Source organism: Buteo buteo, chromosome 13 (assembly GCF_964188355.1).
Source record: "Buteo buteo chromosome 13, bButBut1.hap1.1, whole genome shotgun sequence".
NCBI classification, from domain to species: Eukaryota; Metazoa; Chordata; class Aves; order Accipitriformes; family Accipitridae; genus Buteo; species Buteo buteo.
In genome coordinates this window covers 7,285,479-7,837,384 of record NC_134183.1, presented here as the reverse complement: position 1 = coordinate 7,837,384, position 551,906 = coordinate 7,285,479, and the positions used below count along the sequence as shown (strand labels likewise).

Below are 551,906 nucleotides of genomic sequence, written 5' to 3'. Positions count from 1 at the left end.
GAGGAAAAGTCCAGCTGTGCCCTTGGGGTTGTGGGCTTCATCTCAGGGTGCCATTGGTACTTCTGTTTCAACCCGGACCTTTGTAGCCATCAGGGCACTTTTTTTGAATGTAAAAAGGACTTTTGTTGTTTAAATGCACAAATAAGGTATTTTGACGATTGCAGAACAGCTCCCATAAGCTGCCTCCTGGCATGGTGGCCCAGACCCAGTAGCAGGCTGGATTTGGGGAATCGCTGCATTTTCCCCCAGAAAAATGTTGTGGGTTTTGTTTTTTAAGACACTGAAGGATTTTGCCAGGAAAACTGAAAACCTGGAGGAGAGCTCTCAGCGCAGCCGCTCACTCTGCAACCTGAACTGTGAGCTGCTGGCCAGGGCTTTAGCTGGGTTTGACTCCCAAGGGAGAGGAGACGTGGCTGGGGGTGGCATGTGTGTCACCAACGATCCTTGCCCTCTGCTGCTTGTCCCCACTGCGGACACCCTCCAGCTGTGCCCAGCTGAGCGCCAGACCTGGGTTTGTCTGTCTGTCCCACGTGCGGGGTTTGGGCTGCGATGGGCGTTAAATGTCCCATGGGATGGAGATGCTGGAGGGTCACGGGTGCGATGGGGGAGCCGCGTATTGCCCTGGGGGGGGGTGTTGCTGTTGCCTCCCCTTGTCCCACCTGGATGCCGGCAGCTCTGCCGGGAAACATTTTCCCCATGAAACTTTACTGGGGTTGAAATAGAAATCCTCCAAGGGATCCAGCCTGGGGAGGGGTAAATGAGGCCCCTGAGCTGTCGGGGGTGAACTAACGGTACAAGAATGTCTCAGGGTTTCTGTGCCAGCCCCAAGGCACCAGGTTCCCGGAAAGCTGGTCCCCCAAGCCCGGTCGCAGCCAACCATGAAGGCAACAGAAAGGGTTAAATGCAGCCGCTGCTGCTGTCAATGTTAAACCCAAAAGCCACCCTTTTGTTGCCCTGGGGAAAGGGTTTGAGGCAGCGAGGACCTGTTGCTAACCCTTAAGTCTCTCCTTGGGCAAGAGAGAGGCAGCGCTGCCAGAATCAGGCAGTGGTGGGCAGCTGGGGCTGCCTGAGGCTGGGGGAGCAGGATGCGGCCAGCAGGTAACGGACAGAGGGGTGCAAGGTCCCACGTCCCCCATCGCCCTGAGCCCCCACACCGCACCAGCCTTGGAGATTTGGCTGAGCTCTCCTGCAGAGACAGCGAGTGCTGCTTTTACAGGGATTAAAATGAAGCCCCAAATGCATTTTTTTTCCCCTTTTCTCCATTTTTTGGCATCTCTTGCAACCCCGAGGTGCCCTGAGGGCATCCGCAGCACCCAGGCAGCGGGTGGCCAGGCTGCCTTGGGGACGGGGGGACAGCGTGGGGAGGTCCTGCATCATGGCTAACCACAAGCAGCAGGTTTTTAGGCAGGCTGAAACCTCTCTGGAAACAGCCTTTCCAGGCCCCGGCAGCCACAGGGATGCTGTTGCAGGTGGCTGCAGTGCCAGGTTGGGTGGCAGCCACCCGACAGCCCTAAATGACTTGCTTTTGGGTGGCCGTGTCCCCGAGTCAGGCATCTGCTCCTGAGGAAGGCAGGAGGGCAGCGCCTGGGCACAGACGCTGCTGGTACCCCGCACCGGCGGCGATGGGCAGATGCTCTAGTGGGGGTGATGCCCAGCGTTTTGATGGCTCTGAGCCGGGGCACGGGGATGTTCCGGAGCCGCTGCCCTTCATGGCAGAGCCTGAATTGGGCTCTAGGCCCTGCTGGGAGCCACGGTCCCTCTGCCCGCAGCCCGGCTGCTGCAGAGCACAGGCTGGTTTGGGGGCAGACTGGGCACCCAGCTGGGGGCAAGGAGACCCCAGCAGGGCCCCTGCCCGTCTTCCCCCTTCCTTTGCTGGATCTGCCCCCCTCTCTCCCCCCAGTCTGGCTTGCTCTAAACCAGTGCTGCGGGATCAGCTGATGCTTTAATACTGGCCCTGGCGACAGCTGGAGGATGCTGCTGCCTGCGGGGGCTTTGCTCTGTGTCACCCCCCCCCCTCCCTGTGACCGATGGGGACCCTGGGGCTGCCCTGAGCCGGCTGGGGGGCACCAGGGGTGGGCAGCTGGCCAGTCCCCACCAGTTCAGTTAGCAAAGGGCTAGAATTTTTTTTTTTTTTTTTTTTTTGGGGGGGGGGGGCGGAATGAGTCCAACCGCAGCCATTTGCACCCCTCCAGCTCTTCCTGGGGCTGGGGGGGCAGGCAGTGCCCGGGAAGGGGGGTGTGTGGGTGTGTGGGTACCATTTTGCGGTGGGTTTTCCCTCCTGGGAAAGGAGGAGGGGGATGAAGGAGATGAGGGTCTTGCCCCCTGCCCTCCCCAGCGCTGGGGCCGGCCCAGGGTGCGAGGGGAGGGGGGGGGCAGGTTTTGGCAGAAGAGAGCTGCCCGCCTTCACCCCCCCGACCCCCCCCCCTTCTCCCCGGGGCTGGCGGCCAGCCCCGAAGTTGCGGCGAGGCGGGAGGACACACGTCCTGTCCTTCCACCGCCCCCGTTCCTTCCTCCCCCCCCCCCCCCCCCGGTACATCCATCCCCGCAGCCCTCCCCACCACCGCCGGGGCTCCTCCCGACCGTCCCGCCCGGGCAGCCCCCTCCGGTCCCGGTCCCGGGGAAAAGGAAGGAGGGAAGGGAAGCGGCGGAGAAGGAGAGGGGGGGGGGGGATGGCTGCCGGGGCCCGGCGGCTACCGAGACACCTGCTGCCACCGGGTCCCCCCCCCTCCCCGTGCACACCCGCTCCGCTCCCGCTCCCTCCTTCCTCCGCTCCCGGTCCCTGCCTCCAGCCGCCGCTGCAGAGCCGCCGCCGCCGCCTCCAAGGACGAGCCGGGACCGACGGCGGTCGCTGGACAAACCCCCCCCCCCCCCTCTCCCTACCTCCAACCCCCGCCAACCTCCATCCTGCCCCCGGGGGTTGAGGCGGAGAAGGAAAGGGCTGGGAAAAAACCAGCCCCCGGTGGGACGCGCAGCCCCGCCGGAGCCGCGGGGCATGTAGGCACCGAGCAGCGGCGGTCCCGTAAGTACCGGCAGGGGTGGGGGGGGGCAACCGGACCCTTCCACGGGCTCTGCCGCCGCCCCGGCACCGCCGACAGTAACTTTTAGGGGGGGGGGGTTGCCCCGGCCATTTCCCTCTGCCCCAGCATCCCCATCCCCGAGAGCTCCCGCTCCCCGTCCCGGGCAGGGGATGGGAATGAGCCTTAATTCTGGGCGCTGTGCTGGGGGCTTTTTTTTTTTGGGGGGGGGGGGGAGGTAGGAAAAGGAGAGGAGACCTCGCTGGGTGCTATCAGCCCCGTGTCTGTGTGTCGTCCCCCCCCCCCCAACACCACCTTGCGTAACCCAGCGGCAGGCAGGACACTTGGCGTTTATTTTTGGTTAATCCATATTCGACCTTTTTAAGCTGCGTTTCGGTGCGTGCGTGTGCGGGGCCATCACCCCGGCCCGCAGCCCCCGGCCCGCAACTGTTGCTGTCGGAGGCGCGGGCGAGGAAGAGGAGGGTGATGCTGGGTGGTGGCAGATGAAGGTTGAAAGGAGACGGTGCTTGCCGAGGGTTGCCAGTGCTTCTCCCTCCCGAGTCATCCCCCCTGCATGGGAACAGGGATGGTGATGAGTTGGCTTTGGGGAGGTTTTGCTGCTTTCCCTCCTTTTAGGGGGCTTCTTGCTCCACAGGGGTGTCCCCCATCCGGGCAATGACAAGCCCTGGCACAAGCCGGTATCCTCCCCAGTGCCCCCCATCCTCCCAGCAAGGCTCCCGCCAGGTTCGGGTTCGTTCTGTCCTTTCCATCCATCGGCCCCAGTTCGCTCTCCCCTGGTGCAGGCTGCGCCTTCCCTGTGGTTTGGGGCTCGGGGGCTTTTTTTGAGGGATAAGGTTTCTCTTTCTTGAGCGATATTTTGCATTTGGGGATTTTTTTTTCTCCCTTTCCTGAGGTCAAAATATCTGCATGAGCTCTCTCCCTCTTGGAGCAGGGGAGGGAGGGAGCAAAGGAGGGCAAAAAGGAGGTTTAAAATCAGGAGCAAACTTTCCCTGTTGCATTAAAATGCCATTTTGGGGGTGGTGGGATGGAAGGGCTTGATCAGTGCCTTTAGCAGGAGGTTTCTGCGAGTGCTTGGTGTATCAGGTGAAGCTATGCCTAGGAAAGGGGTTAACCTGCTCAAAACCACCCCAAAGCAACAAAAACCAAGTGCCAAAGCCACTGAGCAGCTCTGTGGGTGTCCTCGGGTCCCCGGGGAGGCTACTGGGAGGTGGCATTGCCCTACTGGGGCTCCCGGCTGAGGCCACCTTCCTCCTACTCCAGCCCGGCCACCAGCCCTTTGCCCGGCTGGAAAACCTCCTTTTTGGGAAGGCCTTTTCCTGAAGGAGCAATTCCACAGTGCTTGCTACAAAAGGTTGAAAAATGTGGATTTTTTTTTAAAGTCCAGGGGGGCTTTGCTGTGTTGTGCTGAGCCCAAGAGCAGCCCCGGCTCTGGCAGTAGCACAGGGATGGGCTTGGTTCCTCTTCTGCTTCCACCACTTTCTTGCATTTGCCTTTCCCACCCTCATCCCCCCAAAACCCCACATTTTCCTGCACCCCTCTAGCTCGCTCCTGGAAAAAAATGGGCTAGAAGCGCATGGAGTCAGCTGGGCTGGAGGAGCTGGCTGCTCTTTGCATCCCAAATCCGGCCATTTTGGAGCAGCCCTGGCTCCGACCCACGCATGGAGCCCCTGCCAGCCGTGGGCTCGCTGGCCCTAAACCCCTCCATCCTCCTCCGCAGCCGCCAAGGGCTGCGGTGAGTGGCTCGGCTCCAGCCGGTGGCACCAGTTTCCTGGGAAAGATGGAAATTCATTCCCCTGGTTGTCTCAGCAATGGCTGAACGACATGATGTGCCCATGCCCACCTCTTCTCTGCCGTTGCCGTCGTGCTCCGGCTGCAAGGGACGGGGATGCTTTCCACCTGTGCCTTGGTCCAGTGGGAAACCAGTTTGCTTAAACCTGCCCCCAGTTGCAGCCGGGAGCGGAGCAACCCCTTTGGCGGCACGGCTTCGCATCACGGGAGGGTTTTGGTGGCTTGTGCTTGGATTACTTGGTGCTAGAAGAGGGTCCCAAGCATGGGGAAGAGCTGGGTTGAGGATGAGGAGGATAAGGGTCTGGGATGGGTAAGATGCCAGGGCTGGCACGAGCAAACCCCATCATTCACCACGAGGGCCCAGAGTATATTTAAACGTCCTTGAGGAGGGCTCAGCCGGGCAGAGCTGCTGGGAGAGCGGCTCTGTTTGTTTTGGGTGGCGCGTTGCTCCCCTTCCTCTCTGCTCGGGTAGCTGATGCCGGATTCCTGGTGAATTATTTATCACGGGACTAAAAATACTCGGGAATTCGCAGTGAGGAGCAGGCGGCGCGGGCCACCCCGCCGCTGGGCTGGCCGTGCCGGAGCGTGGGACGCTGCCAGCATGGCATGACTCACCCGCCGCCCTCTCCGGCCAAGGGGCCCTGGCTGTGGCCATCGGTGTGGCGTCGTGGCTCCTGTGGCTGAACCGGCTGCAATGTGGGGTGGTGGTGGGGATGCAGCCGAGCAAGGTGAACCCTCCTGGGTGATGGTGGGTGCTGGGGGTGGATGATTCCCTGCTGAAACCCATCTGGCTGAGATGCTGCCTTGTGAGCATTGGTACCCGGCCAGGTACCCGAGCTCTCCTGGTACCCATGGGGTGCAGGAGGGGGTTGTCGGGCTCGTGTCCCCTGTTTCTGCAGAGGGGACAGCCCTGGTGCTCAAATCCGCACCGAGCAGCTCTTGCAGGGTGCCCAGCCGGGCAGTCATTGCATTTATTTCCTGCGTTTTCAGTCCAACATGCCAGCAGCGCTTTCGCAGTGTGCCGAGGGGTTGTCCCTCACTGCGGCACAGAGGAGCGTTGGGGTGTGGGTCCCCAGGGCAGCCCAGACCCCAAAACCATCCAGGACTTGTCAAGGGGCTCCTACGGCTGTGCCGAGGATGCATTAAGCAACAGCAGCTTTTAATTGCAAGTGACGTTTCCGAGCACCAGCTGGCATCTTGCTGCACGGAGCGACACCGGCGTGTGGCTGGTGCCACTGCGGAGGGCTGCTTGTCCCCCTCCCCGCTGCCCAGTGTGGCACTGGGGCGATGGCCCGGGGGGCAATGGGGCTTGGAGAGGCTCGGACGCCCCTGGCCATAGGTCTCGCCACAGGGTGGTTTTTGCAGGTGGGCTCCGAGGAAGGGGTGAGCTCCAGCACAGGGGTCCATCGCCATGGGTAGGGACATGTCCCCCCCCCGGAGACTGTCACCCCGCCACGCCTGCAGGCTGGGCACCCACAGTCAGTGGGGAATCAGGGACCTGGCAGGGGGAATGTGCCCAAATACCTCCCCAAAACCTGGCTTTGGGGTGCAGCTGGCAGAGATGCACTGTGTTGGGTGTCCCAGCCAGGCGGGCAATGCCAAGGGGGGGATACGCACTGGGGGGTAAAGGCAAGAAGGGGGGGGAAAGCTGAAGGATGGTGTCTAGGGGGGACACTTGGAGATAAGGGGCCATGTGAGTGCTTTGGTTGGGATTTGGGAAGCAGCAGCGAGGGGACTGGGGCAGGGCGATGGGCAGGGGGACAGGCAGGAGACCAGCTGCTCCGATGACTGTGTGTTTGCAAAATCCCAATGTGGGGGTTGCAGAGCTGAACCCTCCCTCAAGGGCAAAGCCTTTAAATATTGAAGGTGGCTGTTAGCTGTGGAGAGAGGCGCCAGGGAGCTGCCAGCTCCTCCTGTCACCTCTTACTGCTGTCCCCATCCCTGGCCAAAGCACCGTAGCACTGATGGCTTTTGGAGACGGGATGGGGTGGGAAGGCAATGGGACTGGGAGGGGGACGGCGGTGGTGGGATGAAGATGGAGTGCTGGTGGGAAGGGGGACCGGCTGGGAAGAATTAGTGATTGGTGGGACTTGGGACAAGGGACATGACACTGGGTTATATGGTGGGTGGTGGGTACAACCCTGTGGTTGTCCCTCCACCACATCCAGCCTCCAAAGGACGAGGGTGCCCCTCTCTCTGTGGGGTCAACCCACCCTGGTGCTGCCCCTGGACAGTGGGGAGGGCTGGGGCAAGTGGGGCTGGGGGTCCTGGCAGGCAGCTGGATGCGAGGGGCTGTGTCCCATCCTGGCAGGGACGCGGTGGTGGACATGGGCAGAGCGCCGGCGCACGCTCTGCTACTGTCGATGGTGCTGGGCTGCTCGGCTGCCTTCACGGACCTCCTGCTGCCGGGTCCCGAGGAGCCAGTGGTCAACGTGGCCGTGGTGTTTGGGGGCACATCCTACCCCCTGCACATTCGCTCCCGCCTGAGTCCCCAGAGCTTCCTGGACATGCCCCTGGAGATCCACCCCATCACCGTCATCGTCAACAACACCAACCCCAGCACCCTCCTCACCCAGATCTGCGACATCCTCGCCAGCCACAAGATCCACGGCATCGTCTTCGAGGACAACGTCGGCACGGAGGCCGTAGCCCAGATCCTTGACTTCATCTCCTCCCAGACTCAGGTCCCTGTCATCAGCATCAGCGGGGGGTCTGCCGTGGTCCTGACCCCGAAGGTGAGGCATTCGCTGGGGGTTATTTCTGGGGGCGGTGGGAGAAATGAGAGATTATTAGAGAGAGGTAAATACGGGATGTGAAATGCTGGAGGGCAGAGGAGCTGCTGGGCTGCAGCACAGGGGCTTGCGGGCAGGAATAGGCAGCGGCTGCGGCAGCACGGCCAACCGGGACGGTGGGACATGGAGGGGACTTTAAGGAGGGGTCCTGTTGATGGGACATGGGAGAGGACTTCAGTGCCCTGTGGAGGGACCTCCCCTGGTGTCCTGTTTGCCATCCCCTCCAGGCTGTGCCCACCATGGGGCTGGGGTCGTGGCGCCGGGGCTGCCAGGGCAGTGGCAGGGTCAGCATGTCACCATCCTCCTCCTTCCCTGCCCTGCTGGGGCCGGATCCAGCCCTGAAATGCCCGGGCGGGCAGCTTGGAGAAGCCTCTCTCGGCTGTGGCAGCAATCTGAGGTGCACCACGGGCCGAAACAGGATTTTTGGCTTCTCTGCTCCTCGCTGGCGTCAGATACTGTCACTGTCACTGTCACCTGCCTGCCGAGAAACGCTGGCGGCAGGGCGAGCTGGAGCTGGGCTGGAGGGTGCTGGGCGGGCGGCGATGGGCTGCAGCGATGCTCTCGTCCCTCCTGGGGAGGAGATTTGGGTTATCTCCTCCTGGCTGCTCGTCTCACCCTGCCCAGCCTGGGCACCAGAGGGGTCCCGGCACTGGCTCCTTCCCACTGCAGCAGCCCCCGGGCTGGAGACCCTGCTGCTCCTTGGGGCACTGGTTTTATGTTCTGCTTTCCCAGAGGTTTTGGAACCTAAACCCCCTGGATGGTACCTTGGCAGCCCTGCCTCCACTGACTGGTGCTCCCGGACCACCCCGAGCTACTGGTCACTGTGGGTGGGTGGCAGTGGGTGCAGCGGGCTCAAGTGGGTGCAGTGGACTCAGGTTGGTGCAGAGGGCTCAGGTGGAGCCCCAAGTGACTAAAAAATAGCCATGGCTTTGCTGTAGTCTCAGTGTTTTTCTGCAGCTTTCTCCAGGGGTTGGGTATTTTGGGGGCAGTGGAGGGACCTGCCTGAAGGCTCGACCTCCTCCTCCTCCTCCCATGGGTCCAAGGTCCCCAGCAGCTCCCGCTCCCCGGCTGGAACTCCCTGGGGCTCCCCCTCCAGCCGGACCTCCACCCTCGCTGGCAAAACTACTTCTCTGGAGGTGGAGGGGGGCTCTGGGTGGCAAAACCCTGCCGCCTGTCCGCGACCTTCTGCAAATGCCATTCGCTGAATCATTTAAGACAGAATCAGATCAATTAAGGTTTGCTAATGAGAGGCCAGATGGCCGGGGAGGTGGGCTGGGAAAGAAGGAGCCTTGTGGACTCTGGCAGCAGGTAGAGTTGGAGCCGGGATGGGATTTACGCTCCTGGCAGAGCCCTTGCCCCCCTCCCTCTCCCAGTTTAAGGAGAAATTGTTGGTGTCCTTTGGAGGGTGGATGAATTTTTGGTCAACAAGCTGAGAAATGGAGTAGAGGCTGCAGGGCTTGACCCTTCGTGTGGGATGAGGTTCCTTGGAGACCACTAGTAGATCAGTCCAATTTTGGGTGTCTCCAGCCCATGGACCATGCAAGTTCATGGCTCTCTTGAACCCTTCATGATGCAAATTCAAGGTGGCTTGCATGGGTGCAAGAGACCTGGACCATGGTACCGGAGCAGACCCTGATCCCTTTTCCTCCCGCAGGAGCCCGGATCAGCTTTCCTACAGTTGGGTGTCTCCATCGAGCAGCAAATCCAGGTGATCTTCAAGGTGTTGGAGGAATACGACTGGGGCTCCTTCGCTGTCATCACCAGCCTCTATCCAGGCTACAACATCTTCCTGGACGTCATCCGCTCCTTCACGGATGCCAGCTACTTTGGCTGGGAGCTGCAGGAGGTGATCACCTTCGAGATGAGCCAGGAGCGGAGCAGCTCCAGGACGCAGCGGCTCCTGCGACAGATCGATGCCCAGGTCCTCATCGTCTACTGCTCACGAGAGGAGGCCGAGTACCTCTTTGCCATGGCAGAGCAAGCTGGCCTCGTGGGGCCGGGCTACATCTGGATCGTGCCCAGCCTGACGGTGGGCAACATGGAGGTGCCACCCGCCTCCTTCCCCGTCGGCCTCATCAGTGTGGTGACGGAGAGCTGGAAGCTGAGCCTGCGGCAGAAGGTGCGGGATGGGGTGGCCATCATTGCCATGGGGGCGGCCAGCTTCTTCCGGGCCCACGGCTACCTCCCAGAGGTAGGACGGGACTGCTGGGCCCCCCCCGGGGCCATCACCGCCAACACCAGCTTCTACCGGTGAGGCTCGGGGACCACTGGGATGGGTGTGAAATGGGGGGGAATGGGGAAATGGAGAGGGAAGGGGCAGGGGAGGAGGAGGATGGAGCTGGCAGGCAGGGGGAATGATGCTCCCGGTGGGCTGCAGCTGGCGGTCGATGCCTCTTGGCTGGTTTTCTACTGGAGCATCTCCCCAGAGCAGCCCTTGCTTTTTGCTGTGCTTCTCTGCAACCCAGGGTCTCAGGAGGGGTTCAAAGCTCTGCTTTGCAGTGCAGACATGGCACCTCAGGGCTGCTGTGGCAGTCTGTGCATCCTGAACCCTGCGGTGCTCCATCCTCAGTGCCTCCTTGCTGGCAGGGCCTTCTCCAGCTCCCCGCTGCCCCTCGCATAGGGGCTAAACCTGGTCCCCAGCTCTCAGCCCCACATCTCTCCGTGGGACCTGTGGTAGCCCAGCTGGGGCCAGAGGAGGAGGAGGAGGAGGAGGAGGAAGGCTGTACGGGGCTGGGCTGCACAGCCAGGGGCTTACAGGCACTGTGTCCCACCAGACACCTCCTCAACGTGACGTGGGAGCACAGGGACTTCTCCTTCAATGAAGGCGGCTACCTGATCAGACCCACCATGGTGGTGATCTCTCTCAACCAGCACCGGCTCTGGGAGATGGTAGGACCCTCGGATCCCCCGGGATGGGTACACCGGTGGGGTGGCCGGGCAGGGTGAGCCTGGGACCATGCACAGGCTGGGGTCCTACCCTGGGGCAGGTTGTCCCATGCAAAATCCATGGCTGATACCAAAAGGCCCATGGTGGGGCTTCACAGCAATTCCCGGCACCAAAGCTCTGCCAAGAGCTGGGGTTTTTTCCCCTGCAATTTCGCTGAGAAGTCCCAAAAGAGGCAAAAATGCAGCTGCCCACCTCTGGAGAAGAGCAGCCAAACACCTAGACCTGAAACAAGCTGTGCAGAGGGGCGTTTTTTCTAGTTTAAAAGTATTTTGGGTGAAGTTTGGCCAGGTTTGTGCTCGCCCAAGCCTGGTGCTTGGGGCCCAGGAAGAAACACCTTGCCCTGTGGTCAGTGGGTGTGTGGGGAAAGGGATGCTGAGATGGGACTCACCATGGCTGAGCTCCAGCCTGACGATGGTTGAGAAGAAACGAGCCCCAAAGGCGTGGGGAGGATGGACATGGGACCCTGTGTGACCCACAGAGCCCCTTGCCCGGGTGACGATGTGGTCTCCCTCGGGGGCAGGTGGGCAAGTGGGACAAAGGCATCATCCACATGAAGTACCCGGTATGGCCCCGCTACGGCTCCTTCCTGCAGCCTGTGGCTGATAACCGCCACCTGACAGTGGCCACACTGGAGGAGAGACCCTTCGTCATCGTGGAGAACACGGACCCCAGCACCGGGGTCTGCGTGCGCAACACCGTGCCCTGCCGCAAACAGACCAACTCCTCCCAGAGGTGAGCGGCGAGGATGGAGCTCGGCAATTTTGGCCATCTCTCACCGGGCATGTGATGTCCAGGGAGCATCAGGGTGCTCAGAGCATCTTTGGTTGGTCCAACCCATTTTTCCCCGGTGCGGTTTCAGTGGCGATGGCCTCGTGGATCCCTACACCAAGCTGTGCTGCAAGGGCTTCTGCATCGACATCCTAAAGAAGCTGGCCAAGACGGTGAAGTTCTCCTACGACCTCTACCTAGTGACCAACGGCAAACACGGCAAGATCGTCCGCGGGGTCTGGAACGGCATGATTGGTGAGGTAGGGGTGGGCATGGCTCGGACCCCACCTTCAGCCCTCTCTGGGGAGCACCGCTCACTCGGGGCATGTCCTGACCTGGGGCTTCCCTGCCGGAGACGGGGTCAGGGTGTCTGCGGTGGGACTCTGGGCAGGGGAAGAGAATGGGGAAGGAGTCAGCTGAACATTTACAACCCCACAGCTGGTTGTGTTTGTGTCACTGGTCATTTATTTATGGTAATATTAAAACAAAAAAAGACAAAAGTTAAGGTTGGAAATGCCGGAGATGAGGAAATGCCTGGGGAAGGTGGTCTGGGTCCCTCTGTCTGTTCATCTGCCCATCCTGAGACCATCTGCCCCTTCCCCAGGTGTACTACAAGCGTGCGGACATGGCCATCGGCTCCCTCACCATCAACGAGGAGCGCTCCGAAATCGTGGACTTCTCCGTGCCCTTCGTGGAGACGGGCATCAGTGTCATGGTGGCCAGGAGCAACGGCACCGTCTCCCCCTCTGCCTTCCTGGGTGAGCCGTGTGTCCCACCGTCTGTCTGTCTGTCTGTGGATTCATCCCATGCTTCCGACAAATGCATATTAGAAATATTGTCCGGTTTTAATAACTTTTAAGAAAAAAACCCCTAAGTCATAAGGGAAGGAGATTGTGCTGCCAGCTTTGGAGCTTCCTCCTCCCCTCGCCTGAATAATCCTTTTATTATGGAGACGGAGGCTGGGAGGTTTCCTCCTCTTCATTACTGGTGTGGAGGAGGGAGGATGGGGACGTGGCGGGAGACAAGGTGGGGATTTGCCAGCTCTGAGCTCTGCTCTGGGGACCCCTTCTCTGCCACCGTCACCAGAGCCCGTGGTTAAGCCAGGTGTAGGAAACCGCCGGTGCTAAAAGTTTTATTTAATGAGTTTTTAAAAAAACCAAAGCTGCAGCCTAGGAAGGGGAGGAGACTGGCCAAGGTCATCGCAAAATTCAGCCTGAGCGCTTAGGCAGGGCTCTCGGCTCTCGGCAAGGGCACAGCGTCAGCCGCCCAGCTCGGCTGGAGCCGGGCTCCCACGCGGGGAGGGTGTGAGTGGGTGCGGGTGGGTGCGGGTGCCAGGGATGCCGTGGGGTGTGGGACACTGCCAGCCTGGGCACATCTTCTCCCTCCTGTCCCCCCCCCCACCACGGGGCCCACCCTGCCCCCCGCAAAGCCGGGGTCACCTTCACCGGCCCCGGGGACAGACGGAGCATCCCACCCCGGTTCGGCAGGACCAGGGTCCGCGGTCCCCGAGCCTCCCACGCTAATGAGCCGCATCCCCATCAGGGGAGGCCTCTCCTCCCTGACAGCGAAGGACGCGCTGACAAATGGACCTCGGCGGCCGCCTGGTGAGGGCTCAGCTGCATCCCCACTGCTCCCGCCGCCCCATCCCGGCTCATCCCGGGAAGGCAGGGGCTCGTCGCCCACCCCCAGCTCCCGGGGGGCTCTCCCAGGGGCTGAGTGGGGTCAGAAGGCTGGTCCTGTGCCCAACGCAGGCACTGTCCCATGGCCAGAGCCATCAGAGGGGACAATCTGCGATCCTGTGGGAAACCCTCCTGCCGATGACCCTGGAGATGGGCAGCACCTCATTAGCATCTGCCTGTTGATGAAAGCCTGACTTTGTTTAAGCAGGGAAGCATGGCTGCATCCCCCCGTCTCACAGCATCCCCATTCCCTCCTGATTCCCCCTGGATCTGCTCAGATGCAGTGCTGCCAGCCCCGTCTCCTCTCCACAGAGAGGCAATATTCGGGAGGATGAGACCCTTCCACTGGGGCTCCTGGGGGTCCCCAAGGGGCCGTGGGGTGTCCTGGGGGACTGACAGAGTCCTGCTTGCCTTGCAGAGCCTTACAGCCCAGCCGTGTGGGTCATGATGTTCGTGATGTGTCTCACCGTGGTGGCCGTCACCGTCTTCGTGTTCGAGTATTTCAGCCCCGTTGGCTACAACCAGAACCTCACCAGTGGCAAGAGTGAGTTGGGGGAGGCGGGAGCTGGGGGACACACACACACATCCCTGGCCAGGTTGAGAGCTGTCCCCTCTGTCCCCTGTCCCCGCAGGGCCGGGAGGTCCCTCCTTCACCATCGGCAAGTCGGTGTGGCTGCTGTGGGCTCTGGTCTTCAATAACTCGGTGCCCATTGAGAACCCCAAAGGCACCACCAGCAAGATCATGGTGCTCATCTGGGCCTTCTTCGCCGTCATCTTCCTCGCCAGCTACACCGCCAACCTGGCTGCCTTCATGATCCAGGAGCAGTACATTGACACTGTGTCGGGGCTGAGTGACAGGAAGGTAGGGCTGGTGATTGGGCTGGGATCCCTAAAAAGTAATAAGGTTTTTGGGGTGGGGAGAACTTGGGGGGGCTGCACATCACTGCTGGCCAACTGGGCATAGGTGGCTGGATGGAGGGCTGGCTGTGGGGAGGGGGGACATGCTGGGGACACAGCAGGGGACATGGCAGGGACATGGACGCCATGTGATGCCACTCCCTGGGGCTCCCCATTGCAGTTTCAGAAGCCACAGGAGCAGTACCCCCCCTTCCGCTTCGGCACCGTCCCCAACGGCAGCACCGAGAGGAACATCCGCAGCAACTACCCCGACATGCACACCCACATGGTGAAGTACAACCAGCGCTCCGTGGAGGATGCCCTCACCAGCCTCAAAATGGGGTACGGCTTCCCCCAATGGCGTACGGCTCCCAGAGCTGGCATACAGCTCCTCCAAATGGGATACAGGACCCTAAAATGAACTAGGGCTCCCTGGGATGGGGTACAGTGCCTCTCAGATGGGGTAGAGTTTCCTCAGCTGGGGTCCAGCCCCCCACAAGTGAGATATGGGCTCCCCAGGCTGGGTACAGCTCTCCCAGGTGGGCTATGGCACTGTACGGCTTCCCAGCATAAGGTATGGCCCCCCCAAACAGGGTACAACCCCCTGCATGTGGGGTACAGCTTCATACAGCACCCCCCAAAAGGGATGCCACCCCCCCAGATGGGGTATGGCTCCCCCAAATGGGATACAGCCCCCCCAGGTTGGGTACTTCTCCAAGTGGGGTTATAGCTCTCCAAGATGGGGCAGAGACCCCCCAGAGAGGACACAACCCCCTCCAGATGGGCTACAGTTATCCAAAAGGGGCAGAGCTTCCCCCAAACAGGTAAAGCTCCCCAAAAAAGGGCTGCCAGCCCCCTCCCCTCACCCTCCCTCCTGTCGGCGGAGCAGGAAGCTGGATGCCTTCATCTACGATGCGGCGGTGCTCAACTACATGGCGGGCAAGGACGAGGGCTGCAAGCTGGTGACCATCGGCAGTGGGAAGGTGTTCGCCACCACAGGCTACGGCATCGCCCTGCAGAAGGACTCGCGTTGGAAGCGGGCCATCGACCTGGCCCTGCTCCAGTTCCTGGGAGACGGTGGGTGCCCGAGTGTCCTGGTTTCGGCTGGGATAGAATGAATGTTCTTTCTAGTAGCTGGTATAGTGTTATGGCTTGGATTCAGTATGAGAAGAATGTTGGTAACACTAATGTTTTCAGTTGTTGCTAAGATTCTTGTTAGCCCTGCCCTGCAAATTAACCCAGGGACCAGGATTTTGGTTCCCAGATGCTGTGCAGCCACCACAGCTCCTTGCAGGATGTCACCGAGGGGCTTCTCCACCAGTTCCTTTCAGGGGATGTTAAATACAGCAGCATCTCTCCAGCTGGGTGTTGGGGAGGGTCATTCCTTCTGGGGTCCCTCCTCTTCCTGCAGGCTGTAAAATCCCGGAGATGGCCATGAACAAAATCTGAGGGTCAGGAGGAGAAGCCTAGGAAGGGGACAGTGAGCATGGCTGGCTGGCACATGGGTGGGGGACAGAGAGAGAAGAGGGCTCTGGAGAGGGACAAGTGACTGGTGGGATGCTCAGGCCAAGGGCAACAGCGAGGACTAGGTGATAACAGCTCCAGGGGTTTGGGGGTGGCGTTCCCCTCCTCCAGCCCACGGTGGGGTGGGGACGAGCAGGGGCTGTGCTTGGGGAGACGATGCCACGGGGGGGCATTTTCACCCGCCCTCCACCACTGTGCGTGTCTGGCCCCAGGCGAGACCCAGAAGCTGGAGACGGTTTGGCTGTCGGGGATCTGCCAGAATGAGAAGAACGAGGTGATGAGCAGCAAGCTGGACATCGACAACATGGCCGGGGTTTTCTACATGCTGCTGGTGGCCATGGGGCTGAGCCTGCTGGTCTTCGCCTGGGAGCACCTCGTCTACTGGAAGCTGCGTCACTCCGTCCCCAAGTCCCACAAGCTTGACTTCCTCCTGGCCATCAGCAGGGTGAGCGATGCTGCCGGGGGCTCTCGAGGGGCCCAAATGTCCTCCCACAGTGTCACGGGGATGGGCAAGGCTTGGTGGGCATCGTCCCTTTGACTCGCACGGGAGGGGCTGGAGATGTTGGTGCTGATGGGAGCTCTTGGCTGGGGAGAAAAGCCAGGTTTTGGGGAAAGGGCTCAACCCTGGGAATGACCCCACATCTGTATTAACATCCCTGGGGAAAGGGGTGACGGAGGGTGGTGTCACCCACCCTGGCAGTGCTGGGGAGGGAACACCGGTGCCGTCGAGACATCTCAGCCTCAGCAGCGTCATCTGGGCTCGGCAGGGTGGGTTCATGGGTGCAGGACCCCACTGACTTTCCTGATGGCGGGGGCCCCCCCTCTTTTCTCCGCAGGGCATCTACAGCTGCTTCAGTGGGGTGCAGACGCTGGCGAGCCCCGGGCGGGCACCCACGCCCGACGTCACCGCCAGCTCAGCCCAGGCCAACGTCCTGAAGATGCTGCAGGCGGCCAAGGAGATGGTGTCGACGGCCAGCGTGGGCGGCTCGCTGGAGCAGGCCACCCGCACCATCGAGGACTGGAGCAGCCGCAGCGATCGCCTCCAGACCAACTTCTCCCTGAGGACACCCCAGCTCGTGGTGCAGAACAGCACCGGTGCCCACCGGGCCCCCTCCTCCATCCCGGCCCCCGCCGAGAGACTGGGGAGAGCCTACGCTCCCAAGGGTGCTCCCCTGGGGCTGCCGCTGCCCCAGTCCATCCCCGTGGACTCCCAGCTGCCCAGGGAGAAGTGGAGAGGGGCCAACGAGCACGTCCCCCGCCTCCTCCACCCCCTGAAATTGCAGGGTGGCTGCGCAGGGGATGAAGCCCTCCCGGGTTTCCCCCACCTCCTGGTGAAGCCCTCCCCGGGGGGAGATTTTGGGGAGCAGGTGCTGGTGGGGAACCACATTGGGGCTCCCCTCCCACCCCCCACGTCCCCCAGGGACCTCCCGCCGCCGGACATCTACAGGGAGCACAAGCGGCCGTCGGGGCGGGGGGACCGGCTGCAAACCCCCCCCCAGCTCCAGGTGGATGGGGGACACGGGGGCTCGGGGACGCTGCCCCGGCCGCTCTCGGCAGCGGAGAAGAGGCGGGAGGCTCACAGCCCCTTCCTGCCTCCATCCTGCCCTCGCGGAGCCTTCCCAAAAGCCACCAGGACTTGCAGAGCCAAGGGGGAGCCGATCCGGCCGGAGGTCGCGGCGATGGAGCGGGAGAAGCTGAGCTGGCGGGCGAGCTCGGTCAGGGCACCCGGGGAGCGGGGCGAGAAGCGACGTCCCGGGGGGCTGCGACGCTGCGGTCCTGCCCGCCTGCCCGCCCGCACCGACGTACCCGACCTCTTCCCCGAAACCGAGGCCGGCTACGGCTGCGGTCCCCGCTGCCCCCAAGCCACCGGCCGGCTGGCACCACGCTCGCCCGTGGCCAGGCTGCCGTCCTACCGGGAGGCTTGCCGGCAAAACCCCCGTGCCACCGCCACCGTGCCGGCGTGCGCGCCGTACGCCTGCGTGAACTCGTACGCCAACCTGCCCCTCTACGTGGGCCACCTCTCGCGGGGGTCCCCGCCGCCCCGTGAGCACCCCGGGGTGCCGGCGGGCTGCGGCCGGGGGGCCGGGCGCTGGGACGGCGGCTGCAGAGACTGCGGGAGGCGCGGGGAGCCCTCCTTGCTACGGGCGGTGGGGACGGAGAGAAGGGACCCACCGGTGGCCCGTGGGGTGACGAGTCCTTATGCCGGCGGGTCCTGGCGGCGGGTCTCCAGCCTGGAGTCGGAGGTGTGACGGGGGGGGGCCGGGGGGTGTCCGCACCCCTCTGCCTGCCCTTTGCCCGGGTGTCCCTGCGGGCCAGCCAGCGGCTCCCGGCCGGGCACCAGCCTCCCGGGGTCCTGCACCGCCGGCAGCGGGATGCTCCGAGCGGCTCGGCGGGTCCCGTGCGCTTTGGGGGGGTCAGAGGAGCGGGGGGGGGGGGCTGGCGCGCCCCGGCTCGGGCTCTCCCCACAGGCAGGGCTGGCATCGGGGTTGCCAAACTCATTGCCACCGTGCTGCCGTCACGTTTTGGTTTCATTCGAGGGACTCGAAATGCCATGTCCAGGTCATTAAAGAGACATTTTCAACCGGCTGGGGACCATTTTTCCATCCTCTGGCGATGAGCCCGGGACTGCCTTTGGCTTTACCCCCGTCACGGGGATGCTTGTGGTCCTGTGCACCCCCCCCCGCTCCCATCCCTTTACTGCTGAGGCCCGCCACAGGCTCGTCCCACCAGTGGCAGCCATGCAAAGGAAAATGGCAATTCATTAAACTGCGCTGAGGGATAATTACTTAGGAGCCATCAGCCTGTGCGGAGGCTGAGGCTGAGCACTGAAGCTGGAGTTACTGCACCCTGCTGGGGTTTTGGGGTGCTGGGCACGGATGGCTGGGAGCTCGGGTCACCGAGGGATGCCCCCACGGCTGCAAACCAGCAGCCCGGCAGGGAGCTGCAGCACGGCACAGCAGCCCCGGGAAGCTGTGCTGTGGGGGAACGAGAAAGGGAAAAAAATTCCTCCCACCTTCCCAGGGCTGATGGAGCCATAAATCAGGCGCGATAGATGAGCCGGGTTTAATTCTTTTCTTGATGTACATGTCTAACACAGCCCTTTCCCTGCAGGGCTGGCGGGGGCACGGGCAGGGGCGGCCGTGATTCACAGGCAGCACCGGGCTGGGGAGACCGTTTTTGGGAAGCAGGACCCGAGGCCACCGGGACTCCAGGGCAGTGGCCATAGGTTTGCCGAGTGGTACCAGCCCCATCCCGGGGCTATGCAAAGCTGCCCATGGCAGGCTGGCAGGCTGTCCCAGGGAAATGCCAACCCTCAGCCCCTCTTCCCAGCTGGTTCAGCATCACCTGCCTAGATGAATGTCCCCCCAAGAAGCTGCTCTAAAGCTCTGTTGTATTTTTTTTTTCCTATTCAAAAGCAGCTGTTAGGGTTGCTGGCAGCCACCGAGCAGCCGGGGCCAGGAACAGCGAGGGGACGATGGCAGGGGATGCTCCTGGACACCCAGCCCTGCCTCGGGAGGGCTGCAAAGCCCCCGGCGAGTTCAGGAAGGATCTGACCACGTGTGGCCTGGTGTTGGGAGCACTGGCAATGTCTGTCTGTCCATCTGTCTGTCAATCCATCCACCCATCTGTCTGGGGTTGAATCCAGCCAGTGCCCCCCCCCCCCCCCAACCCCCATCCCCCAGCCTGGCTGCCATCACACGCTGGTGCCAGCGCTTTAATTCCCTTTACTTATTTATCATCGCAATTGTCTCTTAATTGCTTTGGCAGCCCCTCCAAAGCCTTGTAGCGAGAGAGGGAGGTGCTGGTATATAAACACAGGCCATAAATAAATAAACCCGGTTGAAGGCAAGGGGATCCTTGCCAGGCTGCCCCAGGCGATGGCACTCATTTGCCCGGGGCAGGTCTCCCCAGCTGGATGCACCAGACGCCCCCGGGGGGTGACAGTCTGATCCCCAAGAGGCTCCAATGTGGCCTGAGGAGCTTTCCCCCAAATTGTGGCTTTCTGGCACGAGGAAGTTAGCACACACAGCTGCACCTGCGGGTCAGGGTCAAGCTTGAGCCAGGGTTGGGGCTGCGAGAACAAAAAGGAGCAGAAAAAGGAAAAAAATAAATATCAAAAATTCCCAGCCCACAATTTAAATTAATTAGTGATATCCCCGGTGACTCAGCAGAGGCCAAATGGATTTGCTTCATGTTTTATTGAAGGGCTTTGCTGCAGGAGGCTGAGGGCAGTGAGGGACAGGGGGACGGGGGTGCTGTGGGTGCTCCCAGGGGAGGTGGCCCCGGGGATGTGTGTCAGCACCCCGCTGTAAAGCCAGAGCCGTCCTGGGTGCCCCATGCGGCAGCCCAGCACCCAGGTCCCCTGCTACCATGGTGGCATTTGCATCATCATCTTTCCATGCTAATTGGGATGGAAGAGCACCAGTTTTCTCCCATTCCCAGTGCCGGGTGCTAAATGGGTGCTGGTGGGAGAGGAGCCAAATGGGGCACAGGGGAACGAGCAGCCCAGAGCGGGTGGGAGCTGCGTGACCCCCCCCTCCCCAGACCAAGGAAGGGCTGAGCTGCTCCTGCAGCATCCCCTCGTCCCGGGGTGCACCAGGGACAAACCTGCAGGGAAGCAGTAGCCTGGAAGCACCCTCTAACTGGACTTTCCAAAGCAGGGGTTGGGTAGTTTAGTGCTTAACAGCCACTGAGGGATATTATTTCTTTTTGGTGAAATTGTCTAATCAATCACTTTTTAATTCAGCCGGCTCTGGCACCCGTGCCGCCCTGGGACACTGCAGGCTGCCATTTATGTGCAAAGAGAAATATGGCCAGCTCACTGCTGGCCACCCGCCTCCTGGGCTCAGCCCCGCTGGGAGGGGGCAGGCAGTGGCCCCCAGACGACAGGCGTCCCCGAACACCACCCCCCCCAGCCTCTACCGGCTCCGGCATTGCCATGGCATGTCTTATTTTCACAGCCCCCGTTGCTCAGGATTGTGAGACCCATCCTGCTGATGAAAGGGGGAACAAGGCAGGCCAGCATGGGTCAGCCACGGGGAAGAGGTTTCCAATGAGAAGGACACATTGGTGCTGCTTATGGGGAGATGGTGGCTCTGGTGAGGGTGGGCGCAGCTGGTTAAATCACGAATGGTACAACCAGAAACGATACGGGGCCAGGGAGGTGTTGGTGCCAGCACAGGGATGGCAGGGTGTTGCCATGCCTATGCCCAAGGATGCTCGACGGAGCAGCACACACAGCCACCTCCCGGTTCCTGCCTCCTGCCAGGGCGAAGTCGTGGCACAAAACCAACCCCAGGGTCCCATCCAACCCCCTGCACCAGCCAGGGCACAAACTCTCCAAGCCCTGCTCTGCACGGCCACGCATCACCTCCCCCAGGTTGGGGGGAGCCCTGGGGGCTGCAGCACTTTCGGGAGGTGCTGGCTGGGTGCCGGCTGCTGAGCCAGTGGAAGCAGCCCTTCGTCCCAGCACAAAGCTGCCCGGGCATCGCTACGGGCTGCCGGCAGCCCCCATGCCGACAGCTCCTGGGGTCAGGACCCGACTGACCAAACCCATGTGGGAAAAAGGCCTGTGAGCATCTTCTCACAAACCTTTAAACAGCTAACCCCCTCCACCCAGCCCCAAGCGACACGCTGCTCCTTGGCAATGTTCAAGCCTCACCTAAACTTGTCTCTCAGGCTCGAGGTTTTTGTTTTTCCTTCCCTGGCCGTTGCTCTTCGACGTGCTGCAAAAGACTGAATCCATCCCCGATGCCAGTTTGATCTCAGATTTATAGCCCAAGCCCCGAAATCCTCCGCTGCTTGTGAGGTCCTTCGAGAGAATCACAGCAGAAAGTGTTTATTTCCATCATAAAGATCTGTTTTAATATTTTAACATAAATCAAGCTGCGCTTTATGGTGATAATAAATTTGTTGGCAGAAACTGCCTTTGCAGCCCGAGGCGGTGGAGCAATTCAATTTGTTTGGTTTTAAGTGTAAGGAGACATAATTGAGAAAGGGAAAGTACAGATGTTTTAATTGAGTTTGCAGCTACCACCCAGAGTTGCAGGAGGCTAATAGAGAAGAAAAGGTGAGGGTCTTCATTAGCCTCTCCGCTTGCCATTTCTCCTTGGCCCGCAGCCCCATCAGTCACGGCCGTCCCCTCCAGGAATAGCTGCTCAGAGCACGCACGAGAGGAGGAAGCAGGTGGAAAAAGAAACCAGACTAAACCAGATGTATAATGTGCATTTTATTGTTTTCAATCCCGTTTTTTAAAAACTAATTACAGCCAGGACAAGCATCACGTGAGAATCTGTAATAACGAACTGTTAGTGTTGATAATGGCCAAATAAAAATGGACTTATTTGTGATGGGCGAGAGGAGGGAGCTCCTGCCCCGCGCCGAGCCTGGGTCACCTAGCGTCCCCCGCCAGCCAGCGCTGGCTCTGCTGAGCCCTCCCCTTCCCGCTTTATCCAGTAATTTTTAAGGCATTGCTGTCATGTTTTATATGAAAAATGGTCTCTCTGCCGTAGAGCTTCTTTCCGTTAATCACCCCAATTCCTCAGATAGATTTGTTTTGCTGCTGCGCAAGGACAGCGGGTGTCTGGGAATTTGTGGTTATTTATTTAAGAAAGCACTCGTGCTCCTCGGGGACCAGAGTCCTTCTCGGTAAGGTACCACGGCAAAAGCTGGGGCCAGGATGGGAGCCCTCACCGCACCACTGCATCCAGAACCTGGATGCAAGCAGCTCTTAGAGCTAAGGCCCCTTAGAAGTCGCTGCCACGCACCGTGCCGAGGAGGAGAGGTGGTCACCCAGGCCAGGAAACAGAAGGCACATCTTTAACTGTAGGAGATGGCAGGAGAGGGTGCGCCAGGCTGGGCTCCCTCCCTCCTCCCACCCCAAGGAAGGCTGGTGGGAGGCTACCCTGTATGAAGTAGGGGGAGGAAGGGAGGGAGACCAAGGGCAGCGGTAAGAGGGAAAGGGAGGATGAGAGGAGATGAAATAACGGAACAGCCCCGTTCTCCGGCTGGCAATGAAATGTGAAGGCAAGAGATTGAAATGGGCACTTGAAGGGATGGAGGCTGAGCCAAGTGCCTTGCAAAGCACGGGCAGCCTAGGGCAGACAGTGCAGTCAAAAGGCCTCAGCCCCCTCCATAAACCCACACCTGTGCACTTGTGTAGAGGAACAGCCCCTGCAGCCTCTCCAGCTTTCCAAAGGCTCATTTCATCAGTATTAAATTCCTCCCTCCGGCTCTGCCCAGCTCCCAGCTGCCTCGCAGGTGGCTCCCAGCTCAGCTGCCCCATGAATTTGCCCTCCAACATACCTCTTCCTAAATGAGACACCAGCATCAGCTACCTGTAAAATAACTTGTTCATTTGGCACCGAAGATGCCACATCAGCTTCCCCGGAGCACTTGGGGATGTTTAAACTCACTAGCAAGGGCTGCCAATGCCTGTCTAGGATCAAGCTGGAGAGGAGGCAAACAGTCCCCCTGGATCCTCTCTAAGCAGCTCGGCAAGGACACAGTAGTGGTGCTCAGGCTTGAGAGGTGCAGGTTTTTGCTTTAAAAGCCATGAAGTGTTTTTATACAGCTCCAGGTACTTGCATATTCCCCCAGGAGGAGCACTTCAGGTCATATGGAAACCAGAAAGTCCTACTTGAAAACAGAGCTTGATTAAAAAGAGCTGCAGTTCAAAGCTTGCTTTAGCAAGCGGTGACACTTAATACTGCAGCAAGTGCAGAGGGCAAGAGGATCTAATGTAAGTGACATGCACCTGGCTTTGAACCTGCTTTAATAAGGCGGGGGGGTTAAAATATTTCAGGTGAAAACTTTTAAAGTTCTTCCTATTATTAGGAAAACCCATATGATCTTTGCCTAAGGGTCTCAGAGCACAGGACCCAGTGCTGTTTGTCACCATGTGGTAGTACAGTGACCACCAGTAGCCTCAAAAGCAGAGACTCACCTAGAGCGCTGGCTGCCTAAGGTAACAGGCAGCCCAATTCTCAGATAAGCTGAGCAGCACCAGCCCAAAGCCCACCTTAACCCTGTGCAGAAAGAGAAGAGGGGGGGATTGAAGGCCAGTTCCAGCAGGTTTCAGTTTTTGCTCTCCTAGAGCACTTGGGAGCTCTGCTCCTGCAGGCAGGCAGGGCTGAGCCAGGGCACTGCCGCTTCCTCCTGGCACGAGCCCATTCCCTTGAGTTAACACCCACCTTGTTTCAAGGCTAATTACCCAGCACAGGAGGCTGGAAACGCATCAGTGTGCAGCGCCAGAGCTCTTACAGGCCTCACACGTGTCAGGACTGGGTAATTAGCACCTCCCCAGCCAACACAAATCCTGACCACTGGAGTCAGGGTCTGGCTGGTTGTACCAGCCCTGTGCAAAGGTAAGAAAGGGAGAAGGGCTCTGCCAGCTGAAGCCACTGAGCTGCATGCAGGAGCCAAAGGAAGCAAGGCTGCAGTTTCCTTTCCAGGGGTGAAGAGCTGTATCCCTGCATGCGTAGGGGCATTGCTCTGTCCGGCTGGGGTTGCCACAGCACAGGAGAACAGGATGAGAAGTGTGAATGTAAACTCCTGGGCTGGAGAATTCCAGCTCTAAGCAAAAGATCTCAGATCCCAGGCAATCCGTGGTGCACAAACAGGTTAATGCCTCTAGAAAAAAAAAAAAAAAAAGAGTAACAGAGCACAAAATTATTTTCTTCTGAATTAGGTCTACTCCCACCCTAATTTCTTCCTTCAACTGGTACAGGAGGTTGATTTGAAGGGTCTCAGCAGAAAGAGGAGACTCAGTTCTCCCAAACTCCTGCCAGATTCTGCACAGCACGTCCCTGCCTTTGGGAGAAGAGACATTTAGCCAATTAGTGTAGTAAGCAGCCAAGGCTGCCTGCTCTCCTGTGTGCTGAGACCTGCAGCACACAGAGAGCCACTGCAGGGATAGAGAAAGTGATGCTCCAACAGAGCTGAAGGCAGAAATGGCTGGACACTGGTTAATCGTGCAGGCTGCCAAGGGCTCAGCCCCATGGCTTTGTATAGCGGATTGTTAACAAGGCTGAGTCCACTCCATCCACGCCCAAAATGGAGTGAAGAAAGTCTGTGCCCAGGTCTAACCTGTGCCACCAAGCCAACGGCCTGGAAACTTCCCTTCATGTTGCCTCTCCCCCACTCCACAGTCCCAGAGGGGGAGCTGAAATGCTGAAGTCTCTGGAGCCCAGGACGGAGCATGCCGCTACCCCCACATCAGAGTTTTGACTCACTCAGGACAATGTTTGCAGTCACAAACACAAAGCAAGAAAAGCCCCATATGAGCACGAACACAATCCAGAAAGTGTGCCGGAAAGGGGAGAGGTGCTTGTTAACCGTCCCACTGCCGAAGACCAGCTGAGTGTCCTTCCGACTGCAGTACGCGAGGAAAGCCGGAATAAGATACTGTATCCCGTTCCCAGCATAGGCTCCCGTGATCCCCACCAAGGACTCCAGATCGTGGGTGCAGAAAGCCACCAGCACTGGGGGAATCAGCGTGATGGCAGGAAAGACAATCCTATCCACCACCCACGGGTAGGTCCCTCCTTCTCTGTGGAAAAGGGTCTTCCAGTTGTTGCGCAGGGTCACTGCGATGATGGGGAAGTTGGTGCTGATGGTGAAGACGGGGAAGAGGCCCAGGAAGTAGCGAATGAAGGCAATGTTGATGATCTCACAGTTGGTGAAGTTGAGCGTGTACATGTCCATGAGGGTGTCATTGCGGAAGCAGTAAATGGCAGTGAAGGACAGAAGGCTGTAGAAAGCCAGGATCAGGATGTAATCGAGCAGCACGAGCTTGTTGACATGCTTCTTCTTGGAGATGGGTGTGATGAGGGATGGCAGGGAGTGCTGGCACATGAAGGAGTAGACGCACACCCCAAAGAGATTGCGGATGCCCGATAGCTGGGCCATGGACGGGTGACCTTCAGCTTGGCCTCTGCTGATGCGGATGAGGGCCAGAATAATCATGAGGATGAAAGCTGGAGAGAGAGAAGGTTTCAGGTCAAGGCCAGGTCTGCACTCCCCATGACCCTCCTCCCATTGGCACCAGCAGTCTTGGCACCAGCTCTCTCTCCTGTTCCACAAGAGCATCTCCTTATCTCTGGAGAAGGTGGTACATCACAGGCAAGGTGCACAGGAATTAATCACGACTTGCTTTCAGTGCTAGTCAGCAGATAAGGGAATGGACTCAGGACTGCCTTTGGCAGGCATCTCCCTCCAGTCTCCTTCCCACAGGGACTCACCCTCCCACCCCCAACAGCAAACAGTTGCTCTGGGCCCTTCAGAAATGTAACGCTAACACGGCTGGCTAAGCCCATCACTCTCAAGGGTCTCAGTCCATGGATGCTTCTGCCACACACCTTGGCAAAACATCACCATTTAAAAATGGCTTAGAGATGTTTGAGCTTTGACCTCTAAAGGAAGAAAAGATTAAACCTGGCTGCAGTCAACCCCAGTAATATTCCTACACATTTGCAACTGGAGTGATGTTTCCAAGACCTCACCTATGTACACAGGCAGATGCACAGGAGCAGCAGCTACTACCAAGCTTTCCTGTTCCTGTGATGTGTCAAGCACGATAGAGCAAGAACTAGCCAGCCATTTCTTGGGCAGGAGGAACAGGCTGTCTGTAGTTAATCCCAGGGTGGAGAAGCCAGTCTGGAAGGGACTAAAGCAGCACTGAAAGATTGCTATTAAAATTCATCACTTCTAGGCACAAAGTCTGCATGTCTACCCTTCACTTATGTCAGGGAAAAGCCTAAAAACATTTTACAAAGCTTATCACAAAATGCAACATGCTATGGACCAAAATGAATTGAGGAGATTGGGCTAATGCCCTTATTTACTCCACTGGTGGAAATTTGAGCCAGAAGCAGTTACTGCTAGACTGTTATTCCTAGCATGGCACATAAAACCAGCAGAAAACTAATTCTGGTGTCACAGAAATCACATCGACCTGGGAAAGATGATCATCAGCTGCTGGAGTTAACAAGGAACAGGGGAAAAAAAACCTGCCTGGCAGGGCAGCAAGCAGCAAGATTTACAGTCTGGTGCTGGCAATGGATGGGCCGCTGTAGCTTGCACAGAGCTGTCTCCTGCACTGGTTTGAGGCATCAGAGCAGAGCTGTGAATTATCAGGCAATGAAAAAAGTAACAAAATGCTGAGACTACTACTATGGACAACTCTGAATGTCATAAATATAAATACAGAGGAATTAAACAGAGCAGCACACAGTCCTGTGGCCAAGCCCATAGGAGGCTGGCCACTGGCGCTGTGAGCCGGGCAGGCTCACAGTGGGGTGACAAGGACACTGCCTTGCTCTGTGCCCAGTACTGCTCTGCCTGACACAGGTGGCTGGAGTTGGGAAGCCCTGCTAGGGACGGCACTAGGAAAGATAGTTACAGACCAGTTAGCGAACGCCGTCTCTTCTGTCCGCAGCAAGCCCAGATTAACCTTAACTGAACATTGCCTCCTGTGCACTCCTGGCACTCTCCAAAACCCAGTTTCTCCTCTCACAGCAATCCTCCTTTTCTTCCTGCAGCAAACACCAGCTTTGTGCTGAGCCCTTACAAGCTACACACCGTATTTCAACTCGTGGTGCCTCAGGAAACCTCTCGCTTCCAACTGTTTCCCAGTGACAGGGCAAGTCTAATAGCTCTCCACGAACACTGGACTGATGACAGCAGATCTATTCCTTCATGACACCACCAGGGCCAGGCCACTTTGGGAGTGCTGGGCTCTATTTACTTCCCCAAGAGCAGTCACAGAGGGCTGTGGAAAGCAACAGCTCATTGCTCTGGGGGTGTGCAATTCCCCTCGCCTTCACTCAAGCCAGCAAGTGAGGGGCACTGTGAACACAGGTGCAGTTGTTGTGCCTCCTGCATTGCTCCCCAGAGGGGAGACACTTGCCAGCCATATCTGCTACAGCAAGATAGCCAGAAAGAACTGTGTTGCAGGTGATGTGTCATTGTCTGCACTCCCCAGGGCTGCACAGGCTACAAGGAAGAGAAGAAGGTGCCTTGAGCAATAACACAAACCAGGTTAGGCAGCTCTGGAAGTATGCTGAGACCGTTCCTTTCCTTCTCGCTTGGGAGAGGTGGTCAGCCTCAGCAGCCCAATCCTGAGCTGGTCCTGTATCTGGACTAGATGTAACTGCAGAAGTCTTGCACCTCTTCCCCTGCACACCAGACAGTAAATCTCCACCTGCTCTGCTCAGCAGAGTGAAGAGCGACCTATTTCCATCCCCCAAACTCACTCTCACCATTGGCTCAAAGCCCTGCTTTCCATACCAGTGCTAACAAGACCAGTTCAGGGGAACTTCCAGGCTGGCACCCCATCCTCAGAGCATCTCTTCAGTTAGAGACCTACAGGCTCTCCTCTGCCCTGATATGCGCTTTTCTGGCAGGGAGCACTGAAGGAACAGAATTCCTGTGGATTCTCTAAATGATGGATAGAAGTCTTTGGCTTAAGCAGCTAGAATTCATAACCCTTCTTTTTCCTTAAACACTTCTTGCAGAAATTAAATGTATTAAAGTTACAAGGAGTGATGATCTAATACATAGATCTAAACTAGCACTGTTTCCAACAAGGCAAGCTGTGCTCCCCCTGCCCTAGCACTAGTGCTCTGCAGACGCATGATCCTTGAGAGAAGTGGTGCCGGGTAAACTGGAAACCTCCCTGCACAATTCCAGCCCCAGAGAAGACAACAGCAGCCCTGCCTGAATGGTTGTGTTTTCTCTCACTCCCCGCAGCAGAAGAGTCTCTCACTCCTGGGACCAGAGAGCTAAAACAATTGCATGCCAGATTTATCTCTCTGTCCCCGGGAGGAGGGAGGAGGCAAGCCCAAAAATGAAACTCTGAAACCTAGTTATGCTGGATGATAAATCAAGATGAAAAGAAGATGACAGACCCTGAGTGACAGGCAGCTTTGAGCAGACAAGAGGCAGGACAGGATCCTCAGGCACAAAGCTCCTGCTCACATCTTCCTCTACCTGGGACAGCATGCTGAAGAGAGTCACACTATACAATTTCAAGTCACCTGCAGTTGCCACACCAACTGTCCAACAGCGTTCCTTCACCACAAGGATCTTGGCAAAATCAGACATTCATCTGTTCCTCTACACACAGGACAGAGGATATAAGCAACATGCTCCAGGGATGAAATACCTTCAGATACCATGACCAACAGCACCCTGAGCCACAGAGTGAGGTGGACAGCAATACTACCATGGACTGTTAGTAGGTTACATGAAAACTTTGTTTTAAACCCTGTTTTATACACGTGCTTAAAAAGCAACTGAGGGCTTTGCTTGGCCTGATTTTCCAACAGTGTCAGACCCACTCCAAACCCACACACCACAGATAGGCCTGGCAGTCAACAAGGCACAGAGGACATTTCTTGTCTCATCTTCTCTCCTCTAGATGTTTGAGCGTCATTTTTACTGAAGGATGAATATCATCACAACTGTCCAACTGCTTTCCCTACAGACCCCTCCTCTCACTCTTTGAGGAGCAAAAACTGGCTCTTCTGAGACAAAACAGACCTTGCAGACAGCTACTGCTGCCTGTCCTGCTCAACTCAGGAGGTGTTGGATTCAGAGATAGGGCAGCTCTCCTATGGTTCTTGCAGGTGGAAGAAGAATGAATGTGGATGAGCACATATCCAAGTAAGAGCACTTCGGGAAATATGGGAGTCTGAGATATTAAAAAGTACATTTTTGTGAACTTTGATAGAAGCATAACAGAGCTGCAAAGTGGAGATAATTTAGCCATTCTAAGTTTAAGGATTTTTTTGCAGTCAGAACAAACACCTTTGTAAATGAAAAATGCTGTTTTGTACATAAGCTTCATCTTTCTGCCGAAAGCATATTGCAGAAAAAAAGAAGTCCAAGGCTAAAACATGGGGTTTTTTCTGCCATCATGGTAGGTTCCTGGAAAAAGAACTGAAGCTCAGAATGAGTTTCTGGCTTAACCCTCCCTTGCATCCCTGGCAAGACACTATGCTTTTGAGATGTTTCACCTGGTGCCCCACTTCTGTCTCTCTATTGGCACATGGAAAATAATGGAGAAGATCCTGAACTGAGCTACCCTGGGAAACAGGGAGGAGAGAGATGCTCTGTCATGTAATTCAGAAAGAGGTGGCTTGGCAACGGGGAAGCAAGCTCAGAAGTGAGGTTCTGCAGAACCGTGGCATTGCATAACCTCTCTGTGATTGCAGGAAGAAGGGCCAAAGACAGATGTTGCCTCACACATTCAACAGTGAACTTCAACCTTCAGAGCATTGGTCCCAGTTACAACAAGGATGGTTTTAGTGGCTCTAGAAAGCATGGGGGTAGACAGCCACAAACTAGGGATGAGTAAAAGACTAACTGGGGGAAAAATAAAACAGAACAAAGTTTACATGACAACCACCTGTATTTTAAGGGTCACAAAGGTAATGTCAGAGGAAGAGCGAGCTTGCACATCCATTCACCACAGCTTGAGTCACATCTTCTCCAACTCTGTCCCCACTCTCATTCCTCCTTCCACAAGGAAAGCCTGGTGAGAACATCACTGTACCTGCCTACCACCCCTTCCAGGGATCCCAAGAGGCAGTGGTGTACAGCCACACCACCCCACTATCAGTGGAGCAGCCCACGCCTGGCTGCTCCCCTACCCCCACCCACAGCTATTTCTTTAAGCAGGCGCCGTGTTGCGCTGCTGACACATTTGCGGCAGGGCCATCCGTCACCGCTGGCTGACGGTGTGACAGAGCTTTCTTGTCGAAGCGGAGAATCAATATGCCAGGAAATAATGATAATGAATCACCCTCTCACAACGCATACCACTTGCTTCCCTTTTCATACATTAGGTGGCATGATGGATTCCAAGAGGAGGATGTTTTCATCAGTTTCCTGAGCCCATTCTCTTTGGAAGGAGGAAGATCTCTCCCCACCTTGACCTTGATCCTGGTCCTCCATCAAGCCAAAACACAGCAGACCACTGTTAAACAGAGGAACAGATCTCATTTAGTTTAACCTTAAGCAGCTCTTTCAAGAGAGAGGGCATAAAAGCAAGAGCATCTGCTCTGTGCATACTGAACAGCACAGCATCATGTCAAGACAAGACAGTCTTAACTTCTGCATCCCCACCCAACAGTTGTGTTGTCTACTTCGCTACTGATGACTTCCTAGGATGCTGGTGCCCCCCCCCCCCCCCCCCCCCGAGCCAGCTGCCTTCCATCAGTGTTTTGGGCAAGTTTAAGAGCCTACTGCAACTCTGGAACTGCCAGGCATTATAGATGCTGTGGCATTTGAAGTATTAAAGCACAGCTAGAGTTTACCATGCTGGCAGAACAAAATATCTGAAATTAAGACATTGATTCTTAAATTTAAAACTCATTTACCCAGTTTCTTCTGCAGAAGCTATATCCTGTCACTTGTTCATGACCTCCAGCTCTCTGTAAATTCCAGAGCAGCAGCTGTTAAATTACTCCAACCTTCAGAGGAGGTTTCTATATGAAATGACAGTAAAGAGGTTACATGAAAACCAGGTTTGCTCCATCAGAGGTGGGAGCTGGAGTAGTTAAGGATCAGATTTGGCAATGACAGAGTCTAAAACAGCATCTCTAGGAAGATGAAGGATTTATGAGTGTAGAGACTGTGGGGAAGCAAGATGGATACGTTCATAGAAGACAGCAATTCTCTGGAGAGAGATGTCAGAAGGAGAAGAGGAGGGAAATTACTTCCCAGAAGAAAGGTATGAGCAAAAGTTGTGGGATATCAGTGTGGCTCCTTCCTCTAATGCAGAGCAGGGACTTGCAGGGTCAGTGTTAGCCTCGCTGCCCCAAAGCCTAAGGCAGGGTCTACATGGCAGGGGACTGTTGCTCATACAGCAGGGCAAGCACAGCCACATGTTGGGCATGCTAAGATCACAGAAGTGTGATGCAGCTTACCAGGAAGGCAAGAAAAAGCCTCTCGGGCACCTCCACTCCCCCTGCCATCTCATCCACTCTGCCAGGTTTGGCTAGCTCCTGCTGCAACCGTCTCAGACACTACCCTGGCCTCGGGCCAGGCAGAGCCCGTTTCGTTCACAAAGGGAAAATTTATTAAAAAGTACCACGAGGACTTTTTGGCTGTCAAAAAGCAGTTCAGCAGGGCTTCTCTGCTGTAAAGGCATCATTTCCATGCTTTTCTTAATCGTCTGGGGCAGGGTTTGCTATGCAGTAACCAAGATTTATAAGTAGCCTCCCCTACCATGGTAACAACTCCTGCTGTGAAACTGGTGAAGCTGGCCCCTCTCAGCCCACATCAGCTGGTCTCCACAGACATCTGCACACCAGCAACAGTTCACAGGGAGAAAAACAGCTCTGCACTCTGGTGTTTATCACGGATGCTTTATCTCAACATATGGGAAGGAAAGAGCAGCCAGCAAGGCTTGTTTGCTTCTGGTGGAAAATTACCTGTGTATTTTATTGTCCTCTCTCCTCCGGTCACCTTTGGCAGAAGCACCATAAAGCCTCTGCAACCAGGACTCAGCTCTGAGCTCTGCTGTTGACTTGGTCTGTTAGCTTTGACAGTCACTTCTCTCTCCATGTGAGAATTTATTGTTCTGTGAGAAGGAAGTAACACGCACTTTGGTGTCACCATGAGCCTGAGCTAGGGCTGTGCATGCTTTGGAAAGCACTGAGCGCAGAGCACCCATGTCCCATGAAATCCAGGTGCTCTGCAGCCTTAGCCACACCTTCCCCATCCTGCTTTGGGCCCTACCCAGCAAAGTTTTTATCATGTTGTTCCAACAACACACTCTGAACAGAGAGCACCTTTGCATTCCACACACCCACTCTGAAAATCTGTGTGGCTACCATCATCCGGACCCTTTTGCAGGGCTGAATGTGTCCTTACGTTTTCAGCTCCCCTTCTCCAGCTCCGAGACCCATCAGTTCATCTCCTGCTGCCTGGATAAAGTGCTCTTTTCAGGAACGTCAACTCCTCAGGCAGTATTTCAGTGGTCTTGTCTGGCACCACACGTCACTCTCCATCTGCATCTGAAGCTAACAAGGCTCTTTCACTCACACAGGCACTGCTTCACCCCACTGCCCCCCACAAACAGCACTGAAATGAGCTCCTCAGCCAACAACTCTGAAAGCAGGCATGACAGAAGCACAGCTTTTTAACTAACTCTTCATAAATATATTCACTTCTCTTGGTGAATTATTTACCCCGGGCTCTGGCAGCAGCCTTTTCTGCTCCAAAAGGGAAGCAAGAACATGAATTAACTTTGTTGAAGAAGCTTGTCAGAATGAACACGCAACAGTGTCCTGATTTACAGTCCAATTCCCTCTTCCTTGCCACTCCAGTATGCCCTGCTCTGTGAAAGGAAAGGGGCAGAGATCAAACTGGTCCCTCCTTATGCTGTTTGCAGAAAGCTCCATTTCTAATGTGGAAAAGAGGCCACTTTGAGGACCATGGACACTGGTGGACTAATCTCTCTGCAGGAGACTGGAAACACAGGACTTCAGATAATTGTCACCCCCTCCTATATCAGCCTCCTCTACAATTCTAAGTCTCTGCAGGTGAAAGGACGTAGTAAAGCAGTGCCAGGTTTCTGCACTGAATCAACTCCAGCCTGGCTGGTTAAGCTTGCTAAGGATGGCAGCAACAGTTACTACAGCAGCTGAACCCTGCTCACTAAGTGAGATGGTCTGAGACCAGTTCTCTGCAGAGAAGTGCTGGGGAGTCCTGTAAAGAGCAGGATTCTCGTGGAGAGAGCATAACTATCAGACAAATTAGTAGATATGGAAAGTCAGCCTCACCAGCACGCACTGGAGAGTCCTTTCCTAGTTTCTTCCCTAGAAGCCTTCTACCCAGTATCCTGCAAGGGGACGGGACGGAGAAAAGAGCTTAACGCAGACTTCCTAGCTATTCTTGTCCTTTTTCCCTCCATTTACTGGCCAGGGGAAAGAGCTAGGGGAGATATTTTATTTCTGGGCATATAATTGTGAGATCACAGTTCAGACAGGGTTGGGAATGCTCTGTCTTGAGGGCTGCAGTTACTTGAATAGATGTGGTATGATCCAACTGTGCTACAGGGAGAGAGAACTGAGCCTGCAGCAACCAAACCCAGAAGTTTATTCCTCTATAAAATGCCTCTTTATTAAAATACAATACTTTCTAATAACTACAATACAGCATCAAGAGCAGCACATAGAGCAAATGTCCCACGTGGGAGCTGTCTGGGAACACTTGCCAGTGACTCTTCAATAACAGCAGCGATAATCATGCTACCAATGTCTTTAAAGCCAACAGTCCTCACCTATAGAGCTGGGCATCTCAGGCTGTAACAGGCTGCAATTAATCGGGTTAGCTGCTTAATACACAATAGCCCAATGTTTGCTGCTGAGCTCCACCAAGCCCTGTCCTTTTGTTATCTTTCCTAATCCATATCCTTTCCCATGACGCTACTAGACAGTTATTATCCAATATTATCCAATAATAAAGAGGTAGGGCTGTGCCCCAGCAAGCTATGTCCCCTCTGCTTTGAGAAGTGCATCAGACTTACCTGGCTCAGTCCCTTTTGCTGTGCCAGGCCTTCCAGCAGCTCACCCTAACACCACCCACTTGATCAGGATTGGAGAAAGGAGGGGAAAAAAAACAGCTAGATATTCAAGTCTCTTTAGGGAGCAATCCATCACCACCACAGATTTAAACCCTCCAGGAAAAAAGAGCCTGAAGTCCAAAACAGCAGAATTGAAGGCTTAGTTGGTTTAGCCTTCTGCAGGAGACACCCTGTTCCAAGAACCTTGTAAGAGACTTGGAGACAGGCACCAAAACTGGTAAAGGACTTGGGCTAAGAGCAGCTCTACAGTTCTGTAAGGCTGAGGTGGAAGGGAGCTGAAAGGAAGGAAGGAATTACAGTTTGGGGAAGGAATCCTCCTCACCCCAAGAGGATGATTCATACTTACCTGGTCAACCTGTCTGGGCCCTGTCTCTGCTCTTAATAGCATTGCTCGAGAGCTGGCTGAGCCAACGAAGTTTTATCCCTAACTCAAATCAAGGCTTCACTGTAAGCACCATTACCAGGATTTAAACAAGTGATTTTTCTAGACTAGCCCTTTCTCCAGGGAAGCACAGCAGACAGGCTCCCTGTCACACCCCTTAGGGTACCTGTGCTTAGTCTCCCAAGGCAGTTCAGGCACAAGCAGGAAAGGGCTGACACAGCAGCCTGAAGAGCTTTTACAGTTGGGAAAGCGATGAGAGCTTGTGTAGGCAAACCCTTACACACCCACCACCTCTGAGAGAACAGAGATCTCTAAGCACAGATAAGGCCAGCAGTTCAAGCACCGACTGCTGCACTGAATTTAACCACTGGCACTCACCCACAGGAGGTGGCAATCAGTTTTGCAGCCAAGTATGTAAGCTGCTATTCTTCAGAAGACTGCCAAAAGCTCAATGCCTCTGGAAGCCCTCTCTCTGCCATCATCCCCACTCCACCTGGAGATGCAGATCCACCCTCTGTGCTCCTATCGGTCCTGACAGGGAAACGCCTCACCATGCCAGCCTTGTTTCCAGATGAGCTCTCTGTGTTCGGCAGGCCCAGCCAACAAGAACCCATCTGTCTGGGAGCCCTAGCAGTATGGCATTTAGGCTTGCAAGCTCCTCCTTCAACTTCCTCCTTTCAGAGACTTCAGAGGTGCCTGTCCTGGCTAGTCCCTTACCCTGGGATAAAAAACACAGCCAGATGAAGGGCTGATCCCTGCCACATCTCCACACTCTTTGAACTGGCCCATTTTTAATTTCTAGTTCAGGTCCCAGTGTTTAAGACTGTGTTTTTCAGAGACAGAATTAATTTTTTCTTGTCCATGAGGCATGGAAAGAGACTGCTGTAGGCTTTGTTAGCTGATGTGCTGCTTGCAATGAGCACAAGGCTCTGGAAAGAGGCTAGTGACATTTGATTATCACTTAGATCAGGAGAAAGAGGGAAAGCAACTTTCAAAGGCAAGGCTGACACTGTTACAAACACCATCAGAAATGACCTTCACACACAGCTAGCTCTCCCTGCTGCCAAGAACCATCCTCTCAGCCACTGTCATCTGAATCACCAGTACACCTGGGGCAGTGCAGCTTTACATCAGCCACTGCTGCTCCAAAACACAGGGGCTTTTCACCAGGTTGGGGAAAAGGGTGTGCAGTGGGTCCTGCAGTAGGCATGTTGCAAAGCCTGTACTGACCTCCCAGCTCAAGTAGGCTTGATTTTTTATATCATGATGCAAAGCATGAGTCAGCTTCCCATCCACACCAGGCCAGCAGACACAGGTAAGCTGAATAAGCCACTATCCATGTGGGAGGTTTTTACCCAGCAAAACGACCAGGCTGGCAGCTCCAGTGTTCAGCTCTGCTGCTCAGAGTGCTTTGCAGAAGGAGAACCACCTTCAGCACCACATGGCTAAAACCAACTATAGAAAGATGAAGAAAAGGCCCAGATTATAGCAGGACAGAGAGTCCACATCCGTCCATTGGCATTCAGGCAGGAAAAGTTCAGGAGACCACAAAACACCAGCCAAGACCAGTCTTTAGGATCTAGGCTCTCCAAGTACCAACAAAAGACCAACCCGTGTTTAACTCACAGCCCTGCTTTTGGAGGAAGGGACAGCAGTGATGTGAGGACATGGGAGAAGCCAGCTTGATAAATCTTGGCAGTACATGATCCATCCTCATCCCGGAATCTGCAGCAAGAGCTTTCCTCTGCTCCCTGCATCACATGGCTGTTTGATAAATCGTCTTTCCTAATAAATCTATCACTCATTGTACACATACAAATCTGTTGCTCTAAGTAGCCACTGAGGTGCTGTCAGGGTCATTAAATATCATTATCTGGGGCAGCTGTTCCCCAGCGTGCTGACGCAGGAATCAATCAGGCTAAAGTATGAATTTCCCCTACACTTCTGCAAACACTGCCTTTGTCCCTCTCCATCAAGCGATGAAAAAGAGAAACAGTTCTGCCTTTACGCCAAGGTTTAGCAATCCTCATACTGGAAGGAGCCGGCTAAAGGGAAACCAGTGGCAGATCAGGCAGGCGTCAGGTTGTCACAGAGACAGGATGAGGTCTGACTGATGTCTTTATCAGGAAAGAGGAGGCAGGTTGATTGGAAACAGGCCAGTGAGCTGAGCAGAGATTACTTTTCTTTTCTTTTTTTTTTTTTTATAAAAACCCCACAACTTCCTTTAATACCCCTTAATGAGATAACCTCTTTCTCTGAAGAACATGGGAGCTTTCAAACCTTTCATGTGCTCAGACAACAAAAGGGAAAAACAGACATTCAGGATTTTCACACCATCCGAGGTCAGGATTTGTTAACTCAAGCTGTTCAGCATCTGAGACTTGAGGGCTTAAAATCCAACCTCATTTTCCCGGGTGACAACTGCTTAACCCCATCTCAGATATTCTCTAGAACACAGAAACTCTATTGCTCTGCAGTGACTGCCAGCCACTTCCAAACAGGATCACAGGCCTTTGAACTCACAGAAAAGGGATGATACCCAACTGAAGTCAGGTCAAGCACGTGTGCGCGGTGGGAAATAGTCCGAGAAGCAGCTTTTCTTCCTATTCCAGGTCAGTGATAGGTATAAACAGAACTAATTCTGTGCTTGAATGGTCCGGACCCACGTACCAGGAGGATGTTAACCTGCAGAAAAGCTGCTGGTGCTGTTACACCTTCTCTGTTAGCCCTGAATATCAGTTACTCTGTCCAGGTTACACAAAACAAGACAAACCTCAACATAAGCCTCCATAACACACACACACCTCTCTCAGCCTTTAAGGGCATGTACACATACAAGTCAGATGCAAGGCAGCTGCATCTTTGGATGACAAAAGCACTGGGGAGGGTGGGGGGTGGGGGAAGTAGTGATGTCTTATTTCCCTTAAGGGAATTATCTGTCTTCCCAGAAGTTCTTGGCAATAAGATTTTGGAGAGAACTCACAAGAGCGGAGCTTCCCAAGGACAACACACATTGGTTTGGGGGTTTCCAATGCAGCACATCCTACGCTAAAGCAAGGCCCAGGAAAAAGAAAATGCAAACAGATGATAAAACTAAAACTAAGGGCAGAAAGTCTGTCAGAATTGCCTTTTGTTCTCAGATCAAAACAAAAGATTCTTCAAAGTCTGTTGTACACATGCTGGGAGAATGAGAAACTTCCTGCTGAACAGCAACTGGTGGGTATCACGGTTAGCCCCCACACAGGACACTCTTCCAAATCCCTTCTGCCTCTCACGCAAACCAGATTAAAACCTCGTCTACCAGCTCACGTCTGACTGAGAACAATTTGTTTTGTTTTAATCAGAAATTCCACCCTAGAACAAAAATCCTTTTCCTCAAAGATTTATCAGGCCTGGACAATCCTCCTCAAAGCGGTTGTTTTGACAAGCACTTGCTTCTGAACAAGAATATCTTGCCAAAGAGATGCATCAGTAGCGTGACTCAGGTTCCATCTACAGTAAAGAGATGGCCAAGACTCTGCCAAGACTCACCTATCCATCTCATGAGGGACGTCATGATTTGAAGATACTTGGTCTTCTGCACATTGAAGAAGGTGAAAGGACCCAGGAGGAGAGTGAATGCTGCCTGGAAGGACAACAAAACCACACATTAGGTTAAAAGGACCAGAAATTCTGCTAATAAGATGAATTTATCAGTCAAGCAAAGCTCGCCTTGAAAGTTTACCTCCAGACATGTCTGCTTGTCATGGAGCTTTCTTTGTTGCTTAATTTTACAGCTAAGCTGGCTGAGACATAGGGGGTCAAGCAAGCTGCTTGGTATCAGAGAACATGCCTCGGGCAGAAGTAGACCACAGGATCCTCTTGGCTCTCAGCCGCTTGCTATCACTGCTACAGCACTCCTTTACTGACACATTTCAGTAAAAGCTCTCAGTGAAGCCTTTTGGAACATTAAATATTAAACCATGGCCTCTTTGTCCGGGTACATGCTCAGTTTAGGTCTGAATAGCAATAGCCATGACCCGTCTGCTCACATTAACATTGATGGGTTAGCTTCGGGGTGTCCCAGGCTCAGCAGCAATGGAGCCAGGTCTGCCTGGAATGTTTTTTCCCCAAGCTTTAAGTTGCTTGTTTTACAGTGGGAAGCTATAGCATAACAGTTAAGCTGTTGACTTGGAAGCTGAAAACCTGTGCAAAGTGAGGAAGAAAAATAATCAAAGAGACACTCAGAAGAAAGAACTTCAGTCAGTGTGGAAATTAAAGGTACCGTCAATAAAGACAGATCTTTCTTCACTGGCCTCTTAGATGTATAGTAAGAGACCAGTGTTTCTTAGCAAATTAAACTGGGGTATGCCGCAGTACCAGTCTGTGGCATCCCTTTCAGCTGGGTTGCGAAACATATCCAACAAAGCTGGAAATTAGGACTACACAGCTTCCCATGCGAGTTTCTTCTAGCACTCTCCTAGGGCACACAAGGCAACCATGCTGTCAGCCCGCGTCCAGAGGAGCGGTGTCCTGTGCAGCACCCATCACCTCTGCCCAGGCGCCAAGTGGCACTTGAGCCCTACCTACTCCAGACAGAAGAGAAAAGACTTTACTGCAGGAAGACAACACACCTTGGCTGAGGTCTGAACGTGAACTGAGAGAAGCTACTTGTGACAGGGAGACAAAACAGGTGTCAGAGAAGAGAGCCCTGCCATGGGATGGTACAGGCTAGTGATACACTAAACAGGTCCAAAAGCCGTAAGCACGCGATATCTAGAAAGCCACAGCTTTCTAGATATCCCTTTGGGATTTTTAAAGAGTAATATTCAACATTAATATTTACACGTTGCTCTTTTCCATGACTTCTTAAAGCAGTTTGAAAAAAGAAGAAAAGAACTGGGACTCAAAGGGGCAGGCTGTGGAGCCTCAAGGTCTCTGTCAACCCCAACAGAGTCAGTGACAGAACAGAATCCAAGCTATTTTAAGACTAGTACAACCCCAAGAAACCTTTTTTGAGACAGTTTCTGAATATCTGCAAGGCAAATTGGAAATGCCTTGCATCACAAGTATTCTCAGACAACCAAAGTAAAGCCAGAAGGGGACCAAAGGAGAGAACCCTTGGTTTCACACATCACTCGGTGAAGACATATTCTGATCCAAGGCCATCATTTACACCATCTTGTTTTTTCTGCTTTAAAAAAAAAAAAAAAAAAAAAAAAAGGGACAGAAAGCATGCACAGAATTCAGATTTGTGAAGCAATTGAGGATCCTTGGAGGAAACGCTGAAATCACTCAGAATACTACAACACAGGCGTAACTGGCAAGACCAAGAGCTAAAACAGCCTTAACAGTTAAGACACTTCCAGTTTTAACACAGAAGCAAACCAGCCAGTTACAAGTCTCTTTTTACTCTTCTCCCTCTTGCTCCTTTCTTCTAATCAGGAGCTTAACTCCACTCTCCTGTCACCCTCTCCTGCCCTCTACAGACTGCCATTCTGTCCTAGGATAGTGCACAAACCCCAAAGGACTAAATAAACTTTAGACTAAAGAGTGATGTAGGTCAAGGACCCAGATCAAACCAAAGTAAACACCAACTCTCTTACTGGAAATTATTCTCAAGTTTGTGACTAATCTCTTTCAACCTCCTCTCCCAACACACACACTGCTCAACATAGCCTCCCTTCAAATCATGTTAATAGCTCACGTGTCAGAAAGAGCTGAAACAAAGAGAGACAGACGAAGGATGGTGATAATTAAGGAACAGGTGTCTTCTGCAAATTAGAACGTACCAGAACCAATTGGCAAAACAGGACCACAAACTATGGCAAGGATTGACACAAGATCACCGAGTACTGAAGCAGCGGGGGCTGAAACCTAGATATGTCTTAAGCACCAAGGAAAGAGCTGTGTTAAGATGGATTTGAGGCTCAGTTGCTGAAAAGCATCAAAAGTGTCATTAGGTGCTGGAAGAACCTGGGTCTCCTATGTGCTCCCCAACATCTGCTAATGAAGCAGAAAGAAGTCTTCTGGATGTTACACTCTGCTTTCTGCAGTTATTCTCCAGTGCTCAAGGCATCTTAAACAACTAAATCCATTGGGTGACTCTTTCAACTCTCCTCCTCCTCTGTGGGCTTTACTGCTCAACTCATGGGGAAGAGATACAAGTCATTGTGCCTGAATGGTCAGATTCCCCTCCCATACTTTAAGATGATCAGTGTTTTCTGTTCTTAACAAGATCCTGGAGCTGGTCCAAAGGAACCAAGTGAGAGATGAATTCAAATGCAATAGAAATGTATTACCTTTTCCACTTGATGCCCATTAGTGATCCAAGATAGATATCCATGGATCAATACAAACAATGCTAAGACCTGCAATGAGATGAGGTTGCCCTGCTTTGCAGGGCTTTGTGCCGATCACTTTTAGGAAGGGAAGCCACAGCACACACTGGACTGCTTGAAAGGATAAAGGCAGGGCAGAAGAGGACATTAAACAGCCAGATTAACGTCACTTTCAAGTGAAATTGTGTACAGCTCTACAAGATTGAGCAGAGGTCAGAAAAGAGGGGCCAGCTCCTCACCAATAGTCAGGACATGAGGGGCAAGGACTCAGTCCCTGGATTACAGCTAATCTCATCATCAAGCCTCCAAAGAGTCCCAAGGCCAGGAATTCTATTTAAAAACACATCCCCAAAAGGATGAGAAGAGACCACAATGCTTAGAAGGAGTATGTCTACCTTCTCTACCTTGCTGTGCCAGACACCTAAATGCTCTTCCAACCCATTAAGTTAATTAGCTTCATAACTTCTCCCTAAGGAAAAAGTAAGCCCAAATAAGCACCTCAGACATACACCCAGACTTTCCACCTGATATTTTCCAAGCTCAAGTCTCCCCCAGAGGGATATAATTTACAAAGTGCTTCATTACACATGTAATTCAAACAATCTAAAACCTACATAGGAAACTGCACCAGTCAGCTCTGCCAGAAATCAAATATGCAGAGCTCCAGCACATCAAAAAGCTCTCCCAAGTTTCCCAGTTCACCTCTTGAGCTAGCCGAGATGTTTTCCAGGAGTTTATCATTCTCTTCCTAAGCCTCAGCAAATTAACCCAAGGCAGAATGCGCATAGTCTACTTTGATTAAGGATTTTTCTACTAGTGAAGTGGTTTCCTACTAGAAGCAAGCAGGTGTAAGTGGCTGATTCATTGCTAAACTTAAACAAGGTAAGGGAATCCTCCCTTTGGCTAAAAAGGAGGATTAGATCTATTAAATGCTGTTTATATTCACAGGATGGCAGAGAGAAACCTTTACTGTGTTTTTGCACAGGACTGGCTATTAAGAGTGGTTCCCTAATTTCTCTCCAAGCTCCTCCATTAAATGGAAAAGGCCAGACAAGTCACTAGGCTTGCTGCAGAGAGTACATGAAACCCACACACAGCAAATAAATGCAACAGATGCAAAATTCTTTATTTTTCCTTCCTTTCTCTTGCTGAAAAACAGCATGAAGTTCCAGCACATTAGTGACCAAAAAACCAGTGTTTTTCTTGCTTTTACTGACATTTCCAGTCAGAAAATTAGAAGCCAGCTACTGTAGAGGAAAGAACAGCAACCTGTCACCCTAAATCACAGTCTTCCCTGCAGGCTAGTAGGAGCCACAAGCAGCACACCAGCTTGCTCCATCCCTGGGAGGGTCTTCAAATCCATTCTTCCCACCAAGCCAAGCCACAACAGTACAGGCACCAAGGTTTGGGAGCTTCTCTGAGCCGGCAACTGAGCTGATACCACTTTCCCAGCCTCTGCACCTGTCAGCTCTTAGTATTTCAAAGTGAAAAACAGGCTGGTCAACTCCAGTCTTCTTGCCACAAGGGAAAATAACTAGGGCTTACCATTGCCTGGAATATAGTTTCATATATATTTATATATTTCTAAAAGTATATTTTATTAAAGCTCTTATGTTAAAACTAGGTTACATAACCTTGTTTATTGGGTTATCTTAAAAAAGCAAAAGTAAGATCAAGCGTTAATAGGACATCTGGCTGGTTTTATCAGCTTAGTTTCAGCCAAGAGGGCCACCAAGAGAGCTCTCAACCACTAAGTGATGGCCAGCTAATGCCAAGAGTCTTTCAGACCCTACAAACATGCTTCAAGCCAGTCAGAGGGCTGTATTAACCAAACAGGTTCTTTATTGACCTGAAGGGTCCATCTATCACTCTGAACCAGTACAGTTCAATAGCTTTCATCTGCTTCCCAGCATGCAGCTTTTACAGAAAAAGCCAATACGGCTCAGGAAGCACAATTAGCATCCCAAACATAGCTGATTCATGTATTAGATGCAGTAGTTACAGCATTATGGCTACTGCCTGCATACATTTGCAAGAGGACCATCTGAAAACCAGCTTCATTCATAACTGTCATCAGAACTTTCTTGTTTTCATGCTCTACAAACTCATCTGTAAGAATTGCATCTGTCTTTGGTGCTTGCTGAGTAGTGAATGAAAAGCAGTAGCTACTGCTTCTTGTTGATTCAGAGCCTGGAAACTTTCAGACAGGTTGAATAGAAGCAGGGTATTTACCTGAGCAAAGTGAGACCAGGAAGATTAACCTTGTTAAATGCAGCAAATAAACTCTTTTTGCTCCTCTCCTAGTATGAGAATTTTTGAATAAATGCATTTGTGTGGCACATGGCTATCATACCTATGTGAAGTTAACAAGTCTCAGATATCAGGGCGAGGATCCCTCAGTTTTAATATGAAGATGGTAAAGAGGTGTTGTAGTGTTCTCTCCTTAAATATCTCCCTTTGGGCTGAGGCCCCAGCCACCCTTCCTTTTCCTTTCCTCCTCCTCCCAGCCTTCCTCACCCTCATTCAAAACCAGAACTTACCCCAAATCAAATCCTTTCTTGGAGGCTCTTGCTTCCTCTTGACAGAAGTGCCAACATCTCAGACAAACTTCATTTTAGGATAGTATCAACTCCACCTCTGCAGATATTGATGTTTAAATTTCACAACTGTTGAGCAGTAGTACCTCTCTCCCACAAGACAGAGTACAGCAAATAACCCTACTCTAATGGGGAGCAAGCTGACATTTAAAATGAAAGTTACTGGTTTAACAAAATGGATCACTCTCCTTCGTAGACTTTGACACCTTGGCTGGAAAGCTGAGAGTTAAATGCTTTATACAGGACTATGGGCACGCAGCATTCCCACAGCAAAGCAAGATATTGACAGGAAGACGCAAGCTCTACTGAATGAGCACCTCCCAGAGGAAGCTTTGTTTGATTCAGTGCTCAGACACAAGGAAAGTCTCCTTGAGCACAGTAGGAAAAAGCAGACATTTCATACACGCTGTCAGGAGTGGCAATTCTGACACCCATTCTGCTTCTGCAAGATGTCCCTGAGCTCAGAGCTATTTCACAACCCAGAGGAGCACTAGAAGGGACAGACAAAACAATCCAACAAAAACGGACTGCGCAAGTACAGAGATCAAACAAGATGTTAGGAGAACCAAGGACTGGCTGTTCTGTTCCCACCTCAGGTAGTCTCCTCTAGAGTGTGTTTAAAGAGACATCTAGGGGGAAAAAAAACCCCAAAACAAACCAAAAGAAAAAGCAAAACTTGATTTACTGGCATTGACACAGGTCAGAGGTTTTATCCCTGGTTGGAAGCTTGAACTAGACCTATTGTCTTCAGTAGAGTAGTTTCTTATGAATTGGTGTTCCTATTCACATCCTCTGGGAATTTTTAGAGCTGACTTTAGAGAGAAATATTAAATGCAAGGTGCTTTCCCCAGTCCCGTTTGGGGCTCCTAAATAAAGAGCGAGCTTTACAACATTTCAGAGCTACTTGCAGCTCCACCAACACCTACCCGCAGCCCCTCTGCACCCACTTCAACTTGTGGCAACTGCTATGCTACCCAGCGGCTGGCTCCAGTCACTCACACCAGGGCTTCAGTGCTTTTCAGCTAAAACACATCAAGGGAAAAGGGTCTCAAGTGCAACGCAGTGCCCCCTCTGCTATATCTCTCCTCCCCTTCGCTAGGGTGACAAGGCCATGTTTCTCTCCTGCATGAGCTCATATCTCAAGCTAGAGAGCCAGATGGCACATCAGTGAGGGCGGTGATCCAAGCTTTCGTTGGTAAAGCTTTACCCCTTGCAGTGGACAGTACAAATATAAATACATGAAAGGAGTCTGATTGTTCAGGAAGGAGCTTTTTAGAGAGCTGGAAAAAAAAAAATAAAGCTGAAGATCCACAGCCTCTCAAGGTTGGAGGCAGGGTTGCAGCCGGGGCTATGCTGATAGGCAGCAAGTTATCAGCCAACAAGTGATTATGAAGCTCTTAAAGTTAGTTGAAAAGAGATAAACCAGCCGCAGAACAAGGATTGCTCAAAGAAGTTGAGAAGCAAGAGGGATTTTAACCTCCAGATCCCCTGTAGAGTCAGGAAGTCACAATGGAGGGAGGATGCAACTGCCAGACATCCCACAAGGAATATTTATAGATAAAGAAACAAGGGCAGTTACGTTTTGAGTACAGCAGGCATCTGCTGCCACAGCAGCTCCGGTAATTAACGTGCTGCTCTCTGGACACCTGGCAGAGGTTTATAGTCATAACTCACATGAAGCGTATTGCTGGCACCAAGGAGCCCTCACCCACCTTTCTCCCCAGTACCTTAAGGCAGGGAGGAGGTATCCTCCAAGAACTAAGACTTCAGCTGCTGCTAGGCCAGTTTTTGCCAGCAAAGCAAGTGGCATTTCACCCACTTGCACCCATGGTACCCTTTAAGCTGGATGCTGCCTCTCATGGTTCCTATGTCACAGTACTCCCAGCACTTCCTCCAAAATGGAAGACCTTCTGCAAGAGATGAAAAGAAGCGCCTGTATCCCAAAGGCTACTGACTTTAGTGGATCTGAATATGATCAAGAGATTTTCAAAGGCTCTAGTCCAGCATCAGCTTTTGATTTTAACTGCCCATCTAGCAAACAAGTGTACTTACATCCCAGCAGAGGTCCTTGCAAGCTATGATCTTGCTGAGCATCCAACACACCAAGGACCAACTGGCAACTGAGCAGCCTGTACATGCAGCTCTGGGAGGTCAAGGCAGAAGCAGCACATGGACAGCAAGGCAGTACCAGAGGGTGCTGCTCTCCTTTCCCCATCCTGACTCAGGGCTGCAGTCCATTTCTAGAGCTGGCCCATCTCTGAGCATCAGGAACTTCTCACTTTGGAAAGAACACCCTGGAAAACCAGTTCTTCCTCCTCTTAAAGTGAAGAAATCCAGGCACAAAGTGTTTTCAGAAAGTCATTTGGTCCAAGGATTGCAGTCCCTGGCACACCTGGGGTGTGCAGGATCACAGCCAGCGGCAAGCTTGCACTCTCCAGGGTAAATACACTTCCATTATCATTTTTCACAAGAAAAAGATGGAGGCTAGCAATAACCCTGAGGTGACGGGCATCTAATTTTTTATCATTGGAGTATTTATGGCACAGCCATTTGCAGCATCTTGTAATCACTTTACCGCCTCCTTGACCCCTGTCTCCCCCTTATTCTGCATCTCCTAATTGCATCTGAACAAGCAGGAGGAAAGCAGCAAAGTGGATAGATGCAGGAGAGCTGAATGGTTGGTTTGTGATACTTGGAAGGACAGCAGAGAAGTTGCAGAGCCAGGTCTGGCTGTACCCCCTACCACCAGCTTGCTTTGACCTCCCACAGGCTAAGAAACAGGAGCCTTCCTCCTTCCTGACACTGGGTAACCTTGAGGAGTCGTCCCCCGCCTCCCCAATTTATTAGTACCGTAGGAGAGATTAATGAGTTCCCTCCAACAAAGTGTGAAGGCATAATCATTATACACAGACACTGCCCAAAATTCCTGCATATTCACAGCCTCTCCTGGCAGGGTATTGGCAACTACAACAATATTTATATTGACTACAAAAGCCCCTGGGTTAGACAGCATAAAGTGAGGTAGAGATGGACCAGCGTGACATGGATGCACAGAGGGCCCTGCAAACATATCAAGCTACAAACTGCCAGGGTTAGGAAGTACTTGGGTTCAGCAAGGATGACTGTTCCTGAAGGCCACTAACCTCGTCTGCCACAACACAAACAGTGCTTCCACCACCAAGGCATTATTTTTCCTCATTATTTTTTGCCCTACAAACTTCTCAGCTGAGTTTCACACGACTCTTCAGCTGCTTGGAGGATGTAGTTTCACGGACACCATTATCCCCCCCTTCACTGCATCAGGCAGGAGTTGCCTGAAAGGAAAGGAAAGGAAATGTCCCACACTTTGTAACTACTTTGCAGCAACACAAAAGCAAGAGATAAAGCCTTGCTGCCTGGGGCTAGTGGGGAGTCTGCTTGGTCCCAGCCTCCTCCTTTGCCTTCCCTGTACAGTGCACACCAAACTGGTGCAACAGGCTTCAGAGATCAGCTCTGCCTGAGAGCATTATACCGACTTCAACTTACAAGATAAATCCCAGCTGCATTATTTGTATTTATAGTCCTGCTTACAGAAGCATGAGCCACGTGTGGGATTTGCTGATGTAGTCCAAAAATCTACATTTTTGGACAAGAGCATCAGTGATCTCACCCAGACATAAAGAGCAATTTAGGAGGATGTTAAGGAGTTGCAGACTTATTTAGAAGTATAAAGAGATACCAGTCTGTCCAGAGCTCTTTCCCTCCACAGCCTCTGGTAATGTTCAGAGTGGCATAACTGCACAGTTCTGCAGCCCTGGTGCTTTCTACCTGTATATTAAGGAATTAATGATAATTTCAGGGGAGAAGAGATCAAGACTGCTGTCTTACTCGATGAGAACACTGATGCGAATCAGGCAGGCAGCAAGGTCAAGACCTCTGTTTAAAAACAAAACTGGTGTTAAAACACTGAACAAAATACTGGAAAATATGCTGTTGAAAAAAAGGCTTGTACTGCATCTCCCAGGGATGTGCTTAGCTGACTTAACAGGTCTTCTCCAATTCTGTTTCTATGATGCTGTTACTACCACTGCATAAAGTAACACCGCTCAGGGGAAATGCATTTACTACTTATTTTCTACAAGTGTTCCAAAAATGAAAGATCTGTGAGTCTGCTGGAACAGTCTAGTCCAAGAAAGGAATTTTAAAAGACCCTTTTTAAACCCTTACAACTTGGTGTAGTGAGTGAGTGATCACAAACAGATACCGGTTCTGACGCCTGCCCTGTTTGGGAGAGATTGGTCTCCAATATCAAGAGAGAATAGTGTCAGCTTTGGTGCCTTGCTGCCCAAATGGACTTACTCCAAAGGACAGCTTTATTTAGGAAAGGCAGCAGCGTGGCCTCTCAGCCTTGCCAGGGTGGCTCTGTTGGGCGGCAGGGGCTGTAGTTTGAGCCCAATAAACACCATGGTGAGTTCATAATTGCAGAAGTACATGAAAGCAAACAGAGATATATCTAGAGCCTCTATGCCCAATTTGTTTAGCTGGCTTGCTTCCAAGGTTCGTGCCCACTATCCATCATCACATAAGCCAAACCAAGCACTAAAGTGTGCAGGACATTCTTCTATAGGGAAGCCAAGTGCATCTGAGCTCACCAGTGGCCTCTGCCCGTCAGATCAGCCACCTTGCCTCTCTTAAGGGCTGGTAGCACCTGCAATACATCTGGCCAGGCATACAACCAGCAGCACAGCACGCTTCCTTTCGAAACAGCCCTTGCCAGCTAGAGGTGGCCGAGGGGAATGATTGGCCGTTTGGAAAAGCTCAGCATCCAAGTGACAGTGTAACCCAAGCTCCACTTAAGGAAAAACCACTTCTCATTGTGAGCAGACAGCTCTGTCCAGAAAAAACATTCCAGTCCCCTGCACTACTGATTTTCCAGTGAAAAGAGACAGGCTAATCCTTTAAAGTTAGTTGCTTCAGTCTGTGGTCTTGCAGTTGGCTTCACTATTGTACCAAAGGCTGACCCTCCTACCCAGCCCTAGCAGCAGGGAGGCTTGCCTTCTGGCTGATGTTTCTTTTACTCAGAATGCAATCAGTTACAAAGGAAAGCAAGAAAAATCACACACCAGAAGCTGAACTCCAGCTCTTAGGTCACTAGTACAACAAGTTTATATTCCACTTTCACAACAGTGCACTCGTCTGCTTCTCCTTCTGCCAGGTCAGGAAAAACCTTATTCACAAGGCCAGTTATTATCTGAAGTCCCCTTTGCATTAGGAAACACAAGGGCTGTGGGAAACTCCGAAAGAGCTAGTTTATCTGTTGCAGGCATATGACAAGTGAGCAATCAAAAGAATTTATTGACAAGCCCAAAGAAGAAGAATGGACCAGGATGAAGGAGGCAGGATTTATGCCATATTAACAAGGCTGTGTGCCAATTTCAACCTTATTAGTTTCACAATAAAAAAAGCTGAGAATTGCCTTCCCATCCCACATCCAGACACCATTTATTTTAAACGAACTTGGCTCCTGTCCTTCTTCAACCACTTCAGAGTAAAGCAGCAACTTAACTGACCTTACTTTTTGGAAGCTGACTAGATGAGAGGCATGAGAAGACTCAAATCAGCTCGAGACTGGGCTTTTAGCCAAGCAAAGCTGTATTTCAGAGGCACCTGTAACAAACAGTTAGGGCTACTGATATTTATGCTTAATGCAGTACTAATTCCTCTCCTGCCACAGCAATGGCTCAAATCTCAGGTGCCTGTACATACAGAAATGGCGTAATATTCTGGACCCTTGAGAGGCTTTTCCCATTTTGAAGGTTTTCATAACTGCATCCATGCACAGAAGTAGCAGCCACTTTTTTTGTACGTTTGTTTCTATTTCTGTATCAGTATCATAATAAAACGCATCAGAGCATTTGTGGTAAGGAACATAATGCAAAGTCTTTGGCAAGAAGGTCTTACCATGAATAACTTCTTACAGGATATTCAGGGTGACATGCTAATAGTGCCCCAGTCCTGCTGCATCCTTACTGTAAGCTGGGGTAACCTGGAACATAACAACGCTACAGTTTAAGCAATTTATTTAAACAAGATGATGGCTTCACACCAGCAGGGTAAACTTCCATCAGTTTTCCTGCCTTTCCCCCAGCTCACCCTGGGAGCCCAGGGCAGGCACCCCAAACTGTTTTGATTGATGTGCTGTGAAATCAGCCCTCCCTGCTCCAGACACCTGCCACTGAAGCAGCTACCTTCCCCACTGCTGGTTCTCAAGGTCTCTAGACACTGAGACCTGTAAGAATAAATATCCAGGAGACAGCAGCTGTGACCCATTTATTACCGGATGCTGCTGCAGGGCACAGCTGAGGAAGGCAGGGCAGAGGAAAAGCACTTGCTGCAGAGGGAACAAGCAGAGCAAATCCAGGTGTCCTTGGAAGAAGCACTCTGCTTGCAGCACTGCTCCAGCTCTGTTTCTCCAGCTCTATTTCTCCAGCTCCCAGTTGGCAAGAGACAGTTTAGATCAAGCATGGATGTTCAAGTACTGCCATGAGGGCTCCCCTCGTATCACTGCTGGGAGGCAAAAAAAACAAACCAAAAAGCCCACAAAGAAGGCCCACAGAGGCCGGAAGGCAACCATGGACAGAGAGGCCACAAGAGCCTCATGCACTGAACAAGCTGATAAAACTGAACTAGTGCAGGCAAATATATCTGGAAAGATCCGTTCTGACAATAAAAATCACAGATACCTTCACCCAGAGCAGGGGGTGCGCACACACATGCGGCACAGTCCGGAAGGATAAATGCCGAGGAGGGAAGCAGAGCACGTACACTAGCAGCACAAAGCATGGCACTCCAGCCTACAGCTGAAGAGGGCCAGGAAGGCAGCAGTGCACCGAGGCAGACGGGATCTACATCAACACTTATCAGTTCAGCCTTTGCATTTGCCGATTAAGTTCTGCTGGCACTGAGCAATTGTACATGTCCTCAGACTACCTCCTCACCCCCCTGCACAGACTCCCGCAGCTGCAGCCCAGCCCTGCTCTGGTCACTGGGTATTCTGATCAGAGCGTCAGGCTGGGGTGACATTGTCCCCTCCTGAAGAGGGACGGTAAGCGCCTGCAAGCCCGCTCATTTTATTCACTGCACAAGCACGTTTCCAACTGGGATAATCTCCATTAAACCATCTGCGCTCCCATCTTCGCTCGGCCTGCACCCGCTGGGCTGCCTGCGATACTGCAGCATCTGTGAACCGGCAAAAGCGGATGCCGTGTCCCTTTCCCAATCACCTAAAAAACCAACAGAGACTCAGACAGAACAGATGCACCTGGTAGCTTTGACACGCTACTGAGCCAGGCTACCAGGAGTACCTGTGCCAGTGCCTCTTCTGAAAGGCATACGGTTCCCCCTGAGAACTTAAGCCATTTCCTTTCCATCATGGGAAGACACCATACCCCAAATTGCCAGAAGAGGAGGGCTGAGAAGGGAGTAGAGGTTTTAGTTACAACGGCTGCCCTGGTGCAGAAGAGAAGTGCTGTTTGCCAGGTCATGAATGCATTTTGGATCAGACACTCTAAATTGCTGCTGATCCCCAGGATTTAATCTCTTATTTATCTCAGTATCTGCTTTCTAGAAACAGGGACTATTATGTCACATTCCTACGTCACTGGAACATAAAGACAAGAAAGTGTTATGATGAGAGATCTGAAACTTAAATCCACTGCTCCTTCCCCACAGCCTACACAGAAGATGCCCAGCTGACCTTACAGAAAGCATGATAAAGCGACTGCATTGGAGTGTGAATTCAGTGCGGACAGAACTCGACCCTGTCCTTAGCATTGCCATCGAGACAGCCAAGGGACTCAGGAGTCACTTCAGCTGTCGAGAACATGACAGCATTGTGACAGATCTGAAGCAAAGATAGAAAGCCATCGATCTGCTTTAACTGTAATCAGTGCTTGCCTTCAACAAGGTCGCTGGGCCATCTAACACATGCCTTTCTTCCAGCCGATTTGCCCTGCGTGGTCTTGCCCTCACAGGCGTGGAACAGCACAGCAAGGCTCGCCTTTTAAACCTCCCAGGACTCTTACGGCCCCAAAAAGGAGGCAAATATTAGCAGCAAGTGATGGGACAGGAGCAAAAGCTATTTCAGTATTTTCTGCACTTGCCTTCACTTATTTATTTTGCAAGCTTTTATTTTCCAAAGCAATTTACAAACAAGAAGCAAGATAACCATTTGTTCAGACAAAGGTTAATAGGGGCCTAGTGGTCTCTGAAGACTGCAGTCACACTTAGGTGTGAAATTTTGGAGTAGCAATAAAGATGCTGCACAGACAAGCAAGTCTCAAGAGAAGGATTTAATCTGTCTAAATATTCTCATTATGTACATAGTTTTCAGCTTCCATTCACAGCTATCAGAGCAGAGACAGCTTCCAGAGGCCTTTTTTGGACGATAAACCGTGAAATAGGATTTTTACATCAGTCATTATTCCCTTCTCCACCCCCAGCTCCAAGAGTCAACGTTTGAAATGGTTTTTGTTGAAAAGAAGACATTGTGTTGGGAGAGAAAGAGTCGACAGGAGGAAGGCAGCACAGATCTTTGGCAGACTGGTGGTACTTGGCACAAGACAGCTCCCATTGGCACAATTTTCCCAGAAAACCTCAAATAGATTATTTCTCCTGGTAGTCCAAAAAAGGCTTTCTGTGGAGTCATGCACAGAGTAAGAAATATATAGACTACATCCAGAGACCTGCTTCACTGGAGCAGGCAAGAAGAGATTCCAGTTGCATCCACCCATCTTGCTCCTAAAAGTCACTTAAACCTAAATACAGTACTAGGATGAGATGAGAAAACTAGAGGCCGGCATCTAGGACAAAAGGGCTGATCCAAAAACTCAGCTGCTTTCTTTTGGGATCGCAGTGTCCATCTGTCCCCTTGCCACAGGGGAACTTAGCCTGCAAAAAGAGACCTTGTTTGTCCACTGAAACGTGGAACCTGAATTATTCCAACAAGCAAAAATTCAAAAAAGAAAAAAAGTCAAGAAAACAGAGCAAGTTCTCTATGGGTATGATCCCCTGGGACCAAAAGAATAGCTGTGCTCTTGATGCATCTCACCCCTTCTCACTTTTGTGTTGCCTTTTCCCCTTCAGACAGGCAGGTTTCAGCTTTTCTTGCATGTTCAAGACTCCACTTCTATACACAAGAAGCTTGGACAAAATTTGTAGCAATAGTTACAGTGTTTTGCTATTAAATTTTTTGCTTGAAGTCAAGCAACTTCCTATCCCTTCCCTCCCACACCCAGGTTTCTCTCAGAAAATTTAAGAGCTTTAACTACTGGTCACTAGCTGTCCACGTTGCAAACAGGACTGCAGGGGAAAAATATTAACCAGCAGAGTCTCTTTAGAGGCAGCCCAAACTTGAAGACTGTGTCAGTGCTGTGGGTCTGAATGTTTTATAAATTATTACATCTCTTATCGCTCTCTAGGGAAGTCATCATCATTTTTGTTTTCTGCAGAATAAAAACACACAGGTCAAGCAGAGAGTGGGGCCAGGAGAGCTAGAGGTAGAACAAGTCCCAGTTTACTCCCATAATCATCCAGGAAGAAGTATTAGAGACCTTAACAAAAACCTGCAATTCAGAGTTCATTGACACCCAGCAGTCTCCTGAACACAGTGATAGTAGGACACACACCCCCTTCCAGTAACCCACCACAGACTGGTACATTCTCCCACAAAGAACAATCCTTCCCTACTTCTAAGGGGGAGCAGTGAAAAGCACTGAAACTCTCATCTCAATTACTGAGCAGGGAAGGATTAACCACTACCAAAGACTTTGCAGATATTTATTCTCCAAATCCACAAGAGGAGACAAGCAGAGGGAAAAGCTCCTCAGAGTTATGTACACAGACGGCAAGTCTAATGCTTACACAGTCTTAATTTTTTAATTTTTCAAGTCCTAACAACAATTATCTTCATGAATTATAGACATAATATCTGAGAGATGCAGGCAGTAATTAATGCATGTCTGCCTTTTCTGACTAACTCCTTCTGCTGGGTCAGGGAGAGTTACTGAAATTCAGGAAGGAAATCTTCAATCTTCTGGAAGTTTTAAAGAAACAGACCAAGACACAATTTAATAAAGCAATAATATTTCTCTTAAATAATTAACTAGGTTTTGACATTCACCAATATTTCTGAGGCCCAGCTCTTACTTTTGCTATAACGCTGGAACAAGTGCACTCAGGGATGTGATCCACTGCAGGTCCCAAGTGTACTAAACTGCAAAATTGCTTCAAATAGCCTTTACCCCTGGATTTCTCTGCACACACACAGCTACCTTCACTCTTTTTCCTTAAAAGTCTCACTGAGACCCTTAACAGAAGCCATGCTATGCAGCACTTCCATACCTCCCTCTTCACATTTTGCCCTGCTGACATCTGTCTCCAGGTACGAGTGCTCAACTCCTCCCAAGCTCAAGAGAAGCAGTGTTTATCATCCTTTGGGAAAAACCTTGCTTTCACAGCAGAACCACAGCACAGTAATAGATGCAATAGACAATCCTAAACTAGACAGAAAGCTATTACTAAAGCAGCATATAGCACTGGATGTTGTTTAAGTGGGCCGTTTCCATCATCTCTCAAAAAACAGATTCTCCTGCAGCATAAACAATGTTATTCACATAAAGAATGCACTCAAGAGAGCTTAATATACTCGAGTATATTGACAACAATTACCTTCAAAGCAACAACTACTTAGCCAGCCACTAAAAAAAACCCTCCACCCTTTGGCATGGACATATCACCTGCTTAAGCAATATAAAACTACACAACGAGAAGAACAGAACTCTACTTGAACTCAGAATCATAAGGATTATTCTGACAGCCACCAAACCAAAATACAGCCATGTTACCAAGAATAGAGAGGGTGTATTTGGCCAAAAAGTTCAGACTGAACCGAAAGCTTCACACCTCTGTTGTTCACTTGAACCACATCATCTCTACAGGAAACAGTCCCTACCCAGTAGAAATAAAGCTTAAATGGAAATAATGGTCATCCCAGTTTCAGAAACTCACCAGATACAGTCTGTAAGCATCAATTCGTCGAATTGGCCCCCAGCACTTGTCCGTATCATTATACTTTGTGCCATCTCCAACACTGCAAGAATGGTTGCCAGTGGCACTGCTGGGAAAGGAGGGAGAAACAAAAGACAGTAATTAACTCCTAGCAGATGTCATCCCCTCTCCTGCATTCAAGAAAGAGAAATGGTCAGAGACCTGAAGTGTTCATTCCTCCCCTCCCTCCCTGAACACTGCCGCCCCCCCCCCCCCCCCCCTTACATTTTCTGGGCTGTGTAACACAGCAAGTCATTGAGTACCGTATATTTAAAGGCAAATTCTTGAATTGTCTGCAGTTATTTACAAGTTGGTCATTTGGTCATCAAGCTAGCAAGTTTGGGTCATATATAGATCACTGAGGTTTTCCATTTCCAAGTCAGGAGTCCAAATCCAGCCCAGCACAGTTTTGATCAAACAAATCTCTCTCGTTATCTGTTTCTTTGAGCAAGGAACTTGTTTCAGTCCAGAGCTAAGTCCATGTATGTCACCACTCACTGGTCACAGACTTGGTAAGCATCACACATCTCAGCTCTTACCAGAGACAGAGAAGCTAAAATATTGCACAGGGCATAGCAATCAAACTACTGAGCAACGAGTCCCATGTCTGCAAGGTGCTGAAGCTGGAAGTACTTCACACTTGAGGAGTCATCTGAAATCAGGTCAGCTACTTTTCAGGCAGGCAGCAGGCACTTGGATGGGGAATATAAAACAACTTCACCTTCCCACCCACAAACAATAAGCTGTCCTTGAATCATTTCTCCACTCTGTTCTTCAGAAAGTAGAGCTGATCCCAGACTTATCACACCATCAAATCCAAAAGCCTGCTCTCTTCTCTGCAAGCACACAACCCCATAGCAGTAAAGACACTTACCAGGTCACTTGCATGAGAGAGACCGGTACTGCTGCTGCATAGATTGCCAGGTCTCCATAGAGGTAGATAATTATGCAGAAATAGAAGAGGTTGACACCCACTGCAGGAAAAGAAAATATTGTGCAGAGACAGCAGAGTACACAGGGACTTTTGAACTATGCACTTCAAATACACAAAGCTTTTTCAAGGTCTTAGAAATAAACCACCATTTGCCTCCACAGTTTAATTCTTTCTGCAGCAAACTCCACCCAAGGGTCACATCAGCAGCTTAGGGAACTTAGCCACAGCACAGCAACTGACAGCACAGAGGATGCCTCAGAGCTCAACTCTGCCTCCTTCAATACCTGACACGAGGCCCTCTAGTTCAAGCCCATCCTCCAGTTGCTGGTCAAGACCAACAGGTCTCACATAAGTCATCTGCCAGATGAAGCTGTCAACTTGTAGCAGCCACAGGCAAACATCTAGCTGATGCTCACGGACTTGGTGGCAGCACAGCTTGACAAACAGTGAAATGAAGAGAGAAGATGCTTTTAGTCCTCTGCCAATTCCAAACCCTTTGCTTGCAAACCTGCAGGCCTTTCACGTTAGGGATTTGGCGCTGCAGAGCTCAGGTTCCACAGGGCTGAAATGGAGCTGCTTTGGGAGATTCCTCATCATCAGCAACCTGAGCCAAGGTTCAAACCTGCAAAGCTTTAAAAGTCTGTTTCTGCAGCCCTCTTAACACCCCTACTGCCATAGAGTATGCTGTTCCTGCCCCATACTGTTTTCTTGGATAGTTTTTTTTTCTTTTTTATTTTTAAAGCTTGCCTTGCTTTCACCTACAAGACTAAAAAAAGTCTTATACAAGTTAATTGGGTGCACAGAACAGCCTTACTGGGGCACAACAAGACACTGCTGTGGAGGGCTAAAATCTGCAGGGATAAAGAAATGCTTGATAAGACACCAGGATTCTTTTCTTCCAAGCAAGTTAGTATAAATCTTACCACGGAAAAACGAACTGGAACTTATTTTAGTTCAGACACTGGTGAGCTACAAAAAAAAGCCTCAGATTTGTTTCATTTAGGAAACTGACACTGAAGGAAAACAGCTCAAGGAACCTGCCCATACTTTCAAGTTGTGATGCCACCTAATGCTTAATCCTAATGCAGCTTGGGCAAATCAAGTCACCTCTCCAAGCCTCACATGTGACAACTATCAAACAAGGACAGCATTACTGCAGGAATGCGGACTAATATTTCTACAGTGCTTGCATGCCCCAAAGTTTTACCATGTTTTGCCATCATACTACCCCTTGATCTCCAGATGTCAGGAAACATTAACAAGCATCCTCCTTCGTTTAAATAAATTATTCAATACGCTGAGCCTCCTTAACATAAAACATTCCTAAAAAAACCAGCTGCACTGGGAAAGCAGCAAGAAAACTTCCCTGCTTCTGTAAAGCGACATGCTAAGCCAGTACTCTAAAGCTGTTCCTGGTTTGTCTAAACAGACAAATGGAGATCTTACAGAAATTGTCAGATCACTTCATATAGTTCTCCCCTTGTCTTCCTCCTCTGTGAAAGATTTAAGATGGCTTCACAGTTGAGGAATCTCTGCATTGTTCTGAAGATGGCAACAAACTACCTACCAGTTTTCTCCAATTTCGCATTAAAAAGGGTTGAAGGTTGTAACAAATATCTGACATAGGACAGAGTTGCAATACACACTAAGCACAGGACTACACAGACTCAGATATAGATTCCGTTTTGGGATTTGCTACTGATCCCCCACCCCCCAAAAAATAAGGCTAACATGACCAGCTAAGCCCCAGCAGCACCACCAAGGACCCACCCCCCAGCACACACTGTATCCCCGTTCCAGTGCTGACTTCTCTGTCTGTGGGAAGTCCAGGTGACACTCCTCTCCCAAACTCATCCTCTTGAAGGCAGGAAGACTTTAGCATCAGTTCTTTTATAAACTGCTGCTGACCCTCCCTGATCAATACTCTCATTACTGGACACAAAGCGAGGAAAAAAAAAAAATCAATTACTTCCTGTGGGGAAACAGCATGATAGATGTGCCTAGAATCCATTACTGCAATAAATGACTGCTTGGTCCCAGAAGAAAGCACCCAACATTGCAAATTAAAAAAAAAAAAATTAAAAACCCTCAAGTTCTTCAGAGCGAGCTCTTTTGAAAAAGCACACAGGCCCTTCACAGCCTAAACCTAAGCCAGCTCCCTTTAAGAAAGCAGACAGTCTGAAATTGAGATTTATCCCCAGCTTACCTCCCAGGACTGCAGATTCAACTCCTGTCAGATTGTTGAAAATAAAAATCAGTCAAGAGAAAGGAGCAGAGAACTTGCTAGAAATCAGAGGCTTTGAGGTTTATTGCAAAGCTTTCACCAGCCTTCCCTCTGAAGGCTGTAAAGCCCTCAGACACCTTGCATTTGGATCCATGCTTTGTATACCATGAACAAAAACTCACCCAGACATTTGCTAGCTGTGAAACTGCAGAGCTTGGTGCTTGGAGCTGGGACTTCCCAAGTGTGGCCCAGTTTCTCAGCACTAGGCAGTAGCAACTGGTCACTGAGCAACTGCCCTTATTGAAGGCCTTTCTGTACAACCATCAGAAGGAAGCACTTCAGCAAGTATCTACAGAGGGAGATACTTAACTTGTCTGCTCTCTGCAACCACTCAGTGGACCAGAGGATGTCTCTGAACTAGGACTCAGGAACAGTATAGGGATGGAGCCTCATTGCTGAGCACAGAGGAATGGAAAGCAGCAAATGAGTTACAGCTGCCCTAGACCCTTTGCTGGGTATACCTCACCTCATGTGGAAGGCACAATTGTTTCAAGCTATGGTCGAGCTATTCCAGCTGCCTTCGTGCAAAGGGATTCATCCCTTTGCACTGGGCTGAGCAGGTCCTGGGGAGGATTCCTAACACAGAAATCAGATATCTCTGGCTAAAGCAACATTAAGTAGAGGGATTAAGATTTAGAGTACTAAGCAGTTTATATCACTTTGCTAGAAGTGTACCTCAGCATCTGAGGGAAGAGAGGACGTGTATTTCCAGCACCCTCTACTGGCTGAGCAGCAGCCAGCATCAAGGCAGAGAGGTCTTAGAAGGCAACTTTCCAACACCTGGCTTGCTTTGGGGCATCGTTACCATCTCCCTCGGTGAGGCACATGCAACGCAGGGGCCTTCTGGAGCTTCCTTATGGGAGCATTCCACCTCCTGTGATCCCCCAGCCCTCCTGCAGCTGAACAGGCCTCTACAGCTGAATCCACAGCAATACTGCTAAGCCCTGTTATATGGTGCTTGCTCCCAAAGCAATTTCCAAACATTACTCCCCAGAGGATGATCGAGAGACAGGGAAGTGTTCACGGCGTTTTACAGATGGCAAATCATACAAGCAAGAAAACTTGCCTAATGTTAGAGCAACCCACAGGCAAGACTAGAAACAAGACATTTCTGAGTCTCCAACCCACACCTCTCCTCTGACCAGGAAAGTGGCAGCCTGATCCAAGGTGGACTATTTTGATAATCCTAAGTGATGTAAATCTACAAAGGCCCAGAGGAGGCAAGCTTTTTCAACTGGACTTTAAAATCAGAAATAATATAGTTCAAAGAATCTTCACTGCTTAAGCCCAGCTGTCCTTCAGAGGCAACAGTCTTACACTAGCATAAAGCTGATGTGATGTAGTGGAAAAAACCAGCCCATCGTGTCTTTGTAAGGTGGCCAGTGAACAAGAGAAAATGTCACTTTCCTCAAGAAATGGGGCCTGACAGGCTCAAAACTGCACAACCATGGTGTCTGATGATTTTCTGGCTCTGCACAGCATTTCAAATGTACCATTTTACAAGTTTCAGAATACCTAACATTGTAGTTTGCATTTCTGTCACATGCAGCAATGGATACAGCTTTATTGCAGTACAGTTACAAGTTTGTTCCCTGGCATACAAGAGACATTTAAAAGCAAAAAGACAAGACAGCTGCCTATCATATGCACACCAGAGACTCTTTCAGCAGTTCATGTCCCAGCAGCTCTCTTGGTGACTCCCCAGACGCACACAATTCTCAGAAGCTCTCCCCAGAAGTCTCTCTCCTTCAGACTGATACTTATGGGGTTCAGGGAAGCCCAAACACCTTATTCTCAAATGCTACAACCAAGATGGAACTAGCGAACACTACAGCTGGGCTCTATTGCTTTAGACAGTGGAAATCATAGAGGATAGATGCAGTTCACAGTCAGGTTAAGGGCAGTCAGAAAAGGCACTGACTTACACTTACCTGTCTCAAGAAACTGGGCCCGTAACCTGCAGTATTCATGCAGGTTCTGGCCCATCTGACCCATAAATACTCTACTTTGTAGAAACACCACACATGGGAATGAATACAGTCCACAGAGAGAAGGAACGACACTTTTGGGTGGAATCATCACAAACTCAGGATGCAAATGCACACCGAGAAGCACGCAAACTTAAGGAAAAGCCATACACACAACGTGCAGGAGGACCTGAAGGGACTTTTGAAAGTGCGAATCACTTACCTTTATTGAAGAACATGGAAGCCATCTGGCCCATTTCCACCCTCTCAGTGATTTCAAAGATATTGGGTGAGCCACGTCTCTCTGCAAGTTGAACACAAGAAGTGTTTCAACCAGTCCCTTCAATAAACCAAGAGGCCAGAAGACACTATCTGAAGACACTCAGGAATCTCTAGCAACAGTTTGAAGGACAGTATGTACAACCCCACAGCCGCAGAGTCACTGGTCCAATTACTCTGCTGAAGCTAGTTTAAAAGTGTTTTGAAAATAAGATGTTCTCATCTTAGTGACCTAGAAGCAAAAGATCCTTATCAGACTGCAGATGGTGAACTGAATTCTCAATGAGTCTTATCTTGCAAGTGCTAAGGACTTTGGGATGCGAGCATGTGGAGTTAAGGGTGAGATGGACATAAGAGTTCTGCTCCACTTGCTGGAGCCCACTGGGACACCATCTGCAGAGAAGAGGTCTCAGATCCAGTGAAAGCACGAACCAGGTACTTACGAACTGACAGGATAGGTCGTGTCTCTGCTCGCTCATAGCCATCTTGGAGGAGAACATCACTGTCAGATACTCCAGAGGAAGAATCCTCATCCTCATCATCCTCCTGGAAGAAAAGACCAGACCACTGCTCCACTGCTGAGATGTCTGCTACCCACAGTACAGGCTGTGGCACCACCAGTGTCATGGTCTCACTTCCAGAGACTCAAAGAAAGGTCCCAAACACAGGCAGGCAGGACATGCAAGCAAAGGCAATACCAGGGAGCCCTTGGCTCAGGATGCTGTGGAGAGCAGAAGAGGGCACTAGCAGAGCAGGCTGAATTGAGTGATAGGCTCTGCTGTCCTAGCCTAGGTCATGCACACAGCAACAGTATCCAATTCATGTAGTGATAGGTGGCACAAGGAAGTTGGAAACTTCCGGCAGCTCTGCAGAGTTGCAGAACTGGTAGGGAAAAAAAAATATCCAAACATATATAGTCTTAGCTGGTCAGAGCAGCCAGGTCTAGCTCCCAACTCCAACCCATTACATATAGGTAGGGATCTAAATCAGTGCAAACAATTATACCTCGCACTGATCCAGAAAAGCCACTAAAGCCAGGATCCAAAAAGCCACAAGTAAGTTTTACAGCAGGGACATACTTCAGGACTGTCCACTCCCTGGGATACAGACCGAATGACAGCAAGGACATTCCAGCCTGTCCCAGTTAAATGACCTGAGATCAGCAAGGATTTATAGACCTCAGCACACTCCAAATGGCACCAATATATTGGCTGCCACCTCTCCACATTCACTGGGCAGCGCTTCCAGGCAAGGAGAGCACAACCTGTAAGAAACGTGAACAGCACAAGAGATTTTTCAAACCAGGAGCAGAAAATCCTGTCTTTAATGAGCAACTCCACGGGGAACTAACAGACATATTTTATATGGCAAAGTTAAGTACAGTAGAAATTTATTCCTTTAGAGTTACTAATGAGGCAAGGCAAAGATGGAGAGGAATCTCAGACAAGTCCTACCAGATAAAAGGACAAGAGAAAATGGAAGATTAAGCCCCACACAAACCTTGCGTTTTTCCATTCTCTTCCATCGTAGCTGGGCATTTGCAGCAGCCATGGCTTCCACCACAAAGGTCGTAGTCATATAGCTAGAGTGAGAAATTCAATTGATATCAATAATAGTCAAGAACTGTCATTGAAGTGAGATGGAGAATTATTCCCATCTGTTTGTTTGTAGGAGCAAACAAACAAATGAGAAGAACCCTTTAACCAGCTACACACACACACACACTGCGTTTTTTGGCACAGTGTTTCATCTCAGTTTGTTGTTCCTTTCTGTTCTTGAGATTAAGGTGTTCAAGCAGACCACAAAATGCAGTAAAATATTACGTGCCTTCAGATATAAAAAGACACTTCAGATATCTGGAAAGCACCTTTCTAGCGTTTCTGTGGGTTGAAGAAGGCAAGAGGCCTTCCCCCTTCGTTAGAAAGCAAGCTTCCTTCCTCTTTTTAGGGCCTAGGATGAACACAGTACTATTCTGAAGCTTATCTATTAGGGCCTGTGGTAAAGGTACTATGGTCCCTTAAAGAATCTGTGTCTTCTTAGTTTAATCCAGTGCAGTTTTGGTACGCAGGTTTGGTGTTTTGTGTTCTTCTGCTGACCTTGAAGGATTGTCTCCTGGTGCTGAGTTTCATACATTGAATTTATGCTTTCAAACTAATGTATCTAAAAGGAACTGCTTCCAAAGCTCCCAGTGACAAAGTCCCATGGACAGTTTACATTTTATCAAGCCTTTGCAGCATACAGCTTTGAGGTGGAGAACTTAAAAGCATTACTACAGTCAGTACTGACCATATTGTACCTCTATATAGCAGCACCTAACAGATCCGAAAAGCACTGCCTCCAAATCAAGGGCACATTCAGCCTGACAGTGCTGGTTACTGACAAGAAAGGAACTTCTAAATTCCATTCTTACAAGTGGCAGGAGGGGATTTTGTTTTATTTTATTTTAAAACCAAGCAAGAAACAAGCAGGGATTCACAGCCCGTCAGAAGATGGCAATTCTATTAATAACTACTTCGACATCAGTGCTGTATCAACAGCCTTCAGCTCCACCTGCTGCTCCAGCAGGGAGACATCTGGGCAGAAGCTCATGGCGAGCCAGCGTGAAAAATCATGAGACCAGCTCCAAGGTCTTGAACAGCAAAGGTGTGGGGGGAAATAAAATGGGCCCACTATACAGTAATTTGTTTTCCTGACACTCTTGCAGCTGCCCAGAGCATTGCCAAAAGCCAAGAGAAAGCTAACACAACAGGTCTGCATCACATCTGCAAGTCACAAAGCAGAGAAATGACCCCATGTCACCTGTGACCTGGTTGGTGTTTGGGGAACTGATCTGTGACAGAGGCAAGCATGGGATGTACCCACAGTGAGGATAGTGGCAAAAAGGGAGCTGGGAGAAAGGTCCCAGAAGGCTCTGGACTGGAGAAAAAGTCTTTCCCATCAGTCAGGAAATGGGATGTAGCACCATATTGCAGGTAGTCAGAAAATGCATCCCTCCAAATAAGGTCCACAGGCAACATAACTGCAGAGAGCAGTGCTCAAGCAGCAGAGGGACAGGATCACTCAGAAAGGCAGCGAAAGTCTCAGCACTGTCCTTACAGCACTACCCAACTGAACTCCCCAGTCCCCTAAAGACACATACTCACGTCCTACCTCATAAATCCCAGGAACATTAGGAGAACAAGGCTGACGAGCCACCCTGCTGTCGCAAAGGCCTTCGGCATGGTTAGGGCTCCTGTTCCGACGATGAGGTTGAACATGTAAACCAGACCAACCTGCAATCATCCACATAATCCAACATGAGAGTTTGCAGCTGTGCCAGAGATCATCCAAGACACCTCACATACACACTGATTTAAATGAAGAGAGCCATCTTTAAGCAAGTAGGGTGGGAGCAAGCCCATGCTAGAAATAAATATAGGAGGGGACTGATAACCAAAGAGAACAAAGTGAGTGTCAGCACATTTTTGGAGAAACTGATATTCCTCTCAATTTTTCTAATTATTTTTAATTTTTTTTTCTTCTAACTTTTAAAGTTAGAAAGCATGTGAGCTTTTTGTTTGTTTGTTTTCAAAACCACTGCCTTCTACCAGAAGGGTCTACAGTGTGGGTTAGGGTCTCTCCTTGTTTTCTGACATGAACCTAAGTAGTTATGACTACGTACATAAGTTACCTTTCAGAATCTCTTGTTCTTCTTTATTCGTAGGTCAAGCAGGAAATACCCAAACAGAATTCCAATTCAAAGCCTGCTTGCCATTTTACCAATAAGCAGCTGAGCACATTCTGAAGAAGGGATTTTACTTCTGGAAGGGAAAGCATTTTATCCTCTCTGGCAATGAGCTTTTTTCTGCGCAGGGGCAAAAGATAACTGTGCACCTGGAGAGAACACCCCCAGACTATAAATTTAGCTGAACTCAAGATCAAAAACTGCTCCAAAGTGTTTTGTTTTGGTTTTTTTATATAGGTCAGAGTCTCTCCAGAGGACAGCAAGTAAAGAACTGTGTATGAGTACATTTTTCTGGGTGTGGAGCATTTAATATCGGGAGACCTATTCCCCAGAGACCCTGTGAACACTCCTGCCCTTCATTCACTGCCATAAGCACAGCAAATTCATCTTTTGACAAATCTCCCAGAACAACAACAACAAAAAATCAGCCATTGCAGCTTGCAGAAAAGTTCTTTTCATTCAGCTGGCAGAGCTGACATTCCCTGAGCACAACTCAAGTGCCCAGGGCCATGACTTACTCATCAGTGAAGGACTTTTGAAAAAAACACCTCAGGTGATTTTCCTTGACTTTGGTCAAGTAGACAGAGATAAGACTGCTGCCCATGTGTTCAGTCTGGCTAGACATCTTCAGGGAAAGAGGAGGGAGTCATAGCCTTTGAGATTAGACTCTAGGAAATTCATGCAACACTAACATAACAATGTAAGAGCAGGTGACACTAATCCTTTAGGGTCCAAACGTCCCAGTTACTGTCTTGTTCTCCATTTTCTCAGTTGTGACCTACTTCTGCAGCCTAATATCCAGTTCTTCTAAATTCAGTCGTTAACACGAGGATGAAAGTTTTAAAGCATTTGAAAGCCAACACACAGATTGCAGGACCGGTTCTATATTTAGTGAGTTCACTTCAGGAAAAAAAAAAAGTTTGCAATGGCTGTTTTTAAAGATTGACACTATATAAACACTTGTGGCTATGAAAACCAGTATTTCCAGTAACACAGGAAAGCACTAATTGGCTCTGCAGTTTCACAGGACACCACATTACAAGGAAGAAACATCTTGATTACTGCTTTTAAGTGAAGTGGTTTAAAACAAATTACTACAACATCTACAAATAAGTAAACTTTAAGCAATTCAGGGCAAAACATTATATAAAGTAAAAAAAGAGAAGCAAAGTGGGATAATTTCAATGTCACTATCCCCCCTGTTTATGCTGTCTTCGTGTGACAATTTAAGTTGACAAAAACATTAACAAAATGCAAGAGAAGTGGGTAGCAGGATGCAAGAGCTGGTATGGGACATGAAGCTCTTTTTACCACTTTTAGAACCACACCTTAAGTAGATATTGTCCCTTTATGTTATATAAAGTGATCTGCGATGTAAAAAAACCCCAACAACTACAAGTACTAAGCATTTTTAAGTACCTTTGACCTCCATCATCTCTTGAAACACTGAGGTTTTGCCCATGGGGAAGTAGGAAATGAAAACACAACATTGAGGGAAGAGGATTTTGAAAAGACTTGCCAGCAAAACCACAAACAGTGGTACTTACATAGGGAGAGTAAAGCTCTCCTGTATCAGTAATGCCCCCAGCCATGTTGAAGACGGTGGGGAGGCTTCAAGCAAAGCGAGGAGGGTGTTTTCAAGAGGGTGTTTTCAACTTCCACTGCCCTTAACCTAGGGAAACATTATAAAGTTGCATTAGCTTTGTTGGAAAGAAGAGGAACTCATGAGTCAGCTTTTGCACATTGGTCTTCTAATATTTGAACAAAAGAGGATTTCAGCAGGACCTCACACTTCGGACAGATATACCCCACTCACCAGCACCACTTGGTTCAATTCAAAAAGTACTTGTACCTGTTAAACTAGTTTAAAAGTAACCAAAAAGCCCTGCCCTTTCACAGCATGTGATGACAAACTTCACCTTCCCCAAACAGCCAGAGGGGCCATTTCAGACACTAAAACCTCAAGAGGAAGAATGCCTGCCTTGAGGATGATCTCATACTGCTGTTTGTCATGCAGCTACTACTCTAAGTAAGCACATGCCTCCTGCAAATGAAAGCAGCAAAAAACAGCCTACAATCTCTCATCATCTCAAGTATAGAAACAAGTAGACAAATGAAAATACTGGGCCTATGAAAAACACCCCAAGATGTTTTGTTACACATACCAAGGTTTCCAAAGCAGAGGTATTTGGGGAGCTTCACATTGTCTTCAAAAAACTACATGGGGAGGGAATAACCCAAGCCTTCCAAAAGGTTTCACAGTCAATAAACAATTAGCCATAGTTGAATTGAAGAGCTTTATCAAATTCCTCTTACTTCTCTAGATGCTCCTACGTAGCCACACCAACTGGGACAAATCATCAGCATGAACTTCACAAGCTAAGAGCACTACTAAAAAACACCAAACAGCTCATAAGCTTACAGACACACGCTAGATGACAGGCAGCACAGCTCACTGTGGTCATAACTAGACCAGCCCTCAGAAGAAGAGGCCAAATATCTTTTACAGCAGACCTCGACTCCAGTCACTGAAGCCAAGCTTAGCAAACCAAGAGAAAGCTGCAAGACCACGGGCCCGCTAACAGTCAGACACCTCCGGGACACGGCTGGGGAAAGCGTGCTCATGCAGGACACCCACCCCAGCCCGGGACAGGCCCTACCCCAGGGCCCGGAGCCTACCGAGGCCTCCAGCGCTCCCCGGCCCTGCCGCTTCCCGGCTCCCCCCGCGCCTGCCCCCCAGCTGGCAATGCTGCTCGCCCAACCAGCCCTCCCCGGGGAAACACCCCCCGCCCCACAGAAGCCCCCTCCAACCCCGAGAGCCCCCTCCCCCCCCCTCGCCAGGGCCTTGTCGCTCCAGTTCAGCACTGCCCCACACCGGGACCCTCCCCAGGCCTCGCCCCGCGCCCCCGCCTATGGGACCCCTTCCCCAGGCCTCACCCCACACTCTCCCTCACAGGAAAGCTCCCCAGAGCCCACCTACGAGCCCAGACCCGACCCCCCCCCCTCACCCCGCACCGGGACCCCCCGTCCCTCACCGGCGGCGGCTCGTGCCGGCGGCCCCGCCTCCCTCATCGCGGGCCACTGACGGCGCACGCGCCGCCCAACGGCGCCCTTCCGCGCACGTGACCGGCTCCCCGGGCGGGATTGGGGGCGGGGTGAATGAGCCGACCGCGATTGGGCGCCGGAGTCGCGTGCGGGTCGGAGGGGCGGGGCAGGGGCGGGGCGATGACGGGGCGGGGAGGTGGGTGAGCCTCTGCGCATGCGCGGAAGGGCGACGCGGCAGGTAGACGTTTCCTCCGGGTCCCGGCGCTCCCCTCAGGCCCGGGGCTCCCCTCAGGCTCCGATCCTCCCCCCGCCCGGGCCCCGGCTCTCCCCTCAGGCCTCAGATCTCCCCTCAGGCCCGCGGTGTGTCGGAGCAGGGGATCTCCACCACCGCCTGGGTCATGAGGCGTTCAGTGGCCCCTGTCAGGGCAGACCCTCGGCCGCTGTTGGGCCTCCGAGGGCACTCGGCACCGACAGAGCCCTGCCTCGGGTCGGGGGGAGCAGGGGGAACGCGGGAAGGTTGCGGGGGGGGAATTGGGAGGAGCTGGGGCCTGTCTGCACACTGAGAGGGGCTGTCGAAGGGCTCCAGGGGGTCCCGTCCCATTCCTTGGCCTCGCTGGAGACACCGAGTGGGGTGTTTGGGCTCTCTCTCTCAGCGCAGAGGCCATGAAGATTAACCAGAACACTGTGCTGCAAGGAAAGAGGGTGACCCTGGTGCCATACACTTCTGCACATGTGCCCCGGTACGTGGCTCGTGTCCTCTGATAGTCTATGCTGTCTGGCTCACTTCTCTTTTTAAAAGGAGTGTGGTGTTCGGAAAGGGTGCTGGCTTGACAACTGCAGGGCCCTCTTCCCCCTGGGAACCACATAGCAGAAAGAGCACTCGTAGAAAGGCAATCAGTTTTGCAGCAGACATCCCTGGCAGGTCTGTGCTCTTTGCCAGATCTGCTGACAAAGAGAACATCACCTGTGCCACTGTGTACCCACGGAAGGGGAAATACCTGGCTGTGAGTGAACTGCCAACAGTTCTCTTGTTAATTGATCTCTTTCCCTGTTGACAGTGGAAGAGCAAAACTTCAATGTGCAAAGCCAGATGGATGTTTGATAAATTGGAAGCAGGCGTGCAGGCAGTTTGTAAAGTGCTGGCCTGGCCAGCTGCAGCCTCAGCACAAAGATGCCAGTATTAGTCTTTTTGTCAGTGTCCAGGAGATGCTGTATCAATCTCAGTCAGGATGAAATGTGCCGGAACTCAATGCTCAGTACTTTTGAAAACATCAAGTTTGCACCGGGCACTCTTCAGACAAAGCTACAGGATGGACAAACTTGTTAAATTTCCATGGAGAACACCAATTCCTGTGTTAGATAAGGGAGGGAGGCTTGTGGATATTTTCAGTTGATAAGTATGCTAGTGTTTCCAGAACCAGTTTCTGACAGCCTGATCCTCCAAGCACTTGTGGAAATCAGGCTCTGGTGCAGTAGCTCAGGCAGTGATCTGGTTCTGGGTCCCGTTGTCAGGTACCACGAGTGGATGCAGTCAGAGGAGCTGCAGCGCCTGACCGCCTCTGAACCACTCAGCCTGGAGCAGGAGTATGAGATGCAGCGCAGCTGGCGGGATGACACAGACAGTGAGGATCTTAATCATTTTCTAAGGGTGGGTGGGAGTGGTGAGCAGGTCCCTTCTGTCCTGTAAAGGACCCACAGTGGGCTGAGAGCGCCTGGTGAGTGGGCTCTACTTGCTGAAGCAGATGGGATGTGAGACCTTGTACAACAGTAGCTTCAGACTGGCTTTCTGTTTATAGCTGGTATATGCTATGGGAAGTAGAGAATGTCCGGGGCTGTTGGTGTCCTTTTTATGCAGTTTTTCAAAGATTACAGTGATTTACTTACCACAGCATTATGTGCTGAGCTGCTCCTGCACAGTCAACACTCCCCAGGTCTGACTGTCATAAAAAAGCTGGAAGGGGGTTGTATTTTTCCTTGAGAAATCGGATTACTTCACCTGGTCAAGGTGTGCTGACTGAATTTGTTCCCTGGCTCTCCTACAGGTAATGAATCACTGCCCATAAAAGCCTGGTAGAAATATATGGAGCTGCAAAATACTGAGGCTAGCAAAGACCTCAGTCTGGAACATTTGTCTTAGCTGGCATTAAAAGCCTTACTAAAAACAAAAATAATATGGACTAGGTGAATCACTAGGTCTCAGTCTCTTGTGCACCAAACAATTCTTTGCCCAAACTTGCTGCAGAGTGAGACAAGGCAGGGAGACCTCAGTCATGGGATGAAAGTTTTAATGCACCTTAAATAGGCTGTTTCTAGCCTTGGTGTCTATGTCACCCTCACAACGGGTTTTTGAGAATATTTCTTACATTTCTAGGGATAGGACCAGGCACACTGTGCATAGGAGGCCTAATTATTAGCTCTTCCTCACTGTTAACATGTGGAAACTGTTGTTCCTCTGTCCATTGCATGCCTTGAATTTCATCCTTCAGTAATTTGTGAATAATTCTCAGCATGCCCTGAAAATGCTGCTACATTTTTGTTTTCCCCAGAGTGCACCTTCATTGTGCTGGACACAGAGCGGTGGTCTGGGCAGGCGTGTGCGGATGAGGACTGCATGGTGGGGGACGTGAATCTCTTCCTCACTGATGCTGAGGATCCGACTTTGGGCGAGATTGAAATTATGATTGCAGGTCAAGTTCTGCTTCATAGCTTGGACTTTTGTTGCTGTGGCTAAAGCCAGCTGCAGACAGATGTTACGTACAGCAGCTTTTTATTCTCATTGCTTTACCATGGCTGTTCAGTCCTGCTCAGCATCTTTTGCTGGTCCAGGTCACAGTCTCTTCTGAAAAGTGTCTGGCATGGCTGATTTGTCTCACGTAACTGGATGCTGTCTTCTGTGGCTGTCTCTTTCAGAGCCCAGCTACCGAGGCAGAGGGTTTGGCAAGGAGGCAACTCTGATGATGATGTCCTATGGTAAGCGTGGCTTTGTGCAAGGGAACGGGAGTACGGTTGGGATGCGATCTAGAAGCACGTATTCCCAGTGATACAGACAGGGTAGTAAGGGATGCATCTGTCCCAGAAACTGGGAGTCCTGTGCTTTCATAGATGTGGCAGCCAAGCAGGTAATAGAAATGCTTCTCTTTCTGGTTTCTTTTGCAGGAGTGAGAAACCTGGGGATCACCAAATTTGAGGCTAAGATTGGTCAGGAAAATGAAGCCAGTATCTGCATGTTCAAAAAGCTTCATTTCAAGGAGGTGCGGTAACAGCCCATCTTCTACCCAGAGAACATGAGCAGCGTTTGCCCTGTGACTGGGATTGAGCTGCTTTTCCTCTGATACAGGTTGCTGTGAACAGCGTTTTCCAAGAGGTGACGTTGAGGCTGGATGTCAGTGACCAGGAGAGACGATGGCTCCTGGAACAGACAGACCACGTGGAGGAGAAGAGCTATGTTGAACTGAAGCTGCCAGCTGGGGTGCTGGAGACTTGACAGACACATCCAGTCACAGGCCTGGTTTCCAGGGAGGAGCTGGACGCTGTTGTGAGCTCTGGGTATAGAGGACATCAGTGAGCCAACACTGCACTTAACTGTTTTCATCTGTCTCTTTTGGTTACTTTGTCATCTTGTCAACTTTGCACCTTGTTGCATCAGCCAGGATTACTGCCTGAAATTTGGACCTGGAGAGCAGCCATTAATTCGCAGGCTTGACTAGGAATGACTATAACCTTAACATGCTGTTCCAGCAGAGCCTAAAATCACCAGCAGTTAATTGATTCCTGGTGTGACCAGTTTCTGGACAAGCAGCACCCACTGTTCCTTCTTCCACTGCCCTTAGAGCAGGATTCAGCAATTTGACAGAGGCAGTCTCAGTGCGCTGGTAGCTCAGTCTGTTTCCTCTTGAATAAAAAAAACCTGACAAAAATCTGAGGTTTCCCCAGAGCTATCTGGGAGCAGTGGGACTCGGCTGCTCGCTTTGGCTGGTGAGAGGGTGCTTAGAAGTTGTAAAGAACAGCAGAGACTCTTTGAACCCTATTTTCCGGGGTGTGGTGAGTTGCAGGGGGGCATTGCTGGGTCCTGGAAGTGAGAGGCCCAAGTGTGGTGGGTGAGCACAACCAAAGAGCAAGTTAACACAGTGAAAATTACTGACACCAGCCGACCAAGACTAGAGCAGAGCCTCGCCACGATCGCTGCGTAATGGGGGGACTGGCACCTGCAGGAGGCTGCTGAGACAAAACCCTGTGAATTTCAGGGCCATGCTTTGGACCTGGAAACCTCAGGTCACCAGTGAAGGAATATTACACTTCATTTTATACCAGGCTGCTTTTATGAAAGCGAGGAGGAGGAGAACACAACTGAAAGGAGATGGAATAGTGATCCCCGGCTTCAGGGAGCTCGGGGCTTGCTCTGCTGAGCCTGGAGGCTCTGTTCGCTGCTCTCCAGTAAGCTGAATGGGGGGAAATATACCTCTTACCCGGGGCAGATATATTTAGGGCAGGAACCAGCCAGCAGGCCTCCGCTGTGATATAGTGGAGATCTGTCGCTGAAGAAGAGGCACTTGCCTGACTCCCACTGGACAGACATTTTAATGCAGTTATTTAGCCTGACCTTTCCTGCCCTACGCAGCATGCTCTCCACAGCAGGGAAGCTTGCTAAGAGGAGAGGACAGAAGGTAAGGAGGATAACTGATGCTCCTTTGCGTTTTCCCACTGTAATAGCAGCCGTAACGCCTAATTCTAGACCAGAAATTATTTGTTCCAATTACGCAGTGTCAGGTAATAGCTTTCAGATTTGCCCAGGGATGGTTTTATCAGAGATTGGTAGACTGTGGAATTTTTAGTGTTGCTGTGCCTGTATTTTTAGGGCCTGGAGGTTTTAGTTTTCCAATTTTAGTTCATTTAAATACATCATTCCTGTGACTAATATTAAAACCCAGTGCAGGAATCGTGTATCATGGTATTTTAAACAACAAGTATTTAGCATGGATTTAGTTGTAGCAAAAGATTTGTGCGGTAATAAAGTGAAGAGCAGCTCTGCTTCCAGCTGGGATTACCATGACAAGGGCTACTAATCCTCATGCTCTTCGTCACCTGCTGCAGGCAGGAATGGATTCTGTCCCCCAGAACAAGATTTGCAGAACCTGCCAGGTGAACTGCTGGCTCTGTGCTCCTTCCATTGGACATTTCGTCCCTCTGCCAGAGAAGCAAGGTCAGACTGGCAGGAGAGATGTAGCCAAGGTGGGATTTGCTCCCCTAAAAAGTGAAAAACAGGGGGAAAATAATTTCTTTTAACCTCTGCTGCCAGGTGGGGGGCACAGTGAAACCATGCCACCCTCCGGCCCCGCCACAGCTCCCCGTGCCTGCCTGGTTGCTCCGGCGCCAGCGAGTGCCCTGCTTGGCATCCCCAGTCCCCCGGCAACGCCGGCACGCTCCCCCGCCTCCATGGGCGGCTGGGAAAAGCCTTTGCCCTGGCAACCCGAAACAAAGTTGGGTCTGTCCTGCAGCCACAGCCCTCCCCCAGGCTGGGGGGGGGGTCCCAGCGGGGCTCAACCAGGGTTCCCACAGAGAACCAGTCCTCAGGCTGCTCCGACTGGGTGAAGAGGCAAAAGATGCTCCTGGGACCTGCCGGGTACCCCTGCTCCTGCCCTGCATGGGCAGCCCCAGCCCATGGCATCGCACCCCATCCCAGGCAGGGACACCGTGCTTGTCCCAAGGGGGTGAGGGTGGGAAAGGAGGGGACAGGGGCTCACCTCCACTCAGCAGCACTGCCACAGAGGACACGACTTTGGAGAATGAGGCAGGTTGAAACAGGCTACCCCAGCTTACAGCTTACTGTGCATCCCCCGCAGATGTGGTGGCACTTTGTCACTTGATTGTCATTTGAGCTGCAGACCTGTGTGACCGCTCGTCTGCTCAGGTAGAGGAGCTTGTCTGGGGGTTTGGAGCATGAAAAAAGAGTGTGCAGAAGAGGAGGAAGCAAAGATGCCGGGCAGAGGCTGGGGCTGCGGGTGCACAGCACGCCACAGCCCCTGCTGAGAGCACAGCCCTGCCTTGTCCCGGGGAGCTGCCATCCCACCCTCCCTGGTCCAGCTGAGCTGCCACCAGACTGGCCCTGCTAAGCCACCCAGGCACGGCGTGCTCCTGCGCTCACCCGCTGCGGCAGGAGGGCTTCGCTTGGCCATGTATAAGCTGCCCCACATGGGCTTAAAATTAGCCTTGGGGACATCCTGGCCCCACCACGCTGTGCCCCCAGCCCCTTCCAGCCATGACACGATCACGAACCCCATGTTGAAACACCTCTATGCCCTGCTTTCCTCTGCTCCGCTCCCCAGACATGGCTAAGATCCAGCAATTTAGAGGGACAAGCAAACCCCCACCCCACCGATCCCCCCTGCCTTCCCCCAACCCAGGATGCAACCCTGGGGCTCAGGCTCACCCCAAACCCCCCCAGAGGGGCTGGGAGCAGATTTGGGCTGCCCCCAGCAGAGCTGCTGCCCTCCAACCGGGCCAGCAGACACAGATTACAGCCTTGCATCGCTTCCCCCCCCTCCACTCCCCAGGGGATTAAAGCCCTTTAATCACCCTAGGCATTAACCCACACTGGGACCAGCAGGTCCCTCCCCAACCCCCCCCAGCCTGGCCCCACTGGGTGCCGAGGGGCACCCAAACCAGCCCTAGTGTCCCCCCACCACTGGAAGCATTACCTGCCTCTTTCCCCAGCCCTCGCAGCACAGCGAGCCCCCAATGAGCCCCTGCACACCCTCGTGCTTCGGAAGGATTTAGCCTTAAACCGGACGCATGAAGTCAGGAAGGTTTATTCCAGTAAACAGAATTTGTCTTGAGCTCGACAGTACGACAACACCCGATCGCAATACATGGAAACAAAACATCCACAGGAAGAATTTCCACAAAATACATTTAAAAAAAAATAAAACAGTGTGATTGGAAAACTCTTATTTCAGAAAAAAAAAAAGAGTCTATTGAGAAGCCTTTAAATTAAACAGTGTCAGATTCAAACCCTGATGGGCTCTGTCTCCAGGAGTGAGTGGGAGCAAAGGAGATGATTATTGCTTGCTGCACTGGCTCCAGACACCCTCTCCTCTCCCAAAATAGCCCCAGGGGCAGGGTGCTGGGGGCTCCCCACCGTGCTGGGCACCCATGTCCCTCCTTGCAGCTGGAGGACAAAGGACAGGGTCATTGTGGACGGAGCTTGCCAGGCAGGGGTCAAACACCCCAGGGAGGAATAGCTGTGGTCAGTGGCTGGGCAGATGGGGTTTGCTAAAAGTCACTAAAAGCCTCAGGTTTTGCAGTTAAAGGGCAATTTGGGGGGGGGGGGGGCTCAAATGGAGATGGGGTTTGGGGTGGGGGAAGAACCAGGGAACAGCAGGGATCAGAAGTGTTGGGCATCAGGCCACCCCAAATCCTTGACTCCCCCTCCCTGAACCCCTGCTTGTGCCTACCAGGGTGCACAGGGCTTCAAGGCAGGGCTGGAGGAGCACCCTGGGGATGGACTCACGGGAGGGGGCACCCCCCCCAGCTCTCTCTAGCCTAAAACTACCGCCCAGGACCCTGCTGCAGGGATGCTTGCTGGCCACCGAGCCCCATCACTCAGGTCAGGGTGGTGGGGAGCAGCCCTGCATCCCCGCTGGGACCCTGTGGCAGAGAGGAGGGCGATGCAGGAGAGGTGGGTGCAAGGCTGGGGGGGGGGCAGCGGACCCTCACCCCTGCCCTGGGGCCTTCACAGGTTGCTGAACAGTTCATTTTTCTTGCTCCAGTCCATCTGGGGTGCCCGCTTGCTGGTACGCTTCTGGTGTGCCCGTTCCTTGGCCACCGCCAGCGGGATGTCGAGGTCCAGGAGGGAGCCGGATGCTGAATGGCGCTTGTCACCCTCCTGCGTGTCAGGCTGGGGGGGCAGAGGCTGCATCAGCCCCGCTGTGCCCCCCCCCGGGACAGCCCCACAGTGGGGGCTCAGCCCAGACCCTGCTTTCCAGCCACTGCCTCCCCCCTCAGCATCCCCAGCCTTACCTCGCTGTGGGTCTCTCCAGAATCGGGGGACACAGCCAGCAGCCCGGGACTGGACGGGCTCTCAGACACCGAGTTGGACTGTGAGTCTCCACCGTTTTCATTTTCCTGGGGGGGAGCAGGGAGCAAATGTGAGCAGGGCAGCTCCAGCCCTGAGGTTTGGGAACGGCCCCTGGAGTTGCGAGTCCCACCCAGGGGGCCATGAAATCCGCCTTCCCCACACATAATCCCCCGCGAGCTCCAGGCTCATAAATACCTCCAGCGCTGCCCATCCGGGGTGAGGAAGGATTAAACCCCAGCCTGACTGCCCCGGCTTTAGCAGGAGGAGGAGGACGGCTGCAGGGCTGGATGCTACTTCCCTGCAGCAGCACAAGGGCTCCCAGCCCTGCAGCATCACGAGGATGGAGGAGGAAGAGGAGGAAGGCAGGCATTGCACCCACCTTCATGACACTCAGCCCCACAAGCAACCCCCTTCCTGGGGGGCACCAGCTCCCAGTCCCCTTCCCAGTGGCACCTACTCTTGCGTGGCAGCCTGGGAGCACTGTAGTCCCTGGTGGCATCACCCACCCATGGGCAGAGGGGACACCTAAACAGGCACAGTTCCTGACTGTAGACTGGCACAGATGGGATTAAAAGCAAGACGAGGCTCTCTTACCTTCCCTAGATCACCATTGGCAACTGGTTCTGGCAAGGGACCTGCAGGGTGAGGACACGGGTGCTGGGTGAGGATGTGTTTGCTCTGCCCCCTTGCCTACGGGCACAGCAGTGCCCAGCAAAGGCTGCACGTGCCCACCACTCACCCACCCACGGTCTAGCCAGGTCCCAGATTTTTTTAACCCACCCCTTGCAGCCAGCCCCACAGCATGAGGGGATGCTGTTGGGCACCGGGTACATCCCCATGATGACAGCCACAACATGGAGCCCGGTGAGACCCCCCCATCCTCCCAGGGACCACCGTGACAGCAGGGAGGGGGCCACGGCTGAGCCGAGGCTGCGGAGGAGAGCAAAGAACAGCTGCTGCCTGCTCGCTCCCCAAACCATAAACCCTGCCAAAGTGCAACCCGGGGCCATAAACCCGCCTTCCCACAGAGCCCACATCAGCCTCACTGCCCTGGCACGGGGCCCTTGGCCGCACCAGGAAGGTGCCAAAGCCAGGTGACCCTGCTTGGCTCCAGGGTGATGAGACCTCCACCTCCCAGGGCTCGGGGACTCCCCCAGCACCCCCACGTTTGGTGACAAGGTGACGCAGAGCCGGCAGAGGTGGCACAAACCCCCTTCCCTGCAGCACAGCCCCCAGCCCACCTGCCAGGTGCTCCTCCGAGGGCACCACCTTGCACTTCTTGAAGAACTCATCCGTGAGGACATCCACCACCAGCAGCCTGGTCTCATCACCGCCCGCCTTGATGGCTGCCACCACATCGGCATGCTGCTTGCCCTCCATGCACACCCCGTTCACCTGCGGGCACGGCACGATGTCACTGCCAGGGCCAGGGGACATCCGTCCCTCGGGAGCCCCATGGAGGGGCCGGGTACCAGCCTTGGTACCAGTCACAGCCCCAGCACGGCCACCCCACAGCCCCTGCAGGTATCCACAGCCTTGCGGGGATTAGCGGTGAAGCCAGCAAAACCTCATTAAAAGCAGATTTTCCTCTGAGTGATTAGCACGGGATCGTACCGGCAAAGCTGGCAGGGAGCGTCCAGCAGCGCGCGGACCAAGGGCTGGCACAGAAGATGGGCAGCACGGGCGAGGCACAAAGCCCTTGTGCCAGGGCACGGTCCCTGGAGACCCCCCAAAGCTTTTGGGGCAAAGAGGCAGCAGTCCCCTGCCCTGGTGAGCAGCGGGGTCGGAGCTCAGCTGGTCCTTGCCCTCGTGGGTCCCCATCCCCACCCTGGTCACAGCCTGCAGCAGGGCTTAGGGGCCATCGTGCACCTTGTCCTCATCCTGCCCCACCCCAGGGACAGCCCTGGGACACTCCTGCTCGGAGCAGAGGACAGTGCTACCGCCGCTTCACGCGCAGCCGGCTAATTAGCGCTCAGCCCCAGCCCTCTGCGGTGCTGCTCCCTGCCACCCACCCGGCTGCACCCCTGGGTGGGGACGGCCAGGCCGGTGCGGGTCAAGTGGCTGCACCGTGAGTCACCGCCGGCACCGGGGACGCCGCGCACCGTCCCGGCAAAGGGCGGCTCCCTCCCGGGCACCGGGATGCGAGGGAGCGCTGAGGTTTTTGGGGAGATGCCCCAGCCCGCCAGCAGCCCCCCCTGCCCCAGCATACCTCGATGATGCGGTCCTGGGGGGCCAGCCCCGCCGCCTCAGCCGGTGAGTCGGGGTCGATGGCACGCACGTACTGCCCCGGGCGGCTCTTGTCGCTGTGCAGGTTGAAGCCATAGCCATTGGGACCCTTCTTCATGCAGCAGAGCCGGGGCCGCAGTTCCTCCTGCAATGGGGAAAGCCTGTGGGAAAGCTGCTCCCGGACCCCCCGACACCCAGGGACAGCACCGGGACCACCAGACGCCTGCTTGGGTGGCAGGAACACAATCCTCGGGTGGCCACCTGCACCCACAGACGCCTTGAGTTGGGACACAGGGTGCCAAAACACCCTATAAACCCAGGCTCTACTTAATTAATTGGGTGCAGAGCACACCAATTGCAGCGAAACATTAAAGAAACATGTTATTATGGGTGTCCCCAGACAACACTCTTCCTTTTGGGGTCAGGATTGCAACTGCCGGCAAGGAAGGGGCACATGGGGCTTGGGCAGGCAGCTGGGATCCAGATGGAGCAGCCCCAATGCCGAGGTGCCCCAATGCTCCCGCATGACCTTCCGTGATTGCAGAAGAGAAACCAGCTCAACTGGGGCGGTGCAAGGTGGGAAGTTCACATCTCCAGGAGGCAACACCCAGCTCATCTGCACCCAGTTTCACCCTGACCTGTGGATCCGCCAGCACCCAGAGCCAAGGAGCATGACTGGGACAGCCACAGCCCCACACCTGGTTCCCCATCAGCCCTTTAAGAGCACAGTTCCCCACAATGTGAGCAGCGGGGAGAAGCAGGAGCATCCTCAGGAGCCTGGCAAATAGGAGCTGCCTTTGCTCGCCCTACGGGGAGCAGGATGGTCGGGAAGCATCGGAGGAACCAGGCGACACGAACCAGCTGCCTGCACGCAGTGCTGTCAGAACTGCTCCAACCCCAGCACTGAAACACCACTTCTACATATTTATATATATAAAATGGTTTGATCCTGCCTTGACCACCAGCTCCTGGGCTTTGGTAGGGCTGTCCCAGCAGCCAAGCCACGCTTGAGCTCTTGAAATATTCCTGACCAGGGACTTTAATATTTATTCTATCTTCTGAGATTGTTTGTTCTCCTTTGGTACCCATAGCATCACCAGGGACATGCACCGCAGGAATTTCCCCTTCCGCACCTGCACCGTGCTGCTCTTTACCCCCTGTACAGCACAATCGCTTCTCGCTATGAAATCCCCTTTGCACCCTGCCAGGAAAGCCTGGTCCCTGGGGTGCTGGCACCCCACGTCTGGCAGCGCTGCAGGGGCAACAGGGTCCCGCATGGGCCAGGGTGACGCGTTTGCAATCACTAAGCCCAACGCTGCGATAAAACCCCATCCTCTTGCACAACGCCTTCCTGCAGGGTCAAGGCTGGCTGCCGCCCCGGTACCGCTCGCCAACTCCCCGGGAAGGAAGGCACAAACAAGCACCCAACCGGGTCTGCCGGGGAGTGAAGGTGAGCCCGGGATGCCGCAGCGCTGGCAGTCACGCAGGACCCGCTCCACCCACGGCTCGGCTGGGCGATGTCTGGTGCAAGAGCCCGGCTGCACCCTGGGGAGCTGGTGGCGTCTCCCCCGCAGACCGGCAGCGGGTTCCCTGGCTGGGTGGAAGATTGTGACACCTCGACTTCGCCCCGGCTACCCCTCGGTCCCTGCGTGCCGGGGCGGTTGGGCGACGGGCTCTGCCCCGGTCCCCGCGCCTGGGTGGCAGCAGGTTCACGGGGTGCCCAGGCTGCGGTGACTGCACCCTCCACCCAGGCAGCGATCCCCAGCGAGGGTGGGGGACAGAGAAGACCCAAAACAAGGCCAAAAAGCAGGAGCTGGTGGAGCCTGGAAGAAGGCAGCACCTCCCTGGGTTCCTGCCCTGGGCTGGCCCCGGGAAGGGGGTTTGGGCTCTGCAAGCACCCACGCTCCCGGTGCCCTTGGCAGCACCGCGAGGTTGCTCCACGCCGATAGCTCGGGACAAAGCCGGAGGGAGCACCCGGCAAGCGGTGCTGGCAGCGCTCCCGGGTGAGGAGGAGGGGGGAGGACTTCGCTCCCACCCATACCAACAAAGCCTGGGCAGCTCAGGCTCTCCGAGACACTGGGGCCACGAATTTAGGGGTGGTGGGGATAGCCCTGCAGGATGGACAGATGCCTCGGGGCAAGGGGACAGGTCATGGCAGCGAGGGAGGCACCAAGCCCTCAAAGGCGGCCGGCAAAGGCAGGAGCACCCAGTGCAAGGGCAGCCTGGCCGAGCCGTGACCTGGCCCCCCCAGCATCCCCCCACCAGTGGCTGGCAGCTCCTCCAGCCCAGCGTGCCAGGCTGCCTTCGCCCTCCCCAAATCCCTCGTGCCAGCAGAAACCCGGCGGGCAGCCACGGTTCTGCCTCCCTGAGAGAAAAATATAAATGCATCTGATTTACCAGCAGCCGTATCCTGCCTATCCACAGGGCACCCCTCCAGCCCCAAAGTCCCCCCCCGGCCAGAAGGGACCCGAGGTGAGAGGGTCTGGGGTCAACACCTGGGATGCGGAGAAGCCCCATGGCCGCGGGGCCAGGAGCTGGAGAGCAGGAAAACGGAAATGCCCCTAATTTCTATAAGCTTTTGCATCCTCTCCTCCAACGCCAGCAGCCCTCCCGCCGCGCTCGGGCACGGATTAGCGGGCAGAGCCTCGTTACGAGCAATTACAACCTCCGGCGGGGAGGGCGGCGGGGGAAGCCGGACTCAGCCCCCAGCATGGACATCCCATGCCACCCCTCTCTGCTGTACCCAGGGGTGGCACAGGGACGTCTCCTGCCCGCAGATCTGCCCACTTGGGATGGGGAGCTCAGTGGCATCGCATCCTTCTTCCTGCCCTGGAACAGGACTTGGGGCACATCTGGAGCCTTCTCCTTCCAGGAGCGTGCCAGATCATCCCTCCCCAGCACCTTCGGCCACTTGGCAGGACCAGCAGCCCCAGGGATGTGGGGACCCCAATTGCACGGTGTGCCAGAACCCGCTCCCCAGTTCCCAGCCCTCCAAGAACAATTTCAGGACAGCTTTTGAAGCCCCAAGTCCCAGGAAACTCCCCACAGCCCTACAAGCAGCAACAAGCCCGTCGGCAGCAGCATTCCCGGTTACTCAAAGAGAAACACAACAGCTCTGAGGACGCCTGGGCCAGCAAATTCACACGGGTCCTGAAATCTGGCGCACACATTCGGGCTTTATACAAAGGGGATGCAAAGCAGCCTCCTCGCAGCATCCCCGTCACGTCCCGTTTGACTGGAGCTGCTTTTCATGCAGCTGCCTTGAGAGGAAATTTAATTCATTTCCTAATTAGACACCAGCTACCGCCAGTGCAATGCTCCCAAATGCGGGGGGAGGAGGATCTGCTCCCTGTTATACCCCAAAACTCAGCCCTGGGAGGCTCACCCAGCTTTTACAAGGAGGGATGAGCATTGCTGGCAGGGAGAGCTCTAATTTAGCACTAAATTTACAAGAGGGAAGCCCGGGGCTGGTAGCAAAAGCCATGCCCTGGTAAAAGCAGCCCCAGCCTGTGCCAGGGCGCTGGGCTGGCAGTCACCGGTGCTGCTTCGCTAACGCCGTGCAGTTTGCGTGAAACTTTCTCAAGACACTCCCAAGCAGCCGAAAGCTCCGGAAACGCAGGCGGGGGGAGGACGAGCTGTCACGGCTCCCAGCCCAGCACTGGGGACAGTCCCCAGGGTGCGGGGCCCCCAGAAGCGGGGCTGGCCCCGGGTATAAAACTGTCACCTCGCTGGCTCAGCGCCACAGAAGGGGGGTGCACGGATCAGCTCCCCAGGTGCCTCCACAGAGGCTCAAAACCTCCACCTCAGCATCAAGGGGGATTTGCATGCCCAGGGTTTTATAGGAATGAGAAGGGAGCCTATGACAACCCCCCCAAAGCCTCCTCAGCCCATGCCCAGCACTAGCAGCCACAGGGGTGTCCTGACCATGCAGGATCCAGCAGGGTTTGGAGAGAGAGGTCGGATCCTGCCCAAAGGAGGGAGGTGTTAAACCCTCGCTCGGCCCCAGGCAGGGTGTGGGTGCTGCCGGCCGGCTCTCACAGCAGTGAGTGTCTCCAGGCTCGGTAAGCAAATAAAGGCAAGTCCATCCCATAAAGCAAACAGGACTCTGACACAGGCTCCCCACCGCAGCGATCCTGGGGGAATCCCACCAACCCACGGGGCTGAGACAGGGCTGCCAGGGGACGGGGCAGCAGGCACCGGCTGCCCGCCAGCGACCAGAGAACAGGCACACCAGTGTGTTCCCCGCTCACCAGAGAGAAATCCCATTCTGCCCGCTCCGGCTTGACTCATCATCTTCCCACCCTGCTCGGTGGGCGCCCAGATGGGGCGATGTCTCCAAACCCGCTCGCCTTCGTTCTCCTGCCCCAAGCACCGGGCCCTGCCCCCAGCCACAAGATTTCCTGCTACCTGTTGAGAAACCATCCGGGGCTGTGCAGTAATGTCACCCATGTCACCCGCTTCCTGCTCCCGCAACAGAGAAACCGCCTGCGGTAACTCTGCACGGGGCACACCCCGAGCCTGCACCCCAAGACTGTGGGGCATCTCCAGCCAGGGATGCCTCCCCCCCCCAAAGTTTGTGGGGCATCTCCAGCTTCCCTGGCCCTTTGCATCGCTCCGGCCGGCACAGCTCCTGCGAGCAGGCAGCCACCCCGCGGCATGTCAGGGCTCCGTCCCCCACCTTGGGGACTGCACACCCGCAGCCCCCCAAGCCTGGCAGGGGACTCACCTGAGCTGCATTAACTACATCCCCTTTATTTTTCCCAGCTCATGGAGAGATCTGGGAGCAGAAAGCACAGCACAGACGGTCTCGCTGGCCTCGAGGGAGCGTTGGCACTGCGACATACGGGAGGGCAGGCACGCTCCCCCCCGCACAGGGCAGCACCGCAGCCCGGCACGGGGCCAGATCCGAGGGACCAGGGATGCCACGGGGGACAGCGTGTGGCACAGGGACAGGGACAGAGCCTGGTTGTTCCCACCTGAACAAGCCCATCGAGGAGGTGCCGGAGTGGTGCTTTAGCCAGGCAGGGGTGAGACCGGTGCCCTGCAATGGATCAGTCCGACTGGGGCAGCCGGCACGAGGCTAAAGTCCAACAGGAGACACAACCAATAAAAACACCTGATCCTCAGCAAAACCCTGCGTGACAACAGCTCATGAGGCATCAAAGTCTGCCTAGGGCTCAGCACCAGCACTAGGAAGGCCTCACAGCACCAACCCTTCCCAGCTGATCTTTGGGAGCCGGTCATAAGAGCTCCCCAGAAGGTCCCGCACCCCAGGGACACCAAGAGCCTGCTCCCCAGGAAGACTATCAACATCTCTGTTGTAACAACAAATGTGTTTTTGCTGGGTAAATAAAAAGCAGTATTACCTCCGGCAGCCTAGAGTGTTTCTTAGGAACGGCTCCGGGCAGGAAAGGTCAGCTATTTCTCAATTCTCACCTTTCTACATCGCTTTGTTTGTGCAACCGCTAGTTCCCACGCGCCGCTTCAGGCCAACATTCCTGAATTAGTAAGTGTCTGTACTTAGTATCTGTACGTGGAGACCTGACCGACAGGATCGGTCCCCCTGGTTTGGGAAGGGCTGCGGCATCTCTGCTCCACAGCAGAGACCGGACACACTTCAGGGCACGAGTGACTGCCGGCGACACCTGCGGTCACAACCCCCCCAAAAAATACCGTCTGCCACAGCTTTTTTTGTTGTATTTTGGAACGGTTAACACTGCACGTCGAAGCTCACCACCGCCCTCGCTGCCTGTTGCTTTTTCTCACCCCGTTTTACCGGCCCTGCAGCACAAGGACGGGCCAAAGGGCTCCGGGACACGACGGGCTGCTCGGTTACGGTTCCAAACCGTCCCCTGTGCCCGCCTGCCTCCGCTCGTCACCCAGCAAGGCTGGTAGAGAAAAGTGTTAAGGAGACAAAAAAAAAAAAAAAAAAATTACAATCGAAAAGGAAAAGCAGCAGGGCGGGCCCCAGCGCTCCTAGGGAACCGTGTTTAAAGCAAACCGAAAAACCGAGAGCGAAACCACACGGGGCGCCCGGGGCAGACGCGACGGCTGCCGCTCCCGCTCGCTCGGCTGAAGGCAACGACCGGGGCCGGTCCCGGGAAGTCCCCACCCGCCTCCCCCCGACCCCCAAAAAAACTTTCCAGCGCCCGAGCTCCCCCCCCGGCCGCCCATTTACCCGCTGGCCGCCGCTGGGCTCCCGCGCCGGGGGCTCCGCCGGCTCCGGGGCCGCCTGCCCGCCGCCCACGGGGGGTTCGGTCCCCGGCCCGCCCCGCTTCTGCTCGTCGGCCAGCGGGTCCACGACGAGGAGGCTGACGGCCCCGGCGGCGGCGCGGATGCGCTCCACCACCTGCTGATGGCTCTCCCGCTCCACGTTCTCGCCGTCCACCTCCAGCAGCCGGTCCCCGGCCCGCAGCCCCGAGCGCTCGGCCGGCGAGCCCGCCTCCACCAGCCGGATGAACTGGCCCGGCTTGCCCTTCTCGCCGTGCAGGTGGAAGCCGTAGCCGTCCGGCCCCCGCTCCAGGCGGCACAGCCGCGCCGCGGGGCCCGCCGTGCTGCCGCCGCCGCTGCTCATGGCGGGAGGGGCGGGAGCGGCTCCGCCGCCCGTCCCCGCCAGCCGCGCCGAGCGCCTCTGCGCGCCCGCCCCCTCCGCCCGCCGCTCTTATACCCGGGGGCGGGGCGCGGCGCGGGCGGCCGCCAATCGGAGAGCGGGGCGGGGCGAGACCCGCCACACAAGGAGATCCACGGGGCGAGGGCGTGCAACCATAGGGGATGCGGTTATGCAAATCGGCCGGGGGGTGGGGTTATGCAAATATCGCCTCGCCCCGCCGGGGCGCCCCGGGCAGGGTGCAGCGGCGGCGGCGCCGGGGTCCTGCCGCCCACCCCCGTGGGGTCGGGCCGCTCCCCCGGGGCCACCTCCGCCTCTCCCCGCCAGCCGCCGGGGCAGCCCCCGGTCCCCGTTGAGCCCTCCCCTCCCATCCGCCGCGGGCCGGCTTTGCTTCCCCCCGGGGTCACGGCAGACAGCCCCGACGCTGGCTGGAGACCGGCGGGGCGCTCCCCGCTCTCCCCGCTCCGCCCGGGACACGTCCCGGGTGGCACACCTCGGCCTCTCGGGGCTCGGGCTCCCCGTCCCCTCGGCCGATGCTCGAACGCCGCTCTCGGTGCCGGGCCCCCGCGCTGCTCCGAGGCAGATGGGGTGGAGGGATGCTCAAGAGCTTCAAAAGCAAAACGAAAACCCCAAACTGAAACTGCGTGGGAAAGCAGCACGGGAGGCCGCGTTCGCGGGTAACCCGCTGTGTGGCGGAAATGAGAGAGCAGCCCTGTTCCCCCAAGCAGCTCCCCGGCCCCTGCTTGGCACCCTGGAGCTGGGGGACCCAAGGATGGGGAGCTGGGGGGGAACTCGGGGGGGGGGATTTGCTCTGCCCAGCCCCAATGTGCTCTGCTTGCGACCTGGGAAGCAGAATTGGCTGCAGGGGATTACGAGAGTGTGAAATCCTGGGGTTTCGGGTCAGCCAGGGCAGAGCGAGGCAGAAGCAAGCCTGGGCCACTCCGGCACCGCAGCAGGGCTGCTGGGGCCAGGCAGAGCTGGCCCCGGGCTCCCGGGATCCTCCCGGGGAGAGTGGCACGGAGATACGTCAGTGTCTCTTACTGCCGGGTTTCAGGGCCTAGCTGAACTTCAGGCTGGCCAAAGGTCCTCAGGGCAGCCAGGTTCACATTTAACCATGCTGCAGCCAGGCGAGCAAGGAGGTGACGGCAGCATGCCGCAGGACGTGTCCCTCCCGGGTGGCTCCGTGCCGAACCCCTGCTGGAGGGACCCCAGCGGCCAAGAAACCCCCCGTGTGCTGGGGGGGGGTGCTGGGGGTTGGCCGTGTTCCAGCTCCGTGGAGCTGGGAGCGAAGGGTGGGCTCATTTGTTTCCTCCACTCGGCTGAGCATTTGCCCACGGCCGCTCAGCCCTGAGAAAGGCAGTGGAGAGGAATCCCACGGCGGCCGGCGGCAGATGCCTGCGGAGAGGAAAACCAGGGCAAGCATGTCACAGGACAGCCCCAGGACAGGGGGGTCCATCGCCTGTAGCATCAATGTGGCACAGCCCTCCCTTTGGCAAGGGGGCTGTGAGCGGCACGGCCCTGCGAGCATGTGTGTTCCGGGGGGGAGACGGAGGGGGGACACTTTTTGGGAACGCTGCCCTAAGTCAGGAAACAAAAGACAGCTCCAAGAGGGCTGGTTTGAGCATGGGACAGTGATAAGGAAGAAAGGCAGCAGCAAAGGAAACAGCCGGAGCTGGTTTTGGGTCCGGCAGACGTCGGCAGCGCCCACAGGATGGCAGGGTGCAGGCAGCACCGTTGCACCCCAGCTGCCTCCTCCTGCCGGGGCCCTTTGCGGCTCGGCGTGACGTTAAGGGAGCTCAGGCTGGAGGAGGGAAAGCAGAAAAAGAGCCAACGTCTGTTTGTGTTGAAGCCATCCAGCATTTTTTGCAGACATCAGCCAAGCAGCAGCAGCAATGCCATTGGTGGGAAGACGGAGTTATTTGGGGAATGCTGGACTCCGCACCATGAGAACAGCAGGGGAGGAGGTTGGTTTTAATTTAACAGGCCATGTTTACTCTTCCCCTCTCACCTTTGGACTGTCTGAAATGTTCAAGGAAAGCCCTGGCAGGGAGGAAGGGGCTGCGTGTGCTTCCCCTTCCCCACAGCTGCTCCCAGGGCCCCCCCGGCCCCGCTGCTCTGCAGCGCTGGGCTGCAGCAGCCTCCCACGTTGCAGACCCGGGGCAGAGATTTCTCACACAATGAAAAAACAGGCAGATGCAAAGCCTTGAAAATACCCAGCTTTAATCTGTAAACTTGCAAAGAAAGACCCGGGAGCAGAGCAGAGGCGAAGGAGGGACGGGGGCAGGTGAGAGACGAGCAGCTGGGGCGCAGGGCCAGGGAAGATGCTGGTGGGGACAGATGTGCCAGACAGTCCCCGACTCCGACGTGCAAAAGTGCCATGCCCTCCGCAGCTGCCCTTCGCATCAACTCTTCAGCTATATAACCAAACATTCACCATCTCACCACCCTAGGTAGCGGTCAGGGGAGCCGGCAGCGTGCTGGAGGGGTCGGCAGGGCCAGGCTGAGCACTGGGGATGTGCAGCAACGCAGGGCCCAAGCCTTGTACCTTGTGCTCCGTGTAGCAGCATTTGCTGGCTGAAACATCTCAGGCATCTGCTCTCCAGAGAGTGGGTTTCAGCTGCCATTTGCCAGTGGCAGGAAGAAACAGTTGTATGACATGTGCAGCGATGGGACAGAAACCCAGCCCACCCTGGGAGCCGGCAGGCACAGCAGCGCCAGGCCACCGCGGGCACAGCCACCCCACCAGCTCCAGCCTGCGTGAGGCCGGAGATGGTTTTGTCTGGAGGGATTGAAAACAAAAAGGCTTTTCTTGTCAAAAAAAAAAAAAAAAAAAAAGTCTCTAATTCCTGTGGCTACAAGAGGGGGGAAATAAAGTTTTTTTCCAAATTGCCTTGTGTACTAGAACTGCCCCAAGCATCGCTTGGGTGCTCCAAGGGGAGTTTTATGTCTCACGTCAGCTGCGCAGGCAGGGAGCAGGCTTGGCTGGACACTTCCCCATCCCGGCCCTTCCCTCCGGCAGAACCAGGACACAACAGGGACATCGCTGCCCTCGTGGTGGCAGGAGGATAAAAGCTGACATTAGCAACTGCAGCAGCGAGGAGTCACGGTGAGTGTGGGCACCGGCTGGACTCAGCCGTGGGGCAGCCTGGGGGGCAGAGCTGAGGCTCCCTGAAGGGAAGCCAGAGCCTGGCAGCACCGGGGACGTGGGGGCTGGATGAGGCCCTTTCAGCCGGACGAGAGCAGTGCCAAGAGTGGGGATGGCTGCAGGGGAGGAGAGGACCAGCAGCTGTACGAAGGCTCATCCATGGCACACACGCAGCCCCTCCAGCCGCTCTCAGGAGCCCTCAGCTAGCTGCGGGGCCGTATCCTGCTCAGGTGATGGAGGCACCACAATGACTCGCTGGCCAGGCTGGCAGTCATCACACCGTGGTTATTCCCCCAGTAGCACACAGTAAGCTCCAGGCATTGCCCCGCAGGGCAGCAGGATCTGGCCCCTGGATCCTGGCGCCAGGGCAATGGCTCTCCCCGTGCACGCTTCGCTCTGCCGAATTGTCCCGTCCACGCTTGGCTTGTCAGAGCCTGGTTTCCTCGGGCACTCAAGGGCAGGATTGGGCCCCTGTTCTGCCTCCTGCCTGCCTGCCTGCACCCCCCGGGGCTGCCAGCTCCTCCCGGCCACTCTCAGGCGAAGGCACAGCAGCTTGATTTCTTCTTCTGTGACTCGATGTAGTCGTGGATCTGGAAGCGGGGCTCGTCCGGCGGCTGCACCGCGCGCTGCTTCAGCTCCCTGGGGTGGTGGGGCCGCGTTACCCCCCCTGCCTGCTCCAGTGCCAGTGCGGGAGGCAGCGGGGTCGAGGGGAGACCTCCCTTGCCCGGGTCCCCCAGGTACTCACTTGGCAATGGCCAGGAAGGCTAACTCCACGTTCATGCCCGTCTTGGCGCTCGTCTCCATGAAAGGCACCCCGTACTCCTGTAAGGGCAGCACGGCCCTGTCAGCGGCCAGCCCCAAAATTCCCTCCTGTCCCTCCAAATCATCTCTGTCACCTGGCTGAGTCTTGGGGACAAGGTGCCTTCCCCTCCCTGCCTTGCCCCAGGGTTTGTGTGCAAGCGGCTGCCATGCTGCCCGTGCTAGAGCTAGGTGGGTCTGGGTACCCATTAGAGGGGGTGGCACAGCTGCACGGGGACCCTGAGCGATGTGCAATTGTCTGGGGGGGGGGGCTGCAGTTGGGATAGACCCTGGCATGGCTCACCCTGGCCAGCGATGCTCCATCTTCCGTCCTTACGGCCCTCTCGCTGCTCACATCAGCCTGCCAAGGGAAGGAAAGTGTCACCGCGTACCAGGGCCAGCTGGCACCCTGGGGGCATCTGGCAAGCAGGCAATGTGGGGTGTGCAAGGGGCTGCCAGGAACTGGGGGTGTCAGGGACCCAGGAATATCCAGTGCCCAGAGGCGAATCCAGTACCTGTTGAGCATCTGGAACCTGGTGGCATTGAGGATGTGGGGGGACATCCAGGACCTGGGGACACTGGGGACTTGGGGCAGCACCCAGTGGATACCTGTGGGCATCCAGGACCCAGGGGGGCTTCTGGTACCCTGCTGGGCATCAAGTATCCAGCATCATCCAGGATTCAGAGAGCAACCAGTCCCAGGGGAAAATCCAGTACTCAGTCTGGCATTGGGCACCCAGCAGCATCTGGGACCCCTGGAGAGAACGTGGGTCCTGGTTGGGCATCTGGGACTTGGGGCTACCTGGGATCTGGGGGTACATCCAGGACCTGGGTGGCCATCCCATACCCAGCAGCATCCCATACCCACCAGCATCCAGCACCGGGAGCATCCCATACTGGGAGCCTCAGCCTCGTGCTGCCCCCCATTGGCTGCCGGGGACACTACCCCCCCCGAACCCCCAAAACCTCTGGGGTCACCTCTGGGGCTTGGCTGAGCCCAGAAAGCAGCAGAGCCCCACGGAGGGTGTAGGCTGGTTGCACCCAGCCGGCAGGCAGAGCACCCACGGACCCCCATCCCTCCACAGCCACAGGGACGGCAAGGGCACGGGACGGCAAGGACACGGGACCGCACGGCAAACCGCGGGGTGAAGGGGGACCCTGCACGCACCTTATTGCCCAGCAGCATGATGACCACATCCTTCTGGGCGTACTCGTGGATCTCCGTCAGCCAGGCCTGTGGGGCAGCAGGGATGTGTCAGGGTGAGCGGTACCCTTGTCCCTCCCCTCCCAGCCCTCACTCACCCCCACAAGGATGGGGAAAATGACTTTTTTTTTGGCATGGGAACCGTTCCAGCATGACAGCTGAACAGTCCTGAAAACGCCCCGTCTCCTGGCTACGGCCCAAGCCTACACGTAGTTCACGTCCATCCCAAACCACGTTTTCTCCCTCCAGCCATTTACCGTGTCCCTAAACAAAACTCACCCAGCCATGCAGCACCCAGCCAGGCGCCCCAGGGACGAGCTCCCAGCCGGCTGGGTCTGGCCAAAACAGCCGGCGTTTACGTGTAAAACAGGCTTCAAACTGCCCCAAACACCCAGCAAGCCATACGCGGCACCCATGACCCCGATTCCCAGGGAGAAACACGTTCCCAACCCACGGAGGGGACTCACGCGGATGTTGTCGAAGGACATCTTGCTGGTGATATCGTAGAGCAGGAGCAGGGCTGGAAGGGAAGAGGCAGAGGCATTGCCCTGCTGCAGGGATGTGCTCCTGCTGATATTCCCCCGTCCCCGCCAGACCCCAAACCCACCTTGGGCATCCCTGTAGTAGGCATGGGTGACGCTGCGGAAACGCTCCTGTCCTGCCGTGTCCCAGATCTGCCGAAAAGCCGCCCTGGTGAGAGCGGGGAGGGGAAATCCCTCCCAGGTGGGGATGCCCCTGTGGCTCCCGGCCCTGCCGGCCCACCGCGCTCAGCCTGGGGGGGCAGTTCAAGCAATCTGGCTGGGAATTGCTCACCCCCTCCCAAAGCTCACCTGCAACTTCACCTTCACACCATCCACGGCCACCACTTTGTTCTGCAGAAGAGAAGGAGAGCACGTTCATCAGCCCAAAGCATGCCTTGGTGCGGGTGCTGGCCAGCCCTGGCGTGGAACCTGTCATGCCCCGGCCCCTCGGCTGCTCTCCCCTGGCCAGCAGGATGAAGCCAGGCTGCCCGTGGGGATGGACGTTGAAGCCTCATTGCTACAAACCCTGGTCCTGCTGGGGGGCTGCGATGCCACGCGGTGGCTGTGGGGACATCCCAGAGCAGCATCCCCTCGTGTCAGGGTGGAAAAGAGCAGAATCAGGCCCTGACGGAGACAGGACACCAAGATCCCAGCCTGCTTTGGATCTGGTGCCTCGCTCACCTCCTACAGCCAGCACCCCCATCTTGTGGCTCCCAAGTCCCGTAACGAGCTGGCTAACGATGCAGGCTGCCCCGCAAAGCCCGGGGATGCCGATCTGCTCCGGCTCCTACTGGGCAGCCCCGGGCTTGCCCCCGTGGCCAGGGGAAGTTCAGCAGAGCTGGGGAAGTGGGGAGGTCTTGCATGAACTACATGCAAATGTGCATTCATTAATAACGTCTTGGTGTGCTTTTATAATGTTTGCCCACCATAAAGCCCTGACCCTTCTGCCACGATTCCTCTGCTCCCTGTGCCAAACGAACCACTGCTGCACTAAAAATTTGGGCTATTTGCAGCAATTTAAGGCCTTCGCCTGCTACGAGCTGCCCGGGGACACTCAGTGGGCGATGCTGGGTCTCCAGCTCAGGTTTCTTTGCTGGTGGGACCCTTGTTTGGCCCTTAAAGATGGTTGCAAACACTGAGCTGGGGGGGTTGCAGGTAGCACAGAGCTTTATCCAGCACAGCAGGAGGAAACGTGGGTTAGTTAGGGTGGTTTGCAGCCAGGCAGCCAGGCTGGGACTGGGGAAGTGAAGAGGCATTTGCAAGTGAGTGGAGAAGTCAGTTACTGGGGCTTAAGCAATTGCTGTACCCAACTCAGAAGAGCAGGGACTTCTCTCCAGAGGCCCGAGAAAAGAAAAGCAGGAGTTACTGAAGGGCTATTTAAAGACTATTAAAGAATTGTACTTGGAGGGATGATTCTGGAAAGCGAAGACCCCTATAAATAATTTGGTTGCCTGAAATTGTTTGAAATGGAAATTCAGCCCATGTGGAGATGATAAAAGTTGAGAAAATGGGCTGAATAAAAAAAAAAAAACAACATGCCCTAGGAGACACTGGAAATTATTTACCAGCAGCAAGCCATGAGCTGCTGGAGGGGATGCTTGCACAACGCACAGTGGGTACCTATGAGCTGACAACATCCCTGGGGCCACCAGCGCTGAGCCCAGCAGTGGGACGGGGCAGATTTTCCTTCTTTCCTGACTTTATTGGAAGAACAGGCCACAAGACCCCTCCAAAGCGAACCCCCAGCCCTCTCCCCCAGGCCCTGCTCCCCAACCCCCCCAATTCCCCCCTGCAAGCCAAGAGCAGCCCAGGCAGCAAAGGCAGCAGAAAACCAGAGCAGCTGCAGCTGCGGAGGCAGAGGAAGCGCCGACCACGCTCGACACGTGTCGGCAGCCACAGGCAGAGCCCAGACCGGGGACAACCCCCGTGACTTCCAGCCTGCTGAAACGCCGCTCTACCCTGAGCTGCAAACAGCTCTGCCCGCCTGTGCATCCCCAGAGAGACCCTGCAGCTGAAATTTGGTGAACAGAGAGCAGCGGGAAGGTTTAAATGGGATCTGATGACCTTAACAACTCCTCGGCAGCCCATTTCAGCCCTTTCCAAAGCACAAAATTACCGCAACCAGCATTTGCCCCCCAGGCTGTTGGCCTCAGCCTGGCTGGTGGGCTGTGCCAGCTGCCCACCGCACACCCCGAGCCCATGCATCCGGCCGCGATGGGCCAAACCGAGGCTTTTTGCTGATTTAAAGGCAAGAGGTGACAGTCCCAGTGGGCTCTTCCCTCTGTTATAGCTCTCCCAGGGAGAGGTGGAAGGGTTTCAGCAAGTGCCTGCAGCTGGTTGGGAGAATATTTGGGGTGCAGAGGCTGGAAACCCCCTGTCCCTCCTTCCCAGCACCCTGTCCTGGCTGAGGTGCAAGTCGGAGGAGGCGAGGGGCTGGCAGCTGTGGTGATCTCACCCGGAAATCTATGCCCACGGTGGCTATGAACGTCCCGGAGAGAAAGGCCCCGTCTTTGAACTGGAGCAGGAAGCAGGTTTTCCCCACGCCCGAGTCTCCAAGTAACATCACCTGCAAGATGGGCGCAGGGAGAGGTGTCAGCGGGACGGGGAGGGCGCAGCATCCCTGGGTGGTGCTGAGCCCCCCCCCCCCCGGTCCCATGTGTCCCTCCGTTTCTTTCCCCAGGGCTGGTTCAGCTGGGTCTGGGGACGCTGCTGAGAGCTGGGGGTGGGATGGGACCCCCAAGGGTACAGCCAGGTGATGCCCCAGGGCAACGGAGCAGCTCCCAGCCACCGAAAAGGGGGAGAGCAGAAGAGGAGAGCTGGTGGGAAGGCAGGTACTGCACTAAGAAGAGATGTCTCCGGGCCGGCCCCTGGCCATCTCCCAGCCCAGCAGGCTCCTGGAGAACCGGCCGCAGCTCCCGGACACACGGAGCCACCTCCACCCACGCTTTGCCCCCGGCCCCGGGTGTGCCCAGCCCAAGGGGTAGTGCATGGCTTGGGCAAACGCCGCCGTGTCTGGGACTCTCACCCTGCCTGCCACAGACACAAAAGCAAACACGGCGCCTTTTCCCCTCCTGCTAAGCAAACAGGCTCAGCCCAGGCTCCCCAACTGTGCCGGCACTGCCGGACTCGGGCAGGACAATTGCTGGTCTCCGTAAGCACAGCCTTACCTGATGCTTTGATGCCATGCTCTCCTCCCTGCTCGCCAGCAGCAGCCCTTTCCTGCCTGGCAATAATTAACCTGACACTGACCGTATCTAGCCCCTGCCTAAAAATGGCAGCGAACAGGACTCCAGCAAGAAGGCCCATCCCTGCAAGCCCACCCTGCTGGGATGCTGGAGCCTGCAAAGCAAACCCACGCAGCCCTGCTGCCTGGGCAAACACAGAGAGCTGTGGCCACCCTCGGCAGGGATGGCACAGCAAAACGCGCTGTGGGCCGGCACAGCCAGAGCTGGGGGCTGAAAATGCTCTGCCTCCTGCCAATTCACTTTGCTGGTCAAATCCTTCCCCAGGACACCCCAACCCTGCCCAGGCTGGAGGGCAGCTGGGAATACTGCTCGGTTCTGCCTCCACCTTGCTCCAGACCAAGCTGGCAACTGATTTCCTCCCTCAAACAGAAAAATTGCCCTCCACTGAAAGGAGTCAGAGTGGAGAGGATGAGAGCAAAGGACTAAAAGTGTTTTGGGGAAGGTGGCAGCACACGGGATCGCTTTGGGAGCCAGCTCAGTGAGGTGGCAGGACTGTCGGTGCTGGGCTCAGCCTGGGGCTGCATATTAAATTTTTTGGATAAAAGGTTCATCGGCCCTGTGCCTCCCCTCTGCTGCCAGGAAGAGGAGGGTGCTCCCCCGGGGTGACCCTTGGCCGAGCTGGGCTGGGGAAGAGGGGGGCAAACAGGGAGGAGGGTCCTCACCCCATGCCTGGCAGGGGTGCAGGGGTGTTTGTGGTGTGGGGGCTGTGGGCTGGGTGTGGGGCCCTGGCCTGGCTCGGCTTTGGGGCACACACGCTGCCTCCCTCCCTGGTGCCCTTGGGGTGCTGCGATGGGCTGGATGGGGTCCTGTTTCCCCTGCCCTGTATCACGGAGGGCACAGCTGCCCCAGCTGGCAGGACCCCCCCTTGCCTGGAGAAGTGCAGGACGGGCTTTCAGAAGGCAGAGCTCGGCCGTGTCCCTCCCCCAAGTAAGTCCCACTGCCCACCCACCAAGCCGAGACCCCCCAAAACCCCTATTTCTGCAGGTGGGCGACCGGGGGACGGGACCCCCGTCGCCACCTCGGGGCAGGGACCCCCTATCTCCACCTCCCGGGGGGAGAGGACCCCCATCCCCACATCTGCTCGATCTGGGACCCCCCCGGGATAGGGGCGGGCAGGGCTGGGGGGGTTCCGCTGGGGCCGCCGCCTCCTTCCCCTTCCCCTTCCCCTTCCCCTTCTCCTTCCCCTTCCCCGACCCGCAGCCGCTTCCTGGGCGCGATCGCGGCACCGGAGGAAGCGGGCGGCCCCCGGGACCCCCCCTTTGACCCTTCCCGGTCTCCCCCGGGCCTGGGGGGGGGCGAGTCCCAACCTCCACCCCCGGCAGAACTTTTGGGGGTCCATCCCCGCTCCCCCCTCACCCCGCGCCACCTCCCACCTTGCCGGCCAGCTCGTAGTCCCGGGACAGAGTCGGGGGGTCCCCGCTCCCCGCCGGGGGGGTCCCGCTCCCCGCCGTCCCTCCGGGGCCGCTCATGGTGCGTCCGAGCGGAGCCGCCGAGTCCCGGCCCCCGCGGGACCAGCGGGAGCCACGGCCCCACCCGGCCCGGCCCGGCCCGCCTTCCTCCTCCTCTTCCTCCTCCTCCCCGGCCGATGCCACCCCCAAGGCTGTGCCCCGGCCGCCTCCCTGCCCTGCCCTGCCCGGCCCCGGGATGAGGAAGAGGAGGCTCAAGGCTGGAAACCTGCACCCCCCCCCCCGCACCCCCACACCGGGGACCCCGGGGTTCTTGGGTTTGCCAGGGGGTCGGCGGCACCGGACGGCGGGCAGAGCCGTGGCACGTCCCGCCAGGCACACGGCTGGGGAGAGAAGGAACCGCTCACCCCACAAATGAACAGCCCCCAGCCCCCCCCCCAGGGTGTGGGGATGAAGACCCCAGTGCTGCTAAATCACCCCCGCCACGCCGGTTCGGTGGGGACGGTAGCTCCCGCTCCCACCCCACCGGTCCAGTCGAGGGTGGGGGGTTTAGCCCGTCTGCTGCAGCCCCGACGGCTGCTGAACTGGGCCCCGGGTTCGCACCGAGGCGCAGAGAAGCCGGGAGGAAACCAGAAGCAGCGGCCGTTAGCCGGAAGCCATGCGCTGCGGCGAGCCAGTTCAGCGGCTCGGCTGGGACGGCTGCCAGGGCTCCCGCTCCCCCCGGCTTGCTCACGGCCCCCAGCATCCTACGCCGGCCATTGGGAGGTGGTTCGTAGCGCTCTTCATTTGGGAAAAGGCCAAGCGTGGGAATGCGGGAGAAGTCCTGGGGGAGAGCCAGGAATGTTGCATTGCCCAAAATCTCACTCCGTGAAACCCCATCCAGGTCCATATGTCTTCAAGCTTACAGGCACCACTCCACGGACAGGAGCCTTCAGCTCCCTCTGATTTATTTTCCCCAGGGATGCCCAGGCCATCGCCCCAGCAAGTCCAGGGCTAATCTCAGTGCGAAGGCCACGCGTGGCTGCGGGAGGTCCGATGGCAGAGATGCCCTCTGCGAGGTCACCCGCCTCCGCGTCTTCCTCGGCTGCCGGCTCCTGCTCCAGCCAAACCTTCCTCTGCCCCTCGGGAAAGGGAACCTGTATTTCCAGTCCCGTAACTGTTCTCAGACCCAGCCAGGGGATTTATAGTTTATATACCCTCTTTCACCAGGAAAGTGCCCAGAGCTGAAGGCTGGAGACACTCGGAGCTCCTGGAAGCGGCTGAGCTCCCCTGCAGCTTGCTGGGGAGGGGGGCTGGAAGGATACGGCAAACCGTGTTGGCGCTCACGGAGTTGCCTGGGCAGGAAAAACGCCTGGCTGAGCATCACCTCCCCACGCTGTCATTTGCTGCAGGAGAAACAAAGCAGCCGAGAGCTGGCAAAGGTCAGGAGCATGGCTGAGCCTTCTCTGCCTGCCCAGGGCTCGGCATTGCCCGCAGGGGCACTCCTGGCTGCCAGCCCCTGGGCTGCTTGGCCCCAGACCCCCCATGTTGGTACCACATGTTTCCCTGCTTTCTTGGCCTGGACTCAAGAGAAAATCCCCACGGGTAATAGCATCCTCATGGGTAATAGCCATCCCATGGGTTATGGCCTCTTGCTGAGCCCCAGCCTTGTCATGGATGCTGGAGGGATGCTGGTCTCACTGCGCAGTGAGGTCCAAAGCACTGTCTCTGTCCCAGTCTCCCCCAGGAGAGAGGACACACGTGTCAGAGCCACTCACCGGCCCTGCAGCAGCTCTGCAAATAGTGCTGGATGGCAGCCGAGTGCTTTTTCCAGGCGCTGTAGCCATCTGCCTGACTTTTTGTGAGGGCCCTGGGCCGCACAGGCAGGACACAGGCTGGCTTCTCCCTGGGAGAGCAGGGCCGCTCCAAAGGCAGCTTTCTGGGTGTGAAGCAAAAGGCTGCACTCAGGCACGGCCCCACAGAGAGTTTTGGGATGTGAAGCCTCGTCCATCCTCCATCCCCTCCAGCAACCGAAGCGCGCCTGCCCCCAGCTTGCCGGCAAGCACACAGCCAAACAGGGCCCCTCATCCAGCAGCACCAAAGCAAATTCTCCCAATTCTTTGTGCTTAGCACCGCTTAGAAGCATAGAAACATAGCTTATGATTACCCAAATAAAACTGCTTCCCCCAGGGTAAGCAAGGTTGCACAGCCCAGGGACCAGGAATTGGGTTCTTACCGTAAACCCAATGCCCACAGTAGCGGAGAAGGAGCCAGGAATGAACTTGCCCTGGTCAAACTGGACCAGCAGAGATGTCTTCCCCACGCCGCTGTCTCCGACCAGGATCGTCTGCAAGGACCAGGTAAAGAGGAGTCAGCGCATGGGAGCAGGCGATGCCCAAGCCTGCAGGCACAGCACACAGCCAGGGGCTGGGTGTTTAGGGAGAGGGTGCTGGGGGGATGCAGCAGTGAACACAGCAGGATCGGGAGGGACCAGCCTGGCCCCAGATCATGGCAGAGCCGTGGGCCCCATGGAAACCCCATGGCAGCCCCCCTGCACAGCCCTGCCCAGCAGCAGATTGTCCCCATGGGCTGCTGGGTGCCAGGATCAGGGCCAGGTGGCTTGTCCCACTGTGCCCAGTTCTTTGCTGTCCCCTTGGGTCCTGCCACCTGCCTGGGGAGGAATTTCCACCTCTCTGACCATCACTGTAATAAATGAAATGTGCCCCAGACTGAGCTTCAGGCATTAGCCCGCTGTGCCCTCCCCAAGTGTAGAGGTGGAAGAGAAAGCAAAGCGCAGCCCATCATGGGGAGAGAGCAGGAGAGATACTCCTGCCCCGGCTTGGGAAGCTGCTGATCAGAGGCAGCTTTGGCTTGCACAGACCTGGCGGAAAACCTCTTTGGGAGGACTCTGGCGGCACTGGGTTAGGTCCAAAACTGTTTAGTAAAGGCAGCATCTCCCGCAGCTGCTGCACACAGCCACTGCCACAGCCACGCAGCCTCTCTGGGGCACCGGGCTGTTTTCACGCTGCATTAATGCCGTGGACCCACAGTGCTCCCCGCCGGCAGGGTGCTGGGTTTGAAGTCATGGAACCTCTCTGCCTCTCCAGCCCTTCATGGGAAGCCCCAGGGCTGTCCTGCAGGGGGCAAAGCTTGCTTGTCCCCGAGAAGGGACAAGGGAGCTGTGCAGGTGTCAGAGCTGGGGCATTGCCATCACCTCCAGAGCAGCTCCCAAGCTGCCAGCCTGTGGCCCTGGTACCCGCAGCGCATTCCTGGGGAGCCCATCCTCCCTTCTGCTCCTGCCCGTGTTCCTCCAAATCCCCGGCCTAAGGGAGAGCAATGGTGCAAATGCAAATCCCTCCCTCCCCTCTCTGCCAGTATCTGGGTTTTGTTTGCAGAGCCACCGGCACAAACATTCCCATCCTTTCAGGAAACCGAGGCACTTTCAACCCTTTCAGAGGGACACAAGTTAAAATAAACACTCTGCTAACCGGTTTCTTGCTCAGAACTGATTTTGGCTCTCTCTTTCAGGACACAGGTTTTGCTGTAGCTGCTGCCCTGGCAAGCACTGAGCTGGCCCTGGGGCAGTGTCCTGTCCCCCCATCATGGGTCCCCTGCCACCCCTGAGGCTGCAGGGCTGAGCCAGCGAGGTGCCGGGCCTGAACCCCCCCACTCTCTGCCTCCACCTGTGCTGCACTTCACTGCATCTGTTGTTTCCCCCTTGATTTGTGTTTAGTCCGATACAGCTCCAGCAGCCCTGCTCAATCCCAGGGCACCGCAGCTCTTCATCCCCACCCTGGGTGACATCGTGAAGGTCACTCTTTGCCTGCCAAGTGGAAGCTGTTGCTTCAGCATCTTCCTGATGGCCAAGAGAGCCTCTGCATATGGCTGGTTCCATCCCTCCATCACCTGCCCTGTACCGAGGGGCCCTGAGGTGAAACCCGGGCTGGCACCACTTCAGGCACTGCACGTACCCCCTTGTGAAGAGTAGGGCAGAGGACCATGGAGGAACATGTTTAATCAAGTGCCCAAACAGTCCTGGCAGGTCAAGAACTGATTTTGTGCTCCACGAGGCCATGGGGGATTCAGCCACCAGGCGCATGCCACAGCACCCAGCACCACAGTTCCTGCCACTCCACGGCCCCAAAGGAGTGGGCTGAAACCAAAAGCCAAGGAGCTTGAGGACCACAGATGAAGCAGGAACATGGACTGGCAGGAGACCAGCATCATGCCTTGCATAAATCACCACACCACAACCTGCCTGGAGCCTGTTAATGCCGATACGCTTCAGTGAAACGCTCACTTCGGTGAATCAGCATTTTCCCTCGGAAAAAACATCTCAAACCCCAAACATCTCCTGGGAAAAGCCTGACCTGCTGACCAGAGCTTTTGGCAGGAGGGAGCCCTGCACCTCTGCAGGGCTCAGAGGCAGCAACCTGGGGTCAGATCTGCAGCCAGAGATTTCTGTACCCTCCCTAACTAGATGTCAGGCTGTTTGCAGGTCACTTGTACGTTCAGAGCAGCCTCGTGGGTTGGGAGCCTGTGCGAGAGCTGGGGGGATGTTGGGAGGCAGAAATCTCTGGGTGAAGTCCTTGCATGTGGGCCAGAGGAGCTGGGTCATCCCTTTCCCTGGGGGGAATTTCCCTGCCCAAGCCCCCTTTGGCTTTTCCCTGGGGCCCAGACACTTTCCCTGTGCAGAGAGAAGGATCTGCCCTGGAGCAGCCACATAGGAAAACACCCCAAGAGTTCATTACCGTGGGGCTCCTGCACCCCAGCACTGCATTCTTCGGTGCTACGCTATTCCCAGGTAAAACACTGGTGCTGGAAGGTGCAACAGAACCAGCTGCACCCTGCATCACTGTCTTTGGGAGCAGGTAATGCAGAAAATGGCATTAATTATGGAGGGAGGAGAGATGGCTGGAATGAGCACCAGAAAGCCTCCAGAGCCCAGGATTTACAGAGAACATGTATAAAAGGCAGACTCTGCTATCAATAATTTAACTGGGATTTATAAGAAAGACAACTCATGAATTGCTTCATGACTTAATAATAATAACAGTAAAAGTTGGCCTGAATCAGCCAAGAGATTCCTAATGACTTCAGGAAAAGTTCATGGGCTCTGTGGAGGTACAGCACAGTGGAAATCACCGTGGCCTTCCTGGCTATGAAATAAACATAAAAGAAGAATAAAAACCCCTCTGTGGAGTGGATGTGGCTAGCCAGCTGTTGAAACCTCAGTTTGGACATGCCTGAGTCATGATAAGAAGCCTTCCAGTGACAAAGCTCCGTACCTGCCCTGCCTCTTGCCAGCATCCTCGGCCACAGCCCAGCCTCCCAAGCACCCTGCATTTTCCCGGGGGTTTTCCTTTGCCTGGAAAACTTTGGCGAAAATGTTCAGAGATTCCTTTTGGTGCTGTAGTTCTTTTCTGCATGGGGGTGTGGGGATGGAGCAGTGCTTTGCCAGGGTGCATGCACAGGTGGGCTGGCCAAGGCACAGAGGGAAACCTGGCCAAGACTGGGAAAGCCACTCGCTGACAGTCCCCAAGCACCGCTCCTGAGCCCCAGCACAGTCAGAGAAGTTCTTGTTTCCAGCTAAAGGAAATTATTTCCACTGTGTGGGCAGAGGTAACTTCGCTTCTCCACCACCCCACAGCTCGCCTGCTCCACAGCCCCAGCAGAAAAGCAGGCACAGCTTGTAACACACCCCCAAGCAGACCTGTCTGCCAGCTCTGCCCTAGGGAAAGAGCAAATTAGGGGCTTTGGGATAATTCAGACCCAGATGAATCACCTCCCTTCAAAACCGCTGCTGGCTCAGTGCAGGTTGCAGACACAAGGCAGAGCAATGGGGCAGCGAGGGCAAACCCACTCAGATCTCCCCTACCCGTGCTGGCAGCCAGTGAGCAAAGGAGATATTTTGGTCTAACATGCCTAGGGAAGAGAGGTTTTACACGGCTGTCAAAGCAGTGTAGGGAGGTGATTGCTGCATTTCCACTGCCAGCCAAGCGGGAGGAGATCTAGGACAGCGCGTGTGGTTTGAGGTTTTCTTCCCAGTTCATTTTGAGCTTTAATGCGTGGTAGCTGGACCTGAGCTAACATGTAGCTAGCAGGAGCCTGACAGCATAAAACTCCAGTCCTGGGGGATGCAGGGAGAAGAGAGGTGCCCTCCACAGGCTCTGCTGCTGCTTTCAGAAAGCTGCTGAAGCCCCAAACCCAAAGACTTGCTCACAGGTCAGCAGGATTTGTCGCAACAAATTGTGGCGATTGCGTACGTGCACCCCAGCACAACTGCCTGCAGAGCTCAGCCAGGGCACAGCACTGGGAGAGGTGTAAGAGTGAAGCCGTGGCTGCTTTCGGCCCCTGGCCACCCTGCTGTCATGGTCTCTGAGGGGTGCATTACCGAGACTTATTTCTACCTGCCCTATGAACAAAATTGTGTTGCCTCTCCCCTCCTTCAGGCAGTGCTCCAGGGCAACTTGAATGCTGCTGGATCATGCCTTGAGCTGTCCTGTGCCACAGAGACACCTCAGGGCTGTCCTCAGCCTGCCCAGGCACTGTTTCACCACGGCCAAGCCCCTTACACTGGCTCGAGCCAGAGCCCCGGGCCCTCTGCCAGCCCAGCTGGACCCTTGCCCTGGCAGAGACTGCATTTCAGCCCTGCAGACACGAGCTCTAGGGCTGCATATCAAACAAAAGCTGGCTTAGGTCACACAGGGGATCCCTGTTTGCACCCCCCCTGCTAACTCCTTGGATCAACCACAGCCCAGGCTCATGTCCCTCTCCCCCTGGGGCTTGTTCCAGCTAAATGGATCCAAGCATCCAATGGGAGGAAGAAGAATTTGGCAATGGGTCAAATCACCTGAAAGCAGAATCTGTCATTTTGTGCCAAGTGAAACTTTTCTGGAACAGCCCAGAACAAACCCCTGCTGTTCCCACTTTGATTTGCTCCTAGCCCATTTCCCAGGCCTGGGTTTAGCCACCAATCAGAAATCATTTAACCTTTGCCTCCAGAGTGCAAAGCTCTCTTGGGGTTTCTCAGCACATCTGAAATGTGATTCCTTGCTCAGAAACAAGATCTAGCGAGGTATTTGCTGCCTCACATCCCTGGAGCAGAGCAGGCTTGTTTCTGCATGACAAGCAACCCAGCTAGGAGCGGCAGCGTAATACCAAGGGAAACAGCAGAGAACTGGGTTGGTTATTTGTCTGGGCAGCTCTTCTGCCCAGAGACTCATTTCCACCAGTGTCATTCCTTTACTGCAGCAGCTCATTGCTGGAGAAGAGAGAGTTAAGGCTTTGCAAAGAATCAAAGTTTCTTGAGTCATCCCTGGAGACATGTCCTACGTACTAGGTCTACAACAGAAATGAGAGTTGCTAGTAATTGATATTTTCCTGCTAATCAAGGGCTGGGCACATTGCCCTGAGTAGAGCAGGATGTAAAGTAGACTGGGATTTGTGAAGAGGGATCAACACAGCCCCAGCCCTTTCCCCTGCTCTGCTCTACCCTGCTTTTCCCCTGCTGCCCAGGGGTGTCGGACCCTGCACAGTCACTGGGGACTGCAGCAGAGGCTTCAGGACAGCAAGAGGGAGTGATGGGTGGATCTGGCAGAGCTCAGCGTCTCCTCCATGTCTCCTGGAGTTGCAGGACAGCGTCTGACTGCAGGGAGCAAAAGCCCTGCTCCAGCAAAGCCTGCAGCAGAGCCTGAGCCACCCAGGTCTTGCAGGGACAGCAGCAGCCCCGGGCACCCTCTGTGCAACGTGGAGTTACAAAACGCAATCCCAGGGACCCCGCAGAAGAGAAAGATTTTAAAGCAAGGAGGGCAGGGATGGACGTCTCTTGGGACACCGCTATTTCATGGCAGGGAAGTCTCGGCTCCTTAGGCTGCCTCTGGCAAACAGAGCCCCGGAGCGCAGGTCCCCCCGACCCCCCGGAGCATGCACAGGACAGCCGGCTGCGGGCTGTGCCGCGGGGCTGGCCCCTTTCCAGCTCTCTCGCCCGCTTTGCTTTGCAAACACGCCCGATCCTGCCGCCCCCTCCCCACCGTCACCCGGGAGGTGGCGGGGACCGGGGCCGAGCCCCGCGGGTTGCCCAGACCCGGCCGCCGCGAATTGGGGGGGCGGGGGGGAAGAGCTGCAGCCGCATCCCCCCCCCCCCCCCCTCGCCGGGACGGCGGGTGGGGAATGGACCCCACCGAGACAAGAGGAGCGAGGAGGGGAGAGGGACAGAGTTTGCCGGGGAAGTTCAAGCAGGCGCCCGACCCCGGCAATTGCTCTCAGGCCGCCCCGGCACACCCCCCGCCCCGCCGTGTTCCCCCTCTCTCCGAGCACCGCCGCTGCCCCAGCCTTACCTTGTGCAGCAGGGCCTCGTTGTAGCCAGCCCCCCCCGAGCCGGCGGCGAGGGTCTCCATGGCCGGGGTGCATGGGCCGGCTCCGGCCGCCGGCGCTGGGGGGGGACCGGGCCGGGGCGGGCCGCTCCTGCAGCACCACGGACGGCAGCCGCGCCGCCTTCAGCACCGCGGACAGCGGCCGCGCCGCCTTCAGCACCGCGGACAGCGGCCGCCCCCCCACCCCGGCCCGGCCCGCTCCGGTCCCGTTAGTCCCGGTCTGGCTCCGCAGGGGCCGCGGTTCGGCCCGGCCCGGTTCAGCACAGCACGGCTGGGTTTGGTCCGGTTGGGTTTTGATCGGCGCGGCCCGGTTCAGCACGGTTCGGTCCGGGCCCCCGCAGGACAGCGGAGCTGTGCCCGGCTCGCCGCCGCCGCCGCTGCCGTGCCCGCCCCGCTCGCAGGGTTCCCCCGCCCGGAGGAGGCGGTGGGGGGGGAGGCCGGTCCCGCCCGGGGGCGGGGAGGCCGTGGGAGCTCCCCTCCACGCCGGCAGGGCCCGTGGCAACTTCCACACAACCGCTGGTCCCTCTCCAGGCCCCCCCATCATCTCAGTCCGCAGTGATAGAGGCCCCCCCGCCTCTGCAGAGATCCCGGGGCTCCCTGCCCAAGGGCACAGCGATCCCTCACCCTCGCTACTAGGAAACGCTGCCCTTCCTCCCTCCGCTGCGGGACACGGTCAGGCAGGGCTGGAAGGCAGCCCTGGGCAGAGAGTTTTCTTGCTGCCAGCTCCAATCAACTGCTGAGCTGAGAGAATGAAGCCAGGTCCGCTGCACCGCTTGAGCCGTGCTTCACACCCGGCTCGTTGGCACTTGTGTTAGGGAGCCCCACGCCTGCACTGTGGCTGCTCCGGCTGACACCCCTCCAGCCATCAGCCCATACAGCCATCAGGCATCCCTGGGTAGTGGCAAAGCACAGACCTGGGTGGTCAGCAGTGTCACCCCGGGGAGGGGCAGTGGCTTGCGCTAGCCAGGTCATTTCAGCTTCTTTACGAAACTGGTGCTAACCTGAGCCTGGCTACTCTGGCAGCTGCCCTTTGGAAACTCACTGCATTTACAGGGCCCAGTTAGGAGCCTGCTTGGAGTGGAAAACCAATTGTGTTTAAAAACAGGAGGAATCTGTGCCTAAACCTGGAGATGCCAGTCAATATCTCATTGAGATCCTTTTATTTACAACTCCCCTTAGAACAACCTGGTGTTGTCAATTAGACTGGAAAGAAATTAATCTTTACTGAGAAGTTTATTTAAGAGAAACTCAATTCAATCTCCAGTTCCCTCCTTCCAGATCAGCAGACAGCCCCAAGCCAGAGGAACAGACCATGCTTCCAAGAGCCATCTGCATGCGTCCGATTGCTGTTTGACTGCCTGGGCCTGACATTGCTAATTATATCTGCCCGTTATTTCCTCTGACATCAGAGACAGTTCTGCCAGGTCAGATGATCGGTCTTGGCAACAACAGCCAGAAAAGATGAAAAACAACCCAGAGGGATAGGGGGTTTTCAGGCTTGCCTGAGGCCAAGAAGCTAAACCCAGGCCCAACACAGACCATCCTGCAGCCAGATCACCCATTGGTCTCAAGCACTGGAAGACAATCAACAGCACAAAACCAAGCTATATCATGAGCCACAGTGTCTGGATCAGATAATTTAGAAGTGGTGTGGCCAGCATCATGGTTCAACATAGTGCACACACTCCATACCAGGTAGGGCCAGGGAGATGAGAGCAACAAACCTCAGGGAGACTTCAGCAAAGCCAGGGCAACTCTCTGACCTCTTAAATACACCAAGAACTTGTCAAAAAGCCCATGGGTCTCAGCACAGTCCTTTCCATGGGTGTCCCAGTGCTGTAATGGCCCCTTGAGGATGGAGACCTCATGCTAACATGTTTCAAGTGCATGCTCAGCCTTCTCCTGCCCCAGTGTCTGCACAGAGCGGGGTACTGCCCCAACCTGAGCTGCCTGCTGGGTCACACAGACCTAGATCTGACACAGGCACCGTGTGGCTCCACCCTGGGTACCCAAGCTGTGCTGGTGCTCAGGCAAATCTCTCCCAGGGCGTGGGATGAACTTAACCCCCAGTGACGAGGAGAGGAAGCCCTCAATGCGCTACCAGCTGCAGGACTCCAGCCCTGCTTACCTCTGGAGGGGTATTACTGGCACATCCCTGTTGCAGGAGGGGCTCTGAGGGCATCCTCTGACCCGTTTCAGTTCCAGCAACATTTGTCTCCCTTTTCTGAGTCGCAAAGGAGAGCAGCGAGGAGCTGCTGCTGAGCGAGAGCCTGGCTGGGAGGAAGGAAAGCCTTGTAAAGCCAAATTCTCCTTTCCTACTGTAGGCACTGGCATTACACCAGAGACACATTTGGCCCTGCAGGCTTAACAGCACTCAGGAGGAAGACAATTTTCCTATCTATCATGATATCGCCAAGTGCAATGCAGCCTAATGAGACAACACAGATTGATGGCAAAAGACAGGCACCATCACAGCCTGGCGCTGCTCCAAGCCTTTATACCATTTTATGGCTCTGGGGGACCTGACCCATTGCAGATAAGGGGTACCAGCAGCTTTATCAGAGCCCAGCAGCTTGACACCTGCATCACCCTCCTCCCCTCACACACCAATTAATATGTTTCCCCACCACCCAAAGCAAACCACTTGCTTTCCCAGACTGCCCCCCCACCCCTTCCCCGCCTCCCCCGACCCCAGCAGAGGTTTCTGGAAGCCAGCAAGCAGTTTATAGCCATAAGCAAATGCTGACCAGCAGAAATCAGTGCAGAGCAATGAAATCAGAGGAAATGACCCACAAACACAGGAGTGATTTCAAATGAACCTGCAATTTAGCTCCATTGTTTGGTCTCCTTTGCTGGTAGACTGTATCTCTGATAGCTTAATTACTTGTCTATTTGCCTTGAGAAGTACAGCTATAACACCTCTGGAGTTTCTGCTTTACTGTACTCCTCCCTCTCTCCTGCTTGTTCTCCATTAACCCACTGTAGTATCTCCCTGGACTGCCTGTACAATACTTTTGGGAGGAGATCTGAGCCCTGCCAAAGTCACTCCCTCCCCATGAACTAGGGAGGAGGCAGAATGTGATCCTCTGAATCTGTTGAATTTTGCTTTCTTCATTTCATTGCAATAACTAACCCCTGCTCTTTAGCCCTTTCTGTCTGAGTCGTCCAACCTAAGGCACAGCCCGGAGTAAACCCTCCACCACCATGAAGTCTGCAAGTATTTCTCTCTTTTACTAGCTTTGCTAAGTCAGGAGATCTGGAAATGATCTGGGTTTATCTTGGTTATCTGAGATGGCAGCGGAAAGGAGAGATCAGACAGTGCGAGCTCAATCAGCCAGCACTAAAGGAGCTGCATTAGCAATTACTCAGCCTTATCTCCTAAGGACAATTTCACCAAAATTGCCAAAGCTGCCTGTGAAAGCACAGTCTGAAACACCCAGATTCTTTTTCAAAGGTCCTAGATTAAATAACAGAATCAGGGGTTGGAAATGTCACTGAAGCCCAGAGCAGAGGAGGACTCTGGAAAGGCTCAGCTGTGGTGGTGGACAGTAAAGTGGGATGGGAGCCAGTGCAGATCTGTTGGTGCAGGACCATGCACGAAGTGGGTGCACACACCGATTGATTCAATTACTGCCTGTCCCAGGAGGGCTCTGAGCCTTTTTTTTAAGGCCACTGCCAGAGACTAAACCCCGACCCAGAATCTCGCCAGAGTCGGGGAAAAAGCAGCGTCTGATCGTGTCGCTCCATGTCCCATCACTGCTGGGCAGGGGCTGGGAATGCTGCCCACAGGCAGGCACCGGGCAGGGGCTGCAGGAGCGCAGGTATCAGCTCATCTCCCACTGCCGTGTTCCCATCACCAGCGATCGCTCTGCCACTGCCGGGGCCACTTTGCTCACTGACACAGCTACCGAGCCTCACACGAGTGCTCGCTTCAGCCCCAAGTGTGGCTGAGATGAAAAGACAAACGGATTTGTTTCTGTCAGGATGCATCACTGGGTTTCCTGAGAAGTGTTTCAGCAACGCTTCCTCTCACTCATACAGAATAGCCTTGCCTTGTGTTTCCTGAGCCGCTTGCTGCCTAAAGAGAGAGGGTCTCGGCTGAAAAGCAGGGCAGGACCCAGTTGTCCCCATCAGGACCCCCTTGCCCTGCCAGTGGTGGGGAGGACAGCATCTTCCCAGCCACAGCTGCCCCACAGAGATGCTGGTGCAGAGCCCAGTGCCTTCCCCTGCTCTTCATTGCAGCCTCCTCTGCAGGTGGCTGCATTTATTCATTCCTCCCCAGGGTGTCTGCAGCACCCCAGCACCCATGCCTGTGCCCCAGCTGGAGGGTGTCAGGGGTGGGGGGTCTGCACGAGGGGTTCTCCATTTCTGCAAGGGATCAGGGCAGCATGGCTCCACACCACGCTCTGCTGCATTGTTTTCTGTCTAAATTGCTTCACTCCCTTTCTGGTTTCATCACTTTCAACCTGACACTCACTTTAATTGGGATAAATATCGCAGCCCTTCACATGACGGAACCTCTTGAGTCGGTGCTCTGGGGCTCTTCGCTCCTGCCTGCTCCTGTCTTGCTCTTCCTCTCCAGCAGCATGTTCACAGGCTGCTGAGGTGTTTTGGGGCTGAGGTGCTGAGGCAGAGCCATCCCCTTTGCAAAACCTTCATCAATACCCCTCAGCCAGCATCCCTGCTGCAGCCATGGCCCCTTTGTCCAACCGCTGAAAGGAGAAATATCAGGGTAAAACCCCATGTGGGAGTTGTAGCGTCAGTGCTGGGTGGCTGTAAAGCCCTGCAGTGTCCTGAGGGGCAGGCAGGAGCCCTGTCTTCAGCCACTGCACTGGAGTCAGGAGCTCTCTGGAGGGTAACATGGTCCTGAGGACTGTGACAATGAGGAGGAATTGCCCCCAGTCTGTGCCGGGGGTCCCAGCTCCTCCTGCCCAGAAACCAAACCTGAAACAGAGAAAGGGAAATGATACCTCTTATCTGACAGCAATAGTGCGGATGTGGCTGGAAAATTCCCCCAACCTCTCTACCAAAGTGGCTTTTTGACAAGTGCTTCTGGCTGCTTTTGGATAACCGAGCTGCCCTCAAAATCCCCAGCCAGCAAATGCCTTTGTAGGTGCCTTCCCCGCGCATGTTCCAGCTGGAGCCTCCACCTCTGAGCAGCTTCTCCCAGTCCTCCTCCTTCCTCGAGGGAACGGTGGGAAGGGCTCACTGCGCTTTGCCGAGCAGCGGCAGGGATGCCTGCACATCTCCTTGCGTCTCTCCAGTCTGCATGCAAAAACACTTGCAGGGTAACTTGGTGTCTGCCTCTCCTGCCTGACGGGTTCCCAGATGGGCTGACACCTTCTTATTTGTATGTCGAAGAGCTCGGTCCTCTGCCGTATCCCACAGGTCAGTGTGCTGTATGTCAGCAGCTCTTGTGTACCGTCAGCCGTACACCACCACTGGGAGAGCCGGTGTGTGACACCTTGCTGGGGGGTGGCTCTCCCACCCTGGCACCAGTGCTCCTGGTCACACCAGGGCTGGTTCTGGGCAGCACAAGGCAGTTGGAAACTAAACCCCAGCTCTTCCAGCTGCTGCTCCTCATGCACGCAGCCCAGAGCAGCCCAGCACATGGGTACCGGTGGGAGCAGAGCACGGGCCGCTGGCCCATAGTGATTTGGCCATCCTCAGTGTATTTCTCCTCTTCGACATCAGCTTTTCCCCTTTGAAAAGCTGAACTTAATTTTTCATTAACCCTGAAACTCTTAAACAGAAAGTGAAGGCTGAGTTTAGCCTCACGAGGTCTTTGCCTAAGCCGTCCCCCTACTTCCGACCCCCTCCTCGGCTTCCTGGCCGCCAGAGCTGCTGGCAAGGGCAAAGTTACTACTCAGGCTGAGTGAGTTTGGAAAGAAGCAGTTGGTGTGGGTCTCCCTGGCCCAGAGGAACAGCCCTACATGCTTCCCGGAGCTAGAGAAGCGAGGCGGCACCCACGCCCTGGGGGAAGTGAAGCTGGGGCAGGAAGCCAAGGAGCGGCACGGCGGTGGTGAAGGGCTGGAGCCCGGCATGGCCGCTGCTGGGGACATGTAGCTCTGGGGACCGAGGGCTGAGCCTGCAACCACCCAGTGAGTGGGATGCGGGAAAATCTCCTGGTCTGGACCTGGATTCTCCTCCCAGGTGAGAGCGGGACCTTCTCGTGTTGACGGGAGTGGGTGAGGGCTCACTGAGGCTGTGCTGGCCTTCCAAAATCCACATCCTCAGTCTGTAGTGACGGAAATGCCTCATGGATATATTTCTTCCCTACTTTCCCCTCTGCCAAGAACTGATTAATTATTTCAATCCCACGTAGAGCTTGGCAACCTATTCCAACTCACGGAGCCCTAAAAACACCCCGCGGGAGGCTGCAGGGAGCCTGCAAATCCTATGCCCCCCCTGTGCCATGAGAGCAGCAGGCAGGGCGAGCAGGGCAGGCAGGGCTGGCAGGGTGGGCTTCCTACCTTGTGCTTGCTGTCAGAGATGGCTTTAACAGAAACCGAAACACTTTGGGGTGGGCAGCAGCGTCCCAGAGGGGCAGCTTTTCTCAGAGAGCCCACTGGCAGAAGCAGAAGTGGCTTTCCAGGCACTGGGCTTTCACAGGGAGGCAAAGAGAGACCAAGCGGTTCCCCCCATGCCCTCCCTCCCTCCTCAGCCCCTGGCCCCACATAGCCTCCCCCCACCTCAAACCCAGACCCAGGGGCTGCAGCCCCCCCGGCTGCAGGACAGGTTTTCCAGGGGTAGCACGAAGCAGCTCCTGTGGCCGGGGGACTGGGCACAGGCAGGAGGCTTGTGCGTGGGCTTGTGCTTGCCTGCAGGCTGGCATGGCCTCTTTCCCTGCAGGATGCTGGGCTCTGAAGGGCCCTGCAGAGGTGAGCGGCTTCCCTGGGGGCTCCGTGGAGGTACCCTGCGAGTACGAGCCGAATCTGGTGGATGCTAATAAGTACTGGTGCAGGGGCAGCAGCTGGTTTTCCTGCTCCATCCTCGTTCAGACTACAGCCCCCGGGGATAAGGCAAGCGGGGACAGGGTGTCGCTGCAAGATGACCCCACTCGGCACGTGTTCGTGGTGACCATGGCGAACCTGAGCATGGAGGACGGGGATCAGTACTGGTGTGGGATCCAGGTAGCCTGGTACGACCCCATGTTCCCCGTCGTGGTGTCTGTTCTCCCAGGTAAGCACCTGGTGTGGCCGTTCTGCTTTGATGGAGGCTGGAAGGGCAGAGGGAATGGAGAGAGGGGAGGCTTAGGAGGGAGGACGGGGAGAGCCAGGGATGGAAGCCCTCCCCCTCCCAGTTTCCTTCAGTCATCACCCAGCATCCTCCACCTCGCTCCCATGGTGCAAGCAGCCCCCCTGGGGCTATGCTTGGTGTTTCCCAGCCACCCCCATCATGTCCCCACCACCAGCCTCTGAGACCCTGAACCCCCCAGTCACCAACCTCAGCTACAGCCCAGGACCAGGTAACATGCGCCACGGTGCTTTGCTTCCCATTTCTTTATACCACAGTGCCCAAGACAACACACTATGACTTCCACACGACACAGGGGGAAGAGGCCACATCTGCTCCCACCTTCCCATGGACTCTCCCGGAGGTGGAAAACACCACATCCACGCCAAAAGTCAGAAGCCTGCAGGCTGGGTGAGTGCCAGGGCTACCGAGGAGGAGAGGGACTGTTCCTAGCCCAAGGACCAGGCAGCCCGAGGATGCAGCATCCAGCCTGTCACAGGGCTTTCGGGCCAGCAGGACATCTCTGGAGGAAGCAAAATGTGATGCTAAGGAGGCTGCCGTACCCCTGCATGCTGTAGGGCTGCACTGGTTGGGGCTCCCAGAGCCTTTGCCCAGCTCCTGCAGGGCTGCGGGGCACCCTGACACCTCAGGCAGGTGTGTGCTGCATCTGGGCACTTGTCCATGGAGGTGGGGGATGAATCTCTGCAACTCAGTCATGCCAAGTTGGCCAGACATTGCGTGTACCCATGCATGGATCCCTGGCCAGGAAACTTGGGAGAAATCCTTGGAACATCCTTGCCAGCCCACGGAGTCTCATAGCCCCTGGGGTCATGCCAAATACAAGCACGAAAGCCCTCCCCAGGCCACAGGGCCGTGGAGGCGGCAGTGCAGAAGGGCAGTAACAGCCTTTTCTTCCCTCCTAGCACCCCAAACCTGCTTGTCCTGGTCCTGACATCCTGTGCTGCGCTGGTGCTGGTTTTGGGCACCATCATCTGCTGCAGGATGAGAAGAGCATCGCTAGAGAGGAGTGGAGGTACAAGTGATCTGGGGGCCCAAGCTGTGGTTCTCCTCTGTAGGGTGGCTGCGGGGGTCCCCACACTGCTCCCTAGAACCTGTCCCCCCACCCCAGCGCACCACACACTGCCCTCCCACTCCTGTCCCAGGGGTGAGCAGGACTTGGAGTCAAAGGGGCTGGAGCCCTCCCCAGGACCCCAACCCGCTGAGCCCCACAGTCCAGGGTACTCTTGGCAAAGTCAGGCCAGACCTGAGGTTACACAGGAGCTGATGTGACACTCATGGGGAAGGGCTCAGGAACCCCCAAAATGCTCTCCTTCAGCAAAGGGAGCTCCGTGTTTGTCTGAGCCATTTCTCTTGCTCTTCCCCCAGCAGCCCAGGCCATGGAGTGGAAGAGGTCCAAGGAGGACCTCCAGGTACCGTGGGTGGGAGGGTGGTGGGACAGGGGTCTTGCGATGGCTCCACCATGAAGGAGCCACTGCCTGGAGTCCCCCTTGTCCTCAACACACCTCATGCCCTCCAGGTCACTGCAAGCTGGGAGCGAGCAGACGCTTCCAATAACATCTACATAAACACGGAACTCAGCTCGCCCGAGGATGACTATGAGAACAGCCCGGCCAAGTGGCAGGTAAAAGGGGCTGGGGCAGCTCCAGGGGTGCACAGCAAGTTACCCCATGGTTGTTCCTTGTCCCCAGCCCTGTGGCAAGGAGGACCTGCACCTTGCTTTGGGGTGCAGCGAGGAGGAGCTGCCCTGCTTTGGGGTCACACTCCTTTCCCCACACCAGCCTTTCCCTTCCCTTTAACAGCCTGTCCCAGGCAGCAGCTCACAAACCCAGCAGGAACAGGCATTATGTAGACTCGAGCTTTTAGTACTCTAGCATAGGCAGACCTGCAAAGTGCCCTAAATCTTTGCATTTCTCCACCATTTCAGGACTTTGAAAAAGGAGACAAAGTTTCAGTTTCCAGAGCTCCAGAACTGCAGCCGATCTACATGAACATGCGCTGAGTGGCTCCGCGCTTGGCCCCTCGCTGCCAGAAAGCCCCGTGTCCGAGAACGCGCATTCTCTGCAGCTCTCCCACCATCCAGGTTGTGTTTCCCCACTGCTGCCCGAGTTCTCTCTGCCTCTCCCATTGAGATTCCCTGTATCCCGCAGAAGCAACCCCTGTCCCCTCCGTACTGCACGAGACTGAGGACCCCAGTGTGCCACGGGGTCCCGCAGGGTGACGTGCACACCACCGGGCCAGCAGCATTGTTTATCCCCACCCTACCATGAGGTTATTAAATGAGAGGAGATCAGAAGATTTGGGATGTGTTTAAAATATCCTTCAATCAGGGGTTAAAAGCCCAACATCCCCGGTCCAGGCTATGGGGGACCAGGGGATGCTGGCAGCCCCTTCTCATCCTCCTCGGTTCTTGTGCTTAGCAATAAGGAGCACATGGGGAGGAAGGGAAGGTCAGTGTCTGGTCAGAGACGTGACCTCCATCCCTTCCCGGCCCTGGTGACTCCTAGGTGGCCAGGAAGGAGGTGGTGCTGCCGCAAATGCAGTCATCCCTGTTCCCACACAACCCTCAAACTTCTGCTTCTTTATTTCTACCTGGCACCTTGTTCCCTTCCCTCCATGTCTCTGCACAGAGCAAAGGGGCCGAAGGGCAGGGTGGGATGGAGGGAAGGTCCTGGGGGAGCCTGGCTGCAGGGGGTCCCATTCTGCTCCCCCAGCCCAGCCTCCTGTGTAGACATCAGGATTTCAGCTGCGTACCCTGGGTGGAGGAGCTGCGGAAGGAAAAGCCCCTGTTTGGGTAGGTCTCGTCATCTACCCAAATATAATCACCCTGCTGCGAAATGGAAACATACACAGCAGTTTTAGAAAGAGGAAGGAAAACCATGAGGACAGAAAGAAAAAGAAGTGGGGAGATGCTGCAGGAGGGACCTGCGGACAGCCCTGCAGTGGCAGCCTGGGCAGCGGGCGGCCAAGCTGGAGCTTAAACTGGGGAAAGTTTGGCTCCATCCCTGCCCTGCCATGGGCCACAGGAGCTGCCTGGAACAACCCACGCCTCATCATCTGCAAGAAGATCCAGTGCCAAATGGGGAGCGGGATCATGGGGGGAGCCACTGGCTGGATCAGCATTGCAGGAGGTGGCCGCTGCTGTCCCATCACCGTGGCGTTTTGGCAGTGTGACAGCCTCTGGCCATGATGCTGGAGCCCAAGGCCAAGCTGGCACCATGCCCTGGCCTGTGAGACCCAGAGACCCCCTTGCCCCTGTGTTGCTTTGGCAGACTGACCCACTCCTCTCTGCTGGCAAGAAACCACATCCCTGATTCCTGCACAGGCTGAGAAGCGGGATGTTTTCCCAGCTCAACAGCAAACATATTGCTTCGGGTTCAGACAAATCCAACAAAGTAATTCCTCTGCAGGGGCTTGGTCTGGAGGGGAGAGGGGACAATCTGGTGCACCCACAGAGCTGCTCTGTTGCCACCATCCCCTTTGGGGGTCCCCAGGGCACCCCGGTACTGCTGGGGCTGTGTTAGGAGGGGGCAATGGGAACCGACACTCAAAGCAAGGAAGATGAGAGCGGCTGGGGAGGTGGCTGAAGCCCTGGCTGCTCACCCTTACCAGGAAGGCTTTTCAACAGAAAGCAGGTTTGCAATCGCCAGCCACTTCCTGAGTTTAGATCTTGCTGCTATTCGCAGCGATTCGTCTCACAGCCCATCAGCCGGTTCACTGAACTGGGAATGAAAGGGGTTACTTGATGATCAGAAGGAAAACTCGGAGCTTCCTCTTGCTGTGGCAGGGGGTACAGGGAGGGCAGGGCATGGGGGGAAAGAGCTGCCCTTCGGCAGCGTCGGCAGTTGGTATTTTCTGCTCTTTCCAAGAAGGATTGAGGAAGAGAGTGGTCAGCAAAGCAGTTGCCTGGAAAGTGGCTTTGCTTTTTGTGTTTGGGTTTCTGAAACTTCCTGTGGAAACATTTAATTTCAGGAGAAAAACAGTGTTGTCACTCAAAACCCACGGTTGTGCCAGAAAAGGCGTTTTGGGGGGGAAATGAGATACTTCTGCTTGCGAAGACAAACAAAAGCAGCCCAGCTCGCACTGGCAGCCAGCTCGGGAGCCGGGGAGCAGCAGTGCAGTGGGGATGGCTGTCCATTATGCCAGTCCATTATCCCAGTCCAACACAACCAGGAGATCATCCCAGTGGTCCCAACCATCCATCCGCAGGGGCTGATCTGCATTCACCCTACCCCGGTCCCCAGACCCCAGGTCTGGCCCGGCTCCCCTGCAAAGCCCCCTGAAGCCCTTCGGGCCTTGAGGGGCTGTGTTCCCTGCTGGAACAGGCATCACAGCAGAGGAACCCGCTGCATTTTGGCATCTTGCTGGGAAGCAGCAGCGGGTTCAGAGCAACAGCAGAGCGTCTTTCTCATGAGACACCCCCAGCGTGAGTCACGGTCCCTGGCAAAGGGGAGGAAGCAACCGCCTTTAAAAAAGACATCCAGAGTCTGTGTGTAAGCACTGCCCAGGGAAGCAACAAGAGAAAGGTTTGGGAAACTCCTGGGATGCCCAGGTGCGTGTGAACCTGGCTCCATCCCACAGAGTGCTTCATGAATAACCACGGGGAAAATTCCGCATCAGGAGCGAGAAGCTGGAAAATGAGGATTTTCCTGGTTTGGACCCTTTTCCCAGGTAAGACCCAGGAGCACAGGTCAGGCGGTTCCCACCCCACAGGCTCTGGCAGAGCTGCGGAGAGGCTGGGACCGAGCCAGCCCAGGAAGCCCACCATGGTCATGGCAAGAGCCCAGCTGATACTGACCTTTTCTTGTGGTTAGCAGACAGCTACAGTGGGTGATCTCCAACATATGCTTGTATTGTTATCATATGAACCCTGGTAATATGGCTTTTTGCTCATTTAATAACACACACGCTTGACAGAGGCTCTTTTTTTAATGACTGGGGACATCTCACCTCAGCACTGCTCCCCAGCGCAGTGGGGGGAGCCTCCCTTGGGACAGGCTGCTCCCGAGCATCCCGGGCTCAGATCCCTCCTGGTTCCCCTAGGCAATGCTGGTACGTGATTGCAGAACCTCTCCCTGTCCCCCACAGGCAGCTGGGTGGTGATGGGCCTTGCGCAGATGACGGCTGAGCAGGGTGGCTCGCTGACAGTGTCCTGCAGCTACAAACTGGGCTACAAGCTCTACTCCAAGCACTGGTGCCGGCGGGCCTGCCTCTCATTTTGCTTCACCTACATTGCCCAAACCAACAGCTCAGAGGTGACGGTGACGCAGGGCAGGGTGTCCATCAGGGACAACTACTCGGCATGCTCATTCACGATGACACTGGGCAGTGTCAAGCCGGAGGATGCCGGCTGGTACTTCTGCAGGGTGATGAAGAGCCGGGAGTTCAGCCTGCGGCGCATCACCAAAGTGATGGTCTCCACAGGTAAAGCCAGGCTGGGAGCAAAGCAAGGGTGTGCAATGGAGCCTGTCACTTGGGTCAGAGCGCTGGGGACAGGGCCACCCCAGCCAGGGGAACACCAGGGTTGTCAAAGCGGGAACAAGCTCCTTGCAGGCACTGAGACCCACTGGAGATGGCCCCAGTGCAAATTTGGACAAGGGACGGAGGCTGTATGGAGCTTTGTGCAGAGCAGAGCATCTCCCTCACTCCCGTTCAGCATCTCTGCTTCCACAAGCCCGTCCCTTGGGGGTCCCAGTTCCTCCCAATAAAACCCCCCTTTTTCTTCCTCCTCCTCCTCAGTTCCCAGTGCATTGCCTGGAGACCCCCACCTCCACATCTGTGGCCAAAGTTTTGGGGGAGAGACCCCCTGCGCAGGGGGCAGGACAGGGTGCGGGGGGGTCCCTACTTTGTTCTGACTCTGTGTTTTCCTCTCAGCTGCTTCAGCCACAACTGAGGGCAGCGACGTGAGCCCGTTGACCACCAACCGCCTGTGCCCCACGGGCTGTGGGGACCCTCCAGTGCTGTGAGTCGGGGCTCAGGGTCTGGGCGGGCCCCCAACAGCATCCCCTGGCCTAAGACACCTTTTTCCCCTGCATCCCCCAGCCCTGGGTCCCTCCAGTTGCAGCAGCCCCAAGGAGCATCCCGGGGGCAAGCGGGGCAGCTGGCAGACATGCAAGTGCCCCAGTCCCCATCCTTATTGCTCTAGCATCATCTCCTTTCTCCTACACAGGTCCCAGCTCAGCATCACCTACCTGCTGCTCTTCCTCAGCGTGAAGGTGCTTGTCGCGCTGGCCCTGGCATGCGGGGCTGCCTGGGTGAGGAGCCGGCGCAGGAGCCGTGACCGGGAAAACCTGCGGCTCTCTGAGGCAGCCGGCAGCACCAGGGCACCGGGCTGCCCACCCGCCCCGACCACCTTGGAACCGCAGGGATGCCCTCCTTCCCCCTTGCCCCCTGCCCTGCCAGGGCTGCGCCACCCGTCACGGCCACCCCCCGCCGGGAGGTGCTCGGATTTGGGTGCTTCTCTCCCTGTGAATCTTCGGTCCCACCTGGCAGCCCCTGCGCTGGAGAGGGGAGGGTTTGGGGCACAGACAGCCTGTCCCTGCTGAGCTGGAGCTGCCAACTGAAGACAATTTTGCAATAAAGCCTGGGCATCTTGCAAGTGCCTGTCTGTCTGTCTGTCTGTGTGTCTGCCTGCTCCCTCCTTGGGCTGCCAGCACTGCCCGGGGTGCTGGTGGCTGCTGACGCTGATGTGTGGGGACATGCTGCAGCATGGATGGGGAGGACATGGGGTGACGGGGGGGCCACACAGGCGCCTGCTCCACCATGGCCCAGATAAGCCTTGGTGCAGGGAGAGGAGCCCTCAGCCCTGCCAGCCCTGCCCAGTGCAACCAAATTCCCATCTCCAGCTAAGCAAGAGCCAGGGAACAGTGCCCTTCCACAGTCTCCCCAACTTCAGCAACTTTCCACCCTCAGCCCGAGAGCAAAGCTCACATCACACCCAGCTGCACCATGGGCTCCTTTTCTCATTGCTCCTATTATTCTCCAGGTTCTGCATCTCCAAAAAGCAGGCACTTGCACACAGCTGAAACCCTGCAGAAACCCTGCTCCTTACACGTGCTTGTGTCCCGTGGGATGGCTGGCATCAGCAGCCACATCAGGGAGAGCAGCATAGCAACATCCATCCTCCTCGGGGCTACACCATATCCCGCATTTCATGGCACAAGCAGCTTCACCGGCATCCCCCAGAAAGCTCTGGAGGAGAGTTGTTTCTCTGAAGCTCTGTTTAAGGAACCAAAATGCCTGAGGTGCCAGGAGCAGGCATGAACCAGGAACTCGCAGTTCACTCCAGCCCCATATGGCAAAACCTCCACTGCAGACGCAGCAGTTTGGCTGCTGGGGAGAGAGCAAGCTGGAGAGCCCGGACATGTGCCCTGCACCTCGGTGTCCCTGCCACTCTGCTGCCTGCTTCTGCTGGTGGGAGCCCACTGGGAGTACAAGGGCCAGGGCTGTGCTTCCACCTACTGGGGTCCCAACTCCTTGTTTATTGTTTGGTGGGTTTGAAGGGCCTGGGTGAACACATGGGAGCAGGGAAACTCCAGGAAGGGGACACTGGGGGACCCGGGTGAGACCTCCTGTCCCTGGAATGCCCTATCCAGGGATGGCTCTTACCACTGTCAGGTGAGGACAGCCCTGCCCCAGAGCCACCACGTGTGGAGGGGATGGAGGTGGCAGCTCCAAGGCAGAGCCACGGGGAACTGCAGGGCTCCCAGGTTGTTCCCTGCAGGACAAGGGACCCGAGAGCAACTGCACAGGGACCCCAAGCAGCCCAGAGCCCAGCCTGGGTGATGCTCAGGGCAGGGACCCTTTGTCCACAGAGAGCCACTGGCAGAGGCCAGGGGCCAGGGCCAGGCACAAGTCAGGGACAGGGACAGCTCAGTTGTGTCTCCGCCAAGGAAAACCCTCAGCACTGCTAAACTAGAACCAACTGCTGGCAATAAAGCTGTCTCCTCGCCTTTGCTAAGGCCAGAGCTGCGATGGTATCGGTAGCAAGCCCACATGCAAGGCTTCGGTCTGAGCCAGGACCAGCGCATGGCTGTAGGAGAAAGACCCTGTGACACCCAGCGTGGGTTTGGTCCCTGTGCATGGGCTGCATTTGTCCTGGCTGTCCCCACATATCCCCAAACCCTTCCTCACCCCTGGGAGCTTCTTCCAAAGGGTTTGCCCGACCCAGCACAGGCTCAGCCAGTCGCTGAGGGGTGGGAGAGAGGACACTGGAGGGGACTGGTACTTCCATGAGACAAGGGATGGAGACGGGGGGAAGGCTGGAGAGATGCTATCAGGGTGCTGGGCATGAGGCTACTGAGCTGCAGAAGGGCTGTGCTGGGGACAGTCCGGGGGGACGTGCTGGCCATGGCAGCGGGGATGGGTGCTGACATCCAGCTGCACAGGGACGGGAGGCTGCGGCTCCCCCTCTGCATTTCTCATGGAGGGGGGGGACAGGGTGCCCATGCAGGAGCACTGCCCCCAACCTGTGGGCACGTTTGGGGCTCAGGGGGTCCCTGTGCAGGGCTGAGCCACCCCTCGAGAGGCAGAACCCCCGCTGGGTGACCTGCCTGGCCAGAGAAGCTGGGCAGTGTGGCAGCGAGGCAGGGGAGAGGCAGAAGTGCACCCCGCCACGGGGGCCATGCCAGGGGCAGAAAGGGGACCCCATGGGGAAGAGGAAGGAGCGGGGGCAGGAGTGCAGCGGCAGGACTCAGAGAACAGTGCACAGCAGTGCTCTGGATGACAGGGACGGCAGGAAGTCAGCTGAGACCAGACGAAACAAGAAATCTCACGCCCTCACTAAACCTCCAGCAGCAACGGGTTTGGTACCCCAGGCACAAGAGGAAGAAAAGCCCCAGACACGCAACGAAGAAGGAGCGTGAGGGGCAGGAGGGCTGCCCTGACGCGTGGCCCAGGCCAGCCTGTCCATGTGGCTCCTGCTGCTCTCTTGGATGCTGCTGCCAGGTAGGGCTGAGGGGACGCGAGGGGCTGAAGCCCCACACTGAAACGGCCCTATGGGCCAGGAGGCGTCATTGTGGTGGCAGCGGCACTCTGACAGCTCTGTCTGTCTCCGCAGGCTGCTGGGCGGTGACGGGGCCTGGCACCGTGCAGGGATTCCCGGGTGGGTCCCTTTCCGTGAACTGCACGTACAAGCCCGGCAAGGAGTCGAAGCCGAAATTCTGGTGCCGTCCGGGAACCCTTTACACCTGTGGTACTGACATCGTCATCACCTCGAAGCGGAAGCCCGAGGTGCGGCGGGGCCGATTCTCCATCCGGGACAATCGTGCACAGCGGGTGTTCACAGTGACTGTGGAGGGACTGAAAAAGTCGGACGGGGGCACCTACCGCTGCGGCGTGCGAAAGAGCGTAATCTTGCCTGATGAGAGTGACGACGTGAAGGTGATCGTGTCCCCAGGTCAGTCCCTGTGCGTATTTCCACACCCCCCTGCACAGCACCAGTGACCACCACCGAGGGGCCAGGCTGCGGGAGGAGACGGTACCTGGGGGCCAGGGGGATGGAGAAGGACAAGGGCCGGTTGGTGCCCAGTAGGCACCCGCCGCATCTGTCCCCTCTCCGCAGGTGCATCCCCGACGCTCAGCCGGGACCCCGTCCTCCCTCCGACCATCCCCCGGCCGCCCACCGTGGGGACGGACGCTCCGCGGAGGAACCCCGGCACCATCAGCGTCTTCCCGGTGCTGGCCGGGCTGCAGGTGCTGGTACTGGTGGCCGCGAGTGCCGTCGTGCTCTGGGTCAGCCTGCGGGGCGGCTGAGCCTCCGGCGGGGACCCCGCGGCCGCAGCCGGTGCCCCTTCGCCCCGGGACGCCCCGGCCCCGACGGCGCGGACGCAGGCGGGGGGGGGTGGTGGGCAGCACCGGGGCCCCGCTGGTCCCTTCCCGCCGCCGGCGGCGGCTGCAATAAAGTTTCTTTGCCACCGCTCCGCGCCTCCAGCTCTTTTCTCCGGCGGCTCCGCGGTCGCGCAGCCGCGGGGGTCCCGGCGCTCCGCCTCGACGGGGCGGGCGAGTCTGCGGGGGCGGCCCCGGGGGCGGCCCCGGGGGCGGGCCGGGCCCCGCGGCGAGGAACCGGGCGCGGCAGGACGCCGAGCCCCGCCGTGCCGCAGCCGCCATGCAGCTCCTGCCGCTGCTCGCCTGGGCGCTGCTGCCAGGTAAGGCCGGGCCGGACCCCCCCGGGTCCCGGGGCGGCCCCGGGGAGCGGCCTCGACGGGCGGGACGGGCGCGGCGGCGGCGGCGGCAGCGACACTCCCACGGCTCCGTGTGTCTCCGCAGGCTGCTGGGCGGTGACGGGGCCCGGCACCGTGTGGGGATTCCCGGGGGGGTCCCTCTCGGTGAACTGCACGTACGAGCCCGGCGAGGAGTCGAAGCCGAAATTCTGGTGCCGTCCGGGAACCCTTTACACCTGTGGTACTGACATCGTCATCACCTCGGAGCGGTATCCCAAGGTGCGGCGGGACCGATTCTCCATCCGGGACAATCGTGCACAGCGGGTGTTCACAGTGACTGTGGAGGGACTGAAAAAGTCGGACACGGGCACCTACCGCTGTGGGGTGCGAAAGAGCGTAATCTTGCCTGATGAGAGTGACGACGTGAAGGTGATCGTGTGCCGAGGTCAGTACATGTGAGTCCACCAGGATCAGTGTTGGTGTGTCTTCCACCAAGTGCTGGGAGCGGGGACTGCAGTAAGGGGCACCCTGGAGGAGGTGGGTGCCGGGCCGGACCCCCCGGGGCCCCGGAGCGGCTCCGGGGTGCGGCCCCGACGGGTGGGGCGGGCGCGGCGGCAGTGGTGGCAGCAGCAGCGGCACTCCTGCGGCTCCGTGTGTCTCTGCAGGCTGCTGGGCGGTGAGGGGGCCCGGCACCGTGCGGGGATTCTTGGGGGGGTCCCTCTCGGTGAACTGCACGTACGAGCCCGGCGAGGAGTTGAAGCCGAAATTCTGGTGCCGTCCGGGAACCCTTTACACCTGTGATACTGACATCGTCATCACCTCGGAGCTGGAGCCCGAGGTGCGGCAGGACCGATTCTCCATCCGGGACGATCGTGCACAGCGGGTGTTCACAGTGACTGTGGAGGGACTGAAAGAGTCGGACATGGGGACCTACCGCTGCGGGGTGCGAAAGAGCAAATTGTTGCTTGATGACAGTGACGACGTGAAGGTGATCGTGTCCCCAGGTCAGTCCCTGCACGTATTCCACCCTCCCGCACAGCACCAGTGACCACCACCGAGGGGCCAGGCTGCGGGAGGAGACGGTACCTGGGGCGCACGGGGTTGGAGAAGGACAAGGGCCGGTCGGTGCCCGGCAGGCACCCGCCGCATCTGTCCCCTCTCCGCAGGTGCATCCCCGACGCTCAGCCCGGCCCCCGTCCTCCCTCCGAGCACCCCTCCGCCGCCCACCGCGGGGACGGACGCTCCGCGGAGGAACCCCAGCCCCTTCAGGGTCTTCCCGGTGCTGGCCGGGCTGCAGGTGCTGGTGCTGGTGGCCGCGAGTGCCGTCGTGCTCTGGGTCAGCCTGCGGGGCGGCTGAGCCTCCGGCGGGGACCCCGCGGCCGCAGCCGGTGCCGCTTTGCCCCGGGACGCCCCGGCCCCGACGGCGCGGACGGAGGCTGGGGGGGGGCAGCACCGGGGCCCCGCTGGCCCCTTCCCGCCGCCGGCGGCGGCTGCAATAAAGTTTCTTTGCCACCGCTCCGCGCCTCCAGCTCTTTTCTCCGGCGGCTCTGCGGTCGCGCAGCCGCGGGGGTCCCGGCGCTCCGCCTCGACGGGGCGGGCGAGTCTGCGTGGGCGGCCCCGGGGGCGGGCCGGGCCCCGCGGCGAGGAACCGGGCGCGGCAGGACGCCGAGCCCCGCCGTGCCGCAGCCGCCATGCAGCTCCTGCCGCTGCTCGCCTGGGCGCTGCTGCCAGGTAAGGCCGGGCCGGACCCCCCCGGGTCCCGGGGCGGCCCCGGGGAGCGGCCTCGACGGGCGGGACGGGCGCGGCGGCGGCGGCGGCAGCGACACTCCCACGGCTCCGTGTGTCTCTGCAGGCTGCTGGGCGGTGACGGGGCCCGGCACCGTGTGGGGATTCCCGGGGGGGTCCCTCTCGGTGAACTGCACGTACAAGCCCGGCGAGGAGTCGAAGCCGAAATTCTGGTGCCGTCCGGGAACCCTTTACACCTGTGATACTGACATCGTCATCACCTCGGAGCGGTATCCCAAGGTGCGGCGGGACCGATTCTCCATCCGGGACAATCGTGCACAGCGGGTGTTCACAGTGACTGTGGAGGGTCTGAAAAAGTCGGACGGGGGCACCTACCGCTGTGGGGTGCGAAAGAGCAAATTCTTGCCTGATGACAGTGACGACGTGAAGGTGATCGTGTGCCGAGGTCAGTACTTGTGGGTCCCCCAGGTCCAGCGTTGGTGTGTCTTCCACCAAGTGCTGGGAGTGGGGGCTGCAGTGAGGGGCACCCTGGAGGAGGTGGGTGCCCATGCCGCGTGGGGCTGCCCCAGGGTGTGTCACCAGGGCTGGGCAGGCTGCCACTGTGGCAAGTGCTGCCTTCACCCATTCCCCGTTCCCAGGTCTCACCACAGCCCCTTCTTGGTGCCCCAGGGTCAGTCACCCCAATAGCTGGGGTGCACCATCCTGCTCTCCGTGCCCCATTTTCCCCTCTCATCAGATCCTGCTGGCCCTGTCTGTGCTCTCCTTGCCTTATTTTTTAATACCAGGGAGTTCCTCACAGCCCCATGCTGCCCCATTTCCTGCTGTGGGGCAGCCAGTGCCTGTGGGCACCAGACCCTGATGAACATCCCTCTCCATCCCCTTGCCAGGGACCAGCTCCCATGGTGGGACACTTGTATGTGGCTGTTGTGTTAGTACCGGTCTAGGCATGGGGTGCCCACATCCCCTTCCTGCAGGGTGAACTCTGCTGCGTGCATGCACATTTGGGGGGGGACCGGGACCACGAAAAGGCCCCTGGGCAGGGGCAGGGGATTACAGCCCTCCCACCTTGAGGAGTGTGCTCTGGATGTGGCAGAGGGGACACAGCTTCTCCTGGTGTGACGGTAAGTGGGTCACTTCTGAGTCTCTGCAAAACCCACAGCATTTTCCCCCCGTGGAGGCAGGGAGGCTGACTGAGCCTCTCCTCTTTTTGTTACAGCTTCCTCTTCCTCCTCCCCAGCCCCGACCACCAAGCACCCTGATCTCACTAGCTTTGTATCAGTCCCCACGGAGACAGCTCCTTGGAGGAAGTCTACGCAACCAGGATCAAGTCACTCCCACCCCAAACACTTCGGCCCTCCACAGTGAGTACCAGCTCCTGCCCGCAGCGGTCACCTCCCTCCACGAGGTCTCTCTGGTGTACCTGGAGCCCTGCAACCCTCCGGGCTCTTCACACCTCCCTTAAGGATTCAGACCTCCTGCTTTTGCCTTTAGAGACCAGCATTTCATCCTCTCAGCCAGCCACTCCGCGTGGAGAATAATCACAGCGTGCCTGGTCGCTTGGCCCCAGCAAAGCTCTGCTTGTTCCCTGTCCGTCTTGCAGCTTAAGCAAGGCGCAGGTTATCACCATGTGAGAAGTGGTTTCTGGCTGCAACGCTGACCCTGTTTCCTTCCCCAAAACTCAGAGGGACTGTTTGCTTGTGGGAAACCCAGGTCCTGGGCTGGGTCCTCTTCTGCTTTGTAGTCACATGCAGCCTGGCAGAGACAGCTGAGAAGGCATGAGAACAAAGTGGCAGAGCTTCCTCCCTCCTCTCCTGCCTCTTAGAGGTGATGCAAGAAGTGACCAAAGCTGAGGCTTCCCATCAGCACACTCGAGGGGTAGCTGGCGCACCAACCTCGCCTGGTTGCCCGTTACAACAAGGTCAAACGAGCGCAAAATTAGGTGCAGAAACCGATCCTTAAAACAGCGAAGACGCAGCCGCTCTCAGACCCGAGCGTCCGTTTGCTTCTGCAGTTTTCAGTTTGCTTTGCTCCGTGCCCAGCTTGCAGCCTGACCGCCCCCACGCCTGCTTCCCTCCCTCCCGAGGCCAGCCCCGTCACCCACAGCCACTCCCTGCCTGCCTGCTCCATGCTGGTTCCTCCCGAGTCTGCTTCCGAGAAGTGTGAGAAGAGAAACTCTTTTTTTCTTGCAGCTTGCAAGTGGTTGAGCACATCCTCGCTCCAGGCATCATAATGGTTCTTCTTTTGCTTGCAATTGCTGCTGCCATTTTGGTAAAAATGTCCAGGAAGAGGAAGAAGGGTAAGCGAAGCTGTCACGGCCGCACACACGCTGTTTCTGCATCAGAGCCTGTCTTCTGCTATATTTGTTTTTTCCTCTATATTTCATTTTTTCTCCCCCATTCCATACCTGCTCCATCCAGTTCCTGGGTCCACTACTGAGACCTCCAACAAGGAGGTCTCCTTCCCCCAAGGGAGCAGTGGGATCATCCCACAGGTCTCATCCCCATGGGAGCAGGGAATGGCAGCTCTTGGGGTGAGTGCTGCCTGGCACGGTACCCGCTTGAGTTTGTCTGGGCACCGTCAGCTTCTCTAGACGTGCTTGGTTGCATAGGCCAGGCTTGCCCTAGGCTTGATGCAAAGTTTAAGGCTGGTGTGAAGGATGGCGAGGGACAGGAGGGGATGTCACTAGCTGGCACTCAGGGTCTGGTTTTATTTGAAGAACTGGTCCAGTTTAGATGGTTGATGGGGCAACAGGTTCCCTTCCTGCTTTACAGTGAGATTTGCAGTGGCAGCGCAGTTTTTTAGTACATTTCTTTTCCTCTGGTTTCACTCGTGTCTAACCACATCCGTGCTTCATCCAGCCCTCTCCGGAGCAGCTGTAGAGATGGACAGGACTCGCAGCACATCGCAAACAGTAAGATAAACCGCACGAGGTCTTGGGATGGTGTGCTCTGAGCTCACCTGGAGAGGGGAAATGTTACACCCTGAGCTGAGCAAGCGAGCTGCCAGAGCCATTTGCTTTCAGTGAGGTCCATGGCCCTTCAGGCTGGGAGGGATCCTTCAGGCTCCATTTGCCAACAGAAAGACCCAACCAGGGATTTTGTGTGACTATCGCTGAGTATTCCTGGGAAGGGAATTTAGGATTGAGCTGAGAGGTTTCTCCCCAAGCCCCTCCAAGCATGGGAGCTGCTTCTCTGGGTGGAACAGCCTTGGGAACCTGCAGTAAAGCACACCTGAGGAGGCTGCGGGGCAGCGGATCTTCGGTCACTGCTTGGGAAATATTTTCTAGCGTTTTCTGCCAGCTTTCAAGGAGGGGCTGGTGTCACTAACCAGGTTTCCCCTGGGGAATGTTGAGCCAGCCCTTGCTGCAAGTTAAATTTTCCCCCAACGCTCCCGCAGCCATCTCAGCTCTCACGAGGACAGGCAGTGGGACGGGAGATGTTCCCATCCCTGGGGGCTGCAGGCAGGGGAGCAGCAGTAGGTTAAGAGTTCATCCCTTTCCTTCGCGTGTCAGGGAGCGGATGCCTTGAACTACGCGGACATTAACCCCCACGCAGGCACAGCCGAGAGCCAGCTGTACAGCAATGCCGAGGCTTTGCGCTGCTTGGCAGACACCACGACCGAGTACACGGAGATCACGCAGAGCAATAAGGTAGGAGAATGCAAAGCAGTGCCGAGCTCGAGGCGGTGGGTGGAAAGCTGGGGTGGGTGGTCGGCGGGATGGGTTGGGTGGGTAGGGAGGAAGCTGCAATGGGACATGCCAAGCTGGGGTGCAAATGACCCTGGGTAACGTGGGTGCCCTCTCCGGTCCCCACGGCTGCTCCTGGGTGCTTAAAGCAGCCGAGAGAAGTTATGGCAGGTGGTGTTGCCCTGGAGCAACCCTATGAAGGATGTTTTTTGTTTATCCCCCTCCTTTCCCAGCATTTGGAAGAGGAAAAAGAGGCTACATATGCCAACATGCCGTCAGCTCCACAGCCCAGAGAAGAGCTCTACAGTACAGTGAAGAGGGTGTGAGCCGGCCCCTGGCCCCATGGGCTGCTCCCGCTGCCGGCAGTGCCAGCGGGATATGGGCTGGCTTTCGGCTCGGGCAGGATCTGGCTTGACAGCGGAGCTGCTGCTCTTGTAGGCTAGGACATTTCCTTGGAGCAACCTCGAAGAGGAAGAGGTTGAGCAGGAGGCGTGGAGTGGGATGAAATCATCCCTCTGCACTTGGAGACCTCACCCGTACAGCAATGGTGCTGGGAATAAAAAACTGCCCCTTGCATTGGGGTAGCCCAGGCCAGAGACCAGCCAGGCAGGGTGTGGAAGAGCCCAGCAGTGGGAGGTGAGGGTGGGCTGGGGGTTGCGGGTGGGCTGCCTGGCTCCCTGCACCCAGCACCCACCCCGCTTGCCCCTCTGGCTGTTATTCACGTGGGCTGATGCTCCCAAAACTCCTAGTCCCCTCAGACTTTTTCATGCCGATGCCAGGCAGAACTGGCAGCTCTTAGGAAGCAGGACAGCAAGAAATGTTATATCCAAATGCATTTGTTATATCCAAATACTGGGGGGCTCGGGTGGAGGGTGTAGTGCATCAGGGTCTTGGTGCAAAGGAGATGGCAGAGGTACTCCCGTCCCTCCTGCCCGGCAGCTGGAAAGCGTCTCCCCTGACCCCCCTGGTCCCACAGCCCCCAGGGACGTTTGCTCCTGCTCTCTTTCCCCCGTCACCCCCAAGGACCCCCAGGCTGGGAGCACACGGTGGGCTGTAACCGCGACCCTGCTCTTCTCTGCTTATAATTTATTTTCTGCCACCCACTAAATACGTTCTTGTTCTTTTGTGTAAAGTATCGCTCCTTTATCAGTGACAGGAACTGAGAATCTGATAGCATCTAGCACAGTATTTAGCTGTATTTGTACCACGCTAAAGGGATTATTGCGGAGTGTTGCCCCAAAAGCAGGTCTGACCCCTTACTGGTGCCCAGGTGGACTCCAGCAGCGTGGCAACCCAGATCTTTAAGGGCAAGGACTCTGCTGCTCCAGCACAAACCAGCAACCCCATTGCCAGCAGCTGAGGCACAGCTCCCCGCCAGGACATTTCATGGGGCTGCGCTTGGGGCACGCTCTTGCCCCCTGTGCTTTGTTTCAGTATTTCTGTAATTGTTTTATTCGAGAAGCCACATGGAGCATCCCTGCTCTGTCAAAACCAAAGGCGGCTGCAAGTAGATGTCAGTGGTATGACAGTTGTGGTTATTCCTATAGGTTATTCCTATGTAAGCTTATCTTCCTATGGAAGGAAAATTCCTCTTGTGTTCAGTCAGGAGGTCCTTCCCACCCTGCTGAGGCCGGGCTTCAGGGAAGGGAGCACACAGGGAACAAACGGCGACGGCACAGACAAGCATCGCTGCAATTTGTAATGAAAAGGAGCATCCAGCCAGATTCCAGCCATCACTGGGAAAAAAGGGAAAGCAAACCCCTCTGCACCCATGGGAACAAACTTCTTCTGCCACAAATTTCATGTGGAACTGGGGAAAAAAAAGAAAATCACATATTGCTTTTCCTGCTCCCCCATTTATTACTGGAGATAATAACACCCCTTCTCTGAAGGAGTCGGGAGGACGAATCAGTTGGATTATTTTTTTTAGGTAACCAGGTCCCATTATGCCATATCTGGAGGTAGTTTTCATGCTTTAAAAAAAGAACTAAATGGCTTACTTAAATTAAAGCCCTCGCCGCTGCGCTAAGGCAGAAATAGCCGCCAGCTGCATGATGGGGGTGCACCGGGGGGTGGAGGGTGCGGGATCCTCGGGGTGTGCAAAGGTGGGGTGTTCAGCAGCACCTTCTGCAAGAGCCATTTTGAGCACCAAAGTTTTAACAGCTGAAGACTTTCAAGCTTTTTCAGGTAACTTGAAGAGCATGAGAAATTTGCCTTTTCTCCAGCGTTAGTGGTGTTTCAGGGCAGCTGCCTGGAAGAGAGAAATAACGCCTGGCAGGTAAAACCTCTGCATTTTTGGCATTGGAAGGGCTGACTCCTGCTGGAAAGAGGGCTGGGAGTAAAAAACCTGAGCTCTTCCACACACACAGTCCCATGCAAGTGGTTTTGCCTGGGTAGACGAGTTTTCCCTTGCCCCGGGAATTTGGGCGCTGTAGCTCCGCGCAGCCAGGCTGGTTCCAGGGGCAGGGATGCTGATTTACACCGTGCAACCAACTCTGCCCCAAAATCATGATTTCTGAGCTCTGGCTGTGGGAATTTGCTGAAAGTGGAGATGTCCTATCCTGGTGCACAAGCTTTCCTGTAACTCACTCCTTCCCGAAAGGGAACAGTGATTTTTCTGGAAGCACCTAGAGCTACTTCTCCACCACCTCCTCCAGGCAGATCCCAGCTCTGGGCTGCTAGTTTTGGGGACCTGCAAGGCAGAGCCTGAGTGAGGAGGGACAGCAGGAGGGGATGGATGCAGGAAGGTCTTCAGCAGGACAGGGGTATTTTGGAAATTCATTTCTAGAGCCATTGTGTGCACCCAGCGGTGAACCTCATGGGTGAGAGAGTTGGGTACGGCCAGGCAGGGATGCTCCCTGACGTCCACATAGCCCTGCTCCCTTCTCCACCTTCCCTCCGTCGCACCCGTATTTTATAACTCATTCAAGTGTAACAGGGGATGACTTCTGGAATAATTGTCACTGGAATACATATATATTCTGTCACAAAATTTGTTAATACTCAGGGGTGCTCAGCAGGAGAGAAAAGTCTTTTCCTGGCCAGGGAGGGAAGGCAGAGGGTCAGAAACAGCAATCGAGCCTTGCTGGAGAGAAGAGTGGTTCCTGAGCAAACGGGGAGCTCGTGTGAAGCTGGGGAGAAAGACAAACCCTGGCAGGACAGAGCTAGGAAATCCCCCGCTGCCTGGCTCATTAATGAATTACTGTAGCCTGCAACCCCCAATTAATACAGAAGAAGAGATGAGCAGATAGGATGATCCAAGCAGAGAAGGAGCTTTTCTTCTGCTCTTGCCACAGCAAGATTTTAAGGAAGGGGAGATCACGAACGTAGCCAAGCACAGAGCCCTCTCTAAGGAGATGGGGTGCTGCGGTCAGCCCTGCTTTTGTGCCCCCCCCAGCAGCAAGAGAGCAACCGAGGCAGAACCACAGGGCTACAAATCCCCAGGGAGCCAGCCTGGGCTTGAGACCAGTCGGGTCTGCTTGCTGCTGGGGAAGCCTTGGCTCCATTAAGCAGGAGGGAAGTGTCTTTTTTCTGCTCTTTGGGCTTTGTTTGGCTCTGGGCTGGTTTAAGCCACGAGGTTGAAGCCAGGGGTGAAAAAAGCAGAAGGCTGTGCAGGTAGAGGAGCTCGTGTTGGGGCCAAGATGTGCCTATTGCTGCCTGGGGCTTTTCTAAGGAAGCTGGGCAATAACTGAGTTTAAGTAACTTCTGTAATAAATGGTTTTGGTCATGAGCTGGTAGGAACTGGAGTGTGAGATGAGTGGCAGGTCTAATGCAGGGGAAGGGGATTATCTGGGGGGCTGCTGGGTGGATTGACATGTTTTATCCCCCTCCACCATGAACTAGGGGTGCGCCCAGCTTCTTGCTCCCACCGGTCTGGGGAGGAGTGCAGGATTTGGGGAGCACCTCCATCTTTCCTTGGAGCATTTCCCTCCCCTCCATCAGAAAGCACGTGTGCTTGAGGCACCCTGCTCCTCCTTCCCCAGGGACGTGTACCGGGGCGCATCCCCTGGCGAAGAAGCTGGTGTAGGGGGGCACGGCTCTTGTACCCCCCGGGGCTGTGCAACTGCTTCCCAAACTGCTCTTGCTACCTGGCAAGCTGGGAAGCGACTTGTTTTCGATAAACAGCCTCTAAACACCACTAAACTGTGATTTGTTTCTTACGCCTTGCAAGGCGCGGATCTTGAACAGGGGAAGAACACAGCGAAGAACAAATTTCTTCCAGCAGAGGAGGGATGATGAGGTTTTTGCCCTTTTTAATGGCAGGCCATGCGTTTTCTGACTCGAGCCTCGCTTACGCGTTGGTCAAAGCACCCACGAGGGAACAGAGCTGAGGCAGAGCTGTCCCTGTGCTCACTCCCAGCCCTGGCACCGCGGCTGCCTCCGAAACAGGCTGCCCGCTTGTTATCGGCACCGAGATCCCACTCTTGCACATGGTGAGCCTTTTCCTGCCGGTGTGGAGACATGGCCAGGGACCAAATTGCTCCTGTTAGACGGTGAAGCCCGCCTGGAGCTCAGCAGGCTGCACAGAGCCCTCCTGCAGCCCAAGGAAGCCCCTCTTATCTAAACCTCTTCCCCCTTAAAACCTTCTGGGCAGTTTTCCCCTTAAAACCCTCTTGCTGTGGTTCCCTCTGCTGTTATCTGCAGAATCTGCCCAAGAAGCTCACAGGAGGTCACAGCTCCGGAGCTGCTATCTCCACCCAGGCACTGTTTCCTAGTTCCCCTGCTAAAATACTTGCCCCACAGCAGTTTTTAGGGGGGGGAAGGCAGGGGTCGGCCGGTGAAGCTGGGGCTCCTGTGGTGAGAGTCTGCCTTGGAGCCCAGGTTCCATCCCAGGGCACTTCTTTCTTCTCCCTGCAGCCAACCCCCAGGAGGTCACCCGGAGCTCTTTTGGCTGGGTGGGTGTCCTGAAAGAGGTTTTGAATCTTTTCAGGTTTTATCGCAGCAGAAATAGGACTGGGGTCTTTCTTTTTTTCCTTAAAGCAAGCTCGGCAGCTGGATGCTTTTGTGCAGAAGGCCCTGCCGTGCCCACAGCTTTGTGCAGGTTTTTTCCACCATCGGGGCTGCTCTCGCTCCGACGGGCCGGTGGGTCTGGGGCAGCAGCAAACTCGGCACTCGCCCCTGGGCACCCAAAAAAGTCTCCTCTGCCAGCGGAGGGGGGGTGGTGGCCGATACCTCTCACTGCTGAGAGCCCCCCGAAGCAGCATCGCGGGGCCGGGGGGGCTCCCCGAGGCTCGGTAAGGCCCTTGCACGCTGCCCGCGGGGAGGAACGGAGGTGTGAGCGTCCCGCGAGGGCACCGGGCCCTGGGCCCAGCCCCGTAACTGGCTGCAAGGGGACCGGGGAACTCAGCACCAGTACGGACATGCTGGTCCAGAGCAGGGTGCTCCATGGGAGGGACCTTCGCCCACACGGATGTGCCCCCGTGCACACGTGTATGTGCTTGTGCACCCCCGCCGTGCTCACAGGCTTGTGCCCATAGGCCAACATGCACTTACCAGTCCACGCACAGCCCCACGCCCCAGCGCACACCCACAGACATGCTCGTCCGCGTGCCCCTGTGCGCACACGTGCACGTACGTCAGCGCCCACAATACACGCATGCGGGTGCACGCACACCTCCTAAGGCACACCGGCACGTCCCAGTACAGGTAACTGCGTATGCGCACACGCCGGCACGCAGATATATCTGCACGTGTGCACACCAGTGTGCACGCACGCGAGGACAAAGGCACGCGCTGTAGTGCACGCCCGCCCGTGCGTACCCCAGCACGCAGAAGCACACGTGCACCCCGGTGCGCGCAGGGAGACCCCGGCGCACACACGCAGAAGCACACGCACGCCCTGCTGCTCACAAGCACACGGGCCTCCAAGGGCACGCGTGCACGAGCACACGCACGCCCTGCTGCACACAAGCGCACGAGCGCGGGCACTGCAACGCACGCACGCACATGCACGAAGATATACAGCCCGGCGCGCACACGCACACGCACACAGGCGCGCACACGCACACGCAGCCACGCACGCCCCAGCGCACAGACGCGTGTACACACGCGCACCCCGGGTGCCTCACACGCGCGGGCACGAACACACGCGCCCCGCGGTGCGCGCCCGCAGACACGCATATACCCACGGTGCACGCATGCACGTACCCGCCGGGTACACGCACACCCGTGTCCACCCACGCACAGCCCCCGGCGCAGGCGCAGGTGCGCGCGCCCAGCGCGCCCACGCGGGCGGGCACGCACACCCCGGTGCGCGCGCCCCCGCCCCGCGCCCGCCCGCCGCAGGGCCGACACCCCCTCCCGCCTCGCGCCGCGCGCCCCCGGCCCCGCCCCCTCCCCCCGGCGCGTGCGCGCGGGAGGCGCGCGCCGGCGCAGCCCGCCCTGCCGCGGCGGAGCGGCCGTGACGATGGTGGCCAGCGGGCGGGCGCGGAAGCTGGCCCGGCGGTACCGGTTGGCGGTAGCCACGGCCCTCGCCATCCTCCTGCTCCAGGGGCTCGTCCTCTGGACCTCCGCCGGCCTCGACGAGGAGGGACCGGCCGAGGTGCGCCGCGGGGAGGGCCGGACCGGCGGCCCGGGGCCTGCCGGCGGGGGCTGAGGGGGGGCGGTGAGGGGACGTGGGGGGGCTGTGAGGGGGCCGAGGGGGGTAGGGGGGGGATAAAGGGGCTGGGGGCCATGGGGGTGAGGGGCTTGAGACGGGCGGGGGGGCCGGGGGGGTTATAGGAGGGCGGTGCGTGCTGGGAGGGGGCTGTTGAGGGGCGGGGAGGCCCTTGGGGTGGGAGGTGGGGGTTCTTGGGGGGACAGTGCGCGGGGGGGGCTGGTGTGTCCCTTTGCTCTGGAGCTGGGAGGGGACACAAAAGGGGTGCCCCCCCGCCCCCCCCCCAGGGTGTCTCTGTGGGACTGGTGAGGCCCTGTCCCAGGACGGGGTCCCTGGGGTGGGTGGGGCGTCCCGCAGGCCCCAGGCTGCTGGGGGGCAGTGACTGTGGGGTCACCCACAGTGAGGTGAGAGGTGGGGATCTCTGGAGGGGCGAGAGCTTCCCCTCCCCATCGTGGGGTGCCTCCGTGGTGTGGGGGGTGACCCCGTGGTCAGCACAGGGCTGACAGTTTTTCACAGGACTAGAAAGTTTTCCCTGAGAGCAAAGAGGTGAGGAGGGGAACGGGGCAGCCCCCTTGCAGGGGGGAAGGTCTCTAAGGTCGCCTGTGAGGGGGTCCACCTGCAGCAGTTGTGGCACCTGAGAAGGGGAGCTTGTGGCCCAGGGGGTGTCAGTCGGGGTCTGGCATGGGGTGGGGAGCATGGGAGGCTCAATGGGGGTCTTGAGTTTCCCTGTGATTTGGGAAACATTGCAGAAAGGTGGGGTCAGTGACACCCAAGCCAGAAAATATGAAAACATATGGTAATTCAGAGAGCGGGGGAGAGCATGTACAGCAGCTCAGGAAGTTTGTGGCAGCTTCTGTTCAGCTGGACCAGACAGGGATATCCCTGTGAAGTGCAAGGGTACAAGGACCTTTTGCAGTCATCTGTCGTCTTTCTACCAGAACAGTCTGCTAAGGCAAAAGGCGTCACCTCTTTCTTATGTGTAGGGAAACTGAGGCACAGGCTGGCGGAGGTGTTTGCCCAAGGTCAGACACAGAGCAGGTATCGAGGAGGACCCGGGCCTCTGGAGCATGTTACTGCCACCTTCAAACAAAGCTCTTGACCTCTGGGTTGCTTATTCGAATTTATTTATTTGTCGTGAGCTGCCTGGTCTGCATCCAGGCATGCTGCATCTGGGTGGACCGGTGGCTGAAGCTGGTTTCTCCAAGAGCATCGGGGAAGGACTGGGAGTCCCTGTATGGGCTTCCTTGACAAATATCTGCATGGCACCGGAGCTCCTCATCTTGGGCAGGACCCTCCTGCTCCAGGGGCTGTAGAGACTCCTCAGGCTGCCAACAAGCCCCAGGGTGATGGTGAAGCCAGGTTTGGCAGGGACAGCGTGTGACTAGAGGTGAGCAGACATGGGGTGAGCGTATTAGCTATGGCAGAGCAAAGCCAGTGGCTGTGAGGTGAGAGGTGGGGATCTCTGGAGGGGTGAGAGCTTCCCCTCCCCATTGTGGGGTGCCTCCCTGGTGTGGAGGGTGACCCCGTGGTCAGCAGGTCTTTTCACAGGACTAGAAAGTTTTCCTTGAGATCAAAGAGGTGAGAAGGGGAACTGGGCAGCCCCCTTGCAGGGGGGAAGGTCTCTAAGGCAACTACTCACTCAGCAGTTTAATTCCCAGCCCTAGGCCTCCTCTTGGGCCATTGGGAATGGCTGTGAGCACCCTCATGTGCTGCTGTATGCCCACCACCAAAACAGAACCAAGGAATAAATGCATCAAGGAGAGGGGACACGAAGTTGCCCACAATCCGGAGGCACTGGGAGCGTGAGAGCAGACTCCTCTGGCAGCCAGGAGTGCCTGACTGCCCTTTGCCTGTGGCCTTGATCAAATCACTTCACTGCTCCCAGCTTCTCCTTCCCTCTGCACCGTCCTGCAGTGCTTGTCTGCTTTTCTCTGCTCCTGCCCTGTACGGCCTCCCGGGTTGGCTCATTCTGCCTTGGTCCTTGCCTGATTTCCCAATGTCTCTTCCCAAAACTGACCTGGGCAGCTGACAGGTTTGGCTATGGGTCCCCTCATCTGAAGAGGGGATGGTTCACCATGAGCAGGCCTGGCTCCAGGGCTTGGAAACAGACAAGCCTCTTCAGAGAAGGCAAGAACCATCTTGAACTTTACGGACAGCCTAAACCCATTAGCAAGCTGGGAAAAGTCCAATTAACCTTTATTTCTTATAAAATGGCAAAGCTCTTGGTTTCCATGCCCTCCTGCAGCTTCTGGTTTTGGCCAGACCTGGAGGAGCCGCCATTCCCCTGGGGCATTTCTGGTAAGGCTGGAGGAACCCTCCCAGGAGAGCCTGACCTTGCGGGTGTGAAAGGATTTGGGGAACCTTGGGATCTCTTAATTGTCAGAGTAAATGGCTCCTTCCCACTAATGGACACAGCTTTAACCTGGCTCTCCCCACCATGAATGGGCTGTGACTCGCTGTAGAGAGAGAGGGAGAGTCCTGTAAATGCTGTGGAGCATCCAGAGTTGGGCGAGCTCACCTTCCCCTCCAGATGAGTGCCTTCGGCTGGGGCATCTGCAGCACTTGGAGGCTGTGCTGCAGCCCTGTGCCCTGGGCTGTCAGCTGCCTGCGCTGCCCAGGTGTTCCCAAAAGGGCTGCTCTGATCTCTGCCGGTGGCAGCCCCCTTCTCTGTCCTGCTTGGTTCTTCAAAGCCTGCTGGTTTCCTTTTCTTCCCTTCATAGGGGAGGGAAGAGCTTCCCCACCTTGGCAGGCTCCATCCCCGGTGGTTCCCCGGTGTGACCTGAGCAGAGACTGAGTGAGGATCTTTGCCTTCACCGGAGCAGGCTGTAAACCCATCTCCCACCAGCAGCACCAACTGCTCGCTGCCCTGTAATGGGCTTCAGCCACATCAGAGCCACCAGTCCAACCCTCCTTGAGAAGGCCATGCCACTTGGATCATGTTGCTTCTCTTTCCAAGCCTGATTTCAAAGTTCTGCAGGCTCCCTTTATTCACCAAGCAGATGCTTTGTGGTGTGCAGACCAGCAGAAGCTGGATCAGTCTCCATCCACCCAAGTCAACACTGAGTTTCCTACCTCCTAGAAGCCAAATTACCTTGTTCCACTGGGATCAAACACCATAATCCCCGTCCAGACTGGCCAATGGGAGAGGAAATTCCCATCGGTACCTAGCCCTTCACTGACGGCATCCCCACTGCAGACAGTGCGAGCCTGTCTGCACACGAAGGTGGGAGCCCAAGGGACCAAAGCGATCCTGCCTCTGTTGTGGTGATGCTGATGGCTCCTGAGCGAGTGCAGGAGCTTCCTAGAGTGCTTGGTCTGCAGTGGAGCTGGCACCAGGAAAAAGCAAACCGCAAAGTGTCCTCGTGGGTGGAGAAGAGGATCTGTCACTTGGGAGAAGAGTTTTAGCCCAGTCATGCCTCTTCCCCCACTTTGCCTGCTATCTTCCTCCTTCCAGGCAGGAGGTGGCACTTCTCTTGGGCCTGTGTGTCGGTGTCCTCCATGTGCTGCGGCCACCAGAGAAGCTTCCTACGAAACATCTTTTATTCCAGCTTTGCTTAGATTCCTTGATTTTTACTTTTCCCCCACAAATAGCTTGGTTTTAGGGGGCTCCAGCCATTTTAACTGAGAGTTTTAAGGCTTTGCTGCTGTGATTGGCAATCAAGCATCTGGATTCCTCTAGTGACTTTGGAACATTTTGGCTCTGGTTTTGCCTGATGAGTGCTCGTATGCGGCAGACACCAGTCAGTCAACCAGAAGGGGAATCCTGCAGGACACCAGTTGCTGTTAGCTCTGCTGCTCGCAATGGCAGAGCTTAGGGATGTTGGTACAGTTGGACCTGCGCTGGGGACAGGGTGCAGGTAGATATCTGACCCACAGCTCTATGGCACTGTGGCTATGGCAGTATCACATCAGGGGAGGCAGGATGGGAGACCTGACCTCTGGCTGGCACCTGGAGTTGTCTGAGTGTGTCGGAAGGAGGTGGACGGGGAGGCTTACCAAAAGTCCTGCGTATGAGTCTTAAATACAGCAGAGCAACGTGGCCGGAGTTGTTCCCTGCCAGGCTGGGGTGGAGGGATCACTCCGCTGTGGTGCAGTAATTAGAAGCCATTGAGTTCGTTAACTGGCAGCTCCAGAAAGGCTGGCGATGCTTCTAACGACTTCCCTACTGGGGAAAGCAGCCAGGCACGCTCGTGAGCCAGGAACAGGGCTCCTTCCAGGGGGATGAGCAGGACTGTAACTGAGGGTGGGCATCGCACAGGGGCTGTCCCCGGAGCCAGGCGTGTTGGGGAGCAAAGGGTGCAAGTGGGGCCGGCGGGTCTTGACCGCTGGCTCAGCCCTGTCCCTGCAGGAAGAGACTCGCTCCTTGCCTGTCGCCTTCCCGACTCCTCTCTCCTGTGATGCTCGGCGGAGAAAACAGGTTTATAACTCTCGAACAGATGGTCCTGTGTAGTGACTAATGAACGGTTCGCTGCCTGTCTCGGGCCGCCTGTGACGCCTGTCTGGGCGGAAGGGGGCTCGGCTGATCCTCGCTGACGCCAGCCCCTCGGAAGTTAAGCAGTGGCTTGGCCCCTTCCTGGGTAGCCATGATTTGCAAGCTGTGCCACCACAACATGGGTAGTTCAGGGACTGCAGAGCAGGCAGATCCTGCCAGATGCTTTCCAGCCTTTGCACGATGTGGTTTCTCCTGGCTGTGACCTTCCCAGTAGCTATGCCCACAGGGGGGGCTTATGCAGGGGGCTAATTTGGTCCCGCTGTCCTTGTGAGGCAATTGCCCATCCTTTGAAGATGCCACTGCCTGGGAATAGCGCCCAGTGAGCCTTCCCTGGTGCCTGGGACAGTGGCTGGGCAGGCAGGGTTTTGAGGGTGTTGTGAGATAGCCCTGGGAGGCCTGGCTGGAGCAGGCAGCTGCTTTGCTGCCTGTTGTCCAGGATCGCCTGCGGTGGGCTGGGGGCATACGGCCCTGGCCCAGCCCTGTGGGCACAACTCGCTGGGAAAGCGCTTTCCTACAAGCACGGCTCTCGTAGGCATCCAAACTTCCCAACTCTCCGCTCTCCCCAGGGCTGACTCGTTTCTGCTCATCAGCCAGCCTGGCAGAGGTAACGAAGCATAATTAACTGCTCCCTTTACACATCCGCTTGGCTCGGCGGGAGGGTTTGTTAAAGGGATTTCTAGAGAAGCTGGCGATCGCAGCGACTGCTCCAGCCCAGCGTGGGAAGCCGGGGCCCAGGGAAGGGAGCGCAGGCAGGACCTTGTTCAATACCTCTCCAGTGCTTTTAGCCCCAGAGAGCGCAGCTGCAGCCACCTAGGACCCTGGCTCCAAGACAGGTGCGCTGGGCTTGGACTCACAGCATGATCATGGCAGGGAAGAGCCAGTCCATTTGCCTCCCAGTAACATAACCACCTCCAGCCAGGGCAGTCCTGTGCTCATCTCTACCATCTGGGGATGCCCCTGCCCATGCAGGACCCCAGAGGGTGGCTGGTGCAGACACAACCGACCTTGGCAGTTTAGTCTGGCAGTAGAACGCAAGACCCTCTTTGTGCGTCTGGGGTGTTGTGATGACAGGGTCTGCAAATCGAGGTCTCCCTTGCTGGCATATAGGGAGTTGTCCCCATGAGGGGGGCATAGGACCATGCAGGGAGGTGCTGTGGTGTCTTAGCCTGGGGTTTTGGGTGGCGGAGGGGCCGTTTGATGTCCTACACTGCGCAGTGGCTGCTCCCAGAGCACCTGCCACGTTGCGGCACTGAGCTCTGTGGGAACAGGGAGCATCGAGCTCTGGGAACAGGGATGCTCTGGGGAGCCTGTTGGCAGAGCTGGGGGGAAGCAGGCCCGAGTTAATGCTGTCTGTCCTCTCTTCTGCATCCACCTGGAACTGGCACAGGAGCGGCAGAAAAAAGCCAGGTTGCCCGAGAGCAGTGACGGCTCCAAGGACTCGGACAGCTCTGCCGGGCGCCGGGGCAGTGCCAGCCGGAAGCACGGGCGATGGCGGGGACGGCCAGACAGCCCTGGGGCGCTGGTGTCCAAGGTGGTGAGAGCCGTCACGGCGAGACACAAACCGGGACGGAGGCTGCCGGCCGCGCCGGACTCCTCCAGCCAGAGGAACCTGACGGAGCTGCGCGGGGAGGCCCAGCTAGCCATCTTCCAGCAGGGTGACACAGGCAGCGTGGAGGGGGCTCCCCAGCCCACTGAGAACAGCTTCACCCCCAAGTGTGAAATCACGGGCAAAGATGCCCTCTCGGCGCTGGCCCGGGCCAGCAGCAAGCAGTGCCAACAGGAGATCGCCAACGTGGTGTGTCTGCACCGGGCCGGCAGCCTCATGCCCCAGTCAGTGCCTCGCCACTGCCAGCTCTCGGGTGAGTCCTGCTGGGGTGCTCCCGGTCACCCTGGGCATCGGCAATATCCCAGCCAGGTGTGTGGGCCGCCTTCCTTATGTCACCAAACTGCCCCACCCGGCAAAAAGCGGCCTCAATCTGCCACTGATTCCCAGATTACTGCTGCCTCTGTAATCCAATCAAAGCTGTGCCACCCTTACTTAAGACGGGCTGTTCATCCCACCCTGCAGTGCCTGTAGAGGTCGGAGGCAGGCCCAGCTGCATCTTCTGTTTTGAAGGGCCAGAGAAGGACACCCCCCCTTTCCCACCGTGGCTCTGTCAATTTAATGCAAGGGGCTGCATGTGCCACCATGGCCTGGCACTGCAGCCAGTTTGGGCTGCACTGATGGGGTTTGCTTGAGGCTGAGCTCTTCCCTGCTGTCCCCCACCTTGCTCAGGTCTCCCTGGTTTATCAGGAGCTGTGGGTGGTAGGGTGGTGGGTGACAAGGCTGGGGATGGCTGACAGCCCCCTCCCTCCCCTCACAGGCAAGGTCAGCCCTGTCATCCAGTGGGACGAGAGCCGGCTGCAGCAGGTGCCCCCCAGCAAGCCTGTGCGCATCGCCTACATGCTGGTTGTGCATGGCAGGGCCATTCGCCAGCTGAAGCGACTCATCAAGGCTGTGTACCACGAGCAGCACTTCTTCTACATCCACGTTGACAAGGTATGCGGCAGGGGTGAGGGGGAGATAACAGTGCCCGGATCGGTCACTGGGACAGGGTGCTGGGGCGTGGGGGGGTGGTGAGCAGAGGAAGTGGCTGGGTAGGGTTTGTCCTTGCTGCTGGTGGAGCTGTGACCCTCCCACGCCTATTTCTGCAATGCCAGGGAAGCAGGATCTGTCCCCCCTGCCCAGAGCAGTCTTGTCTTGCTGCTCCCCTCCCAGTGGAGGCTGCTGTAAGGGCTGACCCCGGGCTGGCAGCAAGGAGGGCAGGGCCCCGGGAAGACGAGCTCCCTGCTGAGCGTGAGCCTTGTTCCCTGGCAGCGCTCCAACTACCTCCATCGTGAGGCGGTGGAGCTGGCCCAGCACTACCCCAACATCCGCGTGACACCCTGGCGCATGGTGACCATCTGGGGAGGTGCCAGCCTGCTGAAGATGTACCTGCGCAGCATGAAGGACCTGCTGGAACTGCCCGAGTGGCCCTGGGACTTCTTCATCAACCTGAGCGCCACGGACTACCCCACGAGGTGAGGACCTTGCTGGGGCAGGGCAGGGTGATGGAGGTGTTTGGGCTGCGTGATGCTGCAGCAGCCTTGGGAGGGGCAGGGAGGAGCAGGGAGCTGAGGGAAAATGGCGTTGGAGATTGCACCCACATGCTGGTGATGATGCTCCAGGGCCAGGCTGGTCCCATCTCTGCAGAGGAGCCCAGCCAGTACCTTGGAGGCTGTTTTTTCCTGTGGTCTGGGTGTTGCAGGGGAACACGCGTGTGAGGCACCAGACAGCCGAGAGGCCGCGTCTGTGTCTCCTCAGCAATGGGACAAGGGTTTGAGTCAGCACCCACTGAGCAGTTTTAGGCTCCTTGTGTCTGACGGCTCTCACAGTATGAATGTTTACTGGGCTGCTTTACCTTAGGGGCTGTTAATGCTTTCTAATTTGCACCTCAGGACCAATGAGGAGCTGGTGATGTTCCTGTCCAAATACCGAGATAAGAACTTCCTGAAGTCTCATGGCCGAGACAATGCCAGGTAATCCCAGCTAAGGGCAAAGCTGAGCTGGAGGAACAGAAAAAGGAGGGATTTCAGAAAAGAACTGAAACAGTTGGGGCAGGCGGGATGTTCTGGACGTAGCTGCACCTGGCAAAGTGGGTGACACTCCTAACCCCTCATCCCTGTGCCCAGGTTTATCAAGAAGCAGGGCCTGGACCGCTTGTTCCATGAGTGTGACTCCCACATGTGGCGGCTGGGCGAGCGCCACATCCCCGAGGGCATCGTGGTGGATGGGGGCTCTGACTGGTTCTCGCTGACGCGCAGCTTCGTGGAGTACGTGGTCTATGCTAATGACCAACTGGTGTCCCAGCTGCGCCAGTTCTACACCTACACGCTCCTGCCAGCCGAGGTGGGTGCTGACTGTGGGGCATGGGCCAGATTTTCTTCCCACTATACTTAACATCTCTGTCCCACTTCATCCCCGCCCTGGGTAGCTGCGAAGGGCATTGCTGGTTCTGCTCAGGCAGCTTTGTGCCTCCCCTTTGTCCAGAGCCAGGTATGAAAGAGGGGAGAGAGGAATGGATGGGCCAAGGGTCGTGTTTATATCCAGCCCTGCTTTAGGTCCAGACGCTCATCTGGGCCAGATAAGGACCGGTGTGGGTGCACAGCCTGGTCCCTTACATGTTGCCCTGTGCTGGGAACAGGGATAGGATTCTGTTCAGGAGCTGTTGAGGTCTGTCCTGTTCCTCTCTGTGAGTGAGGGGTGGGGGGGTCTCCGTTAACCACCCGTCCTCCATCCCCACTGGGTGTCCTGTCCCTTCTCTCCTGTGCAGTCCTTCTTCCACACGGTCCTGGAGAACAGTCACGCCTGCGAGACACTGGTCGATAACAACCTCCGAGTGACCAACTGGAACCGGAAGCTGGGCTGTAAGTGCCAATATAAACACATAGTCGACTGGTGCGGGTGCTCCCCAAATGACTTCAAACCCCAGGACTTCCTCCGGCTACAGGTGAAAAAGATCCTCCTTTCTCCTCCTGCTCTCTCCCCTCCTCCCTGTCTCTCTCCTCTCTGAGCTCCCCTGCGGGTGCATCCCTGGGTGCAACGCCAGCTGCTGTGCATGCCCTCACAAGCCTCAGCCCAGCCCCACAAGGGACAGGAGCAGGATTGGCTCGGCATAGATGCGTCTGTAAACACTCGGGCAGCGGGATTACGCTGACTGTCCTGCCCAGCAGCCAGGCTTTTGCTTGCAATGCTGCTCCTCTTCCCAGACTTTCTCTTCCATTTTCCTGCTCTTTTCCTCCAGACCTATCACTTGGGGCAAATACCTTTTCAGTAAAACCAGTTCAGAGTGCGGTCCTCTTTGGCAGGATAAAGTGCCTTGTGACAGATGGTATCCCGTGCTTTCAGTGTGTAGGGATGTAGACTGAACAAGGAAGGTTTGGGGGAGATCCACCCAGCCCTGAAAAGAGAAGTTAGCAGGATTTTCTAGCAGTCCTGGGCTTATGTAGCGCAGGGCCCTGATCCTGCAAGCTGTGCCACGTGGCCAGGCCTCGTGCAGGGCTCCGCAGCGGCTCTGCAGGGTGGGGGCCCATCTGAATAGAGATTGCAGTGAAGGAGCTCGATGACACATGGCTGCTTCTGAGCACGAAAGGGGGAGGAAGTGGGAGAGATGGGAACCCATCTGCATTACCAGTAAGTGTACTGTATGCTCCCACTGATCCTGTCGTAGAGGATCCCACGTAGAGGCTGGCTGTGCTTTGCTGCTCCTTAGCCTGTGTCCTCAGAGGGGGTAGGATGGGTCCCAGCATGTTTCTTCCGGGTCTGTCTCCCTCCCAGCTGCCCGCTCAGGTGGGAGGGCAGAGTGGGTGCAGCCAACACTGTTAGAAATGCCTGTGCTCTTCCAGCAACTCTCCAGACCCACGTTCTTCGCCCGCAAGTTTGAGTCGACGGTGAATCAGGAGGTGCTGGAGATCCTGGACACTCACCTCTACGGCAGCTACCCTCCGAACACGCCGGCCCTGAAGGCGTACTGGGAGAACGTCTACGACCGCGTCGATGGGCTTAGCGGCCTCAGTGATGTCACCCTCACCTTCTACACGGCCTTCTCCAGGCTGGGGCTCCGCAAAGCTGCGTCCACTCCAGCAGCGAAGGCCGACAAGCTCTGCAGGTGGGGTATTTGTTGCAGGCTCGATCCAGGCTCTGAGTGGTGGCCTGCATCTCATGCTGGGAGGATGCTGATGCTCAGATGTGCAACCTCTCTGTCTGTCTCTCTCCAGATTTGAGCCCCGGGGCTTCCCATCCAGTGTGCACTTATATTTCTATGACGACCGTTTCCAGGGTTACCTGGTGATGCAGGAAGTGCAGAATTCGGCAACTGGGCAGGCAGAGTCCCTGGAGGTGTGGATGATGCCCCAAGGAGCTCTGAAACTGGCAGGTCATGGAGGGCAGGCAAACCGCTTACAAAACCTTGAGGTAAATGGGGAGAGCTTCCCTCACAATGCCCACTTTCCTTCCTGGCTTTCCCACACCAGGCTGCCCTTCCTCCTCTCCCCCATCTGCATGAAGTGGGGATAGAGGGACACGGTGCTGCTGTTATGTCTGAGAACAAAACTTTGTCCAGGAGTTTGGCTTCTGTGTGGTGTGTGGAGCTGACTGCTGGGGAAAAGGCCTGAAGGGGATCTTTCAGGGAGGAGCTGAGGCTGTGATGCTCAGCACCTGCAGCTGCAGGAGGCATCACACAGCTGGATTAGTGCTGGCATGGCGCAGGCAGGAGGGCTGTGGAGGGTTGGGTGTGCACTTCTTTGGGCTCCAAAGTTTATGCCTTCCCTGGTTTGGAGATGTGAAATGCAAAACCTGAGTTGATAGCATCTCCCTGTCCAGCATCTCACTGCTTGTGCCTCCTGTCCCTTCAGGTGGGCACGGAGTGGGACCCCAAGGAAAGACTCTTCCGCAATTTTGGAGGCTTGATGGGGCCTTTCGACGAGCCGGTGGCCATGCAGAAGTGGTCGCGGGGCCCCAACCTGACGGCCACGGTGGTGTGGATCGACCCCACCTATGTCATTGCTGCTTCCTATGATATCACGGTGGATGCCGAAGCAGAATTCACCCAGTACAAGCCCCCCCTGAATCGGCCCCTGCGCCCTGGTGTCTGGACCATCCGCCTCCTCCAGTTCTGGGAGCCCCTGGGGGAGAACCAGTTCCTGGTGGTGCCCCAGACCTTCAACCGCAAGCAGCCTCTCAGGAAAGGTGAGGATGCTCTGGAGTTTGGGGCTGGATGGGAGGGTCTCCCTGTTGGCAGTCCAAGTTGCTTCCCCCCGTGCTGGCCTCTCTGGGCTGCAGCTGATGACAAGGCAGGAGCCATCCTTCCCGCTGGTGTCCCCTTGCCCACGTGAGTCCTCAAACCAGACCCCTGGGCAGCTCCGGAGGGCCCATTTGCAGGTCAGTTAGATCCATCCCGCAGCAGCACCCCTCTCCTCAGGCTGGAGGAGAGCTGGGGTTGCAAAGGGACGGGGTGCTGAGCCTCACCTGGAGGGTGGCGGTAGGACCGGCAGGGTGCTGGGATGTTGTTGCGCTGCTGATCGCCTCTCACTTCTCTCCCTGTCCTGCCCAGACGACAGCAACTGGCTGCACGGCGGGCCCCCTCGCAACGAATACATGGAGCAGAGCTTTCAGGGCCTGGGGGGGATCCTCAACCTGCCACGCTCTGAGGAGGCGGAGGAGGATGCGGCGCAGAAGGCGCAGCTGACGGGCAAGGCGCTGGAGGACTGGGCGGACAGCGCCATCAGCACCTTCTGGTCCGTGGCAGACATCTGTGTCGGCAGCCCCTCTGCCTGCGCCTCCCTGGAGACCTGCAGCGAAACCTCCTGGAGCTCCCTCTCCCCGGACCCCAAATCAGAACTGGGGCCTGTCAAACCTGACGGGCGGCTGAGGTAGCAGGAGCAGCCGGGGGGGGCGGCAGCCTTGGGAGTGAGGAGCATCCGGACTACATCACCCCGTGCCATTTGCACCGTAGTCACTCGAGGAAGAGAGAATGGGAACCTCCGGGTGGGGGAAAACTTTCTCCTGTGGGGTATTTTGGGTGGAGGGGGAGGTGTGAGGTCAGTCTTGCCCACCTCCCCCGGGAGCGGGCAGTTGCTGGCCAGGGAGAGCTTGCCGGGGCACTTGTCAGGCAGGGGTACAGATGGTGCTGGCAGCTGGGAAGAGCTGTGCATTTGTTATTCCAGGCCTTGGAGCCTTGGGAAGGGGTGATGGGGGAGGGAGGGAAGGCTGGGGGATGGGCAGGCTCTGGACCAGCTCAGCACCCTGCCCAGCCCTGGCCTGGATCTCGGCAGGATCAGGCCCTGTGCTGCTGGCTGCCCCCCAGGAGGACTGGCAGGGGACTCTAGGGACAGGCAGAAGCAGAATGAGTCAAAGCCTGCTGTGTGCACGGAGCTGCTGCTGGCCCAGGGCTTGTATCTCATCCCCTCCACCCCAGCCCTTTAGTTTGTATTTTTATAAATATATATATATATATAAAAAAAAAAATATATATGATGCAAAGTGCAATAGAGACGAGACCCCGCATTGGCCGGGAAGTCCTTGTGTCTCCATCTCCCCTCAGACTGTAACATACCTTGTTCTCTTGGGTGTCCTGGTGCTACAGGACAGGGTGCTGGGTTGTTTACATTCTTTTTTTAATTAGTAGTAGTATTATTATTGTTTTGCTGTTTCCCTGTTTCCTGCTGGGGGCTGCTGGGGAACTGCACCCTGCTGCCCCTCAGGCAGGGTTGGTTGTGGGGTGCTGCCTGCCCTCCGAAGCAGCTGCCTGACTGTGCCAAATATTTGGAGCTGCCGGCGTGTGTTGTGCAACAGCAAGCGGGGAAGCGCTCGGTTCATGGTTCAAGTCCCAACAAGCTGCTGTAGACCCTGCCGCCTCCGCTTCAGCAAAGGGACGCTCCAGTCCCCTGCCAAAATGCCATCCACAGGGCTGACGTCCTGCTGCGGATGAGAGAGCAGCTTCCCGTGCCCGGAGGGCTGCCCTGTGCCACGGCCCCTTGGCCCAACCTTTTCTTTTCTCCCGGGTCAGCAGGAGCTCTCGGGATCTGCTGTGCTTCCTTGGCCAAAAAGCAAAGAGGTGAGACGAGGTCCGGCCGGTTCCATCCGCTCTCCGTTGTTTCTGCTTCCACCTCCTCTGCAGGGAAGAGACGCCGTCTCCTCCGGGGAAGGGATGCAGCAGAGCATCCCCCTTCCCCGCTGTCCTCCCAGGCTTGGGGACCACCTGCGACGTTCCTTTCTCCAAGACCGATGCTGTGTGGAGAAGTCTGGGTTTGGTTTTAAGTCTGGGTTTGGTTTTCAGCCTGGGAGGATGCTTCCCTTCTTGCCTGCAACCGGGGAAGGGGTATTGTCCCTGTGCAGGGCTGGGGCAGGGGAGCTGCTGGGGTCGATCTGGAGACTGTCCACCCCAACCCCTCTGCTCCAGGCAGGGTCAGCAGGAGCCGGTGGCTCACAGCCTTGGCCGGTCGGGGTTTTGCCATCTCCAAAGATCTGTGCCATCCTTCGCCTTCCTCCGAAGCCCTGGGCTTCAGCGCCTGGCAGGGCTTGTGCTCCCTATCTCAAGGATGCTGGTGCTGTGAGAGGCGTGTTGTAAAATGGAGGGGATGGAGACCTTGGTGTGCGAGGACAGGTACCTGCCGGCACCCCTGCCCACCTCTCCTGTGTCCGCTCCCTCTGGGGGTGCTCCAGGGTTGTGGAGGGACATGGGGTGAGAGGGGCCGGCCCCGCTGCAGGGGAGGATGCCAAAACTGTGTTGGAAGCATTATGTAAAGTTGTCTTAAATATGCAACATCACCACAAATATATCTATATCTCTACGGTGCGGTGTGTCGGGTTTTTGCAGTGTGTGCTGGAAGGGGCGGGGGGAGCTTTGCCTTCACCTGCCCCCCTGGGGAGGGTGTAAATCCGTCCTGGGCACCAGGGCCATGCGGTGTTGGGGGTGCTGGGGCAGAGGTGGGCTTGCTCTCACTTGGGTGGTGTGTGACTCAAATGAAGCGAAGCCGAGGGGTTTTCTTAGCCCGTGGCCGGGGGAGTGAGAGCTCCGGGGCGCGCCCGGGGCTGTGGGCTGGAGCGCGGTTACGAGCCGTGTTTTCACCCGCAGATCAACGGGAGCTGCCTGCCGGTTCTCCGTGCAGAGGCCGGCCCTGGTAGCGGGCGCCCCGCGGATACTGCCTGCTCCCGTTACTTAGCGTTGACGTTGCGCTTGCGTTAAAATGTTAATTAGCTAATGAATGGGCACCGCCTGCTGCCTGCAGGGCTGGAGCGAAGGGCGAGTGCTGGGAGCCTCCCGCAGCCCAGCCCAGCTCTCCCTCCCCAGGAGCGGGGCCGCGCTTGGGGCTGTTCCCTGCCCGCTGACCCGAGCCCGGGCAGCGCCGTGCGGGGCCGGGCACCGACGCCCGGCTCCGGTAACCCCGGCACGGGGTCGCCTGAGGCTGAGACACCCGCGGACGAGCTGGGCCGGGCCGGGTCTGTGATCCACCGGGGGCCGCTCGTCTCCGGAGGGGAGCGAACGGGAGCCCGCCGGGCCGGGAGAGCGCCGGCCCGGATCGGGTCCCGCCGCGCCGCGTCGCCACGGCAACCGGCGGCGCCACCGCCCTCCGCCCGCCGAACGTAGCCGGTCCCGCCTGCGACCAATGGGGCGGAGGGGGAGGGCGGCGCGGCGGCCAATGGGGAGCCGGCGGGGCGGGGCCGCACCCGGGACGGCTGCGGCCGCGCTGTGCGTCCGGCTCCGCCCCTCCCGGCCCGGCCCCGCCCCTCCCGGCCCGGCCCCGCCCCTCCCGGCCCCGCCCCGCCGGCCGATGGGGCGCGGGCAGCGGGCAGGGGCTGCCGGTGGCGGGCGGCGGCGGCGGGATGGCGCACCCCAGCGAGGCCTCGGCGCACACGGCGGCCGCCGGCGCGGCCATGGACAGTAACGTCCTGGCCATCGTCATCGCCGCGAGTGAGTGGCGGGCGGGGGCTCCGGTGGGGCCGGGCGGGGGCGGTCGCCGCCGCCGCCGCCGCCGTGCGGGATCAGCTTCTGCCGTTGCCTCCCGGAGCGGCCTCAGGCTGTGCCGGCGAGACGAGTCTCCTCGGATCGGCGGGAGCGGTCGCTGCAGCCCCCGGTCCTTCTCCGAGGTCCCGCTGGTTCCCGGGGCTGGTGGACCCGGGCGGAGCAGAGCGGCGGGAGCGGTCGGCGGTACCGGGTGGGCTCCGCGGAGCGGAGCGTGGGCTGGGTGGGAGCCGCGGGTTCCTGGCAAGCCGGAGCGCCGGCGAACCGGCACCCTGCCGAGGTGCCGAGTGTGAGCCGAGAGGCCCGGCCCCGGGTGGGAGGGTAGGGGGGTGCCGGGGACCCGGTCCCCGCTGGGGCTGGTCCCTGCTGGAGGGGTCCGGGGGTTGCTTTGGGTCCGGGAGGGGGCTGAGCTCCTCTGGCCCTGCGGGTTGCTCCTAGTCTTATAGGGAGAGAGAGATGTTGGGCACAACTGGGCTTTCGGCGTCCTCGGGACAGGCAGCGGGTGGACCCGGCTTCTCTGGGGCTTTTCCAAGCTGCTTTTTGCCGAGGGACCCGGAGGGTGAAGGAGGGAAGCAGCAAGGAGGGCCGCCGGCTCATTCGCCTCTTCTCCCTTCCCCTGGTAGCGGTATCCACCTCCGTCTTCATCGTGGCAATCCTCATCCTCCTGCTGCTCCTGTACCACCGGGACCCCATGTGCTGCCAATTCCTCTGCTCCTGCCGCTTCTTCCAGACCCCCAGCCAGTATGTGAGTGTCCTCCCTCCTGCCCGGCCACCCCCCGCGCTCTTGTTCCTCTGTGCTGGGGTCTGCGAGGCTGCATCGCTGCGCTCCCCTCCTGCAGCCTGGCTGGCTTCGCTGATGGACCCGGGAGCTCCGAGCAGAGCCGGGCTCTGCCTCCTCCTTATTCCCACTCTACCCCAGAGATCCATCCACTCAATCCTGCCTGGCTGTGCTGTTAGGGATAATATCTCCAAGGCCCAAGACTAGCAGGTTCCCAGCTCCCCACGCAGCTCAGGAGGGGTGTCCGCCTCCCCCGGCACAGTCGTGTGTGGGGTCGGGCTCCGCTTTACAGGGAAGGGGCCCAGCGGGGAAGGGGGCTGGAAGCTTTGGGCGAAGGCAGACAAAGCCGCTCGCTAGTGCTCGCATCCCCGGCAACTGGCTTTCTTGTGCACAGCTCCCGGGCGCGGAACAGAGAGACACAAAGCCCTTTTGCTTGCGTTTGTAATTTCCTGGGGCTGGCTTTTAAGTGGGGAAGCTAATGATGGAAAAAGAGCAGGGTGCTCAGCCAGCGTTGCCTTTCTGGTGGTGGCTGCCTGGGGTAAGCTCAGCCTCCAAAGCTGCAGGGTTGGCTGTCGAGGGGATGGCTGGGGGTACTGCTCCAGAGCCCCTGGGAGAAGAGGGGACGTCCAGCCTCGGCTAGCAGGGGACGGAGAGACTTGTGCTGTGAAAGGCAAATCTAACAGTCCAGTACAGGCTGGGAAGTCCCCAGCAGAAATGGGCTGTGCTGCTGGTGTCCCCTGCCTGCTTTGATGCCTCTGCTCTTTTCCCCTCTTCCTCCCCAATGCCTGTCCGTGGTACACGTGGGGGAGAGGGCTCTGGTGTCGTGCTCCTCACCCTGCAGAGCTGCTGCCTGAGGCAGCGCGGGATGAGCCATGAGCTGCAGAGCCTTCGCTGTGCTTGGGCCTGGCTCTCGGGTGGGTGGTTAAAGGAGAAGGCATCTTGCCTTTAGCAAAGGGCTGTGTGGACAGATGGATGTGGATGCAAAGAACTATATGTGGAAAGGGAACGTATATAGGATGTATTTCCATTGGAAAAAGCGAAGCAGTTGTAGTGGTGTGAGGCAGCTTTCAAGCAGGTGTAGTTGTACTGGTTTCCCTAATCAGTCATTAAAACAAACAGTTGCACCCCCAGCCAGCCTAGTTTCCTGCAGCTTCTGTAATTGTGCTGTAGGGCAGAGACAAACGGTTCCTCCGTTGTTAAGAGCAAAAGTAAATCTGTCATTCATAGTCCTCCCTGCGGATCCCTGGTTGCTCTGAAAGTCTCTGGGCTGTTTTCTGCTGGCAGAGATGGGGCTTTTCTGAGAGCAAGGAACGGCCCACGGCTTGAGTCCTGGCTGTGGCTCAAGGGGCTGCTCTCCTCGAGAGGGATCTCTGCTCGCTGTTGCTTAACACCTTGACGGAGAATCGAGCTTAACTGGAGCAAGACTGCTCGGGAACAGAACAGCTATTGCTCTGCAGATTTGCTTGCTACATTATCCTGAAATGACTACCTCGGTAGATAAGTTTACACATTCCGTAACCCTGAGCACGTGACAGAGCTCTTATCTACACTAGCCCAATAGCTGGGTTTGGTCCCCCAAAGAGAGATGGTTCTGCTGAGTCTGAATGAAACCCTGCCCTGGGCCCGGGCTGCCATCCTTCCAGCTGCGCTGTGTAGCGGTGCCAGCTGGCTCAGGCCCTTAGAGCGGGCCCTGCGCTGCCCGGTGAGGATGTGCCCGAGCTGTCAGTGTCAGTAAACGGGCAGGCAGAGGTTGGCCGCCAGCGGCAAGAGCCACATGAGCCAAACGGGCAGAGGTAGCGGCTCTCGCCCCAGCCCGGAGTCCTGCTTCCCAGGCTGTGCCCTGTGAGCTGGCTGAGCTCTGCTCGCTGCCGGGCGGGATATGAGGGATTTCAGCTTTGCTCATGTCCTCCTCCCCTCACCCCTCGTTGCAGGACTGTCCCCCGCCCTACTTCAGCAGCAGCCAGCGGCTGGTGGGTCCCCAGTGTGGAGCGTCACGGCTGGAGAGTGCTGCCGAGAACCCTGGCATGCAGGTGACGGCTGGGTCCCTGATGGGAGCTGGGTGGGAAATGGTAGCAAAGATCCTGATGGGCTTTGGGAAGAGATTGTGGTTATGGGGACCTGGTGGGCTCCTGGGGCATAGGGAGAAGGTGCTGGACAGCAGGAGCAACTTTGGGAAGTGCTGCTTGTATGTAAAAACCTGGGGGTGGGGATACTGCAGAGGACACCACGGTGCCCTGAGGTGTTTGGGCATGAAGTGCCAGGCAGATCCCTCAGGACCCGGGATCTTGCAAAGCAGGTCATGGTGTAATTGCCTCCTGGGAGGGAGCATTTCCTCTCTCAGGGTTCAAGGAAGGGCACCCACAACTTTGAACCCTGAAGTGATTCGAGGTGGCACCAGGCCATGAACTTCCAGCAAAGAAAGCCGCCACCACACTGACCTTTCTCCTCTGGGCTGGGCATTTCTAGGGAGATGAGCTATTCTGTGTTGGACCCCCCAGCAGCTACCAGCTCCCTTCCTGGGAGCAGCCCCGCTTGCCAAGCTACGAGAGCGTGCGGAAGAAAGATCGCCAGCGGGAAATCCATCAGATGATTGCCGACAGGTTTGGGCTGTGGGCAGAGCCTTCCCAGGAGGTGAGCTCTCCCTTCCCTGCACAAGGGTGCTGGCAGAGGGCCGGGGGCAGTCCCCCATCCAGTCCATGTCTGGGTCTTGCTTCAGCAATTTGCAGTAGTTAAGGACTCTGTTCACTGCGATTGCCTTTCTCCGATAGCCTTTATCTCTGGGAAGGGCACAAAGTGTATCAGAAGGCTCCTTTGGTGTACATCTGTGCTGGTTAATGATCGATCTCTCCTGGTGCGTTTGCAGAAATGCCTGTGCCGGGAGGCAGGGCAGAGCTGCTGATGAAAGGGCAGGCCCTTTGGATGATCTGCTTGGTACAAATCCAAGCTGGGAATGTTATTTTTAGATCCGTGAGGCTTCCACTGTTTCTTGCTCCCTTCTCCCTGCAGGACACCTCTGGGAGGCCCCTCGCTATTACCTTGAAGTGTTTATGGCTTATTTATGAGCAGGAGGCTTTGCCTGTTACGACATTTAAGTTTTTCATTCCTGCAATAGAACAGAGAAAAGCAAGTGCATCTGCCAACTAGGTCCTGTGGCAGTGTCCCAAGAGACTCCTGTTGAACAAAGAGACCTCATTAACTAAAGCAGAACAGAAACATTTGAAACTCTGAGTAGAGCACTAAAGGTTCACCAATTTACTTGGATTTTGAGGTCTTAAAGCTGTACCATAAAGTCTGGCGTAGTCAGCACTTGCCCCTGGGTGTTCAGAGCTGTAAATAATGGTACCTGCCCTGAAACCAGAGCACCAAGGGCATGAGAGAGTAAGGCAAGTCGTTGAGGAACTGCAGCGGGAGCTCTTCCACAACATCCCTGTGTCACTCCTGCCACTTGTTATGGGGAGAAAGCTAGCCCAGCTCTGCCAAAATAAACTTAACATCCCAGACGTTCCTCTTGCTGCTGTGCAGTGACACTCACTACCAAAACCTGGATAGAAAGCCTGGTTTGTAGGTGCTTGTATAAATCCCAATAATTGACCCTTGGTCAAAGGAAAGTGAATGACAGTCCTCTTTTGTCACAAGGCCAGAAAAGACTGGCTATTGTTAAGTAGTGACAAGTCCTTGAAGGGGAACAGGGAAGTGCGGGAACGTGGCACAGACACTGTGAGGGGGGAGTGGGGGAACGTGCCTACCCAGTGGATTGCTGCCCTACTGTGTTGCAAACCAGTGCTCAGCACCCATCTTCCAGGTGTTCATCTCACCAGCAGCTTTTGCTGCTCTGAGGACCGCAGGAATTTAATTTCAGGCTGGTGGTGGTTGTGAGCCTTGTCATCCGCTCTGTAAGAAGAGGTGGGATAATCTCCTGGTTATTTCTGATCAGCTGTAATGCTCTTCCTCTCTCCTCAATAGATGCCGCCTCCCTACGAGCATGCTCTGAGGCATCCCCCAGCTTTCTCAGGAACAGTAATAAGCTCAGAGACCTTGGACAGACGTGGTGTGCCAGACCCTTTCCAGGCCCCTCTCAGCTACCAAACTCAGCGAAACACAGCCGTGTAAGGCCTCGGCCTCAGCGTACTGCTTCTTCCCTTGGTGTCAGCGACAAAAGTGCCTGTGACATCGTTCTCGTCCGCAGGGAACGGCCAAACATCAGACCTTCATCCAGATTCGCAATCAGCAGAGACACAGGGAAGTCAGAACCCATCCAGCAGAGATGTCCCTCCTGCAGCACAGGGACAACCACGGAGCCACCGCCAGGTATTGAGCTCTGAGCGGAGCAGTCAGGGACGTCTGTTCGCTCTTCTCTGGCAAATGTACTGTTACCAAAGGTGACGGACCAGCTGCTTGTTTCTACACAAGGGGCAAAGCCAAGGTGAAGGTCTGCTCAGCGAGAGCTCCTCCAGGCAGCTGGCATGTATCATACCTCTGTGAGGCAAGCACTGCCAGCCGTACCAAGGATCAGACCTCAGACAGCGGTTGTGTTGTGCTACTTCACTTATTTCTTAGGTTATAAAATGTTTTACTTTATTGGTGTATTGGCTATCAGGTGGGAATCCTCAGCTGTGAGCAGAACGAATCCACATCAGAGCATTGCTGTGTGCTCTTGGAGCAACGGTCCTCTGTGACCGAGAGCAATTTTGTATGGACTTGAGATAAAGATTCGGAGAGGTTCCAGGGGTTTTATTGCCTGCTGTATGCAAATACGGACCAGTGAGGTGAACCATGTGACGGGATATGCAAGCTGGGAAAGGACAGGACAAAATAGCTTGTGGTCTCCATGAAGAGCATAAAGCAAAGGTGGACGTGTGTGCCTGACCCAGGTTACCTAGTTGTGTTCTGCAGAGCAGACAATCTAATAATGTCAACACTGGTGCCCTCACACCACCAATTTTGATAACCTGTTTTCTACTGCAGAGCCAATGTTTCAAATTGTTTACAAACTTCAGATAAAATGAGATCAGTTTGGCCACAGGGCATTTGGGCTCCTTCTTTTTGAGTGATGTAAGCTCGAAAATGTCACAGAATGACTCAGGGAAGACAAAAGGACAAGTCTTCTGGATTATGGCTTTATGATACACCTCCAGCTACAGAGCTTCAAATACCACCCCAGACTTGTGCATCTTACGAGGCACTCTAACATTAGTCATGAGTTAGCTTTACGAATGTGAACTTGCCTCACGTGACTAGTAAATGGAACGCTTTCAGGTAGAGGTGAGTTACATGATAGAAGGAAAAATGTAGCTGCCTGGGATGCAGAGTTCAGTGCCAAGTGGAAAAGGATCTGTTCTGCAGTATTTTGAATAGAGATACAAATATAACAATGTCTAAAAATGAGTAAAAAAATAGATAGAAGGAATTACTGGTGGGACAAGTACTGACATCAGAGTGATTGTAGAGAGAACTCATCCAGTGGCACAACAGAACAGGTTCTCAGAGGAAGGTGGCTCCAGATACTACAGGAACATAAGTAACACTTTCTATGAACAGTCAAGACCTTCAGCGGCCCCACAGCATTTATTAAACACTCTTACAAATACCGGCAGGTGATCCCCCTGCCCGAACACTGGCCACATGTGCTTTAGGAGCAAGAAAACAAAGTCCTAAACTGGTATCTTCAGAGCTAGAATATTCTTGACCTCAGATGCCAGTCCAGCTGTAGTGGTCTGTCCCAGCCGCTCTTTCCCATCTGACCCTGTGTGACACAGGAGGCTCAGAGCATGGTGACCAGTTTAAAGCTTCCTACTTCTGTGGTAGGGATAACATTGATAAAGGTTTTATAAAGAATTGCTCCTTTGGGTAGATGACAGATCACTTCCCTGCTCTCACTGCTGCGGGGCAGAGGTATATAGACCTCTTTGGTGTATCTCACAATCCCATCCTCCAGGGCATAGAGTGTCTTGTTACGGCCCATCCCCACCTGGAAAAGGATGAAGAGTGTTAGAAAGGAAAGGCTAGAGGTCCACCACTAAAGCAGATCTGATCATTGGTCTGCCTCATTTGATATCCTGGCTTCAACAGCATCTGTTGCTTTGTATTTTAAAATAAAACCACACTACTTGCATCCAGCTATCAGTATGCAATGGTGCTCCTTACAAGGGAGGAGATACTCATTCCACGCTGAAGCACAAGCACCCAGTCAGGTTACAGAGGTGTTTTGGGATATCTATAACTTCCAGACCTTTCCTGAGTCACAGGTGTGACCCTGAGCAGGCTCTGTGACTAAGAAATATCAGGTAATGAAACCCAATTCCAGGATTATACAGAATATAGGGAAGAGCATTAAGAACGAGCTTGAAAGAGAGGAGGCACTGAGCGTGTGACTCTGTTGTGGGCTGCTGTTATCTGAGAACCAAGGAAGAGATAGAAAACAACTTACGTGAGCCCCTGGATGCCAGCGTATCAACCGCTGTGTAGCTAAAATGTTGCCTGCATGTACAAATGCACCTGCAATAGAGTGACAGAGTCAGATTGCAGGGAAATGGAGCTCCCCAAAGCCCTGGCAGAACACAAATGGTTCCAGGACTTACAAAGCACAGCATTCTGTGGGAATTTTCTAAGGAAAAATTACTTCAAATGCTAAAAGCATCTAAAGAAAAATGCTGTTAGCAGGAAATAAAGGGCAATTCATATACAATGGTAAAAAAGCAATTCTAGTCTTTGAAAAGGTTACTTCTAGGGTACAAGTCATTTTCTGGTTGTTGAAGGCATTTGTTTTATTACCTTTTACATCAATATGTTTTCATCAGCAAAGCTAGTAATTATTAAGCGCTAAGCTGCAAGAATCTGTACTTTGGCTTCTGCTAATCCTCATAATTCTCCCCCTTGTAAACATCTAAAATGCCCAGCTTTTCAACACAGCGTGGGGGGAAAGTGCACTTAAGTTATTAGGTGTCCCACAGCGTACCCTTCTCCCAGGCACTCCAGAGAGGCAAAGTTAGCATCAAAGTACATTTTCTGTAGGCAATTTCAGCTGGCTGCTCGAGGGCCCATCTGGGAGAGAGGCTGACTCACCCTGCCCTCCCACCAGCTATCCTTGATCATGAGGTTTCACTGAACCTCCCCTTTCCTTTCTCTTGGCAGAGTGCCCTTGGCCACCTCCCACTGAAATGCTCAACAACTGACACCCATACCAGGGCAGAAGCTGTGAAGAACCCAACAAAACGCAAAGAAGACTCAGCAGATACTCAGACCTACCTTCTACTTTTTTGTATCCGTAGCGCTTCCCAGGGCTGCGGCCACCTAGGTTTTTTGAGCTGCCTCCAGTTTTCTTAGAAGCACATCTGATGGCAACCAGGCTTGTTTGGGGAGTAGTTAGAACTAGGTTGGGAGCAAGAACAACAAAAATGTCAGCTGAAAAAAAATAATACACACACTTTCTTTTTTCAGATTTAAAGGATGTCAGTTAATACAGGCTTTAAAACTAAATACAAAAGCAAGCTCTGAGGGAAAAAACCTACTTCAAAGATAAATCATAATTAGACCACCATGGCCTAAGTCCATCCCCTGCAGAGAGGCCACATCTCCAGTACTGCTGCTGCCCAGCAAGGACTAAAACCCTTGGCAACAATGTTAAAGGACATACACAAATTCCTGTTTCAGCAAGGCCTTGTAAAATGTGGTACAGACACTACCAGTTACTGTGGATTGGCCTTATATTGCTTTGAAAAAAGACAAGGTGTGATCTGTTTTGGTTTCCCCTTTGATCGAATAGCATTTACTTACACAGTAATATATTGAAATCCTACAAATGAGAAGACTCCAATTCAGGACAATATATAAGCATATATAGAATTGCTACCCTGAACATGCCAATTGAAGCATTTTGTGCAAATCCTTGAGTTATAATCAGGACAAGTCAAGGGAAAGAGAAAATAAAATCAGTTGTTACAGACACTGATTTTCTCTGGAACACAAAATATCATTCATACCACAAACTGCTTCCTTAAGCAAACAAAAGACACTGACAGAAAACACACACGTTTTCTTATCAAGAAAGCTGACCGTCTCATGAACTTCTGTTAAAAATGACTGAGCTATAATTCTTAAAAAGCTCTTCAATACCTCCTTCCATGCAGTTAGCAGGCAAATCCAATTTTTCTGAATCCCTCTATTTAGCCTCTTAAGCAGCAGGTTAGTACAGAAGAGTGGTTATCATAACATTCTCATTTCCTTAACCTGAGTAAAACCACTGGATTAATTTAATCTTAATTAAATTACCATAGATACTCAGTGAGCTGAAAATATTGTTGGGAAAAGGGTAATTGCTCTACAAAGAGCCATTAATTTCAGGAGCTTACCCATTAAGTAAAAGAAAGGCTCTGAGACTTGACAAACTACAGGGAGGTAGGCAAAGATGAACAATAGTTACAGTTTCATTTATGCAAATTCTACAATGTTATAGTCCAATTAACTTTTATAAAAAAACCTCCAACGGGGTGATTCCAGGGTTACATTTTGTGTTGCATGAAAGCAGCTTGCTAACAACAACAAAAAACCCTCAAAGCATCAGACATGCAGGGAAAAGTGATTATCCAGACTGAGACAGAGTTTGTAATTGACTGAAGTCACGCTGGAAATCAGTGGGAAAACTTCACAATTCTGACGTCCCACCAAAGAAGCCGTGAGGATATTTCTGCCTGTAACACTACTAGATTAAAAAAAATAAAGGGGATTTTTAAAGCCTCCCGACTATTGCACTGCGCAAGGCGCAGCACCCCTCGCTGTTTAGTCTCTACCTACCGCACACGAATACTGTTTTTCCAAAGATGGGGTTTTTTTTTCACTATGAGGGCAACCAAGCAGCAGCACAGAGAGGTTATGCAGTCCCTATCCCTAGAGGTCCCTACCCCGAGCCGCGGCCTGAGGTAAAGGCGAAGGCCTCGACCCCGAACTACCCGCAGGGAACCTTCCCCGGGGCACCCCCTCCCGAGCTCAGCCTCCCACCCCACGGCCGGACCCCTACGGACAAGGTGAAGCTGGAGGTGACGATAACCCTTCACTCACACAACCGCCTCACCGCCGCCATTTTCCCCCTAACGCCTCTTCCTCATCCGGTGGGCGGGGCGGAGCGCGCGAGGCTGGCGGCGGTTGGCCCGAACGCGCGCGTGCGCGCGCGTTCGGGCCAACCGCCGCCAGCCGCGCGCGCCTTTGGACCAACCACCGCTGGCGCGAGCTTCCCCTCAGCCAGCCGCCCGTCCCGCTCTTCCCTCAGGCGCCCGGGGGGGGCTTTACCTCAGGGGAACGCGAGATGGCGGAGGGCGAGCTGAGGTCTGAGGAAAGCGATAAGGAGGAGCTGCCTCCTTTAGCCTTCCTGTTGGAGCACTCGCCGTCGGCGCGGCCCCCCGGCAAGTTGGGTCACCGGCTGTCCTCATCTTCTGCTCCCAAGCCAGATAGGGAGGCAGGGGCGGTTGTGGTGCTGAGCAGTGGGAGCGAAGAGGAGGAGGTGGAGGAGGTCGTCCCTCTGTCTGAGAGGATGAAGAGGAGGATGAAAGCAAAGAGGGAGGCGGTTTCTAAGCCCCCTCAGCCGGGCGGTGGGGATGCTGGCCTTCATGCTAGGGGTCACCTGTTGGCACCTGGCAGCAGAGGGCCGAAGAAAGCCCTGGTGTCGACTGGAGATGTGTCTTGTGGCAGCCAAAATGGCACGGGTGGTGCTGAGTGGCCCTCCTTGTGCCCGCTGCCAGCCTCTCAGTCTGACTCTGCAGACCACCCTTGTAGGCCCCTGGTAAGCGGAGCAAGCCCAGAAACATCCGCCTCTCCCAAGAAGCCAAAATACAGTCCGAAGGAGAAGGAGGTAATCTGCCAGGCTGCGTGGCAGAGGAGGAAGGAGCGAGAAGCACGGAGGAGGCAGCAGGAGCAGGAAAAAGAGAGGAAGAGAGCCCTTGCCAAGATGCTGAAAGCTCAGCGACCTGGGGAGTGCCAGAAATACATAACAGTGGTGCTAGATCCAGGTGCTCGTCCTAACAGCCTGCATCTGCCTTATAATGGCTGTTGTCTTCTCTCTGTGGAGGCTTGACCCATGCACCAATTTCAGTTCTCTTACAGGTAGAAGGTGGTGGACAGATCCTTAGTGCTTTGCAGGCTGCAAATTACTCCTGTGTGGTTGAGAATCAGGCTGTTCCCTGCAGCATCACCTGGAGGAGAAAGACTGTGTCATCTCAGGTGTGTGAGCAAAATCTCAATGTTCTTATCCTTTTCTTCCTCTGTTATTTGCACTCATTAGTAATTGTATTTAGCAACCCAAGTAAACACCCTCTAATCTTCTCCCTGCCTCAGAAGTCTGAGTGGGAGCACTGGTTTGAGTGAATTATAAACAGACTCTTGGTCTGGCTGTTTGTTTTCATATCTGGACAGATGGAAGAAGGAGATGAATGGACAGAAGAACCAAATGTCCTGGTTCTGCTTCGCTTGGAGGAGTTTTTGTCCATGGTTCACAACTACAAACAAGTAAGAGTGCTTATGACTTTTGTGCTCTCAAACATGCCTTGCTGTGGTGTTTGTCATCCCTCTTCACAGCAGGAAGGTTTTGATGTGGGGTGGAGCCATCGTTTCAGTAAACCAGAAACCTGGTTTTAGAAGCCATTAATGGATCAAAACCACTAGGGCTGTGTAATACAAAGTTCTGACAAGCTTTCTTTCCTAGTTACAATTTTTCACAGATTTTTGAAGAGGTAACATTGTCAGACCAAGTGGGATTATTTTTTATTCCTTTCTGCTGTAACTTTGTACCAGAACAAGTGTTGCCTGCTTGCCCCTTGACAGACTTTTTCATCTGCAGACCCAGCTGCAGAATCAGAGCCATAGCTTGCTGCACTTGCATGTGTGCCTCAGAATGGTTTTACTCTTTTTTTCCGTTGATCTTTGCAGGAAGCGCAGGGCCGTACAGAAGGAGAAGAGGAGACCCTACAGACCTATGTAGCTCACGTAATGGAGAAAATGCCTGGGAAAATTCTGGCACTGGCAGCAGTTGGAGTAGAAAATTACTTCAGGTTAAACTTTTTTCCCTCCAGATATTTCGTGTTGTCTCTGGCCTTGAAAAATGCCATAGGTGTTTACATTAATTCCTTCTAGCAATGACTAGAGCATAAGAAGAATTCCCACCCAGAACTGTGCCACTATTTGTTATAGAGAAACAGAAGCAAAGGTCCATCCAGCCTGTCACCACAGTGACCAATGGGAAATACCTGGGGAAGAGCATGAACTCCCAGTCTTACATTACTCTTCTTAGGTCTCTCAGAGTTCAGCCAAAAAAGAGACTGCGACAGGCAGCAGCGAGTAGAAAACAAGAAGAGGAACAGAGAAAACGGAGAAAAAAGCAAGTTAAGGATTCTGGCCTGGAGATAACTAGAATGGACGTGGAAGAAGTGAGTAGCTTTAAAACAGGCATACAGCCATCATCTCTTGTTGTCTGCCATTGTTGGAACATTTGACGCAATCATACACTTTCTTGGATGGGGGGGGATTCAGCCTTTGTTAGTCTGTGTGTCTGTGGACAGAGCTCTTGGGGTTCAGTTCCCCACTGCTCGTGTACACACCTGCTCTCCCATGGACTGACATGTCTCGTTCACCTTGATTCTGATGTCAGTCTCAGTCAGCATCTCTCATCCTTTGTGGCCTGCTGGCAAAGCACATCAGTGCTGCCCTGGGCTGGGTGACCCACCTGTAATGAGAGTCTGCCACTGAGAGCTGTGGGAGCTGAAATGGTGCTAAACTGGTATTAACAGGCAGGAGACAGGCTGCCCCTAAATACTTCAGTGCCTTAAATTAACTGTTCCCAAAATGGGGAGAGGGTGGATGTTCTTGTCCTATAGCAAGATGTTGTGACCCTTTTTTGTTTCAGACAAGAGTGGGATTTGATGTGCCAAGATTAATTGTTGCATTTGTTGTTTCCAATGATGTTTACAGGCCTTGGTGGATCTGCAGCTGTGCAAACAAGTCCAAGTCAGCTTTTTTGAGAGCTGGGAGGACCTCGGAGAATTTGCCACTATGTTCACAAAAGCTGTAGCTGAAGCACCGTTCAAGTGAGTAAGCAGATGAAGTTTGGTCATACCTTCTTTGGAGACGCTGCACTTTCACAGTTTCTGGGAGGGAATAGCAGGTATGCGGCTGCACTTCAGTCAACCCAGTATAATGGTTTTTAAAGGGACCGGCAACACAGAGCAGCTGCTAATGCAGCTCCTTCAATGCAGGGTTAGTTCTTGGAAACTGAGGTCCTGCCTGGGGAGGGGTGAGGACAGACCCTGATTTCATGTTGGAGTTTCACTTAACATCAAGCAAAGGTCTTGTTCTCAGTCTGATTTTAGGAGTGGGAAGGGAATGCAAGGAGGATTGGGCTCTTACAGCACCAGCTTTTCTTCTTCAGTATGTAACCGAGAGAGACATTACGGAGAGTGAACTGTCTAGCTGCTTCCGTTGATAAGGAAGGACAGCAGCGTGTTGCACAGCAATAGCTAAGAAAGCCATCGTGTGCAGTCTCACACAGTCCTAGCATTCCTATCACAGCAGATGCTGTGTTTTACATCTCAGCCATGAGATGAGATGAGATGTCGTTAAAAATGACATATAAAAGTGTTTTATTATGGTTGACAGTCAGAAAGTGAATTCTTGTTTACCACTTTGTATGCACATTGGCTTGTGTCAGGATTGCTCCCGAGTACAGGATTGTTTCTTTTTCAGTAGGAAATCTGGGTCTTAAACAAGGGAATTGGTAATGCATGTAAAGAAAATAGGGTCAAATTTTTAGCATCTACTTTGATACCAATGGTGTCTATAACAGCACAGAGTGAGAAATGGCTCTCTGTCTTCTCTCTCTGGCTATGTGACAACAGATGCAGTGATAGGATTTTCTTCATAGCCTCGTTGTCTCATTTTCTTTCCCATCCTTTGTTCTCCCTAGGCGAGAGCGAGAGAAGACAGGGTTCTCCTTCTACTTAGAGAAGGCGTGGTGCAGAGGGGTGAAGGTGGATCCTTCTGGAAAGGGTCTCTTAGAAGTTTGGAAGAGGCAGATACAACAATTTAACCGTGTCAGCCTCAAGATGGCTGAGGCTATTGTGTCTGCCTACCCTTCTCCTCAGCTTCTGAACCAGGTGAGGATGCCTCGGGAATGCCGAGTACTGTGTCCAGCCAGCCAGCTAATGTAAGGAGTGGAAGAAATCATTTAACTGGTATTAAATTTGACACAACGATTCTGTATGAGCTGTTTAGTGAGGCAATGAAGGAACAGATTCCCTGGCACCCATTGCTTTGGCTTTACAGAGCAGAGTACTGAGGGAGCAGTATTGGTTCTGCATCAGCCTGTAAGCTCACAAACGAGATCTGAGAAGAGACCAGGTGAAAAATGAGTGTACATTGTGAAAGGGTAGAGCAGTCACAGGTGCATAGCTTTGATTATGTTTTTTGAGCAATGGATGCAAACGGATGATACTGTTCCTTTGTGTTGCTTTTAGGCCTATAGCAGATGCTCCTCAGAGCAGGAGCAGGAAAACATGCTGGCTAATATCCCCGTGTGCCGCGGTGATGGTGCAACAGCCACCTCCCGGCGGATCGGACCAGAACTCTCCCGACGAATCTATCTGCAGATGACTTCCCACAATCCTGATCTCTATTTGGATTCCACTCGGTAGCCCCAGGGAATGAGGATTTTACTGTTTGCGTGGTCTAGGTATTCAGCTTCCTTCTGGAAAGAAGTGCTTAGATACCAAATACAGTCACTGATCCTAGCTTAAAGACTTAAAACACATTTAGACTTTATTGTAGCAGAAGGTTGGATAAAATTGCTGAGTGGCTGGAGTTTACACAGGAAAGATGGTGAACATCTTCCCTAAGAGCATAAGTTGGACACGGCTTATAGTACTGATAGTTGCTTTTATTTGTCTTCCTAGAAAATAAATATTTTTGAATAATAATAATCTTTGCTTCTTAACAAGCTGTCTTGAATACAGACAGATATGTGATCTGTTGAAAGGAATACTTTCTACTGCTATCCTAAACTGCAGGTAGTTCTCTCTCTAGCGTGAAAAATCTTAATGCTAAAGCAACATGGTGCTGCCCCCCCCCCCCCCCCCCCCCCCCCAGCACCTGCTCTAGTGAGGTGGAAGAACTTTACCTCACAAAATAGACACTCAGTTTTCCGCTGTGGCAGATGGGAATGAGTAAGACTAATTTTCAGATATAAATTTAGACTGCCCTGATTCAGTCTCCAGACGGCTTAATCTACAGAGGGTCTTGAAATCTGATTACATGCACTGGAATTATGAGGTCTAAACAGTTGGCAGAAAAAGCTTTCTTTTAATTAGATTGGGGAACATGTTTGCCTGTCCACGAAGCCATGAGCACTTGTGTGCACACAAGCGACAGCAGTGCTTCCCGAGATGTGTGCTGAGAGTGAATTAAACTGCATCCAGTGTGTGGAAGTTACCCTTTGGAACCGTGCTGCCTCGAATGAAAAAATACCTGCCCACTACGCTAGCTTCAGGCATTCAGCAGGAGTCCTCGCCCGGCCAGTGGTGCGCTTCTGACCTGAATTGATAAATCTTATTAGCCTGGCATTTGCAAACTTAAGCAGCACTCTCCTAGATGGCAAAGCAGCAGACTCCTGCCAGACACTGGCAGGAATGTCTGCAGAGAGGAAATGTTGCTTTGAATGTTGTTTGCCGTTTTTCTGAACATTTCTGGATAGTAAGCAAGGACCTTTTAAAGAATGTGATGAGTTAGATGCCTAAAGCTGTTTCAAGGAACCTCAGGAAACACATGTACTGCTAAGCCAGAGATAGGCAGCCTTTCCTTCCGTTTATCTGATATTCATGCTGTCGCTTTTTTCTGTGTGGTATGTGGGGAACCACAGTCTTATCATTAGGTTACAGAAGCGGGAAGGCTTACTGCTTCAGTGATGACCTCGACGTGAAATGCTATACATTGTTTCCTCATGGCACTGCTCTTATCAGCAATCATCCCTGGTATTAGAAGAGAGGGAGCGATTCTGGTGGCTATTGTAGGATGTCTTAGTGGAGTTGGTAGTGTATGGATATTCTCTGCAACCTGCACTTAACAGCATTACGTGTACACTTCATTTTAGTACTCGCAAAGCCCTTCAGGTTGTGACAAACTTCTGTTTGGTTTTCTCTGCAAGGAAATTATAAATAATTCATAGTTCTTTGTACAGACGAGTTTTCTTCTCTAGGTGCAAACCTCCAAACCTCCCAGCCTTCCCAAGAGCCCCAAGGCGAAGCTCTCTTCTGCCCACCCACCCGCCTTCAGCGCGTGACGCTGCCACAGTGCCACCCAGTGCTGTGTGCCACTGCTGCAGGCAGCAACTGGCAGCCAACTCGCCCGCTGTCTGTCCGTGGGTTTCGGACACCCTCCTCTTGTTGCGCACACAAAACCAGCCTGCAGACTGGCCAGAAGCCCTTTCTAAGCTGTAGCCGCTTTGTTGGCAGTAGCTGGTTAAAATTAAGTGTCCTCAGTGATCATTTTTGGCTGTTTCTAAAGGACCTAATTAAAATTAAAACTGCATTAGCAATATAAACATCCAGTTCAGACAAATTGCTGCGAAAACTGTTGTATTGAAAATTTTCAGCTCCTTTCAATAGTACATCAGCTTCTTCGCTCCAACATGTGGATGCGCAGCCATCCTACACATTTGTAATTGGTCCTGGGGTGGGCCTTAATGTATTATTCCCATACAGCCATATCACCAATTTCAGCACAAATAGAAATGACAGCAAGGAATGGATATGTATTAAAAACCTTCTACCTCCAGGACAGAGCTATAGCTAGGCAAGAGCTGGTTTTTCCCACTCCTATAGATTGGCAGCTTTCTGTGTCTCACAATCTAGGTAAACAGCCCTTGGAGGTAAGAGGTGTTAACAAGTTTAAGGTAATGTGGGCAAATAATGGGAGTTACAGGCCAACTGCGAAACATGCACAGCAAAGATGATCTGAACAATAACTGCTCTGTGTGGAGTGGACCAGCAAACCAATGCTGCCTGATTAAAAGCAGTTTCATCAGAACACAATTCCATAGGAATTCTGGCTGCGTAGATGGTGGAGGGAGATGCTGACGAAGCAAGTGCCCATCCAGGACAATCACTGCTGCGAGTTCTGTTGTAGCATATTTTGCAGGGTTTTGTGGTTTTGCAGAGCGGCTAACACGTCCTCGTAGAGAGTGTTCACGCTGACACACAGAGGTTGGCGTTGCAGCTCTGTCAGCTTGCAGGCGGCCAAAGTACAGAGGACGCACAGCAGCACGAAGAGCAGGACCCGCAGCACCGACCGTGACCAGGAGTGCTTGTGCCGGGGTGGCTGAGGGGGACGAGAACTGGAGGCGGGCTCTGTAACGAGAACATTCACAAGACAGAGAAGGCGAGGAATTAATGAAATATCTTTAACAGTCTACATTCAGAAACAAGCTGTTCAGGTAATGTATGTTAGCCTGTGCTGCAGTTGTCTGTTGTTGTGAATTTTCATCACTTAACTCTGATTAATGAGTAGATGCGCAGGATCTAACTGTTTAGGATGAAAAGTTTCAGATTTAGTTTCATGGGCAGCAGTGAAGAGGGTGTAAAGCACCTCTGTGTTGCATAAGATCTGGTTTTGCACATACAGTTCAATACACTTAAACAGAAATGAGTGGAGGGAGTTCTCCTTAGGAACAGTCGAAGAACTTTCTGAATCTTGCAGCTCAGCAGTTCATCAGGAACAGAGACAAAGGGGAAAAGGGCACAGCAGTAGAGCTGTAAAAGTCTTACCGGTTCCCTCCCCACTCCCACCATCTCCCAGTACCTGGGCTGCATAAAAGCAAATCTGGCAGCATCGAAATGTGATAAAGATGAAATCCGATGCAATCCGACCCAAAATGGATGCTACTTACTTCGGGCCTGCACTGTTTCTTTTTTAGTTTTCTTTTCCATCTCCTGTTTTGCAGCTTTCTGAGCATCATACTCCCGCCTTCTGCGCTCCTTTTCTTCTGCCTTCTCTCGCTTCCTCAGTTCCCTCTCTTGAGCCTCCTTTGCTCGTTGTTCTGCTTCACGCTTCTTCTCCATTTCTGGGGAGTAACAGGAAGTTTTTTCCTTTTATGTAAAGGTTTCTCATTGCCTTCTTCCGTATTACCTGCCAATCTGTTCCCAACTGGAATGAGGAAACCAATCCAATAACCAGCTTTTTTTTTTTCCTTTTCTTTTCTTTTAAATATTACATACCTTGCATTTTGTTCCCTCAGAATTAGGCTTCCCCTAAAATAAATCTTGTGCTCTTCTTTCATATTTTTTATAGGTAACCTACAGCACGTTCCGTCTAGAGATCTAACTGTTATTCAGGCAACAAATTGCATAGTTATCCCCCACTATCTTTCTCCTTCCAGCCCTTCTACCCTACTACTCCCTGAGCCCTCAGGATTTTCATAGTTACAAGTATTTGTTAGATGGCAACTTGTCAGATGGCAATCAGTATGTCTGGGCATGTAAGAGAGATCAAGAACAGTCCTCAGCCGACAGCACGTGAGGGCTCTTTGTGCTTACCTCGCTCTGCTTGGAGCTTCCGCTGCCGTTGTCGATCCTGCTCAGACTGGATCGCTTTCATGTGCTGCAGCACCTTCAAGGTCCAAGAAAACACCCTGAGGTCTCTGCAGAAGGCTCATTGCACAGTCAGTTCAAAACAGAACAGCTGGAGCGTAGCTGGGGCTGACCACCAACCCTGACCTACCCCTACAGGTATGGCTCTGAAGAGAAAGACAGCTCGCAGCTTCCCGCATGAATCTTTGCAGTTAAGAAACAGATCTTTCCGTTAAAATACAAACGTGGCAAACTGGTGCTAGCTGATACAGAGGATCACAGAACACTTCTGTTTACATGAGCCTACAGTTTGCCAGAATTTCTCCAGAGATTTTTGTACTCTGGACTATAAGCCTCGACATGGGTTATTTTGTCTGATTATACCTCCACTTCTTAGCAATCAGCATTTAGTCCTCTCTTAACTCCATTACTGGAAGAGAATCCTACTCAGCCCAGTGTTTGCTTTCTACAGGCACGGAAGCAGGGAAGTGTGCAGTGAACCTGCACCTCACTGGCTGAAGAAACTTCACGCTGCTGCAGCAGCCACCCAGCTTACTGAGCAAAAAGAGGGAAAAACCACTGCTGACAAAGCCAAGTAAGGAAAAAAAAGAATAAAAGCAGATTCCTTACCTTGACAGCAGCCTGTTTACACTGCTTTTCATCCAGACAGTCTCCTGCTACTTTAGCCAGGACGGGATCCAGGGGATTGTCCTTCAGATCCAGCCACTTCAGGTTCTGCAGAAAGGAACGATAAAGGGGAGGCTGTAAGAGCACAGTAGTCTTGTGATTATTTAAGAGATCCAAAGCAGAAGCAAACTACTTGGTTTCCACATAAATGAAACAGGTACAGAAGACAAGCAGAGAGCTTGAGCAGAGACGTTTTCGATAGATGTGAGAGAATTTCCACTGAGCTGTGGTGCAGAGCCAGCTGAATTTTGGAATGGGTAGTCAGCAGGATGGATGCTTTACCAGAGAAATCAACTTGAGAAGGATCACAAGACCCTGGGCTGCATCCCAAAGCTTTACGTAACTGCCCAGCAAACAGTTTTACCTTGAGCTGTGCAAAGCTGACTGGCAGGGTGACTAAACGGTTGTTCAGAAGGTCCAGGTGCTGCAGATTGACCAAGCGGCCAAAGTCCAAGGGCAGCTGTTGAAGCCGATTTTTACTCAAATCCAGTTTCACCAGATGCATCAAACTGCAGAAGTCCGACTAAAACCCAAACATAAACAAAACCCAGGAAAAGCTTGTCAGCACCTTTATGGAGGAACCTCAGCAGGGAGTACGTGGAGATAGCCTGCACTTTACATAAGACACAAATCCTTAACTTACCACAGAACTGTGGTGGAGGAAAAATCGCTCTCCTCCTTTGCCTTGGAAGATGGAGGTGGAAAACAATGGGATGGATAAGACAGACAAGACTGACAAGGTGACGTGTGGCAATACGACAGAAACAACCCCGAATCTCCACTGTTGCTGAAACTGGTCTGTGTTCACGGGGGGATCCTCTGGCAGGGAGATACTGTGATCTCCAGGCAGTGCAACCCTTTTCTCTCTCTTGGCTCAGCCAAAACTACAACCAGTACTGACCCGTCACTGACAGCAGAGTCATTCAGCCACCCCAAGGAGGAGGAAAGTGCCAGTTCCAAACCTCCCGATGAACCTTTACTGAAGCACTAGTTATCTTTTCTAAATACTTCCCATCAGACTCATCCCCACAAAGCCTCTCTGGCACCTTACCGGCAAGGAAATGAGGTTGTTACAGGACAAATCCAATATAGTAGCTTTTGGAAGAGCGGCCTGAAAGAGAAACAAAGCACTAAATCAACACCGGGGTACACCCGTACCCTCCTGACACCTGCTAGCTTTGCCTCAGTCTCTGCGGTTTCTCCCGCGTCAGTCTGTCCATCCCCCCCCGCCACTGCCTCCGAGGTCACGTCGCATCTGGACTGCTCTCTGGGTCTAAAGGCAGTACTGATCCCGAGATAGATGTGAGCAGCGGCGTCATATCTTGATCGATTTCTGGGTCTAAAGGCAGCACGGATCCCGAGAGCTGCGAGCAGCGGCTCACACACCCTCCCCTCCGCCGTTTTAAACACCCGCAGGCCAGGTCACAAACACCTCCAGCACATCTGGCTCCCCTGCGCACCCCCCTTCCCAAGGACCGAGCTGGCAGAGCCGGCCCCGGGGCTGCGGCCCCGGCCCCGCCGGTCGGCCCGCGGGCCGGACGCTCACCAGCTCCCGGACCGGCACTTCGTTGAGGTCGCAGAGGCTCAAGTCCAGCTCGTTGCCGTCCAGTTTGTCCTTCAGGCTCGCTCCCTTCCCGCCGCCCCGCGACATGGCCGCCGGCACCGTCGTCGGGCTCCTCCGAGGGCCGGTAACAAGGGGCTGCGGGTCGGGTCGGGCCGGGCGGGGGCGGCTGGGCCCGGCCCCGCCACCCACTTCCGCGTCCACGTCCGCGCGGGGCCCGCCAGCCGCGGGGACGAGCGCGCCCCCTGCCGGCCCGGAGCGCCCCGCCGCCGGGGCACCGGCACCGGCGCTCGGAGGGACGCGGGTTCGAGGCTCCCCCCGGGCGGCGGGCAGCCTCTCCCACCGCCCCCGGTGTGCGTGGGGGTGACAGCCGGGCTGTCAGAAGTTCGGCGTCTGCTCTGCGGCTTTCTGCGTGAAACGGCGCGGGGAAGGGACGGAGATCGCTCAGCGATCTCCCACCGGAGATCAGTGGGGGTCACGTCCAGTCGTGTCACCGGTCACACGCCACCCCACGAAAAACCCACCGCTGATAATCCCAACAGGAACGCAGCAACCGAGTAAGGTCTGCCTCGTTTTACAACAGCAGATCCTGCGGCTTCGATCGCTTGGCAGGCTCCACAAGGAGAGCGCTGAATTCCCCTTTTTTGGGGGGGGCTGTCACACCACGACATCTCTCTTCACGGGGACGAATCTGCAGTTAATGTTATTAATGTTCCTGCTTTGATCCAAAGGCTCCTGTGCTGCCCGAGCAGAGCGCTCTCTTGTCTCCACTGACCCGCTGTGGAGAAAGTCAGGGAAAGAGAAAAGGAGCCTGGGGCAGAGCCAAATTAGTATTACTTGGTAATGGGATTGCAGCGAGCACTAACCTTGAATTTCCCGACCTCTCTGCAAACTGTGATGTACACAACCTTGCAAAGATGTTTTAACTCCTCTGGCACATCTACACCGGGGGTGCTTCAGTTAGATTTTAAGTTGCCAGTAGGTCTCTTCCAACACCCAGAGATCTGCGTTAGCTCCCCATGGAGGTAACCGGGACCACAGGAGTCTCTGAGCAAAGGCACCCCAAAACAGCAAACGAGGATTCGCCTCATAGAAAGTATAACAAAATCTGCCTGAGGGTAATGCACTCTCATCAGGGAGATTATAGAAGTTTCTCGGAGCAGGTTATTGTTCTTCCAACAGTGAGCTGAAGTTACGGAGCCCTCATTTGAGAAAAGCAAGATCTAGTTATGCAAGAACCTCTCCCGTCTCTCAGCTTTTCACAGAAATGTTTGGAGGGCAAGGAAGGGCCAGAGGACAACCTGCTCCAGGGATGGGTGGGAAAACCTCACGTTGTCAGATCTCCCCGCACAGACCCCAAGGGAGGAAACCGCTTGCCTGAGCCCTGCGTTACCCCGAGGCAGTGAGGGACTGGCGCAAGGTGCCGTGCAGCTGCACAGCCCCCTGCTCCCTTCTCCAGCTGGGAAGCACCACGTACAGTCCTGCTTCCAAGAGCAAAACCCTGAGAGGCTTTGGGGCGACCGAGCGAGACCCTCTGCATCTCTGGAAAAGGCTTTTGTCCGTGCAGTGCTGCAGAGACTGAAATCTGTGCTTCTGGGTTTACAGGAGTCCAAGATCTTTTGGCTCTTAGTGGAAGGAAACAAGGGTATAGATCAGTTACAAAACCTACCTGCCTATTTGTGATTAACATGAAGGCAGATTTTTAAATCTTCATTAGAAGGAAATGATACCTTACTCAATGGTGTGTGAAGTGTTACTGGTTTGGCCTGCCTTTGCTTTGACAATCTCAAAGGGATGTACCCAAATGTCAAGGTCACATTAACTTCTGCCCAATTCTTGGTTTAATACCTAACCGGGATTCACCCTGTAGGCTAATAATTGGAACGTGGGAAGATCAAACTGAAAGTCAGCTTTATTTTTATTTATTAATGGTGAGGAGGTTTTAGATCCCAGATGTTTTTTAATTGTTTTTTTTTTTTTTCTCTGTAGTTATACAACACCGAGCACACTTTGATGAACCTGATGTACAGACAAAGATAATTGCTCTGTGCTGAAACAGTGAAAGGACAACTTCTGGCCACGAATGTCATACAGCCTTACATCGTCTGCGGAAATGCATAAACTCACCTAGCTACTGATTTTACTGGGACTGACATGTAAATAGAGCTCCCGTGCGTGTCCAGAAAGACTTCAAGCATCCATGAGACGGACAAACCATAAGGCGGGGCCCATTTGCACAGTCTGCTAGAGGAAGGCTGCAAGAACATTTGCAAGAAGGGAGCAGGAACTGCTGAGGGAAGCAGGATGAACACTGCCAATCTAATCCTGATCTAACAATCCTTACTGTGGCCTTGCAGATTGTCCCAGACCCTCTGCAGATCTCTGGCCTGCCTCACGTCCCCTCTGCAGCCATGGCCAATTTTTCCCATTTCAAAGACAAAAATCTCCCTTTCCCTACCAAAGAAAACACTGTCACTGCTGCCATCAAAAAAACTCCTTGTGAACAAGAGGGAAACTGGAACTGGGGAAAATCCTTCCTGCTTCTAAAACCAAGTATGTAACACCAGAGGTCTGGCTGCAGTCAGTATTTCGCTATGCGGCTGTCTTATGAGTACATTTATGGCTTTGGTGTCTGTGTGGTGGTGCATTCCCCCCCAGGCCACTCTACAATCTCAGGAATTCCTATTAGGCTTTGGCCTTTGTGTAATGAGTTTTGGGTAGTTAAGCATCCCTTGACTGTACCAGGAGCTCTTACATGGCTAAGGCGGGGAGCGGCGCTGACTGTACCAAGAATTCCTGTTGCCTGGCGGAGGCGAGGATCCAGAGCAGGAATAATTAGTCATCCCCTGACAGCCTTGGAACATCCCTTATCTGCACTGTAGCTTGAGTGAAACGGTACCAGTGTTACTGGAATTCCAGTAGCTTGCTGATGACTAAAGCAATTGTCTTGCCAACCTATAAACAGCGGTCCCAAGTGAGGCCCTTTGAGCTCTCCTGGACCACAGCGGGCTGCAACCAGCATCTCCCTCCAAGGGGGACGCCTCTCAGAGCTCGTAAACTCTCCGGTTTGCGAAAATCGGAGGACTGTCACCGAGAGCTGACGATGGGACCTGGGCTTATACCCTTCGCCTGTTGAGAAAATGCTGAGACATTTGGCATGAATATTTCACTGAACTTGAGGGTAATTTTTAACGACTATACCTTTGTTTATATATATATATATCTTAGTGTCTGGGTGCATGCATGTGTGAATTAACCCAAGTATCCTATAGCAAGTATAGTATAAATATTGCCCTTTTGAATCTATAACTAGATCATTGTTGTGATTGTAGTAAATTCTACTGAATCACTTGTAAATGTTAAAATGATCAAATTCTGCTAAATCTTGTGATTCCCCTCAAGCTGTGAATGAACCTCAGACTGCTGCTACGCACATAATCCCTTTAGACATAAATTGTTGCCCAAGCCTGGGACTTAGGAGAGGATCCAGCTGCATCTAAACTCCATCAGGAGTTTAGAAAGCAAGGAGGTCTTCTCTGAACCTCGTGACTCAACGGGAGGGTCTCCCCTACCTTTTTACATCTCTGATCTCTGTGCAATTCTAACTTGATTTTCCTTTGCATGTTTCTCTCTTACCCTTTTGCGTGTTTGGTCTCTGTATAAATAATTCTAGTTTGATTCTAACTTGATTTTCCTTTGTATGTTTCCTCCATGTATTAAGTACTAGAGTGAACCTTGCCATTGAACTTTGTGAAGTCGTGATTTTATAAATTCCGATTAAATCATTTTTGCTAATACCCTTGACGGTGATTCTTTAAGTGGTCCAAACCACTCATTTGCGACAGTCGGAGATTCACCGTTCTGAGGGCGATATCGATGCCCTTGATCATCAGCATCACTATGTTCAATGTGGTACAGACACACTGGACTCCAGCATCCACGTGTGCAGTGGTGCAAAACGGCAGCCAGCGATCACCCAGCAGGTCGGTGGCTGAGCCAGAAACAGCCCGCACCTCAGGCCAGCGCTGTTTGGTTAATGCCTGTACAGTATTTAAAAGACAGAGATTATTTTCTGGGCTCAAATTTATACCCCAGCCCTTTCACAAGGATTAATTAGCTTTTGGCCATTGTTGCAGGCAATGCCCAGAAAGGCTGTCAGCCCTTTTACGCGGAGAATGATGCGCGTGTCACCTCTTCTCCTGCACCATCGGTGCTGCTGCAGCGGAGCAGCGCTGCTCCCGTGGCCGGGTGCTCAGCAGAGCTCAGCACCGCAGGGCTCCTCGCCTGGGTGCCTTCCCCGGCCTCTGCCCTTAGGTGAGGGGATGGCAGCCTGCCTGGCTCTGGAGTAGCTCTGCAGTCCCCAACTGGTCTCTCCTCCTCCCATAGCAGGGTACAGGCAGCCAGGGAGTGCCAAGAGCTGTTAGCGAGGGAGTACCTGTGATAACTCATTAAGTGGATAGGGCTGGAAATCAATTAGTGACTCACAGGGCTCAGGCACCGAGCAATACAGGTGGAGAAAAGCAGAGGCAGAAGAGTTGGGTTGTTCTGCGCCAAAGTCCGCCTCAGTTAGGGTGCGGGGCTCGTTTGGGCGGTGTGGACAGAGTTTGGGGTGCAGAGGCAGCTGGGGTTGGGCAGAAAAAGGCTTGTTGGGGCTGTCTGGGGAAAAAAAGAGGAGATGGGGGGCTGGCAGAGGATGGGGCAGGTGCCCTGGGGGGCTCTGTTCTGCACAGCCGTGTGCCTGGGGGGGGGTGTCCGTGTCCGTGTCCGTGTCCGTGTCCCCATCCCCACTCCGCCTGCCCCGAGCCCCCCGGCCGCACGCCCGGCCGCTGCCGGCCCCCGCGGGACGCTTCCTCCGGGAGCGGGGCCGGGGCGGGCCGCGGTGCGCACCGCCCCCCCCGCCTACCGCGGGCCGGGCCGGGTTCCCGGTTGTCGCCGCCGCCGCAGGCATGGCCACGGCGCGGCTGGCAGCGCTGTCCCGCCGCGGGCTGCCCCTCCTGCGGCGGGGGGGGGCGGTGGGCAGGTAGGGAGAGGGGTTGGAGGGGGGAGTGTGTGGGGACGGGGGTCGTGGGGGAGAGGAGAGGGGGGATAGGGGGGTATAGGGGATGGGGGGCTATAGGGGATGTGGGGCGATGGGTGAGAGGGGATGGGGGCTATAGGGGGGGGAGGGAGGATGGGGGTTTGGGGGGGCTATAGGGGAGGGAGGGCTGGGGGGCTATAGGGGATGGAGGGCTGTGGGTGAGAGGGGATAGGGGCTATAGGGGAGGGAGGGCTGTGGGGACTCAGGATGGGGGTATGGGGGGGCTATAGGGGAGGGAGCGCTGTGGGTGCTGGGCTGTGGGCCTATAGGGGATAGGGGGCTATAGGGGATGGGGGGGGTGGGGACTGGGGATAGGGGGGCTATAGAGGACAGGGGGCCGTGGGGAGAAGCGATGGGGAGCTCTAGGGGATGTAGGGCGATGGATGAGAGGGGATGGGGGCAATAGGGGAGGGAGGGAGGGCTGTGGGGACTGAGGATCGGGGGGCTATAGGGGAGGGAGGGCTGTGGGTGCTGGGGATGGGAGGCTTATAGGGGATGGGGGGCTGTGGGACTATAGGGGATAGGGGGCTATAGGGGCTGTGGGGGTGCGGGGACTGGGGATGGAGAGCTATAGGGGATGTAGGGCTACAGATGAGAGGGGAGGGAGGGAGGGCTGTGGGGACTGAGGATGGGGGGCTGGGGGCTATAGGGGATGGAGGGCTGTAGGGGACAGGGTGCCATAGGTGAGAGGGGATGGGGGGTTATAGGGCATAGGGGGCCATGGGTGAGAGGGGCTGGAGAACTGTGAGGGCAGAGGATGAGGGGGCTGTAGGGCACAGAGGCTGTAGGGACAGGGCTGGGGGCTCTAGGGGATGGAGGCTTTGTGTGGTGGGGGCCGGGGGCTATAGGGCAGCTGCTGAGTGATGTGGGTGGCTGCATGCAGGCAGGCAGGTTCAGCTGGAGGTTTCACTCTCAGCGTGTGTCGCTGTCCCTTGGCTCCCCTAAAACCCCCCCAAAGTAGCAGAAGGCAGGCGGCATCCCCTGGGTCTGGGAGGGGACCAGGGGCAGGGACAAGCCTGGTGCAGCACATGGAGGGATGTGAAGCTGTGCCCAGGGCTAAACTTTCTTTGTGCAGCAGCTCCAGCCTGACTGCAGTAACGTGAAATATATCAAACAGCTTCTCTGTCCTCCTTCAGCGCTCTGACTTGCGGGCTTTGTGGGGCAGTGTCCCCATCCTCCTGTGGTGGGGGGCACTGGGGTCCCAGCAGGTCCTGGGCACCGAGGAGCTTGGAGGGGGGGGGTCAGGCAAGTTCTTTGCCTTGCTTTTCTTCAGAGCTGCCTCTTGGAGCAAGTTCGTGGGAAAGAACAGGAAAACGAAAGCAACTGGCTTTGGGAAAGGCTTTGGAGGATTAGTTGATATTCAGAGCCTAATACTCACCCGGAGGTATGACTTCAGGGAGCAACTCCCCAAGAACGGTGGGGAGGAGCCCTTGTTTACCCACACATGGGGTCCGGGTGTTTCTTTTCAGCTGGGTTGAGATTAGGAGTGAGTGGCTGAAGCCCATGTGTGCAGCTGGGGCCAAGATTGCCATCTCGGAATCTGTTCTTAGGCGGGATCAGAAGGGAAGAACGACGGAGAGTTTGCTACAGTTTGGCCTCCAGCCCAGAATTGTGAGTGAAACTGAGGGGCAGGAACGCAAAGCACTTGGAGAAAAAGACAGCGTGTTTAGAGGAGTAAACTCTTTCTAGTAATGTTACAAAAAAGTTTATTAAAGTTGTTAAGCAGTATTTATCCCTTTGGCAGGAATAGTGCAGGGCGGGAAGAGGTGTGTAGTGGAAAAGGTAACCAGAAAGTCTGCTGCAGCAGGAGTCTGAAAGCTCTGGGGACTTGATCCTTCCTCAAACCAGCCAACCAAAAGTAATCAGAATCTGGTTAACTCTTTAGTCAACAGGGTTGCTTTAAAGAGTAAAGAAGAGGTAAGGATAGAGCAGGGTTAACTTTCACCACCCTTTTATTGCAGTTGTGTTAGCTAAAAGACCCAAAAGCTCTTGCTTTTTGGGGGAGAGGCTCCTGGTAAATGTCCACGAACAAAGGAACTGGCTGGGGAGTCCGTGAGCCTCTTAGAGCATGAACTCTGCAGTCAGGACGGTTCCCAAGCCCGGGGAGGACAGAGCCTTTCATCCACGCGCAGAGGGGATGGCACCACAGGTCAGGTCGATGTCCTTCACAGCTGCAAAGCAGGAGCTTGCTTGTGTGCTCGTCGTAGGGGACTGGAGGTTATGCCTATGCCTCTGCCTTGTATTCGTCTCTCATCCCTTCTGATAATTTCTATAGAGGCTAGGGAAGAGTTAAAGGTGAACAATGAAACTGGTTATCTTATATCAACAACTATAAAATGTTAGCTGGGGCTATTCAGAGATAAATACAAAGAGCTCCTAGGATTAGTCGAGAGTGCTTGCTTCAGCCTGGTTGTTCTGCTTGCTGCCATCAGGCAGAAGGTGCTGGCTGGGTCCGCCAGCGTTCGTTCGGCTGCTTGCCTGCCTTTTGCACGAGGTGGGGAGTGGGATGCGTTTTCCCTGGGTCCCTGATGTTTCTCCGTTCAGTTGGGCTGTTGAGCTCCAGGGTTACGGAGTTTTGCAGGAGCAGCCGAGTGCTGAGGCTGGCTCATTTGCAGGCACCGCGGGCTGTCTTGCTGCTGGAATGTGTTGCCAACAGAAGGCAGGCGCTCTCTAAGAGTAGTGTTTAACAGTCTACCCTGAGACCCAAGAGCAAGCAGAGTTTTATTTGCTCTCCTCGGGCTGAGTCAGGGAAATGAAAGCTGCTGTAAGTGAAAACCATCAGACCGTTGGTCTTGTTTTATTTCCAGCAGCACCAGATGCTTCATAGGAAGAGGTGGAGGGTGAATTCCATCTTTTCTGTAACAAAGATGAACAAAAAGATTATTTCTAAATCCTTTGGACCCTTTCTTTGTATCAAGGTCTCTTGATACGTTCTTTCAGATCGGATATATACACTTGCTGTTGGCTATAGGCGGGAGGGAGACCAACCCTATGTTATTTCCAGCATTATGCTACTGATAACGAATGTATCTTCTCTATTCCTGACCCCCAGTGCTTCCAACAGCCTCCTGTGTTTTATCCCACACCTTTCACCCCTGCCACGGCCAGGAGATAAGTGATATGGAAATGCTGAAGCACATGTGAATGTCAGACTGGAATTCAGAGAGTTCATAGTAGATGAGAGCTGTGAATTTTGCTTTCCTTAATGTATATGAAGAAACCATATGAGCAAGTGCTTTGAGAGGAGTTAGTGACTCTGGGTTACAAGCATGAGATATCTTAGGCCCTAATTTCAAAGCTGTTGATGCTTTCATTTGAAGATGTGACTGCTTGGGACCTTCAAGAGCAATCTGTGCGTGTTTTCACATGGTGAGGGGAACCAGCAGTATTTTCACAGTGTTTTGGAGTGCAGGGATTTATAAAGACATCTTTTACTGCTCTTTGATGCTCTTTCATCCCCATGTTTGGGGATAGGGAGGAAGCCATAAGTGGAGGTGGTACTGTCATTTGGTTCTGGCTTTGCACCTTCTTGCATTTAGTGTGAAAGTCTGTGAAACTCTTGGCTTTTTAGGCTGGGGAAAAAAAATGAGAGAGTAAGACCAGAAAGCCTGGTCTGCCTAGTGCTTTGCCAAGATGTGACAGTGTGAAATATCACTCGTCTCGTTATGGGTTGTGCAAGTACCTCTTGAAGGCTGACTGCAGAGATCAGGAGTCTGTTTCAGCTGGACGTTTTGGATTTTGATTGAATTTTATCACAATCTGAATTTTCTAATAATTTTCCTCCCCTTTACGTCTCTTTTTGGGGTGGGGTTTTGTTTTTTTCGGTTTTCAATCACACGGTAGAACAACGCATTGGACCAGATTTTTTTACCAATTAGTTCCTTGGGTGGTATCCCCGGAGAAACTGTGCGGTCCATGAAATGCTTGTGTTTACTTGCTCCCATTCCAGCCCAGTGCCGAGACTGCTCGGCTCCCAGTGACCCCTGAGATGGTGCTCAGGGAAAGTGTTCTTGCACAACCAAGTCAGCAGCTGCTCTCTGGCCGCTCCAGCCCTTCTCGGGCTGCAGGAGCGAGCAGGGACCTCTCTGTGCCTCAGCTGGCAGAGAAAAGCAGAGTGTTTAGGGACAGGCTCTGCTGAAACTGGAGGCGACTTGGCTTTGGAGAGTTGTGAGTGTGGTTGTGTCCATTAAACGTTTTTGCAAGCAGCCTGTGGTTTCCTCATCTGCCTGCGTGAGCGGCTGGAGCTGCTTGTCTGAGGCTGCCCTGTGGTGATGGGACAGTGGCTTCTCCGGTCGCCGTTTCAAATAGCGAGTGGCCGTGGCAGTGGCTGCAGTGGCTTTTACTGCTTTCCCAGGAGCATTCATCCTTCCCTTGTGTTAGGCAGAGCTTTTTCAACCTTTATTTTATATAACCTATATTTATAAAGGCTTTTCTGCTGCAGAGCTTGCTTTCATTTCCTAATTTATCTACGTGCCGTGCCCAGGAGCTTTCAAACAATACAAGATCAGTTTAGCACTTGTCCTCCCTCCTCCTCCTCGGGCAGCCCTACCGCCTTGATGTGAGTCAGTGGGAGTTGCACAACCCTCCATCTGCCATAAAGAAGTGGGGGAAAGAGGGTCGGGCCATTCGCTCGGCTCTTGGAGCAAAACTTCCCCCCGGAAGGTAAAAATCTTGTTTTGTGCTTCTCTCGAGACTGAACTCCACCCCACAGAGGAAGTAACTTCATGCCAAGTTTTGTTCCTTGTGGGCAGGGAACAAATCTTTTGTGGTAAATAGCACCCAGTCTTTGCAGAGTATGGATCCCATAACGAATGGGGGAAAATTGAGTTCAAGCTGATCTGGTTTTCTTCTCTAGGGCAGGGACCCCCCCCATTATACACTGAAGCGGCAAACACAGGGCATTGCCTCTGAGCCATGCACCCCACGAGTGTCGCTTAACCCTGTCCTTCCTCGTCGTCTAAGGTGGGAACGGAGGAGCTGAGAGCACAGAGGGAGGCAGGGAAGAAGGGAGGAGAGACGGAGAAAGTGGGGGGCTGCCCGGGGAGGAGAGCAGCGTGGTGGGGGGGTGGCTGCTGGGGCAGGGAGAGGCTCAGAGCAGGAGGAGGTGGGAGAGAGAAACCAGGGCAAGAACTGCAGCGCTCGGATGGTCAGGAGCTGCGGTTTGAGGGGAGGTCGCTGCTTTTCCACTGATGTTCAGACCCTTAGTGATTTTTAAAATTATTTTCCCTACCGCCCTGCCCACAGCTTCTCACTGCTGCCTCTCCTACCTCTGTGCCCTCTCCAGCTTGGCCTCCAGCACGATGTCTCTGTGCTCCTCTCAAGGCCCGTGTCGTGCCATTCCTGCCCGGGTGCTGCTCTGCTGAAACACCTCCCTGCCCTCCTCCTCCCCTCCTGCCCCATCTTTGCAGTGGGTGTATTCTCCTCCACCCTGCCAGCCTGCTGTGTTACTGCCTCCGCACTTCTCCCCCCTCATCTTGCTGGGAGCTCCTGGTTTTACTGACGCTGTCGTCAGTACCATAAACTCTTCGCAGTCTAGCTGGCAGAGATAGTGAAGCATGTACAGCCTGCTCGCTGTTGTGTACACAGACTGTTACTTTGCAAATGCCTTTCGGTTACGGCTCGGCTTCTTTGAACTCTTCTAAACAGTTTTTATTCTGTGGGATTAGACTCTTCTCTGCAGACTGTTTTGGAGACTGATAAAATGACATAGCTCTGACTTTAATTTTAACTTTCTCAGTCGTCTGCTCTTTCCAGCAGGGAGAAGCCAGTTGGGGGAATTTCCCTACAAACTGTTTTGATTGTGTTCCTTCCGAGTTATTTGCACTTTTTAATGTTGCAGAAAGACCAAACCCAGCTGCCAGCTCTCAGTAAACTGCAGAGTCTGTAATCTGTCCACATATTCCCAAAATGTCCAAGGTAGCTTTCACCCCAGGTGAACGACTGTAAGACCAGGCTGTGCCGGGTCTGCGGGGCTGGTGCCGGCTCCTTCCCCATCAGCAGCAGGGTACTGGTTTCCAGTGGAGGGATGGAGGCTCTGCCTGTGCTGCCTGCTGGTGTGGGCAGGTCCGGGTGTGAGCATGGGGTTTACGGAGACCGTCTGCCTGCCCGGTGCCCCCCGCGCTGCTGCACGTGCTTTCCAAGTCCTTCTGGAGGTCTTCCTGGTCTTGACCCACCGAAGGGGCTGCCCGTGGTTCCCACTAGCGTGGGGACGTGCATCGGGTACTGCTGGTACCATCGGCAGGTTGATAATCCTTCCAGATGGGGAGAATGGTGTTGATGGGTTTTATTAAAAAATAGACTCTCCTCCTTTTCTTTCACAGTGCCCTGCACACAGGGATGCCCTCTGCCTGCCACAGGGTGACCAACAGCTATGTCCAGGGGACCTTAGACGTTCCCCTTCTCACCAAAACCATGGGCCAGTGCCTGGATGAGACCGTCAAGAGGTTTCCCGACCGCAACGCCTTGGTCTTCTGCCGAGATGGGGTTCGGAAGACGTTTGCTCAGTTCAAAGAGGAGGTGAGTCCCTGGTTCACCCCTCGGAGAGCCCGGGTGGGTGGGTAACGGCAGCAGCAGGCGTGATGGAGAAATGGAAACCGGTTTCATTGCTGAGCTCAGGAGTGAGGTTTGTTGTATGTGGGTCTTCATCCTGGCCCTGAGCAGAGGGTGAGAGCGGCCCCCCAGCAAACACCCAGTGGGCACGTGCTGCCTTTGTCCTCTTTGGAGTCTCGAGACCAAAGGGAGAAGGTAGCGTATGTAAAATGCTTGCTGTATGTCCCAGAATGAGCTTTCATCCATAAAAAGTATCACCCCATCTGATGTGTTCTGGGCTGAGTCGTGGTGTTTTTCTCCACTGGAGTAGGCTCCAGCTCTTCTGTTAGTCACTCTGCTCCGACTGTCAGAGGTCCTGAGTGCGTGGAAATTTCGAGTCCAAGCACAAAGGCAACTGAGCAAAGTCAGGGACTTGGTCTCGATATCATATACAAAATGGGTGTGCGTGTATCTATGCGTATGTGTATGCATGCGTATTACATAAAAATATATGGTTATATGTATTCTAAATGGAGGGGCAAAATTTCAAGGCTCGGTACCTAGAAAGTTTCTATTAAGTGTATAAATGTATTATATAATCTTCGATAGGAAGAAATATTTTTATTTTTTAGATTTAGTAGCGTTTTGGCTACATCCATTCAGATAAATAAGATTAGCGGTGTTCATACTAATTTTAAGAAGTAGGCTGTAGTGCAACTAAATCAGGGAATAGCTATTCTTCAAATTCGTTTCTCCTACAAGGTAGATTTCATAAATTTGAGAACATAATAAAACTATAAAAACTTTCCTGAATACTTCAGAATATTTATATATACATCTGCACACCTGAAACACACTTCCCATATTGCAAAATAAAGTAGTCGTGTTAATATAGTGGCTGAATTCAAGTTAATGAGGGTAGGAACGCCAAACTGGTGAAAAATCACTCGATACAGTTTTTTTCACCCAAGTCCTTTTTGAAGTAAGCAATATGCCAGAACGGAGGCAGATCCAACAGCATAGATGGGCCCAGCTTATGGGTAAGGCTTAATCTTTAGTTGAGCTGATGAGAAGCTAGACACTAAATAGTCTTTGAGCAAGAATTAATTTGCAACTGTTTGTACATAATTGCCTATTTTGGTTTCCTTCCTGCTTTGTTGTATTGTTCCACGCTTGTTATTTTTATGCTTTCAGTCAACCTGCTGAACAGGGGCTGGTCTGTGCTCTGCGACTCGGAAGATGCTGCTGCTGCAGCTGTAGGCTGACAGACTGTGCAGCAGAGGTACATTCTGCCCAATTTCAGCTGCAAAGACGATGCTTTTTCCCCCCAGAAAGCAGCGCCTGGAGACAAATATCCCCCGCTGCATCCCGTGTGTGATCCTCAGGCTCTTGTCTTGTATTTCACAGGTGGACCACGCGGCAGCTGGGCTTCTGGCTCTTGGCCTGAAAAAGGGAGACCGGCTGGGGATGTGGGGTCCCAATATATACGAGTGGGTTCTCATGCAGTTTGCAACCGCTCAGGCAGGAATCATCCTGGTAAGAAGTTTGCCATGTCTGTTTTTTTAGCAGGCTCTTGGGAAAGGAAATGGAGACAAAGAAGCAATAGGAGATGCTGGAGAGTAAAGTTTATTGTTTCTTTTTTTTTTTTCCCATGCTCTTACCCAGCATGCTGGCTATAACTGAATCCAGTATTTAAACAAGATCTATGCAGCCCTCTGCGTCTTTGTCCTCCACTATGTAGGAAAGCAGACTGCAGAGGAAGGAGCAGCAAGCAGTGGACTGCTGTGAACTAGCTTGGAGCAGCCGATGATAGGAGGAGATGTGCTTTTGCCTACAGGACCATTTTTAGGTAGCATCCTGCCCTCCTAAGCCGTTACCACCTATTTAGATCCCTTCTAAATAGGGCCTGTATCGCTTCATGGGGCAAATGCTCATTTAAATATCTAGTCCAAGCTGCATATCCCTCAAAGCCAATTTTCATTTGATAGTATGACCTGGCCCATTCACCAAAATGCACCTTACATATACAGTGTACCGCGATAATGACTGCACCCCGCCTTCTGGTCCATTTTCTTCATCACGGTTCATCCCAGGGTCTGCTAAGCCACAGTAACAGGGTGGATGAGCATGGCTCAGTATGAACCTGATGGTGAACTCAACTCCAGTGGCCAATACTGCTTCTGTGGAGAGTTGGACAGGAGAAAGCTGGTATTTTCGTGGTTGTCCATCAAGAAAACTGACTTGCACTTGAGTTTTGAGTCTTCAGTTTAGCTGATTGAATGTCTGCCTGGGGAGGCAGGAGGTCTGGTTTCTGTTCCTGAAATTTTATTTTGACTATGTGACCTCACATAAATCTTTTTTTTTTTTTGGTTGTTTTCTTTTGTGCAAACACAGGATTCAGCTAATTTTTCTGGTGAATGTGAAATCCCTGTGGTGGCGAGCTCTTAGTTCTGCCTGTTGGAGGAGAGGCTTCACATGTGGCTTGTCCCTGGGAGAACTTTTCTGTTGGAATATGTGTTAGGGGAGAGGGTTTTCAAGGCAAGGTTAACTCTGATCAACTTTCTCGTTTCTCCCTCTTCAGGTATCTGTGAATCCAGCCTACCAGGCTCTTGAGCTGGAGTTTGTCATCAGGAAGGTTTGTATGGCACTTGCTGGTAATGCTAATTGATTTGTTGTGAGAACTCATACATGCAGCCATCTGTTAAAGGGGGTAGTGGGGACACAGTACAGATGAGCTTCTGCTTAAGCACTTGGGCTTATCAGGAAGAGGCAGGGAGAGCTGGTCAGAGAAGGGGGCTGGTGGTGGCCACGTAGAGGGAACACCACCACGCAGCGACCGAGGGGATGAAGCTGCAGTTTAGCGATCACGTTTGTTGTTGTTCCCTTTGGCTGCCTCCCTGTCCATTTGATGGAGACTTCGGCGTCCATCTCTCTCTGCTAACAACCGTGTACTGCCAATATTACACCAATAATAACCATACCTGCCAGCAGTTGTTTACTAGGGAATGCGGAGAACAAGGCAAGACTAAATATCTGACCCAGGGACTCTTCTACCCAAGAAGCTGGCAGCCAGGACAGCAGAGACTATGTAGTAACAGCAATCTCTAGAGGAAACATCTGTCTTAAGTCAGTTCTAACTTTCCCACACTCATGCTCCAGTCTGGCCCGGAGGAAGAGCACCGAGCAGCTGTCCTGCCTGCCTCCCGCTCGGGGCAAAAATCACCATCTGCGATTTTAACCTTGAAAGTAAAAGGGAGGACGGCTCAGAAAGGACCAGACCACTTGGTAGCTTGTTTTCTCCTTCCCAGATGTGTCCCAGGCCTTGCTGGCCTTGAGTGTAACCTGGTTTAAGTCCTAGGTATTGCCGCTGCTTGACATCTTTCTGATGTCTGGTTGTGGCTGCCTTAGCTACCCTCGTATACCTGCCCAAGTTTGAGTTCGCAATGTGCAGAGCACTGATCAGTTTAAACTCTTCTGGCTCCTTAGTTCCAGTAAAGAGGAATCCAGGCTACTACACATTTGACAACTAGAAATTAATCTTAGGATTAAGAAGCTAACTTGCTCACCTGTGGTTTGTTCAGCTTTAAATCAAAGGCTGATACTAGAAGAGCTGGAACCACAGCTAGGTCTTCGCAGCACCATCCAAGTTCTGGCTTTACCTAGAAAGAAGTGGATAATTTCTAGCAACAAAGAGAGACTTTTCTCTCGCATCAGTAAGTCTGTAATTCAGTTGCTGGGCTGCAGTTTGAGTTCCCATTTCATCCTTCGTTTAATCCTCTTACTGTAGTCTCAGTGGTGTCACTGCTGTTCTCGTGCGTTAGGATTGAGCGCAGTGCTGCGGTGAAGCACGTCTCTTCCAGTGTGGATATCCGCTTCCTTCTCTCACCAGGTGGAAACGTAAATGGCAGTCCTTTCCTTTTTTTCCCAATGAGACCTGGCTTTTGTTTTCCTTTTCATCTCTGTGTGTCAGATTCTGCTCCGATTTTTCTCCTCCAGTGTAAATCCGCAGTGTCGATGGGGTAGGAGCAGAAACATGCTTCAGCTCTGTTGGGAATTACTCCTGTTTCACCCTCCCAGGTTTTCTAGCATTCCTAGCTTTCCCATGTACCTTTGGCACTGGGATCTCTGGTGTCCCTCACCCCCCAAATTATTTGTTTGTCTTTGTTTATTTGTGCAGCAAACCCCCTGAAGACTTCAGGGCTTTGCCTGTTGGATCCTGTGCAGCTCCTCCCTTGCTCCATCAGGTTCCCTGCCTTTGGTATAAATAGAAATACATGCTGAATAACCATTCCTCTGATTCTGGCTGTATTTCCAGGGCTTTGTAAAAGCAAACTGATGACAGGTTTTGTATGACAGGTCCTTTGAAGACAGATCTGCTGCCATTCAGGTTGAGACCAAGTGGGAAATGGCCAACTAGAGACCCTCATCTCACGTAGCATCTGCCCTGCAAGCTCCTCTCCTCACATAGCATCTCGTTTGCAAAGCTAGTTGAACCAAAATAGTATTTTGAAGGAACTAATAGTAAAAAGTTACAAAGGCCCAAAACATCCCAGAACAGACTTAGTCCTGTGGGTTCTGGGCAGACTGTTCCAGAAAGTAGAGCAAATGTTTGTCTTCCCTTCTGACAAACCCCAGAGGGTACTTACAAATAATTTATTGGCATAGCCTTGGTCTCCTTATTTCATGGACCTTGGGAAAATAATGAAAACAGCCGAGTAAATCATTTATATAAGTAGTTTATTTGACAAGAATGCATTTTATGGAAGATGAAAGCAGTTTGCAAATCTGGGTCAAATTCAGCAAATCTCCTCTGCTGAAAAAGAAATAGAAATTCTTGGAGTAATTAAAGCGCTTTTTTTCAGGATTATGTAAATGTAAGGGTTGAATGAAAAATGTTTTAATTTTCAAAATAGCTAACGTTTTAAAAAGAGGTGGAAAAATCTTAGGAAATGGAAGACCTTAAAAAACCCACAACAAAACCTTGGCTTGAACTGAGAGGCAGTCTTTAGGTTTCCTTGTTTTTCCAAAGTTGTGCAAAAATCCTCATTTCAGATCAACCAAATGAATTTAATTTTTTTTTCTTCATATTTTGGAACTGAGCTTTTTGTTAGCATTGGGACTCCTAATCTGAAAAATGAGTTGTTTGCCTTGTGCTCGCAAGTAGGAGTATTGATCCTGGGGGAAGAGAGAACCTCAGGCTGCAGCTCCGCTCTCTTGCCCAGCAAAAAGCAACCAGCCCATCCTGACCCAAACACCGGGGAGGAGCAAAGCACCGGCTGCACACCTGGATCAGGGCTCGGGGTGCTGGGCACATAGTAACAACACCCTGCCCTGTGTTTGCGGGGTTTTATGAGTGCACAGCTGTAAGGGCTCGGTTTGCATTTGCCCTCGGTGAGCCTGCCTGCTGGAGACGTGTCCCCAGCGCCGGGAGGTTGGCTGCTGCACCTTTTGCACCGTGCAAAGACCTATGTCATGCTCTTTGGTGAATCTTTAAACTGCTGCATGCCATGGCTCTTACTAGCAAGAGTTAAAAATCTCCAGGTTAATCTGGAGTGAGCTCATTGTATGGTGTGCTTACCAGTCAAGGAGAAAACCCCGGTGTGGTGTTACTGGCTAACGCTTGCTGCGTGGGGTCACGGGGCTGCGCACGTTCCTGTGTCGCTGACTGCTCTTCATCGTGTCCTGAACATCAACCCGATGTGACTTCTCATGAGTTTCTGTCTCCCTTCACAGGTTGGCTGTAAGGCACTGGTGTTTCCCACTCAATTTAAAACACAGAAATACTATGATATTCTAAAGCAGTCATGTCCTGAGCTAGAAAAATCCAGTCCGGGGGGAATAAAGAGCAAAAGGTGAGTTAGGAACATCTGGTGTCTTTGCACAGATCTGACAGCCGTGTCCTGCCTTGTGTCCTCTCAGCTGCCCAACACAGGCTCTAGCAGAAGGAGGACCTGCACAGGGTCTTACATGAAGAGAACGGGTTAGGCTGTCCTGGAAGTTTACCCTGACCAGTGTACGCCTATCCAGGCAGTTTTCTCCTTGCTCCATTATTGTTGATGGTATTTTTCATCCTACCAGGCTCCCTGACTTATCCATTGTCATCACGGTAGACTCCAAGCTGCCTGGCACCTTCCACATGGATGAAGTGATGCAGGCTGGGGACAGCAGCCATATGAAGCAGTTAAGAGCCGTGCAGCGGACCCTCTCCTGCGACGAGCCCATCAACATCCAGTTCACTTCAGTAGGTGCTTCCGTCTGCTCCATGCCTTGTGGTTGGGTTCCTCGCTGGGGACGCAGGGAAAGATGTGCGCGATGCTGAGCATCTCGTTTCCTTTGCCTTCTGCCCTCTGAGACCAAGCCCTGATTCCATCTCCTCCTGTAGGATGGAGGAAGTGTTCTAGCATTTCCCCTTACTTCTTCCATTCTTGATGCTCAGCCCTTTGTCAAGGGCTGATGGAGATGAGAGGGTGTCATGCGAATTGTGTCCGACTGAAGTTGGACCATTTTTTGGTGTGGTTTGGGATTAAGATGCTGTTAAAGAAGAAAATACAGTCTCTCAGGACTGAATGGAGTGCAAGATCACCCTGGAATCTGCCGGGGAAATTGCCCCAGAGAGCACACGTTGCTCATCCGTGGGAAGGGTGGCATCATTGCGTAGCGCCCTGTGTCTTTCAGGGGACAACGGGAAGCCCCAAAGGAGCCACCCTGTCTCACAGGAACATTGTGAATAATGCCAACCTGATCGGTCTGAGGCTGGGGATCACAGAGCAGGTGGGTCTCCGTCGGAGCGCAGTTCGGGGTGGTTGGAGAGACCACGTGCGTGGAGAGCGTTGGTGCTTGCTCAGCAGAAGGGCGGGATGTTTTGCTACAAACAACACTGAGGGATGCTCGTGCGTAACATTTTTCGTTTCATTTTAGTTTCACGTGAAGTTTTTTGGAGGAAAAAGGTGCCTTTTTGTGGGGGGAAAATTGTGAAATTAATCACTTTTCATTTTGGTGAATACTAATGTCAAATAATTACAAGACTCTGGATGTTAGCTTTGAATTATGTTGAATGAAGTTTTAATTTATTTTACATGACTTTGTTTGATGTCATGTATACAGTCTTGTTGCTCTTATGAGGATCTGACCTTCCTGTTTGTAATTCCTTTTAAAAATTGTTAAAGGCAAATACTTTCTTTTGAAGTTCTGAAGTAGTTATTTCTAACGCAACAGCTTTGATCCAGAGAAAAAGATGGGTTGTTTCAATCAGTCTTCAGAGCCTTTGGTGTTTTTAAAAACAAAATAAAATTAATAGCATGTGCCGATTCCTGCATATTTCATGCCTGTCACAGCACTACCGCTCTTCTGGCATATCACAAAATAATGTGTAAGCAATACCAGAGCAAAAAGTCCAGCAAAGACAAGACATTGCAGAATTACAGAATGAAATTCTGACATTGAAAACTTCCCAACCCGATTTTTATTAAAGGCGGGAAGCATCAGCGTCATGTTTCCACCTAATGGGAACACAGATGAATGTCAGATTTCCGGCAATGAAATGAATTGGGGAAAACTCCTCTGTTCAAGATCTTTGAGCTCCAGCAGTGAGAGGGGCTAGTCGCGGGCTGGAAGGTCTCCTCTCCTCACGGTTGTCTTTGGCTTGATCCCAGGACTGTCGCGTCGGTCTCCCCGCACCCCTCTATCATTGCCTGGCGTCGGTAGGAGGCTGCATGGTGATGGCTCTGCACGGGTCCTCCTGCATCTTCTCGTCGCCGAGTTTCGAGGGGAAGGCTGTACTGGAGGCAGTGTCTCGAGAGAAGTGAGAGTTTGTTCGTGCCTTGCTACAGCGGAGTTCGTCGCCCCGTGGCGATGCGTTCTCCCCTTGTCTCGCCTGCCGGGCCATTGCTCACGCTCTTCCTTGCCGCGATGGGAGAGGCAGGTTTGCTGGTGCACATACTTGCACGGGCACTTCAGGAGCCTAAATCCTGCCTTTTCAGCTATGCTTGGGAATTTGTCACGCTTCGCTTTTCCCCAAAATAAGGGCTCCTTCAAGTCACTGTAGGGCTTTGGCTGGAAAGCATAGTGCTGTCTTAGTTTGCTATGGCTGGTGTGTTTTTACACCTAACCACCTGCCCTCCTTCTCCAAGTCCAGCTCTGCTGCTGAGACAGTTACGTTTCCAGCTTGTTCTTCACCTGTAGCTTGTAAAACAAAAGAGCTATCATTGTGTCTGCATAATACACACACATATATACTCATATATATTTTTATACATCTGTATGTATACGTGCACGGATGAAGAGCACGTCTGCTGTGCCTGCCTCCATGCTGCTGCTCCGCGGCCCCGTGCGCAGTGGGACAGGATGGGGTGCTGAGCTGGGGCTGACCCCTGTTCCAGCTCTCTGCAGCTTTGCCTTTTCTCTCCCCTTCCTCAAGGTGCTCGTTTGTAATCGGCACGCCGACCATGTATATAGACATGCTCTCCCAGCCGGACTTTGACTCCTACGACCTGTCAAGTCTCCGGGGAGGTAAGTCTGACAGCTCAAATGGAAGAATCCCAAGAAACTGGATATTACTGCTTCCCTGCTGGGAGGCTGTATTAAGCTTTGTGAGCAAATCACTCAACGGGAGGGAAGAGTTTAGTTGTACAACCCTTGTGTTTCACTGTTAATTCGATGCTACCTTTCCTTTCCTTGGGGTTTCCTTCAAGAATTATGCATTTTTAGGATTTCTTTCATCTCAAAGCAGATTGGGGAAGGACCTTTCTGTTTTATCTGCTAGGTCAGGGAGCTGGGAAGCCTGGTTTTGTTCGACTCGCGTCTCACCAACCACCACCGTGTGGCAGCAGATGCTTTGTGTGCTTTAGGCTGGTGCGGTCCCTAAAGCAGAGCCACGCTGTGATTTCTCTGACCTCAAGTTTCCTGCCTGTTTTTGAAGTCATTCATCTAAATCCTGGAGAGGGTGTGATAACGTGTGCTGGAGCTTTCTCTCTTGTCGCAGACAGCCTCGGGAATAGCTGAGCCGAAATGGGGAGGTCGCCAGCCCTTTTGAGGCAATAACAGCACAGAGAGAAGATGGTGCTGGAGCATAAAGAAACATTTAAGCAGATTACCTAATCATCTCTGCTATGTGAAAAATGATCCTGTCTCATCTTGTTCCCCAGCAAAGCCTATATATTACCCTGCTCTTTTGCTCCGTCATCCTAGGACGGAACAGGTGAAAATGTGATCTGCCCTTTCCCAAAAGGGCTGCTCTGTGCAAGGCAGGAGGAAAGGTTTTTGGGTTTATGGTGGTGATGATCAATGGGTGTGTTTGTCCTGCTAAAAATCTGTGCCTCTTTCTGCTCTGAATCTTCCCTTTTTGGGAACTGCAGCTTGGACTAGGTTTGTGCTATAGAGTTTATTTTCCTAACGAGTGAACCGTGCCAACCCTTAATTCTTTCAGGCAAACTGGCCTTGCTGCAGCGTTTTCTTCTAGAATAACTAGGACCTGTATCCGTAAAAATAGAAAAGTATTTTGACAGGAACCAGTGTATCCCAAAGATCTTGCCAGCATTTAAATCTGGGAGTGCAGAACCTTCTGAGGCTCCTGGGAATAAATAGATGGTTTCCAAGAAGGTCATCTTTTCCTTTTTCTTCCAGGAATCATTGCAGGTTCTCCTGTTCCCCCTGAGATCATGAAGATGATTATCACCAAGATGCACATGCCAGAGATCGTGGTGAGTTGGGGTTGCTGTGACTAGAGCTACAAGTGGTGGTGGTTGTGGTGAGACCCTGAGTTTGGGCATCTCTGCACCGCAGTGGTACCCAGCAGTGCCAGAGCTGCTGGCATTGGGCGTGATGGGACCGATCACCTCGTGGGTGCGAGGCCAGGCTGAGGAGTGACGGTGTAGAGGGGCTGGGAGAAAGAAGGGGGATTCTGCCTGGTTGCTGGTGGGTTGTCTGCGGAGAAAGCTTTGTAAGAAGAGAAGACTTTGCATTCAGTGTCGTAAACTGAGCTTCTGCTGGTGCGTTTCAAAGCTTTTATAAACCCTTCTGTTGTACATGCTGCAAGGATGAATGATTATGGAAGAGGCGTTCATGGTTTGTATTGGTGTGGGTGGGTGCATGTGTTCATCTTGCTGCGGAGCTGTCAGATTTCTTTCACCGTCCTGGCCTGCATGCAGATATAAAACCTTGTTGCATGCTACGTGTTCGAGTCTGAACGTGGGAACGGCACCATCCACACGTGCAGCGCCAGGCTTGCGTTGCCAGAAGGGTAGCGCGTATCGGAGCACGCGTGCTGCTGCTCCGTCGCGTGTCCCTGCACCTTTGGCCTGTGCGAGAGCATCAGCATGTCCTGCGTGCGGAGGGGGTCGGGGCACTCCAGGGGACACGTTTTGTAGGCAGGTCCTGCCATCTGCATGTGTGTGTGCCTGTGAGTGTATAACTGAGCCAAAAAAAGGACTTTTCTGTTTTACTTTAAAGGAAATAACTTCGGTGCCACGCTGCTTGCAAACGCTGAGGAAGCAGACTGTTGTGATGGATAAACACGCGGGGCTGGGAGTCAGATTAGGCGTGTTATTGTTGGCAGACCTGGACCGCACCAGGGTTTTACAGGGACGACTGTGTGCTCTGCCGCGGATCAGGGGAGGCCAGGGCATCTGTCCTGGAACCGTCTCAGAGGCAGCCAGGGTTTTTTCCTCGATATGATGCTCTTAATTCTGAGCTGAAAACACCAGGGACAGCCCTGGTGCCATTGACTGGACTCTGTCAGGTGACAGCTACCTATTTTTATAGTAGGCTTGAGTTTGGCCTCACAAAATATTTTCAGACAATACAACAAGTGCCCAGGACTCATTAGGTGTCACATGTTCCTGCTTTGTAGAGAGAGAAAGACTAAAACCCTCCCAAACAGTTGCTCTGCCCATAGGATAAAGAGGATTAAGTCTATATTTGTACCACTGGTCTCGTGTTATTCCTGATCCCCCAGCCGTCAGACAGACACAGGGAGACTTGTTGAATTCATCTTTGCAGCAAGAGCTTTATACAGAAGATGTACATAAGAAAATATACAATTTGATTTCTATATAGGAGACAGAGGAGCTTTCATCCTCTTAAAGGTCATTTACACTCAGTTACAGAGGAATAAATATACATATATTTATATAACTCTTTAGGATTAAAAAACACAGTTAAGTTGCAACTGTGGTATTGTAATAGCCGTGACAATAAACCACAGTCATCCTGGTGTCCTGCTAGATCCTCGGGAGTATGGGCAGAGAGAAGAGGAGGGGTGCCCGAGCCAGGCTGCACGGCGCACGCCTTCTCCTCTCGGATGTACATGCATCTTAGTAGACCCCACAGAGTGGGAGGGAATCCAGTCTTCAGATGGCTCCAGTTTTGGGGTTTCCCAGTACTGCTTCACTTAAAGGATTTCTGGCCAACCTAGAGAGATCGCCGCCTTTTGGCGTGAAAGGGCAGCTCGGTCTCGGGGCCACCGGTTCTTGGTCATTGCTTCACCTATCCCCCTCAGCCCTGGCCTGCAGGGACCCCCTCCGTGGGAAGGCAGAGGAGTCTCTTTGCATGGGTTGAGACCAATTTTCCTGATCAAGCAGCTGGGGGAGGGATGCTCCTACCTTCCCGCTTGCTTCCACTCCACTGGAAAGGGAGAGACAGCGACCAACTGGTTGATCGGGGACGTGGGTTATGTTGCCTCTGGGAAAGATGACTGTGTTTTACCGGCAGGATCTAGGTTAGCTTGTCTTAGTATGGTCATGCATAGTTTAGTTTTTAAAAATGCCTCTTTTAAAATACATAGATGTCGGAAAAGATTGAAAAGGTGGATTCCATCCTGCGATCAGCAGAGAAGCGGGGATTCGGAGGAGGCTGGAGGTGGTCGGATATATCAGAAATGTTTCCTGACAGGTAGGAGAAGCTTAAGGAAGGACTCAGAAGTCAGTAGTTTTCTGATGGTTGAAGTGACCGGTCACCAGGACAGGCCATACCAGGGCCTGCTAGGGGAAAAAAAAGAGAAGGCCACATGTTTAAGGGGATTTTTCAAGCAGATCTAGCATTTGTCTGCTTATTTTTACAGTAAGCGAATGAAGCCCATACTTGAAAGTGAAGAGTTCGGAGTCAAGGAGCCATTATGAGTTCCCACAGTAGAGGAGATGGGTTAGTCCTGTCTCTGACCTCTTCTGCCAACTCATTACGTGACTCTTGAGTATCTTACCCAGAGCATTGATGGTCAGTGAGCACTTCCTTCATAAAGGAAGAAACCCAAGAGCGAAATTTTCAAGGATAGTGAATTATTTTGGTGCTCTGGTTCTGAAAATCCAGGGCAGGTAGATTTTTAGAAACTTCCAAGCAGCTTTTCATCTGAAATGTGGTCAGTGACCCAAGTCACTGGTCATCCTTGAAATACAGACCCCCAGAGCTGACATCTGAGAAAGCTGCCTGGCTCTCAAGAGGTGCGTAATGAAGTCGGAGGTACTTCATATTCCTTAAAATCATGCTTACCATGCTGGAGTGGGTTTGTGTGCCTGCATTTTGGCACTGGCACCTGAAGGTACCGAGCTTTGTCTTCTGCAAGACAGGAATAAATAGTTTTCTATTTCATTTAACACTTGTAAACCTGTTTGAGAGAGTTGGATAGAAGGTGCTATGGAAAAACCAGGTATTATTGTCATGGTTTTCTTACTCTCACCATGGAGGAGTGAACTGGAATTGAGTTCAGGCAGGGAGAGAAGAAGGTTAAGAAGGGCCAGACCTGTAAATAAAATACATTTAAGTATTGTGGTTTAGAAAACTGAAGTTTTTCCATCCTCAGAGCGGAACTTTACCCGCCCTATATGGAACGACTGGTATTTCCATCTCTAATCCATAAAACCTCTGGCACTGTAAGAGAAATAACCACTTTAGGAAGGCGCAGAGCAGCTGGCATCATCCCTGACATTTTGATCATAAATTTACTTTCTCCATCCTGTTATGCATACCCTTAGTGACCTGGGGACCAAATGGCCATAGCTGGGCTTCGGAATTCTGTCTCGTCCTTTCTGTTATGAAGGGGCACAGTGACAACCCTCGTTCATACAGTGCAGCGCAGGGTCACTGCACTTTACTTAACAAATGAGCAAAGGTCCCTTTCCCAAGAGCTTACAAACTTGCAGGCTCATCCAAAGCCCTTTGGAAACCGTACAAGCTCCAGACCTGTTCCTGGGATGGGGAAAAGTAAAACGCTTGGGATGGAATGACGACAGTTGTGGCTTTTTTGCTACTCTGCGCGCTGAATTTAATGCTCTTGGTAGTTTCCAGCTGCGGAAGGTGTTTGTGTGATAGGTTTTCCCAGTCGGTGTTTGGATTGGTAGATGTCAGCAAGCTCATTGCTCAAGGGAAAGTCAGCCCTGTCTCTGAATCACCTTCTGGCCCAGAACACTTTATTCAAAGAATATTTGCTGTCTTGAACCTCCCTCTTCTGGGACACTCATTTGAAGGCATCAGCCCTTGTTTTTAAATACCTGAGTGTCTTGGATGGGAATTGTAGTTGCTGAAAGGCAGGTGCTCGACAGAGAACTGCTCCTTATGGAAGATGTCTATTTTCCTATGGGCTGGGCAGCCTGGGGCCAGATTTCCCAGCAATGTCCTGCCCTAGATTTCAGACCAGACCCGGAGGACCTTTACTAGGGCAAAAGGATGAGCATCTCTGATCGTTTAGAACAGTAAAGCATGTATGATCCCAGTTCAGGATAAGAGCGGGCTAAGTCCACCCTTGTTTTGACACTTAATTACATGTTTCACCCCTACTTGCTGCCCCAGGCCTGTGTTTAGCCCCATGTTTGTTTTACAGGGGTGACTCCATCCCTGATGCTCCAGGCACATTCTCTGCTCCGGGAGCCCGTGGAGCCCAGTATTGCCAGGAGATGGAGCGGCTCTGAGCAGAGGCATCGGCGGGTGAATGGATGAGCTGTTTCGAGCCAAACCCTAATGTCACTGAAGTCAGAGATGGAAGTCCCCCCATACCTTTGGTGGCATCAGGGTTTGCTGTGGGTCTGACTAAAAGTGAACCATCTTACGTGTCTAATGGCGGCTTCCCTTCTTGGACCTCTTGGTGGGGAGCTTGCAGGTGCGGAGGGCCGGGGTGTCTCTGATGGATTGCCCCCGGTACTGCGCGGGCGTGGAGCAGGTCTCATCGGTACGGGTGCGATTGCCCTTCAGCCACCTGGGACACGGGGAGAAAGAAGACGGGGAGCTTACAAAAGGCACAAACCACCACGGACATCGTGTGTGCAGCCTTCAGCACCCTCCTCTTGCCTGGCACAGCTCGGAGGGGGGGGCATCCGAGGAGACCCCGGGGAATGGAGGGGAGGGAAGGGGCACGCGGTGCCGTACTTGCGCAGATGTGCTAGCTGGCAGTTGCAGTGCCAGGCGTTTCGGGAGAGCGTCAGCGTCTCCATTTTGTCGAAGGGGAAGTTGCGGGGCAGCTGGGTGAGCCGGTTGTTCTCCAGGTGAGCGGTCTTCAGCACGGTCACACCGGCGAACGCGTTGTCTGCAAACTAAAGCACAAAGGTTTACGGTGAGGAGCACTGGGTCAGGGAAGGGGACTTCAAACCTGAGTGCCTCTGTTCAAGGCTTATAGTGGTGTAAGCATGGAGGGAGCAAGAGGAGAGGAGCAAGGGGGGGGCTTGGCTCACTGGAAGCCCTGGACACCCAAGAGAGATGTCAGGCTGGTGGGCTCACGGGTGATGAAGTCTTCTGCCTGAAGAGAGCTATGTCCCAAATCCATGTGGGATTGTCTTTGCAGCCACATCCCTAAATAAAGTGAAGTCTGGCAGCCCTCTTTATTTTTGAGCCATACTTCTCCATTCTAAATGAAGATATTTTCTGGGTGTATTCCTTTCCAAGGCTGGAAATCCTCCCAGCGCCTGTTGCCTTGCCTGTCCTGGAATGGCTGAAGGAGGGAGTGTTTGTGGCGTCTGAAGGGGCTGTAGACTTTGGCAGTGCCCGGGGGCTCCAAGTGGAAAGTTACACTTGGCATCTGAGCAGTGTAGAAATAGAGGCAGGCTTCCAGCGCCTCAACCTCCTCCGTTTTTTCTCATTTCCAGTGGGTTGTTTGCAAAGGATGCTGCAAGATTTGTCTTTTTTCGATTAACAGGCAGGCTTTAAGGGAGAGCCTCCCTTAAAAAAGCTGCCAAAGACAAGAGAGAGGCTGTAGACCCGGCTCTGCAGCCCTCTCCTCTCTTCCCTGAGGCCTCATCCCTGGCTTTTTTCAGCCCACGGTTACTCAGGTTGGAAAGTTTCTTCTTGAAATCAAACCCCTCAACACAAACTTCCTTGGCAGTGATGAATTGGAGAGGGGCGTCATTGACAAAGCACAAAGCTCCTCTTGGCTATGACAAACCATTTCTCCCCTTCTCAAAGTAGACGGGAAAGCTTTCTCAAAAGGGTGGAGAGGAGACTCGCCAGGTCTACCAGAACCCCCCCAGTCAAGGACCTGTGCTCCCATTTCTGACCAGAAGCTTGCACTTCAGACAGGACCATCAGGGTGTGTTCAAGCTCTCTAAGCTGAAAAGCTTGACAGAGGAAATGCACTATTTTAAGCTGTGAACTTTTGTCATCTTCCAAATTAAGCAATGTTGGATAGGATTAGAGCTTAGCTAAGAGACTCCCAGAGTCCTGTAACTGTTGGCCAGTCAGCGGTGCTGGCCTCTGTGGTCCAAAACTGAGCTGACCTTGGTAGGTTTTACTGTGCTGATAGTGGAGCTGCTCAGAGAGATGCTGGCACGCCATGCAGCGGGGCGGTAAACTGGCCACGTTCTGGTTTGGACAGTGGTGTACTGTCTCAGCTGCTCATTCCTCTCCCAGCCCCATGAGAACAGTTTGCATCTGCTGGTAACAGCTGCTGCGTTGCCTGCCAGAGCATGCGTTTGTAAAGAATTGGGTGATTTTTTTCCCTTATTTAGATGGAGGATCGCTGCTGCAATTTATTTTGCAATAAATACGCAGAGAGGGACGTACGTAAAGCTTCCAGGATCTGCGTTGCCTGGTTTCATGTTGATGTACGTGGTAGGTCCTGGCCCGTATGACGCAGCCCTGCAGGTGACTGGTGTGGGTCTTTGGTGCTGGTGGGGAAGGGGAGCTCTGTGCTGGAGCTGCAGAGCAGCCCAAGGGCTCTCCTCATTCTGCTCAAGTGCGATATAGGCTGGGATAGGTTTGTGTGGAAGGATTTTGCACTTGATTGGCTTTAAAAATCTTGCAGCCATGCAGGGAACAGCTAAGGACAGTATTTCTGTGAAGGAGAAAGAGCTGCAGTCAAGATGCCAGTGGCATTTAAAGTATTTAGTGGTGATTTCCTAGGTTGTGAGACCTCTGCGATTAGATGTCTCCTAGCGGTGCAAAGTTCATGCGTGGGCTGTTTGGATATGAGGCCTTTGAGGACTTGAAGAGGAAACTCTGAGCTGGGATGGGATGGGAGCTTTGTTTCCCTGAAAAAGAGCGCAAGCCATAAAGGTGCAGAAGCCACCCCTGCTAGTGCTGAGCCCATATCTTACTGGTGTCTTATTGGTCTGTTGGGGAGGAAAGGAGGCATCTGGCCGCAGAAGAGCCTTTAAAGGTCCTGTCCACAGGTGGTCACTGAAAAGAATGAAGTCTTTTTCTGGCTAGAATCATTAACCCTTGCTTTTTGGCCAATCCAAGGACACTTAATTCCCTGGAGCACCCCAGCATCATGGGTTAGTCTCATTTCTTCAATGTATAACTTGGGACTCTGATGTCTTTACAGCTGGTACAACATGTAAGCTATAATTTTTGACTTGCACATGGTGAAAGTGCCTTAAAACTGAGTCTACCAAAGTCCTGTGACAGCACATCTAAGGTCTTGCCTAGAGAGGTCAGTGGATTGTTTTCAAGTGTTGAGTTTGCTTGAGTAAGTAAACCTCCTGGAGAGGGTTAGTGCTGGGAGTGGACAAGGACTTAAATACTGACTGAGTGCTACCGAGCTGGTTTAGGTAGTGTTGTTCTCCACCTGGGCAAGCTGTAATTCCAGTTTTTGAACGTTTTGGGATTCTAGATCTCCTTGAAGACTCTGGTGTGTTCTATTCCTGGTAGCTTTCAGGTGACCTGCTCATCCCTGTGAGACACTGAGTTGCTCTTTGTTGCTAAGGAATTCTCTTTTTCATCACATCTTCCTGCATGTGGTGGGTGTTGCTTTTCCGTGAAGTCCTAGCCTGCCTTACCTGGATGCCCCTTGGTCTTTGGGCTTCCTGGCAAAGCATCATCCCAGGGAGAACTGTTCTGCTCCGGCTGGAGCACCCTCCCTTTCCAGCCCTGTGGGGTGCACCTAGGTCATCAGGTTGCAACTGGGTGCTGCTGCTCTTGCACCGTGCTCGTTTCTGTTCTTGCACTGCCTGGCACTTCGGAGGTCCTAATGCAAGTGATTCCCTGAGTGTGATGCTCCTGCCTATGGATCATGCTTTCTCCCGGTGGAAGGAGGGGGTTGTTTTGCCATTCGGGCTACCTGAATGTCCCTCCTCCTCTCCAGTGGGAACAGGGCCCCTTTGTAAGATGCTGCGAGAGTTCCTTTTGAGAGAGCATCAATAAACAAACCTTTCTTTATGATGTGTAAAGTTGGGAGGCACGGGGGGAGGTGAAAGCGAAGGTCCGTATGCCTACCTGTCTGCAAGGCGCGGGTAAGAAACCGCTGCTATTCACAGCCCCTCCCGAGGAGTCTCCCCCTCCCAACCTACAACAGGTACCCAGGCTGAACGAAGGAGGTAGAGCAAGTCAGCTCTGCAAGGTGGTAGTGCCCTTCAGTCCCTTGAGTACGAGGCAGACGCTCGCCTCTCGTCCCACGCCTTGTGTCTGGGACAATGGAAGGTTGCTAATTGTCCTGGAGCACCCCAAATACTTTTCTTAATGACTGATGTCACCTCCAGCTTGGGAGGGCATGTGCTGCCTTTCCAAGGAGTTTGATCAGCTCCAGACAATTTGGTTTTGCATAAAATAACTCAACAGAAGGGTGGAGTACGCTCTCTCATCCCTTGTCTGGGCCATGTCAGGGGTGTCAGCTGGCCTGTGCCTCGCTGTCTGCGGAGCCTGCAGAGCTGCATCTCCCCTCTCCTCTGCAAGGGAGGGACAGCAAAGCGAGGGCTTTGTAAAGGAGAAGCCCTGTGTTTCTTATCTGGAACAAATGGCAAGAGACTCACCTTCTTCAGTTTCATGTTGTCCAGGTGGAGTGTCTGCAGGTAACGCCCGAAGGACTGGAACGCATTGTCGGGGATGACCTCAATGGGGTTATGAGAAAGCTTCAGTTCCTCCAGCACTCTCAGCTTACTCATTGCGCTCACAGGATAGCTGCTCAGCTGGTTCTTGTCCAGGTGGAGGACAGCGAGGTTTTCTACATCCTCCAGGGCCCCAGGCAGGAGGTTGGTGAGGGAGTTGTCAGAGAGGTAGAGCCAGCGCAGGTCTTTAGCCCCATTGAAGACCCCCGGTTTCAGCTCCCGGATTTTATTGCTGCCTAAGTGCAGGATGAAGAGGTTGACAAGAGGAGAGAGGAGCCCCTTGGATAGGTCTGGGATCTTGTTCTGGTCCAGGTACAGGTAGGTGAGCTCAGAGAGGTCATCGAAGGCTCCTGGCTTTATGACACTGATCTGGTTGTCAGTGAGATAGAGGTAGACCAGGCTCTTGAGCCCCCGGAAGGCTCCAGTTGAGATCTCCTTGATCCGTGAGCTCTGGAGGTGCAGGGACACCAGTTTTTTCATGTCACGGAAGCCGTTGGTTGGCAGGACCTGGAAGTTGTTCTTTTGCAGGTTGAGAAGCCGCGTTTGCTCAGGCACCTTGGGGATCTTCTGCAACCCCGCGTTGTCGCAGATGACGTGCTGCAGGTCTCCACCGTGACAGTGGCAGCTCGGGGGACATGCCTGCGTGATGGAGGCAAGACATGCCAGTAGGCTGAGGACACTGAGGAAGAAGCCTGACCGATTCATGATCAGATCTGGAATTGGTGTGGTGGGAAGAGAAGCAGCAGGAGGAGGAGGAGGGAGATGGGTGGGAGAGAGAGAAACTGGGTTTGCAGCATGCTGAACACAGCCCTATTTATAATGTTATTAAAAAGCAAAATCCCTTCCCACAAACCGCAGGCAGCAGCCAGTTGGAAGCAACTGGCTTTGGGAACTCACTGTGAGCTTAACCCCTTGGCACCAGGCAGAGGAGTGTCCGCGGTCCTGCCTGGCCCCGCTGCCGAAGCGACTGTGCTGAGGTAGTTTTCCTCTCTGCAACAGGGAGGCAAATGGTCAGGAAGAACAAACGCAGACCTGCTCTGTGGGGAACTTCTCTGGTCCCTGCTGAGCCAAGCGGGGCCCAGATTCATCAGTGGGGGGAAAAACAACCTGTTTTGATTCAACGGCATGGCAGGGAGCGCTGCTCTGCTCCGCAGCCACCTCGTGCTGAAGCTTTCAGCAGGCTCCTGGGCTGTATTTAGCCTCGGCTGGTTTGGGGAGAAGCACCTTGTCCTGTTATGAGAAAGGTTTTTTGGGGGTCTTGTCTTGCTGATTTCAAAGGAGTTTGCCTGAGGAGGGGTGGGAGAAGATGGGAGCGATACGGGGTCATGCCAAAGGCCAACAGCGCTGTAGTTGCTCTTGCAATGCAAAATTTTTGAAGACTTCCAGATCTAGACTGCACCTAAGAGTTGGCCAAGAAAGGGAGAGCAAAGGCAGGCTTAATTTCTGCTGCGTCTTTTCCTATGAGCGGTTGAGCATGACACATGCATGGTCATGGTCAGGAGACCTGCGCGAGGGGTTTTTTCTCAGCCCACGGCACTGTGGAGCAGTGGCTGTTGCCTTCCAAGAAGAGATGGGGCAGCGGCACATGGGGCTCTGGGGAAGCAGCGGGGCATGGGCTGGTGGATATGAAATGCTGGACGATGGTGCCCCGCTGTTTGCCTGGCTCAGATGAGGTGGATGGCAATGCCTGCGGCCCTGGAGACAAAGCTGTGGGCAGTGGTAAAGGGATGGTGAGGTAGCCGAGTGAGGAAATCCCTGCTGGAGCTGGGACTAGGGTCTGCCTTGGCTCCTGTCTTGGGGTAGCAGTGGGAAAGGTGAATTAACGACACGGGATGTCCTTTGTTCTCCCGATAGAGAAGGCTAAAGCAAAGTGGTTAAAGCCCCAGCGCCTGCTTCTGTGAGTGTGAAGAGAGAGATCCAGGGGTTGTGGGGTGGGGTTTGGAAGTGGAACATTTTGAACTGATTTCCAGCCAGTTCCTGGCCGCAGCAAACAGCTGAGAGCCGAGCACATAACTGTGAGCTTGTTGAGATTTCTGCTCCTGAGGCTGGCTGCAGAGCCCCAGCGGAGCTTTTGCAGAGGCGAGACAGGCTCAAGAAAGGGAGGAAATCCAAGGGCTGACTTAGGACACAGACTGGCTTATTCACTGAGATTTCTGGGTTTTTCCATTGTTGCAATGAGGAATTAGCCAGCGCCGCCGAGCATGCTCCGGACGATGTTATGCAAACTGCCTGGCAGCCCGCGCTCTGGTCAGCAGCTGTCAGTCTGAACGGTGTTTTCACTGCATGACTAATTTGGGGGAGAAAAGGGGCTTCTGGGGTGGGAATGTAGGTTCCGGGGAGCCTGTGGGGCAGGCGGGGTTGGCCAAATGATGGTGTAATGTGGGCCCTCGGTGCAAACCAGGCCGTGTCAGGCTTCCAATGTTTGTCAGCCCTGAGGTGCAACGTTCTGCTGTCAAGCAATTGGGGCCTTGCCACTCGCCTCAGCACCAAGTGCTTCTCCTGCCTCATCTCCGGAGAGATGCTCTGACCGTAGGAGCTCCAGGCTCTTGCTGGAGGGACCTCCTGCAGGACTCACTACTGTAGTTACTGTAGGACTTAAAACTTCTGTATCAAAACAATGATATTTTTGCTTGTGCCTGATTCAGTAGGCACTGCAACGGTCATGCACGTGCTTTGGTCTCTGGAGTAGCTCTTCGAGTGTCTCAGACAGGACCTTTGAGACAGCAAAAGAGAAGGTAGACAGAAGAACCCTCTGTGTTTTCCTCCTTTGTCTCTTCAGGTTGATCAGGACTGACAGTGCCCCTTAAGTGTGTGGTGCTCATAAAGCTCAGACAGGGAACTGGGTGAATGATTGGAAAAGAAAAAAATTCCTCTAAAGCATCATCTTCTATCCACTGATGGATTTATTTTTTTTCTCTGAGCAGGTTCAACCACCTTAGTCTTACTTGTAATCATTTGATGAACAATTCCTGCAGTTATGTACCAGCTATACTGTGCAAAAGCAACTGATGGGTGAGATTTAAAATCCAGCCTGTTTGTGCTGGACACTGAAGCTGGGCAGTGTATCTGTGTTCCCTCCCCAAGTCCAGCTGATGTCTGATACTTGGTTTTCCCATCCTCTTGCAAAAAATACCCGCTAACAGCTTACCACTTCTGCAGCGAATTCTGCCAGTGTGGGTCAGATCGGAGCAAAAAGCTGGTGAGGGCCTTGCAAGCTTTATCCATAAATACATCCCACCCATGTGTATTTCTGGAACAAGACCCTTTTGAGAGGTTGTACTGCCCAAACCTCAAACCATCTTCTCATCTTTCTTCCTCTGAGGATAAATTTCCCTTTCTTCTACCCTTTATCTCTTTTTGCTACTGAGACTGCAGATTTTTGGGGACAGGGACGGTCTCCCTGCAGGGATGTGCGTGCCGTGGCTGGAGCAGGCAGGCTGCAGACAGGGCTAAGACCCAGAGCTTCTTCGTGAAGATGCCGTGATGTAGCTGCCACGATGCTGGAGCAAGGTGGGAAGCTGTCCCTACCCCAAGGGCTCCCGCCAGCCCAGTGCCTGCAGCTGAGGTTAGGTGGATGCCGGGTTATTTTTGGTCCTGCGGTAGGGTGGCAGCAGGGCAGTGCTACTGGGGGAAAGGTGTCTGCTTCTCAGCTCCGTTTCTCCAGGCGCAAATGTTGAATAAAAGGAAGTTCTTTCCCCTAATGTTTTTTGATTTCCATGCCTCGGTGAGCACATTCCTGTGGTGGGAGCTGGTTGGCATCTGCCGCAGCTGGCACCTCGCCCCTGGGCTCCTGGCTGTTTGTGTTTTGAGCTGCTCGCTGGCAGGGTCTGGTCTTCCCACACCGGGTTTTGCAGCCCTCAACCGGCCAGCAAACATCCAGCGATCCTCAAAAGCTTGCCTGGGTCCCGCTCGTGGGTGGCTCGCAGTCTGGCAGTGACAATGGCAGCAGTGTCGGTGTTCCCTCTGCTGCGGTGGGGTACCGCAGCGAGCTGGGTCCCATCCAGCCCCCTACCTCGCAGGTCCCCTGGGACCGGTGCTGCTAGGACATCGCAGAAGAGGCAGGATTATCCTGCCATCCTCTCTTTCTTAATTGATTAACAGTTCTGCAAACATTACCGATGCCTGGTAATTTGCAGATGCTGGACTCCCCTCCTCTCCTTCGTGGAGGCATTGTGGGCTAAGCAAATAAATACAGTTTTTAAAACAGTGTAAATATAGATTTGGGGTGTTTCTTTGGTGCTGCAGGTCAGAGCTGTTTTGCTACAACATTGGAGATGGTCTTTTCCACGTTTAATCTTTGTTAGTACTGCCAATTCTGGTATATCAATACAGCTGCACGTGTGTTATGTTAAAATATTCCATTGCTTGCCTAAGCCTGATTCTGTAGCTTTTAAGGGGATCCAGATCTAGTTTTGTGTGTCAGTGCACACTAGCAATCACCTTCTTGAAGTGGCACCGGTGTAGCTGGCCTTGGGGTCCAGGCTGGAGGTGAGGGCTCCGGCAGCTTTGGGGGGGGTGCCCATGGTGTCCCCCTTTGCAGCCCGCACAGCACCAGCCCTGGTGGGTGGGCAATGGGGAGCCCCAGAGGATCTCCTGGGTCCTGTCTCCCCCGGCTTCCAGGCTGTACCTGAGAAATCCCCGGCTTTCGGTGATGTGCAAGTACCCCATCAGCGACAGTGGCACCTGGGGCTCTGAGTTCAGACCCAAGTTATCGTTTCTATTTGACATGCTTGAAGGGTACCCTTCGCTGTGGTGTGGGGACCCAGGCTGCTTGTTGAGCCGGAGGAGGTGGCGATGGGTGCACCTCCTTCCTTCTGATGGTTTTCTTCCACTGTAGCATGGCCTCCACCCATTGATAAGTTGCCAGTTTGGCTCCCCGTTGATGTCCACCCACCCTTTCCTTCTGTCTGATCCCAGCAGCTGCTGCGTGATGCTCTTGGCCTCTCCTGTGAAGCTCACCCAGCCCTTGCTGCCTCCCCCCAGCCCTGCCGTGCCCACCTTGCAAGGCACCGGGCATCCCCCAGCAGCCCGCTGCTCTGCCCAGGGCTGCTGTCCTCTCTTTTGCAGGCTCTGAAGAAGAGTGGAGCTTTCTTCCCTTGCAGAACACAACTGATCCATGCAAGACTTCTGATTTTTCCCAAATGCTCCCCAGCCGGGAGTCCCCCCTGTTCCCAAAATGGAAAATCGGCTCCACACGGTGACAACTTCCCTGCTTGCCCTTGGCCAAAGTGAGACCTCCCCATCCCATCCCACCTCATTTTTGGGGAAGACCTGACGAGTAGGTGGTTTCAGTAGCTGCAGAAGCTATGGCAATGTGCTGTGAGGACATTTGAAATGTACCATGGAAGCAACCAGGTCCTGGACTTCCAGCCATGTCTTTGGTGGGAGCTGAGCTCTCCAAATCCTTGGGGATGTTACCTGTGCCCCTAGGTTTTTGCCAAGTTTCCTTCTCCAGCAGCTTTGAGCATCCAGGTACCCCCAAACCAGTGGTTTTCTACCTTTGCAAGACATTTTGTCTCTGCATATTTCCTCTCACTTTTTGCTTTTAATGCCACCTTTCCTAAATACATTGGCACCCAGCGCCAGGGAGGATGGAGTTAATTACATAGCAAAGACCTTTTATCAAGCTGTGGATAAACCAGTAAGTAACTGCACATGCCTTTGCTGGTTGCCACCGGGCAGTGCTTCTGAAATGCTGGCAGGGCTGGGGAAATACTTGCAAGCCTCAAGCCTTCTGCTCAGCCTGGAAAGAAGAGAGGCAGCTTTAACTCCAGACCACGAGGAGCAGCTTGTCCTGACTGTACAATAACAGGAGGTTCATTTTCAGCGGCAGGCTTCTGGCCCGGGCAAGCTGGGTTGCCATTTTTGCAGTTGCCTCCTCCTGAGGCAAAGCCATTGCGTGCTACAACACAAAGACGGTGCTTTGGGCACCTGATATTTTGGGGAACTTTTTAAGGCCCATCCAAACTGGGACTGCCTGGCAGCTCTCCGGGTGGGGAGAAATGCCAACAGGGTGGCCACCCTTGGAGGTTTGTCCTACAAGACCTGCTTGTTTGTGTCCTGACGTTTTTGACACAAAGATGGTACTGTTGCTGGGGAAAGAAATGAAATCTCGGTGTGACATAGGCTGGACGTGATCAGAAGTTGTTTTTTGCAGCAGCAAAGTTGACCCAAAGGTTAGGGCATATTCCAATATAATTTGGGATAGTGGGACAGCTCCAAAGCAAGGAGACACTTGTCCCTAGAGGACAGCAAAATTCAGGGTGATCTTGGTAGTGAGCAGCTGAGTGAGGGAAGATTTGTTGCTCAGTTGAGAATGGTTTTGAGCTGGCTGTGAAGGGAAGGGCTGGGGTTGACTTTGGTGGAGATATCTGAGGCAGACAACGCACTCAGCACGGGTTTAGGGATAATTAGATCCATCCGGCATCTTGCACTGAGAGGGGTTCAAAGGGCCTCTTAGAGGTCCCTTAGCACATCTCTTGGGTTGCCAGTCTGCTTTCTGTTGTTCATTATGCCCCCTTTGAAGTCTGAAATCCCTATTATTTCATGGTCAATTTGCTTCTTTTTTCCGAGGCCAATATTGTCTTCAGCGAAGCTCAATTTCTGTAGGTTTTAGTTTGGTGGTTCAAGCCCTGCCATCATCCTCCAGCGTGGCATAACCAGAGGGTGGTGACAAGGGGATGAAGATCCTCCCTGAGCATCGTTCAGGTCCAGGGGGGGTTTCTTCCAAGGACCTCATGCCCTCCTGCAGCCTTGACCTTCTGCTCCAGTCCCACCCAATATAACCCCACTTGGGGTACTGGTGGTACTGAAACCAGCCTTTTCATCACAGCCTTTCAGCAGCAGTAGAATGCGGAGGGAAGTGGGTGTTTTTATTGCTGTTGAATGCTGGGGAAAACCGAGGAGCAGAGAGCCGATGCGGCTCGTTCCAAGTTATGCAGTAAATAAGCGGCACGGTTGGGAAAAACCCAGGGTCTTAAGAGTCCCTGCTCTTCCCACCAGATCAGTCTGCCTTCCAAATGTTTACTAAAAAGACTGGAGTCTGATTGTTTTTACTTTATTTTTAATTTTTAGAAACTTCCTTCTTCGGGCTGTTTTGCCTGTTCCACAGTGGCCAGTGTTTAAACAGCACTAGCAGGAAATGTTTTTGAAATGTGTTTTAAAAAACACAGTTCTGCTAAGATGTTCTTTTTATTCCCAGTTTAGACAGAGGCTTAGGATTCACAAGAATAAATCTCTTGTTGGTAGGAGTAAGGTAGGCAGCCGTTTGTTTTGGGGCTGTCCTTGTCGTGGCTGATGGCAGGACTGATCCGCGTGCTGGGCATTGGGGGGTCACTTGTGGTCCTCACGGTAAAAAAAGGTTTTACAGTCAATTATATTCTGTACTGTCTTAGCTCCTCGCAAAGCCAAGGGTCCGAGCTGGACTCCTTGCCTCTGAAAAGCTGTGCTTTGACACTAGATATAGCTCCAGTGGAAATTATGGAGCTGATGCAGAAATTATTGGGTGAGGTTTTCTGGACTGAATTATACCGGATGACAAGGCTGGATGATGCTAAGTGTCCCTTTGGGTCTTGAAAGCTATGAATCTTTGCGGATATCTCCAAGCTTAAATTGGTATATGGGGTTTTGTGGAAGCGTTGTTTCATCTCGTGCATCACGAGCTGCGGCTGGGCTGGGACGATGGAGCCGTTGAAGGATGCTCCACGCGTCAGATGAGGGTCAGGAAGGACAGCAGCGCTGGTGCGAGGGCTTGCTCCAGCCACTGCCTCAGTCCTGGGCGTGCAGATGGGGAAAACGCTATCCCAGGAGAGAAACGCTATCTTGGAAAGGTCAGGAACAACGTCCTGGTGTCTGGCTGCAGAGAGCGGTGCCAGTGCCGGCAGGCTGGGAGGGGAAGGCAGCCATCGGGCAGCAGACTGAAGGCTGGAGGTTCAGACCCGCGTTGCTCTCTGGGCTGAGTCGGAAAGCCCGTTACTTGAGGGTGTGAGGGTGTTTATGGGGACAAGCTGCTGGCCAAGGCATGGACAGCCAGTGCTCAGGGTACACGGCAGGCTGCCAGGCATCTGGAGGAGCCTGGTGAGCCGCGGCACCCGCAGCATCGTCCTGCCAGGGAGCTGCCTGCTGCTGTGTCCAATTAAACTGCTGGAGCGACCCGGAGAGGCAGAAAGGGTTGACTCAGGGCTTGGCTGGGATCCTGGGACCAACATTGCAATTCATCCAACAGAGTAAAACAAAAAAAACAAAGGCGCTGGGATTTTTAATAAGTGTTTAAGATCTTGGATTTGTGTCTCGTCAGTCATTTGATCCAGCCACAGGACTCGTATTAGTGGGTGGGAGAGAAATTCTGTCTGAGCATTAGATGCTGTAGGTTTCCACCCCGGCTGGGAAGCTATCATTGCGTCTGGTAGGAGAAGCCTATTTACAGTCGCTCCCTCTGGGTTGCCAGGCTCCTAGCAGAGCAGTTTGCACCAGATGGTCCTTGCAGCATCCTGGAGACTATCTCCTCCAGATTCCTGGCTAAGAGGAGGCTCCCGCAAATCTCCATCTCGGATTCACGCTGACCCCGGTGTAGTCAAACAAGAGCATCAGCCGTTATGACAGACTGTGCCCAACGTGAGATCCTTCAGCAGCCCCGAGCAGCAGAAAGCGCCAAGTGCTCCCACCAGTATTATGTATAGGTCGTTCAGGATATGCGCATGTTTTTTCAGGATGCCTCTTCGTAGTCCTTTGCAAAGCCCCTCATTAATTTTGGGTGCAGTGCCTGGAGTTTGGTGAGCGCCATGCAGGAGCCCTGACTGTGCAGACGTGCCCTTGCAGCCAGCGATGGAGCCTCGGCGTTTGCTCCAAAGGCACGACCCAGGTCTGGGTGCCAAGGGTGTAGGAAGATGGTTGGGCCCTGTTGCAATTCGGTGGGTCAGAGCTGCTCGCGTGTCAGCCTTTGAAGATCTGGAGGAGAAAGGAATGAACTGCATCGGCCTTTTCCCAGCCATGCTCTGCCAGCAAAGCAACTACCAGTGACATTAGTGGGTGGGAGAGAAACCCTGCCTGATGACATACAACATGCTGAGCGCGTTAGAGAGACCAGAGCAGTGCTCCAGCATGTCCCACCGCTGAAACACAGCTCCCAAGAGCTGGAGATGAAGCAGCAATTCTGGCGATGGTGCTCTCGGTGCAGCTCAGAGCTGCCCGGAGCACCTCCTGCCCAGCTCCTGCTGTCTTGGCAGGCCACTGAGTTGGGCATAAAGAGCTGGAATTTTCCTCTGAGGAGAAGTGACCTTCAGCTGAGGTGACTCAGAGCCTGCCGTTGGGATTAGCGGTGAGGGAGGTTTAGCAGCGAGAAGCTTTTGTCCTGCTGTGAGGCTTTCGGTCTGTAAGTGCAGCTGCGCCGAGCGTTGTGCAGCCTCGTGATGCCTTTAGGAGGGTTACAGGAGCTGATGTCTGCACAAAAGGATCTGGAGCAAGCAGCCGTGCTGCAGGACACGTGGTCTCCCACAGGAGCCCACTGCTGGCTCCAGGGTTTTTCCAAAGCAATGTCCGATGTGCTCTCAGCTGTAGGAGATGGACTCAGCACCTTGAGTAGATGGCTGCAGGGGCACCAAGGCAAGATAAGTCTGTGGCAGAGATGGCAGGGAGTCAACTTGGAGAGACGCTGGTTAAAAAAGAGGAGGGCAGACTCTGGGGTCCTCCAAGAAAAGAAGTTGAGGTGTCAAAAGTACAGGACACCCAGCGTGTCATGGGTGGTGGGGGTCCAGAGCACAGCGATGGAAGTGAAGGCGGCCGTGGCAGGCAGATGCAGTGCTGCTTTAGCTCCTGTCTCTCCAGGACTCTCTGGCAGAAGTGTCTGGAGAGCCCCATCCGTGGGCCAGGAGAGCAGTGCTTGCCTGTGACCTGAGTGACTAGTCTCCGCTGTGCTTGTTATTAGCTTCGTCTCTCCCATGCCTGGAGCTGTGTGGTCCCCTTTCCCTGAGGCATGTGTCTCCTCTTGTGTTTGCAGGTTGCTTATGGGACCACGGAAAACAGCCCTGTCACCTTCATGGGATTCCCCAATGACAGTATTGCCAGAAAAACGGAGACAGTGGGATGCGTCTTTCCGCACACAGAGGTGACCATGACTCTCCCCACCTGCTCCAGGTCCTCTGCCTGCAGCTGACCTCAGCCCATCCTCCCTGTCTGGTGCTGGAGTCGGTGCATGCCATCATGTTTGGCTCAGACATCCCCTCCTAAGCTCTTCTTCTTTTCCACTGCAGGCAAAAATTGAGGATCCAGAAACAGGGCAGTCTGTGCCTCTGAACACTCCCGGGGAGCTTCAGATCCGCGGCTACTGTGTCATGCTGGGTTACTGGGATGACCCAGCAAAGACGAGTGAAGTGGTCACTGCCGAGAGGTGGTACAAGACGGGGTGAGTCTGGAAACAGCCTTGCTCCTCCCGATCTGTCCTGCCCGGTGATGCTGGATGGGGATGGGTGTGTACAGGAGTGCCTTGGCTGTGATTTCCGAACTAGGGAAAACTGACCTAATTTAGCCCTCTGATCTGTCCGTGAAACTTCAGAACAGCTTTTAGCACAGAGCCCTTGGTGCCAAGTGCCCTTGGAGATGGGGATAGTCACTTCGCTACTGGTGCGATGGAGGGGCTATGGGGGTACACTGCAGGGGCAGGAATTGCCTCCCCCCGAGCCCTGATCTTTGTGTGGACGCTGCCGATGGCAATGTCCAGCTGTAGCAGGAGCTCTTTGATCTCTTCCATATGTTCAGGTGGCATCTCAGCTGTTATCCTCCTGATACCGTGACCTGACCTCCAGACCAGGCTGGGTAGGAATATCAGCCATTCTTCCACCCAGCTGGGACACGACTAGGAGTGTGGTGTCGTTGCAGGGACATTGCGAGCCTGGATGAACACGGCTACTGCAAAATTATAGGCCGTTGCAAGGACATGATCATTCGGGGAGGAGAGAACATCTATCCAGCAGAACTTGAGCAGTTTCTCCACACCCATCCCAAGGTTGAGGAGGTCCAGGTGAGCGGGAGGGAGGTGGGGTGAATGAGCAGCGTTGGTTCCTGGGGTGGGAAACCTGTACAGAAAGCTGCTGGGATGCTGCTCGGGACCTGGTTGTCTTCCCCTGTTTTCACCATCAACTTCTGTGTAATATGCGTCGGCAAGCAGGAAGGAGAGGCTCATGGCAGGCAGAGCTCCTGGCATGGGGCACATCAGTTTGGGCAATCCTCTTGTGCACCAGCAAAGCAACCATCTGCAAAGTAACGACTGTCATTCTTCTTTGGTTTTTAAACTGCCTGTTCACTTTCATAGCTCCCTCTGAAATGCTTACTTGGAAAGCAGTCTGAAAGGGCAGTTTTTACTCATAATTAATTACTAAACTCCTAAATCCAAAAAGACTCCTCCAATGAGTCCTTGGAGGTGAGGAGTGAGACTTAGTTTCACCCCTTCACAAGACAGCAATGATTTGCAGCATTGAGCAGCTGCTCCCAATCTGCTGGGATTGTTCTCCTCCAGGTTTTGTGCCAGACAAGTTTCCCCATAAATAAACCAGTTATTTAGTCAGTGTTGTGCCTGTGCCAGGCTAGCATCTCTCCTTGGAACAGTCCCAGTGCAGATGGGTTGCAAACCAGCCTTGTTTATGTAGTTTCTAGGGCTTTATGTCACTGCTCTGGACTCAAAAGGATCAACGTGTCTCTAGGATTCTGAGATACCAGTTCAAGGCGGGGAATGACAGTAGGACTCTTGTGAAATAGTGTAAGCAAACTTTAGAGAGAGATCAGGCTTGGGAAGCCCATCTCCTGGTGTCACAGGCAGTGATCCACGAAGATCTGTGATTATAAGGGTTTCAAATAATCCTTTAATTCAACTTCATCCCTCTCCTGCTGTTCCGTCTGGAGATCCCAAAGCACTTGCAGCAGCCTCCCAAGTCTCCCTGTTGTGAAACCTGTTGCCCCATTTTTGGGGGAAGCAGAGGCACACAGGGGGACGATAGGTCCATGTTGCACCCACAATGAGCTGCTGTCTGGCTGCTCTAACTCAGCCCTCGCTCCAGTGACTTAGCAAAATTGAAGGAAGGTGCTGGCATCCGGATGCCCAGCCTGCTCTGCCACTTTTCCTCTGGCAAACGGTTGGGAAGTCCTTCCAGGAGGGCTCGACGTCGTGTAGAAAGCACCGGTGGGATGGTCAAGCAGCTCAAACTGCCTTTACACAGCCCCATACCACAACTCCGGCATCCTGTGATATGGGTGCATGCTGTGGGCCAGCACATTTACCCTGTGGGAGGAGAGGGAAGTCCCCGGGGGTCACGCCATCCATCTGTCCCAACCAGGTGGTTGGTGTGAAGGATTCGCGGATGGGAGAGGAGATCTGCGCCTGCATCCGAGTGAGGGCTGGGCAGGACTGCACCGAGGAAGAGATTAAAGCTTTCTGCAAAGGGAAGGTGGGTCCCCCAGTCCTCAGTTCCCTGCCAGACCAGTACACCCAGCAGCTGCTGGGGACGTGCCGATGAAAGCCCAGGGATTTAGAACAACTGGGGATCCAGCCCTGGGAGTCCCAGCTTGGGTAGTACCAGCTGGGCTGGCAACGCTGTTCCCGGCAGGTTGCGTAGCGGTTGGTTTTCTCTTCCCAGATCTCCCATTTCAAGATCCCGCGGTACGTTGTGTTTGTGGGTCAGTACCCGCTCACCGTCTCAGGCAAGGTAAGAGAGGGGCTGGAGCAGGGCAGGAGCCCTGGCCTCCTGTCCCGTCTCCTGTCTGAGTCTCTCTTCCTCCTCCTCTCTGCACTTTATTCCAGATTCAGAAATACAAGTTGAGGGAGCAGATGGAGAACCACCTTCAGCTCTGAGCTTGGGAAGCCAGAGCAAAAACCAGGATAAATCAGCCCTGCTTCAGCCAGCTTTGTGTCTGCTTTTCACCTGTGCCTTGGGCCACGCAATGGAGACCTTCTCTCCCTGACATTAGGCTGATGGCACTTTTAGTGAATAAAACAGAGCGCCTTTTTTTCCCAGTTGGGTTTGTTTCTTTGCCAACAGAAATACTGTGGTGTGAGGAAGGGATGCTTATTTCTGGAATTCTGTCCAGTTACTGAAAGACCTTATGAAGCTTTTAAAATCTTGTGTGTCTCTGAGCAATTTGGCTGCAGCCATTTCAGAGGACTTGAACTGATGCTGGTAGGTATTTTACTGGTATTTTTAAGTCATAACAGCCTGGCCTGGCTTCCCAGGGTAGGTGAATGCCTTCTGTGCTTGGGTGTTGCTGAGGCTCCTAGGTCATATAACACAGCTGATGAACTTGAAATGAGGGGCAGGGACTTTAGAGAGTGCAAAGGCATGGGAAGGAGCTCCCTAAAGCTGGCTGGAAAAGCTTGCGCTGTTCCCACACCTCCCCTGGGCCTTCTGACCCCCAAAGAAACTTCTCCAAGGCAGACTTGGCATTGTTTATTTTGTTGTTTTGGACAAGACAGACCGTAAGGATTTTGCAGAAATACCAAAGTTCCTGTCCCATCGGCAGTGTGAAGCAGAGCATACCTGGGACAGTATTTTACGGGAGTTATTTGGTACCTCCCAACCATGAAACACTACTCCGAGAAGTGGAAGAGCAGAGCTCCTCTTCCTTCCCGGCAGAAGTGTCCCACGCCAGCTGGGAAGCAGATAACGACGCTGCCGACTCTCACCGACCTCCCGGCCATCTCCCTCCTGCTTCCTTCCCGAGCAGGGCTAGCAGCTGGGTCTCCATCTCCACACTGGGGCTTCCTCCGGTGCGTGGGGGGAAATGGTGCAAAGGAGAGAGGTGAAACATCAGCGAGGTCTCGATCCTGGATCTCCCAGCTGGACTGTGGGCTCTACCCATGGAAGCAGACCAAGTGGACAACAAGCCCACTGTTTGTGCCTGCTTTCTGAAAGAAAAAAAAACACATGGCGTGGTTCGTGTCAGACCCTTTCTGTGTGGTGTCTCTCCAGCAAGTTTTTCCCCTGTTCCCAAACTGCTCGTGAGGCTGGTGTCAGGATGTTTCACCAGCTTCACCTCTGCCCAACCTGGAGTGAGGGGGATGTGTGCAAGCAAAACTCGGGTCTCCTCCCTGCCCTGGTTTTAGGACCCTTGTAAACCTTCCTTCCCCAAGGAGGAGCTGTTACCTGCATTACAGCACCTCCAGCCAGTGATCTTGGGGATGCAGTGGACCTCTGCATCCAATGTCTAGGGAAGGACTTTCTACTTTCCTTCGCTTCCCACAGCACTAACCCAGGTGCAGGACAGGAGCTTCACCTCTGGTTCTTGTCTGGTAACTCCACCCTTTGCACAACCCGTGTTGCCTAAAAGTGCCTTATGTACTCACCATAGCTGGGGGTTGGCTGGTAAGAAATGAAGTCAGCGCTGGCTTGCGTGGGTAGGCACACTGCTGAGAAACACAGCGAGCACCAGTCACAGCCGGCACAGGGCGGGTATGGGCCCCTCTCACCCCATCCCTGCTCCCCAGAGCTCCGCTCGTGTCCCGGGAGCAGTGCTGCACTGTCCGGGGGTCTGAGCCCCAGCACAGCCTGACTGCCCGGGAAGCTTTCCTTCCCTGCCATCCCCTTCCTCATGGCCACATCCAGCCCTCGCTGGCCAGGACACCTCCTGAGATGCCCCGTGACCATCTCACCCCCCCCGGAACGATGCAGCCTAGGCTGTAAATACTCACAGGAGGTGAAGGGCCGAACCTCCTGGCTGGCAGCATAGCTTCAGTGTGTGCTGGGCTGCGGGCAGGCTCCAGGGCTTCTGCCCTTCTTGTACCCGGGTCCTGCTCTTATAGCTCTCGCTGCCCACTCGGAAAATCCCGATAGCTGGGGGCTCTTGCCGGGGAGGGAGAGTTACGTCAGGGGGGGGTTACTCTGAACTACCCCCTTCCCGGCCTGGAAACAAAAATCTGCGGCCACGGTCTTTGTCATCGGCGTTTCTCACTTCTCCGTGGCTATTAATAGAGCAAATTAAGACAAAAATAACGCCCGGCGCTGTCAGCACGGGGTTTGCACAACCCTGCTCGGAGACGCATCACGGCTCCTTTCTCCAAAACAGCCCCTCCGCTGGAAACCCCTGCTCCAGCCCCGGAGGGGCAAGCCGGGGGCGGCGGATGCCGGGGCGGGTCCCGGGGGTGCCCCAGCCTCGGCGGGACCGTGTGGCCCGGTAACGGCACCGGGAGCGGGCCCTCGGTCCCGGCACCCCCCCCCCCCCCCGGCACAAGCTCTCTGGAAGCCAAGGGCTCTGCCCTCCCCACCGCCCCGGCACCGCCGTACCCCCGGGGCTCGGCGGGGCGGCCCCGGCTCTCGGTGCCCGCCCCGGGGCGGTGCCGCAGCCCGGGGGGGCCCATGGCGGCGCGGGGGTGGCGGACGGCGGCGGCGGCGATCGCTGCGGGGCGGCCCGGCGGGGCCGGCCCGGGACGGGGCCCGGGACCGGGATCGGAACCGGTCGCGGAACCGGTCGCCCCCGCTACAGCCGCGCTCTACGTGCATGTGAGCGGGGACCCCCGGGTTTGCACACGTGGGGGGGGGGGGGCACGGGGACCCCGGGTTTGCACACGTGGGTGTACAAGGGACCCCCGGGTTTGCACACTTGGGGGGGGCACGGGGACCCCGGGTTTGCACACGTGGGAGGAGGGACCCCGGGCTTGCACACGTGTGGTGGGAGCGGGTAGGGGACCTGGGGCTTGCACACTTTAGGGGAGGGACGCCGGGGATTGCACACGTGGGGGGCACACGTGGGACTCCGGGGCTTGCACACGTTGGGGAGCGACCGTGGGACCACGGGGCTTGCACACGTGGGGGCTGCATGCAGGACCCTGGGGTTTGCACACGTGGGGGTGCATCCTTGCACGTGTCCTGGAGCACACCTGGGGGGTCCCCGAGCCATCCACGTGAATGGGGGGAGGCACCCACGGGGCACGCACGTTGTGCCCCTGGGGCAGGTGGGGAGCACTGGGGCCGGTGCATGGGGGTGTCCCCCTCCCCAAAGTGGGGTGCCCGGGGGTGCAGCCATCCCCCACGGCATCCCGTGCCCGCAGTGGCCCTACTGCCGCAAGCGCTGCTCCTACTGCAACTTCAACAAGTACGTGGTGCCGGCGGTGGACGAGGCGGCCGTGCGCGCCTGCCTGGTGCGGGAGGCACGCACCCTGCTCCACCTCAGCCAGGTGCAGAGGTGGGTGCTTGGGGAGGTCTCGGGTTGGGGGGGTGCGGGGCCCTTTGGCACCCACCCGCAGCCTCCCCACCCTCTGCCCTACAGCGTCACCTCCGTCTTCTTCGGAGGGGGTACCCCCAGCCTGGCCAGCCCCCGCACCATCGCAGCGGTGCTGGAAGCCGTCGCGGGGGCTGCCCACCTCCCTGCCGGCGCCGAGGTCACGCTGGAGGCCAACCCCAGCTCTGTCAGCACACCACGCCTCGCCAGCTTCAGGGAAGCTGGCGTCAACCGCCTCTCCATCGGCGTCCAGGTGAGAGGGGCTCTCCTTCGTCCTGTCCGCCACAGCCCCCCGTGCTTGCCCACTGCCACTGCGCTCCCTCCACAGTCTCTGGACGATGCAGAGCTGCGGCTGCTGGGCCGGGAGCACACAGCGGCGGAGGTGCGGGGGGCCGTGGAGGCGGCACGGGAGCTCTTCCCCAGCCGAACCTCCATCGACCTCCTCTTCGGGCTGCCGGGGCAGAGCCAGGATTCCTGGACCCAGGGGCTGGAGGCGGCACTGGGGCTCTGCGACGACCACATCTCCCTGTACCAGCTGACGCTGGAGCGGGGCACAGCGCTGGCAGCACAGGTCTGGGGGGGGGCCCTGCCCGTGCCCCCCCAGGACCTCCTGGCTGACATGTACCAGACAGCCCGCACCATGCTGGTGGCTGCCGGCTTCCGGCACTACGAGGTCTCCAATTTTGCAAGGAAGGTGGGGTGCCCCCCATGCCGTGCTCCCCCCCAGTGCCATGCCACCCCCACAAGCAGGCTCAGCCCCCCCTCACCCCATGCAATGCTCTCCCCCAGGGCGCCCTCAGCACCCACAACCTCTCCTACTGGCAGGCCGAGCAATACATCGGCGTGGGGCCGGGTAAGCCAGAGTGATGGGGGTCTGACAGGGGGATGCATGCGTGACTGTGTGTGCCCCCTGAACTCCATCGTGTCCCCCCCGCTCCCATTGCAGGGGCGCACGGGCGGTTTGTGCCATGGGGTGAGGGTGGCTGCAGCCGGGAGGCCCGTGTCCAGACGCTGGAGCCCGATGCCTGGATGCAGGAGGTGCAGAGCCGGGGGCACGGCACCAGGAGGCGGGTGGTGCTGAGCCTGCTGGAGCAGTAAGTATGGGGGGGTGTGTCCCCCCCCACACCCTCTCCCGTTCCGTGCCGCCTCACAGCTCTCCCATGTGCCCACAGGCTGGAGGAGGTGCTCGCCCTGGGACTTCGCACAGACGAGGGCATCACCCATGAGGTGAGGAGCCACCCAGGGGGGAACCCAGCATCGACCTGCCGCTAAATCGCTAACGACCTTCTTCACCCCGGGCGCACAGCGCTGGGGGCAATTCTCCCCCCACCTCAGCCTGGAGGCCGTGTTCGGGGTGCCGGGGGAGGCGAAGGATCTACAGCAGCAGGGCTGGCTGGTCCTGGACGGCGGGTGAGCCCTGGGGGTACGATGGCGGCAGTGGGGAGGGGGGGTCTCCTTCACGGAGCCAGGGCTCAGCCGCCGCTTCTTCCCCAGCGGCCTGCGGTGCAGCTGGGAGGGCCTGGCCCTGCTGGACTCCCTGCTGCCCGACCTGCTCTGCCAGCTGCAGCACCGCTGGGCCCTGCCAGCCGCCCTGCCGCGCCCTGGCCGGGGAGCTGAGGAGAAACCCGACGGGGGACAGGGCCGGTAGCGAAGCCGCGGGGAGCACAACGGACTCGCGGGAGTTGTGAGCGGTGGGGAATAAAATACGAGAGCTGTGTGCCGGCCGAGAGGGGTGTTGGAGGCGGCGGCACCGGGCCGCTGGAGGCGGCTCCTCCCCGGGCGCTGCAAGGCCGCGGTGCTGGGTGCTGCAGGCCCAGCTAGGCCGCTGCCGCGTTGCGCATGCGCAGAGCCGGGCCGGAGGGGGGGGGTGTACAACTTGCGCCTGCGTACAGCGGGTGGCGCCGTCCCGTCCTCCGGAAGCGGTACCATAGAGGGGCGGGCGGGGAGGCGCCTCTCTAGGCGGCGCGGGCGGCGTCTCGGTGGTGTGCGGGCGGCGTTGCCATGGCGCCCGGGCGCGGAGCGGGCCGGCGGGATGCGGCGGCGGTGCTGGGGGCACGGCCCGGCCCGGCCCGGCGGGAGCCCCGACCCGGTACACCCCCGGGTACGGCTCAGCAGGCGGCTGGCGACCGGGACCCGGGCCTGGCTTGTGCCCTCGGCACGGCCTGGGGGTCCCCGCCGCGCCCGAGGCGGGCGTTGACGCCGCCGTGAACAGCCGCTTCCCCGCCCAGTGACCCCCCCCCTTTTCATTATTCTTGTTTTTTTTTGTTTTTTTTTTCTTTTTCCTACGCGTGTCAGGGAGTCAGTCCCAGCTGGAGGGACCCGCAGGTTAAGGATAAGGGGAGAAACAGATCACCGGTGGGATCGCCTCGGCTGCGGCCCTGCCTGTGCCGGGGAGCGCTGCCCTGCGCCCGGCTCTGCTGGGGTTTTGCTATTTAAGAGCTGTTTTGCTATTTAGGAGCTTCTGAAAATCCAACGGCTTGCTGTCTGAGTTGTGCTTGGTGAGCGTACCGCAGCTGTGCAGGGAGGCTGTGGGCTCGCGCTTGCAGCTGGAGCAGGAGACTTCCCAGGAGTTTGTTCTTTTACCTGCGGGAAGCACAGGCTGTATTTCTCAGCCGTTGTCTCTCGTCGAGAATAAAGCGTGGGACAGTTGAATGCTAGTGACCCACTTTGGTCCTTGTAGCTTCTCAGAGTTTGATTTTCCAGTTATAAGGGATGCTGAATTTAATTGTTCAGTGCCACTTTAAAAAAAGACCCACCCCAAAACATAGTTCAGCTGGAAATGAATAACCAGGCTGAAAGAGAAAGATGGGTTTTCCTTGGGAGACTGAAGAGGAGGTCTCTTCATCTGTTTTTCAGACAAGAAGGAAAAGACACATGAACTGTCCTCCTCGACAATTGCAGAAGAGTCTGAGCCCGTTTCATGTGTTCTGCAAGGAGATGACATCCAGGCGCTTGCAATTAAGGTGGAGGACCTGGAGAAAGTATGTATTTTTACTGATAGAAACAGCTGCTTTAACTGACAGTCATTTTGTGTGTTTAACAGAGAGTGCTGTCTGTATACTTAAACCAAAGCCCACTCTTGGAGTTCAGTTCTCATTCCATTTTGTCTGTCCTGCTTTTTATGACTTGTCAGATCATCAGGTTCAGTTGCTAAAAGTAAAGGATTGTTGATCCTTACACAATCTTTTCAAATGGGAAGATAAGTCATCCACCTCTTCAGAATTACATTTCCAACTTTCTGGTCTAATAAGACATGTAAGCTGTTTAGTAACTCTCATGGCATCCCTTCCAAAAATTGGGTCAAACTGTTGAGTGGAAGCATTTGACACCAAGTGACACAGCAGAAAACTATTGGGAAAGTGATATCAGCCTGTGCTGATATGACTTCTCTGTGTATCCTAGAAGGATCAGAAGGAATGAAGGTGAGTCAATATGTACCTAATTGCATTGTGACTGTTTATTTTCTGAAGCTCCATGCTCCACACCTTCCTCATGATGCTGGGAGAATTCCAGTTAGGAAGAAATACCTTGTTCGAAAATATCGACCCAGAGAGACAAAGAAGGCAACACATCTCCTCGTAGCATGTCCTGCTTCCCCAAAGGCACACAGGGAACCACTGACTTTTTCTGGTAGGGTTAAACTTCATGTCTTATCTTTAGATTTTGGTTTTGCTAAGCCTAGCTTTAGCGACCTGGCTCTGGGATTGGTTTTTTTTTTGTGTGTGTGTGTGTGTGTGTGTTGTAGGACCAGGACTGTTTGGTGATGGCTGTGAAGAGATTCTCCCCCATCACATTTTGGGGAGTCTCCAGGAGTTCAGGATGGAAGCCTTAGCCAGAGGAAACACTCAGGTTGGTTTGTAAAGTTACGAAAATGCGGCACTTTTCTAGAGGTGGAGTGCAGTGCCTACAGTACCTTTCAATGCTTTTCAGCACCTATCAGGAACAGGTCAGGCCTGAGGTGTGGTTTTCCCAGCCTCGTCATACTCTGCGGGGAGGGCTTGCCTTCAGAGAAACTGCACCAGCAGGTTTTGAAGTCCCATGTGCAGGACGAGGTCATGGAGGGAAGAATTACGCAGGCTTCCTCTTTCATATGTGCTTCTGCTGATGGCATCAGGCTTACAAGGGAAGAGCTGGTGTTGCAGCAATGCCATTGCTCGAGTCTAATTACTCAGATAAATCCTTCCATTGTTTCTGAGTGTGTTCCTAGTGCTCTGTTTTTGTTCCCCTCAGAGTGATAAGGTGAAAGTACTGTCAATCTGAAGAATTCTTTTCTCCTCCCCTCTTCCATTCTCGTTGTGGTGGCCGTGTGTGCATGGAGAGGTTAATTTAATGTTTCCTTTCTCTTCAGATAGCAGATTTTATTGAGGTTTCTCATCCAGATGTTACTGCAGCAGCTTTAAAAGAGGAACATGGAGGAGAGAAGAAGAAAAATGTTCATCAGATCCCACTAGCAGAGCACAAAGCTCTCCAGAACTGGCACCGTAATATGGCAATCAGGAAAAAGCAGGAGAAATATCTAGGAGGTGAGAAAAGCCAAGGCCTTGTTCTGTGAAATTCTGTGTGCAGATGGGGGAGTTCGATGGCACCACAACAAACTGTAATGGTCATAGCTGACTGGGGTTAATCCTATTGCTGTTGCAGTCTAATTCCATATTCTCAGAGCTCCCCATGCTGCTAGTGCTAGTGGCCATGGATGCTGTGGGAAAGTGAGCTGGTGGTTCTGGTTGGGGGAAGAACAGTGGATTTGGTGGGGGACAGTGTAGGGAAGTTACACATGAACAATAATAGTGGTAAAGGCTGTGCCCAGAGGAAGTGTAGCACCAGTGATTTGGCCTTCCTTCTTTATAGAAATTCTTCAAAGGCCAGAGAATGAACTGCTGATGAGCATCTCGGAGGATTACAGGCAAATCCAGGAAGAACGTGACATCATTGACCGGAGTCTCCCTGCCCTGTTTCCTGGAAAGGCGAGAGACCCACTTCCTCTGCATCCTGATTGCTCTGTTCTTGTGAAAGAGCTAAGACGCTGGTGTTACTCATAACATCTCTGAAGACCTATCATTAGATACTTATCAAAGCCACTCTAAGTCCTTCAGCTGAGTGTGCAAGCAGGGTTTTCAGTAACTTCAAAAATAAAAACATGAACTGTGCTATCCGTACTAGTCAGAGGAAAGTGGTAGTGTCCTTTGGCTCCTTGCTAACAAACTGCTGTACATGGGCAAGTGCCACTTCTTGATTATCACCAAAGACTGTTGCACACTGGGAAGTGGCGGGGGGGGTGCCACAATTGATGTTCCAGGGAGGGAAAGATCTGATAGCTTTAGGCTCAAATTTTAGTGATTGCCATGGAGAAAGGGGTATGGGTAAGTCAGGAGGATTATGGGAGTATCCTATGTTAAAATAATATTTTACACTTACAGCACTATCAAGGAATTTGCATTTATGTGAGGCATTATTTTAATATCATTCAACCTTCATGTAGCACTAGCTAGAAGTAAGTCCTTTGTCTTTGACAGCAGCCTGGTAGAAATTTTGGCTTGCTCTGCAGAAAGTGGTAATTTATACGCTTCAAAATAGCCGTATAAGCAGAGTTAGACCCTGTTTTCTTTTTAGCTTCTAGTCCCTGTGAAAATAGCATGCAGCCGTATGCCTCTGAAAGTGTCAGTGGGAGTCTTGTTTTCCCCCATAGGGCTACCGAAGAGGAAGCGAGTTCTGGAGCCAGCCCGAGCGTATTGGAGATGAACTCACAGGCTTGACGATGACACTGACTCAGAGAGAACGTGGCTACCCAGAGCCAGTCACTCATGTGGGGAAGCCCCACACTGTCCGGATGGAAACGGGTAAGGAAGGGAATGTTGCAGAGAGGTGATTCAATAGAAATGGGGTACAAGTATGGAGGGAGCCGCAGAAAGAAACAGTGACTCCTGCGAGTATGGAGGCTTCACATTATAGTTGTTCCTTGCGGTAGCTGCAGCACAAGCTACTTCCCAGTCATCTGTTGGACCTCCTGTCTTTAAAACACCATGAGACCAAAGTCTGCCAGAGAGTGAAATTAATAAGCATGTGGGTATGTAGACAATGAGCTCTTGTATGGGTATTTCCACAGGTGTGAAGCCTCCAAAGAGGATTCCTTTCCATCTAACCTGGGATAAGAGTCTTTTCCTGAAACATCGACGGCAGGAGCTAAAATCTGTCCTAGAGGAGCTAGATTTTTATAAGCCGGTAAGACTAGAGGAGTGAGGACATTCTTTGCATCTCTCGTCTCTTGTCAGATGCTGTAGAGTAACACAAAATTGCCAAGAACTGGATCTGAAAAAGCATTAGGAATCTAAAACTTAGCCCCACAGTACTTATCTTGGAAGTTTCCACATTTCCAAAGGGCCACACCCATGAAAGAGTTGTCTGACCTCCCTAAGTGTTGCATGGAGTGGTCTAGGAGCCTCAGAATAGGAGCCTGAACCAGCAGCATGCAGCTGCCAAGAACTAGGCAATAAAAGAACCTGCCCAGTACTGGTGTAGGACTTTGATTTAGTGCCTCAGGGCAGAGGGAAGACACCTTTACCCACATGGAAGACACGCATCTGAAATAATCTCCTGAAGGCAGGTAGCCCCTCCTCTTAAAAACGGAACAAACCTCACCTTTTTGTTTCTGAAACTTGGTTCTGGGGATGAGAAACGTGTGTGAAGGAGACTTGTCCCATCCATGCATCATTTGTAGTGGGGAGTGCAGTCATCTAGGATTCTTGGGAGACCCAGAATTAGTTCCTTCCCATGTCTCTTGAACATTCGTTGTCTACCTCTAAAAACCATCGTAGGAGCAAGATATCTCAACTTCACTTTACTTGACTCAGTTGGTACATTTGTCTGGTATTTTAACTTCCTTTCTATATCGAAAGAGAAATCGTGAGTTGGTCATTTTTCTGTATGTCCAGGATCTGGATGGACTGGAGGTGATCGGTAAAGGGCAGCCTTTCACATCTGTCTCAACAGAGCCTTTTCCACATTCCACCACTTCTGAAGAGTCTGAGACCCTGTAAGTTTTACTTCATGGCAGAAATAAAGAATTTTGGGTATGCACCACCAGTCCATAAGGGTATCCTTAGCTGTTCTTATCTGGAACGGAGAGGAGTCTCCACTGGGGCACAATAAAAGGCATATTCTAATATTATAATCACCAGATTTAGGAATTGAGAAGTTCTTTTGTGCCTTGGGGCCTTGTGCCTAAGGAGCAAGAATGAGAGAAAAGTTTTTTTTTGGAGGCCCTTCCTCCAGTCTTCCCTCTGTATGGCTCCAGAGCTTACATTAGGCAGGGTGGGGATTCTGCCCTGAGTTACCTCCATCGGATTGTCTTTTTCCAGCCTTCCACTTCCATCATTAATTTGCCTTTTATCCCTGTCCTGTCCATCTGTAACAGGCACAACGCGAGGGCCTCTTGTCCTTATTCAGTCATGTACCCTCAGCCTTCCTTAGGCAGGTATCATTCTTTAATATTCTGGCTGTCCTGTCCTCCTTGATGGTGACCAGTAGCTAGCTGGAATTTACCACATCTGCAGGGCTCTGTCCCTAAAGAGATGACTGTGTGGAAAAGCGTTAGTTGGGATTATTTCTTACAGGGTCTTGTAAATCACCCCTGATTCTCCTCTCTCTAAAAGTGAATTTCACTCCACGAAAATGCTGGCTCTTGTTTTCTTTAGCAGTGACACCTCGAGGGACTGCCCTGATGTGGTTCCAGAAGCAGTACTGGGTCCATCTTTAGATTTCTGTGGCCAGCCTGCTCGTTGGATCAGCTGCATCACTTCTTGCAGGGTAACTGCGCCCTTTTTATCGTTTAGTCGAGCTAAGCCTGCTTGAGTTCCCAAGTCACAGCTGTACAATGAGTGTCACTCCCAGGCCAGAGAATGGGGGATTTATTCTGAGCATAACAGAGTATCCTTATGTTTGCTCTGGAGAGAGCTAGAAACAGAAGGGGTTGCTCTCTCTGTGGTGTAAAGCTCAGATTCCCAGGCTCTCTCTGTATAATGGCCACTTCATTGGACCTGCCTTACAAGTTCTCCTACCAAGGCTCAGCGCCTTATTTGTGGTATGACTTCAGGCAAGATAAAGCCTGCCAGGTAAAGTAGACATAGTTATCTATGTCTTTTTCCTCTTCCTTGTAGAATCAAATTGGCATTGCTGCCCGGCTCACCTTTGAGACTTTGGCTGGCGAAAAAGCTGAAAGCTCCCTGATGGTGAGCAATGATGGCACAGCTGCCATCTGGTATAACTGGATGAGGCTTCCCCAGCAGATTCCCTCCAGAGAAACCAAGGGGAAGAGGATGCAGTGTTTTTACTTTGATACCAGACCAGGTATGAGAGCTGCTCATCTCCGAGACCTTTGTACATAGAGCAGAGATCACGTATTCAGGAGTTATCTGAGATGCGGAGTCTGACTAATGGCAGAGCCAGCCTGTTGGGTGATTCTCCTTAGGAAGCCACCCTAGGCATCAGAGCTGACTCACACCAAAGGAGGTGTGCGAGGCAGATCCCTTTCATGGAACTTAAAGGAGGTTGCTCCTACTCTGAATGTAAATGGGTGGAATATTGAGAAGTGAATCATTTTCTGATGGCAAACTGGGCATAATCTGCCAGAGAGAGTACTGAGCTGGCTGTAATAAAAGGAGTGTGCAGTGGAAATAACACCAGTTCAGCAACATGGTGTCTGGGAGTAAATCTGGAAGGAGAAAAATAGCTGGATGAAGTGTGATAACCAGCTAAGCTATGGGGAAAGAGCCTCATGCAGAGATAAGGATACTTGGGGTGGATTGGAAAAGGGTCAAGTTAACCAGGTGGTTTCTTGCGGACCGATGCATCTTCTCTCTTATTTCAGGTCTAATTTTGCCTGGGGAAACTAGGAAGTTTTTCTTTCTTTTCAAGTCAGAGAGAGCAGGCATTTTCAGCGAGTCCTGGGAATTTGGGACACATCCTCTGTTATTAGGAGGAGCTCTGCTGCAGGTGACCCTTTGGGGAATTGCTGTGTATGAGGATAAATTGGCTGACCTCAGAGAGAAACTGGAGGTAACCAAGCATGTAACTGAGTAACTCTGAGCTTTGAACTTAGTATGCAAATAAAGGGTAAGGGTGGGAGTGGATGACATGGTATTTTTATTGCTATGCAATCAGGGCTGAGAGTGAGATGATTATTTATTTACAGAACATCTGTACATACTTGAGCAGGTTTGCTAAATAAAATGGAAGAACTCTGCAGTCTATTGTAATGATGTTAATAAAGCCATGATTGTGTCTCCTAAACCATTCGCACTAGTCCTTTAAAGAATGAATATTCTGTTGGTAATGAATTTCATTAGTTACTTAGTGGGGATGGGATTATGTGTCGTACACTATGCTATCAGTTAAGGTATAAATTGAAAATTACACTATGCTTTGAAAAGTATACTTTGGGGGAGGATTTGTAGGGTTTATTTGAAAAGCCGTTGTAAGTATTGCTCTGCTTAGCAGGGATTGCAGTTATTCTTGTCCTTGTAACCCTGTATAACGTATACGTGTGGTTGCTAGTGTGGGTGTGAATTTGTTTGAGTGTCTGTATATTGAACGGGCACTCACACATGTCGTTCTTGTTGTGGTGCCTCAGAGTGACCTGGCTGCTCGAGAAGGTGCTACTATAGTAGAAGAGAGTCTGAAGGAACTTCTTGTCCGAATTCGGACCCCAGAGCGCACCCCATCTCCTGTGGGTGCCTATGCCACAGAGGAAGAGTTGTTCCACCAGAAGAATCCTGAGGTGACGTTTGCTATTTGATTGGCTACACAACTGAAATAGCAGGGAGGGAAGCCCCATGGGGCTGGTGCATCCGTGGGTTTCTGGAGGCTGGCATAGTCTGCCACAGTGGCTTTAACAATTAAGTTTGTAGAGAAAAGGCATAGCTCATTTCACTATTTACCTTTTCCCCATTATCACAGTTGCATTATCAGCATCGAGTGGTAAAGCAGCTGCATGAACTATGGAGACAGCACATGACTGTTCCTTCAGCCCTTGAGGAGAAAGTGCCCTCGGGCCAGAAGAGCACTGCGGAGGACATGCAGTTCCAGGAGGGTACCTCAGAGGCTCTCCCTGCTCAGAGCAGCACCACAGAGGTCCCAGGATGGAAGAACACACTCCAGGAGGCTCTGAGTCAAATGATGAATGTGGAGGAGGGAGAACCAGGCCCCTCAGGATGGAACCTCTCCTTAGAAGACTTTAAGCAGGTGGTCACCCCTGTTCCCTCTAGTGCTATGACAAGTTGATGGTGTTTTCATTTTCCTTAAATGAAGGAAAATAAATAGCCTGGCCTACCCCACTGTGAGCCCACCCAAAGGTCTGCTCCCAATGTGCTGTGAGTTAGAGAAGATTTATGATGTGTTTTGCAGAAAAGCACTTCAGCTCTGCTGACCACACCCTCAGTGCTCTTGTAAAAAGATTCTCAAGAGAGACTTTGAGGGCTGTTGTGTGAAGAAGAAAAGAGAACCATGCAATGTAATAGATATTTTAAGCTCTTCCCCCATTAGCTTTCTGTCATCCTAGGACTGAATGCGGGGGGCAAGCTAATCCTACAGGCTCCTGTGGCTTCCCCAAGGGCTCCTCTCCTTGAAGAGTCCTTCCTATTCATCAGAGCCCTAAGGGGGCACTCATGACAGGCTGTGGATAAAGTACAGACCTCCCTAGATTAAAGCAAGAGTGGTTTGGATTCTATCAGCACAGTTTTTCTGTAGTGCTCTCTTGGAAACCTCTCTGCTGCTTTTATAACTAATCTTTACTTCGAGGCCCTCTAACTCGCTAGAATCCCTGTTCTCCAGCACACCTGTGATGTTGCAGAGGCACTTACTGTGAATCTAACTGGGGGTTCGGGATTGCTCCCCAGATCTTGGGTTGCGTGCGCACCTTGGCTAAATCCCAGCTGTATTGGGGGCTACACCTGGGTGTGTAAGTGCCCAGCACAACCTGGTTTCAGACTGGTGTCCAGGAAGAGAGCCGTGGTGTGCTCCATTGAGCTCAGGGTCCAGATGACTGGGAATGAAGACTGAGGCGCGCTCCATGAACCCTGTGTTTTCTCTCACATCAGGCTATAAAGTCAATCCCCGAGGCGGAGCAGCGAGAAGAAGCACTGACCCAGCTCAATAAGGCAGCACTGGAGCTTTGCGTTGGACAGAGGCCAATTCAGTCAGACCTTTTGTATCAAACCTGGTGCGTTAATGTTTGCAAGATAAAGCTTGTAAATGCATCGTGTGATCAGCAGTCTTAGCAAGCTCTGTTGCAAGCATTGTGATTCAGAGTGCAGATATTTATATGAGGTCTAGAAGTCGTTTTACACTCTGTTTATTTTATAGCTTAATTGTACCAGCTGACCCATATGCTTTTTTGGTTTTTTTTTCTGGAGATAAGTTTAGAATATTAAATTAATGTAATTTTGGGGAGTATACAAGATTATTTCTGGCAAGATTATTTTAGTCTGTATTTATGAAACCTTTGGGTAATTTTCTGTACACTTTTACTCAGATAACTGTATCCTCCCTCATACAGTCTCTCTGTTTTTTGCTCAGGCTTTCAGACTGTAAACATATCAACAGCTTCTAGTTGCTTCTAAATTAGAAGGATGCGGGTTCCTCTTGGTAAACACAGAGAGCAGGTTGATGCTGATTTACCAACATGTTGAAGAGCAGATCTGGTTTCACAGTAATATTTATGGGTCCATATGAGCTCATTGGTTTGCAAACCATTGAGACCTCAGAGGGTTCTAACATGAGGAAAGTAATTTAGCATCCCTCTGCACAGATTTTTAGATGGTGGGTGTTATTATATTGGTTTAGTTGGACAGAGCAGCTCTGAGCTGTGAGGTGCCATCACTCCTGGGCGCAGGGTAAAACAAAATAGCAATTGCTGTACTTGTCTCTCTTCTGATTGTGACACTTTCTCAGTCTCCAACTGTGGCGTGAAACAATCGATGGTCTGGTGAGTCACTCTCTGAAGCTGAGATCCCTGCTTGGCTTGCCTGAGAAGGACACCTACGTAGATGTTGTTCCAGAGGAAACAGGTAAGTGGTGGTTTTTGCACAGCAACTGCTTTCTGTGGACTGTTGGAAATCCAGAAAACGTGCTGAATTTCAACTGAAATGGCAATTTCAGCCGTTTCCCCTCAAAGCTTTTATAAGAAAATGCGTCAGAAAAAATGGCAGATTGCGTGATACTAATTGTGATCTGTGGTTTGGTGTCATTAAAAAAACACCGCACAAATAAGCCTTTTAATTTAGCTAGATGTAGCCATGGTTTTCACACAGACTAACCCAGACAACCCTATCTCACTCACTATTAGCTGTCTTACAGGCTTGTTCTGATACACGTCTGAGACTTGTTCATTCCTTATTTAAACAAAGTACTCTTCAAGGTGTTGTTTTTCAGTGCAGTACAGCTCAGATTAATAAAAAGAGGAAAATACATTGCAAGAGTAATGTACTTCCGCTGCATGAGTGTAGTGGGCTTGCCTTTCTGGATGTGAAAATGTTGCTTTTGGGTAATTGAAATTCTTTCTTTTGTAGTGGAAGTAAAGCAACCTATAAAAGGAGGAAAGGAAGACAGAACAACTACTAGGAAAGAAGAGAGAAGGTCATTTGGTGGTAAGGATAAAGAAGGCAAAAAAAGAACAACAAAGACAGCAGGCAAAGAGAAAGAGGTATGTGTTGGGATGCCTATTGAAACCTAAGTGCTGGGGACAGTGTGATCCATTCTGAGGTTGTGTATCCTGAGTTTGAGCTGATTTCCAACCCAGTGAAAGACATGCTGCTTCTGGGAGGTGCATCTTGCAACAATCTGAAAGATGTTTTGTCCTATGTAACTTTTTTTTTGTCTGTCCCTGAATAGGAATATCCAAGCAGCAGAAAGTTAAAAGTAAAAGATGAGAAAAAGCTGAAATCTTCCACTTCATCGCAGGAGGTGAAAGAGGGAGCACAGAGCGTGGAAGCTGTAACTACAGATAGAGTTGAGCCTCTTCAGGAGCAGGTGGACCCTATTTTGTTTGCGACATACCAGGAAAAGCTTTATATTGAAGTGAGTCTGACCAAAGCTTATATCTTTGTTTTTGTTCTTTGCTTGTAAGCTTACATTGAAGACTAGGTGGAGAGGTAAGCATTTTGTTAAACTCAGAAAACTGACAAACATATGTCCGTAATTCTGTAGCAAGGTAAGTGTGAAATACAAGGTAAGATGTCCTTTATTCCAGCCTGGAATCTGTTCACATAAATCCAGCCGTCACATAGCCACATGCGGGATTTCTATCTGGGATGTCTTTAGCATGCTTGTGGACTCTTGAGGGATCAGCAGAATTAATTGTATTTCAGATGATGTTAAACACATTTCATAGCCAGAAAAGTTATTACTAGAGCTAAGTGCTGATAGCAGGCAGCCACTTTTACATGATTGTGTGCATGCCCATACGTTAATGTGTGTGAGAAACCATCTCTCTGTCTGTCAGTCTGGTCATCAAGATTTCTTCATGTGTTTTCATTGCAACTATCTTCTGTTAATTTCTGCTGCAGGTTTATGGACTGCTGGATTCAATGGTGAGCAAAATGGTTTCTTTATTTGACGAACTAAAGAAAAAAGGTGCTCTAAAGTGGGAGAGTGAAGCCCTTTATAACTAGAAATAGACTTACTTTTAAAAAAATAAATAAATAACCATATTTACACAGATCAGGCGGCGATTCTTCTTTCTGACATGATGCAGTGATTGCAAATACTGGCCTGCCTTTTTTGTGACATCTTGTGATGTGAGAATATTGCTAGATCATCTGTTACTTCCACAGATGATTGCTTGCCAAGAAGAGACAAGGCAAGAAATATCACAGCCTCAGAAACCGTTAAGACTGGCAAATACTGGCATTTCTGCTAAAGAAGAAGAATTTAAAAGCGCCAGTCAACATGAGATATGTCTTATTCTTTGCTTCTTGATCTTGCTTGGCTAGCAGGTGAGTGAGCAGAGAGCGTCCCTTGTACTCATGAGTCCAACTACCAGGATAGTAACTTAGAAAAATTCATCCCATTTTTGATCATATTTTTGACTCTTGTCCAGTCTCCTCTCAGGACTTGCTGACAGCACTATCCCAAAGGGTGTGCCACCCTGCCTGGTTTTATACCCATTAGTTTACTTCTTGTGCTGATCTTGCCGTCTCTTTCCATCCAGCTCAAGGTACCCATGCCCCATTCTGAGCCAGCTCTTACTTGCTTCTTTCTAGGACTAATCACTCTTGAATTCAAGTGAGTGAAATTCATGCCATAAATATTGTGAGCATGGTAAGGCCTTGTGTTAGAGCCACCCCTCCTGCCTCTTGCAGCCTGCATGTGCGTCTGGGCTTATCACTGCTTTCTGTCTGGGTTTCCTTGTGCATTGCAGCTGGAATGGAGCTTTCTGTCTCATTCCAGGTCTGAGTGTCGCACACTCTGCAGCTGGGCTTGGGTCGGAGCAGGTTTCCAAGGCAGAGCGAGCTGGGTGCAGGGTCTCTCTTGACCTGGCATCAAGAGAGACATGGCGTATGTCAGTAAAGTGCCGTCTTCCTGCAAAAGCAGCTGGACAGCATTCCCCAGAAAGGTTTTGGCCCTGTAGAGAAATGACATCAGTGTAGATTATTAATTGAGGTTTGTGATACCTTTGGGATTCTAAGGCAGCAGATGCATATCCGTGCTGAGCATTGCTGTTACAAATTCTGTACATTGCTGCACAGTTGCACCAGGCGTGTGTGCCTCGGGCACGTGCTCTTTTACATTGGCAGCCACGCTGACATGCATCTTGGAGCTGCGCGTGGTGTAAAATAACTGTTCCTTCTGCAGAATTGTTGTCTTTTACTTTCTCATTTTAACTCATGTGCTGTCTCTGGGGTGAGGATGTATTCTTCCCCTTGGCTCCCGGCAGTACCACGGCAAAGTGCAGCTTATTTTTTTTGCTGGCCAGGTGAGGCCCCTCATGTTTTGAGATGCTTTCTCTTAGTGGGGTGCGGGGAAGCACTTTGGCTTCTGTGAAAGCTAGCAGCCTTTTCTGGCTTAGCGGGCATGAACCCACAAAGGGAATGTCTCTGCTCAGCATTCCCGTAGTGAGAATTTCAGCAACATTTTGAGAATTAGAAGGAAAAAGGCCTGAAGTTGGGGTGTGTCTCACAGGCTCTGACAATAGCTCCTGCCTCCCTGGAGATGATTATCAGCTTGTGAATATGCCCAACTCAAACAGCTCAAGCCATCTGTTTCTAGACAAGAGGGAGTCTGCACGTTATAGAGGCAACGTGATCGTCTCAAAAGCAGGAAATACTTTTATTGGGTAGCTTTACCTTGAAAGATGGCAAAGCCCATTCACAAGATCTATGCCTCCAGTCCAGCCTATAGAAACCAGGCTCCATGTATACCTCTGCTCACAGGAAAACTTGTTAGTATGAAAACAGGTAGATGGGAATTTCACGTCAGTCACGTACCATGGAAGAATGTCCTAGGCTGGTCTCCCCTTCCAAGGGAGGAGCCTTGTGGCCCAGGGCAGGGGGGTGGCATAAGAACTTCTGCGAAGAACAAACCTGAATGCTGCAAATAGTCGTAATTTTTTGTCATAAACATTGCTAGTGCCTCTTACAGCCTTGGACAAGAATGTCCTCAAGGGACAAGGTACAAGCAGCACACAGGAAGGGATGTGCTGGGCCAACAAGCACAGTACTCTGCTGTCTGGCTGCTGCAGCTTTTTCTGAGCCAGCTGCTTTTTTTTTTTTTTTTTTCTTTTGCATTGATTTGTGGAAGTTACATGACTGGAACTGCAGTGGAATTAGAGCTGGCTTCCACAGAACACCTTTAGAAACATGTACCCCTCATTTACAGGCCTGGTGTGAGATGTGGGTTCTGTCATTAGAGCAGAGACCCTCAGGGCTGCTCAGCCCTGCGCTCTGAAGGATGCGTGGATGCTCTAGTCCCTGTAATGCCAAGTCCTAACAGCCAGGCAAGGAGAGTATTCCTTCTCCTCTCCCAAACCTGGGCATTATTTGTATTAGTGTTAATAATTTGTGTTGCGAGAGGTGAGCGACCTTCCTGAGTTGCATACCAAACCCATCACGTGAGTCGGGGTCTGAAGACGCCATAACTATTAGGGAGGCCGGGAAGGGGAATTCCAGGAAAACGCTGCAAGCAGAAGGTGACAGTGCGTGTCCAGAGGCTTCTCAATGGCTGAGGGGGTCTGGGTGAGCAGGGGCCCCCAGGGCTGAGGGAAATGGGCTTTAGAGCCTTGCTGGGTCCTATTTGCTATGGCAGGGTTGTGGGCCACCTAGCAAAGCAAACCCCAAGTTGGTGCAGCCCCACTGTGGCTCGGAGGGTGTTGTCCCCATGGAGAGGTTCACTTTGCTTATAAAAAAATCAGTGCCTGAAGAGGGGCAAGCTGGCTGCCTCGGCCATCTGATGCAGGTGAACCAGGAGCATTGGGAACAGAGGAAGAGGAAGGCCTGGGTCTTAGGCAACCATGAAGAATGCTTCCCGCCACCCGAACTGGGGTGTTCTCCAGGTTGACTCGGAGGACGGCTGGGATGCTGGAGGTGTTCTTCTCACAGGCTGCAGCTGGATGCACGTTCAGCTTGCAGGGCCAGAGCCTGTTGGGAAAGTGGGGCTGATGAGATCTGCAAAGCCCCTGGAGGCACGGGGCCTCCCCGCTGCCTTCTCCCTGCGACCCAAGGCAGGAGCTTCAGACCTTCAGGGCTGGGACCTGGGGTGAGATGAATCTCAGCTCTGCGCGTTGTGCGGTGGGAGCATCAGAAGGAAGGCACGATCCCCCTCCAGAATGTCTCAGCACACAGGAGATGCTTTCCAGTATGGAAAATGTCAGTGATATTAAAAAGATTATATATATCCATAATACTTGAAGGCCTGTCAGTGATTAAAATGGAAGGCAGAGGCCGGGAGAGAGGGGGTGGCATTGAAATGATCGAGAGACATGACTTATTTTGTCATGTCATCTGATGCCTCCCTCTCTCCCCCCCGGCCAGGCTCCGGGAGCTGTTCAGAGCAGGGGAAGAATGCGCTCCAAATTTAGATCCCGGCCAAAAAAAAAAAAAAATAAAAAAAATTAACAAACCCAAATTGCAACCGTGGCCTTGGGTACCAGCGAGGGAACTGCATTACGGGAGAGGGGGGTGGGTGGGGAGGGTCGGCATCCCTCCGAGCCACTTCCGAGCCCGGGGATGTTGATTTCTGTCTAAAAATAATGGGGGGGGGGGGAGGATATAATAAAGCAAAGCAAGCAGCAGCAAGCAGCGCCTGGCTGGCTGCCAGCGAGGGGCAGTGACTGAGCATTTACAGCATCCCCGCCTCCCGCATGCGGCGGGGCAGGGGCTCGGCGCCGCATCCCCCGCGGCCGGTACCGCACCGCACCGCACCGGGGGGCGGGCGCGGAGGGGAAGGAAGGAAGGGGAGGGAACGGGGAGCGGGGGGTGGGGGGGGGTACCGGGGAGGCGGAGCGCCTCTGCCGGTACCCGGACCGGGGCTCGGATAGCCCCGAAGGGGTTAAGCCTGGACCTGCCCAGCCAGCCCGGCGAGTCGGCGGCGCGCAGCAGGGGCAGCGGGCGGGCTGCGGCCGCCTCCAGCCCGCTCCCACCGGCACCGGGCACCGGGCACGGCGGGGCCGCGCTCCGCTCCGCGCAGGTAAGCGGGGCTGCGCGCCCCTCGGCTGCGGGGGGAGGAGGAGGAGGAGGAGGAAGAGGAAGAGGAGGAGGAGGAAGAAGCCGGGGGGGGGGGGGGGGAGGAAGGTTCTGGACGCCGGAGAGTCGCGGGCTGCGGCGGGCCGGGGGATGCCGGGCCCCGGCGGGTATAGCTCGGTGGTGGGGAGACTCCCGGGCCGGGCTCGGGGTCCCCGCGGCGGGTGCGGATGCGGCCTCGGTTCCCCGGGCGGGTTGCGGGGAGCCGGCGGCGAGGCCGAGGGCTCCGGCCGGAGCCTTCCCCTGCCGCCCCCTCCGTGTGGGGCGCTGCTCCTGCCAGCCCTGCACCTGATCGGGGATGGAGCGAGGCTCTAATCCCCCCCTCCGGCCTCCCCCCCTCCTCTCGTCTGGCCCCTCTGCCCCGTCCTCCTTCCCCCCATCCCCTCCTGTTCCCCCTCCATGTTATTCCTCCTCCTCCTCCTCCTCTTCCTCGTCCCCCCCCCCCCCCTTCTCCTCCGCAGTCCCCTGCGCCGGGCCGTGGGGCGATGGGGACCTGTCCCCGCACCCGGGTGTCCTTCTCCCACCTGGCAGCCTCTTGCTCAAGGTCACTGCAGTAATTCCATATGAGCTGCCGGGTGCTGCGGCCTTATCTCCCGCACAGCTTCTGTTTCACTCCCTTTATATTCTTGGGGGGGGGGTTGAGGGGGGGTGGATATTGCGTTTGATAAACCCCGCTGCCTTTTAACACCCCTGGCAGCGCTCCAGCCGGGGCCACGCTCCTCTCACCCCTGTCCCAGCCCCTGCTTCCCATCTCTTCCCGCGCAGACTTCCCGGGCCATCTCGTGGTGGGCAAAGTCCAGCTGGGATCGGGTCTCCGGCCGGGACGACCGGTGTCGGAGAACCCGTCGCGCTGGACCTGGGGTTTGTCCTGCCGGGAGACCTGTTGGAGGCAGGAGGGACCGTCCTGCCCCGGAGGAGGAGTGCCGGTGTTTGCCGGTGTTTGCCAGGCCGGTGGTGCCTTTGGAAAACGTGACTTTATCTCCTGCCTGGGAGTTGGTGGAAAGCGGAGTGTGGAACCAAGTCCCGGAGGACTTTGCCGTGTCGCTGCCCTTGTTCCGAAGGCGTTTCCGCGCCAGGCGGGCGACGGCGTTGCTGTCCGCACCGTGGGCTCTCCCGGCGGGATCCAAAGGCCGCACTGACGGGCTGCATTGCGAAAGGGAATCGATACAGGGAAGCGTCTCGAGAGAAACTCCGGCCGCCCGCGAGCGTGGCTGTGCCAGGATCCATTCTGACTCACGGGGGACGTTGCTGGCGGAGCCGTGGGGCGCCCGGCCGCTGGCCGGCGGGAGCAAGGAGGTGCTGGACTGGTCGCACGGGTTGTGTGGGAGCGTGGCGGGCACCGTGCGTGGCTTGTGGGCACGTCAGCACGGCCCCGGCCCAGCTCCGGCGGGAGGGAGCGGTGTCCCGAGCCGGGAGAGGGCCGGGCACGGCACGGCGGCTGCGGTCCAGGGAGGTACCGGCACCTGGGGTGGGTGGTGGGATGGACACCGGTAATCGCTGTCTGCAGGCGCTGCTGCGCGGGGGAGATACTCCTCTACCCGTAAGCTTTATCTCCTGGACAGGGAAAAAATTGCCAGTGAGTTTTGTTGCAGCCACGGTGGGAGCTCTGGGAGCAGCCCAGCTCCCCAGCCCTGCGGTGCGGCCCTGTTGAGGGCAAGGCAGCTCCAGGCAGCCTTTGCCTCCTGGCTTTTTTTGGCCCTCTGAGAAAATGAGGGTAAATGGTGTCTTCCCACCGTGCGGGGAGAAGGTGAGGATTAGGACTAGCACCGAGTAGAGGATAGAGTTGTGATGTGCTCACCTGAAGACGGGTCCAGACTGACCCACGTCATTTTGCACCTGCATCGGGTGCAGCGCATCCCAAGGACGGGCACTGCCCGCCGGGGATGTTCCAGGGCAGCTCCCGGCTGCGCCAGCCCCTGCCACCCCGGCCCTAGGTCTGTGTGCAGAGAAGGCTCAGGCAGCTCAGGGTTTTTGGGAGAGGGGGGGGTTGCGTTATCCATTCTGCTCGCTGACCTGGCGCTGGAGGTTAGCACCCCGAATTCCCCACCCCGCAGCAGCACACGGTTCTGTACCTGCAGCCTCTCGTGGAAGCCAAATTACTGAGTTTGCTGGGAAAACCCACCCGAGTGGCTGCCAGCACGGGTAAGTCGTGGCAGGCTCTGACTCACGACGGGATTTTGGTTTTGCACAACGCATCCTTGGTGGCACTGAGGACCTTGGGGCGACGGCTGAGGCGAGCGGGGCGGCGTGCAGCTGTAGATAGCGCACCTGGGGGTACAGGGGAGCCCCTGGTTGGCACGCGTCCTGAGAGGCCTGAAACCAGCTTTGCCAGGATGGTGGGGCTGAGGCAGCCGGGATCTGGAGGAGGGAGCTGCCATTTTCAGGTAGTTACTTTTAGAAGCAGAAGTGCAGGGTAAAATCTCCTCCAAATGTTGCTGAATCCAGAGCCAAATCTCTTGGCAGCTCTGCAGTGCTGGGTATTGGCTTGCTGTGAGATTTTTTTCCCCTTGAGCATCCTGCATGTCTTTGGGTTGGCGAGTAGTGGCAGCCCAGCAAGGTGCACCTGATGCCCCGATGATGGGCGCTTCCACCTTGAGAAGCGTCCCGGGTGCCAGCCGAGGGGTCTGGGGACGGGTCTCGGTGGCTGGGGTGATGCTGAGGTCTCCATGTCCCTGTTCCCCTCTGCAGGCGCCAGTGAGGCTGCAGCCGTGACTGCTCATCCCTTCTTCACCATTCCTGCCCGCCGCCGGCGGGTCTTCGGCACCGCACAGCCATGACGACCTCGGCGCTGCGCCGGCAGGTGAAAAACATCGTGCACAACTACTCGGAGGCAGAGATCAAGGTGCGGGAGGCCACCTCCAATGATCCCTGGGGACCCCCCAGCTCCTTGATGTCAGAGATCGCCGACCTCACCTTCAACACGGTGGCCTTCGCCGAGGTCATGGGCATGATATGGCGACGGCTGAACGACAGCGGCAAGAACTGGCGTCACGTCTACAAGGCCCTCACCCTCTTGGACTACCTCATCAAAACCGGCTCCGAGAAGGTGACCCACCAGTGCCGGGAGAACCTCTACACCATCCAGACGCTGAAGGACTTCCAGTATGTGGACCGCGATGGCAAGGACCAGGGCATCAACATCCGAGAGAAGGTGAAGCAGGTGATGGCGCTGCTGAAGGACGAGGAGCGGCTGAAGCAGGAGCGGGCGCACGCTCTGCAGACCAAGGAGCGCATGGCCCTCGAGGGCATGGGCAGCGGCAGCCACCAGGTCTCCTACGGCCGCCGTGCATCGCCCTACGGTGACGACTACGGCCGGGCGCGGGGCTCGCCCTCCTCCTTTAACTGTGAGTGTTGCTGGCGGCTCGCTTGGGCTCGCTCGGGCTCGCTGTGGGCTGGAGGCAGGCGTTGCATTTGATTTGCACCTGCCTGGTGCCCAGCGCTCCCCTCCGCCTTTTGGGGGGGTGGTGGTGAAGCCCGTCTCTGTCCCGCGGGCAGAGGTTGGGCTGGGCCAGTGGTGAACCCCAAGAGTGGTGGCAGCTGGCGGTGCCTCAAGCTTATTCGTGGTAGGGAGCTCTAACGTGGGGCTACGTCCCCTGGGGAAGCCACGAGCCTTAAACCCACAGCTCGCTCGTGGTAGGGAGCTCTAACGTGGGGCTACGTCCCCTGGGGAAGCCACGCTGTGGAGCTGCGGGCATTGGGATGGGGGCCTGGACGAGGCTGCCGATATGCTCCGCAAAATACCCTAGTCCTGATGCCACTCCTTCCCCTTTTCCTCTTATTAACCAGCATCATCCTCGTCCCCACGGTTTGCCTCCGACCTGGAGCAAGCGAGGCCCCAGACGACGGGCGAGGAGGAGCTGCAGCTGCAGCTTGCGCTGGCCATGAGTCGGGAAGAGGCGGAGAAGGTACGGGTGGCTCTGCCTGCCCCAGGGCACGCGAGGCCGGGCATCTCCTTGCACCTTGCCTTGTCTGTGGGCATGGTGGGTCATTTCCCTGGGAGGAGGGAGGATTTTGGGGGCTGCCCGAGGCTGGTGCATACACCTGCAACTGCACCAGGCTGTTCGCGCTGTGCCCGGTATCCAAAATCACCAGCAGGCAGATGGAGGCATGGGCTGTCCCTGCTCCCCGTCCTTGTACCAGCGGGGACAGCACCAGGCTGGGACCCATCCAGCCTCCCAGACCCCAGGGTGAACTTGCAGGGGGTCTTGATTCATCGCGACCCCCCGCCAAACTTGACTGCCCTCTTCCACTGAGGGCTTCTGGTCGAGCTGCCCCATTTCTCTTGCCTTCCTGCAGAGGTTTTAGGAGACGATGCCTTGCCCAGCGCTGCTGTTTGCGTGGTGGGTGGGGGGCCAGCAGTGTCCCTGGGACTGTGCACCAGGCTGGGGGCTCAGTGGGGCTGGGTGCTCCGTCCCACTGGCTGGTCCTTTCAAACCAGGCTAGAAGGAGCTCTGGAAAACCACACCAGGAGGAGCTGAGCAGGGATGCAGGCAGCAAGCGAGCTGCTGTCCCCAACCATGAAACCTCCTCCAGGGTTGTCCCCTCTCCTATCGGCTGGCCACGGCCCCTTTTCCATCAGGGACGGCTTATTTGCACACCGGCTGAGATTGCCACCGGCTGGCACAGCCTGTGTGGAGCATGTGGGTACGGCCGGACACACAAAGTCAGAGGGACGTGCTGACGGAGGGGCTGTGTGCCCGGGTCAGCGGGCATCCCCCCTGGGGCTGGCACTGAGCACTGCGAGCTCAGTCCTGCCGGGGCAGGGGACATGCTTTGGAGACGGTGCTTGCTGCTGCCCGTCTTCCCTGCCTGATGGAGGCTCTTTTGGAGATGGAGCAGAGCATATATCCCTATTTTTGTCCTGGAATTGGAGTATTTATAGCTTCCACAGGCTGCTGCGATGAGCACTGTAGGAACATGCTCTTGAAAGTGTTGCCTGTTGGAATCCATCTGGGCTGCGCATACGTGTGCATGCTCACACACGCTTGTACAGGGGTGCACACATGCACACCCCCACTGGGGTCCCCATTCCCAGTCCCAGCTGGTCCCACGCTGCTGGACAAGCATCATGGGGTGGTGATCGGGGCTGCCATGGCAGTATGGGGACAGCCTCTCCCCAAAAGCTGCCTCAGATCTGGGTGCTTTTCCCCCAGCAGAGCAGGGCCAGGCAGGATTCCCGCACCGAGGCCAGTCGGCATCACCAACCCTCCTCCCCAGCAAGCTGCTGGGGCGAGGGGATGCCTAATCAATCCCCTCTCCTCTGCCAACTGCATCGGAGTCCCCAAAAAACCTCCCGGGGGAGATGCTGGATGCCTAATTTAGGGTTATCCCAGTCTAGATGCAGAGGCAGGTGATGGGGTAGGGGAAGGAGCTGGGGTAGAGGCTGCAGGGGAGCCTGAGCGGGAGCTGGTTCGAGAGCGTAGGGGCAACGGGCTGGGGGTCCACAGCCAAAGCCGGATGGATGGGCACAGAGATGCTGTGCAGGCAGGTGAGGGTCTGTAGGAGAGGTGGTGGTGAGGACAGGGACCTCCAAGCAGTCCTGCGAGCTGAGGGCAAGCTGAAATGTCACCCCATTTCCTCTGTTGGCAGAAGCCACTTCCTCCAATTTCCAGTACAGATGAAGAAAGGCAATTGCAGCTAGCGCTCGCGCTGAGCAAAGAGGAGCACGAGAAGGTACCTGTGCCCTGCAGCCCCGGGTGCTCCTCTTTCCTTACACTTGGGCTTCTCTCTGGGGCGCCGGAGCCCGAAATGCCACCTTGCTCCGCCACCTGCTTTGCTTTCGCTGCTCTGGGCTGTCTGCTGAGCGCTCTCCCAGCGGGCTCAGCCCCAGAGGAGCCGTCTGCTCGGATGCTGGGACTTTTCGGGGATGCGGTGGCAGCTCCTGTGCTCAGTCTGTCTCCTGGAGAAGGTGCTGGCTGCAGGGTTGCTGAGTTCATGGACCCCATCCCTTGTCCCTGCAGGAGGTGAGGACTTGGCAAGGGGAGAATTCCCTGCTGCAGAGAGCCTCGGAGGAGACTACCCAGGGCAAGGAGGAAGAGGAGGAAGAAGATAAGATGAAGAAAAGCCAGGTACAGCACTTGGGGCCTGGATGGCCACACAGCCAGCCTTGGGCTCCGGGGCGATCCCGCAGGTCTGCCCTGGGCTTCCCTCACCTCTTTATTCCTTTTCCGTTTGCAGTCCTCTATCCTGGAGCTGGCAGATATATTCGGACCGGCGCCAGCCCCCTCCAGCCACACGTCTGCCGACCCGTGGGATATGCCAGGTGGGGGCAACTCGCAGGCTGCCAAAGATTGGGACAGTGGCAGAAACCTCTCCCTTGCCTCTGTTCCTCCCCAGTCCCCAGGAGCTCAACAATAAGGACCTCTTGCTTCTCCTCCCTCCGCTGCCCAGTCCGTTACATGCCTGGGTGGTGCTGCTGGAAGCTGTGGTGCCCCGGGCACATCCCTGCCGCTCTGCATCACTCCGTGCCCTGCACCATTCCCCTCTTCCACAGCTTCCCTTCTTCTTTCAGATATGAAGCCCAAAGCGGAGCCGGCAGCCTCTGCCTGGTCCGGTGCGACTGACCCCTGGGTGCCGGTCCCAGCTGCTGGCGGGGAGCCCCTCTCCCAGGCGAGCACCTCATCCCAGCAAACCTCTGCTGGGCCCTGGGACTTCCCCCCTGGCACCACTGCAGCCTCTGACCCTTGGGGGAAGGCACCCTTGTCTTCTGGCTTCCCTGCTGCGGACCCCTGGGGGACAGCATCCCCCCCCTCCCAGGTCTCTGGTTCTACACCAGCTGCCGATCCTTGGGCCGCTGTGGCCGAGCAACCTCCTAACCCTGGTAAGAGGCTCGGTGATGGGCGTTTTGGCTTTGCTGGGGATGGCGGGCTGCGTTGGCCATCATTGCCCTCCTGCAAGTGGGTATCCTGGGGTGCTCCCCCCTTCCTCCCGCAGCCAGCTCTGCAAACACCCCCCCCCCGCGCCGCTCTCCTGCCCCGCAGCGGGACCTCCGCTCGCCCCTCGGCATCCTGAAAACTTCAAGGAACTTTTAGGCTTTATCTCTGCACAGAATAGGCTGCTTTAATTAACACGGCACAGTTAACGGAGCCCTCCCGTGGGAGCGGATCGCAGCCACCGCACCGTTCCAGCAGCAGGGTGACGGCGTGTGTCCCCCCTGCTGATACCTGTCTGTCTGCTCACCCCAAACCAGCCCTGCGTGTCCTGCCGGGACGGGACGGTTGCTGCTCGCAGATGCCACGTTGCAGATGGGGAAACGGTTGTAGGAGTAGCCTGTGTTTCAGAGCTCAGTGCCGCTCTCGGTTCCTCCTCGGTGCTTCCTTTGGCCCTGCGGAGATACCGTGTGTTCCGCCCTCAGTTTTGGTCCCTGGGGAGGAGAGCAGAACCCGGCCTGGGGGCCAGTGCTGGTTGTTAAAGCTTTCCTGCAGACCTGTCCCCGCTGGGGCTGGCAGCTGCAGGGGGATGGCTGCGAGCGGTGTAGGGGCTGCCTCGGTCTGCAATGACCCCCAACGGTCTGGCTCATCTTAGCAGCCCCCCAGGCCGGTGCACGTTCCCGACCCCCAGCCCCGTGCCCCCCCACCGCACGCCCTCTTCTCTGTCTCCTTGCAGGCAGCCGCCCCTGCCTCTCTCCTGTCCGTACATCTCCTGCCTCTCACCTCCCCGCTTGCTCCCCTCCTTGAGTCTCACCTCTTCCCCCCAGCTCCAGGGGGGGACGCTTTCGACCTGTTTGCAAAGCCGCCCGAGCCAGCCGAGCCGCCGGAGCAAGAGCCCTCTCAGCCACCCTCCTCGGCCAAGTCCAACAGCCCCGTCGGTAAGAGCCGGGGGAGCGGGCAGGGGCCGATTTGGGCAGGTGGGGACAGGGAACCTGTCCCTGCCCATCGCCGAGAGGCAGCTCCAGGGCCGGCCAGGCTGCGCGCGGCTGCTTATGGCGTGGCCAAAGCATGTTCCCACCTGCAACCACGCGTGCCGTGGGCTTGGGCTGCCCCGTAGCCGAGGGGGGCAGCTCCAGGCCCTGCGTGTCCCCCATTTCCCGACGCCGTCGCCCGCCGCGGCGGCTCGGGGGGAGCTCGGGCACGCCACGCCGCAGCCTTGCGCCGAGCTGTGACCTGGGGCGAGATGTGCCATTAGCTGCCCTGTGTGGTGACAGGGGGATGCCGTCACCCTCAGTTTCTTTCCACTGGCTCACGCGACTTGTCTTCCCCCCCCCCCTCCAACCCCAGAGCTGGACCCCTTCGGCGACCTGTTCCCCAGCACCAGGCAGGATGGGGCGAAGAGCTTCGACCTCGCCAACCTGGCCGACTCCCTGCCCGAATCCGGCAAGGAGCGGAAGGACTGTAAAACCCCCGAGGCCTTCCTCGGCCCCGCCGCCTCCTCCTTGGTCAACCTGGACTCCCTGGTCGCGCCCGCGCCGGCCTCCAAGACGCGCAACCCCTTTCTCTCGGGTAGGTGCCAGTGCTGCCGGCCGGGGGGCTTCCCTGGGCTGGGCGGGGGGGTGTTTGGGGGAGGAAGAGGAGGAGGACGGGGCGGGGGGGGGGGGGGGTGACGTGGCTGCCCTGACGCGTCCCATCTCCTCCTCGCTAGGTCTGAGCACGCCGTCCCCCACCAACCCCTTCAGCCTCGCCGAGCAGCCCAAGCCGACGCTCAACCAGATGCGGACCAGCTCGCCGGTGCCCGGCCTGCCCGCCGCTCTCCCCGCCAACTCCATGACCTACAGCGCGTCCCTGCCGCTGCCCCTCAGCAGCGTCCCCGCCGCCGCCGCCGCCCTCCCCGCCTCCGCCAGTGCCTTTCCCCAGGCCGGCACTTTCCCCGAACTCCCCAGCAATTTGCCGCAGCCTTTACTACCGCTCAGCGGCCCCCCGGCCCCGCCGTCCGCTCCGGGGGGGCTCAACCCCTTCCTCTGAATCCTCTGGACGTGGAGACTCTCGCCCCTTCCCCGGCTGTTACAAACCCCCCCCCCCGGCCTTTCCTTCCGCCAAGACCTTGGGGGGGGGGCCCAGCGGTTCGCTAGCTGCAAGGGAGGGTGCCCCCCACGCCAGCCCCTTCCCCCGTGCCTGCCGGCTGGGGGGGCAACCAGCATGAGCCCCCGTGCTTGACAGGCAAGAGGGGATTCCCCCCCCCCCCATCTCCCCGGCGAAGGCCGAGGGGCCACGGCGGGCCCGTCCTAAGGACCGTGGTGGTTTTGGGGGGCTCCGGTGCAGCGGGCTGGGCTGGTGCATGGGGTCTCGCTGCTGGATGGGTGTTTCCCCCCCCCCCGGGGTAGGGGGGGGCTTTGCCTCGACGCCTGTGGGGAGCTGGGGCAGCGCTGGGGCTGGGGGGAGCCGCGGTTACACCCCCCCCCCCCCCCCAACCGTGCTCCCTTCCCCGGGGTCCCCGGCTGGTTCGCGCTCCCCTGGCTGTTGCTCGCTGCCCCCCCCCCCCGCCCTTCGCCCCCTTCCCGCTCGCTGTGGCCCCTCAGCCCCCTCCCCGGACCCTCCCGAAGGAGCTGCGGGCAGGGCCCCCCCGCGGGGGGCAGCCGGCTTCCTCGCCCGCTGGCGGGGGCGAAGTGGGGGGGGGGGTGTGTTGGGGGGGGGGGGGGGGGCACCGGTGCTTCGGCGCTGCTGGAGAGCGGCGGCTCCGGGGGCTGCCTGTGAGACAATAAAATGCTCTGACGGACCCGGTGTGCGGCTCCGGGGGAGGGCAGGGCCCGGGGGACGGGGACGGGGACGGGCCTCGGGCCTGTCACGGGGAGCGGCGGCAGCTCCGCCCCGCCCCGCCGCCATGTTGGCGGCGCCGCTGCGCCGGGCCCGCAGGTACCGGGGGGGGGGGGGGACGGGACACGGGAGGGCGGCCGCGGCCCTGCGGGGCGGTGGGCAGCGATCGCTGCGGCACTTGGCAGCCCTTCGGCATCGCCGCTGCCTCCCCCTCCGCCCCCCTAAATCCTCCCTGCCCTCCCTCCCCTATATCCCCCGCGTCCTCCCGGCACCTCCCACATCCCCCTAAATTCCCCTCGCACCCTTGCAACGCCCTGGACCCCTCCCGCGTCTTCCCTAAATCCCCCCCTGCACCCTCCCGAATCCCCCCTAAATCCTTTCAGCACCCTTAGACCCCTCCTGTATTCCCTAGCGTCCTCCCTGCATCCCCCTGCGCTCCCCCAAACCCCCCTTGCACTCCCCCAGATCCCCCCTGCGCTCCTCCAGATCCCCCCTGCGCTCCCCCAAATCCCCCCTGCGCTCCCCCAAACCCCCCCCTGCACTCCCCCAAATCCCCCCTGCACTCCCCCAGATCCCCCCTTGCACTCCCCCAAATCCCCCCTGCACTCCCCCAGATCCCCCCTTGCACTCCCCCAAATCCCCCCCTGCACTCCCCCAAATCCCCCCTGCACTCCCCCAGATCCCCCCTGTGCTCCCCCAAATCCTCCCTGCACCCCTAAACCCCCCGCATGACATAGCATCCTCCCTGTACCCCCTCCCTGCACCCTTCTCGCACCCCCTCTTGCACCCCCCCGCACCCCAGCCCCGCATCCCCACCCAGGAGGGTCTCTCTGGTCCCTTCTCGTCCTTCGGTTCCCCTCGCCACAAAAAGCCCATGCCCTGACCCCGCACCTACCCGTGCACCCCCGGGAGAGGATTTTCCTCCCTGCTGACGCACGGGGTCCAATCCTGCAGATGTTACTCCCTTACCCACAGCTGTCGGGTGACGCTGCCCCTGAAGGATGCTGGTGGTGGGCTGGGGGCTGGAGGGGAGGGAGCCCGGGGATGGCAGTCGGAGGAGAACAGCCTCACCTGAGCCTCCAGCAAGCGGGGAGGGCTTTGTAGGGTCTTGGGGGGGACGGACAGCGGTGGACCAAGCCCCAGCCCAGGGGCTAAAAGTGGTTTTCCCTGGCACAAGGAGCAAAAAGCGAGGAGCGGGCAGTGGCACCCCGTCCCAGGGCTGCGCTGGGCACCCGCAGGAGCCGGGGTGATGGTGGTGGTGGTCTGGGGTGTCGCGGCTCTCTCCAGGGGCCGCGCTTTGCTGTGGCGAGCGAGGAAACGATGAGCCTGTTCGGATTCGGTGTCGCAGGTGCGCGTTTCTAACTGGGAGCGTGACCATGGCCACGGGGGGGACAACCAGCCCCCCCAGCGTCCCTCGTCACACCAACCGCCTGATCAACGAGAAGTCCCCCTACCTCCTGCAGCACGCTCACAACCCCGTGGACTGGTAAGAGCGACGGGTGCCTTTCTCCCTCCTCCTCTCCTTTGCGTCCGTGGGGCTGAGGGACTCGCTGCGGTGGCAGGCGAAGCAGCCTGGCCTCCTCTGCGGCTCCCCGCGGACTCGGGGTCCGTGCTCGTGAGCCGGCCGTGCCCCCGGCTGTCCTGACCCCTCTCCACCAGGCAGCAGATTCTCAGGCAGCTTTAGGAGAGTCCGGGTCCCATCAGCGGTGACCCCTGAAGCTCCTTTCTTGTCTTCCCTCCACAGGTACCCTTGGGGTCAGGAAGCCTTTGATAAAGCAAAGAAAGAAAACAAGCTGATATTCCTGTCAGGTAACCAGAAACAAGACATATTTCATGTTCCCATGTGTTGTTCAGTAGATGACCAGATAAGCTGGGCTGCTGGTGTGTGAGTAGCCGTGTAGGTAAGGACACGGAGCACTAATTCTCTGCTAGCAAGAGAGGGCCACGTGCTTTAGTAGCTCTCTCTGAAGGTGGGCTGCATCAAGGACCAGAGGCCTTGGCCAGATTTTAGGAGCAAGAGCTGGAGAGCCCAGGAGGCCCTGCAAGCATGGAGGCCTTTCTCCTCCATCTCTTCTCTGGGAGGGTGGGCGGCTGTTGCCCGTATCGGGGTTCCCCACCGCTGAGCGATCTCCCCGTAACGCGTGTCCTGCTCCTTGCAAAGGGTCTTTCCTCACTCTCCTGAGTTTGTTTTCAGTTGGCTACTCCACCTGCCACTGGTGCCACGTGATGGAGGAGGAGTCCTTCAAGAACAAGGAGATCGGGGAGATTATGAACAAGAACTTCGTATGCATCAAAGTGGATCGTGAGGAGCGGCCAGATGTGGACAAAGTGTACATGACCTTCGTGCAGGTAAGGGAGGCACGGGCAGAGCTTGGGAGGCTTTGACCGGCTCTTTCAAGATGAGATTCATGGTTGTGTTCCTCAGGCAAGAAGAACCAGTATGTGAGCTGGTCTGAATGGGGCCATGCATGATCACAAGGGTGGAGGGAAGCACCCGTCTGTCCTCAAGTGAGGCACTGGGATGTGCCGGAGGGTTACAGAGCAGAGGGTGCCACTTGCATGACCTTGGTGCACCCGTGATTTGTCTTTCAGGCAACCAGTGGTGGAGGTGGCTGGCCGATGAGTGTCTGGCTGACTCCAGACCTCAAGCCCTTTGTAGGGGGGACGTACTTCCCACCCGAAGATGGAGTTCATCGTGTTGGCTTTCGGACTGTGCTGCTCCGAATCGCAGAGCAGGTACAGAGCAGGAGTGGCGTAGCAGACAGTGCTCAACCAACAGGGCTGCAGGGAAATTGGTCTGGGATTGATGGGTGACTGAGTTAAGAGATATAGTCATGAGAAACGGTAGCCTAGAGGACATGTCAGAGCTTTGGCTGGGTTAGAGATGGATTGGAACTGATCTGGGGAGGAGGACCGAGAACTGAAGGTGCAGTTTGGACTGGTACAATGCAGGAAGCAGAAAGAGAGACAAAAAATGGAAGAACTGACTTTCTCACTCTGCATCTTAGTGGAAGGAGAACAAAGAGGCCCTGTTGGAGAACAGCCAGAAGATCCTGGAAGCATTGCTATACAGGTCTGAGATCCATGTGCAGGGCCAGGAGTCACCCCCACCATCCAAAGAGGTGATGGCCACCTGTTTCAAGCAGCTCTCCAACTCTTACGATGAGGACTACGGTGGCTTTTCTGAATCCCCCAAGTTCCCCACCCCAGGTCAGTCTGGCCTCTGCAGCTGAGCCCTGCCGTGGGGCAGGCAGCGCCGGGGGGCAGAGCCCACCCCACAGCCTCCCACTTTCTCCTTGTATTTCAGTGAACTTGAATTTCCTCTTCACGTACTGGGCCCTGCACCGAACAACTCCAGAAGGTGCCCGGGCACTGCAGATGGCTCTGCATACCCTCAAGATGATGGCCCATGGGGGCATCCATGACCACATCGGTCAGGTAGGAGGAAGGCCTTGGGCGTAAACCCCTGGCACATCCAGGAGGCGTGGGGTGGAGCCGTGTCCACTTGGTTTTTGCAGGGCTTTCACCGCTACTCCACTGACCAGCACTGGCACGTCCCTCACTTTGAGAAGATGCTGTATGACCAGGGGCAGCTGGCAGCCACGTATAGCAGAGCGTTTCAGGTATGGCCGTGGCATCCCTCTGCGGGGGGGGCTCCCTCAGCATGCTGAGTGCTGGCTGGGGAGGGCTGGCTTCGTTTGGGGAGCAGCTTCGAAGCCTGTTCCCCAAGATGTTGCCCATTCCATGGGCATGGAGTGGTCCCATACTCCTATTCATCTCCTGGTGTTCATCCAGAAACGCTGCACAAACCTGTGACAGTGGAGCCCCAGGGTTTTGAGCGTAACGGGGGAGGGAACAGCCTTCTGGCTGGTCTTTGCAAGTCAGCAAACACATGCTGCTGCCTGTGATGTTGGTATAACTCCAGGGTTGCTCTCCAGTGCCTGTAGATTTCTGTCAGAGATCTTACTCTGAATCCATCCCATGTTTAAAATCCCTGGACTTTCAAATGTGTTTCCCCTCCTTTGCCAGCTCTTTAAATCTGAATCTCTGATCATATCTTGCTGTGTCTCGTGCCTCCCCGCTGCCCCTTTTAACATTGACATCCACCCCGTGCCTCCTGCAGATCTCTGGCGATGAATTCTTTGCCAGTGTCGCCCAAGACATTCTGCTCTATGTCTCGCGGGACCTGAGTGACCAGGTAGGTTGTTCCCTGGGCTGGGCCAAAGGGAGCCACTTACCCTGCCCTGGGACATGGCTCGGGGCTGCTTTTCCCTCCCTCCCTTCCCAGCCGAGCTCAGTCTGGGGCACTGCTGTGGCTCACTGGCCAGATTGCCAGCCCAGCAGTGATGGGGAGTTGGCTGAAGGTGCTGTCCCAGTAACAGGAGGGTCTCTCTGTTGCTCTTATCCCAGGCTGGAGGTTTCTACAGTGCAGAAGATGCTGATTCCTACCCGACCACTGCATCCGAAAAGAAGCGAGAAGGAGCTTTCTGTGTGTGGACGGCCGAGGAAATTCGGGCTCTCCTTCCTGACTCTGTTGAAGGGGCCACAGAGGGGACGACCCTGGGAGATGTCTTCATGCACCACTACGGAGTGAAGGAGACTGGCAACGTGAGCCCCATGAAGGTGAGGGAGAACAAAGACCTGCCTGGTACCAGGACGAGTGGTGGGGGACCCGCACCCTTGGGCATGGGGGGATGGCAGAGCAGCCCCAGAGCACGTGGAGTCCAACCCCTCCTCAGCCTGGTGACGTTTGTAGAACGGGGCATTCCTTTCAGGACCCCCATCAGGAGCTGAAGGGCAAGAACGTCCTTATTGTTCGATGCTCCCCGGAGCTGACGGCGTCCCGGTTTGGGCTGGAGCCGGGGCGGCTGGGTGCCCTCCTGCAGGAGGGCCGGCGGAGGCTGTCCACAGCCCGGGCACAGCGGCCGCGGCCACACTTGGACACCAAGATGCTGGCGGCATGGAATGGTGAGAGGTGGCTCAGCTCTGGGGGTGTGTGCCTTGGCTGGACCCCTCCGCGGCTGCCTGGGGCCAGCACGCTTTTGGGGGGCTTGTAGCAACGAGTCCTGCTGGGACTGGAGAGCCCCCCACAGAGGTTGTGGGTGGGCTGGGGTCTGGGGCTGCGGGAGCACCTGGGGGAAGCAGCCCCAAACCTGCAAGCCATGGGGCTGCTGGGCGTCGGGATATTACTCTGGCTTTATTTTCCTCCCCTGTTGCCAGTAGAGAGCAGCAAAACCCTTCCCCTGGCTCAGCCCGGCTCCCCGGGTTGGGCTCTGGGGAAGGGGACTGAGTTGGGGATTCAGGACCCAGGTGGGGTGCAGAGCCCACCTCCACTGCTGCATTAGTGGGACACCACAGCTCTGTGTCCGTCTGTCCAGGTGTCCTGCAGCAGGTAATAACTGCAGTACCCCAGACACTGTTCCCAGCAGTAAATGCCTGGGTAGCTGGGTCTGGAGCTGGCGTGAGCTGGAGTTACACCTCGTCCTGCAAACAGGAAGACTCTTAAGCCCTGTTTCTTCCTGCAAACGAAGGCTTAGCTCTTGCTGGCCTCGCAGCGCTCTGCCCCTCTCTTCGGTGACAGTAAGTGACTATCTTAGTGGTTTGAACTGAGTGGGAGAGCTGGTGACTGAGCCCTGACCTGCCTAGAACCTCAGGGAAGACAAGCTTCCTGCTGAGCATCCTTTAAAGGAAAGACAGTGACACCCCCACCGGTTCCTTGTGCCCCCCCCGAGCCTGTCCCCGTGTCTGTGCTTATGCAGGGCTGATGATCTCAGGCTTTGCCCAGGCTGGGGCAGCCCTGGCCGAGCAGGAGTACGTGAGCCGGGCTACGCAGGCAGCTGCCTTCCTGCGGAGACACCTTTTTGACCCTGCCAGTGGGAGGTTGCTGCGGAGCTGCTACCGGGGCAAAGACAACACGGTGGAGCAGAGGTGAGCAGTGGTACAGAGAGTGTCTACAGACCGACTGGCCACCCCCCAGGTGTTGCCCAGGCCCCAGGTGGCCCTCTCTCTTCCAGGCAGGACTGAACTTGGAGGGAGGGAGGCTGTTTGCCTTGCACAGAACTGCCTCCGGTGCAGTTTGGGATGGATTAGTGCCCCCCACCCAGTGAGGAAGAATTAAGGTCAAATCCTTTCCCGATCCTCATCTTCCAAGCTGGCAGGAACCTTCCCCTGCCCTCCCCTGCTATACAGAAACCCGGGGCTGAGCCATATGATGACTTGGCACAGACACCGCTTAATCTTGGACTGAGCTCTGAGGTGGCATCTCCTCGGGCAGCAGAGACCAGTAGGTAGGGCTTTTCTGGGTTGGAGAACATTTCCCACCTGGCCAGTGTAGAGACCCTGATGCTCCTTCCCTGTCTGCCACTGCAGCGCCGTGCCCATCCAGGGCTTCCTGGAGGATTACGTCTTTGTCATCCAGGCTCTCTTTGACCTGTATGAAGCCTCGTTGGAGCAGGGCTGGCTGGAGTGGGCCCTGCAGCTCCAGCACATGCAAGACAAGCTCTTCTGGGACCCCAAAGGCTTTGCGTATTTCTCCAGCGAGGCTGGCGATCCCTCTCTGCTCCTGCGCCTGAAAGATGGTGAGCTCAGGGACGTGGCCCTGCTCTCCATGGGTTATGGTGTGGGGCAGCTTAGGGAGGGCAGGGGCGATGCCTGGCTGAAGGAACAAGCCGTGGGGTGGTGAGGCTTTGGGCTGATGGAGGAGCTGTTTTCCCCTGCAGACCAAGATGGAGCAGAGCCCACTCCCAACTCTGTCACTGTCACAAACCTGCTCCGAGCAGCTTGTTACTCCGGCCATACAGAGTGGGTGGAAAAAGCCGGGCAGATCTTGGCTGCCTTCTCAGAGAGGCTGCGGAAGATCCCAATAGCCCTGCCAGAGATGGCCCGGGCCACCGCTGTGTTCCATCACACCCTCAAACAGGTACGGGCAGGGGCTCATGTGCCGCTTACGGAACCTGCCGCAGGGAGGGGGCTTGGCGGTGGTGTGGGTGCAGTCACAGCTCTCTGCTTTCTCTCTTCTGCCACCCACGCTCTCCCCGGACAGGTGGTTATCTGTGGGGACCCCCAGGGAGAAGACACCAAAGAGATGCTGCGCTGTGTCCACTCCGTCTTCAGCCCAAACAAGGTAGAGGTGCCAGCCCTCCCCAGCCCCCTGCGCAGCCGCTCCCCGCCAGCCGCCGGCACGCTCCCTGCTGCCTGCATTGCCGGTGCCTTCATCCTTTCTCCCAGTGCGGCTGTAGCATCCGTCTTCCTCCTCCTCCCTTCTGGGAAGCATCCTATCCTTTCCATATTCGTAAGCACAGCCGGCAGGGCCACGGCTGAGCCCCTGCACCCCTCTCCCTGGCACAGAGCGCTGGCAGCCCAGCCCAAGGAGCGGCTGCAGCAGCGGCTGCTGTCGCTGCCGGCTGTTTACACTGCCCTCAGCCTGAGCCCAGCATCCCCAGTGCTGCTCTCTCAAGGGAAAACCTTTCGTTCCGGTGCGGATGTGTCATGCCCGGTGTGGATGTGTCATGCCTGGTGCAGATCCAGCCAGTGTCTGGGTCACCTTCTGCCTGAAGCCACCCTCGCATCCTTGGGAAACGGCAAGGCAATACCTTGCTCTGGCTGTGGGTACCCCTGGCTGGGAGGGTCTTGCTTTTCCCAAAAGCTTTGCCCCCAGTTGTGCTGTCGCCGTGCACTGGGGTTACCACCTTGCTCTGCTCGTCTGCATCCCTGCTCAGAGATGCGTCACGCGGTGCATCCCACGGAGGGGCCGTGCTGCCTCGGGGACGGAGCTGTTTGCCGCCCGTGGAGCTGGCAGGGAAGGGCAGTGCGGCAGCCGGCGCCCGTCACGTTTGGTGGGCAGCGTCCCTGCCCTGGGGACGGATGGCTCTCGCCTTGGCAAAGCTGTCGAGCCGAGGGAAGCAGGGCTGGGCTGTAGGCGAGGAGGCTCAGCGTTTCAGCCTCTGGACCGGATTCATCCCCGCCTGTCGGGGTCCTGGTGCCAGGGACTGGCACGTTGAGCCGCAACACGTGGGGAGCTGGCACTGAGGCCAAAGCATCAGTTTCCCTCTGTAGCCCCAGCTGGGGTGAACTGGGGAGTGCTGAGCCATCGGCACGGCGTCCCCTGCTCCGTCCTCACGTTAGCTCAGCCCACGGAGGCTTTCATCCCTGGCCCTCTGCTTACGTGCCCCGCAGCGTTCAACGCCGATGTTGGAGGACAGTCACCGCTTTTGCCCAGGCACGTGGGTGGGGGACGCAGCTCTCCGTCCTCCCTCTGGCATCTCCTGTCCAGCAATGCCCTCAGCCGTGCCTGTCCCCGCGCCGCGTGCGAGGCCTCTGCTCCCACGCTCTTCCTCTCTCCCTTAGAAGGATTACAGCGGGTGACCCAGTTTGCAGGGACGGGAAGCGCCGTGGTGGCAGCGGGGAACCCAGTGCTGCTGCTAATAACCCACTCCCTCTCCCCACAGCTGGTTCAGCCGTCGGTCCCCCGAGTCCACGTGGACTCCGGCAGGGGATGCAGCCGGCAGCTTCGGGGTCCTGAGCAGAGCAAATAGCGCAGCCATTGCCTCTCCTCTCATGTGATTTGGTTCCCTCCTGCTAAGCTGGTAACAAGCCTGGCTGTTGGGGATGCTCGCTCCCCAGGGGCAGGTCTGTCTGCCCCAAGCCGTTGCCTTCCTCGGGATAGGGAGGAAGAGGAGGGCTGGGCGCTCTGGATGGATATTGCTATGAGGGAGTGAAGCCGCGGGGGGCTGCGCTCAGAGGGGCATGTGGGGGGGCTGCAGCTGGAGGCTGGCAGCAGGCAGGGCAGAAGTCGAGCCCCTGCTAGCCCCTCGCTGGGCATCCCTGCTCTTGCGTGTTCCTCATGTTGCGATGGTGGGATGGCTCAGGAGTTGTCCCTTTTGGCAGCTTGGGTTTGTTTCCTGGAAGAAAGAACGTGGCAGGAGGGGAAGGCTCTCTTCCCAGAGGAGCACAGCCCTGTAGGTATGTGCTTCCCCAAGCATGAGGGTGCAGGAGCGGTAGGAGCTGAGCTCCTCCTTGACCTTCCTCAGCCCACCTCCCTCCTCTTCGTTCCTGCCACGAGAGCTGCCTGCGCTGCTGAGCCCGGCTCCAGCAGACGGGATGTCCCATCGCGGTGATGGCTGCTTCTCCCTGCTGTCACCGAGGCCAGGGGTGAGCGGTTGGGTCTCTTCAGCATCATCTGGGTGGAATGAAGGGCGACAGAGAGCGGGTAGAGCCACACTTCCCCTGAGCTGTCCTGCCGGGGCTTCCCCGTTGCCGTTCTTCATGGCCAACCTGATCTCTGGCAGTAGCGATGGCTCCTCACCTTGCAGAGGGGATGGAGAGAAGGGAGGAGAATCCCGCTGCTCAGAGAGTCACGCTGCCTTCGGGAGCAGCCTACTGCCTCCCGACAGCCATCCCTCTTTCCGTGCTGCATCGCACAGAGATGCGGGTCCTCCGTTTCCCAACCCGCCTTCAGCCCCCTCCAGCTGCACCCCAGCTCTCCTTCCCCACCCCGAGAAGCTGCCTGAGGCAGAGCAGCTCCGGGTCACCCGCTCCGGGGACACGACAGCTTTGGGAATCGCCTTTGCCAAGGATTTGGGGAAATGTCACTGCCGTGTCCCCTGCCGCCCCTGCTCCCTCAGTGCCGGCAGGGCGCTGGGGGCTTGGTTCATCTGTAGGAACACAATTAATTAGGTCGTTCCAGTAATTAATTCCTTACAAACTTCACATTGAAATCCTTGCTGTAACGAGACGCCGATGATAAGACGGCATTGAGGTCGCAGGTTTAAATGGACCCCGCACCCGGAGGAGCCCTTTGCCGCAGGCACCTGCCGCAGGGATGCGAGTGCTCCGGGGGCGATGCCGGAGGTGCTCCCCAGGGGTCCCGGTGCCGGGAGCAGAGAGGGTTGGATCCCTGCTCCGGGGCTGGATCCCGGCTCCTGGTATAGATTCCTGCCCTGTTAATGGTCTTTAGGGTAATTATGAAGGATCCCATTATCTCCTCAGCTGCAGAGCGCTAAGTCTGCCGCTTGCCTTCATCCTGGCCCTGCAAGAGGACCTTAGGGAGCTTGTGAGAAAAATGAATAATGAATTTCAGATTGGACATGAATTGGTAATTAATCACTCCTGGAATTAATTCCAGACAAAGGCGAGGGGGGGAGGAGGTTGGGGGGGGGAGCAGGAGGCAGGCAGGGAGTCGGGCTGAGTCAGAGCTGGGTCAAGGCAGGGGCCGAGCGGGAGATGTGGGGTGATGGGGGACAGGAGGGGACTGCAGCAGCCGTTATCGAGGACAAGGGCTTGGGGACGTGGTGACCTCTTGGGGACGCAGGGGGTGAGGGCAGCCCCTGCCAGGCGCGGGTGAGGCGTCTCTGCTGGGTCTCGGTGCTGGGTTTGCTCCTGGCCCCGGGGCCGGTGGCAGAGGATGCTGCGTGCCGGGCGAGCGATGGCACGGTGGCAGATGTGTGTGCCGGGGGTAGGAGCGTTCGGTGTTGGCATCCCTCGGCGGCGTGAGCCTGTGGTGAGCGTGTCAGTGCTCGGTGGGCACCGCGGTGGGCGCACGCACGGGGCTGGGGCCGGAGCCGGAGAGGGCAAGGGAGAACCATGTGTTCCAGCAGTGGGATGCTGCCTTTGTGCCTTGGATCTTGGGAAGGGCTGGCGTTTTGCTCACCCTTTGCATCCGTGTCGGCACCAGGCTCCCTGCCAGCTCCTGGCCTTTCCCCTGATTAGCCTGCAAGCCCTGAGGCTTTAACAAACATTTTCCCTTTCAGAAAAGCTAATTAACACGGCAGCCCTGTCATCACCCCTGGCTGGTGCTGCCGTGTCAGCCGGGAGAGCCCCCGACCCACTGCTTGCTGGCGTCTGAGTTTTTTGGGAAGCATCTGGGGGCCCCACTCCAGGCCGTTGTGTGCCGGTCCCTGTGCTTCATCCCCAGTTGTCGGGTGTCTGGAGCAGAAAAGGGAGGCAAAGCTGCCGGGGATGGCGTGGACCACGCGCCCCCTCCAACACAGGCGCTGGGGATGTGGCCACCGTGGGACCCTGGCAGAGGGCTGGCGTGGGTCCCCTCGGCTCCCGGTCCCCTTCCCTCTTCGGGCGAGTGCGTGGGGGGACGCTGCCAGCGCTTGGCATGTCTGTGGGGAGGGAAGGACCAGCTGGCTGGCGCTGGCTCTGCTCTCCAGCTCTCCCAGCTCCTTCTCCGGCAGGTGCTGATGCTAGCAGATGGAGACAGCACTGGGTTCCTCTACCGCCAGTTGCCTTTCCTTGCATCCCTGGAGAGGAAGGACGGGAAAGCCACCGCCTATCTCTGCAGCAACTTCGCCTGTTCCCTGCCCATCACCTCTCCCCAGGAGCTGCGTGGGATGCTCTGCTCGTGAGCCCCTCGGCCCCTCCGCCTGCGGGAAGGCAAGGGGGAGACAGACTGTCGCGCCAGCCTGGGGACACGGGAGAGACCCGTAATAAAGCTACCTTGGGCATCAACTGCCTCCTGGATGGTTCCTGGCAGCACAGTGGGGCTGTGCCTGCAGCAGGTCAGGCTCTGCTTGTAACCACTGCTCTGGCAGCATCTCGGCAGAACCGGCTCTGCTCCCCGGTGCTGGTTTTGGCATGGCTAGGAGACACCCACCGAGGAGCATCGCCTCCCCCTGCACACGTGCTTGCTGCTTGCCTCTGCTCGCTGAGGAAAAAGAAAACAAATTAAGTATAAATCCTGGCGTTAATGGAGAAGTCGGATGGGAAAACTATTAGGGTTCCTATAGCAACCCAGGGTAACATTGTCAAAAGCACCTGGATGACTTGGGAGTCAAGTGCTTTTGAAAGTGTTACCGTTACGACAGCCGCGGTATTTTTCCATTACAGAGTAGATCGTAACATACATTAAGTTAATACATAGTGCATGCAAAAAGCCTGCTGATTACCGCAACCGATGAAAACGTGCCACGAGACCCAGCCTAAGCCCTTCCAAACAGCTAAACATCTCATCCTGGCTTTGCCAAGGCTGCGGAGACGTGGTTCAGCTCGAGAAAACACTTTTGAAAAGTCTTGTTTGCTTTGTAAAAGCCTAATGCCTGCGTCTACTCTATGGGATGGGGCTGCGCTGCTTCCCCTGGGACCTGCAGCGAGGTGGGGAGCTTCCCTGGGGCTGGGGTGGCTGGAGGGGGCAGATGCCGGGAGCTGGGATGCCGGCGTGCCCCACGGCTGTCCCGGCATTCCTGAGCATCCCTGTGGGTGGGTGCCCCTGCCCCGCACTGCCCCGGCTGGGGGTTCCCCAGCGGGGATGGCAAGAAGGGAGATGTCCGACCCGCACCCCGGTTTGGGGACGTCACCCGGGGTAGGAGCTGGGGACCCCCGAGCCTGCTGGCAGGAGAGCGGCCGGCTGCTGCTCCGTGCCGGGGAGGCTGGTTGGGTTGGGCTGGAGCAGGCAGGGACGGACGGCTGGTGAGGTAGGTTGGCTGGGGCTGCGTTTTCCAGCTGGGTGCTGAGGGTGGGTGCTGCTGGATAGGGTGCTCAGGGCTGCGGCTGCTCCAGCCTGGCCCCTGCCTTTGCTTGCAGAAAGTTTCGGTAACAGCACAGGAAATAAGCCTAAAAATGCCTTTCAGCCAGCGTTTTGAGGAGGGAGGTGTTTGCTCTGAACTTTCCTGGCGAAGCCGAGGCTGGACCGAGGGTCTCGCCCAGCCTCACTGGGTGCTCGGCCGCATCCTGCCGACGCCGGCCATCGGGACGGTGCTACCGGGTCTTGGCACCTCTGCGCGCCGAGCAGCGGGAGATAACCCACCCCGGCAGAAGCGGGACGCTGTCGCCAACCACACAGACCCCCTTTGCTGCAGCATAAACTTCATTCTCCCTCTCTTCCCCCTCATCCCTCCTCCTCCTCCTCCTCCCTGCTTCCAAAGGGGCAAGTACCATGTTTTGAGCATCCCTCTGACACCCTGGGGCTCCCCCGGCACGCCAGCCCGCACCCGGGGCCGGCAGGATGCCGTCATCTGGCAGCAAAGCGGCGCTGAGGCGCGTTGCCCGCCAGCTTTCCAGTGGGTTGTGCCAGGATTTGGGGGTAACCAGCCTTTGAAGTCAAAGAGGAATTTTGCACCTCATCTCATGAATGCTTTCTATGCTTGTGGAAGAGGAGGGGTTTTTTATTTTCTCTCCTCTCTCGGTTTTAAAAGCTGAAGTGTTTCTGGAAATCCAGCTGAAAATTGCTGGTTTGGCAGATGGCTGGCTGCTTTCCTCTGGTTTTTTGTTGGGTTTTTTTTTTTTCAACTTGGCATCCCTGCTGCAGGGATTGATTTGACACCCGTCCCCATGAGCGCTCGGAGCGCGTTGATGCTGTCTCCGTGCCAGGAGAGCATCCTCGGAGCGTGGGGCCGGCACTGAGCACCCATGGGGAAGCCCAGACATCTTGGGCCCCGTGACTGGCCAGGTCCACGTCCAGCGGCCATCCCCGAGGTGGCATGGGGCTGGGGGCGATGTGCCAAACCCGTTTCGGTGCCTACCAGCCCCTCGTGGCACAGGCACGGAGTGCCTTTCTCCCGCACCGACTTGCTTGTTGGCGCGTCTCTGTAAGCAGCCGCCGGGCAAAAATGTGCTGCGAACCTCTGTCAGGATGAATTGGGCTCACCTCTCAGAAAAAAACCAAAACAAAACAAAAAAGGAAAAAAAGTTCTCTGTAATAAATAACGGATGTTTTGGCACCTTGGTCCTCCTGGTGCCTCTGCCTTGCTGCTGCCCGGGAGCCGGTGGCACCATCCCGTGTGGCCCCACGCTCTGCCCCATCCCCAGAGCCACCCGGCTTCTTCAGCCTTTTGGCTTTACAGCCTTGGCAAGTGGTGTTTTAGCTTAAGTTCAGTTTCAGCACCCACCTCGCTGGTCCCCTCTGGTGTCCCCTGGCCAGGATGGGTGCCAGGGCACCCATGGGTGCTGCTCCTCATTGGCAGGTGGTGCAGAAGGAGGCACTGGCCGCAGGAGCCGGCACAGCCGTGGCGATTAAACCCTTCTGGTGATGCTTCCGTCCTCATTACTTTCCTGTTGCTAACCCACCGATTTCGCTGCAAATGCCGGTGCTTTGCTGCAAGTGTTGTTATCCAGCCTGCGGTCCCCAGGCTGATTAACGGGAGACAAGGCTGGCAGGGTGCTGCCCAGCTGGCCCGGACTCTCAGGAGGGTGATGGAGCAGAGTCTCGGTGCTCAAGGGTCCTGTGCCACTTGACAATATCCATTTCCCCGATCCCTGATTCCCACCTTCCTTTTGGTGGCAGACGTGGGGGCTGCTGCGGACTCTCCCTGGGGCAGCACCAGAGCCCCTTTCCCTGTTGGCAGGGAGGCTTGGGGCAGCAACAGCCAGCATTCCCTGCTCCTCCCGCTCCTCTCCAGCTGCAGAGTTGTCAAAAAAAACCAAACAAAAAACAAACACAAAATGCATCAAATAACTGATGTGCTGCTTTTTCCCTGCAAACACTTAGGTTTGCCATCGGGCTGCTCCGGAGGGCACAGGGGGGGTTTATCATCCTGCCCAGGGGTCTGGGCTTGCCTGGAAACCCCAACAGCTGCATATGGGGAGAAGCACATTTTCCCCTTCCTTCTTTTTAATGAAAAAAAAAACCCTTTCAACATTTAAATTTTTAATGCTTACATCGGGTGATCTGCAGTGCTCCCTATCGCTCAGCCCACCAAGGCAGCCAGGAGGGCTGATGCCCGTCATGCCCCTTTGGGGGGTCTGGGGCACATGGCAGGGGGGAGGCAGCGCTGGCAGCCACCCTTGCTGCTCTAATGAGGCTTTCCCTCTAATTAATATTCTCCAGCAAAGCCAGCGCTGGTTCTGGGTCTCTTGGCTTTTATCTCCATTGGCATTGATGTGACATCAATGGGAGACGGGGCTTTGAAAGCTGTTTGTTATTTGTGATGTTGGATCCGCGGGAGAGGGAGGATGGAGAGGGGGGTCCCCAAGCCCGGGTCCAACCCTGGTCCAGTGTCTGTCCCCTGCCCCCCCCCCCCAACAAGGCACATGTGGGGGTGTAATTTGGGCATCCCTGTTTCCAGCCCCTCTGAGAAGGTATGTTGGGCAAAATAATGAGGGTTTCTGCACCCAGGTGTTTCCCACGTGGGTGCCCGGGCATGGGTGCCCAATTCACACCTGAGCATGCAACAAATTCACGCGTGAGCACCCGGTTAGGTCATGCCTGAGCACCCCGTTGTGCCATGCTTGGGTGGCCAATTAGCCAACACCTGAGCACCCAATCAGTCAACACCTGAGCACCCAATCTGCTCATGCCTGAGTGGATGATTAGCTCCTGCCTGAGGGTTATTTTGGGCATAAATGGGCAGGTTTTGGTATCTGAGGGCTGTAGTGGTGCTGATGTGGAAGGAGGTTGGGAAGTGCTGGTTGTGGCTCCTCTGAAAGTCATGGAAATGCCCCATAGTACCCCAAAATATTAGGGGAACCTATGGCAGGGAGGGCTGGAGACATGGGGTTGGAGGCCCACTGGTGCAAGGAGTCCCTCCGTGCTTGTCCTGTGCTGTTGAGCCCAGTTACTCCAATATTCAGCCAAAGGGAATCTGCAGTGGGCGAGCTGGTGTGGTGAGTCCCCTGAGTTGCAGCCTCCTCTCCGGGGTATTTTGGGGAGCTTGCTGAGGTCCCCTTGCACCGGGAGGCGGGTGGGGAGCACGTCTTGGTTCACAGCCGCCTTCCTCCAGTATCCCACTGGAGCATCCGCAGGCAGCAGTGGGGGCTGGTGGGCGAGCCGGCTCCGCTCCCCCTCCCCGCCCCAGCGTTTGCGTTGCACAGATGTTCACGCCATGCAGCTCCAGTAATTCCGATATTCCTGACAAGTGAATTTGCAGCTGAAGCTGGCCAACGCTTGCTCAAAATGTACTTTTTTTTTTTTTTTCTTTTTCTTTTCAAACCAACTTTCCATGCGGATCGGTGCCAGGGACCATGGGGGCGGGGGGCAGTGCCAGACCGTGGTTTGGGGGCTCTGCAGGATGGCCCCCGCTTGGCTCAGCTGCTGCCTCAGTTTCCCCTCCCATGAAAGCGTGTCCTGGCTGTTCCTCTCCAAACCATCCACCACCCCCGTGTGGCCCTGGAGCGTGTCCCCTGCTCAGAGCCACCACGTGCTCGGGCTTCTCTTTTGGCAGGATAATCCGGGGAGCCCCGAATGCTGCATTTCAGGGCAGTGCTCTCCAAAGCTGGGGAACCCCAGAGATGGGCAAAAGGCTCTGTCCTTGCAAGTGGGTTGGTGTTGGGATGCTGCTGGGTGCAGTGAGTGGTCAGTGCGACAGGGAGATGGGCTGAGGTGGGATGAAGATGCTGCCTGCCTCCCTCCCCACGGGGAGAAAACACAAGCAGGGTGCAGCCAAACTGTTTAATGCCTGGTTTTTACCGAGCAGAGAGGGGCAGATGTGCTCCAGGGACCATGCAGGGGAACTCACAGCTGTCTCCGGGCTGGCTGCCATTGCCAGGTGCACATGCCAAGGTATTTTGGGGACCATCATCCCCATGCGATGCTCAGGGGCTCCAAACAGGCGCTGCAACCGCGGGCCGACGCTTTTAACCAATTTTAACACTTGGAGGTCTCCCCCTCCTGCCTGGTAGTGCCGCAGCAATCTCATCCGTTTCTCATGGAACTGTCAACCTCGGCCACACCGCTGGGAAGGGAGGGAAGGATGGGAAGGGATGGCTGGAGGCCCTGCAGCGCCGGCGGCGCGGTGGGAGGGCGGTGGGAGGCCATCCGCGCTTATTAAGGGTTATGCAATAGACACTTGGCCATTACACGGCTATTAATCCTCCTTTAATATGGTTTCAGTATTTACCGACCACGGTAACTGTTGCATTAAATCGAAATTAAATGTGTATTTTGGAGGCTTTACAGAAGGGCGGAGGAGGATGTCTGGCGAGAAGGGTGCAGGTTTATGGGTGCCCCGGTGAGAAGGGGGCTTGGGGTGCACAGAGGGACCAGGACCCCAGTGGGTCCTGAATGGCCTCATCACCAGCGTGGGATTGTCCCCCAGTTGCTGTGCCAGTCTGTCAGTCCAGGTGAGGTGCCAGTGGCGTCTCCGGTGCTTTTGGTACTTGATGAACTACTGAATTAAAAGGCGAGACATGCTGAGGGCTCCCGGGGATCCTCGCCTGCTAATCAAAGGGCAACAGGCTCCGCTTTTCATCTGGGGTTTTATCTAAGGCTCCAGAGAGGGCTGAGGCTGCTCCTCTCCCCATGACTAGGTGGACTTTGGGGTTAACGCCTTGTATGCTGCAGCTTGGCAGGAGCATGTAGCAACACTTCACGGTATCGGCTAAGGCTGGAACCCACGTCAGAGACCCCAGGGCTTGGAGAAAGCAGGAGCCGGCTGGTGATGCCTGGGCTTCGGGACCAAATCTCCCACTGGAATAGCAAGATAGGGCCCCCAGCCTTAGGAACCGAGTTTCTGGCCACAGCACAGATGTCCTGAGGCCACTTCCCCGGGTCCCTCAGGGCTGATGCCCGCTGGCTTGTGTGAGGGTTTTACCCACAGACGAGGAACCTGAATGTCCCCGCCTGACCCAGCGCTCTCCTCCCCATCCCCGACACCTGCGAAATCTGGGACAGGCAGAGCCGGGCTCGCTGCAATTATCCTCGGATTAAAGGCAGCTAATTTAGTTCGAGTTACAGAAGCTAAATTGGATCGATACGTTGGGGTGAAGCGCATAAAAGAGGAATCGATAGGTGTTTAGAAACACTGAAGACGGTCTGTATAAATCTATGGGGTGATGCTTTTGGGGTCGGGGCAGCGGCGATGCCTGAGCGGTGCGGGGCCGGGTGGGAGAGGTGGAGACGTGGGAGCCGGTGGCAGGCGATCCCTCGGGCGATGCACGCCGGCAAAGCAGAACTGCAACTCAGCACAAGGCTTTCATCAGGTTTTTGCAGCTCAGCAGACTGGAGGCTGCCGTGACAGGCGCGAGCTTCGGCTCTGCGGGATTCGAGGCACGGGTTTGACAGCCGGCCCCCGCCCGTGCCGGTGCGCTCGCCCCCGCGCTTGCCGGAGACGTCACGGCCGTGAGGAAACTGGTTTGAGGTTCAACCAGAATTTGGGCAGAAGCTGGTTTGGGCCGTCTGCGAGGCATGCACCAACCAAGCATCCTCACAACGGGATGCTCGCTGGTGTCATCTGGGGATGTCCCGGTGGCCCCCAGGGTTTCTGAGCCCCCACGGCCACCAGCAAGGGCTCGGTCTGTCTCCCTCGTGCTGCCTTCTGGCAGGGCAGCACGGCGAGAGGCAGGGTCCTTTTTCACAGCTGACAGCCCATGAATATTTATAGCGGCGTATTAAAAATGTCCACCGCATCCCAAATTAGTCATGGGGCCCTGGATAGAGCCAGGGTGCTGGGTACGGTGACACTGATGTCGGCCCCGGCTCCGCGGTCGGATGGTGGTCGTGTGGCCCCGCAGCCGGGGTGTGATGGAGCGGGGGGTCCCCGTCCCTTTGGGACCCCACGAGCAGCCCTCGGGTCCTGCCTTTGGACCAGACCTTGCTCCCACATGCGACCCCTCGTCCCTCCCGAGCGCCTGCTCGGGATGCTGGCAGCACCAGGATTTCTACACCTCTCGGCATCTCTTCCTCAACGTTTCGTGCTTTAAAACTCGGGTTTCTGTGGCTGTGACCGATGTTTCCGCCAGTCGTTGAGGGGTGCGGGAGCTGCTACCCCTGCCACATGCTGGGGATGCCGGCTGCCTCTGGGATGTGTGAAGCATGGCCAGCACAGATGTGTTTATCTCCCAGAAAAGCAGGCGAGAAAGAGGATCAGTGTTCTGCTGAACGACTGGAAATTAAAGGGGGAGAAGAAGGGGACAAAGCTATTTCCCAGCTCCTATGGGGTTGGCAGGGATAACAGAGAAAAGAGCAAAATCTAATTTAGAGTATACAAAGACAAAATTGCTGGAGGGGCTCCTGGTCGTAGTGCGAAACCTCAGCCCGAGCATCGATGGAGGATCGCACTGCAAGCCCACGGGGGCTGGATGTGTCCCGGCAGCTTGGCCCGAGGTGGGGGCAAAAGCGGGTCTCCCCATCATGTCTGGGGACCCTTCAGCCCACGGGAAGGCTGGGCCGGGGGCTAAGCTCTGGCAGGGGAAGGTCTCTGGCTTTGCTTTTTCAGTCTGTAACTCCCCATTGCTCTGACCACTCTCCACGACCTCCCCGGCCAGAGGACTCCCGTGTTCCTGACAGAGGCTTGTTTCACCTGGAGCGGATCGCCAGAGCCAGGTAATCAGCCTCTGGTAGCAGACACCACACTGGGAAATGCTGATATTATTAGTATTATTACTATTAATAATAAGCTGGCTTGCAATGGAGGTGCTGGTGGCATGGCTGAGGGCTCAGCCTCTGCTCCGAGCACGCTCTGCAAGCGGCCGTCCTGGCCCTGAGGAATTAAAACCTCAATTGCTGAGGCTGAGCCCTGGCAGGGATGGTCTGATGCTGGGGGTTGGAGCTGGTACCAGTGGGGTCTGTGGGCTGGGGGATGTGGCTGCCGGGTACCCCCAGGCACCCCCGGCACGAGGGGGCTCAGCCCCACGGGAGGGTTCCTTGGGTCAGGGACCTCCTGTTGGCAGGTTTGTTGGGATGGGACAGGCTGGGGAAAAGTTTCTGTCTTCTCCCCATGGAAAATGTGATCCCTGCAAGTCTGGGAATCCCATGGATCTTCTCACTGCAGGTGTGGGATACCTGGAGATCCAGGATCCCTGCAAGCACGATCAGGACATCTGCCCCACGGGGCTGGACGTGGCTGATTGCTCCGAGGGAGCAGAGTCAGAAGCAAGAGGAAGGGATTCTGCTCACGAGCTTGAGCAAAGTCGTAATTTAAATTGAAATTCTTTTTTTTTTTTCCTTCTGTATTGCCGTTTTCTTCACTAAATGGCATGTTTTTCATCTGTTGACGAATCGAGGATCTTTCCGCATGCAGTGACTGGGCCGGCCACCATGGGCAAGGGACTCGGTGAGGGGACAGCGCGGGATGGGGGAGACGCAGGGAGGAGTACCCCGCACCGGGGGCAGGCAGGCAGGGGCAGCGAGGCAGAGCGAAAGGAGGTAGGAGACAAAATGAGGAGGTAATCAGGCTGGAAACGTGCCGCAGGGAGGGAAAGCGCCGCGCGTGGCTGCGGCGTGGGGGGGTTAGCCCAGGGTGGTGCAGGGCAGAGGGTTGGCATCCCCATGCCCATGCTGCTTTGGGCAGAGCCCCACTGCCCCTCCGCCCAAAAGGGAGCGGGATGGAGGGGGCGGTGGGGGCTTTGGAGTCTTTTGAGGCTTGCAAAGCTGAGAAGCGCAGGCAGAAACCCCTCTGGGAAGGTGCTGTTCTCTCTCCATTCCACCTCCCCATCTGTCTGTCTGCCCTTTTGCTCTGGTTTCCCTCATCACGCACTAACGATAGCCCTGGTTACTGCCACTAATGAAGGGCTGCAGCTTTGATTGCCGGGACAGATCCTGCGCTCCTCTCTGGCTGAGATCCTTGTGGCACTAATGAAGTCCCCAAATCAATTTTATCTCACGGGGCAGCCAAGGGGAAGGGCTGCGGTGGGGCTGGGGGGGTCCAGCATCCCCCCCGGAGGGGTACAGCACCCGGCCTCCTCCTGAACCGCATCTCCATGGCAACGCGGAGGGATGCTCCAGAGGGATGGTCTGGAGGGATGCTCTTGCAAGACCACAGAGGGGAATCCCAGCAGCCTGGGGGCTTCTGTACCGCACAGAGTGAGGGAGAAAACGCCTGTCTGTGCTGGGAACACGGCTGTCTGACTGTCCGGCTGTCTGTCTGCCCACAGCGATATTCCTGCGGATATTGCGCAGAGGCACTGCTTGAGCTCGGCCCCGGCAGCAGCCACTTAAAGCCCACGTCCGCGCAGCCTCCCCCGCTCCCCAGCCCCACCGGCGATGATGAGTCTCTCCCAGAGCAAACAATTACAGAAATAACCCCACAGTCCTTTCAGGCCCTAATTTTCCAGCCCTGACTGTGTCCTTAGCTTGGCTTCAGAGAGCCGAGTGATAGAAATCTCCAGTCATTTCCATAGCACAGCACCAGCACAGTGCTGGGCCGTGAATATATATTTCCCTTTAACATCTGTCTTTCCTTTTCACTGTGGTTTTTGTTACTAGACGTATTCTTATTAAAATAAACACAGCCCAGGAGAGGGGGCCTTGGGGGTCCTCGTGATGCATCGGGATCAGCGGGGAGGCCGGGATGGCTGGGGCTGCTTCGCGTGAAGGCGCTGGGTGGTTTGCAGGGAAGCAGGATCCATCCCGCTTCCCCGAGGGTCTCCTGGATGTCTCGGGGCAAAAATCAGCCCTGTAGAGGAAACACAGCGCTGTGCCGGTGTGCGCTGACCAGTCGCTGCGGGACAGTGATGCCTTTGGTGGGGCTGCCCTCTTCTCTCAAAGTTGTCACCCTTGTCCCCCAGGGCTGTGCACGGGGGAGCTCAGATGGCTCCCCTTCATTTGTTGCCGTTTATCTATAATTTAGCATGATTTTTAGTTATATTCTAATTGAGTTTCATGTGTCACAGCGTGTCTCAAACAGAAAATATAAATATTTAACAACCTCCACTGGTAATAAAGATTCACATTTGCCTCGTTCTGGTTCCCAGTACATGAATATTCTGTACCACACTCCGCGGGTATTAACTTCATTCAGATTTCTCCCCAGTTATGCAATATAACGGTAATGACAGATAGAAGCCAGATCTTAAAAAAAAAATTATAATCAAAACCAACAACAACAAACCAGTTTGATATCATTAACTCCCCTCCACTGGTTAGGGGAGCACTAATATGTTCCCTTTCATTGCCGGCTTCTCCATGCGTGCAAGTGCTGCGTGCCTGCTCCAGCAGTGCTGTGGGTGGGAGCTGCTCCAGTCCTACCAGTATGGGTGAGAACTGGGGCAGGAGAAGGGCAGGGACAGCTCTGGGGGCAGGAGACGTCTGACGCCCGGGTCTTGGAGGGCAAGGGCTGAACTGAGCCTGGTTTGGGCTGAAATAAAGCCAGGATTGTGTTCCTGCTGTGCTGCCGCTCGAGTGGGGATGCACGTGAGGTTGGACACAAGCTGAAGTATCACTGGTTCTTGCTGGGACCGGGTCAGGGCTGTCACAGCCAGGGACTTGGATGGTGAAAGGGGCCGGGGCCATGGTGGGAGGAAGCGGCGGGTGATTTTTTGGCTGGTGGCTGCTACCTGTGAGGATGAGCTGGGTCCGCCACAAGCTAGCGGGACCCGAGCACTTTGGGAGAGCGGCTCTCAGGGCAGGTCTTGGGACTTGTCGTGCTGGGGGTGACCGAGCGTCCCGGCCAGGTCCCGTGTGCCGGGGCTTGCCCAGGTCTGTCTCGGGGGAGATGAAGCTGTTTGGGCTACAGCTGTGTCCAGGCTTCCCACCGAAACAACTCCCAAACTGCCTTTTGTACCATTACGAACGTTTTAAGGCAGAGCGAGGCTTCTCGAGCATGTCAGCTCTGGCATTGCGGGAGCAGCAAGAAAGCGGAGGCAGGGAACAGGCTTCGATCCTGCCGGTGCCCTGCGCTTTGCTGTGGGGCTGCTGGTCCCTCAGCCCCACCTCTGTGTGGTGTGGGGGCTTGGGCTTTTCCTTGGGGAGCTCCCATGGGAAAGGCTGGAGCTGCGAGCTGCTCAAAGGCTGCCTTGCAATCGCCAAACCCACTCGGTACCCTGAGAAAAGGGAGGATGGGGACACATTGGGCTGGTACCAGCGTGCAGAGCACGAGCGGTGGCATGGGGCTGGCACCTGGTGTTTTGGGGCTTCGCAGCACTGCGCTCCCCTCTCCAGCTCCGCACTCGGTCCCTGGGCTCCCTGCACCCCGCAGGGCAGCCAGATCCCTGCCAGCTCTGCCCTTCTCCCACGCTGGCAGCCGTGACCTGTCGGATCTGGCTTCTCCGGCACCCGTGAATCTCGTTTCTGCCCTGTGTGGCTCCGGCCGTGTGTGCTCACGAGGGCTGGGCAGCCCCAAACCCCCGCTCTTCACCCTGTTCAAGCGATGACCCTCGCAGCCTGTGGTCCCACCGGCCACGTTAAAACCCCAGCGGCAAAGTGTTCGTGTTGCCTGGGGATTTGTTAAGGTAATGACGATTCCTGCCAGAGAAAGACCACAGACAGGCCGTGTGATTTAGCTAAAAGTTGTTAAACTGGCTAAAAGCACCCCAAGTGCCACCGACACCTCCCCAGCGGCACGGCGAGGAGCTGCCGGAGCCGGCGGGGACCACGCGGAGCAGCCGGCCCATGGCTCGCACCCGAGGCTCGCCGGAGCCGCCGTGCTCCTCTACCACCTCTCACGCCGCATCCCTCGCTCGCATCTTGCACGTCCACGTGCGCACGCCTTGCTCGCGCGCGGGCTCGCCGGCACGGCTCGCTGGGTGCTGTCTCTTGGCGGGGCTGGGCTCGACAGCGAGCTGTTGCCTGGGTTCCCGTATATCATGAAGATGTTGCAAGCTGCTGAAAATTCAAAGTGCTGTTTTAATTATGTGCTGTGAGGAAAGCAGCCTGGATCTTGGAAGGAGGCTAACGACGGGACTGCCAGGATATTTTCAGTGGCAGGAACCCAGAATCCATCCCTATGTATCTTTAAAAGGGAAAAATGTTAGGTTTGTCTATGAAATAATAACTAAGAACCTATAAACAATGACATCACCGTCCACCTCACTGCTGGGGAAGTGATTTAGAGACGCTTTGCCTGTGTGAAACAAGAACATCTGCTCTCTGCTGGAAAGAGGAGGAAGATCTCCTCATCAGCATTAAATTTAAATGAGCCAGTCCTCATTTGCACGCTTCTGCGATGCTCCGGCTCCTGCAAGAGGGTGATCTGGGAGCACGGGCTTCAGCGGGGGCTCAGCAAGCCATTTCTCCCTCCCTGGCTTTCTAAGAGTGTGAAAATCAGACTTTTCTATCCAAGAAGGCTCCCCTGGGTGTGGACTGACCCGTCGCAGCCCCACGAGCAGTCGGGTGGGATCGGGTCTCCCTCTGCCCCAGCACTTCGTGTTCAGCATCTCCTCCCGGCAGGGCCACCCGCACCCCGTCTCCCACGGGAGGGTGAGGGTGAAACGCACCCCTGTGTCCCCATGGGTGTGACAGAGAAGCCTGGTGCTCTTGGTGACTTAGAAATTGCTTTAGGGCTAAATGAGGCCGGGATGAGCCCACCCCAGTGGGTACCTGCCCACCCCAGCCTGAGGACCGCCGTGGCAGGTCTGTAGCACCCGCAGCCACCCGGCTGCCCTGCTCCCCATCACCCACCCACATTGCAAGCTGCCAGCAGGCTTTGGTGTGCTCCACATTATTTTTAATTATATTTTACTTTAAAGGGCCATTAATTACAAAGATTTCCCAACAGAGGCCTTAAGAAAAAAAAGGAAAAGGGAGAAAAAAGGCCCCTTCCTCATCAAAGGTTGTTGGAGGCGAGCTGGAATACGAATAATGATTGAGAGGGGCTTAAGCAGCATAGGAGCAAAGTTTGGGGTGCAGAAGGCAGCACTCAGGGGTGCCCCCAACTCATGGCCAAGCTTGCCCACGGGGGCAGAGCCCCCTCCCCGGAGGAAGGGCAGCCATCCCAGCCATCCCAGCCGGCAGCTGCCAGCTCAGGGCAGTGCTCGCCGCTGAGCTCCCACCTGAGTCCCGCTGCGCTCGGTGGGATGGAGGGCACGAGCTCTTGCTCGTGACCCAGCATCCCGCTGGCTTGGCAGCGTCTGTCCTCCCTCTGCAGACCCCAGGTTAAAGCCCCGCTCTCCCTCCCATCCTGACCCCTCTCCTCCTGGTCCCCCAAAGGCTGTTTCTCCCTCCCCCTGCCCTCGCTGCTATTTATTGCTCCTTGGGAAAACAGAAGACATTTATGCCATGTCAGTCAGTCCTTGCCATCAGCGCCATGTGCTCATTTAATATTCATTTATTTTAAGACCATTTGGGTCATTTTCTCCCCTGCTGGCAGGGGAAGCCGCTGTTTTGGGACAGGGGAAGGGGTGCGGAGGGTGCAGTGGCCCCCCAGACCTGCCACCCGGGGCTGGGAGACAGCATCAACCTCTTTGGGGTGGGATGGTGACCCCCCCCCCCCCCCCTCCCCACAGCAGCCCAGCCCTTGCAAGGGGGTTTAATAAGTTTGACCTCCACAACATGGGGCTGTCGCAGCCTGGTCACTGTACCCCAGGGGAGGTGGCTGGAAAACCTTTATTAGAGCAAATTTTAGTGAATCCTTTTTATATGGACCAAGACGTGGTTTGCTCATGCCTGGCCACCAGCAGCACCAAGAGCTGCCGTCCTCTCCATGACCTCTCCTCCTCCCACGTCCACCTTTTCTTAATTAGTCCTTGTTCAGCAGGTGCCAATCACTGCTCCAGCTCCTGCCTTCCCCTCCCTGCCAGGCCCCCAGGCAGAAGGTTGTTTGAGGGTGCTGGTGCAGCAGCTCTGGGGTGAAGGTGTCCTCTGGCTGGAGCTCCTGAGTGCTCAGGTAAGAACCCAAGTGAGAATTGTCCTGTTGAGACCTTTTGTTGCTGTTGTGTACTTTGTGCTGGGGCAGGGGAGGTGGAGATGCCCTTGGGTGGCTGTGGCTGCCGTGGGTTCCTGGATGGAGATAAGGGGGTTGGCTTTTCTTGAGCCTGGAGTCGCTTGGGGGGGGCAGTGAGGTGACTTGTTGATGTGCTGCGGTTGCTCAGAAGGTTTCTCTTTCCTTGTGAAACTGTGCATGCTGTAAGCAAGGTCTCGGTGCCCTGATCCCTGCCAAGCCCAGGGCTGTGCTCCGCAGCCCATCCTCTGCCTGCTGCGATCCGGGTGTTTGCGTGGCTCTGCCCTTCCCCTTGCCTGATCTCTCAGCTTTGTTGTTTTTTTGGCACCTTGTACCCTTCCTTCCTGGGGCCATCCTGAGCTGTGGCGATGCCTTCCTGAGCTCCCTGGGATGCTGGAAGTGCTTGTAGCAGTGCTGGGGACCAAGGCGGGCACGCTGTGGAGCACCACGCGATGCTCACCAGCATCCCGGTGCTCGGCCGAGCTCGCAGCAGCAGCGTTGCTTGGGGATCCAGGGCCCGGCAACAAGCGTCTCATTTCCCTCTTGTCTCTTCCTGTCAGACAAGATTTGAAGATTCAATTAGAGTGGGAGCCGCTGATAGCAGCGGTGCTGGCGTGCTGCTCGCGCCCCGCGCTCGCGCTGCATGGGAACCAGATGAAAGCTGAAAGCGATGCAGGGGGGATGGGGAGAGGAGGGTATTGGAAAGGGAGGCTTTTTGCTAGCCTGGGAGAAAAAGGCAAGAAATGCAGATTTGGAGGGGGTTGAGGGATGGTTGGAGGCTTGGGGATATGTGCTCCAGCCTCCGGAGCAGCAGAGCGGTTCCCACTCAGGAGAGGGGATCCCAGGGCAGCACTGGGCTGGGGAGACCAGCTCCAAAATCCCTCTGTGCGTGTTTGGTGGGGTGAGGCTGGGCATCGGGGCAGGGCTTGCTCGCCCAAAATCTCATCCTACAGAGTCGGGTCTCCAGGGCAGCGGTGAGAGCGAGCCAGGAGCGGGGCTGGCTCTCGGCACCAGAGGGGAGAACAAGGCAAAGCCTCCCAAGTGCATCCGATGGGGAGCTGCCTCGACCAAGCAGCAGACGGCTGGATTTCAGTTGAGGATTTTTTTGTTTTCCCCCTTTCTGAAGGCTGCCTCTCCCTTAAACTGTGCTTCATTTTGCACTAACGCTTCAGAGAGACGTAGAGCCCATCTGAGTCCTTTGCTGCAATGCTGCAGCCTTTGGTGCGAAGCCTCGTGGCTGCTTGGCCGGGCACGGGGACAAGGACAGGCTCCAGTCGGAGCCATGGTAAATTCAAGAGGGTACTGGATAGGGTCAACATCCAGTGTGGCGCTGGGTCCCTGCCTCCCATCTGGGGGAGCTGTCTTTGTGAGGCTGATGGACCTTTGCACATTTTGAAGGTCAGAGCCAGGATCTGGCCACTAAAACACCCAATCTGCCTGACCAAGATTGTCTTGAAAGGACAATTCCTTTCCCTCTCAATGTCTTCTGGAGGTAATAGCAGTTGTTAAGGAAAAAGAAATTTTTTTAAGGATGGGAGAGCAGACAGATTTTTATTATAAATTACATTTTTACTATAAATTGTATTCTGAGCCCCAGAGCTGAAACGTGGGCTCAGCTCAGCTCTTGCCAAGTCAGGAGGATCAGCTGCACTGGTGCTACAGCCCCAGGCGGCTCAGCCCTTGCGGATGTAGCAGTTCCCAAAACTTGGGCCATACTCAGGCATGGATTGATTGTGTACCAAAAAGTCAAGGTGCAAACATTGATCATGTAGGAAGGTGCTGGTCATCAGCCAAAAATAAGCATTCCCCAGCCTAAATTATTAATTCCTTTCTGCACACCAAACGGATTGTGCTGGTCGTGTACATCCCCACTGCACAGTGGTTCTGCTTCGTGCCGTAGTATATTTTCCCTCCAACTACTTGTCTGGCTCTTCACTTAATAAAGATTGAGAGAGACAATAAAAACATTCATTAAAGAGGAAAAAAATAAAAGATGAAGCCCTGCTTGTAGCCTCTAGCAGTTGGTTTCATTAAGCAATTGCTTCTCCCAAACCCTCCACAGTGGCTCCCAGTGCCAGTACCCAGCCCTGGGATTTGGGGATGCAGCACTGGACTGGGAAGCCCTGAGATGCTTGGGGTGAAGGCCATGGCTGTGGCACCAACGAGATAACTGAGGAGGGCAAGAAACTGCCTGGGTGATGAGAAAGGGAATTAGCAAAATAAGCTCTTGGGGGAAAGCAGCTGTTTGGATGGGGTTATGCAGGGTTAAGCCGTTATCTTGTGCTGTGTCGAACCTGAGGCTGGTCTCCTGCTCCTCCCAGGTCGTTAGCTGCTGTCCTAAGAAGCAAATTGCTAAAATCATTAGTCTGGGGCTCTTCCAGCTGTGGGCACTGAGGGATGGGAGCAGCCTGGGGGGCTGTGCTAAGGCTGGGGGGAGGAGGGGGGGCACTGGAGAGGGAGCAAGGGCTGCGTGGGGCTGGGTTTGGTGGGAAGAGGCAGGAGCAGAGGGAAGCAGGGGTGGGCAGAGGGGTCTCTGGCGTCTCTGCTATAGCTGTGTCGGCTGAAATACAGTGAACGGCGTTTCTCGGGAGGTTAATTCACTGATGGGGGCAGCCAGGAGCCCCCATGCATGGCAAGGGCTCCGGCCCCACGACACTGAGTGTCACTGGTGGGGTGGGGGAGCAGGGATAGAGTGGGCCTGGTGCCATCAAAGTGCTCTTCAACAACACTCGAGTCTGTAAATTGGTCGTGGGAGGCCTGCTCTGCCCTCAAACTGTGACATCCGAAATGAAATATGTGTTTTCTCTCCCGTTCCAAGGCATGAGAAGAGCTTTGGATCTTGTTGCGATTTATCACTCAGCCCTAAGCCAGATGCCTATATGGGTTCAATCTATAGCTCCCAGAACTGATAGAAATATTATCCCATCTTATTAAAATCACCCACAGCTACTGCAGCTGTATGTCAACAGCAAAACAAATAGCGACTAGTTCCCATCGGATTGGAGCCTCTCCGTTGAGGCTGTCTTCAATCCGCCTCCAGCTAAAATGGTTACAGATGTAGGCTTTTCCCATTACAGCACAGTGCAGCTCCTGTACAGCCGACTCCAAATCCCATTACCACGCAAGAACTGTCTTTGGTGAGCATCGGCTCGGCTAAAGCTTCCTCGCTGACGTGAAACGTTGCTCATGATGCTTTTCCTAGAAGTACCACGAAGAAAGAGAGTGCAGGGTTGTGCTCCCCTGCAAGAGTCCTGAAATGGTGGGGGGCAGCTCTGCTGCAGGGGGGAGAGGAGAGCAAGAGGACTGTGCTGGGACGAAAGCAGCGCTGCTTCCTCTTCTTCTTCCTCATCCTCGGGTGGCACAGCTCCTGTCTCTGTCGGGGGTCTGCTGAGTAATTTAGGGGGTATCGCATCTGCTGTTGGAGGCATAACTGATGTTGCAGTGCATGACCTCCGTCCCTCCCACCCCTCCAAAACCACCACAGCCCTAAAATTCCTGCTGCCACCCGAGCTGTCCCTGGCTCACCCCCATCCCTCTCTCCTGTGCTATCTTTGGTATAATTAGGAGGCCAGGACTGTGCATGTAAGGTGAATGTGACCTCATTAGTTTCTTACACTGTATTAAAATTTCTTCTCATTTACATCCCCAATCCCTAAATGTGCAGCTCTTGTATCTGGGATTACGTTCTGCTGCTTTCCATCCTTCTCACCAAGGCTCCAGGCCAGAGCTGGGTTCCCTCTCCTCAACTGATCCCTCCACTTCCATCTCAAAGCCACCCCCCATGTGTTTCAGGAAGACAAATTCCTGGTTTACCCTAGGCAGGTGGGAAAGGCTCTCCGGGGAGATGCCCTGGGCTAGGGTAGCACCAGGGTGCTCCTGGTTTAACTTCTCTCCCCACTCGAGGAGAGACAGCAGAGCTCTGGATGCTCCCTCCGCTCCGCTGCCGGCTGAGACGGGGAATGACAAACACCCCGGCCAGGCTGTGACAGGCTCCGTGCTCTCTTCCCTCTGAGATCCACAACCAAGATCACTCTTCCCTAGCAAAAGCATCATCCTATCTGTGTTTGCCAATGCTAAAATCCTGCTAGACTGGTGGTGCTGGCTTGATCCTCCTGATGTTCAGGTGCTTCATTTTAAACTTAGAGGATATAGGGCTCTGTTGAGCCTTTCTTTTTTTCCTGTTTTAGTTGGAGGGAGAGCGTTCTTTGAGACGGGAAGGTTTGCATCGCGTCTCCTGTGTGATGTTGGATCCCTTTATAGGGCAGGTATCTTCTAAAGCAAAATGTTTTCAATTCTCACGACGAGCATAATTCTCAAAAATGTATGCAATAAACAAAACGAGCCAAATGTAATTAAAATGGAGACAGCATATAATCTGGTAACCCACTTAGAGGCTCAAAGCTTCAGCTTTTAAAAAAATGTTTGCTCCAAATCCATTTAAATAAACAGACCGACACACAAAGGCTCTCTGTACATTATCAGGATACAAAGAGAATCGGATCAAAAGCAGCTGTGGCCAGGCTGTACATATGTAGCGAGGAAATTGCTTGATCTAAGACTGCACCTTGCACATGCAAATGTGTTTGTGGACCTTTCCGTGAATTGCATTTGTACAACAGCCGAGCTGTCGGGCTACTGGGCTGTGCTCTGCCAGGGGAGCAAAGGCTGGGGTGTCTCCCACCGCAGGAGCCTTTGCTGGGGAAGCGAGGGAGCTCCTGGCGTGTCGGTATGTCTGCTTGCTTTGGCAGGAGTGGAGAGAGGCCGAAGAACTAGCCGAGCTTTGCCCTCTCCATGAGTACAGATGCTGTATCCGGAGGGGGGAAATCACTCAGAAACCTGGGAAAGAAATGGGAGTCACTGTCCTTAGCATCTGTGTGGTGGGCTCTCCGCTCGTCTGGTGTCACGTGCGCCACGTGCCGTCACACTTGCGTCCTCCTGGGCTTGCAGGAGGGTCTCCTGGCCATGCGTGGGGGGGCTGTGGGGTTTGTATCTTCTCCTCTGCCTGGGCACGGTCTCTCCCAGTTCTGCAGCAGAGCCCGGCTGGCCTTGAAGTTTTGCCAACAGCCATGTGATTTGTCTCAGGTTGGACAGCACAGGCTGTGAATCCAAGATCAAGTGTGCTCCCAGGCCAGCAGGATTCAGCCCAGAGAAGGCATTTTGGGTCAGACAAGAGCATCTTCCTATTGCTCTTGCAGGTGATTTTGAGCTAGCTGGAGCTCTCGGGAAGGGGGTGCTCATATACATATATATATGATGTGGGAGGCTACCGCGGAAAGGTGAGAAAGCTGTTTCTAAAGCGGCAAGAAATCTTAAGCTTTTAAAAACAGGGCCTTGGCTCAGCCTGTGGGGCTGTCTGTGCTCATAATGAGCGATGCCTGCAGAAAATCCTTTCCTCTGGCCCTGCTGAAAGAAGGTCCCTGGCTTGCGCCGTGGCGGGGAGCACCCAGCGTGGCGTGCCCCTCGCTCGGGGCCGTGTCCCGTCCCCCCCCCCCCGGCCCCGGGGGATGCTTGCGGCGAGGTCCCCGCCGTCGGGGCCGGTTCCCGTCGCGGCCGGGAGTTGCACCGGCAGAGGGAGCTCCGGCCGCGTCCTCCGAGCGGGGGGGACCGGGGGTACCCGCTGCTCCCACGGTTGGGGGGTGGCGGGTCGTGTGTCCTTCTCCCTCCCCCTCCTTCCCACTCGGGGCCCCGCTGGCCGGGATCGTACCCCCTGCCCAGCCCAGGGGCGACCTGCTCCAGGCGGGGGTGGCCCCTCGCAAAGAGCGGGGGGGGGGGGGGGGGGGGCACCTTCGCCGAGCCCAGCAGCGCTGTCTCCGCTCGCAAGCGGTGGGGGACACGGCGGGGGGAAGCCGCCCGGTGCCCTGCAGCAGGGTGAGGATCTCGGGTAGGACTCGCCGGCGTAGCAGCGAGGAGCGGAGCCGCGGCGCTCGGGGGGGGGGGGGGGGCCGCTGAATCCCGAGCTACCGGGGGCTGCAGCTGGCGTACGCCTTTCCCTCCCGGTACCGGCTGCTGCTGCCCTCGGCATCTCGGCCCCGGTGGGCCTCCCTCGCAGGAGGGGGCCGAGTCCCCCGGCAGGAGGGGCCGAGCCGGGTCGGTCTCCCCCTGCCCCATCATCTCCCCCCGCCCCATCATTTTTTTCCCCCTCCTCCCCCCTTGCCGTTCACCGGCTTCCCCCTCTCCCGGTGCTGCAGTGGGTCCCAGCGGGGGCTGCCTCTGCCGAACGCAGCGCAGGGCTTCCCCGCAGCCCCGTCTCCAGCGCTCGGCGCTGCAGGTCCTCCTTCCCCCCCCTCTCCATCCCCGGCAAGGGGTGACCCCCCGGCGGGCAGCCCCGGGCGGGTGCGCCCCGTCCAGCCCGGGGGACCGTGCCTGCCCGTCCAGCTGTGCTCCCCGGACGGACAGCGCCGACAGCCAATGGGGAAAGGCGGAGGGGCCGGGAACGAGCTCCTATTGGCGGCGGGGGGAGGAGGAGCCGGGACTTGAAGTTGGAGTGAGGGATCCAGCTGTGCGGAGCGCTCGGCTCGGCGCGGCCGCCCGCGGGAGCATCCTCCGCCCGGCCGGCCCCGGGCAGCACCCCCCGCCCCCGGCCCGGGCAGATGTTGGGGGGGCGCGGAGGGGGCAGGCAGAGCCGCTAAGGCGGCCCGCCCCGCGGGTGGGGGCCAGCACCGGCAGCGGGGGGCCGCCCCGCCGCCGCCGCCGCCTTCCCCTTGCCCGCGGCTCGCCCGGCTCGGGCCCCCGGAGGCACGGCGAGGAGGAGCTACGGAGCCCGCAGACGGCAGGGCAGGGCGAGGGGGGCGGCCCGGTCCCCGGCCCCGGCGGGGGGCGAGGCAGCGGCTCGCCCGGCCATGCCACCCCGGCGCTGAAGCCGCCCCGCCGCAGCCCCCAGCCCCCCGGCCCCGCCATGGCCGCGCCTCGTTAGGCGCCCCCCCCTCCCCCGGCTCGCCCCGTGTCGTCCCGGCTCCCCCCCCCTCCCCGGGGCCGCCGGCCGGAGGATGGACGAGGATGGACCGCGAGCAGCCGAGGAGGAGCCGGAGCCGGGCAGAGCCAAGACTTTCATCCGCCTTAATGACCTGTCCGGGGCCGGGGGCCGCCCGGGGCCGGGGGACAGGGAGGCGGGCAGCGGTGATTCGGAGGCGGAGGCGCTGCCCTACCCGGCGTTGGCCCCCGTCGTCTTCTTCTACCTGAGCCAGGAGAGCCGGCCGCGGAGCTGGTGCCTCCGGCTGGTCTGTAACCCGTATCCTTTGCAGGTGTTCGGCGGCGAGGTAAGCCCCGCGGCCCCCCCCGTTCTACCCCCGGAGCGGCGGGCATCTCCCGGCTGGAGCCCGCTGGGTGCTGGGGAAGGAGCCGGGGTTTGGGGGGACCCATCACCCTCCGTTGCCCCGGGTTTGGGGGGGGGGGGAACGCGGGCGGTGCTCTCCCCCCTCCCCGCTGCCCGGCCGGGAAGTTTTCCGGGCTGCTGGAGGGGGCTCGGGGCTCCCCACTCCCGGCCGCCCCGCCGCGATGCCCCGGTTCCCGCAGGCTCCGCCGCGCCGCTTCACCGGGAGTCGAAGCGGGAGCCCCGGGTGGCCCTTCGAGCCCCGGGGATCGGCCGGCCTCCCGTGTCCCCGCTCCCCCCGGCACACCGAGGGAGCCGAACCCCAGCCTGCCCCCCCCCTTGCAGAACCATTCTCCTCCCTGACCCCGTTTCTCACCAGTTTTAGGCTCCCCGGTCCCTTCCCAGAAGGTTTTAAGGGGGGGTGCAATCTGGGGGGAGGCAGTGGTGCTGGGGGTTTGGTTTGCTGCCCGGCTCTAGGGTCCCTAAATAATTCACAGCATGCGAGGCTGGCTGAAGGGCCCTCTCTCTGCAGTGTCCTGGGGGATGCTCCTTGCTTGGAGGGGTCTGGGCCAAGCGGGGATTACGGTCCCCGGGGTGTGCATCAGCCAAGGGCTGCCGCTTGCCAGGTCCTGGGGTGAGCCGTGACCCCACAAAGGTGTCTGGTCTCCTTCCAAACTCCCTGTCTGCTCCAGCGCAGGCTCTGTGTCTGAGCTGCTTCAGTCAAGTTTAAGCTTTCAAAAGAAGAGGGGGGGAAAAAAAAAAGAAATAGAAAAGACAATAGAAAAATTGCTTCTTGCCATGGTCTTGGTGCTTTTAAAGCCTCCCCTGGAGTTGAGTTGCAACCAGCACACTGTTTGTAGCATTGCAAGTGTTTTACCATCCCCAAACTTCAGTTCCATTTATTATTTGCAGAAACAAAAACCCGAAATGAAATAAAGCGAAGCGATGTGGCTTCCAGTAGGGGCTGGTGTGGGAGAGGCAGCCGCTGCCCGGCTGAGCGGCAAGTTACCGGGTCCGAGCCGCTCTGCCTGTGCAAAAGGCAGGCGAGTATGTATGGGCAGCAAACCCACATCTGGAGTGGGAGAGGCTGTGCGGTAGCAGGGAGGACATGTTACATGGTGTAGAGGGCCAGAATATCCTGTGCGAGTCCTCCTCTGCTCCTGGTGTGCGGGAACTGTTAGGAATTACATTTTGGCTGAGGTCGGTGTGCCCAGGAAGAGCGGCAAGGGTCTGCCAGAGTTGCGAATATTGTTTTACTTGAGCTTCAGCAATAATTTATCTGATAAACAGGCTGCCTTCTTTCCTAAAATGTCCCCCAGGAGGGGAAAAACAAGATTTCTTTTCCCAGTCATGAATACTCCTGGCAGTTTCCCCCCAAATCTCTTTCACACCAGCTGAACAGTTCAAAGCTGCATTTATTTAAGCATCTTAGGAAATCTTGCAACTTTGTGAAGCCTTCTGTTTTGGGAAGAAATACTAACGACAGGCTGCAAGTCAGTGTGTTCTTGTTGCCTACTATGACTAATATTAATTTATGATTGCTGGCTTAAATATGTTTTCAAGTCTTTTTTTTTTTTTTCATTTTCCTTACTAATGATGCTGTTTTGAAGCAGGTGTTAACACCTGCATGTTCTTAGTTGTTTTCAGTAAAATCCCCCACCCCGATAATGGCTTGAAATGCGTATTCTCCTCTGTGGATGCACATACAAGCAGATTAACTTTTGTCCTTGGAAAATTAGTGGTATTGTGGGCACCTGCAAGCTCTGCTGCGAGCAGGGGATGAGCATTAGGTGCAGCCCTGCAAGCTGGGATTTTCCTTGTCGCTAATTTTTCACTCATTACTGACACAGAAAGGCGCTTTCTGGGAGCCCCCGGGGCCACAGGGGACGATGCTGTGGGTCTCCGAGTCGTGTGTCTGCATGCGGCTGTTTGTTTTCAGGGTCACTGACCCAGAATTGGGGGAGTTTATTTAAAAACAACACAAAAAAAGCAGTTCAGCCTGCAGATGAGAGGAAGGCAGTGGCCAGCTTGGCACCCACACTGCGTCCCATTGCTTGCTGGGCCGTTCAGCAGAGCAGCATCTTGCTTGTCCCTTCGGCTCTCTGCAGCCCGAGTGCCGGAGCTGAGCCATTGCTTGTTTATATTTATTACTTTTATTTTTTCCCTTTAGCGTGGTGGGCCAGTAAAGTGGCCCTTCTCAGGCCGTAATCTTCTAGGAATCATGCTCTGGTGCTAAAACCGTATAATCACGTCGCTGGAAAGTCTTTGTTGCCACCAGCTGCCCTGGAGAGGAGTGACAGCGCTTGGGCTCACGTGGCTGGTGAATCCTGCCCCGGTCCCTGGGGGTTTGGGGCTTTCACTGGCTTCTGCCACTCTCTTGGGTGGTTTTTACCCTTCCATGCGTGAGGCTGGCTGCCCGTGAAGAAATTGGATGGGAAGGCTCTTGTTTGAGCTGTGCCTGTGGAGGTGCATGGCTTGCTGGCTTGGCAAAGCGGGTCTGCGGTGTGCTAATCTGGCTGATAAACTTTGCTGCTGACGAGGTGTCGGGAGGAGGTGCTGGAGCTGCTCCTGCACCTGCAGCTCCCTCGCCTGCCCCGGGAAGGGCAGCTTGTGCCCCTGGGATGCAGATGGAGCTCCTGGGATGCTGCTCTCCATCCCTGTTCGGGAAGCTTGTGTGACTGTAGTAGCCAAGGCTGGGATGCGGGCTTAGGGGGAGCGTGGCGGTTGATGTGCCGAGTGTCCAGCAAGGACGCAAAGTCCTGTCGAGGTGGTTTGTTGGTCTTTTCTACTGTGTTTCCAGTCAGAGCATCCTCTGCCTGAGCCAAGGAGGCTTCTCCCTTGCTGTCTGGAGCAGAGTCGGGTGGACCTGTGCTGCTCTCCCCCTCCTCCTCTCCCTTAGGACTAGAAAGAGGTCATGAAGCTTGTCCTGATCCAGAAATACTCCAGCACCTGAAATCTTGGGTTTTTAACCCTAAAACTGTATCAGCCCTGCCAAGCTGTCCTCCCCCTCCACTCCATCGTGGTCTTTGAGCAAAAACCTCTCTGGGTGCTGCAAGGACCCGGGAGGCATGAGGCTGGTTTCCCACCCGCATGTTCCCGTTGGCTCTGGGATGAAAGGCTCTGCCCTGGGTGAGGACCACCTGGGTCAAAAGAGAAGGAGCAGGAGCGTGGGTGGGACGTGTTAAATGGTCACAGCGAAGGACCCACGGACTCGGGGTTGGGAAGGACTGCGGTGACAGGCGGGGTGTCCTGGTGTGCGTGCTGGCAAGGCAGTGAGAGGAGAAGCTGGCATTTCTGAGGAGGGGGGAGAAAAGAGGAGGCAAGCTGGTTACTTGACTTTCACTTATAAAATAAAAGCACCATGAAGGCTGGGAGGATGAAAGGCTGTAGCGGGGTCTGTGCCAGGCAGCTTCTCTGATCAGAGACAAGAAACGAGGCTATTTCTTGAGAGTTACGGAGTGATTGAAGAGCGGGGATGGAGAAAGTGGGGAGGATGCTACGGCTTGGTGTTAAGAGCTCTGAATAGGAAAATAACAGTGTAACTGAAAGGGCCTGTGATCTCTATTGTAGTACTGAAATCTGCCTCTTCCCCCGCGCAGTGTCTGCCTGCAGAGCGCTGCTGCCTGGAGAGCAGCACGCCGGCAATGGGGGGGCTGCAAAAAGCTGCTGAAATGTGCTGTTCTGGGGAGACACCCCCAAATTGGTTGAAATCCCATCTTTTCGTCCCGGTTCGGAGGGTGAAAGGCAGCCCCGTGAATGCCCTCGCCGGGGAGGGTGGGTTTGGATGGCGCTGGGAGGAGTGCTCCCGTCTCGCCTGGCTGCTCCCGCGCACGGTCCTCAGGATTTGGGTTTCAAAAATGGCTTTAGGAAAGAAACGCATCTCTGATCCGGTCACGGCAACCAGCCCTGCCTTCTGCCTTTGGTCTGCAATAAAAACCCAGAGGGCTCTTCCAGCAGCCGCCTCGCACGGCTCCGCTCGCTTCCCATTAGCGAGAGGTGGATGATCAAAGGCTCGGTCCTGGGGAGCTGCCGAGTGCCCCCAGCTCTCGTTGAAAGTCGGCAGAGCTGCAGATGGCCGGCGGCCTCCAGGAGCGGGCCCGGAGCCCTCGGGGCCTCATGCCAAGGCATAGCTGAGGTCTGCGCCGGGCTGGCTCACGGGACGGCTGGAGCCGCCGGGCTGGAGCTCGGTGCATCGTGGAAGGCAGCGCTGGCCCCACCGAGGGGGCCGGTCAGCCCTCGCCCGTCGAGCTCGCTTCGAGCCCCGTGGGTCCTTGTGCCGGCACCGCTCTGCATCGGCCTGGCTGGATCCGGCTCTCCTGGAGGGACACGTCTGTGCGTCCGTCTGCACCGGGGCAAGGAGCCTCCTGCTTGGTGGGGATGAGAACGGAACCCGCTGAGCTGTACTGCGGTTTGGGCTTCCCAACCCCTGCGGTGCCTCCCAAAGCGTTCCCATGGGGATGCCCACGGTGCGAGCAGAACCCCCGACACCTCCGTGGGTGCTCGGGGTCCTCGTCCCCTCCTCGGCTGTGCCAGCTCATGGGGAGAGCCGGGCGCTGCACGTGCTGCTCTTTGAAGGGTTCAGCTGTAGCACAGGGGTAAAAATATAATTATTTTTTTTTTTTTAGTTATCAGAAGGGTGTGTTTTGAGGGGAGAGCACACGCAGTGTCCTTTAAAGTTCAGTGCATCTGTTCTAACATCACTTTTGGGTTGAACAAAGCAAGATGCTTTGTTTTGAGAGGTTGGACCTGAAAGGGATCTTGGTTTGATTTCAAGACCCTGCAAAGGAGTCAGAATCCGTTTGCTTCACTTGCATCTGATCCACCCCAGCGCACCTGAACTTGTTTCTCTCCCATGACCTGGTTCACCAGCCGGCACCTCCTGCCCCTCCCCGGGCAGAAGGAAACGCTGCTGCTGCGGCCGAGCCTCCGCCAGCTCCATGCCCCTTCCCCGGCTCCTGGGGGGAAATGAGAAGGATGACTTGCCTGGCTGGGGGGGGGTCCCACAGCCCCTTGGCCCCCCCAGCCAGGATGGAGCATCCTGCTGCTCCCCGGGGCAGACGCTGGCGCATCCCTGAGCTCCCACCAGCTCCCGCGCGAGGATCTCGGAGGGAAGCGGGACCCATTGCCTTTTAGCAAGGGCTGCGCGAGGGTGCGGCGGTTCTTTCCCTCCTTCCAAGGGACAAATAACTGCAAACCCTCTCTCTTCCCTGCTGATCGCAAACCCTTCGGGAGCTCGGCAGGAGTATTCACCTCCCGGAGCTGGGGGCAGCGGCCAGCATCCCTCTCCTTGCTGCCTCCCCAGCAGAGCCGGGAGCCCCTCGATCCTAATCTCGGTAACGCATCTCCCAGGGATCTCCGGACCCGGCCATCGCCCGGCCGTGCCAGCAGCAGGGCGCATCCTTTGCTCCCTGCGTGTGTGTTTTTTAAGGAGATTCTTCTGCGAATTCCCTCGTCCAGGCTGTTGTGTCACATCTGGAAGTTTGTGTAGGAGTTTATCCAAGCGCTGGAGTACAGCGCAGCTTTTTCTCATTTAAAAATCATAGGCTGGCATTTTGAAGCGGGCTGGGGGGGGCGGGGAGGGAAGGGGAGAGGGAAGCTGTCTGCCAAAAAGGAGACTGGAGCAGAGGAATCGTAATGACTTCCAGAAGTTTTCTTTCTTTCTTCCTTTCTTGCTTTCCCTCCCTCTCTCCCGGCGTGCAGACAAAAGGCTCGGCCTCATGCGGTTCACGGTTATGTCATCCTGGCGTGGGGAGCCCCGGCCGGGAGGGGTGGCCCCGTCCTGCCCGGGGACCCTACTCTGCTCGGGGACAAGCTCTGCTTTGGCTTCTTGTAGGAAATCCGGAACAAGGGCTCCCACGCGGGTTTGGGGGGGAGGCCCATCTCCGGAGACCTGCTTTTCATTTGGGGCCAGGAGCCGAGGCAGGGTGGCTGGGAGGGGATCGCAGCCTCTTCCCCAGCCCCTCGTGCCCAGGACCGGGGGGCTCAGATAGGTGGGCGGTAATTCAGGATAGTGCCAGACCACCCCAGCCGCCGCTCATCTATGGGGCCGACGTGTCTCCCGGCTGATCGGGCGGACTCGTTGCTCTCGACTTGATCGGCTTTTGTGCTCTCTTCCCCCGTTCAGTAGCGCTGGGTGTTGGAGCCAGTTTGGAAATGCCCGGGATTTTATGATGCATAGAAAATTTTCTGCTTTCTTCTCCCCCCACACCCCCTGCAGATGTTTTGGCGTCGTGCTGAAAAAATGCTTTTTTTCCCATTTTTTTGCTTTAAACTCTGTTTCACTTTTTTTCCGTGCAGAAAAGACCAAGTTTTTGATTGCCCCAAGTTCCCTGCCCAGGTCTCTCTTAGCTTTCCTTTTCTTTTTCTACTGTTTTGCTGGAAGGGAGAAAACCTTTGGCCAAATGAACCTCCCCGATGGCTTTTTCATTTGGATCATGAAATCCTTTTCCCTTGGAAGAGGAGCCCCGGGGGGAGCCTTTGCCCCCGGCAGCTTTGCTGGCTGCCGCGGATGGGGAGGAGGGTCGGGGGGAGCGGGGCCGTCCGTGGGGAACCGGGGAAGGAGCATCCGGAGTCAGGTTGGGGAGGGCTTTGAAGCTTCGCTGTGGTTTGGAGGGGGTTGAATTTCCTAGTTAATTAGGAGGCCTAAGTGTTTCTGGGCTTGTTATGAGGCCAGATCGTGGCTTTCCCTTCCCCGGCGCCTTGGCTCTCCGCTGAGTGACCTAGATGTGAAATATTCCCTTTGGTTGGTGATGCACGCGGAGGTTTCCCCCAACCTGGGTTTGTTTGGCTTTGGCTTTCGCCAGCCTTGGCCTCTCACCCAGGAATCTGGCCTGGTGCTAAGAAATAAAAAATAAAAAAAAAAAATAAAAAAAAAAAAAAGGAGGAAATTCTCATGGTTTTATATAACGGAGTGAGTAACGACCGATCGTGCTTTGGGATACTCTCACATCTGCTTCCTACCAAAGCCCCAGCAAAGAGGCTTTGAGCAGATGGAAAAAGCACATTTTTCAGCCTGAATATTTGCCGAGAGAAACTTTCAGGCTCGATCTCCGTGATGACTGCCATGGCGCTGGTTACTGCCTTACGGGAAATGGGCTGTCGGGGTGCCAGGAACAGAATCGCGTGCTCGAGGTGCAGCACGGCCGGGCAGGTCCCGGTGTGAGCCCCAAGCCGGGGCCATGCACACGTGTGTGGGACCGGGATGTGCCCGTGACTCAACCCTCAGAAGTTCACCAGTTAGTCACAAGTGGATGGAAATTGTCTATTGGTTTGGCTCCTGTGCCTGAAACGTGGTTTTGGCTGGGATTTTTAACGTGTTTCCTAGGCGGAAGGGACTGGCTGTCGTTTGGTGGTTTGGGTTTTTTTGTCACTCGTGTCCTCCCGGCTTTCTCTCTCCCTCTGCTGGGATGTGAAGCCCAGGGGTGAGGGCAGAGGGGGGTGAAAATGGGAAGAAAATGCTAAAGCAGGTGATGGGTGAGAGCTGGGAGCTTGGCACAGACGAGCTTATAAAGAAAAGGGGATTTATTTACTGTAATCCAGATGCTAGCCCCACACTTACAGGGTTCCTGATGCAAAGCATCCTTACATTTATCTCTAATTTGGGTCTCTTCCAAGAGATTTCCCCCAGTGCATCCACCGAACCAGCCTCGAGATGCTTCCTAACCCTGAGGCTGATGGCAAACCCGCAGCCGGCGGCAGCGGAGCGGGTGAGGGGATTCACCGGGATTCACCCACCTTGGCAGCCCGACCGCCCCGGGGGGGTTTATGCCTTCAGGATTTCCTGTGATTCATAACTTAATCAGGTCAGGTTTAGCACTCCCTCCTCCTACGGCGTTATTGACTGCCTCTGCGCGCTCCCGAGATGCTGGTGGCGGAAAGCAGCCCAAGGCAGAGCCCTCCTCTGCCCAGATGGCGGACAGGACTTGTTAATGATTTGTTAATTCAATTAGAAAGTGCTCGTTAACCCATGGCAAGGCTGAAGCTCCCTTCTGGAGGGCAGGGCTCGCCCCCATGCCTGTGACTCCCTCTGCCAAAACATTTATTTGGTGTTAAGCTGCCAGCCACGCTATGCAAATATAGATGTTAATCATGAATAAGGTTCATTTTTAGCTCTGGGTTGAGACGAGACTTGGGAGGAACCCGGCTCTGGGGGGGTGGCGGGGAGCGCTGCCGTGGTGGGGTGCACAGCCCCCGGGGCTGGGTTGGCCGGATCCTGCGGGAGGGAGCGAACGTCTCGGCTCCCGCTCAGCCCCGGGGTCTGTAGGAATAAAATGTTCCTTCTGCTGCGGATTGAATAAGGCTTTCAAGTGCATTTGATGGGCTGCACTTTAACCAGCCTCCTCCGCGTCGGCGTTAGCTGCTAATAGCATGAAACCTGGGTCGGGGCTGGTGGTCCCCATGCCTGCGTTAGATGCAGAGTATCTTTAATTCAGGAACCATCGTGTCTAGATAGCCTGGCTGTAGCAATTCTACCTTAACGGGAGAAAACGGAAACCCCAGTAAGAATGATAAATAACGGGGCCCTGATGCTCCATTGAATTAATGCTTATTTGGGCAGACAGGGAGGAGAGGAATTAAATTAATATCTGACTTGTAACTGCTACTGTATGCGGTTATTGACTTATCTTGCTTTGGAGGACCATAAATATGTCTTGGGATATACCCCTGAGACCATAATCTGCTCGGGGTCGCAGTGCAGGTCTGTCTCTGATGCTCCTTCAGAGACTCATCCTGACTTCTGGGGTCAAAAATCCAAATTCCTCTGACAAAGGACCCAGCCACGTGCGGAGGGGAATGTGTTTGCACTTTACTGCGAGCGTACAGCATAAATCTTGAAGGCCTCTGCCTCGCATAAATCACTTTATTGTTTGTAATCCCCCAGCCGGCTCAGCGCTGGAGGGCGCGGAGCCCGATTCGACTCGGGGGAGAGGCGCGGGTGAAGCTCCTCGGCTCTGGAGTTCGGACGGATTGCAGCTGGAGCCTCGTATTCTTGTCCGCTCCCTTTTTCCCCCGTGCCTGGGATTTTGTCCCCCTTAGGCAGTTGTCTGGGGGTTGAGGATGGCTTGGTGAGGTAAGCCGGGGAGTCTCAGCGCACCCCTCGATAGCCCTGGCCAAGGGGTTGGGGTATCTGTGAGCCTGCGGAGAGGAGCGATATCTTCTCTTTCAGCCCTCGATGCTGCGCGGATGCTCCGGTCTGGATGACCCAGTGGAAGTGATGCCGATCCCGGACACCCCAGCAATGCCGGCCGTGGGGCTGGCGTGGGGAATTTTGCAGCTCGACATTCCTCGTGCTGGGGCAGGTGGGCTTCTCTGTGTCCTGGGCCTGTTGTACCCGTGTGATGTGGGTGCCCACGGGGTCAGCAGCTTGGGAAACTCGTGGTTTGGTGACGGCGTAGGCTAGGCTGACCTGTCGTCGTCCCCTTTCTCGTGAGGCTGGAGCAAGCGCTGGGGTGGCTGAGCCGTGGCAGTCTGTCCTTCTTCCAGCTAAGGCGGGTATTTCCTTCCCACCTCGGGCTCTGTTTCGTGTAGGGATAACTCATTGCCTACGTGACTCTCCTTATGGCAGCGTGTGTTGACCCCATTCTCTGGCACAGCCCGTGTTAGCCGAGGAGCCTTGGGCCAGGCGAGCGGTGCTCCGAGCCCCCACCCCTGCTCCTCCCTGCCCCTCGCCCATTGCTCCAGGCACTGGTGCATCCCTTTGCCTGGGTTAGGCATTGCTCCGGTGAGGGTATTTGTTAGGATGCTTCTATTTTCCCCTGCCGGCCCATCCCTTAGGATGGAGCACGTCTTGTCCCCTCTGGCAGCCCGTTCCCCAAGCTCTGCCTTTCCCCTCCAGCCCCGGCCACCAAAGCTCATCTCCCGTGGGAGCAATTTCCCCTGCCGTGGGCAAATGGAAGCCCCTTCTTCTTCAGAAACCGCTTGTGGCAGCAGCACCGGGGAATCCTGTCTTTTACCAGGCTGGAAAACAGCGGAGGAGCCCAAGGCCAGCGTGGGGTACCCACAGCGAGGGTGGAGACGCTTCTTCCTTCGTCTCAGTAAATGGGCTCTGGCTCCTCCAGCAGCGGATGTTCAAACCTCGCAGCTGGGTTTTGGGCTTGGCTTTTGCTGGGTTTTGTTTTCTCTTTTCTCGTAGCCCCATGAAACTGGGTTGTCTCAGCTCTGGGAGCGCAGAGGGTTGGGCAAGCGGCGGTCAAGCTGCAAATCTGGTGGTGAATTGGGGGATAAAAGGATGCACAGAAAGCGCTTTGCTGTGCCTCCTCCTCCCCTCCCCCAGATCCCCTCCTTTCAATTGCTGAATACCTTGATTTTTTCCACCTCTTTTTTTTTTTTTTTTTTTTTTTTTTTTACTATTGCCTGGGTTTTGCATCGGGGGCAGGATGGAGGTTGGGGGGGGGAGTGTGTGTGCGCGATGAAGCTATTCGAGGAGTTGTGATCTCTGCATTTCATTTTGCAGTTCAGCTGGAAAGATCTCGTTTCCAAATACACCCACACACAGGCACAGCAAGAGAGAAAGCAGGCGAGGGAGCTGCTCAAGGGGGATGGGGCTGCGCAGGGGAGGGCTGGGGGCCTTTCCCTGCATTTGGTGAATCCTATTTGGAGTGGTCCATAGCCTTTACCTGGGCACAGGCGATGGTACCCTCTTCCTCAACCCTATATCTGAAGGCCATGCAGGTGCTTGGCTGCACCCATGGGTGCCCGGCTGCTTTAGTCCAGAGCAAAGGGGGAGCGGGAAGAGCAAGGGTCCCTGAGCAGAGCCCTTGCCCCGAGCCTGGCAGCGGCCTCGAGAGCTCCGGGGGACTCCAGGGCAGTTTGTAGGGTTGCACACGGTGTGTGTGTACGTACACACGTACCCACCGTGGGCTGAGCAGGGCCCAGGGCATGGCAGCACGGTGGTGAGATGTGCTTTTGCAATGGAAGAAAAGCAAACGCACAGAAAAGAGTCACAAAACTCCTCTCCCGGTGACCTTCAAGCCAAAGTCATCTTGTTTCCAAGGATGAGCCGGTGCTGGAGTGGCTCTTTTAGCCTGTAACTCCCCATCCGCACCCTTTCCCTCCGGCACTTTCCTTGCCTGCTGGCTCCTGACTCCAGTTCTGGGTTTCTGGAGGAGCTGATGGTGGTGCGGATGCATCCTGCGTCCCCCAGCGCTGGGAGGGATGGGGTCAGCAGAAAGCAAATAAACCTTCATCCTGGTGGGCATCTGGGTGTGCAGCAGCAGGTAAACACGAGGGGCTGGCTGAGAAGCCGAGCGGATGGGTACTCGGTGGTGGCGGAAGGTTTTGGAGAGACACCTCAGCCTGCCCGGGCTGCGAGCCGACGGCAAGCTCACCTCTTGCCAGGGGGCTTGTGGGGTCACCTGCCCGAGCCCCCGCATCTGGGGCCTTCCCTGACTTTTGGGCTGTGGAGCAGTTTGGGGTGCTGGGGTGTGCGGGGGAGCACCCCCTCCTGTGCAGGGTGCTGCCGTGGGTGCTCGCGTCCCCCCCAGCTCCCCTCTGGGCGCCTTGGGTGGATGCTGGTGGCACAGGGCTGCGCTCGAGCCCCGCGCACAGACTCTTCCCGTCGTCGCTTCGGGGTCAGCGCGTGATTTTTTTTTTTTTTTTTTCCATCGCTCCGAAGAGGCTGAGCTCATACAACAATATTCCCCGGGCCAACGCCGCTCCTTTTTGAAGTTCCTTGTTTTGGTATTCCTCAAACTTCGTATCCTCAGGCACGAAACACAACACCCCTTGGCACCGGAGGCTTTTCCCCAACGCCGCGGCTTTGGTTATCCCCAGCATCCTGCTGCCTGGTGAAACCGCTGCCCCATCCCCAAGCTGCTGACAGATGCCATCCCCTCCCGAACTCACCGCAAGTCTTAAATGGTGGTAAAATAGGATCCTCCGGCCACCTCGGCACGCTGCAGCGTGCTGCCCGGGCTGGTGGGGGAAAGGCAGCCACCAAAGCGCGCTCCTGGCAGTGTTTGTCTTAGCCGGGGCTCTGCCAAGCAGTGAAAATGCCAGAGCAGTGAGTTTATCCCACGGTGTTTTGATTTGTGGTCGTGGTGGAAGTCGGGTCAGGAGTAAATGTGGAGGATGCGGCAGAAAAAAGCAATTTTGAGATGGTCACAAAAACATCTCGTGGTGCTCGAAGTTGGGATTTTTCCTCCCCCCGCTGCTGGCCGCGCTGGCTGTGAGGTGAAGTTTATGGGAGAAATAGCAGCGGTTCCGGGAAATATTTTGCCTAGCTCGTATTGTTGAATTTTATTTTCTTTTTCTGGCAGCGGATGAAGGAAGCGGGAACACAAACAGCTTGGCCGGTGGGTTGTTGGTCCAGAAATCAGCCTGGCCAGCAAAAGGCTGCTTTCGGCGGGGAGAGAAAATACTCGAAAGCGGACAGGATTTTTCATCGCTTTCGTTCCTCTCTCTTTCCATCCCCTCTCCTGGCTGGCTCTTAGGATGCTATTAAATGGGGGTCGAATGCATCTAAAGGCAGAGACTGTTAAGGCAAGGATGTGCATTGATGCTCCTGGCCTCCTGTGCATTCTTGCTGATTAAAATCTTAAATTCTTCCATTTTTGACAAGATTTGGGGTTTCTGTGCTGAGCCGGAAAGTCTCTATGGCAACAGCTAAAGGCAACTTTTATCCCTAACCCTTTTTTTCTTGCAGAGGGGGAAGAGCATGGGTCCACGATGCTGGGGCACCGATAACTATTTGAACCCCCCCTAATATTTGGGGTAATGAGTGCTGGGAGAGGGATGGGACCAGTTAAACTGAAATACAGAATTGCTTTGTGCCCATGAACCCATGGGGCTAGGACAAGCTCTGCCCCGGCTGGGACCCTCTCCCCTCTGCCAATAAAGGCAAAGTCAAAAATTTTTTGACTGTGGGAGAGAGCGAGGTCACATCCATCCCTGCATCCATCCCCCTGTTCATCCCTGCATCCATCCTGCCCCAAGGCCGGGGGTTTCCCACTCAGGTTTGTCGTGTCCAGAGGAGTTTGGAGCCGTTCTCGGAGCACAACTGCGGCAGCATTTCAAGATGCAATTAAAACCCTAACCTTTCAGGAAAAGTCTTGCAGCATGTAATAGAAAGGAAACCAGCTGGGCTGGATTGAAACATAATGGGTTTTGGGAGTAATTTTTGGAATCCTATACTGTAGGTCTTTCTAGAAAGATACTATACAATTTAATAACATGTTATATTCCTATATGTTATATTTAATCATCCTATAGTATTGTGTAGGAGGAATCTAATTTTCCACTACAGGGTAATATACCTTTCTATAGGTTTTCAGTTGTGGGTTTTTTTCGTGCAATGGAGTTAAATGAAAAATTATATCCTTCCTAGAAAATCTAACAAAATGATGAGAAAATAATACCTTTAATTTATTTAATAAAGCAAGTAAGTATTTTCCATAGGGGGTTTATATGGCCTCATAAACCCCCACTTTGAGCTTGTTAGGGAAGTGGTTTGCAATCAGATAGAGATGGGTTCAGACGCTGTCCTGGCCAGGCAGTGCGGGGGCTCTGCAGCGGTGGCCTTGGCCTATCTAAAGGGGGGAAAAAATAAAATAAAATAAAAGCCAGGACTTTCTTGCATCTCTGTTTCCCCTCCTGGAATGCAATTAGAGAGAAGGCGGAGTGGCTGGTTCAGGGCTGTGAGCTGGGCCGAGGTGTGAAGCCGCACTTGGGAGCTGCTGGGAGCGGAGTGAGGCTGGAGGTCGGATCCTGCGTCGGGGTCCTGGGGGCTGGTAGCCCAGGTGTCTGCAGGGGCTGGAGAAGGGACAAGGAGCTCTCTGCACTTGGAGAAATGGGGTTTGGAAGTAGCAGGCAGGGGCTGTACTGCACTGTGTGGCTGAGGAGGAGGAGGGAAGGGCTGAAAATCTGGCTACGGAGATGGCAAATGAACTTCTGGGCCATTGCTGTGCTGGTCCTTAGTGAGTAACTGAGCAGCTCTGTGGGCTCGGATGGTCCCACGGCAGCCTGTTCTGCTCAGCACCTTGTTCAGGATCAGACTCACATTGCCGGGACGGCTGCAGCCACGCGAAGCACGCGTGGGGGAACATGAAAAGCTGTCGCCTGTAGCGAAGTGGGGTGTCTAATCCCAGGTAAATCCCAGCCTCAGGATCTGAAAGTGGGGTGTCTAATCCCAGGTAAATCCCAGCCTCAGGATCTGATTTGTTTAGCTTCAGTTCCCTGTGGGGAAGTCCAGGTTAGGGCTATCTGCAAGACCTCGGGGTGGACGATGCTCTTATATTTATTTTTGCGGCGCTGCCTTGTCTGTAAGGGCTGAGTCCTGTTGTGGTTTTTTTGCCTGGTAACGTGTGGTTTTGGTCATACAGTCATCTCTGAGGCGGGGCAAAGATGTATCCTCTGTGCTGTGCTGTTGGGAGGTATAACAAGGTTTGATGGGCAGATGGCAACGGCAGCCCTTCTGTGTGCTCACCTTGGGGGGTTAGGCTCTCTCTGTCAACTGTAACCCCCCCAGTAAATCCCCATTGCTGGGACGCTCTGCTTAGTTATGGGCAAGGGCATGCGGTGGCCTGGGGTGTGATGCTGTTCTCCGTGGGAAAACATGGGGCTGGGCTCCCCCTTTACCTTCGCTCGGAGGTGCCCATCACCGTGGCCTCGGGGACCTGCATGGTGCTGGGGGACCTGCGTGGCCGCGGCCCCCACCGGGCTCCCAGGGAGCTGGTGGCATCCCGGAGAGAGACCCAGGGGAAGCTGGTGGCCCTGGTCCTTGGAGGTCCCCAGAGGACAAGCGCCTTTTAATAGCCATGGCAACTAATAAGCCCTGCGTGGTGACATCCCTGCCGTCTCCATGGTAACGGACCGAACATCACATAGCAACATGTGCCTCACGTACCCATGGAAACGGGCCGGGTAGTTTTTTAGCATCGTTGCGTTCAATCTCCGCTCTGGGGGGTGGTAAGGGGGGGGTTTATCCCGAGATGACCCCACCACTGCGGGGAGGGGGGGCTCGGGGCCGGCCGGACCCCAGGGGCTTCACGGGAATCGGGCTTGTAACGGGATTTGGGGGTTCTGCTCAGTGGGATGTTCCCAGGCTGATGAAGATGGGGAAGGTGCAAGCTGCCCAGGGTTGGTTTTTTGTTTGGTTTTTGTTTTGGTTTGTTTTTTTCCACAAGGGCAGCAGGTCTTGAGGGGGAAAAATGATTTGAATTAATTGTCCGACGGGCTTTGGGTTGCTGAAGGGGGAGAAAAATAAGAGGTGCTCGGGGCTGGAGGGTTGGAAACTACCTCGCCGCAGTCAAAATGGTTTGCAGGCGCTCGCAGGCTGGTTTTTCTTGCCATGTCTGGGGTCACCTCGTCCTCCATCTCCCGAGCTGGCGTTTTCCAAGCTGCCAAAATGGGGCGTAGGGGCTGGGAATGTCACTCCTCGATGGGCAGCATCCAGCAAGGGGGAGGCAGCAGGGCACACACTGGCTCTCCCCGCAGCCTCCTGCAGTGGCTTGCTCGGCACCTTATTAACTAGCCCTAGCTGTTACAGGTTAATTAGGATTTGTAGCTGTCGGGTGCGAGGGGTCTGCCGGGGCTATGCCACAGCGTGGCAAGGCCATGCAAGCTCAGAGCAGCCCCGGCTCTTGTAAAATGCTGTGGACGTCAAGTTGCGTGCACGTGCTGGGTGCAGCACTCTGCTGAATCGCTTCAGCAAACGCAACTATTTCCTGAGTTTATTCACTAATAGGCTGAAAATTTTAGGAATTCATTTATTTGGAGCTGTTGAAGTGTGTCTTGCAAATGCATTTCAGCCCTTCTTCCCCTGTTGTCGCAGACCTACCATTAAAAAACGCATTGCATGGACACTCAGGAGTATCTCTGGTTTCTGTAAACACTCCTGCAAATAAATGTGATTGCTTTGGGAAGGTTTATGGCTTTGGTTTTTTTTTAAAGGCTGTGAACTGAGCTGGTTAATATTTTTTTTTTTTTTTGTGAACTTTCAGGCCAAGCCTTTCTTTCTTATTTATTTTTCTCCTCCTGGCTGGTGCTCAGTCTGCAGGGCACTGGGAGACGAGGTTAGGTAACACGTTTGGCAGTGTCTAAGTTCCACTGGCTTTCTGGAGGACTTAAGCTCTGACTTTGCTCAAGTGCTTGTCAGGTGGGACTGGGGGACTTTGAAACAGTCGAGGCTTTTTGGAGTTTCACCCGTGGTTTGTCTGTTGTGGGAAGATAAACGCTGGCCAAGAGCAGGGCTGCGAGAGAGGTGGTTCCTGCCGGCCAGTTTGGGGTTGTGGGTCCATCCTGGTCAGGCATGAAATTGGTGCAGTGATGGGATGAGCTTTAAAACCACAGGAAATCTCTGTGCCAAAGCTCTTCTGGCTGTTGGGGCTGGCAGCAAGGAGCCACCTCTGCAGTTGTTGTGATGTTACTGTTTTCGCCTCCCCACTGAGGTGCTGGGGCTCTTAGGGCAGCGGCAGCAGCCTTCCCTCCTTCCCGGCTCCATCCCGATGGGAAATCCCTCCCCTCGCACCAAAATCTCACCGCACATCTCGACCCGTGCCCCGTGAAAGGCAGCTTGCAAAGCAATCGGTCCAGAGTGCTTTGCTGCATCTCCTCTGCTGCTTGTGTTGGACACGTAATGGTTTAGAGTTTGGGGGGGGGGTGTGTGTGTGGAATTCCACAATAAATGGCAAAAGGAAGGAGCGATTTGGCGTCCAGGTAATGCACCAGTATATGCCCGTTGGTCTGAGCTGCTGTGGCCAGTGGGGCTGCTGGTGGCTCTCAAGACTGTCATTTCCAGTTCATCTTTTAAAGCAGGACTGGAAGCAGTTCATGGGAAAATCGAGGCTGTGCTGACTGGTTAGCCAGTGTGCCGAGACCGGCCAGGCACCGACCCTGGGGCATAGCAGGGCTCTGCCCCTCCCTGGGGATGGGGCACGCTTCCCCTGCTCCTCCTTTACCTAGCTGGCAATTTTAGGTGCAAATTGGAGGAGTTTAGTTATCTTTGTGTGTGGTGTCCTGTACTCCTCTTCCAGATTCTGCTGGAGCTGGTCAGGGTGGCTAGCGAAAGAAAGCAAAATACCCGATTTGATGTCAGGATTAAAAGGACCTGACTTGTTTGTGAGTCTCTGCTTCCCACTGGCTTTGCACCCTGGACACCTTCTGTAGACAACTTGCTGTACCCCAAGCAAAGAGACAACCTCAGCCTGGGGAGGTCCTTGCCACAGCCACCTCCCCGCTGTCCATCCCCAGCACCGGTTGTCCCTAGGCAGAGAATTAACTTGCAATTTTGGGTGGCTTCACTGGGTGCTCCTGCCTCTGCTGCGGTCTCTCCTACACAGAACTGTTGCCAGAGGCAGGGGTCTCCCATGGGTGCTTGCAGCACCCTGCTCCCCTCCTTTAGCATCAGAGACCTGGGAAAAACTTCCTTTGGGATTATTTTAGACCCCAGGCAGAGCTGGGGAGCGCAGCCTGCCTCTCCGTCTCCAACCTAATGAAGCCAGCTTTCAGTTTCCAGCGTGGTTTTGGCACCAGGCTGAGGATCCTGGGGCTCCATTAAACTGGTAAAAAAAAAAAAAAAAAAAAAAAAAGGGAATTGGGGTAAAATCTCCAGTTATTGGGCTTCTTACCCTGACAAGTGTGTGGTGCTTCTGGGAAGGGAATTAACCCCAAGCCATGGACTTTAGCAGGGACCCCCATGCCAGCCAGCATGGGGCAGGAGTTGCCCCCTCCGGCTCCCCGGCATCGGCACGGGCTCATCCTGCCGTGCGCGGGGGGCTCAGCGATAATGGCATCAGCGCCGGCCTCGAAGGAGGGCTGCAGCCAGCTCAGCGAGGTTTAATTAAATCTGAAATCCTGGCCGTTTTCTCCTGGGCTTTGGCTTGGGATGCCACGGGTAGGAAATCAGTGGAAGGAAATAATGAGAATTAGAGCAACTTCAAGGGCCGTTGCATTCCCGGCTAGCGGGGGGCTGGAGGCTGGGCGGGCTGCGGTGGGACAGAGCCGCGCTCCTCCTTTGGGATGCGCTCGGCATTGATGGGATAACTCCCAGGGAAAGAAAGGCTGTGCTGTCACTCCAGCTAAGCATCATCCGAATTTGGGATTTGTTCAAACCCAGAGCTCAGAGCTGGCAGTGCCATCTCCAAATCCCCCTTAATGACTGAGCGGCTCCAAGCCTGGCAGCAAACATCCCCTGCAGTAGGTGTCTTTTTTTTTTTTTTTTTCTCCCCCTTTTCTTTAGAGGCATGCTCATTAAGGCTGCGATGAGCCTGACTATAAATTAGATACAAATGTACAGTTAACGCCAAGTCTCCCCAAGGCCAGTGTAGGTATTCTCGTATTAAACTAGCAGAGTCAAGGGGAAGGATCCAGCAAAGGGGAAAAAAAAAGAGGAAAAAAAAAAAAGGAAAAGTGGCTCTAATTGAGGTTGGTATTTGAACAGTGAAGACCAATTAATGCTCCCGAATCAATGGGTCTGCGTGACTGGACTAATACAGCCCCACCGAGGATTTGTGTGCATGCAGCACCCAGGATGCTTTTGCTGAGAGCCCGCTTGGGGTGAGCCACTGCCGTGGCGGAGATTTTGGTGTTGGCAGAGATTTTGGTGTTCGCAGCCCTGAAGGATGCTGTGGGCTGAAGCTGGGGGTCGGTTGGCAAAAGCACCGGTGGGCAGCTCCTTCTGCCTCCAGCCTTGCAGGAACCTGTGAAAATCCACTTATCACGCCAGACTGTGGTCCCTCCCCGCTACCTTTCCACCACCCAATTTTTCAGGCCAAAGTGGATTAAACTGGGGTGGGTTTCCCAGCCGAGGCACGCCGGTGGTGCTGAGGTGGGGTACGGCTGAGCGGCTGCGCTTGCCCTCGGGACCCTGTCGGGATGTACCGGAGCTGCGGGCATCCCTCCGCTCGCCTTTTGGCCATCCAAGCCTTGCTAGGGTGGTGGCTTCGTAAACGTCCAGCATTCCCAGACTCATATTTTTATTCTCCTTTATTGCTCTTCCAAGAAAATGCGTGTGTGCGTGGGGAGAGGAGATTATCGCGTTAGCGTTAAATACCCTGGTGGAAGGTGGGGAGGGCCAGCTCCGTTATTTTTGCCTAGACTATCTTCCAAGGACAGCCAGCCCGAGCAGCGACATGTGCTTGTGAAATGTGGCACCCATGGGTGCAGCCGCGCTGGGCACTGCGGCATGCAGGCAGCCGATGCTGTCCCGGGGAGTCTGCACTCCCAACAGACATGAGAGAGCACGACGGGGAGGAGGAAAAAAAAAATCCTTGTTGTTATTATTCCACGAATTTTATACGCTGAACTGATGCATATGGCAGATGAGATGATTTGCCTCCAGGCATACAGGAAAAGCGACGCTAGGCAGGATCTTTTTGGCAATCCTGTATCTTAATCATGAGATGAAATTTTCCTGGGGTGGGAAAGGGGTGGAGGGGCCATGGTTCGTCAACCCGTGGGTCACACCATCCCTGCACTGTGGCCGGTGCTGCCCGTGGAGCCGGGTGAGGCTGCAGCTCGCCCTGACGCTGCTGCTTTTCATCCCCACCTTTTCAGAAGAGGGGAGAATGTCACTGCTATTTCCACCGTCTCGCTCCGTTTCCAGGTTAGGAATCCAGGACGCTCCCAGGTTTGCCGGAGGAAGGTGGGGGAAAGGCTGCAAAACCTGGCTGCGCTCGGGAGATTATTTATGGCCGGGTTCGGTGCCACGTTTGATACCTTTCGCTGCCTCGTTCCCACCTCCCACGGCCCCATGCTGCAGCTGGGCTGGAGGAGGGGGAAGGGGAAAACGCCGTTGGCAGCTCCCACAGGGCCTGATCCTGCCCTGCTCGGGCGGTGGGGGAGATGAGCGTGTCGGGTCTCTGCAGGGAGTTATGCTGCCCGGCAGGGCAGGGGAGCGGGTGCCCTCCCATCGCGTCTCACCTTGCCTGGCCGGAGCAGCGCAGGGGACAGGAGGTTGGTGCCAGCGTCCCCGTGCCAGCTCCCTGTGGAGCGACACAGATCCCGGGGACCCCCCGCACCCCTCCTGCTGTCGCTGCCAAGGGTGCGTGGGCAGACGGGATGAATGAGCGGTGCTGTCGGAGATGCTCACAGCAGGTGCTAACGAGTGTGGCTTGAAATACTGCATCACTGTTAAATATGTGGAATTTATTTTGTGTAGAAAAAAAAAAACCACGTATGCTGGCCAGAAGTGTTGGTAGGACGTTGTTCCTCCTCCTCCTCCTCCTCCTCCCTCGCCATCAGCAGAGCCCCACGACCAGAACGTGATGGTGAGGACGCTGGAGGTTGCGAGACCGTTGGGTACGAGGGTAGCGGGATGGGTGCAGGATGCATCCCGCTGTACCACTCCGGGTGCGGCAGCACGGGCAGGCTGCTGGTGCCGGAGGGATGTCAAGGCTCAAGTGCCAGTTTAACTGTGCTCCAGCTGGCTCCCTGGGAGTCAAGCACGGCTCTCGGAGGCGCCCGCGGTCTCGGCGTTTCAGCCCCTGTCCTCGGCTGTCTGTCCTTTCCCTTCGAGCTAGTAGACTCAGTGAATGAACCCAGCACCAACCCAGCAAGTTTCGAAACGACACAAACGCCGGCTTCCCTTTTGCCTCCAGCCCCATCCCGAGCTGCGGATGGGGAGCGTGATTTATGTTTTCATGCTTTTCTAGCGATTTCTGGTGTGTTCCCACGACTCCAGCTGCCGGGACAGCCGGGGGAGCAGCTGGCTGGGTGAGCTGGCAGCGCTGGGCGCTCCTCGCTCCTCCCGGCTGGCCCACGCCTGCCCAAATAAAAGCTGGGGAGAACGTGGAGCTTGCAGGCTGGCGCTGGAGGTGTGGTGGCTGGTTTAGCAAACTGGCATTTTCTAAAATTACTGAGGCCGGTTCCCTGCCGGGGAATCGCTTGCGCGGTGCCGCGGCCGAGCAGCGTGCCGTGCGCCCCGCTTCCCTGGCGTCTCTTCGCCGCCGGAGAAGTTTTCGGCTCAGCATCCTCTGCGGGTGGAGGGGGCACCGGCGATGGGTCGGGGTGGCCGGCGCCGGGTGGGCTGTGGGGACCCGACGCGCGCGTGTTTGTGGCGAGCGGAGAGTAAACGCTGTCACTTCGCATTACGTCCCCGCTTGCTGTCGGGCGGGCGCTGGCGACGGCTGCCTGCACCCACCCTGCCTGCACCCACCCTGCCTGCACCCACCCTGCCTGCACCCACCCTGCCTGCACCCTGAGCCCGGGTGGCTGCGGCCAAGAGCGGGTGCTGGCCAAACCCTGAGCGGCTTCGTCGGCCGCGTTCTGCGGAGCAGCCTCGGTTGATTAAGAAATTGTTGCGTAACCTCTAACGAGGCTCCTCTCCTCCCTGGTTTACAGCTACTTGCCTCTCTCCCCTCTAATTAAGCCGGCGTGCGGTTCCCCCGGGTTTGCCTTCCAAGGAGGGCTGCTGCACAGATAACGGGGCTGGGGCCGCCGTGTGCTGCCTTGCTTGCCCCAATTTTGAGTGTTGTTTTTTTTTTGGTTTTTTTTTTTTAATGCTGGGTCAGTGATGGGGTTGGGGACGGGTCAGGGCAGCGCCTTGTACATGTGCCGGTGCGGTTGGGGACGCGTCGGGGCGTCACGAGCATCGCCGCTCCCTTGGGTGGGTGCGGGACGAGGCTGCTGCTGCTTTGGCGTTGTCGGCTGTGGGTGCCCGAGCTGCTGCTCACCCGCTGAAAATACGTGGAGTCGCTGAGCGCTGCTGCCTGGAAGGAGGAAAAAGCTGAAATATTTATCTTGGAGAGAGGAGGGAGCCAGGAAGGGAGGGCAGGGAGGGATCACAGCGTGCCGGCACTCGGCAGCAGCCGGAGGGGATGGCTTCTTTCTGCGGTGACCCCGAAGGCCAGGCTCGTTCCCTTTGGCCCAAGATCTTTCTTGCTAACGTGCACCGTTGGCACCGGCCGGCTGAGTCGGGGATGCTGCTGGGAAACCCGAGAGGCTTTGGCTTTGCTAGAAATGAAATGAGGAGAGCGTGGGGGGACCCCAGTGGTGCGGGGGGGTCCGGCCCCGTTTCTCCGCTCAGGGCCGGGGGAACAAAAGAGGAACCCGTGGTGACATTTCGAGCATTGCACAACTTGGCACAATTGGCAGCGGGTTGGCTTTCTCATGCTGTTCCCTCCACGCACACCCTTCTTCCCCAGCCCCAGCTCTCCTCTTCCTCCCTGGGGGCGCAGCCGGAGCTGGAAGCTGCTGCTGGAAGCCAGTCCCAGGGATGACGTGCCCCATGAGCCCTTTTCCCGCCCGGGGAGGGGAAGATGTGCGATGGAAACCCCCGACCGGGAGGCTGATAGTCCCGCTTTGCCTCCGTGAGGTTCCGGGGGGGGGGGATGGAGGGGTAGTGCTGAGCCCCACGGGGTGCTCGCTCCTGCCTGGGGGTGGTGGCAGGGAGCTGGGGGGGGACATCCCTGGGGTGGTCCCTCTGGGCTGAGCCAGCCCTGTGATCCTGCTCCTCTGGGGTGGGCACTGGGCGGCTCAGTGTCCCCCATCCTGCTGCTGTGGCCCCCCCAAGGTCCCCGTAGCTCAGCTGGGGGAGCCCCATGGAAGCAGATTTGGGGTGGGGGGCTGGCTCTGCTGGCTTGTTCCTCTGTCTGATTTGCATCCCTCGGGCAGTCCTACCAGAACGCCTCCCTGCGAGCAATATTTGGGGTGGGTATCTCAAGGGATCCATCTTTGCACTGGCAGCTCCTGGGGACTTGGGGTCACAGGGGGCTCAGGAAATTCCAGAGTCTGTCCTGCCTCAGTTTCCCGATCAGTAATGCGGGAATTGGAGGGGAGAACATCATCCCCCACTGACAACGTGAAATGAATATTAGGAATTGGCAGCTCTCTGGCTTCTCTCCCACCACTCATGACCTTCCTCTTGCTCACGCAGACAATTTTTGTATTTAATTCTTAAAATACATATATACGTATGTAAATACTGTATCTCGGCAGCCGCTGTTCCTCAGCACCTGCTATTTCCCCGGGTGGATGGGGATTTGGTAACGTAACAACCTCGCCAGTCCCTGGGGCCTCGTAAACCCAGGCGTTGTTTTCGGCACCGCGCGGCAGCGTGCCCGCCTGCCCCCCGCTCTCATCTGCCGAGCATCTCCCCGGCCGGACCCCGCTGCAGCGACACGGGCTGCTCTGTGGCCGCCTTCCCCTGGTCCCTGCTCAGGGTTTACTGGGGGGCTGGTGGCTCTCTGCGGTTGTTGAGTTGTTTGGAGATGCAGGGCAGAGCTGGTCCTGGCTCCGTCCTGGTGCATCCCCTTGGCCAGCCGCTCCAGCGTGTCCCTGAGGACGGAGCCGCCGCTTTGGGTTTGGATTTTCATGTCTCCCTGGCTTCTAATAATAACGGGGGGGTGGGCTCATGGTTTGTACGGGCAACCGGCCAAGGGCATCGCTCTGGGGTTTAGTAATGGTGGGGCAGAGGTTTTGCATGGGTTTTGCAACCTTGCTGGGGGCTTTGCAGCTTGTCCCCACACCATCCCCGCTCTGCCTTTTGCCATGGTTTTGGGACCCTCCTCTTCCTCCTGCCAGCACCCATGGAACTGGGGCAGCCTCTGCGACGGTCGCCTTTCCGTTTGCTGCTGTGACAGGGCCATGGGGCATCGTCGTCTCCCTCTTCTTCCTCTTCATCGCCACTGGGGCCAAAGGCTCGTGGGGATGCTGGATCCCGGCGGGGTCAGCTCCTGCCCTTCGCCCCCTGCCGCCGCGTTCCCAGCATGGCCCTGCAGAGGGAAAACCCAGCCTGGGGACGGCTGCGGGGTTTTATAGCCCTGAGAATGAATCCCAGCGACGGCCGTGCCTCTCGTGGGAGCGGGGTCACGTCACTGCCCAGGAAACCGCTCCTTGGGAGCGACAGCTAGTTAAAAAGGGAAAGAAATCCGACGGGGCCGGGTTGGCGTGGGGCCGGGAGCGGGGGAACGGGAAGGCGTGCTGGCAGCGGGTGTGCTGCCCGCATCCCTCGGCGTGTGCTCGAGGTTTCCCTCGCGCATTTTGGGTGCGGGACCGTGGCATTTCGGGAAGGAGGGGGCATTTCATCGTGTGTGGAGCACAGCGATCCCATCCTGCTCGTGTGGCCGTGGAGTCTTGGCGTTCGTCACTCTCTCCCATGTGGGTCAGCTCCGGTTTGAGGGAACCCAAAAAGTGACGAGCTGGGGGGTGAGCGGGTGCCCCGGGCAGGGTGCAGCAGCCTCTGTTTGCATTTAACTGCATTTAAGCTCTGCATCATCACGTCCCAGTTGCATCGTGCCGGCCTGTCATCTCGCACCTTGCGGCTTTGCTAATTAGGAAGTCATTAGGTTGAGGTGTGATGTTGGGGGGGGCAGTGGCAGCCGCGCAAGGGCACAGCTGGCTGGTTGGCACAGGCCAGGTGAGGCTGGACGGGCAGAAATCCTGGGGGTCCCAGCGGGAGAGGTGTGGGGGTGAGTGGGAGAGGACAGCCTGTAGGGTGATGGGGTACGTGAGACCCCAACTCCTCCCCTCCCACTAAACGGACAAGGATGGGGTTTAGGGTGTGCAGGGTGCCTTGGAGCAGAGCTGGGCAGTGGGACAGCAGGTATGGCCTCGGAGGGGGACACCGAGGTGGCTTTGCCCACCCTGACCAGTCCCTGCTGTGACGCTGCACCACCAGTGACCCCAACGAGCTGTGCCCTCGGTGATGCTGGGCAGGGGCTGGGGGTCTCTCGCCCGTTTTGGGAACACGTGTGTGGCCCCCGGCACTCGGCACGGCTCCCGGCACGGTGTCCCCAGCCTCCGTTGTTCCTCTGCTCGCTCCATCGCCAGGGTGAAAACTGCCCAAAGCCATCATTGCTGCGCTGAGCCCTGCCTGGAAGCATCGGCAGCAAACGTCTCGCCGGAGTTTCTGGCTCCTGCCAGGGTCCTGGCCGCGCTCAGCTCCTCAGGAGGATGGAGAGCCGGGTGAAGAATTCATCCTGAATAATTCATCTCACTAATTTATTAGCTGGATGGACGTCACTGCATTCCTTCCTCGGACTGCCCATCAGCAGATCCCAACCTTCCTAAACCGGAGAGCATTCCTTCCCCTGCCGTTTCCGCTGGTGAGCTCTGGCTCGCTCTGTTTATTTGCAAATAGCCCGTCTGCGTGTGTTATTTGGATCGCTCTGATCGCGCCTGCCTTTGATTTGGACACGTAGCTCGCTCCGGGGGTTGCTGACCCTCAACGGGGTGAGATGCAGCTCTGAGAACCAGGGCTCTGCCACGAGCAGCTGCAGGGTTTTTTTAATTCAGAATTTGTTTTCTGCGGCCGATCCCCGATGTTTCTCACCGCTGCCGTTCCCGCAGCTGAGGAGATCCCGTGGGAAGTGAGGGGAGAGCGGGCAGCGGGGATGGAGTGAACCGGGTGGTGCATGCTGGGCTGTTTGGCTCTCCTCGGCTGGTTTTGGTAGTGGTTGCTGCTCTCCCATTCCCATGGGATGGGGCAAGCAATGCCGGCATGACCGGAGCCGCTCTCCTCTGGAGCGAGTACTCTCGCAAACCCACCGATCAGTCCAGCTTTGCCCTGTTGGAATGCAAACTGCCCCAGGCTCGATGCCTTTCCCAGGGCTTGGGTTCAGGTCCATCCTTTCCAGTGCCTGGAGGATCCATTTGCTCGTGAGCCTTCCCACAACAAGACCAAGGCCACCTGGGGCCCCGTTCCGCTCAGTCCCGCTCAGGTACGAAGTCTGGGCAGCGCAGGGGTTCTGGACCCGTCCCCTAAGGTATTTTGGGCTGCATTGCAGGGCAGAGTCCCTGTTGCAGGTCTGGGTTTGGCAGGGGCTGCAGACTGACCAGGGGTCCAGCAGAAGCAATAACCCAAGAGGATGCTGCATCCCAACCCTCACGCTGGGGTCCATCCTTAAAAATACATGCTGAAAGCACAGGTTTTGGTAGAGAAGAGCAGCATCCTCCGTCCGGCGGGAAGCACAAGCTGTCCTGTCCCCTCCAAAGGCATCCCTGGGCCAGGGAGTGTGGAAGGGAAAGCTGCCAGAGGAGGGAAGAACCTCATGCAAGCTGGGAGCGAAGCAGCTGAGCTGCTGGCCGAGCCTTGGCATTGGGCACTCTCACCTTGCAGGCAGCCTTGTCCCAGGACTGGCTAGTTAACGATCAAGATTTGGTGGCCTCCTTCTTCCAGTTTGTTCCCACTTATCCTTTATAGCCAATTAATCAGGCAGAGGTGTTTGGAGCTGATGGGTCCAAGGGCTATGGGGGTCTGTGCTGGTGGAGGAAGAGGATGGGATGGGATGGGGGGGTAGTTGTTCAACAGCACCTTTTCTCTGCCAAATCTTCCCACTGCAAGGAAGGGTCCGGAGGGAGTGGAGTTTGTTCCCTCTGCCAGGATGGCTTTGGGAGATGCCTCTCTCCTGGCTTGGTGGTGGGAACCTGTCTCCCTCAAGCCTTTCCCAGGCAGCTCTTGGCCTTGGCCATCACCTCTGTGCGAGGAAGAGCCCTTTGTCTCTGCCCAGGTTCTAGGGCAGGTGGTTTCCCCGGCTGGCTGGGCAGCGGGTCCTGGTGCTGCCGCGCTGGGTTCTGGCGGGTGAGTGGCAGCGGCTCTAATTGTGCCTGAATTCCTCTGAACCACAAGTGAAATCTGCAGAAATACAGAAAGTAAACAGCTCGGGGCTGAAATTCCTGGCTCTTTGGGGAACCTTCCACTAGGAAAAGTTTCCGAGCTGTTAACGAAAAGTCCGCTTCTCCTGTGCGGGGACCCCCTGGACTGGAAGGGATGCGGCCACAGCACTGTGGGGACCGTGCCGGGAGCCCCACAGAGCCAGGGCTGGCTTCACGCCTTGAAGCAACTGGAATAAAAGCTCTTCTTGTTTTTTTATTTATTTATTTTTTTTTTATTCCTCTGCCACTCACATCCGCTGAGCGAGAAGGTTTTAATCTCTTTCTTGCAGATTGTCAGAACAGTTGCCCAGGACACTGGAACGACCTTCGCTGCACAGAAAGGGGATAGGAAAATGGCAATGGGAGCCAGCACCCCGCTGCAGCCTGCCCGCTCTGCCCCTACCCCGGGGCCCTCCGCTCGCCTCCAGCTGCGGGTGCTGGATTGGGGCAGAGGCCGTGGCAAAGGGCTGAGCAGTCCTTGTCCATCCCTCCCTGCGTGCTGGCAGGGGCTGCCACGCGTGTGCTGTAGGTGCTGGGGAAGATGCTGTCCCCTTGGCGTGTCCCCTGGCGCAGGTGTGACCGTCCCCAGGCGCGAGCATCTCTCATGCTTTTTGCCGTCGCCCCTTCTCGTTGGGATGGTTTCCCCTCATGCCACGCTGACCCCAAGGAGCTCTGCTCGGGGTGGTGACGGTGACGTGGAGCCCCACAAATGTCTGGAGCCCTGCTGCATGTCAGCTCTGTCCCCGGCAAGCTGGGGGGCTGGCTGCGTGCCGGCAGCTCGGGACCCAAAACGGGGGTAAATTTGGATGAGGAAGACCAAGATGTGCACTTGAGCGCACCGGGGTGTTTTAGGGATGCTCTCCACGGGAGAAGCTCGGCTTTCCCGGGAAACATCCCCCCACTGGACCCACTCTTCCACCCACACGTGGCCAATTCCCAGCGACCCTTTCCCCTCTAGCTAGGGACGGTCCCAGCGCCTCCCGACCCCGCAGCCCCACGGGGCAGCTCCGGTTCCCTCGGCCTCTCTCCGCGGGTCAGGCCCTTCTCTGGCTCCCCTCCAAGGTTTCGGATCAGCTCTCGGAAAAGTAAAGACATAAAGTTTGCCCCAGCTGGAGCACGAACCCACAGTGGCTGGCTTGGGAGGCGAGTGCCAGACCCGATGGATATTTATAATGCAAGAGCGAGGTTAAAAATAACAGAAATTTAAGTTCAGGAAGTTGTTTTGGAGAAGAAGAAACTTTTCCTTCGGTGTTTGGATGCCAGGGCTAGTCCTGGCCATCCGTCCTTGATGTCCCTGTGCCGTGTCCCTTGGGCCTCCGCGGGTCCCTTCCTCCCGATGCGTTGGGTCCTGTTTTGTGGCTGCAGGGATCGTCCCTTTTCCTGGAGGGAGCGGGGGCACTGTGGGAAGCCCTGAAAACTGCACGGTGCCAAGCGGGTGCTGCAGGGGTGAGTGGAGGGAGTCAGAGCGGGGGGCTCCACTCTGGGGTCCCGGCGGCTGCGGGAAGGGAGGAGCGTGCGGTCACGGCTCCCGTGCATCCCACCCGATTGCTTTTAATGTCGCTGTAGCCGTTCGTGAAGGGTCGGAGGGGTTCCCACCCCCCGCTGCCAGCGGGCACATCTGGAGCCGATGGCCGTGCCGCTCCTGGCACACGGAGCCCCTTCAGAGCTTCCCGGGGGGGGCTTCTGTGGCGTGCCCGGCTCCCCGCGCTCCCTGGGACGGGTGGGTTGTAGGGTGGGAGGGGGGTGCTCCCAGTGCCCAGCTCTCGGGACCTGGGCTGGGGTCTGTGGATCGTGTTCCTGGCACAGCAGCTTTGTGCAGGGGGAGCCAAAGGGGCTGGTTTGGCAGCAGAAGTCCGACGCTGTTTGGTGATACAGCATCCCCTGTGACCTCCTCTTCCAGCCCGCCACGGCTGAGACACCAACCCTTCACAAACCCCCCTCGCAGGCACGTTTCTCGGTGTCGATGTCTTATTTTGGTTCGGCTCAAACCTTTTCCCTGTTGACACAGTGGCGGCTTTGCTCGAGCTAGCTGGGCCGGAGCAGGGGTGACCTTTCCCGTGTTTGCTGTCTGGGCTCAGGATCCATCCGTGCTTCAGGCTGCAGCTCTGCAGCCGCCAACGAAGCCGGTGGGTGAGGGCGAGCACCCAGCAGAATTATTTCCCTGCTCAGGGCTGGCACCCGGTGGGTCCGGTGCCACCTCCCCCTTCTCATGTCCGTCCTCCTGGAACCGCCGGTTCCTCCGCTGTGCTGCTACGTTTTGGGGAGCGGAGCCGGTGGCTGCCCGGACGCTTTGGCAGCGTTTCTAGTCGAGGGAAACAAGGGAGGGATGGAAATTGGAGACGAGCTGGAGGCTCCATCTGTGACAGCGGTTCCTGCGGGACTCATGTGGACTCGCCTGTCTGGTTCTGGGTAGCAAAAGCGATGTGTTAAACCCTTTGGGGGCTGTCCCAGAGCATCCCCGGCCCCTCTCTTCCCACTAAGCCTGAGCAGCACGTGAACCCAAACTTTGCCATTTATTATCTGCGATGAAGTGAACTCGCTAACGTTACTTTTTGGCAAAGTCTTACTGAGAAGTCCTCGAGGGTGGAATGAAACGGGGTCACAGAAGGGTTTAATTCGGTACGTTGTCCTTCAAGGGAAGGAAAAGTCAGACAAGAAGTTTTAAACATTTTATAAAAATATCCACATGTGCTCAGTGCAAAACTCACCGTCTTTACCTAATTTAGAAAATGACTTTATATGGAGAAAGATTTAACACTGCTCCATGGAGGGGAAGAATAATGAATACGTCTGTACCAAATCACGCTGTCATCCGAAGATCTCCAAGTGCTTTCAAAAGGGTTGGAGAGAAATAATTGTTCTTCCTTTCCCTGGTTTTAGAAACTGAGGCATGGGATGAGAAAGCCAGAAAAGTGCGACTTTCCCGGCTAATTTTAGCCATTTGAAGTCCAGATCTAAGCACCTAAATAAATGACCTGATTTTAATAGACTGCTGGTCAAGTCTCCGGGGTAAAACCTGGAACAAGTCTGGCTCTGTAGGTCTGCAAAGGTGGCCTGGGTCTGGAGAGGGAGCCTCCTTCCCTTAATTTGGCACTGCCACCGCGAGCCTTGCTGAGACCTAGGAGGAGATGATGAAGCTAACGAGAGGGAGTTTATCTGAATTTCTTTGAACTTAAGAGAAAAATAAAGAGTTTCTGTTTGGGGCAGGTGCGTTTTAGCCAGGTGAGTTCAGTGCCCTTGGTAATGCGGGGGGGCAGGGCCCGGATCCCTCTGGGTGTGAAAGCAAAAGCAGATCCAGGCTTTTCAGCCCCGTTATCACACCCCAACCTCTGAAATTTATTTAGCAATAAACAGCGCGGGTGGCGAAGGGAAAGAGGAAACGGAGGTAAGCGAAGCACCGGCGTTAACCCGAGCAGCCGAGCTCCGTACAGCTCCTCGGATGGGGAGTCGGCGCTGGGATGCTTTCGGCAGCGCACGGACCATCTTCCTCTGCAGCGGGTGGCGAGGCTGAAGCTGCTGCTCTCCGCTCCCCGTCCTGCTGCTGTCCCACTCTGCTCCTGCTGCCCAAATATAAAGCAAAATCCCTTGAAAGGAAAACGCTATCTCGCTTGCTCAGCTGAGCAGTCGGCCAGGTCTCCGAGGTCAATCTCACCAGGAATAAGTGGTGAAATGCTTGCAGAAGTCGGGCTTTGAATTAGGTGGGCTTAGCTGGGATCCTAAAGCTGAACGAGTTGGACCTGGGGACAGACAGGGGCCAGTATGTCATGCCGGGAGGTGGGAGTCATTTCCAAAATGCCTGCCCAGGCTGGGAAGCTGCTTCCCCGAGCCCCGCAGCTTGCAGCACAGGGGCGGCGGGGACCCACGGGGAGATGCCGTGACAGCCCGGCCCCGGGTTGGTGCCGGCAGCACCGCGGCAGGGTGGCAATGCGAGGAGGGGGCAAAATACCTGTCTTGGTTTTGCCTCCTTGAACAGACCTGTGCTCACTTGTGCTCCTCTCTCTGGGCAAGAACAAATTATAATTTTAATTATGTGGATACGACACCAACCCCTCCTTTGCGATCGGGGTCTGTCTGCAAAATGAGATGAGCGAGAATTGCAATTAAATGTTTCCTGGGACCGAGGCCTGGTCCCAGCCCCGGCACCTGCATCTTCTTTGCGTGCCAGAGCTTGCATTATTTTGGTTTTGTGCCTGGCTTGTCCTCCTACAAAATCACCTCTCTCTGAAGAGGAATAGTCAAGCTGAGCGTGTCCAGGGCTGGAAGATGTCCCCAAGACTCCTCCATCCCAAATCTGCATTGCTTTGGGATGGAATTCCCGGGATGACGGGACAGGCTCCTCTGGTCACCGCCGGTGCCGGCAGCACGCCGTGCCCTGCCTGATCGCACCCGGCGTTGGCAGAGTCCCGGCGAGCCGTGGTGCAGGCAGCGTGCTGGGTCCGTATTTGCCCGCAGCGGGAGCGGGGTGTTGGGCACCCAGCAGCGCTGGCGGGGAAAAGGCACCCCAGGCTTTTGTAATTTGCTTTCGGCTTGCTGTCTGGTGGCCCCATGCTCGTTTTTTTTGCTCCCTCCATGCTTTGGTCAGTCTGCGGCACGATTCTTTGTGCCGCAGGACCGTGGGCATTGCCGGGAAGCAGGAGCCGTCCCGGCGGAGACGAGCAACCGGGCTGCCTGGCCCTCTTGGTGCTTGGCAGAGAGTGGTTCCCCTCGCTTTTGTGGGAAACCCACCTGCTTTTTCTCTCTTGTCATTTAGAGACGTCACCTCCCTGGGGTGTCCGAAATGCACCTCGTGGCCCCTTGGCACTCAGGGTAGCAGGAATTGGGGCTGCAAGCACAGATGGGATGGGAAAGGCCAGATCAGGGGAAAATGAATTAGGACGCGCAGAAGTCCCCTTGATCGGGACAGTAACCTCTAATCCGGCTCAGTCCTCCTTATTTACAGTTGCCGAGAGGGAAGGCAGGAGAAAAGCAGCCTGGCAAGATGCACAAAGCCGATCTCCTTCCCCCCAGCTGCTTTGCTCTCGCTAATGTATTTGCTGGCAGCGCTCGCCGTCCCCGGAGCATTTGAGCACGGTCGGAGCAAGTGTTCGCAGCCAAAGGCAGGAGTGTCGGAGCAGGCACTGGGCTGGGAACGGCTGGGGGAGGTGATGGGAGCCCCCAGCCCCTCAGCACGGGGTGTATGCGGGGAAACGAAGCGCTGAGCCCTTCCCTGTCCCCTCCTCGGCTGGCAGGAATCTTGCAGCCCCTGCCTGCAGCGATGCCCCAGGCTCCGTGCGGTGGGCAGCACCCACAGGGGGTTTCTGCCCGTAGCGCTGGGCTGAGGGAAGGGGCTCAGTGCTGGCGAGGTTTCCCTGGGCCATCCTGCTTGAAAATATTCACTGAGAGGTCCCAGGGCTGTTTTGCTTTAGCTCAGCACTCAGTAAGGAGAGTGGGGACAGCTGAGAGCGCTGCCCTGTATGGGGACACGAGGAAGGACAGAGCCCTGAGGCACTCGATTTGGTTTCACCTTGCAGTGTTGCAAAGGAGAGCAAAATCACCCCAAAATCTCCTATACTGTAAAACGAGGCATTTGACATTCCCGCTTGCAAGCAAGCGTGTCCCTCTCGAGCATCAAGCGCTCCCGTAGTGTTCTGGACCCGCGCTGGGCTGGGGCAGCGGCACTCCAGCCGGCTGCTGCAGAATATTCTGGCGTTTTTAACAAGGGTTGGTGCGGTCACTGCACTTGTTCCAGGCAAAAGCAATGAGAATTTTATGAGGTGTAAATGGATTTTGAGTGCCTGGAAGCATCCACGTCCCTCTCTGCTCCGTGCATGCACGCGCTTCAGCACCTCCTCTCCTCGGCCGAAATACCTTGTCTCCTTACGGGCTCCGAGAAAAGATAAATATTACCACCGTGAGATGCTCTAATCCGAGTTTCTGTCCGTGTTGCTGCTGCTGTGGTTAAACCCCCCTTCTTTTAGCTGCAAGATTCATTAGGGTCCAGTCTCCGGGGTTTGGAGGGAAACCGGAGTAGCTGTTAATGAGGGAGCAGTAATATCTAGAGCTCGTTTCAAAGCAATAATGGAATTAGGAAGAAGACAAACACAGATCAGTCCCGTGCCTGATGGCTTTATTTTCAGCTTCTTTCTTGCTTTTCACTTTATTAGTTAGAATTAGAACATCCATTTTGCATTAGAGGGCAGATGATGAAATCACACAGGATCGGAGAGAGTTACCAGCAATGGGCTGAGATGGGGAAGTTTGAGCTTTCTCGGCCATTTCGGAGAGCTTTCGCCGCAGATAACAGAAGTGAAAAGTGCAGGGGGAGCAGGAGGGGACGGTGAGGCTGTGATGGAGAGGGAGACAGGACAGCGAAGGGCAAGAGCTGGAGCCTGCAGCCTCTTTAGCAAGGCTTGTAATATGTTATTAATGGAAAAGAAACTGCAATTTTTATTTTGTGGAAATTCTTTTGTTCCACATTAATTTTTAAAGCGCGCTTTGCTCCCATTACAGCCTCCTGCCGGAGTGCGGTGCTGGCTGGGAGGAGCTGCCCTTTGAAAGGCTTGGGGTGGGGGGGGAGCCCATGTTTGTGTCTGGGCTGGGGGAGCAGTACCAGGGTGCAGGGTGCTGCCCCGGGGCCAGCACCCCAACCCCACTGCTCCGGTCGTACCCGCCGAGCATCACCCAGGCCCTGGGGGGGAGGATGTGGAAGGTGCCAGGGCTGGGCTCTGGTGGGCTGCGTGCCTTCGTTAGGTGCTAAGGCTTGATGAGGGCTTGTCTCCACATGGAGCTCTTTCTTTAATTAACTCCATGTGTGGAGACACGCGGGGCCTGGAACAGGAACAAGGCGCCCTTATTCCCCCATAAGCTTGTCCGCACATGGAGTAAATCAATAGCAGCTCATCAGGAGCAGCGCGCTGGCTGGAGATGCCGCCTAAGGATGAGTCACATCCAGAGAGGGGGGCAAAAAAAAAAAATTTAAAAAAAATCTGAGATTTGAGTCCAGACCTAGATCTTAGGAATGACCATGGTGTTTCTGGTGTGCCAGACCAAAGGGCTGGCTTTGTACCGTGTCTTCTCTCCTGCCCGGTAAGCCTTGCGGGTGGTTGGAGCTGAATTTTGCACCTTGAACCCATAATTATATGCCGGGATGGGGGACGTGGCTGGATATCAGGACTTTCTGTGACTTTTAAACTGGTTGTGGGTTGGTGTGTCCCCACTGAGAGCTCTGCAGCAAGCCGTGCTGGTCAGGGGTTCCCAGCGAGGAGGCGATTGAATGGACTGGGACTGAACAACTCCCAGGGTATTTTGGGCTGCCAAAAGTTGTCCTTGTTGCTTTTCCTAAGCCAAAGCGAGCGAGGCTTGGGTGATGTGCAGGAGATTGGGAACCTGGGGGTTTTGGTGCATTTTTCATGAGGCTTTTGGGGAGATCAGAAGAGTTAGAAATCATTTGGTTTAAGGCTCCCGAAGTGGCCAAATGCCCTGGCTGGGGCTTTTCCAGAGCAGCCTAGAGCTGTGTCAGGACACACCAGTGCGCAGGGCCGGATCCAGCTGCGGGAGCAGGGCTCGCCTTGCTGCCAGGTCCGGATTTAGTTTAATAAAGGTTTTGGAGAGGAAAGGATGGGTCGCTGCTTACCAGGGGCTCCGTGCCAGAGTGTTTCCCACCTCCGTCCCAGCCCAGCGGTTGCTGATGGCGAGGGTCAGGTCATCTGCACCGAAAGTGCCCGGTCCCTCGGCAGGGCTCGCTGCGGGACACAGACCCCCAAAGTGACAGTTTTCACCCAAATGGGCTCAAATCGACCTCGTTCCCAACCATGTCACCAAAGATGAGGTTTGGAAGGGACGGGCAATATGGAGCCTCTGCGCCTGCCGGGATCTCTCTGCCTGGTTTCTCTCCGACACCGAGCAGCTCTCGGGGCAGCAGGGACCCAGCGCCCTCCGGGGCCTATTCTGCCAGAATGAATGAATGGAATAAATCCATTTTAAATGGCAGGTTGTGACACCGGTGACAGGCACTAGAAGACTGTGACAGCTCGGTCCCCGCTCTCCCTTGGTTGCGGTTTGGCTCCGGTGGCATCACGCCGTCAGTGCTGCTGGCACAGGAGGAGCTGTGTGGGTCAGAGTCAGGCCCTTGCTGCTGCGCCGGAGTCTCTCCGAGGCATCACGGATGATGTGCTATCCGCTCTCGGAGCTTCCTGGCTTTTGTCAGCTGCTGTTGAAGCCTGACGCTAATTAAATGGCGTGTTTTGTGTTTAATAGACTCCCACTCGAATCACGCCGGGTAGAGGGCACTGGCTGGATCCCCGCCGGCAGCGCCGTGGGGTGTCAGCGCTGGGTTGGTTCCCCCTGTGGGTGTTCTGCACCCCTCAGCTCCGTGGGTGCTCTCCTGCACACTTGCATACTGCTGCACCCTGCACCCCAGTGAGCTTGTCTGCTGATCCTTGGGAAGAAAAGCCCCCGCGCTGGGTTAGCTGCGCTTTGGGAACCCCCGAAGGATCTGCAAATGCTGGAGCTGGGTGAGCATCCCCGGCGAACGGCCACCCTGTGCAGTGATGCCGTGTCCCATCCCGTCCCCTTCCCAGCTACTGCCAGGCAGCCAGCCCCCTGCACTACCCCCCGGTCTGCTCTCCCTTCCCGTCTCTGTCTCCTTAGACATCATCATGCTGTCACTGAAGCCGAAAGCACCAAAACGGTGCGATGCACCAAACCCCCGGGAAGCTTCTCCGGCCGAGCGGCTGGCAGTGGGGGTACAGGTCCCCTGGCATCTCCTGCAGTGGCACTGCCATCCTTGCCATCACCTCTTGTACTTGTCTGGGGAGGGAAAACCAGGGGGGCTGTGCCATCCCTGCAAGCAGATTCCATAGAACGCACCTTAACCTTTACAAAAAAGCCTTTTTTTTTTTTTTTTTGTGGTCTTACCTAGGACTTTAAATATTTCATCAAACTTCCATCACACAAACCCTGCTGCGGAGCCCCTGCCTGCTTCCTGGGGTTGTACATCTTCCCTCCATATCTACCTTTGGTTTTTCGGGCAGTAGCAGCAGGCAGTGGGATGTAGCATGCATAAGACATCGCGTCTGAGCTCAGTCCAGGGTTTGGGCTGGAGTGCGTGGGATGGGTCCTGCTTTTAAGCTGGTCTTGCCCCGTTTTGGGCTGGGCTGCAGCTGTGCAGATGCACGAGGGCAGGAGGTGTTTTGGGGTGGCATCTCCTACTGCGTCCATGCAAGTGCCACGGCAGAGCTCAGCTCCGCAGCAGGGCGTGCTGAGCATCATCCCGACCCTATCTTCCTGCCTCTTCCTCCCTCCTCCTCCTCCTCTGCCAGCGAAAAGCTAATTCATGAGTTCCTGGCCATGGATTTGCATGCAGGGAGCAATTAGACCAAGCACACGGGCAGACGCCGGGCAGCAAGCCTTGCCCGAGCCCCCCAGCCCGCTCCAGCTCCCTCTCCCCGCGATGGCTCAGCCCTGGGGAGAGCAGCTTGCTGCACCCAGTCGTTCCGCATAAACCCTGCGCTCGTGATGGCTTTTAGTCACATTTAGTCACTGCGGTATTTTGACGTGGCGTCAAGTTGTTTCAGTTCACGCGGACGGCCGTTACTTGTAGACACCTCAAGAACCGAGTCAGGCGCACCAGCATGGGTACGGCTCGTGGCTCGAGCATCTCCCGGGGATGCTCACCTTGAGCATCACCCGCTGCAGTCAGGAACCGGCTGCTCCATCCCCATGTGCCACAGGCAGGAACAGCCTCTTCCGTACAGGGGAAAAAGCAGTGGGTTTGGGCTGGGGTGGCCTTGACCTTCATTTCCCCACCTGCAAAATGACCTTCTTAACACTCATCCCCATCGTGAAAGCTCTGCGTTGCTTACACTGAAAAACACTCTTTTTTTTTTTATTGTAGACTTTAAAATCTGAAGTGTGTAAGATGGTTCCTGTCTAATTAAGAACTTAACCTGCAACAAAATATTGTATTTTACGTTGGTGTTTCTTTAGAAAGGAAATGTTGGCTCCGTTTCCAAGTGACACACTGAAGCAGGCCAGTTGGAAAATCATCATCATATTCAGACTTTATAAACATAATTTTTTAATATTTTTTTTTCCTCAGCGTGAAGCCAGGTTAGAAAACAAACAAAAGTTTGCGGGTAGTTTGAGTCGCCCCAAAGCTGTATTTCTTCAGCAAAGCTTTGCACAGAAAGTTATACAAAGCGTTAGCTAATGCAAACCGCTAAGTGGAAAGGGCTCAGTTCTCTGGTGATGGGGCACAGCTCCTGCTGGCACCCGGAGGAGGGTTTGCCCCAAAGGAAGCTATCGCCTTGGTTATCCTTTCTGTCGCAGCAACTCAGGTGTTGCCCTGAGAAGCTCCTGGGACCCCCCTGGCTGGTGTCCCCAGGTCAGGGCAGGACACTGGTGCCAGTGGAGAAGGGAGAAGGTGTGGGGACAGGGGCTTAAGCCGTCTGCATCCTTCAGAAGCAGCAATACTGGTCCCTCCAACTCTTCTGCCCTGTCTCGGTCCATAGAGTTAAAATTATGCTGGGTTTGTCCTTGGATTTGTCCTCTGACATTTTTGCGAGGCTTGGCCAGGTTTTCCCAGGGGCTTTGAGCTCGTACCCTTCTGCAATTAAAATACCGGGGTGGGAATGAGAAGGACCCAGCTGCGGCAGACGTGGCTGGGAGCTGGGTGCTGTCGGCTCATCCTGGAGCTGGTGCAGCCAGGAATCACCCTGCTCCTGCCCCATCTCTCCCCTTTTCCTCTGCTGAGCCCCAAGCTGCCCATTTGTAGAGTGCAAATGGGCAAAACCCGGAGTCTGAGCTTCTCTAAAGGCCTCGGAAGGTGTTTGTCTCGGTGTGGTGGACACATTTCCCTGCTTGGTGGAAGAGGGGGGATGGAAGAGTGTTTGGAAATGCCCCCACGCCTGCTCACCTTTCTGGAGATCGTGGTAGTGACTTTGTGGTTCTGGCAGCCGCGGAGTCTGCTGGGTGAAGGCTGTGCCGTGCCGCAGGGTGGGACGCTCTGCCGCCGTGGGAGGGTTCGCTCCGGCGCATTCCCTCCTGCCCCGTGCCCTGATTTCCCCGGTTCTCAAATCCCGCCTGCAAAGCATCCCTCTCCCGGGTGTCTGCAGATGGACCGGAATGGGCTGTGGGAGGGGTGTGGGGGTAGAAGCCAGCCCTGCATCTCAGATGGAGATGGAGCCGATTTGTTTAGCTTTCTCGCATCCCAGCTCCTCTCTAACAGCTCTTCCCTCTGAGGCTTCCCCTGGACCTCAGTCAGCAGAGGGAATTCCCTCTCCTCTGCCCGAGCTCCAGCTGCAGCCGGCATCGCTGCGGCGAACGCGAGGACGGGCTGCAATTGCCGCCTCTCCCCGGGCTCGCTGGGTTTTGTGGTCCTCGCTTGGTCACCGTGTCTCGGTGCCACCCTGCCGCCCGCTTGTCGAGGCGATTAGGGCAGCGCTGAATTAATCAGCGGCTGCTGGTGACCCTGCAGAACTGTCCCATCTCCTGCGCTCCCCGCCGCAGCTGCTGACATCCCCTGCCCTGGATGAATCTTTCATGCACTCGCCTCGTGTATATTTAATAGGCTGGGATTGGGTTCGAGCTCGTGCTGGCAGGGCTCGGGGGGCCGAAAGGGGCTGCATCCCCCAGCGGGATGAGGTTGGGAGGGGAGAGAGTGGTCCTCAGGGGAGAGGGGTGCGGAGAGAGGCAGAGAGCCCGTATCGCCTGCGTCAGGCGGGATGCCGATGCTCGCAGGGAATATTTTGGCTCCGCCGGGAAGGGTGCAGGGTTTTGCTGGCCAAGGTGGGGGTAACGGAGCGGTAGCAGGAGCAGAGAGCCCGTGGAGGCTTCTCGGAGTGTGTTGGGGATTGTAAGGGAAGCGCAGGAGCTGCCAGGACAATTAGCACAGGCTTGTTCTCGCCAGCACGTCCTTGGGATGGAGCAGGGCTCTAATCAGCCTGTCGCTTCCCTGGCTTTATTAATACATTGATTTTTGGGGGGTTTGGCTCTGCGTGGCGCAGTGTCTGCCAGCGAAGCCTCTTGCGGGGAGGAGGGGGGTTCGAGGTGGCATGACTCTGGGCATGGCAGTGTTTCATTTTGGAAGCTGTTCAGGCTTCTTCCTCGGGAACGATGGAGGAGGAGGAGGAGGAGAGACATCCCCTCCATCTGTGCACTGCCCTAGGAAGGGACTTAAATCACAGGCTCGCGAAAAAGAGGAAATGCGCCCATTTTGCAGGCTTTGAAGCCTGCAGGAGCCTCCTGGAGATGCTCCCCTTTACTGTTCAGGGAGGTCTGGCTTGGAGGGGATCTCCTTCCCTGGCCGTGGAGGCAAACACTGTCTGCCGGTGCCAGGGTGGGCTCGCTGCTCCGTGGCCTCAGTCCCGGCTGGCTTCTGGGGCTGGGGCAGCAGCGAGGACCCAGCTGCCCTCCTGCAGCTCCCAGGTGAGCGCAGAGAGGAGGTTTGCTGTGCCCAGGGTCGGTACCCTGGTCCCCTATCCGTCCTCTGCTCCAGCAGCGAAAGGCAAGAGGTGCTTTCCAAGGAAATATATTAATATATAAATATAAAAATATAAATAAATAGAAATTAAAAATGTATATATATATGTATATGTTTAGGGCAAGTTTTATCCTGATCCACCTTCCCATGCATCTGGGATCTCCTCCTTTCTGCCCTGCCCTCTTGTTCTTTCATGCTTCGTGTGAACCTGCCTGACCAGTGCAGCATCCCTGGCACGGCAGCACCGATGCCACATGTGTGGCCATGCAGAGCCATCTCTTCAATTCCTTCATTTCACCAACTGTTACATAAATCCGCTTTTATACTGAACTTGTGGACGTCACTGAAGCTCTGTCCATACCCATAACATCACTGTTTCCATGGGAACCAGCGTACTTCCAAGGGGGAAAAAGTAGAAGGAGACTAAAAAAAGGACAAAGAAGGAACAAAATAAGACAAATATGTGACATATCCCAACTATGTGTCGGTGTAGGATGTTACAAAGATTTCACTGCAACTTGTTTAGGAAGCCTTGCATAACAGTTTTTGTCTTGAGTAATGCAGCAAGCCGAATCAGGGATGGTAGAAACGTAATAGTATCCCGAATATCCCGAGTCTCTTAGTGAGAGAGACGAGTCTCTGGCAACTCTGCACGAGGTGCCTTTCTGCGTGAGCATGAGGGGAAGATGCATCTGCCTGTGTTGCAGCATTTACCTGGGTTTCCGTGGGTTTTCCACCATCCCGGACCACGGCAGGGGCTGGGGGGATGGCACCGCTGGGTGTTATGGGCATGTCCCGGTGAGCGGCCAGCACTGCCGCTCTTCTGCTCCGCCGAGCTTTAAGGGCAGGCACTATTAAGGGACAGTTTACAGTGAGTGAGTTTAAAAATATATATATTTGGGGATTAAGTGTCTATCCGCTATGCACTTCATAAGGCGTGGTGGGAAAAAATGTCTTAAATACATTATCGAGCACCAGCAAGGGCTTTGGCATATTTAGTGTATTTTAAGTGGTAACCCCGGGTCCCTCCTGCAGAGGAGGAGTCCATTAGGAAGGATTTTACTGCTCACGACAACATCTTCGTTAATGCCACGAGTGAGCTGCTGGGAGGGAGCCCATCCCCGGGGCTCCGTCGTGGCAGGCGATGGCTGGTGCGGAGGCTGAGCTGGGAGGGACGGGTCCGGGAGGAGGATGGGGACGGGCACGTTTGTGCTGGGGCACGCTCCCACCTCCGCAGCCCCGCTTTGGTGGGGCGAGTGGGAGGAGAGCCCGTCCCTGAGCCGCCCAAATGTCAGCAGAAGGTGCTAAACCAGTAGGGGAGGGAGGTTGGGGGGAGCTGGAGCTTCTGCTGGGCTCGGTCTGGGCGAGCGAGGCTTCACCCGCTTCTCCTCTTCCCTTTGGGTGATGGAGGGCAGCGAGGGTCGGGGTCCCAGCGTTTGGCGTCGGTTGGTGAAATAGCTGGTGAGCTCCGGCTCCGCGGGGCTTCCACCCCAACCCGTCCTGCTTGCCCAGGGGCTGGGGGCCATGCGCTGACCCTGCCCTTTGCATAAGTCCATTTTTGGGCTGGTTTTTCATCTCTGCTCTGTGATGCTGAGACAGGCATGAGGAGGAAGGAAGGACTGGGATGAAGAGCTGGAATAAGTTCAGCCTAAAGTGCTCTTGCTTGACATTTTATTTTATTTTATTTTATTTTATTTTATTTTAAAGCACCCATCCTTGCAGCTGCTGGTCCCAAGGCCAGGCTGCCAGCAGCCGAGCCCTCCCAGCTCCCAGCTCCGGAGTTAATTGCAAGCGATATGTAGGGCTTTTCTTAAAAGCTCCAGCTCCTGAAGTTTGGAGATTATGCAAGACACTCAGCTTGCAGGATTTTTTTTTATCTTAATTTTTTTTTCCTCCTCTTTAAGCAATAAGATTTTAAACCCTTTTGGTTGCTGGAAAAAAATCTTAAAGTACAAATCTAAAAGGTTATGGGGAAACAATTCCGAAACAGTAAGGCAAATAAGAACCTCGTCAGGAATTTTTTTTGACAAAACATCTTTTTTTATCAGGCTTCATCCCCTCTAAATACAGCATCATTCTTCGCTTCATCACCTGGGCGGCTGAGCAGGGTTCCTCCGCGCTGCTGAGCAAATCCTACATCCCCCTTGAGAGGCGGTTGCGTTTCTGAGGCAGAGGAGAGCATCTCCTGCCTGCAGCCAACTGTGCGGTTTTTAAATCTTCGGGAGAAAAATAAGATGATTAGGATGATTATTCCCCGAAATCCCCTTTTTCCTCTACTTTTGGGTTTTACAGTCACCATTGTGTGTTACGGCGCCTTTGGGGACCGTCATGCGGCCGTGGCCCCGTGGCCCCGCCGGGATGGGAGCAGAGTGCGGCCGTTTCGTGGCAGAGGGAAGCAGCTGCCCGTGCATCCCCTTGAACATCTGCAAAAGAAATTAAATTGGAGACGAAATTTCCAAAAACACGGGCATGAATAATCGCCCTGTTTTGGTTTCCCAGGTTTAATTGTGAAGCTGTGTGCATTAAAATAACCTCCTGGGTCTGACTGCGCTGTGAGGCAAGCGGTTTCGAAGCGCTGCAGCGCAGTGACGAGGCAGGGATGCTCCCCGCCTGGCTTTTTCCCAGCCCAGAGCCTGCAACCGGGGATGTGCCGGGCTCAGTGGGGTCGTGCCGGCTCCCGGCAGCGTGTCCTTGGGCTGCCGGATGCGATGACCGGGGATGGGGCAGGCGCCGGGCACGTCGTGGAAATGCTTTCTGAGCAGAGTTTGAATTTTTAAATCCCTTTGCTGCAGCCCCACTGGAGGAGCGCCTCTGGGCTTTGCTTTCCAGGAATGCCCTGGCGATCGGACTCGCCTGGCATGAATCCCTGCGGACCGCAGGGCAGGAGGCACGCTCTCCATCACACGCGTGCAATGAGTGTGCCCGGGGCCGCTGTGCCCGCAGCGGGTTATCCACCCCGCCAGGAAAAAAAGCAGTTTTGCTGCCAGTGCGGTGCCACGATGCTGCGGGAAGGGCTGTAAACCTGCTGCATCTTCCCTGCTTCATCCTCCTCTTGCGTTCCGCCGAGGGAGGGGAGGTACCATGCCTGGAAAAGCACCTGGGAGGGCAAAGCCGCGGGGTAGAGACCGTGTCAGGATTGCACCGGGGGCAGATCCCTGCGGGCGCTCAGCTGGAAGCCAGGCAAGCAGATTCACCGTGTAAAGATGCTCCGAGAGCACCTCTGGCATGCAGCATCCAAGGGGATGCAGATGCTTCCTGCAAATGCTAAAAGCAAAAGATGGGTGCTGGTTTCACTTTTGAAGGAGTATGGCAGGAAAAAAAGAATGCTATTAAATGTCCAGGGTTGTGATGGGAATTCTATGACCTTTCAACTGGGCATGATATGAAGACACTTTTCCTGTTGGCCTGGTGCTGTCAGAGGCAAAGCTGGGAAAGGTTTATTATTTCCACCCGTGAGGCAGATTAATTCTGAGGACTTTTAACTTTCCTTGCAAACGGCCTGAATTAATGTTTTAGGATTTTAGTCCCTGCCTCCTCCCACCCTCCCAAAGGCCAGACCCTGGAAGTCCCATTATGCTTCTGTCAAAGGGGCTATTTCTGGAATTGATGATATGAATGAAGCCTAAAACTCCGCTCTCATTAACGTCTGCAGCTTATCCCAGTGTCACTCCTAAGCTGGTGGGACTCGGTGACACTGCAGGGGAAGGCTGTCGTTTCAACCCAATTTTCACATCACATTTGCGCTAAAATTTCCAGGCCTCGCCAGCGCTTGCTGCACATTTGTCAAACGCCAGCCGCTGTCCCGGCGAGCGCAGGCTTTGCCTGGCACGAGAGAATTGACTGCGGGTGGTGATGGGGGACCCGACTGTGGCCATGGCCATGGCCCGTGGGTCTGAACGACCTCTCCTTGCCCCAGAAAAAAGGCAGCAGAGCAGAGCCGAGGTGTCACCTGGCCAGATCCAGGCGGTTCAATGCATTTCTGCGGTTGGGTTTTATTGCAGGATACAAGCTTGCAGCCCCTGGTGCTGTGGGGCTACCTGTAGGCTCCCCTTTGTGCTGACTGTGCTTTCGGGGGCTCCCACCCCATCTCCCGGTGACGGTAGGGTGGCAGCACCTTGCCGCGGAGCCGGTGCTTTGCTGGAGCACTGGTGCTGCTTAGGGCGAGCTGGAGGAGGGGGGCAGGGAGGGAGCCAGAGAGGAGAGAGAGGGATGCAGGGATGCAGGAGAGGGGGAATGGCAGAAGCCACCTGGGAATAGCAGAGCACTAAGGGAAGAAATAAATATTAATCCCACGGAAGAGCGTGTATCCCTGTAAAGCATCGCCAAATGCTGCCCTCCATACTTGGCTCAGCTGTCGGCGCGGGTGCCCGGCCGCCTCGGGGAAGGGACCACCATCTCTGGGGATGGGCAACGCTGCGGCACGGTGGTGCCCGGTCTTCCCATCTCCAAACCAAATTGCACACCCGGACCAGTGTGTGTGCTCCAGCTCGGCAGAGAGAGCCCGCGCTGCTGCTGGACCGAGCATCGTGCCCGCCGTCCTCTTGGTTGCTGCTGCCCTCGAGGAACAGCTTCCCATTTAATTCACTTGCCGGTGAATTTGATCCAAACTTCTGCAACCAAATCATAGCAAGCATAATGCATTATCTTTCTCTTTTGATTATATTAAGCTGGGTAGCGCTGGCTAATTGAATCTGGGGGTCTTGCCTCTTAATTATGAAAGGTCAGGCTCTGCCGAGCGCGGGCAGGTAGCACAGGGATCGCTCGTGGTGGGAAAGGGGCTGAGGGCTCTTGCTCTGTACAAAGGCTCCTGTTCATAACAAGTGACTGACTTCTGGTTATTTTCCTTTTTTTTGGTGCTCTTTATCTTATGAATTTTAGGAGTCTGGTTACAACAGAAGCGTTACTGGATATTTCTGTGTGGCAGAAACAGATTTTTTTAATTGAAAAGAATCTGTGAGCATTTTGGCTGTCTGTCTTGACCAAGTTGATGGTAAAAATGTGGATTTTTAAGAATAAGCTGGGGTGAGCAGGTGACCCTGAAAAGCAGGGACTCTGTCTCTGACACCCATGGGATGGAGCGGATGGGGTGATTACCTGCTGTGTGGGCATGAACCCCATCATTAATTTCTTTTAAACATCAGCCCTATGCATCTCGCCTGCCCGGTGTGAGGCGGGTGCAGGACTCCCCAGGGCCAGCTCCACTCCCGGTGAATATTTATCTCGTGCAATCTGGACCATGGGTTCAGCTCAGCACTGGGATGAGAGGCAGTGGCGGTGCTATGGCTGCCCCTTGCCCTGAGCGTTTGCCTCCTCCTCCTCGCCTCAGCCGCTGGCTGAGGACCAGCACCGTCTCTGGTGCTTCCCAAAGCCCCTTTGCCCCTTCACTGCCCACGCAGCAGCGGCGAGCGGCATTCAATAAAGCACCTTCTGCTTTTGCTAATTGAAGAGTTTCCCTTTGTCAGCCTCTCGGCTCAAAGGAGGGTCGGTACAAAGCCATAGCCATCAGCACTTTGTGTGCCTCTGAAAATCCCATTAGCAGAAGAAAGAGCTTGAAGTTTCATTCAGCTGGAAAAAAAAAAATAAAAAAGGCAAAAAAATAAAATACACCCCCCACCCCCCCAACCTTCTGATCTATCAGCTGCACATTAACATACCGCCCTCGGCACCGCCGGGGTCCCTGTCCCGGGAATATTTAATCAGGGTGAAGTGTTATATTGGACTGAAATGTATTTGCTTGAGGGAGCGATATGCTGATAAGTGGGTCTGCGGTTAAAGCTGGGGAAAAAAACCCTGTCATCAGCAAATAAAATCCCCTCCCGCTCCACGGTTCCCCCCCTTCCCCAGGCTGTTTTCCTGCCTGTGGGATGTTTGTTCCTGCAAGGGGAGTCGGGGTGGGAGAGCACGGACTAGCCCTGGGCTGGGGACACGGACAGACCTGGGGGGGATGCGATGGCGGGGGGTGCTCATCGTCTCTCTGGGGAGGGCGGCATGGGGGGGCCGTGCCTGTGTTGGCACCCGTGCCGAAATGGGGAGAGCTGGGGCTCTGGGCAGTGGGATGTTTGGGCAGGTGGGGGCTGCCCACGGGGGACCCTTTGGTGGGTGCAGCTCTGATGCTGGTCCCCACATCTTCCTCCCGGCCGCACCCCGTTTCCAGCAGGTTGTGGTGTCTCTGCGTTCTCCTGGCTACCCTCCGCTCGCAATTGGTCGGCGGTGCTGGTGCCGGCACGCTAACGAGCATCGAGGGGCACCCACGGCTTTGCTGTCTGTGGTGTGCCGGAGGAGGACCGGGAGGGTGCCCTCGGTGCCATCCTCTGCTGTTCCTCCCGTTTCAGGCACCGCTCGGCCCTTTGCACTGGCCACGGGGCTGCGGTGAGGTTGGATCTGCTCGGCTGCTCTAGGTCTTGGGGAGGGAGGAGGTGAGGTCAGAGGGGCTCCATGCAGATGCACATCATGGTTCTGTGCCCATCTCCGCTCGCTCGGGAGCTTGCGGTCCCCGGTCAGCACCAAGCAACTCCCCACCGTGGCAAAAGCATCACCCAGGTCCCGTGCCCAGCTGAGATGGAGCCCGTGGAGGAGAGCCAGGCCCAGTGCAGGGTCTTCTCCACCATCACGAAAGAATTTGCACGAAGCTTTGCCTGTCCGGGGAAGCATCCGTCTGCCTCCGCAGGTTTTGACCCAACCGAGCAGGGTACTCCCGAGCCTCCTCGCTTCCCTGCTGAATATCTCGCAGAGCCCTTGCAGACACATGCTCGTCCTGTCACTCATTTGGGACCTTACAGGGGTTTTTAAAATTCTTTCTGTTCTCAAGAGCTTTGCAATTCCTCGCTGACAGAGCCATGGACGCGGCTGGCTCTGCAGAGGGATGCTTTCCAGCCCCCCTAAGCTGCTGCCCCCTCCTCTGGCTGCCCTCCGTGCCTGCCCCCGCAGGGCTATATTTGGGCTAAATATTCCAACCCATAACCCCAACCTGACAGTTGGAATGTCTATCCCGATACCTTGTAAACATTTCTTCTGATTAAAAGATCCAGATTGCCGACGACCGAGCTGTGACTCAGCCCCATGTGATTTCCCAGGAATTCGCCCAGGCTGGGTGGCAGGAGCTGCCAAATCCAGCCCCGCGTGCCCGGCGGGGAGGCACCTGCTGATTCATCCTCACCTTCTTCTTCCCCAGCCAGATAACGCTACAGCACGGGCTCCCAAACACCACCCGCTACCGCGTTGCAGCGAAAGCTCTTGTCTGACAAGGGTTGTGCTTATTTTCCTAGAGCCTGGAAGCTGCTGCCTGCACCCAGGCAGGAGCGTGGCCCCGACTGCCTGCGGGTTGTGGCAGCCGATGGGCTGTTTTCCATGTTAGGCTGGAAGATAACCCCGGTGCCGCGTTGGACCGGCTCCTGGATTTTGCATCCCTGTGCCCCTAGCCGTCAAGAGCTGGCTGGAAATGGCCCCTAGAAGGATGCAAAAAATTTGGTACCAGGTTTGAACCATCCCTATGAGGATTTGCTGCAGCAGCATGCTTTATTCTGCCCCAAAAGTGAAAGCATCCAAAGTCTGTCCCAGCAGCTCAGCTCTTTAAAATTGCTCCAAGAGGCAGCAGTCAGGGTAGGGAATGAGCTCTGCGGGTTCTCACCATCTTAAAGGCTTTTAAGCAGTTGGTTAATGGTTTTGACAGTCTTAATTTGGACTGGGAATGAAAAGTTCAAGTAGAGACTTCAGGGAAACGCCCCTGGGATAAGCCGTGACATGGTTAATAGAAAATTGTAATGTTGTTAAAGTGCTTTTCCATAAAATGCCAGGAGAGGAAATTAACGGTGTGGGGTTTATTTTTTTCTAAAAGTTGATATCGTTCTTTTAATTTCATTTTTTAATCCATCACATCAGCACTCAGCACTCTTGCTATGAGACTTTCATTTTATAGCGGTTTTCACATTAGCTGTAGCCACTGATGTCGGCGTGGGGAGAACACGCCGTCGGTTTGCCGAGCAGGTATCTAAACAGCAGGCAGGCTTTCCCTGCAAACCAGATAAGGTCTAACCTAGAGGAGCTGGCGTGCACCTTGCTTTAAAGACCGGAATAACCTTTCTGATTCAGCGGTGGCTGCTCGCGGATGCTCGTCTGGCCCCGTTGCTTCCTTGACGGGGTGTCGCGCAGGTGGTTCGAGAGGGTGAGCATGCTGGTGATCCTGCTCAACTGCGTGACGCTGGGCATGTTCCACCCCTGCGAGGACATCGCCTGCGACTCGCCGCGCTGCAGGATCCTCCAGGTACGGCCTGCGGCTCGGCCGCTGCTTGGAGCTTAACGGTGGCCCCGGCTTGGTGGGGAGCAAGAAGGACCGAGCCGCGGCAGAGCTGGCTCTCGCCACGGCGGAGGTGGCCTCGTGCCCCGGGATGGCTGGGTCCTGCCTCCGCTGGCTGTCCCGCCAGCACTTAAAAAATGCTGATTTTGGTGCTCGGATGCGAAGGCGCGGTGTCATCGGGCAAAGCCCTCGCCAGGCTCTGCCAGCCCTAACGTTGCTAAGCCTTGCTTGGAGTGCTTGGGAAGGGTTAACCATTAAGTTTATAGTGAAAGCAGAGCCTAAAAAATACTTGTCCCTTTATCCTAGCACCGTGGGTGCTGTTGGCCAGTCTGGGTTGGGGGAAGACACGGGGCGGCTCTCATCACTGCCTCTGCCCAGGGGTTTTAGCTCGTGGTGGTGCAAGAAGAGACCTTGTTGGACTCAGGTCTCTAATTCCCTCCCCCGGTGTGAGTGTGCAGCAATGCAGGAGCATCCCTCCTCCCTTCCTTTCTTTTGCAGAGCTTCGATGATTTCATCTTTGCCTTCTTCGCCGTGGAAATGATCGTCAAGATGATTGCGCTGGGGATTTTTGGGAAGAAATGCTACCTGGGAGACACATGGAACCGCCTGGACTTCTTCATCGTCATTGCGGGGTAAGCCCGGCGTGGCTGGTCCCCCTCTCCCCGCAATTCTGTTGTTATTTATGGCACCGCTTGGCAAGCACTGGATTTGGGGGAGCGGCTGGTTTGCAGCGGTGAAGGCTGGGGACTTGCTGGGCATTGGTACTGTTGGCATTGCCCATCCTGGCTCCTCAGTGGGGATCACCACTCGGACCGCAGTGATCCCTCCGGTCTTCTCCATAGCTTGCAGGATCGCTGTTCAGCTCATGGAGAGAGCAAGGCAGGGTGACAAAAGCTGTTTGCGGTGGATTTTGGCCATCCTGGGTCCTGGGTGTCCTCACTGGGTGCTGGGCTCAGCTCTTCTTCCTCCAGCCCTGCTGGTGATTTCAGTTTCCATTGGGCGAGGTGGCGGTGGAGTAGGCGGTTGGGAGCACGCAGCGGCATGCCAGGGAGGATAATTCACTGAAATGTGCATGATTGCCCTTATGATTATACTTTTTTTTTTTTTTTTTTGAGGGAAAGCGACCAAGTTTGCCTTTTTGAGCATTTTCCTTTCAGAGGCACCTGGTTTGAATTAAAGGCTCTTCCAGCACCCGAGAGTCTCCTGGCGGAGGCTGGAAATCCACATGAAAAGTCCCTGGCCCCCAGCCAGCGAGCTGAATTTCTTTGACACACGAGTTGCTCGCCGGCCCTTGCCTCCCCTCCCCACTCCAAGAGCCCAAAGACCTTTGGGAAATCACTGTTTTTTTTCCTCTTTTGATAGAGCTAGAGATCAAATTTACTGGATTTTCCTGGAAAGGAGCAGGGGACCCTCCCAGCTGGGCTGTTTACCTGGCATGGGTTTGGTGTGCCCCAAGAAGGGGCAACACCTTGGTGGGCTTTGCTTGTGGTCCATCACTGGCCCCATAGGGTCATGGCAGACACCTCTGCCAGGCAGCTGGGAGAACCAAAACTGTGGCCCAGTAAAACCAGTAGGGAGGTGCCAGGTATCCCAGTGCATCCTTGGCCTGGGAAACTCATTGTCATGGGGTGCTGCAGAGCCCAAAAGATGGAGCGAGGCTCAAGACCCAGACTGGAGGCAGAGATGGAGGGCAGAAAGGCCAAGAGCTGTAGCTGTCCCTGTAAACCCATTTCTGCAGGAGGCTACAAGCTTGTCCTTTCCAGCTGCACCAGCCTCGGGCTCCTGGGGTTAGGAGAGGGCTCAAAGTTTCCTCCTGAAGTATCCGAGCAATGTTAGGGGCTGCAGCAGTGGGACGTTGGACAAAGTGGGACCCCAGGTCTGATCGGCTCTGGTAGGCTTGTAAACATCAGCAGCATGGCCAAGGGCTGGAGCCTGCTAAAGCCACCCTGTGTATTTTTTATTTCTTCTTTTTTATCATTTCTTATACTAGAATTAAGTGTGATGAAGAACCAGACCCAAGCAAGGCCAGACGTCCCACCAGGGGAGGCTCGGGGAGGCACGGTGCTGGGTGCTGGGCTGCTTCCAGCTCTGCTGCCCCGGGGTGCTGCTGCGTTCCCCTCCCAGCCCGGTCCTGGCCTTACCTGTTGAGCTTGCAAAGTCTTTGGAGCCAGAGTTATCCCTGATGTGCTTCTACGGAGAGCCCACCGTGATGGGACCTCGGTCTAGAGGGACATCGGCAGACACTGTCCCAATTTCTGTGCCAAAATATAGCTGCACTTTGCTTAAGCAAGCATCAAATCTCCTGCCCACCTACTGCACCTAGACAGGCGTTTGGATGTGTGAGAGTCGCCTACTTTGCGGGCAGAGCACGGCGAGCGGCACCGACCTCCCCTCTGACACAGCCGCCTTCCCGATGCGCGGAGGCATTTATTTGTTGCAGAGGTTTTGCAGCCTTGCAGCTCGAGCGTTCCTGTGACTCCTGCCAGGTCGGCTTTACCTCTCGCTAAATGATAGGTCTTCCCTTCGTGTGCATGAACTGTTCCCATATGGGCCCCGTCAAAACCAATTCGGCTGACAAAGGATCGAACTGGGTTTAAATACAAAGCGGAGCCTCTCCTACCCCAGTGTCTGCTTTCTCTGCTCCCTTTTGTGCTCTTGCGCTCTCCTCCAGCCATTGCCCATCCATCCTGGAGTGCTGCATCCTGCTCGGAGCATTGCTGCCATCCCGGAGAATCCCTCGGCTCTCCCTGGCAGCACCGAGTGCTGGGGAAAGCCGAAGGGGCTGCAGGAATGGGCCACTGTTGTAGCCGAGGAAAAAATCAGGAACCCAAGCCCGTTACTAGACTCAAGATATAGCAAAAAACACTGTAAGGATAAGAGAAAAAAGCACTCCAGGGTCAAATCCCAACCAGACCTCTGGTAGCAGATTCCTCTGGTAGCTCCCGAGCACAGCTCTGCGGTTCCAACATGGGCCAAATTACACCGACGAGCATCCAGACCATGGTGCTAACAGCAAAGCACGGGAGCAAGGGACGAGCCGAGCTCGACGTGAAGGCATCTTGCATCTGAGCAGGTGTCTGATGTCAGGAAAGGGGCCAGAGCCGAGCTGCGGCCCTGGAGGAGAGCGTGCACCAGGGTGATCCTCAAATCCCCGCTGTATTTGCTAGATACCTGATAAAGCGCATCCCATTTGTATGTAGGTCTCCCGTAAGGGCTTCAGCCAGTTTCTCCAGTGAAATGACAGGGAAGAGACCCCCAAACTGACATTTCCATGCGGCCCTGGTGACCGCAACGAAGCAGCTCTGCTTCTGCCTTTCCACTTTTTTCCTCCCCTTTTTGTGCAAGACATGGGAGAGGGGAAGCAGCAGGACAGAGTGGGCTCCCCAGTACCTGGCAGGTCCCCGGGCTCCTTCTCTCCTGCTTTCCCTGCTAATTCCTTTCCCATGGGCAGCAGAAAGCGATGGCAGGGGAAGAGCAGAAGCAGCAAACCGTGTCTGTGGGGCATCGGGTGGGGAAGGCACGTCATGCCGAGGGGCACGTGGGATGTGCTGCACACTGGGGCTGTGCGCTCCCACGGGCACACCATCCATCGAAACCCTTCCCAACTACCACCAGTCTAGGAGAGGCTTCAAAAAAAAAAAACCAAACCCAAACTTGTAGTATTTAACACCCCCCCCCTCCCCGCCCTGAGAAATTTCTGGACCTGACAGAGGGTAACGTGGCAGAGAAATCTTTTTGCACATTTGCCCCAAATCTGCCGCTTGCAGAGGGCTGGGAGAGCTGCTTGGGTGCTCTGCTTGCTGCTGCTGGCTACTTTCGTGGCATGCCATTAAGTACTTCTCAGCTCTGTTAAACTGTCCAGACCAATCTCATGAGCTCATGGAGAGTAAATGACTTCTTTGTGACAATGTAATGCAATTAGTGCTAATTGTAGAGTGTGTAATGTCTGCAACACATCTCTGTAATTACAGTAAAACTTGCTGGAGATGAGAATAGCGCTGTATTATCAAAACTCAGCTTAGTGAAACATGGCTTTGGCTGTAGGTTACCGAGTTGCATGGGGAAAAGGGAAGAAAAAAGTGATGAATGGCATAATTATGTTGCGTTATTTTAAAGGAGAAGATTTGGGGAGTTTGCTTTTAAGAGAGCACTTGAAGGTTAACAGGCGTTGCAAGCCAGCTCTCGTCCTCTAAAAACAATTCAATATGATTCTGACCTCTCCCAGTGTAAGACGCAGATGTATCAAGGATGAACGCTTGTTTACATGCAAAAATATGCAGAAGCGTTTACCGTTTACTGCTGACCAAGGCTTGGGCTGGTGAACTGGAGCTGTGGGGTGTAGATGTGCCCTGACTTGCCGTCTCCTTGGCTGCTCCGGGACCCGGCACCCGCTCTGCCTTCCCCTCCTCTGGGCAGGGTGCTGGGACCTCTTCTCTGAATCAGTCTGTGAGAAGTGGGTAGGCACAGGTTGAGAACTACCTGCTCCTCGGCTGGAGCCATCCCCATCCCCAGCCACTTTACTGCAGTCCCACCAGCTTGCAGGACATCAGCTTGTTTTGACTTTGGTCAGATAAAGACCTCCGCGAACCTCCGCATCCCTGGGGATTGAATTGTGCTTTAAACCATCCTCATCAAAAAAAACCCAACCCAAACCAACAAAAAATCCCAATGGTTAATTGCTTTCCCAGGAGAGAGGCTTTAAATCAGGGGATAATTTGGTGCTGTAAGAGCTTATAGGGTTCCTCTCTGCCTTCTCTAGACACAGGGTCGAGCAGGGCTCTGGATCCGTGCCGGTGTTTCTGCTCCCCTCCGAGCGGGGCTGCGCATCGTCCCGTGTTTGAGTTGTGTGTGTCTGTTGTTACTCGGGGCTCAGTCAGTTGTTTGGCCAAGTCTGCGGAGTCCTGTGTGCGCTTTGCTCATTGTAACAGTAACAGGCCTCTTAAAAGACTTTGTAGGAGAGTTAAACACTTCTGGAATATTTTGCTTACAATTCGAGACGGGCTGGGGCTGGAGGTGGTTGGCAGGCTGCTTTCTTCAGAAACGGAGACGCTGAAAATGAATTTCTTTTTGCTTCCTGAACACTTCTTTTGTTGTTTGTTATCATTTTTTCTCTCTCTGTTGAAGGCTGTGTTAAAGAGTTAGCTCTGCTGAAGCCTTCATAAACAACCCTTAAGGATGTCTTGCTCCCTCCTGGTTTTGAGTGCTGAATTTCAGGGATGAAATATGCTGCGGGAAGCCTCGCTGTATTCATAGGTAACAGAAGAGAAAGGAATACCGCAGTCCCCCTCTCCGTCCCTGCTCCATCTAAACCTGGATGGTTTCTGAAACGCATTTTAGCTCAGAAACTGGGATAAGGGCGATGCTGCCAGGCTGGTCTCTGTGGGGAGCGGTGATCCTGGGGCTGCAGCAGCCAGAGCAAGGTCGCTGCTGGGTGCTTTGGGTGAAGCTTCCAGCACATGGGCTTCACCTCACAGCGCCGGGTCGCTTCACAGGCAGGCAGGGCTCTTCTGAAGGGCACTTCAGCTGTATGAGGCTGATCAAGGGGCTGTTTCAACTCCCCGGTTCAGACGTGGGGAAGAAAGCGCTGGTGTGGGGCTGCCCACGGGAGTCCCTGCTGCAACCTCCCGCTGCAACTGTGGGCAAAGGCTGTTCATTCCCCATGTATTAGTCCTTTTGTCCCTTAAAAAAAACCCAAACAAACAGAGAGACAGGGATGAATGTTGCTTTTTCATCCCCTCTGTCTGCCTGTATTGATCCCTCTTGCACGGAGGAACAGCACCTTGGAGACGTGGCTGCGCGGTGCCCTCTGCGCTGCCTGGGCACCGTGGGGTAATTGCCCGTGTAAGTGGCCGATTTGCACACGCAATTACCCAATGTGCAATCACAGCCGCAGCCCCTTTGAGCTGCAGTGAAAGCTGCACCAAACCCTCTCCCAGGAATCTGCCCCTCTCCGGCGCTTGCCAGGATGGATGCGAATGTCCTGGAAGCTAGGAGCCTCCTCCCGGGCACCCACTGCATCCCGGCTAATCCTGAATTAGGTACCCTTTGCTCCGAGCAGAAGCAGCAGAACCGCATCAAGACGATACTCATGATCGCAAATCTCCGGGGGTTCAAAATCTGGGGTTGAGCATTGCAATTTGATGCCTTCGGTGACTTTTGGGAGGATAAAAAGCAGCTGAAACCAGGGGCTGCTGAAGCCCCCCCAGCTGCGGATGCTCTCTGCTCCGTGCTGCCTTAGCACAGCCTTCGAAGCAGAGCATCCCGAGCAAGCTGTGTCCCTGACTCACAGAAACCTGCTGGGTAAAAGCAACCCCTCCGCAGCCTCCCTTGCAGCCAAGCTGACTCAAACCCACCTGCGAAAAGACTTGGGTTTTTTTAAGTTTTAGGACTTTTTTAAAGAGAATTCTTTAGTTTCTTTCAGTTTTTCAGCTGAACTTGCTGCTGCTCCAAAAGCCTCATTATTCAAGTGTCCTGGCTGGGACACATGGTGCGGCCGGATCCGGCAGGCTGCAGGGTTCGCACTCCCTCCAGTGCTGTTCTTTTTATTCCATTCAGCTTGATTAAAACGAGTATTTTTAAAATTAAGCAACACCCACGATTGCGGTGAGACTTGCAAGACTTAAAAAGCAGCTCCTGAGCAAAAGCGGAGTGCAGCAAAGCTGGTGAGGGCTGGGAGGAAATTTCATTTCAGCTTTCTGAAGATACAATGCTGCCTAAATAATTTCCCCTTGTCTTTTCCAACACTGCTTAATATCATCCACTGATTACTGCACTTTGTAGATAAAGGGTGCCTATATGCCCGGTTTTGGGAACCTTTTAATGCTGAATAAATCTGAGCTCTATCTCTTGCTAGCAGTGAGCGGCAGCAGGGACGGGGGCAGCTCCCGGGGATGCTGCCCTGGTATTGATGCTTTGCTACGGGTTCCTTGTGTGACCTTGGTCACATCCCCTGGCTGTACAAGCATCCCCAGCACCCAGATGTGAAAGGACAGAGTTCAAGTTTTCCTCGGAAAGGGCCCTCAGCACAAACTCCGTGACTCTGATGGGTCTTCCCACCATCTTCCTGAGCTGTGATCCCGGGGATGGGAGCGGAGCCAGGGCTTAGAGCAGGGTGGTTCGGAGAGGCGATGCTGGCTCGGTGTGGGAAGGGCTTTGCCAGCATTTCTGTGCTCTGTTAGAGGCTTGCTGGGTGAGAAGACCCCTTTCAACCCCTCCTGTGATGGTCCTGAGCATCGCTTCTGTGAGCCCTTCACTGCAGGCAGAGGTGCTGCCCGGCACTGTGCTTACGAGATCCTTCCCAAAGCTTTGGATTTTATGTGAAAGAAACCCCAGCGTGCTCTGAGTCTCACTGTCTCCAGGCAGAATAGGAATGAATTTCAGCTGCCCGGTCCATCCTGAGCCATGCCTCGTGTCTGACTGCTGAGTCCCGGGAGTTTTCCTTCTCGGAGGAGGGTTTGCCAAAGGTTTGCATCAGCTCTCTCTCTGCATCCCACCACCAGCCCGTTGTACGTCTGGCTTTACAGATGCTCTGCTTTTATTCTTAGAAAGTACTAAATATTTCCGCTTTCCATCTGAATAACTCCAGCGATCAGGGGTTGCTGATCACTCTGATGAGTCTCAGCATTTGCTATGAATCCATCCTACTTAATGCTGAGTATTTTTCTGAGCCTTTAGCTTGGCTGGGCATCCAGGTCCGTGGCAGAGGCACTGACAGGCATCGCGCTTTCCCATTTGAACAGAAATGACATTTGAGTTGAAGCTTCATCGGGGGCTTTTTACACTGCAGATTTTCAATGCGTAAATGTTATATATGCTGGTAAATGCACCTGTCACCTCGCCAGTTGGTGACATCCTGACGTTCGCTCTCCCTGGGTATCTTCCCTTGCCAGGGACATGGACTGATTCCTCCCATGCATCCCCTTGCCTTGGGAAGTGACCGCAGAGCTGGGAAGTGGTGGGATTCTCGTTGGACTTGCTTGTTAGTGACTGATTTTTCCCCACTTTTTTTTCCCCCAATACTGGGTTCTCTCGAGGCTCCTGAGCTGTTAGTTACCAGCAATGTGTAGATGCTGTAGCCTAGGTCTGGGGCTGAGCTTGCGGAGCTGTAATGCTGGCGCTGGTAGCAGTGTCCGGCAGCAGAGGTAGGAGAGCACCCACCTGCTCTTGGTGTTCAAGTGTTTGCTCAAGCTACTGGGTTGTTGTTTGGTTGGTGTTTTAAATTTGGCATTATAATTGTTCTTTAATATGTTAAATCAAAATGCATTTTACAACGTGCCCTTTGCAGCTTGCAATCACGCGTCTCTGGAAGTGAGTCTAGAGCTGTCATTAATCAGAAAATGATTTGCCTTGTTGCAAATAACCATATGCTGCTCTGAATTTTGCTGGTAGCCTCTGTTTTAATAATGGATGGAAAAAAAGCTGTATGTGTGACATGGACTTTTTACCTGAATTCTGCAAGCCATACAAAAATCTTATTTTCAAGTGAAAAGCGAGTGAAACTTGAGAACCATTAAAGCCCAGGGAAGTTGTTGCCCCTCTCCTTACCTTAGCCAAAACTCACCCAAGGCGGTGAGTCCTGCGCACCGAGGAAGGGGCTGGTTTTGTCACTGGGACCGGGTGGGCTCTCGTGGGCATGCTGCCTTCCTCTGGTCGGAGGATGAGAACAAACTCCTAGTATCCACATGTGCCTGTCTAATATTCATCTTCTGGGACTGTCCCATGGCTGCGGGTGTCAGCTAAATACAGAGGAACATGTTAAAGTTATTTTGATCTTAGATACGGCTTGATCATCATCATCCTCATTAGAGCCTATCAAGAGAAATCAGGTAAAGTGTCACTGCATCGAGTGAGGAGTCGTGTATTTGGGGGGTAGAAAGAGAAAAATCTTCTCCGCCCCAGGTGCTCCTCACCTGCCAATGGGCAGGAGGGAGAAGAGTGGGTTTGGCTGATCACAGCTAGAGCAGAAACCTCCAGTGTGCTGCAGCCGTGGCCAAGCTAACCCGGCACTGATGAATCCTGCGGGACTTCCAGCGAGGAGGGAGGGGGCAGCACTGATGCCTTTGTGCAAGGCGCCAGCAAAGCCTCCTTCAGCAGCCTGATGTCTAATCACGTAAGATTAATTCAGGCCAGGGCAGGTGTGGAGAAAGGTCGTGACTGGGAAGCAGAGAGCCTGTCTGCGAGACGGGGCTGGAAGAGCTTGGTTTGTTTGACTTTGCAAAATCAAGGCTGAGAGGAGATGTGATGTGTCCTCTGTAAATACATCGGGTGGGTAAACACCCGGGACAAAGAACAGCTATAGAAGCTACTTAAAAGACAGCGCTGCCATAAGAACAAATGGATATGAGCTTGCCCTGAATAAATTCAGGCTGGAAGTTAGGCTTCTAACCACCAAAGTTGGAGGGAGGGAACCACCCAACTAGCTTTGAGATGGAACTTGATAATTTTCGGAAGAGATTAATATCCTGTGGTTGCCTGTGGCAGTGGGAGCCTGGCTGTGCGGGGAGCCTCGTGGTCTTCTTCCTTGCCTTTGCCTGGCTCTGCCTTTTCAAGAATGCTTTTGGGCAGAGCTCTTGTGTTTTCTCATGGCTGGAGAGCAAAGTCCTGGCGGTGACGTGACTGATGCATCCTCAGACAAAGTCATGTGAAGGTTGCACCTCAGTGTCCCGTGCTGTGAAATAACCCCCTCAGGCACAGCGTAGGAGCACTGGGAGGTTCCTTGGGTCCACATTTGCCTCATTTGTTATCTAAAAGTGTCATCAGTTTTGATTTGTGCGCTTGCCCGTCCACCTGAGTCCCACCTGCCAGTGATCTCTGCTGGGTAGAGCTGGCACAGCTCAGCGTCCCGTGGTGCACGGTCCTGTGTCCCACAGAAAGGGTCTGCACCAGGGGATGCTCCTCTCTTCTTTTCAGGGTTATGGGGGTGCTCAGCACAGCGAACCCAGATTGATTAGAGTACCTGTACAATTGCTGTTAAAATCAGGGCTGTGTCTGGAAATTGCTCCCCTGGAGTGTGCAGGGACTTTCAGAAGCTTCTGCCCTGGACCTGTGCAAAAACAGTAACAAAAGCAGATGAGAGAGAAAGAACATCTGTGGCTGTGTGAGCTGGTGTATCACATTCTCACTCATTGACTTTATTCTGATACGCAAACAACCCTTAATTAATTCCTCTGGCAAACTTTCCTGATGGGAGAGATGCAGTAACAAGTCCCTCTGTGAGAGGCTGGCATATAATGTTTGATTTATAATGTTTGATAATCTAACATTTCTCCAGAAGATCCTTGATGTTCCTCCGTGTTCGTGTCTTTTGCAGGATGCTGGAGTATTCCCTGGACCTGCAGAACGTCAGCTTCTCAGCGGTCCGCACCGTCCGCGTCCTGCGGCCGCTCAGGGCCATTAACAGGGTCCCCAGTAAGTCAAATCCTTATTCCTCCCAGCTGATGCAAGTTCTCTGTATCCGTGCCCCAAAGATGGAAGAGCAAACACAGATGTTCCCCATCTTACATTGCAGCTCAAACGTTCACCTAAGCCTGGTAGTGCTATGTCCTATCACCACTCTCTGGTTTCCAGTGCCTGGCACTCTTCTACTTTAAATAATATTCCTTTTGACACCTGTGGTACCAGAGATGAGCCACCAGTCAATAAGATATCCAGGACTGTCTTCAGACACCTTTCTTTCTCAGCTGAAGAGGGTCTTAGGAGGCTCCTAAAGTGAAGGGATGCAGGCGTTAGGGATTGACTGAGCCGACAGCCTTTGCTAGGCAGCAGGGCAGAGGGGTCTGAGTCGTGCTGCTCCCACCCTTCCTGTGCTACCCCATCCTTTCCTGGAGAAACTGGGATGAGGAGATCTTGTTGTGCCTGGAGACAACCCCCCGAGATGTGCTGAGGAGCCTCCTCTTGGAGCATCTCTTGCTCTTCTCCCCAGAGCTGGTCCATACAGCCCAAAACCCCAACACCGCCAAAGAAAACCTGGGCGGGATGGGAGGTGGCTAGTCAGTCCTGGTTTATCAGGTCATGCATGAGGGTCTCAGACCCCCCCCTTGAAGAGCAGTGGGTGGCATTGCCTGCTCCTGCACGGCAGCAGGCGATGGTAACCCAGCCCTGTGCTCGGAGAGGCCCTGGCCATCGCAAACCCAACCAAACCGCCCAGGGAGCCGTTCCTGCCGCGCCGTGCTGGGCAAAGCCCGGAGCGCTGTGAGGGGCGCTGAGCTCCATCCCTCTCGGACGCTGTACGGATCGGGTGTGTTAAGCGTAAGTACAAGTGCATCAGAAACGTCATTTTCATGGTCCTACAATCCTGGGTATCAAATGCAGCACTGTTTTAGCCAAATTCAATCCAAGTCCGAACTCCCCTATCTGAACTAGCCCAATGCCGTGATGAGAACTAATCAGCTTCAGTTCTGTCTGCCGGTGCTGGAGGTGCCTGGGCTCTATTTATTTTTCTGGTCCTGACTCGTGAACTTAATCTGGCTTTGCTGCTGCTGCTGTTTCAATCATTATGGTAGCTTCAGAATCCTGTTTGCAATGGTTTTTTTATCCCCACTGCTGAACTGATGGATGGCTGAATTTATCCACCACTGTCTAACTGGGGATGTAATTCACTTAATGTATTTTGAAATCCCAGGTAATTTATCTTGGCTTCTCTGCAACGTAGTTACAATGGGATAGAAATGTAAGGTGGGGAAAGAAAAAAGAGAGTTTTGTATGATGATGATAAATGCAATAACCACAGAAAGTCATTTCAGTTAATTAGGAGTTGATGCAAGGTGGTTGTTCCCCAGTAGAGGAATACAAGAAAAACCCTGATAGAGGAGGTGACAGCATCAGGAAGAGAGAAAAAAGTCTTCCTGAAGTATCAAAGTAAAGGGTGCAACAGTAAAGCTTTCTTCAAATGAAAATCAATATAAGTGAGTGAGAGAATGCAGAAGATGGGGAAAGAAGGAGAGCGAGAGATGAGCAGAATATTACAGAGACGTCAGATGAAATCAATTTTTTTGTGTGTAAATGTCAAGTTGAAGTCACCATCAATTTGTCTTTGTTACAGAACTGGCTGTTCCTGAACTTGTGAGAATTAACTGCCAGAGAGAGTTCTGTATTTTAAGGAAGAGAGGGGATTTAGGGTAGATGAGGGGAATTAGGGAGGGGAGGGAATTTTAATATATACTGAATGGGGAAAGAAATATGACTGAGCAAGGGAGAATGTCAGAGTTTGGTCTCAGGGAAGAAAGGAGACATAAAATTACTAGAAAACTTTAGGAGGAGAAAGAGGACTTGAGATGGGGAGTGAAGGGAGGGAGAGGGGAAGGGAAGGGAAGGTAGGTCGTGTGCCCAGGAGCAGGACACGGATGAAGGGGGGTATCCCAGGGGCTTTGGGGGAAAACCAGCGGGGACTGGGGAGCTGCTGGAGTTTGCAAGGTATGTGGGGGTGACAAGGACAGTGGTTGGGAAGGCAGTGGCTGTCAGTGGAAGGACAAGTATGGATGGAAAGGAAAAGGTCAGGAGGACATAGCTGGAACAAGAAAATTCAGCGTGGACATTTCCTCTTTGCCTCAGGCATGCGCATCCTGGTGACGCTTCTTTTGGACACGCTGCCCATGCTGGGGAACGTCCTCCTCCTCTGTTTCTTCGTTTTCTTCATCTTCGGCATCGTGGGAGTCCAGCTGTGGGCAGGTTTGCTCAGGAACCGCTGCTTCTTCCCCGAGAACTTCAGCATGTGAGTCTGCGCAGGCAGCAGAAGTGTCTCTCCCGCTCGAGCGAGTCTATCTCTCCAAGATACAAGGATATCCTCCATTAAAAAGCCCTGGTCTTCTGTAAATGTTTCCTGCTCCTAAATGCCACCACAACTCCTGCTCAGGCACACACAGCCAGAACAGAGCAAGCTGCGACAATTTGCCATTCCAGTCCTGCAGGGCTGGCCTTAACCCTCAGCCGGCACTTGGGAACCTCTCTGATTGATAAGAGCTTCCAAAAACCCCCTGAGAATAAGAGTTCAGGCTTTCTAAATTCAGCATATCATTAACGTGTGACCTTTTCTGCATTTGTCGAGACATTGAGGTCTGAATCCTGTTCAGCAGCTGGTTGTGTTTATTGGTATGACATTTGTAGTCCCGCCTAAACCCCAGGGAAAGCTGATGGAGATACCATACATTTTGTGATGCTAGATCCTTTTCAGTCTCAAAGCAACAGATAGTCCCTGTTCCAAAGTGTTAATTTTCACAGATCCCTGGATTTTAAGGCCAAGAGGACTATTGTGATCAAATGGGGTTTTGTAGCACCCAGTTTCCTGGCCAGCCAGCTTGCCAGATGTAGGAGTGTTTGAACAGTGGTCAAAATATCTGGTAGGTGTCAGCCTCTTTCAGACCAGGTTTTCCATACCTGTTCTTCTACCTACCTGGTTTTTTTTCCACCACCTCTCTCCCTTCAAATGCTAGGAGAAGGGCAGGTGACTTGCAAGCCCTTGATGGCTGCTCTGCCGAGCTCTGGTACCCCTGTCCCCTTTCAGTGGATTGCTTTCAAAAATTGACTCCCCGGAGTTGGTCTGCCTAGATCCACACCCAGATGGAGAAGTCCTGCAAGCCCAAACCTCTCTTGCACACAGCAGGACCACGATGCTGCTGCTGTGCCTAGGCTGGCTCTCGAGTCTGGAGCTGGTACGATGCACCTTTTATCCTTTCCCACGCATCTCCTAATCAACTGCCACCCCTCTTGTAGGTCGTGTCCTCAAAGGGCAGTTGGGACAATCATTACCGTCCCTGTTCAGTAAATGGCAACAGAGCAGAGGGACTGCTTCACCACTGAGTAAATCCAATAGAGCCACAGGTTTGGGTGCTGTTTAATTGAGCCAGAATTCCAGGGGTTTAGATAAGCTTTGAAGGGTATTAAAGGCAATTCTGCAGGAATTAACCGGGCTGAACTAGGCTTAAAAATATCTTTGCAAGCTTTACTGGAAGTCTTGGCAGCATTAAGGAGATAGCTGTGTGCAGAGCAAGAAGCCAGTTCCTGGCTGGCCATGGGTTGTTTCATCTCCCTGAAGAGTGTTTTTGCCTGGTTTGCTGTGGTAAGGCCACCCTCAGAGGGAATTTAGAGCTTATCTATGGGCTGAACAGGCACTGTGAAATGCAGAGGAAGGCCCTGTCTTTGGTTTTTAGGAAGCTTGGGAGGTCCTTGTACATAGAGTGTCCCCAAGCAATTCTCAGCATCTCCAGGAGGACAAGAGATACAGGAGTTTAACTGACTGATTTCCATCTTGCTGCAGCAAAGGCATTTCAGTGAAGCCCCGCCGGGCTGAATCCTGCTTTTAGTCCCCTAAAGTTAAAGCCAGAGCACTTCCAGATGGAGTGACTCTTAATAATGTCATCATCAGAGGGGTTGCTGAGTGGCCGAGTGCACTGCCTCAGTTTTCCAAAACCCAGTTAGGGACATCATCTCACCCAGTGGGACTGTAGAAAGTCCAGGGAGATCCCTTTAAAATAAAACACCTTTAAATTCCAGAATAACAGATGTCAGACTGCTGTTACAGTTGTTACCTTGCCAGATTGCCTGCAATCGGTGTGCAAACCCCAGCCCTGTCTGGACTCTTTCAGCCCCTACACGGTGGATTTGGAGCGATACTACCAGACAGAGAACGAAGACGAGAACCCTTTCATTTGCTCCCAGCCCCGGGAGAATGGGATGCGCTACTGCCGGAGTATCCCAACACGGAGGGAAGAAGGTCTTGAGTGCACCCTGGATTATTATTCCTACAATGACACTACCAACACATCCTGTGTCAACTGGAACCAGTATTACACCAACTGCTCCGCCGGGGAGCACAACCCCTTCAAGGGAGCCATCAACTTCGATAACATTGGCTATGCCTGGATCGCGATATTTCAGGTGAGCCTTGGCTGCAAACTGTCACGAGGTGGGTGAACAGCCTGTCGTGCCCCCCAACATGTTCCTAGGGGCTGCGTAATCGCACTCTTGGGAGCTATTTTGCACCAGCAAGCATTATATAGCAGTGCACGGGTGCTCAAAATATCAGGGATGCAATCTGATGCTTGAAGATGCCTCCATCTCACATTCATGGACAAAACCCCAGTCTCCAAATCCTGTGTGTGTGCAGTAAGACCATCCTGATGCGGAGCAGAGCCTAGAGACTGCTCTTCCCTCTGCAAAATGCAGTAGTGGGCCTTAGGTCCAGCTGGAAAAGAAGGGTTGGCTTCAGGCTGAGCGGTTGGTAACGTGGCTATTGGCATTGGCAGGAGCAGGATTTGGCTCCTCAGTGTCTTGTACTGCACCGAGACCAGCTATGGGGTGTCAGAAATGACGCAGCCAGGAGAAACGTTGCTTGTGCACTTGGTGTTGGAACTGAGCCTTGATGGGGTCATTTTCCCTTCCTATCTCCACCAGGTCATCACACTGGAAGGCTGGGTGGACATCATGTACTTTGTCATGGATGCACACTCCTTCTACAACTTCATCTACTTCATCCTCCTGATCATTGTGAGTGGCCTTAGGGGAAGGTGGGGGTCCTTTTGGCATTTGGAGAGAGCAGAGTGGAGTGACCCAGAGGAACAGGATAGATAATACAGTGAATGTAAAAGCTGAGGCAGAAACCAGCCTGCTGGAAGACACGCAGCTTCAATATGGCATTGCATTGCAGCTGCATTTTGCTGCAAACATGAAGGAAAGAAAGATGTGCTTAAGCTATGGTAGATGCACTTCTGTGGCTGCTGCTTCTAGTACTTCTCTCCTTGTGCTCCAAGGTCCTCTCTCATAGTTGCCACCTAATATTTAAGTTTAAAAGTAGGCAAATTCCCCTGGTCAGATTTTGAGCGCTGGAAGGGGAGGAGGCTGCCCAGAAATTCCCCCATATCGAAGAACCCAGCTGGCTGGGACATTTCAGGAAAACAGTCCCAAACTTTAGAGAGCACATTAAGAAAGGAGGGAAGAGATTACTGCCCACAGCCCACCCACGCTTCACAGCATCATCCAAGACCACCCACAAAGGAGACAACAAAGAGTTTCTGTGGGGTGGGCTCCATGATGGACTTCATCTATGCAAGCAGAATTGTCTACCGTGACTGGCTGAGCTCGTTGTCTAGACTCCCTTTATCGTCAAGGGAGAAAAATAGGTGCTTTAAGGGGGTGATTCATCTCCTCTGAAGGTAGACATCCAAAATAAATTAGATGCATTGCAGACTTGATGTGCCTATTTCTCTCTTGACTCTAAAGGATCATTAGGTGCCTCACTCAGATGTAGCTGAGATAAGTGAGATGAGTCCCCTTCTTGCTGCCTAATTGGCCTAAGTCCAGCAAAATAGCTGCACGTTGTCCATTAGGCCATTGTGGGGATTTCTGCTCCTCATCAAACCAGGACTCAAAACCTGAGGAGAAGGTAGGAGGCCGTTTAGTCCATGATGCTTTTTCTAGTTCATCTATTAGCTTCCCCAAAAAAGAAACAATCCCTTGCTCTCAGCATCTCCGAAATGATGGAGAGGAAGAGCAAGCAGTACTTTTCCAGATGCCGTGCGAGTAACATTAGCAGTGTGTGATAGCCCGTTAGCACGTCAGTAATTCTCCGTGATCCAGGCTGGGCTCTGCAGAAGGCAGAACCTCATGAAACCCTGGTTGGAAATAAAATCTCCAAGCTGTGGGTACAGACTGCTGATGCCCTTGCGTAACAGTCACCCGCAAATCCCGTTAGCAGGGGAAAGGGATCTGCTCGCAAGCTGCCCACACACTGCCAGGAAAAAACGCTCCTATCAGGAAGGCTCAGTGCATTCATCGTAATGCCACTAATTGTGATAATTACAACCGCTGTCTGCGGAGAGAGAAAAGCACCATCTTAAAAGAGCAAAAGGTTTTTGTCAAAATAATCTTCTCTCGTCTTTGATCTTTGGCATCCGCCGTAGAGCGCTGGCGTGGGAGTCCCTGGGGTGGGGGCTTGGGGGCTGAGCCAGCCCCTCTGCGGTCCGGGCCAGCGGTCCCTGCTAGGTGACGCAGGGGACGGGGCTGGATGGGGTTTTCCCCCGGCTCCTTGCGCCAGGGCGTGGGGTGAGGCAGGGCTATGGGGTGGGCATGGCCACCCCGAGGTGGCTGATGGCTCCTGTCCCCTTAGGTGGGCTCTTTCTTCATGATCAACCTCTGCCTGGTGGTGATAGCAACGCAGTTCTCCGAGACGAAGCAGCGCGAGAGCCAGCTGATGAAGGAGCAGCGGGTACGCTACCTGTCCAACGCCAGCACCCTCGCCAGCTTTTCGGAGCCGGGCAGCTGCTACGACGAGCTCCTCAAGTACCTGGTTTACATTGCCCGCAAAGGCAGCAAGCAGCTCGTGGAGGTCTACCGGGTGGCGGGCGTGAGGATGGGTTTCCTCGCCAGCCCCACGAGCAAGGCAGGGGCTGACCGGCACGCCAGGAAGCGCCGGAGCAGAAAGAGGTCCTCCGTGCACCACCTCATCCACCACCATCACCACCACCACCACCACTATCACCTGGGCAATGGGAACCTGCGGGCACCCCGCGCCAGCCCGGAGATCAGCGATGTGGAGACCGGCTCGCTCCACAACGGGACCAACCGGCTGATGCTCCCCTCCTCGGCATCAAACCCCCACGGGGCCCCCGGCGCCGCTCCCAGCAACACCGAGTCCGTCCACAGCATCTACCACGCCGACTGCCACTTCGAGCCGGTGCGCTGCCGGTCATCCCTCCCGCAGCCGGGCCTCGGTTTGCCGAGCCCAGAGGGGATCCCCAAGAACATCGTGGGCGGCAAGGTGTACCCCACGGTGCACCCCAGTACCTCCCATGAGATGCTGAAAGAGAAGAACCTGGGGGAGGCGGCGGTCGGTGGTGGGAGCAGCACCTTGACAAGCCTCAACATCCCGCCCGGGCCGTACAGCACCATGCACAAGCTGCTGGAGACGCAGAGCACAGGTGAGCCTGGGGCCGGACGTCGGTCTGGGGTTACCTTGCAGAAATACAAGCTACAACCTCATTTCTTTCTCTTTCTGAATCTTTGCAGGGTTCTTTTCAGTCCACGTTACGGAGAAGGGCGATGGCTTTCCAGGTGAGGCCAACATGAGTCTTCTGACCTACCTAAGGCGTCTTATAGCCAAAACCAGGAGAGAGGTTTAGACCTCCCAGTACTTCATACTTGCAAGAATCCAAGGGAAATGAATGTTTTCAATGAACCCATTTTCTTTCCCATCCCCATCTCGCCCCCAAACTGATTTATGCTGTAATTACAGGGAACGCTCCCCAAATCCCTGCACTCCCCAAAGCAGCTAGAACTGGGCTCAGTGACACTGAGCAGAGCTGGAGCCCAGCCTGGCCGCTTCCAAATAGCCGTGTCCCTTCCTCGCTAAAATGCAGGGCTTGGAGGTGGCTTCGTTGCCCACCACTTGCTGCAGAGCTCGGGGACGGACATCTTCCAGATCTGAGTCCCAGCACATCCGTGAGCACTGCGTAGCGCTCTCGTGGGACGGGAGGCTCGCGGAGATCGAGTGTCTGTTCTGCACGAGTGCTCAATGGCAATTGCAGATGCCGAGTATTAAAGATCTGTGATTTGCTCAGGAAGCTCGTAACAAACAGAGCCAGATACTGAATGCAGCTTTCCTGGATCGGAGGTTTCAAACCTTCGCTGCAAGATGCTCTTTCGCCCTCCACATCCTGAGGTTTGGGAGCTTGGGCCAGTCTCGTCCAAACCCCCTCAGCCTCCAAGAAGCGTTTCTGGCCAAGCTTTCCCAGGCGGTCAATGCCTTTTCCACCCCACCGCAGCGGCATTGACCTTTCCAGCCAGGAGCTGTGCAGGGAAGAGACCAAGTCCTGCCCCCAGCCCAGAGCTGCCTGGAGACTAAATACACAGAGCCGGGCTCTCAGTCGGTTTAGCGCTGGGTTTTTATTCGCGCTGCTGCTTGCTGCTGTGCATGAGTCAGGAGCGTGCTTTGCAGACAGCCTCTCCCCTTGCAGCCAGCTGGTGGGATTTTTGGGGAATATCCCGCTGATATTGTCACCCCAGGAGCCACCTGGCAGCTGGGAGCTGCTGTTGAGGGCAGTTCGTGGAGGGGAAAGCTGGTGATTTCAGAGCATCAGCAAACAGTGGGAGCAGGAAAGGAGGCTGCTGGCGGCAGTGCTCCCAATAATTACAGCCCGGAGCCTGCCAGGGCCAGGGGCACTGATTGCTTTCTCCTAGCTCTAATGGCCAGAGGTATAACGAGGTGGGCTAGGGGTGCTGGGCTGGTGGCAGTGTCTGGGGACAGCAAGAGGGTTTTGTAACTGGGGAGAAGGCACTCGGGGAGCCCAGGTTTTGGGCTGTTTAACCCAGCAGGAGCCCTTTTCACGTTAGGAAATGCCTGTCTTGTCGAGGGCAATGGTTTGGTGCTAATGGGAATGGGGGGTTGCTCCTGTGGCTGCCTGCAGCCCCTCTGTCCCAGCTGATGGATCGCCCTGCCCCTGCCCCGCTGGCATTTCAGGTCCCTGCCAAAGCTCCTGCAAGATCTCCAGCCCCTGCACCAAGCTGGATGGCGGCTCCTGCAACCCCGAGAGCTGCCCTTACTGCCTCAAGGCGCTGGCGAGCGAGGCCGAGCTGACGGACAACGAGACGGCCGACTCGGACAGCGAGGGGGTCTACGAGTTCACGCAGGATGCCCACTACAGTGACCAGCGGGACCCGCAGTGGGGCAGAGCCCGGGCCAGGAGAGCGAGCCGGGTGCTGGCCTTCTGGCACGTGGTGTGCGAGACCTTCCGGAAGATCGTGGACAGCAAATATTTTGGCCGTGGGATCATGGTGGCCATTCTCATCAACACACTCAGCATGGGGATTGAGTACCACGAGCAGGTGAGTGCTGGCCCAGCGGCTCCTGGCGCAGTGGGGATGCGGGCAGTGCTACGGGTCCGAATGCGGCCGCTGGCAGGATGGTTTGGGGCAAGAGGCATTGGCGTGCTCTAGGAAGGGTCCCAGGACAGAGCAGGGCTGGTTTTTCTCCTCTGAGCCTGCTTTCAGCTTGCAGGCAACGATCACCCTGGCTGGTACCGGGCTGTATGAGCTCCCACATCCCAGTCCTGCCAGGGGTGCTCAGCACCGTGCCGGGACCGCCGTCACATGAGCAGCACCACGCGTTGCTGGTTTCTGTGGCGTGGGGTCCAAGGAGAAGGGAGCAGCCGTTTGCCACTGGGTTTGTGCCAGCCTGGCAGTGCTAGCAACGCTGCTGGCGGCTGCGGGCTCTGGGTCAGTGCAGCTGCAGGCAAGGAAGTCTATTGAATTTGCAGTCCCCGGAGAGGAGGTAACAAATGCCTTTGCCTCCCCGGTGAATGCTCCAGCAACAGCACGCTGAGTCCAAAATAGACTCATCGCTGGCTATTCCTCCGCTCGATTATCTAAGCCCTTGCAGGCGAGAGGCTGCCTCTGCTCCAGCCTCTCGCACACTTGTCACCTAGCAGAGCTTTTCCCTATATATAGTCATTAAGAGAAGGAGTTACCATGTTCCTCTTGAAATGTCTCCATGAGATGACAAGAGCTCTGGTTTTAGAGCGGCTTTTGCGTGGTCTGGTCTCACGTAGGTTTTGTGGCTGCTGCTGGCGGCACGCCTGGCGTGGTGTCCTCGGTCCTGCCGCAGGCATGGGGTGGCTTGGAGCTGCAGGTGCACGCTTCGTTTGGATTTGGGGTGAAGAGTTTATTAGCAGGGAGGCTGAGATGCTGCAGAACCTTGTTATATACCCCTCCAACTCTTGAGGGCTCCCAGTGGCCGGCCCAGCATGGTGCTTCTCCCGGGATGCCAGACCTCTCCCCTCCCAGCCAGACACGGCCACCCCTGTCCCAGCGCCAGCCTTTGCTGGGAACTCCCTTGCATCTCGAGTCATGGCTGTTTACTTTTCTCCCTTCCTGGCACATTTTGTGTTTGCAGAGGCGTTTCTCCCACAGCTCCCAGTGGCAGCGATGGTGGCTGCAGATCGGTTCCAAATTCCCGTGTCCTCTCATGGCATTAATGCCTCAATGACCGAACGCCAGGGAGACGTGGCTGTGCTAAATGTGTCCCTTCCAGCCAGCACCTTCTCCCTGACGTCCTAATACAGTCTGGCTGGCTAACCGTTGTTTTCAGTACGCATTAAACAGCAATGCGCTCTGAAGTCCTGCAGGTTTCACCTTCATGTGCTGCCCTTGGTGGGAGCTCTGCGGAGAAGCTTGAATGATTCCACCTTTATTTAATAATACTGGGAAGATCATCTCCTCGGAACCCGGGCAGGGGGGTGGCTCACAGAAACCAATAAACAGTTATATTCCTCCTTTGGCTGAAAGGTGAAAGCAGATCCGCCGTGTCTTTGCTGCGACTGTCCAAGGGGTGGATTGTCAAAGCTTGTTGCCCTTTATCAGGAGCATCTTTGGGAGATGCTGGTGTAGGTTCCAACCGTGCGTATACCGGGGGGACCATCCCACTGGGAATGGGTGGCTGAGCAGTCTCCCATCATCAAACACCCTAAAGGCAATGCAGCTCCTTAATTCTTTGGCTCGGGAGAAATAGGGCAGTGGGGTGCCGGCCTCTGTCTCAGCCAGCAGTGAATCCCAGCAGGCAGCTGGATGGGAAGAAGCAGATTTTTGTGGTGGTTTTCGGGTAACAAGGTGAAGGGAGCTGATAAGCGTAGGGGGACTCCAGACGCCGTGGGTGGTTGCTTTCTTTGACGGTATTTTGAAGCTACTACTGTTCCAGATTCCTTTCTCCCAGGCATTTGGAGTGAATAGCAGAGATTGTTTTTATTAGTTCATCTGCTCAAAGTGGCGGCAGAGCAGAGAGGTGTTTTTCTGTAAACTCGAGAGGCTCATAGTCTGCAGTTTCATAATCTGACAGTTATGAGAGCAGGAATTAGAGGGGAGAAATGCTGGACCAGGCCTTTCTATAGAGATTATAAACACTGAAACATGTGATTTTTTTTCTTTTAGAAGAGCCTTTCCTAATAGTGCAAGTGATCAACCGCACCAAATTTATCTTCATTGGCTGATGTTTGCAAAGACGTGAGGGGGCTTGAAGAGTACTTGACTCCATGACTTTCTATATTAAGCTCTCTGCTTATTTAATGAATATTTACCTCCTGGGCTTTTCACATGAGGCCACCCTGGGCACACCGGGCTATATTAGGAAAAATACTTTCAGGATATGTTTTATGGTGCCATGTCAAAAGCCTTGTGTTGTTTATCAGCACCTTGCCAGAGGGGAGGGGACATGCTAGCAGCTACTGTGTGAGAGGAAGGATGGGCTAGTGGTTACTCTGGGAGGATGAAGGCTTCTGCCCTCCCATCTGTCCCCAGCAGTGCTGGGTGGGATTCAGCAGCTCTGGGACGACCAGAGCATCCTGGACTTCAAGACAGGAGCTGGTCAGCTGAAGTCCTCATTGTAGCCAGGAGAGAAAAGTACGCTCGTCTGGAGGCTTTGTATCTCACCTTGGGACAGGCATCCTGGAGGGACCTGCTTTTCTCCATGGAAGATGCCTAGAAAACTTAAATAGTCTTTCAGTCACTTGCTTAACAGACTCATCGACCAGAGAAGGCCAGGTTGGGATATTTAGGATGACAGTGGTTCTTTGAAGGCACATCAAAAAGAGTGGAAATTAGGAGTATGTTGAAAACACTGGCCCCCACCTCTTGCTGCTTGTTTGCATTCACCCATCAGTCAACCTGGGCAGACTGAGCACCCATGGCCAGGGGGGCTGGATGCACATAGCAAAGGTAGTTCATGTCCCCAGGAGTTCATCTCCTACCTTAGACCCTTCCATCCCAAAGCTTCTCTCCATAGACCACCTTCCACTGTAAAGTCGTCATCAACTAATATTTCACCATCGTATGGCTGGGGCTTCAGGAGCTGGGTTTCCTCTAAGCTCCTTCTGACGTGAGCTTGCTGACTTTCTCGCTCAGCATCGGGTTGCTTCCACGTGGTTCCTGCACGTGCGTGAGCCGCAGGTACACCTGACCGGCCTCAACTCTGTGTTTTCTGCCCATCCTCCCCACCCATCCAGTTCTGGCTCTTGCCTTTCTCACGACTGCTGGGTTTAGTGGGAGGAAAGCAGAGCGGTTTGAGGTGCACATAGCACTCACCACGTCGCGGCTGCTGGGCAGCAGTGTGAAATTTTCCATCAGGGAAATGACAACCAGATTGCTGTGGATTATTAATGTGACTGCTAAATAGCTTGTTTTTCTACAGAGATGAAGCAAAATGCAGGTAGAAACTATTAGCTTTGGGTAGAGGAATATAAAGGTGATTTAAAGGTAGACTCCGGGGATTTTAAATACACTGTTGAACCAATTGACTGATTCGCCTTAGGGAAGCTGAGACTCTGCAGCGCTACGGGTTCAAACGGCTAGGGCTTTGCAAAAGCTTGTTCTGCCATAGAGCAGGAGTAAAATGTGCTGCTAAACCAGAGGGTTTCTATCCTGCTTTCCCCCCAGCCCTGGCTGTAAGCCAGACTGTGTTCCATAATGTGCTCCATTTTTTTATTTATTTTTTTTTTTCTCCAAGTCCTTCCTTGGAGTGAAATGCAAAGGCTTTAGTACAAGGCGTGATGTTGGACTCCTCAGCAGGGGAAAGAATTCAGCAAGGGCTTCCTTGAGGAAGGGCTTTGGGGTTTTGTTTTTGTTTTTAAAATCTGGTTCGCATTGAGCTGCCTGGCTGTTCCGATTTTCCTTGTCTGAACTCGCATTGTATGAACTATACCCTACATATTCATTTGTTTAAATAGCGCTTGAATTTCAGCCGCCGTCTCTGCGGTGTTTTGCCATTGTTAACATAACAAGAGACTGGAGAGTCCTGCTCTGGCCTCCCCAAAGCTGCAGTCAGTTCAAATCCATGGCTGGAGCTTGTGGGGACTTGGATCTAGAGTGGTCCAAAACTCTGGTGTCTCTGAAGGAAGGAAGAGGAAATTGGTTCAGACCTATAAAGAACCTTTTTTTTAATTCTTAAAAGCAAATTGGAGAGATGACAGGGGTGAATGACTCTTTGGGACAGCACCCAAGGAGAAGAGCTCATCATCCATGAGGGGCAGTTCTTCAAGGAAGTGGGAAGAGGCGATGCCTGCCATTCCCCTAGCAGGAGGATAACTGGTGGAGTACCCCCAGCTACAGCAAGGTGTTGTAGGAATCCACAAAGCAGCAGCGCCACGAGCCAAGGTGTGCAAACTCCATCTGCAGAAGGCAGGAGCAGCCTAAGCTCATGGCAGTATCTCAGGCTGAATTCCTAGTGCATCCCGCTGCAGGGGCTCGGAGTGTACTCGGTACAGATGATGTAAAGTTGTCACCGGTAACATTACGATCTAATAGCTGCTGCGGCATGGAAATATCAACCATCTGTGCCAAAGCATCAAAGGAAAGCTTGCTGGCAAAATGCATTAATGTGTCTATTTATGTAAACAGTCAAGGCTGGAGAACATGGGAGTCTTCCTAATCAGCATCAGAGGACATGAAATTTTCAGGTATCCAGGACGATCGAGAGGGGAGGTGAAGGGTCAGTAATGGCAGCAGCATTAGAAAATCTGCCGGCATGGAGAAACCATTAGGCTCCAGGTTCAAGCATTTATAATAGTCACCCAAATGGTATTCATGTACTTCTGTTTCTGCCTGAATTCAGCATGCAGGGAAGAAGGTAACTGAAAATTATTAGCTGTCATGACACCCACTGATTGATTTCTCCATGTGGGAGGAAAATTTGATTGTTCCATGAAGAAGTGGTGTAATGGAGCTGGATAGCGGCAATTTGGCAGGTTGATGCCCCAGGTCTTGGGGTGCTTGAATCTGTGCTGGTGTCCAAAGTCCCAGGCAGGCTGGAGGGCAGCAGGTCTGGATCCATTTGTGAGACTGTCTCAAGAAATAAGGGTGTTTGGGGATCAGAAACACTTTACTCCCAGGACTTGGTGGTCGAGAGCATCCTAATCTCCACCAGTTTCAAGCCCAGCTGAACATTTTGCCGCTGGCCGCAGGAGTGGTGGAGGGCAGCTGCAGATTTGTCAGGTGTAGGGAGGCTGCTTCTTTGACACCCCTATGTGCCAAAATGAGATCTTGCCAAGTGCTCGTTCGCCTCCCGAGGAGGCTGTGGAGGATCTGGGGATGAGCTGCAGCTCGCAGGGTGCATGCCGCCCTGCTCGCCCTTGTCTGGCTGTGTAAGGCAGTTGAGGGCAACACCGTGTCCCCTCCAACCTCCACGACTCTGTGTCAGGTCGATCCAGGACATCTAAACTTTGGCTTCTTTCATGTGCGTGGATTTGTGTCAGGCTTCCAGGTCAGGAAGGAAGGGGATCCTTTTTTTTGTAAGATATTTTTGGTATCTCTTGCACCTCTCTTGAATTGTTTTCTGCGAGTGCAGAGACTCAAAGACCCATCCCACAGCCAGGCAGCAGCTGGTGCTGCACCAGGGGCTCTCTGCATCACACACTGATGAAAACCGGTGCTGTACCCCCTTATGTCTGCACCCTGCTGCTTTACTCCAACTGTGGCCTTAATAGCACAGCCCGACTTTTCTCTGTGGTGGAATTTCTAATTTGATGCTTCCCCGTATGAATCTGATTCATTGGGCTTTGATTCAGGAGGGCGCTTATGCATGGGCACGTGTCCCTTAAATCAATGAGACAGGCTTTCCCCGGACAACCTCCGTCTGTCCCAGGCTCTTCCCGGGAGCCCGCAAGGTCCTGCGCTCACGCACCAGCTTCTCTTCTTAGAGATATCTCCGCTTCCACTTTGGTGTGTATCCCATGTCTCTATTTAACTCCATTACACATCTCTCCAGCCCTGTGCCAGCTACTCTTAGCCAAGTGATCAAAGCTTTGGCAGCACAGCGAGGCTTTCCCTCCCTCGGTGTCTGCTGGCTTTGCCCAATGCAGGGCTTGTAGCTAGCGTCAACTTAATTTCTCAGCGCTACAGCCACACAGGGTACTCCCACAGTAGGAAAATGAGGTGCCCTATAGATTTGCACGTGCTATATTCAATTAGCTCCTGCTTAAGCAGAAATTGCTCTTATTAACAGGTTGTTGTCGGAGACTGGAAGAGTCAAGTCAATGCTAATGGAAGTCATCAGAGCTGTTAATCACTAGGATCACTGACTTCAAAACCAGCTCTCTGTTTGTTATCGGGGGTAATTCTTTTTATGGACCTCGGGGGTTCTTCCGCTTCTCCGTGATTTGAAGGGTTTATGAGGTCTTGTAGGAACTCCCGTGTTTTAATTGACTTGCTCATGAAGCTCTTCCAGAGTGCCATGCAAAATACAGGGGTGCCATGGCTCTCATAGTCATTAAAAAAATGGGCTGTGCCTATAAAGCAGACTTTATCCTTGTTCTGGAGACTGAATGATTTGAAAATTAAATGAGATTTCATGCTGCTGGAAAGTGTATGAGTTTTTTATCAGATAATTCAGTTCTGTGCGTGCTTTAGGGATGAGGCTACATGGATTCTTTGACATCTACTAAAGTTTTCTTCAGCTCCCTGGATGGGGAGCCATAAGTGTCAATCCTTTCCTGTTAATTTAGTTCAGAGGCTGGAAATACTCGGGCTGCCTTAGATCCTATCATTACAGCTGTTGTTTCAGCTGCCATCCATACCCTCGTGTTATCTCTGCTCAGGCAGCATTGGGAAGAGACTCTGACTCAGTGAAATGGGAAAATGATGTGTGCTTTCGAAACTTGCTTCATCCCCACATGGATGAAAAATTGCTGCTCTCTGCAGATAGCCGGGCGTTTCTCTTTTCTTCTTCTTTGATTTTTGTGGTTGTTCCCCTTGGGTGGGAGCCAGCAAACTCAGCTAGAGCTTCTGGAGCATCCTCAGCTTGCACCAGCAAATGCTTTCGTCTGTAAGCGCTCCTGACTGCTGATTGTTGGTGGTTTCCCAGGGGTCAGTTTATTTTTTTCCCCAATTCTCCTGGTAGAGGTTGGTCCCGATGCTGTTGGTGCCCATGACACTGCCCTGCTGCCACCCGTGTCCTCGCAGAGCCCCTTCCCACCCTGCTCAGCCCCCAGCAGGAGCGAGGACAGGAGCCGAGCGCTTTTTCCCTCATCTCTGCTGGATTTCAGCTCTTTGTTATAATTGTTTTTTTGCTGATGTTAGGAAACGACCGGCTTTTCCCCCATGGACGTCTGTCAGCATTAGAGATAGTGTTACCAGCATCAGAAACCCAGGTTCAGCAGAACTGTGCGGGAGCCATACAGAGACAGCCTTTTTCTTTCTCTTTTTTTATTTCCTCCCTCCCCCTGGTACCTTCTCAAGTACTAATGGGGAGATAAGTTTCAAACTTGGTTTAGATTAACTAGAAATAGAGGGCTTTAAATCTCAAGTACTTACAAGGTGTGACCAAGTGGAAATGCAGCTTTTGTTCAGCTTAAGCTCCTTCGAAACCTGGGCAGAGGGATGAGCCAGTTCATGTTTTTCTTGCATTTTCTGGGATAATATTCATCCAGAAAATCTCAAGCTGAGAGAGATAAGGAGTTCAGGCAAGAATATCTGTGGTGCCTCCTGAGAGCGGTAAAGAGAGCCCAGCCCCAGGGCCTGGGGAAGGAGAGCATGGTCTGCAGGTCTTGTTTATGGTCCTGGGCAGGGATAGTTCATGGCAGATCCCTTCAGGGTGGGTTGATGAAGTTCTCCATCATGCTCGGGGCTCATCCCTTCATCTGCAGCCTGAGCTCCAGCCGGGCAGGAGGCAGAGGTGCTTGGGGACATGGCCCTGTACGGGCAGTCGGGGCCAGGGAACTCGGTTGTTGGCCATGGTTGCTCAACATGGATGTGGTGGAGAGGAAGGTCTTGCACTAGAAGGTGCCACGTCCATGGGACTCAGCTCCTTCCTTCTGCAGGCGTGGGGTGGGAAGGGACATTTGTTAATCAGAATGGGGAAGAACGGGTGGAAGGTGAGGAGATTAGCGGTGCTGGTGGAAGGGGAGTCCCTCCTGTGCAGGCAGCTCTGATTTCTCCGAAATGAAAGCTGCTTTCCTCCCTTTCTTACAGCACTACTTGCCGTGGCATGAAATATTCAGCCTCCATTCAGCCCGTAACAAAATCCTCCTTTGCCATGCGGTGATGGGATGAAACCGGACTTGTTCACTTGTCATTTCCTTTTAATAAATGCCTATAAATCCTGAACTTCCCAGCAGTCCTCCTCCAGCCCACCGAGCAGCGAGCGTGCTGCCCTTTCTGTGTCTCCAGCCCCAGGAGGAGCAGAGCAAAAACTGCTGCAATCCTGCTACTTTCTGAATTGTTTTCTTTAACCAATTTGGCAAAGGATGAGTAGAGAAAGCCTATCGGTCTATCGGGCTCCGATTAAGCATGGCTCAGGTTCGTGCTGCTGGACCCAGGACAAAAGCTAAAGCCCAATGCCTTTTAAGGAGCCCCAAAGACAACGAATGTCATGGCTGAAAATATGCATGGGTTGAGTTTCTATTTATAAAGTAGCAAGCGGCCCTGGCGCTAAGAGGAGCTGTATTTACCGAAGGGAACCAAAATGGTTTTTCGGATGGCCGTGGCTCAGCAGGTGCACCGAGGCAGGGGGAATAATGTGGGTGTGATGAGGGCAGGGCATGGAGAAGGCTCGTTGGTTGACTGAGGACACAGCTATGAGCTATAAATGATGGGGAATCAGGCGTGGGAGAGGCCAAAAAAAGGGCACCTCATTTTGTTAATTAATCGCTGCTTCCGTTCATCAGAATTTCTTGCATTTTGCCCCAGGACTCACGGTCTGGCTCCTGTTTCAAGGCAGACCTGGTGCATGTCTGCACCCATGCAGAAGGTGGAGAGGATCTTAATGGAGTGGTGTCAGGTTGAAAATCATGTCTTTGTGTGACCCGTTTGATTTTTTTCTTATGTGTATATATAAAAAAATCTGCAAATGATGAGTCAGTAAAATGTTGTTGGTGTTTCCTGTGAAATAGCTGAGGTCGGTATTTTCTTTCTGTGTTATTTTTCCTTAGTTGCCATGGTAATGATTTCAGAAGGGTTTTATTCTGCAGCCGTTTGAATGGGTTAGAAGTTTTCATGGTCTTCTGGATCTGCTCGCAGAAGCAGAGCCCTCGGGATCAGGAGAGATCTGCCTCCTGGCCGGTCACCCCATCCCTCCCTCCATGCTGTGGCAAGACAGAGTGGTTTTTTCTATTTTATTTTATTGTTAGCAAGATAGAGAGGAAAGACCCTGGGGTGCTTCTGCTCTTTTGTGCTGACATCCCCAGGGGCAGAGGCTGGGCAAGACCAGGCTTGGCCGCGGTCTGGAGCTCGCTGCCTGGGCAAGGGGGAGATGGGAAGGGATGGATCTGCGCCAGACATGCCCGTGGCGCTGGGTGCAGGTCTGATGATGATGATGAAGAGCCTGTGCCATGCCTGTGCCTTATATGGGTCATGGCTGGAGGAAGGGAGGAGTAGGAGCCGTGTAAGCTCTGTGCACCATCTGCCAGGGCACTTGGTTGCGCTTCATCACACGGCAGGGCTTGTCTTTCAGGAATTGGGGAACGCAGCCCCTGGGGCTTGCGCTTCTAATGACCCCAGTCCTGTCCTCACCTATTCCCCACTTGTTGCCTGCAGCTATGCTTGCTCAGCAGACACCTTTGAGCCCTGTACACAAGGAGTAGCGTGTGCCACCATCTCACGCCCAGATGGAAATGGAGCAAGTCCCTTCTGCTATCAGAAACCTCACTCGTGAGCTTCTACTCAGTTTAAAAAAAAGAAAAGAAAACAAAAAAAGAAAGAAATACAATACAGCCTATTTCTGACTGCTGAAAAAGGACAAAGCGATGGTCCAGCTCTGAGATACCCCTCGAGGCAACATTTAGTACCTGGGGACATCTTCCCTTGCCTCCTCCTCTCCCCCTGGCAGCGCCCTGCTTGGTGCCAGCCCTGCCCGAAACCTCCAGGCAGGGTGCAGAGAGCATCCCCTCCTCGCCGCCACGGTTTGCACCCTGCCAGGCTGGGTTACGTCTGGGCAGGCGCCCGTGGCTCGCCTCCTCCCTGCCGCCTTCGTTTGCTGCGTGGTGTTTATGAGAGATGCTGTGCTGTCTGCTCCTATTTTATGTGCTGCCAGAGCTTGTCAATGTGCTCTTTGGTACATCAACAAATCGACACTACACAAACAGAGAGCTAACAGGGAATGATTTATCCAGGACACCGTGTCTGTATGTCCAGCAAGGCGAGGTGTCCTGGAAACAAAATTCAGTGTTTACCAAAGACTCATCGGAAGAGCTGGTGTTTCGTGCCACAGCTGAATCGCACTTGTATCTCGCTCTTTCTGGGTGTTGCTTGCTTAATCATAGGATGCTTTCCTTTTAATTAGTCACTGCTGCTACTGATGAGAGAATTAGCAGGCTCCTCTTTTAATGGAGAAGCTGAGGCTGTGGCAGATGTGTTGTAGTTGGGGTGGTGGGTAGGAGGTTTTGTATTGCAGAGAAGCCCCAGGCTCTGCACCTCAGGCTCTGCTTCTCCACGAAATGCCCTTTTCAGGGGAGTCCTGGAGCAGTTTGTTTTCTAAGTGTGTCCTTTAGTCACAGGAAAGATGCTGCCTCCCCTGGCTGCTGTGTTGTGGCCCTTGGAGGGGAAAGCTGCTTTTTACTGGCTCTTTTCCTCTACACCCGGCGAGGACCCGTGGAGCTGGTTGTGTGCCAGAGAGTCACTGACTCTCCCAGGTACCTTATGTCTAGAGCTGGTCAATATTGTTTTGATTAGACAGTTATTGTCAGAAAATGGCAGTTTATCAAACTTGAAGCTATTTGTGGGAGGGGAGCGGTTTCAGTGAACTGGCTTAAAAAGAAAAAATGAAATACATTGTCTGAGATGTTTGAAATGTCAATTTGAACAGTTGGGGAACAAAAAGTTCTGTGTTCTTGAAGCTGACTTTTATTTATGTCTTTTAATTTTAGTTGATTTACAGTACAGAGCAAATGGATAAGGGAATAGGGACTGAAATGGAGGGGAGAGCTTTCAAAATTTTGCGCACAAAGTGTTCCAGTTTGCCAATTCTGAAACTCTGCATTCCTGTTTGGGATGGGATGACAATTTCAATTCCCGTGGGACAGAAAAGCCACTTTCCTGCTGTATTGTAATGATGTCTAAGGAAAGATGTCTCGGATGTGTTTGTGATTTCTCTAGAGCAGAAGCATCTTATAAACAGTCTTATTATCTATACCCATCTATGGCTGTATGGAAATCCCATAGCTGGTGTTCTCAGAAGTGTTTGAATCCCCACTGTCTGGCTGTGATCCCCTTGGGCAGGATCACGATCTCAGCCTCCCTCTATTTTTATAAATAAATCCCGGCGGTGCTGATGGCAGGGGTCCAGGCAGGTGCCCCATGGACTGGCTGCAGCCACGTGTCCCTTGAAAGGGACGCAGAGCTCTTGCAGGGGGCTCACGAGCTGCTCTGGGACACCCCCCCCACCAAGCAGGAGCGAGGGGCTTGAGGGAGAGAGGGCTGCAAAAATCCTCCGAGTAATTCGCGTTGCCCGGTCTCAACTGTTTAGGAATGTGTTATTTCCCAAAGCGAAATAACTCCTTGATTTCAGCTGGGTCTTGTGTGCTTCCAGCAGATGCTCTCCTCGCCCTCCCCTGGCAGAGCTCCAGGCTGCCCTGGAGACCCCCCTCTTCTCCTGGCGGGGTGAAAGGGAAGTTTTCTTTTCCTCTTTCAATCCATTTTGGCCATTAATCTTAGGGGTTTGGATATTAATTTTCACCTCTGGTTCAGGAGATCTCACTCTTCATTTTTATTATGGGCACCTAATGTCTCAGATATTAAAAACCTTTTTTTGCAAGGGAAGTGGAAGAGAGTGTGTGGAGGCGGAGTGGGGGGCCAGGCAGCTTTTGTGGGATGAAGCAGGGGGAGGTGGATGGATCCGGTGTTGCTGCGGGTGCTGAGCATCACCCTGCTGCACGGGCTGCCCCATAGCCCTCCCACACAGGTCCCTGGGGTATTTGGGGCTCTCGTGAGCTGGGTGGGATGTTTCATGGGCTTGGGGGGTCACAGCCTTTCCAGCGGGTGCTGGGGGTCCTGGAAAAGTTGCAGTGTAAGCACTGCTCCCCACATGACCCAGCTGTGCCCTGCCAGCGCCTCCCACCCGGATTTACACATCCCAATAACATCTTCAAGCAGAAGGTGCGCGCGAAGTGCAAAGTTTCATTAATCCACGCTATTAACACGACATCCCTGCTGGGGCTGGTTGGATTTTCCATGTCAGCCCCCGCGGGGAAGGGATGCCGCGGCTGCGGGAGATGCTGGGCGCTGCTCACGCATCAAGGGACTTAACTGGGTTGCGCCTGTGGGGCCGGTTAGATTTGGCAGTGTGGTCACAGAGGGGGAACAGAGGGTGGAAATCTTAGTGGTGCTGATGGATGAGAAGGAAAGCTTCCAGGAACACATTTCGTTTCCAGCAGTATTGCTGCGGTAATGATAACAGCACAGCCTGCCTTGGCGCTGGGGCACTCATGAATGAGTTGGCATTTTTTTTCTGACTAATGTAGACTTTCAGATATTTGAAAGTGTCCTGAGGTGCAGCTTGACATATAAGTTCTCAGCCTATTTATTACTTTGTGTCTGAGTGTTCCCATAAGTATATGATTTTAAACCAGGTCTGCGTTTAATATCAGGAGCTGGAGCATTTGTATTTTAGCTCTAGATCAGCGAGGAGGTGATTTGGACTGTATGTCCGGTGTGTTTGGCAAACTCTAGCCAAGGGATCTGTTCCTCAGTGAGGATGTCTGAGGTATAGCAAGTGTTCAACACCTCCTTTTTTTTTTCTTTTTTAATTACTTTTTCTTTTCAGTGCTGCTGTTTCCCCCTTTGCTATCCTGTGACCATTGCTGTGTCATCACAAGGTCCCACTGGCATCAGTGCAAGTCCCCAGGGATTACACTACCATGCTGAGATAACATCAGACCAGTTTGGGTCCCCATCTACCATTGCGCTGGGTTGGAGGAACCTGAACTGCAAGGGCTTGGCCAGCTGTGCCTGGAGACTTCAACCCTGAGAAAGAAAGAGTTGAATGCCCGCATGGATTATCTGTTTATTTGCCAGCATATATCTGCAAAGCCTTGGGTCGCTGTAGTTTTTTGGGGCTCTGAAATGCAGTTGATCAAGCGTTGACCCTGCCCCTGAGCCATCCCCTCTCCTGGCTCCCATGGTGTTGGGTTGGAGTTGGGTCACTTCATGTCAAACCCTACAGCTTGTGCCGCAGCATGTGCGGTGGCACGGCAGCTCCTGGACTGTTGTAGGAAGATTTTGGCCAACCATGAAGGTGTTTCATGTAAGCGATGGGAGTAGTCAACAGCGTACGTTGCACATTGGCTTCTGCTTGTCGTGTAGCTGCCGTGAACTTGCACATCTGGCCATAACACACCACAGTGTTCAGGCATCGAAAGCCGTGGGTGGTTACATGTGCAGATTTAGAAAAATATCTGAGTTAAGTGCCAAACTACCCCTAAGAGGAATCCAGCACCCGGTGTGCGTAAGGTGTTTAGTGAACTGTGCCAGCCCACTGCCCTATGGGGCACCCTGGCGTTGTCGACGCGACCCCATGGCCATCTGCCAGCAGGACACCGGCTCCTGATTTTAATGAAGCTTTTAAGTAGAAACACGCAGTTGCGGCCGTGTATTGGGGTTAAATGGGGAGAAGGGGTCTGGTACTGCAGATTCTGCTCCTGTCTTTGCCACTGACTGATCCTAAACAGACTACGCCACCGGTTTTTGTCTTCTGCCATATGTTTTCCAACAATGCACGCCCACCCGTCGGGAAAAGCGCAGCACTGGGTGTCTGCAGGCATTGTTGGGAATCCTCTGTGAAATATGCTAGAAAAACATGAAAGGTATTAATTCAGGTCCAAGATTACTGGAAATCTGTTTGTTAAGGCTTTTTCATACCTCTATTTTTAGATTGCCAGTCTGGAATGCCAGGATCGGGCCCTTCCTCAGTAGCAGTATTTGGGGCCTCCTGATAATAAGGGGTTTTGAGCCATTCCAGTTATATCACCCCAAATCTTTGCTTTTGAAAAATCTTAGCTTAAATCTTTTGATGAGATACTAAATAAAAAGACAGGCCCTAAAAGGATATTTGTCTGAGAAAACAGTCCGACTTTCCCTTCTGCATAAGGTGACTTGGTTTGGAGGATGTGAAAGCGTTAAGACTCGGTACACGCCACTTCTACGTAAACCTCCAGAGGTGGTACTAAAGCTGCGATTAACGTGAAGTCCATGTCTGGATTTACCTGCTCAATTTACAACAGATATATAAACCTTAAATGCTCTGATAGTATTTTTCTTCTCTCTCCTGGGCTTTGAGTGAGCTATTGCTGTTTTCTCACTACACCAGTAGCATCGGTATTCCTACACCTGCAGTATTGGGGTTTGTTGTATTTCCAGGTGTAATTTTGGATACGGAGCTGTACTGCTTACTGTCTCCCTTTCTTCTTCCTCTTTCCCCAGCCGGAGGAGCTTACCAATGCCCTGGAGATCAGCAACATAGTCTTCACAAGCCTCTTTGCCCTGGAGATGCTGTTGAAAGTCCTTGTTTACGGTCCTTTTGGCTACATTAAGAATCCATACAACATCTTTGATGGGATCATCGTGGTGATTAGGTACAAACCTAGAGCTTTCTTTATGTGTGTTTCCCCTCATTTGGCTGTTTAATTAAACAGAAAGTAATGGAGAGCGGGCATAAATACCTTCCTGTGACACTTTATGCTTCTCTGCTGTAAATTAATGCACTTAGACACGATTGCTAATACATATCTTGGGGTTATTTTATGGTCATTTTAGAGAGAGGCCCAAGCAGAAAGCTATCAGTCCTGATGTCCTGGGAAACTCTAGGATCCAAATGGTACAAACAGTGCCCGATTAAGTAGCTCTGCTTTTTTGGCATGTGCAAAGGCTATAATTGCCCCTGCAGCTGCAGCCACTGATTTGCAGGCATGTTTTTGACACTCTAGTGGGGCTCTGCTCTTTGCAAGCCTGGATGGAGTCCAGCTCGCTGGGGGCATTGGCAACGCGTCTCTGCCCGCTTTCCATCCCTCTTCTCTCTGAATTTCACCCTCCCTTTGCTTCCTGTCCTCCACGCCTTTGCGTTGGGCTTTGTCTTCTCATCCTGCAATGATCTCTTCTTCTCCCTCAGCGTGTGGGAGATAGTGGGCCAGCAAGGCGGGGGGCTCTCAGTCCTGCGGACCTTTCGGCTCATGCGAGTTTTGAAGCTGGTCCGCTTCATGCCAGCCCTCCAGCGCCAGCTTGTAGTCCTCATGAAGACCATGGACAATGTGGCCACGTTCTGCATGTTGCTGATGCTCTTCATCTTCATCTTCAGGTGAGCGCTTCCCATTGCCCGTTCTGAGGTTGCTCTGGGTTTTTAGACGGGATCCCATGGCGAGGTGAGGAGATGTAAGAGTCCATACTGGGATGTGGCCGAGCTGAATGGTCCCAGGAACAGCATCGCTGGCCAGCGCTGGCAGTGGCTTGCTGCCCTGACTAAATTCCCTTAACTCTCGCCAAACGAGACATCTGTCTTTGCAAGATGATTTACAAGGAGAATCTTTCAGCTGGATGATTCCTTGATATCACCCCAAGACAGCGGTCCCATTACTTGCGGACTAGCAGAAAGCCTGGTGCTAAAAATATTGCCAAGGAGAGGGCGATGTTCCTAAAATAAAGTCAGCCGTGGTGGTGCTTGTGTTCTTGCACGGCCTCTTCTTCTGAGAAGTGGAAATGTTAGAAATAGGCTTGGTATAGACCTGAATTTTTGGATCTTGGTCTAGATTTTGAGAAAAGCCTGTCTCCTTGTAACAGCCAACTCTGATGTTCTAGCAATCCAGGCACTGGGAAGGCTGAAGAAAGCCAGTGTCTTCTGTGGAATAACGTCCCTTCTCCCAGTGAGATGTTTCACTCCAAACCCATCATTTGCAGACATGATGCTCACTAGAGCTCTAAATAATTTAAATGTTCAGGTTACTGGCCGAGAGCAGGGAAAACCGAATTATTCTTTTAGTATCAATCTAAAATGAAAGGTATTCTGTTTTCTTGTCAAAATTGAAAAAGCTGTTTCGGGTCCCCTGATATGTCTCATTCAGGCATTTCACAGAAGCCCTTTTTGTCTTCCTAATTCAATTTAAGCATATTTTGCTGAAAATGTGTCATTGCAAAACAGAAAGTCAAAACATTTTGTTTAGGAAATGTTGAAACACAATGTTTTGACTTAAAAAAACCCCAAAGCACCAAAGCAGAAGAAAAATAAGGAGCGGGCATACTTTTTGGTTGAAACTTTTTGACAGATTTGACCCAAATTCACAACTGGTTTGCATGATCTTGAGGCATGTTTTTCAGTGAACGAATGCTGCATCTTTTTTAAAAAACAAAATAGAATAAAAAGAATTGCCCAGGTGAAATCAGGAGACAGTTAGCCCTGCTGTATGGTTACTGGTTTGTACTGTGGTCCCCTTGTTGAGCCCCTGCTCTCCCTCCCATGCAGCATCCTGGGGATGCACCTCTTTGGCTGTAAATTTGCCTCGGAGCGAGATGGTGACACGCTGCCCGACAGGAAGAACTTCGACTCCTTGCTCTGGGCCATTGTCACCGTTTTCCAGGTACAAAATGGAAAATGCCACAACTCATGTGCGTTTGGGGCCTGCGAGGGCTGGGGTTGTTTTCCAAAGCTTCTGACAGAGCTCAGTGATGCTCCTTGCCGTGGAAGGGAGAGGACCCCAAACCACAGGTGCAGGAACACAGGGGTTTTCAGACCGTTTTCCAGAATAAATCAGAAAGCTAATGAGGAGGGGCTGCCAAGGCAGGAGGCTCTTGGATTTGCAGAGTATGGGCTGGGTGGGTGAAAGTGTGTGCAGAGGGTGGAGATGGAGAGGAGGAGATCAGGACCATTTGCAGTGATATTTTGACAAAGAACACAATCTGGTTTAAGCCCATAATTAATGTGTGTAGTTTTTTGTTCTAGCAGCTCTGAGCTCTGTAACTGTGGGATCTACGAAGGACTTTTAGCTCTTCTGGCCGACCGAAGGAAAGGTCCGATCCATGCGACATTGCACTCCCTTACAGATGAACACATCCTTGGTGCGGGTGGGAGTTGGGGCAGGGTCCTTACCGGTAGCGTGTGAGCCACGGTCGCTTTGGTCCTGTCTCTCTCGCTCAGAAGATGGCTTTGGCCAGATTTATCCTCCTGTGGTTATAGCTATGGTGGATACCCCAAAAGTGGGATGCTTATTTGGCCCATCCAGAGCACAGGTACCCAGCCAGGCTTGGGCAAAACAGCACACAATTCTCCGGTAACTCCATTTTCCTGATACTCTTCCTCTGCAGATTTTGACCCAGGAAGACTGGAACAAGGTCCTCTACAACGGCATGGCATCAACCTCCTCCTGGGCTGCTCTCTACTTCATCGCTCTCATGACGTTTGGGAATTATGTTCTCTTTAACCTGCTGGTGGCCATCCTGGTAGAGGGTTTCCAGACGGAGGTAATGTCCTCATGCTCATGCCTTTGTTTTCTTCTAAAGTTTCAGGGCCTCCAGATCCTGGAAATTGATTTCTGAGATGGTCAGAAATACGTTTACAAGAGTGGTACATGAAAAAAGTGCGGGAAAATACTAGGTTTTCTTTAATTTTTTTTTTCTTTCTTCTTTTTCTTAGCCACAGTGCAATTTAATACAGCAAGCCCTCTAAATGAAGGGCTTAAATGAAAAGCATTGTTAGCATTAATGCAGGAGTGGGAATTCAGCAGTGAGTCAGGCACTGCGGATGGGATCGCTGCTATGACAATGTCTTTGAAACAGTTCTCACCGTGTTTGTCAGCCAGATTAAAAACCCCTCCTGAAAACTTGTGCAGGCTGGTAAGAGATTAGTGACACGATTATCTTTTTTGATGGTATGCGTTCACGGAGCTCTTCCTGCAATGCTCTGCACATTTTAAAGTACATGATTTCTGGTTTCTGCCATCTGCTTCCTCGGGCTGGGAACTCCCATGAGACACCCTGTATTGCTGGAGGCTTTCATGGAAGGGCAGGGGGGCACTTAGGTTTGAACTCAACTTTTTTTTTTCATCCTACTGCCTTCCCAACTGTCCAACTCAGAGCGAGCATGTCACCTTGTCCCCAGAATGGGGGACCTGCGATGCCCACCTGCTCTCTGCAAAAATTGTCCGACTGTCCGAGAACATCAGTAAGGGGAGGGGACCTTTACACCATGCCCAGGGGGTTGGAGAGAGAAATGTAACCTAAAACTGCTCACTGGGATCTGCTTGTATAGGCTGTGCTTTTACACACTATCTCTGATTTTTATAAGTGTTCTGGGGTGACTAAGTATTATTTAAGATTTGTTGCTTGTGTATCATAATATCCTACCAGACTATGGAGAGCTATGCACAGAACTGGTTTTATTATCATTATTTTTGGAGCACAGTTTAGAGTTAAATTAATGGAGTTGTACCAGGAGATAGCACAAAGAAATATTTTTTATTTTTTTGTATCATGCCTCTCCATGTTGGTGCTTTTCTTTTTTAATTGTTATTGTTGTAGCTGTTTCTGTCTGTAAATCCCCCCTGCCATTCAGCCGACGGGAAGGTTACTGCCAGGTTCTCCCGAATAGTACAATGTTCCCTTGCCCAAGCAAGAAGAGGTAAAAAGCTCCTTGTCTGCTTGTGATGACGGCTTCGAAACCAAACCTTTGTCTGTTCAGTCTAGCAAATTGATTCTCTGAAGGTTGCCGAAGTGGGAGATCACCTGCTGCACCCGCTTCTTAGAGAAAAGGATGCAGCCTTTAAATGCAGCAGCCGCTTTTCCAATCCCTGGTCCTCAAGGGAGGCTGACACCTCTGGTCCTTGGCTCAGCCTGGTTTTTCATGCTAGAGCATCCCCGTGCTCACCCGCCGGCACGCTCCCCCGCACCCAGCCGCTGTGCACCTCTTTCCCTGGGCAGCATTTATCCTGCGCTCGCTTTGCGGCCAGCTGGTACTATGGTGTAACTCCCTGTAAATTCGTGCCCTGGCTTAATGCACTGCAATTTTCTTCCAATAACCACGTCCTTCAGGGTAAGTCTTCCCTGGAGTCAGGGGAACTGCCCGCAGCACCTCCAGATTTGCTTTCGGCTGGTTTTTGCAGCAGGGCTGCCCCATCCTGTCTTCTCCTCTGCCAGGGCAGCACCAGGCAGGTCCAAGCCAGCTCCAGGATTTCCATATAAGCTGCAAATGTGCTTTAAGTGCAGTGTAAATCAGGGAGCAACTTCTGATTCAGGAAAGCACTGACACAGCCTGAAGCCAGTGATGCTCGTGCCGGTGTTGAGAGGCGAGTGCAGGGACCAGGATCCAGCGCAGGCTCCAAAGATCAAACCCTCTCTGGCCAATTCTGCCCAACCACGGCAATTTCAGTGAACTCGCACCAGATTTCTATAACTTGTGACTCTGATTACAGTGCTATTTTATATCTCAGGCTTTGATGATGGCATTTTAATAATAATCTTCTTTCCACGTCATTGTTATTCTGAGTTCTCCACATTCTTCCAACAAATTGCAATGGGATCAAGAGATCCTTCGGCTCAACCCAAGTTTCCCTCAGCAGACGTGGAGCAAATGTCTGCTGGAGGTCAGGAGCCAGGTCTGGCCTTGCCGGTTTCTGTTTATTCAGCTTTGCTGGTGTGTAGCTTTGCAAACAGATCTCATTCTGGCTTTTGCTAGCCAGCACACAAAGGATCTTCTCCTAAGCAAAATTAATAGAGAGATCATCTCTCACTGTAAACAAACCCCAGTGTCTCCCTCCTGTGATTGCACATGACCCTTCTTCTGAGTTGTTTTTTTGGGTTTGGTTTTTGGTGTTGGGTTTTTTTTTTTTCCATTCTCCTTCAGATTTCTGGGCTGAAACACAATCCTGGGGCTGCCGCCTTTATCTCCCTGGTCCTTGAGTGCCTTTCCTCAATCTGCAAGCACCTCGTTAATTTTAGTGCATGGCTTTGCAGCCCCAGTTGCTAGGCAGCAGATGTATATAAGCAGTGGAGAAACAAAAAGGACCTGTTCCAAACTTTAAATATGGAGCAATATATTTTGCAGGGTTGAGTTTCTTTTTTCTTTTTTTTTTTCCTTCTTTCTTTTTATTTGGTAACCTGCTTTTCTCTTGCAAGAGGTGCACGCAGGACTTTATGCAACGTGGTTATTTTTGACTGCGCGTTCTCTGATTTAACTCGAGCCTGGCATTGGTGCGGGGAAGGTGAGCAGGGGACTCCGTTTGATCGAGCTGCTAATTTGAAATTGCTGCCTGACCTCTCAGGTTCCTGCCCTGGGGACTTCTCTCTGAAGCAACCAATGACTCCTTTTTGTCAGGCATAAAGTTCCTCTCCTGAGGGACTTCCTAATAATGTTATATCTCCAAAGTGTATTCTTCCATTGGTAATCCTCCCGGTTTCGTGTCCCCTTGTCCCTGGCTGTCCTCACTGGCGGGTTTGTTCCTTCCCCTCCTTTGTACCCCCCTCCCTCCCTGGCACCCCAGGTCCTCCAGCCCCTCCATCCTTTCCTCTGCAGGACATTACGTGCTCTCTGGAAGTAGCATCCTTGGAGAAATAAGGACTTGGACTTCTTCTGGGCTTTAACCAGAGAGAACAGTCCCTTCTCCCACAGTAGGGATTTTGGATGGTGTTTTTCTTCCATCCTTTACCTTGTGCATTCCTATCGGTTTCAGTGGCATTTTCCTTGTGAAGGAAAAGTGTTTCCATGTTTTCTCTTCTGATGGCTTTTCCATGTCTCTCTGTTGCAACCAAAGACTTTAAATTAAGTGTCCGTTACATCGCTAGCAAGGCACCATTGTCCAAACATCCAGATCCCAGAGCTGATCGGTCTTAAACTCTTCATCCCAGCCTAGAGTGGGATGAGTTTTGCATCCCATGTAGCAACTGGAGGAAAGATCATCCACCCTGTAGGCAAGAACTTAAGCCAGTGGGACAACCTGTGCCCTCCTGCCACAGCGCGTAACCTCCCACAGCTCCGCGGGACAGGACCAGGCACTGCCACGCTGCCGAGATGTGCCGAGGAGCGTTGGGAGAGCCACCCCTGAGGAAGGGGAAACCCGATGAGGTGAAAAATGACATGTGCTTTCCAAGTGGGTAGGGAAAGACTGACTTCTGGTGCTGTGAAGAGATGCTGTGTCCCCCTGCCGTGTTTGGGAACCCGGCTGATTTAAACCGGTATCTCCACTAACGGGGGTGAGGAGGGATCTGAACTCGCGGCAGATTCTGGTGGCTTTCCTGAAATGAGGTATTGCACCTGGCCGTAAGAGGACTGATACTGTGTTAATCAAACATTCATTAAAGGACTCCTCTGCTGCTTAATGAAGGCGTAATAAATAAAGATCCTATTATGCAGCTGCAAAAAAAAAAGATATATAATAATGTTTTCAATAATTAGCTGGTGTTTCATTAGCACAATTATCACTGAGGAGCTGAAGCAAGCTCTGTTCAAAACACTTAATTTAAAGGTAAGACTGGTCCCTTCGAAGGGCTTCTCTCCATCTGAGATCTTCCACCCCTTCCCTGCACCGAGTGGAGTGGGTGCCCCAGCCCGGCTCTCCATCGCGGCTGCACGCTGCCCTTCTCCCCCTCCCCTCTCCTTCCCTGCCTTGTGTGTTTTTTGATTCCCCATTCAGTCCTGCTGTTGAAACTGTGAAAATTGAACCCCCCTTCCCCTTCCTCCCCCCTCCTTCCCCCCCCGTTTCTCCTTCAGGAGATCTCCAAGCGAGAAGACGCGAGTGGGCAGTTAAGCTGTATTCAGCTGCCTGTCGACTCGTCGGGGGTACGTACACAGCACATCCCACCGCCCACCGTGGTTGTCTCTCTCGTGGTGCCTGGTCACACGCCGTGGTGCTGTTCTCATTGTAGTAGCTGTTGTTCTTTTGGGGTTTTCTTTGGGTGTTTTGGGGGTGTTTTTGGTTTTTTTTCTTTCCTTTTTGTTGTCCTCATTGTCGAGTCAGCCTTGATTTTAAGTCCCTTCCTTCTCTGGGGCAGCCAGGTAAATTAAGGTGGGTGCTTCAGGGCAGCTGATGTGGCTCCAGCCCTGGCTCTTGCCCGACCTCTTTCTGGATGCCTGCCATCGGGAAGACTCCCCACGGGGCTGTCGCATCCCGGGGATCTCCCTAGGGCCGCGGACGGCGATGCTGATTGCTGAGCATGCCCGCCGAGCGCTCCCTCCACCACGCAGGCGCAGGAGGGTGCCCGGGAGCGAAGGGACCTGGAATCAAGCCTGTTTGTGGACACGTGTGTGGGAAGCCCCGTGCTCGGCAGGACGGGGTAGGACGGCGTCTGTGGCGTGTCCCAGAAAGGTTGGCCAGGATGCTGGGACTGTTGGCGCAATGCTGCGTTGCAGAGCTGCTCAGGGTGCGAAATGGTCCCGTTCAGGTCTGAGGAAGCCGTGGATCTCCAGAGCGCAGCACGTCCCAAACCTTACTCTTCTGCCAACCTCATCTTTCTCTTTACTGCTCCCTTTCCTTTCTGTCCTTTCCGAGAAGTCTGGCTTTTCCCTTGGCACAAAAGCCTTTTCCCATCGTATCCCAGTGTGTCAGTCCTCTTCGGTACAGGCTGCTTTAGCCGTTGTACCGTATGGTCCATCCTGACATACCCTCGTTTCCCAAAGGATTTTAACTCCCTGTTCTCTCATAACCCCTTTTCTATCCAGAAAGGCAAACTGGGAGTGCAAGAACAGGTAACGGGCAGCAGCCCCGGCTGTGAGATGCTTGCCTGCACCGTACTGAGTCTGGCACGTGGTGTTTCGGAGGGGATGCTTTCTGCCCTCCAGACGTGGGGTTTGGTGCTGGGGAAGCGGGTGGGAGGTCCCCACATAGCTCTGCTTTTCCGTCTTGGCACGCATCTCGTTGTGCACCCTAAAACTTTCCTTTGGGCTGTTAAAGAGCACTCCAGGAATACAAATCACAAAAAATTCTCCCTGTTATTTATTCCTTTTTAATAACCCTTTAGGGAGAATGAGTAATTCCTGGCAGGCCCACCGATGGGCTGAGCCGGGAGCCTTTGCTGGGAGCGTACCTGGAGCCAGCTGGAGCCCCTGTTCGTACGGAGACACAGTTTTGACTCCAGCGAAGTTCAGGCCAGCCTGACTTTACTGCTCCCCTTTGCAAGGTGCATTCCTGACCTTCCCAGTCTGCGTCCTGCAGGATGAGCTTTCCTGAATAGCACAGAAGTCCTGGATCCTCAGGAGGGGAAGTTTTGAGCCAACACTTCACATCACACTCTCCTATGCCTTAAAAACATGTGTCTGAGAGTGTCCAGTCTGCCTGGAAAAAATCCCCTTAACTGTTTAGTGACCCTATAGGGGAGTATTAGGGCTCATCCCTCTGGGGTTTTGCCGAACAAAGAGGCGCAGGGCGCTGGACCTTGTGTCGGATGCTATCTCCTCCTCCAGTCCCATGTTGGGGCCCCTCTGGGTTTTTACAACTAACACGTACCCGAGCACCAAACCTCTGCAGCGCTGGCCAGGGCTCCCAGGGGCACAGCGTAGTCTTGGTGGGTTTACTGGGGCTCCTGGTCTCTCCCAGCTGAAGTGAGGGTCTGCTTGGCTTCTTTCATCCCAGCATCCTCCCTCCCTTCCCACCTCACCTCCCTCCCGACGAACATCACGACAGGGCTTGGTGCCCTTTGCCAGAGCAGTGGTTTCAGCCACCAATCGTCCTCTTTTGGATGAGTATTGTTCTGGCGAGCACCATTGCCTGTCGGGTTATCCTGACTATACCACACCCTAAGCGCCTTTCTGCAGTGCCAATGGACAGAATCAGTGGGGCGCGCAGGGACGTCCCTAAGCAGGTCCGTGCCACAAGACCAAGCGAGAGCCCGGGCACCACGCTGCGAGCAATGGTAAACCTCTTCTCTCTCCTCCCGAGGGTGGGCCCGTGTCAAAGAGGGCAGCTCTCGCTCAACCCGCGGCGTTCGAAATGATACAGTGGAATTTAAATCCCCCAAATGATACAGCGTAAATCACCGAAACTTCTCTTTCTGTTGTGTGTTGCAGCTGGGAAGGGAATGGCCAGCTTATCAGGTTCTGCCACCTGGATCCTCTCTGTGCTGGTGGGGCATCCACCGACATATGCCCGTTAGCTGCGTTGGAAAGTGGGGTCCCTTGAGCCCCTTCTGAATCCTGGATTGCTTCATTGAAGCATCACTAGAAAGAGCCACACACGGGGAGTTTTAAGCCATAGTGTCTAAATTGAGAGATGAGTAGGGTCAATTTTTGTCCCAAAATTGCTCATCAGATATCTGTCCTTCCCTAATTTGCCCAGTGTGCAATTCCAGCAGCAAAAATTAAGCAATAGGGTTTTTTTCTGATCCCTTTCTGGGACCGTGTTTGGAACCAGAGGCAGTCTGTCTTCCTGGTAGGAGGTTAATTAGTCTGTGGTATAAATACGTGCATGCGTCATTTTGTGAAAGGTGATGTTGCATCGTGGTACGAAATTCAGTGGATCTGTAGGTGTGGTGTTGGAGACGGGAATCCATTTTTTTCAGAGGGGTGTCCGTGCACCATGGCCCTTCGCCCTCCTTGCTGACGCCTTCTCTTTTGCTCCAGGGGGATGCTTCCAAGTCTGATTCCGAGGGGGATCTCTTTCCCCGCAGCCTAGAAGAGGAGGGAGGACTTAAGAAGAACCTGTCAAATCCAGCCTGTGAGTAACAACCCTGGGAGGACAGGCCTTTCCGCAGAAACCTTGCTTTTGCTGTGAAAACAATGTGTCCCGAAGGGAGGAGCCCTCCTAGAGAGAACAGAGTAGTCCAAGCTGTGACAGGCTCAACCAAAGCCAGCAGGCGTGCAGCGTGGGCTGGGATCATGGGATGCAGACGGAGACAGACATGATGGCGTTTGAGCCGTAATCTCCCCACCGAGACAGACGTCTGGGCTTTCGGGGTGTCTGTGCAGGGGCACGGGTGGAGAAGCTGCAGGGAAGGAGGGTGGAGGGAGCCCAGCATGGGCAAGGAGGTTCTCAAGGTTCGAGCTGGCAGGTGTTGGTTGGAGGCTTGAGGGGCAGCAGACGATGATCTGTATCTGCTTTCCTCTCTCATTGGTACCTGATGCTGCTGGCACCGGATCCCATTCCTGATTTACATCCCCTTGCCCCCCTGCTAGGCTGAAGGACAGGCTCCCAGCTCTCCAGAATGGCTTTTTGGCCCCCATCCTCCCGATGCTTGGAGGAGAGCCACCTCTGTGCAGCTGCTTTGCCTCCCCAAGAGCAGGTCGTAGATATGCCCCTTGAGGTGTGACATCTAAAACCCACTCGTGTCTTCCAGTGATGGCCCTGAGCGACCACCCGGAGCTGAAGAAGAGCTTGACCCCGCCGCTCATCATACACACCGCTGCCACGCCGATGCCCATGCCCAAGAGCGCCACGTTCGGAGACGCAGCGCAGGGCTATGAGTCCCGCCGGGCCAGCGGCGTCTCCGTGGACCCCGCCGCCTACGAGCTCAAGTCCCCGGTACTCACGTCACCTCCTCCTGCGGATGCTCAGCGCTTGTCCGTTGGGCTCGCGGGCTTGTCCGTCCATCCATCCGCCCCAGCTGGCGCAGCAGCAGTCCGGCGCGGGGTGGGTGGCACCGGGCTGATGCTCTCCCTGTCCTTCCCGCAGCCCAGCGCCCGCAGCTCCCCGCACAGCCCCTGGCGCGCCAGCAGCAGCTGGAACAGCCGCCGCTCCAGCTGGAACAGCATCGGCCGAGCCCCCAGCCTCAAGCGACGGGGGCAAAGCGGCGAGCGCAGATCCCTCCTCTCCGGGGAGGGGAAGGAGAGCTCCGAGGAAGGGGAGAGCTCGGATGAGGAGCGCTCCAGCCGGGCCGGCAGCTTCAATGGCTCTTTGCCTCATCGCATGGAATCGCTGGAAACAAAAGGCTCCTTCGACCTCCAGGATACCCTGCAGGTGCCTTCCCTGTACCGAACCAGCAGCATGCACAGCAGCCGAACCTCCACCTCTGAGCACCAGGACTGCAACGGGAAGACCTCTCCGGGTCTGCTGCTGCACCAGCTCCACCTGGATGACCCCCGACAGGACTGTGATGACTGCGATGATGAAGGCAACATGGTAAGGAAATGCCAAGCGCTCATTTTGGCTTTTTTCCTTGTCAAAGCGGTGCTCGTACCTGCCTCAGGGCTGCGCGAGTGGGTGTGAAGCAATGGCCTGTTGCAGGGACTAGGTCTCAACATCACCACCAGCCCAGACTGAGAGTCACCCAGAAGAGCACCAGAAGGTGTCTGGGCTGTGGGTGCCATCAGAAATGGGGTTGGCATCTATTTTATTAAGTATTTCAATGCATTATCAGATCATTCATGATGGAGAGATCAGGGCAAAACCCCCCAGGTTCCAAAAAGGTGCAGAGTGAAGTCTATCTCTTGGAAAGATACACTGTTCTGATTTTATTTTCTCCCTTTTTTTTTTTTTTAAAAAAAAAAAAACAAGTAACTTTCCCCGCTCTTCAACCATTATTCAGCTTTCTGCTCCCCCCACGCAGCATCAGACAATTTCTATTGACATCAACAGGCAACGAAAGGGCAGAGTTTTGCCCCCCCATTCCCATGGCGGTGTTAGTCCCATAGAGACAGTGGCAATTTCAAAGGCTTTGCATTAATTTCTGTATGAAGAGGCGTTAAGCAAATAAGCATCTCTCTTTCACGGGCCCGAAAAGTGCCATTTAGGAAATATCAGCTAAAAGGGCTGTAAGCACAGGGAAGGGAAGAGGGTCCCTGGCTCTTTTTCCACATGGATGTTTGTATCTTAAGGGAATAAAAGGAATTTGGCTGCTTTTCCAAGGTTTTCTGCATGGTTGGCAGAGAAGGGGTTGAGTTGGGCAGCAGGATGCCACCGTCCCAGCTGTCGTGTATGTGTCGGGATATCCCTGGGACAGGTTTTGGGTGTTTTCTGCTCTTCCCAGGGTACCTCTTTGTTTCACTTTACCTTGTTCTCAGGCTTAAAAATGTGATGGTCTGATGTGTCACCCCCAGGAGGTAACTCTGTTTCTGTTGGTGAAACGGATGGGGTTTGGGTAGAGCCACGTGATGGTAACTGGGGTGGTACTGAGAACAGGAAAGCTGCAGCTTGTGGACATGATTTTACTGTATTTCACTGAGTTTGTTGAATGAAAATGGAATTTGGAGCATGTGAAGGGATGCGAAAGGCAGTGGTGACTCCAGAGAAGGAACAGGAGGAGAAAGAGAGTTAGTGCTGGCAGAATGGAGTCGCTCAGCCGTGAATTGCCTTTAAAAAAAGCCATTATCCCATTACATCTCCAGCATGGATCCTCAGCCTGGGATTTTTACTGATTGTCTTAACCTGGTTTTTAACCTCCATAAAATAAATTGAATTTTTACGAAAAGGAGGAGTAATTATTTTTGGAAAAAGCACTACTAAAAGTGATCAATGCTCTTTATTGCTAGCTAGGGATTTTTTTTTCATGCTCCAACATCTGCTGCTTTTTCCAGCTTACCTGGTCCAAACATCCTGCAGGTCCCTTCCTTCCCCTGCATGAGATCAGAAGCCAGCAGCCTCCCTTGCTCTGGACATCGTGTGATGGGATGCGTCCCTCCTCTCCCATCCCACCCAGCCCTGCAACCCCAGCCAGTGCTGACGATAGGCTGTTGAATAAGATGCATGTTTTTAATCTTTATTATGACAGCTGCTTTTAGCATAAACCAAACATCATCTTCTGTGTGCCGAGGTCTGGCCACGGAGGGTTAGACCAAAGGTCCCTCAATTCTCTCCCATGGAGTGGTCAGAAGCAAATGCCTAGGGAAAGAATAGGCAAAATAGGGTAAATAAATTGTGTCCCAGCCCATGGTATAGCCACAACTGGGACATCTGCAGCTGGTCGGTGCCTTTCCCCATGCTCTGAAATATGTCTTCACTGCAAATCACTAAACCAGATGGATTGGAAATATTGCTTAGATTAGCGAAATGAGCCCCCAGGTTGTGGAGCATCCCTTTTATGATTCCCTCCTGACATTTGGGGTGATGCTTTGCCCCTAAATTAGCCTTGACAAAGTCAAAAAAAAAGTAATTCTTTTTTAAGTGGAAAAAATAAAATTCAAAACTCCCCCACCAACAAAAGAAGAAAAGAACTCAACTGTTATTCAGATCAAAGTAATCCTAAATATGCCCTTCTGCAACAAAGCTTCACATCTCTCCTTGCTGGCTGGTTTTGATTGCCTCTGTGCAGAAATAAAAGGGAGTGCAAAGACTTCGTTTGGATCTCCCAGGCTCCCATTATATTAGTGCCGCTCCGCTGCCTTCAATGAGATTATTCTGAATTTACATCCCTCCGAGGGGGCAGAATCAGGCCCCTGAGAGCTCTTCTCCCTAGAAGTATAAAATCAGGGGACTGAAATCTGTTCTTCATTGTATGAATGCAGGCAAGGAGAAACTTCACGGAGAGAGCGATCTGCTGCCTGGTTGGGTTCGTGTGGCTGTGACCACGATTGGGGATCTGCTGTGAGGTCTTTGTTGTTCACGTCTGCTGGATTTTGGATGCTTTTGGGTGCTTTCCTACCCAAATTGCTGAGTGCTCAGAGCAGAAAGTGAGGGAAATATTGAATCTGCAACCAAATGTGTCCCCTCCTCCTAGAAACCTCATTGCGTGTTGCAATTGTGGCTCCTTTCCCCTTTGCCTATTGCACTTTTTTTCTGTGGTGTGCAGTCCAGCCGCTCCCCAAACCCTCTCAGCTTGCCCCTGCTGCATATTTAAAATTAAATAATCAGGTCCCGAGTGCCTCTGTGCAGCTTCCAGCTTGCCTAGAGGTCCGTTGCAGCTTGTAGAGTGTTTTTCAGCAGTTTCCCCCCATCCTTATAATAAATCTTTTATAAATCTAAGCCTCTCCCTTACTCCAAGGAGTGCATCAGTCATCTTTTAATGCCAACTGCCTTTCATCCTGCCCTCAGAAGTACATTAATATCTGAAAGTCCTAAAAAAAAAAGGCAGTTATTTATCAGCAGCTCTCCTTGCTGTGGGATCGGAGGGCCCTGTTAGCGTGCTGCCGGGTGAAGGCAGCACCACTGCCTGTGAGCAGCCAGCATCGCACCACGGCTTGGCTCCCGCCTGCGTGCCGGCGGGGGGGAGTTTGGGTGGTCTTACCCAGGGAGATTTTTTCGAAGTTTCTGGCAACTGAATTAAAGCGTAGTTTTCTTCTCCCCCCACATCTTTATTCATCCTGTCCAGGTGTGTTTTATGAACAAATAGATATGATTTAAACCACATAATTGATATATCGCTTTGAACATAATGCAGGCTTAAGCAGCAATCAGCCTGATTGTAAGCAGTTGATGTGTGTCTGGACCTCACGGAGAAAGCATTTGATGGGACTTAGGCTGGAAATGCTTGGGTTTTATTTCACAAATATCTTACATTTGGCTCAAATTAACTGAACTGCGCTGTTCCACTGGTGGAAATCTGGAGTAATTCCTTTGACTTTAGATTTCTGTGGATGTACTTGGCCCCGTACAGAGCAGCCGGGCTGTAGCCCTGACTGAGCCAGCGCCGGCCGAGCCCAGCGCTCACCCTTACTCTAACACACTCAATAGAGAGACATGATGGAAGATCACTTTTTGCCTTTGTTATCTGATTTAGCCCATGAACTGCAAGCTGCAACAATTAGCCAAACCCCAAAATATCTTTGGCATTAAAATTGGACAAAAGGAATATAAAGAAGCATTCTGTGCTGCTGACGCATTACCATTCACTACAAATCCCCATGATAAATACCAGAACTGCTTTGAATAATAGATACTTCTGGAAACCTTCCAGCTTGCAAAATGAACTGGACCAAGTCGCAGCTATTACTCCATGTCCAGAGGCTGGAGTAGCAATCGTTCTCACCGCAACTTTGAGCAGACACTTGATTTTTATCCATTTATTTACCTTTGTTAAATCTATGGATAATTAAACTAACTAGGCTGCTCGAAGGGATAACGCAACCCCAAGGATGCATGCTCTATTAAACAGTTTAGAGAGAAGGGAGCAGTTCCGACTCCTTGCCTGGAGTTGGAAAAGGGATGTGAAAACAGCCAAGACATGGCCAAAACCTACTGGTGTGCCGTGGCGTGGTCTGTGTTTGTGTAGAAGGGGAGGGAAGGATGGTCGGCTGAAGGAAAGCGGTAGAAAGATCTAGCTTTTTTTGTTATTCAAACTTTTCTTGTTGTTTTCACAAGGTGGTTTTCGTTTTCTGAAGGGTTCAGGTTGTCACCGAGTGCTTTCATTAAAATGGACACTACGCTAGCTGTTACCCATCGCTAATGAGACCCCTGGCTGAGTGCATATAAGAACAGAAAGCACTTCCTCCGTTCCACTCAATTACCCTAACAAATCCCATTTTTGCAGTCCAGAGTACCTCCAGTTGCTAACAGTTTGGCTCTGAATGAATCCCCCTCCCTGTTTCCAGGATGAAATAAATAAAAGTGCCTTGGCCCCCGGGGTCCAGGCTCTCCTGGGGTGTAAGCAGAAATTCCTGCGCTGGGCTTCGCAGCTCCTTTTCTGAACATCTGCAGGAGAAAGCTTCAAAGAGCCTGTGTGGCCACGCTGCCGCATGCATGCACATCCAAGCCCAGGTGGTAGCAGGGAAATAAGGGTAATGAAAGAGCAAGGATTCATTTTTATTTATCTGTAAATGCAAAACATTGTGGTGACATTGCACACACCGGTCTGTGGATTTATCTTCTGGTGCTTCTATTTGGAAGGGCTGGAAAAGCCCTGGCGTGTTGGGTGAGATGTTTGCCTGGCTTCTGCTGGTTGTCCATGCGCAAGGCGCTGGCGCTGCAACGTCAATTGGATTAAAGATCCTGACCTCCCCTCGGAGACCTATAGATGAGAAGGCGACAAGCCTAATCCAGAGGCTGTTGCAGCCGGGAGGAGGCTTCCCCTCGGCATCCAGTTTTTCATGTCGTCAGTTGACCTGTTGGCCAAGGCTTTTACAACCTGCCCTCCTGGCCTTAAACGACCTTGCAGACGGTCTAAAACATAAGTACGGGCGGCTGAGGATGCGCTGTGGTTTCAAGTAGGAATTAATTTGTGGGAATCGCATGGCCCATGTTCATGCAGAAGGTCAGGCTGGCCATGGTATTACCTTCTGGTTTTATAATCTCCCATCTAATCTGCTCATGCTAAATGAGAGGCAGATGCTCACCATTGTGTTCCTGGACCAAAACTTGGGTCCCAAACAATTTCTTCAGCTTTCCAGTGGTGCATGGACATAGGGCTTAGCCCAGCAAGCAGCAGGAATCCCTCTCTCTGCTCCCTTTATAACCTCTGACATAAGCATTCTGTATTAAAACAAACAAACAACAAAACCCCAACAAACAAACAACAAAAAAACCCACAAAAATATCCCCCAAACCTTTAGAAGATTCAGGCAAGCATCTGATGAGTATCTACAGGGACTGAGGCTGATCAGAGCGTGTTATCAGTCCTCTGGGCAAGGGTTTTATTAATCATGTTTGTCCTCTTAGCTAACTGTGTGCCAGATGCAGTTACCGTGCGGAGGAAGAAGCAAGACCAAACCCTGTGAGTCTGCGAGGCTGGCACAGCCCTCGCCTGGCTGCCAGAGCTCCTTCCCCTGCCCAGTGGGGTCTTTTCTGGGGGAAGATCATTTTATTTCAGCTTTACTGAGCGCTTGGAGATATGTGTTCAGTGAAGAATTGCCCTGAGTCCTTCACTTGGAAGTTTTGGGGGGTTATTTTTTTTTAACAGTTCTGTGTTTTCCTCCTGGTACGTTTCTGGGTTGTTTTTTTAACAGTTCTGTATTTTCCTCCTGGTACGTTTCTGCTGTACTTTTTCCTCCTAGAGCAAAAGGGACCGCATGAAGGCATGGGTACGGGCACGTCTCCCCGCCTGCTGCAAACAGAGAGACTCCTGGTCCATCTACATCTTCGCCCCTCACTCAAGGTAAGGCAGCTGCCCTTGAGCAGGAGCGGCGTGCCGGGCACGGATGCCCTCATTACAATGGCTCGCTCTGCCCATCTATCCTAGATGGGTCTCTATGTGTCAGTCCACAAAAATCCCAGCCCTTCCCCTGCTCCAACACTACATTGGGGTCACGGAGCAAACAGCTGCTGGATGCAGAGAGCTGCTCCGGGACAGGCATGGCCCTGGCATAGCAGTGTCCAGTAGAGCCCCATAGCCCAGGGCATGGCTCCAGCTTTATCGAATTTATTTGCTTCATCAGTGATGCTAGTGTTCTGAAAGTTTTTTACTTGATGGAGCATGGGGAGTTTGAAGCATAGGAGGAGAGGCGCTGCATCAAGCAGAGAAATCTGAATTTGCCCCTGCTGCACACTTACAACACAGCAAAGGATGCTCCTTGACCTCCTAAACCTGCCTCTCAGCCTGGACTTCTCTGTCCTCCCCCTTCCCTTCCTCCCTCTCCCAACAACCCCCAGAAAACACCCTCTCCTTGCCTGCAGGTCCCCAGCTCTGCCCTTCCCAAAGCCCGGCCGCGCCGGGGCCATCTGCGGCTCCATGCTCTCCTACGTGTTTCTCTGGACGTGCACCCACACTCAACAAGGGTTTCCCGTGTTTGAGCTGGTGGGCCCTGGACAGCATTCGAGTTCATTCATACAAAGATTAGAGAGATTTTCAGAAACAGACTTTGGGAAATGTAATACGGTATTATAAATCCTGGGTCAGTGTACAGCCATCTGTCACAATAAATAGCTTCTGTCCCTTTGTTCCATGTGCACTCAACCCTTACGGGCTTGCTGGGAGTATTTCTTCCCTTATTTAAGCTAAACCTGAGCGCTACGGACCAGGTAGGGGGTTGGATCCAAACCTGAACGCATGTCCGAGTTGTGGAAGCAGCTGCTCCATTTCAAGTGACCCAAAGCCCCCTGTGAACATTACCAGGGCTTGAAATTTGTGGCCTAATTCTGTAGCTCGGATCCTATTCTATTCATACCCCGATCTGCCCGCAGCGTGCGGCTCTGCCAGGGAGGGGATTGGGAGATTGTAGCTCATCTGCTTTGCAAACGGAGCGCTTGATTCCCCCGCCATGCGTCGAGCTGCTGTGTTTCTCCCCAGGCAGTCAAGCATTAATAGCTAGTCTGTATGTCCTCTTTTTTTTTTTTTTTTTCTTTCTTGGCAGATTCCGTCTGATGTGCAATAAAATCATCACACACAAGATGTTTGATCATATCGTCTTGGTGATCATTTTCCTGAATTGCATTACCATTGCCATGGAACGACCCAAAATTGAGCCTCACAGTGCTGTGAGTTTCCGAGGTTAACGTTTTCCTGTGCTCCTTGTGGAGCCAACACCCGTGGCTTGGACCCCACTGCTGTGCGCTCGGTCTCACTTTCTTTCTCTTTTTTAAATGGGAAGCTGCCAACACCCCCTGCATATCCTTTGAATTAGGTACAGCAACTCTCCTGGCCCCTACCCAGTGTCCTTTCAAAGTACAAGAGCAGAGTTCATGGCCTGCAATGTATCGAATATCCCATTTCTGCAAGTACAATCAAGGTTTTAACACATGACATAAGCATGACATCTGTCTCAGTTTCCTTCTCTGATAAACCTTCAAACACTTTTCCTCTCTCAACACAATGTTCGTTTCTTCCATCTGTTCTCCATGGGCACGTATGCGTGGTGTGAAGGGAATGGGGGAAACTGTTCATTTCATACTCTTCTCTCCCCTTTGTGTATCAGCTTTCTGTGACACAAGACAAACTGAATTGGTACACGCACGGTAATGCTATTTCCCCGAACCATTTTGTTTTAGTAGACGGTGTAAGGATTTCTCAAACCAGACCTTCGCAGCACCAACATCCATCAATCAGAGGGGCAGAATCATCCTATTGCTCTTTTATTTTAGCATAGATTGTGGCTGAGAGATAGGCTGGGCTCTTGCTGATGTATTGCGAAAGACTGCTCATATCACAATCGTATAGAATCCTGTTTTGTTGATGTAGGCGTGTCAGGCTGTTCACTTTTGTGGATCTTCAATGTAAGACCTTAAAACTGGAGTCTTGGCTGCTCTGTGCCTATTTGAAGCTTTCCCTAGTAGTCCTCCCTACTGTAATAATTTGCCCAGTGTTCCCTCCCCTAAATCCTTTTTTTTTTTTTCTTTTGGTTATTATGCAGTCATGGGGCACCAACTCACAGCTACAAGAAGAGAGCAGGACTCCCTGCCAGCCGATCTAGCAGGAGGAAATCACCCTGCTGTTCTGCAAATGGGGCACCCTGAGAGTGTCCCTTGAAATCCCAAATGCTTCTTTGGAGCCCCTCGCTGTGTCCTCTGAGAGTCACCATTCACCAAGGCTGGCTCCAAAAGGAACTGTAGTTACACAGAGATGAAGGGAATGGGGTGACATGCATGAGTCCCAGGAGTCCACAGCAAAGAGATGTAGCACAAAAACCCAGTTCTTTGTATATGAAAGGAGGAGGATGAGCTGTGGTGTCCCCAGGCATTGGAAGAGTGCAGAGAGGAAAGGAGACAGGGACTGGTATGAGGTTCATCAGCATCAGGTTATAACCAAGGGAACCAAAATGGGTCATCCAGGGCTGGAGCTGAGCCAGACCACGGCCTGGGAGCAGCGGGGAGGAGAAGGGGGATCCTGACCAGTGGGGTAGGGAGCAGGGGAACCCGGAGGAGTGCGCGGGCCCTGCCTGCGCTGATGGAGCTCTCATCTGGAAACCGAGAGAGTTAGTTTAGCTTGAGTTGTTTAAAATAATTGTACTTTGCTTCCTCGAGCTGTGGATTTTCTAGCTGCTTCAAACGAGTTCTCTTTCCCTGTCCCAGTTTCAGCTGCCTTATCAGAACAGGGGATGCTGTTGCTAGCCAACACGCGCTCCCCATCGCAGAGTGTGCGACATGGGCCGGGGAGATTATCCTTCAAAATAGCCACACGCTTGCCAGAGAGGAATGTAATATCCTCAGTCTCTCCTCCATGCTATTGCTGTTTTATCTCCAGCTCCACAAGCAGGTCCCTACTCTCATTCTCCTGCACACTGCCTACCTCTCTACAGCAGTCTTTTGTGTGGCAGTCAGCTAACGGCTGGAGACGTTTCCTATCACAGCTCAGGCAGTCACAGTGCAGGTCTAGGACCTAATTAATTATGGACCCCGTATGGAAACAAGCTACTCTGTGGTTCCTGAGTCACTTTCAGTAAATCATGATCTGGCAAGGGAGAGAGTTGCCAAGGTGTTTTGTCTTGTTTAAATTGCTTCTCATTTTGAGCGAGAGATCTGCATCTCTTACAGGACTGCTCTGTAGGGAGAGGCAGAAATAAATCCAAAATTGTTATTAGCAGAACTGGGGCTGGTTCAATCGTATGCACACATGCATACGTGCATGCGCATCACCTTTCCTCCAGCTTCTGCCTTCTGCTGTCCATTTCTCAGTACAGGCGATCAGAGATTGTTCAGGGATTAGGGAAAAGTGTAATTTATTTAATGATCATCATTAAAAAGAAAGGTTTCTGCTAACTACAGATAGGGAACCAGTCCATGGTCTCATCTGTAATCACTAGCTGCTATTGCAGAGTGGTGGCAGTGAGGACTGCATGGTCTGGTGGATAGTGCAGGGGACCAGGAGATGAGGCTATTGGGCTTCACGCCCAGGTCTAGCCTGTGGCTTTGGGCGAGTGAATCAACCTTTTGGGGGCAGGTCTCAGCTGGCATAAACCCCCAGAGCTTCACTGGCTTCAGTGGAACTGGGACAACTCGTGCCAGCTGTGCTTTGGCTTCCCAACGGCCCTGCTTGCCTTGCAGCACAGCCACGCTAATATTGACTTATTGCAGCACAGCCACGCTAATATTGACTTAATTTCTAGGAGAATTGGGAGCTCAGTGATATTTGCACTGTGCGGTGACGTCCGCAAGTGAGGGGCAGGTAGAGATTTGTCAAGCGTGCTCCAAGGCAGGGGGGAGATCTCCCTGTTTCTTTTGGAGGGAGAGGAGGAGGCGGAATTTGGGGGCAGATATGGGGGAATTTGGGCCAGATATGGGGGGATTTGGGGCAGATATGGGGGGATTTGGGGGCAGGTGCCGGCACCTGCCCCTGTCCATGGTGCTGACACGGACCCGGCCTCTGGCAGGGCTGAACTGTGCAGAGTGTTGTTATCTAAATATTTGGATTTTCCCCTCTTTGCGAGCAAACAGTCTGAGACTTGTTTCAGCACAGAAGCTGGAGGACAGTTAGCAACCACCCAAATATGCACAGGGAGATGTACAGCTGCAGAGAGCAGGCTATAAAACTTTGTCTCTCTTTTTCATAGGAACGGATTTTCCTAACGCTCTCCAACTACATCTTTACAGTTATCTTCCTGACTGAGATGACGGTTAAGGTAAATGAAGCTGGAGGATAAGTGTGCCTGTATTATATTAGTGACATTTTATAAGAGTGGACTATCAAAACCCCTAGGTCTACCAGTTACGAGCAAGGTTCCTCTTCTGAATCATATTCACCCACCACATGCCTTATTCTGAGCACATTTTACATCAGAACAATTTCACTGAAGTTGCTCTTGATTTACACCATTATACGAGTAATGGAATGCTTCAATTCAGCAATCCTTTCCTATTCAGCAAAGCTCTGGAGCACATGCTTAACTTCAACCGTGCATGTAAGTCCTATTGTCTTCAACAGCCAATTGTCCTCAACAACCTAAGCAGCTATGTGCTTTCCTGGGGAGGGAGAGACTTAAGTGCGTTGAAACACTTTGCTGGATTTGAGGCAGGAGGCTCAAAAACCTCTTGCTGTAAATCTCTCTTGTGTAATTGGTAATCATCTTGCAGAACAATTGCTTTTTCTCTGGAAAGTTTCTCTAGTTTCTTTATTTGCAAAGCTTGTAAATGATTGCTTTGGGTCAGCCACTCTGAACCTTTACTCCAGCAGTCTATAGGAACAAAATACAATCAAACTTTTTACGCCAGAGCTAAACGTTAGGAACAGTTTTGTGCAGCTATGTTTAGCTGCATTAAAAATACATCAGCTGTAAGGGACAATCTGGGATGTTTCTGCAGAGGTATTTTTACAATCCTTGCAATATAACACTTTGCTGATTTGTCTAATTAGGCTTCTATACTGGGAAGCAAATGGACTCACAGACTTGTATCTGTAAATAATGCATTCTCAGCAGGTTGCTAACTGGAAGAAACATATTGGATGCGATAGTCATAATTTGTTGCAACTTGGTGTCCGGGCAGGTGGTGGCACTAGGCTTGTGTTTTGGGGAGAAAGCCTACTTGAAAAGCAGCTGGAACGTGCTGGATGGGGTGCTGGTTCTCATCTCCGTCATCGACATCCTGGTCTCAATGGTGTCAGACAGCGGCACGAAAATCCTGGGGATGCTACGGGTTTTGAGACTGCTGAGGACGCTGCGGCCCTTAAGGTAAGCAGAGGATGAGGAAGAGGATTAGTGTAGGGTGTGTGCCAAAGGGGGAACTGAGCCTCTCTTGCAAGCAGCAGCATTTGTGCAAGGGAAGGGGCAAGCGAGACGAGGGCACGGCGCCTGTCACCAGTGTTGTGCCCAGCCTCCTGCTGCTCCGCAGACAATAAGTGTCCGCAGGTCCTGCAGAGCCGCAAGGAGCTCCGGGCGCTTGCTGTGTTTTGGGACCAGCCCCAAGTGCAATAGTAAACTGATCAATGCCTCTTTTGCTCATTAAAACACACATCCCCTGCTATTTGTGTTCTCATTTGCTCTGTGTAAAGTGCAGCTTAACAGCTTCTTCTCCCCCTTTCCTTCAGGCAGTCAATGGCTTTCATAACAAAGAAGGAAATTAGTAGCAGGTGGCAGATCATTTTTAAGGAAGCAGAGACTAAACTGTTGCTTAACCTAGAATGCAAAGAAGCTTTTTTTCCCTCAGTTCCCCATTAATTTTACAGAGACATTTATTTTGAAAAGATGCCCAAAAAGATGAAAGCAATTGTCCTGCTAACTTGGTCCCCCATCTCTGACAGCAAGCAGTATCCCATGCCCCAGGCGCAGGTGCCCCTCTGACAAGAATCTGCCCAAGGACCAGCCTCTTCCAAATAGGCATCCGTTTTGTCCTGTACCCGGAGGCATGAAGGTTTCTCTCCATGCTAAATGCAGTCCCTCTTTAATACCATTGTTGCTGCTCTTGTTATGCAGTAGCTAATAAACCTTCCTGCTCAAAGCATCTTTGTGTGCCTGTCATATCTTACTGCTGCTTCCTTCATAAAAGGTTCTCTTTGAGTCAGGATTTTCTCTTTCAGGACAGAAAAACAAGACCCTGCTTCTGACAGAAAATGTTGTTTTACTACCCCTGTGTGAATAATAAGTCTAAATAACAATGGCTGTGCCTATACGTATATCTTTCAAATATTCTCAACAGCTATGAAAGACTTTCCATTAAATTGGGCTATGTGTATGTTGTGCCTGGTGAGTTTTAGGATGTGAGCTTCTTTTGATCATTTTTATCTGGACAGATAGCGCCATTGGTGTGGTTCAGCTCCCTGACCATGTGACTAGACTGTCTTCCTACATGACTCCAGTTCAGACTTTTTTCTCTTCATGTGTCCCCTGGCATCTCCACGCCAACTGTAGTTTCTGGGGGTAGTTTCTGCCAGACTGTTGGTTCAGTAGATGTGCTCTGCTCTTCTGTTTCAGCTGATTTTTGACCCGTGTTAAGAAAACCTACAAAACAATCTGGATATCTCTGGATAAAAGAAGAATTGATTTCCCATCTCCGAAATGTGGAATGCAAGTTTCTCTTTTGAGGTGGCGTGGTTAAATCAGATCTAGAGGAAGAGGCTTGGGTTGTGCTGAGCCCTACTAGAGTCACCTGGCTTGGGTTGTGCTGAACGCTGCTAGAGTTGCCTGTCTGACCTAGTAAAAGCCCTGTATGCTTCTTTGTAGGTCTCTAGGTCTGCCTGGCCAGGGCCTGGGTCTTTGTTTAGTAGAGCCTTTCTCTGTAGCCACTTATGTGCAGAGTAGTCTGCAGTTATGGGGAATAATGCACTGAGTAACTGCAGGCTGGAGGAAGACCTGCCATCTGGAGCATGTGTAGGATTAGGCTCTTCCATTGCTATTCCATCCCTGTTGGCATTTGATATGTTTTCTCAAGAGAGTGTGTAAATGTTTTCAGCCAACATGCTGCTTTCTGCTACAAAGGAAATGTAAAAAGACAGCAACAAGCCCATTCCCTAAATATGTTCACAATCAGTTCTATTCCCCTGTAATTAGATTTGTAGGAAATGAAAAAGCAGCCATCAAACTGGGGGCTTTTCAGTAAGTCATAAATCTCCGCGTGTGGAAACCCATCTGCCTCTGCGATGCACATCTGGGCTGCCCTGAGCACGCCTCTGCCCGCAGCTGCCCACTCTGCCTTTGCCGCGGGCTGTGCCATGTGGCTTGGGGATCACATCGCCACTGCCTGGGATGTTCAGCTGGATCAACATGGGATGGCAGCTGGGACGGGCGACCTGACTTCTTTGCACACTGTGGCTACGGTCCCCGTGTCCGGGTGAAGTCCCCAGCGGAGGCCAAGAGAATGTTTTTCCTTCCCAGGAAGGCATAGGGCAGAGACCAAAGCGAATGATCTGTCCCACCACAGAGGAGCCAACCTGGCTCCTTCTGCCCTCCCTTTCTGTGGGGACTCGGGAGCAGGGCTGCAGGGAGGACACCCTCAGTGAGAAGCCAAGCCGTGGCTGTGGGTGACACACTCGAGAGCAGGGACAGCCCTCGTCGTCTCTGCATTGGCTTTCCTGGTTGATTGTCTGAAAGGGTTCGTCTTGCAAAAGACCTCCCTCATTCTGTCTCTTATTTTCTCCTGTGAAAACAACCCCGTTGCTTTACACAGCAGACAAACCACACATGCTTGTGCCTTTTGCCCAGGCATTAAAAAAACCCTGGCCTGTCTGCCAATCATGGGCTTTTGATTGCATGATTGATTATCAGCCTCCAAATTGAATCCATGAGGATTCGAGCCCAGCTTTATGACCAGAATTCCAAAAATATATTCACAAAGGAGTGACATTTAAAGATGTTTCCATGACCCTCTGATGTTTCAGCCAGTAGAGGGATTGCTTATACAATAACATTCCTTCCTAATGCGTTCAACCTGCTGTTGTTGGGATCAAGTGTTGCAGCTTAAGATACAAGAGAAATCAAAACTGAAAATGTATTCACATTTAATGTGGATGGACTTCAGTGCTGTTTTACTCTCTGCAGAGCCTGGGCTTTGACTTCCAAAGCAGATGGATAAATTATTCACTTTTCATACCATTGCAGTATGAAATAGTCATTTCATAGACTCTTTTCTATCTATCATATTATCACCTTTGCTAATTTTTTTTTAATCTGCGGAGGAAGGTCTTCATTAACATTGATCTGCTACTTCATCTAAGTGCTACTTCTTCTGAGAGCTCTGATGAGGCTAGCAGGCTTAATGTTAGTAAATGTGATCCAGCTGGGATGAGGCTGGCAGTGGGTTTGGAGTTTGGCGCGTCTCACACCAGGGGTTTAACAGCGTTGGGAATGCTGAGACCAGCAGAACCAGGAGGAACTCAAGGGATTAACATTTCTTCATACTGAAAAAAAAACCCCAAGGAGGTCTCCTTTCAATTTCTCCGATTGTCATATGCCTAATGCAGACTGGAATTGTCATGGGTGGAACCTCAGTGAGTCTATGGCTCTGGCACGCCTGGAGGGCTCAGATCAGCTGGATCCTTCAGCAATAAATTGCAGGAGTGGTGGGTTTGCAAGCCTGATATCAGCAGGACCTTGGGCAATATTGATGAGGTGCGGGGATGCTGTATGTTGACATATTGGAGGTGACACTAATAATCTGGAAATGCTGAGGATTTCATTGGCACTTCTTAGAGAGTTGTCAGACTGTCAGGAGAGCGGCAGGAGTCTTTGCACGGACTTGCCTTGATGTTGGATCAGGCCCTTAGTCTGAGGCAGCTCCAAGGTCTGAAGGTTTTCATTAGTGAGAACTATTATTTTTCAAAATCTTTTTAAAGTCTTCTCTCCCTGTAGGGCTGGAAACAGCATTGGCATGGAGCTAAACTGGTGGCAGCTTTTACCCTCATGCATTCTCATTTGAGGAATTCCCTGGTTGATCAAAACACTGAAAGCAGCCAAATGTTGCAGTTTCTCAGCCCTTTTTTTCTCAACACACATGACTTTGCGAAGTCAGACAAGTAACCTCCTATTTTCTCTCTCTACTGGATACCAAATAGTATCTCACAAGGGAAATCACTTTATTATTTCTAGAATAGGCTTGCTTAATAAGTGTTGGAGAAAATTATCATCTTTAGACTCTGGAGACTAAATTTCTTCCTTGTTCCCCCAAATTTAAGGATGCTCCAATAGTTTAGACTACAGGCCTTCAATTTAGAAGACCTGACTTTGGTTCCATTCTGTGTGACAGTGGACAGAATACCTAAGTCAGGATCCCTAAAGGCACCAAAGTGCCTAATTTCCATTGAAATAATTGGAAATGTGTTACCTGCATACCTCTGAGAACATGGCATGCGGTCCTCCCACGCCTCAGTTTCCCATTTGTAGTTTGGCAGTCGTAGTATTTCACCCAGGACTGTGTGAGGGTAATATGTGAGGTATGGCGAGGTCTTTAGACCATCTGAAGATCCAGAAGAGAGCTTTAGCCTCAGACTGTCCAGCCCAATTCTTGCTTTGTGCACTCAGATGGAGCAGGAAGAGCCCTGGCCCTGCAGACACTGGATTAACCAGCAAATTGAGTCAGGCACACTGACCTGCTCTCCAGCCTCCTCTGGTAGCTGGCCTCGGCTCAGCTTTCAGCCTCGGTGCAGGTACGACGTGGCAACAGCAGCGTAGCTGCCCCAGCGAGGACCTCAGCCTGGGCTGATTGACGTGGGTTGTTTTGGCAGCCCACACCAACCAGTCTCACGCTGCCGTGGCTGCGTGGGGTCCACACCGTCCCCTGGGGTATCTCTGTCTTGGGCAGCCTTCTGCTTCCTGAGCCATCTCACCCCCCCCAGCTAATTCCCCCAAATAACCCAGATCTGAGCATCAGGAAAGCCCAGGTGTCTGCAATAGGGAGCCACAGCAGCTACCTGGAAGAGACACCCAGCGTGAGGAATAGCAGCATCTGCCTTTTGTGTTTCGCTGGCAAGGGAGTGGATAAAAATACCACCATCTGTTTCTTTTTTAAAATGATAATTGATGAGTTATCCTTGACATTTCGAGTAAATATTTAACCAGAAAAAAGGGAAATAATTTTTAGCTTTTCAGGATACTGTTTAAAGCCAACGGTTTTTGAAAGACCTGGTGCCTGTGCACTGAGCGCTGCAGTTTGCTAAACCTGTTGGCTCTGGGGCAGGAGAGGGTTGGTGCAGGCTTGGCTGAGGTCCCAGCTAAGGCCATGTGTGTCAGGCATGTGGATGTGTCCATGGGGACCTCTGCCGCGAGCACCATGCCCGGGAGGGGGAGAGAGGAGGAGAACTTGGATCCTCTCCAGGCAAAAAAACTCCAACTGCACTTCAGGTGGTGCAGCCAGACTTGGGGCGAAACGGGGGAGATGGTGAGAAAATTCCCATGGCAAAAGAGAGAACCAGGGGGAAACAAGAAGGTGGGGAACTTTGTGGCACTTCTGAGCGCCAAGTGTTCAAACGAGTCACCAGCCAGTATGCAGAAGCACACAGGCGCTTCCCTCCCTCTGACTTAAACAGCAGACAGCTATTTCTGCCTTGGGAAAGCACAGTTTCTATGGCATCAGTACAAATTGATTTACAGCGCTGGTGAAATGCTTAATTCCAGTTGACATCAAGAGGAGGGAGGCATGCAACCTCTTCAGATGCCTTTCTCGGTCCCCCAGCTCTCCACCTTCAGGTCTGTGAGCCTGAATACCTTGCTCATCTTGCCCAGCATGGTGAGATGGGTTCTCTAAATCACACAAGTCTTGTCCTTTCATTGTAGTGTGTCCTTGAGAGTATAGTAGTATAGTATAGTTTCTCCTTTTTTTTTTTTTTAACCTGTTTCCATCATGATGTCCACATTATTCTTTCCCAACCTTCCCATACGATCTAATCCTCTGTTACGAAATTCTGTGCGGTACCAGTGAGAGAGGATCTACAGAAATAAGGTTAGATGCCTGTGGTCCTGCTGGTGAAGTTTCACCTGGAGGACAGCACTGGTTCAGTAGCTGGGCTTGTACAGTGGGTATAAAGCGGACACTGTGATGGTGCTGAGGGGTAGCTCTGGTCTCTGTACGTAGCAGCACTATAAGGACACATACAGGGCTTTTCTTACGATGAAGGTGTTGAAACACTGGAAGGGGTTGCCCAGAGAGGTGGTGTATGCGCCATCCCTGGGAACATTCAAGGTCAGACTGGATGGGGCTCTGAGCAACCTGATCTAGTTGAAGATGTCCCTGCTCATTGCAGGGGTCTTGGACTAGATGACCTTTAAAGGTTCCTCCTAATCCAAACCATTCTATGATTCTATAATCGCTACAGATGTGAGGGCAGCTGTGTAAGAGTGGCTGCTCCATTTCACAGACTGAGACAGGGAAATCAAGAGCCTTGCCTAAATCTACCCAGGAATGGACACTGGGAGGCCCTCTCTTTGCAGTCCTGGACAGGATACAGGCATAAAGGTGTGTGTTTGTGGATGGCCCAAACCAAGAGGCTGGATTCCATGGAAGGTGTGATCAAGGCTGGAAACCTAGAGAGCTTTTTGGACTGAATGACAGGAAAAGGAAAATGCCAAGGCTTGACTGTATTCTAGGGAATGGTAAATAGAAGATGCTGATCAGCAAATGGATCAAGAATAGGTAGTAGGTTAGATTAAAACTGTCATTCCAAATTTGAAAAATATGGGACTAGCCTATATAGCTTCCTTTCCTAGGTCCTTCTCTAGTGACTTTTCTGGCCTAGCTCCTCAGATGTGGTCTCCTCCTCTTCTTTTATGCAAAGCTGCATGTGTAGGCAGAGACCCCTTTCCCTCAAACACCTCTATAATCTCACAGGTCAGTCTTCCAGAACTACTTCTTCCCTCATGATTTTTGAGTTATTTGCCATTCTAAAAAAGTCCCTCATGCTGTTTTCTCCACATCTTCTACCTTGATAGGAGGCAGAACTGGGCAAGAACAGGACTAACATAGCTTTTGTGCTTCCTTGCCCCCACAGAGTCATTAGTCGAGCCCAAGGACTGAAGCTGGTGGTGGAGACTCTCATGTCTTCCCTGAAGCCCATTGGGAACATCGTGGTCATCTGCTGTGCCTTTTTCATAATCTTTGGGATCCTGGGAGTTCAGGTGAGTCCCCTGTAAGCCTCAGCACCTAACCCAAAAGCATAACAAGCTCCAGATGGCCCCACATCTGCGTATCTGTACCAATGGGCACGCTATAAGCCTTTCTGAAACCGAACCAACGGGCTTTTTGGCCTTCTTGGGGAACGCTCCTTGCTCCTAGTGAGGAAGAAGCAGATTCCCATTATTGGTCTCAGTAACAATTACAACCTAACAAGAGTGGCCCAGCAACACGCGTCCCTAGCCGTAGCTGAAGGTGCAGTGGTTAGAGCCAGTTAGTGGGGTTGGTTTTGCCCCTCTCCAGTTCCATCGAGGTCCTGCGCCCAGCTCTAGAAATGTGTGTTGGTTTTGAATCCATAACTTTGCCATCGTTAACAGCCTGACCCGTGGCTCAGACCCAAGGGCTTATGCAGCTCTTGGTCCCCACCCCAGCAGCACAGTGTGGCCTTTCTAGTACTCACAAGACACGTTTATTCCTGACTTCCAAGTCTTGGCTATGTGTCATTTGACATGTTGAACTTTCTTGAAGCTTCCCTATTGCATGCAGTGATACAAAAGCCAACATGATGACCCCCTCAAAGGCACAGAATGGGTTTTATTCATCCTTTCCCTACCACAAGGACTTCTGCTCTGCTTGCATTGGGATGTAAATCAAGATATTTCTCTGCTTTCTTCCCATGGCCATGCCACAGACGGGTCAGGCCTGAGGCATGACATGTACCACCAGAAAAACTCTGCTCAGGGAAACTGTTAAATCCCATTCCTGTTCCATCTGGGAGATAACATGGCGACATCACCCCTCCACCTTTCTTCTAGGCATAAACCAATGGGGAAATAGAAACTCTCAAAGCTGAAATTGTTGGTTTGTAAGCTCCAGGGAGAACTTAACCTGGAGATTCATTCAGATTGTGACAGTCTGTATAACTGAAAGCTTGCAGAAATAGAGATTTCTGAGTCTGCTTCCTGCCAGCTCTGCTGCAATATCCTCAGTTTCAGGAGTGCAGGAACCTGGGGGAAAAGTGGCAGAGTTTCCAATGCAATTGGCATCTCATTACCTGGGCAGAAGAGATTGTTTCCTATAAATATTCTGACATAACACTTATTCCTTTCTGAAGTTTATCTGATCTGTCACAGCCAGCTTTGAAAGCAGCTTTCTCTGGCTTTGTTTTGGAAAGGTGTCTTATGTAATATTTTATACTAGTATACTGTTTAAATAATAAATACAGCATTGAAAATAAACAGAGAAGAAAATCATGCCATCCATAACCACCTCAGCAGCTAGATTGGCTTAGCATTACAGTACAACAACATCCATCCATTATACTAAACAGATTCATAAAATTAAGCACATCCCATAAAACAATATAAAACCTGGACACAGGAAAATTTATGCCAAACAACAAAACTTGCAGTATGCTCTTTGAATTTCCTCCCTGCTAATTGTGATTGCTTTCCCTAGTGACTTGCAGTTTTACATTAAATTGTCATGACTATTGATGTGCTTAAGTGGTAGATACAAGCAAGACTGATCCTGTATTCAGGATGCAAAATTCTCAGTTAATATTTATGTCTAATTAGGTGTAAGATGAGGGCTATAGCTATTTTCTATAAAAAGATGATCTCTCAAAGTTACAGTTGGTTTTCCCAAGTAAATATAAGCTGGGGATCAAAGTAGAGGTTTTTAATGCTATTAAAATCCAGATGTCCACGTTTCTAATGGTGTTTCCTCTTAGCAAGACTGGTTTTGTTGTAGAGCTTGCCCACATGTGAATAGCCGTTGATAAGACATAAGAAATAGATAGATAAAACAAGTACAGTAGGAAACACTGGGTCTTCCACTTTTGGAAGTGCTAAAATCTGAAGCACTGACAGGGATCTGCATTTTTGCAAATTGGTCTTTGTATTTCCAAACCCCGTTAGTAGCTATGTTACTGCTCCCATCTGAGTGGCATTACAGTCCAGCTCCTGCAGAATTTACGTTTATAGACAATATATTAAAAACAGTTGTTTACCTTCCTGCTTAATTAAAACTTTTCTCTGTGAAGGCTATATCTCCCCAGTCTGCCTTACCCACGTATAGTGTTTCTCCATGGAAAGATCAGGGAATACTTCTCTTCTTGCATCCAGAAGTTTTATGACTGCGTTGAGTGTGGATTAATTTTGCATGCCTAGAGAACGTCCTTCTGCTGTTGATTTCTGAAGGAAACCCATGGAGTAATGCGTGGGTTTATCTTGTTTGCTAGTATTTCTACTGATATTTGTCTAGAACAACAGATCAAAACCTGTCAGCATCTTTTCTCTGTATACCCAGGTGGTGGTTTAAGGAGCCTGCAGAGCAGGCTGCCATTTCCCCCCAAACCAGTAATGTCAATAGCTTCTGTCAGCAAATAAAACCAGATTTGTTGGATGTCTCCCGGGCTTTGATACCATCCATCCTGCTAGCATCAATCACCCTGTCTGAAGCGGTAATCATCCCCTGCCACTCCGCTCTGTGCGCAGGAAGCACCAGGTCTAGAATTAAGCACGTGAAAGCTTGTGTTCCTTGTGTAGGTGTAAATCAAGAGCTGATTCCCCAGGAGTTGTGTCTCTCCTGGCTTACACCAAAGGAAATAGACTCAGGATCAGGTACCCAGCACCAGCTGGGCTTGGCTCCTTAAGCTCTGCACGAGGAATATTTTCAGAGACCCCTGCACAGACTGCAGAGCCTAATGATGGCTGGAGAACAGCATTCGGGACCAGAGACCGGAGCTGGACTGACAGCAGTCTTGATTCAGCAAGAGCCCGACATCACTCGCAGCAGCTCGGCTCCTCTCTGCCGTGTCCCCCGTGACCTGTAAGAGCAGAGCTTAGTCCATTGCTGTGCTTCTTCAGTGCCACTTTTCTCTGCTGACAGAGGGCCCCTGTTACTCTTAATTTGTCGGTGACTCTTGAAACCAGCATCATTAACTGGGCTGAGAGCCGCCGGAGACATTCCACGTGTGGTGAGAAGCCATTAGCTGGTCGGGGCTATTAGTTGGGGCTACGCTTGAGCTGGCGACCCAGAAGCAAAGGCCTTTAAGCCAGTCTCAGATCACTGAACCAGACAACCTAATGCACGAGGTGGGCGTCCTAAACGATGTGAAATCACGCGTTTGCTCATTAGGTGCATATTATACAGGCTGCTCGCACTTAATAACCTGCATGAATGAGGCCATTTCCCTTAACTTCTCTGGTCGGCGTGGGCTGTGCAGAGTACCCCAGGAGAAATGCCCGTCATCTGCAGAGAAATCCTGCAGGCTGAACCCTTACAGTTCCTCTCTTCTTTGCGTGTTTTGCAGCTTTTCAAAGGCAAGTTTTTTGTCTGCCAGGGAGAGGACACCAGAAACATCACAAATAAATCGGATTGTACAGAAGCAAGCTACAAATGGGTCCGGCACAAGTATAATTTTGATAATCTCGGCCAGGTATTAATAGAATGGTAATCTGCTTCTTTGCTCCTTTACCTCCTTGACTTAAAACCTGTGCATTATTATCCCCTGGGATTTTCTTACAGGGCACACTACCAGTCGCAGTAAATATTCAGTTCACATACACAGCATTCTGTCTCTGTAAATCCCAAAGGTAGTGTTTCCAAGCAGGCATACACTTCTTTTCGGTACAGAACAAGCACATGTGGCTTCGTGGAGTACTTAATTGCTTCACTGCTACATAACAAACCAAATATATCTTGCAGAAGGGCTTGTCTAATAGAGCCGGACACTTTCAACCACCTCTGCAACACAGCCCTATTTTAGCAGCATGGTAAGGACTAATTAGTCGGGAGCAGCAGAGACCTGGAGGGTGGAAATGAAGCTGCTTTTGTCTTCGGCTTTGTGGTTTTCAAATTAGCGCTCATTGCTGAACCAGGAGCTGGCATTGAGAGGGTTTTGCTGCCAGGAGAAACCTTGGGCATCGAAGTGTCCCATTATCAGACAGGTAATGATGATCCTCAGACAGGAAAGGGCAAAGAGGAGTAAAATGTTAGATGGAAAAGAGCTGTAGTGCAACTATGTCTAACTTTTTTTCCATGTATTTCTAGGCCCTGATGTCTCTCTTTGTTCTGGCCTCCAAGGACGGGTGGGTGGATATCATGTACGACGGCCTAGATGCTGTGGGAGTTGACCAGCAGGTACGTGCTCTAGCAGAGCTGTAAGAAATGAGTTGTCAAAGGTCACACATTTTGGCTCTTGTTTTGCAAAGTACTGCTGGCTTCCACAGTCAAATGGGGTTATGGGGTTAGGATTGCTGGAGGCGTTTAATCCAAGTCCTGGGGCATGACAAGGAGTCCAGTGAGAAGTCTGGATTTGGACCTGGCCTTTTCCCTACAGATTTTGTAACGCGACTGGTGTAACTAGCATTAGGAGAACTGCACCTATTGAAGAATGGTTTGACTTTTTCAGCAATTTGGACATTTCAGGAGGAAAAAAGTGCTTTGTGTAAGTACAGGTTTTCAGCGAGGGACTTACAATAGCTGCAAAGGATGCTACTGACCTGCTGTTGGCAGAACAGAGGTGGTTCTTCTGTCTTCAACGTGCTTTGTGTTTTGGGAGCATTCAGTTAAAATATCTCAGAAGTCTCTACTTTTCAGGAAGAGCAGAGTGCACTGAGCTGCCTCAAAGGGGCACCCATGGGTTTTGTGGATGGGGCAGCTGCATCAGTTTGCTCCCATTTTTTTTGAGGTTCAGTTGACATTTGCCTTCCTCCGTTTCGCAGCCAGTCATGAACTACAACCCGTGGATGCTCCTCTACTTCATCTCCTTCCTGCTGATCGTGGCCTTCTTCGTCCTCAACATGTTCGTGGGAGTAGTGGTGGAGAATTTCCACAAGTGTCGGCAGCACCAGGAGGAGGAAGAAGCCAAGAGGCGGGAGGAGAAGAGGCTTCGCCGGCTGGAGAAAAAGAGAAGGAGTAAGGAGAAACAGATGGCTGGTCGGTAGTCTTTCCACATCTTTCTGAGTCCTGCTTGACCTTCCACACGACCCCTCCTACCTCCCCTCCCTGCCTCGCGTCTGGTGATCATTCTTCTCCCCAAAGCATGTCCAGCTATAAAATTTGCATGAAGGAAATAGTGTTGTTTTAGGCTGAGCAAGAAGCCATGGAAGCCTTTTTAATGGCTGCATGATTTGCAATGACCTTTCCATTGGAGGTTATTTAAATTAAAATATAATAATAATAATCAGACCTGGAGCTTCTTGGATAGCAGAGCTCAGTGTTACACAAATAGTGACAACTGCAAAGATCAGCAGTGCCGGATGGCATCATAAATCTTCTGAGTCATGAGCACTGTTGCCGATAACTGGATTCACTATTTGGCTTATTACAGCCTTGTAATGCCACAGTGATGTTACCTGTCCCATTTATCACGCAGGTTTATTTATTGGCACAGTAGCACCACTGCTATTCAAGAGTGTAATAAAATAATGGAGCCATCTCATTCTAGTAATGCTTAAAAACTCCTTAGAGAAACATATCAATGCATTTGCTTGAGAAATACAGATTAGAAAAAAAAAAAGCAGTTGAGGAGAGTAACTAACCAGACAAAATAGCACTGATGCAAATTGAACCAAACTCCAAACTGGATGTGCAAGCTTGCAGCCCTGCCTAGAGAAGGCTTTACAGATGAAAGGAGGCTAGACCTCCCCTGCTCTGCCAAAAGTCTCCAACCTGTCTTTTAGTCTTTTTTTCTTTTAATTTGGTTGAATAAGTAAGAAATATGTCAGCCAGAGGCCACAGGTCGGAGGTACTCTTCTTCTCGCATGCTCTCTCTTCTGACTGAACTTTCTCCGTTGCCCTTCGTGTCCATGGCCTCACGCTTTCCCTCCCTGGTCAGTCCGCCTGCTGCTCTCTCTGTGTCCCCTTTCACATGTCTTCTCTATCTTTGACAGACTTCAGTACTGTTTAAGAGGCTGTCTGATCAGGCACTTGTTCCGAAAGCTGGTAATATTAAGTCTGTTTTACTTTTTTTAATGGTCTAAGAGGTGTTTAATAGCTGTGACAGGCTTCATCGTGCAACCACGTACCACAACCGTGTCTCAGCCTCTCTCGGTTCCGCACTTACCCAGCACTTTCTTTTGGTCGCATCTTTAAGCCCCGTGAGCTTCACATGTTTTGTAACTAATAGGATGTATCACACCAGCCTCTGGACATCAACCTTTGGTTTATGCCAAGAGCCTGGCTTTCTCAGTGGTCAGTGGAAAGATGGAGGCTTCCCTCAAGAGCGGTGGAGGACATGTTAGACTATTCTCAGTTAAGCGGGATGCAGATGAAAAGATTTTTTTTGTTTTGTTTTTCACACTAAGGAAATGCCTAGAAAGCTCTTTTGGTCAGTCCAAGTTCCCAAACACAGTTTCAGGCTGGTGGGTTAGAAAATGTTTTTAAAGGCTGGATAGAAAGATCCCTATTTAAAGTTGCAGTTTTGGAAAGCAGACATTTCTGTAGAAGAAAAATAGATGTTTAGTTATTATTAATGACCTTATTTATAATGCTAGAGGAGCTAGATGAAGAAAAGACGTAAGTCTGGGCAATTTCCCAGCGGGAAGGAATCACAAACCATCCTTGGAGATGTAGTTATTCATTCAGTCCTATGAAATGCCTAATTAAAGAGGCAATAAACAGCTATTTTACTGAGGATCAAATATTGCTGAGTATTCAATCGCCATAAAAACCTTTCAAGAGCAAAGTATGAAGCCCTCCAAATCGCTTCAGAACAGTTTTCCCAATTTGCGTTCAGTGAAATGTTGGTTTTAATTGACCGTGTCCAGCTTTGCCCTCGGAGGCAACAGATGTCGTTGCTTAGCTTCATTCTGCATGGTGGGAACTTGCAGACGATACCAAATCTAGGGCTTTGATTATGCCACCAACTGCACGGGGGTTCTTTTCAGCTGGGCTTCCTGAGCGTCCCCAGATGCCCAAACCAACCTATGGATGTCAGACGTGGACAGATGCAGGCATCTAACTGGCTGCACAGTCATTTCTGATTGTAAACTCTTCAAATGCGTTTACCCAATCGGACATCTGAAAACCAGAGAAGCGTGTGAGATCCCAGCTCCGCGAGACGTAGGTAGATGCAGGAGTGGTCACTGTAAGGTGCGCTGGCCCAGCAGGATTTGTACAATGTCTGTCCTTCAGCAATGTAGTCTTCATCATCGTCAAGCGAGGGGGTTCTCGGGGATCTCTTGGGCTTCCACCTGTGTATGTGGGAGAAGCACAAGAGCCCTTCCTTTTTCACAACGACCCCGTGTACCTGAGCCCACCCTCCAAGAGGCACAAGGAGAGGATCCCGCAAGGAAACATCCCCAGTAGAGGCAACGGAGAGCCTGAGAGCCGTAGGGACCTCTGAAGGGGAAGGGAATTCTTGCCGTGTGTCCTGCCGGGTGATTAATGCCATTTCGTTCTTTTAGATCTAATGCTGGATGATGTATTAATGGAGAGCTCAGCCAGTGCAGTGCAAGGTACTGGGAAGTCGGCACGTCTCGTCCCACTTGAATGGCAGTGCTGTGTCACTAACGGCTGGCCACCGCTGCTGTGAGGCATCCCACTAAACCGTGTGTGTGGTGCAAAGCTCGTTTGCTTACTTCATGGCACACGCATATCATTCTGAACTGCAGGTCTGCAGACCTGGCTCAGGACTGACACTTGCAAACCCTTAATTTACCCCTTGATCATGTTATGTTCTTCAGTATTATTTTTTTCTGGTTTTCATTAAGACACTGTCAGACTTTTCATGGCTTTTTTTTTTATTCTCCTTTTTTTTTTTTGGTTTTTGTTTTTTTCTTAGAGAATAATGACTGGACTGTGAAATGGGTCCTTTATTGTTTACTCTAGCTTTCTAACCACTAACTTAGGAGTCTCTGAATAATTTGCAGGAGTGTCTCTGGAAGGCAGGCAGTCTCACTTCGGGAGGTTATTTCATTATTTCTCCAGCCCTTCCTCATTGCTCCACAAAGGCTGTGCTTCAGGGAAGCACAGTATTTTTCCAGCAAGGTAAAATTCAGTTTAGTGCAAAGCCTCAGTGCTTTAATAGAGAGATCAACCGCACACCAGCCCTCAGCGTGGATGTGCGGTTTAGCCGTTGTGCTGCCCAGCTTGTAAATTCTTTGTATTGATTGAGAGTCGCTCGATCCATGAGGCATCTTGCGAATTAAAAGAAATAAAGATGTCACCTCAAAGCCTTTCCAGGTCCTGGTGGGGACAGAGCAGCTGAGCTGAACGCTGCTGGGGGTTTGACCTGACCACCCCAACCAGGGCTCACTCACGTCTCCCTTCCCCGTCCCCCCTCACCAGGACGATGCTCAGGGCTGCAGATGTGTCCCTTGCTCTTTTTATTTTCAGGAGAAGCTTTGATCTGGCAAGCGTTTTGTTTAATTCATAACTTAAGAATGTTAGCCTGAATAATTAAAGAGGTGCCACCATAGAAACAAATATAGCTGTAATTTTTGACAAAAATAATATGCTAGGAATATTGTGCCATTAAAACTCTCACCTGTGAACAAGCTCCCACCGCTTGAGATGGGAGCAGGGCTCCATCCATCTCTCTCATATTGCAGGGAGTTTTGATTAAATAAAAACTGCAAGGTGAGGGCTTTCGGCTTTCACTGCAGAGGATATCTCAGGGAGACCAAGGTTCCTACCTTCTAAGGCCTTGTTGGAAGTTGTCACAACATGCTTTAATAAATCCTGAATCTCCTTCCCATTGCCATTCCTGGTATTTTTATTTCTTTGCCTTCGTTCTTGCTCTTCTTGGTAGGCCTCCTGTCCTCTCCTGCGAAACGAGGGCAGCAGGAGGGGGGTGTTGTCACTGGGTTTGGGGGTCTGATTATTTTTTCTTCTTTTTATTTGGTTGTGATTCCTCTTCTGGTCCTACAGAGCTACATCGAGGCTGGTTTATTTTATTTTATTTTTAAGGCACTGAACTCATTCAAAACCCCTCTGTTATCCCACGCAGGCTCAGAAAGACTCTTAGTTTGCCTTTTAAAATGTGCGATTGTCAGGTCTGTGCTTTGTGTTTCCTTTTGTTGTCTTTTCTTTGAATCCAGCGGTAGTGAATGTGCCAGCGTGAGGGAATAGAAGGATTTTCTTTCTGAACCTGGCTGTGGGGGATATGAGGGACTCAGTCCTGGGTGCTGTAGATGAACCTCCTGTGGTTCAGTGAGAAATCTGAAGTTGTGACCCCAAAACTTCCACATATCTCTGCACTTACAGAGGGCTTCTTTTCTCTTTCTGTGAAGATAAGATGGAGTATTGTGTGTGTGTGCTGCTGCCTGGTGCTTACTGAGATATTGTAATTTTATTTTTTCCTTTTTTTTTTTTTTTTTGAGTCTACATTCTATCATAACTGGAATCTTCTCAGTGGAAATAATTTATCATTTTTCATTTTGCTTTTTTTTTTTTTAATAAATCCATTCAGTACAATAAAAGCCAAGTAAAATGCTGTGTTTAAATAAAAAAAGTTCCTTCAGTGCAAACTATTTTTTAACCTAATAATATTCTTGAAACAGTTTGTAAATCCAGCTGCGTCACGGGCTCATTGCTCACTGGTTTGCCGCTGTCCTCCAGATACACTCAGACCTGCAAAGTAGTTAATTCCCTTATTATAGGAGAAGGAAGAAACTGGAGGAGACAGTAATGGAATTGTCCCACTCTCATGAATTCCAATTTCCCATGCCCACGCATCTCCGGCTTGAAAGCCACCTCAGGGAAAGTGGCAATTTCTGTCTTGACAGGGCTATATTTGGAGGCAGCCACTATTTGGAGATATTTCGGAGCTGCATGCCCAGCCCGATTCCCCCCAGGAAAACGCAGTTAATGGGAAGAGAGTGGCCCCGGCCCCATCTCCCGCGGTGCCGGCGGAGACCGGCCGAGCCCTGGGACCGTCTGGGAGCTGATGGTGGCACTGGGCTGCCTCCAGCGTGATCACCGAACCCGAAGGGCACCTGGCCTGGGAGAAGTTAGAGTGGGATTAGGAATGGGAAATGTTTATCCTGCAACAGCAAGGGTCGTCGCCTTTCCAAATGGGCAGGAGAGGACGGCGATGAGTTTGGGTACCCCAAAACCCAGGACGCAGGCTGGGGCTGCCGTGCCCTGCCTCCCAGCCCTCGTCAAGGGGACCAATTATAATCCCACAGGACGATGCCAAGAGGAGTACAGAACGTCTGCTTGGGAAACAACTAGAGCTGAGAGCCCGTAAAAATGAGAAGCTAAAGCCGAGTGCCCCCCCTGCCAGGCACCCGCTCCCCTGGCCACCGTGGTCCGCTTTGACCACCATGGCCCAGGATGAACAGGCGGGTGGGATTCTCCCAAACCAGCTGCAAAATCCCCTTCCTGTCTGGGTTAGGAGGAGATTGCTGGGGATCCACTGTCCGAGCTGATTTTCTCCTGTGTAATATTATTGAAATGTGCGCCACTTCTCCCTCTCTCCCGGCCCCCAGCCACGTGAAGCAGCTTGGTTTACACCCTGTTGACCAGCCTGATGTCTCGTAGTGGGCTTTTGCTGTATTTCCCCACCTTCTTGCATTTTCATCCTGCCCATTCTTCTTTCGTTCATTTGCTCTCCTCCTCTTTTCTTTAACGCCATGTGTGCCGGGAAGCCAAGTTAACCTTTCCAGTAATAACCGAGACTAACCCAGAGCTCTTGTTGTTCTTGACACAGTGTATTGTAACAGTACAGTAATGTGGTGTTGTGTTAGTTGTGAAGTTCACCACCTGGAGTTTAACAGATGTCTGTATTTCCCAAGATGTTGGTATTGTTTAGATCTTTACTGCAATAATTAGAAATGATACTGTGTGGTAGGGGGCACGGGCTTTGCACCTGGATTATTATACATGAGCGATACCCAAATTCTCTGCAGAACTGCACAGGTCGGGTTAAATAAATGGTGTATATAAAAAAGTGAAAAAATGGTTTATCTGTTCAGAAAGTTCCCTGCCCACCTAGACACAGTAGGTATTTATGGATAGTCCTCAGACAGCATGCCAGCTTGTGTGTGGTTCATCTCGCGGTACTATCTGTATTGCACTAATACGCATGGCCGGCATGCGGAGACCGGTGAAGCGCGTGGTGGCATGATTCATAAACAGGGTTGGCAAATCCCCTCTTAACAAAGTTAATGGGGAAGGATGAAACATTTCCTAATGGTAATTTTCTAAGGCTGCAAGGGCATCTGTGAGAGCAGCATCCAGAGACGTTTGGCTGTGGAAACCTGGGGGCATGTGCTGGGAAAGGTGAAAAGGAGCTTTGGGGTTTGGGAGAGGGGGGTGTGAAGGGCGAGAAGCCTTTGCAGATGTATGAACAATTAGCAACCCTGCTTATAAGGTCATGCACAGTCTAATCCAGGTGCAGGAGCCCTGCACAGGAGATATTTTACAACCTCTCTCTAAATCCTCTCTCTGTTCTAACGGCGTCGGTGCTATTCTGTAGGATTTGGAATTACCCTTCAATCAAAGCTAAGAAAAAATTTGAATTCCAGTGTAATTATTCATAAGTAAATCTTTCGCAAGAAAAGGCAGAAACATTGACGTTTTTCTTTTTGAATGTGAATTATACATAAATGTAGAAGAAGTGATCCAATTACGATGGTGTTCCTTTCTGAGATGATAAGTTGGTTCATAAAAATAGGTCCTATTCCTCACCTAATTGTATTCAAACATTTTAGTTAATTTGCTACTCATAATTTAGCATAATGTGATGGAGATATCTTGACTTTATGGAGATTTATGCAGATTTTGAGTTATCTGACAAAGTCTTAGGAGTGAGTCAGCAGCTACCAGTCTGCTTTTTTGTAAGCACTCAATAGGTTCAGCATGAAAATTCATTTCATAGACCTTTTCATCGATATCATGCTTTAGCAGTCAGGTACAGATCACCTAAAGCACACTGAAGATCAGAAAGTGAATATTAATATTGCCTTTCATTTGATGACACTGAAGCAGAATTTTGGGCGTTCCAAACCCCTACAGAATAAAACTGCTGAGTGATTTGTCTCTCTGGTCCCTGGGCTGTAAGGGAAAGGTCTGTCTCAATGGAAAAAACAAAACTTCTCTGATTTTTCGGGATCCTGTTATGAGGTAGGGAGCACATGAAACCATTAAATCTATGGGTTTGATTGCAATGTCATTGGCTATTGACAAAGTGAATTCTATTTCCAGGCAAAATTTAATCTTCTAAAATTAGTTTTCCCTGAGGGCAACCCAAACCTATGCTTCGTGGCTCCATTCTGCCCAACTTTTTGCTCGGAATAATGTATCAAACTGTACATTTGCTCAACAGCACTAAATATCAAGCCGTGTAATTCTTACAGCTCAATAATTTTCATAACCAGTTGATCATCTAATTATGAGAGTAATATTATACTCTGACATATGCAAGACAGTCCTTTCCACTTCAATCTGCATTATAATGCCTCCTTGAAAATTGTACTGAATTATATACTCAGCCTTGGCATTTCCTCATTAGAGATTAGGTGAGTAAATGAGTTTATCTCTAGGAACACTCTGGGTCTAAAGAGCATGTGTCATCCCTGAGGCAGCCGAACACGGGAATGAATTGAACAGTGAAATCTGTACTTTGATAATCTTGTCTAAATGGAGGATCGTTATTTTCTAATCGCTAAGGCTGACTGATCAGTTTTCCTCGGTACTTTTATGGACCATTTTTCAGGGCTCTGACAGCCAAAGTGTTGAATTTTGTTCTCTCTACAGTTTATTGCAAAGAACATAATATGTCTGAATTACTTCTTCTTCAAAGACCACCGCTAACTCAGTGGCCTGCATTTTTATGCCATTGTTAGTAAAATCTGTCCCCAACATCTGACCGTTAATTAGGTTTTCAGATACTTTGGGGACTTTTAAGGTCAGCAGAAACAAAAATTGTTGTTTTAATTTAAATTTCCCTACAGGGAAAACATTCTTTAGCAGCACAATAGTCCCAGCTCACCTTGTCCCTGATGCCATAAGGCTGAGTATAGCGCATGTCCCACTGAAGATGTTTAATGGATATGAGATGACGGGAGCCCTGCTGTGTATTAAAAATGGTAACATGCCAGCAAGAACAAAGGAAATAAAAAAGACAGCATGTTGCTGTAATCGGTCTAAAATTTATCATCCTTGGAGTTGGAAAGTGAGGGTGCGTTGACTTCAGAAAGACGCAGAGAAATGACTTGACGTGCCTCTCCGCTCTCCTCCTCCCCGCTGCAGAAGCACAGTGTAAGCCCTACTATTCGGATTACTCCCGCTTCCGCCTCCTGATCCACCAGATGTGCACCAGCCACTACCTGGATTTGTTCATCACCGGCGTGATCGGCCTCAACGTGATCACCATGGCCATGGAGCACTACCAGCAGCCAAAGGTACTGGGACAGAGAGGGGGAAAAGCGGGGGGAGGACGTGCTCAGCCACGGTGGGATGTGCCGATGGGCAGAGTTAAGGCCAGTTTTGCTGTTAGACCTTGGGGCCCCCATTCACCACGCTCGACTTGTCCCTTTGCCCTGTGGAGCGTACCCATCCTCCAGCTGGCTTCCAGCTCAAACCGTGGCTTTTGGTACCTGGATCACATTGCACCTCTTCCTTCTAGTTAAGTGCAAACGGACTGCTTTGAAAATGAGGATGGGAGCAGGTTGGTTTGGTTTGCTAGACGAGATCGTCATTGAAATCTGCCATTTGACTTGGGTTTTCCACCAAAAAAAGGAGAAAAAAGGAAAAAGAACAGAAGAATTTGTGAAATGTTTCTTTTTGCAAAGTTTCTTCTAAATCCCCAGTGACCCACAGGGCCCAATTTTCATGAGCACTGGATTCCATCCTGGTCTTTAAAATACATTTTAATGTATTAGTGTGCTAAGTTCCTGGGTCTTTGTCATACTCTGAAAATAAAAACAGCCTGTCCTGGGATGTCAAGTCTCTTGTGCATAAGGATGAAATGGAAATAGCTGCCTTTGCCATATAACTTGTACTTATTTTTATTAGCCACTTTCAGAATGAATAAATATAACACACAAAAGGAAGAAATATTCTTTAAGACTAGACAGGACTTGAATACTTAATGTAAAAAAACCCAAACAACTAAGGCAAACGAGGGGAAAAATATCCTCCAGCCTATCATAAAGAAGCCAAGAAGTGAAAGGGCACAAGCCCAATTTATTTTTTCTGTTCAGGTCACCTTTAAATACCCTGGAAGGTTCATTGCGTGATTCAGTCATTTGGTGATGAAAAAGGTTGTTGGCCAAGAAGCCTGTATTGGAATCGCTCTTACTGCAGTCGTTCTGCAGCTACATTTTCTCTTGTATTATAAAAATGTTGGGCAGGCTTTTGTTTTTAATTTTCTTTAGGAAAATAACATTTTGTCTCTAAGCCTCTGGTATGCGGCATCTGGGTAATAACTCCAAGCTTGGGTTGTGCTGAGATGACAGCGCAGTTAGAGCCATGCACATGCTTGAGAGTCTTGCTGAATCAGGGCCCCGAAATCACTCTGGTCTGGGTGACTGATGGCTGGGATCCTGCAGATACTTAAAAGGCTAAATGTACCGGAGAGCTTTATATCCAAACTAACCATCGCTTGGTGTGTTGGTGCTGAAAGGGGTTGGTGGTGAGATACCCCGGGATGCCCTGTGGATGAGATCCCAGCGGGAGATGCTGCGGCTGCTCATAGAGAGGAGGGGCTGCGGGTGTGCATAGAGGTGGTTTGAGCAAAGAGCAAAATCTGCTTTTGCCAAATAAATAGGCTCATTTGCTGGCAGAGCCCAGGTCCCCTGCAGTATGGCAGGGAGGCTCGTTCAGAGCTTCCTTTGGCAGCTGGGCTTGTACTTCTCAGGCAGGTGAGGTGGTTTTTGTCCATGGATGCTCAAAGCTAAACTGTAGCATGAAGGCAGAGTGCATGGCTTAAACCCCTTTACTATGACTTCTCCCACCTGGGGATCAGCAAGTCTTGGTTTTGATCTGAGAGCCCTCTGTTGCCATTTCTCACGTTCCCTAACAGCGCCCTGGACACAGTAGTTACCACCCCGTTTGCCAGCAGGGAGAAACTCAATGCACGTTACTTAAGAGGCCGTGCAGTATGCTGCTACCACAAATGCTCCTTCACCAGCAGGACTTTGGGGATGAAGTCACCTCTGACGTGGCTTAATGCCTGACTGTGCAAGAGTTGTCCCAGCCAGGAGGCACCTGTAGTTAATGGCCAGGCCGTGACTTCTGCAGAGGGAAGGGTGGGCAGAGGAAAACCCGAGGCACTCGCTCCTGCTGGCGTGCCAGCCCTCTCTCCTGCTCCTTGCCAAAAGCTCAAGGTGAGGGGTAAATGACAGGCTGTCACAAAGAAGCCATTTGGCCAGCTCTTGCACAGACCCGGCCAGCCCGCAGCTCTTGCAGCAGTGCACAAACGAGCAAGTGAGATGAAATTCAGCTTTCTGCCGAAAGCACGAGGGGCTTTGCGCTGCTGACACCTGCAAAGGCAGCAGCTCCTACCACTCACCCAAGCGATCCCAGCTGAGGCTGCGTTACTGCCCTCGGGGTTTGAGTTGTGCCTTGGGTTTGTGTCAGCCCTTCCCGTCAATTATATCAGCTGGTTTGGGGCCAGGCAGAAATGCAGCCTGTGCACTGCCTGAGGTACTGGGACTTTTCCCTGGGACGTTTATCATCGGAGAGAACCCACAGCTGGAGCCTCTTAGCTGTAGTTTGGAAACGAGTAACTGGTGAAAGAAGAGGAGGGCAGCTTTGCAGCAAAGCCCCTCAGCAGAGCTAGCTCCTAATCCCGGTCCTGTGTCCACATCCCAGGTCCTTGATGAAGCCCTGAAGATTTGCAATTACATCTTCACCGTTATCTTTGTCCTGGAGTCTGTTTTCAAGCTTATCGCCTTTGGGTTTCGTCGCTTCTTCCAAGACAGGTAACAAAAGCTCTGACCTGACCGTGGGACCACCAGCAGGTTTCCAGAGACAGCTGCCCAAGTTCAGTGTCCTGGACCCCAATGCTTTTCCCGATGATGTCAGTCTGACACGTGTGAACGCTTTTTGGTGTGACTGATTGAAACCTGGGTAGGTGGAGGCTTGGGGTGTGGGTTGGAGAAAGGATCGTGCATGCCAAGGAGCGTGATTGCACTGCTTTGGCCCTTGGGAGTGGACAAAATAGGAGCGAGTCTCACACCGAGCGGCCAGTTCTCTTCTCACACCAGTTGCATGTCCATATAATCAAGAGGACCTGGTAAAGTGACAAAATTTATGCTGAGAGAGAGAACCTGGTCCTGAGTGGAAATGAAAGAGAAAAGGGACCTCTTTTTATGCAGACGCAGAGCAGCAAATGAAATTGCTTCTTCCTCTAGATTTTCACTCTCTTACTTCACAAATACAGATTTTATGTCCTTGGTGAATCTTTCTCCTCCCATTTTTGTCTCCTTCAACGTCAATACCAAGAGCGCTGGCACTGAGCAGGATCTGACACGAGCTGTTCAGCAGCCGGGGGATGGTTCCTCCCCTCTCCCCACATTCCGGGTGTCCGTGCTGGGATTATGCCTCTCTCCAACCTGGCACAAATCCTTGGGGTCTTTCCTTCGCCGAGCGTGTTTTTTTTGTTGCAAGGACTGGACGTGGGGTCTGGTTCTTTCTAGGGCAGATCTCACGCTGAGGTCCACGAGTGTCGTGTCTAGAAGTGGCCAGACAGATACCACAGTGTCTCCCCTGAGGTCTGCAGCCTCTGGGTAGAAAACTGCCCAGCTTTTGTTTCTGTTTCCCCTCAGTCAAGTATATCTTTGGAATTGGCTGATTTTCTAATGAGATGCATTAGTTATAGTGATTTCATAACATAACTGCTTTTGTATAATACCCTCAGAAAAATGCTGCAGATTCATTTGAGTGCTAGAACCATTGAAATGACTGGAATTCGTGTGAAACGAGCTACCTCCCCTCGCCAGCTTCTTAGGCGATGTTAAACTTCATTTTGTGTTCTCTCCAGATGGAACCAATTAGATCTGGCAATTGTGCTGCTGTCTATCATGGGCATCACTTTGGAAGAGATCGAGGTGAACGCTTCACTACCAATTAACCCCACTATTATCCGAATCATGAGGGTTCTCAGGATTGCTCGAGGTGAGACAAATAAAGCAGAATTGACTTGTGTTTGAGGTGCAAGGTCCCCTCCAGGAGAGAGTTAAGTGTTGGGAAATGGTTCTGGGGCACATCCCCATCACGATGTGCATAGTTCTGGCATCACCAGGCTGTAAACAAATAAAAGAACAATGGGGGAAAATAATTGTGAGGAGCCAAAAAGCTGAGCCAACTGACCATGTGTTTCTACCTTAAGAGGACTCGAAGGCTGAGAGCTTAGAAATAAAGGAGAAATAGCTGTGGCTGTAACTCCCAGAGATGTACCTGGAAAAAATATGCCAGTCAAATCAAAGTCATCTCTAATGGGGATTAGAGAACACAAGCTCGAGTACGTTGGCTTGAAAAGACGAGCATCTAATAAATCTAATTTCCCGTGGGACTTTACATCTCACCACTCGGTGACAAAGCATGCCTCGTCACTCTGCATCCATCTGTCCGCTCAGACTTGTAACGACACGCACCCGAGTTGGGAAGTCAGCTTCTTCAGGGCCTGATTTTTCAGAACAGGGAGGTCTCAGGGCCAAATGATGAAGACGTAAAATGTGAGCGCTTGGGCCCTTAATAAAGTACTCCTAGGCCGCCCTGAAGGGCAATGTTGTGCTCTGAGGCATAATTGCTTTGATTGCAGCCCTCATCTAACCAAAGAAGGAACTGTAGGAGAAATGCTGCTGTGTCTCAAGGGGGAAATAAAAGTGTTTTTCCTGTGCATTGGATCCCTTTCAGAATTAAAAATACATGCGGTTTCCAATTGGAAATGCAACCTTCTGGAAGGGGTGTGTAAATCGGTTCCTCAGTGAATCATGTATGAAAGTGGGTAGCCTATGGAAGGGGGAAAGTAGCCCCAGGGCTGGGAAAGTAACTGCTCGCGATAACCAGAGGAAGGAGATGGGCCCGACACAGATCAAGTGGGGAAAGAAAAAGCCGGGCAGAACAATAACGCTTTCTCTAAGTCTCAGGATAGGTGATGCTGCTATTCACGGGATTTTAATAGTATCCAAGCAACCAGGAGCGATGTAAAAAGGCCAGGGACGATAGTGGCTAATGGAGAACACTTGACGTGATTTCACATTTCTCTTCCTGTAATCTGTGACTCCTGGGAGAGGGACTGAGTTTGTGCCTCCGTGCTAACGCTGCCGTTACCATATTACGAACGTGTTTTCTGCAGTGTTGAAGTTGCTGAAGATGGCTGTAGGGATGAGAGCCCTGCTGGACACCGTGATGCAAGCGCTGCCGCAGGTAACCCACTGCCATATCAAACCAGATCTCCTCTGGCCCAGAGCTAATTTCCTATTGCAGAGGAATGCTAATCATTTTATCTTTACTGTCATTAGAGAATCACATTTCCCTTCCGAAGCACAGTCTGAGATACAGTCCTCACATTGAGGTCATTTTTCCCCTGAAGCAATTTAAGTTTTGGATTAAAGAATACAGCAAGAAACAGGTCTGGAACAAAAAAATCAATGTTCTTTTTTGTGTTTTTTTTCCCCCCATTTCTTTTTCTCTTTCCAGGTGGGGAATCTGGGTCTTCTCTTCATGTTGTTGTTTTTCATATTTGCAGCTCTTGGAGTGGAGCTGTTTGGAGACCTCGGTGAGTCTTCCCATGCCGGTGGAAGGGGTGGGAGCGGTGTGCGAGCGGGGGTCTCACGGCTGTGCTTGGTCCCGCAGAGTGTGACGACACGCACCCCTGCGAGGGGCTGGGACGGCACGCCACCTTCAGAAACTTTGGGATGGCCTTTCTGACGCTCTTCCGAGTATCCACGGGAGACAACTGGAATGGGATCATGAAGGTAAGAGACCCACGGAAAATGAGTATTGCCTATAATTGCTTAATTAGAAGCTGTCCGCTCTGCTCCAGACTGGTAACGATGCCCAGCCAGGACACTCACGTCCTGCAGTGAGCTGGTCTCTTCATTTGTGCACTGGGAAAAGGCTTTAACATTTCTGTTCCCTCCTTTCAGCAATGTGATGTCTATCATTGCAGGCTCCTGGCACGTTCCATGTATTCCCTTTTTTACACTGAGAGAGCAACTTAAAAGGAAGGGGAAAAAATAAAGGGATTCATCTCTCAAGTAGCACGAGTTCAGCTCAGTAACATGCATTGGATTTCTTTTTTTCCTTAAAAGTCTTGTTGGTATTACTTTGGTGGTGGTTTTTTTTTTTCTGGGAAAACCCAGGTTTCTGAGAAAGAGTCTCTCTTTGGGGACAGCCATAAAGGCACACTATTGTGAAGAAATCTGGTCTATGAATACACAGGGTGCTAGCTAGTCCGAAGGAATCACTTCTCTGTCCATTTGTAGCCCACGGTGAGTGTTAGGTGGCCAAATTCTTAATGACACGGTGTGAACTTGAGGAAAGAGTGTCTGCAAGCCCAGCTGCTGTGGGATAGCAGATGGGTCGTAGCTGCACCCTGCTTGCACTGGGTCTGTGCCACGTTCTTGTGTATTTGGTCTCTAACGTGGTAAAACAGCCTTTCCTTTAGGAGCAGCAGGGTGTCGATGTCTGATGTTGCACAGGCCAAGGACAGTTTCCTCTGAGCCTGCTTGTGTTGACTTACACAGAAACCTAAGGTTTTACTGGCAAGTATTTTGCTATTCTAAACATGAAATTGGCCCAATCTTCTCAATTTTCTTCATGAAAGGAGAACCCATTGCAGCCAGCTGACCAGACAGCAGACCAAGGGCCTTGCTAGAACCTCTTCACAGCCCTCCATCGTTTCCCCCCCTGTTTCCAGGACACGCTGCGAGACTGTGACCAGGAGTCCACCTGTTACAACACCGTCATTTCACCCATCTACTTCGTCTCCTTCGTGCTGACAGCCCAGTTTGTCCTGGTGAACGTGGTGATCGCCGTGCTCATGAAGCACTTGGAGGAGAGCAACAAGGAGGCTAAGGAGGAGGCAGAGCTCGAAGCAGAACTGGAAATGGAAATGAAGACGATCACCCCTGGCCAACACAGCCCCTCGGACATCTTTGCATGGACAGGCGGTGCCGGTGGAGAGAGACCCGAGAGCCCCCGAGGATGTACCAATCCCATGCAAATCAAGGTGGATTCTCAGCTCTCATTAGTTTACCCTATGGTGAGAATCTCAGTTGGCGGGTGAAGAGGGCTTGAGCTGCATATTTGCTAGGGGAAGACATGCACGAGTCGGTAATGAAGGAGTGGGTGTACTGTACATCTAGGGCTTGTGTTCCTCGCTATCCGCTGACTGTTGCATGATGTGGGAACCCGTGCTCCAGGGAAGAGACCCTAGGCTGGTCTCCAGACCGCCTTGATGCATCTGTTCGGAGGTAGAGAGCTTTGCAATTTGTTCTGGAGATGTGCCCGAGCCACCAAGTTCAGAGCTACCTCCAAATTTGCTCTGATCCAGAGTTTGGGCTAGGTTCTTTGTGATAGCAAAATCATGAGCATAATGTGTTTGCTTTTCTAATGCAGACCATGAACCACAACATAAAAGAGGAATAAAACTTGGCTAATCTTTGCTTAAGTATTAAATTTGTTTTATGTAACCTCAATTTAAAATCCATCCCCACAGTCAAGCTTGTAAGAAAAGATTATTTTAACAATAGAATAATCCAGAGGGGACTCAAACCTGAGCTCACCAGAACTGGTGGCAAAACTCCCACCAGCAGGAGCAGTGCCGGAGCAGGGCTGTAATGTGGTAGCTGCTACGAGCTGCAACAAGTCTCTCTAAAGCACAGTTTCTGGATGAAGACTCTGTTTGAGGAATGAGAGAGGTGAGGTCAAGACCCAGACAGGTCCTGCGGGAGGGAACTGAACTGGAATTATACAAGAAAAACAGTCCAGCCTTTTTTTAGTCTTAGCTGATTGCAAATTGGGTTAAACTCTACACAGACCTCATTAGCCTTTATTACATCATGATTTCACAACAGCATATCTTGGCCTCTGCCTGGGGTCGACTAATGAGTATTCTAATGCATGAAAAACTCATTTATGATCTTTAGTCCAAGGATGAAAAAGAGTAAATCCCTGCTTAAGCTTTGTTTCAGTTCTTAAGCTACTGGAAATTTCTGGTGCCATTAGGAGTCACTGGTGTCTGAGGTGGAGTCCAAAGCTGCTCTTTGGCACAGGAAAAAGGAGTTCAGGGCAATATGGGGAAATCCAGATTCACTACGTCCTCTGGGAGGAAACAGCACGTCCCAGCTCTTGTTGCACATGTTAAGCAGAGTACTGGCAAACTGTCCTCAGCACTGTTGTCCTGCATCAGTACTCACACTGGCAAAAAGAGAAATTGCAAAATCGCAAGACAAATCGGTGGGAAGGACACCCTGAGCTCTTCAGTCTGTTAAACCTGCCCTCTCTGAAGGTGGCTTTGGAAAGGGCTTATTCTAGTCATAATCTCCAGAGTCTGTTTCTTGCTCTTTCACTCAAACAGAAGCCTCAAAAACCTCCAGGAGATTTTATTCTGACTATTTATTCTCCCAGCCAAAATCTTCAGGACAAATCTGATGCTTGAGCACGATAGCAGAGGAATACAATTCCCAGGACATGACCCTGCAAGGACATGTGGTCAGCATGCTCTTTTGCTTGCCTGTTCCCCAGGATTTTTGCACCGTGTGCTGTTTGACTGTAACGACGGTCCTCATTTCATTGTATGCAGTAGGCGATCCCTACATGAAAGGTGCAACCCTTAAATTGCTCCCATGCTGCCTGCAAAAGCCAGACCCTGCTCTGTATAACCTCCCGTTGTCCGTGCTGTGGCCAGCTGGTTTGAAGTTGGCCAGGACAACTGAGGCACCTCAACCCGTGTCTGGTATGTGAATTAGTGACCTGACGCTTGGCCATCCTGGGCTTCTGCGGCTTTTATGGACAGGATGCTCAGCCTCTCTTCAAGTCAGGTTATTTTAATTTATGTGACCCTGGATATGGGTTTAGGTGTCAAATATTAGGTCTTGCTCAAAAATGTGGACAGTGGGTACAGAAACCTTACAGCAGTAGTGTCCTGTAGATCAAGTATCAAGGTGCTGCTGTACTGGCCCCATTATACAGCTTAGATCCCAGGAGTAACAGGTCATGTTTGCTGAGAGCGAGACTTGTCCCCAAGGAGGGCCCTGAGTGGGAAAGCCACGGTCCCGGGGCAGCCGGCGTCAGCCCCGTCTCTAGTAATGTCTGAGAAAGCTGTCACTGCTCACCGTGATATTACTGCACTGTTCTCTCTCCTCTCCTGCCTCACCTCTCCTGTCCCGTTGTTTCTGTTTCTGCTCTGCTCCTGAATGTTTCCATCTCCCCCATCCTGTTTTTTTTTTTCCTTTTGTTCATTGGGTTTTATACACTGTCCTTTTTTCTCTCTGTCTCTGTCCCTTGCTTTTTTTTCTCTCTCTTTTTGGCTCGCTCTATCTTTCTGCATGCTATACACCACCCCTCCTAGGAAAGGCACTTGTTTGATACCATATCACTGCTGATCCAGGAATCTCTGGAAGGAGAGCTGAAGCTGATGGACAACCTGTCAGGCTCTGTGTGCCATCATTATGCCCTCCCAGCTCCCGAATATTACAACTCTGAGAACCAGGTTAATATTCCTAATTTCCTGCAAAGTCTCCATCCAAACTTGATTTGACTGAGACCTTTAATAGAGAGTTAAAGTTCTTTACTTTATGTAATGTAGTCACAGGGATTTTGAAGCATAAGTCATTTTGGCTTTTTCTGCGGGAGTTGAGATAGTATCTTGGTTTATGATGTTGTATATCAATGCAAGAGGAAAAGTACAGGCTCTGAGTTTCCCTCTTCAGCACAATGAGAAGTGTTTCATGGGGATTTACTGTTCACAAGTGCTGTAGGGGAAGTGTACAAAATCCCGTCTCCATCCTTCAGTGGGGTGCTTGTATTTGGCTTCTTGCTCCTAACCAGGGCTCTGTAGCAACGTCGGGACACGTCTGCAGAGCCTGGAGTACGGCGTGAGGTTTTCCCAGAGCAGAGCCTTAGCTGATGGTGATCATAAAATGATCTCGACATTTTGTGCCTACTTACACTGCATGAAAATCCAGTTTCGAATGATTTACCTAAAGAGGCTTCTTGCAAGTGGGTCATTGTACACTAGATCCTCATCTCTGATCTAAACTGAATTTAGAGGGTGAGGCAGCCCTTAATGCTATACTTAAGTAATCGTGTCCTCCAGTGCTTTCTCGAACAGGGACTGTAATACTTGTTTAAAATTAGTTCATTTACTTCTTAGGATAAAATGCCTACTTTCTCAAGCCTGTTATTCTTTAGAGCAAATATTTTTTCCCTAAATCACAGCAGTGACCATAATAATAATTCAAGCATACCTATTTTTTCCTGCAGTTGGAATTGAGCAAATTCCATATTTCTTGATGTATTTTTTTTTCCTTTCTGGCTAAAAATAGCAGAAGTTTCCTTGTTAAATCAGTGTGCTTATTTATGAGCTCACTGACACTCTAAATTATCCAACTCGGTGGTTCATTAGAGAAAAGGAACAAGCTTAGGTAAAATGAAATCCTACTGCAGATCTTTATATAGCGGGATAACATGTCTCCCTCTGATTGCTGCATATCGCTTTCCAGATTGAGGTCTATTAAGGTATAGGAAGTGGTTGCCTCTAAGAATTGCCGGAGGAATAGAGACAGTAGCTTTGGCAGGGAAGGCAGAGGGTCAGTACGAAACTCGGCGAGAGCTGGTTGGAAATTTTTTGTCACAACATTTTTTACCAGAAAGTGCTACTGCACCAAAAAAATGGGTTTGTTTTGACATTTTTTTTAATGAAAAAATATAGCATTCCAGTTTGCAATGGCTTTTTCTTTGAAAATTTAAGCTATTTTATTCCCCCCCCCCATAATTAAAACCCATATAAATCAGTTGAATGTTTCCAACAAAGTGTTTTGATGGCTTCAAACTCAATTTTGGGAGAGGGGAGGCTTAAGCGAGGGTGATGTTTTGTTTACATTTTGGCTTTTCTGTTCACACCATTTGTCATGTTCTCAGGCCAGTCAGGAATTTAGAGCAGTGCTGGGACTTGCTGAAAGCAACCTGATTAATAGCAGCTCCCGGCAGAGCAGCTCCATCAGGCAGGAGCCGCTGGTGTCCACCACGCTCCAGCACAGCCTTTCCCCGCACACCTGGGCTCCGGTCGGTGGGTCCCCATTAGGGATCAGCATCCTCACGCTGGCAGCCTTTGCCATGATGCTTTTTTGGGGGAGCCTCATAGGAAATCAGGAGCTCCTCCGAAGCGTCTCTCTCATCCGTTGCCAGCGGATGACTATGTTAGAGGAGATATCAAACCCAAGGTTAGATGAGAGGAGCCTGACCCTCTTACTTATCTCAGCTGAAGTTTTGAGCCTCTCAAGGTTCACTCACCACTGGGTTTATTTCACCCCACTGGTGCCATTTCTAAAAGTGAGAAAATCCAGCCCTTTGACAACTTGAATGCAACAGATCTGGGCCTCTGTGGTTTCTCTTGGAAGATATATTGCTGTTGAAAGACTTTTCAAGCATAGACGATAGGAAAAAAAAATAGGCACAGCGAGAAATGAAAAGGAAGCACCTGGGACTTGTCCAGAGCAGGAGGCTCCTGCAAGCGTGAGCCAGGTCTGTAGGTTACCCGATGAAATGCTGTCCCCAGTGCCGTGGGCATCAGCCTCGGACACGTAGCCGGGCTGGGGATTTGGGGAGGGCTGAGCCTGCACTTCAGGGCAAACGTCCCTCCTTGCAGTGCCTGGTAGCAGGGATGCTGCTCTGGGGGAGGTGCTGCAGTCCCCCTTTTTCCCCCCTTTCTCTCCAAAACCTGGAGTGACGTTTCACATTTCTTATAAAAAGACCTCTGTGTCTAGGGAGAGGGCTTCACCAGTATTTTGATAAAGATTCTTATCGATTACTCGAACGCCTTCGGCAGGGATGCGTTCGTGCGAGACGCATCAGTGGATGCAGCAGTGCAGCACCTATTCCCAGCTCGGGTTTGCTCAGAGCCGGAGGGGGCTGTTGGGGCCAGGGCTGCGGTGGCATTTGGGGCTGGAAGACACAGGCGGTTCTTTTAGTAGGACAGTTATTGGTGCTTACCCAGGCACTGGAGGCTCTTTAGCAGGCCAAAACCCACTGAAGGCTCCGGGAAGGCATTCACTGATATAAATCAAGCCTTGAGTATCTCCCAGTCCCTGTTTAGCCATTAGGAAGTTAATTATAGTCTCACCTGCCTCTCGGGGAGGCGGAGGTCCCCATACCCTCCCCGGAGCACAGAGAAAGTCATGCTCCATACCCCACCTGCGAAATTATTTTGGTGTTGGGGAGCCTTTGTGGACTCAACCAGATTAGCTTAGAGGCCAAGAAAACAGCATGGTTATTGGGTAGGAACAATTTCAGAGAAGTCGGAAGATCTTGAAGCCTCTTGTATTTGATCATAGGCAGAAGGAAAAATATCTTTAGTATGCAAGTAACGTTACTTTTGCTTCTGCATCTAGAGAGGAGAACAGCAAAATACAATGCTAGCTTTAGTGTATGGTTTTAAACTCCCTCCCAGATCATTGGCAAGCACTTAAGTATGAATGTCCCACTCTTTTTTTCATTTCTTTGTTATATTTAATTTCTTTAACGTTCTGTCTCTGGTACCAATGTGCATGATGTAGCTTCTCCCACTGCAGGATATTGCTTTAGTATCTAGAAGTATTTAGATTATGATACTTTTTTTTTCTTTTCCAAAAGATTTGTGTCCTGGTTTCTTATGCTTAATCATCTCTCCCTTTAGATCCCTCTAGCTGAGATGGAGGCTCTGTCTCTGACGTCAGATATTCTCTCTGAAAAGTCCTGGTCCTTAGCTCTGACGGATGACTCTTTTCCTGATGATACTAACACACACTTACTTAATGCTCTGGAAAGCAATGTACATACACTGGTCGCTGTATAGTCTGATGTTTACAGGGTTCGAAATACTGCTTCCACCTCTCTGCACCTGCCTAATGGCATTTTCAGTTCAAGCCCATTTCCAAATAGCACCAACCTTTCCCCTGAACAGGACGTTGTCCTGAATGCCATTAGGTCCTGGGTTGTTATCGCTCTTGTCCACAAACTTGGCTCCTTGCGAGGAACAAGTATTTATTTCTGTTTTTCCTTTGGCGTCTTATGTAAAAACACTGTGTTTTCTACAAGTAAAATAAATAGTAAAAAAATGCTTTGGAAAGCGTCAAGGTTGAAATTTCCTCCCCATCTGAAACAAATCAGTGATGCTGCGTGGAAGAGACACTCATGAGCTAATGACTCGTGTCCTCTGCTGAGGGGTCATCTACAACCCTTTGGTTTGTAATGGATTTTTGTCTTTATGAACAGAGGCACCACAAGGCTTTTTGCATGATTGGTGCCAGACTGTTTGTTTTACAAATATCAGATGGGGATCTCTCCGAGATACTGCTTGTTTTCTGAATTCTTACTAGCAGTCATCCCGCTGGAAAAAAAAGAAAAGAGTTTGGACTATTTTGTGTCTTTTTGAATTAAATAACCAGTATTTTGAACCCTGCCTTAACCATCTCCTCTTTGAAACATTAGACATTTTTAGCTGTGTAGCAGTCAAGTGCTTTTTTTCTGCTGTACAACAGACATAACTCCTTTTCCAACATTTTTGGATCATTCTTGTTTTCTTTGTTGTTGTTCATGTACCTGCCTTTAGATGTTTGTGTTGTTGATAAATTTTCTGCCATTCTAGTTGACTGTCATCCTAATTAGCACTTATTTGGGAAACATCTCTTAAACCGTGACAATTTTTCCCATCATGCTTCATGGCATCACGTGCAAAAGATTTTGTAATCTACATTTAACATTTTGTATGGGACTTTTTGTTTCAAAATTAGCTAGTCTGGAGAGCTGGACTGGGGAGAGAGCCCTTCTAGTTTTGAATCCGTTTAGACAAACCTGTTTGACAGCATAGCAAAGTCTCAAGGGTTATAGCCAAGAGAGATGAGTTTTCTGCAAAAAAAGAGCAAAACCAGGTTGAACAAGGGGGTTTGTGAATTTGTGTCAATACCAACAAAGTGCCTTGGTCAAAACAGTTTCCCAAACTCCTGAAAAACTGCAAGCTTTCATTGAAATCTTTTCTAAATGCAGTATTTTTACACTTCATTTAGACACAGCTTTGGTTGAAAAATATCTCAGAATGTTTTGTTTGACTCAAAATAGATTTGGGTTGGGATTTTTTTTTCGTTCACAGAAAACTCAGATTTGATTTTCAGGCAAGCCAAAACAACATGTTTTTCAAAACTACCGGTGAACCAAAAAGTCATGTGCTCCCACTGCTCTGTTTGTGAGCTGGACTCAGAAGATCATTTTGCAGCCATTTTAAAGGGTTTTCATGAAGTTCACTGATGAGATTTCCCTTGAGATGATCAGAAAGTGGAAATGAGCCCGCTGTGGTATTGGATCCTGTCAATGAACCTAAAGGTTCATTAAAGGTTGGGTTTGGATAGGATCTTGAATCCAAATTCTTGTGTTCACATCCAAATGGTTTTGAATTTGAAATCTCAGGTTTCAGGCCATCTTTTCTGCTTTAAGCTAAATAATATGAAAGCTAAATAGCGTAAACAGCTCAGAAGGGAAAGGCAGGGAGGAACAGAGGGGTTCCCGAAGCCAAAGTCTCAGCTTTACCAGCACAGGTTTCGCTCTCCTTCCCTGAGCTATATCAAGAGACTGCAGTCTCTCTTATCTAGGCTGTATCCAGGCTATAGCCAAATCAGCAGGTTCCTGAGGACTGAAACTAATGCTGCATGACAGTGCAGATCCGTTTCCTTCATTAAATTTACAACAGGGGTCTTTTTTTTTGTCCTTTTCTTCTTTTTTCCTCATTTTTTTTTCCTTTTTGTAAATCTTTTAATCTCATCATGTTTCTTGTGCAAACAAAATGCCATAGTGAAATTTTGGGTTTATGACTGAAGGATAAAATTGGGAAAAAAATCTCAGTGTTGATTTCAGAAAACTTGTAATGCACTGAGTGAAGGGAATATCTGTCAGAAAATAAGATTTAAAGTTTTCCAAAAATGATCAGCAATATACTGTATCGGACTACAGTGTCACATCTTATTTCTGTGTTTTTCAATGGAGACCTTTTAAAGATGAACAAATTCTTTCATTAGAAATATCCAGGAGAGTTGACTTTGCTTTCGTTTTCGCTAATACTGTCCAACAAAATAACACCCCAAGAATATTTCTGGGATGGAGACATATCCTTATGAAATCAGACCTGAATCTACCCCATTCGATATTGCCTCTGGTGCTGCCCATTCCAAGGCACTCTTTGGCTGTAAAAACTCCACAGTCAACATATATATACAATAACCCTCGCTTGCGTTAGATCCCTTCTAATTAGAGAATGGCTTTAACCCTGAAGCAGTAGGTTTAGATATCCCTTTCAATAAAATGGGTTTAGTTATTCATTATGTGAGAAGAAAAACCAATAAAATTGTGCTGGGAGCCAGAATAGAGAATATTTTCTGTAAACTAGTTTTCGTATTTGGTTTTTTTCTTTTATTGTTAGAAGGGGAAACTACTCACCTTTGCAAAAGTCTGACTTGCTGATGAGGGCACGTAGAGAGAGCTTTACTGTTACTGCAGAGGATCAAAGTTATGCAAAGCATGTGACCTTTGCTGGCCTTGAGGCATGATGCCTTCTTTGCATATCCCTGAAATAGTCATGGTTTATTACTACAGTGTTGCTTCCTCTGTTTCTGTGGTTCATTCTGTGTGACAATTTATTGACAATACAAAATGAGGGGTATAGCTTCCCGGTAGATCCATTCGTGCAACCTGTACATACTGACGATGTGCATGCCCATCGTGCCATCCTGATTGCAATGGCTGTCGCTAGCGTTTCTGGGCACTTCTCCTCTTCCCGCCCCGTCACGTCTTCCTTCCTCACTCTGGTTTTTCCCTGTAGGCCGATCTCCGCTCCAAAGACGATACGCTGACCCTGTCTCCCAGCAAGGACTTGCTGAGCGTGAGAAAGCCTTCGGTGGGGCGTACCCACTCTTTGCCAAATGACAGCTACATGTTCCAGCCGCCGTACTCCAGCCCCTGCCCTGCCTCCCTGGGCGAGAGGAATCCGGCACATCACAAGTCTCAGTCAGGTACACATCTGTCAGCTGGGACAAGAGCGGGATTTTCCAACGTAGCAATAGCTGGGATTTTCCAAGCTATTCAGAAGGCGGCAGCAAATTGCCTTCGGTTTGCAGTGAGGTGTTGGTGTCCAGACCTGTGGAATGGTTTTGCAAAGCCCCTCCACAACTTACAAAGTCCAGGCTCTTAAAGATAACTCCTTTCCCCTGAACTTTTTGGCAATGTGACAGCAAGCAGTTGGCCTGGCTCAATGCTGATTGTCCCCCTGCCTGGTTCCCCAAGGGTTACAGTCCCTACAGCCTGGGCTCCATCCATCTCATCTGAGCTAGCTATGGCCCCAGAGCAAAAATCCCAGCAGAAAAATATTTCCTCATGTCTGTTTTTTTGCAGCAGTACCTATTCTAGCAGGTTTTGGAAGCTCTATATGGGAACATCTGTGAAAGAAGGGAAAATGGTGTCTCTAAATGCCTGTAAAATGAACATAAATGTGCTGAAGTGAGAGAGATCTCAGTGTGAGATGAATGGAAAGATGAGAGAGTGTAGAATTGCCCTTCCCAGTGTGCATGGTTGGGATATACGCCTTAGCGCTAAATTCAGAGATATTCTTAGATACAGCGTATTGCAGATACCAAGGGCTCTCTCTCCACCTGCACCTCTGTACCTGTACTTGCAGCTGCCTCCCCGTGCTTATCAATGTGCTTTCATTTACTCTGTCTGCTAAGGGTTACCTTCTGCTGGTAAGTGAATGTAGCTGTCTTTAATTCTTCTGTACATGCCATCATTTTAGACATTTGTCACAGATAAGACAGAGAAGTTTTTACAAGCATTGTCATTTGAAAGCCTCTAAGCAGAACATAATTTCAGCACCGCTCAGAATGGTAGGAGATTTGAACAGATTAGAAATAAGATGTTGAAATTTGCATAGTAATAAGAATTTGGATGAATAGCGACTGTTCAACAGCAGAAAAAAAAATGTGGACACAACGGAGGAAGATGAATCTGGAGTTGTGAGAAATCACTGCCATAATACAAAATTTTCAAGGTCAAGAGCTGTCCTTTGAAGAACCTGTTTGCACATAATGCAAAAGGTGCAGCTAAAATTCTGGCCAAATCCCACTGAAGTCAATAGCAAAACTCCCATTACCTTCAGTGGAGCCAGAATTTATGGTGTGCTCTAACAGCCAACAAAATTCCTTGTAGTTATAATCCCTGGCCATATTGAAAGAATCCCATTTGCTACAGAGGGAGTTTCCAGTGCTGCATTTTTGACCCTTAATTCGGATGTGTTTGTCCTGTCTTGAACAAAAAACACGTCAACATGACCAAAAAGTGGGTAATTTCTGAGTACCTTCTTTCTTCAAGATTGCACTTCCAGCTTGGAGAACTGAATAGCCCCATCTGACAGCCCTGGCTTGGGGAGGGGCAGGCATTGCACCCTTGTAAATCCACAGGAAAAACTGTTCCACTGAGATGTAGGAGAAGTATTTTGGAAAGGTAAAGCTGATGTCTTATTCATAACCACATTAAGCAATTAAACCTTTTGTGTTTTTCTCCTGCTGGTGAAATTCCAATTGTCTTAAGCGGGCCAAAGTGCTCAGAGGTGGGTAAGGTGCCCAAATCTTGGCATATGCATCGTTGTCCTGTTCCACCTACAATGTCACTGCTTTTCAGGGTGGGGGAAGTCACCCCTACCTGTTTACAGTTTGTAATATTATAAAGTGCTGTGAAGATAGCAAAAGGTGCCAGGCGCCTCTAATAAATCACCACAACTAAGCCATAATATTTCAAGCTGAGAAAGGTTTTGTTGTCAGAAACACTGGCACTTGCAGGAGATATTTGTTTGAATACTCCTTCGTAATGGGGCTGTTGTTCTGGGAAAGATTCCAGGACAAATGAGATTCTCTGGGATGTGGTCCAGGTTAAATGAATTGTTTTGAAAAATGTTGGGCCTGTGGGGGGGGAGCATGCAGAGTTTCAAACCCTTTAGAAGAAGTAGCCAGCAACCACAAAGGGTCACAAAGAGGCTGGAGAGTATGTGTTTCCTTCTCCTGGGATGCTTTGTAAAACTAGCCTTGAAAGCTGCCAGGTGCCATTCCCTTTCGCTTCATTTCCAACGTGCATGCTGGTTTTGAGATCCCAGCAGTCGGTCTCAGCATACGATCAGGTATGGAGACATCCTTTTCTAGAGTCTTTCAAAGTCAGATCCTTGCGGTGCTAGATGTATGGTTGCCTGCAAAGTTATTGGCCATAAAGCAGGGATGTAGAAATTGCCAGTCCAGATGAACTTCTAGTTCATAGTCTTCTGCTCTTAACAGGAGCTAGTCCCAGTTCTAGCAGGGAAAAATGCCAAGAAAAATGAAATAATAGACAATTTTGGAATAATTTATTAGTAGATGAGAGATTTTTCCCAATCATGGATAGCTAGTTGCTAAATTCAGTGGTTTTGCCATGCCTGTCTGGTCCAAGGTGCAACAGAGCAGCTTTCTCTGAAAGGTCATTGAGATTGGGATGCAATCCCTAGACGAACATGTCACATTTCTGTCTCTTCTCCCTCTTGCAAGGTTCAAAGGCATCGGTGCAGTCGCAGCCGGCGGACACCAGCTCTCTCCTGCAAATTCCAAAAGACCATTTTCACCACGTAAAACCTCTTGACCATTTGGTGAGGGAGAGCAAACCGCGGGTTTCCCAGCAGGTGCACTCTCCTTCTGCTGAAAGGCTGCTCCGCAGACAGGTAAGCAGACTTATGATCATGAACCTGCTGAGGTTTTATATTGTCCTGTTTCCAGGTTAATCATGCTTTAAATTCAAGGAGGGATTCACAGAGAAACCTCCGGAGAACTGTAACTCTCCTACAGAAATAACAAAAAGGTTGATGGATTTTGATCTGAAAGCTATCCAGGAGTCTCCAAAGAATGTGCGTGATGAGTATCATCTCCTTTGGCAACATGCCTAAATGTTCTCCACGTTGTTAGCACTTTATTTTTTTCAGTCCTCTTCATAAATGCAGCCAAATGCTCCCCAGGGGCTTGTTGGGGTTAAGGAACTAATTCTTAACTGCTGTGATTTTCTCAGTGCTTGAAAGGACACAGGGACTGCAGGCTCCATCCCAGGCCATGCTTCCTCTGGCTCCTCTCGTTTCTCGAAAGGGGAAAACTGTTTAAAAGAAGCTGGATATCTCGTACGCAAAACCATCATGGAAAGCATACTGGTTTTACAGTGAGAACTGAAAATTAAGATCCTTTTGAATCTCCTGCCTGCTTTTGAAAAGTTTGAGTATATGCAAAACAGAACACATATTATTTTGCAACTGGTTTTATCCCTGGTTTTTGCCTGGCATTGATTTAAATCCTGATTCAACCAAAGATCTGAGAGATCTAATCAAAGATTCCAGTCTGGTTGATTGGAAGCATAAGTTTAAATTTATCTTTTTTAGTCAAATACTTACACTTGTGCTTCACTCTCACATTTTTAAGCATTTTTCATCGTGCAGCTGGACCAGGACCAGAGGCATGTCTGATTCCCAAACTCTGCTTTCTTCAGTAGTTTCAGGCCTGATTTTATATACACAAAATAGATCAGTTCTATTTTTTCAAAAGCAATTTCTTTCCTTCATTAAAATATTCCCATTTCTTTCATCTTTTAATCAACATTGACAAATTAGACAGTTGATTCATTAAGCTCTAAAACCGAATGTGAAGTACCAAGGTTAACAATTACATTAGTCTGTAATACTAAATTGACATAAGAAATTCCTAGCATGTATTCGTTTGCACAGGGCTGGCCAGCTACCCCGATCACTGCTAATGGGGAAACTAATTGATGTCATGATTCCAGTTCATAACCACTCTCTCTTGGTTCCTAATGAATAACAGACCCATCCTTTTGAACTGATCTATCTAGAATAAATTACCATGTTAGTCATCTTCCTCAGCCTAATTTTATTCATGTTTTTGAAGGCTTCTTTTTCTAAACCTTGTCATACGTTTAAGTTAATTTATTCCCCTCCCTCCTCTCTCTGCTCATGCAGTGACATGAGCATGCTCTTGGAGTGACATTTCAGAGAGAAAAAAGCTTTGGGACAGTGAGCAGTTATGGTCCACGGGCCGGGCAGATCCCTCCGAAGGTTAGTGAGGTGCTGCCTTAGGCACGCTCCCGAGTAGCAAGCAGCTCCCAGTGGGGCTAATGGGAGCGGTAAGGTTGATCCTGGCAACAGGGCGGTATTGCTGTTACTGTTAATTGCAATCTAGATGGGCAGGCACTGTGAAAGTCAGTCCTTAAAGAGGCAAAATTCCCTTTACACTCCCGACACTTCTGCTTGCTCAAGTGCTCTCTGCTTGGCTCCTTTTATTTCCACCACTAATTTGTTACTAGCACATCACAATAACCCAAACTAGCAAAGCATTTTGGTTTGTAGTACCCGGTTTTCCTTACTGTTACATATATTGCATGTAATTCTGATTTGTTTTCTTTTCTTTCTTTCCTTTCCCTCTCCCCTTGTCCCCTCTCCTTTCCTAAATTTGTGTATAGATAAATCTTGTTCACCACATACCTGGTCCATGCACTTTCCTCCATCATTAAAACCTGTGTGTTTAACTTCCCTTCCCCTCCAGAGTGCTGGAGAGTGAACACAGTCCCCACAGTAACATGCAGTTTAGACTCCGGAAAGTTTGACAATTAGTGATGCACTCGCAGATGAAGATGAGTGGATCGGATGCTTTGAGAGGACATTCCCTGCTGAGGAATACTCTCCTTGGCAGTGCATTGCACAAAAGCTTTTCTCCAGGGGAGTTCTACCTGAAATTAAACCTATATTGATTTTCTGGTTCGAGGACTGTGTATCCAAGGTGTAGCCCACACCGAGCTGTGGCTACTACAGGTGTACACCCCAATGGGATGGCAGAGGGTCCTTTTATTTTGGAACAAACCAGTAAAACATTTGTACAAACAGTTACTACTAACAACTACCAAAGATGCCTGTATCGTAGGGAAAGAAAGAGCTGGTGGTGACTAATATTGTCATTGTGTGCAACACAGGTTAGTGTACAAGCAAAAGTAATGACAATAATTACTTTTTGCTACTGTATTCTATTTTTTTGTGGTCTGTGTCTCTTCTCAGGGTATGAACATGATTTTTTTCTCCCAAACGCTCACTAAAACTATTGGCATTAAAGAGACCAGAGTTAGCTCCGCTCTTGACTGTGGTTAGTTGCCAGTATTATGCTGTAAAATTTTAACTAGAAAGGATTCACGAGCATTGGACAAAATCATCTGCCATATTAAATATTCTCTCAACTCTCACAAATGACAAAGGGAGCCCAATGTGCAGATGTAGCAATAGACTCTTGTGTTTCTGCGCGCACACATGTGCGTACTGCAGCTGATGAGAGCTTTGCCTGAATAGAGATCATTTGGCTCCAACGATCCTTGCGGGACAATTTTTATATAAATTCTAAGATCATTTTGTGGCAATTCGTCACAAAAGCATTCCTTAGTATGAGGAATTTCATCTCCTTACACTTCTCTAAAGGACTGAGACCAGCTGTACGCATTTCCTCCACATTTCTCTGTGAAGTTTTTAATCTTTAAGATCATTTAAGAGTCTTCTCAAACTGAGATTCTGCCTTTAAGGGCCAGTTAACGTGGCTGATTTATAAACCCTTTTGACAAGGGGATGCAGTGCAGTGAAAAGACAAAGCCTTCAAAACATGCCATGGGTTCTCTCTGCCAGCAGGCACTGATGCCGCATACGGCTCAAGACAGCCAAGGCAAGATGTGCCTTAGGAAGCCTGAACTCAAGCATCAGAATAAGTTGAAATAATTACAGATTATTATTATTAGTCCAGCTTTGGACTCGAGCTTTTCCAGCTCCCCTGCTGTAAGATGGTGCAGAGTCGTGGCTCCAGCCCGTGGACCAAAGCCAGGGACAGGCTGTCGCCCTGATGCTGGCGCGGAGCGTGGTCGCTCTGGGGGTCCTGCTCCATGCCCTCAGCATTGCCTGAGCTAGAGAAGGGAATACACGGCCTCACTTGCACATCTTCCTTCTCCCCCTCGTACCTGGGCTGCTAAAATTATAAAGGGCTTTGCTGTAGACCCTTATCCTTCATGTAACAGGAATATGTCTAAGTCTGGGTGAGGGCATTCTGGTTTTGCAGCCCTCCATCCTTAGAGAAGAAAGCTAAAGGTCAACCATTTAGGAAGAATGAAGGGCCAAATTCTGCTGTCACTTACACAGGGACAAACCCGCAGATCTCTGAAGCATGGGAATTGCTAGAACCCACACCACCAGGCCATTATAGAATCAGTGGGTCTGCACTGAGGCATCCCAGCAGAGTTGAGTGCCCTGTAAACGCTGTGCCTTGCTTGTACTAACCTTTGTTTGGTCTGTCTCTCTCATCTGGCAACTCCCCTCCTCCCCGATCCCTTTGCGCTCCAATACAGATGGCTATACGGAACGACTCTTTGGATAGCAAGGAGAATCTCCACACCGAGGTGAGTGAACTTTCTGACCCAAATGTCCCCGCTGTGCCCACGGAGGAGTCATCAGTGGCTCTGACGCCCTCAGAAGCGAATGAGTTGGCTGCATGGAGCCGGGCAAGCGTTCATACGCAGCAGCATTCCCACAATCAGTATAATATTTCAAAGCAGGCACCAGCATCGTGTGCTTGTGCAGACTCGTATCAGGAGACACCTGGAGATTCAATGGACCAAGAAGTATCTGAAACAAACAGCTCCTCGGAGCCTTTCACTTCAGAAACTTGTACAGCCTCGAGTGCCTGTTCAGAGGTTCAGCCTCTCACTCCTAAGAGGAACATAGGCAATACCGGCAACGTTACATTGAAGGACCTGAAGAAATACCACAGTGTAGACACCCAGGGTCTTCTAAAAAAACCGCCCTCTTGGTTAGATGATCAAAGGAGACATTCAATAGAAATTTGTTCAATGGAAAACAGCCCTCAGCACCATTCCACATCTAGCTCTTCTGGCTTCATAAGTCAGGTGGTAAGTGAAATGGAAGGCTTGCAAGGAACACGGCAGAAGAAAAAACTGAGCCCTCCATGCATATCTATAGATCCACCCGATGGACAGAGTTTGCTACCTAGAGGACCTCACAGCATCTCACCTGCCAGCGGAGACGTTTGCTTGAGACGGCGTGCTCCATCTTGTGAGTCCAAGGATTCGATGGATATAGGGGATTCGTTGCTTCCAGACAGTATGTCAACATCTCCTACCCCAAAGAAAGACTTGTTGACACTTCCTAGCTTTTCCTTTGATCAAACGGAAATGGACCCCTGAGTTACTTTTCTGTTGGTGCCAAATGTTTTCTTCCTTTCATGTAATAGAGAAAAAAAAAAAAAAAAATTAAAAAACTCTGTATTCCAAAATGGCACTGGGTAAAAAATTTCCAAAGAAAGATTAAAGAACCAGCTGGTTAAAAGAGTGGTTAACCTATATCACGCTTACTTAAGCATATGTTCTGCTTAGGTAAAAGCAATACAATGTGCAGAATCTATATGTATATTATATTTTATTAAATTAATTGACTCTAGTATTGCGGGATGTAGTACATTTTGTGACTAAAGACTCGTTTAATTTTCTTCTATTTTATGTATCTCAGAATATTTCTGAGATAAAGTTGGTTTTTATGAATATTTTAACCTAAAAAATATATATTTAATCCCTTCTCTTTTTTTTTTGTTTTGTTTTGTTTGGGTTTCATTTTGTTTTGCAAAGCACAAAATGTAGCCAATTAGTGCATTACAGAGGAAATGTATCCCACAGTCAGCAGTAAATAAGGATTATTTAATGTAATTTATTTTTCCCCTTGGACTTCAATGATATTCTGGGAAAAAAGATTGTTTGGGTAGTAGAGAAATGCAGTGGCAGTTTTTTAACAAAATAATATTCCAATCTTGCATAAAATCGACATCCAGAGTGAAAGCAAGTGCACAACCCAGGAAGGTACAACATGCTGATAGATGTCTGAAGATGGTGAATGTAGAGCCATTTAACTGTACACAATACTGAATTATGAAAGGATATTATAGATCATCCACTGGTGACTCACAAAATCATGTCAATGGCTAATTTTCATACGTGCCTAGGAAACTGAGGCAACAAAAGCCTGTGGTCACTTCTGAGATGTTTTTCTAGTGTCTCCGAGACAGACTGTTTCTTCTGCTGAGTTTTACACCTCTGTAAGTCCACTCTTTGCAGTGGAGCTCCTCCTTTCTGCGCCCGTGTGGAAAGTAAGAGAGTAAGGCCATGTTTAAGATTTGCAGTGGGTGAATTCAGTGGAGACATGACACAGCAATGGGCTTAAGCACATGTTTAAAGTTAAGCTCTTGCTTAAACTGCCTTGAGGTTGATCGTATTTAAGTAATTCTTGAAAATTAAAATCGTATGCTTATGTGTTCGACAGAATCAAGGCCTACTGCAAGTTATTTTACAGAATACATGTAAGAAGGTCTGTAGGTACTGAAATGACTGTTGATTTTCGGTTTAAAAAGTCAGGTTTTTTGCTATCACTGCTAGAGTTAATTTACATCACCCTGACTGTAATTTTATTTCCAATCTACAAAAAGCCTTAAGCAGCAACATCATTATACAGAGTAAATCAAAATGGAATTCATGTCCTTACTTTATAACATGTCCTTAAAGTCAGTCATCTCAGAAATTAACTGTTTACTTCTGTGCTAACGCCCTCTGCAAAAAGCAATCTGTATAACTGGACAGCACAGCCTGAAAATCAAGAAAGGTTGGCCCAGTTTGACACCTCCCGCTCTTCACAAGACTGATGGAAACCAGACATTAACTTCACTCAACCTCCATGAAATCACATTAAGATGTAGGCTAAATAAGACTCTGCAGGCATGGTTGGAAGTGTGCAAATAGTCACAGGTTTAAAACTGCGTACATGGATAAGGCTTTGCTGGATCATGTCTTTAAACCAGCACAGGCAAGAGGAGGATTTGTGCTAATTCTGTCAGTCAGGAGTTTGTAACTTTTTGAGAACTACTGATCTTTTCAAATCACTACAACATGCTGATGTACAGCCTTTTATCTGCTCAGAGATTAGACTGTTACGACTACATGTATCTGCATTAGCTTCCAAGTATACATACAAGAAGATGCTGTTCATACCTAACAGCCTATGCGAGGTCTTAAGCTCCTTTATTTTCACTTGAGGACGTTTACTCCATAAACAATCCCTATTGATTTACATGTCCTGGAGAAATGTAAGGGCTTTCAGCAGGAAGTCAGGCAATCAGTGTATTTGAAGTAGGAGGATTAACATTCTGTACTATTTACTGCAGTTAGATTAACTCTTGGCTGGGACATTTTTCCCCTCTTCAACATGGGCCCATATGGAGACCGCTTTCTTTGATATGCCAGTCCAAATCCAGAGTTAAGCCCGTTTAAAGCAATGATTTCAAACAAACCTTTCATCAGTTCTTCCCCCAGATCATATTTAAGGAAATAATAAAATTACAGTGTATTAAGCCTGAGAAATATTCTTAATCCCTTTTTGGTTTTACACTCATAATGAGCCTTAGCTTTTCCTTTCACATGTACTAAATAATTTGGGAAAATAGCTAGGCCACTAAAATTGCTGACCCTGGTTCCTTAATGATTAGGATTGTGTTTGCATAGCTGGAGTGATACTACTCATACAGTTCCTTCCTTACAAAAAAAAACACGGAACATTTTAGCTTGAAATCGTGGCACAAAACAGTGTTGTGATGTTAATCCAAATGCTCAGCTCCAAATGTAACAGAACGCCTAAAGGCTCTTCTATTTTCAATACCAGGGGTTTTGCCCACTGACAAGGCTTGTGGAAGTAAGAAAAAGTTTACATCATATGTGAATATTCAGTAAAGACTAACCAATAAAAAATACTCTATGATGATGCATTCAGGAAAAGAAATCCATGTAAAATAGTTTGTTTTCTAAACCAGATAAGTCTTTTCTAGATGCCCTTTTGAAAGACAAATACAAATGTACTGCAGTGTGTGCAATAATCTTAAGATAATTTTAAATACCTTTGGGGGGGTTTTATAGAATTTGACTTTTTTTAAACAAAATGTACAAAATCCACAGGAATTCTGTAGAATGGTTATGTTGATAGAATTTTTTATATTTTTGTAGAAATCTGTAGAGAAATTGTTAAAAGTCTGCGTAGCATCTTGGGAACAGAAGCAGCTCTTATCTACAAGTTTCTTTTCATAAGCCTGGAGCCAGACCTACTGTATTACAACATGTATAGCCTAGTTTCAGAGCCTGCATCCAGGTCGCATTTAGAAGCAAGCAGCTAAGCTCAAGTTCTACGATATTGCAGTGCTATTACTGTTCGAGAACTGTACCCATATAAAACATCTACCCCCAAAACTCAGCCCCTATCGATGGTAAAGTAGTCGCATGGCTATCCAGTTCATTCAAGCACACCAGCACTTTACTACTGTGGATTTACTGTATACAGGTTGGAGCAGGATATTCTGCTATTGCCAGTCTGACACATGAGGAAAAAGAGATTGCAGACGTGTCTGGAAAAATGTCAATTCCATTCTTGCAGCCCCTCGCACATAGAACTGATTTTTCATAGCTTGGTTACAGGCCATTTATACTGTAGATAATTTGGAGGAGGGCAAAGAAAACACTGTTTTTTACTTCTGTGGATTGCACTCAGCACAAGTTGTATTCAAGGAGAAACAAAAGAAAGAAAAAATAAAAAGAAAACTAAAGCGTTACCATTGTAAATTAGGCTATGCCCCAGTCTCCCCTTTTCTGCCCCTTTGGCTATAATAACCCATGTACACTATTACACAAGGTGACTAGAGTAGGCACAGTACCATTGCAATGTCCGTAACAACCTAGTATATATTCTAGAACTTTGTATTTAATAGTTAATATATTGTTATACTGTATCAGGTATATAGGCCAAAACAAGGTCTTTTGGTCAGGGCAACAAAAGGTGGTATTCATGGGGAAAATTGGGTTAAAATGTTCCTTTATAAAAAAAGAAAAAAAAAAACCAACAAAAAATGAGTGTAAATCTTTACAAATGACAAAAACAAATGTGTCCTATTAAAAGCTTTTGAAAAGAAAACAACTGTGCACTTCCCTTTTTTGTTGTTGCTGATGATAATCTGTATCATTCAGAGCGGTCAAATCTTTGGTCATGTTTTAATTGCGAACAGTTGGAGTAGGTATTGCATAGCAGCAGCGGCCGGGGAGTTGAAAGAAAGATTGTGAAATGTCGGCCCTTTGTGAAGCAATTCGGTTTGACACCACAAGCGAATCTGGCCCAGCGCATCTCCCAGGGTGTGCTGTTTTACCAGCGAGACCATCGGCTGTGTTCCTACGGGTCGCACTACGCTGGCGGAGCCCAGCTCGGCAAGTCGCTTAACGATGAGAAGGCTGCCGGGACGGCAACGGCGAGAGCTGCAGCCAAAGGGGAGAAAGGAGTCAGGAGAAGGGACAGATTTGATCTTTCCATGAAAACACGTTGCTGCGAAGAGGAAGATGCTGGGCTTTTCCATGCATTCACAACTTCAGGATTTCCAGCCTGAAATACAGCAGCCTCTTCTCCATCGCTTCTGCGGTCATTGAGCTCGTTGCAAAGCCGGAGTTGGCAGGGACGGTGCCGCTCCGGGAGCTGCAGGCTGCATGCTGCAGGGCAGCGGGGGCTCAGACCCCTGATGCTGCTTAGATACCACCAGAAACATTTGAACCTTGAGCTCTTCAGGGGTCTTTAGTGAATGAGTTAATTAGCTCCTAAGGTGAAGTCTCCTCTCCTCTGGAGAGCAGCCACTAGAGGAAGGAAGCAGGCACTTAGGTGCTCCACAGCCCTCTTTCTCACTTGAATGACTTGATGACCGCTCTGTAGCAGAAGGGACCCTAAACTGACACCCAGAGTGGTTATGTTGTCTAGAGGGGCTTTTGATAAAGGCCTTCTCACAGTCGTCTCTGAGTAGAAAACAGCAGAAAGGAAGGTAGCCCTTAAGCAGAGGGAAAATGTAGATCTGTGCAAAATCCCATGCAAATCCATGCAGAGCAGGTCTCAAGGGGGGAGACCTGTGATGCATCTGCAGGGGCAAACCCCTCAGGCTGGAACCACTGAAGTGCCTTCCCACTCCTCCCAGGCTGGAGGATCCACATGGCATTAAAGTAAGCCGGGCTCAGCCGAGAAAGCAGAGCAGTTCACAGGTTCAAGCACTTCACACCTCTCTGGGCACAGGTGAGTTTAGCCCTGGGGTTGTTCCTTATAGAGAATGTCAAATCCCTCTATTTCCAATGCTGGGTTTCAGAGGAGTTTGGGAAGGGGGTTGTTTTTCTGCTCTGTTTTGTGAGTGTTCCTGTATGAGGCTCTTTTGCTGAGTTTTGCTTGTGGTTTTTAGAAGGCTGCCACCCAGGCTGGCTGCTTGTGGATATGCTCTCAACTTGCCAGAGCTGGGGCATGGTATTTTGTTATTTTGTTTGGTAATTTGGATGCTATGTGAAACTAGCTTGTTTTCTGTGTAATGGTAGCTGTATCCAGGGAAGTAGCACTTCAAATTTAATTTGTTTCTGGCTTAGTTGAGACAGTTGGTGAACTTCTGGAGAGCAGTGTCCCACTGGAAAAGCTGTGGGCGCAGCACATCCCTCGGCCGGAGCTCTGCAAAACCCTGCAAGTAGCTACACGAGGAATAGGAAAGGCCTATTTGTGCCTTCTGTATTTCAGGTGTGCCAGAGATACAGAGACACACCAACAAGTCTTAGATGTGACCTGTACTAGAATCCCGCCCCCCCAAAATAAGGTAGGAAAAAGCAATTTAAAGAAACGTGCCTGGCTCCCTTTATTGCCACCAGCACGGTATGAAGGGCCGGCTGTGATCAGCTACTAGGGGCTGAGGATCCCGCAGATTAAAGGGTTAAGGCCAATAAAGTTTTGGAGGGACAGAGGCCTGAACTGAATTGCCCAGAGGTGGGCAGGGGTCACCAGCCCCGGGGGCGTGGGGAGCCCACGGTCACGACCGTGCCGGTGCCGGCCGTGCGCAGCGTTTTGCTACCATCTAGTGGGCTGGGGGCGAGGAGCGGGTTTGGGCGAGCTGTCCTCCGGGTCCCGGGGGTGGGACACCCTGGCTACCAGGGAATGGGACACCCTGGCTACCAGGGAACGTGTACGAAGGACCCTGCGGCGCAGTTCTGCCCACCCGTGAAGCTCTTTGTTTCCTAGCTCGATGTTGCAGAAGCAGCAACAGAGTTTTATTTCTGTGGGGATTTTCGACTACGGAGTTTATAAAAATCCTTTCCTACGGTAGGAGGAGAGGAAGGGTTTATCCCAAATTCAGGAGTACCATGCCAGCCAGTGGAGCCACGCAGCAGAGACGCACGTCGCTCCGTGGTCGCGGGAGCTGCTGGAAGCCGGGCTGCTGCGCGCACCCTCCGGCATCTCTCTCCTCTTCCCCAGCTCCCTGCGAAGCCCTGGGAGACGACAGCCCACCCAGGGACAGTCCTAGGGCTGCCTAACATCTCAGAGGCCGTGGCAGCACCCGAGAGGCTTGTTTGTCCCTGCACAGGCTTACGTGTCCTTTTAAGCACATGTAAAACATAGAAGCCCAGCGCACAGTCTTCCCTGTGCGTGCCAACCCATGCCAGTCCCGTACGGGCTGTGCGCTCGCACACAGCAGCTACGATACATCCACGACCCGTGAGCTCGGTGTTTAATCTCTGCTTGGCCCAGCGTGGGAGGAGGATAATCAAGCAGGCCTTGTGCCTTCTTACGTGGCTTGTGCTGAGGTGCTCAGAGGTCGGGTGTTCGCTCGGGCGCAGGCTGAGGGCTTGTCACTAGATGGCAATGCCATGAAGTGGTTTAGCTGGGATATTTGTGTGCATTAGTTGAGGCTGCACCTGAGATCCCCCGGTAACCTGCTGTTTCTGTTTGGTTTGGTGTGGGCTTCAGCATCATCAGTGAAAGCCATTGCCTCACTGGCATTTTCGCATTTGAGGGTGATTGGACTTTAAGGTGGTTTTTACACGTTGTATTCAATGCTTCGGATATGTTTACAACACGCTATATAAGCCTGCAACATCCTCTGGCATTTTCTATTATTGCTTGAGTCACTGGATGCTATAATTGGCAAGCTTTCAAAGGTCCTGAACAGATCATCTCTCCATATCTGTTTAATACTCTAACTAATGCAACTAAAGACCCCTGCAGGTCCAGCTGGGAAATGAAAAGGATGGTTAAACCACTTAATTCCTTACTGTGTTAACAATTATTTTACGGGAACAGGAAGCAGAATCCGGCTGTTCCGGGGGAAATCGGGACAAAGTTAATATTGGAGTCATTCTACAAAGAAAAAACACTGCAGTGGACAGCATGTGCTGTGCTGACACCTGCAAAGGTGGTGCAGAACTGCTCTGCCAGATGCCACCATCTCAGCGTGGCCAAGGGCTGGTGACAACTTCACGTTTATGCAAACAAAGCAGGACCCGGTGTCTGGATTCCTGCAACCACTGTGAATTCTGTGTGCCCATTTTGCGTTGAAACCCCGAACGACTTCATCCCATTAAAACTAGGAGGGGTTTGTGGGGTGGCCGAGTTGACGGGGGAGAGGATAAGCTGTGGCAATTGTGTCAGGGGCTGGATAGTTGTCGGGTAGGATAGTTTGGGTCTCAGCTCCAGAAGGCCCAAGTGCCACGTGCCTCTTGCTGTTCATTCATCACTCTAAGCTCCTTCTGTAGCTAAACCACCCACAAGCTGGGGTGTGTTATGCCTGCCGTGGCTTCGGTCAACCTCTCTAGGCACTGGAGAGCATGTTTGCGGAATTACCTAGCAGGTGAGAGAGATATGCCCAGTGCATTCAGAGTTTGGCTGCTTACTGCTGGAGCAGCTCCAGGACTACTTTGGGGCGATCTAGGCAGTTCTCAGCATGTCTAGATTCTTCTCCTGCTCACTGCTGTCAGTATGAAATGTAGGAGCCCTCATGTTACAGGGGAAGACGGTATTACACACGGTGTCCTGGAGGAGTCATACATACACCATTTTCTCCTTTTATAGAGCCTTAATGCACTGGGTGGACCCCACCTCACTCCACAGTAGACCAAATAACTTTACAGTGCAGCTTCAGGCCAAATGCAGTGTGTTCCCAACCTCCCTGCGCTGGCTTTCCAGGGAACTGCTGCCTCTGTTCTCTCAGCCTGGGCAATCTTGCCTTCCACTCCTTGCCTACAAAGCCATGGAGATGATATATGCCCCAAAACAGAGCTGTGAATAAAAACTGGGGCTGCAAATTCCCAGCCCACTCCCTCATCTGGTTTATCATGGGACTTCTAAACTGTTCATTGTGCTTTCCAGAAATGAGGAAATTAAAGTTAAATCCTTTCCTGCAAGGAGAGAGATGCACTCTATATGCAACACTGCTGACCGCTTGAGAAGAAGAAACCCAACGTCTGCTGCTACTCATGCAGTGTTGACTTTAAGCAGAGTTTGTTACAAATCCACATCTTATGTGTGTTAAAACAAGGTGCCATCCCCTTTCTTATAAAGTACGTGTATAGGGCCTTGCTGTAAATGCTGCTTTGGCAGACTCCTTTTCTTACCATCTGTAAAATGTGACACCTTTGGGTCTTGGAAAGGAAGCTGAGCCTCTGCTGTTCCGAGAAAGAAGATGATATTTATAGTCAACTAACCATAAAACTGTGACTTCCAGAGCTGCACATGCTCAAGCCCTCCCCAACCCTCGACTCTAAATGTCCTCCTTTATACAGATTTCTTCAGGAGTCAGTCACACTTCATTTTGCTTTTAGTGCTTTGCAAATCAGCATGAGGTGCAATGTGAAAAGAAGCCTGCCTCGTACCTGGCACTGTGCTTACACAAACAGCTTCTCTCTCATGTTACCTCCTGTCCTGCCTCAGCCAATGTCTCTAGCTGATAGCTGACCTTCTGCTGCGTGGCCCTGGGTGTGCCTTGATTGCGCTGACTTGACCTGCTCTATGCATTAGCAAGTAAAAAGTCCTTTACTGTGCAGCTGGCATGGGAAAGAGGATGCAAATACATTACTGAATGAAGCCAGATCAGATCCTGCCGCTCCCTGGAATAAACGACCAGTGTGAAAACGTGAGTTCGTGACCTCTCTAACATTTGCACCAAAGGTGCCACTTTGTTTTCCTGCATAGCTAGCTTGCATTTGGGGGAACGTCACAGGAGTAATGACATGTTCTAGGTACCTCCATCTTCCTTCCCATCATCATTCCCATCATAAAGGAAACAGGACCAAAGTGAGCTGCCTGAGATAGTGCTTCAGGCTCCACTCTGCACCAGGTTCAGCAGAATCCTTTACCACGGCTCTTCGCAGGAGCTTTTAAGCTTCCCCCATCTTGTCTGTCTGAGATTTTAATAGTTCCTTAATTCCTGCCTTTGATTTTTCTCTCTCTGCCAGTCTGTTTTGCCAGACAGCACCTGGAAGTCAGTAATTACACTGCAAAGACAGTGCAAGGTGGCAGGGTCTGCTGTGAGGTCCAGGTTGGCTGCCCGGTGGCTCTCCCTGAGCTCATGGCAGGGGCAGGCAATCAAAGGGGGGGCTGGCACCCCAATTGGCACCCACTCACCAGTACCATCCCTGTTTAATGGCACTAACTGCTACTGAAGGCAGAAGCTGCCCACCATGAATTAGGAACATGAAGCAAGAGGCAGAATCATTTAGGCCCCCCTCCTTTAGGGTCCTGTAAGACCCAGAGAAAATATGCTAATACAGCTACTTAGTCCACGGATACAGTGGAACAATTCCACCGAAGTCAATAATCTAATCAGAGATTAATTCACATTGCACATGTCAATGGAACTGTGCAGTACACTGATAAAATAAACCTCTCCCCTCCTATACACACAGCCTACAGTAGCTGTTCGTGAGGTGCCTCTGTACCTGTGACATAACAGCAGAGCTGGTCTTAATTTTGGGCACATTTTCAAACTGTACAAAGTTCTGCTCTGTGGAGTAAGAAACACAGAAGTGCGTGCCCACGTGTCAAGAAATATCAAATTCTCAGCAATTCTCTTGGAGAAACTGCTCTCACAGGTTGTTGCCATAAAGGAGTAACTCCCAGCTAAGAAACTGACTTTTCTTAAAACTTTTATTGTGGTGCAATTCCACTGAACAAAAGTTTTGATATAAGACTTGCAAAGACAACCCATGATGTCCTTAGAAGATCTTGTTCACCCAGTTGTCTAGGGCTCCTCTAGTATTTTCGTGAGAGGGTTGTAATGTGGTTGTGCTGATTAGCCTGGATCAGCCCGATATTTCAAATCCTGTAGGCGATCGCCCAAGAACCTGATATTGGGCAAGTTCTTCCCACACTAATATGAACTGTGTCCCTTTAGCCAGGTTATAGTAAATGTCTAAAACAAATTCTCAGCATTGTTTGTGGGAAGCGCACGGCTTCCTCTGATAGTACTCTGAGTGGATATCACCCCTAGCATCTTCAGTGACCTTCATAAAAGATCAGCAGAATATTTTTTCTTTAGGGATGAAATATTTTTGGGGACACAGCAATACTGTGCTTCTCATCACTTTTTTTCTGCTCTGGTGAGCATTTTTGACAACACTTTTCTGCCTGATGGTTCCTCACCTTCCAGCGAGGAAGGAAACTCAAACTCTTAAAATATTTAAGTAGATTTGAGGCAGCAGGGTGCTTTGCGTGAGGTGATGTTATTGAACCAGATGCTATAGCAAGTGGGTGGATGAACAGCAGGTGCTGGAAGATCAATAATGCTGTAGGGCAAGCCCTGCCCAAGAGGAAAGCAAACAGTGCTTCTGCATCACGGGGAGGTGAAATCCAGATTGTGTCCAAGGTGCTACACTACAAAATCTATTAGTTACACATATACGTGAAACTTATTGACTAAAAGCTTTTGAAAATAGATCCACGCCACTGGTTTAACCACATGTCTACAGCGGAAGCAATCAGCATGAAGGAAGAGGCTGCAGATGGATGGGTGAGAGATGTGACGCTCATTTAAGTCACACTGAAGTCCACGTTAAAGCTCATTTAAGTCCACTGAGGCAATCACACTCCACACCGCTCTGAAGGGGCGACGACGAGCGTCCCCAAGATGTTAACGTTAGCCTGAGCGGTCTGGACGGATGGCCGCGGTCCCCGAACCCAGCAGATACCCCAGCTTCGTGCAGCCACCCTGGGTGACCGTCCCCCGGCCCACCCTTCGCTTGCTGTGTGGGGATAACCGACGTCCCCCTCCAAGAGCAGGGGTCTGGGGGCCTGGTCCTTCCACAGGGAGGTCACCCTTGGAAAGCACGAAGCCACATCTCGGCAGCAGCGCCCAGGCTTTAGGGGCCGGAGGAGGGCTGCGGCGGGCCCTCTCCCTCCCCGCGACACCAGGCCGGGGGTGCCCGGCCTTTGAGGGACCGCCACAGCGGGGCCGGGAGTTGCCCTCGGCCTGCCCCGCCGCCTGAGGGGAGGCCTCGGACCTTCTAGCGGCCGCCTCAACCGCCCGAGGAGGCCTCGCCGAGGCGACGCGGCCCCGGCCGGCGCCTCCCGGCCTGAGGGGCCGAGAGCAGCGGGGCGGTAGCGCCGGCGCCTCCCGCTGCCGGCGGGGAGGGCGGGACGGGGAGCACCGCGCCCGTCCTCCCCGCCCCCGGTCCGCCCAGGAGGGAAGGAGCCGGCTTCTCCCTCACTCTGGTACCCGGCGTGGTGGGCCTGGAGGAGGCTCCTGCCGCGGCCATGGAGGCTTTCTGCGGGTCCCGCTTCTGGGTAAGCAGCGCGGCCGGCGGTGCCGCCTCCCTCACCCACCCCCCCCCCCCAACTCCCCTTCCTGCCCCGCGGGCTTCCCCCCGCTGAGGAGAAAGTTGGCCGGGGAGGTTTGCGCGGAGGGGCCGGCAGGGGGGAAGCGGGGACCAGCCCCCTCGGCGCCGGCTGCGGGGCTCGCCCCGGGGCGGAGGAGAAGCGCCGTGCCCCGCTCGGCGTTTCCCCGCCAACAGGGGCCGTGTGCTCGGCCGCGCCGGGTCTGAGGGGCCGGAGCCGGCAGGGAGAGGTCGGTCCTGCGGCTTCGGAGGGGCTAAGCTGCTGAGTCTTTCTCTCGATTGCCTAGCCCCAGCGGCTGGCTGTCCCGAGAGCCGGCTGGTGCGGTGAGTCCTCCCGCAGCCGGCTGAGGAGCGGGACCAGCAGCAGGGCCGGTAACGCCTTTCTTGTTCGCGATTCATCGCCTCCAGACCAGAGTCGAGACCCCAACAAGGCCGCAGGGGACCCCACAAGACCCCAGGCCGTGCCACAGCTCCCGCCGCCTTGCAGGAGATGCGGTGTTTCCTACAGCTCTCCTAACAGCTGTAGTCCGTCTCTGGACCGTAAAGCGATGAACCTGGCTGTTGCCTTCTTCTGAGGGGTCCCGCTTTATAGCGTCGCTGCTGCTCTTCAGAATCACTCTGATGAGCAGGAAAGTACGCCCTGTTAAGCGCTTTGTTACTGCTAAAGAGTGATGGGTTCGTGGCAGCCAAGGGTGGTCGCAAGCCTCGGAGAACTGCGGTGACTTATGTTCGTATTTGGAGCCGTCAGTCTTTTGGAAAGGCTGATTGCAGCAGGCGCTGTGTTTGTAAGCAGAAAAGTTTGGAAATTGCTGCCACGGTCTGCTCAGAAGTGTGTAAATGCTGTTACAAGGACTTGGTGCAGTATTTCCCCAAGGTACAGCACGCTGCTTTCCTCTCTGTTGTGTACACAGACACTTTAGACTATATGACGCTATGGGGAGTTCAGCATGTACGGTGAATCTGGAACTGCCCTCCAATAAATCACAATATTTGCATGCGTCTTTCTCTTTTATATTGATTTAGCTGAAGGGGGATTTTTTCAAAGAAAGATGAGCAGGAGTGAAAAGGAATGGCTGAAGATGAATCACTGCTAGAAAGCTATTAAAGGACAACACAAGCAGTTGGCTATGAGGACTTAATGCTGAGCTCCATCTTCAGATAACTAATTATCTTTCAAAATCTGTCTAAAAATTAGTTTTTAAAAGAGGACTTAGGCTCCTAAACCCCTTGGTTACATTTCTTTGTTTGGTCTGAGATTTCATTTCCAAGTGCTCTGCGCGCTCTCTGCTACAGCAGTTGGCAGATAAGCTTGCTCAAACAAGTATTTTCACCTTTTATTTCTACTATAAACACTTATAGAACAGGAACAAGCACAAACAGATCAACACTGCTCACTAGTTTATTGACTGCCTCAAGAAGCATGTCTTAGCTTCTCAAGGAAGGCTTGTAGTGCAACTACTCTTCGTAGCCAAAGCTTTTGATAACAGTTTGTTGATATGTTAATGTAAAATGTTTAGGCAGTTTTGCTGGTTTTAAGTATGAAATAAATGTATCATTCTGTACTTTATGCAGTGCTGTTACACTCAAGCACAGTACCTTTTCGGTGCTGTGTCTGGTGTATGCTACACTCTGGTAGTGTATCCTGGTTTTAATATTGCCACGACTTTTCAAAACTAAATTTGCAGGAATTAATATAAAGGTAGTCCAGGGAAGATATTTTAATTAATAAACAATTATTTACAGCATCAATGACGAAGAGATCTAGATGTATTTAACAAAGCATAAATAATAATTTAAAAATATACCTTCAGTCTTGCTCAAAGTAATAGTGCAAATGTGACTAAATCCAGTTGATCTGAAACATGGTAGTTTGGATTGGCAGAGGAATACATTTTCTGTCCAAGTCTGTGAAGGAAGATGTCAGCCATGTGTTGCAAGGCTCTCCAGAAACTTCTTTTTTTGTGTAATTATCACATACTTGTACGTCAACGTAAAATATTACTAAAGAATAAAAGGAGACTGACTGAAAAGAGATGAGCAGTGTTCCTTAAACAAATGGGCAAACTACTTAATAAATGTAGACCTGTTCTGTTTCTTTGGAATGATCCAGAGTTGTTTAGAGTAAGAACAACCTTCCATCTGTGTAATTGTTTTAAAAAATGGTACTCAATAACTGTGTGAAATGGAACATGTGACCCAGTGACCAGCAGATTGAACTCAGTGACCGAGAGTCTTGTACCCTACTTTTTGGTAGGCGGTGGTATTTTGTCTGTTAACAGGAGCGTATACAATGAACTGATTTTATGAGAGTTTTTAAGTGATGACCATGTAGGTGACAGTCACCTTGAAAGGATTTGCTGTGCCAATACGCCGTTCCATAAGAAAATGCAGGTAGAGGCTTCTTTTTGAAGTAAGTCCACAAAAGTTGGGATTTCTTGTGCTGCTGTACACTTGAAAAAGGGGGGACAAGGTGAAAGGCAGTTACTGGCCTGTGCGTGCAAACTAATGGTGTGCAGCTTTGCAGTTCAGATCAAGAACTTGATAAATGTGAACCAGTATTAATGTTTGCTTTTTCATAGCTGATGAACTTAGACTCTTTCCCCACTTTTTTGTCAAAGAAAATCTAGATATTTTTGGAAGCTGAGCAACATATTGGTGTCAGTTTTAAAACTGTTTAGAGCGAAAGGAAACATGCTGTTCCAGTTTAAACAGTTCTTTGTTTTGGAGTTTAAACCAACTACAATACTTTTCTATTAAAAGGAGGTCAGATTCAAAACAAAACAGTTCAGAATTAGCTCACGAAAATGTTTACATTGAAATATATCAACTTTAATAGATGATTGATTTATCTTGGATTTTTTTGGCTTATCAAAAGTGTTAAGGTTTCAACTCTTCACCCTGATGCAGGATGGGGAATTTTGCTGGAAATGTCAATGGGTTGGGTTTTTTTGTGTTTGTGCAGAGGCAAAATAATTTCCTGCTCAACCCATTTTAGAAATAAGAAATTAAAGGAAACGCTGTAGGTCACGTTAGAAATCTATAAAAGCTTTTGGCTTCCAGCTACTGCTTTACCTGTTGAACATGCAATCAGCAAACTGCTAATACAAATATAGGGTATTTTATACATAAAGAGGAACAACCGGAACATTATTTTTTCAAAATGCAGTATGAGCAATCTCTTCATCTGAACTCTTTGAAACATACTGTCTACTTCAATTGAGAATTCAAAGCTAATTGTTGATATCTCCTAATGGTGTTTCCATGCTAAATGACTTTTGGGAGATGAATGTGATAACACGCCTAAGGACTGCCTTGTGTGGGTATGTGCTATTTACTATTGCCAATAATTATCTCCTACTTATTCTGTCATATTTACTGTGTGATAGTAAGTGTGCTAGATAGGCGTGCCAATTTATGTGACCCACAATCTCTGTACTTGAGAAATAGATATTACTGAATTATCACTTATTTGTTGCTTATGTCCTCCACTGTAGTAAAACGTGAGTGGTTCCTCTGAGAGGAGAAAAAAGTGATCTCCTAGGGAGTGTTTGCTGTGAAAGTGTTTTGGCCTCATGACTAAACAACATGAGCTTAGAAAACCAAATTCTGTTCCAGTATAAAGACACCTTGTCTTTGTGTGGCTCAGACTCTCTGGTTAAGAAATGGCACTATGGCTGCTGTGAGGCTAAAACATAAGTGCTCTGCAGTACTTGGGTACTGTTGAGATGATGGGCCATAGAAACACCTTAGAGGGCAGACAGACTAAGTGCCTAGGCTTAAGCAACAACTTGTGGGTTTGATGTTGGCTTTTTTTAACAGCATAAATAGGAAATGGTAGAAGTGATAGAGCGCTTCAAAAGGGAGACCACAACTTCTAGTCAGTTATGGATGAGATCCAGACTTGTTCCTTTTGATCCTGCTTAGCTGACAGAGCTCAGTTTCCTTGCTTACCCTGTGTCTTGGTATCCTGACAGATTTTTTTATTTTTTTTCCCCCATCCCACGTGGAGTGCCAGCTCCTTCTTCATCCAGAGACTCTTGAGTAATTCAACAGGAAGTTGCAGCAATTCTCAAAAGTAAACAATACCTCAGTCTTGTCTTTGAGATGGTCTCATACAAGCATCCCTTTAACCTTTAGCTTTGCAGATATTCCTTCACCTTGAGTCATTCTGTGAAATTTTGGTAGATTTGGACTAAAAGTCATGCTACTCTCTAGAATGCAGCTTCCTCCTCTGTTGGCTCAAAGTGCCACCAGTCTGCCCACTGCATAATTTCCCCTTTTGCATCATCATGTATCATGCTTAAATTTTTTGCAGTTCAAGATGACTTAGGATAAATGTAGTCAGGAAGAAATCTTTCTTTCAAGGAAGATGACAATGTACTTGTAACATCTACAAGTTTATTTAAAAACCCCCACAACTTATGTGATTTGGCCCTAATTTAATAATAAAACATTGAATTTCAGTTATTCCATTATATTTGCAACTAAATTAGCAGAGGAAGAGAGAAGCAAAAGGTGGTAGCACGTCATTGCAAAGGAGGGATTCTGCAGTAGTATGATATGGTCCAGACTGGCTGTTCTTTATATATTAGCTTCCCCTTCTGCCACACTGTGATAAACGCAGAATGTTCAGTGTTTGTAGTTACTTAAAGGTGATACAGATCTCCACATAATCTTTGTTAACTGCATGCAACTTCAGGTAACTGAGTCCCACTTCTATAAATCTCTTCACAATTGTGTCAGGTATCTGTGTTCTTTCTCATGTTAGGTAGGAGATCAAAACAGGTAACATTAATGGTCTCTTCAGACATCAGATCTATGAAGTTATGCTCTCTCAAAGGGTAGCTGTGTTGGTAACATCCTAAACTTAAAAGCAATTAAGTACTCAAGCTCAAATCCTCCAAGATTTTAAGATTCTTGAATTGAGTTGAATGGAAGCTATTGCTAAAGGATTTGGGCCTCAGATTCTCAATGTCAAGGGCAGTATAAATATTTATCAATAGATTTAGAGTATAACCCAGGACCTATTATCATTCATCTTTATGTAAATGGTGTAAGAGACTGTATTTGAATCTGCTTGGGAAAGACGAAGTCTGGATTTGAGAGTTGTGAGCAAAACTTAACACTAGTGAAAGCTGCCAATATCAAGGATTTATGGAGTCCTTCAATGACAGTGTCAATTAACAAAGCTCATGAAAATGACATTCATTTCAGTAGAATATGTGAATGTGATTGTTCATGTTTTTTTCAAGGAAAGCAGTCATTGCCGTTTCCTTCAAACCAGCACACTGACTAGTCAAATGAACAATACAGGTGCAGGAGAATGGGAGCAGCATGGTTGAGTCCCTTCTGGAATTCCTGATTGCAATTCTAGAATTGCAGGAAAAAGAATTTTTAGAAAAAAAAATGCCTAGAGGGAAAAGGATCTTTCTTTGCCCAGGTGCACTGCGGCTTTGCAGGAGATGCTTCACAAAGATCTTCTGGATGCAGAAGCCTGCTTGTCCCTCCCTTCCATGTGTTTCCCTGAGGGTGGGACAGTAAAACTTGAGGATGCTGTGAGATGGGGCAGATGGTAGCGGGGTAAGGTCCTACCTTGCTTTAATGGATGATTAAAGCCCCATGGGGAGACTATTTCTCTGTAGCAAAACTCAAGGTCATGTCTGTTCTTCAGCTTTCAATACAACTGTTCCTCCCTGGTCACAGCTCTGACCGTTTTAGCTTAAGTGACATAGCTGGTCGATGTGGTGTCTGGGGCTTAGGAATACTATAAAGTTTGCCTCCTGAAAAGAAATAATATCTGAAACAAAACCTGAGTTGCATGAGGAGCTCCTTAAAACGGAGCTTATTTAATCGCTACAGTTAAGAATATAAAGCATTTTGAGATGGGCCTAACCTACCTGGTAGGCAAATTGCTATGCCACTGGAGATATAATCCTTTCCTTTCTACATGTGTAAATTTGTAATGTATTAAAATGAAAAGACTATTACTGTTTAAAATTTAATTTAAAAAAAATTCCTTTGAAAAACCTATTAAATGGGATCTTTGATTTTTCCAGTAAGCTAATGCTCCATTTGTCTCCAGATGATACTGCCATGACTATGATGGGCCATTATCCAGTCACACATTATTTGGCTGAGCTGGAGGAGAGCGTAGCGGCAAGCAGCCAGAGATCTTCCCAGGAATGCGTTCAGGGTTTTGTACAGCCAACAGCCTTGACTCCGTGCTGGGCCCGTGTGAGCTGGCACCTTGTCCCTGTACTAATCTCACGGCAGCACGAGAGGCGAAGTCAACATAAAACTTAGATCATTTACAGTAATGTCACGTGCTGGTGTCATAAAGCTTTGCATTAGAACAGAATAAGAAATGAAGGAGAGGGAGAAGAAAAACTATTTCACAGGAGTTGTTTCAAATGTCAAAGTCATTTAGTTTCAGAAGTCATAGTTTCTTTTTTCTTTCTGAAACTTTGTGAGAATACATTTGACACTTGTGCAATTAAAAAAAGAATTCTCATTTCTTCCTTTGCTTCCTCTTCTTTTCCTCCCATTTGAATGACTTGTATTCTAGAATCTCCCCCTCCTCTTACACGTGCGATTTTTTCCCTTTCATTTCCCTTTGTTACTATGTACAATTGGAAACATGGAAAAATAAACAGGAAAAAATTTCCATGTTCTGGGTATAATCATTTTATTACAGTAAGGGGAGGTGAGAGCAAGCGAAGTGGAACAAAAAACAGTAAAAAACTTCATGCTTTTATATTTTGTCTCATTTGAAAAAGCAAGGTCTATCTTCTGGGGGAAATAGTTTACTACTGGAAGATTTATCAGATGGAAGATTGTGGCCAGTGGTAATTCCATACGCGACAATGTTATTCTGTCTGCTTCTTTTTTCCCTTTTTTCTCCTGCCCCGATATAGAGTTGGTACATCTTGCTTAAATGTTGGTGACCGGCAAAAATTCACTTTCCATGTCTCAGCCTCTTTGTGGCAAAGTGGTGGAAGTTCTGGCTCATTTGGGTATTTGAAGGATTGTTGTTGTAAGCATGTTGCAATTGGACCACTGTGGTTTTACAGCAGTCCCTTAGGGATTGGTGCTGCTCCCTTCGTACCAGCACTGGCTGGGCAGATTCAGTTGCAGGGTGTTTGTACAGATCATAGGTAAACACGATCCTTTTAGAAACAGGGATTTCCTGGGTGTTGAAAAAAATCAAGCTTTAGGCTTTAAGTTCACGTCACTTAGTGTTGGATAGAAGCTGTGCATGCAATCGGTTTGGGGTAGAACAATGTACCAGGACAGTTCTGCCTTTGCTCCAATTTCTATGATTAACGTATACTTTTTGATAGTCACCCGCTCCCATCTTTTCTTTATCTCTGAAGTTTTTGGCTTAACAACACTGAAGGCCAACCTTCACATTACAAAGAAGGGAAAAGAAGAGAGAATAGCTGAGAGGATGGGGGGAGGTATAGGAGCAGACACTTCCCAAAGACGCTGCCCATAGCGGTGCTTTGCGAGCTCTTTTTCTCTCTGAAACTACTGCCGTGGTTTAGGGCCAGACTGTGGATTTCACTCTTTTGCTGAATAAAAGTGACTGAAATAAGTAGGTCTGCGGACTGAGATGAGTATAGTTTGTGCAAATTAACTTCAAAAGTATAGCTAGAGTGTAATGCTCATCTGTGTTAGGTGAGCATCGATCAGTTCTGTGAGTGATAAACCAGGCTTAATCTTGGCCACTAAAGCTCATTAGCACACAGACTCTGTCCTTGCCCTCTAGCCTGCTGCTGCATTGGACTTCTTGGTGCTCCCCTAATGAGTGTCCCTGCAGCTGAAGAGTGTGACCAACCTTGGGCACTTGAGATGGCATGTCACCTTTGTATCCTGCCCCACCAAACTCCCACGCTGCTGTCATGTTAAAGGCAGCCTTGACCAGATGCTAAAATCTCATTATCGCTGCAGTCAATTTGTTGGTTCCAGCTCCCACTAGGCAGGCGGAGTGTCAGGGCAGCACTGATGACAATTTTTTTGTGACAGTCCCTTTTATTATTATTGTACAGCAGCCCAGCTGGATGGGCCAGCTTAAGATGCAGGAGTCAGGGTGGTAAGGGGAGAAAATAAAGTAGCGACTGTCTCATTTGCAGCTGTTTCAGCTGTTCCTACCTCTTCTTAATTGAGATACATTCATTATGATCCTTGAATTAACCTAATTCCTTTCAATTGAATGGAGATGGGATGGCTTAAATTAAGGATATTCCCCCACACCCATCATCACACTGTGCTGAAACAGGGCAGCCCACTCCTTTATTTGTACTTGCATAAGGCCATAAGAAAGGCCTTTGATGATGCAATTAACAGAACGTTTTCTCTACAATGGTATATACCTTTGATCAATTTTAAAAGACAGTCAGGGCCTTTATTCTGAAGGAATGATCCTGTTTCCTTTTACTCTCAATCCTGTTTTTGATTCATGAGCATTCATACCTCTGTGGTTGCACTATGTCTTCCCCTCTGCAAGTCAATAAATGTCCTTCTGTCCAAGCAAGAAGGCTGGCTGCTACTAAAACAGTTGAAGTAGATGGATATTACTTTTACTTTAGGTGTTTGTTGTCTTAGATACATATAGTTACTGTTGTCAACTTCTACTTAACTCTCTCAAGCTATAGATGCTTTTTTGAAAGCCCCATTTGCTGGGCTCACATGACTGTGGCAGAATATGAACCTACTTTTTTTTCATCCTGCCTCATTTTTGTTCATGACAGCAGAGAAGATCTGAACTTCTAATCTTAAAACTCAAAAACTAAAAGGAGAAGAAAGAGAAACTTACTGTTTTATGTAACACCTGTCACTCAACCTATACCTTGATTTTTGGATGTCTGGTCCACAGTTCTCAAGTTCATTGCGTTGTTAGTACCATTTGTACCATGAAGCTTCAACTCAAGCAAAAACCTGTGACTAGTTACTCCACAACCATAAACTAGGTCATGGGCTATGAATTTGTGCCAGGTCTATTTGATCCATTAAAATAAGTCACTAAAGATCCTTCTACTGCTGGAAAAGAAAGTTAAGTGTCCTGCATGGTGTCCTTCACTAATGTAGGTAACTGTTGCAGTGTGCTTTGTAAACAGAAGAATACTATTTCTGGTTATTAACTGTGTAAGTACTATAAATGCTTATGTCCTCCCAACCCCACCTTTTTTCCAAGCAGTATTGCTGTGGTGTTGCAGTGGAGACTATCATTATCTCTTGCCCTTAACAGGGAGGCAGTGGGAAAAGATTGTTCATGTATTCATGTGAAGGAATTGAGTTGTGCAACAGGCACTGTGGATTAATGAAGCATGTCACTCCTTCTGTGCATAAGGGTGAAATTGTTCCTTTGGAAACATAAACGGATGATCTTGCTCTGAAAAGGCTATTTGAAACTCCAGCCTTCTGGAGTCCTGGAGCAGAGAGCTTGTTTGTGTTAGTAAAATGATTATTAGAGTTTGCCCAAAGAGTTTACCAAGAGGGACCAGGCAGGGGAGATGGACAACAGCTAGAAGTGGGAGGTGAGACATGGAGAGGCTGAGATGAAGCCTGTGCTGTAGCTAAGACTGAGCCCTGGTTGTTTTTGGTGTTGTGGTTCAGAGCCACTGTAGAGCCATCTTTGTTTCTGGGAGGAGGCAGTATGGTAAAGCCAAGAGAAAAACATCCTTTTTTTTTCCTTTTCTTTTTTTGTGCAAGGTTGTGCAAGTGAAACTCACTGGCAGGATATTTACCAGATCTAGGGGCAAAAAAAGGGCGGGAAGATTCTCCACTCCATTTAAGTTCTCACTGACAGTTACTTCTACAATAGATACCATTTCCATGTTTATTTACTGCAGGGAAGCATTGTTACTGTCAGCTATTCACTTCCCTATCTTTTACTCTTCAGGTGTACCTTCCCAGTCAGCTTTCCAGTTTGATTTTTAATATTAAATAACGTGCCAGCTAGTGATAACTGACACAGAATCAGCGATATGGCATGTATTAACCTTGGGTAGAGTGTGAATGACGTCAACCCGACGGCCTTCACCTTCCCAGCAGATAAAGAATGAATTTGTTTCCTGTCCTTTTCCCAATTCTTTTTGCCCTATAGAAACTTAGAGAGAAACATGTATTATTTTTTCCATTCAATGGAGGTAACTGCTTGAGACTACAAAAGATATCGTTAGTCTTCCCTCGGGTTGCTGGCTGTTTGAAGAGCATTACTGCAGTGTCAGCTGTATGCCGGGTAAAGCCAGTGTGAGGCATTTATATTTTCAACTTCTGTAGTGGAGTAGGAGTTGGCTTAGACTTAAACCCAAGGCTAGAATCCTGAGTGGTCTTTCTCAGCAGGCTCTGTTAACATCATCCTTGGGGCTTGGGAAAGGGATAGACAGGAATTTCCCTATTCCTTTTCTTCAGTCTAGCTTTAGGTTTTCTGTTTGTTCCCCCTTTTCTTTGAAAGCTGTAAGGGATGATGTGCTAGAAACCCAAGATATGTTGCATTGAACTTTTGTTTCCTTTAAAGGCATTATCAGTTTTAAGGATGGCCTTTTCAACAGCAGTGTTCTTTTCCAGAGGGGAAAGTATAATAGAAAGTACTAAGTATTAGAGCAGATTTAATGTTGCTCAGAGCCTCCCCTGTTGAATACTTTCCCTTAAATTAAGAATATGTATTCAAAGCTGCTCATCTAAATGTAAGTCCTGCTGCACAGATGGCCCTTAATATGAGCGTCGTGTTTATCCAAAGACTGTGACTGGAGTGATGGGTGTGATTGAAAGCTGCTGCAAGGGACAACGTCAATGATATTCTTAACTGATCAACAGAAAGCCCCACTGATTTGTAACTTCTAGACTCCAGGGGACCCCTTGTCTGCTGTGAAGCTGTTACAAGCATCTCTAATCTCTTTTCCCATGGATGTTGGCATTGCATTTAAGTATTATTACAGGATTAAGTACATTGTGCACCCAGGGAGTTGGGTACAGTGGGCTGGTATTTCTGCAATGCTGTATCTCACCAGTAGAGCCTCCAACCTGATCCATGATACTGCATCCAAGGAAATGCTGCTGCATACAGGCAGTTGCCACAGAGCACAGTGGGAGTCTGGATTAGGAAGAGGTCACAGGTTACTGCCCTTAAGACTTGCTTGTGGGGAAGCGAGCTGGCAGCAATGTTAGCTGTGATGAGCACGCTGGCTGTTACAATTTTCCTGGGATGAGTTTCTTGGAGAAAGTGGTGTTTCCCAACACGTGCTGCTGAGTATTTCCCCTTGTGAGATGCCTATTGATGGGTCAATGGGTCATGGAGCTGCCTGCAGAGTGTTTTCAGGGGGCTTTCACTGAAGGGGACCCTGAGACAGAGCTGTGATGCACAGAGGAAGGTGGCTTGTTCTCAGGACAGCATAGAGCTGTGAACCCAGGAATGTGTGTGCTATCCAACATCAGAGTATTAGACCTCTTTCAGTAGCAAGTCCAAAGAAAACCCTCAAACCCAGACAGCCCAAGGTGGGTATTTTCATCCTCAATCAGAATGGGATGTAAGAAATATTTAAACCTGCTCTGCTTACCAGGGCAGAGTTCAGAATATGGAAAGGCAAAGCCAGACTAAAGCAGGAGCCTTAAAGATAGGAGTCAAAGAGCTGGTGTGTCCCCCCAGCCGTTGCTTCTTGTGTTTGTTCTCAAGGGTGGAGTTCCGTAACTTTGCTGATCAATTGAAGGGTATTTAGCAATATTTAACTGTGTCGGCTTGGTGTCCATAGATTATATTTAAAATTCATGTCATATTCTGACTCAAAATGAGTTGTTTAGGGTTGGAGTGGATGTTGGAATATATGCTGTCAGTGTGGTGATTTATAAAGCCATAAAGTGGAACTGCCAGCTCTGTGGAAACAGATGCAGCTAGGTAAGAAATGTGGTGAGAAATGCAACTTTCAGATTTCCAGATTGAAAAATAATAACGATAATTCTTAACAGAGTCCCTGCTACATGGCAGATGGCATGGCAGCATTAGTCCACTATGGTCTGGTCTTAGGGGGAGCAAGTAATTTGCATGGAATTACACTACTTAAATGTTTAAGGTATAGTGTCTTCTAACAAGAACCCTTCTCATTGTATTCAAGGATGGAAAGAGTCTGCTCTCAGAAAACACCAATTCATTGAAAGGGAAACTTTTTCCAGAAACAGATCTGTTCCAGGGAAGGTTGTTTATCTGGTCCAGGATGGAATTGGACTTGGGAAAACATTCCCAAGATAGCCAGCAGTCAGGTCTGTCACCTTGGACGTAGGTTTCTCGTTCAGCCCACATCCCCGTTTCCCATGTGCCATGGAAGCAGGAGGCTCTTGTTGGTTATTGGGTGGGTGCTGCTTCTTGTACTTTCACGTAATTTTGGAAGGGTTCCACTTTTATTCTCAGGGATAAATCAACTGAATCTCAAAATCTTAGACGTGTTTTTTTAGGACAGAATTTTTGTTTTCTGGCCAGCTGTATTTATGCGTTCAGAAATGCAAGTCCTTTGCCTTGTTTAAATAAGAGTTAATGAAAACCTTTAAATGGCTTGGCAGCCATACAGTCTGTGTCTTGGATACAATAGTCAGCTTGTGTTCAGTCCAAAGTTAATGGACATCTGGGGCAGTTTCTAGGTGGCTGTCAGACAGAAAGTAATTTCTGGACATTTTGGTCTTACGGAAAAGGTTTAAATTAGGAGTGCTGCTTTTCCCTACCGTCCCCACCCCCCTGCAATAACTTTTCCCTTAAACAGAATCTTTGTTTTATTCTGTGCCCAGTTATTGCTATTCTTCCTCAGCTTTCCTTTTTCCAGGATTCTTTCCAGCAAGCTGAAGGAGCACAATCGCAAACATGCTCAAGACATTGCTAAACCACATGTAATTTAAAGAGGAAATTAGTATTTTGTTGAATAAATGATAGTAGATAAACTCCTGCTTTGGAACTAAAGAGCTTTTCAGCTCCAGACTTCTAGAGGGCATCTCCTACCCCAGGCAGGGTAGCTGCTAAGAGAGCTTATCATGTTAGAGATGCTGAAATGTTTTGATGATGAGCCAAAAATGGGTGCTCTTTAAACGTTATCTTCCTTTCTGGTGCCAGAGACCTGCTTGCTGGAGGAAGACACAGAAATAGTTTGAATGTGAGGCTGGAGTTTGGTTTGGTTTTGATCTTGTGTTTGAATTGCAGTGTAATTTCCCCTGTGTTGTTGATTTGTGGCTGAAGTTTTCCCTAGGTCTAGACAAACCTGTTTAGGTAAATGGGAATCTTTTTATTCCCCTGGCCCACGCTGGGTGTTTGCATGCCTCGAAAGGAGCCATGGCTCAGCTGGAGAGGCACTAACTCTGCAGCATTAAAGGGTGCAGTTTAGATGCACAGCTAATGGATTTGTGCCACCCTTCACCACTGCCAGGGCTTTTATTTTTGCTAAAGCTGAAGTAATGAGTGACAAACTTGTCACAGTTCAACCAAACCATCCTGCAACCTGCCAAGGCTTTGTAGTTTCATTACACTTATGAGCTCTTTTGTGGGTATGTGGACTGATGCAGGGGTACACATCCCTTCTGACAGATCATCACTGAGATCAAAAGATTGTAAGCAGATTATGGCTCTTCAGTTCTCCTAAAATCAACCATTGCTTTCAGCATTCAATCTCTTTTGTATTGGTAAACAAAAGCAGGGCTGAAAATACTTTTGAAGAATTCATATTCAGACTAGTCAAGTCATTCATTTATAAGGGGTGGGGAGAAGTGGCTCAGCTTAACTGAAGCATACTTCTACTGAGAGCTCATACCCAAAAATAATTAGGTACAAGTAAATGATTCTAGTGCAGAGATAAGGCGTATTTGAACCACAGATATCTTAGTTTTATCATCTGCTTGTTAATGATAGTACAACGAAGTAATTTTACATTTCCTGCAAGTATTTATCTACCACATTTCAGATGACACATCAGATGGCAAAATGCAAGTTGTGAATTTCCAGTAGGTTTGATTAAAAGCAAGTTCCCCTTAACTGTACTGAAATTTCTATTTTAGTTTGAACTTGTGTGACTGCGCGTTTTCACGTGGTGCATTCAAATCCTTGGGTACAAGTTGCATATGTGAATTGTGGTGTCCAAGGTCACAGATGGAAAGCATTGCTTGCAACGTTTGCAAGAAAACCCATATTCCTACCTGCATGTACAATACATTCCTTTTACCTTTGTTTAGAATAGGGAAGTAATTATAGTTGGAGGCATATGAGTAAGAAGGACAAAATTTTAGTCATAAATGGAGGGGATTTTCCCAGGTCAGCATACGGTTGATCTAAATCTGATAATTTTATTCAGTGCTGGACATTCTTGCTGGATGAGTTCTCAAGTCAAGGATTTTGCCTCAAGAGCTTTATTTAGCAGTTGCACTCCAGGCTGGGAATGCCTGAGAAGTGCCATGGTATCAGCACCTGTAACTAAGCCTTAGCAAAGACAGCAACACAAGGGGTTTGCCTGCTACAAAATGTAAATCCGAATCTGAGATACAGGAGGGCAGAAGTCTGTCTTTCTAGGTTTTGCCCAATATTTAAAACTGTACTTAGCCCTTTTACTACAACAGATTAACCACAAGTAGTTGGGATAGGTATTTTTGGAAAGCTTTTACTAAGGCCATGTGCTAGCTCCAGCAGAATTTGGATACAATTTCTTCAAGCAGATGTTCCAATTGGCAGCACTTCTGCCTCTCTATTAATAAATGTCTCATCTCTTTTCCAGGATTCAAATCTTTCAATACACACTGATAATCCAGACCTGACACCATGTTTCCAGAATACCATCCTAGCATGGATTCCCAGCATTTATCTATGGAGTGTATTACCCTTTTATCTTCTCTACCTAAAGCACAACAAAAGAGGGTACATTGTGCTTTCCATGTTGAGCAGGTTCAAGACGGTAAGATCTCTTTGCAGTGTTTCATGAGTAATGTGCAATTTTGAGTTTGTTAGCATTCGTTCAGTATCCAAGCAAGCGCTGCAGTAGGGTTTAAACAAAATCCCCTCTGATTTATGGGAGAACTGGAGAACTTGCTTATAGGAAGCAACAGTGTACGTACAGATTTCTGAAGAAGGATACCTAAGGACAGCTCATCTGTAAGGAAAACAATCCTGTGAGCCCACCTTTCTGAGTAGAGAGAGGAGTTGATTGCTCTGCAGAAGAGAGTTCACCCCTTTGTTGAGCCAAAAGTATGCTGCTTCACCATTACTTAAGCTTTAAACTGCTGAAAGCTGCAAAACAAAGACCTTAAGGTAGGTCTAGTGAGAATTTAATCTCCATTGTGAAAGTAAACACAATAAGGTATCTTTTCAAGCCACTCTACCCGACTAATAGTTATGTGATTTCATCTGCATCTTGTGCTTAAGAGATGGCTGGTGTCAACAGCACCTCTGGTTTATAAATGGCTAGGTCTAAGGAAAGCAAGCAAGTCACTTTCCGTAGGCCACAAGAGAACTGGGGTTATTCCTGGAGAAAAATTCCAGGCTTCCACTTCAGGGCATGTCTGCCTCTAATCTGGATGCTGCCTGTGTTTCCAATCAAAACTGAATAGTATGGGGAAAAAACCAGGTAAATACATTAGTCTTTCTACTGTTCGTGTTTGCAAATCCCTCAGAAAGCAGTTGAGATGGGATCCTTGGTTTGAGTGCAGTGGGACAGTTCCATTAACCTGACTGCAGCTGGTCAACTCAGCAGTGTTGTTCTGTTTACACAGCTTTGTCTTGCTGGGAATCTGTGAATCATAACGGTTTTGCTAGCCCTCTGACTGCCCCTGGAGATGAGTTTACCAAATGCTGTTTCTGTTTGGCTACTTTCAGCTGTTCGGTGTCCTGCTGTGGTGCGTGAGCTGGGCAGATCTCTTCTACTCTTTCCATGAGCTCCTGCAAAACAGGACGCCTCCACCAGTCTATTTTGTAACTCCATTGATCGTTGGCATCACTGTGGTTCGTAACTGTTTCTGTTTATTGTGACCAATAAGAATAATCCTTTCTTAGATGAAGGAGGAAGAGGGTTCCTTTGCATTCATTGCCTCATCCTGTACTCTTTTAGCTGAATTATTAGTACTTGTATTACTGAAGCAAATTTTGCTTACCGAAAACACCGCAGTTACAGATATCTCTCTCATGTAGATTCAACTAGGTAAATTAAAATCTTTATAATGGAGCGATTGTTCTGCCTCCCACCTTGCTCTCATCTATTTCTCCAAGCTTGTGATCCAGGTGTGGAGAGAATTTGGATATGACTTTGCCTAAGCCGGGATATATGAAACAGCATGTCTTGTGCATTTTTCAGTACTGTATTGGACTTTGTAAAACTGTGTCTCTTATCTGGTGGTTGTTCCTGTGTTAAACAGAAACCAAATTTGCTTTGCCTAGGATGACAAACAGGCTTGTGGCTGTTGTATGAAAAATGAAGCAGTAAAATTTGCCCATTAAGTTTTTAATTCCCATGGTTATATTTTTTTAAAAATACCATTCTCTAGACAAGTCATGATTGTCCATCTGGACTGGAGAAATGACAACTCTTACACTTGTTTAGAATCTTTGTAGCTAATATTTAATTGTGCCTAGTCCTAGGTACAAAATCTGGTTTAAAAATTGAATTCTGGAGATGAGGCTTTGAAAACAGTAAACCCAAATTATTTCATAAAGTTATTTGCTGCTTTCCTTAGATAGAGGAGGTTTTGCCATTGACTTCTGTGAAGTTATGATGGGGCCTTATTTCAAAGAGGTCCTGTTGTCAACGATGACTGTAATATCTGCCAATGAGACCGTGAATAAGAGGAGCAGTGGGATGGGATTGTGTTCACGTGTTTCTGTATTTACTTTTACAGCTGTTAGCTACACTGCTTATTCAATACGAAAGGCTGAGAGGAGTTCAGTCCTCTGGAGTGCTCATTATCTTCTGGTTTTTGTCTGTGCTCTGTGCCGTGGGGCCTTTCCGGTCTAAGATCATGACTACAACAGCACAGGTAACATGCCATCCTTGTTAGCACTTGGAGAACAGGAAATGTAGCATTAACATCTCTGTGAAGGGAATGAATCACCGAGTTTGGAATCAAATCTGAGCCCAGCTTTTGCCAGGGAGAAAGAAAAGTTTGGTTCCGTTGCCTTGACTCAGACTTGTATAACTTGAAGGGAACTGGGATTTCTCACGCAATGTCAAAAAGCGTATTTTGCTTAGCCCGAGGCTATACTGGAAACCTGATAGACATGAGAGGGCTGTACCAATACTGTATATATATTAGAACAGACTTTTTTTTTTTTTTTCCCCTTTTGCAGCCCCCTTCCCCTGCCATGCTTAAATAGGGATGGGTAGTAATCAGAGATGATGCGTTCTAATATGTGATGTTCCCTTTTTTGCTTAGGCAGCTTGGCCACATGGTACAGCTCCATAGCCTTTCTTTTGTCAGTGCCTGATGTGCTGAGGACAGCATTTTGATTCCAACTGTGGCTTTAAATAGAGAACAGAAAGTTGGAGGGCGGGGAACGAAACCTGGGCTGTTACGATTCCTGTTTGAAAACATAGCAGGTTCTCCCACAGTAAGAAAGTTGTTATGTTTTCCACAGAAACAAATTTCACTAAGTAGGGCACAGCAGATTGCTTCAGTGATTAGATCATCAAAGGCTAGAAGGAAAAGGAGTATTTGAAAAACATTAAGGTGATTGCTTCTCCTCAGTGAAATCAGTGTTGATTCTGTTTGGTGATTTCTTTTTTTTTTTGTACTTACTTTTTTGTAACTGTCAGCAGCATTATCCTTTTAGCAAGGATCTTGCTATAGCAGGCTGCTGTAAATATTCCAGCAGAGCTTGAATTCAACCTTAAATGGCAGTCTATGCAGAACTTCTTCAGAAAATAGCTGCAATCTTGGTGAGACCCTTTCAAATACCACTTAAAGTCAATTTTCAAACTGTAGTAGTGGTGAATAAGTACAAATGTTGGACTATCAATGTTTGAATCCTTAATCAACTTAAAATTATGGGTGCAGAGCCTTAGAATGGGTATGGGTAGCTTTTCTCCTGTTCTTGCAACTGCCAAGGACCAAATATTCTTTCTCTTGCACTTAAGGTTTAAACATTTTAAGTGAACAATGAGAGCATTCACAGCTACATTAGGGTATGAAAGAGCTGTATAAGGGACATACCCTCACAGGAAGAAGTTTTAAATCAACTGCGGACTCATATAAGTAGGAAAGGAGATATGTCTAGAGCAGATGGAACTGTTATTATGCAATACAGTGTTTTTTTGCAGCTTCTTCTGAAAGTATTTAATGATGACTGCTTGTCAGTGACAAGATACTAAAGTAAATGTATGTTCCCTGATCTGGGTTGACAGTTCCTACACTTAAGACATGATCTTGCAAGAACCCCTGGAGGTAATTTAAAAGGATGTCATGTAGCTCTGATTTTAGAGGGTGTCTGCATGCAGTGAAGATGTATAAACACTTTGAACTTGACGTAATTTAATGAAAAGCTTGGAGATAAGCATGTTCTTAGGCACTTTACAGAGTACATGCATACTTCTGTAAGATAATTCCTGCTAGCAACTACTTTGCAGTATTCAACTCTAGAGGAAGAAAGGAATTGCCAAAAGAAGCTGTGAAAAAGTCAGAGAGAGAGAGAGAGAGATAGTTGGGGGGGTGGGAAGTACAATGAAAACAATTATTACTATGTTTCTTTTTCCCTCTAGGGCCATGTAAATGAAAGGTTCAGGTTTACCACGTTTTACATCTACTTTGCTTTGATAATCATTGAGTTGATCCTTTCATGCTTTAAAGAAAAGCCTCCATTTTTTTCCCCTGTTAATACAGATCCTGTAAGTATTTTTACTTTTCTTTATTTACATTTTACAGACTATATCATGCTTTGAAAGTTCCACTGAGAATACTTGTCATTGAAAACGCCTTTGTATTGTCACTGAGATTGCAGTAGTTGGTGAAACGCTTATGAAACACTGGGTGTGGAAAGTAATATTGGGGTTTTGAAGCCTTTTTCCATTATTTGTGCCATCAGTAATGACTGGAAGCTATGTAGTGAAAGCAGCTCTACTTGCTGCTTCACAGCAGTTGAAATTACATTTCTGAACATTAAAGTGTAATATTAATTATTATTTCAAGAGTAGATTTTGTGGAGGTGGTGGTCTACTTGCTTAACATTAATTTAGAGTTAGCTAAAGTCTACAAGGGTTGCCTTAATAAATGAGTTCTATATGTGTTGAGAATAGATATGGAAAAACATTAATAACGGAAGATATTAGTGGTGTCACAGATTAAATTTCTTCTCCAATTCATAAAATGGTCTCTATAATTGGATTTATGTTTGAACCGAGCTGAGAGAGAAGTCGAGCTAATTTCTTAAAATGAACATTTCAGAAACTATAAAATGACATTTAACTTCATATAAGTGTGATTTAAAGGCAGTATATGAAGCAATTTTTAAAGATAAAAGGAGTTCTACATGACATGGGAAATGAAAGAAATCAATTTTATATCTCATTAGGATGTAGGTACATACAAGTAATATACCCAAAATAAGGAAAATTGACTGTTGTCTTATTAAAGTAATGGTAAATGTCCTGCTTTCTTTTGGTTTTTTTCCCCCCATAACTTTACTATAGAATCCATGTCCAGAGTTAACTTCAGGCTTCCTGTCAAGATTGACATTTTGGTGGTTTACAAGGTGAGCTTCTCTTTTCAAGCTGTTGGACAACTGACAACCCCAAACTCTACCTGTGACACATGTTGTACAGAGTTAGCAATGCAGAGATTTTTCCTCTCTAAGTAGTTGATGTTGGATACTCTTTCATCCACAATGGTGTCAGCACTTCTAGAATTTTTGTTTTTACGAACCACTTTCAGAGTGCTCATACTGCCCATATTTCTTCTCTGAAGAGCAGTGGCAACAATTGTGGCATGACTAATAGAGTATACAGTGGTTGTACTTATCGTGTGCTGGAGTATAACCTAAATCAAGATGTAAGACTGTGTTCCACAAGATTAATCGTGCCAACCTTTCACCCATCTGAGGATGCATTTTGTTTCCTGTTGGGGTTCATGGGTCAATGATTTTTTTATAAGGACATTTTCTATGCAAGAGGGAAAGTAAACTGGGTTCTATATACAAATGATTACCACTGATGCTGCTGTCAAAAGGCATGTGTATTAAAGATGCAAATTTGAGATTGGGCTTACTACTACTCCATGATAAAGAAGTGGAACAGCTGTCAGAGGTCAAGTTAAGACCCATTTTTTCCATAGTGGTTGAGGGTGTTGAGATCTTCATTCTTACATCCACGTAACTTCATTGTCCTGGCAACAGCCCTATAAACTTCTTTCTAGTGAGAGTGTGAGATCTTTCTAAACTTCCAGAGTTTTGAATGTTCAGCTTTCCCATCAAGAGTCTTGGCAAGTAGATGTTTGTATCCCTTGACAAAATTCCTCTTACAGTTGAGGAACTGTAGTTTTCAGAGAAATCTGTTTTTTTCTTTAACTCACGTGTGCTTCACTTCTGCATTTTGTTCACCTCTGACAGTTATTCTAGATAGACTTAGTTATTTTCACTTCTAAAGCTCCACTGTTTTCATTTAACACCACAGTTTCATTCAAATGCTTCTGGTAGTTGGTTTTTATTGTCCTTTTTTTCCTGAAGTGATTCTTTCAATAAAACACATGTAATCAAAACTATGTAATGTCCTTTCCTTAATTGCAAACATCAATATAAGAAACAGAGGGAGATGGAGGTATAATTATCACCCTTTCTGTGGAGATGTATCTTCTTACTTTTGTTAGCTTAATAGTCCCAGAGTTACAAGCAGTGCTTTAAGTACTGTTAGCCAAACTGAACTGAACTGGTTTTCTCCATATGTGCAGCATGGCAATTCTTGGTTACAAAAGGCCCCTTGAAGATAAAGATTTGTGGTCGCTGAATGAAGATGATACTTCAAAAATTATTGTGCAGCAACTAAGTAAAGAGTGGGACAAAGAAAAAGCAGAGTGCAAACAGTAAGTATATTGTCCTGGAATAAGTCTGCAAACAGAGATTGATCCGAGTCCTTTCAACATTAATAAGCTACTCATCCCTGAAAATGAGCCAACTAAAAAGGCACCTACCTCTTCAAACTATGTGCTCTTCATTAATATTAACCGTCTAATTTGCTTACTTAATATGTCTAGGCAGAGGCAAACAGGAGCCCTTTGGGGCTTGTGTACTACGTACATGCTTTTTAACTAGGTGCTTAAAATCTACACGAGCAGGCAGTGCCATTTACCAAGTGGAGAAGGGCTGAAGATGCGTAAGCAGAAGGGATTGAGTTGGTTGGATTGTAGAAAATGAACAACTTTCATCACTGAGCTGGTAGATGTCTAGCCCCATAATTGCCTCCCTCCTAGGCATGTTAGAGCACAACTTCTAGGCACCATAAACCAAAAGGAATTCCTCATCATCCCCATCGTGATTTTTTTGGCCTGACACTATTTTTAGCCTTAAGGCTCTTAGCAGTGAGCAAGTCTTCATTTTCTAGCAGTAAAGATACGAAACTCAAGACACATGAAAGGCGGGAGGGGAAGAGGTATCCCACTTTAAGAGCTGAGACCCTACTCCTGTTGCCTAGAAAGTTAGCAGCAAAATTCCCATAGTCTCTGATGGAAATGGGATGAGGTTCAGAACGTTCATATAGTTACATCCATGCTGGAGAGGATATCCTTTTTATTGCATGTTCTGTCCTAATCTAATCTTAAGAAATTATCTATTGTACAACTGTGTTTCCTTCTCCCACTGGTTAATGTCCAAAATGTTTTCAAACAAATAGATGTGATAATAGTGTGTTTCAAATGAAAAATGTCAATAAGGAGGAGGCCTGCACTTCCATTTCCTTTCATTGTGGAGATTTCTCCTCCATGTGGAGGCTTTCCTCTGTTCTCTTCTGTGCATATCCTTGCCAAATTGGAAAGACCCTATTATGTGATAATATTAGGAGAGACTTGTAAGGTTCTTGGCAAGGGTGATCATGATGTGGAGAGTTGCACTTCACAGCTAAAATTTGAAAGGTTTCCAGCACTAACACCAGCAGCTTGTCCACTAGTGCTCTGTGTGTGCTGTGTTTTACTTTGGGTTTTTTTTGTTTCTTAATGTCTCTATTTTTACAATGTGGAATAATGTGCATTGTCTGGGTTCTGGTCTTTTGCTGCACAGACATAAATCTTACTCCCTCAGGCTTTTATATAGTAAGAGCACAGCCATTGTGCAGAAATGCCTAGGGTCCAGGAAAACTTTTGCTAGGAAACCAGAAACCATGCCTGGAGTTTTGTCATGGGATTCATTGCATTTTGGAAATTATTCATACAAACTGGGGCCAGTTGGCAATGAATTTAACCATAAATTCTGGCTTGTATTTAGCTCAGGTAAAATTTTGTGGTGACTATATTAATGATTCTAAGGTGGGGAAAAGAGCAAAAACAAAGCAAATCACTGTACTCCAGATTGCTGGGTTTCACATAACTCTAAAAGCTCCGTGGCTCTGCTTATTCTTCAATTATAAGTAGGTATTCTCAATTATTTCATGCCAAATAACACTAGTGGTATTTGCTTGGGAGCTGTTGTAAATAGGTTTGGGTTTTTTTTATCTCTTCTCATTAAATCTGCTCTGAGCAAGCTTTTATGACATTAAAAATGCTGTGTCAAGTTGTACATGTGTTGAAAGTGTCATGGAAAATAACTTCCAGTGTACACAGTAGTAATTTATTTTTAAAAACTCAATCAGCTGCAACTCTGGCATAGCTCAAGCTTTAAACTTGTTTTATTGTAATGACTATCATATTTCTATTGTTCCTAAGCCTACAAAACCTTTTTTACATTTTGCTTCACAACTGTCTTGTGAAATACTGTTTAATAATTGCTCATAATTCATTTTCTACTAATGAGTTACAGGGAGATCAGTGTGTATTTAAGTTGTTATCATAGATAATAATGCATGCAAAGAGTATTTTTCCTCTGCTTTTGCTCTCTTTGCATGTATGGCTGAAGTCTCTGCTCGCTCACTTTACTGGTAAGTGCAGTCGCTTCTGAGAAAGAGCTGTGCTAGATGGAGAAGAGAGAGCTGGAATCTATTTTGCCTCATTTTTAGTTAGCTTCTGTGACTGTGCTTATGAAGACAAATTGAAGATGCAGGGCCTTGTCATCACTATTAAGCAAGCTATGTGTTTTCCCATGAGATAATCAGCATCTATTATCTCCCCTGCTATAAATAATGGAAACCAGGCACATGCTTTTTGCTTTGATAAAAAAACTGGGTGTGAGCAGTCCCACACACTGCTGAAAACCTGACCTCACCTAGCTACCCGTAGTAAACACTAGATGTGCATTTTCTCCCTTTGGGATTTTTTGCTGCAACAGAACTATGGCATTGCTGTTAGGTCACTGTAATAAACATTTTTAACAGCACAAAGCCAGGGGCAAGTAGTCTTGTTTCTTCAAATCCTTCAATGAGTTTAACAGCTTGGTTGCCAGAAAAATAAAGCTTTGCTCATAAACTCTCCAGGTTTGGTCTGGAAGGACAAAAACAACACTGTTCTTGTCTGGGGAAAAAAAAAAGTCTGGTTTAGGTTCTCCTCCTGCCCTCAAACTTTATTGCGAAGAAATTGGGATTTCCACATGCCTTTGTTTGAAAGGATGTGAACAAGTTTCTACCTGTGGGCTGTTAGCCACAGTGATCATTTTGAATGCTTACAAGCTGTTGGAATTATTTGACTCTACAGCCAGCCAGCTCCAAAAAATCTGCACACTCTTTATGAAGAATCCATAAATCCAACCTCACTTGGTAGTACTTTTAAGTTATTTTTCAAATGCCTTCATGTAAGTCTTCACTGTTCCTAGGGTCTCTCTTCCATCTGTCCCTTCTTATAAGGCTTATGTGCCCCAGACTCTAATTTCCTTCTCCCTGCTCCACTTGGACTTAACCTTCCTCGCTGACTTTCAGGAAATTGTTCTCTAGGTCCCATAGCCCCCAAGAAACAACAGCAGTTCAGTATTTGCTGGTAGAAAAGCTGCCAGGCTGCTCTTTGACAGAAGTTCATGGAGGAAATAATTTCCCAGAGCACCCCCTCCTTATTGATAGGCAACAGAAGTCAGGCACCCAGAGCTGCTTCCAGAAAACCCACCTAGAGCCCTGGAGAGCAGTGTGGACCTGTTGGGTCCAGTTTTCATCAGTCAGTCTCAAAGAGCTTTGCAGAAGAGATCACTTTCATTGGCTTATTTTGCAGGTGGAGAAAGAAAAGGACAAAGTAAGAAAGGGATGCAGCGAAACAGCATTTAAATGCTTACGATGTCTTCTAAGTAAAATTTAGGCACCTAAACCCAAAGTTTCTGTCCTGGAAGAACCTCGGACAGCTGCAGCCCAGATCTCAGAGATGGCTTAGCTTTGGAGGTGCTGTGGTTTGTGCTCTTTCAAGTTTCCAGGAATGCAAAATCGTATTTTGAGAGGGCTGTGCCTGCTTCCTCTCTTAGCTTGGCATGTGATTCAATGCCTGTCTCCCTGGAGGGATTCAGACTACTCTGGAAGCAACTGTGTGATCAGATAAGGCTAAAGGTTTAGTACAGCTACTAATTGAACAACAACAAATACAGCCTCAGAAGGACTAGGTGAGGGTGCCTTTTGTGGTATGTAACTAGCAACTGTTAGAGAATTCCTTTATAAGAAATTGGCGATTCAAGATCAACTCTGTCCTCCGCCAAAGGAAGTCATGCCTTCATCTCCTACTCCTTTGACCCATGTTCTCATCCCATGGTGACTGATTTTCTGGCCTATGGAGTACACCTCATAAGTACTACAGAAAAAGAAAAGAGACTCATTACACAAGAGTGGCCTATCCCTGAGCACGTCTAGATCTTGTTGAAAGTCTTGCTGTTGACCAGTAGCAGAGCAAAGAAGGGAGCAGACTTTTAGATGTTACTGCAGTGCTGTACATAGGGCAATGACATTCTTGTCAGTTGTCTCTAATTGCTTGTTTCATTCCCCTAGGAAAGAAGATGTGACATATATGAAGAAATCTAACCATGTGCTGAATCATGTTGGTGATGGTCCAGAGGAAGCAGAAGTTCTAATCAGAGACAAAAAGCACAATAGAAAGCCTTCCTTTCTCAAAGCTTTGTTGAGGACCTTTGGGCCATATTTCTTAATCGGCTCGTTCTTCAAGCTGATACAAGACCTACTTTCTTTCGTCAACCCACAGCTGTTAAGGTTGGTTTACTGTGTGAGTAGTTTCTCTGTGCAGTCCCTGTGGAGGCTTGGCTTTGGCACGAAGTATTTATTTTTGAAATGCATATCTAGTTTCCCTCACAGTGCTGCATGTGTATGCTCCCTCACCTTCCCACCGAAATGCCATAAGACAGGAGTTCTTTTTTGTGGACTAAGCTGTAAATTGGGCAAGCTTCACTGAAATGCAAGATTCGTAAATCACCCATCACCAATACACAGCCTTGAATTACAAATTACCTGTTGCTTCATGCAGCAGTCCAAAGCAATTTGTCCCCATTTCTAAAGGATTATTTGTGAAATCAAAGCGAAGCACTGCTTGCTGGATCCAGTAGTCTCTGCACATCTGATACCCACATGCGTTGGTGGTGGCTGCAGCTGCAGCATGACTTGATATACAAATGAAGCATGATGCTCAAGTTATGTGGTGCTTTGACCATGCCGCTGTCATCTGGGAAAGATTTTGGACCATTTAGATGAGTTCATGTGTTCTTAGTTGTGCACGGTAATGAGAATGTGAGGCACAGTTGCAGTAAATTGCCAAGTGAAAGAGAATTATGGTTCTATTAAAAAAAAAAAAAAAAAAAAAGAGGAACACCTGTACGTCCCATCTCCAGGGGCACCAGTTGCTCAGCCTGATCCATAAAGGAATTTGCACGATTCCCACATTTTTTTCTCTGTTAGTATTATTCTTAAAGTGAGAATTTCACGAGATAATCATTACCTAAGAAGAAAGTAACAGTGGAAATACCAGCATGTCTATCAAACAATTGTTTTTTATTTCTAAATCAATGGAAAAGCACACAGTGCTGTTAATCCATGAGAGGAATGGAGTTTGGATGGAGGCCACAGGTGGATGTGGGGAAGGGGAGAAGAGAGGGCTTTGCTCCTATATAAGCATCTCTTAAAATAACATCGGTGTGGAGCTGTGTTCTGAGATCGTAGAATCATGAAATAGAATCATAGAATTGTTTAGGTTGGAAAAGACTTTTAAGATCATTGAGTCCAGCCATTACCCTAGCACTGTGAAGTCCGCCACTAAACCATGTCCCTAAGTGCCACATCTACACTTCTTTTAAATACCTCCAGGGATGGTCACTCAGCCGCTTTCTGATATGAGCCAGGATGTTATTGGCCACCTGGGCACGCTGCTGGCTCATATTCAGCCGGCTGTCGACCAACACCCCCAGGTCCTTTTCTGCTGGACAGCGTTCCAGCCCCTCTTCCTCAAGCCTGTAGCGCTGCATGGGGTTGTTGTGACCGAAGTGCAGGACCTGGCACTTGGCTTGTTGAACCTCATACAGCTGGCCTTGGCCCATCAACCCAGCCTGTCCAGATCCCTCTGGAGAGCCTTCCTACCCCCCAGCAGATCAACCCTCCCTCCCAACTTGGTGTCATCTGCAGACTTACTGAGGGCACACTCTAGGTAGACGACATCCACAACCTTTCCCTCCTCCAACTAAGCGGGTCACCTTGTCGTAGAAGGAGATCAGGTTAGTCAAGCAGGACCTGCCTTTCAGGTACATGAAACCCACGCTGACCGGGCCTGGCCAGCTGGTTGTCCTGTACGTTGCTGCATGATGGCACTCATGATGATCTGCTCCATAACCTTCCCCGGCACCAAGGTCACACTGACGGGCCTGTAGTTCCCCAGATCCTCCTTCCAGACCTTCTTGTAGATGGTTGTCACATTTGCTAACTTCCAGTCAACTGGGACTTCCCCAGTTAGCCGGGACTGCTGATATCTGATGGAAAGTGGCTTGGTGAGCACTACTACCAGCTCCCTCGGTACCCTGAGGTGGATCCCACCTGGCCCCATAGACTTGTGTGTGTCTAAGTGGTGTGGCAGGTCGCTAACCATTTCCCCTTGGATTATGGGAGCTTCATTCTGCTCCCTGTCCCTGTCTTCCAGCTCAGGGGGCTGGGTACCTGGAGAACAACTAGTCTTACTGTTAAAGACTGAGGCAAAGAAGGCATTATGTACCTCAGTCTTTTCCTCATCCTTTGTCACTACGTCTCGTCCCGCATCCAATAAAGGATGGAGATTCTCCTTAGCCCATGTTGTTCTGTAGGTGGTTTGTGACATAGCCAGAAGTTTGCTAAAAAGAGGGTCCGACCCAATATGGTGACATTTAATAGCTTACAGTCTGTCTTCTTCCAGAGTCCCTAGTGAAGAGGAGGCAGCTGGCTTCCTTGTGAGAACACATTAAGTATAATCTATTCTGGGAATTTCTCAAATTTGCATAGATTCCTGGATATGTTGTCAGTGATATCGCAAGGCATGTGATGGGGAATTTCAAGTCTGAATTCCTGCAGTCTTGGAAAGTGCACTGCTAGTGGTAAGAGAAAATGAAAAAGCCATGGCTGTCTGGCAGATTGCATGTAAGATAGTTTTATGTTTCTAAAAAGACTGCTGAATCCCTTGCTGGGACTACAAGGAAGAGATTTTCCTGAAGCTGTCCACTTACAGCATGACTGACTGGTGCAGTGCAGAAGGAAGATCTCTCTGGACTGGAAGAAGAGAGATGGAGCAACCTCATGCTTCTAACACAAGGCTCTGGGGCCTGATTTGTAGTTTCCTGGTGTATTTTCCCCCTGCTGATTATTTGAACCATGGAGCCAAATCTCTGTTCCTTCTGTATTTTAACAATTCAATACTCTGGTCAGTAGGCTGAAATCACAAATGTGATTTTTGAGAACACTGGATGTTGCCAGAAGTTGTTCTGCTTATTTGCTATATGCCAGTGTGCAGGTCTTGCAGGGAGAGCAGCTGTGTGTAGTAAGAAATGGCTTATTAATAAAAGATAGTATAGCCAGTTTAATGGTACTACCATTTTCCTGAAAAAGTAGGAGTGAAGAACTCTTATGCATCCATCCAGGAGGATGTCTTTTAATCTAGCTTTTTTGTGGGAAAACACCCCAGGCAGAAGCACTCAGGCTGCTTGAAAGGGGTTTGGGAGAGAAGCTGGTTTCTCCTGCTTTACTGCACTGTCCTACTGCGTCCTGTCATTCACCTCTTGCCCTGGAGGGCTGCCCAGAAGAGCTCAGACAGTGAGCCATGTGTTTAAATGCTGGATCTTGGGGGAAACCTGGAGTTTCTCATCATGTTTCATTTTCTACAGGCTCATTTGCAAATGGACTTTCTCACTGGCAAAGTCTAATGTTTTGCTGTTGGATCTTTGCAATGTTGTTTGACTGAAATCGTAACTCAGCTTGCATCCTGGAGAGCTGTTTACTTTTTGTGGTTAAAGAGAGGATGTGGGAGGACACCATAGTTGAGAGAAGCTGTGTTATGTCCCATTAAACTTGCTGCATGTTTTTTATTTTTGTTTCTTTTTCCTTTTCCTTCCCTAATCTTCTGAAAAACAGTGTATTAATCAGCTTCATTAAGAACAAAGATGCCCCAGCCTGGTGGGGATTTTTGATTGCGGCTTTGATGTTTATCTGTGCTGTGCTGCAGACACTCATACTTCACCAGCATTTCCAGTACTGCTTTGTTACTGGGATGAGGCTGAGAACTGGGATCACTGGAGTGATATACCGAAAGGTAAGACTGGAAGTATTTCGTGGGTTGGAACACCACTGTATAGTCAAGCAAGTGGTCTTAGTTCTCAAATACTCTTGGAAGAACAGGCATATTGGAGAATAGCCTCTTGGAACAGAAAAGATTGGGGTTTTGTTGAGTTTTTAGGAGTACCTCTATCATACTTTACAGAATTTTCTAGCGATCAGCAACTTAATGTGGGTGTACTGGTAGGTCACCAGATGTATCACAGGCTCACTTGGTATCATTGGTTCACTTTAAATATTTGGAAAAGGGATCCAGGAGAATAGCGTGTTTGTGCTATGAGTCGATAAGATGCAACTAGGTTTTCTTCGGAATGCTACATACTGCTTGAGACAGAAGTGCTCACAAGCAAACCATTTCATGAAGTCTTGTTCTTTGGAGATTAGGAATTGATGTAGGTGTGAATTATGTTATTCTTGTTGGAGACGCACATTCTTGGGGAGTGTCTTGTTTTGCTAATAATTGAGGATTTCTTCTCTGTGTTTCTCCATACATATCAAGATTGTGAATCCACTGAAACCCTCTTATTTCTCAGTCCTTAGTCATCACAAACTCAGCGAAGCGCTCATCTACTGTTGGAGAAATTGTCAACCTGATGTCAGTAGATGCCCAACGTTTCATGGACCTGATGACTTTCCTGAACATGTTGTGGTCTGCACCACTCCAGATATTTCTAGCTTTGTATTTCCTCTGGCAGGTACAGACATTGTCATGTTTTTTCAGAATTTGTCTAAATGATGTGCAAGCTTATTATTTTTTTGTTAATTTGACCCACCACTGCTTTTTTAGAAACTTACTGTTCTGCCTTGTAGTAAAATAGCTTGTACTGGTGTACATGATCAATTAGTCTCTTAATTATTGTGTTCAGCTGGTAGGCAAGAGAAGGCATTTGAAGCAAAAGATAGCCTTTGTGTCTCCTCTGTCCCTACCATGCTTTGATAGGACCAGTCTTGGACTCATCACAGTGTTTGCAGTAGTTGATGCAAATGAGAGCTTGAGGGAAATGGTTTAAAAACCAAACCAAACAAAAAAACCCAGACATAGGAAATGTAAGCCATGTATAAAGATTATATCACACCATATAAAGAAGTTTTGTGCAAGTCGACGTGAAACAAATCGCACCTGAAATAACCATAATTTTTCCTTTGCTCCAGTGAAGTTGTTTCTGGTTTATTCCAGGTTCATTCTGAGCGCTGGCTTTCATCTTTGAAATGTCTATGCAATTAATCTGTTTTACTGCATAAAATGTTAGCATCAACTTAACCATATTGACTTAGACTTGAAAGCCATTAAGTTGCAGCAGTTTTATGTGAGTTGCTGCTCCGCTGGTAAGCTGCACTCTGGTAGCTAGCAGTTTGTATACTTTTACTCACATTGAGGGTACTGGGTTAATTCAGTAATTACAGTTCTCTAGGTCGGAGAGAATTCAATGGAAAAAAATCCTTCTGTGTGGCTTATTTGTTCCCTTTCTACATTTGCTCAATAGCTCTGTATTTGCATTAGTTGAAACTTAACTTTCCCCTTCCACTGGGAACCACTTAACAGGTAAATCACAAAGCGCTCTGCTATCACCAATACTAGCATAATAATAATTCAAGGTGGATGCGGTCATATTTTTCTGTCTCCTCCTCAGTTGTTCTGTGAAATTAGAACACACTTCACTGGGAGGAGTTCAACTTGTCTATGTAAAACATTCATTTCTGTTTCTATGACCTACTGTTGTTTTAATGCTCACCATAGGGAACGGTAGCACTTGGGTACAAGTAGCAACAACTTACCTTTTTTCTTTCATTCAAGACTTTAGGGCCTTCTGTGCTGGCAGGAGTTGCCGTGATGGTTTTACTTATCCCATTTAACTCTGCAATAGCAATGAAAACCAGAGCGTTCCAGGTAAGGTACCAGCAGAGAAGGTGATGTTATCTGAATTGGCAGCTGTGCTATGAGAAAGGCAGGCAGCAGTGGTTGTTTTGGCCATTAATGAGCTGCCATTTGCACCAATTTACTTATGAGTAAGATTGTATTGAAATATTTAATAACTATATCTTCTCAGATAGTTTTTTCCATAGTGAATTGAATGCTAATTAAGGGAAAGGTGTGGCATTGAGTCAGTGGCACTGTTCATATTGCTGGACCTGCTTCTGGGATTAGCAAGAAGTTTCTTTGTCTCCATATCCCTTCACCTGGTAGCTTCTTCTAGGAGTGCCTAGAGAAAGGGCAAATAAATGCTCTTCTTTGAGCTGTGAATGACTGTTTTCAGAGATGGGAACTGAAACATGGTAGCTTGTTTTTTATGCTAATAGCCAGTGTTGACTTTCACTGCTACAGAGATGGGCTAAATTTGAATTATTATCTTAACGTAAAAGGATCCTTTATTCCTTTCTTTGTAGTTTTAGTCGTCTCTAGTCAAGGAAGGCTGAAAAAAACAATATAATAGTGCCCTCTGGCTTTGTGCTAGTAAAACCTAGTAAGTGGCTTGTGCTGTGCAACTGATCAGTGACTGTTTGGAAGGTTAAAAAAAAAAATCAAGCTGTTGATGTAACAAAGGTACTAGTTGGAAAATGAATATAAATGATGGCATTTAAGCACAGCCTTAGTAACAGAGTGGTATTATTATGTGCCTTAAAGAGACATCCAGATTTCCCATTAAATCTCTTGGATACTGACATGTTAGTATTAACATTCCTTTTCTCCTTGCCCATTATAAGATGCTCAGAGCTGCATAACTTGGTGTGCATGTGTCTGTGAATGCAGTTTTTCATTTTGTCTATACAGCTGAGCAGGGATTTTTTTTTTTTTAAAGTAACTGAATGAAGCACTGTATTCTAATGTATAGGGGAAAAAATAAACTAGGAGTAACCACAATCTTCAAGGGATGCCATAAGAAATACAACTGTGCATATCAGGAAAAAAATCTGAAGAAATCAAAGGAAGAAGTAGGCTAGTGTTTTTCTGAAGTGCCTGAATCTTTCTTTAAGGTGGTTTTGAAAATGTAACCCCTAACAGTGAAGATGAGTAGAAAACTTGTCTACTCTGCTTTTCAGCCATTTTCTTTGGATGTATAGACTTGCACAATAAGTTTACTGATAACAGTCTGGCTTGCTTTAATTACCTTTTGCATCCTCTTTAGAAATAGCCCAAGGACCATCACAGCTGTGAGACAACATGTTGAAAGCTCTTTTCTAGTCATTCATGTGACACTCTGTCTCCTGTGTTTACTAATAACCTAGGTGGAACAAATGCGATATAAAGACTCCCGCATTAAATTAATGAATGAAATTCTGGGTGGCATAAAGGTGCTAAAGCTGTATGCTTGGGAACCATCATTTTCAGAAAAAGTGTTGGAGATACGAAAGAATGAGCTGCGAGTTTTGAAAAAATCTGCCTATCTCAATTCTTTGTCCACCTTTGCATGGATCAGCGCACCATTCCTGGTAAATTGAATTTGCATGACTTTCTAAGCTGTACAAGTACATCCTTGAAGGATAAGCGTGAGGCTTTCTGCTTGCTAAATGTACATAGGAATAAAATGTAAATACTTTTAAAAAAAATTATTCACATGCTTTGAAGCAAAGTTCCCTGTTCTCTAGAGCCTTTTTGTTAATCGGTATTAAAGTATTTCTTGATAAAGCCTGCCAGTGGAAGCTGGGAATAGCTGTCTTGGGAGAATTTCCAACCACTTCAAAGTACTTCCCATAACAAATTGAAACTAGAATTTGAAACCTCAGAGATATTTGTGAATAGCAAAAAAAATTTTAATTGAGTCAGTCAGGACAACGTCTTGTCTTAAGCTCTCATTTCTACCTTTCGTGTTACAGTGCTGCTTGTTTTAGGGGGAGAGGGAGTTGTTAAATTATTCTACAACCTAAAAAAAGATTGATTTAATGTAAAAAATAAAGCCCAAATGATACATTGCCAATTCTGAAATGCTTTTTCCTCAGTTTTCCCTTTCCTTCTATTTTCCACTTCATTGCACTGTGATCCCTTTTGCAGAAAGGGTTTTGGTTTTGGTGAATAAAAACATGCAGATAAGTGCTTTGTCAAAAATATTCCTAGCCAACTGTTCTCAAGATCAAAGGCCCAACCCTGCAGAAATATTCTTAATGGCCTCAAGATCCTGCCTCTTTCATGTTTACTTAACGTTAATGCACTTCCTTAAATGCACATTCCTGCTCCTGCTCACCATTAGTTTACTGCGTAGGGTGGTCCCTCCACAGTGGATGGGCCCTGTCATACAGCAAACCAGCAAATTACTTGGATTTTACTCCCTTCCCTGTTGATCAGTAAGTCTTGTTTGCTTAGCCTGCAGTTTACAATGGGAAAATTTGGTTGGGTGGAGTTGGAAATGCAGCCAAACCGCAGCCAGGTAACTGTTTCTCATTTTTATTTACCTGAGTTCTGTAGTTCACCTCTTGAATCTCCTAGTGCAACTAAATGTATCCAGTAGTAATCTGAAAGTTATTTTATTTCACATGCCCTTTCTTATATCAACTTGTTCATACAACTTGTCATTCTCAAAGCATGTTGAAAAGGTCAGAAACAGAGAATTTGCCCAATTTTGTTGTTGATACTTTTACTTCAAAGATGCCTGTGAGGCTTGACTGCTTTTTAAAATGTCAAAATATTACATATGTCTTGCAGTAAACTCCCTTTCTGGCTTTTAGGTAGCATTGACGACGTTTGCTGTATACGTTTCAGTGGATGAGAAGAATATCCTGGATGCAGAAAAGGCTTTTGTATCCCTCTCCTTGTTTAATATCTTAAAGTTTCCCCTCAATATGCTTCCACAAGTCATTAGCAACATTGCACAGGTAAGGATGATCTTGTGCATAAGTTGTTTTGAACAAGTTGAACAAAAAGAACCACAGATGTCCCTGATTTCTAGAATGCAGAGATCCCTTGCATCTGCCTGTTAGCTGGTTTTCTTTCTAATATCTTTTCCCTATGGCTGCCCTGTATTGGAAAGTGTGACATCTTCTGAGTATGCTTGCCTGTGTGAATTTTGCTTCACTCAGATGAACTCAGCTTGGTCTGAGAAATTTCACAGTTCAAAGCTTGAATTTCAGCATAAGACCGATTGCAGGGAAGGAATGAGTCACTGTTCAGGAAGCCTGTAGGGTGAAAGCTTAAGCCATTCTGCATGCTTTCTTTTACAGTAGTAAGAGCATTAAGTCCCCATTAAAAGAATGATAAAATAACACCATGCTCTTTTCTTAGACAAGTGTTTCCCTAAAGAGAATTCAGCAGTTCCTGAGTCATGATGAACTTGATCCAAATTGTGTGGAAACAAAAGTGATTGCGCCAGGTAAAGCCATCAGTATTTTTCTAAACTATGCTAATATAACAAACATCCTGTATTTGTTTTGGACTGGTTGAGTTATGAAAAAAAAAAAACAAAAAACAAAATGAAAATAACAATAATAATCTTGGTTTAAAAAAAAAAAAGTTGCTGGTTTGAAAAGTATGTGTTTGTTGTTCAGGCTATGTGGAAATTACAGAAGTTTCTGGCTATATTTTTGAGCTTTGAGCTGGGTTCTTGGGCCTGAGTTTGCATCTGCGATGTACTGCTAATAGCATTGAATAATGAAGTGCATCCACTGACTAGGGCCAGCAAGACCTGTTCAAACCTTTTGCACTGCACAAACGCTCAGGAACATTGTAAACAGTTTTGATTTCTTCTGTTGGAAACAGTATCCCAAAACAAATGATCAAACCAGGTGGTCTCAAAAAAATGTGTTTTGTCATGTAATGCACTTTGGTGATACTGTGGTTTGAAACTTCTCTTGTGTGATGCCGTAGACGGAGGAGGAGAAGGGGTGGCTGCGTGGCTGTCATGCGATTACTGTTACACACCACCCCACCAGGAGGTAAAGGAAGCCTGCAGATCTGTAACTTTTTAGTGTGGCAAGCAAAAAGTTGCACAGAGGCAAATTTAATCTGATATATCAAAGTCATCAGCATGCAGTGTCTCCTACTGACTTGAAAGTGGTTTCTTAAGTAAAGTTGTGCTAACACTTGCGTGGTGATTCTGAGCAGCAAATGTTGGGACTAGCCTCACTGGGGCAGGGTGAAGCAGGACACCTTTTCAGCTCCATAGGTCTGTAAGCAAACAGTCTATAGCTTAAGACGTGATCAGTTATTTTAACTCTGAACAAGCCTGTCTTGTGACCCACAGTCATGAGACTGTGCTTCCCATGCCAGTAGAAAAGGGAACCACAGTGTACATGAAACACCCATAAATAATTCCTCTGTCTGCCAGTCTCTCAGCTGTACTGTTCTGTGTAATACATTTCCTGCCTTCTCTATTGTTATGTTTTTGTCATACAGGCAATGCCATCAGTGTAACAAATGCGACATTCAGCTGGGGAAAGGAGCTTAAGCCATCTCTGAAAGAGTAAGATTCCTTTATGCAATTGCAATACAACATCTACCTGCTTCCTGGTTTCTGGTGCCTGGGAGGTCTGTTTGAAAGATGTCTAGTAATATCTGCAGGCTCACTTCTGAAAAAGGTTGTTTTCACGCATCACATATGTGCATCTCTTCCGCCTTTAAAATGTCGAGCTAATCCTCATGGTTTATGGTATTTAGGTTAACAGAACAGTGCTGTAAGGCTTTAACTCCACAGCAACTCACATAAAATAGTTACCTATTGAAGGACAGAAAGGCTACGTAAATTTCTTAAATAGACATTTTTTAGCTGAAGCATTGGACAAATTGACCAAATTGATCTGATGGATTTTAAGGACAGTTGAGATGTCTGGGTTTGGACTTGGGCATGCGAACAGTGATCTGTTCTTTTAAGAGTCTTGTGGCATACTCATCCCGGTGGCTGTAGATGGGCCATTTCCAGGCAATGGGGGTGCATGTTTTGCTCATTTGCCTGTTTGAATGAATACAAACAAAATTTGCCTGGAAGCATATACTTCCTTATGTTATGTTTTGTTGTCAGATCAAAATCACAGAAACCTGGTAAGTGTTGTTAGAATTCTAGTCCAAGGAGCTCATGCTGCTGTGCTGAGTGTATTATCTTAACAGGTTATACATGGATAACCTGCAAGCAAGAGGCTTAGAGTTCAAAGGAGCCAGTTTGGTTCAGGCAACCAAATCTGCAGCCAGGTTAACTTCAGTGTTCTGGTGTTTATTTCAGAAAGAACCATGCATCTCCAGCTCAGATTGCTAGCCACCTGGGCCTAAAAATTACTTGGTGACTTCCTAAAATAGCAGTAAGGCAAAACTCAACTAGAGGGAAAGAATAATGAAAAAAACACGTGTAGTGCTTTTGAGTTTTCCTGCTTTCAATATTTCTTTTAAAAAAACCAACAACCAAAAAACCCTCTTGCAGTGTTCAAAACATCAACTACCTGCTTGGTAAGAATATGCATAAGAGTTAGAGCCCTAGTTCTGCATCAGAATCTGTGCAAACAGAAGTTTGGCTTGATTTCATTAGTGAAAGACACTTTGATGGCAAAGAGACCGTGTCCATCAGTCATTTCCCTATCAGTTCACCTTCAAAACCAGGACCTAAAGCAGTCCGTTTAAGAACATAATGGGGAAAACAGTAAAGGATTTTAACTGGGAAAGTTTTGGTTTTCTTGTCTTGTTGTGAACTCTATTTGCCAGCACTGGAAATACGGTACTAAGGTGGTTTGAACATTTTTAGATGGGATGTATTCACTCACTACTTTCGTACAATTGCTCTTGCTTCTAAAATCAAAACCCAAAAGACTTCTGGAAGATTGTCTGCTTTCAAAATGCTTATTAACCTGTTTGACTTGCTGATGGACTGATATGACACAGCAAAGGGTCTTAGAAGGCTTGCTACCAATCCTACTGGTTTAACAACCAAGAAGATGGATTAATGCTGTGTTTCCATTTGCTCTTACAGTTCTGGTTACAGTTGATTGTGCACAAGAAAGGTAGGAGAAGACCAGTGACCAAGCTATGCTTACTATATCCAGTCAGGCTGAGGTCAGGCTGATTTGTCACTGTGTATTTCAGCCCTGGTTTAAAGACCCATAATGTCTTTAGTAAACTAATGTTTAATTAATTTCCAGCCTGTTTCCTCCACAGTATAAATCTGTTGGTCCCCAGTGGTGCTTTGGTTGCTGTTGTTGGCCATGTTGGCTGTGGGAAGTCTTCTCTGGTGTCTGCTCTCCTGGGTGAGATGGAAAAGCTGGAAGGAGAAGTGGCTGTGAAGGTTGGTGTTGTTTACAATGCCATTTAACAATGGTATGGAAATGTGCTGCTTATGCCTGCCATTGCTTATAATGCACATCAAGCTGCTGTTTGCTCCTATGCCAGCTTGTCTGCATGCTTATTTGGGTTTTGCCCACACCTGTTCTGTTGTGTTTTATATAAAATGACTTTCCCAATTCTATCAACTATACATCAGCAATTAACACACATATATGTATAATGTGAATGTATATCGAACAGGAGCTAGATCTATGTGCTGTAGATCTTAATCAGAGTTGTAAGTGTGAATTGCTGCTTGTTACAAGTCAGAGGTTTCCTTTCTCCCTCCTTGTTCAAGGGTTCTGTTGCTTATGTGCCTCAACAAGCCTGGATCCAGAACGCCACGCTGAAAGATAACATTTTGTTTGGCCAAGCTCCTAATGAACAAAAATACCAAAATGTCCTGGAGGCCTGTGCTTTAAAAACTGACCTGGAAGTGCTGCCAGGAGGAGATCAGACTGAGATTGGAGAAAAGGTAAGGGTTTTGGTTTTTTTCAAGTCAGACCTGCTTGGTGATTCCTGTTCTGTCTAGCTAAAGAGAGATTACTGTAAAGTCAGCACTTGATTTGGTTTGATCTTTACAATGGCATCCCTGCTACAATCAACACTGAAACATGCGGGGCAGTTTTGTGAAAGGCAGTTGGACTTAAACTCATTCCTAACTTTAAGCATGTGTTTGTACTGTGATGCAAAATTACACATCTAGCCCTGGAAGATCAGAGCATCCTCCATTTGTTGTCCAATTGTAAAGGTGCATCTGTCCAGAACACTTAAAGTCCTTCCTTCTCCTGTAGGGATAAAAAGGGAGGGAACATATGGTGTGCGTCAAGTGAAAAAGTGATATGATCATCCCTTAACACCTCATTTTAATGAGAAACTTTCACATCTGTGATTACCAACAAAGATTTTTTTTCATAGGCCACTAAATTTGAGATGAATATCATGAAGTGGAGTGGATATGTGGATTTGTATGTAAGATGAGAGATGTGGAAGATGTTCCAGGTGCCGCAGCCCTGTTTTGAATGTTTGCATTTTACATCCTGGTTGACGGTCTTCCTTTTTATAGTTTTGTGTTTTAATAGCTCCCTTTAGGAGCTTATTAAGCAAGAGGTTTATTTCGTCTCCAGATTGCTGGGTGAGTGGAAGTTTGGCAGCGAACAAACAGATTTAGAGGCGTTCTGTTCTGTCTCTGGCTCAGAGTGAGTTATTCTCTTCAGCGCCTCGTGTTTCAATTCAGCATCCGTGTGTTTGACTGGGTGAGAGCCATAAAGAGTCATAGCTGTTGTTGGAACAGAGTCATGGTATGTTTTGTTCTCTCCTCTTTCCCTTCAGGGCATCAACCTCTCGGGTGGCCAGAGGCAGCGAGTGAGCCTCGCTCGTGCGGTGTACAGCAACTCTGACATTTACCTATTAGATGATCCTCTTTCTGCTGTGGACTCGCATGTTGCGAAGCACATCTTTGACAAAGTTATTGGTCCAGATGGGGTACTTAAAGGAAAAGTAAGCTGGCATTTAGATCCTCTTAAAAATGTACACAAACTCAGAAGCACTGGTGGGTAACAGGAAAGCTATTTCACCACTGAGGCTTGAGTGCTGAATCATTCCTGCATTTCTGTGTTAAATTGGCAATGTGGACACCTTTTTCCCCACAGCACAGACTCTGCAGTGAGCTGCTATTTAGCATGCCCAGAAGCGATGTGATCTAGTCATAACATGTAGAGGCAGAAATCTGGTCTGCCTTTTAAAACCCCTACTATGAGATGTCCAAAAAGAAGACATTTGCAGAAACTTGTAAAGGTTGTCAGCTTAGTATTGCTGCTTGTTACTCGGAGGTGGTGCAGTGAGGAAGTTGTAACAGCTTACTGATTTTACAGAGGTCTTTGGCAGTATCCAACCAAATTGCAATCTCTTTGCTTCCCCTTCTACTCCTGTTACAATCTTCTCAGACGTCAAAAGGGAAGGGCTGCAAAGAAATCAGCACGAGGGAAATGGGGAATGAAAATTCAGTTGGTTTACTTCCCTCTGTGGTTACATCAGCATGCAGCAGGAAGCATAGTAAGTTCATGTACATATTTCCAAGCTAATTCGGCTAACAAGGACAGTCATTTCACCTTGACATGGTAACTCACTCCCTGTCCCAAAAATGTGGTAGTATTTGGCTTGCTGAGCAGTGTTAATCCCCACAGTGACAACTGAGAGATGTGGGTTTTTTCTTTTTCCCTATCCAGACCCGAATTCTGGTGACCCATGGTATCAGCTTCCTGCCTCAGGTAGACCATATAGTTGTGCTGGTAGATGGCAAAATCTCTGAAATGGGATCTCATCAAGACCTTCTGAAACAAAACAAGGCCTTTGCAGAATTCCTGCGAAATTATGCACTTGATGAAGACATCGAAGAGGATGAACCAACAAGTACAGTATTGCTTTTTCTTAAAACATGTCTTTTTCTGTCAACTAGATTACATATTTTCTCTGTATAAAATGTCCCTTGCTTCTTCATGACAGCCTGGCATTTGCCTTTCTGTACTCTATGGCCAGGTCTGTATTATTGATAAATGTTTTCACAAAGTTGTTTCAAAATTTCATGTGGTTTGTCCTAGAAAAAAAGCAATTCTTGTGTTAGAAATTATTCTGAAATTGGGAATTTATTTTACAGTTAGAAGTAGCCGAGAACAAACTGGGCTTGCTATCAAAGGGGCTACCTAGAGTCTGATATTTTTTCCCTGTTTATATGTTGGGGTTTTTTTTCATACAGCAAAGTTCAAATTACGTTTTAATCTTGGGTTACTTTCCAGCTTGGTTTGATTCTGATAAAATGATACAAGATTAAAGCATTTTGGTAAATGTTTCCTCTGTGTGACAGTGTTCCCACACTCTCTGACTCCAGCTCTGCTTCTCTCCAGACAGGCAGAGAGGAACATGCATGACATCTAGCAGCAGCAGAGGCTTGCAGTAGTTCCTGACATGACTCCCCCATCCCAAGATCAAGCCTAGATCATGCCCTATAAGTGAATTTAGCTAGAACCAACACTTGCTTAACATTTCTGATGCACCAAAGGAATGTGATGTAAATGCATTTGGCAGCCAACCTGACTCACAAGATCTTCGCAATTTAGTTAGGAGAAGGGATGTAAAACTATCGGGGAGTTTATGCACTATGATTTTCCTGCTGTGATATTGTTTTTCATGACTCTTGCTTTGTACAGCCACCTTTTTCTGTGCTTTCGGCTTTATTCAGCAAAAAGTCTGAGGTGTGTTCTTGTCTTGCAGTGCTGGAGGAGGAAGAAGTCTTGCTAGCTGAAGACACCCTCAGCATCCACACTGATCTGGCAGATAACGAACCAGTGACGAACGAGGTCCGCAAACAGTTTCTTAGGTAAACATGAGGTTCATGTATTTATAGTCTGTGTCTGGGGTGAAACATCTGAAAGATGTTAGTCACATGCTGCTTCTCAGTCTGGGCTTTAGTTTCCTTAGTTTCCTCTGACAAATAAATTGGTTTAGTATCCTTTTGAAAATAAATGTGAAAGAACATGCAAAGAAGATCAAACATCTATTCCTGCAATCCTCTTTTTAATCCAAACTGAACCAATTTCTTAAAGCTACTCTCTGGTTCTCAGGTAACACTACTGTATGTATTTACCCACACAACACTAAAATGCTACCAGTCGCGTGATAAATAAACCCTTTGTATTGTGCCTTTCCATTGGGAATCTTGGAAATCTTTAAAGTTTTCATAACCATACCCATAGATGCTGTCCAGCTAACTGTTGATGTGAAAACAGAGAAGGTCAGGGCTTAGCTTTGAAATGTCTGTCTTGTGATGAAGCCTCTAAAGGCCTTTACCAAAGAGCCCAAGCCCTACCACAGCCTTTGTTAGGTACTGTATTTCTGGCATCGCTGAACATCACTGAACATTCAGAGAGGTGGTACAAGCGACCATAGTTGTGAGTGAGGCTGGCATAGGAACTCAGCAGAAGAGCTGCGAATAAGTCCAGTGTGCTGCATCCCAGTCTTGCCTTAGCACTGCCACAATATGCCCTTTTTCTCCTAATGACTCTTTTGTTTTAACTAGGCAACTTAGTGTAATATCTTCTGAGGGAGGAGAATGTCCCAACAAAATGTCAACAAAGCGAAGAGTCTCTGAAAAGAAGTCAGCAGAGCCTCCTCTGCCAAGAAAAAATCCTAACGAGAAACTTATTCAGGCTGAAACCACTGAAACAGGAACGGTATGGTTTGATTCCCCCCTCCCTTTTTCTAAGATTTTTTTTTCTGTTTGAAAAAATCATTTTTATTTTTACATTTGATCCAGTTCTGTTAAATTCATTGTATAAATCACGACTGCAGGCTTTAGGCATTAATCTGGTGGCCACTGATCATTGAAATTTGGGATTTTGGCAGAAATTTCTGCACCTGGCAAGGGCTATGTACTTAGGAAAAAAAGAAGGAAAAAAAAATCCTTTCCAGCTCCTGCCACAGTCACCTGATACCGCATAGCACTGCACTCCATCAGCCCTGCCTTTGCATTGCAGAGCTTTCAGCACTGTTGGTTTTTAAACTGTCTGGCTGCTGTTGAGTCCAGCTGCAGCACTGGTTATTTGATGACCCGCAGCAGTGGGTTATACAAGCCAGCTGCCTTCTGTGTGCCAGCGGATCTGTTCTGCCTAAATGATACCTGCCACCCCAACTTGGAGAGCATTTTATGCTTATAGGTACAAAAGGGGCTGTACTCTTCCCGAGCAGGGCCAGGGAGTAAAATGGGAACAGGGAAAAAGAGAACAGAAGGAAAAAAAGAGAAGAGAGGAATACAAAAGTAAAAGAAGGGGACAGAAAGGAGCAGCAGATGGAATAGGAGCAGGGAGGTTTTGTTAAAGAAAGCCCCTTCCCTCCACTTCAGAAGGCTCAGTGTGTCTTGTTTAGTCTGAGGTACATGGTCCATGGCACAGACATTATAATTAACTGTTTCTGTGGATTATTTTAGCTTTCAAAGTCCCTAATCAACAACACTTGTTCTTTTATAATTAAATTAAATTATAATTAAAACCTTCTAATGCTTTTTTAGAGACTGAGGTTTTTTCTGTGTCTCTCTCTTTTTGCTCCTTTGTCTTTTTGCACTAAGAGATAGCATCTTTACTTTTTGCCACAAGCATCATCTGTTTATGTTCCTATTGGGGTGCACTAGCATTTGGTACCTCATTTAAGCTGCTATAAAGACACCTGAATGGAGGCATATTCAGTACTTTTCCTTAAATAGGCCATTTAAAGTAGTCCTGAGCTCAATATGCCTGCCAAGTTGCTTCTTTTGCCTGAAAAACTTGGCTTCTGTTCTTGTTATCCATCCTTTGCTGATATTTGATCAGCCTCTTTTCGTTTGGTTTGGTTTTGGGGTTTTTTTTCCCCTCTGGTATAGTCTTAAAAACTAAAACCTCACAAAACTAATAAAATACAATTCCTCAAAATGGAGGAAAAGAGTATTTCAGAGAAGTTTCTGACTTGTTTTGAAAGTCATCTCCCTGATGTGGAGCTCAGGCAGGTGAACTGTTCTCTGTGGTATGTTAGAGTTTGGGCAGTTTTGAACTTAGCAGTTCCTCTGATGAAGGATTTTTTTCTCTTCTGTCTAAACTCCTGATTGTGTAAGTTGTACAAACCAGCTTTGGTGTGCGATTTTGCAGGTGAAGCTGACAGTGTTCTGGCAATATGTGAAGGCTGTCAGCCCTGTCATTTCTTTAGTGATCTGTTTCCTATATTGCTGTCAAAATGCCGCTGCTATTGGGGCCAACGTGTGGCTCAGTGACTGGACCAACGAGCCGGTGATAAATGGGACTCAGCACAACACAGCCATGAGAATTGGAGTCTATGCTGCCTTGGGCCTCTTGCAAGGTGAGACCAGAAAAAATCATGATGTCTGAATGTTTAGTAAAGAGGAATTAGGTGGAAGCCATGGCACCAGTTGCTGGTGTCCCAAAAGTGCCCCTCCAAATACTTCAAAGCAAGTGAAGTAACATAGCCCGGAGCTACAAAGTCTCAGTTCAGCCCAACACTTTTAATTTTTGTTGTGAAGCCCTTGAAGGGGGTTGAACAGGTGACATGGAAGCTTGAGAGAGGTAAGTTGGACAGAAAACACGAAAACTTAGGTGCAGAAGAGTCTGAAGGGTTGGGGTGAAGTAGTAGCATTAGGACTTCTTGGAGGCTTGTGGAAAGCAGAGGGAAGATGGTTGTGCATCTGTGAATGATGCATGTGAAATCCTACATGCATCCATACCATGATGCATAGTGAAATCCTGCAGGACATGTTCCCGTGCCTTAGGCAGCAGTGTCCGCAATGCCGCAGTGCTAATGTACATCATAAGAGAAGGGTGGACAGGGAATGTAGTAAAGGAGAAAAAGCTTCTAGCACAACAGAAACTGCTGAGAGTCAAAGAGCTGTGAATCGGGAACATCATGTTCACTGGTTAACAGGTCTCCTCTCCACCTGTTAGGCCTCATAGTTCTCATCTGCTCCTTCACCCTGGCAATGGGAGGCATTAACGCAGCCCGGACACTCCACGCTGCTCTGCTGGAGAACAAATTTCACACCCCGCAGTCCTTCTATGACACCACCCCAACCGGCCGAATCATCAACCGCTTTTCAAAGGACATCTATGTGATCGATGAAGTAATCCCACCGACCATCTTGATGTTCCTTGGAACATTCTTCACCTCTTTATCGACAATGATTGTAATTATAGCAAGTACTCCACTCTTTGCTGTGGTTATAGTTCCACTTGCAATTCTGTACTTCTTTGTTCAGGTAACTGGAAAAATATCTGACTACCATTGCAATGATCCTTATTCCATTGTTCGTGTTTCTTTGTAGGAAAAACACCATGAATTTGGGGGAAAATTGAAATATCTGTGGTAACTACATGTTTATGTAAACAAAACATTCTTTAATTCTCTCAGAAAAAGAAATGTCCTGTGAGACGTGGTCATGAAATAAACATAGGCATAACCTTTTTTTGCTTTTAAGTAATAACAAATAAGCCTACTGCTAGAGATAGAGCTGCAGTGCACTTCAATATATTGAAGTGTGTATATATTTGACATATTGACAAGTTTTTAAGGTGGTGAGGAGTTACAATGTTGAAAGAAGAAAGCATCAATTTTATTGACTTCTGAGCAAAATTGAAGCTTATTTTATAGACCGTGAATAGAAACCTGATAATGGAGGTGCAAATTCATGTTTTCATTTCTTGGAAAATGAGGCTTCTACAAATGGATTCATTTTGTTAGGCTATGTTAACTAAATTTAAAGGGACATAGGTAAATTCAACTTACACTCTATAGAAATTGCAGTTACCCAATACTCTGTTGTGGCACGAAGCAAAGATAACTTTCTTGAAATCCTTCTTAATTATAGAGAATATTTTGGAGGGTTGAAGTGTGTCAGTAGCAATCTCCTTTAAGTCCTTAACCTAAAAAATTTTTCACTGTTAATTAAAAGAGAAAGTATTTCATGTACCCTTCAATTTTCTCCAAAAAATGGCAGCGATTCTACGTAGCTACCTCCCGCCAGCTGAAGCGTCTGGAGTCTGTGAGCAGATCTCCTATCTACTCACACTTCTCAGAAACAGTATCAGGGGCCAGTGTTATCAGAGCCTATAGAAGAGTGAAGTCCTTCGTAGACATCAGTGATCTGAAGATGGATGAAAATCAGAAGAGTTACTATCCTGGCATAGTATCAAACAGGTAAAAAAGGCATATAACTTCTTGTTTCCACTTAGATAATCCTGTGTTTGCATAACTGGTCCAAGCAACCATTTACCACTCTGCTTACATCTGCCTTTTTACCAGGTGGCTGGGCATTCGAGTTGAATTTGTGGGGAACTGTATTGTCCTTTTTGCTGCCCTTTTTGCTGTGATTGGTAAAAACAGCCTGAATGCTGGCTTGGTAGGACTTTCAGTATCTTATGCATTACAGGTATGTATTACAGCTTTCTGTTCATTGAAGGGTTTGCATTTTTGTGGATGGTATGGATATTTTAGCAATAATTTAAGTGCTTGTTAAAGCTGAAGTTAATAAGGAAATAATAAAAATGAGTTGTGGGACATCTGGAAACAGTAGAGTTTTACACTGAATCCTGAGAAACCATCAGCAAGCTCACATGCAGTAGGACTTCAGGGCACTTTGGGAGCATCGAGGTTGTGCTGCACCCCAGTATCCCTAGCGGTGGCACGCGGGAAGCTCAGGAAGTGTCAGGTGCACCCACCAAGAACAGGTCATTAAGCCCGTGCTGCTCAAATGTCCTGCATCATGCCTGCTACCTAGCACATCGGTGTGTCTGGGTAATCACAGGCAGATCAGCAGGATTCATAAATAGGCAAGATAAACTGTACTCACCCAAGCTGTGGACGGTTTAGCAGATATAATGGCCTCACTCTTGCCAGAAGCTCTTTAGATACCATGAGTGTGCAGGATTGTTGTTAGCAATTTTCCAGTGAGACCCATGACTGGGGGAATGACTTCCAACCAGCCTTTCTGAGAGGGCCGTTTGTTAAATCACCATGGGAGGCATTCACTTCTTCATGTGAGCACCTGATTATCTGTAGACTTCTTGTCCCATAACTGTATTAATGTCAATGCAAAGGTAATTATTCCATTTGTAATATTAATGTGAATCCATGTCTTAATAGCAGTGTCCAGTTCTGTTGTTGTTGTTATTAAATCTGTTGTTCTTCTGTGGGTGATATTTTGTTCCTTGTCTTCTCCAAGGTGACCTTGTCTCTGAATTGGATGGTCCGAATGACTTCTGAACTTGAAACTAACATTGTGGCTGTTGAAAGAATAAAAGAGTATTCAGAAACTGAAACAGAGGTCAGCTAACAAGCGTCAAGCGTGCTCACCAACAAGCATGGCAAAATTTTAATGCACACATTTACATGGTCTTTCTTTAGACTCGAGAGACGGTTCCTGCTCTGAGAGTGTTATCATTTAACCTGAACAAATGTCACGCTCTGAACTGTAATTTATGCTATCACAGCTCCAAATTATTACTGCCGTCATGCAGCCTGTGCTTAGCATCTCATTTGCTGCTACTGTGAGTGGCTATAGCACAACAGAGATGAGTTTCACCATCAGAATATTGCTCCCATCGGGTTTGAAGTGTTTGATGCATAGTCCTACCTGCATGGGTGGTGCTGTGATCCTGCTAGTGAGCACAGCTGCAGTACAATTATCAGGCTATGCACATGTTTTCAATAGTATTTCTATTTATTCAGCTTAATCAGTCCTCATCTCCCATGAGAGAAGAACATCTCTAGGAACACTGTACTGCCTAATTCAGGAAAGTCATCCAATCATCTACCTTTGTTGCCAAAGACTTTTAAAGGTGGCAGATTGAGCTATGCTCAGCAAGGAAATCTGCTCTGTGGACACACTGGGTTTTGTTAGTTCTGTGTACATGATGGGAGACTAAGAATTAAGAAATGGATGATCTGAGGAGAGCTGCAGTGTAGGGTTCTGGAGATCGAGTATTTAATCTGAAAGCTAAAAGGAAGCTAGACAAGATGCATGATATATGTTATAAGCCAGAGCTTGAGCTGGCATGAAACAGGCAGTGTTCTATTAAAGTTAATGGAAAAAATGTAAATTTATATCCATTGAGGATTTGACCCTGTATGCTCAGACTTTTTTCCTGTAAACTTTACAGCAAAGACCAAAATGGGTAGATACTTAGGAACCCATGTTTTTCCCCCATTATTATAAATTTATTTGATAATGGAGATTTGATTTATCAGATATATTTTTAGTAACCCACAAATGTTAATGTTTGTATCTGAGTTTGAATTTATTTTTTTTTTAAATCTATACAAGGCATTTCTGACTTCTGTTTTCCTTAGGCTCCCTGGATCATTGAGGGCAAGAGTCCCCCAGAAGACTGGCCGTCCAAGGGAGAGCTGGAGTTTGTGAATTACTCAGTGAGGTACAGGAAGGGCCTGGATCTAGTGCTGAAGGGTCTAAACCTCCAAGTGCACGGTGGAGAAAAGGTGAGTTACCAGCTGTATGTCTTTGCTAGAACTTTGCCCTGGGCCTCCAGTGACAACCATGGAGTAGGGGACAGGGTCTACAAGCACACTTGCCCTGGCGGTGGAGACCTTCTTACGCTGGCATTGCAGGAGCCAGCAGTGACAACCACGCTGTTGGTGTGCCAGCATCCTCCAGGCTGGAAGCAGTAGGACCACCTGCATGGGACTTTGCAAGTTAGGCTGGCAACAGGCTACCTGACACCATGTAGGAGGCACCAGCACAAGTGACAAAAATTCAGTGACAAGAACACTTTTCTGAAGCAGTGCAAGTGGGAGAAGGCATTCCAGCTTTTTCCACTCTCTGGCTTTCCCTGTGAAGTTTTTGGCATGGAAGGAAATGACATTCTTTGCTTCCTTAATCAGGAAATTGTCTTTGTTCTGGGAGATTCACTCCTTCACGCTTCAATTGAAGGTTCTGGGTTTTGCGCGCTGGCGACAGAAGAATTAGCATGGGAAAGTTCTCCACTTAACAGTGTGTTAGTAAAAGAGAAGAGAATTATCCTTATACTAAGCAGACAGGATGACAACTGCCTTCTGGAATGGAGATACATGTGCTTACCATAAAGTCTGAATTGCCCTCTGAAAAGCCTTTATTTCTTGTCCTTGAGTGATTGGACTTCTAACATGGATACTTCAGCTAATCATCCAAAGTTATGTAGGATGGCTCTAGGCCTATGTACATATTTATATGCAATATTCAAATTATGGGAATGGAAATATATACATTACAATGTATGACACAGGTTTCTAGGGAGAGATGGTTACATTCTTTCTTAGATTCAGATCTTGTGTCAAAGCTCTTAGAGGAATCTTGGGGGTTTGTTTGGGGTTTTTTTGTTGGGTTTTGGTTTGGTTTTAACTATATGCTTTGTTGTTAAACCTGCAATTTGTTGTAGATTGGAATTGTTGGCAGAACCGGAGCAGGGAAGTCCTCCATGACGCTCTGTCTCTTTAGGATCCTGGAAGCTGTAAAAGGGGAAATTAAAATCGATGGTGTGAAAATTTCAGAGATTGGTCTCCATGACCTTCGATCGAGGCTAACAATTATTCCTCAGGTACTGTTTCTGTGTATCACAATAAAGGAAGGATCTCTAACAGCTTAGCAAACCGTGAATAATGGTTTATCCACAGAGGAAAATGCTTTGTTACACTCAGAAAATTGTTTCAGAAAAAAACCTATTTATACTTTAAATGGTCCTCTCCTGCCACATTATAAGCTGATGCTGGGTGATAAAACAGGATTTAGGTTAAACCATCTTTTCAGTTGGAACTTGAGTTTTCAGTCTGTATAACATAATGTATTTTCAGAGTGGATGGGATTGGGAGGTGGCCTACCTGCAGTGTAATGGAGACTTCAAAGCAGTAACTCTGTGCTTAAAACAACTAAAGCACTTGTCTAATGAAAGTTGGTTTTATATCCAGGATCCTGTTCTCTTTTCTGGAACATTGAGGATGAACCTGGATCCATTTAATAAGTATTCAGATGAAGAAATATGGAAAGCTCTTGAACTGTCTCATCTGAAGAGGTTTGTCAGCAGCCAGCCATCCATGTTGGACTATGAATGCTCAGAAGGTGGAGAAAATCTTAGGTAAGGAATGCTTGAACTAGAAACATACACTGAGCTTTCATTCAGCTGTAACAGTGAGTAACACCTGAGCCCAGGTTTACACTGTAGTCTGTTGTGTCTGAAATGATTTAGCCACCTATTCCTGTTTCAAGAAAACCACTAAGGCTCAAACATTTGCCTACTGTTCTGCCTCTGCCATGAATGATCCAATTCTTCTTTGCTGCTGGGAAGCCCAAACCAAACCAAAATCCTGTCGTATCAGTAAAGAAAGAAGTCTCAGGATGACGGAGTATTAGGAATAGGCAGTTCCTTAAATATGGTTTGGTAGGAAGGGAAATGCCACGGTAACATATATAACTGCTGTGCTGGATAAGAGCCCTCTGCCTAAACTGACACTTAGCAGTGTTTATTTTCCATTATTATTTGGAAGACCCATGAAGACATGAATGGGATGATAAAATGCCATGCTTTGATATGTTGCGCCGGCTTCTGAGACTGTGGTGTAACCAGATTATGTATGTGATGAATGTTCAGTTCCTTTCTCAACCTGCAGAAACACTTGAACAGAGGCTGTGTCTGGGGTGCATTTGTAGCAGGGGAGGAAGTGTGGGCTGCCCAGATTTTTTTTTTTTTTTTTTGATGGTAGAAAGCACTTACAGTCTCAGAAATATTTTTTTTCTTTTCTCTCCTCCGTTTTTTTTTTTTTAAGTTTGCATATGCTCAGTGTTGTTATAACTGTGCGTGTGCCTGAAAACTCAGGCAGAAGCATTGTAATCATTAGTTTCCTTGGCTTTTGTCACAGTGATAGAAAGGGGGCATTTAGTGGCTCTGTCAGGACTGGGTCAGGCAGTTAAGTGAACACATATCCTAAAACTAGCTGAGTAATGCTGCAATGTGTAGGTATTAGCTCTAGGGCTGACAGACCAGGCTGTTTGCTAAGTACTATTTTTTTGGTTCGGTAACTTTACCTGATGAGTAATCTGCTCTAGTACAAGTGATTCTGAGCAGTGGAGAGCTAAGGGCAGTGGGGCATTTGTGAAAGCCTTGTCTCTGCTTGCAGCGTTGGCCAAAGACAACTTGTCTGTCTGGCAAGAGCACTACTTCGCAAGACAAGGATCTTGATCCTAGACGAAGCGACAGCAGCGATCGATCTTGAGACAGATGATCTTATCCAGATGACAATTAGGACCCAGTTTGAAGACTGCACAGTGCTGACAATAGCGCACAGGCTGAACACCATTATGGATTACACGAGGTAAAAATTTCTTAATGGTGTGTGGCGGGGGGAGCTCACCAGTTTACTGGGTATGTGAAGCAGCAGCACTTAAAAGGGTCTGGTTTGTCTCTAGTCACACTGATGCTCTTGTCAGGTAGTATGTAAACAATGATGTTTAAGCCATATAATCCTAGAATATCCAGACCTGACTTAGCTTCTGTTGGCATAAGAAACAGGTTCTATATTCACTAACTAGAGCTGTGCAAGAGATGCTACCCAGTAGCATTAATGGCACTGTCAGCAAGTTTATGGATTCTTTTTCAACTAGCAGCTGCTGTAACTTTTTCACTAACATCATGTCATATTAATTACTTTAAAATATATTACTTCATGAGCTTTTATCTCCTTGGCTTTTCTGGTACTGTATTTTCATTTCCAGAACTACCAGTATGACACTGATTCCCCTGCCCTTGTTACCCCTGAGAGGTACCTTTTTAAATCAAACAGCAGCTTGGGGAGAATGTTTTATTTTCTGTTGTGTTGCAACATGTGAAAATAATTGAGCAAAACAAAGGCAAGGAAAAGATTACAGCAGTTTGCTTTGTGATAAAAAAGGCTATCACATTTCTTGTGAGGAATTCTCTGACGTATCTTTCCCGCTCACCATCTTTTGTTTTGCACAGGGTTCTTGTTCTAGACAACGGAACCATAGCTGAATTTGATACCCCTGCAAGCCTTATAGCATCAAAGGGTATTTTCTACAGTATGGCCAAAGATGCTGGACTAGCATGAAAAGAAGACCCCTTGGGTTTTTGGTTTGTTTTTTGTTTTTTTTTTTATTACTGACTTGCCACAAAAGTGACTTGTGAATGTACTGTAATTTACAAAACAGTTTTTGTAGTAGACTAAACTTTTGATATGTGAACAAAGTATTTTACAATTGTAAGGACCAGAAAGTGAATTTTATATTTTTAAATATTTTCTATATACATAAAATATTTTATTACATGCTTTTTTTCCAAAGAATGCCAAACATTCTGCCAAGAAAATGTATGTATCACAGGGCAGTAAGTACTGTATTCAGGTTTATAATTAGTAAATTATATTAATGGTACAAAATACACCTGTTTTGTGTGTTTTCTGCATAAGGATTCATTGGTTTTGAAGTGGAGAAACAGGCCCAGTTAAGCAGTGACTCAGCTGAAAAATAGTGAAATAATGTGTAATCTCTGAGTGGTTCCAACCTGTTCCTTTCAGTATTTCCCCCAGGACAAGGGAGTTGAATCCTACAGCTTCAGGGCTGTGAGCTATCCCAGGACCTATGCTATCCCTGCCCAGGGCAACTCTAGCATTATAGAATTCCTCTTCAGTGTAAGAATTATGAGTAGTGTGTATTTAAAACTAAACCTACAGATGGCTTAATATAAATGATTAACTACACAGTTTCTACCAATTTAGTAGACTCCACATAAGCCTGCAGGGACATGATTGGCACAGAAGCATTATAATTTTGTGCGCTCTCTCTTATGTATGAAGTCACAAAGAGTAAGTCTCCCCTTAAGCTGAACATGCATGCTGAGCAGATGTGTATATAATTTATCTATCATCTCATTCAACACTTAAATCACATATTATTTCAAGTGATTGTTTTGCATAAATAAATATCTACCTTATTAATGATAATCAAGCCTCCTCAGATAAAGGGAGTACTGTGTTGAAACAATATTTGCTGCTAGAAACGGATAGAATGTCTTTTGCTGCAGTTCTTCACTTCCTACACCAAGTACTCTAGAAACCTAACTGGCAAGAAAAAGTTCCTATGTTTTTTCCATAAGTAAAGCTCAGAAAAACCTTGAGAAGACAAAAATAATTATTTATTAATTCTTACAAATTATACTTCTTAAATAGAAACAAGAATCTGCAGCGAAGCATTCATTTGACATCATTAACATTTCAAATAGCAGAGCATGAAGTAATGAATTATTTATCATACACGGTAATGCAATGATTATACACTGATCAGATTGTTAGGAGTGTTAATAGTATCTTCTGTGTGTAAACTGCGTAAAGTATAAAAATATTCCTTGGAATGCATAGATAGCGATCAGCATCTGTGCAAGATAATCAGTGTAACAACGAAGTCATCAACCCAACAGCTGAGCTTTTCTTGAGTGGGTCTAACTGGCTGGTTAATCCTGGTACCTTCATGGATTTAGCTGGCATTAGACAGCCGATGCCTAAACTGTATCTGTTCTGTGTGCCAGGGAGAACGCAATACACAAAGTGCGATACAAGGAACAACAATTTTATTATTCCATTATACAGTAGTTAATACACCACCAGCAATTGGGTATAAAAACCAGATATCGCCAATGACTCACACCACGTTTGACCTCCAACGCTTTTCAGACGAGGACATTTTGTTGTGACAAAATGTTCTACTATCAGCCTTAGGAGACTGAGCTTCAATCTAGTTAATTGGCACACAGGAAATTTGGGTGTTTGCATGGATCTGTGCTTCCAGGTGAACACTGACCATCCGACTACAAGGCAGACTGGGAGAGGGCTCCCTCTCGTGTGCTCAGTCACTCCTGCTGAAGCTGCTTCCCTTTGCACAAAGTACTATTCACTGGATGAGAAAGAGAGAGCACGGGTAAATTTGGGTACCAGTTTTTCCTACTGTATTAGCTGTAATATAGGTGACTGCTCTGACTGCAGGGGAAGAACGAACTTCTTCACCTGCCACAGCCTCTGAGAAAGGAGACGAGGCTGTGGGGGCTACCTCACTCCAGTCAGGGGAAGTTATCTGGAGCCAGAAGAGTTTCAGATGCAGTTTGCGCCTCAGCATTTCCTCCAGCTAGTTTGGGTGGCTCAGCATGCTACTTCTATAAATCACATTTACGGGTCTACGTACATTGTACAGCTAACTTGGGCTGTAAATTCTTAGACAACAAGACAATAGAATCCTTTGGCTGCTGTAGTTTCCAAAGAAACTGGGGCGAAGGGAGCGGGAAGACGAAGGAACAGAGGGAAGTTTAGTCCAGTTTGGTAAGTTCTGTTTGCCTGTTACATCTCATACTTTACCTCATTCATCTAATTAATAGTACATGCTTTTACAGTTAGGCTACCAGAACAGAACTCTTCCTCAAATGTAAATGACTGAGTAAATACTAAAATCCTAAAAAATTAGATAAAATCCAGCTCTGAAATACTTTTCAATTTACTTATTCCACAATTTCATAGCAAAGTAGTCTAATTCTGAATTTTAAGTAACAGGAAAAGTGATATTTATTTTTTTTCAGTAAACAACACGGGTAAACACAAGTCATTGGGAAAAAAAGAAAATACATTGCATAGGAACATCAAGATTTAGTATCAGCCCAGAAAACCCTGAGCATTTCACTAGTTTCTCTTTACACAGGCAACTTTAAAGTTTCCAGATGCAATCTTTCTCAGGAATGTAGAGGCAAAAGGAAAATAAAATTACAATTTTTGTGCTTTTAAAAGGGGAAATTAAAGCAGCATTGGAGAAATGTGTTTTCAATACAGTAACAAAAATAGTATTTTAAATTGCACATGTCAATACTATATATTGACAGACAACAATAAAAGGAATTTTGGTTGAGAGCATATTTATGATTTGGATAATTACTATCACTTTTTGTTTTCAACCTGAGAAATAGGGAAAAGTGTAAACAGGGATTAAGAAATCACAGGTAATAAGTCACTTGATACAGTATTTAAACTAGACATAGTTTTGTGCTTCTTCCACAGATATAAACCCTTCTGGTTTTTGCCTTCTAAATAAGATATGACTTAAAATACATGATCTAAAAAGTGAATGTTAATGGTAATGGACTCAGTACAAATATTAAATGGGTTTCATGGCAGGTTCTTTAGCTTGAGTACCTCTGCTATTTTATAGCAAACAAATTATCAGAACAGCTTAAGGTAAGCCTTTCCCTGAGAGCTGCTAACTCTGCAGTATTTCAAGATTATCTTTTTGTAAGGAAAAGTTGCATTAACAGATAGTTCTACTGATACTACCTTTGCATTAAACTATTTTCATATTAGACTCATTACTCTTAGATTAACTACAGGCTGTAGCTGTGCATAACAACTTTAGTTTATTTCAAGGTTAACAAAATAGATTTTTTTCACATCATTAGCCCTTATAGATACTGTATTTTGAACGTAATTTTAAAATGAGAGATACAAATCTTTTGTTTTATTCTTTAAACAATTAATACGTAAGTTCTGATGCCTTCTTGTTATAACCACTCCGTTCAGAAAGTGTTGGGACTCTGAAAAGTAACTTTTTGTCGCTTACTGTTAGCACAAGCTCCAGTTCTTGGAAATCCTGTAGCCTTGCAACATCTTTGTCCTTTAAATAAATACAATAAGTTGTTAAGTGATAAACCTATCAATTTTGCAGAGGTAAGTTAAAATAATAGGCTCATAATAACACAAAGTATGTATTTATCCATAAATATGACAATTCTTTACAGTAAACTGGAAAGCAGACAGCCTGTTGCATCTCATATTTATTCTGGGATCCTATTCAGCTACTCAAGTCTATTTTTAGAAGGAATGCAACACTGATGGTGAGTGCAAGTGACTAGTGGAATTACACTTGTAGAGATCTACTGCATGCCACCCCCAACTCCTCTTTTTTTCCCCTTGGTAATTCTTAGAAGCTCATGAATTGATTCTTGCATCTACCAAAGAAGGTCCTGCACGCAGCTTTCTCTAGAGCGGCCCACCAACACCATGGTAGAGCTGGCTTTGGCAAGGTCTTCAGAGAGCAATGGAAGACACCCTCCCACGGTACAAGCTCGGCTCGAGCTCCGATCCCCTCTGCAGCAGTACCCTGCTGCTAAACAGCATTAAACAGAATCCGTTTTGTATCACCTCAAGGAACAGTAAGTGTCCTGCAGTCCTACCCAGAAAGCCTGAAGTAATTCGAACTGGAAATAAAAACACTCCTGTCAACAACAACCTAAGTTGGCAAGTGACAGAAGTACTTATGTCTTTTTTTTTTTTTCCCCACTTCTTGACTAACAAAGAATAAGTCATCTGACAGTTGGTGAAGATGCAGTACAGTGAAGTCTATTGATCTAGTACTAATCAGATCAGCTCCATGACTGATGCCAACAATGCTCTAGAGGCATTTAAGAGTGAAAGAAAGGTCAACAGTGAATCAGTAAAACAGGTCAGCAGGTCCGTTTGCTGTTTGCTGCACAGGTAAATGTCACTGAAGTGAAAAAACAGTTACATTCAGAGACCTGCACTCAGAATAATTCTGAAACACCTTTCTGTTTTTTGAAAGGACTGCATACAGTCCTTACTGAACTAGCAAAACTCGGTTGAGTACTGCAGGCCTTTTAAATGCTGATGACAGGTCACAGTGGTGTGGTATTGCACTGAATTTAAGAATGTAGTGGAGAAATCAGGTATTAATTGGGCTCAACACCAAATGTCTATGAAAAGAAACGATCAAGAAACTTGAGAACTTTTTTACTAAAAAAAACAAATCAAACAACTGCTGAATGCTGGAAGTTGAAGGGAGGTTTTTCGTTTGGGCTTTTTTTTTTTTTTTTTTCCCCAATATGGGCATATGCAGGTGACCAATTATTCCTTTTTAATGGTAACCTAAAAATCTTTTTTGTAAGTTACTGCACTTCAAAATTTAGAGTTCTTACCTTTCTTAACATTGTATTTGGTAATTTTCTGATCTTCTGTACATGCTCAGGGTTAACACCCAGCTCACGGCAACTCACTCGGAGCAGTTCCTTATAGGTGAGTTCTTGTCTGTCCAGTTCAATTTCAATGAAGTCATTTTCTCTAAGATTAGGGTTTTGTATTCTAACTTTAAGCACCAGTTCTATTAGAAATAGAAAGATACATTAATAGGCAGATGTATAAAGGAACTGGAAAAGATATCTCTGTACTAACTTCCAAATATTTCTATGTTTTATTAACCTTGTTTGTATCATTCGTAACAATACAAGAACCCTCAGAAAGCAAACAACTGGACTTGTATGATGACAGTTTTCATTAGATTGACTTTCATCAACCTGTATGAAAAAATCATTACAAATATAATATATTGCGCATGTACGCGTGTATGAACCTTTGTGTGAATACTCATCTTACTGGATTTGAGCTAATTTAAAAGCAGATTATACTGGTTATCAATTTCCCAAGCAATCCAAGATTGCTTTTATTGGTTGTCCTGGTTTCAGCTGGGATAGAGTTAATTGTCTTCCTAGTAGTTGGTAGAATGCTATGTTTTTGAGCTAGGTATGAGAAGAATGTTGATAACACTGATGTTTTCAGTTGTTGCTAAGTAGTGTTTAGTCTAAAGTCAAGGATTTTTCAGCTTCTGATGCCCAGCCAGCGAGAAGGCTGGAGGGGCACAAGAAGTTGGGAGTGGACACAGCCAGGGCAGCTGACCCAAAGTGGCCAAAGGAATATTCCATACCATGTGATGTCACATCTAGTATAGAAACTGGGGGGAGTAGGGGTCAGGGGATCGCCGCTCGGGGACTTACTTACTGGGTGTCGATCAGCAGGTGGTAAGCAACTGCACTGCACATCATTTGTACATTCCAATCCTTTTGTTATTACTGTTGTCATTTTATTAGTGTTATCATTATCGTTATTAGTTTCTTCTTTTCTGTTCTATTAAACCGTTCTTTCTCAACCCACGAGTTTTACTTCTGTTCCCGATTTTCTCCCCCATCCCACTGGGCGGGGGGGAAGTGAGTGAGTGGCTGCGTGGTGCTTAGTTGCTGGCTGGGGTTAAACCATGACATTGTGGGTTTTTTAATTCATGGCATCAGAACACCTTTTATTTCAAGAATGAAATTTTGAACTGAAACTGAAATTCCAGATTTCCCTCTTTGGGCAGGCAAAATTTACCTGCAGAAATGGCAGATCATATAATCGTTCACCTCAAGACTCAGGTCTGCAGATTGAGCCATGTGAGGTTCTCTCTTGAGCTCGCTGGCTGCACACTCACATTCTTTCTTTGAAGCTTGGAGTACACTATTTAGAGAATTAGATTACTCTGGTGTCTGTATGCTTTTATAGCATTTAAGACAAATAGCAGACGTTTTCATCAATATCTTAATAACAGTTCCAGCAGAAACAGAGTATCTGCCTCTTTAATTCCCTTCAAATGTTTCCTGAATGCCTAAGCATGGGAACCTGAAAATCTCTAGAAGTGCTGTGAATACATGTAATCGTGATTAGTCTGTTTTCACCGTCCAAGACGACAGAAGTTCTACGACAAAGTGAGAAGTTTTAGTGTTACCTTGCATATTAAGTGGAAAAGCTCCTGTGAAGAAAACGGGCTGAAATGCTGGCACAGGCCCCATACAGGAGCCGTTCTCTTGCTGAGGTATGGACTGATTTGATCCAGCTGGCGAAGGGGGACTTCTGCTCCAAGACACAGATCCCTGGTAAACCGGACTTCTCTGAAGGACAGTTTTTGAGTGTGGTGGTACGGTACACCCTCTGGGCAGTGACGGCATGCCTCCATTATCAGCTGCCTTGGGAGCAGCATTCCCATGCTGTAATGGTGCACATGGGTAAGTCTCCACATCAGGTAAGGAAGAAGAGTCGGTATCTTGTGATTCTAAGTGTGAGATACTCCCATTCATGGAGGGATCTGGAATACTCTTACTCATGGTGTTATAAACATAAGGGAAGGGTGGGTTAGCCAGATAATTAGGGATGATTGGCAGATCTGAATCTTTCTTTAAGTCTGGGAGTTCATCATCTTCCACTGTAAAACAAACAAAACAACATTCTCCAAGACTGATTTGAGGGAAAAAAAGAAATATTGCTCTTGCACTGTGGGGTTTCTTTTTATTTATTTATTTATATTTTTTTTTAGGGGAGGCAGTAGAGCGTTAAAAGCATCACAGGATAAAAGATGAATCAAGAAGCTCTATGCCTTTTTTTCCTACAGTAAACAGAACCATGCTCCAGTGCTGCAATATAGTAAACACAAAAGCAGAGTCTGATTCTAGTAATTCTGGGGGTGCTGTTTCCTTCTAAACACTGCAATACTTTTGTTTTGTTTTAATCCGTAGCTAGCACGTTGTAACATGGTCTCTGGTGGTATAATGCTATTGTCTTCATAATGTATAAGGCAATGAAAAACAAAGGGTAATATGTTGTTCGATATTAAGGCAGGGGATAAAGGGAAAAGAACAGGCAGCACTGGGAAAGCTGAAACATTACCAATTCAACAGCTGGGAGACAATAATGAAAACAAAAACAGACGAGGGAATACAAAGGGGAGGAAAGAGGTTGTTAATTGACCACATTTCAAATTACTTATCACCTCTAGCAGCAAAGCCTACTCTGCTCCAACAGTTACAAAACACTACAAAAATGCTCTGCCGGTGTCTAATGAGCTGTTTCTCTGGGCTGTGTATTTTCCATTTATTCAACACAGTGTCTAAGCTCCACCCAACACCAGGAAAATTAGGTGTTGCTCATGTAAGGGCTTCATAGAAATTTGAGAGATTTTCTCCTGTTGCCCTTCTGAAAACAGGAAGCTGCATCTGTCATTGGTTTAATCATGGCATTTTTAAAAATACAGTTTTCCAAATTTTTCAGTATTTTGGCTAGCTGGATATGGAATTTGTTGGTAATCCTCTTTTCTTAAACTTTGATTTCTTACCAAGTAAACACTCTAGAAATCAAGTCACAGTTATTACTAAATCCCAAACACAGTATCTTCACATGCAAAATAAAGATTGGAACATACATGCTTTAAACAGCCTTTTACTACAGCCTTTGATGATCATATCGCAAAGCCAATAGGTTTACCTCCCAACATCTTCCTTATCTCTCTCTTTGAAGTTAATTGGGCAGGCCTTTCTCCTTTCTTCGTAAGGATCTCCTTGTCAGCGCCGGCGTGCAGCAGGTAAGCCACCACTGGAGCGTGGTTCCGTTTACATGCCCAGTGCAAACAAGTCCTGCACATGGAAAATGTTAACACTGTTTGAAATCCTAAATTACAGCAGATTAATTGACACTCATTCTTGCTGCCTGTGAGAAGAACAAGACCTAATGCACGCCTAACATAAAAAAGGTCTTAATTGCAATCTTCCTTGGAAATGTACACTGGTTTTGGAGCCTGCAGTGACACCTGCTGATGTAGTTTTCCCTTGCTCTAATACTCTGGATACCAAGTTACCATAGTAGTATTTTTAAAGTTCAAGATCTTTTCAATTTGTCATTTATTAGGCTACTAACTTTTCTAATAAAATAAATATAAAAAGAAGGCTTGTGTATGCTATTTTAATCTTTGAAAGAATAAGTTGTACTTGAAATACTTGTGTGTATGTGAGCTAATAGAGATACTTCCCTAGGATGCTATTTTTACTCTTTAATTAATGCTGTCAGCACAATGACTTGCACTTTTTGGAAAGTAAATTATGTTTAAAATATTGTAAGCATAGTTTCTAAGCACAGTTCTTTGCCCAGTTGCTATTTGCTGCACTAGCAATTCCCAAGCTTTGATCTGCAGACAACTAGTATTCTGCAATCTGTAACTGATGCACAGAACTAACTGCTTTTCTGTTTTTTAAAATTATTATTTGCACTTGCTGACCTAGAGAGACTAATAAAGAAACATCCTAAAAGCTACTTAGCTTATTTAGTGCTTAGTTTTAGGGACTTTGTAGACTCACACCTTTTAACTCATTGTGCAGTCTTACCATTCTTCCCTATCCCACGTTCTAGTCATGTTTGACCTTTCTCCACCTTTTTTCTTTAAATACTCTAGTTCCAGTTGAAGGAAACGCTTTGCAAAAATGAACACAACCCGTCTCCAAGTTTCTTTGATTGTTAAGAATTAAATAAAATAAAGCAGAGATAAATAACAAACGTGTAAGAGAAAAAAAATTTCAGCTGGAAGTCCAGCTCCAAAAAGCTTTTTCCACTTTGTTTTTTTTTAAGGACACAGTCATTGGACTGCAAAGTTTTATCTCGACCAACAACTCCCAACTTTGTATAAAAAATTCTGTTGTTTTCAATTTTCTTGTGTAAAAGAAGGTAAGGGAGAAAAGAAATAATCTAATCTTTGGAGGGATACAAATCAGGTAAAACAAGAGAAGACAAGGTAACTTGCAAAACCTTGTTAACTGTTATATATTCTGACTTAATTAAGCCTGTCTTAACAGAAACAAAAGGCTCAATTCTACAATTTCTTCTTAATAAAAATTAATGCATCTTGATGGCAGAAAGTATCTCTGAATTAAAGTTAGTGGGACGAGTCAGTGCAGCAAGGGGTTATATAGAATTAGATCTAATTGAAGGGACATGAATGTAAGTGTATGTATACATAATATTTTTCTTCATAGACTATCCTAAGAAGCGTGCTACAAAATCTGTGTTTCAGAGGTGATATTGCTAACAGCAGTGTACAATCCTGAATTCTCTCTCCAAGGTTGGGCTGTGCATTTCAGCTAGAAAGTGCCATTTTTAAATGGGATAAAAGAATTTTGTCAGCAGAGAGTATTCCTGAATTTTTAACACCAAAGATCCCACAGAATCTGAGACATGAGGCTCCATGAAACTGAGACCAGGTTTGTTCAGTTTTTCTGTGCAGCGTTTTCTGGCCTTTTCACAAATATCTCCTTGTGAAATGAGTGTGAAGAGCCTGCATGAATTCAGAAGTAGCACACTGCCAAGTCATAAACTAATTTGGTCCAAAGTGGTGGGAAAAAGCACAGACAGCGTGGCTGTGTTGCTTTGAGTGCAAAACCTGCAGGTTTAGTTAGTACAGAAGGTATGTAAGCCTCAATAGCACTGGCCTCATTTTGGGATCCATCCTGACCGTTTCACGTGGTCTCACGCGGAGAGGTACCGGCTACTCATGGACCTGACACACATCAAAATGTAAGTACTCAGCACCTCTTAGCATCAGAGATACTGAGGTCATTGGAGAAATTTAAATTCTACAAGAAAACTTAAATGACAGTGAAGACCCATTTAGTGCCATAGTTAAATATGACCAAATCATTGTTTTTAACAATAATTATATTTTATGACAGATTTCTTTCATCAATTCCAGTTTTAGATACAAACTCATTTTTATGACAAGCAGCTGTTTATCTTATCTTACACATTAAGATAACTGAATGTCTTATGAATCAGTTCTCTGAAATTTTTACAAGTCCTAATTTCAATCACCACGCTTTGAACCTCAAGTTGCAAGCATCCCGCGCTTCTCAAAATTGCTGATTGAGCTTTCCTCTTTAAAAGTCCAGCTCTTTTCCTAATTGTATTCCTCCTGGTTTTAATTACAAATTCAAGCACAATACAGCATAGTAAATACAGGCTGAATTGAAAAAAAACAAAAGCACCTGAGCATTGCCTGTAAATCCTGCTTTGGATAACACGGAGGGGGAGCGTGCGTGTGTTCGTGTATAGAGTCCCACTTGTACAAGTGTCTGCTACAGAAAAGTCTCGGGTTTAGTGTCATTGGGTGGTATCTGAATAGATGTCAAACCCAAAGAGTTTAACTATCACTGAAACAGCCGGCGAGTTCCCTGCTTAAAAGGGAAAGTGATTTTCAAACCTGATTTCGGAGTCAACAGAAAATATTTCTGGTGAGACGCGAACACGTGTTGGCAAGCCGAGGTTTGCATTCTGACTGCCCGTGCTGTCTCAGCGTGCCCTTCCCAAAATAAATAAATAGATAAACAAAAAGCAATACAAAGCAACAAGCTAGCGACCCGGAGAAGCAGCGAACAGCGCCGGATCCAAGCAGGAGCCGGGAAGGGGCCGCCCGTTTGTCCCGGCGGTTCCCAGCTCCAGCTCCCCGTGGGAAGAGAGGTCTCTCCCGGCACCGAGCAGCGGACCGACCTTTTAATTCCGCTCTGCCGTGTCTCCCGGGAAAGCGTTAGCCCCGGGACACCCGAGCAGACCCCCCCCCCGTTGCAGCAGGAGCCTCACCAGCCGTTGACTTCGTTCTGGGAGTTGAGGCCGACCCCCAGCTCCACCAGCCGCCGCACCTCCTCCGCGTCCCCCAGCGCCGCCGCCTCCCGCAGCCGCTCCTGCCGCTCCCGCTCGGCGGCCGGAGCCGCCATCTCGCCGCTGCAGCCGCCGACCTCCTCCCGGCCGGGACGAGCTCTCATCCCGGGGAAGGAACGGCGGAGACCGGCGGCCGGTGTCACCCCCGCCGGCGTCCGGGCCGCGCTCCGCTGGGGGACCCTATTACCGGTGACAACCCCGGCCCGGGGCCGGAGTTCCGGCTGACAGCCGCACGGCTGCCCGGCCCGGGCGGCGGTCCTGAGGGCGCTGGGCTGTTGCTCGATGGAAGTGCGTGAGACACGGCGTCTCCTGCCCGCTGGTCGTTGTCGAGGGCTCTGGGTTGCTGCAGTTGTTCCGTCGAGGAAGGTCTCCTCGTCTTCGCGCGCTCTCGGCAAAATCGATTAATCCCTAAAAAGCGAACTCGACATCTGCCCGCAGATCAACTGCAAAGATTACAGGCAGTTCCCGTAATTTGCATGGGTGGTTTCGAAAAGCTGGGTTTGGGCCTTGTGCACTTGGCCTAAACCAAGTTACGGCAGGGAGAACAGCTGGTAAAAATTTCACGACTATAAACGGTCAAAATAACATTTTCAGGCTCCAGCCGGACAGCTAGACATTTCTATTCGTCTGCGCTGCGTGACCATGCCGGGGAAATCTGCAGTAGTTAGGCTCCAGTATACCTGTTTGCCTTCTTGATGCAATTAGAACAACACAAAGAAGCTGAAACAGCCCAGTTCTGCCCCATTTTCTAAAGCAAACACCCACCTCCTGTCCCACCCCCAACCGTAGGTTATTAAGACTGAAAATTCATACAAGTTGTCTTGCATTGATTTCAGTTACACTCTTCCAACAGTTCCAGTGGGTTGTTAAATCATTACAAAGCGTGAAAGAACTTTGTGGAGCCTTACAGCGCTGCCTAATGGAGGTGTTACGGGCAGATTTCCGAAAGGAAACTCTGCAGGGAACGCTGGCATTTGCATGAAGCCCTCGGTGATGCTGAGCGAGGCTGCTGAGAGTCCTGTGGGTTTTACAGGATCAGCACGAGTACAGACTTCAAGCTCTTCAAAAAAATACATAATTTCATTAAAAATGTAATTAATTTCATGCACTTAGGATGTTCAAAATGATTTTGAGAAATCGGGAAGTAGCTGAAAATTGGCATGCGAAAGTCAGTAAAGATGAGGTACAAAGTCACTCCTAAAAAGGAAAAAAAAAACCAACAAAACGAGCAGAAACGGGTTCCAAGACCAAACAGTAAGATTTGTATTAGATCTGAGGGACTTTATTTTCCCCCCAACGTGTCAGTAGAACTCCACTGCTGGAGGCAGCCAGGCGGTCGGCGACTGCACACCAGGGATGGTTTCGGTGCCCGTGACCCTGCCAGGGAGCAGAGGGGACCGCCATAACCCTCCAGCTGCCGCCCAGGCCCCAGTCCTCTGCCTCCCGCCAAGCAAAGCACGGCGAAGGCTCACGGTGAAGGCTCCCGCCAAAGCACACCGCGCGCCTGGGCCGCGTCCCAGCGCCATGACACCCCACAGGGCAGGACACCGGCCTAGCGGGGCACCTGGCGTCCCTCACAGCCAGCCACGCACCCGTGTGTGGTATTTCTCTGTGGCGTTATTTCCCGGTGCCGGCGCCTCCTCGCCCGTCGAGGCCCCCTCGGCGGCCGCGCACGCGACGGCACCCCCAGGCCGGGCCGCAGGAAGGAGACCAGCCCCGTCCCGGTTTTTCCCCGCCGCCACGTCGAACCGGGAGCCGTCGCGGCCTCCGCAGGGACGCGGCTGCGGCAGGCGCCCGGTGGGCGAGGAGCGCGGCGGCCGCCCCCCACCCCGCCAGGCCGGCGGCGGGCCCGTCCCGCGCTCCGCCAGGCCCCAGAGGCGGTTAGCAGGCGCGCGCTGCATTGTGGGCAGGGCGAGGAGTCGTGCCGCCATTTTGTCTCTGTCACTCTCGGCGGCGGCGGCGCGGTCGGTCGGGGAGGAGAGGCGGCGGCGGAGCAGCAGCAGCCCGTGTTTGGCGAGGGGGGATTCGGCCAGGAGGACACGATGATATCGGCCGCCCAGCTCCTAGATGAGCTTATGGGCCGGGACAGAAACCTGGCCCCGGATGAGAAGCGCAGCAACGTGCGGTGGGACCATGAGAGCGTGAGTGAAGCGGAGCCGCCTCTCCCCTCCCTCCCTCCTTCCCATCCCCCTCGCAGGGCCGGGGTTTTGTCGTAGCGACGCGGACCGCGGGTGCGGGCCTGCACCCTTCTGCCGAGGGCGGGGGGAAGGGATGAGGTGCTGGCCGCGGGTAGGGGAGGGGGCTCCCCGGACTTCGGCGGGGGTGCGGGTCGGGCCCTTCGTGGGGAGCCCGAGGGTGCGGGGCTCCTGCATGGCGGCCGCGGGGCGGGCTAGGCCCGGGCCGTTGCGCGGGAACCTGGCTGAGCCTTAAGAGGAGGAGGAGGAGGAGGAGGAGGAACCGAGTGGCCGGGAGGGAGGAGGATCCCGCCATAGCAAGGCTGTGCGAGAGGGCTTGCGCTGTTGTTTGGGCTGCTGGGAGGGAGGGGAGAGGCCTTGTGTTTGGGTTTCGGCGCAAGGGGGAGAGGTTGTGTTCTCCGTGGAGTGTCGATAAACGGGAATAGGGGTTTTCCAAGACGCCTGTTGGTGGCTGAGATCTCCCGTGGGGAAAAAGAAAAATAATGGGGGGAGGGGGTAGTGGAATTCTGCTCTTCTGGATGGAAGCCTGATGGTTTGCACGAAGGGAGATGAGGCAAATGGTAGTAGTTTGGAAGACAGATGTCTCTGGATCTCTTCCGGAGTGTGGTATTGGGGAAGGAAACAGAAGGGTACAGACGTACTGACTTAACTATCTGGAGGTTATAGCGCAAGGAAGAACCGTAAAACTTTTGCAACGGAGGATTTTGATAACAAAAGCTTGATTCCTTCTGGCCTTCCTCAAAGGAATTCTGCAGTTCCTGGGGGCAGGGGAGGGCTAACCTAAACAGTACTATTGTGTAGTAGTACTTGCATATTTTTTATTAGTGTGGTTGTTCGTTAATTTTCTGCAATAAATAGCTCAAACGACAGTTTTTAAATTATTTTGGAGTGGGGTTTCTCCCAGCTATGTTTGAGCTTTAATATGAATGATGACTTTTAGTGACACCCATCATAGTCGTATTGTAAGTTATTAAAAAAAAAAAAATCAGTGGTAGTTACAAAGTTCCTATAGCTGCTTCTTTAGGAGAGATGAACACTTTTTTTCCTCGTTCGTGATACATTTTTTGGGTTACGGTATAAGTTAAAGTGTCACAGTTACAATAGTTTGTTTATTACCTGTGTGGTAGGGATTTCTGTGGTTTAAGCTGCAAAAAGCATTTAGCCCCCCCCCCCCCCTTTAGCATTTTCTTGGGATGTTGTTGAGAGGAGGGAGAAATGCTTGCTTTTGACTGTTCTAAATTGTGTCTTAATTACAGAGGTGGGAATTTCATGTTTTCAGATGAGAGTTATGCTATTTTAAAGATGGCTAATACATGTTTTAATTTGTCTCGGAACACATGAGATAAGGACAAATATAATGTCTTAGATTTTGCAAGTGCAAGGAACTCCCCCCACCCCCTATCCACTTGAAAAATGCTGCTATATAGGTAAGCTGTGCACATCAGTAGGAGGTTGTGAGTTCACAAAGTTTTCATGACCTTCTTAATGTATTTCCAGACCTCTCTTACTAACCATATATCATTATTCAATTAGGTGTTCAGTTATATATTTTCTTTTGATTCTGAAAGTAAGAAGGAGTTGTTCAGCTTTGGAAATATGAAGTAAATGGCTTGAGCCATGTTGGTCCAGGTAGAATAGATAAGGGGATTGGTTTGCTTTATTTGGTTTATTTCTTAAGGTGAGAGAGATTTTTTTCTTTTTCTTTTTTTTTTTTTGCCTCATTCTCTTTAATCAAGTTCAGATTACTTCCTTCGTCTTCAGGTGAACAAATTTTTCAATTTTAGGCTGAAGAGATTGACTGTAACCCTAGGAATCTGTCTCTAAGCTGTTCAGTTTTGTTTCAGAAATGGGGCCTTGTGTCTTCTTCCCAGTCCTGCTTTGACAATTTAGAAAGTGGAGAGCTGTCCTGTGTCTTAAGGCCAGTGGGAAATTTACCAGCTTAGGGTTGGGCCTTCAGTCTTGCAGGAACTGCTGCTGTTTGCTCTGCTCCTGCTTTTATTTATGAAGTTTATAGGACTGTAATTAAATGCAACCTCTCTGAAAGGAATGTTTTCATAGATTCCTATAGTCAACTGACGAGTTCGTAAAAAAAAAAATAAAAATTTACTGCTGTTAAAACATGTGTTTCGGTTTGACTTCCTACATCACCTAAAGATTAAATTTGCAATGCTGACGTGTTTTTAAAGACAGGAAATGCAGATAAGGTTCAGATAGTAACATTAATTCATCTGCTTGACTGCTGCTTTGCTTTTCAAATGAAATACATATGCTAATGTCATTTCTTGTAAAATTAGATGATATATCAACATGTAGCCTTTTCAGTGAGCATGTTGTACTCATACCGAAGTTTAAGATTTTGTGTCACATTTCATCAGTTTTAGATATGGAAGGTTATCAAAACAAGGTCATCTCTATTTTCTTTATAATTTGTAAATTGCATCTAGGTGGTTATTGAAAACTATATGGAAGGTGCAATGAAATACAAGGTAGGAGTAGGTTGTTTTGAAGGTGTGGAAGCAGAAGCTCAGATAGCTGAGCATTTATTTGCAGTTATAATGAAACATGTTGATCATGTATTGTAAAGCCTTTTGTAGAGCTTAAGATCTTACTTTAAAACTTTGATATGATTAAAGCTTTTAATCTTAAAAAAATGAAATCCCAGTTGCTGTATATTTCAGTATTGCAGCCTGTCCTTAGATGATCGATTCTAGTTTTGGCATAAAGGCTTTCTGTTTTGTATGCAGGAGGAAATTATTAGTATCATATATTTTAGTCTTTCTGCTTACCGTCATATCCATAGACAAAGTATATTTCTGGAACAGTAACTATTGATTCACGCATTCTTGCTTTAATATGCCACCTATACAAAACAAGTTCATGTGGAAACAGCAATTGTGTAAGAGTTCTGAGGCTGTTCTGTAGCATAAGAAAGCCCAACATTGACTTCCCATGCTTTTTATAAGGCTTTGAAATTGTAATGGTTCATTCCTTCAAGGTAAATTCAGTGTTTTCAGAAAGTGGGGAGGGGTGGAAAGCTGTTATGGACAAATGACTGTGAGCAGTTATCTCTGATAGGAATGCAGTTTCTCAAAGTGTAGGTTCTGTATTTAAAATCTGATTTGATGGAATTAGCTATTTATGATGTGTTACACTTTTATGGTTTTTTAATGCCAGTACAAACATTGGTTTGCATCTAGATAGAATCTCAGATTTTAATCCTCCAGGGGATGAGGGGAAGGGGGGCTTAATTGAGTTTTACTTGTTTTGGAAGAATACTAATAATGGAAGGTTATCTCTAAGAGTGGGGTTTGGGAGAAGGGCTTATGTTTGTTTGCTTTTGGCTGGGTGGGCATTGCTCATAAAATGTCTGATGAATGTGAACTCTAATGGTTTCAAAGAACTCATCTATATGAAGGAATTTCCTAGGTTCTGGTGTGTAAGCCACAACCTGCTGGATTTTATTCTCAGCCTTTTTACTAGGAATTGTCTGCCTAAAGGAATTTGCTTACATAATCAGTTGTACTGATACTTGTCCATCAGTAAATGATTTCTTGCAGAAGAGCAACATGTTAGTGTAGAAGTCTTAATGATACAGAGCTGTCAATAGTTTGTTTATATAGGAAAGTTTTGAATTGGTTCACAGACTCTGGAAGAGCTAGCCATTCTTGCTGTCAGCTTAGTCAAATTTGAGGTGAAGGATACTACTTTCCCACCTCCAAGAGATTTCAAGGGTTAGTGAATTTGAGATGAAGTAGTGGAAAGTTCCAAGTGTCTGTCTATATTCGTTCTAGCGTCTTACCAAAATGTGAGGCCCTGGAGGCTTTGAGACACAAGCTATGGCTAATCCTGCTGAAGTAGTTTGACAGTAACATTCCTGTCTGTTACATGTTCTTCGTAGCGGAGTCATCAGAATAATTCGGCAAAAAGGAATAAGTGCTTGTTACCTGCATAGGTAAATATCCATCCTAAACTGCCTGTTGCTCTGTTTCTGCAAATAGGGAATGTATTTCCATATTACTTCTGGCTTGTGCTAAGTGCAGCAGTCTGATAAGCCATGGATGAGTAATGCCATTTGAAGCGTATCACCTCTGTTTCAGTCCTTTAATGGCCCTGTGACTCTTCAGCCGTTTCTTGGCCCTTTCTATTCTTACTCATCATTGATCACTTAAGACTGACTGTAAGTGCAGCTGACTGGCATCTACAGCCTGTCAAGGCAAATGTAGCACACGGTGAAGCTAAGCCACAGTGATTCCTTTCAAGATTCTCTCAAGTCATGTTTTTCTGTTGAAGTAAAATCAGTTGAAGAGCATAATGAAATAGGTATGAGAGAGGGAGAAAATTGCTGCAGATGCACTAGTTCTGAACCACTCTAATCTGAGTATTTGTCTGCAGGCTGCTGCTTAGGAGAGAGTGTCAAGTAGTTCACTAGGTACCATAACATCCAGAGCTAGTTAGAGGAAAATTACTGCAGCTTTTCAGTGTGTGTGTGGGGGAGGGTTTGTTGTTTTTTTTAGTATGTAAATAATTAATACAATATGTGACACGTTTAAGCTGCATATTTTAGTATTGGTTACTACAGTTTTGGGCTGTAATCATCAGCTCATAAGAGGAGGCTTTTCCTAGCAGTGCTGCTTCATAAAATCATTTTAATTATTTCTGATGTTGGTTTGTTTTGTTGTTTGGGGGTTTGGTGTTTCGGTTGTGGTGTTTTTTTTCCCTTCATCATACTTCTGCCTCTAATAACTTTTCCTTTGCTCCTTTTGTTGCTACTTGTTTCAAAACTGTTACAGGCCAGTTGGCGTAATTTTTGAGCTGACAGAAGACGTTCTACAACTCTTTTTACAGCATAATACAGTCAGGCTGTAATTATTGTGCTTTCTGTGTCTTAGGAAATTGTCTAATTTGTCCCTGAAATTTTATGGGGGGAATTGCCATTTCATTGACCTAATGCTTGGATATGAGGATGAGAAAATGGAGGGGAGAGAGAATGTAGAGAGAAATTGTATTTCTATTGACTAGTGCAGGAGTTCATCTCAGAAACTGCTCCCTTGAAAAAACTTGATATTAAAACAAGGGATATTGCAGCTTTCAGAGAAGAGAACCGATTCTGAAACCACATTTTGTCCAGTAACTTTCTCTTTGCTTCCCGAGGAGAAAAAAATTTGTGATTTTGTGTGGTGTTTTCTTAACTATTCTTGCTAAATTGCTTCAAATAGGTGCCACAGTGTCCTAACCTGGATCACAGGAGAAGTATTCAAATTATATAGTAAAAGATATTTGTTTGTTTGGGTTTTTTGTGTCCATGGCTTTTTAGTAGAAAGCTTGATTGTTTTTCTGTGTAATCTGTAAAGCAGTCAGTACAGTTTTAACTTCTGTAGTCTGATTCGCAGTCTGACAGTTAGCATGGAAAAATAAATTGGACTGATCTAGTTTGATCAACTGGTGTCACAGGCATTTCAGTGAGGTGTTGGTGTGGCGTAGGTTTTGGGTCTCTCTCCTCACCCCCATTTGTTAAAATACTTCAAAATGTATCTTAGGAAATAATATGTCGCAAATCTTTGTCCGCAGTATATGTGAGAGTATGAGAACTAGGTTGTAATATGCAGTAGCAATTACTAGATTTGCCAAATACTGGGAACTGGTGCAACATAAAAGAGATGTTAGAAGAATGTCCAGGCTAGTTTTGGATTGACACGTTAGTTAATGGCAGTCGTGTCTAGGGGAAGGGTCTGTTGAAGAATTAATTATTTAAGACTGCCTATGAAGTTACGGGTGAAAGTATTTCTGATTTTTGTCTTTTGGGCTGTTGTGAAGGAGATTTCTTTATTACAAACTTCAAGAACTGACCAACATGACTAGTTAAGCCTATGTTCATAGGTGAGGGTGAATAATCTTTTTAACAAAAGCTGGTTTTATCCCATCATATGTTAAGTATTTACTAGCTAGACTAACAGGTTGGTTTTTTGCTAACTTCCTGGTGGTATTTTTCTGTTATCAAAAAGAACCTGACTTGCTAGTGTAAAAATAGGCTGTGTAGAAACAAAACAAACCCCTTTTTTAGTTGGCAGGAAACCAGGTTAAAATGAATGTCTTCCCTGTCTGCCTTAAGAGGTATACAGTGTCTCTTTGCATATCATTCTTAAAGTAGGAATTTTTAAAAGCATTGGAATGGGGAAGCTTTTGGATGGTTATCATCGTATGTGTTCTTAAGTCTTTTAATTGACATCAGAATTCTTGAGGCAGTACCTTATGTTTGAATGCTGATGGCTCCTGTTCTCCAAGGCGGTAGCATTGAAGAAATGAAGGCTGAATACAAAGTTGTTATAGACAGGCTAAGAGGAACTTGCTTCCATGGCAGACATCCTTACCCTTGTAGGTTTTCATGGTTAAGGAATTTCAGTGTAACTTTTTTAATAGTCCAATTGGATTTAATTACTTTGGAAATATCAAATACTATATAGTATTTACAAATAGATGACGCTGCTGTAATCTTAAATATTTAGCAGTGAAATTAAGAAATACTATTATTGCAGTGGAAAGTAAGACTTTTGGTGTTTTGTTGTTAAGGTGCACCTTGTAGCACTTACACCATCTTTGTGTTACTTGGTAGCAGTAAGTGTGTAAAATTTCCAGAAATTTTGCAGTGTACAAAGGGGATTTTTACACTATATTTTAGAAAATGGAAGTGATTACCTAAAATTGCCAGTTCATGAGGAAAAAAATGATGCCTGTTTCTTTCTTCTCCTCTGTCAGGTTTGTAAATACTACCTTTGTGGCTTTTGCCCAGCTGAATTATTTACAAATACCCGTTCTGATTTAGGTAAGTCTGTAAGTCGTGTCATTTTTATTCACTTGTATGTAATTACAATTGAACTTTTGTTTGCAGACTACATTTTTATTGTTTAGTGCTCTGACAAAACACTTTGAAAATAGGCTTTTTTATTTTTTAAAGGATTGCCAGTGATACAGTATGGTAAGAGCAATGTTTATTCCAGATACTACCTCCTCTAAGTGAAAAAACTAAAAAGCTAAATTATTGGGTGTGAGGTGGTTTTGTCCTGAAGCATTGGCTTCTAGTTTGGTTTATTCTACCTGGGCAAGGTTTTAACTTATTTTTGTGTGAGTATGCTGGTTGGTTGGTTGGTTGGGTATCGGTTGGTTTTTTTTTTTCAGGAGGGGGAGTGGGGTGTTGGGTTGGAAGGGTCCTTAAAGATCATCTAGTTCCAAGCCCCCTGCCATGGGGAGGGACACCTTCCACTAGACCAGATTGCTCAAAGTCCCATCCAACCTGGCCTTGAACACTTCCAGGGATGGGGCATCCACAGCCTTTCTGGGCAACCTGTTCCAGTGCCTCACCACCCTCACAGTAAAGAAATTCTTCCTTGCATCTAATGTAAATCTACCCTCTTTCAGTTTAAAACCATTATTGAGCTTCTTTACTTTAGAGACTCATTTACTGTAATAGTTATTACTGAAGGCCATCTCTAAATTACTAGCAGTTTTCAAGCGACGGTATGCGGACAACATGTAGTTTGGAGACAGTAACTAGGAGAAACAGGCTTCTTGTCTCAGCGTTAATTTCCAAGTCCTTTGAAGAGTTTGATAGACTGGGGAAGGTGATGAATTTTAACGTGACTACCTTCATGAACTCCAGCCACATACGTCCTAATTTTATTATTCTGAAGATCAACGTTTTAAGTAGCCAGTTTATTACAAAGAACACTGGCTGGAGCTTAGAATGTGCTTAATGAAGTTACCCTTCATATGTCATTTTTCTTTTTCTTTTTTAAGGCCCCAGGTGTTTAAAGTATTACTTTGTTTGTGTAGTTTTACCAGTGTAGAACTTGATCTGGAAATTCTGTTTTATATGAAGACTTTATATGTCATCCAGAATCTCCTTTGGTTTTATAATTGCTAAACCATATTGTCATTCTTTTTCTTTAATGTGTCTTTCAAATCCCAAGCAAAGGAAGCAGAAGGGCAGGCATGAAAGTTCTTGGGAAGTGTTTATAGCTCTGTTCTATCATGGTGCACAAACAAATGCTGGTGGAATGTGAATACAGCATTCAAGAATGCAAGCTCAAGCTTTTTGTGTGGTCTTTTTAGGTCCTTGTGAAAAAATTCATGATGAAAATCTACGTAAACAGTAAGTATGTTGGTTGATATGTTAATGCGAATAGTGTTTCTAGTGTGCTTGAAATTTTTTAAAAGCAACCCAACCATGAGAAACTAATTGCTTTTTGATTTATGTAAACATTTATTTAAATGTATAATATTCTCTTACCTTGAGTGAGAATTTATAACATTGCAGGTTTTGTTATTTATTTTTCATATATTATGGATTGATGTGAGCTTTCATTTTTAAAATATTTTACCAGGTATGAGAAGAGCTCTCGTTTTATGAAAGTGGGCTATGAAAGAGACTTTTTACGCTATTTACAAAGCTTACTTGCAGAGGTAGAACGCAGGATTCGAAGAGGCCATGCTCGTTTGGCACTGTCACAGAATCAACAGTCTTCTGGGGTAAGTCTGGAAGAATCATTGAGGCAATTTTTCTTCTAGATAGTGTCTTCATGTTCTCTCTTCTACCTGAAGAGACAAGGTATATATTTTTTTCCAGAGGATTCCCGTTAGATAAGTGTCTTCATCTGTTAGCCAGCAGATTGCATCTAGCCCTTATGGGCAAACCAAGTGGCTCCACAGTCAGCAAGAGTCCCTCTCTGTTCTCCCTAGTCTCTGTTTCCTCAGAATCAGTATCTGTTCTCTGCCCTGGAACATTAATCCTGTCAAGTGTTGTCTTTACCCTGTTAACCTCAGTTTACCTTCTCTCCCTTAGTTGCATGTTCCTCATTCTCTCCACTCATAAGCTGTATCACGGTGATGTTACCGAAGTAGGCAAGTACTGGGTCTTTCAGCCGCTGATAGAGCTAAATGCCTTTGTCAGATGCCATACTTAGGCAGTGGTCTCTTTCTGCTCCAGCACCATCATTGGCAGGCAGCGATGGAATCATGGAAGTTTGAGAAAGAAATGTGTCTGTGCAACTTTTCTCAGTTCCAAGCTGCATACTAGACAGCTGTTCATGAAAAGCTTAAACTGACTGGGAGAAAAATGTTATGTGTTTACTCCACTAATTTTTTTTTCTTGTCCCCTGATGGATTTGGAGCAGTGAGTGTGGCCTGTGCTCTCAGAGTTTCATGACTGCTAGGGTAGCCTTGCTCCTTTTTGCTACCCCAATTAATTGTTCTGTACAAAGTCCAGTTGCTTCAGAAGGAGCCGTGGACAGTATCCAGTCAAGAGAGCTTATTGGCTGTGGAGTAGAGCAAAGGTTGTGGGGGAAGCAGATACAAGTCTATTCTGGCAGCCTACAGAGAGGACACTACTAACGAGTACATTTGGGATAAAGTGAGATTCTTTTTGCATTTATGTTTAGAAGTTAAATTTCAGAGTCCACGGAACAGCTAAGTCATACTTGAGTCTCTGCAAAGATACGTAATAGTTGTCTGGCAGTTGCAGAGTTTAAATTTAGGACTTTGAATTCAGATGTCTTACCTTTTATGGACCAGGGCCTTGAATGTTTTTGTTGATTTAGGAGGAATTAGTGTGAGTAGAAGTTGCTTCACTCGGCAAGAGTGGAGTAAACTGTGTTGTGGAGTGTTATCTTAGACTAGACTATGATTAGTAGGTCCTCATGGGAGAAGAGGCAGGAGGAGGTTGTTCCTGAAGTGTCTCTGGAATATGAGAAAACATACATTCATGTGTTTTAAAGCTATTTTAACAAAAAAACCAAAAACAAAACAAAAAGACACACTTGTACTGTTGTACTGTTTGGCAGGGAGCGGGACCTACTGGTAAAAATGAAGAGAAGATTCAGGTGTTAACTGACAAAATTGATGTACTTCTACAACAGGTGAGGTTCTTTTCCCCCTGTAACAGAGACCTCTCGCCTTTGTTACTTGATTAAAAATTATACTTGAGGTTTTTTTATTGTCCTGTAGATTGAAGAACTAGGTTCGGAAGGGAAGGTGGAAGAGGCACAAGGAATGATGAAACTTGTTGAACAGTTAAAGGAAGAGAGAGAATTGCTGAGGTCTACAACTTCAGTAAGTAATGTGTTTGTAGTTCTGTCAGACTTATTTCAAAATTTGGTGCAACGGAATGTTCTTAATAACCTTGTCCTTACATTGAAGGCATGCAAGTTCTGTGCAGAATTTATTAGAAAATAACAGGACGTGTACGTGTGTTAATCCAATGTGTTGATTTAGCATGCTACCTTAAGAGTGGGTTTCCTGCACACAAATTATGAAATTATTTACACAGCAGTCCTGGAGGTGAACTTGCATCTTACTCTAGTTCAAGTCTCAGTTAAACTTTGCCATGTAGCCTCTGCAACGTTATTTTACTGAATTACTAATCTGACTGTGTTACAGAAAGCCCTTGTGTTAGGGCTGTGACTAGAGACAAGCATCTGTCTGATTTTGAGAGCTACAGAAGCCAAGGATAATGTGTTAAGTAGCAAGTTCCTGTCAATAAAAAGGAGCTTATGTTTAAACATTGTATTTTGATGTTTAATATAATGCTCAGATTGTGATTCCTGGTTTGGTTTTTAAATGTTGCAGGCAGCAGTGACTGTATCCGTACTATATGATTCATGAACATTGCACAGCAATAATCACTTGGGTTTATGTTGAAATTTCAGTGTATTTCTCGTATGTCTTTTGAAACAGTGAATTATTTGACTACCATCCTTTTAAATAGAAGCCCAGCATTCCTTTTTATATTTCTCCATGGGATATTCTAGCCTTTTCATTCCTTGAGACATATTCCATGGTTATTCTGCAGCTCCAGACATTTTAGTTGATGGCAAAGAAATAATCTTAAGAGAAAACTAATTTTTATTTCCTTAATTCTGAGATTGCAAGGAAGCTACAGATAAGGCTATATACATATTAATCCTTTGCAGTGAGGAATAAGGTTTGTTTTCTGTGTTTTCTAATTGACCCTTTCCTTGTGGCTTATGTGGAATGGGTGTATGTAGCCTAGTAGGTGCAGTGCTCCAAAGACAAAGCATGCAGATATGATTTTCAGTTTTCAGTAGTGCCTAGGATTTGACAACAGTAACAATAAAGTTCTAAACCTCTTCACTGGCTTCTGACTAAAAGTTTTCTTTTGCTTTATGAAATATTTTTCTTCTGCAGACAATTGAGAGCTTTGCAGCCCAAGAAAAGCAAATGGAAGTTTGTGAAGTTTGTGGAGCCTTTTTAATTGTAGGAGATGCACAGTCCAGGGTAGATGACCACTTGATGGGAAAGCAGCACATGGGTTATGCCAAAATAAAAGCTACTGTAGAAGATTTAAAAGTAAGCATCTTCTTCCGTTATTGAACATTTAAAAATTGCTTGGAGGCTTCCTAGAGTAAATAAAAGGCTGTCCAGTAGACTTTCTCAAATGGGTGAAATACTCCAAAGATGGTACATAAAAATTAGATGGAATCCTACATTGCGCATTTAGTCTTATGTTTGCACTGACGTCTTTGTTGTATGTGATTACACTAGATAAAAGCAAAGATGTAAATTCAGGTGGGAATTTTTTGTGGCCTTACTAAAGAACTGTAATGCAGCCTCTTCTAGTGAGAATGACAAGCGAAAAAAGCTCTGCAAGACAAAGGATTTCAGTTTCAGGGATTTTAGAAAGTGCTTCTATGTAGGCTGTCTTTTGCTTGAAAAAAAAACCTGTAATCTTCTAAAAGCTTAAGCTTCTACATCCTCAGAATGTATAAACTAAGTTATATTGAATGATTTATCTTGAGTAATCTTCATTTCTTTCTGTGAACTTTTTCTTAAGGAAAAGTTGCGAAAAAGAACAGAAGAACCTGACCGTGATGACAGGTTAAAAAAAGAGAAACAAGAAAGAGAAGAGAGAGAGAAAGAGAGGGAACGGGAAAGAGAAGAGCGGGAAAGGAAGAGGCGACGTGAAGAAGAAGAAAAGGAAAAAGAGAGGGCTCGTGATAGAGAGAGACGTAAAAGGAGTCGTTCGCGGAGTAGACATTCAAGCAGAACATCTGACAGAAGATGCAGCCGTTCACGAGACCACAAAAGATCAAGAAGCAGAGAAAGAAGGCGAAGCAGGTACGTGTGTGTGTGTGTGTGTTTTTGTGTAACTTTCCAAAATGTAAAAATCTTGTGGGGACTTGATCTGTCAGCCTGGGTAACATCACTCATTTGTTAGCTTCACTGTTGTTCTCTCTTAAGTGAATACACTTTACTGGTTCTAAGGTTAAGCAAGTTTTTGCTGCATGTTCACTGTCTTCTCTCCATTTTTGGAAGTAGATGACACCATTGTGGTAGAAGTGGTCTTAGGAGGGAGCTTTGAGTAGGCAAATGCTCCCGAAGAACGGGGGTGGGTTTTTGTTTTGTTTTGTTTTTTATTATTATAATTTTTCTCCTTAAGTTACCTTTAATTCATAAGATATTTTTAAGCTGTGTCGTTGAATGTTTGAGTAAATGACAAAGGCAGTATGAAGCCATGTACTGAGAAATACTTACTTACAGTATGGTAAGGCTTGTTTTAAATATTTGTTTTCTGCAAATAATAAATGTATTAGAAAGTGCTACTGTTTTACTATTTTATCTTCTGAGTTGGATAATACCAGCTGACATATACATTTTTGAAATTTTCTCTGAATGTTAAGGAGTCGTGACCGAAGAAGAAGCAGAAGTCATGATAGATCAGAAAGAAAACATCGGTCACGCAGTAGGGACAGGAGACGATCGAAAAGCCGGGATCGGAAATCCTACAAGCACAGAAGCAAAAGCAGAGAGAGAGAACAAGACAGGAAGTCAAAAGAAAAAGGTATGTTTGTGTGAAGACTGAGTTTATATCAAGTTCTGAAACTAATCTTTCCCTAAAGTCTCAAAAGCTCTTAGCCTGTCAGTGAATGACTGAAAGTTCTTCTTAGCATCAAATCAGATGTGGTTTTATAAGCTGTATACGTTGCTGTTAACCAATTTGAAGCATTTTGTTCATTCCAGTTATTGTTAATGTATGTGCGTGCATACGTGCACCCCAGTGTCGACCTCTTACCTGTTACAGTAGTTATTAAAAGCTTACCACTTTTGTCTGCAAATTAAGTGTGTGAGGACTTTGATGTATTTTAAGACCTGTTTACCTTTAGGAAAACATAAGCCTGTAATCAGATTTTCATAGTAGTGAATATCTTCTGTTCCTACTGTTAGCAGATATTTCTGTAATTACCCTTTGCTGGTACGTGCTTTGCGGGAGACTGGTAGCTGGTTTTTCATTTGTACCATCTATTACTTCTCTGCACTATCATGTTTCCTTTATTTTCCTTTAACAGTGCTTTTAAGTTGTTTTTCTAATCTATGAATGCAGTCCAAGATAAATCTTGCAGAATTTCTGTAATGCTCTAAATTACAATTGCATGCCCTCTCCCCAACCTCCTGCTCTTCCCCCCATCCTTCCACCTTGTTGTTTTGTTTTGGTTGGTTGGTTTTTGGGGTGTTTTGTGGTTTGTTTTTTTGTTGTTGTTGTTGTTTTTTTTGTTGTGTTTTTTTTAACGAAGTGAGATTTGCTTTGTCAGTATTCAGGTGAGTCTCAAAGGAATGCAGTATTAGTCCTTGGAACACTGTTATAGCAGTACATGCCATGTACAACAGCATTGATGGTGACTCACTGCTTCATCAAAGGCTGGTGTTCAGAAGCTTTACCTTTAAGTAAGATTAAAAAGAGCTATAGAGGGAACACTAGAGATTCACATTCTGTGAAAAAATACTAATTCACTGTTATTGCTAAATTTCCTCCTTTAAAAGTATTTAGAAACTTCTGGAGGAATGTAATACTAACTTTGGGCTTAAACGAGTGGCTCTGATGGGGTGCTGACTGATGTCCAGTCTGAAACAGCCACCCCACTTCATTATTAGAGCTGACCATCAGTAATGGATGAAACAATTCTGTTATGTTTCTAAGGTACTTTTGAGGTTCTCTGGAATGAAAGGTGCTATGCGCATGTTTCTGGATTGCATAGGCCTGTTTGCCCTACCCTTACTTTTTCATATTTATCCAGCAGATTAGTTCCAAAAATGTTGGTAATGCTTTGTGTATTTTTCTTGCCTGACTCCTTGGACCGTTTTAATTTTTCTGGTTTATTCTGTGGTGCATCTTTAGCACCGATTCTTCTCTTATTTTGCTTTGCCCTTTACAAGCAAGTGGTTTTTAGCTGCTTGCTCCTTGGCAGTGGGACTGATGCTTAGTGACTGAGTATTGTAGCCTGTATCCGTCCATTTGTTACTTTATTCCTACCTGATACTGTGCCTTTTTTTGCCTACTTTATGAACACATTTCTGGTACTTAGTCAAGAATGTCCTATTCAGTATTCTGTGTGTATCTGTGCATATAAATAACTGTGTTCTTATTTATTCAAATTTGGTCTGTTTTTGAGCTTAATAGCTTTTCAGTTCTTTCTTTAATCCTTCCATAAATAGAGGAGCTAGCGAACTTTCTTCAGCATCTCAGTATTTTCAGTTTTAACTTGACTGATTTACTTGCTGGCCGTTTTATTTGCTGCTTGCTACTTTCTTCCTCCAGAAATGAGAACAGTGAGGTGGTGCTATGAGCTGTGATGAAAATTCCACCTGGGAAAATCAATTACTTTTTTTTTTTTGACTATGTAGTCATGACATTTGTAGAAACACAAGTAGGCCTTAGAGCAGGACTATAATGCTGAAGAAGTTTATGTTTTTCCCTTTGTTGGAAAAATCTGTAATAAAAAAAGGGGGGGGGGGGGGAACCAGACCAGTAGTATTTAACAAGCAAGCATTTAACAAGCAAGCATTGAATTTCTGTGATGAAGCTGTAAACACCATTACATCCTCATGTTTGCAATGTGGCATTGTAGGTGGTTAAGTAGATATATGAACCTCTAAAAGCTATGTGAAGTGTGTGGCTGGCTACCTGCTCTACTGCTTGCACAAAAAGAAGTAATGTAGAAGTTAAGTCTTAACTTATTACATTTACTGCTACATTGGGAATACTGGTTTCAGAATCTAACTGTCTTTATATCCACCATTGATCTGCAGTTATAAAAGTAAGCAGCAAAGGCCTGGCTGTAACTATTCATGATAGTGCCTTTCATCGTGAAATCTCAAACTGCTTTATAAACATGAATCTTAACAGGAAAAAAAAGCAAGGCACAGTTGCCCAAGACTTGCCTACTGTTACACAACATTAAATTAGTGCCATACGTTGAATATTCAGAAGTCCTGACTTCTTGTTCACTAAAATACTGTGGAATACAGTGACCTTTAAGATTGTAAGAAAAACGTATATGTAAAAATGGAGACACTTAATTTCTGACTCAAGTTTCAGGAACAGGGATACACTTGCTAAAGGAGGGAGCCACTAGCCATAAACACCAGCTCAGCATTAGCTTAATATAAACCAGCAGAATGCAACTACTGTTCAAGTAAACGAACTTTAGAGTAGGTGGAATAAATAGGTGTTTTTTTAAGGAAAGGAAAACATCTGTTTTGCAAGTACCTTCATTTTATGAAGGGTTAATACTGGAACATGCCTCCAGACCACTTTAACTTGGCTCTTTACCTTCCTTAATCTAGATTCATATACTTACGTAAAAATAATTATATTTGCGATTGTGTTTTCATGTTAGTGATTAAACCTCAGCAAATACTGTCAGAACACCCAAACCCTCAGTAATACTGCGTATTATGTTTGACTGATTTTTGCATTCCCTGAACAGTAAAACCATTCACATTATCCTGGTAAGAATTCTCACAAAATATATCTGTTGCCCACACAAACTCAATCAGAAAAATGTGCATGTGTTGAATCAGGAAGCAAAGTTAATATTATGTGATTATACCTAATAGATCACAGCTGAAATAATACACACAGTTTCAACAGCAAACTAATTGTATGTGCTTTTAAAGAAAGAAATCTTATTGATGGAAAATACAGTGGAGGAACTTAACTGCTGCAGATACTCCAGGAGTTGAAAGAAGTTCAGTTGCTGGACTATTTGTTGAATATACTTTCTCAGTTCTGCTTGGCAAACTGGAGGTTTGCTATGGTAAACCTATTTTACTATATAAGTTTTTAGAAGAGTTTCATCTTTTGTACCACAGTTTAATAGTACTTTTTTAACCTTAAACAAAATTACCCTTCCTGACAAAATTCAAGAAACAAACAAGACAGAACAAAACCCTGCACACTGCACATCCATAGGGCTATTAAGATCTACCATATCTACATAGGACAGAAGATAAGATTATTGGACTGACTACTAGTCCTCTGCGGGGAAACAAGACTACTATTCCTCAATGGATCTACGTGTGCATCGGAGATACCTATAAGACACAAAAAGAAGACTTTTTAACAAGGTTAGTTAGAGTGCAATCTACCTGCGGAGTTGCAAAACTGAGGGCAGACAGATACAAAATTACTAGTTCTTCAGTTAGCTTTTTGACATCGCTGAGTGCTTTCTCCAAGCACAGTGCACTGGATGTGCTGCTTCAGATGGAAACTCAGTAGTACTGTTCATTAGGCAGTTGCCCTCATTTCTGTGTGGGGGCTTTACCCCTCCCTTTGGTGGTCTGTTTTAAAGCAAAAGTTGGGATGTTGCTTCTCTTTTAAAGCTTAATTTCTACTTTGTCTTCTGGAATATGAAAGTGTCTTATGCCAGTCTAGGTGATAACGTTATTTAAAATAGCTTTTTCAGAGTGTTCGATCTGTGTGTTCCTGTGTTGGGGATATATATATATATTTATTTATATTATTTATTTTAATTGCCCGGATAGCAGGGAATAATCAGAAAAAAGAGCATGAATGTTGTTCTGTATGATGACATCCGAGAGGTTGGTTTTTTGGATTTTTTTTTTTCTCTCCAAAGTGTCTTTACTGATAAAAAGGTTGAATATTGTGGTGTGAAATAATACAGAAATAATTGATATTTTTATTAAATTTGCAAATACTGAATTTATGGATGAGGCACGCAGCTCTAATACTGAATGTTTTTCTCCCCATGGAAATATTTTTACTTCTGGCTTCCTTCCTTCTTTGAAAATTATTGAGGAAAAGATGAGTTTTTCAGCAGTGTAGCAAACTCTTCAGTCATTTTTCCAATTCATGATGAAATTGTGGGGTCCTTCCCATCTTGCTGTTCTTTTGCCTTTGGAAAATAGTGCTTTTTATGTATCTTCCAAACTGTCTCCCCAAGCCTTTTTAATGAGTGGGTTAAAAGTGACTGCCATTTCTGTAACATTGAGAATTAATAATGCTGACAAGCGTGCAGCTTCTGTGACATACCATACAGTAAAGTTAATTTTGATTGTCATGGTGATCCCCACCTTCAAAGCTATTGGTGCTCAATATTGTTTGTTTGCACAAGTATTTGATCGTTCGGGGTTGCTAGGTTTTTTCAACTGGCAAGTATTGATTTATTTGATAATGCACTGATGCATTGTCCCACCACTCTTTTCTGATTCTGTTTTCAAGAACCATATTCAATGAGAATTGTAAACTGAAGAAGGCCATACACATCATAAATTAAAAATTGGGGACAAAAAGAGTCCCACGATAAGTAAGGAAGCCATGCACCATAATTACACATTTGCCTAACTTCTCAACTGCCTCTTTACCCCCAATCTGTATATTTCAACAGACAGCTGAGTAGCTGCCTCTGTTAGGAGGTCTGTCCTTTTTCCTCTTTTCCCCACCCTGTACTGTCCCCTTTGACCTTTTTTTTGTACCCTCTGCATTCCAGCATGGTAGTCTGAAGCCTATTCCTGTAACTTTCTTGAGTATTACTGTTATTGCTATAGAAAGTAATTTGTCCCATTTTGTATGCAATATATATCTCACATGTGCAATGTTTGTTTTTACTTTGAAATCCATGGTCAATGTCTTCTTTCATGGCAGAAAAGAGGGGATCTGATGATAAAAAAAGTAGTATGAAGTCCAGTAGTCGAGAAAAACAGAGTGAAGACACAAATACAGACTCGAAGGAGAGTGATACTAAGAATGAGGTCAATGGGACCAGTGAAGACATTAAATCTGAAGGTGACACTCAGTCCAATTAAAACTGATCTGATATGACCTCAGATCAGACAGAGGTAAGTGCATTATTTCAAACTTTGATTAGGGCTTTTTGTTACTGTTTAACAGTGCAGCGTAAGTATGCACAGATGAAGATGGAACTAAGCCAAGTAAGAAGACATACTAAAGCACCTTCTGAAGGAAAAGACAGTGTAGTCCTGCAAAACATTTTGAGGTACATTGTTTTGTCTCAGCTATTTTGTAGCAGACTCGTGCCCCCATTAGTGTGCCTCTTTGGGACATATTTGTAATATAGTCACCATAGAAAAATTAATTATCCTTTTTTATTTTTAGGGATTTTGTTATCGTTTTTTTTAAAAGTTGAACTGTTTTTGTATTTAAGTCCATATTGTGTTGGTACATCAGCAGAAACTTTTGCTTTAATACTTAATATTTGAGGCACATGTTGGACTACTTTGTTTTCATATAAACTGCTAGTATTTCTTTGTCAAGGATGTTTCTAGTTTTTTTGCTTTATTGCCTTGCATTCTAATGCAGTTTGTTCTGTAACTCGAGAGCCAGTAGCATTGGATTGATGGAAGTGTAGGGTTTATGAATTATTGCAGCTGACTACCATACCTCACACAGCGTTGGTGTTGTGAGCGGCCCATGAAAAGCCAAATTAAAAATCAAGGATTCAGTCAAACTAAGCAGGTACTCATGCCAGGTACTCCTTTCTCTACCCACATCCATGTTTGAATGCTGTTGCCTGTAATCTTTAAGCTTACTGTTGTGTTTTTGATTTTCAAGATAGTGAAAAGGACTTTTTGTGTATTGTGTGAATACTGTAAATCTGATGTTAACAGAATGGAATTTTCTTTCAACTGTATGTAGGGATGCAGTGCTGCCCAGAATTAGATATCTTTAAAGAGTTTAAAATGCAATAAACACTACATAATAATCGCCTTGTTACTTTCAATGCAATTCAAGTCTTTAAGAGGTATGTGTTTAATATTTCCTACTGTGTAGGAGAATTTGCAGTCAGCCATAGTACAGAGAAGTGGAATGGCTGATAACAGACTTCTAAGGCAAATGTAAATACAAAGACAGATGCCACCAAATGATTACAGTGTTCATGGCAAGAATGTATGCTGAGAAACTGTTTGTTGGAAATGAAACAGCTAAACAATAGGAAATACAAATACTGTATTAAAAAGAAAACTTGAAGTTTTTTCCCCACTTTTGACATAGCTTTCTTACTCTTACAGAAGGTCTTTAGTTGTATTCCTGAAATAAGGAACTAACAGTGGAGAGTACAGCTGATAAATGAGCTTCTTGCAACATAATTTGTTACTGTAGTTTCATTAATTATGCTAGGACTCTTAAACACTTAATGTTGATTATTAAACCATTAATGCTACATTATTGCTTCTAAAGCCAGTCATGTTCAATGTTGACATTTTTGTAGAGTTAAGATGACAGCTAACAACTGGGCCAATATATAGGAATGGTAAACTAAATGCTCTTAATGCTGTCTAATTGTCTGTTTTCCCAAAATTTTGCATTATAGGACTACTACATGAAGAGTCTGCGAAGACAGCGGAAGACAGCTTAAACTGAAGATCTGCTTTAAAATGAGGTGAAAGAAAGCTGTAGTGGCGTAGAAAAATATAAAGTTGAGTTAGAAAATTTTTTTTTATAAAATTTAATTCAGGACTGGTGTTTCCTCCCAGAGTTCAGAAAGATGTGTTGATAATAGCACATATGCTACTGAGAATATAAGTCCTGTATCCTTTTTTTCTTTAAGACTTTTTAAGATAAGAAACCAACATAACCTGAACACATGGCTTGCTCAGTGTTTAATTGCAAGTTTTCATTCTTGGACTTTAAAACACAAGAATAAATGTTTAGTATTTGTGTGAATCAAACTAAAATGAATCCCATTTTTACAACTAAGCTATTCCTAGCTTCTTGATATACAAGAAATGGAAATAAAGTATCTTTGAATTTCTGTTACAAATTTGATTGTCTCTGTCATTGAACGTTTAATATTAAATAAGTTTCTTTCCTAATAAATCTACTCATGTCTTCAAGTTAAGTCCATTAATTTGGATGCTTAGTTATTCTGTGGTGATTGTGGGTTTGGGTTTTTCTGGTGCCATCAGTTAGTATTTCAAGTTTACTTTTTCAGCAGTTAGACGGCTGTTGGATTCTGTGTCCCCTAAAAAGTGCAGCTTATGCTGCAGTTGGTTAAGAAATTTTAGAAATCCTACAATAAAAATGTAAGCCTTAAGCCTTTATCAAGTAGTTTAGACTTCTACAGCATTATCAGAAAGATGCCGCTGCTGACACTGGCCATCAGACTGCCTTATATTTGCATTGTAGTAGCAGTGTGGAATATTAACGCAGTTGGTAAGCATGCACAGTCTGCATGTTAGAACAGATACCAGGGAAAGGAGACCTGCCTTATGCTTTCTTGTGAAGCTCTAGTGCAAGCAAGTTTGCTTCTTGTTGGAGAAGAACTGCACTGAGTACTAGTCAGCAGCAGAGACAGTAAGGTGTACTTCAGTGCTATGTCTGTAAGGCACTGAATTTACTATTTTAAAAAAAAGCATTATCCTTCATATTAGTATTCAGGACTTGACTATACATGTAACTGAAGTCAACTATACATGGACAAAGCACTATTGTAATTTGCTTGTTCTAATTTTGTTGTGCCTTGTATTGTCTGTTTGTGGAAGTGCACTCATAAAAGGATCTGCATGTTGGTCCCTCTGGTGAAATGGAGTGCTGTTTTTTTGGTAAGGAGGGATACCACAGGCAGCCAGCCATGTTCCCTTTCTGACTGATAGTGTTTTAAAGCAGACACCCATACAGGGGTACAGGGGATTGAGACTGGGTGGTAGGGGTTTTTGGAAAAACTTAACACAAAAAATTAATGCAAGTAGGAGCAAGTAAAATTATAACAAAGTTCTAATTATGGACATTGTATGAACACCTATTCCTTTTGAAACTTGTGTAAGAGAAGTGATTCAGCTGCTGCCTGAGTGTGTTACTTCTTCCAGTGGCTAAAATGTTTGTCTTTTACCTTCTGTTGCACATACTTGTTACAGGACTAGCATTTTCCCTTCCTTATTTTGCAGAGGTATAAATGATAAAATGAGGTACCTCGTAGTAAATTAGACTGAGATTCAGATTCTGACATGTCTGATGATGGAATCTTTCCCTAGTGCACTGAAGATGAAGGAAAAAGTCTTATCTTTCAGAGCATAGGAAGCATAGTGCCTTTCTTAGTAACAACCTTCAGATTTGACTGTAAGGAGTGTCTGCACAACAGATTCATCTGTGAAAAGTGCCATCTTCAGCACCTGAGCCCAAGATAAATATAATCTCAGCTTTTCTAGGAATGCTAAGCAAAAAGCAAGTAGCTTAAGTAAGCACCTCCTACATGCTTTCTCCATAGTGGTTTTGACAGCCTGACAGTCTTTTGAAAATGTACTGGCCCATCATTTTTCAAAGTTGTGTTTAAAATTTTAGTGTCCTGTCCCCTCTAGAGTGCCATGTATCATCCCCCCACACCCACCCGCCGAAAAAGGAAGACATCTAGGTACTTGAAACAACAGATACTTTAATATAAGTGAAGAGTAGCAATGTCAGTTCAGTACAAGTTTGTAGTGCAAACAAAAGTTGTCCTTGGAAGAACAGTAAGTTTTGTAAACTTAGTTTCAGTTGTCATACCAACCCTTTATTGTTCAAAGAAAAGAAAAAAAACCAAACCAAAAAAACCAGTTAACATAACTAGTGTGCCTTAGAGTTTATCAAACTGCATAAAACATACAAAAATATTTCTCTGAATGCATAGACTTACTGTTATTATTACAGTCAGATCATGATTAAAGTTTTAGTCTTATCACATTAACAGTTATTCTTGGTGGAAACTAGAGCAAATAAAGCTTTTTTTAAACCAGCTGCTCCTGTAGCTGAATGTTCAGTAATTAGTGGAGGCAGTCTTTATGCTGATTTCCTAAACAAAGGAACTGAAAAGAAATTAGGTACTCTTAATTTTGAGCCATTTAACTACTACTGTTTTTCAAACAGTTATTGCACATAATCTGAACTAGCCTCCAAGCTATGCTGAAAAGATAAATGTACAATTGTTAAAATAAAAACTCCTTTCCTGTCCTACAAGAAAAACAAAGCGGGAGCCATAGTTAGGAAATTTTACTTCATACTGTGTCACAGTCTTGAGCTTACCAGGAGTTGAATTGGGCTTTAAAGTAGCCCAACTCCTGGATAGAGAAGGGCTGGGCCTGAGAACAGGGAGTCAGCAGAGTTTAAGTAACTAGTAAGAGGTTATATGGAGCAAGTGGGAAAGGATGATAATTATTTTGAATGCACTAAGCAAGAATTTTAAGCCTAAGTAACGTGATGCAATCCTGAACCCAGAGTCAAGCGTCTCTTCTGCTGGCAGAAGGGGTTTCTATGTTCTTCAGACATGCGTGCTTTTACTTACCTCGCTTGGAGGAGCCACTTCAAGGATAAAGCATGTGTGCTGCAGGAAGCTAAGATAGGGTGGCAGCCATGCTGCTCCTACCAAAACATGTTGATTGTACTATCTATGGTCTGAATGTCAACACTACAATCCAGATCAACAACAACAAACGCTGCATTAGCTGTGCATAAACTCTGCTCTAGTGCAGCTTAATAAAGCGGAGATGGAAGGAAAATCAATACTATTGGGGGTGGGGGTTGGGAAGCAGCTCAAGTCCAGAAAAAAACAAGTCAAAAGTCCCTCACTCCTCCACCTACCCCAGTGCCCAATTAAGGTTTTTGGTGCAAAGGTCATCATTGTAGTTTTTGGTACAAAAGAAAAGAAAAAGCCTCCTAAGGTGTGACTTTGCAGATTAGCATGTTAACAGGAAAAGCTGCAGGCTGTTAATACTCCAGCAATGCTGTGACTTAAATACTTTGTTCGGACTGAAAGGGAATGACGTCAAGGTGTGTTTTAATGATGACTGACTTCTGCCATTCATAAAACCACAGATGGATGTTTTCATTACTGACTTGCTTAAGTGCAAGTTAAGCAGTCTGTAGCTTAACCAGAGTCTGGGTTGGGTTTTTTTTTCCCCCAAAAAAATTCAGTTGAAAGCACCTGGAGGCATTCAGCCCTTTTGGTACTCACCTGGCTAAAACTTTGGACACTTATGTAAAGGTGATAGTAGACTGTGCAACATGTAAAGTTACAGGTTATTTATTTGCTAATGGTGGATGTTTCCAGTTTAGTATGGCTAATCAAGAGCATGGTATGCTCCTTACAGTTGTGATACCTCACGAGTATACTGTTGTGCTTCTGCTCCTCACACAGCAGAAGCTAACCACACGTCCTGTAACTGGTCTGTGAGGGTGGGCCATAAAGAAGTTACCCACCTTAACAGTACTGACTTCTGGTGTCAGTAATGCATAGTCTCCTCGCATCGTTGGGAAAATAAATAAATAAAACCATGGACAGAGATTTGTGATCTCCTCCCTAGCTCCTGAAACATAAGGGCTTTCTTTTGAAAGGGCACTTTAACTTGCTTTGTGACTTAAATGCTCCTTAATTAAGAGAGGGGCTTCCATATTTTTTTGTGGAGGTGGAGGGATGCTATCACTTAAGTTACAGTATTCTCATATGGGAAAGAAACATTTAAACGTGGACACTCTTACTCCACTTACTTATTTTCAGCCCCATGAAAATTTTTCTTGTCACTTCAGAGCATTAAATATTTCTATCCCCAGCAGGCAAGACAACACATCTGGGTAAGTCTTTGTGAAGGGGCAAGAGATTAAGGACTTGCAAGTTTTACATTTTTAGAGAGCAACTGTTCATTGTATGCCAGATAGATACCCTCTGATGTTTAACTGAACCAGGAAGTTTAAAAACTATATATATATACACACACATACACACACACACGCGATTTCCTGAATCTCTTTTCCATGAGTCTTACTTGGTCAAAGAGTGGGAGTACTCAACATACTTGGCCTATCAATAATTAAGTCTTTCCTGCCCTCTGTTGCCAAATACAACCAATAAACTTCATTGAAATACATTGGAAGCATGTGATTTTAGTAGACAAATGAGGTATCCCTTATCTGAATACAGTATCAAGTAAAAAAATAAAAGTAAAGGGGATATTAAATACAAAAGATAAACTATTAGTTAAAATAGTAACCCTAACAATAACTTAAGGTTTTACACACGCTTAATTCACTGCCTTTAAAAGGCAGCAGCATATAATTACCAGGTTTTCGTACAGTAGATATATCTAGAAGAGTCAGTAAGTCAGCTTTGATGCTCTGCTGTTGTAGCACGGTCTCTCAGTCAAAGTTGATGCAGCATTTCTGAAAGGAGAGCTGTCACTTTTCACAAGAACTAACTCCAGCTCTTGGAAGTCCTGAAGTCTGGCAACATCCTTGTCCTTTCAAAGAACAGACAGAACTATGCATTCCTTCTAAACATATCTGGTTATTATTATTTATAATAATAGCTGAAGGAAGTAAAAACTAAAATGCCAGAGAGGTCACACTCAATGATAAGAATAAATGAAAGAAAAAAATCCTAGCAGTATATGCTCTTCCTTTCAAAGCATGTTTGGGGTTTTTTTTTCCTCCTTCAACTGTACCTTTTTTTCTCCTTGAACCTCATTATGATTTGACTGTGTTTGTGCATGTCACTTAACTAAGAGTTGTGACCAAATGCATTTCATTTACAGACCTTCACAATAGGTATTTTTGGAACAGAAGAGCATGTTCATTTGTTAACAGCCTTATCTTTAAATGATTCACATGCCAATTTGTGGGGTTTTTCCCCCCCTCACTGTTTGTTCTTTTTAGGCAAGCAAATAGTGAAGTAGTACATGGCAGTTATGTTAAAAGCACACTAATGCACCATTTCCGATATATTAAAAAAAAAATAAATCAAGCTGTAATAGTTTCGTGCACTTTAGGAGCTGAAATAGTCTATTTTGACAAAAATATTTTTAAGTAAGTTATGATGAAGTTTTAAGTCCAACATCCTCTTGAATTTGTGAGCTTAAGTCAGTTTTTGTTTTTTAACAAGGCCATGTTTTGCCCATCTTTTTTCAAAAATACCTTCTCTGATGTCTGCAAAGTCAAATTAATCTCCGTGTTCAATTCTTACCTTTCTTACTAGTGTATTAGGTAATTTTCTGATCTTCTCTACTTGTTCCGGATTAACACCCAATTCACAGCAACTCACTCGGAGCAGATCTTGATAGGTCAGTTCTTGTCTGTCCAGTTCAATTTCAATGAAGTCATTGTCTCTGAGGTTCTGGACTCTCACCTTAAGCACAAGTTCTGATTGAAAAAAAGATTAAAAGGATTTTTTTCCTCAAAAAAAAAAAAAAAAATCAACCCAAACCTAACATTGAAGTATTTACTATTATCTTTTGAATTCAGGTTTTATAATACAATACCTATTATCTCACTGAGAAATACTGTACAGTTAATAGAAGCTTCCATTTCAACAGCAAGAAATACACAGGGGAACCATGTTTACAATGTTAAAAATCCGATCCATCCAGTCACAAAGTTGTTACCAGAGATGCATTTGATGCTATATTATATAGTGCAAAATTTGAATTTTTATGTTGCTTGGACTGATCTTTCCATTGGTTTGCAAAGTATTACTGTGTTTAAAATACAGTATAACAGTTATTTTACTTAGCAGGGCAGAAAAAAATAGTTCTGGGTACTTTTGGCCGAAGAATTCAACATCTCTGCCTCTATTCCACGAGTCTGAAAATAGAATGATTCTTTATCTTTCACCCATTAATGAAAACATGGAACCGAAATACAATAGACGGATGGGAAATTACTCTTCATTACCTTGCATGTTATATGGGAAAGTTCCAGTAAAGAAAAAGGGCTGAAACGTCGGCGCGGGACCTGTAGGTGAACTGTCGCTTTGCAGAGGTACAGCCTGTTTGGATGCTACCGGAGAGAACAGACCTCTGCTGTGAGGCAAGGGCGGCTGGCAAACGGGGCCGTTCTGTACTTCAGGCTTGATGGATTTTGGTGCTGCGATAGTTGCTGACGGGGCGGGCAGCTGTTCTGCAGCGTCTAGTGCGGGGAAATCATCTTCGCTGTTGCATGACGTAGGTGTGCGTATGCTTTCAACCTGAGTTGCTGATGAACAAGGACTAGTTTCACACTGGGAAGCGGAAGAGGTGGAAGCACTTTCATTCTGGGATTCTGCCAAGCTGCCTGGAATGCTTTCTTCAGTGTAAACGTAAGGGAATGGCGGGTTGGCCAAGTAGTTTGCAACAATTGGCAAACTTAAATCCTTCACTCCTTGACATTCAGGTTCTTCCTCTATTAATGAAGTTCAAAAATGGGGGGTAGGGGAATGGAGAGAGAAAAAAAAACCACCACATTATTGGATAGATCTTTCTCATTTTGAATATAGTTAGTTTTCCATTGTGTCTTAAAACTACATCACATTCTGAGGTAATCAAAGGATGATACTAATGTATCATAAGCATGTAAGACCTGGAAAGCAAGTAGCTGTGAAATGAAAGAAAAATCTACAAATTTCTACAACGTATTGTGTTTTTTAAAAGCAAAGTGGGGAAAAAAATAACTGTATGACCCGTAGTTCTTCACTAAATCTCATTTTACAAGGGTTTTAATAACACTGCTGTAAACAGTTTATTATGACCCATGCCAACAAATGAAACCGAGTATTTCTTCAGGTAAGTGACAATTTGATAGAATACTCAAGCCAACTCTTCTCTGGCTTAAATGACTGCAGTAAATGACATTCTTGCCTGACTGAGGATTACAGGACATTAATATTAATGTCAAAGCAGTTCAGAAAGATTGCTCAATAGCACTACACTTCCAGAATAAAAAACATTTAGGAGAATATAAGTGATACGTGTTTATTCCCCAGGAAACACATGAAAACTTAACGGACAGAAAAATAAGGCAACTATGAACAGCGTTCATTCACACACGGTCTTGACAGTTTAGATTTTTAAAAACAGAATGCAAGTCATTTGCCATGAACTAAGTCCAAGAGATGAGCACCTTGCTCAAAGAAAACAAAATGCTCATGCAAAGAACATGGCATTCCTTCAGTTGTGGCTGTTGTCACCTTACTCGTGATTTAGCTGCAACTTCATTTAAGATAACTGCACTGTTGATGTAAGAGTATGTAATTGTGGAGAGCCATTTAAGTGCAATTAGCAGAAGAGAGAAGATCAACATTTCCAAAGGTGAAGCACTTAAAAATTTTAATCTGGAGCACAGTACCTAGATGCTGGTGGAAATAGGCACTGGCAGTGTTCAAGGAGTGTCACATCCATCTAGGCTTGCTGTGCATATGAAAAGTGTAAGATGACAGAATTATGGGGCAAAAAATTAATCATACTGCAAGTCACAGTATAACAAAATGCTCAGAAGCCTCAAATTCTGAAATGCTGCAGTTGTTTTGAGTGGATTTGTAAGATTTCTTACAGTCAGACAACAGTCAAATTGTACAATTCTGAAAGCCTCCATTTGCAGCCTGCATGCTACCTTCTGCTTAATGAGAGCAAATGGGACTGCAGCAGCACACTTCCCAAAGTATACAGCTCTTCAATCTCTTGATGACACAGCTCAGAATAAAAGGCCTTCCTACCTGAAATCCCCAAGTCTATTTCCCTGAGTATGAATTACAGTTATAAATCAGCGCTATCTAATGAGATACAATAGTCCTAGGCAAAGTTTTGTCAATCTACTGCCTCAGATAAAAGCACTAAAAATGCTTTTCTCTTTAGGCCAAGAATTCCAGATGACTTTTAAGATGGGAACAGTACCTCCCAAAATCTTCCGGATGTCTGGTTTCGAAGTTAACTGTGCAGCCAGCTCTCCTTTAGCCGTGAGGATCTGCTTATCTGCACCAGCACCCAGCAGGCAGGACACCACTTCAGCATGGTTCCGCTTACAGGCCCAGTGCAAACAGGTCCTGCAGGGAAGGAAGCAGAGGGATTGTGCCGTCAGCCTCAGATCTCTATCGCCCCGGCTCCTCCTAACATGCCCATCCTAATTCACCTGAGTTGCATGTAGAGCGACAATAAATAACCGGGAATAAAGTTTCCTTCATTGCATCACTTTTTAAAAGCGATGAATCTACTGTAAGTTCCGCGGGGCAAGGCCCTCCTTTGCCTCGCTAGAGCGTAAAGAGTGACTCTCCACCGCTGTCCTAACAGTGTTGGTGGACACAGCGACTTCAGAAGAGGTCCTCCAGCAAACCCCTAGTGACGGGTGGAAGGAGGGTGGCCTCCTTTTACGATGATCCTCTTTAGGAGCAAATCTCAAAGCCTCCCGAGATTAGCATTTCCTTTTTTGTCAACAGGAAAACTAAGAAACAGGAGAGCAGCTCTCCCGACGCCTAAGGAGGGGTGCCCAGCCTCACACGGGGGGACCCCCAGCCCAACACACGTCTGCCCCGACACCCCGTGCAAGGCAAGGGCAGGGCCGGTCCCGTCCCCCCCCCTCCCCAGCAGGGAGCCGGGCCCGACAACAACCCCGAGCTCCGGGCCTGCCTCCGCGAACGGGCAGCCCGACCCCCTCCCCGGCAGGAGGCACTTTACTCCCCTCCCCGCCGCAGCGCGCTGGGACCGGCGCCGACTCCCGCCCCCGGCCCCGCCGCCCCCGGCCCTGCCCGGGCCGCCCCCGGCGCCCCTCACCAGCCGTTGATCTCGTTGCGGGAGTTGATGTCCGCCCCCGCGCCCAGCAGCCGCCGCACCTCCTCCACGTCCCCCAGCGCCGCCGCCTCCCGCAGCCGCTCCTCCAGCTGCCGCGCCTCCGCGGCGCCGCTCATCGCCGATGCCCGGGGCCGGCAGACGCCAGGCAGGGCACCCCCCGCCGCCGCCGCCACCACCACCTCGGCCCGGCTGCGGCCGGCCGCTGCAGCCCCTCCCCGCCGCGGCGGGGCGGCCGGAGCCCGTCACGAGGTGGCGAGGGGACGGCGGGCCGGGCGGCCTCCTCAGCGCCGCGCCGCCGGGCCCTCTGCGCCCCGCCGCCCGCCGCCCCGGCCCTTCGCTCCGGCGGGCGCCCTCACGGCCGCCGCCATTTTGTGCCCGCGGCCGGGGCGGGGTGCGGGCCGCGCCAGGGTTTGCCGCGGCCGCTGTCCCTCCCCAGGGGAATGCCCGAGGGCAGAGCGGGCTGGAAGGGACCCGACCCGCGGGCCCTGGGGTGACGCAGGGGCACAGACGGGGTGAAAACACCAAAACTGAAGCGTTTCCTCTCAAGGTCTCCTGCCGCCCTCGCCCGCTGCCCTGGCCGGCAAACGGCCCCAGCCCCGCGCGGAGGTCTGCGGGGAGACGGCTCCTGGGAGAAGAGGGAAGAAGCCGCTTTTCAAAATTGCCTGCCCGGCAAAGGCACCTCAAGCCGGCTTTGCCCGCTTTTTAACTGGCTGAGCCGCCGCAGCCTGGCTCTGGCCTTGAAGCCGTGAGGGGCAGGGGCCACAGGCAGAGGACGGGTTCCAAAGCCATGGGCCGGCAGCGAAACCTGCCGGGGGTTCCCCGGGCACCCCCAGCCCTGGCACCCCTAATTCCCAGCCCTTGCCTCTCTGGGTCTTAATTAAATCACTGCGGCGTGTGTTGGGGAGCGCTTTTTCAACTCCAGGGTTTCTATTTTGGCATCAGTGTCTGCCACCAATCAGAAATTTGCACTAAGCTGGTTGGTTTTTTTTCATTGCCTCTCTTTTATTGCTCACTTTTCTTATTAGTGACATTATTTTTAACCTACTGTTTAATTTAGGACTTAGGTTGCAGTCGCTTTGGACTGTGTTCCTGCTGTGGCAGTTGTGGCAATTATGTGAAGATTATGCCTGCAGCATTTACAGTCCAAACAGTTCCTGAATATCTATCAATATAAATGAAGCTTCAAAAACACAGAAAAAGAGGGACAATCATCCTCCTTTTAATCAGTCGGGAGAGGCTGAGGCCCACAGGCTAGACCTTTCTGTTTCTCTAAGTGAGTGCCCAGCATCCCTGCAAACCGCCCTTGTGAACGCAGGAGGGACACGCACAAACAGTGGTGACATTTTTAACTAGCATGACAAAGGTTACACAGTGACTCAGTGGCAATTTTTTAACACCAGATCACATGCTGTTGGTCTCATGAAACAGACTGCAAGAGGCTGAGCAAAAACTTTGCCCAGCTCGTACCAAAAGACACGACCAACTGTACGAGAAACAATTCAATTTAGAGAATGGTTTGCAAACAAGATTTACGTGGCGACAACTGCAAATTCAAACCTCAGAGACCTGGAAGACCAGCCTTCAACTGGACGCTGCTGGGACCTAGATCTTTTTATTTTAACTCGCGGTCCTAAATGATCACACTTTTTAGCCCATGATCTCTTTTGTCTATTTTCAGCACCTGTGGCATAAAGTTGGCAAAACAAAGACAAGGCACACAAATGTGGAGACCTGGCGATACGTTCAAGGAAGCAGAACACTCTTTTGCATACTGTGAAAGCTTTAAGTCCCAACTTGTTAAATCTGGAAAAATCCAATAGGATAAAGTGGCAAAATAGCCTTTTCCAAAGTCCTATGTGACATCTCTCAGACAGATGGGGAAAAGCTATCCGGGAGACAAGTGCACCAGTAGGCCTAAAAACAGAAACACAGACCCTAGTTCATCAGTAAAACTGCACAGTGCCACTAGATGTCACGGTGGAACAGCAAGAGGAGCCCGCAGTGTGGCTTTGTGCTTCTTGCTGTAATTGTAAAATGCCTTTAAATTTGTCTCGGCACATCCATAGTGCCTCCATACAGCTTTGAGCCTGCAGATTTCAAAGCTCTGTGCAGTGCGAAGGGACATTATGCAATGTTTCAACAACAAGCACGGGGAAGCCCTGCGCAGTGAGCTGATTTCTTTAGGCTTATGGGACTCTTTTTCTTTTTTTCTTTTTCCCCCTCTACTTGAGCTCCTCTCCCAAGGCCACACCAGGGCTTTTAAGGACTCGAAGCCAGCGGGCGATGCACTGAGACGGTCTCTCTCACGCTCTCTTGGGATATCCTACACTGTCGTGCTTGTGCCAAGCCCTGTTAAATGCAACTCGGGTTCACCATTGCTTAGTTACACAACGTACTTCTCCCTGGAGTCATAAGATTTCCTCCTGCAAGAAGGACTGTGTAGAAGAGGATTAGCAGCGAGTTCACTTGACTCGAAACTCCCCACTGCTGCCATGAGCCTTCCTGCTCGTGCCTCGCGCGTGGAGCCTCAGACTCCCTCGCACGCGTTGCCCCCTCCCCGCTTACCGGCACTAGCGTTGCGCACACCAAAACCGAGCAAAGCCAAAACCATGTTCTTTCCCTGCTCCTTCCCTCCCCTTTCCCATATGGCAGCTGGGTTTGTGCCCGTACTTGGCAAGCCCACACGATGCCTGTACCTGTGCGGGGCACACGTGCGTACATCTCCCCACCGAGAGCAGCGGGGGCTGCGTAGGTCCGGATGCAGAGAGGCAGATGCCGGCAGAGGGCTGGCCATCGCCTTTGGAAGCGGCTGGGAATCGCACCCAGTGCTGCGTGCTCATGGCTCGGCTGCGCAAAAGTGAGCAGTCACTTTGCCTCCCAAATGTGCCTGCTAAATGTCCTTGGGCCTTCAGCGGGAACATGCTGAGCTCTGAGCCACAGCGAGAGTGTGTGTGTGTGTGTGTGTGTGTGTGTGGAGCCCAGATAAGGGATATTTGTTTTCTTTGTGATTTACAGGTGCTCAGTGCTCCCTGTGCGTTCACCACCCAAGGGGGAACGATATCAACCAGCCTTGGGCACAGCCCTGACAGCCTGAAGGCATCGCTGGGAACGCTGGGGCATGCCTGGCAGTGCAGAGCCAGCGCTTAGCTGTTACATGCTTGGACATCCTGCTACTGCTTGGGGTAACCACAAGGGAGAGTTGGGCCATTCTTTGTCCTCAGAGCAAGTTTTCCAGATTTTATTGGTTTAGTTTTAATATCTGTCTTTTTGCAAGCTTCCGACTGTGACTGACCCTCTGGATTGGTTCTTTTCTCCTTTTTTGGAGAAACCATGGTCTGTCTGTTTGCTCTTTGCTGCTGTTTTTTTGAAGGCTTAGGAAGTTTTTCACTCCCTTTGCATTTCAGGTTTCATTCCCCAAGTCCTTTAACCAAGTTCTCAGTCCTTTAAAATTATTATTAAACATTGTTTTAAAGGCTTAATTCCCAGTTACACAGTGATACAGCTGTACAATTTTAGTTGAAACACCCAGTCCCCACCCAGCCCACCACAATAATGTTTCTGGCAATTTCAACCAACCCTGCACTTGTGTAAGAGTATTAGAAATAAGATTTAGGGATATTTGGAAACCTTAAACTTTATATTTAATGTGCATACACACACAGAGAAAGATTTAAAGCCGTTATGGCATTAAGGCTCAGGGAAATGGCAGGACTGGTGGAGAATAAAGATGGAATGAATTAAAAGTCAAGCCCAATATTCACCTAGATTTAAACTAATCCACGCTGCTTACTTGGGGCTTTTCAATGAGCGTTTGAATGCAGAGAAGACAATTTCAGAGGCGGAATCAAAGTCACATGGGAGAAGCAGTTTATAGTATACCAGTTTTTGTGTTGACCCCATGGAAGTCCCTGCGTGAGAGTTTGTAGGTGAATTAGGTTAAATTCGAAGCTCCACATTATCAAGTCTGAGCCTGCGTCACCCAAACGCTTGCTTCGTGCCCCTGGGAAGAAACATGCAGCACAGAAGCTGATTCATCTCATCCTGGGGCAGGTGTCTAAGAATAGTGCAGACTAATCATCCTCTGGAGATGCCTATTGTGTTCTACCTGCTGTCAAAGGAGCCAAAGGTAACGAGCTGTGAACCCAGTAATTTCCAGCTGTCTAGTGTCAGGCAAGATGAGCACCTGAGGCAGGGTGGCTGGGGCCCTACCTTTAGCGTCTCTATTCCTGATGAGACAGATAAATCCTTCCAGTGAATTGCAAAGTTGCAGGGAACTCACCGATCATCTTTCTTTTGACTTTAAATCATGGCTCTTTTCACCAAATCACCAGGCAGGAATTGCAACACTGGTAGTGGTACAGAGGGCTGGGATTTAGGACAGGTCTTAGCCACCTGGAGTTTCCCTGAATCGCAGTGCAACCAGCTATCCCATGGATTTTCAGCCCTGCTGAGCATCCCACAGGGGCTTGAGGGGAACCTGAGTGCCTAAAGAAAGAGATTTTTCAGCAGGTGTGAGCACATAGACATGCACATGGATGTACATGCCTGCAGCATGGAGTTAAATTTGATGGGAGGGGTTGGAAAATGGCATTGATATTTGGGGGAATGGTTATCTGCAGGGGAAGGATCTGCTCAGGCAGTCAAATCCCTTTAGAAATCAGGCATGGTGCGCAGCTGATTTTTTTCGTTTGTTAATATAACATTGTTCCTATTTGTAGGACAAATAAATAATTTCTGAACAAACAAGTCAAGGAACTGGAACCTGAGGGGGGTGGTACATCAGCTCGTGATTAAGAAGTCCAATAGATTTTGATAACAACTGGAAATTGTTCAGGGGATTAGTGTTTAAAGCCAGTTTGGCTTGAAGTAATGACAAGCCTGAGCTGCAGTGCCATGGATCCAAACTTCTGCCGCTGAGGGTTGTTGTTGCTCGTGTTGCAGTAGTGGGTAGGGTCCCCAGGTGTGAGCCCAGTCCCCTCTGAGCTAAGAGATGTCCTAACCCAGAAAACTGAGCAGACAAGGCGCCGCCTTTGCTTTTCCTCCAGACATCTGGCTGCATTCCTCTCTGCCTGTGTCTGTCGTCCCTCACTTTGCTTTCCCAAGCCACGAAACAGGCTCACCCTGGGGACATGGGGCAAATGTATGTAGTTGCCCGATGTGTGCGTAGGGCCATGTCCTATCTAGGTGTTCAGAGCCAAAAGGCTTCTGTGGATCTCGTCCCAGTTCATCTCCCGCAGGAGCTGACTCCTGTGGAAAGTGCACAGGCTGTTAACAAGATGATGGAGATGGTTCACTTGCATGCCTAAGAAAAAAATTTTCATGCTGAAACAAGGTCTACATTTGTTTCTGCAGGGTTTTTTTCTTTAGAAGAAGCTGGCCCCATGCAGGAGACCAGATCAAGGTGTCTGGATTCTCCTTAGGTTGTGTTTTGGCCATCAAGGAGAAAGCCACAAATGCAAATCATAACCGGTTACACTTAGGGGCTATGCCCTGTGGACTCTTCATGGTCCTGAGACATGGCCAGTCAATTAGAAACTCTCCATTGACTTGGATGGGCTTTCAACCAGACGCTATACAATTCAACAGAGTAATTAGCAAAGCTGTAACTAAAAAGGTCTCCATGGAGATTGACAGCATCACCTCCCAGCTGGTACATTCTCTGCCTCCTATTCTAAATTTGTTCTCGCTGTCTTCCTGGCACTAATCCATAAGGTTAGCTAAATCTTCCAACACTTGTGATACATCAATGCAGTGGAGAGAAGGACAAAGGCTGTTGGGAGGAGGCAGAGAAAGAAATAACCCGGTGCCTTAAGGAAAGCAACAGAAACTGTTCAGACATATATAGTCAGAGTTTTGAGAATGGGATTAGGCAGAACAGCACCTCTGCCTGCCTGTCACTTGCAAATTCTTGCTAATACTTTAGGAGCTTATTGGAGGTCAGCACCAAACACCCAAACAGACTAATCTGTATTATAGACACATAATCAAAGTCACAAGGTTTTACATAATATATATTGGTGACACAAGAAGTGTTTGTTCGAATAATTTTGTCATCAAGATTAGTGGCCATGAAAGCCTCTACTGTGCACTAACCTGGTTTTCTATGGCCAGTGGTACACCAGATTCCTCAAAGAAATCGAGAAGGAGCTGAGAAAGTACAAACCAAGTATATGTTCTGAAACAGTAACAGTATTAGGTTTCTAGGCATGGCAAAGTTAAAAAAAAAAAAAGTATGCGTGTGTGAGCTAGAAAAGGTTGTGCTTAAGCCGCAGCTTAAGACGTGCAAACAAATGGCTGTAGATACAATTTTTTGCATTTGTCATTTTTTTCAGACAGTTTTGGGGTTGCAGCAAATCACACCTCACACTCACATATCACTTCTGCGGCAATGGTAAGAAGTAGGGATTTAAAAGACAAACTGATGTCACTTGACCCACTTGTGAGCTTTATAGTCCCCTTCAGAGAGGTGGAAGCTGTGGCGCAGAGGGAGTAAGTGGTCTAGGCTCACAGATTAAGTCAGTGGCAGAGGCAGGAACGGGTCCCATGTAGATAACAATTCCATATCGACAAATCTAATTGATTTTAAAAGGAAACTAGTTTATGGAAATGTTTGGAAATGTATGGAAAAAGTCTGATTTTCCACCCTGCGTAGAGCTTCGTAACTACGGTGTTACAGAAACACAAAAGAAAAATGTGTAAAATTACAAAAGAAGCAGCACAAAAGAAAAATTAATTCAAGACCATTTTCTCTGTGATGGGAAGAGACAAAGTCACAGCTCATGCCATGGGTTGCAGAGATGATGTAAAGATTTTCCAGGCACACAGGCCAGCTTGTTCTCATGGCTGACGCACAGCAAAGCCAAAGTTTTTGTGAGGGTACCCCAAATCCTTCTGTCTCACTGCAGGAGTTCACCCCACTGAACTGGAGTACCTAATTAGGAATCCCATTGCCCTAAACTTCCCCACAGTCAATGAGGAAAGAGTGGGAGCGATGCCAGCCGGTCATCTGCAGAAGAGAAATCAGAACCTGGGAGGGCTGAATCGTCCTCTAGATTTGCCACAATTCACATGCTGCTACCATGTGAACCCAGGGCTAAAATCACTCCGGCGGCTTTTACAGGACTCCTGAAAGCTCCTTTGTGGAAGCAGAGCTGACTGAACTGGCCTTCAGGTCAAGAAAAATCAAGCACTGGGTGGGATTTCCAAGAGTGTTTGGCTGTAACCTCACCCCGCTCCCCTTTGAAGTCAGCAGAATATTTACCATCGACTTCAATCGAAGAAAAAATCAGGCCATTACTGAGCGTGTTTGAAACGCTCGCCTCTAATGATGCTCCGATTCCTTTGTACCTCCCTGCTCAAAGGCAGCCTGCTGCGTCTATCATTAAAACACAATCCTAGCAATTGGTTAGATAACGCAGTGAGCCCAACGTGCAGGCCCTAGAGGCACAGGAAAATTATAACGATTAAACCACATGAATCTCTTAAGCATTACCTACAATTGCTCTGCCGGCCACCATCACATCAGGCAATCGAGGACTGGTTATCTTCAAAACTGCCGTGGAAAAGAAAGTGCTGCATTTCAGTGAACCCTGCTACGATGTAGGCTGCAGGTGGACTCTTCACGCTGCAAATAATAAAAGATCAGAATAAAAATGTACATTGAACTAGGCAAAATCAGAAAGAGCGACAATGAAAAAAAGGAATTAAATGCAGACAAACATCCCATTGCCAGGGCGGGCAGGATTGGCTTGCTACTCTAAAGAACAATGGAAGTAGATCGTCACTGCTCTGCAGACGTCACTTGCACCCCTAGCTTGTGTTCAGATCTGCTGAATGCTGGGAGAGGAGCACCCTGTTTATACCAGATCTGCATTTAGACTTCTTTGGGCATTTCAAGTAACGGTGTCAGTGGCCCAAAAGAGATTACTGCTTCTGACGGCCGTTATCTGGGTCAAGCAATGCTGAGCGTATGATGTCTTGCACCTGGGGGTAAAATAGTACACAGGGCAAACTGAAATAAAATAGTTCACCTCTTGGGAAGACTGTTAATGTGCCCAATGTACCAGGTAGGGGTCTGCTTCTGGCAGAGGTCACACTCTGAGCATGGTTAGAGGATAGGCTGTGCGACCGCCAGGACTGCTAGCAGCCAGCAAAGCCACATGAAGGCAATAACTCTTCAGTTAAAAAGAATTTTGTCCTAATTTAGATTTAAATTCCAAGAAGACAGAATTGACGCTAAAAGGATTTCATGATATTTGCAGAAATGGAAATAGTTCCATTTTGTGAAAATTAATTATTGTTTATAGCGAAGTTTTGGATACCAAACCCTCGGAGGAGCCTTGGGACTTCCAGGTTGTCTGGAGAAGCCAATGCTCATTGCCTGATGAAAAGCCCAGTTGCTGGGAGCTGCTCTGCATCTCCTGGAGAGGCTCCCAGCCACAGCGAGGGCTTCCAAACTTCGACACATTCAGTGGTTTGGTAAAGTCTCACAACGAAGCACAAAACCAGGCAAATCTGCAGCAGTTTTATCTCACCTTACAAACTCTCAGCTCAGACCTCATCCACCGAAAGGTTCATAAACTTTCTAAAAGGATCGGCTCAGAGCGATGGTGAGATGGCACCTTCACACTGAAGTCACAGGGAATTAAGGTTTACGGTACAAACCAGGAGAAACTCTGGGTTTTCAAGGAAGAAAGATGACAGCTGGGGGAGGGGGTAAATTAAATTAGCACAGGAGATTAAAACCTTACAGTTTATATTAGTTGAATCACATCACAAACAAAAGCAACGTGACCTTTCTATATTGAATTAGCTTTTTGACAAGCAAATGGTGCCTGTGGGGTTGGAAACGGGGTCTCAGGACTCCAGCCTTTCATGGCTGTTGCTGTGTGACACTCAACAAGTGATTTCCTCCCAGCTTTAAATTCCTAAAAGTAAATAAGGGAGGTTAAATTAGGGTCATTTGCAGACTGAAGTGAATCTGTGCAATGGGTTTAATAATATTCATTAGCCTCCTACGTGTGGAACTAAATTAACCCACGTTCCCAGAGAAACACCACCAGCTTTGGTGAAAGATGTGCTGAGCACTCGGCCTGCGCATGCGCCAGGCCCGCACCTCACACTTATTCTCAGCTTTCATTCACATCGAGCTGGAACCAAGCAGAAAAACTGAAAATCATAAACAACAACAAATGTACCAGTTCAACTCTGAGGTTTTCACGCTATGGCTTATACAGCCACAGCAGCGCTGCAGGACACGGGAACATTTCCATTTGCACACCATGGATTTGGTGCCAGAGTTTCCTAAAGTGCTGTTACTGACGCTAGCCATGAAACCAACCACTAGTAACTAAAACTTGCAGCAAAGTGAGGTCTGCAAGCCCCTCTGCTGCAGCCGTGCGTTTGTGGGTACGGATGTCACCCTTTTCAGCAGGTGACAGTACCCTTGTCCAGCCTGTACACCACGCAAGTAGGTAACTGAGAGGGCCTAACGTGAAAAGCGCTGGCCCTGCAATGATGCCACTGAGGCTGTGATTTCTGTTTCTTGGCTTTCCAGGTTGCATTAGGGATCTCAGATTTCCCTAATTCAAAGCTCAACTGACGGAGCAGGTCTCGCTGCACATTAAGGGTGACAGAGAACAGGGCTGGAAGGGACTTTGGGAAGGGACTTAGACCCTCCTGCTCTAAGGCAGGGTGAACTAATTCCCAACATTTGACCTTTGCAATCTTGACAATCCAAAGATACCAACTCCACGGCCTCCCTGAATTATCTATGGGATACCTAAGGCTTTGCCTCTGAAAAAGAGATAGAAGGAGATGGGCCAGTGAAAGACAAGCCTCTGAGTCCAGCTTTTCCCCATATCTCACTGATAACTGGTTGATTTTCTTCCTTTGTACCCTTTTTGCCTCTTGCTGTGCTGTTTCAGACAGCATAAACCTAGCAATAATGAACCATCATCAAACCAGCAATTGCTTCCTGCCCAGCTTACATTAGCAGAGAAAGAGAAAGCAAATGATGATTAGTCGTATGTCTGCACTCAAAGATAAAACCCCTGAGCAGAAGCCATCTGCCAAGGCATAAAATAATAATTCTGGCGCTAGCCTCGTCTGAGTGCAATGCCATCAGCTCTCACTGAAACACAACGTAACGCAGGCCTAATGCTAAGTTCTAGCAGGTGGCCCATAACCCTGTAATAAACTCCCTGACATTACTGATTTTTCCCCCCAAACTGAGCCCTTTTGTCTAACTACATTAACTTCTGCTTACTGAGCATCTGCGCGTGAGGCAGAATGCACATAAAGAGCGGCTCATTTCGGTGAGCAATCGCTGCTCTAAATATGCCCCCAGTTCCCTGAGCCTGTCCGTACATGCTGTTATCTGCTCAGATGGGTTATTTCAGAAGTAAAAAAACAGCACTTGCGAGTTATGGGTGCTTACAGGGAACCCTGACAACTAGGGGGAAACTGAAATACGCTCCCGCTGCTAATTATGCGTACGAACAGCCCCCAAAATAGGACCCAGGCACGCCATTATCGTTGTATACCTTCAGCCCAAATCTGCCCCTGCTCGTATGCATGTGCTTCCAAAGCATGTGGTCAGCACGGCAGCCTTTGCCTTTGCTTTGATGTTCGGAGGTGCATCACACGGTGCCAAAAATCCTGCTCCCTTGGCCAACCTCATGGCCGGCGTGAGAAGTGAGCTCTTCTAAGGGCTGTGGAAAGGCATCCAAGCTGGGCTTCCTGGCCGTCCCCCGAGCAGGTCCTGCCAAGGTTCATGGGAGCGGGGCATCGCTCGAAGGGGAAGATTTGGCCCTTTGCAGTCCAAAGCAAGCTAAAGCCGAGGTCCCGAGGCATTATCTGGATTTCTGTGTAGGTTTTCAAGCAACGTTACTGCTTGAGGCAAGCGGTTGGCAGCCGTGCTCCAAAAGGGATCTGGCAGTGACATTCTCAAAATGTCTGGCTATCAGCTTTAAGTGCAGTAAGCTTTACATACAGACTGGAACATCGTTACTTTCTAAATGAGACAGAGGTTTGGTTTTTTTAAAAAGTACTTTTCTGTTCAGGCATTACGTTTTCATCTGTGCATGGACAAGGAGCCACCTAAGGAGCGTGAATGATGATGGTGGGGCCGAAGAAAAGCGTGTCCTTGGGGCTGCCTGCGTGATCGGGGTCCCCAGGGAGTCAGTACCAGGTCCTGCGGTGCCCGGCTGCCCTGCGTGGAGGAGGAGGGAGGCCTCAAGGGCCAGGGTCTTTGCTTTAAGCTAAGCTTAAAGGCAGAAGACGTCCAGCAGAGGCACGCAGGTCCAACCTGCAACCCCCGGGCTTGCCTCTGCTGGCGGTGGGTGCTGCGGGCATCCCTTGCACCCCCAGCAGAGACGAGTGCCCCCTCCAGCCAGGAGCCCTCGTGTTCGTTAGGGCTCTCGATGCCACAACCAGCGAGCTACCACCCGGCAGCGATGAATCACAGCCGTGCCTGGAGAGGGGGTGGTTTGTGTTTGTGTTGGCAAAACTGGCTGCGAGTGGCGGCAGGCCCAGACAGCACGAGAGGCCGAATCTGGAAGGGCCCCTTTGCCGAGGCAGAGATCAATGGGAGATGGAGGTTTAACATCGCAGGGTGACAGTTCCTGCCAAGAGCCCTTCCACACTAAAACCAGCAAATCAATCTGCCATCCACGGAGTAACTCCAGATGAGGATTGCTCGTTTTGACTGATGAATACGATCAAAGGTTTGCCGTTCCTTTAAAAGTGGTTTAAGAAAAAAAACCCAACACAATTATACTTTCCTGCGCATCAGAGAATCCTGTTTCCCTCCTCGATTAGAAGGGGTCACACCAAACACTGGGTCAACATTTGACGCAGCACAGAAGGGCAGGGACATCCCATAGGAGCTCAGCAAGAGGAAGAAAAAGGGCAAAGAAGTTCTCATTTACAAAAACACAGCAGCGGTTAAGCCAATTCTAGATCAACAGCCCTAACCAGGACCCTGGGCATCCTAGGAGGGCTTTTCAGGACCGTGGTGTAGTGTCGGATGGACGTCTGTGGAGCACAGGCTGGTCAGAGACCGCATGTCCCCACTGCTGGGAGCAGATCCGGGATGGTGCTTTGTGCCATCGGGGCTCAGGTTTGTCCATCTGAGATCAAGAGAAAGCTTGTCCCAGCTCCCCATCCAACAGACTCAGATCAACACCTTGATCAGAAAGGGGCATCTGGGGGGAGTAGTGGGGTTTCTTCTAAGGCTTGAACTCATTTGGGAAGGTCTTTATCACATCAGTATTTGACAGGGATGAGACAAGATAAGCCGTAAATTCAGCATACATAATAGATTTGTTCGTACAAATGGAGAATAAGGATTATTTTATTTCTGATATTAAAGAAAAAAATGCACAGTGCTTTATAAACAGGAAAGAACAGAAAAAAAATGCCCAGGGACCTTGACAAAGACCCTGATTCACAGCTGGTGTTAGCTGGTAGTGTTCTGGAGTACCCAGTCAGATCTATTGAGGTCACTGGAGTTAAACTAATTTAAACCAGGTGAGAAAACAGCCCTCAGTGAAACCCAGGAGATACTGAGTGCATTAGGCAGAGCTTGGCTGTCCATGCTGGGACAACCAGGGTCCCCGCTGTCCCCAAGCCAACCCGGGGCAGCCTGCATAGTGGTGTCCCCTCCTGGATGTGCTCCTCAGGTTGGGTAACAGCATGTCTGGGATGTTCTGGCAGGGACGGGGCAGCTGTCAAGGGTTATTCAGAGTCCTCACTGCCTCCTCTGACCTCAGGAGCTGCCTGCCCGCATTCACAGGGAGATTTATGGCCCTGTTTTCCTCTCTCTCCCGGCTGTGTTCAAGTGGCCAAGGGACTGATCCTTCATGGGGCTGAGCACTCCCTGTTCCTGGAGCGATGGGAGTCGGAGGGGCACGGCATCTGTCCCGTTTCCATTGGATTAGGCCAGGATTTGATTCCCTAAGAGGCTTCCTATGCAAAAGTTTTGCTGAAAGCATGATCTCTCAGTTAACACAGGCTTCCTGTGCCTCACTTATAATGATAGTACAGTGACCCAACAAAACCATCATTGTCATTCATGATAATTGCTTTGCCCTTTTTCCCAAGCTCCTATGGGATGTCCTTGCCCCTCTCCGCTCTGCCAAGCTCTGGCCCAACATTTGGGATGACAATACATCAAATCCAGCCATTCAGATGGCCTTTCCTTGAATGACCCCACAAACCTGCAGTAGGGACAATTAAATCAGCTGAGTTGCATGTCCCGTGCGACTGCTCCTTCAGCTGCGTTCATTAACCTGTCACCTCTTGATCTCCACCATCCTGGCCATCATGCACCGGACATGATACTTGGGAGCCAAAAGCAGAAAGGCAGTGGGACTTACCTGTCCCTGGAGACTATTCCTCTGGATGGAGGAGGACGTAGCAAAGCGGAATACTGTTCTGTCTGTCTGATGCAAACCAGTGTCTGATTCTTCAGAACCCCACTCTGCTCCCCTGCAGCTGAAATGTGCCTCTGGGCAAGGGATCCTTGGTCTGGGAGGGGGGAAAAAAATAAGATAATGTTGTTTTTTCCTCCTTGGAAGGGAGTTCCACCTAGGGTGGGTCCACACTGGTGGGTCTCACTCAACGTGGCCAAAGCTTGCAAGGAGGTGGCTTTCTGGCACCAGGAGAGGAGATGGAGGCTGCAAGTACACCGTGGACCCACCAGCTCCCCACCTCTGGCCCAGCGGGTAACGGGGTAAAACAGCCCCAAAAGACTCAAGATGGCAGGGAAAAATGACAACCATGGATACACAGTGGCAATGCCATGAACCAAGGGCAAATTCCCTGCACGTACAGCGTCTGTTGGGGTCATCACAGCGGCTCCTCCAGCGCCCGGGATACTCACAGTCTTCAAGACCCACATACAGCTGGTTTCAAAGCTTATCTGTAGTCAGTTTTACAATATAAAGTGTCTTTGTTTAGTCAACAGAACCACTAATACATGTGATTTTGTTGTTAATAGAGCTGTAAGAATTTTAAGTACCTCTTGGGAATGTGTCATTTTTGGTTGGCTTTTTTAGGCATCACAGGGTGCTGCGTTTGTCTTTGTAAACAAGTATTGAATAAAACATTTTGCGCACAGCCGCACTTTGTACAAGTGTCATGCAGGTTTCTAAAGTTTCAGAGAGAATAAATCAACTGCAAACTGCTGCCTGGCGGTTGACTTCGCTCCTTATAAATAGCTAATTTGGACAACTTCTCTCCGCACGTCATATGAAATTCAAATACCGTGCATATCGTTAATGCGGTCACACAAATCAAAACTGCTACAGCCTCTTTTATAAGCCTGGGTTGCCACAGAAATGCCACAGCCGAGGGCAGATCGGCTTCAGGTTGCTCTCCCTTCCTTTCGGAGGCGATCCTCGGGAAGCACCACCAGGTCGCTGCGCTCTGCTGCCTTGCCCCAGGGGAGGAGCAGGAGCCCCATGGCCTGGGGCGCTGCCTGCACGGTGGCCCAGTTCACTGCTGGTTGTACTGGTTGGCAGCCTTCATCACTCAGGGGGCAGTTAGGCCCAAACTCTGCCATGGAAAGCAACCCTGGTTTAATAAACCCAATGGCAAAACTTTACTAAACCAAGGGTTGATTACGCCCGGGTCTGTCGGCTTTGCGGCGCTTAGCGCTGGGCACAGGACAGATGCGCGACCTTCCCTCCTCCCAAAGCACAGCGCGCCGCTGGTCCGGCCCTGCTGAACCCCGACGTGGGATGCAAACTTACCTGGTCCTCCCAGGAGGCTCTTAGTACCGTGCAGGATCCATCCAAGCTAGCCCAGAACTCAGCCCAAAGGCTCTAATCCTGGAAGGTGCTGAGCGACTCTGACTTCTGCTACTCGTCTCTGGATTTTGGCACACGTTCAGCACGAGCAGGATCAGCCCCTTGCTGTAATAATCAGGGAACGAGGAACTCAGCTTGAGCGGACTTCCCCCCCGCCCCCCAATGCAAAAATGCTGTACATTCCTTTATGCAGGTTTCCATAGAGTTGAACTTCTACTATTTTTTTGTTGTCGCTGTTAAAGGGGTCGGCAATGCACTGTACAATGGGATCTGGCTGTCAGGAAATGTGGAGGAATTCAGGGACACTTTTAACATCTTGCTGGTGGGGTTGGAGGGCAGCATTAAAACCAGCATCCTGGAAATCTCCCCACCAAAGAGGAGGAAAAAGCCCGGAGGAGTCCCGGGAGAAGTTATGAAGACATACTGCTTTGTCGACCCGGAGTTTAAACAAGTTATTTCTTCCCTACTTCCTTTGCTAAAATATGATATTCTAGTTTTAATTGCTTCAATCCTATTACTTGTTCCTTTTAGCAAGTGATTGTGTAGCCCCTTGCCGTGGGGAAATCCCCTGACTGCGGGTCCGTGTTATTTAGACAAGTACTCTTTCAGAAGTAAATGCCATTCTTAGCATAGGGAAGTACTTTAGGTCTAAAGGGGTTAAGAAGGCCTCCCTGCATTCAGAAACATGCAGGGGTCCCACCGTGCCAGTTCCAGCCTTTTGAACTCTTTCCAGCTTTTTTTTCTTGCAACAAATCTGTCTGACTGCCACCAGGACATAGGAAGCGTGTGCCTGTCAAAGAAATCAAGTTTACTTTTTCTGACTTGTTAACAGAGGCAGGGTATAAATAGAGCTAACTCTGCTCAGACTATTAGCATTTCTCTTAAATTAAGGGGGTAACTTCCTAGGACCTTTAATCCAATGAGGTCCAGACCAAACTGCACTATCAACAGAGGCAGCAAAGGAGCTTGCTGAAGTTTTTACCAAAGTCAGGTGCATTTGGGTTCCTCGAAAATTTAAGGCTTACCAAAAAAAAAGGCAACCCCGAGCAAACAAGAACTACCTCCAGCTTGGTCACTGCCATTGCCCTGGAGAAGTTCTGAGATGTTGGTGGTGCTGTTCACTCGGTGGATGTGGATCTTGCTGGGGAAGAGCAGTGTCCTCTTGCTTCTGGAGGTCTCTCTGAAAGGGAGAGCTCTACCTCCAATCCGGTATTCCCACGCTGGGATATGCCCCAATGACATGAACCCCAACCTGTGGGTCGACGCGCAGAGCACTTGCAAGAGAGAGTGCGAAGCTGATCTGGTGAGTGATGCACGTTTTTCTCTCTCTGCGTGGCGGGCGACGGGGGTTTGTCGGTGGGCTCGTTTGCACCGCAGTCTGCTTCTGCTCCAGATAGAAAGGCGCCGGCGCTGTGCGGGACTTGGTGCAGACAGCGCACGTATTTAATTGACCCGTGACCTATATAAAATAGAAAAGGTGCGATGAGTTACCGGTTAAGTGGGGAGGTGTGTGGCAGCTGTCACTTAGGTCGATGTGGGTACAGCACTCGCTCTCTTTGATCATTTTCCTTGCTTTCTTGTCAAAAGAAACGTCCGAATTTGATACTCCAGAACTCGGCATGCCCTGGGGCCAAGCCGTAGTATTTTAGCAGTGTCACCACGCGCTTTGGTGGTGGTGGCCATCATCAGTGCTTTATATTCCTGGGAGGAATCCTGTATGAAATGGTTTGATTTAACATGTAAATCATCAGCCTTTGCTGCACTTGAAACACAAAGCGTGCTTGGAGTGCAAAACAGGGGCATGGTTAAAATGACCAGGCAGATGTTCTCTGTGATGCTCCCAGCTCAAAATGTGCTTAGCTTACAACCCTAAAATTCATTTTTCAACCTGTCAGCACTGCCAGCTTAAGCTGGCATCTGAAAATACCTGCTCGTCCTGCCTCTTACATCATGTCCAACAGCAAAGCTCCTGCAGCCCAAACCAGGCTGACAGCAACATGTCCTGTGCTGAAAAAAAAGTCATTGGGTTTATGTTCTGTAGCCAGGTTGTTTCTGCAATGCTAAAAGGAGCAGTGGGGGGGAGCGGATAAAGAAAAAGGCTGGCCATCAAGTAAACAAAGAGATTTGCTCAGATGGATCCCATGTGTTATGAATGAAGGTGCTGGGTTTACTTTTGCCATTCCCAAATAAGCCCCCTTTATTTCAACTACCAGGTGCAGCAATGAATATTGAAACACTTGCAAAACCCCAGCTGCAGCAGCAGAGGACGTTGTTTGAATAACGTACTGGTCAAAAACTGAAAGCCAGAAGCCACTGGCTAAAAATACTCACTTTTGCTTTGTGGCAGCACAGAGTCCCGGGACCTCGCATGGAGTGAGTGGTCTGCAAGCAGCCAAGGACTCTGTCACCAACTTTGCTAAAGCCATGCTCCTTAACCTCAGCCGAAAACATTACCCGTTCTGGTTTCTAACTGCTTCTGAAACCTAGTAATGTGCTGCTGGAAATGGGGAAAGAGTTATGTTATTAGGTCATCTTTTTCCCAATAAGGAAAGGATACTGGACTCAGGGGAAGCTATTTAGTTTGGTAGCTTAAAAAACATTTTGTTCTCACTTACGGAGAAAGCCATTGGATTTCGGGGGGGTTGCAGAGGTTTAACACACGGTGGAAGTGTGCCCTGTTGTGTACATGGTAGCAGTGTTCATGGTCTCTTAAAGTAATCCATAACAACACAGCAGCTGTGATCACACATATCAAATACCTTTCCTGCACAGAAGATGAAAATTCTGCTAAAATTAACTGCAATTTAGAGCTGACTGTAGCTGAGACGGGGTGTAATAAATCACTAGAAGAGCAATGCTGCATTTGAAAATAGGACTAAAATAGGACAGAGAAGCCATAATGAGCTGTTTTGGGTTTGTTTTTCTAAATACCATAGAAAAATTATTTTTGGAGCAAGAATTTCCTTACTTTTGAGATATTCTATTATTTCCTCTACAATGTGAACAATTACAAATCCTTGGCAGTTTCACCTCCAAGAGTAGGCTGTTAGTCTCAGGGAATTCAAATAATACTTTACATACTTCTGTGGAAAATAAGAAGGATTACTGCCTACAGCCATATGATAAGACTTTCCATCCGCTCTTGTTTCTCAGGGCTTGTCCTCAGGCATTTCGGAGAGCGCGGAAGGGGGGTTGTTGGTTCGGTAGTCAAGCAGTCCATGTGACTCTAGGAAAGACTTACGATGAGGTTAGTGTTTAAGAAACAGAAATACATTTTCCTTCTCGAGAGTCTTCTCTTGAAGCACTTCAGAAACCCCAGGGTGTTTAGACACCTCTCGGGAGATACTGGGGGGGATGTTTCTACTCGTTGCCGGTGGGGACGCTGAGTTTCAGGCCACAGACATCTGTGTCAGACCAGGTCCCCTGAGCTAACATCTCGAAAGGTTCTGGGCGCTCTGCTTGCTGGGTCTCTAAAAAGGACTTTACTCTGTCCCCAGTAACGATCAGGTCATTTTCTTTCCCCGCAGGAGTGCGAGACCTTTGAGAAGTGCTGCCCCAATGTCTGCGGAACGAAGAGTTGCGTGGCGGCTCGCTACATGGACGTCAAGGGGAAAAAGGGGCCGGTGGGAATGCCCAAAGAGGCAACCTGCGACCGTTTCATGTGCATCCAGCAAGGCTCAGAGTGCGACATCTGGGACGGGCAACCCGTCTGCAAGTGCAAGGACAGGTGTGAGAAGGAGCCGAGCTTCACCTGTGCCTCCGACGGGCTCACCTACTACAACAAGTGCTACATGGATGCAGAAGCTTGCATCAAAGGCATTACACTGAATGTAGTCACCTGTAGGTACCATCTGACCTGGCCAAACACCAGCCCTATCCCACCAGAAACAACAGCTCGCCCTACTACTGCCTATTCCGAGACAACGGTCGTCGACATCTTGCCGCCTGCTCTAGTGAACAACCCCGTCCATCAGTCAGTCTACGTGGGAGAGACCGTCAGCTTCCTCTGTGACGTTACAGGGAGACCCAAGCCAGAAATCACGTGGGAAAAGCAGGTCGACGGGAAAGACAAAGTCATCATGAAGCCAAATCACGTCAGAGGGAATGTCGTGGTCACCAACATCGCCCAGCTGGTCATCTACAACACCCAGCTCCAAGACGCAGGCATCTACACCTGCACCGCCAAAAACAGCGGTGGCCTTCTCAGGGCTGATTTCCCTTTGTCAGTCATCAAAGGAGAACCCACATCCAAAGAAGCTTCCCAAAACAAGACACATTTTCCAACCGACGAGTGCCTGAAGCAACCAGACAGCGAAGACTGTGGGGAAGAGCAGACCAGGTGGTACTATGATGCAAAGAAAAACAACTGCTTTACTTTCATCTATGGGAACTGCAACAGCAACCTCAACCACTTTGAGACCTACGAGAACTGTATGCTAACGTGCATGAATGGCCCCATCAACATTTGCAACCTGCCAGCCCTCCAAGGTCACTGCAAGGCCTATGAGCCCAGATGGGCCTATAACAGCTTGACGAAGCAGTGCCAGTCCTTCATTTATGGCGGGTGCGGAGGCAACGAGAACAACTTTGAGAGCCGGGAAGCCTGCGAAGAGATGTGCCCTTTCCCGAAGAACACGCACTGCAAAGCTTGCAAACCACGCCAGAAGCTGGTGACAAGCTTCTGCAAAAGCGACTTTGTTATCCTGGGCCGTATAACAGAGCTGACGGAAGACCAAGACTCGGGACATGCCCTGGTGACAGTGGAGGAGATTCTCAAAGATGAAAAAATGGGATTAAAATTCCTGGGGAAGGAACCACTAGAAATCACGCTTTTGAACATGGACTGGAGCTGCCCATGTCCCAACATGACCACAGTGGATGGCCAGCTCATCATCATGGGAGATGTCCACAATGGCATGGCTGTCCTACAGCCAGACAGCTTTGTGGGGACCTCCAGCATCCGGCGCGTGCGGAAACTCCGCGAAGTCATCCACAAGAAAACCTGTGAGCTTTTGAAAGAGTTCCTAGGATTGCATTAACCTCCTTCACACGTGTCAGCCTTCCAGACCCGTGTGCTATGTAGGGCTAACAAGCGCTAGGCTAGTGCACAAACTAAACAAGCTGTTTGAAGATACACCGTAGGAATTATGCAGAACCCTTATTTTAATCCATTAATGATGCTTAGCAACAATGTAGTATGTTCTTTGGCAAGCACGTAAAACAGCAGCAAAAGGCTATTAATCTTGCATTGAAATCAATTCGTCCATATAGGAGTGCCATTTAACTAGATGACTCACTGCAGTAATTATACAATTTTTATGTAGCTTCCATCATAAATGATGGAATTCATAGCATTTGTTTATCTAATTGGTACACAGCTAAGTAATATATAATGTCAACTTAATCTGTCTCATTTACAGTATGGAAATGTTATGGTAAGTCATTATAAGTAAGTCACACTCTTGTCTCCTCATAGCAGCACTAATATTTTAAGAGGAAAGCCTGTAAATTATTGTCTGTATTTACAGTTGTGCACATTTAACCAATCTATGCATTATGAATTTGCTTCTTTTAATTGAAATTTTCCTAGCAGTTTTCTCTGGATCGTACCTCGTTTTTAAATGGCAACTACTACCTATCTTGCAATCCTTACTGGAGAAAAAACTCCCTTCCTCCTACGCCCAGGACAACAGGTCCCTGTAGAAGCTCAAGGCACGGTCTCACCCTGAAATGACTTTTCTGTCATCAGGACAAGGTCAGCAAACACCCTCATTCCATTGCACTTCCCTGTTTCTGTTTTAATCAATATATTGTCTATCCCAAAAAGTCCAAGGCAGAAGGATGGCAGTGTGCTGCCGGCTGTCTTGCTTTTGAAAATCCTTTACACCTGAGCATATGCACCAATTTATTGCTTATTTTCATTAGAAATCCTGCTTTTATAGGTGAGAGAGTAAAGTAAGAGGAGTCAGGACAAAATTCAAAATAGAAAAGTGCAATACACAGTCTGCAGACTGTGTCACACAGACACAGAGCTGTTGAAACCAAACTGCACAGACACAGACATGCAGAGTGGGCACTCTTTAAAGGCATTTATCAGTTTGACCCTTTTAGAGCATTCTTGCAAACCACGGAAAACATTTTCCACCAGGCCAATGTATATACGCGTATGAATAAATACCCTAAGACAGCACGGGCTGTGGGTGTGAGCGCGTGCAGACACATAGGATTGATCATTTTAACATTTGTGTGTCCAAAAATGTAACATTTGCCTATGCAAAAATCCTTAAATAAAGAAAAGGCTGATCCTGGAAAAATCCTGCCTCCGCTAAGGACTGTCATTGCAGGGAAGAGGGGCGAGCGTGGCACGGCGAGCCTTATCATTGCTCTTTCTTTGGTGGGTTCGGCGAGTTACTACGGCGGTGCCCAGAGCTTTCTGCCTTGCACAAAAGCCCAGTTGAAGGCTGGACCGGTGTCAAGACACGTTTGGGCGAGAGGAAGGAAGGTGCAGCGAGCGCTGCTCCGTGGTGCCATCTGACGGGCTTGCTGCGGGGTGGGCGGCAGGACGGCGGGCACGCGTCTGCTTCTGCACGTGTGTCTTGGGGCTGGGTATGGTAAGGGACGGGGGAAGGAGATTAGATAGGCAGGTGCTGGGCTTCAGCGTGACGTGCAAGGCTCTAAACCCCCCACCCCAGAGCCTGCACACGTTGGATATTTTGCTGTTGCAGGGAGGAAAACTAACGGTGAGGGTAACGGCGTTGAATGTGGGGCCAGCTGTGGTTTCTGTGAAGGCTTTCCATGCCCTGCACCAGACATGGGCAGCGACCACAGCGTGATGGAGAACTGGGCTCCTCTCCAAGTGGTCTGGGCTTGGGTTACGTCCAAAATGCTCCGGCAACAGGAATGGATCTAAATCTCCAGTTATTTGTATAATTTCAGAAGAAGCTGGGTGGGAGGGAGAGGAGCCTGCTACAGACTTGCTGACCAAGAAAATATCTGCTCGGTTTATCGTTGCACCTTTCCTACATGTAAATGAGAAAAACTCCGATTAAAGGTCTATAACGTTTGTGTATGTTCTTGTGAAGACCATTTTCGGGAGATGCCGGCTCCGCTGCCCTCCGAAGCGGTTAGCACCTCTGCCGGATCATCCCTGGCTGTAGCAAGTGTCACTTGTTTTGATGGCTCATCTATCATTTTTCAAGCAAGCCGTAGGAAGTGGCATGTTCTTGCCGTACTTTCTAACACAGAGGCATTGGAGGATGAAGGTTTAATAAAGACTGGCTTTATATGGCTCTTTTTTTTTCCAAAAGCTAAAGGATTTTGCAAGTGTGGGAGTGTTGGAGTGACTCGGGAGACATGTACCCGGTTGTTCCAGAAGAGCTGGGATGCAAACGTAGCTGAGAGCAAAAAGCACACGATTCATTGCTTTTCCAGCTAGCACATTACAGTGCTTAAGCCTGGGGCCTAAAACGCAGTCTTAACTTCTACCCTGTTAAACCCCTGGGAATTAAGCCTGCACTTAAGCGAAGTAAGCGTGCAAGTGATCTTGCTGCGCTGCGACCCAGGGTTGCGCAAGGCGTAGCGTGTCTCCCAGCCCCCTTCGGGCATGCGGTCCTGGTGTGCGAGGGCTTGCTTGCGCGGGGGATCCCAGGGACATTTTGGGTCAGTTTTCCAACGTGGTGCAACACAAGGGGACACCGAACAGGCCAGCCCATCTCCCAGACGCAGTACGGCCACGCTCGCGTAGCTCTTGCCCAAACCTACGGAGCCAGGTTGCTTCCAAGCCCCGCGGTGTCTGCGGGACGGCTCTGTGCCGGATAGACGCACCCTCGGCACGAGGGCGAGCATCAAACCCAGCTGCCGTCCCTCACCGGCCCCGCGCGGGGACGCGCTCCCTACTCTGCTACGGATCGGGTTGATCCGTTCGGCTCCTGTGGTGCCACCCGGGCGTGCCAGCCGAGACCAGCTCGGTGCCAGCAAGCGGCCCCGCAGCGACAGGTCGCCCCGAGAAAACAAATATCGGACGTGACCAGCCCCACTGGGAGACCCCCGGGGGCGCAGAGGGCTGCGCTCTGCTGCGCTGAAACACCACGTCTGTCCCCCACGTCTGTCCCGAGGCAGAAGGAGCGGCGCCATGGGCATCCCCTCGCCTGCTCGCCGAGGGGGAAAAACCATCCCTGGGCATCCCGAGAGCACCGCACCTCCCCGTGGCATGGGACTGACCCTAACCCCGAGCCTCTCCACCTTCTGACCTTGGAGAATTTAGCTCTCCACTCAAAGCTAGTATTTTAGTTCAGCCTCTCATTAAACCCTTAAGAAGCCTAAAATTCAAGTCTGACCAGTCAGCCAGCCTGAGGAAAGCCTACGCACAGGGCCAGGCGCTGAAGGATGTCGTTAAAGCCTTTGCAAGGCTAATAGGTACTTGCATGCGGCTCCTGAACAGAAAATCCCTTTTGTGTTGCTCATGCCCTCAGTTTTCCGTCCTGCTCTCTGGGGTGCATCTCTCTAGGTTGCCAGAAAGCTGGAAGGACACGCCGGTATTTAAAGTTTGTATTAAGCATACGAAAGGAGAGAGAGAGAAAGGGAAAAGCCTGCTTGACTCCTCTCCTTGCACGGCAGCGGGCTGGGAAGGAGCACGAGCGCCTGTTTGAGGCTCCGGGGAAGAGCTGGAGGAAGGATGCCACCTCCAAAGCCGCGTGGCCACGGCCAGCGGCCGGTCAAAGCTCTCCTCCACGTGCGGACACCGGAGAAGCAGCGTTTTCTGCAGACGCTGGCCTGGGAAGCAGCAAGGGAGCAGAGCCACGTTAGCGGGGTGGGAGACCTGCAGGACGTCCCCGGGGCTCGGGGACGGATCGGGGAGGCAGGAGGAAAGCGCAGAGCCGCTGGTCCCAGCGCGGCATGGCCACCTCCCGGTCTGGAATGAAGATGAAATGTGCAACACACGAATCTGCAAACCCTGCAGCTAGAGCTCAATGGAAACCATCTAGCAGATGGATCGGAAAATGAGTCACGGGTTATCGTGCAAACCGTCTGTGCGGCCCAGCTATATTAACAGGGGGACAAAATACCAGCAAAAAAAGCGATGGCGTGCAGCTTCTGCACAGGAGACTTCTAGAGCACGTCCCGATTACGTACAGGGCCTGATGCATTATACAGCCGGCGGTGCAGGGCACGAGGGCCTCGTGGTAGCACGCACGGAGAGATGGCTGGATGATTACTCAGAGATAGGATCCCGCATCACCACAAAGCCCAGAGCAGCTGAGGTCAAAGGAAAGAGGAAATTGAGTGTGTTCTCATCGCAGGGGCTCGAGATGAGGTCAGGCAGAAGTTTTTACAGGCAACCAGCTCCAGAACTAGGAGCAAACAGAGATGATGACACCATTGGAATATGATTCAGACAGCAAAGGTATTTAAGAGCTTAGTTCCCAGTTGTTGCAAAGGGAATTAGGGACCCCTGCGAGAATTACTGCCTGGCCACGGGTCTGGGTTCCTGAGGGAGGCGGCTGTGACGAAAGTCATGCACGGCTTCAGCCAGCAGCTAATGACTTCCCATGAAAAGGAGGAGTAATTCAGCTGGCACCAAATGAACACCTTGCACCACAAGACCCACTTCCTCCACCTGAAGCACCTTGCGCCCTGCTTTGCTGTAATTTGTGCCATGTGCACGTGCTGTGAAATTCTTCTGCGTAGATATTTACCAGGAAAAGATCAAGGCCAGGCTGGGTGTATACACCGAGGCTGGATGGAGCCAGGTTTCCGAAGGCACGGCTGCGAAAATGTCACCCTGAGCGAGAGCTTCGAGTTTAAAGCCTGTGTTTTTATACCAAATATTTAGTGTTTTCCCCTTCACCAGCACTGGTTACTGATTGACTACAAGTGACCTCCAACCGCCTTATTGATTTACAGTGGCTGTCAAAGGACAAGAAATGAGCCCCATGTCCACGATCTGAGAAATACTCTGAATGGAGGTTGCACAACTGAATAAATGTTCTGCCAGCTCTTTAAATCTTGGGGGGGAAAAAAAAAAAAAAGGTCCGCTTGAGCTCCTGATCTACAATGCAAACACCAGTGGGATATGAAGATAACACTGCAGCACTAGCGGACATATCTATTAGCCAAAAAGGCGGCGCAGCCTGTTTAATTCACAGCTATTTATGGTTCGGCAAATGATATGACATTCAGGCCTGAGAGTTTAGAAAGTGAATGGGAAGTCTTCCAAAGCTGCTATGTGGTTCAGGTTTCAAAGTCAGGAAACTCTCTGATTTCGGTGTTTTCCTCTGTGCACATCCCTATTACCACCTTTCTTTGGAGCCAACCCTCCGTGGTACCAGCTTGCGCTGGGTGCTTACCCATCCAACCCTGAACTGAGACCCCAGCCGGCATGGTTTGGAGGGTCTCCTCCAAACCTCAGGCTTACTGGTGGACATGGACCTGCACGTGCTGCAGAAGCCCGTGGTCACAGCAGCTCTGACAACGGCAATGAGAGCAAAACCCAACGGACGTGAATTACAGCCAGTTTGGGGAGGGGACAAGCCTCTTCCATACCCCACTCCGGGGCATCTTGCACAATCCCCTGGGGCACGAGACACTGGTGCTTACAGGATGGAAAGGGCCATGGGTCTTGCCCCACCTGGCAATTCCTACCCCCTCTCATTTGTCCCAGCGACAGCTAGAAATGCGGGAGGAAAGGAGAAGGCTGGAGAAAAGAGAAAGAGGAAAAGATTCATCTAGAGGGAGGAGGGGGAGCATTTTTTCACCTTAAACTGGCATAACAACATGGTAGTTGGACTGGATTAACTGGCATAAAAAGGAACTACCCATAAAGGGGTTTGTGCCTTCTCTTCCTCCTTTGCTCCACTCCCAACACACCCAAACCAAGGGGGTTATTGTAACATGTGTAAAGGACATGACTTCCTCTACTGCTTGAAATAAATAGAAAACCAACAGTAATAAACCTCCAGGATCAGATGGTATTCACCCAAGGGTAAAAGTACTCACATAAAAAATTGCTTAACCATTAACTGCAGTGGATAACCTTTGCTTCAGTCTGCAGCAGGACCAGAGGATGAAAGGTGGCAAACATGGGGCTAATTTTAGAAAAGAGTTCCCTGGAGCTGGGTATGAAAACTCAGCAAGTCTGGTAGAGAGCAAGTCTGTAATGGAGATAAAACTCACAGCTGAATGATAAATATGATGTAAAGA

General features: G+C 51.0%; 26 protein-coding genes and 1 long non-coding RNA gene across 57 annotated transcripts; 18 read left to right on the top strand and 9 right to left on the bottom strand.

Annotated features, from left to right (window-relative positions):
• The first annotated feature begins 1,943 nt into the window (after window positions 1–1,943).
• GRIN2C (glutamate ionotropic receptor NMDA type subunit 2C) lies at window positions 1,944–17,679 on the top strand. Its single transcript, XM_075043864.1, is given in 18 exon segments — window positions 1,944–2,425; window positions 2,428–2,535; window positions 2,538–2,597; window positions 2,599–2,617; window positions 2,658–2,776; window positions 2,778–3,019; window positions 7,135–7,558; window positions 9,270–9,865; window positions 10,390–10,504; window positions 11,083–11,294; window positions 11,422–11,590; window positions 11,935–12,088; window positions 13,428–13,553; window positions 13,642–13,871; window positions 14,088–14,248; window positions 14,796–14,983; window positions 15,643–15,875; window positions 16,267–17,679. Coding segments are annotated over 18 exon segments (4,836 nt in total). The 5' UTR covers window positions 1,944–2,158.
• Window positions 17,680–23,820: 6,141 nt separating this feature from the next.
• TMEM104 (transmembrane protein 104) lies at window positions 23,821–66,706 on the bottom strand. Of its 4 annotated transcripts, XM_075044485.1 has the most exons (11): window positions 66,633–66,656; window positions 65,763–65,988; window positions 65,145–65,269; window positions 63,024–63,145; window positions 61,374–61,455; window positions 60,317–60,419; window positions 59,818–59,898; window positions 55,284–55,383; window positions 54,371–54,479; window positions 37,939–38,032; window positions 23,821–25,407 (listed from the first exon to the last, which is right to left on the bottom strand). In XM_075044485.1, the coding sequence occupies exons 3-11, from the start codon at window positions 65,187–65,189 to the stop codon at window positions 24,647–24,649; spliced, it is 1,497 nt and encodes a 498-aa protein (XP_074900586.1). In that variant the 5' UTR covers window positions 65,190–65,269; window positions 65,763–65,988; window positions 66,633–66,656; the 3' UTR covers window positions 23,821–24,646. The 4 variants fall into 4 exon arrangements, with proteins under 4 accessions (XP_074900586.1, XP_074900584.1, XP_074900587.1 ...); XM_075044483.1 differs by lacking the exon at window positions 65,763–65,988 and having other exon boundaries at window positions 66,633–66,706; XM_075044486.1 differs by lacking the exon at window positions 65,763–65,988 and having other exon boundaries at window positions 54,371–54,476; window positions 66,633–66,706.
• Window positions 66,707–66,825: 119 nt separating this feature from the next.
• On the top strand, window positions 66,826–70,559 carry NAT9 (N-acetyltransferase 9). Of its 4 annotated transcripts, none has more exons than XM_075044481.1 (7): window positions 66,826–66,838; window positions 67,301–67,382; window positions 68,155–68,264; window positions 69,189–69,329; window positions 69,553–69,612; window positions 69,799–69,893; window positions 69,980–70,559. In XM_075044481.1, the coding sequence occupies exons 2-7, from the start codon at window positions 67,306–67,308 to the stop codon at window positions 70,124–70,126; spliced, it is 630 nt and encodes a 209-aa protein (XP_074900582.1). In that variant the 5' UTR covers window positions 66,826–66,838; window positions 67,301–67,305; the 3' UTR covers window positions 70,127–70,559. The 4 variants fall into 4 exon arrangements, with proteins under 4 accessions (XP_074900582.1, XP_074900580.1, XP_074900583.1 ...); XM_075044479.1 differs by lacking the exon at window positions 66,826–66,838 and adding an exon at window positions 66,841–66,880 and having other exon boundaries at window positions 67,296–67,382; XM_075044480.1 differs by lacking the exon at window positions 66,826–66,838 and adding an exon at window positions 66,861–66,880.
• Window positions 70,560–73,432: 2,873 nt separating this feature from the next.
• NHERF1 (NHERF family PDZ scaffold protein 1) lies at window positions 73,433–83,567 on the bottom strand. The gene is made up of 6 exons (XM_075044478.1): window positions 83,121–83,567; window positions 76,926–77,087; window positions 75,958–76,111; window positions 75,311–75,351; window positions 74,659–74,763; window positions 73,433–74,536 (listed from the first exon to the last, which is right to left on the bottom strand). The coding sequence occupies exons 1-6, from the start codon at window positions 83,514–83,516 to the stop codon at window positions 74,372–74,374; spliced, it is 1,023 nt and encodes a 340-aa protein (XP_074900579.1). The 5' UTR covers window positions 83,517–83,567; the 3' UTR covers window positions 73,433–74,371.
• A 2,190-nt stretch (window positions 83,568–85,757) lies between these two features.
• RAB37 (RAB37, member RAS oncogene family) lies at window positions 85,758–93,977 on the bottom strand. Of its 2 annotated transcripts, XM_075044476.1 has the most exons (9): window positions 93,836–93,977; window positions 91,673–91,783; window positions 89,527–89,568; window positions 89,304–89,370; window positions 89,164–89,216; window positions 88,661–88,726; window positions 87,797–87,853; window positions 87,440–87,516; window positions 85,758–87,333 (listed from the first exon to the last, which is right to left on the bottom strand). In XM_075044476.1, exons 1-9 carry the CDS (start codon window positions 93,929–93,931, stop codon window positions 87,228–87,230), a joined length of 675 nt encoding a protein of 224 aa, XP_074900577.1. In that variant the 5' UTR covers window positions 93,932–93,977; the 3' UTR covers window positions 85,758–87,227. The 2 variants fall into 2 exon arrangements, with proteins under 2 accessions (XP_074900577.1, XP_074900578.1); XM_075044477.1 differs by lacking the exon at window positions 91,673–91,783.
• A 14,115-nt stretch (window positions 93,978–108,092) lies between these two features.
• On the top strand, window positions 108,093–111,761 carry LOC142038433 (CMRF35-like molecule 5). 2 transcript variants are annotated; one of them, XM_075043863.1, is made up of 7 exons: window positions 108,093–108,375; window positions 109,075–109,404; window positions 109,737–109,869; window positions 110,382–110,491; window positions 110,848–110,888; window positions 110,996–111,100; window positions 111,404–111,761. In XM_075043863.1, the coding sequence occupies exons 1-7, from the start codon at window positions 108,333–108,335 to the stop codon at window positions 111,476–111,478; spliced, it is 837 nt and encodes a 278-aa protein (XP_074899964.1). In that variant the 5' UTR covers window positions 108,093–108,332; the 3' UTR covers window positions 111,479–111,761. The 2 variants fall into 2 exon arrangements, with proteins under 2 accessions (XP_074899964.1, XP_074899963.1); XM_075043862.1 differs by having other exon boundaries at window positions 110,845–110,888.
• A 2,229-nt stretch (window positions 111,762–113,990) lies between these two features.
• On the top strand, window positions 113,991–116,052 carry LOC142038432 (uncharacterized). Its single transcript, XM_075043861.1, has 4 exons — window positions 113,991–114,147; window positions 114,565–114,900; window positions 115,351–115,438; window positions 115,646–116,052. The coding sequence occupies exons 1-4, from the start codon at window positions 114,066–114,068 to the stop codon at window positions 116,019–116,021; spliced, it is 882 nt and encodes a 293-aa protein (XP_074899962.1). The 5' UTR covers window positions 113,991–114,065; the 3' UTR covers window positions 116,022–116,052.
• Window positions 116,053–118,304: 2,252 nt separating this feature from the next.
• LOC142038750 (CMRF35-like molecule 6) lies at window positions 118,305–119,382 on the top strand. The gene is made up of 3 exons (XM_075044475.1): window positions 118,305–118,422; window positions 118,535–118,873; window positions 119,039–119,382. The coding sequence occupies exons 1-3, from the start codon at window positions 118,386–118,388 to the stop codon at window positions 119,227–119,229; spliced, it is 567 nt and encodes a 188-aa protein (XP_074900576.1). The 5' UTR covers window positions 118,305–118,385; the 3' UTR covers window positions 119,230–119,382.
• Window positions 119,383–119,547: 165 nt separating this feature from the next.
• On the top strand, window positions 119,548–127,102 carry LOC142038749 (uncharacterized). Its single transcript, XM_075044474.1, has 8 exons — window positions 119,548–119,621; window positions 119,743–120,081; window positions 120,302–120,640; window positions 122,599–122,743; window positions 123,572–123,678; window positions 124,241–124,293; window positions 124,894–125,031; window positions 125,301–127,102. The coding sequence occupies exons 1-8, from the start codon at window positions 119,582–119,584 to the stop codon at window positions 125,391–125,393; spliced, it is 1,254 nt and encodes a 417-aa protein (XP_074900575.1). The 5' UTR covers window positions 119,548–119,581; the 3' UTR covers window positions 125,394–127,102.
• Window positions 127,103–131,433: 4,331 nt separating this feature from the next.
• XYLT2 (xylosyltransferase 2) lies at window positions 131,434–145,520 on the top strand. The gene is made up of 11 exons (XM_075044473.1): window positions 131,434–131,608; window positions 137,542–138,013; window positions 138,518–138,693; window positions 139,012–139,214; window positions 139,632–139,712; window positions 139,866–140,082; window positions 140,507–140,683; window positions 141,579–141,841; window positions 141,951–142,146; window positions 142,587–142,920; window positions 143,285–145,520. The coding sequence occupies exons 1-11, from the start codon at window positions 131,474–131,476 to the stop codon at window positions 143,605–143,607; spliced, it is 2,577 nt and encodes an 858-aa protein (XP_074900574.1). The 5' UTR covers window positions 131,434–131,473; the 3' UTR covers window positions 143,608–145,520.
• Window positions 145,521–146,514: 994 nt separating this feature from the next.
• LOC142038746 (uncharacterized) lies at window positions 146,515–154,820 on the top strand. Its single transcript, XM_075044470.1, has 7 exons — window positions 146,515–146,644; window positions 147,319–147,440; window positions 149,405–149,503; window positions 149,940–150,104; window positions 151,437–151,579; window positions 151,660–151,781; window positions 154,605–154,820. The coding sequence occupies exons 1-7, from the start codon at window positions 146,557–146,559 to the stop codon at window positions 154,643–154,645; spliced, it is 780 nt and encodes a 259-aa protein (XP_074900571.1). The 5' UTR covers window positions 146,515–146,556; the 3' UTR covers window positions 154,646–154,820.
• On the bottom strand, window positions 153,007–156,590 carry MRPL27 (mitochondrial ribosomal protein L27). Its single transcript, XM_075044472.1, has 4 exons — window positions 156,528–156,590; window positions 154,719–154,841; window positions 153,901–153,968; window positions 153,007–153,441 (listed from the first exon to the last, which is right to left on the bottom strand). The coding sequence occupies exons 1-4, from the start codon at window positions 156,547–156,549 to the stop codon at window positions 153,235–153,237; spliced, it is 420 nt and encodes a 139-aa protein (XP_074900573.1). The 5' UTR covers window positions 156,550–156,590; the 3' UTR covers window positions 153,007–153,234.
• Window positions 156,591–156,739: 149 nt separating this feature from the next.
• On the top strand, window positions 156,740–166,109 carry EME1 (essential meiotic structure-specific endonuclease 1). Of its 3 annotated transcripts, XM_075044466.1 has the most exons (8): window positions 156,740–157,471; window positions 157,555–157,682; window positions 157,875–157,967; window positions 158,388–158,509; window positions 158,749–158,884; window positions 159,426–159,541; window positions 160,417–160,606; window positions 160,967–162,324. In XM_075044466.1, the coding sequence occupies exons 1-8, from the start codon at window positions 156,772–156,774 to the stop codon at window positions 161,141–161,143; spliced, it is 1,662 nt and encodes a 553-aa protein (XP_074900567.1). In that variant the 5' UTR covers window positions 156,740–156,771; the 3' UTR covers window positions 161,144–162,324. The 3 variants fall into 3 exon arrangements, with proteins under 3 accessions (XP_074900567.1, XP_074900569.1, XP_074900568.1); XM_075044468.1 differs by lacking the exons at window positions 160,417–160,606; window positions 160,967–162,324 and adding an exon at window positions 165,540–166,109; XM_075044467.1 differs by lacking the exon at window positions 160,417–160,606.
• LRRC59 (leucine rich repeat containing 59) lies at window positions 163,062–167,522 on the bottom strand. Its single transcript, XM_075044469.1, has 7 exons — window positions 167,301–167,522; window positions 166,806–166,865; window positions 166,119–166,277; window positions 165,698–165,802; window positions 165,035–165,107; window positions 164,389–164,562; window positions 163,062–163,849 (listed from the first exon to the last, which is right to left on the bottom strand). Exons 1-7 carry the CDS (start codon window positions 167,403–167,405, stop codon window positions 163,605–163,607), a joined length of 921 nt encoding a protein of 306 aa, XP_074900570.1. The 5' UTR covers window positions 167,406–167,522; the 3' UTR covers window positions 163,062–163,604.
• Window positions 167,523–172,227: 4,705 nt separating this feature from the next.
• Window positions 172,228–210,156, top strand: ACSF2 (acyl-CoA synthetase family member 2). The gene is made up of 16 exons (XM_075044461.1): window positions 172,228–172,335; window positions 178,713–178,908; window positions 180,328–180,456; window positions 181,502–181,555; window positions 184,654–184,772; window positions 184,999–185,161; window positions 185,596–185,691; window positions 186,573–186,721; window positions 187,337–187,428; window positions 188,542–188,618; window positions 207,151–207,258; window positions 207,404–207,555; window positions 208,029–208,170; window positions 209,480–209,590; window positions 209,780–209,848; window positions 209,944–210,156. The coding sequence occupies exons 1-16, from the start codon at window positions 172,262–172,264 to the stop codon at window positions 209,992–209,994; spliced, it is 1,782 nt and encodes a 593-aa protein (XP_074900562.1). The 5' UTR covers window positions 172,228–172,261; the 3' UTR covers window positions 209,995–210,156.
• CHAD (chondroadherin) lies at window positions 189,895–197,965 on the bottom strand. 2 transcript variants are annotated; one of them, XM_075044465.1, is made up of 4 exons: window positions 197,082–197,965; window positions 193,270–193,433; window positions 192,954–193,099; window positions 189,895–190,895 (listed from the first exon to the last, which is right to left on the bottom strand). In XM_075044465.1, the coding sequence occupies exons 1-3, from the start codon at window positions 197,859–197,861 to the stop codon at window positions 192,958–192,960; spliced, it is 1,086 nt and encodes a 361-aa protein (XP_074900566.1). In that variant the 5' UTR covers window positions 197,862–197,965; the 3' UTR covers window positions 189,895–190,895; window positions 192,954–192,957. The 2 variants fall into 2 exon arrangements, with proteins under 2 accessions (XP_074900566.1, XP_074900565.1); XM_075044464.1 differs by having other exon boundaries at window positions 189,895–190,892; window positions 197,082–197,964.
• A 414-nt stretch (window positions 210,157–210,570) lies between the features above and the next one.
• Window positions 210,571–212,146, bottom strand: LOC142038742 (uncharacterized). Its single transcript, XR_012652691.1, has 3 exons — window positions 211,828–212,146; window positions 211,483–211,545; window positions 210,571–211,044 (listed from the first exon to the last, which is right to left on the bottom strand). It is a non-coding gene; the product is annotated as an uncharacterized LOC142038742 (long non-coding RNA).
• Window positions 212,147–212,428: 282 nt separating this feature from the next.
• RSAD1 (radical S-adenosyl methionine domain containing 1) lies at window positions 212,429–215,156 on the top strand. The gene is made up of 9 exons (XM_075044462.1): window positions 212,429–212,635; window positions 213,184–213,317; window positions 213,402–213,606; window positions 213,682–214,047; window positions 214,143–214,206; window positions 214,300–214,447; window positions 214,526–214,580; window positions 214,660–214,763; window positions 214,848–215,156. Exons 1-9 carry the CDS (start codon window positions 212,492–212,494, stop codon window positions 214,999–215,001), a joined length of 1,374 nt encoding a protein of 457 aa, XP_074900563.1. The 5' UTR covers window positions 212,429–212,491; the 3' UTR covers window positions 215,002–215,156.
• A 62-nt stretch (window positions 215,157–215,218) lies between these two features.
• Window positions 215,219–227,160, top strand: MYCBPAP (MYCBP associated protein). Of its 2 annotated transcripts, none has more exons than XM_075044454.1 (19): window positions 215,219–215,442; window positions 216,210–216,334; window positions 216,824–216,983; window positions 217,099–217,202; window positions 217,702–217,876; window positions 218,202–218,317; window positions 219,040–219,190; window positions 219,457–219,572; window positions 220,283–220,383; window positions 221,045–221,156; window positions 221,507–221,696; window positions 222,217–222,404; window positions 222,979–223,125; window positions 223,305–223,589; window positions 224,444–224,565; window positions 225,297–225,412; window positions 225,914–226,047; window positions 226,236–226,421; window positions 226,910–227,160. In XM_075044454.1, exons 1-19 carry the CDS (start codon window positions 215,355–215,357, stop codon window positions 227,012–227,014), a joined length of 2,721 nt encoding a protein of 906 aa, XP_074900555.1. In that variant the 5' UTR covers window positions 215,219–215,354; the 3' UTR covers window positions 227,015–227,160. The 2 variants fall into 2 exon arrangements, with proteins under 2 accessions (XP_074900555.1, XP_074900553.1); XM_075044452.1 differs by having other exon boundaries at window positions 215,219–215,454.
• A 3,657-nt stretch (window positions 227,161–230,817) lies between these two features.
• On the top strand, window positions 230,818–240,720 carry EPN3 (epsin 3). Of its 6 annotated transcripts, XM_075044457.1 has the most exons (11): window positions 230,819–231,026; window positions 231,845–232,375; window positions 233,768–234,423; window positions 234,866–234,984; window positions 236,669–236,752; window positions 237,040–237,147; window positions 237,257–237,341; window positions 237,591–237,899; window positions 238,776–238,886; window positions 239,296–239,517; window positions 239,657–240,720. In XM_075044457.1, exons 3-11 carry the CDS (start codon window positions 233,853–233,855, stop codon window positions 239,974–239,976), a joined length of 1,929 nt encoding a protein of 642 aa, XP_074900558.1. In that variant the 5' UTR covers window positions 230,819–231,026; window positions 231,845–232,375; window positions 233,768–233,852; the 3' UTR covers window positions 239,977–240,720. The 6 variants fall into 6 exon arrangements, with proteins under 6 accessions (XP_074900561.1, XP_074900558.1, XP_074900556.1 ...); XM_075044455.1 differs by lacking the exon at window positions 231,845–232,375 and having other exon boundaries at window positions 230,820–231,026; XM_075044456.1 differs by lacking the exon at window positions 230,819–231,026 and having other exon boundaries at window positions 231,719–232,375.
• A 98-nt stretch (window positions 240,721–240,818) lies between these two features.
• On the top strand, window positions 240,819–252,780 carry SPATA20 (spermatogenesis associated 20). Its single transcript, XM_075044451.1, has 16 exons — window positions 240,819–240,864; window positions 242,114–242,251; window positions 242,510–242,574; window positions 242,960–243,114; window positions 243,358–243,501; window positions 243,774–243,975; window positions 244,073–244,203; window positions 244,284–244,388; window positions 244,889–244,963; window positions 245,176–245,388; window positions 245,541–245,733; window positions 246,525–246,693; window positions 247,135–247,343; window positions 247,485–247,684; window positions 247,808–247,888; window positions 251,946–252,780. Exons 1-16 carry the CDS (start codon window positions 240,833–240,835, stop codon window positions 252,114–252,116), a joined length of 2,283 nt encoding a protein of 760 aa, XP_074900552.1. The 5' UTR covers window positions 240,819–240,832; the 3' UTR covers window positions 252,117–252,780.
• Window positions 252,781–273,000: 20,220 nt separating this feature from the next.
• On the top strand, window positions 273,001–425,183 carry CACNA1G (calcium voltage-gated channel subunit alpha1 G). The gene is made up of 38 exons (XM_075044450.1): window positions 273,001–273,462; window positions 320,681–320,792; window positions 321,324–321,457; window positions 331,135–331,232; window positions 333,375–333,534; window positions 335,405–335,696; window positions 336,213–336,305; window positions 337,924–338,734; window positions 338,823–338,867; window positions 340,273–340,637; window positions 355,203–355,354; window positions 355,888–356,073; window positions 357,232–357,346; window positions 358,071–358,226; window positions 365,311–365,404; window positions 366,024–366,208; window positions 366,359–366,805; window positions 372,547–372,647; window positions 373,843–373,966; window positions 376,975–377,043; window positions 377,906–378,090; window positions 384,834–384,960; window positions 388,272–388,397; window positions 389,012–389,101; window positions 389,686–389,878; window positions 392,371–392,421; window positions 398,162–398,313; window positions 400,727–400,836; window positions 401,898–402,031; window positions 403,215–403,285; window positions 403,559–403,637; window positions 403,715–403,836; window positions 404,781–405,125; window positions 407,436–407,576; window positions 410,760–410,894; window positions 413,931–414,120; window positions 416,671–416,840; window positions 420,548–425,183. Exons 1-38 carry the CDS (start codon window positions 273,221–273,223, stop codon window positions 421,400–421,402), a joined length of 7,257 nt encoding a protein of 2,418 aa, XP_074900551.1. The 5' UTR covers window positions 273,001–273,220; the 3' UTR covers window positions 421,403–425,183.
• Window positions 425,184–432,755: 7,572 nt separating this feature from the next.
• ABCC3 (ATP binding cassette subfamily C member 3) lies at window positions 432,756–484,522 on the top strand. Of its 4 annotated transcripts, none has more exons than XM_075044449.1 (31): window positions 432,756–432,857; window positions 447,646–447,822; window positions 448,740–448,865; window positions 449,756–449,893; window positions 451,612–451,737; window positions 452,539–452,600; window positions 453,791–453,922; window positions 457,936–458,154; window positions 461,539–461,716; window positions 462,273–462,434; window positions 463,535–463,627; window positions 464,965–465,168; window positions 466,399–466,545; window positions 466,952–467,039; window positions 468,062–468,128; window positions 469,826–469,931; window positions 470,268–470,444; window positions 471,302–471,469; window positions 472,198–472,381; window positions 473,240–473,345; window positions 474,045–474,198; window positions 475,642–475,849; window positions 476,449–476,759; window positions 477,498–477,697; window positions 477,803–477,929; window positions 478,722–478,823; window positions 479,849–479,995; window positions 480,931–481,089; window positions 481,457–481,623; window positions 482,663–482,857; window positions 483,502–484,522. In XM_075044449.1, exons 1-31 carry the CDS (start codon window positions 432,828–432,830, stop codon window positions 483,608–483,610), a joined length of 4,569 nt encoding a protein of 1,522 aa, XP_074900550.1. In that variant the 5' UTR covers window positions 432,756–432,827; the 3' UTR covers window positions 483,611–484,522. The 4 variants fall into 4 exon arrangements, 2 of the variants coding, with proteins under 2 accessions (XP_074900550.1, XP_074900549.1); XM_075044448.1 differs by having other exon boundaries at window positions 469,805–469,931; XR_012652689.1 differs by lacking the exons at window positions 482,663–482,857; window positions 483,502–484,522 and having other exon boundaries at window positions 469,805–469,931; window positions 480,990–481,089.
• A 176-nt stretch (window positions 484,523–484,698) lies between these two features.
• LOC142038732 (ankyrin repeat domain-containing protein 40-like) lies at window positions 484,699–495,299 on the bottom strand. Of its 4 annotated transcripts, XM_075044445.1 has the most exons (6): window positions 494,801–495,290; window positions 491,666–491,814; window positions 490,137–490,610; window positions 488,521–488,702; window positions 487,149–487,202; window positions 484,707–485,447 (listed from the first exon to the last, which is right to left on the bottom strand). In XM_075044445.1, exons 1-6 carry the CDS (start codon window positions 494,980–494,982, stop codon window positions 485,445–485,447), a joined length of 1,044 nt encoding a protein of 347 aa, XP_074900546.1. In that variant the 5' UTR covers window positions 494,983–495,290; the 3' UTR covers window positions 484,707–485,444. The 4 variants fall into 4 exon arrangements, with proteins under 4 accessions (XP_074900548.1, XP_074900545.1, XP_074900547.1 ...); XM_075044447.1 differs by lacking the exon at window positions 494,801–495,290 and adding an exon at window positions 493,657–494,700 and having other exon boundaries at window positions 484,699–487,202; XM_075044444.1 differs by having other exon boundaries at window positions 484,700–487,202.
• A 989-nt stretch (window positions 495,300–496,288) lies between these two features.
• On the top strand, window positions 496,289–517,233 carry LUC7L3 (LUC7 like 3 pre-mRNA splicing factor). Of its 7 annotated transcripts, XM_075044438.1 has the most exons (13): window positions 496,289–497,019; window positions 503,827–503,893; window positions 505,180–505,219; window positions 505,452–505,596; window positions 506,907–506,981; window positions 507,070–507,174; window positions 508,270–508,431; window positions 508,916–509,199; window positions 509,763–509,923; window positions 515,024–515,164; window positions 515,270–515,375; window positions 515,789–515,854; window positions 516,711–517,233. In XM_075044438.1, exons 1-12 carry the CDS (start codon window positions 496,921–496,923, stop codon window positions 515,811–515,813), a joined length of 1,410 nt encoding a protein of 469 aa, XP_074900539.1. In that variant the 5' UTR covers window positions 496,289–496,920; the 3' UTR covers window positions 515,814–515,854; window positions 516,711–517,233. The 7 variants fall into 7 exon arrangements, 5 of the variants coding, with proteins under 5 accessions (XP_074900539.1, XP_074900538.1, XP_074900537.1 ...); XR_012652687.1 differs by having other exon boundaries at window positions 515,270–515,854; XM_075044437.1 differs by having other exon boundaries at window positions 515,789–517,233.
• A 1,515-nt stretch (window positions 517,234–518,748) lies between these two features.
• LOC142038724 (ankyrin repeat domain-containing protein 40-like) lies at window positions 518,749–526,268 on the bottom strand. 2 transcript variants are annotated; one of them, XM_075044417.1, is made up of 5 exons: window positions 525,877–526,268; window positions 525,004–525,152; window positions 523,031–523,516; window positions 522,324–522,499; window positions 518,749–521,601 (listed from the first exon to the last, which is right to left on the bottom strand). In XM_075044417.1, the coding sequence occupies exons 1-5, from the start codon at window positions 526,008–526,010 to the stop codon at window positions 521,458–521,460; spliced, it is 1,089 nt and encodes a 362-aa protein (XP_074900518.1). In that variant the 5' UTR covers window positions 526,011–526,268; the 3' UTR covers window positions 518,749–521,457. The 2 variants fall into 2 exon arrangements, with proteins under 2 accessions (XP_074900518.1, XP_074900519.1); XM_075044418.1 differs by having other exon boundaries at window positions 518,749–521,524.
• A 15,086-nt stretch (window positions 526,269–541,354) lies between these two features.
• On the top strand, window positions 541,355–547,011 carry WFIKKN2 (WAP, follistatin/kazal, immunoglobulin, kunitz and netrin domain containing 2). Its single transcript, XM_075044416.1, has 2 exons — window positions 541,355–542,010; window positions 544,235–547,011. The coding sequence occupies exons 1-2, from the start codon at window positions 541,810–541,812 to the stop codon at window positions 545,744–545,746; spliced, it is 1,713 nt and encodes a 570-aa protein (XP_074900517.1). The 5' UTR covers window positions 541,355–541,809; the 3' UTR covers window positions 545,747–547,011.
• The last annotated feature ends 4,895 nt before the right edge of the window (window positions 547,012–551,906 follow it).

Coding starts and splice junctions, on each gene's coding strand:
- TMEM104 (XM_075044483.1), bottom strand. CDS start 65,189: ATGGCTGGGGGCATTACTGATACAGGAGAGCTTTACTCTCCCTAT. Junction 60,420..61,373: donor AGAGAATGGAAAAACGCAAG/GTTTGTGTGGGG, acceptor CTTTTCTTCCAG/GAGGATGATGAGGATGAGGA. Junction 59,899..60,316: donor ACGACCTATCCTGTCAGTTC/GTAAGTACCTGG, acceptor TTCAACTTGCAG/AGAGACGTGGCTCACCCAAT.
- NAT9 (XM_075044481.1), top strand. CDS start 67,306: ATGAAGATTAACCAGAACACTGTGCTGCAAGGAAAGAGGGTGACCCTG. Junction 67,383..68,154: donor ACTTCTGCACATGTGCCCCG/GTACGTGGCTCG, acceptor TCCCGTTGTCAG/GTACCACGAGTGGATGCAGT. Junction 69,330..69,552: donor GATTGAAATTATGATTGCAG/GTCAAGTTCTGC, acceptor TGTCTCTTTCAG/AGCCCAGCTACCGAGGCAGA.
- NHERF1 (XM_075044478.1), bottom strand. CDS start 83,516: ATGAGCAGCGGCGGCGGCAGCACGGCGGGCCCCGCGGCGCGGCTGTGC. Junction 77,088..83,120: donor AGCCCAGCGGCGGCCAGCGG/GTAAATGGGCGG, acceptor TCCCCATTGCAG/GAGGAACTGCGGCCCCGGCT. Junction 74,537..74,658: donor CTGGAGAGACCCACAGCGAG/GTAAGGCTGGGG, acceptor CTGCCCCCCCAG/CCTGACACGCAGGAGGGTGA.
- RAB37 (XM_075044476.1), bottom strand. CDS start 93,931: ATGAGCGGCCCCGGAGGGACGGCGGGGAGCGGGACCCCCCCGGCGGGG. Junction 87,854..88,660: donor TCATGCTGCTGGGCAATAAG/GTGCGTGCAGGG, acceptor TTCCCTTGGCAG/GCTGATGTGAGCAGCGAGAG. Junction 87,334..87,439: donor GCCTTCCTGGCCATTGCCAA/GTGAGTACCTGG, acceptor CCACCACCCCAG/GGAGCTGAAGCAGCGCGCGG.
- LOC142038433 (XM_075043862.1), top strand. CDS start 108,333: ATGCGGGAAAATCTCCTGGTCTGGACCTGGATTCTCCTCCCAG. Junction 109,405..109,736: donor CGTGGTGTCTGTTCTCCCAG/GTAAGCACCTGG, acceptor TTTATACCACAG/TGCCCAAGACAACACACTAT. Junction 111,101..111,403: donor ACAGCCCGGCCAAGTGGCAG/GTAAAAGGGGCT, acceptor CCACCATTTCAG/GACTTTGAAAAAGGAGACAA.
- LOC142038432 (XM_075043861.1), top strand. CDS start 114,066: ATGAATAACCACGGGGAAAATTCCGCATCAGGAGCGAGAAGCTGGAAA. Junction 114,148..114,564: donor GGTTTGGACCCTTTTCCCAG/GTAAGACCCAGG, acceptor TGTCCCCCACAG/GCAGCTGGGTGGTGATGGGC. Junction 114,901..115,350: donor CAAAGTGATGGTCTCCACAG/GTAAAGCCAGGC, acceptor TTTTCCTCTCAG/CTGCTTCAGCCACAACTGAG.
- LOC142038750 (XM_075044475.1), top strand. CDS start 118,386: ATGTGGCTCCTGCTGCTCTCTTGGATGCTGCTGCCAG. Junction 118,423..118,534: donor CTCTTGGATGCTGCTGCCAG/GTAGGGCTGAGG, acceptor CTGTCTCCGCAG/GCTGCTGGGCGGTGACGGGG. Junction 118,874..119,038: donor GAAGGTGATCGTGTCCCCAG/GTCAGTCCCTGT, acceptor CCCTCTCCGCAG/GTGCATCCCCGACGCTCAGC.
- LOC142038749 (XM_075044474.1), top strand. CDS start 119,582: ATGCAGCTCCTGCCGCTGCTCGCCTGGGCGCTGCTGCCAG. Junction 123,679..124,240: donor GTCCAGGAAGAGGAAGAAGG/GTAAGCGAAGCT, acceptor TGCTTCATCCAG/CCCTCTCCGGAGCAGCTGTA. Junction 124,294..124,893: donor CTCGCAGCACATCGCAAACA/GTAAGATAAACC, acceptor TTCGCGTGTCAG/GGAGCGGATGCCTTGAACTA.
- XYLT2 (XM_075044473.1), top strand. CDS start 131,474: ATGGTGGCCAGCGGGCGGGCGCGGAAGCTGGCCCGGCGGTACCGGTTG. Junction 139,215..139,631: donor GCCACGGACTACCCCACGAG/GTGAGGACCTTG, acceptor TTTGCACCTCAG/GACCAATGAGGAGCTGGTGA. Junction 142,921..143,284: donor CAAGCAGCCTCTCAGGAAAG/GTGAGGATGCTC, acceptor TGTCCTGCCCAG/ACGACAGCAACTGGCTGCAC.
- LOC142038746 (XM_075044470.1), top strand. CDS start 146,557: ATGGCGCACCCCAGCGAGGCCTCGGCGCACACGGCGGCCGCCGGCGCG. Junction 149,504..149,939: donor CCGAGAACCCTGGCATGCAG/GTGACGGCTGGG, acceptor GGGCATTTCTAG/GGAGATGAGCTATTCTGTGT. Junction 151,580..151,659: donor ACTCAGCGAAACACAGCCGT/GTAAGGCCTCGG, acceptor TCTCGTCCGCAG/GGAACGGCCAAACATCAGAC.
- MRPL27 (XM_075044472.1), bottom strand. CDS start 156,549: ATGGCGGCGGTGAGGCGGTTGT. Junction 154,842..156,527: donor GGCGGCGGTGAGGCGGTTGT/GTGAGTGAAGGG, acceptor CTCCCAACCTAG/TTCTAACTACTCCCCAAACA. Junction 153,969..154,718: donor CGGATACAAAAAAGTAGAAG/GTAGGTCTGAGT, acceptor ACTCTATTGCAG/GTGCATTTGTACATGCAGGC.
- EME1 (XM_075044466.1), top strand. CDS start 156,772: ATGGCGGAGGGCGAGCTGAGGTCTGAGGAAAGCGATAAGGAGGAGCTG. Junction 157,472..157,554: donor AACAGTGGTGCTAGATCCAG/GTGCTCGTCCTA, acceptor CACCAATTTCAG/TTCTCTTACAGGTAGAAGGT. Junction 158,510..158,748: donor GGAGTAGAAAATTACTTCAG/GTTAAACTTTTT, acceptor TACTCTTCTTAG/GTCTCTCAGAGTTCAGCCAA.
- LRRC59 (XM_075044469.1), bottom strand. CDS start 167,405: ATGTCGCGGGGCGGCGGGAAGGGAGCGAGCCTGAAGGACAAACTGGAC. Junction 166,866..167,300: donor AAGTGCCGGTCCGGGAGCTG/GTGAGCGTCCGG, acceptor TTTCTCTTTCAG/GCCGCTCTTCCAAAAGCTAC. Junction 166,278..166,805: donor ACAACCTCATTTCCTTGCCG/GTAAGGTGCCAG, acceptor TTTGGGTTTTAG/TCGGACTTCTGCAGTTTGAT.
- ACSF2 (XM_075044461.1), top strand. CDS start 172,262: ATGGCCACGGCGCGGCTGGCAGCGCTGTCCCGCCGCGGGCTGCCCCTC. Junction 209,591..209,779: donor AAGCTTTCTGCAAAGGGAAG/GTGGGTCCCCCA, acceptor TTCTCTTCCCAG/ATCTCCCATTTCAAGATCCC. Junction 209,849..209,943: donor CGCTCACCGTCTCAGGCAAG/GTAAGAGAGGGG, acceptor ACTTTATTCCAG/ATTCAGAAATACAAGTTGAG.
- CHAD (XM_075044465.1), bottom strand. CDS start 197,861: ATGAATCGGTCAGGCTTCTTCCTCAGTGTCCTCAGCCTACTGGCATGT. Junction 193,434..197,081: donor ACAACATGAAACTGAAGAAG/GTGAGTCTCTTG, acceptor TTTGTGCTTTAG/TTTGCAGACAACGCGTTCGC. Junction 193,100..193,269: donor CAGCTAGCACATCTGCGCAA/GTACGGCACCGC, acceptor CCCGTGTCCCAG/GTGGCTGAAGGGCAATCGCA.
- RSAD1 (XM_075044462.1), top strand. CDS start 212,492: ATGGCGGCGCGGGGGTGGCGGACGGCGGCGGCGGCGATCGCTGCGGGG. Junction 214,448..214,525: donor GTGCTGAGCCTGCTGGAGCA/GTAAGTATGGGG, acceptor ATGTGCCCACAG/GCTGGAGGAGGTGCTCGCCC. Junction 214,764..214,847: donor TGGCTGGTCCTGGACGGCGG/GTGAGCCCTGGG, acceptor CTTCTTCCCCAG/CGGCCTGCGGTGCAGCTGGG.
- MYCBPAP (XM_075044452.1), top strand. CDS start 215,355: ATGGCGCCCGGGCGCGGAGCGGGCCGGCGGGATGCGGCGGCGGTGCTG. Junction 219,573..220,282: donor AGCTAGATTTTTATAAGCCG/GTAAGACTAGAG, acceptor CTGTATGTCCAG/GATCTGGATGGACTGGAGGT. Junction 222,405..222,978: donor ACCTCAGAGAGAAACTGGAG/GTAACCAAGCAT, acceptor GTGGTGCCTCAG/AGTGACCTGGCTGCTCGAGA.
- EPN3 (XM_075044457.1), top strand. CDS start 233,853: ATGACGACCTCGGCGCTGCGCCGGCAGGTGAAAAACATCGTGCACAAC. Junction 234,985..236,668: donor GTCGGGAAGAGGCGGAGAAG/GTACGGGTGGCT, acceptor CTCTGTTGGCAG/AAGCCACTTCCTCCAATTTC. Junction 236,753..237,039: donor GCAAAGAGGAGCACGAGAAG/GTACCTGTGCCC, acceptor TTGTCCCTGCAG/GAGGTGAGGACTTGGCAAGG.
- SPATA20 (XM_075044451.1), top strand. CDS start 240,833: ATGTTGGCGGCGCCGCTGCGCCGGGCCCGCAG. Junction 242,575..242,959: donor CAAGCTGATATTCCTGTCAG/GTAACCAGAAAC, acceptor GTTTGTTTTCAG/TTGGCTACTCCACCTGCCAC. Junction 245,734..246,524: donor GATGCTGGCGGCATGGAATG/GTGAGAGGTGGC, acceptor GTGCTTATGCAG/GGCTGATGATCTCAGGCTTT.
- CACNA1G (XM_075044450.1), top strand. CDS start 273,221: ATGGACGAGGATGGACCGCGAGCAGCCGAGGAGGAGCCGGAGCCGGGC. Junction 388,398..389,011: donor ATTTTGATAATCTCGGCCAG/GTATTAATAGAA, acceptor ATGTATTTCTAG/GCCCTGATGTCTCTCTTTGT. Junction 416,841..420,547: donor AAAGGCTGCTCCGCAGACAG/GTAAGCAGACTT, acceptor GCTCCAATACAG/ATGGCTATACGGAACGACTC.
- ABCC3 (XM_075044448.1), top strand. CDS start 432,828: ATGGAGGCTTTCTGCGGGTCCCGCTTCTGG. Junction 466,546..466,951: donor TCATTAGCAACATTGCACAG/GTAAGGATGATC, acceptor CTCTTTTCTTAG/ACAAGTGTTTCCCTAAAGAG. Junction 469,932..470,267: donor AAGGAGAAGTGGCTGTGAAG/GTTGGTGTTGTT, acceptor TCCTTGTTCAAG/GGTTCTGTTGCTTATGTGCC.
- LOC142038732 (XM_075044444.1), bottom strand. CDS start 494,982: ATGAGAGCTCGTCCCGGCCGGGAGGAGGTCGGCGGCTGCAGCGGCGAG. Junction 490,611..491,665: donor GATAAGGAAGATGTTGGGAG/GTAAACCTATTG, acceptor TTTGTTTTACAG/TGGAAGATGATGAACTCCCA. Junction 487,203..488,520: donor CAAATACAATGTTAAGAAAG/GTAAGAACTCTA, acceptor ATTTATTTAAAG/GACAAAGATGTTGCAAGGCT.
- LUC7L3 (XM_075044436.1), top strand. CDS start 496,921: ATGATATCGGCCGCCCAGCTCCTAGATGAGCTTATGGGCCGGGACAGA. Junction 497,020..503,826: donor TGCGGTGGGACCATGAGAGC/GTGAGTGAAGCG, acceptor CTCCTCTGTCAG/GTTTGTAAATACTACCTTTG. Junction 515,165..515,269: donor TGAAGACATTAAATCTGAAG/GTGACACTCAGT, acceptor ACTGTTTAACAG/TGCAGCGTAAGTATGCACAG.
- LOC142038724 (XM_075044417.1), bottom strand. CDS start 526,010: ATGAGCGGCGCCGCGGAGGCGCGGCAGCTGGAGGAGCGGCTGCGGGAG. Junction 525,153..525,876: donor CGCAACGAGATCAACGGCTG/GTGAGGGGCGCC, acceptor CCTTCCCTGCAG/GACCTGTTTGCACTGGGCCT. Junction 522,500..523,030: donor TTTCCCATATAACATGCAAG/GTAATGAAGAGT, acceptor TTTTTCAATCAG/AACTTGTGCTTAAGGTGAGA.
- WFIKKN2 (XM_075044416.1), top strand. CDS start 541,810: ATGTTGGTGGTGCTGTTCACTCGGTGGATGTGGATCTTGCTGGGGAAG. Junction 542,011..544,234: donor GAGAGTGCGAAGCTGATCTG/GTGAGTGATGCA, acceptor CTTTCCCCGCAG/GAGTGCGAGACCTTTGAGAA.